General features: G+C 43.0%; 20 protein-coding genes and 6 long non-coding RNA genes across 73 annotated transcripts; 14 read left to right on the forward strand and 12 right to left on the reverse strand.

The window, feature by feature from the left end:
• Positions 1–2790: 2790 nt before the first annotated feature.
• On the reverse strand, positions 2791–17806 carry VRTN (vertebrae development associated; the record flags this gene model as incomplete). 3 transcript variants are annotated; one of them, XM_083507156.1, is made up of 2 exons in its annotated part: positions 2791–5237; positions 17681–17806. In XM_083507156.1, the coding sequence occupies one exon, from the start codon at positions 5234–5236 to the stop codon at positions 3218–3220; it is 2019 nt and encodes a 672-aa protein (XP_083363282.1). In that variant the 3' UTR covers positions 2791–3217. The 3 variants fall into 3 exon arrangements, with proteins under 3 accessions (XP_083363282.1, XP_083363281.1, XP_083363283.1); XM_083507155.1 differs by lacking the exon at positions 17681–17806 and adding an exon at positions 15083–15516; XM_083507157.1 differs by lacking the exon at positions 17681–17806 and adding an exon at positions 10764–10999.
• Positions 17807–34122: 16316 nt separating this feature from the next.
• Positions 34123–58785, forward strand: ABCD4 (ATP binding cassette subfamily D member 4). Of its 14 annotated transcripts, none has more exons than XM_083508049.1 (19): positions 34123–34429; positions 38989–39113; positions 39247–39374; positions 40433–40576; positions 43063–43179; positions 43333–43458; positions 44008–44058; positions 44739–44833; positions 45599–45720; positions 51041–51132; positions 51653–51736; positions 51921–52123; positions 53378–53469; positions 53761–53797; positions 55712–55761; positions 56630–56682; positions 56785–56861; positions 57314–57429; positions 57579–58785. In XM_083508049.1, exons 4-19 carry the CDS (start codon positions 40554–40556, stop codon positions 57645–57647), a joined length of 1407 nt encoding a protein of 468 aa, XP_083364175.1. In that variant the 5' UTR covers positions 34123–34429; positions 38989–39113; positions 39247–39374; positions 40433–40553; the 3' UTR covers positions 57648–58785. The 14 variants fall into 14 exon arrangements, with proteins under 14 accessions (XP_083364175.1, XP_083364173.1, XP_083364163.1 ...); XM_083508037.1 differs by having other exon boundaries at positions 34241–34600; positions 40433–40572; XM_083508043.1 differs by having other exon boundaries at positions 34241–34429; positions 40433–40572.
• Positions 58786–59037: 252 nt separating this feature from the next.
• On the reverse strand, positions 59038–79414 carry LOC310708890 (acetyl-coenzyme A synthetase 2-like, mitochondrial). Its single transcript, XM_083507813.1, has 14 exons — positions 78661–79414; positions 76311–76407; positions 74702–74901; positions 73635–73810; positions 72284–72436; positions 68491–68638; positions 67444–67581; positions 66609–66701; positions 65734–65846; positions 64502–64628; positions 63907–64034; positions 62948–63011; positions 61011–61132; positions 59038–59560 (listed from the first exon to the last, which is right to left on the reverse strand). The coding sequence occupies exons 1-14, from the start codon at positions 78962–78964 to the stop codon at positions 59384–59386; spliced, it is 2040 nt and encodes a 679-aa protein (XP_083363939.1). The 5' UTR covers positions 78965–79414; the 3' UTR covers positions 59038–59383.
• Positions 79415–86450: 7036 nt separating this feature from the next.
• Positions 86451–118306, reverse strand: VSX2 (visual system homeobox 2; the record flags this gene model as incomplete). Its single annotated transcript, XM_083509346.1, has 5 exons — positions 86451–88919; positions 90615–90795; positions 111819–111942; positions 116613–116697; positions 117829–118306. 5 exons carry the CDS (start codon positions 118304–118306, stop codon positions 88525–88527), a joined length of 1263 nt encoding a protein of 420 aa, XP_083365472.1. The 3' UTR covers positions 86451–88524.
• Positions 118307–144277: 25971 nt separating this feature from the next.
• Positions 144278–166688, reverse strand: LOC310710248 (uncharacterized protein). Of its 7 annotated transcripts, none has more exons than XM_083511010.1 (5): positions 166339–166688; positions 164677–164733; positions 149493–149621; positions 147267–147361; positions 144278–144830 (listed from the first exon to the last, which is right to left on the reverse strand). In XM_083511010.1, the coding sequence occupies exons 2-5, from the start codon at positions 164713–164715 to the stop codon at positions 144788–144790; spliced, it is 306 nt and encodes a 101-aa protein (XP_083367136.1). In that variant the 5' UTR covers positions 164716–164733; positions 166339–166688; the 3' UTR covers positions 144278–144787. The 7 variants fall into 7 exon arrangements, 4 of the variants coding, with proteins under 4 accessions (XP_083367136.1, XP_083367135.1, XP_083367137.1 ...); XM_083511009.1 differs by lacking the exon at positions 166339–166688 and adding an exon at positions 165658–165787; XR_014527909.1 differs by lacking the exon at positions 149493–149621.
• Positions 166689–168976: 2288 nt separating this feature from the next.
• Positions 168977–173960, forward strand: LOC310710523. Its single transcript, XR_014528112.1, has 2 exons — positions 168977–169352; positions 169456–173960. It is a non-coding gene; the product is annotated as an uncharacterized lncRNA (long non-coding RNA).
• LIN52 (lin-52 DREAM MuvB core complex component) lies at positions 171724–208981 on the reverse strand. 3 transcript variants are annotated; one of them, XR_014527898.1, is made up of 7 exons: positions 208754–208911; positions 208170–208244; positions 207184–207221; positions 205635–205701; positions 204556–204639; positions 175508–175568; positions 171724–173939 (listed from the first exon to the last, which is right to left on the reverse strand). XR_014527898.1 is itself a non-coding variant. In XM_083510870.1 (7 exons), the coding sequence occupies exons 1-7, from the start codon at positions 208770–208772 to the stop codon at positions 173884–173886; spliced, it is 408 nt and encodes a 135-aa protein (XP_083366996.1). In that variant the 5' UTR covers positions 208773–208912; the 3' UTR covers positions 171724–173883. The 3 variants fall into 3 exon arrangements, 2 of the variants coding, with proteins under 2 accessions (XP_083366996.1, XP_083366997.1); XM_083510870.1 differs by lacking the exon at positions 175508–175568 and adding an exon at positions 179702–179770 and having other exon boundaries at positions 208754–208912; XM_083510871.1 differs by lacking the exon at positions 175508–175568 and having other exon boundaries at positions 208754–208981.
• On the forward strand, positions 175577–179356 carry LOC310710561. The gene is made up of 2 exons (XR_014528126.1): positions 175577–176527; positions 177045–179356. It is a non-coding gene; the product is annotated as an uncharacterized lncRNA (long non-coding RNA).
• Positions 208982–209126: 145 nt separating the features above from the next.
• Positions 209127–223191, forward strand: ALDH6A1 (aldehyde dehydrogenase 6 family member A1). The gene is made up of 12 exons (XM_083508571.1): positions 209127–209263; positions 212225–212275; positions 212561–212635; positions 214341–214502; positions 215213–215291; positions 216214–216516; positions 217503–217624; positions 218021–218210; positions 218851–219032; positions 220053–220232; positions 220804–220902; positions 221876–223191. Exons 1-12 carry the CDS (start codon positions 209207–209209, stop codon positions 221978–221980), a joined length of 1605 nt encoding a protein of 534 aa, XP_083364697.1. The 5' UTR covers positions 209127–209206; the 3' UTR covers positions 221981–223191.
• Positions 219509–238138, reverse strand: BBOF1 (basal body orientation factor 1). 2 transcript variants are annotated; one of them, XM_083508298.1, is made up of 12 exons: positions 238023–238138; positions 237613–237883; positions 236222–236287; positions 234714–234857; positions 233882–233962; positions 233341–233411; positions 232943–233087; positions 231192–231685; positions 227292–227396; positions 225631–225699; positions 223632–223725; positions 219509–219954 (listed from the first exon to the last, which is right to left on the reverse strand). In XM_083508298.1, exons 1-12 carry the CDS (start codon positions 238061–238063, stop codon positions 219874–219876), a joined length of 1662 nt encoding a protein of 553 aa, XP_083364424.1. In that variant the 5' UTR covers positions 238064–238138; the 3' UTR covers positions 219509–219873. The 2 variants fall into 2 exon arrangements, 1 of the variants encoding a protein (XP_083364424.1); XR_014527309.1 differs by lacking the exons at positions 219509–219954; positions 223632–223725; positions 225631–225699 and adding an exon at positions 228378–228573.
• A 15-nt stretch (positions 238139–238153) lies between these two features.
• ENTPD5 (ectonucleoside triphosphate diphosphohydrolase 5 (inactive)) lies at positions 238154–258202 on the forward strand. 3 transcript variants are annotated; one of them, XM_083509172.1, is made up of 15 exons: positions 238167–240368; positions 240473–243188; positions 243323–243600; positions 245004–245083; positions 245467–245610; positions 245930–246005; positions 247324–247359; positions 247560–247648; positions 248597–248676; positions 249026–249087; positions 250349–250450; positions 252361–252501; positions 253922–253978; positions 254861–254976; positions 255801–258202. In XM_083509172.1, the coding sequence occupies exons 2-15, from the start codon at positions 243142–243144 to the stop codon at positions 255885–255887; spliced, it is 1395 nt and encodes a 464-aa protein (XP_083365298.1). In that variant the 5' UTR covers positions 238167–240368; positions 240473–243141; the 3' UTR covers positions 255888–258202. The 3 variants fall into 3 exon arrangements, with proteins under 3 accessions (XP_083365299.1, XP_083365298.1, XP_083365300.1); XM_083509173.1 differs by lacking the exon at positions 240473–243188 and having other exon boundaries at positions 238154–238250; XM_083509174.1 differs by lacking the exon at positions 240473–243188 and having other exon boundaries at positions 238971–239158.
• Positions 257790–267047, reverse strand: COQ6 (coenzyme Q6, monooxygenase). Of its 2 annotated transcripts, XM_083509078.1 has the most exons (12): positions 266851–267047; positions 265663–265797; positions 264390–264448; positions 263372–263495; positions 262887–263017; positions 262402–262509; positions 262232–262294; positions 261887–261994; positions 261328–261530; positions 260810–260925; positions 259804–259970; positions 257790–258717 (listed from the first exon to the last, which is right to left on the reverse strand). In XM_083509078.1, the coding sequence occupies exons 1-12, from the start codon at positions 267041–267043 to the stop codon at positions 258688–258690; spliced, it is 1437 nt and encodes a 478-aa protein (XP_083365204.1). In that variant the 5' UTR covers positions 267044–267047; the 3' UTR covers positions 257790–258687. The 2 variants fall into 2 exon arrangements, with proteins under 2 accessions (XP_083365204.1, XP_083365205.1); XM_083509079.1 differs by lacking the exon at positions 266851–267047 and having other exon boundaries at positions 264383–264448; positions 265663–265725.
• Positions 267048–267204: 157 nt separating this feature from the next.
• Positions 267205–276669, forward strand: FAM161B (FAM161 centrosomal protein B; the record flags this gene model as incomplete). The annotated part of the gene is given in 10 exon segments (XM_083507829.1): positions 267205–267247; positions 267250–267389; positions 268196–268509; positions 268745–269289; positions 270293–270621; positions 271740–271867; positions 272193–272360; positions 273231–273330; positions 273747–273880; positions 274822–276669. Coding segments are annotated over 10 exon segments (1986 nt in total). The 3' UTR covers positions 274907–276669.
• Positions 276670–277005: 336 nt separating this feature from the next.
• ZNF410 (zinc finger protein 410) lies at positions 277006–289687 on the reverse strand. Of its 6 annotated transcripts, none has more exons than XM_083509137.1 (13): positions 289403–289687; positions 288624–288704; positions 287067–287256; positions 285545–285680; positions 284503–284721; positions 283993–284184; positions 281855–282014; positions 281143–281324; positions 280274–280363; positions 279758–279883; positions 279143–279280; positions 278669–278801; positions 277006–277685 (listed from the first exon to the last, which is right to left on the reverse strand). In XM_083509137.1, exons 3-12 carry the CDS (start codon positions 287097–287099, stop codon positions 278677–278679), a joined length of 1401 nt encoding a protein of 466 aa, XP_083365263.1. In that variant the 5' UTR covers positions 287100–287256; positions 288624–288704; positions 289403–289687; the 3' UTR covers positions 277006–277685; positions 278669–278676. The 6 variants fall into 6 exon arrangements, with proteins under 6 accessions (XP_083365263.1, XP_083365265.1, XP_083365264.1 ...); XM_083509139.1 differs by having other exon boundaries at positions 288570–288704; XM_083509138.1 differs by having other exon boundaries at positions 288624–288707.
• Positions 289688–294171: 4484 nt separating this feature from the next.
• FBXO33 (F-box protein 33) lies at positions 294172–311247 on the forward strand. Its single transcript, XM_083507962.1, has 4 exons — positions 294172–294857; positions 305716–305826; positions 307428–308113; positions 308859–311247. Exons 1-4 carry the CDS (start codon positions 294187–294189, stop codon positions 309128–309130), a joined length of 1740 nt encoding a protein of 579 aa, XP_083364088.1. The 5' UTR covers positions 294172–294186; the 3' UTR covers positions 309131–311247.
• Positions 311248–313964: 2717 nt separating this feature from the next.
• Positions 313965–377045, reverse strand: MIA2 (MIA SH3 domain ER export factor 2). Of its 10 annotated transcripts, XM_083505373.1 has the most exons (32): positions 376954–377045; positions 370173–370360; positions 367924–368064; positions 365283–365416; positions 361203–361289; positions 359102–360332; positions 355901–358366; positions 354692–354919; positions 354493–354587; positions 343605–343736; positions 341764–341785; positions 341578–341666; positions 340469–340540; positions 339477–339587; positions 337729–337800; positions 336592–336696; positions 334724–334846; positions 333405–333528; positions 332660–332706; positions 331319–331409; positions 328846–328984; positions 327488–327589; positions 326069–326129; positions 324230–324265; positions 321541–321608; positions 320879–320961; positions 320389–320520; positions 318776–318934; positions 318225–318353; positions 317322–317395; positions 316569–316797; positions 313965–314462 (listed from the first exon to the last, which is right to left on the reverse strand). In XM_083505373.1, exons 3-32 carry the CDS (start codon positions 368036–368038, stop codon positions 314299–314301), a joined length of 6720 nt encoding a protein of 2239 aa, XP_083361499.1. In that variant the 5' UTR covers positions 368039–368064; positions 370173–370360; positions 376954–377045; the 3' UTR covers positions 313965–314298. The 10 variants fall into 10 exon arrangements, 9 of the variants coding, with proteins under 9 accessions (XP_083361499.1, XP_083361497.1, XP_083361500.1 ...); XR_014526763.1 differs by lacking the exons at positions 370173–370360; positions 376954–377045 and adding an exon at positions 369433–369533 and having other exon boundaries at positions 318776–318846; XM_083505371.1 differs by lacking the exons at positions 370173–370360; positions 376954–377045 and adding an exon at positions 369433–369528.
• Positions 347778–367996, forward strand: LOC310710506. Of its 2 annotated transcripts, XR_014528100.1 has the most exons (4): positions 347778–348468; positions 351519–353183; positions 360733–360902; positions 367861–367996. It is a non-coding gene; the product is annotated as an uncharacterized lncRNA (long non-coding RNA). The 2 variants fall into 2 exon arrangements; XR_014528101.1 differs by lacking the exon at positions 351519–353183.
• Positions 377046–379406: 2361 nt separating the features above from the next.
• PNN (pinin, desmosome associated protein) lies at positions 379407–390255 on the reverse strand. The gene is made up of 9 exons (XM_083507625.1): positions 389998–390255; positions 389219–389290; positions 386355–386423; positions 385603–385675; positions 385397–385491; positions 383608–383683; positions 382676–382831; positions 382456–382594; positions 379407–381763 (listed from the first exon to the last, which is right to left on the reverse strand). The coding sequence occupies exons 1-9, from the start codon at positions 390108–390110 to the stop codon at positions 380484–380486; spliced, it is 2073 nt and encodes a 690-aa protein (XP_083363751.1). The 5' UTR covers positions 390111–390255; the 3' UTR covers positions 379407–380483.
• A 67-nt stretch (positions 390256–390322) lies between these two features.
• On the forward strand, positions 390323–391260 carry LOC310710366. The gene is made up of 2 exons (XR_014527978.1): positions 390323–390516; positions 391021–391260. It is a non-coding gene; the product is annotated as an uncharacterized lncRNA (long non-coding RNA).
• Positions 391261–393041: 1781 nt separating this feature from the next.
• TRAPPC6B (trafficking protein particle complex subunit 6B) lies at positions 393042–408181 on the forward strand. Its single transcript, XM_083510687.1, has 6 exons — positions 393042–393394; positions 396764–396831; positions 397685–397802; positions 398735–398818; positions 405479–405572; positions 407877–408181. The coding sequence occupies exons 1-6, from the start codon at positions 393299–393301 to the stop codon at positions 407906–407908; spliced, it is 492 nt and encodes a 163-aa protein (XP_083366813.1). The 5' UTR covers positions 393042–393298; the 3' UTR covers positions 407909–408181.
• Positions 408182–410623: 2442 nt separating this feature from the next.
• On the reverse strand, positions 410624–417653 carry GEMIN2 (gem nuclear organelle associated protein 2). The gene is made up of 10 exons (XM_083511919.1): positions 417478–417653; positions 416205–416289; positions 415806–415895; positions 414924–414983; positions 414548–414661; positions 414086–414130; positions 412927–412995; positions 412457–412567; positions 411987–412045; positions 410624–411081 (listed from the first exon to the last, which is right to left on the reverse strand). Exons 1-10 carry the CDS (start codon positions 417597–417599, stop codon positions 411042–411044), a joined length of 795 nt encoding a protein of 264 aa, XP_083368045.1. The 5' UTR covers positions 417600–417653; the 3' UTR covers positions 410624–411041.
• Positions 417654–419915: 2262 nt separating this feature from the next.
• Positions 419916–440650, reverse strand: PROSER1 (proline and serine rich 1). 2 transcript variants are annotated; one of them, XM_083506694.1, is made up of 14 exons: positions 440526–440650; positions 437290–437397; positions 436413–436478; positions 434839–434907; positions 433761–433855; positions 433334–433427; positions 432096–432206; positions 431012–431095; positions 429918–429996; positions 428610–428705; positions 428086–428130; positions 423378–425088; positions 422409–422556; positions 419916–421591 (listed from the first exon to the last, which is right to left on the reverse strand). In XM_083506694.1, the coding sequence occupies exons 2-14, from the start codon at positions 437332–437334 to the stop codon at positions 421460–421462; spliced, it is 2775 nt and encodes a 924-aa protein (XP_083362820.1). In that variant the 5' UTR covers positions 437335–437397; positions 440526–440650; the 3' UTR covers positions 419916–421459. The 2 variants fall into 2 exon arrangements, with proteins under 2 accessions (XP_083362820.1, XP_083362819.1); XM_083506693.1 differs by lacking the exon at positions 440526–440650 and adding an exon at positions 437694–437843.
• Positions 440651–444851: 4201 nt separating this feature from the next.
• LOC310709616 (phosducin-like protein) lies at positions 444852–458538 on the forward strand. Of its 4 annotated transcripts, none has more exons than XM_083509495.1 (2): positions 444852–444931; positions 457219–458538. In XM_083509495.1, the coding sequence occupies exons 1-2, from the start codon at positions 444867–444869 to the stop codon at positions 458237–458239; spliced, it is 1086 nt and encodes a 361-aa protein (XP_083365621.1). In that variant the 5' UTR covers positions 444852–444866; the 3' UTR covers positions 458240–458538. The 4 variants fall into 4 exon arrangements, with proteins under 4 accessions (XP_083365621.1, XP_083365623.1, XP_083365622.1 ...); XM_083509497.1 differs by lacking the exon at positions 444852–444931 and adding an exon at positions 455079–455493; XM_083509496.1 differs by lacking the exon at positions 444852–444931 and adding an exon at positions 455500–455843.
• A 12690-nt stretch (positions 458539–471228) lies between these two features.
• On the forward strand, positions 471229–497419 carry SEC23A (SEC23 homolog A, COPII coat complex component). 2 transcript variants are annotated; one of them, XM_083507377.1, is made up of 20 exons: positions 471229–471410; positions 477210–477446; positions 478933–478990; positions 479294–479380; positions 480302–480538; positions 480852–480931; positions 481592–481736; positions 482101–482259; positions 483251–483366; positions 484349–484472; positions 485607–485687; positions 486844–486933; positions 487748–487854; positions 488841–488994; positions 489889–489966; positions 490915–491076; positions 491351–491437; positions 492663–492818; positions 494184–494249; positions 496183–497419. In XM_083507377.1, exons 2-20 carry the CDS (start codon positions 477226–477228, stop codon positions 496270–496272), a joined length of 2298 nt encoding a protein of 765 aa, XP_083363503.1. In that variant the 5' UTR covers positions 471229–471410; positions 477210–477225; the 3' UTR covers positions 496273–497419. The 2 variants fall into 2 exon arrangements, with proteins under 2 accessions (XP_083363503.1, XP_083363504.1); XM_083507378.1 differs by having other exon boundaries at positions 471251–471648.
• Positions 497420–504655: 7236 nt separating this feature from the next.
• On the forward strand, positions 504656–509337 carry LOC310710527. The gene is made up of 3 exons (XR_014528113.1): positions 504656–504850; positions 507438–507575; positions 509162–509337. It is a non-coding gene; the product is annotated as an uncharacterized lncRNA (long non-coding RNA).
• A 48994-nt stretch (positions 509338–558331) lies between these two features.
• On the forward strand, positions 558332–562775 carry LOC310696710. Its single transcript, XR_014520690.1, has 2 exons — positions 558332–558528; positions 561871–562775. It is a non-coding gene; the product is annotated as an uncharacterized lncRNA (long non-coding RNA).
• The last annotated feature ends 10376 nt before the right edge of the window (positions 562776–573151 follow it).

The following is a 573151-nucleotide window of genomic DNA, read 5'->3' on the forward strand; positions in this document are numbered from 1 at the left end:
AACAGCTTCAGGTTAAGTACGGACCTCCGGACCGAATTAAGTACTTAACCTGAGGTACCACTGTATAGGAATTTGACAATGAAGAACTATGTAAGCTTTTAGAGCAAGAGTAGCTACCCTGTGGCACTTCAGATACTGTTGGACTCCAAAATCCCATCAACTCCATTCCGCTCAATGATGAAGGGCGAGGGCAGTTGCTGGCGTCCGTCTGCCTCAGGAGACAACAGTGTGTGCCTTCAGGGGCAAAGACAAACTGAAGTGACCTCTCTGGGGCACAAGTCTGGGCATTGCTTATGGAGGCCCTGGGCTGCCCAGATGACGACCCCTCTCTAGGGCTCCAAAGGAAAGTAGAGCAATATGTTTGGCACCAGTCTGGCTGCAGGCATTGCAGGAAGGAGGCATGCAAGATGCCATCCAACTATCTTAGGGACTCCACTCCAGATGTGTGTAGGCTTTACTACTTAGCCTTTTCATCTCCTGAAGAAGTCCCACAAGGCAGAGGAAGCTTAGGGTCAGTTTCCCTTCTCCTAGATAGGCTACCTTCCCAAGCTGACGAGCCTCCTCACTTCCCTCTACAGCACGTGCAGAAACCGCCTTCTTGACCATAGGACCCACTTTTGGTCTCATCCGCTCAATCTGCCGGATCCTGCATTTGCATGCAGGGCAAGTCCTAACTCACCAATGGATTGAGACTCATTGGCTACCCTAACCTGTTTTAGCTGGCCAGTTGAAGCCATTTCTGGGGTGTGGCGGCCGCCACATGCCGACATCTTCTAGTGGAGAGCTGAGTGCAGGGTGGGGACTAAAGATGGACAAACTACCCCAGAAGGAGCGTGATGTTGTCTTGCACCAGAGGTACTACCCCTCTCCTAACACCCCATCCACCCCAGGCTTGTAATCCAACATTAGAGGGCCACACGTTGGCTACCTTGTACAGTCATACCTTGGCTCCCGAACGCCCTGGGAACTTGGATGTTTTGGCTCCTGAACGCCGCAAACCCAAAAGTGATTGTTCCAGTTTGTGAACGTTCTTCAGAACCCGAATATCCAATGGGGCTTCCACAGCTTCTGAAGCCACGATTTGGTTTTAGAAGTAGAACGGACTTCTGCTCAACTTCCAAGGTACGACTGTATAGGAACTCACTGTGAAGGACAACTCAACCCAGCTCACCCTTTTGCAAATGGGCACTAATTAGTCGGAAGTTATATGGAAATATTCTATGCTTCATGAATATCTAAACATTGTTGTCTTTAGGCTTCTCAGTCACGTCCCCTGACCTGCTCGAGCATTTAGCATAGCAGATTATTGATAGTTGTAGGACAGGGATGAAGAAATTCAGGCTGGAGCCAAGTGCAGTCCCCTCCAGGCCTCTTTAGCTGACCTTCAGGCCTCTGCCCAGACCACACTCCCCTGCCAAGGCACACTTCTTCCCAGGCCCCATCTCTCACTGGCTCATCCTTTGCAGCATCATGGAATGTTTGTGCCTGGCTGGAAGGCATCTGTGAACTCCAACTATGCTTTTTGCTTGCTTTGGATGGAGAACAGAAAGGAGTGTGTGTGTGTGTGTGTGTGTGTGTGTGTGTAGAAAACTAAGCTGCGGTAGAAAGGTAAAATCCACGTTTGTTCCTTTGCCCACTTTTGCCTTTGTACTCACCCACTACTGGCATGGAAAGTTACTCAAAAGAAAAAGCAGCAGAAAATGTCATCTACTTCTGTTCTAGAACAATGGGGGGGGGTTGCTGATGCACACAGGGAGCATTTTAAAAGGAGAAATATGTAGCACACTTCCCTCCCAGGAAGAAATAAAGCAGAATATGTATTCAGTTCTCAATGTCATATTGTTCAGAAACCACATGTGCGAATGTTTCCAAACTGACAGGAACTTTGTGGGTGACTCAGGGTACCAGCAAGGGGTGCACATGGCACAGAAGGGTTTAAAAAAGAAGGACCACCCATTTCTGGATTGTGCATTATTATTTCCCAGAGTAACTGAAACAAAAGCACACATTTTTACTGTGGGAAATAGTCAAAGTTTGAGAGCTACAAATTTCACACATCAGTGCCACATCATGGCTGCCCACCTTCTTCTATGTGGGCTGGGATGTGCCAGGAAAGATAAGCATCTGTGCCCTTCCTTCCTCCCAAATTGTGCTTGCCTTGGCTGCTCCTATTGCCTCTGCCAGTTTCAACGTGGCTCAGAAAGCAGGCAAAGAGGAAGATTCCCGTAACCTGGGTCTGGTTAATCTACATCATGCCAGCACGGCCGCCCAGAAGACCTTCCCACATGTCTCCAAATTGGGCCCTGCTCTCTAAATTACCGTATCTCTAAATCGGGTTTGGGGAGTTTAGAATTCCTCTATCATAATACCCTGCAACAGTTTTTATTTCCATTTTTGAGGTTTTAATGCATTTCTTCCACTTGTATCACACATTAGCAGACAGGCGATTTTGCAGCTTTATGCTGCGCAACATAGAACATGCATTATGCCTAGGAGTGGAGTGGCTGAATCCAGCTCACTAACAGAGTGCACACCTTTCAAGACATTAGTCTATCGTTTGTTGATTTGTTTTCACTGCCTTGCTGAAGACTCCTCCTTGTACTTTCAGTTTTCCTGGTATATGTCACTGTCAGCACATGATATGCATTTGTTTTATTTGCCATCTGATGCCTCTACAATATTACTATTCTTGAGCCAGTCACTGCCACCTTTTTTGAGGACTCTGGAGGGTGATGCTAGGTTTTTGTTTCCCTTGTATTCCTTTCCTGAAAGAATTTTTTTTTAAAAAAAAATAAAGAACAAAACAGGGTGCACATCTGGACCTGGGCGTAATTCACTGCCCTTAAGATTGTGGCTCACAATCACATTAAAGAAAGAAGGCACATTTCACAGTCCACCTACAGCAGCATTAGAGATCCCAGAGACTCCCCTTCTCTACCACCACCAAGTTTATCTGTCCTATTCACCAAGAAGAAGAAAAGCATATATTTCATTATGGGCAACTCAGGAGCCCAACAAAAAAAGCAGCACCTCATCCCCATCATCCTCCCTGCCTTTTTCCACTCCTCCAGCGGCTGAGACTTTGCAAAGTTGGTCTCCAACTCTGGAAGCCAAGAAAATAAAAAAGACAAAAGTAACTACTTGAGAGAGGTTGCATTTCCCACTGATGAGATGACAGCAACTTCCAATAGCAGACTGGCAAGGGTCGTGACTAGCCTCAGGCATCCACCAGCGTCAGTCCATCGTGCAAGGCACGTTTCCACATGTAGTAAGTGGAACGTGCCGTCAAGGGGAAATGAGCTCTGAACTCTTTGTACGTTGGGAAGGTCTTTGACTCAAAGCGCTGCTGGAGAAACAGCTTGGCCTGGGCTTTGAACTGAGCCGTGGCAATCACATCCATCACAAACATGCTGTTGTTCTCTGCCATTTGGTAGCCTGGTATCACGGCACTGTAGGGCTTGGGTGGCTGCTTGTCTACGAGGACTAGAGCACTCTCCTTTTGCTGCAGTGGGCGCAGTTCAAGTTCTGCCTTCCCACTAGTCTCAGCGGTTTTCTTTTCAAAGTTTTCGGAAAGCCCGTTTAGGGTAAGGCCGCGTTTCTTGGTTGCTTGGCTGCCGCTTCTCCTCCAAAACCAATAGGCTGTGGAAGAAAGGCTTGGGTAGCGCAGGCGGAACTTGCAGAAGGGAATTTTCCACTGACAGACGCGTTTCTTGGCCAAGTGGCGAAGGTGCTTTTGCCAGATGTGCAGAGATGGGTTATTGCGCATGATAATACGGGACCCTGGATGGTGTCCATTGATCATCTTCTCACTAGGGAGGCTCCCTGGCTTGAATGGCAGGAACGGCTTCTTGTTCATAAGGGGGTTCTGGTTGAGGGAAACAGGCTGAGAAGGCATGAAGCTGGGGTTCTCGTTGATGGCCTTTCTTCTCCAGTTGTAGTAGGTGGACCTGGAGATGCCAGGAAAGCAGCACTTGAAGCTCCTGTAGGGCAGAACAGTATTCATGGAAATGCACCTCTCCAGGTAAGACTTGGCTCCTTGCATGGAAGTCCCATTTTGGTTGGAATTCAAGAGCGGACTTTTGGGCCCTAGGCCTCCTTCAGACTTTGTTACACCGTATTTGCCTGCAGGGAGATTCTCCAGTTTGTGCTCCTGAGGATCCTTTGGCAGCACAACTTCCGCAGGGGAAGAGGCCCTGCCATTTGTCGCGTTTTGCATCTCGTGCTTCCAGGCATAGTAAGTGGAGCGAGAGATTTCTGGGAACATTTGTCGGAAGTGCTGAAGAGGGACCACCTTGCCCTCTCGGAAGCAGGACTGCAGGAACTGTTTGGCCGCAAATCTGGCAGCCGCCTTCTTCCGATGCTCTTGAGACTGGCGCTTCCATCGATAGAAAGTACTTTTGGTGATGCATAGGTTTGATTGAGTCACCTGGGGATCCTTAGGCAGCAGCTCCAAGGTATTCACCGGTTGCACGGGAGGCTCTGGAGCTGGGATTGTGGCTTCCAGCTCCTCGAGGCCGACCACAGGCACAAAGTACTGAGCTCTGAATAGCTGGGACGAGAGCTGCTGCCCTGACCACATGATATGCAGCGTGGAAACTTGCAAGCCGCACCCCCTGGGTCGGATCAGTCGGTTGAAGTACGGCCGGATCTTTAGGTTGCTCATTGGGTATATGGAATAGATGTTGCACTGCAGCACCGACGCCAGGGCATACATGTGCCACATGTTGGCAAAAGTGCCAGGGAAGCAGGTGGCTTTGATGTCCGCATCAAAAATGGCCTCTAGGATGGCCAAGGGCAAGTTAGTCATCTCAGGGGATTCCTCTGTGCAAAGGGAGTAGCGAGCTGCCTGCAACATCACTTTGGAATCGATCATGCCGTGCAGGTAATACTGCTTGTGCAGCAACATCTCCACCGCTGTGCGCACCTGCAGCTCCAGGCTTAGGCTGGTGTTCCCCCACAGCAGCACGCTGGCAGCCTCAAACAGGTGATTCCCTTCGCCTTTGCAAACCAAAGGCAACATATTGCAGGGAGCATCTTCTGGGTAGAGGCTTTTGGCAACCCGGTCAACTTCCAGCTCTTCCTGGAACGGCCTCTCACGGTAGCCAGGTAAGGAGAACGAGGACAAAGTCCTCTCAGCTTCTAGGGTTGCGCTGGTGAGTCCCTCCAGCCCAAAGCATTCGGCCGCCTCTTGCAGTTCCTGAAGCACGGACTGCACCAGCTGGTGTCGCTGGATCATCCTGAAAACCACAGAAGAGTTCAGACAATGACGCTGTCACACATTCAGCATTTCCCCATGCAATTTCTTTGGCATTTGGGCTCAGTTACCGAGACTATTGTATTCTAGTTAAAAATAAATGGGTCAGTGAGCCTGGCTGTTAACCAGGAGGTTGGTTGTTCAAGTCCACCCAGGTATGGCTGTGGCAGGATTCCTGCATAGCAGGGGGTTGGACTAGATGACCCTCAAGGTCCCTTACAACTCCACTATTCTGTACTCTATGCTTCTATGAAATCAGGTTTTGCAGCAGCCCCAAAATCTGGCCCCCAGTGATCTAAAGCCAACGTTTCCCTGAGAGTCCCTCCTTCTAGTTTTGTTCCTGACCTTTAGATTTTCCTTACTGTCGGGCAATCAAGGGGAAACTTTTTAACTGGTCCAGGAATTATGGAAAGCAAATGATTTTTTTAAACTGCTTACTGGCTTGATTTTCCCTGCCTAGAAACCCTGAAAAGGCCTCTTGCTAAGCTGCACACACTGGGAAAATCAGAAATTATGCCTGAGCCAGCCAGCCAGCTTATTGTAGTGTGCTCAGAAGTGTTTCTATTCCTCTAGGGCTGTTTTCATCCTTTATACAAATTTATTAAATAATCATCATCCTTTGCCACCAAGTACTCAATAAAAAGAATAAAAGGTTGCTACCATGCTTGTGAGTATAATGAATGCTTTAAAAGAGTGAAGAATAACTCATGGGATATTTTTTTCAGATCACTTTTAAGTTTTCTCTTTATTTCACCTGAACTGCATAATAAACACACTCTTAATTCATACTGCAGGCAAACAAAAAATGCCTGGCTGGGTAAAGAACACAACTGATACTGGAAAGCAGGGCAAAGAAAAATACAGTGGGTGGAGTCTATATGTAGCCCACAATTACCATATAGGCTGTTTTTTCAGTTTCACTTAAGTGATTATAGGGTGGCTGTGATCATGAAAAATCCACCCACAGGAAGGGGAAGTCTTTAGTTAGTAGGCTATTCAGGAGCCTCTCACCTGGCTTATTCCCTTATTTTTTCAGAGGGCCCTATTCTTTAATTGCTCCTGTGGTGGTGCATTGTGGTTACTAAGGCTTTCATCATGTGTCACGTCACAAATTAAAAACAAAATTTTCCAAAAACAGCCTTTTTGGGGGGCAGGGTGAACAGCTCTGGGGTCCGTGCAGCCATTTGTTCCACCCTGCCTACAGGGCTGCCTTCAAATCTGAGTTCGTGTTTTAGTTACTTAATTACTCACTGCACCTTTTAATTGCTAATCTGTTTAGAACAGCAAGCCTTCTTTCAAGAGACAACCTCAGACTGTACTACTATATTCCTGACTTTTTACAAACTACAGAAGCCTATTTTCAGATGGTGCTATATTTCACACTCCCAGTCTCCTCCGTCTCAGATATTCTTAGGCCCTAGCACCCAGCATAGAAGATCAAAATATTTGCATAGCAGATCCTTTTTCCTTCTGCTGAAAATAATGAAGAGAAACAGGACCTAGTGCTAGCAGTAGCAACCTTTATTTATATTTACCAGGAGAAGCACTAAAATCTGCATTCAGACAGCAACAGAATAGGGTCTCAAAGGTGTCCTGGAAAATATATATTCACAGAGGCTGGTTTGGGGACAAAAGTCTTGTCACATGCAACATACAGCAAGCTTCTAGGACAGTAATGGGGAACCTGTAGCCCCCCAGATGTTCTCAGACAGTATGGCCAATTACAGGTAGGTAGCCGTGTTGGTCTGCCATAGTCAAAATATGAAGAAGTGTGCATGCACACGAAAGCTCATACCAAGAACTAACTTAGTTGGTCTTTAAGGTGCTACTGGAAGGAATTTTTTTATTTTGAGTATGGCCAATGTTAAGGAACAGTAACCTCCGGAGGGCGACAGGTTCGTCATCATAGCTCCAGGACAAAAGGCACAGGGAACCCTAGAACAGGGGTCAGCAAACTTTTTCAGCAGGGGGCCAGTCCACTGTCCCTCAGACATTGTGGGGGGCCGGACTATATTGCGAGGGGGGATGAACAAATTCCTATGCCCCACAAATAACCCAGAGATGCATTTTAAATAAAAGCACACATTCTACTCATGTAAAAACACGCTGATTCCCAGACCGTCCGTGGGCCGGATTGAGAAGGCTATTGGGTCGGATCTGGCCCCTGGGCCTTAGTTTGCCTTAGAACCTACTTACAGCTTCATGTTACAATACTGCCATGGTTTTTAGGGTCACATCAATTCAAACTCATAGTTGTCAGTATTGCTTCCCATATTATCCAAAATAATCCTGGATACCCGTAAATTTTATCCAGTTCTTCCCAGTACAGAGGGACATTATTCTGTTTCCACGCAGGCCCACTTTGGGGGTAATTTAAAGCTTCTCTATTCTTCCTCAATCTCTCGGGGGCATTAATTAAAGCAGGCTTCCTCCACCTCAGCCCTCCAGATGTTTTTGGCCTACAACTCCCATGATCCCTGGCTAGCAGGACCAGTGGTCAGGGATGATGGGAATTGTAGTCTCAAAACATCTGGAGGGCCGAGGTGGATGAAGCCTGAATTGAAGCATAGCCACAGAAGGCTATACAAATCCTAAGGTTCTTTTAAAAGTTCATTATTACATTAGCTTGGTGAATGCAGCAGCCCGAGAAGCAAGATGCAACAATGCTCGATTCCCCTGTCAAGTGTGTAATATACAATCGACCCTTCAGACATTAAACAGCAAGCACGACTGGCAGCACAAGGCACACACACTTCTATAGGTAGCTGCTCACACTGCAACATCCAATTCTGTTTGTGGTGGATGTCTTATTCATTTATCAGGGCCCCCTCCTCCCTAAAAGGCATTTCAAGTGCCAATAGCAGTGAATCAAACATCTCTCTCTCTTAGGAAAAGATGGCACTCAAATATATTGCAGTGTTTTAACCCCAGGGATCCAACCAGGGGTGCTATTTCGGATGGCTGTATATCCTTCTCTACCCTTTTGTATTTCCAACTACCCTTCATTATTTCTCAAAAGCATGCCTATATCAAGTCAGCTGACTAGTTCTTTTATGCACTGAACAATCTAGCCATTTATAACAGCCTCTGCAGTAGGTATATGTGCTGAAAGTATAAATCCCTTTGCCTAAAAAACACCCCAAATTACCATTTCACCCATGCTAATAATATTGCTGTAGTTGTCATGAGGTAGGGCTGGCCTGCCAATCAAACTGGTCAAATATTATCAGCTGAACATCATCATTTGACTGCAGCTCATGATGCCTGGAGGATTGGTCTGCGGCCTACTTTGCAAAAATGCCTTTTAAAAAAACATTTGGTTTTGAATAGTGGCCACTAGCTGGCCTTCAAAAATAGTTTTGTAATTGAAGGCAGACACTGATGTTCTAGGATAAAAGTGAAAGAGAAGAGCTGTTTTGTCAATCATCCCACATGTATAAACACCTCACCTAACATTAAGGTTTTATTTATTTAAATAACTACTTAACAGCAGTTTTCATGCGACTTGACCAGTGAACTAACCAAATATTTTACTTTGTTGTCAGATACTCAACATTTTCTTAAATATAGAAGATATATAAAACACAATGAATACACTTAGTGCTTTTTTTGGTTTAATGTTGAACATATCCAAGAATGAAACCTGAAACTATAGTATTAGTCTCAATTTTACTTTCCTTCCTCCCTTCTATGGAAATGGTACCATTTCCAGCTAATACAGGTGAACTAGACACCTTCCTACTTTTAGTCTACAACATTTCAGGCCTTTAAAATAGTTTCCATTGTCTGGGCCTTGCCTTTTAGTTTTTAAGTGTATGTTTTAATTTATTTTGTTTTTGGAGAGGAGATACCATAATTTTGAGATTTTTTTGGTTTTGGTTTTATGCTTTATCCTGTGTTCACTTTATTTTTTAGTTTTTTATTGTAACCTGCCAAGAAAACTTCATGTTACGGGGTAGCAGCCAAAGCTAAAAATAAGTACATTTTGGAATACTTGAGCACTATTGCTGACATTACTTTTTGACCTGGTCATAGTATTGTAGAATAGCCATGCTAAATCTTTCACAGCAAAAAGGCAATGCCTGCAGCATCTTCGAGGACTATGTTTTATTCATTAGAAGTGTGAACTGAGAAAGTTGATTTAGTTTACCCCTTACTTTTCTTCAACCCACCAGTTTATATAACTCACTTTTGCTAACTCACATAAACGACAAAACAAAACTGTGCCAATGGAACCTATGCCACAACAACCCCTCTTTATATTTTCCCAAAATTACTTTATCCCATACAGCCACATCAGGATGCGCTTGCTCAGGAGTCCCATCCAATTCTGTGGGACTAAGCAATCCTAACCCCATTTACCTGGGAGTAAGGCCTACTTAAGTTAATAAGACTAAGTTTTCAGTAGACATGGTTAAGCTTGCAGCATTAAAAAAAATGGGGGGTGGTATGGCAGCTCATCTGCTGCAGATTTGGCATGAGAGGTGGAGAGACAGTACAAAATAGTATAATGAATTAAATTAAATTAAATGAGAGCAAGAGAACATTTCGAGTCCCAACGTTTCTCTGAGCGCACGCAAGCATTCTAAATTGGAACCCAAGAAAGTATAGCGCAGGTGTTAAAGACTTATTCTTGCTGGATTCCGCCAGATCTTCATCAGCAGCCCAGAAGTCAGATCGCAGCCAGCCAGGGCCTTGGAAAACTCCATGTTTCCTTCCAGTCCAAGGACAATCTTAAATGAGGTCATGAGTGAAGCCCAGCCAAAGAACTAAGCCCTGTGCCCCCTCTGCCGGCCAGTCTCGCTCGTCCTAAAGTACCGCGGAGAAGCCATCTTTCCAAAGATGGTGGACGCACAGGAATAAACTTGGGAATGAGCTTGGTGAGCGGTTGTTACCCAGTTCAAGATACATAAGGGCACCAATAAAAAGGGGGTGGGGGAAGGAAAGGAAAAACATGATCCTTCAAACAAGAACAGGCTTTTCTAAAAAAACAAAAACCTAAAGGAAATTGCCCAGGGGTTAGCCCCAAGACGGATTCCCTGTTCTGCTGAAGAGATAATGGGAGGTTTGTGGGGCGGGACCTAGCAGAGGACAGCCAAAAGTTGCCTCAGGAGATCCTCTGTTAACAAAAGACTATCGTTGGAGAGAGAAGTTGAAAGAGGGAGTGCGCGGGGTGGGGGGGAAGAGATATTTGGATCAGCAAACGTGGAGCAAATGGAGGCGACTCTGAATTAAGCAGCTGCATATAGAAAGGGGAGGTAATAACGCGCAGCGCAACTCTGTGCATGTTTACTCAGCCTTGCCGAGTTAATGGGACCTGCTTCCTAAGGTTGCAGGATATTTCCCTAGGTTTGCAGCCCTCATTATATAACCAGGCTGGTGCTCAAGCCTTCCTTGGGTTTGAGTTTGCACTGGCCTACTTTACTGGAATCCAGTGGAGTCTTTTGGAGGGGTTTAGCGTTCTCTCCAGAAACCGGTTTGCAGACTTCGGAAGTTCCCTCCAACTCACCTTTGCTTGTTGGGCAAAGCCCTGGTGTTGACCCCAACCCGTCCTAAGCAGCTCCTGCTCCTTCCTCCTCTCTCTGCAAAGCTGTTTCCTGGACATTTAAATCCTGGAGCAGGAAGCGTAGCGAGCTCCCCTTTCTCAGCTGTGAGCCTGTGTCCCACATTCAGACTAGAACTGGTTTCAAATCTGGAGTGAACCAATTGGAGTGATTGACTTGTGTGAAAGGATCTCGGCTCCACCCCTCCCCCTCCCCACCAGGAAATAGTCCATCCCCAAGTGTTCTTGTCTATAAGATGAAAGGAGTGCATATGCAAGGGGTCACTTCCAAAGTTAAAGTGATCCTTGCGATTATCGAAGACACTTAAAGAGACCAGCACTTCCACTGTTAAAATATCGCAATTGTTTTCAGAACCTGAGCAAAAAAAAAAAAAACAGTGGTGGCGGGGAGGGAAGCCAAAATGCAAAGGCAGAAAAGGGAGAGATTATGCTCATAGAAACAATGTACAGTACAGGGAAATTGGTTGGACACAATATTGGTACTTGCTCATACTGTATTATTTCTGCAAATATGTAGGAAAGGGAGAAGCAAAGAATCATAACTTTATTGTGTACCTGACTCAAAACACACATGCACAGGATAACAAAACTGATTGCATTCTGGTTGAAGAAGTGAGAACAAATTGGCAACAGCCTTGCATTTCCAGGAAAGGCATAAGGAGTCCACCTAAATTGTATTTTTGCTCTGATTCATCATATTACTTTATAAAATGCAAACCTGGAATCATTTCAAAATAGCTGTAGTTGTTCTAGCTTCAATTAAAGTGGTAATTCAGCAGTACAACTGAACCAATATAGCCAGTGTCTATTCTAACCCTAACTCTGGGTTTTTCTTTTTGCAAGGTCTGTTTTGAAAAGGTCTGACCCAGTTTAAGACTTCCCTGCACCATCCTATCAATAGCTTAAGTCCATCCAGAGTTATCACAGCTATGGAGGGATTTTGAAGTTAGGCCTTTCTGGTTCTAGTTATGAAAATAATAATATGCACCCTTACTGGACTCCTGGCCCTGAACCCTTATACTGCAGCTAGTTCCTTAACTTTTCTTATGAATAACTAGAGATTTGGTTGCTGAGACATAAGAATCTGCCTGTCACAGAGCTGCCTGTAAGCATTTTGAGGGATAGAACGAATGCTAAAATTGGATTACTGGGGGGGGGGTCGTTTCAATCATAGCATATAGTCATTATTCTGAAAATGTTATTGGTATGGAAAGGCTTAAGAGTGCTGGAAGAAATTTGTGAGGAAGAACATCACTTGGTTATCACATAACAGATTGGATGATGAGGGTCTTACCTAAATTATTACTGAGATCCCATGTAGTATAGAAAACAAAATACAGTATTGGCTTGTGTTCAGATCCTTGCACAGACTTGGTCTTACATGGTCACTTTGAACAAATCTGTATAAGATCTAGGAATGTAAAATATTAATGCCCAACTCTGCTGTGCAGGTGGACAAAATAAGGATTGTAAAACACTTTGAAATGGAAAATAAAGCAAATCCATTTGAAATCAGAATTACAGTGCTGTAAAATCAGTAGAGACAGAACCTTGTAGGATTTGAACAGTTTGGTCAGTGAAACATTACTGATAGAGAACACTTTTCATTAAGATAATTATTAATAATAAAAATGTTTATTGCAGCAGTGCCTACACCAGGACTCAGTGTGCTATGCAGTTCACACACAGAGATTACTAAGTGTTCAGAGGCAAGGATAGCGCTGAGTCGGCTAGGTTGGTAATTAACATAGGTGCTGGAAAAGACACAAAAGAGACTCTCTGAGTCATTCTGTTATGCGGATTGCTAGATACATGAGGAACTCAATGAATAAACAAGTAGCATTTTTTGTCACTGGTCTTTCATTCATTAGATTTGAGATAAGCATATTCTGTCTCTTGATTCTGAGGTTTGGGGGTTGCATGGTGACACAACATAGTCTGCTTATCAACCAACTTGATGTTTTGTATGCATTTGTGGTACAGTATGTTTTTCTTGAGAAAGCACATCGCTCTTCAACAAATTTTGGTGCACAATCCCCCAGCTTGACTTGATTTCCTGTTCTGGATCTAGCTCAGACCTTCTCTGAAGAACAGAATATTGCTTTCTACAACATAAACGCATACTTACCAATTCCTTACATGTCACGAACACATACTAAACATACTACAAGATATGTAGTTACACATATTGACTAATTTGGTAGTAGCAAGGATCCTTAGCAGGGCACTGGAGCCTCAACCCTCTGTACAGTGGTACCTCAGGTTAAGTACTTAATTCGTTCCGGAAGTCCGTACTTAGCCTGAAACTGTTCTTAACCTGAAGCACCACTTTAGCTAATGGGGCCTCCTGCTGCTGCTGCTGCCGCGCCACCAGAGCACAATTTCTGTTCTCATCCTGAGGCAAAGTTCTTAACCTGAAGCACTATTTCTGGGTTAGCGGAGTCTGTAACCTGAAGCGTATGTAACCCGAGGTATCACTGTACAGGAAATTCCTCTGACATAAAAGATTTTGCAGAGTGCCTCCAAATCTCCAGGTTTATCTTTACCGTTTTAAGGGCTTAGAACCTTGATTTAAAAGGGATAAGAGCTGAGTTTTTCAGAAATTCTACTGCAATAATAACTTGTCTGCTTTCTCTGCACATGTGCAGAATCCCACTAGGAGTTACACACAACAGATAACAAAAATGAGGACAGAGCCGACCAATACAGGGCATCAACACTTAGACTCCAATGTTGACACTGGAAACTCTGCTTTGACCTCAGGTAGAGCTCTGGGTGGTTTCAAGTCCCCCCCCCCCCGCCCAAGCTACTTTTCCATAACTAGTAAGAGGTGGATGGATGAGTTGGGAAGGAATCAGAAAGATGAGGAAAGTTTTCCCTTCATCTTGTTTCTATCCTTCCTTCCTCCTGTTTCTCTCTCCCTCCCCTCCCTACTGTAGAAGATTAGGGTTGGTGAAATACATGAGATATGAGTTCAAGTTTCACTTCCTCCATGGACTCATTGTGTGGCATTCACCAAGTCACTACAGCACAGCCTTTGTTCTCCATCTGTGAATAGTGCCCTCTCACCGGTAGAGGAAGAATTCTATGGCACCTTGAAACTAATGGCAGCTATTATTATGCAAGACTGGAAATCAATTTACAAACTAGAAATGCAATATATATACAGTGGTCCCTCAGGTTAAGTACTTAATTCGTTCCGGAGGTCCGTACTTAACCTGAAACTGTTCTTAACCTGAAACACCACTTTAGCTAATGGGGCCTCCTGCTGCTAATGGGGCCTCCTGCTGCTGCCGCGCAGCCGGAGCACGATTTCTCTTCTCATCCTGAAGCAAAGTTCTTAACCTGAAGCACTATTTCTGGGTTAGCGGAGTCTGTAACCTGAAGCGTATGTAACCTGAAGCGTATGTAACCCGAGGTACCACTGTATAAACAATTATATAAATATATAGCTAAGTATTTGCCAGCAGCAACCTGGAGAAAAATTGCAAAAGTCATAGACCAGAGCAGGCTTCTTCAACCTTGGCCCTCCAGATGTTTTTGGCCTACAACTCCCTAGCTAGCAGGACCAGTGGTCAGGGATGATGGGAATTGTAGTCTCAAAACATCTGGAGGGCCAAGGTTGAGGAAGCCTGGACTAGAGCATGCGCAATGTTGATGTCAGTCATTGCTCCTGGTTGTTTGTTTGACAGAATAGAATAAATATAATTAATCAGTCCTGATTTAAATCATTTTAAATTCGAACATGCTGAGGATAGTGCAGGAAATTTTGGGAAATAATTAAGGGAATCAGATGGCCAGAGAAATAAAATCTCCATTGCAAACGTTATATTACAAACAAATACTGCAGCAAGTTTGCAACAAATCCATCAGTGGGACACGATATCTGAGGAGGTCAGATAGGACTCCCCCCCCCCCAATTTTTTTTATTCATTTTATAACACAAATAAAAAACACAAAACAGTAAAGACAAACAATATGAAAAATTCTCATCATATCCTTATTTTTCTAAACATTGTTAAGCGGGCTTCCCCAAGTCCCACCTATCTGATTTTCATTTTACTTCATCTTTAGCAGTTTACATATATCATAATTTCTAACCATCTTTTTTTTCAATCACACTTAAAATAACTTCACATTTTATCACTTATAAATAATACTATTTTAAAATACCCTGTCTTCTACTTCTAACCCTACTGCCTATAGCCACTTCCAAAGCTATTCTAAGGTTTAAGTATTAACATATTTTTTCAAATATTCCTTACACTTCTTCCAGTCTTATTCCACTGTCTCTTCTCTCTGGTCTCGGAGTCTCCCGGTCAGTTCGGCAAGTTCCATATAGTCCATCATCTTCATCTGCCATTCTTCGATAGTTGGTAAATCTTGTTTCTTCCAATTCTTCGCTAACAATATTCTCACAGCTGTTGTGGCATGCAGAAAAAAGTAACATCCTTTTTGGGGATTTCACCCCCACTATACCAAGTAAAAAGGCTTCTGGTTTTTTAATAAATGTGTTTTTCAACACTTTTTTCAATTCATTATAAATCCTTTCCCAGAAGTCTTTTACCTTGGGGCACGTCCACCACATGTGGTAAAAGGTTCCTTCTTTTTCTCTACATTTCCAGCATTTATTATCATGAGTATGATACATTTTTGCTAACTTCACTGGTGTTAAATACCATCTGTACATAATTTTCATCAAATTTTCTCTTAATACATTACAAGCTGTAAATTTGATTCCCTTTTTTCACAATTTCTCCTAATCCACCATCATGATATTGTGCCCCACATCCCTGGCCCATTCAATCATTACAGATTTCACTTGTTCGTCTTTCGTATGCCATTCCAGCAATAAATTATACATCTTAGATAGGTTTTGGTTTTTGTATCTGGTAATTCCGTTTCCAGTTTGGATTTCTCTGTTTGAAAACCGATTTTCTTATCCATTTTAAACACCTCGTTTATCTGGATGTACTGGAACCAATAATCTAATTTATCTTTCAACTGATCATAAGGTTTTAATCTAAATTGGTCCCCTACTTTCATCAAAATATCATTATACTTCAACCACGTATCTTTCATATTCAACCTTTTATAGGTCTTAGCTTCCAATGGTGATATCCACTTGGGTGTTTTCCTTTCTAACAAATCCCTGTATCTTATCCAAACATTGTACAAAGATTTTCTAATTATATGATTTTTAAATCGTTTGTGAGCTTTTATCTTGTCATACCATAAATATGCATGCCAATCAAATACATTATCAAACCCTTCCAAATCTAGAACATCTGTATCTTCCAATAAAAACCATTCTTTCAACCAGCAAAAGGCTGCAGCTTCAAAACAGATCCTTAAATCTGGCAGGGAGAAACCCCCTCTCTCTTTCACATCTGTTAATAATTTAAACTTAATTCTGGGTTTTTTCTCCTGCCAGATAAATGTAGATAATACCTTTTGCCATTCCTTAAAACAATTCAGCTTATCAATGATAGGAAGTACTTGGAACAAAAATAACAACTTAGGCAATACATTCATCTTTATCGCAGAAATTCGGCCCAACAAAGATAGTTTCAACCTTGTCCAGATAGCCAAATCTCTCTTGATATCTTTCCATAACTTTTCATAGTTATCTTTGTACAAATTCAAATTTTTTGCAGTCATATTTACACCCAGATATTTCACCTTTTTCACAAACTTCAGCCCTGTGGTTTCCTCTAAATTAAGTTTTTCAGGTATCGTTAATTTTTTTCCTAAAACTTTGGTTTTATTCTTATTCAATTTGACACCTGCAACTTGTCCGAACTCTTGAATTATCTTCAGTGCTTTGATTGCACTGGTCTCAGGGTCCTGTAAAGTCAATACCAAATCATCAGCAAAGGCTTTTAACTTATATTGTTTAGTTCCAACTACTATGCCTTTAACTTCCTCCTCTTTCCTTATCATATTCAACAAATGGGACTTATTTGGTCCAGTGGGCGCGGGGACGCCAGGCAGGGTTGTTGCTTTTTATTATTATTTCCCACAGTTTTTGGCGCTCTGCAGAAATGCAGGAACCGTTAAAGGGCTGGGGCTCTGCCAAGCAGTCTAGGCGAGACGGGTACAGGAGCCTGAGAGAACAAAACGTTGGCAATGCAAGTAGAATGGAACGGAGTCGGCCCATATTCAACTTCTGCATATCCAGTTGGCCCTGCCTGCCTACTGGGCTTTCTCCCTTCTTCCAACCACCTCCCACTAGTAACTGCCTTTTCCCCCCTCAGCCACCCTGTCCATTTGTGACATCACAGGAAGTTTGTAGCCAGTGGCAACTGCTGGGGACGCATCTGCACATCCTCCCATCCTGGTACTGGAAAGGGGAATGTCATGAACGTTACTTAGACGTATTTAGAAATACATTGATTTAGAAGTAGAAGATGGCTTGCTTAAGCTCTGCTGTCCCCTTCATTGCTGCTTTCGGGGAAAGCCTCATCGGCTTCTGACATCCATGAAAGGCAAACACAGATACGGTGAGGGGAATGGCCCTCATTCGACAGTATCATCCAGCCACCTCCACTGGCCAGCCTGCCAACCTCACTGGCTTCCACCCATGAATATCCAGTGGTTCATTCACCCAGAGCCTGGAGGGCAGCCTACACCGCTATCTGAACATGCAATTGCCAGTCATACCGTATCTGGTGGGTGACCTATGTCCACTCTCCATTCACACTTACCCCAGCATCAGTCCACAAATATCCACACAGCTTTTGTCAACAGCCTTTTGAAGGTGAATTTCAACCAGCTTACATACACAAACTTCAGCCTCCTTCAGCCCTGTGGCATCCCGGGCATCCACATGCTAATCACAGCTTCTGCCCACCAACACCTACCAGCTTCTGCCAGGTCCATCGCCAGCTTCCAACCATGGATATCAAGCCACGGTCCTGCTCAGAAGGTACACTTGCCTTCTTGTTGCTCCACAGCATCTCATTAACGGATGATGGCCTCCTTCCATTTGCCACTTTGCCTCCATGTGGAAGGAGGCCACCAAGTACTGAATAACACAGCTGTTGTCCACTGTGTCTTCTTCAAGCTTTTGCCTTGGCTTTCCCCTTGGGCCACTTTTGTATATACACCGAGTTGCCATGTGCTTTTGTGACATCACAGGGCGTCCATAGCCAATCACAGCAGCTGGAGAGGCACCATCATCATCACCTCCTCAGGCCTCACAATGGTGGGTGCAGCTCAGCAGCCATTTCCCCTTTGCTTGTTAGTATGTACAGCTCACTCCTTATCTGTAATGACACCAGAGAAAGGCATGCCATAAATCGTGAGGGGTCATTTTTCATCCTGATAGCTGCATTTCCTCGGGTCAGATTTTCCATGTATGGGAGCCAACTCCTAAGGGCCTAGGTCCCTTCACCTCCCCCCAAAAAATGTTGATTAGTTGCATCAGGTGTGCTTGAGAAAACACCTGTTTTTGTGCTATTGTGAGGGATTCTGTTCAGGGGGTTGAATAGAGTGGATGCTCCGGTTGCGAACGTGATCCATGTGGGAGGCACGTTCGCAACCCACAGCGTTCACAACCCGCAGCACCGCATCTTCGCACACGCAGGTTGAGATTCAGCGCTTCTGCGCATGCGCAAAGCGCGATTTAGCGCTTCTGCACAAGTGCGAGCACCAAAACCCAAAAGTAACCTGTTCCGGTACTTCCAGATTTGGCGTGGTGCACAACCCGAAAACGCGCAACCTGAAGCGTCTGTAACCCAAGGTATAACTGTAATAGACTGGAGACAGGGGCTTATTAAGGGGGCGGGTCGCCCCTAGTACCACCCAGGGGGGGAGGACAAGATGGCCCGCTGCCCCCCCAGCTGTAGAGCGGCCTAGGGGGTGTGCGCAGTCAGCATGGACGCTGCTCAGGCAGTGTCTGTACGGGCTGCCCCCCACGTGTACAGGTGTCCATACGGGCTGCTGCTTGCAAGGCGACCGTACAGCTGCTGCGCGCACACCGCCTGCCAGTTCTCCCCACCCCTCAGTGTCCCACCCCAGATGCCGGAGACGGTTCCTCCGCCACTGACTGGAGAAGCCAGTATAAGTTGCAATTCAGCTGAATTTGGGGGAACCACTTGAAGCATCTTTTGTGTTGAGCTATTTAATAAAATAAAAAGGGACTTGTTTTAAAATAATTAATAATCATTTCTTCCCATTGGAGCCTATCCTGAGTATTAAAAAAGTATAAGCCCAATGACTCTCCAAAACCAATGACATGGTTGCACCTGCATTATGTGAAAACAGTTCTTTTTTAACATGGACACAGTTTACTATGATATAAACTTCAGATAAAGATTTGGTAGTGATAATAGAAACTTACGGTAAGTTATAACCCAATAAAGTTTAACACTGTTATTACCTCAGCTTATTATGGGTAGCTGTAAACATCTCCATTGTTGTAGATTTGGCATTGATAACACATGTCTACTCAGAAGCAAATCCTACAGAATTCAATGAGGCTTAAAGGTAAAGGTAAAGAGACCCCTGACCGTTAGGTCCAGTCGTGGCCGACTCTGGGGCTACGGCGCTCATCTCGCTTTACTGGCCAAGGGAGCCGGCGTACAGCTTCCGGGTCATGTGGCCAGCAGGACTAAGCTGCTTCTGGCGAACCAGAGCAGCGCACGGAAACGCCATTTACCTTCCCGCCAGAGCAATACCTATTTATCTACTTACACTTCGTGCTTTCGAACTGCTAGGTTGGCAGGGTCAATGGGACTTACTCCTCGGTAATTGGGCAATAGCACTGCAGCATAAGGTTGCAATCTATACATGCTTATATGTGGATAAACCTGCAATTCTAAATACAGTTCTTGGGAAGAATAAGCTCTTTTGAGCGAAATGGGACTTTTGTCTGTTTAGGATTGCAGAGTTTCTCAAACAGCATAATGTTGTAGATCAAATTAATGCTTTTGGTTTAATCAGCATACCTTCCCCCGACTAGATAATTGAATCAGTCATTTATTTACTTCAGCATGATTGTTCAGTGCAGCACAGAGATCAAAAACCTGTTTGGAAAGGAAACTCATCGATTGTGTGCTGAAAAATTGCCCTGTCTTTCTAGCAAAGGCGGAAGGTTGCAGCTAGATAAAGTATAGAAAGCCAAAGGGTTCTTGGTGAATCACTGATAGACTGCCGCTTCTCATTACAAAGATTCAAAAAGCCCTCTTTCTCAAACTTTTTATACCTGTTCTGCCTTCCCACCTCCTGCCCATTCAGCACCAACTATTTAGTCCACAAGAGAGCAGACAGAAATTATTGTATACAGTCATGTGTATGTAACTTGCTGTATTAGTGTGAATTGGGGCAATAACTCAATGGAGGCATTAGAACAGGGGTCAGCAAACTTTTTCAGCAAGGGGCCGGTACACTGTACCTCAGACCTTGTGGAGGGCTGGACTATATTTTGAAAAATAATAATAATGAACAAATTCCTATGTCCCACAAATAACCCAGAGATGCATTTTAAATAAAAGGGCACATTCTACTCATGTAAAAACACGCTGATTCCCGGACCGTCCACTGGCTGGATTTAGAAGGCAATTGGGCCAGATCCAGCCCCAGGCCTTAGGTTGCCTACCCATGCATTAGAAAGACCTAGTAGATTCAGTGGGATACAGGATTTTAGAGTGTATGACTGGGATCAGTGAGGCCTGAATTCAAATCCCTACTCAGCCGTGAAACTCACTTGGGCTGGCCACTGTTTTTCACCTTAAATTTGTTGTGAAAGGTAGCACCATACAGGCATGTCCAAAGTCTGTTTTGGGGGCCTAATCCAGCCTTTCGGTCAATTTAATCCAGCCCCTGTGGCAGTATATGTCCTGGGGTAAAATCCTTTAAAAAGCTCAGAAACTTCAACCCAAAAAAGAAGCTGGACAACTTTGGGGTAAAACTGTAAAAAAACAAAAAAAACAAAAAAAACTCAACAACTTTGGTCGGACCCCAGGCATGTTCACTTCATCAAATGTGGCCCTCTTTGTGACAACGTTTGGGCACCCCAGATTGTATGTAGCATTGAGCCATCTTGAGGAAAGGCAAGATTTAAAAAATAGATAAATACCTGACCTATTTAAACCACACTCTAGAAAGCATTACTAGAATACAGCAGTACAGATGGGATGATAAGATAAACTGTACATATTCAGTGCTTAAGCACATTCAACCCATTTCTGTCTTGGCCGGTAAAGATTTTTCTGATGTGGGAAGTGACACAATACAGTATGGAGTGAAAATTAAGTGTTCACAGAATCAGTTATCTGGCGTGAAATAGTAAACTGCATCTGACGTGAGGCAGATTATTTTTCTGTCAGTCCCATAAAGATCCAACTCCCCCCCCACACACACACACACCCAGCCTGCCATGTGGGGCTCATTTATGCTGCAGAGAGCTGTTTGCAAAGCAAATATCCTCAAGATGACTCAAGAGAACATGCTTAGCAATTTTCTGCAGTTAGACCAATGCACTCACCCTTCCCTCAAAGTCACTTGTCATAAAATTGTAGAATTGTAGAGTTGGAAGGGATCCCAAGGGTCATCTAGTCCAATGCCTTGCAATGTAGGAATCTCATCTCGGCTGTATTCACACTATATCTTGAAGGCACATGTGAATCACATGCTTTCCCTCAAATAATTCTGGGAACTGTGGTCTGTTAAGATTTGCTAGGAATTTTAACTCTGTAAAAGATAAACTAGAGTGCCCAGAATTCATTGAGGGAATTCCTTCATTTGATGAGTCAACCCCTGGGCATGAACAAAGTCCCTCCAGTTTTGCAGTCCATGAAATTGTAACAGTGTGATGTCCTTTTCCACCTTGCAGATGTGTGGTCAGTATGTTTTCATTGTTGTTTATGTGTTAAAATGTATCCCAATAAACATTTAGCCATTGCAAATTCAAAATGAGAAAGCAACGTATGTTCTTCAAAATTTCCCAATAATATTTTGATTAGAAGGGCAATAGTAGATCTGATGTACAGAGCAATCCTTTAAGACAACACCATTAACAAAAGTGTTGCCTATTTAGGGCTACTATCCCCCACCCCACATTTTCTTTCTCTCTCCTCTCTCCCCCCCACTTCTCTCTCCCCCCCAACCTCACCACCATGCACAGGACATCAATGCCTCACATCAAATGTTACTGACACATAGAAAGGACTCTATGAACTGAAAACAGAGACGTTATATGTACAGTGGTACCTCGGGTTACATACGCTTCAGGTTACATACACTTCAGGTTACCGACTCCGCTAACCCAGAAATAGTGCTTCAGGTTAAGAACTTTGCTTCAGGATGAGAACAGAAATCGGGCTCTGGCAGCGCGGCGGCAGCAGGAGGCCCAATTAGCTAAAGTGGTGCCTCAGGTTAAGAACAGTTTCAGGTTAAGAACGGACCTCCGGAATGAATTAAATACTTAACCCAAGGTAACACTGTACCTTTGTTATCCATGAAAATCTTTTAATAACAACACTTTTTTTAAAAAAAAGTGTTGTCCGTGAGATTTGATGTTTTTATGCCATCACATTACGAGCTGGTAATGCGCATGTAATAATGTGCAGAACTCTGGAACCAATGAGGCACTAGATTATTACGTTAAAAGAAGGGGGGGGGACCCAACTGTGATTATAGGACAAAAATAATGTGTGTTTCATAAGGAGTCATATAAGCTTTTATATTCAGCTTGATCTAGGCTAAGTACACACCATACATTTAAAGTGCATTTTCCCTCCCAAAGAATCATAGGAAGTATAGTTTAAGAGTGCTGGGAATTGTAGCTCTTTGAGGGGTAAGCAACAGTCCTCAGGAGGGGAGTGCGAATCCTGCATGCTTTAATGTGCTTTAAATGTGCCCCCTAATCCTGTAAGAGGTGGGGCATCCTCAGCATCTTGCAGAACTGAGCATTTAAGTGGAATAAAAAGGATAGTTCACGTCCACAACATACATTTAAAGGTCATGACTTCACCCCAATAATCCTGGGAATGGCCATTTGTTAAAGTTGCTTGGAACTGTAGCTCAGTGAGGGGTAAACAGTTCCTGATAGTCTTTTGAGGGAGCCATGTGCTTTAATTGTATGGTGTGGGTGTTAGAGAGACGGGAGGGGAGGAATTGATTGAACAGTGACTTTTGCAGCATACTAATTTGCACAAAGTCATGACATAAAACTATAATAGGACATTATGACACCAGATTCAAGAAAGGCGAAGGACCCTCTTTGAACAGCTATTTTGTTTACTTCCAGCCCTTTGTTACCTGAGGAGATATTGACAAATCAGAGGGCTCAAAGTCTGGACAAAGCTGCTGAAATGCTGATGTGAGTGATTTACAGCAAAAGATTGAATTAGTTTATTCAGCCTATCTGTGTCTAAATGATGAGTGAAAGGGAAGGAAAAGAGAATTTCTGGAAGCTGTAAATCTTTAAAGCGGCTAGGAGAATTTATTACGAGTGAGCAACATACAGTTCATGGAGTATAACAAAGAAACAAACAACAACAACAACCAGTGACTGAATTTTAGAATAAAGACAGCGTGAGTTGGGAAATCAGATATCCCAAGGAAAACAGCAAGGCAGAACAAAGGAGCAAAAACTCATTTTTACAGTAAAAAAAGGATTGATTTTGCAGCCTTCGAAGCACTTTTTAAGGATCCAATTGCTTATTTTTAAAGTGGGGTAAATTACGGTATTAGTCCTCGCACTGCAGAGAACTGGCTGAAAGTGATATGCTGATTTTCACCTAATATTTTATTTTATGAAAGCCTCTAGTATATTTACATTTGCATCTGATAACATCTTACTGATATTAGCTCTACTTTCCAGGTTTCGCTCCCCACAGCACAGGTACCAAACACTAGTAAACATTTCACAAGTCCTCCTCTCCCCACCCCCACCACTTCCTCCTGCTCCACTTTTAGAATGGGTTCTTATATTTTCTGAAATTGTTTTTTTTTAATCTGATTGTGCACACACCAACATAAACATCAAACAGATTCTAGAGCCTATTCCTTGTTCAATTTGTGCATCACTTTGATAATATTAAACAAAGTCATCTTTTAAAACATTTTTCCTTCCTCCCTTCTGATTTTGCACACTCTTGCACATTTAACAATGTAAAAATAATAAAAAGCACATATTTAGCATTCTTTATGTTTTTAAAAAATAAGGTGCTCTTCCCATGGGGAAAGCAATTTTTTATTGGGAGTGTAACTGCCTTGCCTGGTTTCAGGGTGTGAAAGTTCTGAGCATCAGTTTTTTCTACTGTGAAATGGGTATCTTGTAGTGCCCACAACAACTTTCCAAATGTGCTCCTGGGCTCAAAAAGGTTGGACAGAGAGGAAAGGTGCTTCCAGACCAGTGGCGTAGCGTGGGTTGTCAGCACCCGGGGCAAGGCAAGTAATTTGCGCCCCCTAACCCGTGGATTTGTGCCCCCTAACCCTAACCCCCAGATGTTGCGCCCGGTGCGGCCGGCCCCCCCCCCCGCACCCCCCACGCTACGCCACTGTTCCAGACAACCTGTTTATTGAGCATTCATCCTGATTTGTTTGCAGGGAGATAAGATGACATTAGCTATTTACTGAGCACTCATTTTTCGCAATACGTCTAATCTTTTGGGGAAGCAGGTTTGTTGCACAAGAGCTGCCAATCAGCTATAATTGTGCCCCCTGAAATTGTTGGTATGTGATTGAATCCCACCCCAAAATAGCTATAGTCTGGACACACTGCAGTCTGAGAATGAGAAAGCTAATCAAAGAAAGAAACGTTTTCCCTTTTCTGTGATGAGATTCTTACCACATTTTAAAAGTGGCAACAGTTCATCACAATATTGTATAATTGATCAACACAGCTGCCTTCAGTTTTGGACTGTCATGGCGATTTTCATGATATTGTAGAGTTGGATGGGACTCCAAGGGTCATCTAGTTCAACCCCCTGCAGTGCAGGAACAATGAGCTCCTGCACTTCAAATTTCACTGCTGCACCACTAATGCCAGTGCAGGAATAATGCCCATTACCGGAACTCTTGCATTACATTGTTTGGGGTTCCTGTTTTGCAAGAAAAGTGGAAAATAAATTTAAAAGTAAGTAAAATATTTATTTGTTTTATTTAAAAGATGTTAACCCGCCCTACCATGCAAGGCAAAAGAAAAACTAACAGAATGTAAACAGAAAGCATAAATGAGAGCAGATGAATGACGCAGAATCAGTAACCAAACAAGATGGCAGCAGCAACAATGGTGCAGCAGTGAGATCTTTTCCTTGCTCAAGTGGAATCTTAATTTTTTTATTTGACTAAGCATTTGCAAAATCCTTGTGGCATGGGAGAGGCAAGAACAATTGCTGGGAATTGTCAGAGGTTCAGAGTCAAGATCAAAGTGTTTCCCCTCCGAATTGCTCCAGCTGTTTTGCCCTCCTCTATGCCCATAAAAGCTGAGAGGACTCAGCAGGATCACAGCTCCGCATGGGGTGGGGCACTTCTTTACCCACTTTGCCTTTCCTGTGCTATCAGCAGCTCCATCCAAAAACTGCTGTGGAAACCTGGGAACGCACTCCTTTCACATCTCCCACTGTTCAAAGGGCAGGGCACGAATTTTTCAGATGGGTTCCAAAATGATAACAGGTTGTTCTGTTTGCTGGACTGTTATAAGAATTTTAATGTCAAAGTGGGAAACATCCCCATTGTCTCTTTCCTCACAAATCCTGTCTTAAGGGCACATTCAAGATATGAACAGGGTGTGAGCCTGTGACCTGTGACCTAGCTGCCTTGCTTCTCAATATTCTCTGGTTGGCCTCTGTTATTTTCTCCTACTGATAGAGGACCTAAAAAGACTACTCTGTATAGGCTCTTGGGTACCCCATAAGGGGAAAAGAGCAGTTTTTTTCTTATAGCATGGACCAATAGAATATTTTACTGGACGAAGCTGATGAAACAAGCTTCCCTAGAAGAAGAAGAAAAGACGCCTGCTTCTTGGGAGAAAGGCGATGACAAACCTAAACAGCATCTTAAAAAGCAGAGACATCACCTCGCCAACAAAGGTCCGTATAGTTAAAGCCATGGTTTTCCCAGTAGTGATGTATGGAAGTGAGAGCTGGACCATAAAGAAGGCTGACCGCCGAAGAATTGATGCTTTTGAATTATGGTGCTGGAGGAGACTCTTGAGAGTCCCATGGACTGCAAGAAGATCAAACGTATCCATTCTTAAGGAAATCAGCCCTGAGTGCTCACTGGAAGGACAGATCCTGAAGCTGAGGCTCCAATACTTTGGCCACTTCATAAGAAGAGAAGACTCCCTGGAAAAGACCCTGATGTTGGGAAAGATGGAGGGCACAAGGAGAAGGGGACGACAGAGGATGAGATGGTTGGATAGTGTTCTTGAAGCTACCAGCATGAGTTTGGCCAAACTGCGGGAGGCCATGGAAGACAGGAGTGCCTGGCGTGCTCTGGTCCATGGGGTCACGAAGAGTCGGACACGACTCAACGACAACAACAACAACAACAACAGAGAAACCTATACCGTAGGGATAGTTTAGGTGGTAGAGCATGAGACTCTTAATCTCATGGTCGTGGGTTCAAGCCCCACATCAAGCCCCTTCCTGCATTACAGAAAGTTGGACCCTCGTGATCCCTGTGTATATCACTGCATACAAAACAATCTACTCAGAAGACAGAGAAATCTTGAGAAAACAAGTCCACTAGTTGAAAGTCAGTGATACTTTTGTGTTTTCTAGGGACAAAAGAACCAAAGCATAATGCCTCGGCCCTACCCCACTTCTGAAATCTCTTCATAGAATCATAGAACTGTAGAATTCAAGGGACTCTGAGGGGCATCGAGTCCAACCCCCTGCAATGCAGAAACCCACCAATCTTCTGGTTAACAGCCAGACACACAGACCCCTTGCTCAACCAGATGGGCAGCACTAACTGGTGATCCAGAGTGGGATATTGAGATGGGAATGCTTGATGACGACTGGGAAGACTTAAGTTGAAATCACCACTCAGCCATTAAGCTTGTTGGTGGTTGACTTTGCGCTTGACACTCTCTCAACCTAACCTACCTCCCAGGTTGTTGTGATGATAAAATGAGCATATGCATTGCTTTGAGCTCCTTTGAGAAAAAGGTGGAGTATAAATGAGCAAGGACACTGAATAGGTGAAGAACAATAAATGCATTTTTCAGCATTTAGACAATTTGTTTCAGTGCAATAAACACACAGTTCTTATCCATTTAACTTGCAAGCAATTAAAATGCCTTCTGAAATGTGCTTCCTCTGCAGCGATATTACATTATTTAAGTACTCAAGCTAGTGTTTTGTCGGTGGAAATATGAGGTTTTTCTCCACAGATAGTGTATCCATTGCTGCCGCAATTTCTCTGTACAGCATGACTGCTAGTTTTGTTAGCTATTGTCTAAGAGGCATCCTTTGTGTTATTGTCTACATATAGACAGCCACATAACTCCTACCCACCGTACTCCTACACACATCCATTCTATTTGTCACTCAATTTGAAAATATATATATTTTCAGCAATTTTAGTGCTTGCGTTTTCCTCAGAGTGCTATAATGTACTTTTCTACATGGTGGCAGCGCCACATAGAGAAGAAAAATAGCAACTATGCTGTGTGAAAGAGACATACGATATCATCCAAACCGTGAGCTTATGCAGCCATGTTCTGGTACTGTGTAGTTATGAAAATGTTCCTTTTGTCATATATATATATCTACGAAATATATATTTGCTTTCGTAGATTTTCACGGGTACAGGAATGCAGGTTTTGGTGTCTTCGGGTGTCTTCCCGTGTAAGAGTTGGGGTGTCTAGGCGACGTTTCGACGAGGTCTCACTCGTCATCTTCAGGCTGGTGCTTTCGGCTTCTTGTTACTGGAACAGAGCAGGATCTCAGTGTTTGAGTTCCTATAAATAATGTTGAGGGGTGTGGTGTATAGCCTCCGACGTTCTGGGCAGAGAGGAAGTTCCCAGGTTAGTGTGCCTTTTCTTCTTTTGTTCCTTAATTACTTGAGGGATATCTTGAGTGATTTCTTGAGTGATATTCTGAGTACCACTTAGGAGGGTCATTAAGTGTGGATTAGTTGCTAAAGCTTTCGTGTCTTATATATTGCATATTGCATATTGAACTAGTCTTCTGAATGCTCCAATATGTTTTTGCTGGTCTGACCAGTAGACAAAGCGAAAGAGATAAAGGTTCCAGTGATGCTCTCATTGCGAGAAGAAGATCGGATGCTTTAGCCTTGCCTTATGGTGTGTCCTTTGGTGACGGAGATGGGCAAGCGGGGGAAGGGTGTTGTGTTGTAAAATATGTAAACGTTTCAGTTCTGTGCCCGGCTCCAAGGGTCTAGGACACCAGTTCTTGGGGGGGGAGGAGGAAGCTGAAAGAGAGGCTCAGAAAATGCGCTTGTCCTTTGTTCTTGGATTTGGATGTGTCAGGAGGGGCCATGGAAATTTTTGGAACTTAGACACTAAATGGAGCTCACAGCAGGTGCTTCATCTGGCATGAAGAGGACAAAAGGACGGGTGGGGAAGTGTTTGGAGTGGACAATTGCAGCTCAGCATGTCCTGAGTGTGTCAAATCCCTCAGCTTCCATGGAGCTGGTGCCTCATCCATAGTGGTCCAGTTTTTTCACAACCAGGCTGTGCATATCAAAGGGGCCTGATCTCCCGAAAGGGATGAGGGAGTACAAAAGAGCTGGGTCAGAATGGCAGCTCGGATGGGAGGTGTTACATTTGCAGGAGGTAATAAGGACAAAGCAGGCCGCAACTCAAAATATGCTTTCAAATGGTCACAGAAAATCACGCACTGAGTTATCCCAGAGCCGTTATTGTACAATATACATTTAGTAATACAAGGTAGAGACATGCGTGAAGACATTTCCTCCCAATTTATGCAGACCAGTTAACTCCACCTACTCACAAACTGATTGCCACTTTAACACGTTTGTTATGTGGTTATTGAATCCTCACCGAACCCTGTTGGTTCCTGAAGCGGACCCATATTAGGTTGGTGGTTGAAGACCAATTATATTTTTGTCAGTCTCCCATTTTGGGGTAGTCCTGGGCTCATGTTTCACATAGAATCCATAATTCTGTTCCACCCAATAATTGGAACATAAGGTAAAGGTAAAGGGACCCCTGACCATTAGGTCCAGTTGTAGCTGACTCTGGGGTTGTGGCGCTCATCTTGCTTTATTGGCCAAGGGAGCCTGCATACAGCTTCCAGGTCATGTGGCCAGCATGACTAAGCCGCTTCTGGCGAAGCAGAGCAGCGCACGGAAACACCGTTTACCTTCCCGCCAGAGCGGTACCTATTTATCTACTTGCACTTTGACGTGCTTTCGAACTGCTAGGCTGGTAGGAGCAGGAACCGAGCAACGCGGGGATTCAAACCGCCAACCTTCTGATCAGCAAGTCCTAGGCTCTGTGGTTTAACCCACAGCGCCACCCGCGTCCCTAATTGGAACATATTAAATGCTTAAGGATGTGTTATTATCACCTCTTTCAGATGGGGGATTGAGGCTGAGAGAATGTGTCCCTGGTTCACAGCTCAATCTCATAACCATAATACAACCCTATTTATCTGTTATCTAATCTATAATTTATTTATCTGCTTAATCATCGAAAGGGCTATTTGTATATTTTATTTATTTCATAAAATTTATATACCATTTGATCCTTTACAAAAGCGCTTTCAAAGTTCACACAGATGCTCCTTGGGAGATTTTGAACAAGAGTGAATTATAATTGCAATAAAACTCTTTAATAGAGAAATGTGTGAGGAGAAAGAATTGAGAACATTCGAAAACAATGGAGGAGATAGTAATGATAGCAAGATATAAAGTGTGTGTGTGTGTGTGTGTGTGTGTGTGTGTGTGTGTGTGTGTACACACATCTGAGTCTCCAGCAAGAGAAACCTGTGTAAACAAAATCCCACATGAAGAGGCACAGCTATAAACCCCTCCCATATTCTTATTTTAGATATCAGAAGTATTTGCCTCAGCATTTATTTATAAGACTTAAATCTGAGCTATTGGAAAGAGGCCAAGTGACTGTAGGCATTATGTTAATCTGTTTCTTTGTTTTTTGTTTTAATGATGAGACATAGAGCAACAGCATCAGAAACTGAAAGGAGCAAGGTCAGAAAAGAGAATTGTTGCAGAAGTAAAATTGTTTCATGTGTGAGATAAGAAGGCTGGCTTCTGGCACAGGCTGAAAGTGGGGAAAGCAAAGACAAGTTGTAAAGAGGAAACTAGGTCCCTAAATCCAGTTGTGTAGTCTAGTAGCCATTATTCCTGTATCTTATTTGGGCTTGTCTACACCAGAGTAAAATGTGGATACTCATCTCAGTGTTCTCCTGGACTAGATGACCATCATGATCCCTATCAGCTCTACGATTCTGTGATTTTATGGTGGAATCTACACACATATAAAAAACTCTGTGAAAATGTTTTGAAAAAAATATTGAATTTGGCATCGCTCACTGTCGCCATCTAGTGTCACATTTGTATATTGCACTTTACAACACATTTTAAAACGTTTTATTTGAAGTTGTATGTCCTATGTCTATGTCAAAAATGCAGCAAGGTTGTTTTCCTCTGCTGTGTTTAAAGTCACATTTGCACATGGCTGTACACACCAGAGACAGGGTGGGGATGTTTTCACCCGATGCACATTGTCAGTTTAGTTTCCTTGCCTCTCCAAACCACCACTCTCCAACTCATTTTCATGAAGCGGTCATCTGCATTATGGCTGCCTCAAATGTACAAGTCTCAGTTCCAGGCACGGGTTCAAGAGATTTTTCAATGGGTTTTCCCAGGGATAGCAGCGGGACAAATGAAAAACCTCTCAGACCTGTGCCTGGAAATCGTGGGGCAAACGCAAGTGTAGATGAGTCTCAAAAAACCACAATATAGTTCTGCATAATGTGTAACGTTCTGTGTACATGGATTCTAAGGCCATCGGGTGGGAGCGCCCTGGAGCCAGAGTATATGGCAATGTGCACACAGCCATTGATTGGGAAATGAAATCACAACAGAACAAGACTGTGAGGGTGGTCCCACCTTTCTCCTGAAGTTTCCACTAACTTATCTGTGCAAAAAGAAGCGGGGGTGGGGGGGTTATGTAGTTGCAGCAGTGACTCAGCTGGGAAAGAAAGGCAACTCACTGTTTGTTGCTGGGATCTTATTATCAACCAAACCCCCATTGGTTTCGTCCATTGTTTTTTGTACCGTTCTTAAAACTATTTTTAGCTCTTTTATGGCATGTCTGTAAATCAACTTTTGGTGCTTGCCAGCGTAACGAGGGCCTAAAATATTACTGCAAAAGAAAAACACCATTCCCAGGTAATGCGACAAAGCTGCTTTTCATAGTCGCATGCATATGACAAAATTAAAACAAATATATAGTGCTGTTAGATGGGAGCCTGGCTCAGCCTGGATAATTTATTTCTGGATACTAGAAATGTGTGGCGAGAGTAGAACAGTATGCTGAGTTGGGACTTGCTCTGCAGTATTTTTGCTCTCTTTAAATGTTCCACTTGCCACATACTGAGTAAACTGCTGGGGAACAACAGCAAACATTTTTGCTTCAAAGGCAGCATTTTTCTCCTTGTGAAATGTGCCTTATCTAATGGGTTCAAGTGTGAAATACCTTAGGCTGCTGTTATCAAGCACAAATCTCACTCCCGCTTCAAAGTGATAGGAACAAAGTCTCCCCTGTGCAGCTTCTAAAACCCACAACTGGATTTTGCTGTGGGTTTTGGATACTGCAGTACACAGCTAGAAGTGTACTCCATCTAATTAAAGCTTTTACTAAAGTGCCTTCAGGGCTTAATTTCAGCCAAAGCCCCTACGGGGGAAAAACTCCATTACCTCTTTTAGATTTTAGAGGTCAGCTGTAAATAGGCAGAGGTCTCTGCGCATGTTCAAAGTGAATTATCCTCATCACAGATCTAGAATTAGAAAAAAAGGGCTTTCAGGTCAGATGGTACACTTTCCAAGCAGCCTTGAGAAATTGAATATGCATTTGTCAATTGACTAAATGTTTGTCAATTTGGTAGAAATGTCAAAAACAATAAAATAACTAGCATTTCTGAGGAACTGCAAGCAAGGGTGTCCACAGGAATTTTTACAGGGTGGCAGAAGGCAGTAAGCACTCCAAATAAATAAGTAAGGGGGGTGTTAATCAGAGTTAGAAATATCATACTCCTCTCTTTGTTTTCACCTTTTGTTTTTGGGTAGGCACACTAATGTCTAATCACAGCTGAACTAGAATCTGGGATATCTGATTGTTTTCTCTGGGGCAGCAATTATTTCTCTGCTAGGGAAAAGCAAACTGAAATACAAATGAACCAATAAGTTCTTTATCCAGACAATGGGTGTGTCACTCCAACTCCTCTTTGTCTAACTTCTCATCTCCTTTCCTAAATGTCAATCATTGCTATGACTTCATTCATTGGCTAAAAAAACTGAAGTGAAGCAGGCTAGATTTTTTTTAAAAAACAAATGAACAGAATAGTACCTGCATATGTTCGCCTCGTTGTCTGGGTTCTACAAGAGCTAGATATTTGCTTTTTATTCATTTATTTGTAATAAAAGGGAGGTGGAATCCATGGATTAGGGTTCATCAGGGCAGGAGGCCTTCCCCCTTGTGGGTGACAATAACTGGAAGCTGTAATGACAAAATGAAATAAGTATAACGAAGCAGCACTTTTATATGTCCATCAGTGTTTTAGAAAAACAGAGTTCATAGGGATTCACACCAGCAAACTGCTTTGCATCAGAGACTAATGGGATCAAGAAATGTTATGAAAGAGATTGGGGTTGCGAGAAAAAGCTAACTTAGAATATTAAGAACATAGGAACAGCCTGCTAGATCAGTCTAGTGCAGTATCTTGTTCTTACAATGGCCAAATAGATGCCTGTGGGAAACCTGCAAGCAGGACCCAGGAACAAGTGCCCTCTGCCCTCCTGTGGTTTCCAGCAACTGGTATTCAGACACTACTGCCTCTGACTGTTGAGGAACAGTAGCCATTGATAGTGATATAGTGGTACCTCGGGTTACATATGCTTCAGGTTACAGACTCCACTAACCCAGAAAGTTCTCGGGTTAAGAACTTTGCTTCAGAATGAGAACAAAAATTGTGCTCCGGTGGCGCGGCGGCAGCAGGAGGCCCCATTAGCTAAAGTGGTGCTTCAGGTTAAGAACAGTTTCAGGTTAAGAACGGACCTCCGGAACGAATTAAGTACTTAACCCGAGGTACCACTGTATAAGTAAAATATAACAATAGCCTTTTACATGAATTTGTTCATTCCTCTTTTAGGCCATCTTAAGTTTTTGGCCATCACTGCCTTCTGTAGAGTTCCATAGTTTAATTATGCACTATGCAAAGAAGCACTTTATTTCATCTGCCCTGAAACTTAAAACAGAATATGCTGTAACACTAATTAAAAGTAGAACACAGAAAACCAATCTCATACCAAGATACTACCGAGCCGTTTAGTTCAGTATTGTTGACACCGATTGGCACTCTCTTCTGCTGCAGGAGAGTTGCAATAAAATGCTGGTTTATCCCGTAACAATTTAACTACAAGTAAGAACGCTCTCTGTGCCCAAAGGATGCATGCTGATAACAACTCCTTGCGTTTGAAGAAAAGAGAACCCTTCCATTTCTATAAAAAAGGAAAACAACACACATTTTATTCCAGGCTTGTATCCTAGATTTTGAATGTTATGCTGCCCATGTACATTTAGGACGGTGGAAGGCGCTCTACTTTTTCTCTCTCCCAACAGGCAGCCAAGCAAGAAAGCCACACGGGGCTCCCTTTTCCTGTTCCCAGTGTCGTCCATGGAATCTTCCATGTGCGGGGCAAGAGTGGCGAGAGCATATTGCAATCAATGTAAATAAAGTTCATATAAAACAGCACTAGCTCTCCGTGTACATATTTATACGTGCATACTTGGATAAAAACAGTGTTAGAGACTTCTTTCCGTTGCAGTGCTTTGAGATAAACACGCAATTTTTAAAAGTTATTTTAGCAAGTCGGTAAGTGCAGAAAGGGAGAGGATAGACAGATTTAAAGGAAGAATCCAGTGAAAGTTTTTAAGCAGCGAAAGTTCGTTTTGGAAACTCGGCGATCCTGTCTTTTCCTAATCCACATCATAAGGCTGTTCTATGTACTTCCACCACTTCTGCCCCGCACATGGAGAATCCTAAAAGGTGCAACCGGGAACCGGATGTATAACTGAAATTCTGCAGCGAGCCTCCGCTACCTGTTTCGTTTCTAATGGCACCAGCAGCAGAGACCACGATGAACAGGGTTTGCCGTAGAGATAGGGAAAAAAGCACGCGCGCCTACACACACGGACCTGTTTGACTTGTTGCTCTCTCTCCCTCTCTTTGGTTGAGGAGGAGCCATACTTTGAGTTCCTCCCTTGTCTCCAGCCACGCTCCGCCTTCCCGTTTTCCGAGCCGCTCTAGCCGCCCTGGCCCCATCTCTATCTTATCGAGGGTGACCGATGCTCCGTCTTCGTTGGAGCGGCCTTTGTCGCCGCTGTCGGCGGGTCGCGCGCGCGCACTCATGAATAATCAAGAAGGGTAATGAATATTCATCAGCTCCTCGAGCCCCGGCGGGCCAGGGCATAGCGGAGCGCGCGGGTGGGTGGGTGCTCGGACGTGGCTGGCCGGGACTTTGCCCCTGGGGAGACACTCCTGGTCCGGGCGCATCTCGCTCATGGCTTCCAGGGCAGCAGCGCCGGGAAGCGCCCGGTGAGCGCGGCTTCGGGTTGCCAGGGGCGCGGTGGGGGCGCCGGGCGGAGGGTTTGGGGTGCTGGGCGGAGGTGTGAGGGGATCGTAACCCCCGTTTGCAGTACAATATTAGGAATCAGGCTGCAGAAAAGGAGCGGAGGCTGCAGAGGGGCGAAAAACTCCCCCTAAACTGCAGGGTCCTCATGCCCAGGTACTCTGGCTTTGTTTTTGGTTTTTTTTAGAGATTTCTGTACAGTACCACCAAAATATTTTATATATATATATATATATATATATATATATATATATATATATATGCATATATGTGTGTGCACGTGTTTGTATTTTTTTGGCGTGGCAGCAGCTAGACGTCGGAACTCCCTGCCTATTGATATTAGGCAGGTGCTTTCACTGCTGTTTTGGGGGTCTGCTTGAAACATTTTTGCATAGACAGGCCTACCCAATATATGTAGGACGTTGGATGTGTGTTTTATTCTGTCTTTAGTTCATTTTAATTTAGTTTTGAAAGTTTTAAATTGTTGTTTTTAACTGTTTTTACCGACAACTTTCTTGTTTAGTTCTTTATCGTAAACTGCTTTGAGAGTTCTTCTTTTTTTCTTTTGCAGTTGAGCAGTGTATACATTTTTTGACGCAAAGAAATATAGTGCTTAATAAACAAAATCATTAAAATAATCCACGCCAAGTTATGTAAACAGGATAATTAGAAACACCCTAAAGGTGATGCAACCCATTTTTAAGTAAAAGCCCAGCAAAAAAGGTGGGTTTCTATCTGGTGTCTGAAAGAATACAAAGGGCAGTTGCAGGCTGTCCCCTTTTTGGGGTGGGATTGAGTCGCATACCAGTAAATTCAGGTTGCACAATTGTAACTGATTGGGAGGTCTTGCGGACCAAATCCGCTTCCTCAGAAGATCAGACTTTTGTGATAAGGACAGTAAATGAGGAAAATGGACTAGGAAGTTTGAGATAACTTGCTCTAATGCAATGTCATATCAGGCCCCCTGCAAACAGATCAGAGTGAATGCTCATTAAACATTGCTTAATCTCCCTGCAAACAAATCAGGATGAATGCTTAATAAATGCCCATCTGGAAGTACTTGTAGGAACTACCCCTGAGTTTGCCAAATTCCCCCCTTAAATCCATGTGAGTGGGTGGTCATCACCACACTCCCATGGCAGTAAATAGGTAGTACACTTAAGGTGCTCAATGTGCTTCAGGTACGTTCTTTCTTTGTAATGTTTAAAACAGCCCTGTAAGGTAGGTCAGTGCTATTATCTCAGTGTTGCATATGGAGCTGTAGAGGCTGAGAATCTATTGCCTAGCAAATTTGTGACCAATGTCGACTGAGACTTCCTGGTTCATAGCTCAGTCTGTTAGCTGCCTCACTACATTGCACTACACCTGTCAGTATGCATTGAAGAATGTGATACGCTACCAACATGTTTGAGATTACAAAAGTGTGGCTTGAGGGTGTTAAGGGGTGCATTAAGTGTTTTCAAATCTAGGTGAGGAATTATGGGGCACCTCTGGGATGAAGGGCATCCAGGAGGTTCAAATACAGTGGTGCCCCGCAAGACGAATGCCTCGCAAGACGAAAAACTCGCTAGACGAAAGAGTTTTCCGTTTTTTGAGTCGTTCCGCAAGACGAATTTCCCTATGGGCTTGCTTCGCAAGACGAAACGTCTTGCGAGTTTGTTTCCTTTTTCTAAGCCGCTAATAGCCGTGCTTCACAAGACGAAAAAACCGCAAGACGAAGAGACTCGCGGAACGGATTAATTTCGTCTTGCGAGGCACCACTGTAGTATAATGGTCAATGCTAAGAATGCACATGGTACCCGAGATAGCTTAATGTGGTTTATTTGCCCATTAAGCATGCTTTATAACCACTCAGGTGTGCTCATAATTATGTATAAATGTAGTAAGCAGTAGCTTTCACTGGAGTCTTTCTTACAGGTGAAATAGATATTCTGTTTGTGAGCACTTAACTGTGATTGATGGTGGTAATCATCCCAGGTAAAAATATAGGGCCTGATTTAATTAAATAGTCGCACCAGCAGGAGCCAGCACAACAAGGCCCATTAGTACAATCGGACTTCCCCCTTCTCCCTCCCGCCCCGGCCAGATTGGCTCTGCAGGGCCAGAAGAACCCCCAGAATAACAGCAGGCAGGAAAAGGAAACATGGTTCTGCCTGACAAGCTGAAATGTTTTCCCAGACAGAATGATTGCAATAGTGCAATGTTGAATTGTACCCACAGACTCCAAGGATATCATTGGCCTCATTCAAATTCAGTACCTGCTCTTTACCAACAGGTCCCAGTGTGGGTTATAGCAATTTAAAATTCAGAATTAAACAGCTAAAATAGGGTGGGACCTGAAAATACACATCTCAGATGTCAAAGACCAAGGCAAAGAGCATTTGGTGAAAGCTGTATAGTGAAAAAGCAGGAAGAGGAGACAAGAGTTAGGAAGAAAAGATGGAAAGGAAATTAGGAAAGAGATAAGCTTTGGAGTTGAGCGGGAGGTTATGGGAGTTCTGGGGCTATCGTATGACTGCTATGAAACCTAATCATGTTTAGGTATAGAAGACTTGTAGGTGAGATGCCCAATGGAACATCAGGCTAACGCAAAGAGAGAATGAGATCCCTCAGTAAGGCCATAGGGCAACCACTGAAAATAACGAAACAGAAACAAGAACTCGGGACACAATGGTGGTATTCACAGGACAGTCACTCCCATGTGCTTAGGAAAGAGGAGCTGAAAATAATATTTAAAAAGCAAAGGAATCAAGCTTAGGTATTCATCCTTTCATATCTCCCATGAAGAGTTTTGCAGCTGTCAGCAAAACCCTCCCAGTGAACTACAGTGGTACCCTGCAAGACAAACGCCTTGCGAGACGAAAAACTCGCAAAACGAAAGGTTTTTTCGTTTTCGAGTTGCCTCGCAAGACGAATTTCCCTATGGGCTTGCTTCGCAAAACGAAGCTTGCCCCGCAAGCTCCGGGAACAGCGGGTCTTCCCCGCTGTCCCCGGACCTCTTTTGAAGCAAGGGGCGGCGGGGAGAAGCTATCTTCTGCCCGCAGCCCCTTGCTTCAAAAGAGGGAACAGAGCGGCGCTTCCCCTCTGTCGCCAGACGGTCTCCATAGGAACGCATTGATTGATTTTCAATGCATTCCTATGGGAAACCGTGCTTCGCAAGACGAAAAACTCGCAAGAAGAAAAAACTTGCGGAACGAATTAATTTCGTCTTGTGAGGCACCACTGTATCAGAAAGTAACAATGGCATTTTAACTTACAGCTCGAGCACAGTTACAGATAGGTAGCCATGTTGATCTGCCATAGTCAAAATAAAAAAATTCCTTCCAGTAGCACCTTAAAGACCAACTAAGTTAGCTTTCGTGTGCATGCACACTTCTTCAGATACACTGAAGCTCAAGCACAGTTTGGCTTATCTATTTATTTCAGCTACTTGAAAGAAAGCTGAAGTTCTTCTCATTTCAATAGTGTAAGTAGAATAAAACTAGTAAAGGTGGCAAATCTGTTTTGAACATTTCCTTAGATGCTGGTGCTGCTGGTTTCTTGGAGTCGGAAGCAGGAAAAGTGTGTGATGCAGGGAGGGAGTTGCGGCAAAGAAGTTTAATTTAAGCTTCAGCAAATTAGTTGAAAGATCAAGTCACACAACAGGTTCTATTTTCCCAAGGAGAAACAAATAATTCCCCCATTGATCCCTGCATTTGCTTAGGAAGACGGCTGTGTGGGGCTCTCTTTGTTACTGTGAAGAATTAATAGTTTTTTCACATATTTTACTTTTCATGTATTTATTGCATTTCTATCCCACCTTTTTATTCATGGGGCTCCAGGTGGCATACACGGTTTTCCTCCTCATTTGTTCCCCACAACAACACTGTGAGAGGTAGTGACTGGCCCAAGGTCACCCAGTGAGAGCTTCATGGCTGAGTGGGGATTCGAACCCTGCTCTCCCAAAGTCCTAGTCCAACACTCTAACCACTACACCACACTGTCTCTTCCCAACATACTATGCACTAAGCTCCTGAAGGAAGGATAGCATACACATCAGATGGTTAAAATTCCACATGGCTCTTCCTTGTCTGAATCTACTCTTAGATTCCTTCCTGTTATGGACTCAGAACCCACACAATGAGCTTTGGATTTCTTTTCTAGAGCACTTTAGTACATTTCCAACTGAGGATACACCTCTGGCCGTAGGGTAGATTACTATTGGAGTATCGGGGTGAAATCTCTCCCATTCCTGTTTTCAGAGGACGATTCCAGAATTTCATTTGGTTACAGCCAGTCTGAACTGAGCAGACCTTTGTGTGTGGCTTGCGTGCTAGCTCAATAACCTGGCTGTTCTTGAATCTGTTCTTTCCAGGCCTCGGCCCCAGCTGGACCGGCAGTTTCTCCAGCGTTTTCTGAAGATCCAAGAAATTTTATTTCCTGCATGCTGCTCCAAAAATGCACTGATGTTCCTAACCTTGCTCATGGTTGCTCTGTTGGGTAAGTGAGTCGATGGCTAAGAAGGATGATATCAAGCAAATCCTTTTGTGATGTGCCAGGACTCTTGTCGATGTATATGGGAGCACCCTTGGAATTCATCCCTTTTCTCTTCCCCACCCTTTACCTCCCCTAGAGCAGCTGGTCATTTACCAGGTGGGATTGATTCCCAGCCAGTATTACGGAGTTCTGGGGAACAAAGACTTCCATGGATTCCAGCAAGTGACAGCAGTTGCACTGATTCTTATTCTACTGAACTCTATGGTAAGTGAAACCTCTTCTTCCTACAAGGAGATGAGAGCACATGCAATGCAATTTGTCAGGGATGCTTTAGTGGAGATTCCTGCATTGTACAGGATTGGACTAGATGACCCTTGAGGTCCCCCCACCTCTAAAATTCTATGATCCTGTGATACTGCCTTGCTCCTCACATGTGTATCCTGAGGGCCAAACAACACGTTAGCTAACGACTAATCACACTTTTTAAAGGTGTGCTTAACACTGTCACTTTTATTTTGTTTATTTTATTTCAACTGTTAAAGGCCTTCATTTTACAAATCACGTTTTTTTTGGTAATGTTTCCATCGTATGAAAGCTTTGGGCTGCTTTATTACCTCACAAAAGTGGCTATCCCCAGGGATGGTGCAGTTAAGCCAGGACATCAAGTCACCGATTCCAGCCATAGCAATTCAAAAGATTCTAAGGCACATCTTCATCTTGCGAACTGCCCTAAGATCTTGAGATAAAGGGTGACATAAAACAACAATAACAACAAGAGAGTAACTTTCTAACTCTTCCCTCGCAGTTTCTAAGCTGCGATGGAAAAAGCTAATCTGGCTTGGGCCTCTCAGCACTGCTTTCTGGCCACTCTGTTCTGGAAGGTGCTGTTTACTGTAAACCCGCCTGGACTGTTAGCTGTTGTGAAGAGCTTTTTATGTCAGCAGTCGGACAAGGGGGGATTCACCTAATGCTTTAAATCAGTTGCTTTGAGCAGAGGATCCCTTCAGACTAGAAGACTTTATTTGGGTCAATGTGTTCATGCAATCCATGGCTGGGGAGTCTTTGGGCTGCTGGCTAAATTAGCCCCACCAATTTCGTATGCCCATTCCATTTGTTATCCGTGGGGCTTATATCTCACGCTGTTTAAATTTGGTGCAAGCCTGCTGGGATTGGCTCCGCTCAGGAAGGTGGGAACATACCCAGTTGATGTCATATGACATCGTAAGTGCAGTTGTTGGACCACAAGAGTAGTCATAAATGCTTTTCTTGCCTTATTCTCATCTCCTCTCCCCATTGTGAGTCTCACTTCTCTCTCTTCTCAGCTGAAGAGCTTTGACCAGTTCATCCGCAACCTGATGTATGTGAGCTGGAGGAAGACTCTCACAGAATACCTCCATGGCTACTACTTTCAGGGCCAGGTGTATTATACCTTGAATATTCAGCATGAGGAAATCGATAATCCGTAGGTGGCTGGACATGATTCGAGCTCCTCCTGGCACTTTCTGGCATGTTTTGTACACCCCTCAGCCTTGATGAGGGCTGGCTTTGTTGCTCCCCATATATGTTGACCTGCTTTGTTTTTCTCTCCCTAGGGCAGAGCTTTCCAAACTGTGTCGGCTGCAATGTGTAGGTGTGTCACACGAATGCTCCCCATGCTCCTCCCAAGGCTGGAAAGGGGTTAGTTTAACCCAGGCATCCCCAAACTCGGCCCTCCAGATGTTTTTGGGACTACAATTCCCATCATCCCTGACCACTGGTCCTGTTAGCTAGGAGTGATGGGAGTTGTAGTCCCAAAAACATCTGGAGGGCCAAGTTTGGGGATGCCTGGGTTAACCTCCCGTTTGCTAGGAAAATTGAATTACTGAGTCGCAAAATGACGCACGTCTAAAAAGTGTGTCACCAACATGAAAAGTTTGGAAAACTCTGCTCTAGGGAGCCATGAGCTTTTCTTTAGATGCACAGGGAAGTAGTTTGAATATCCAGCCAGATGGGTGGGGCATAAATAATAAAATTATTATAATTATGATGCTGATTATTACATTTTGAGTACATTCTCTGTGCTCCAGCCACTGGGTTTTAGCCAGTGTTAGTCCTGCTCAGAGTAGACCAACTGAAATTCATGGATGCAACTAACATTGGCCCATTAATTTTAAAGGGTCTACTCTGAGTAGGGCATAGTTGGCTGCAACCCACCAGGCAGGACTCAAAGCAATAGTTGTTAGCAGACGTCAGCGCAGTGTGTCCCACTAGTGCTACTGGGCTCCTCCCACTGAATGTCCCAACCATTGGCTTGAGTGGGGGTTCAGGAGAACCCCCCAGAACAGCACATAGGGTGGGAGTGGGGGGTGGAATCAGTCTGGCAAGTGGAAATGCTTGGCCTGACAGATTGACCCCCCCCCCAGCACAATGCTGAATTCCACCCACTGTATTTAAAACTAAAATGCAAACTGCAACAAACGAATGTGGGGTGGGGTTTTTTGTCCATATCTAATTGGAGATGTGTAAAGAGGCTAACAATAGCAAGATGTGAAAGGGCTCCAGTTATTTAAACTATTGAAATTTAAACTGCTTTAGAGGACAGTTTCTCTGTGTTGCTTTAGTTTGCGGTTTTTGAAACGTTAGAATCACATTAGGACTCTAATCCCTCGAGATTCTAGTGCCCTCGAGAAGTTTTGGACTACATCTCCCATCAGGCCAGGCCAACATGGATGATGGGATTTGTGACCTTGCAACGACTGGACAGCACTAGGTTAGGGAAGGCTGTTGTTTTATAAGACAAAATGGACCTGCTTGTGAGAAGAAAATTGAAGAGTACTGATAACTGGATTAAAGTACGTCTGATTAAAGTACAGGCTATCTGACATTGTGGTGTGATCCTTGGGTTGCAGCACAATTAGGATTTGCTTTGTCCATAGTATGGAACAACTATAGGTGCAATTCTGTAGCTGTTTAGATAACTCGCAAGAGATGGTTAAGGTTGGAGTTGCAAAGGGGAAGCTACAAACATAATAATGACTTTATTTGACTTGACGTTGTGCAACAGGAATTCTAAAATGCAGCTTTTGGTTCTTGAAAATAACCAGCAGTTGAATTACTCCAATTCTTGGGTAATGTCAACTCAGCAGTGATTGCAGCAAACTGATACCAAAAACAAGTACTTGTATAGAGCAGTGGAATCAGTGCTCTGCTGGAGGACTCTAATATTTGAGGAAGGAGAAGATGGAGTGTCCCAGCAAGAAGGTTTATAAGATAAGGCTGGAAGGCTCCCCATTGGGGCTGTTGTAACAGCTGATTTCTTGCATGCAGCAGGAGGTTGCATAATAATAATAATAATAATAATAATAATAATAATAATAATAATATATTATTTATACCCCGCCCATCTGGCTGGGCTTCCCCAGTCACTCTGGGCAGCTTCCAAAAAAATATTAAAATACTGTAATACATCAAACATTAAAAGCTTCCCTAAACAGGGCTGCCTTCAGATGTCTTCTAAAAGTCTGGTGGTTGTTGTTCTCTTTGACATCTGGTGGGAGGGCATTCCACAGGGAGGGCGCCACTACCGAGAAGGCCCTCTGCCTGGTTCCCTGTAACTTGGCTTCTCGCAGTGAGGGAAACGCCAGAAGGCCCTCGGTGCTGGACCACAGTGTCCGGGCAGAACAATGGGGGCGGAGACGCTCCTTCTGACTGACTTTGAGATCCCTTCTGACACTGTGATTCTGTTCCAGTAACCAAACTGGTACTTTTTACCAGCTGTTGTTTAGCATTGATTTGCAAGCTACCTAATATTTAAAAAAGAAAATACTCCACCAGCCTTAAAACTGCATAACTACCCAGCTCTGATTCTGTGTGTGAACGAACTGTTCTGTTCCTAACATGTTAAATTTTCTTATGCTTTGCTCTTTCTGTCATAGCAGTCCATGCAAATTTAAATATCCTTTTTATCGTGCAGAGATCAAAGAATCAGCCAGGATGTGGAGAGGTTCTGCAAGCAGCTGAGCTCCATGGCCAGTAAGCTCATCATCTCTCCCTTCACGCTTGCATACTACACCTATCAGTGCTTTTACAGGTAGGGGCAGTCTTCACCTAGAGAGAGGGATGACCACATGCTTAGGGGCAGCTTTTGTCCCAGCTGGAGTGCAGCATAGATGAGCCTCTAATATATTAGAAGGCAGCCTTCCGTTGACAGTTTTGCTAATCTCTCTCCATTTCTCTTGCCTAGCACTGGCTGGATGGGCCCAGTGAGTATTTTTGGATATTTTATCATGGGCACAATTGTTAACAAGATCCTAATGAGCCCCATTGTTTCAAAGCTGGTGCAGCAGGAGAAGCTGGAAGGTGATTTCAGGTGAGTTTATTCAGCAGGTCTCATGATCAGTTTGACCCTGAAAATAGCTATAGTCTGAAATGATGTGTGTGCCACTGTTCTTTTCTCGTTTGCTGGTTGTGATTTGTGTTAAGAGAATCCTTTATAGAAGTCTTCTTAGGATATGAACTTCCAGATAGACTGCTGCTGCTGCTGAAGATGAGGATGCTCATACACATAAACCTGGCTGTTAAGTCCTTTGCTGTCTCTTGCTATAGTAGAGTTCTGTGTCTGCTCTCCAGCCTAAGTGATGTATATGGTTTGGGGAAGGGGTCTTGGCTCAGTGGTAGAGCATCTGATTTATATGCAGAAGGTCCCAGGTTCAATCCCTGGCATCTCCAGGTAGAGCCAGGATAGATCCTGTGTCTGAAACCCCAGAGAGCTGCTACCAATCACTGGTGATAATATTGAGCTCAGTGGACCAGTGGCCTGAGTCATTCTAAGGCAGAAATGAGAATGGGTTTTGCAGAGATGATGATTGCTCAATCCCAAAAAATGACCATTGAAGCAAGTGTTTTCTGGATTTAACAGGTTTAAGCATATGCAGCTACGGGTGAACGCCGAATCTGCTGCTTTTTACAGGTAAGTAAGTGGACATTTCACTTTTTAGTATTTCTTTACTGTGACGCCTTTGGTTCCTGCGAGTGTTGCACAGTTTGTGTTGAAGTGTATCCCACAAACATCTTGGATAATTAGCATTTCTTCCCATCTCCTGTTCCCAGTTGGGCTCCACCTTGGTGGTGTTCAGGTTTGTTTGTTTTTTAAGTGTAAGATTAGTATTCATCACTACATAGTTCACTTTGATAATTTGGCTAGATAGCAGGATGTCTATCCATTCTGTTCTCTATTCTCCACCCTCACACCAGTTCACCCATTGTTGTTGTTTGTCGGTTACTCGGCTCACAGAACACCCCACAGTTATGAAAGCAAGAAGAGGAGGAATAACGCCAGCAGAGCAGGGTGGGGGGAGAAAGGCAAGCAGGAAAAAACAGAAGGAAAACAACACACGCCATGGCTGCTTTTTGCCACATGAGGTCACTGTTGTCGTTGGAAGTCTCACAAGAGTTCAGAAAGTGTGGATTAGGTGTATCCGTTGGTTGTCTCCTCTTCACGCACTTTCCTGGGAGAAGTTGTATTTATGCAGCAACCAATCGCCACCACCCGTTTGTCATCCTCTAAATGCGCACACATGCATCTTACCCCCAGGTCCGTGGGAATGATCACTGTCCAGACTGACTCTGCACTACTGTCCTGCTTTTCAGAGCTGGGGAAGTTGAGCACATGCGAACCAACCGCAGGCTGCAAACCCTCCTGCAGACCCAGAGGGAGCTGATAGGCAAGGAGCTGTGGTTGTACAGTAAGCAGAACTGGTTTCCTTCATCCCCTCCTTCACTCGTTACACAGGGAAGGAAGCTTCTAGATTTCTGACGTGCAGAAAAGACATTTGGGAAGTGGCTGTTCAAATGGGAACAGAGAACAAGTTGATGAACCGATGAGGGAGAAAATGGGTTCTACTGGAATCCAGACCAAAATGGGGTCATTCTGGGCCTTCACAGGAGTGCCTGAAGAGGCCGAACAACAAGGCCTTGAGACTGAACTCTGGGAAAGAATAGTAGCAGCAAGGAAGTAGGCCAAGCAGCACTTTGGGCCTCATGGATTTTGCTATCTCAGGCTCTGTCTGCCAGAGGAGCTGTCTAAACATTTTGTTATTGGGTACTGAGTGCTGAACTGAAATAGATTGTCCTTCTAACTGACAGTTATTATCTTGAGTAGCACTGTTAACTGGCTTTGTTTCCAGAGAATATGTTCCTGATAAACTTTTAAAACATAACACAAAAAACTGTGTAGATGTAATAATGGAATACTGAATGGCTTCGTTTATGTAAAATATGTAGGGATTTATGGTATGCAAAATGAACCATGGAAAGAGAAGGGAAGTCACTGATATTTTAAGGATGTTTAAATGAGTATTCTAAATTGTACAACAACAAAAATAATAAGAATTTTATACATATACATATCAATATCTATATCTACCTATCTATATATAAACTGTGTAGATGGAGGTCCTAGTTTAACTGATCTGCCAGCATTACCACTGTATTGTCTTTTTTCTGCTTAGTTGGAATCAACACTTTCGACTATCTGGGCAGTATCCTGAGTTATGTGGTGATTGCTATTCCCATTTTCAATGGAGTTTACGCTGATCTGGATCCAGCAGGACTGAGCTCTTTGGTTAGCAAGGTAAGCTTTTTGCAGCATCATAGCTCGGCGCAAGAGCACATAATGTTTTGCATGCAGAAGGTCCCAGGTCTAATATTCCTACACACTGACCTGTGATGTCCTGTAGGCTGTAGTGCCAGGAGTAACATTTCCTCCGTGATCTTACTGGTCTACAGGGAAGCAATTGGTCCTTCATTTAACCTGGTCCTGAGTTGTTCAGCGCTTTAAACGTTAGTAACAAGAGTTTAAGTGTAGCCTGATAGCTGATCGGCAGTCAGTGACGTTCCCTCAGTCCAGGTGGAATATGTGGGAGCTCAGGTGTTCTAGCCACCTCTCTGTTGTTGCTGCCCCGTCTAACACTGCAAACTGTTATGCTTTCCTGGCATGGGGCTTTTGACCACATAATAGCCTTAAACGGCTCAGGGCCGCAATACCTCAAGAACCGCCTCTCCTCGTATGAACCAACCCAGACCCTGCAATCATCATCTGAGGCCCTTCTTTGTGTGCCTCCTTTGTGAGAGGTCCGGAGGATGGCAACACAAGAACAGGCCTTTGCAGTGGTGGCTCCCCGCTTGTGGAATGCTCTCCCCCCAGGGAAGCTCACCTGGAGCCTTTATTATTATTATTATTATTTTATTTATTATTATTATTATTATTATTATTATTATTATTATTATTATTATTTAATCTTTATTAATTTAAAATAAATACATTTATGAAAAAAACAGATGAACAAATAAATAAACATACAATCAAACAAACAAATAATAGAAGAATCAAACTAACAACCATGCTATAAGAAACAACAGGATAAATATAACTATCATCATTTATACTCCTGTTACTGGTATAGTACTCCTGGTACTATAAAACTTATAGAGAAGAAAATTAAAAATGACTTCCAATTAATCTCACTGTACTTTATCTATCCATGACCTTACACCGCACAGTTACATATTTCTTATGTAGTTTCTTTTTACCTCCCTACAAACTTATATTTATACAATACAATACAAGGATCAGAGAAGCTCACCTGGAGCCTTTGTTACATATCTTTTGGCGTCAGGCAAAACAATTGTTTTCGCTTGTTGCTATGTTATGTATTTTTGTGTTTTTTATATTGTAACCGGCCCTGTGACCCTCGGATGAATGGCGGCATAGAAATTTAAGAAATAGTAAATACAGTGGTGCCTCGCAAGACGAAATTAATCCGTTCCGCAAGCCTCTTTGTCTAGCGGTTTTTTCGTCTTGCGAAGCAACCCTATTAGCGCCTTAGCGGATTAGCGCTATTAGCGGTTTAGCGGCTATTAAAGGCTTAGCGGCTATTAAAGGCTTAGCGGATTAGCGGCTAAAAGGCTATTAGCGGCTTAGCGGCTTAGAAAAAGGGGGGGAGCGAAAAAAAATCGGAACACTTTCAAGACGTTTTCGTCTTGCAAAGCAAGCCCATAGGGAAAATCGTCTTGCGAAGCAGCTCAAAAACGGAAAACCCTTTTGTCTAGCGGGTTTTCCGTCTTGCGAGGCATTCGTCTTGCGGGGCACCACTGTAATAAGTAGTAATTGGAAGTGATGAAGAGGAAGTCAGTCCAAAGACAGGGCCAGACCACCATAAAGAGAGAACAAATGTGATACCTCAAGCACTACTGGTGGCGGTTTTATTGGTCTTTTGGGGAGATGGCACTGTTTTTAGGGATGCTGTCCCTTGATATCCCAAGTAGAAGCTGGGAAGGAGACCAGCAAGAGCACACAACTCTGCCACAGGGTGTGTGTTGCTCCAGCACCATAAACACTGCACACCACCATACAGAGGTGCATACACAGAAGCACACTCAATCTGTACTCCACATTTTTAAGGAGTTTAGTCCACATGTTGAATTTTAAATTCACCATGCAATGCAGTCATTCACTTAAATGCCTGCACCTGTGTATAGCGTAATGTGTGAATAGCCTTCCTGCTGGGGGTTTGCAGGTACAGGGCAGCAAGCTTATCGTGCAGAGAGTTAAGGCAGCAAATTTATTGCTTCATCTGTCGTGGCATGAGATCCTTCCCTCTGCAAACAAGATGCAGCCTAATTCAGGCCTGGGAGCGAGCCTGCCATTACGTGATCCATTTAGCCCAACCAAACAGTCAGGAACTAATCGCAGAGGGATAAAAATAGTTGAGCCTGGCATTCCTCACTGTGCAGCAAGAGGCTTCTTTAGAACAGGTCTGGCAGCCTCATGGGAGCAAAGGTGGACCTTGGCAAGATCAGCCTGAAGCTAGATTGGAAAAGCTGTAGGCTGTTGTTTATATGTGTATATATGTGTGTGTGTGTGTGTGTGTGTGTGTAAGTGTATATATGAGGGACGCAGGTGGCGCTGTGGGTTAAACCACAGAGCCTAGGGCTTGCCGATCAGATCGGCGGTTCGAATCCCTGCAACACGGTGAGCTCCCGTTCCTCGGTCCCTGCTCCTGCCAACCTAGCAGTTCGAAAGCACATCAAAGTGCAAGTAGATAAATAGGTACCGCTCCAGTGGGAAGGTAAACGGCGTTTCCGTGCGCTGCTCTGGTTCGCCAGAAGCGGCTTAGTCATCCTGGCCACATGACCCAGAAGCTGTACGCCGGCTCCCTCGGCCAATAAAGCGAGATGAGCGCCGCAACCCCAGAGTCGGTCACAACTGGACCTAATGGTCAGGGGTCCCTTTACCTATGTGTGTATGTATATATATATGTATATGTATGTGTGTGTGTGTACACACACACACACACACACACATATATATATATATATATATATATATATATATATATATATATATTTGCTTTCGTAGATTTTCACGGGTACAGGAATGCAGGTTTTGGTGTCTTCGGGTGTCTTCCCGTGTAAGAGTTGGGGTGTCTAGGCGACGTTTCGACGAGGTCTCACTCGTCATCTTCAGGCTGGTGCTTTCGGCTTCTTGTTACTGGAACAGAGCAGGATCTCAGTGTTTGAGTTCCTATAAATACTGTTGAGGGGGTGTGGTGTATAGCCTCCCACGTTCTGGGCAGAGAGGAAGTTCCCAGGTTAGTGTGCCTTTTCTTCTTTTGTTCCTTAATTACTTGAGGGATATCTTGAGTGATTTCTTGAGTGATATTCTGAGTACCACTTAGGTGGGTCATTAGGTGTGGATTAGTTGCTAAAGCTTTCATGTCTTGACCTCTTGAGCTTGTGAAGAGTTTTTCTGAGAAGATGGCTGTACTGCACTTAGTTGTGCTCTGGCTTGGCTTCGTGTATAGGGGCGAGCTGTGGTTTTGTGCCCTGTGCCAGCCAGATCTGTGTAGGGATTGCAGGGGGGTGCAGCATCCGGAGGTGCCACTATGGTTTGGCTACTGGATGGTGTCTGTAATTTATCTGTGGAGAGGGTCTGGGTTTGGGTCTGGTGTGGTTGATTGGTGATGGCGTTCTGTGTGCCTCTGGTTCTGGTGTCGGTTTTTGTGGGGAGGGCTAATTTCCAGATGTCTGGCAGGCGGGACGTGTCGTCACGCTTGTTCATGTTGTGAGGGTGTTTCTCTATCTCGATGGCTTCCATGATTATTCTCTTGTGGTGATGTTCCATGTTAAAGAGCAATTTGGAATCTGCAAAATTAATTTCGTGTCCAAATTGCTCTTTAACATGGAACATCACCACAAGAGAATAATCATGGAAGCCATCGAGATAGAGAAACACCCTCACAACATGAACAAGCGTGACGACACGTCCCGCCTGCCAGACATCTGGAAATTAGCCCTCCCCACAAAAACCGACACCAGAACCAGAGGCACACAGAACGCCATCACCAATCAACCACACCAGACCCAAACCCAGACCCTCTCCACAGATAAATTACAGACACCATCCAGTAGCCAAACCATAGTGGCACCTCCGGATGCTGCACCCCCCTGCAATCCCTACACAGATCTGGCTGGCACAGGGCACAAAACCACAGCTCGCCCCTATACACGAAGCCAAGCCAGAGCACAACTAAGTGCAGTACAGCCATCTTCTCAGAAAAACTCTTCACAAGCTCAAGAGGTCAAGACACGAAAGCTTTAGCAACTAATCCACACCTAATGACCCACCTAAGTGGTACTCAGAATATCACTCAAGAAATCACTCAAGATATCCCTCAAGTAATTAAGGAACAAAAGAAGAAAAGGCACACTAACCTGGGAACTTCCTCTCTGCCCAGAACGTGGGAGGCTATACACCACACCCCCTCAACAGTATTTATAGGAACTCAAACACTGAGATCCTGCTCTGTTCCAGTAACAAGAAGCCGAAAGCACCAGCCTGAAGATGACGAGTGAGACCTCGTCGAAATGTCGCCTAGACACCCCAACTCTTACACGGGAAGACACCCGAAGACACCAAAACCTGCATATATATATATATATATATATATATATATATATATATATATGTATATATATATACACATATACATTTGCTTCTCCCTTGCTGGCTTACTCAGCGAGAGCCCTTTGTAGCTGAGCTCATGCATGCATACAGTGGTACCTCGCAAGACGAATGCCTCGCAAGACGGAAAACTCGCAAGACGAAACGTTTTTTTGTTTTTTGAGCTGCTTCGCAAGACGATTTTCCCTATGGGCTTGCTTCGCAAGACGGAAACGTCTTGCAAGTTTGTTTCCTTTTTCTTAACACCGTTAATACAGTTGCGACTTGACTTCGAGGAGCAACTCATAGCACGCGGTGTGGTAGCCTTTTTTGAGGTTTTTGAAGACTTTGGTGATTTTTGAAGCTTTTCCAAAACTTTTCCGACACCGTGCTTTGCAAGACGAAAAAAATCGCAAGGCGACAAAACTCGCGGAACGAATTAATTCCGTCTTGCGAGGCACCACTGTACTTGCTGGTGAGTGAGCCAGGTACCAGAATCCCTGCTCCCTGGGGCAGCTGTGTTTCCGTGTTACTCGTTTGCAATAAATCAACAAACCTGAGAATCTCAGTGCTTCTCTTTTTGCCTTTACCCTCCTAACTGTGGTCAGTGTTTGCTGAAAGCTTAGAAGACAACAGGAGGCTTTTGCAGGTGGCTTGAACAGATTCCTGCCATTACCCTCACCACCCACCCACCCCAAGTGTTATTTTTCTTTACCAAAAATGGCAATCAGACTGCTAAGGTTTTGCAAAAGTTTTGACCCACGTAATTGCTTTTGCAAAATGATCAGTCCACCTCAGGGATCAGATAATGGTTAATTCTGCTATCAGCCAGGGAGACAAACCACTCCTCCAGCTGATTTTGAGGCATGAAAATGTGGGAGCTTCTTCTTGTATGTTTTTGCTTCCCAGCCCTTGCTAACGCTTGGCTTGTGTGTGATTTGTCTTGCAGAATGCCTTTGTCTCTCTTTACCTCATTGGCTGCTTCAGCCAGCTCATTGACCTCTCCACCACTGTGTCTGACGTAGCTGGCTATACACACAGGTAAGTCCTCTTGCCTGCTTGAGGGGCACCTGTGTCATAATAGTGAGGGCCTGTGTGTGTAAAAAAAAGAGCACCTGCTTCTTATGGATCCATCAAAGGTAATAAACAATGCAGGAGACTCCTGTGTCCCAGTATGGGTCACTAAGTCGGTCTTTCTTCAGAGGCATCTTCAAAAGAAACAAACAAGGAATCTCCTTTCCCCATTAGGCATAGAATGTCAAATATATTTTGTTGTAATCTTTGTGGCTGCTGCAGTGGAGAGAATCTGAATTTTTCCTCTTAGATCAATTAGCAGGCTGGTTTTTCAGCCCATGTGACAGACTATGTACGTTAGGTGACCATTACTATCCTGCAAACAATAATTCACTGCTTACCAGGTTTTAGTAATATGTTCATAAACCTTTTTCTTTTCCCTTGTGGAGATTAGGCTTCGGGGTCTTGTCATTCAGGCTTGTTTTTTGCTGCTTTGGGGTATCACTGCTACTCCTTGATTAGCAACTTTCTTGTGGTTTTTTTGTAGAATTGGGGAGTTGCAGGAGATGCTGTTGAAACTTTCCAGGAAGCAAAATGACTGTGACTCGCCAGGCAAATGGGAATTCAACAGGTGAGTGAGTATCTCTAGCTAACATCAAGCATGGAACGACAGTTTTCCTGTTTTTGCTATGGTGTTTCTTGTACCACCGAGTGGTGAACCTAAAAGGCAGCCAGACACCTTGGCCACTGAGCTGTGATGTTTCCTTCTACTTACCTTTCCTCCTTTCTTGTGGTGGGGGCACTGATGCCATCAGCGTTTCCAAAGAGGAGGTCGTCTCAAGCGACACAGCTTTCCTCCTGGAGAAAATCTCTCTCTCTGCTCCCTCTGAGAAGCTGCTCATTAAGGATCTAAACCTGAGAGTCACACAAGGGAACAATCTACTGATCACCGGGAACACAGGGACTGGGAAGACATCTTTGCTGCGTGTCCTCGGTGGCCTCTGGGAGAGCAAGCAGGGTGAGTTCATCAGCCTCCCTGAAACATCCCTTTGGTGAAAGGGGGCCCTTGCAGCAGATTGGAGGGTGGAACACTGTTTACCCATAGGTTTGTGGAGCAAATGCTGCATTTGGACTGTTCAGGAACGCAGATGTAGTCTCTTTTGTGCTTGAGTTCTTAGTGATATTGCCCTCCCCAGTGCAGACTTAATGGAGGCCTCGGCCCAGTATACCTGAAGGAGCGTCTCCACCCCCATCGTCCAGCCCAGACACTGAGGTCCAGCACCAAGGGCCTTCTGGTGGTTGCCTCACTGTGGGAAGTCAAGTTACAGGGAACCAGGCAGAGGGCCTTCTCAGTAGTGGCACCCACCCTGTGGAACGCCCTCCCATCAGATGTCAAAGAAATAAACAACTATTTGACGTTTAGAAGACATCTGAAGGCAGCCCTGTTTAGGGAAGTTTTTAATGACTGATGTTTTAATGTATTTTTAATCTTTTGTTGGAAGCCGCCCAGAGTGGCTAGGGAAACCCAGCCAGGTGGGCAGGGTATAATTTATTTATTTATTTATTTATTTATTTATTTATTTATTCGTTCATTTATTTATTCGTTCATTTATTCATTCATTCATTCATGGCCACTGCCATATATGTTGCATGGCACCGCAGAACTAGGCAAACCACTGCCCCTTAACCCCCATCTCTCTTTTCCCCTCTGCCACCCCAATATGGGGAATTATACTAGCCTGCTGTACAAGGTTGTTGTAAGAAGTATTGAGATAGTGGCCTTGGCACTTTCAAATTGTGGCTTATTAAGCCAGGTTGTGCATGAGCTCCATGCACCCGCCCACAGCTCCTTTGCTCCTTCCGTCATGCAACGGGCAATATGAGCCAGACATGGGTTCGTATTACAGGCAGACTGGGAAGCTACAATTAATGGCTTTCAAGCGAACCAAGCTGTGAAGCCAAGGTTTAAAGTTAGCTTACAGATCCTACCTGGTGTGAAAGCTATTAACCATAGTTCCTGGTTTGCATATAATGGGAGGTTCTGGTTTCCTGTGGTTTCTTGGCTTGCTTCACCACTTGCACGAAGGGAGGAGCAAAGCAAGAGCGAAGGGGCTTGCATGCAGGTGCACAGAGCTGGTTTATATTCTGGTTTATTAGGCCAGGGTATGATTGCGCAGACTAGATCAATTCCAAGTGTTAAGTTCAAGTTTGTTACCGAAGTGTTGGATCTTAGACTTATGTCTCTGTGATTCCTTCTGCTGGGTCTCTGCAGGGGACGTCCACATGCTGACTTGCTTTGGCCCCCATGGGGTAGTTATCCTGCCACAGCGGCCATTCTTCACAGATGGGACCCTGCGGGAACAGGTAAGTCACCTCGGTGCCAGATTCCTGGGTGGGGGGGTGGTGGTCCTCTGCTCACCCACAGACTAGTTTGGTGACAGTGACAATTCTAAAAAAACAAACAAAACATACCTGTTACAATTGCTGCAAGCTGAGTTGCCAGGAAATGGCCTGCCTTAATTCAATACATGGGGCCGGAGGCCTATTAATGTTTATTAGAAAGCTCTTAGCAGAGAGAGTATTGTGGCTGCTTCCATCTTTGAACGACTGTGGTGGAGACTCATTTGGAGTATGTGTCTGGTTTATTTGATTTAGGTGATATATCCTCTGAAGGAAATCTATCCAGTTTCGGGTGAGTGGAAATGCACTGGAACTCTTGTGCCCAAATGGGCTCAGATTGCTTCGGCTTTTCCTGTGCTTCTGCTCTTCTCTGCAGTGTGTGTATGTGTGTGTGTGTGTGTGTGTGTGTGTGTGTGTGTCCACGCTGCATGAATCAGCATTGCGCTTGTCTGGGTCGTCTTTCAGTAGCTTTATCTGTTTTCCTGCAAAACTTAGCTGAACCAAGATATTCATTGCAGACGAGTGTTTGGTATATGGAGTGGTGCAAAATGTCGATTCGTGTGCTTACTCGGCATGGAGGCTGTGAAGCGAAAGGAACCTTTCAGTTGGTTATATGCACCCATTAGGTCTTGCCCAAACTTCAGCTTGATCCGAGCAGTTTTCTGCTTGTCCCATGCTTTCTGGGCACAGATCCCAGAGGTTTTCTCTTTGCCCTGCCGTGCTTGCTTTCCCCAAGAAAACCCCCCCTTTACCGCAAAAGGCGGTAAAAATCAGGTTTTCCTAGGGGAAAGCAGGACAAGCCTCTAATGTAGCAGGGATCAAATGAGTACTTTGCATGTGTGAAGCAGTCCTGGCGATGATCAAATGGTGCCCCTGTGGTGGAGAAAGCTAACTTTGTTTGGGCCACCTGAAAGTAAAACTAATCTTTATTAGTGAAAATGAAGTTCTCAGACCAACTGGAGCCCCTAGGGAGACATGTTCTCTAAATAAAGCAATATAAAGAGGCATTTGTTCTCTGCTTCCAGATAGTCTGGAAGATCATCTGAATATAAACCAAATTAATATATGGTAAATAGAAGCCCGCAATTACTTTGTAGGTTGTCAGGCCTTCTGCTTTGCTTCTGTCTCAGTGATTACTAACTCCCCTATTTGGATTAAGTTGTTCCTCCAATAGATGCATGTTCAATTTCTCCAATTGCCTACATCTTCATATTGGGATACCTAAATTAAAGGGTTGGTGTGATATAAATCCAATGCTACCAAATGTTTTAACCATGTTTCAAAGATAGTTTGGTAGATTCCAGCTACCAAATGTTTCAACAATGTTTCAAAGATAGTTTTAGATTCCAAGAGGAATGCTGATTAAACCTGTTTGGTTTATGTTCATTAAAGGGTTTTAAGCAGATACTGAATGGTCACCTGTTAGCGATGTTGTAATAGAAAATTTCCTGCATTGGCAGGGGGTTGGATTAGGTTGGATCTTCCTCCTCTCTGATTCTTTGTTGTTGCCAGTGTTGACACTCAGTATTATGGAGTGCCCTGCTGCTTGCCCCACACACCAACACCCATCTCAGTTTCCCTTTCCAAGATGACAACACCTTCCTGCTCCCAGTCTCAGTTTCCCTTAAGACTGCTATTCATCCCTGCCTCCGTTTCCCTTCCTCGTAATTTCCCTCTTTGTGACCCAACATCTCCACGACCACAGTGTGTTCTTCCTGAGCTTCCAAACCTGCAAAAGAGTCATGGTCTCTTCCCCCCTCCCCCATATCTCCCACCTACAGCTTCCCACCAAAAGAACTACAATATTTCTTCTCCACCTCCTTCCTTCTGTCACCTGACAGAAAAAGCCTTCCTTGGTGTCAGGAAGAAAGAGGAGGATGAAAGTACTATTCCTAAAAGTTCTTCCCATAGGAGATAGACTTCTAGAGTAAGCTCAGAAGATGTCCACCTGAGCTGAAAGTCCATCTGTTAATTGGCTTCCTCCCATTGTTATGTACATTATGTGGTGATACATCCTATTGATAACTTGGCATGGGCTTCCACATGATATGTTTAGGTTTGAGCTATTAGCTTTTCAGATCTTCTAAAGCATGATCAAAGCAGCCAAACCAAGTGCAAAGAGGTCCCTGTCCCCTGATGACCCATCTTCAGAGTGACCCTTCCCCCCACAGTCCTGTTATCATGAATGTAATTCCTTGCACAATAGGGTCTTCGGATGATGAAAGGATTCTGAGATTCCTGGAGCTGACTGGGTTGGTGAGTTACTGAGGGAATAAAGGATGCGCTTTGATTTCTGTCCCGATTTGGGGATAGAAAGTGGCTATAAAAGCTCAGCAAGGTGCACTGTAAATGTCTTTGGGTCATTCCTAAAAAGGAGGATGCTGGGATTGCCAGGAAGCCCCACTGTTTGACCATGGAGGTTTGGATCAGTCCAAAGAGTAATGTGAGCTCCATGAATTCTGAGATGAATGTAGCTCTCAGTATGTGCTATCTTGTATTCCAAAGCCTGGGCAACTATATTAAAAACTGCTTCCAAAGGTGAGCTCTGGCTCAAATTAACCCCTGGTTTATGTACATTGTATGAGCAAAAAGAACAGAAGTTCTGATGACGATGATGGTTATATAGAAGGCATGGGAGCAAAACAAAAATGACAAGATGACACTAATTACAGTGGTGCCTCGCAAGACGAAATTAATTCGTTCCACGAGTTTTTTCGCATAGCGAATTTTTCGTCTTGCGAAGCACGGTGTCGGAAAAGTTTTGGAAAAGCTTCAAAAATCACCAAAAACCTCAAAAAAGGCTACCACACCGCATGCTATGAGTTGCTCCTCGAAGTCAAGTCGCAACTGTATTAACGGTGTTAAGAAAAAGGAAACAAACTTGCAAGACGTTTCCATCTTGCGAAGCAAGCCCATAGGGAAATTCGTCTTGCGAAGCAGCTCAAAAACCGCAAAACCCTTTCGTCTAGCGAGTTTTTCGTCTTGCGAGGCATTCGTCTTGTGGGGCACCACTGTACCAGCTGGCAATGGGTGGGCAGGATTAAGACAGAAAATGTCCTTATGGCTGTGTCCACCTGTTGACCAAGGCTGGAATAATTTGTTTTTCATCTTCTTTTTTATGCAGTCTGATTTGCTAGCAAGGACAGGTGGCTTGGACCAGCCAGTGGACTGGAACTGGTAAGGCTGCTTAGTGTGACAGTGGGGGTCCTGTTGTTTGCTGTGGGTCGGTCTTGAGCTGCAAGGTTGTTCTAATCACAGATTGCTTTGCCTTTGCTGCAGGTATGATATTCTGTCTCCAGGGGAGATGCAGAGGCTCTCCTTTGCCCGACTTTTCTATCTCCAGCCTCAGTATGCAGGTGAGGAAGGTATTTCTTTCTGAGTTCCTTAATTATGGGACTCCCTGCTTTGCTTTTTACCTTGACCACAGACAATCCCTGGATAGCCAGTGTTATGAGATGGAATGTTGTGCAGAAGAAGGTAGCACAAGGGCCATTGGCTACCTGTTGGCTACTGCCTGTGATCTCACTGGTGGCAGGCACCACAACTTCTAATCTAACCATCCCAATCTACCTCTTTTCCTCATCTTTGTAACTGGCTTATATTTTCTTGCTGGTTTAGAGGGTCAGAACTCTCCATTGTACCAGTCCAGTATGTAGAGAGTGTTCAGGTTGCCTTTTGTAATGGAAAACGACTGGTGAACAGCTATCAGTTTGCAAATTTGTCCTGCTTTATTCACGAGGAGGAGACTTGGATGGTGCCATATTGAGGGGATTCCCGTATGGGTGTCATTGTTGTTTTTTGCTTGCAGTGCTAGATGAAGCTACCAGCGCACTCACAGAGGATGCAGAGGATGAGCTGTACAGGATCTGTGCACACCTGGGAATGACTCTGGTCAGCGTGGGACATCGCAAGAGCCTGGAAAAGGTAGGGTGGTGTGGAGCCAATCTGTCTGAGCAGAACTGCTGGGACAGATAAGGTTTTATTTTCACGGGGCCAGTGGTGGGTGGGTGTGGATGGCAAAATCCCTCTTAAAGCCATAGCTCTCAGTTTCTGTACTTACTCTTTCATTTCAGTTTCACAGTTGGCGTCTGAACCTGTACGGAGAAGGTAAATGGGAGCTCAGCAGAATAAAGAAAGACTGAGCCACTCCCTGACTTGTCATGGACAACAGCAAAAAAGAATGCAACTAAGGCCTCGGCTGGGTCACATACCAAAGTGCCTTGAAATAAACACACCTTTTACAGGAAGCATGGATCTGAAATATTTCAGGACTTCAAAGCCAGCAGGTGCATTAAGGCTTCTTTGACCCAAAGGCCTCCAGCTTATACTGTGAAAGGGCAGGGGGATTTAAACTCCCCACCCCACTTTGCCTTTCTGTATAAATGGCTACCAGTCCATTGTTCTGACTGCTGCGTCTCTCGCTCAAGATCTCTCCCAGAAGGAAGGAAGAGGCCTTTGCTGCTTCCATCCTTGCAACTTCTTTAAGTGAATACAACTTTGAATAACATTGAAGCAGTGCTGGCAGTGAATGGAGCAGGATCCTTCTCATCTGAGACTGAGAAGGATGTATTTGTTTCAGTATTAGAGCTTCAGCCTCGTTGCCACAGCCAGGAGCCTCCGTGTGGGAAGATCTCTATCTCAGCTGTGTTCAGGGGGCTGCCTTGCTCTTGGTTGCCCACAAGTGTGAAAATACATGTCTGTTTTGGAAGTTTACCAGAAGCATATATTATACACAGATTTCTCCTTCACCCGATGAACCTATTTTTGTTTAAATAAGCGTTCATTAAGGAGCCTGAAAGTGCTGAGGATCTCAGGCCTTCATACCACAACAGTGTACTTCAGGCTTCCTCAACCTCGGCCCTCCAGATGTTTCTGGCCTACAACTCCCATGATCCCTAGCTAGCAGGACCAGTGGTCAGGGATGATGGGAATTGTAGTCCCAAAACATCTGGAGGCCTGAGGTTGAGGAAGCCTGGTGTACTTCCTCCACATCTTTAGTTTCCATGGAGGGTCAGCATTTGAACCAGCAGAGCAGTTAGAAGGCATGTGATTGACAAGGCTGCAATACATTCAGTAATATTACATGCAGTAATTAATATCTGCAGCTGAGGCTGGTGTCCAGACGGACCTCACTGAAGTGTCTCATTGAGACAGGTGGAAATGCTGTCTAGCAGAGAATCTGTGGGCTAATGCCAACTGCAAGGGCTACTTTCTTTGGACTGATTTGGACTTTTTTATTGGATTAGAATAATAAAAGGGAAGAGTGACATGAAAGACAAAGCTTGAAAATGTGTGTGCTTGTCCTATATTGTTTTGAAGTCCAGAATCTGGAAGAAGTCATGGTAAGGCCCCAGATCTGCACAGCATCCAATTATTCTGTACACTTTTCTCTATTCAAAATCCGTACCGCCGCCTCCTCTCTCCTTTTAACTACCTGCCCAATGAATGCTTCAAGTGGCGAAAACCGTGTGTTTCCCGCCTCCCAGAACCTGGAGTAAAGTAGACAGACTTGCAGATCTGTTCCAGTGTGAATTTTCTTTTTAACTTGAAGTTTATTTGGTTTGGAGATTCTTCACTGCAGACTTTGGCTGCAAAAAAAGTAAAACCCCCAGCTTTCTGCTACAATACATAAGCCTTGGAATCCATACACAGCTGGAAGACCTTCAGAGGGAGGGAGGGAGGGAAGAGACTTTGTGTCCAGCCTTAATAAGCACAATCTTTCCCCGTCTTGGAAAATGATGTTTTTTTGATGGTTGCTTTGGAATTATTTCATTCACAGTGAATAAACCCCCTTCCTCTTCTGAAAGGGATAATGAATGTGGAATCGCTGCTACTTGCAATATACTCTCTTTCTGAGGCTGTTGAGAGAGCATTTGAGCTACCGCCCCTGCTGTTGCTTCTGAATCTGCTTGTGTCCCTCAATTATGTCTTTCAAAGCCTCATGATCATCCAAGGTTGTCAGATCTCCCAGCTCATCTGCTTTGTTTTCTACAATCTTCTTCAAAACTCGCCTCATAATCTTCCCTGAGCGAGTCTTGGGCAGACGTTGAGTGACCTGAACCAGAAAACGAGGGTTAGAGCAAGGCTGAGAAGTGTACTTTGCTGACATTAACCTGAGAAAGTGAAATGTACTTGAAGTCACACACACACACACACACACACACACACACACACACACACGTACGTTTGCGGCTGGAACTCTGCTGCAGCCATGCTCCTCCCACTAGTTCCTCAGGGCAATCCCTCAACCCTCATCTTGCTCATTGCCCTTCGAAAGGAATCCTAGCTTTAGAGCAGCAGCAATTTGGCCAGCTCATAGAAGGCAGTACAGTCGTAACTTGAATCCTGAACACCCTGGAACTCGGACGTTTTGGTTCCTGAACACTGCAAACCTGGAAGTATTGTGGTGGTTTATGAACATTGTTTTGGAACCCGAATGTCTGATGGGGCTTCCATGGCTTCTGACTGGCTGCAGGAGCTTCCTGCAGCCAATCAGAAGCCACAATTCGGTTTTCAAACATTTTGGAAGTCGAACTGACTGATTGCGTTCAACTTCCAAGATACGACTGTATTTGGAACTGAGGCAAATTAGGCTTTTAGGAGCTATCATGCTATGTGTCAGAGTGAGCCCAGGCTAGTGCAGTGCCAGACTTAATAATGGAAAGATCCAAATTCAAATCCCCACTTGGCCATGAACCATCCTTGGCCAGCCACTATCTCCAAGCCTAAGCATAGCACAAGGTTGTTGTGAGAATTAAAAAGGGGGAGAGAGAAGTCAATAAATATCCATGCCACCCTAAGGTCCTAGGAGGAAGGGTGGGATATAAATTCAAGTATATGTAGTAAAACTTGCTCAAGGCAGTCTACACACATGCATTTGCTCTCATAACATGAAATGCATGCAGGGCATGTTGGAAGGGAACGGATGCGTCCTAAAGGCACTCTTGGAACCCACAAGATCCTTAATGTGGTTATTGCTGCTGTACTAGAGGAAACCAACAGTGAGAATGGAAGGATCTGAATACTTTAGCCCATTTTAAAAAAATATTTAGAAATATTACTGCAGTGGTTATACAGCTGGTTTGTATGCTTCTCACCTTAGATCCTGCCCTCAGCTGGATTCAACTAACTCGTCCCACTAGTGGAAGCCTGCACAAAGGCTTCTGTTAGTGCAACCTCCCCACTGCGCATGCACACCCAAATTGGCTCTTGGGTGGTCGGGGCAGCCCCAAAAACTCTGCACAGGGTGCTGAGAAGTGGGGGGGGGGGTTGTTCCTTCTGGGAAGCTGAAATGTGTGTGCTGATAATAATAATTTATTATTTGTATCCCACCCATCTGGCTGGGTTTCCCCAGCCACTCTGGGCGGCTTCCACAGAGACCAAAAATACACTAAAATATCACGCATTAAAAACTTTCCTGATGGAACAATCACCTTAAATCCCTCCCTGAACATACCGCAAAGTGATGGAAATGTGCAGAAGAGGAAAATCGCTCAGATTGTTACCTGAATATATTCCGGTGCTGCATACTTTGCAATTTCTTTTGAGACAAGCCCTCGAAGCTCGGAGACCAGGCTCTCTTGAGAGAGATTAGAGCCCTTCTTCAGCACAATGAATGCATAGGCACCTGTGGAAAGAGGAAGCCAGGAGAAGGATGCGCCATCAGCAAACGTAGAGGTGCCTGCCAAAGCGGACTCTGCTGCTTCTACTCCTGTCATAACCCTCTGCCATCTCTTGGTGTCAGTAAAACGGAAACGAAAAGCCCCTTCGGGTGTTACTTTTTGCAGAACGGCACCTCCTGCCAAGCAGCTGCTGCTCATGTAGCGAAGGTAATGTCATAAGCGCCACACTCCAGTTTCCAGGGGGAGAAGTTTCAATGTGGATTCACGTGGCCGGGAGCTTCAGCAATTACTTCCATGCCAAAGTAAGACGCATGCTGCAAGGAGGCTTCAATATGCAATCCCTTTTATTTGGTTTTGTGACTTTGTTTTAATTGCTGACCCAGTCTCTTTTGTTGATTTGTCCCATGCAATTTAAAATATATGTATGCACGCAACTGTGAGTGATGCATTTGCATTTTGTCTTGTGAACCACGCTGAGATCTTTGGATGAAGGGCGATTTATAAATTTAATACAGGGGAATTCCCACTCACGCAAGGTTTCTCTTCCAGGCCACTTGTGCGCATCACCAAGACGCGCACAAGCAGAGATTCCTGCCCCATTCCACCCCCTTTCAGTGCCGTTTTGGTCATGTGTGTTAGCAGGAGCACGTGGCGCTGATCGTGCGCAAGAGGGCAGTTGCTTGTAAATAATAAAAATAAAAGAATGAATGAATACATAGATAAATAATAAAAAGAAGAGAGGGGTGTAATTATCTTCCTTATATATTTATTTATATTTATTATTTTGTGCTGTTAAAAAACAGTTCAGGCTTGTGTTGCAAGATCTTATGTGCTCTGTATAATAAAATAGGCCTCTGCAGACATGCAGGTAGAAGTCTGGGAGCTTTGGGCTACTGTACATTCTTTTCCTCTGTTCTCGCCATCCTTCCCTGGCCCACAGCACATCTTTTCAACAGCTGGTCTCTGTCAATTCTCCCTGTCAAGGCTTGAATAAACTGGATCAGTGGTTCCCAAACTTTTTTTCCCACGGACCACTTGAAAATTAAGTAGGGCCTTGGAGGACCACTCCCCCCCTTTTTTCCCCTGCCTGTTGCAGCAATTGTAACGTGCGGCGCTAGAAGCTGTGTGATTTTTAATTGCTTTTATTTATTATAAGTTGTGTTGTTTTGCAACTTGAATTCCATATAGAATTCAAGCTGCAGTACAGTAAAATACAGTATAAGAAATAAGAACAGCAATATAAATTGCGACTGAAGAGCTGTATGAATTTTTGATACAATGGTCTGCTGTCACCCATCTTACACCACAAATCCACAGCCATGCCACAGAATGCTTGAATGTTCACAGACCAGTCGGGCCCCTTTCCCCAAAGGCTTGGAACCCCAGGAATAGATTTAAGCAGGCACTCACTCCAGCTACTATTAGACGTTCCTGTGTGAATGCTGTGAGTGAATCCTTCTCTTCGCTCCTGTTTAGGTAAAGGTAAAGGGACCCCTGACCATTAGGTCCAGTCGTGGCCGACTCTGGGGTTACGGTGCTCATCTCGCTTTATTGGCCGAGGGAGCCGGCGTACAGCTTCCGGGTCATGTGGCCAACATGACTAAGCCGCTTCTGGCGAACCAGAGCAGTGCACGGAAACGCCGTTTACCTTCCCGCCAGAGCGGTACCTATTTATCTACTTGCACTTTGATGTGCTTTCGAACTGCTAGGTTGCACCCGTTTACCCTTCCCAATAATGCAGTAAACGTGCAAAAGAAAAATCCCACTGGAGAGCCACTCAAGGGGGTGTAAGCAATAGCAGCTAGACTTGAATTTCTCACCTTCTCCTTTGATCTTGTGAGGAAATCCAATCACAGCTGATTCTGCCACTGCCCCGTGCTTATTCTGAAACACAGGCAGGTCTGTGGTAAGATTCACTTAAAGCAGCAGTTCTCAACCTGTGGGTCCCCAGATGTTGGACTACAACTCCCACCATCCCTGAGCTCTGGCCTTGCTCCTGACAGGGTAAAAGGCTGTGATAGGCCCAGTCCCCTCTTTACTATTTATCACTGTTAATACGGATAAGATACACCAGTTGTAAAAAGGGACCAAGTACCACCTCTGAATGTTTATGCTATAGGACAAAAATATAGGGTAAGTCAGAATATTAAGCTGAAGATGCTCTCAAGCAAAGAATGCTACCAGGGAATGATGTACTGTGTGAGATGACATCTTCAGAAAATCAATGTGGTCCAACTGAGAAGAGAAGCAATCATGGGTATACTTTAGTAACTAACAATGCTGTGACATCTCTTCTGAAGTCTTGTAGTTCAGGACCTTTTCTTCTAAGCCCATTTTAGCAGAACACTAAAGTCTCCCTGAGGTGACTTCAGTAAATTATTAGTTGAGGCATTTGAGATTCCAGTACCTGCTGAATTCTGTGAATAGAAATCACAGATTCTGCAACTGGGATTCACTGTTTAGTTTACCAAATAAATAAAAATGGAGACATTCATTTACATCCTTCTGGTTATCAAATTTGTTTTGCCTTCTCCATTACTGTCATCCCCTCCCTGCCTTGCTCAGAATCAATGCTGGAGGACCATTGGCAAAGTAAAAGGAGTGGCAAGTCATCATACAACTTGCAGGCGTCAGTCCTGCAGCAGCTAGTGGCAGCTGCCAACTTGTAGCGCATGCCCATTTTCGTAGGCTGCTACTAAGACATGGCAGAGACTACTGTGACAACTGCTGCTTCTGTGAGACCTAGTAAACTCTCTATAGACATGACACAATTTCTTACCACAACGTCTTCTATCTCAGCCGTGCCCAGCCTGTGCCCACTGATGTTGATGACATCATCCAGGCGGCCTGTCAACTGGTAGTATCCCTTGCTTGTCCGATACGCTCCATCCCCAGTGAAAAAATATCCTGGGAGGATCAAAACAAGACAGCATTTTCACTTCTAACGTGCTGAAGGCAATAGATTTTAAACCAGCTTGGGGGATCCTGGGTTTCTTCCATGGGGAGAGGGGCTTCACTGAAAGACAGCTTGTTCTTCATAACAGATCTTCTGTTGCAATGTGCAGCTACAGGTACATGTTCAGTATGTTCTCTACTCATCGCTTTCACAAGGGGACAGTGAGAGGCCCTCTACCTCTGCCAGGATCCAGATCAGGCCCCAAGTACCTGCTATTTACTTCTAAAAACTTGTTCAGGCAATTGCTGATTAGGTGAATGGGTGTTGTGTCCTTAGTTTGACTAAGAAGTTGTACCCCAGTTTTCTCTGGTTCCACAAACCTCTTGAATACATATGCCCTAAAGAACCCTTTCTTCAAACCCATGGCAATAACCCTTCACTGCTCTCCTTTCCCCTTTCCCTCTCTACAATTCTGTACCTGGGTAAGGCGTCAGGTAGGTCTCCACAAACCTCTGGTGGTCATTGAAAATGGTCCTGGCCATGCCTGGCCATGCCTGAGAAATGCAAAGTGCTCCAGAGACATCATTTTGTGTTAAGACTTTCCCCTTGAAAACAAGAAATATGGGGTTAAAAAATAAATGAATGAATTACAGTGTAATGTATTCTGCACATCTAGCTCATGCTGTGCAACCAAGGAAGTAGCTTGTAAGTCAGCATTCCGGGGGTTTTGTTTTAAAAGCAAGCTTCTATGTCTGTGGACAAACATCTAGAAACACCTCCACAAAAATATACTTCATATAACAAGATTTGGGTTTTCTTGTTGCAGAGTGTGAATCTTCTTTGGCACTGGAGCATAGTTATCAATTTCTCTTATTCTGTGGTAAGGTAAAGGTAAAGGGGCCCCTAACCATTAGGTCCAGTCGTGACTGACTCTGGGGTTGCGGCGCTCCTCTCGCTTTATTGGCCGAGGGAGCCGGCGTACAGCTTCCGGGTCATGTGGCCAGCATGACTAAGCCGCTTCTGGCGAACCAGAGCAGTGCACGGAAACACCGTTTACCTTCCCGCCAGAGTGGTACCTATTTATCTACTTGCACTTTGACATGCTTTCAAACTGGTAGGTTGGCAGGAGCAGGAGCAGGGATTCAAACTGCCGACCTTCTGATCAGCAAGTCCTAGGCTCTGTGGTTTAACCCACAGCACCACCCACGTCCATGGTAATTGTCTAATATTTTAAAATTCTTGAGCCTTTGCTAGTTCATTGATTCATTGATTCAAATTAGCCACATCTGTTTCCTCTTCAGTTCAACCCTAGCTTCTGTTCAGTGGCCATGATTGTGACAAATAATACAGAAACTGCCTTGGCATAAATGATCAGAAATTCATCCCAAAGGATGCAAGAAATCGGGAGGAGAGATTGTGCAGAACAACTCTCAAAGTAGGAAAATCTGTAGCGAATAAAAACTTGACGGTAGATTCCTGATCTCAAATTCTGCTTGATCCTTCCAAAAATCTTGACCTACAAGCCACATTAGACTGAGATTCTTGCTAATGTGTGTGTTAGTTTTTAATATTGATTGCTGTTTACATGACTGAGAATTTACATAAAAGTGAATGATTAGATAGACAGTCAGACAGATAGATAGATAGATAGATAGATGATAGATAGATAGATAGATAGATAGATGATAGATAGATAGGATTAAAATTTACTTTGTCATCCAAAAGGGAAGGTTTGATGCCAAAGAATGGTCTCATGGCCATGGCTGGAAGGATCTCATCACCTGGGTTTGAAGGTCGGGGAGCAATACAGATGCCTCCAGTTTCTAAACAAAACAAAACAAAACTTCAACACCCTTGAAATCTGGTCAGTAAGAGAATTGCTAACAAGAAAACATTTCTACTTTGTATGATCTCCAGTTCTTTGCATGTAAAAGGCAAATATCCTTCTCCTGTGTTAAGAATGTCAAGAAAGGCCTGAGCCACTGCTCTTCACAAGGAGCAATGGGAGAAGGCGAGTTTCTTTCTTTCTTTCTTTCTTTCTTTCTTTCTTTCTTTCTTTCTTTCTTTCTTTCTTTCTTTCTTTCTTTCATTTTATTCATTCATTCATTCATTCATTCATTTATGAATGAATGAATTTCAGGCTTATACATTTCAATAATTTTACAGTTATTTTAACATTTCAAAACTTGACTTCCTTCCCCCTCTTTCTGCAGTTCCTTAAATTTATTTTTAATATTTTCTGCACCTCCAAATTAACTTAATTTGTTCATTTATTCATCTACTTTAAATATATACTCTGCAGGCTATTACAATAATCCTGCCACTGTTCATATCTGTTTACAATTTGTTTGTAAATATTCAGTAAACCATTTCAATCCTTTTATAAAATGTTTGCTATCTTGATTTCTTATTTTTCCAGTACGTTTTGCCATTTCTGCATATTCCATAAGTTTTTGTATCCATTTTTCTTTTGTGGGACAAGTTTCTTGATTGATTGAATACATCCCTATGTGCAAATAACTGAAACTGCACGGGTTCTCTTCAGATCCTACTTAACAAGTTGTGTAAAATGATAGTCTTCCTACCTGTCTGCCACCAGGTATCAACTACAGGGCACCGTCCATCTCCGACTACTTTGAAGTACCACTCCCATGCTTCTGTGTTGATAGGTTCTCCCACTGCAAGAGGAAGAAAAGAAGCAAACAGCTTGTAAGAAAGAAGCACCTGCAAGCTTTAGACGTCACAAAACCCTGTCCAATGGAATAAATTAAATCTCTTGTCAGCCAGTCCTTTTTGCATTCCCTTATATATTCTCTATGAAGCAGTAGTACAGTGGTACCTCGGGTTAAGAACTTAATTCGTTCCGGAGGTCCGTTCTTAACCTGAAATTGTTCTTAACCTGAGGTACCACTTTAGCTAACGGGCCTCCCGCTGCCACCACGCCGCCACTGCCACACAATTTCTGTTCTCATCCTGAAGCAAAGTTCTTAACCCGAGGTACTATTTCTGGGTTAGCGGAGTCTGTAACCTGAAGTGTCTGTAACCTGAAGCGTCTGTAACCCGAGATACCACTGTAGCATATAAATATATTTGGATCTGTCTGATCATTTCCACATTCCACCCAACAGAGCTGTTGTGTAATTTTAGGCTCTGGACTTGAATAGTCTTGGGTGAGGAGCTCTTTAGATGGCCATGTGGATTACTGCAGGTACTTCAAAGTGTGATAAGCCAGCTCCAATGTGTTTGGGGCCCTCCTACTCAAGTCTGCCTTGGACTTCTGCCCCGAAGTCCTGACCTGATGGCACCACAGATTCCATCAATCCACCTCCTGCGAAATATTGGACCAAATATGTAATCTTGGTTCTTCTTTTATGTGGCTTTGCCACAAATAGGAGTGCAAAGATCCAGTGCAATAGCTACCTGATCCAAGGATTTTGAGGGAAGATCTGTCATATTTCTTTACCCAATCATCCCCGTATCTAAGCAGCAGGCGAATAGCTGTAGGGGCTCCATAGAACTGATTTATCTTTAACCTCTCCACAGTTTCCCAGTAACGTCCTGAAATAAAAAGATGAAACCAGTTACCTCAGGAAGTAGTCATTATCCCCTGTGTTTGAATTAGCCGTGCTTTGTTGTATTTTTCAAGCACGTGAAGCTCAACTTGACATGAAAGAGCATAATTCTAAACAGGCCAATTGGCCTCTCTTTAACTTGACAACCTCTTCTTTATCTAATCCATGATCCTTGGACTGCATCTGGCCCCCACTATCTGGTTCTCCTTATCTAGGTCCCTCACTGTGATACCAAAGGGCTTTTTTGGTCTTCCATGCCCCCCTCCAATAATTAAAATAAATAAATCGTTCATTTTTTGTTTTACTGACCGCTCCAACTGTTCACTGTGACCCACCTAAAAAAAATAAATTCTAAAAAAAATACCACAGAAGCTTTTATTAATTTAATTTAAAAATTGACCACTCCCATGGTTGGGTGGACACATGGGCAGGTGAGCAGACAGGCTACTCAGGTGAGGCAAGGAGGAATCTGGTGAAGAAGAGGGAACAGGAGGACAGAGATGCAGGTGGGTTGCCCAGGCAAGCGGCCCAGGTGAGCCACAGGGGGCTTTTTGGGAGTGTTGTTGTAAAGGGAGCAGATTGTCCAAATGTAAAGGGAGGGGGAAGCGTTGGCAATGGGGTGAGGCTTGGCAGGGCATGGAGGGCAAGCAAGGTTGGTGAGGGAAGGAAGATGGGATGCAACCTCTGGTAGTATATGTATGCAGAGTGACTCATTGCTCCTTTTTCTTACAAATAAAACGGAGCAAAAAAATTGACAGCACCTTGATTAATGTATTTATTGGCAATGGTAGAGCTAAGAAGTGGGGTTTAAGGCAACAGCTGGCCATCCCTTCCATACATTAACAGCCTTGTCCACAACCATTTATTGTGTCTACTGCTTTGTTTTGTTTTTTACCTGGATTCGGGTACACTGGAGTGCTCTCAAAAAGGACTGTGGTTCCTCCGTTGCACAAAGGGCCATATACCACATAGCTGTGCCCTGTGATCCAGCCAATGTCTGCAAAGCAGCCAAAGACATCTCCATCATGGTAGTCAAACACATACTGCAGGAAAGCAAGTGATGTAAGAAATGAGAACAACTTCCTCCCCACCCAACGAGTTTACATAACATCTGTTGGGTAAAAGTTATCTATAGTTGGGGTACTGTTTCTGTGCTGGAAAACTTGCCAACATTCATACTTCCTGTTTTTCTTCCCTTTAATATCTCTGGCCAGACATGTTTAGAGTAAAACAAACTTTTCTAATATGGTGCCAAGAGACAGATACTTCTTTTTAAAAAGCATTGTGTGAACAAGCCCAATGGGAAGCAATGTCATGGAAGAACAAAATGGAAAAACCAAATGTTTGGGTGCAGTGGTGTTCATAGCAATTATCAGTCTCAGTAGTGGCAAAAGTGGCTTAGCCTGCTGGCCATGCTTGTTTTATCCAGAGTTGTAACACCCTCGTTGCTTTAAAATGATCCGACCAAGTCCTTCCATCCTTTACATAGCTTGTAATTACAATTAGAAATTCAAGAAATGCTCTCCAGGCCTGGAGGAGACATTCTTGCTTCCTCTGCTGAACAAACGATGGGTACGCATGGCTTGCCACAGCAAACCAGCTCTATCAACAGCAGGGTTGGACAACACTGTCTTTGAGCCTAATTAGGCCTGGCTCATGCGGCCATTTCCCCCAAACCACACTCATGTGCCCCACGCCTGCCATCATATGTATGGGGCATCCAGAGAGGTGACTGCAACCTTAACATCGTGCTCCTGATTGTTCCTTGCGGTAACCAACAATCATCATTTCAGTGCTTGTTGCAATTTCTGTTGCTCAGTCTCCTGGCTATAAATGTGGCCGGCTTTTTAATACTGCCCTGGAGCAAAATAGAGTTACAGCATATTCAGCAACAACTGGACTGGATGGCTGATGATCCACTTGGCAAAACTTAATTTTATTGGGTCCATTTCTTGTTGTTTCACTTCCTGCCTTCTTTTAAACCAGATCATTATCAAATTCATCCTCTCTAAGTTTTTTGGCTTTTGCTTCTGCAGCTGCTATGTAAAACAATACCCTGTGCCCTCTCCCCCCCCCCCCACTCTCTGAGCTTATTGTTATTGGGGTTGCTGTAGCAATGTCATCCTCCTGGTGACAGATGAGGATTCCAGAGGAGCAGATTTGAGGAGTGTGGGTCAGCATGTTTGCAATGGAAACTTGCCATTCTCTGGGGTGCTTCATTGTGAAGACACCACCAAGAGCGCTGCTTCCAGCAGGGAGAAAAAAAGCAGAAATCCACTGCAATCCGATCTTGTGGTTTTCAAAGGCATTTGGAAGCTCTGTGACCAATATTCCATCTTTTTTTGTTTTTCATTTCCAGGAAAATGTAAGTTTGGGCACCACACATTTGAACACTGGATGAATGTTTAACCCTTTCCCTATGAGCCATTTTTCTGAGCAAAACTATTCCCCTCCGTTTTATGAGAACCTGTCAGGGCAGAAGCAGCAGGGGGGATTTTCTTTGCAATAGTAGCCATTAAAAAAAAAGGGTTGAGTATTCCTTCCCCAGCACAGCTCCTGAAATCAAATTTATAGCCACTAATGTCTGCATTTCCCTTTAAAAATAATACATTAGGAGATGGATGAACCAAATCACAGAGTAGCCTCAAAGTAACATATTGCACAGACGCCTTCTCCTATGTCCTGTGCCAAAGAATTGCAGATAGAAGTGGTAAAACTGTAACTTCTGATGATGAATTCACTTGATTCTCAGTCTGAACTGACTATATTTAATCAGAATTAAATCCCATTATCGGTTATATTAATGTGTAAACCTGGGATCAGGCTTCCAGAGAAAGGCTACACTCCTATGCACACTTACTTGGGAATAGGCCCCGCTGAATACAGTGAGAATGACTTTTGATAGACGTGTCTAGATCTGGTCTATACTTTTGCAATTCTCTACACACTGACCTGGCAGTCAGCTCCACTGAATGCAATAGGATTTAGAGTGCATCTGTAATGAGGACTTAATACTGCAAACAGGCTGTTGGTTAGAGTGTGGTGCTGATAGTGCCAAGGCTGCAGGTTTGATCCTCAAATTGGACAGCTGCATATTCCTGCATAGCAGGGGGTTGGACCAGATGATCTTTAGGTTACCTTCCAACTCTGCAATTCTATGATGCTATGATTCTAATTTCAAACAAGTTATTGGCAACCTTTTAAAAAACTAAATAGATTTTCCCTAGAAAAGGTAACTCTACAGTCTGGATAATTGTTCAGCTGTTTGCTTTAGGTGGGGTTGTACTGCCCCTGAAAGAGCACATTTGTACTCTAAGTAAGGATGCTCCTGGCTCCATCTTTGTCCCTGGAGACCCAGGTGACCTCAGTGGCTAGGAGTGCCTTTTACCAGCTTTGACTGGTAAAACAGATATGGCTGCTTCTGGACCGTGAAATCCTGAGATTGGTAACTTCCAGGCAGGATTACTGCAATGCGCTCCTTGTGGGGCTCTCCCTTGAGGTTGGTCCAGAAGCTGTAGCTGGTGGGAAATGCAAGAGCTTAATTGCTCTTTGGGCAGGATATCACCAACACGTTACCCTGCTGTCGAAATAAATGCATTGGCTGACTGGGCTACTGTCAGTTCAAAGTCTTGGTTTTGGTGTATAAAGTCCTATACAGATACGTGAAATGCTGACTCATTTCTTACATACCTGAGTCAATCACAGTGAGGGCTGCCTATATATACCAACTTATTAGGAGGTCCACGTCACACCATACAAGAACGGAGTCAATAATAATAATAATAATAATAATAATAATAATAATAATAATAATAATTTATTTATACCCTGCCCTTCCCATTTCAAAAACAGGGCTCAGGGCAGCTAACAACAAATTTAAACGACTTAATTATAAAAGCAGCTCAAAATACAGTATAAAAACATGAATAACAATAAAATTCAAAAATCAATTTAGGGGAAATAAGCATTAGATAATCCCCAGGGCTAGCTGGCTGAATTGGTCCTACTTGGGCCAGCGAGGAGACCAGCAAGGAGACCAGGGGAGAATTAGCTGTGGGTAAACTTCATAAAAGGGGAGGGGGAAGGAAGGGAAATAAAAGATCAGGCTGAATTCAAATTAAAGGCCAGGCGGAATAGCTCTGTCTTACAGGCCCGACAGAAGGAGGTTAAATCCTGTAGGGCCCTAGTCTCATGGGACAGAACATTCCACCAGGTGGTGTTCCATTAGTGTTATGGCACCTACCCTTTGAAAATCCATCCCCTAAAACATTAGACAGGTAATGTCTCTGTTGCCTTTTTGGCACCTACTGAAGACTTTCATCATCCAAGAAGCCTTTTCAGCATAGCTCTTTCCCAGTCTGTATCTGTACCGAAATTGATTTGAACTCCGTAAGCCAAATAAACATGTTCCCCGAAGCGTCTACACAGCGTTCATCGTGGTGAGACACCAGTTTTGATTGAGGCTGCTCGCTGTGCCTGGCTTTGGGTCTGCTGTCACCTTAGTTGCTGTTGAGCCTGTGACCAGCCAGATTCTCCCTTAGAGAGGAGTAAATTATAGCCAGCAGCTCCTGCGCGGCTCTCCAGTAGCAGATGCATAGAAGGAAATATGACATGGCAGGTTAGCAGGGTTTAATTGTCCTCTGTGAAGTTACGGGATATCTCTGCTCTGTACGTTTGTGGGTACTTACCTTGTGGGTGATGGCAGCGTACAGCAAATAACCTGCCTGGGTGTGGACCAGTCCTTTGGGTTTCCCAGTACTTCCTGAAGTGTAGAGGAGGAACAGTAAATCTTCACTCTCCAAGGCAGCAGGCTCACAGGTCACGTCCTCCTTCATCATCTCCTGTCACAGGAAGCAGAGAAGCTCTCTCAGTAGGCTCTCTTCACAGCCCCCAGGCCTCCTTCACTTCCCCCTGCACCAAGGGCCAAATTAATAAGGAAACTTAGTGGGACTGGGCCCACCTTTTCCACACACACATCTCCACTGCCCCAAGCTTTGGGGGTTTTTTAAAGCATATCTCAAATTCTCATGGCTGAAGAAAGAAGCTTGGCAGTATATTAGCTCCACAAGTATAGCCTCCATCGCTCCTACTGATATGGGTAGAAACATAGAAAGCTACCTTATGCAGTCAGACCATTGGGCCATTGTCTACACACTAACTGGCCAGATGCTCTGCCCCTAAGCTATGGCCCATCCCCATAAAAATAATGAAAAGAGACCCCATGTCTTCTATATGGTTTTAAAAGCAGATGTTATTGCAACTTACATATTTAGCATCTTGTCTAGTTTGATACTACCACACCATTTCTACCTTATTATTCTATTTCTGTAGAAACAAATGGAGCTTTTCTTTGGGGGGCGGGGAATTTTAATCAGGTAACTGTGCAAGCAGGATTAAATACCCCTCCCCTACTGCTAGAATCTCACTCCAAAGGGTGAAGCTGCTATCGGCACCTTTTTTTTAAAAAAAAAGTTGATGATCCTAATGCAGATTCCTAAAGATTCCTCTGCATCTTCCTCAATAACATCTCAGTAATGGATATAAGAAGGCTTAAATAATGGGTTCCCCCTCCCCCAATGTTTGGCAGCAGCTTCAGAAATGTATTATATGTAGGAACCATCAGTCATATGTCTGCCAGTAGGATATATGAGCTCATGAGAGGCAGGGCCTTTTGTGTGCTGGTCCCATCCTCACAGAATGCTCTTCCATAGCAGGTTTACCTGGCTCCCTTCCTTATTATTCTTAAATGGACCTTAAACATTTCAGTCTTTCAATTTATGCTGGTTTTCTATTACATATTCTACTGTTCTAGTTTTCACTGTTACTGAAATCCTAATACGTATGTATTTCAAATGTTATTTTAATGTGAATGACACTCCTGCCATGCTGTTATGTGCTGGCGGGAAGGAGGAGAAGTGAGGCATGAGAGGAGCAGGCGGCCCCAGTGCTTATCTATAGCTTATGGCATACATGAACTATGGCTTATGGGACCACCAATGATGTTCAAATATAGCCTATGAGTGGGGTATTGGTTCTCACCTCCTCCAGCAGTAGATCCAGGCCTGACATGGGCACCTTCTTATCAGTCCTCCTTGAAACAAAAACCCGCTTCACCTTTGGACACAATTCGAGAGCCTCGTCCACTGTCTGCTTTAGCTCAACCAACTTGCCCCCTCGCAAGCCTTGGTTCACTGTGATCACTGTTTCAGACTGAGCTGGAGAAGATGAAAGAAAACAGTACAGATGCAACATACTGTACCCTTTCCCCCTGCATGGGACGTGGGTGGCACTGTGGTATAACCATGGAGCCTCTTGGGCTTGCCAATCAGAAGGTCGGTGGTTCGAATCCCTGCAAGGGGTTGAGCTCCTATTGCTCTGTTCCAGGTCCTGCCAATCTAGCAGTTTGAAAGCACGCCAGTGCAAGCAGATAAATAGATACCGCTGCGGCGGAAAGGTAAATGGCATTTCCACGGACTCTAGTTTCCATCATGGTGTTCCATTGCACCGGAAGTGGTTTAGTCATGCTGGTCACATGACCCAGAAAGCTGTCAGTGGACAAACGCTGGCTCCCTCGGCCTCAAAGTAAGATAAGCACCACAACCCCATAGTCGCCTTTGACTGGACTTAACTGTCCAGGGATCCTTTACTTCTTATTTTCTTTACACTTTCTCCCCAGCTCAAGTACTTCATATACAGGGAGTGAATTCCTTCCTCTAGAAAATTCCTTCCTGATGCTGGGAAGTATTCCTTCACAACTGTGCTTTGTTATAAAGTAATTCTACAGCCTGCCATGCGCTCTGCAGTGCTGTTGGGATCAGGCTTGGGTTGGAAGATTACAACGCAGGAGAAGGGAGGGAAAGAGTATCATGATTAAAATGATTATTATTTTTAAGACACCCCTTTCCATACTTTTCTTTCCATGAAGAATGGAGGACGGAGTGCTCTAACACAGAAGGACTTTTGGTAGGAGAACATTTACGGGAGAAATATTTGCATATAAATCACTATTTCTGCACGCTCAGTTGGTCCCTGAGGCTATATATAAAGTTAGTAAAAGAAAAATGAAGAAAAGGACATGTACAGTCCTCAGCGAAGGAGGCTCTTACCGTCATGGATCCTGTCAGCCAATGCAACGGAACTGAATCCAGCAAATACCACTGTGTGTATTGCTCCAATTCGGGCACAGGCTAACATACTTGCCACAGCCATTGGACACGGGGGCATGTAAATGGTGACTCGGTCACCTTTCTTCACTCCATGTCGCTTCAAGGTGTTCCCAAGGCGGCATGTCATCTCTAGCAATTCTCTGTCCAAAGAAAACACCTGGTTGTTTAGATACCCTCTTTAAAAAAAAAAACAACCCCACCAGTCTCTTCTGAATCATGTTAAGGACAATAACTACAGAGCACCACATTTATGAGCTTTAGCAGTGACTCCCTTGCATCTTCCATCAAAAGTAAAAGGAATAAGAAAGATCTGGAAGGCTAATGCCATACTAGGCTAGAGGGAACTTTTTTTTCTTGGTATAAAACAGAAGAAGAAGAAGAGTTTGGATTTGATATCCCAAAGGAGTCTCAAAGCGGCTAACATTCTCCTTTCCCTTCCTCCCCCACAACAAACACTCTGTGAGGTGAGTGAGGCTGAGAGACTTCAGAGAAGTGTGACAAGCCCAAGGTCACCCAGCAGCTGCATGTGGATGAGCGGAGACGCGAACCCGGTTCCCCAGATTACGAGTCTACCGCTCTTAACCACTACACCGCACTGGAGTAGCCCTGCTCTGATGGCAGCTGGAGTCTAGCAACATCTAGAGGGCCACCAAAGCCGTCTTTCCTATTGGGCTTAGTGGCGCGTTGCGCCAGGGCGCCGGCCTCTCAGGGGTGCCCCAGTGAGTGGAGGAGCTGTGCAGCTTTGCCAGCGGCCTCCCCTTTCCCTGCACGCCCCCAACTGTGCCCCGTCAACCATATGGCTGGTGGGCATGCAGCTTGCCTCCCAAGCCTCCGCGGGAGGAGAGTGATCCCCGCAGAGGCTTGGGAAAAGGTCGACCACTCTGGGAAAGGGGGGGGCACAGAAGGGATCTTTGCACCACGACACCGGATATGCTTAAGACGGCCCTGAGGGCCACAGGTTGCCCATCCCTCAAAAGTATCGTTTTATATACTGAAATTTGAGCTCTGATATTAAGACACAGAACAGCATTGCAACTTGCAGGCTGTGCTTAACATTATGGAATGGGGACTATAAACTGACTGCACTGTGGCATTTTCTCCAGATGAATGCTGTCCACACATATTAGAAAACCGCATACCGTATTTTCGCCCCATAGGACGCACTTTTCCCCCTCCAAAAATGAAGGGGAAATCTGGGTGCGTCCTATGGGGCGAATGCAGGCTTTCGCTGAAGCCTGGAGAGCGAGGGGGGTCGGTGCGCACTGACCCCTCTCACTCTCCAGGCTTCAGGAAGCTATCCGCTAGCTGTGGGAGACTCAGCTCCCCCAGGGCTAGCGGAGAGCTTGCCTGCACCCAGAAGCTTGGGGCGCGCTGAGCTCCGCACGCCCCAAGCTTCGGGATTAGCGCAGCGCACCTGGGGGGGAAATAAAAAAAAATCCTTTATTTCCCCCCCAAAAAACTAGGTGCGTCCTATGGGGCGAAAAATACGGTAGTTTTTAAATGCAGCTCCCCCTCCCTTGCCTGGGTGTGCAAAAAGGCAAGCAATTACCTGTATGTAATCCGTTCCTCTTGCCCAGGCTCATCTTTCTCCCAGATCAGGGCAACTTTATTGGGGGCTTTGTGGACATGTCTATCCAAACAGTTGACTAAAAGAGAAGATGCTCATTAATGACAGGCTCAGGTGTCTGCAGTTTATTCCATGTTATGGAGAAAGTGGATAGATAATAATAATAATAATAATAATAATAATAATAATAATAATAGTGTCGTTATTGCCCCAGGCACTCTGAGTGGTTTCCTGCATATACAAAAGCGTAATAAATATTATTAATACATAAAAGTACTGGAATTATCGATATTAAGTAGTCCATAAATGTACAAGAACAGACTGGCCATCATCAGATTGCTGAGTGACAATTTTGCAGCTGATTTGTAACAAATTGTACAGTAGATTGTGCAGGTAGCACTTGCCCTGTGCCAACTACACTGCCTAAGGTCAATTGCACAACCTATTATCAATATGCAGAAGTCAAAGCTGTACATCCCAAGTTAATTATTTGCACAGCCCAAAACACATCAGTTGCACAACCTTTGTAGATTGTACATCCTGTAATAGATTAGCTGTACAGCTTGTATTATTTCGTTTCACAACTCATACTACATCAGTTGCTCATTTTGCCCATCTGAAATTGTAGAGGAAAGTAAGGTTCAATGCCACCAGGCCATTACATTTCAAATACGCTTCTGTTTACTAGACACTCAGATTCATTTCTTAATCCCCAGTCTCTCTACAGCAGTTATTAAGGCAATGAACACAGCTGAATAATCAGCTATTTGGTACAATGTGAGACAATTTGGCGCTCAGCAAGTCATAGCGTTCCACAGTTTATGTCAATTTAGGCATGGGTTACTGCTCACAAAGTCTCAATTTCTGCCACTTTACAATCTCCTTTTTCTTAGTTATTTTAAATATATATATATTCTACCCTTCAACAGAGCCAGTGTGGTATAGTGTTTAGAGTGCTGGACTAGGACCTAGGAGACCATTGTCAGTCAGGATATAGAATCCTGGGTACTTGATACGGCACCAGGATAGATTATTTTGTAAGTCGCGGTATATAAATTTAATGAAATTAAGCGGTATATAAATTTAATGAAATAAATAAATAATAGATAGTGTGGTAACTCAAAAGAATTGGGCAATATTCTTAAACAAAGATGTGGCCGATTGTTGCACCCTAAACCTTAGAACGCTAAAATGGAAAATATTTGGTGTACAATAGGCAACAGAACAGCCACATACTTGAACAAATAAACAATTTTATCCATTAGTGCGCTTTGGGAAGCCAGATATTTCCCACCACACATTTTACACGGTGTGTTCCACATGCTTGCCTGATGCTTCCACTTATTATTTGATTATATTGTGGTTCTCTTCTAGTCAGTCTGAGCCCCCTGGACTCAAATTTGGTGTGACTGGAATGTGAACGTTCGAACCCCAGCATGTTAAACTTGCAGGGTGCAAAAACCAGGCACACTGCAAGAAGATTTGGACAGAACTTTTACCCCAAAGTCAGTAGATTATGGTCTAATCTATAAGAAATAAAATAAATCCCAGATCTGGAACAAAGCAACAAGGCAATGAATCTCACCTTAAGGTTATTGTTTTTCTGTACATTATATTATTATTGTCACATTTATTTTCATCCTATTCTTTCCCCAAAGAGGCCAGGACAGCATGGATAGCTTCCCCCATTCTCTTCTCACAACAACCCTGTGTGGTAAGCCAGTCTGAGAAATGTTAGCTAGTCCATGGCTACCCAGCATGAGCTTCAAGGTTGAGGAGGTATTCGAATGCACATCACAGCTCCATGCAATGCCCCACACCAGCTTCCTTCAAGTATTTTGCCACCTTGAATGGAATGTTTATAGGTAAAGGTAAAGGGACCCCTGACCATTAGGTCCAGTCGTGACCAACTCTGGGGTTGCAGCGCTCATCTTGCTCTATAGGCCGAGGGAGCTGGCGTTTGTCCGCAGACAGCTTCCGGGTCATGTGGCCAGCATGACTAAGCCGCTTCTGGCGAACCAGAGCAGCGCACGGAAACGCCGTTTACCTTCCCGCCGGAGCCGTACCTATTTATCTACTTGCACTTTGACGTGCTTTTGAACTGCTAGGTTGGCAGGAGCTGGGACCGAGCAACGGGAGCTCACCCCATCACGGGGATTCGAACTGCCGACCTTCTGATCGGCAAGTCCTAGGCTCTGTGGTTTAACTCACAGCGCCACCCACATCTATACTGTGTTTATACTGGATAATAAAAAAAGGATCCAGTCTACGGAAGTTAGAATTTCCCCCCTACAGGCAGAAGAAAAAAAAGAACAGCAGGTTTTCTCCTTACCTGCTACATTCAGCTGCCCTCCAAGGAACCACGTCAGGTGGCCCTGCTGCAGGTTACAGTTACTGACAGAATGAAAAGGACTGATCCACAGAAGCCGGCTTCTCCCTAGTGCTCCCCAGAATGCATCTGTTTGTTCCACAGATACCTGGTACAACCCGTGGTGGTCCTTTGGTCCAGGAAAAGAGGTGGCCTCTGGCATGTATGCAGTTAGAGCCCCTTTGCTCCATGCTCTGAATATGTAAGAGGACCATTTGCCTCCAGGGGCAATTTCTGCAAAACAATTTCTAGCAAACAGCCAGGCCATGATCCCGGGGTAGAAGAGAAACCCCCTGTCCCTCAGCCAAGCCAAGCTTCTTCTTCTCTAAGCAGAAATCCTAGGTTTGGAAAACGTGGCGTCTTTTCCCTCCCACGGAGAGATGTAGGCTCATTTGCTCCTCGGTCACCAAACTGTAAATCCACGTTGAGAAAGAGAGCTCAACAGAGCGTTCCACTCTCTTCCTGAAAAAGAAACAACCAACCGCACATCTACTGCTCCTCTTCCAATGAAAATATGCAAAGGAAATTCAATCTCTTTGAAGGGAGGAGTAGGGGGTGGGCTTTAGGAATGTCCAACTGGAATAACCTTCATGCTAAACTGAATCTCCTCCTGTACTGAAGCCAGTTATGGCTGTTAGTTGTATGCATAGCCACAATTTATCCAGACTCGACTGTGTTGGCTCACACTGTGTTGCATTCCTCTTCTAGTAACTACTCTGCAATAGATACGGGGTCACAGGATTACGGGGAAAAAAATAATCTGCTTTTGAAGTACAGCATGCACTGGGGTATGTAACATGTAGATTGCAGTGTGCCAGTTCATGATAAAAGGAAAAAGAGGCCCCTAGTCCAGTTTATTCCTTATATTCCTGCACTCGCTTTTCCAGCACAAACATTAAAGACACCGGCAGATGTAATTCCCCTGTCGCAATAGCTTTGGTGCTGTGTTTTTCCAGGAAACCCAGGGGTTTCTTGGAAATTTATCACAGTTTTCTCAATGACAAGACCAATAACAGCAGGCATGTTTCCCTGAATGATAGTTTGCCTACAACCACCGAACATCCCCTGCAATGTGTTGGATGGTCTTTCTGGGGCAAGTGGCACAACAGTGAACAGGCCCACTGCTCTGATATGAACAATCATGTGACCTAGGACAGTTCCCACAATCCCTTGCGCAGGAGATCCACAGAAGATGGGCAGAGATTCCTTGCCAGATGCAGAAAAGGGTTCCCTGGCCATAGAAAGTACGAAAGTCACAGGTCTTAACTGTTGCCATTCCAGCAGTTATATTTGTACAGTATCTTTGCTACAGGCTTCTTCTTTTTCCTCATGTTCAGGCAACAACCGATTTACACTCAGGTTATGTTCCTGAACCCTGCACCCATTCCACCTCCACCCCATTATGCCCCCTTTCCCTGCCACTTCCAGGTTGCTGTGATGCGCGCATGCATGGTTGCGCTTAAATCAGATGTGAATACTCTTTTTTTCTCATTGCCCATTCTGCCTTCTCCATATCCTGTAGTGAACTGTTGATAATATAATTTTAGGGTTATTCTGCAGGCATATTAGAGTTATTTTTCAGGAGAGCATACAACTTTGTGTGGCACGTTGTTTCGAATGGCACTCGTATAGAACAACAAAGAAAGAGCAATATTTGAAAGAAAGAGCAATATTTGAAAGCCTCTTAAAAACAATTCTATTGATTGTTCTCTATTTTTTTGTTTGTTTTTTGGTTTTTTGTTTTGTTTCTAAAGGCTTTTTATGTTGCCCTACACCTCGGGTGGCACTGTGGGTTAAACCACATAGCCTAGGACTTGCCGATCAGAAGGTCAGTGGTTCAAATCCCCACGATGGGGTGAGCTCCGTTGCTCAGTCCCAGCTCCTGCCAACCTAGCAGTTTAAAAGCACATCAAAGTGCAAGTAGATAAATAGGTACCGCTCCAGCGGGAAGGTAAACAGCGTTTCCGTGCGCTGCTCTGGTTTGCCAGAAGTGGCTTAGTCATGCTGGCCACATAACCCGGAAGCTGTACACCGGCTCCCTTGGCCAATAAAGCGAGATGAGCGCCTCAACCCCAGAGTCGGTTACGACTGGACCTAATGGTCAGGGGTCCCTTTACCTTTACCTTACACCTCCCTGTTAAATAAATAAAAAGTGACACATATGGGCTACCCCAATATGTGGTTTTGCATAGTGTAATCGTCCCACAGAGACCATCTCTTTCTGTTCTTTCAATTATTTCTGTTGCAGTCTTCTCTGCTCCAGGACGAATAAGTCCCACTGAATTCAATTGTGCTTTCTTTTGAATGGTCACATATAGGATTGTGCTGTACACTGATGTATTGCATATTTATTTTTTAAATAATATTTATTAAAAGTTTAAGAATTACAGAAAGAAGTAAAAAAGAAAGAGAAAAAGTAAACAATACAAATCAATACATTACAGTACATATAAAAAGAAACAAAAGACACAATACATCAAAACAAAAACAAGAGCAAAAACAATTAAAAACACATCCAATATTTCCATATCTTTATCTTTCATTAACTTGTTTCATCGACCTCCACACACCTCCCTTTTTGTGTTCTAGTTATTAATTATTTCAGCAAATCCTTTCCATCTTTCACTGTTTTCTGTCATTTAATTATCTTAATTTATTTTAACCTTATCTTACCATTATTGCATTTATTTTTAATCACATTATTTTTATTGAATTTTTTTGCTCCCCAAACCCTCATAACTATGGGCCTGGGCCAAGCTAGATCTGTGGTTAGGCAAAGAATCATGGACATAGAGAGACAACAGGACTGTACAGGGGTCCCCGATTATAAAATCATAGAAAAGGGGAGATACGTAGCCGCTCTAGCAACATATCTCTATTTCCTCACACCCAGAAACACAAGAAGGGCTTTTACTCATGCTAGAAGCTTGGCCTTGCCCTCACCGGTTCTGGAAGGCTCCTATGGAAGAGTCCTGTACACACAGAGACTTTGTGCCTGCCCATTAGGGGAAATAGGAAGCCCCGAACATATATATTTTTAGATGTCCTTTTTATGTTGAGATTCATAGAGTCACCACTGATCCTTTGCTGAAGAGGCTCGCCGATCTTTCAGACAAGTCTAAACTTCTTTCCTCTTAGGCAAAGATCACAAGACGACCTGGCTGGTAGCCAGATTCTGCGCCCAGATTTGTAGGCACAGATCATCCTCTAGAATAAAATAGCTTACTAGGGAAATGCTGAAGTCGCCCTTTGGGGCGCCTCAGGGTCAATTTTTTATGGTAGCCCAAACCTCAGTTGTACGGGTGTATGGATATATCTCAATTTTAACTCATGAGCTATTGCTGCAATCTGCTCCGACTGCATATTTTATCTTTATGAACGCTGTTTTTATTGTGTTATGTTATGTGAGCTGGTCTTTAACCATAATAAATTTTCTTATCTTATTGAATTTTTGTGTTTTTGCTCTGGAAGCCCTGACTCTTCACTTTCTATTCCAATCCCTCTGTGCTTAATTTAATGCTATTTTTAAAAACAAAAACAAGGTAATAAGTTTACATTATGGTTTTCAACATTCTCAGCCTTATAAGGATGTAAACTTAGTAGTTTCAAGCGTAAGACAAGGTGCCTTGCAGTCACATCCCAACTCCAGCATCTGCTGCCAGTTCCCAGATGGCCTTAGGCAGTTTCTTTTTTTCCACAGCTTTAATTTTTTCTGCAAGTGCCAAACCAGCTAAACCAGTTTCTCTCTGCTACTGTACCAGTCACATATGCTCTGCAACGTTTCAGCCCCTTCTTGCACCAGGACAAATCAAGGACAAATGAATAAACACTGGATAACATTTTACATCTAGCAGGTGCATTTTGGCACCTGTTGTGAACCACAAAAGAGCACCCCACCAGGGAAGAAGGAGCGACTGAAGATCGACATCAGGAACAAGGGGGTGGGAATAAAGATTTACTTCAGGATCTGCTGCCCCTATGGATCCTGCCACCTGAGGCAGTTGCCTCACTTTGCCTCATAGGCGGGCCAGTCCTTAGTAGATGTAAAAAGGGCGTTCATACCTTTAATCTCGATGCAAGAAACTGAGGTTTGGAAAGCAGGTTCTTCACAGGACTTGAGGGACAAGAGAAATTACTTCCGTTAAACATTTCTTTGTGGGGCACGAGATTTTGGCATCACACAGGGTGCCACTGTCCTTGGGGTTCAATTTTATCCCGCATGCTGTTTAACATCTACATGAAACCCCTGAATGGGGTCATCCAGAGTTTGGGAGTTCATTGTCAGCAGTTTGCTGATGACACGCAGCTCTGCTTTTCCTTTACATCTGCAGGTGTGGCTGCGGATATGCTGGATCGTTGTCATGCCTTGGTAATGGACTGGAGGAGAGTCAATAAACTGAAGCTCAACCCAGATAAGATTGAGGCACTGTTAGTGGGTGTTTCCCTAGACTGGATGGACAGGTTACCTGTTTTTGATGGGGTTAAATTCCCTCTGAAGGAGTGGGTATTCAGCTGGGGAAAATTTGTGGGTCTTGTGGTGTTTCTTGAGGCTCAGGTGGCCTCAGTGGCATGGAATGCCTTCCATCAGCTTCAGCTGGCGGCCCAGCATGTTATACTTGGAGCTACCTCTGGAAATATTTCAGAAAAACTTCAACTGCTCCAAATCCAGCAGCTGGGTTACTCACCTGCGCAAGACAGTTTAAGTATATAACTCCCATCTTGGCCTGATCGCACTGGCTGCCAATTAGTTACCAGGCCCCATTTAAAGTGCTGGCTTTGACCTATAAAGCCTTAAACAGCTCAGGACCACAATATCTCAATACCTCAAGGGTTGCCTCTCTCCATATGAACCAACCTGCACTCTGCAATTATCACCAGAGGCCCTTCTTCATGTGCCTCGTTCACAAGAGGTCCAGAGGGCAGCAACAAGAGAACAGGCCTTTTCTGTAGTGGCCCCCCGGGATGCTCAACTGGCAAAAACATTCCTCTTCTCCCAGACCTTTGGCTAATTAAACAATTTATTACCTTTTAAACTGGGAGTGTGTGTGTGTGTGTGTGTGATTATGTAAACCTCCCTGTGATCTTTAGATTAAGAGCAATGCAATAACAACAACAACAACAACAACAACAACAACAACAACAACAACAACAACAACAACAAAAATTCTGTTCTGCTAAAAGTTACCTCAAGTGGCTACAACAAAGCAGGCAATTCCAACTTTCCCACATAAACAACCCTTTTTTCATGCCATCCATCGCAGCGTTTGGTTGGAAACCCTTTGCGAACTCATGCAAGAGAAAGTGTTGCCCTCTGGTGGACACATGAAAGGAAGCTTTTTTGGTTTGGGGTTTACATTCCAAGAGGAGAAGCTGGCCTGGTGCTGCCATGAGCCTCTCTGAGGCAGCCTCCTGTCATACTGCCTCTGACAGTGGAGGTAAAACATAGCCTCATGCTGCAGTATATGGTAAAAAATGATATTGTGGCTAGCAGCTTTGATATTTTTATCACTTATTAAATGTGTATACCACCTTATAACCACAGGTCTGAGGGCGTTTACAACATAAAACCACAATATAAAACCACAAAATACATAATAAAAACAAAACCAGCCCAATAAATCCCCCTCCCCAACACATTTTCAAAGGGCGTTGGATGTCAGTCAGCCAGAGGCCTGGTTAAAGAGGAACATTTTTGCCTGGCACTTAAGGTGTATCATGAAGGCGCAAGGCGAACCTGGTCCATTTTGATATATAAATCTTATAAAAAGAAGGTGAATATTCTTCTAAATAAATGCAAGGCAGGAGACGTTAAAAAGAACACTTGATGCCAGGTCAGACATGCAGTTCAGATCAATAGTGAAGAGCAGAAGGTTAATTGGTGCTGTCTTCATTCTTTCTTGTACTTTATTTGGCTCTTACTTACCTGAATTTGCACTTCTAACCAATCTTTGATTTATAATTATAATGTTAATCTGTTTGCATATATGTTTGACTGTTATATGCACATAAGTTAAAATAAGGAGACGAAAGATGGAGGGGTTAGAATGGAGTAGTTCAGGAACCGGAAAGTCTGTTGCTCAGATTTTGTTTCTTCAATTAATCACTCAAAAAGATGCCTTTATTAAGCTACCCTCTTTCCAGCCCTTGGTCCTTTTCCTTTGCAATAGGAAAATAATCATTCAGACCCAGATTAGAGAGATGTTACGAGGATTACTGAGATAATGTATTTGACCACTTCCGAATGTTCAAGGTGCTAAGCATTGGAGTGAGAATACTCCGGTGGGATGTCAAGTGAAGAAGCAATCTGTCCCCTTAGCCTTTGTCTCGGGGTTGCATTTATAATATTTTATTTATTTATTGAATGTATAGCCCCCACTTCCTCCCCTACGGGGTCATGGGCAACATAATGGGCAGTCTACCTGTTGAGTGCAGTCTGAGACCAGAAAAAGCTATCAGTTCAGCAGTTTAAGTGTAAACATAAGTTGCTGTGATTTTTAGTTGCAGTTGTCTGAACAGAAAGAATCCTTGGGTACAGTTGATCCTTGGAGATCGGATGCAGGATTAGTAGTTATGCTGCCTGGTTTAGGGATCTAGTTGTTCCTAATATACCCTGCTTCATATATTTGTAAATAACATGTAAGATCTCATATATTTTCAGTGCTTACCAACTCTTTCATTCCAAGGAAACTGAGTCATGTAATGCTGCTTCTTGATTTATTGTGGTTCTAGTACAGGGCATAACAATATTTTTAGGAGGAGGTATACCCAAGTTAGGCAGGATTCATAGCTCTCCGTAGTCTGAGTACTTGTCCCAATACATCACTAGGCAAAGGATACTTCAAATAATTGTGTTCAGTTGTTTGGTCTTTGTTAATTCTCTGTATCTCCACTGTCACAGCCCACAAGGAATAGAACTAACAATGGTCCGTAGCCTATTATGCTTAGTTTACTACAGAGCTATATGAATATTGTTTATGTCTTCCACATTGTTGATACTAATGAAAGGAGGTCACTCAGTAGCACAAAATATGTACATGAAGTAAATGTGAAGGGTAACTATGAGTTTGACCAAACTGCAGGAGGCAGTGGAAGACAGGAGTGCCTGGCGTGCTCTGGTCCATGAGGTCACGAAGAGTCGGACAGGACTAAACGACTAAACAACAACAACTATGGGGTTCTGGCACAAAATACCTTTGTGTTTTTATATTTATTATATTTCTCTGCTTGTCTTTCCAGTTTTCCCTGCCATGTTTGCAAGCAGCCCCGCATCAGAATATCTAGTCTCTAAACAGTTTGCAATTGTGTATGTTTGCCAATAGAGTTTGGACATCCATTTTACATGCAGACCCCTTAAGGTAAAAGGTTAAGGTAAAGGACCCCTGGATGGTTAAGTCCAGTCAAAGGCAACCCTGGAGTTGCGGCGTTCATCTCCGGTTTCAGGCTGAGGGAGCCAGCGTTTCGGGTCATGTGGCCAGCATGACTAAACCACTTTTGGTGCAACAAGACACTGTGATGAGTGCCACAGCACATGGAAATGCCATTTACTATCCTGCCATAGTGGTACCTATTTATCTACTTGCACCGGCGTGCTTTCAAACTGCTAGGTTGGCAGAAGCTGGGACAGAGCAATGGGAGCTCACTCCATCGTGGGGATTTGAACTGCCAACCTTCCAATCGGCAAGCCCAAGAGGCTCAGTGGTGTAGACCACAGTGCCACCCGCAGACCCCTCAGGACATGTGCACAACAACATTAGTTTTGCTCATCTTTAGTTGTGTTTTATTCTGATTTATATCTTTACAGAAAATGGCACAAAAAAATCACAGGTTTCAAATGACTAGTTGTTACAACTTTGTATCTTAAACACCTCAAATACCAACTTTTCTCACCATATATACATTATTTACATACTGAGTGCTATAATCTAAGACGCCAAAGAACTGGGACATAGGCAGAATGGGGTTATGTAGGGAGGAAAGATCAATCATAACCAAAACAACTTCAGGTAAAAACAGCTCTTGCTGGAAACAAGGACAGGGAAAGGGAACGTGACACTTGCTGTCCAGGGGCCTTCACAGAAAAAAGGATAGGAGAGCAATGTTGTCATGGAATTGAGGCAATTTCTTATGGCATTGTGTACATGACTTCATCTCAGTGTCTGAGTCAATTGCCTATGAAGGTAACGGGATATGTGAATTTTCTTTTTTGGGGACACCAAGATGTCCATTAGTGCTTTATTTCATGCTACTTACATCGGACAAATTGTTCAGCTAATATTTTCGCTGCACATGAGTAGAACTGGGGAAGTGCACCCAAGCAGTCTGCCTCAGATAGGCTATTTCACACATCATTTGATGACTGCAGCATCAAGCAACGATGTGCAAGTATGAATGAACGATCACCAATAAAGTCAGTTCTCACTTTCATCTGAGAGCCAAGCGCTGACCTAAGCACATCTCTCGGACTCTTAGTATTCTAAAACGCAGGTGAAAAACTTACCGGTAATGTCCCTCCCCTATCAATTTGGCTACTGGTAGGATGGCTGTGATTCTCCATTTATTATTGACTTCTATTGGAGAAACATGAACCAACTGTTTAGACTCCAGCCCTGACTTAAACTGAGCCAAGGTTCACAAGGGCAAAGCCCTGGCTGATATTAAATGCTACATGTAACTCCTAGAATATGTTGTGACATGAGTGTATTCAGAGTGCATTTTTCTCACGATCACCTAACCCTATCAGATCTTACATCCCAAATTGGAACGAGGAGGCAAGGCTTCCACCTCAGACAATATAAAATACCCGAGCAACCATAGTATACTTCTCTTTTCAGTAATTAATTGCTCCTTTTCCATTTCAGAACAAATGAGGCCTCCTTTAGGAAAGACTTTTATGGAAGAGTCAAACGACTGTAAGAATCAACTCAATGCCATAGGTAATAGTTTTAACAGAATTTTCCTTGAACAATCTGGGCTAAAACGGAAAACGGCATAGCCACCTGAGGAGAGGAGGTCAGGATTCTGGAATGTAGCAGTCTGGGTGCCATAAACAAGTCACAACAGGGGTGTATATTCTCCACGGAAAATTCACATTGCACTGGAAGGGTGCCTGGGCCTCTTTAATCAACAACCATGTTGATACCGCAGTGAGAAAGAGACTTGATCTGAGGTAGGGTTGCCACCTGGCCAGTTTTAAATTCGGCCTGACTTTTGGAGAAAAGAGTGGCTGGCTTTCTTTTTTTAAAAAACAAAACTTGGCCTCAATGCTAAGCAATGGGCAGTTCAATACATGTATACATTAACATATATAAAGAAAAGGTAATTCTTCTTCTGAAAAAGCTAACAACCTGACTGAGACAAGGAGAAAGAGACTGCCTGTGGTATACGGTGAAATGACAGAAAGGCTTCTTTTTAAGATGAGGATGAGAATGGGACAACAGAGATTGAATAAGGGGGAAAGCGGGAAAAGACCCAACGTTGGTTTAATGGCTGGTGTTGAGGAAAAAAATCCTAGCTTGATTTACCTCTCCGACTAAGACGGTACATGATTCCCACCTCCCTTTTCCTTGAAATGTGGGGACGTAGAGCGAGAGTGCTCCTGAGGACAGGGACTGCTGGGGCAATATGCTCCCGAGGGAAACCAGTCTCTATAGACACACCTGACGGAACGTGGCCTTAGCCGTGGCTTCCTGGAATGTACAGAGACCAAGTGGGGCCTACCTCCATGTGTGTAGGGGCTACAGAAGGGGCCCTGTTAGTCTGAGAGGAGGTTGTAGCTCCTAGAGGAGTCAATCTTAGAAGGGATGGCTGATTCCTATGATCCCCTTCCTTCTAAACCAGCTTATCTTCCTCTTGTGATAAATCTGACTTTTCCATTTGCCGTTCATCCTCTGCTGTGGCTGCCTCTTCCTCTTTCTCTGGCTTCCTGACTGACGTAGGAGGTTCTCCAGGGATGGTCCCCAGGACTTTGGTGCTGTGCTCCTGAGCTTTGGCCCTGAGGGCAGCAATGCTGTTCTCTCTCAGTTCCTCCTGGGAAATGGTGGTTTTGGAGTCAGGGCCCCTTTCTTCCTTGTCACTCTTGTCAAGCTTGGGCAGAGCCTGGCGTTCCACCTCTGGCTTCCTTCCTGCCTCAGCCGCTGCTTCCAGAGATTTTTTGTGCATCCCTAAAAAGAATTGTTGGTATTCGGGTTTAGAAAAGCGCCTGGGCATGGGAAAGCCATCTTGAACTGAAAACAGTAAAGATAAAGAGAGGCCAGAATTAAGGAAAAGCAGAAAGCCTTGCTTCAAACAGCAGTCACACAGAGAGCTCAACGCTCTGGGCCCTGCATGAGGGGGACCTCAGGCCAGTTCTCTGGCAGAGACAGGCCAAAACTAGGGAAGAAACTGGGGCCAGTGCTGCAATGAGGCATGACTACACCTGAGTCGTAACCATAATGCCAAGTCTGTGCATTTTCAATGGGATGGGGCATCCTGTTTGGGACGAGTTGTCCACAAGCAGGGACAGCAGTAGAGTTGGGAAGGGAAGTTGCACTTATTGAGAAATGCACAAAATGCTGTTAATACAGAAGACACATTCTAGGATATCAAAGTGGCAGGAGCTGTCCACTCCAGCCTAGCGGGTGGGCGAGGAAGAACCCAGAGATACAGGGCCACCTAACTCTATTGGACTGGGTAATTCTCCGCTAACAGAGATAAACTGGTGGCAATGTGCTTCTCGCAATAACTCTGTATGTGAAGAAGGCCCTGGTGGGGGGACTCTGGTTATGCTATCGCCTACAGGGCTGAGAAGTACGCTACTGATTTCTTCTCACACATCCTTTGCAGCCCTTTCCACACACCCCCCCTCTCTTTCCACTCTGGGTTTCACATAGTAGCCAGAAGTACGAAGCAGCATATTTGTAAGAAACCATAAGTTAACTTTATTTGTAGCATTAGTTTGAAAAAGCAGAAGAGAAGAGCCAAGCAAGGAACAGGAGTGCAAGAGGAAATTTGCTAAACCCACTGTGAGGGCTACTAGTTTAGATAGTTTCCAAAACATATTAGACAAATATCAAGGACATCTTCAAATGCATTTTATCTCTGAATATCATAAACTAGGCAGCGAGAAGGGCTATTTACTTCAAGGCCTGTTTGCAAACTTCCTAGAAGCAACAACTAGAGGACAGAATTTTTAGACTAGAAGCGTTTTTGGTCTGTTCCAGCAGAGCTCTTAATATCTTCATATATACAACCCCTTTGCTCTATTTATTATTGTATGATCTGCTATAGGCAACTGCCCACTATGCTTCCTCTTTATGCATCTGATAGAACAGACTCTTGCATATGAAGACTCATGCCACAATAAAGTTGTGGGGGCTTTGTTTAAGGAACCACAACCATTATCAAAAGTCTACATCCTCAGCCAGCAGCCAGCATGAACATCTGGGAGAGGCATGAAAACTCCTGATACACCACAGCATGGACAAGGAGAAACCACAAAATAGCTGTTGGAGTGCGGCATAAGCACCAGGCCTAAGAATAAGGGGTTTGAAGTCCATAAAGTATAATAGCGTAATTTCCCCTTGGAAATAATGCACTATTGGTAATCATACCTTAGACCCTGGGGATCAAATCCCTAGATGACCAAATTTTAGCCAAGAGGTTGGGGAACTTGTGGTTTCCAGATGTTGTTCGACTCTTAACTCTCATCAGCTCCAGCCAGCATGGCCCATGGTCAGGAATTATAAGAGCTGCAGTCCAGCAACATCTGGCGGGCAACAAGTCCTCCATCTCTGTATTAGACAAACTTGATACTTGTAACAGTAATCTCTCTGTTTACCTATACACTTCCCTGGTCCAACTGCTTTATTGCCTTCATCACTGACAGGACCCTACCAGAAATGCTAGACAAAATAGGTCCATTCCCAAGGTTAATCTCTTACCCAACAGCCAAGGAGCGCAGGATTCCATTATGCCATCCTTGGCCGATTTGAGGATGGATTCTGGCAGTGGGATGGAGTGACGTACCATTGCACCATACAGCCCATATTCTGCCATTACGCTGCTTCTGCCCCAGCATTTCTCCCTCTTCCGCCATTTGGCCCTTCGGTTCTGAAACCAAACCTGCAAAGAGGAGAATTTTTAGGTTAAAAAAGTTTTATCGTTTTCAGGTCAACAACTTTGGTTGTCCCTTCAGTCGTCCCTCACAGCCCTTCACTTCATCAAATCTGGCCCTCTTTGAAAAAAGTTTGGACACCATTCTTTTAAGTGTGAGGTTGTTGTTTTTTAGAACTACCCATTAAATACCACAAAACCATAATGTTTATTTCGAATCAGGAGTATACAATGGAAAAAATTAATTAGGGAGGAAAACACGTTGCTAAAATGCCAGTGGCCATAAAGCCTTTTTCTTTTGTACATTATCATAATAGTGCTGTTTCATTTACGCAGTACTTTGCAAATATTTTAGTACTGTTTTGAACAATCCACTAGAAAAGTGATGTAGGGGTAATTAAAAGACCAATTAAAATGTTAACTGTTTTATAAAATTGTGTCCACCACAAAGGTATGCTGAGCTATGATAGGGTTTTACCTTCCCACACCAAGCAGGCAATTAACGCTACTCTTCCATCTTAGAAAAAGGAAAAGATGGAAGAGCAACACTAATGGTATCTATATCTTTGGAGAATGCATTGCTCTTCTGCACACAGATTGTCTGCAATAATAAAACAAATGGAAGATGCTCTGGGGGAAATGCAGGAGGTTTACAAATTGTGGACAACATCACAGAGACACATCCAAGTTGTAAAATTTGAGTGAACAAGGTGAGGCAATTTTACCCTTACAAAAAAAACACACCTAGTATGGAAGCAGCCCGAGTACCATATTTTTCTGTGTATAAGACTATGTTTTTCGCAGCTGCTTCTTTTGTCCAAAATAGGGGATTGTCTTATACACGGGGGTCATCTTATACACGGATAAACACAGTATAACTGTGCCACTCAAAAAATCAGAGACCAAGCTAAGAGCAACCTTATACAATGTTAGGAAACCTGAGTTATTACATATAAAAGCCCTGTGTCTTAATTACACATTTAAGCATGACCAAGAGATTGGCAGACTTGCATGAATAACTAGAGGCCTGTCTGCTTCCTCAGACCTGCCCCTCCTGTATTCTCTCCTGACTCTCCACTCACTACTTGCTGTCTTGTATTGCAGATGCCCCCATTGCAACCAATGGAAACAAAGTAAGAGTGAAGGAGTTGCAACAAACATGCCAAAGTTAAGCCAAGACACAAATCAGCTGAGCTGCTGCTGGCATTGCAAGGACAGAGGTGGTGCGTGTGGGTAAAACTCCTTTAACCTGCTGTTGCTCTGGCAGTAACAGGCACCTTTTGCCTGCTAGGCCTGTCACCCCGACCCTCAAGATCAGCTAATCCGGCTAGTATAAAATGTCAGGCCTAAACTGGGCCATGATGAGGACAACTTTCCTATTGGTACAACTAACTAACTATTCTCACATCAGGAACATGTGCCAGGAAGAGGAGTCTTCTTCAGTGGCAGACTTTGGGCTTTAAAGCAGCACCTTGGATTCAGCTATACAGCAGCAGATATGACGTTTTAAGTGCGTTATTATACAAATGTGACACTAATGGCAAATATATATATAATAGAGAGCCTGGTGTGCTCTCGTCCATGGGGTCACGAAGAGTCGGACACGACTAAACAACTAAACAACAACAACAACAAATATATATAATAAAAGCATTTTCACAACTTTTTTTTGTATGTGTGTAGATTTCACCCTTGAGCAATGCCAAAATTTGGCATATACCCCTGCCTCTCACCTTCTGTTGTTTGTCATTGTCGCGGCACCCTCTTGGCTCAGCAGCCAGTGCAGGCGAACTGGTCGCACTCCCCTAAATCCCCCTCTGTCCTCACCATAAGATTAACCCTGCTGGATCAAACCAACAAAGGCCCATGTAGTATCCTGCTTCCTACAGTGGCCAACCTGATGCCTCTTGAGAAGTCTATAAGCAGGACCTGAGGATAGTATTCTCTTCCTACTCACTGTGAAATACATTACTAGTATTCAGAGGCATGGCATCTCTGATCCTAGAGGTAATACAGTGGTACCTCTGGTTATGTACTTAATTCGTTCTGGAGGTCTGTTCTTAACCTGAAACTGTTCTTAACCTGAAGCACCACTTTAGCTAATGGGGCCTCCTGCTGCCGCCACGCCACCGGAGCACGATTTCTGTTCTCATCCTGAAGCAAAGTTCTTAACTTGAAGCACCATTTCTGGGTTAGTGGAGTCTGTAAGCTGAAGCATATGTAACCTGAAGTGTATGTAACCCGAGGTAGCACTGTATATAGACATCTTTACTATTGGCCACTGATAGCCTCATGTGGTTGTACACCATGTAGGTTTGTGCCCATTTGGCTATTAATGGATGTAACCAGCAGAACAAGAAGGGGGCATGTTCCCCTTTCCCCAGCCCAGAGCATGCATGCGCACACACAAAATAGCCCAGTTTGCACACAGGAAGCAAAGTATGAACACATGAATGTGCAATTGCATGGAGTGAAAATTGGGGCCACTTTGTTCCCCGCCACCTGGCCATGCTGCTGCTGCGCACTACCTGAATGCTAAATCATAGTTTGACTTAGCATTACTTATGAACCAGGTCTTGTGGTTGCCTTCCAGAGACAAACCATGAGCAGTAAATTAAGAACAAACCTTAGTTACAGCTTGTTGTTTTTTTTGGAGGGAGCAAAACCACAGACCTGGATTTGGGCATAATGATAAACCAAACAGCAGGACCAGAAGAGGAGTGGTTTTATCTCTGGGCACCAGACCAACGTCTTCCCAGAGCCATTTCACAAACCCAATGTTAAGAGGTAGGGGCAAGGCTCCTTACTTCCACTGTGTCGTTGAACATAATCACATATTTTCTGCGATAGAAGGGAATGGAAGAAAGTAAAAGTGGCACAAGGGGACATCGTTTGAGTGGGGAGGTCAATGTGCCTGCTACAACAAACACTGGACTGCCCAGGCAGATGATCACAACGCACCTCTGTGACCCTGCACACAGGGATATGTGTTCTCCCTAGGAACCCCCGTTTGCTGTACTCCATGGGTCATCCTCAACCTCATACAAAGTCTCAGAACTGCTCCCCAAATTAGAGAGAACGGGCCCAGAGATACTTCTACCCGCTGCTTCCCACGATACCCTTCAGTTCAACTCATAGGCGCCCATGCTGTGACATTGCCTGATGGCACTGTCTTTGCCACTAACTACTGCCTAGTAAGGGACACGGGTGGCACTGTGGGTTAAACCACAGAGCCTAGGACTTGCTGATCAGAAGGTTGGCGGTTCGAATCCCCACGACGGGGTGAGCTCCCGTTGCTTGGTCCCTGCTCCTGCCAACCTAGCAGTTCAAAAGCACGTCAAAGTGCAAGTAGATAAATAGGTACTGCTCCGGCCCGAAGGTAAACAGCGTTTCCGTGCGCTGCTCTGGTTCCTCAGAAGCGGCTTAGTCATGCTGGCCACATGACCTGGAAGCTGTACGCCGGCTCCCTCGGCCAATAAAGCGAGATGAGCGCCGCAACCCCAGAGTCGGCCACGACTGGACCTAATGGTCCCCTTACCTTTACTGCCTCGTAAATTATAGTGATCACTTGACGCTACGGTCCTGGGGTCAGTTAGCATTCATTCCAATGCCCCCCCCCAAACACCCACCCACTCCCAAACATCACCCCAGGCCCAGGCAGAGATTGGGTGAGGCAGCACATCTCAACCCTTTTTCTCCTTCTGGCTGGGCCTGCGCTTTCACTTTTTCTCGGCAGTGGCAGAAACCAGTGCCTGATGGCTCCGGAGCAGGGCTGTAATTGATTCCCCATTATTCTCTTTCTGTGATATTGGCTTTTCACTGTCGTGCCTGGGGTTTTCATTATTTAAGGGGCACCACTGGAGAGAGAGAGAGAGAGAGAGAGAGAGAGAGAGAGAGAGAGGGCCTCCTTTGGCCTTTAGTACGTCTTGTCTAAGCCGGAGCGCGCTATAGAGAGACTAATGGGCGTAGCCCGCCTTGAATTCCCAGTCCGAGGCGCACAAGCAGGCCCGAAATTGGCAGCCGAGAGTGTCTCCTCGCCGCGGCGTGACCCGTGAGGCTGGTGGCAGAAATCTATTAGCGCTTGCTTGCTTGCTCGCCTCTCCCATTTCTCATTCCTCTTCTCTTCCCCTCCTTTCCCGCCACAGAGAGAGAGAGAAGCATCAGCTTCGAGATGAAAAATTGCTCGCGGTCTATTCAGGAGGAGGCAAAGGAAGAGTCAGCCCCAGGGGCAGCCCGGGCCTGATTGAAAAATAAGTTAATTTCAGTTTGAATCGATGGGCCTCAGGCACTGAAATATCACGGGAAATTAAAGCGGCTGCTCCCCGGGGATCGGCGCCATTGACCCGCGCTAATTAATGCCGTGGCGGTGAAGTTCCCGCTCGCTTCTCCACGGCGCAGGCGCCCCCTCCCTGCAGTGACACAGCCCCGCGCGCCCTCACGCCACCAGCTTTTTCTCATTTAACTAATTAGGCTGGAAAATTGGGTGTTAATTTGTTTAGGAATCTCTCTCTCTCTTTTTTTTTTTTTACTCTCCCCCCCCTCCCCAATAGCTCTTCTTTTCTCTCTTTCCCTTGCCTCCCTCCCCTTTCCCTTTCCAGGGAAAGCAGACTCTGCCCCCGGCGGAATGGAAATGAATGGAGGATGGGGGGGGGGCTCGCTGGCAGATGGATGCTCGGGGGTCACTCCGCAATCTTCTCCGACTTGATTGCTTGATTAGGTCGTTAGCACATTAAAAAAAAAATTGCTCGCCGTCTGGCGCTGGCCTGATGAGTGGGACGAGGCGGGAATCGCCTGGGTAATTTATCTTTTTATACGGCAAAGAATTTGATTTCAATCTGCAGATATATGGAGGCGCCTTTTGACACCTGTTTAACATTATAGAGCTGACAGCTTAACCCTCTGATGACTCCGCTGGGCGGACAGCAGAAACCAGCCAGAACAGAGCAGCGGTGGACTCCTCTCCACTACCATTCATATTGGGACCAGTTTTATTTATTATTATTTTTTGTGGGGAGGGGGGGGTTGGCTCCAGAAGATCCCCTGTCAGGAAGGGGATGGTGCCAGAGGAGCTTTATAAGCGGAGAGGTGGGGAGCTGCGTGACGGTTGCTGCCAACAAATACCTCCCCCCTCCTCCATTGGTGGACCCCCTATGATTAGTTGCAGAAAAGACATTTTTCATATACAAATTTTAACTGCATCGTAAACTGGGAATTAATAAGGCTGCAGTCCTAAGCACGTTTTGTACTTGGGAGTTAAAACCCCCATCAAATCCAAAACTCCTCCTCCTCCTCCTCCTCCTCCTCTTCTTCTTCATCCCACACCCAGTATTTTTTTTCCATGTAATGCTTTCTCGCCCGTAGCAATGCCGTTGTGCTCTGGAGTCTGGACCTGCTTTAGGTTAATATAGGACAAGCACGATGCGATCCATAAGTAACTCCCGCTGAATTCAATGGGACTTTCTCCCTAATACTTATGAAACCAGCCTTAGAAACCAGTGGACTTCACAAGTAGTCGAGGAAGCAGTCACTTGGGGTACAGCTATTTAAAGGATGCCGATGGAGAGGTGAACCCCAGGATACTTGGGTGCAACTCTTAGATCATGCGCAGAGGCAGCTTGAACTTGGAGGTGGCCGTGGAGGAAAAACTTTATTAATCAACCGGCAATTTGCTGCCCGTTAATAACATCCAAAAATGTGCCAGCAGAGAGGTGAATGCCTCATTCAGTCTAATGGTGGGGTGCCCTCCTCCTGTGTGAGGTGGGAAACTGACAGGGGTTTGCCGTGGTGGATCTGTTTTATAAAGTGGAGCCTCTCTGGTGTGGAGGAAGGTGTCAGTTATTCAAAGCTTCTCTGATCTATGCCGTTGGACAGAGGGCTGGTGCTTGCTTTTAGGGATTGCTGCTGCAGCAGTTTTATTTTTTTGTTTCGTCTTTGGAAAGGCGGCATATCCATTAAAGTCTAATCGAACTGGTAAGGCTTTCTAGGAAGGTTTAAGCAGCCATCAAAGGAAATGCTGGAGAGGATATAGGATCTCGGGCAACCGTTTTTCAGAGAGTTGAAACTGGTTTGAAACATACTTCTTTTGCTCCGTTCTCACCTCTTGTCAAACAGGTTTTGCAGGTTTGGGGAACAATACAAAACCCTCCAAAATGGGTTTGGCAGAGGCAAAAGTGGACATGCACGTTGTTGTTGTTGTTGTTGTTGTTGTTGTTGTTGTTGTAGCATCTCTCTACATTGCACTTTACAAAGAACTGGTATAACAGATCCCTACATCAAGGGGCTTACAATCTAAAGTAGGCACAGGAAAATAACAGAGGAAGTGGGAAATGGAGGCATGGGTAGAATACTGTGATTACAGTACTTCAATTACACTTACTTTGGCTTAATTATAATAGCAGTCAGAGGAATGCTGCAAAGGAGGCATACACACTTTGAGCAGTGCCCCTCTTTCAAACTGCCATTGGGGAGGGGGGAGAGAAGGGGAGTGATCTGTCTTCAGCCCTACCTAGTCTTGTCTGCCCATTTCATTCTCCTCTTTCACGCTCAGAGAATATTTTCACTCCTAGGTACTAACACAGCAATATTATCGTTTATCAGGAGGTAATGTACCAGTGTCTGCTTATAAATCCATGGTAGTAAATCAGTTGCCTGCCAAGTGGTGAAGATTTTTTTTAGAATCATATATCTGCACTTAGCCAAAAATCTAGAAAATCAGGGAACATCCACTTTACAGGTTGGCAAGATGTTGCTGTGTTAGTTAAGCATCTTATCAAGGGGTTACATGCATAACTAAATTTTCAGTTAGCAAATGTCATTTGCAGCCTTGTACACAGAGTTTAGGGGCATGCACAGTATGAGGGAAGTCTGAGTATGTAAGATGGCTTCCATAAGCACAGCCACAGTACAGATGTTCATCTGGGGGGTGCATTTGCACCCAAATTTTGATGCCTTCCACTGAATTGGCTGGATGTGTCTTTGGGGGTGCAGTTGGGAATGCCTATCCAACACCACAAGTTGCTGCATGTGACTAGAGAGCGATTGTAGTCATGAGGCCTTAAACTCCACCTCTTTTGTTGACCACCAACATTACGCTTTCCATGGGCTTTGAAGACACTCGAACTCAGGATGCAAGGGAGAAACGTGCTAGGAGAAGGCACACTTGGCAAATCCACACTGTGATCAGCTCCCACCCGGCAACCAATGTCCCCACTGTGGAAGGACATGTGGATCCAGAATTGGCCTCCACAGTCACTTACAGACTCATTGTTAAAACCGTGTTTATGGAAGACAATCTTACTCGGCTACGAGTGATCACCAAAGAAGAAGAAGAAACTCCATTAAATCTCTACAGTACAATGGGAATGTGTGTTCAAAGTTAATGTAGAATAGATATGCATTTCTGAAAAACAGGGCAAAGATGCTTTAACGTGTGGAAATGCCTCCTCATCCAGCCCTCCCTTAGCAGTCTTGCTGCTTCTACTCATTTTATCTTGCCTTCCATGTAATTTATTTCCTTGTCCACCAGATGGCTCTTGTGCAATGAGATTTCACACTGTCTATTATACTTCCTTCCCATGTCCTTTGATGTACAAATCCAGACCACTGCAGCTCTCTCTCTTTGCAGACAACAAATGGTACGTTGACAGAATGGGCCAGATATGCCATGATACTTAATTTTGGATAGACAAAGATAAAGACTAGGACTAGCCGCCTGAGAAACAGTTTCTATTCAAATGCGATTTTGGTTTTAAACCCAGTGTAAGGTAGTCTTATGGGAGTATATTACTGTATATTTAATTATGGGGTATCAGGGTTTTCCCCCTCCCACAACGGGGTGAGCTCCTGTTGCTCGGTCCCTGCTCCTGCCAACCTAGCAGTTCGAAAGCCTCAAAGTGCAAGTAGATAAATAGGTACCGCTCCGGCAGGAAGGTAAATGGCGTTTCCGTGCGCTGCTCTGGTTTCACCAGAAGTGGCTTAGTCATGCTGGCCACATGACCTGGAAGCTGTACGCCGGCTCCCTTGGCCAATAAAGCGAGATGAGTGCCGCAACCCCAGAGTCAGTCACAACTGGACCTAATGGTCAGGGGTCCCTTTACCTTTACCTATCAGAGTTTTTAGGGGGCTAACCAGGCTGGGATAGTTGGCTTGTTGGTTTCTGAATGACTGATGTAGATTTTCAGTTTCGTTGTTCTGTATGGAACAATGACAATAAAGATTATCGTATTGTATTGTATCGTAGTGCCTGCTGCCTCTATAGCACATAAGGACTACAGATTTTCAGATTCGCTGTTTTGAGGCCATTTCCTATTTGAAAGTTACCATTTATCTGAGAGGCATGGTGAACATCTGGCCCTCCAGATGTTGCTGACATCCAACTCCCATCAGCCCCAGCAAGCATGTCCAATGATCAGGGAAGATGGGAGTTGTAGTTCAGGAACAGCTGGAGGGCCAAAGGTCGCTCACATCTGGCTTACACTGTGTGAAGGGAAATAAACCTATTTATGTATGATCTTTCTCCCTCCCCCCATCCCTGAGACTCTCAGAGTGTATGAAAATAAACTGGGGATTATAATCTGGTTTCAAATACCACCCACACATAATAGGTCGCTACAGAGCAACATGATCTACAGTTGTGCTGCAATCACAAAGCAAGAAATAACTCACCTCCAGACTTTCAGCACATACCTGAACTTTATATTTTTTGCTGTGAAAGGACTCTGTCACCCTACCACAACAAATACACTTTAAAAAGCAGGAGTTTTGTGCATCTTGGAAAGTCGTGGAGAAACGCACTGAAAAGTGTGGAGCAAACAAATGACTAACAAGAAGACGTTTAAGCATTGTACAAGGATATTGGGGTGGATGCAGGATGGACAGTCTTTACTGTAGAACCTCCCTACAAACAAATCAGAGCAAATGCTCAAAAAGTCTGGATATAATCTAACCTGCATAAGCATTATGCAAGGAAAACAGGGTGGAGTGTTCAATAAATAAGATGCTCAGAGTAGCCCCATTGAAATTAATGACCATGGCTATGTTAGGTCCATTGGTTTCAATAGGTCTGGTCTGAATAAAATCTAGTTCAATACTACCCTGCGCCTCCTTCCCAATCCAAAATGGACTTTATATAGACACATCACTTCCCCTGATCCGTTCCTTGATTGTGACCAACAACACGATCCTTTTCACATCTACTCAGAGGTAATACCAGTGAGTTCCATGGGACTTACTTTAGTGGCTTACAAGTAGCAAGTTTCCGTTAGATTATTCTGTTAGGAATTATCTGCTGAAAAGTTGTAACAAACAAACTTCATTGGACAACTGATGTATGCTTGCCTTTCAGCTGTAAAATGTCCACTAGAGGGCCACATGTGCACATAGTCATACAGGAAAGAGGTTGCTGCTTCATAAACAACAGCTGGAATATGCAACATCAACTCAGTAGGAAGAAGGGGGATAACTTAGAACAATAATCCTTTGGCACACAGCTTCCAAAAGAAGAAGGAAAATAAAACAGAATCAGAACTTCAACTCCCTGTACAATCTATTTTGGACTGAGCTGCTGGCTTACTAGATTCTTTAAAGGCTCTCAGAATCTCTCTCTCTCTCTCTCTCCCCGCAGAACAGGACTTTAGAGAATTCTTTACCTGCCCCAACAAAGGGCAGCCCTTTAAACCAGCTCAGTTATTTTTCCAAAAATGAAGTATTGTGACTTGGTGATTAAAAACATTTATCAAGCCCCTCTTCAGTGCAACTTTAAAGTGCAAAAGCTATAGCAGCTCCAAGATCTGATCTATTTTCAAAATCCAAAAAGTCTATTCTTGGGTTGCAAATTCTGCCTTTTGCAACTGGGAAACTTTGGGTTTTTTTGTTTTTTTACAGCTCCCAGCACCATTCACAATTATGTTAAAAGCTGCTTGGAAAGAAAGAAAAAATTTCTTATCTCATCTCAAGCAACTTAAAAACTATTGCAAGAGTGTAAAAAGGAACTAGTAAAAATCCTGGAGTGCAAATTGTGAAATCTGATTTTGTTTACATGAAGAACACTTGCTGAACAATCAGTTCATTCCATAGAGGGTTAAATGAATAGAAACACACTATAAGACAACTGCAAAACAACAACACTCCACAATTACACCTGCATTATTGCCATCAGTACTACAAGGCAGGTAAAAATGGGCCCTTGATAAATAAACCAAGGTGAAGGCATCTTCATTCAACACATTTTCTCACCAGCAAGAAGAAACCAAAATCTGGGAACTGCAAAATTGTTTGAGGGGCCCTCCAGTCTGAACAGCCCCCAAACACCCCCCCCAAATCACTGTGCAGAAACAAATAAAGACCATTAAGTGCAAACATGAAGGCAAGATTCCCCATTAAGTCCTTCAGATGGGCACCCCCAGCCTGAGTGTGGCACCAGTAGGCATCTTCTAGTGGTAGGTAAACAGGAGAACTTCCTTCTGCAAGAACTGCAGCAGTTCCTGGTGCCCCCACCACTGCTTTAGATAGTGTCTCTATTCTTCTGGTTGTTCATCGGTGGGCGGTAGTGATAAAAGATCTCCATGGACTGTTTCCAATGCCCGTAGGAGCAACAGAAGTGCTTGAAGCAGAGCTGGCCTCTGTAGAAGAAGGGACTTGATTAAGACTTCAGACCTGACACACCCTGGCATCTTCCACGTATGGATTAGCTGGAACTTGTACTGGAAACATGGTTGTTTTGATCTCCACAAACCCAGCACTCATTGCTTTCAGATGGCTGGTTGGTTGTTGAAGGAGACAGACAGATCCAATATGGTACTTGTGCTTGTCGACCTGCATGTACCACACCACTAAACAGGCCACTGAAGACAAGCCTTGGCATTCAACTGTTAGGATTCCTGCTCCATGACTGCAGTCATGGGATTGTTGTCTATCACATGACGGTGTATGTTTTCATTCCACAAAGTGGGAAGTGACGGAGACAGGATGTTTGGGTTACTGTGTTCCGTGAAGTGGGACTATTGTCCTTTATTCTTTCTCTTTGCTGTCTGATGTGAAAGAGGAAGGAGCTAAGTCAGAATGCTCCGAGTGTATTATCTGTAAATAAACGTAGATTAGCCAGGATGCTGAGCTATTGAGTCTGTTACGCGAACCACCAATACTCTGCAGGTTCCTGAGTGTGCTGATGCCTCTTGGTATCAGTCGCTGTGATGTTCAGGCTGAAGAAAACATTTGAAGCTCCCGAACAAACGACCAGGAGGGAAAGAACATGCCAGTTGGGCATGTGTCTCTGCCAGGGTCCTACATGCAAGTTGTTTGTTGTTTAGTCGTTTAGTCGTGTCTGACTCTTCGTGACCCCATGGACCAGAGCACGCCAGGCACTCCTGTCTTCCACTGCCTCCCGCAGTTTGGTCAGACTCATGTTTGTAGCTTCGAGAACACTGTCCAACCATCTCGCCCTTGGTCATCCCCTTCTCCTTGATCTTTCCCAACATCAGGTTCTTTTCCAGGGAGTCTTCTCCTTCTCTTCCCATGAGGTGCCCAAAGTATTGGAGCCTCAGCTTCACGATCTGTCACATGCAAGTAGGACGATCATAACAACAGCTAGTATGAGGACCATTTTGTCACCTGCACTTCTTTGCAGCGCATCCTGTGGCTGGACATCTTGATACAGTGCTCACTCAGCCCACAGGACTCGGCACAACACAGGATACTGGAGAAGAGCATTCACATACATCTCCAAGTCAAACACTGGATAGGCATAGCCTTTCGGCCCACTACCTTTGGGAGAGTAGCAGGGGTGCTTGTTATCCTTAACAGGCCACTCCACTCTCACCGGCCAAGTGCACAGAAGGTGATGATCAGACCCTCCAAAGAGCACTTTACAAGAGTACATTGGATTCTTGTAGGATCAGGGTGGGAGCTGCTCGCTCCTCGTGCAGGATGCCTTCGTTCACCTTTGCTGTCTGCTCATGAAGCCTGGCTTCTCTTTCAGTTCTGAACAGCAGGTCTTCTGTGGAGCCTAGCAGGTTCCAGGAAGGGTAAGTTGATACTCCAGGCCTCTGCTTGGGCATGCTGGTTTTGGTGGCGGTGACTGTAGCAAGAGTAGCTTAATCTTGATCCAGGTTGGATCCTGCTCCGTTGAAGGAATCCCTGGTAATGCCACCAGCAGGCAGGAATAGTAAAGGTGAGAAGACTTTAAATCAAACTTGAGCCAGAGCTGAATCCAGAGTCAGAGGGACTGCTGGAGCGTTAATACATGAGTGAATGTCTTCTGTCCAGGTGGGAACCCCTCAAAGGGGGTTGGAAGCATGTTCAGAATAAGCTAGGCTGCAGCATCTGAAACTTGGGTGCTCCATGATCTGCCCTGGTCTAGCAGGTTGAGAGAGACTGCTTGTATTGAGTCCATAGCTGTCAACGTTTCCTTTTTTAAAAAGGAAAATTCCCTTATTCTGAATAGGATTCCTCAGAAGAAAAGGGAAAAGTTGACAGCTATGATTGAGTCCCAGCATAAGACCCTGCAAAGCCTCTAAATATGTTTCTTTGTGAATCCTGTACTGGCTTTTTATTGTGGAACATAAATGTCAAAAATAGATTTTACACATTACAGGAAACTGTACGTGTTGAAGTTAATTTGAAGCATAAGAGGCTGCAGCAGCCTGTTGCTCAGCCTATCTGGAAGTAAGTTGCTTGAGATGACTCTGAGCACTTCCTCACCCTCAATGCAAGACATGAAGAACTATTTTCTTCTGTCAGTTACGGAAAAAATATGAGCTCAGCTTGGACTTTTGTCTTCAGATAGGTAGGTGGTTCCTAAACCTTCTTATGAGCACAGACCTGAACTGGTTTAGAAATTTCCAGTTCTAAGTTTTGTTGCAGAAAGCTGCTATGCTCTTATAAACCAGGAACTATTTTATGGCAACCTATTCAAATGCAATGTCAAGATTATTGGCACTGTTTATGGCGGCATCACTTTCTATGACTCTATTAAAAGGGATATGAAGTTAAATGAGCACAGTAAAGGTGGCACACACCTTGCATACCTGATCACAAGATGGAAAGCTGGCATTGCCCCTGCTGCCTGCCAGAAACTTGCAGAGGAATGCTACTACAAGGAAAGAGGATTGTTCTGCAATGTATGGGGACTTTTCTTGCCAGTGGCCTCACTAATTGCTAAGCTATATGTTAACTGCTTTCTGAAAATACTTATTGATACCACTGCTGTAGGCTAGATACACCTAAATCTTCCCTGTTCCACTTCTAGCTGACATATAGCACAAACAGAATTGATAATATCAATGTGACACATATGTGAGGTCATCAGAATGTTTAAAAACAACAATATTCCAAGTTTTTCTGTAAAACACAGTACTATGTATTGCTGCCTTCCTTTGCCATCATTTAAAAACCTGGATGGGAAATAATGGTATTCATATTAGCCTTAGACTCAGGGCCAACAAGGGGGGTGCTGGTATGAATTACTGGGCCCCAGCAGTTTGGAAGGGGGCCCCTGAGCCTATCTGCATATGTTTTTTGTAATTCTGAACAATATATATATATGTATATATTTCATGTTCAATGCATCCACAAGTCTGAATAATGGCTTGCGAACTTGTGCCATGAATCAAGCATGTCTGACTCTATACAAACATTCACTTCTGCGCTTTGACAGTATGGCAATGCTGTCTCATCCTATTATGCGCAGTTGCATTTACAAGTTTTCTTAAGGGAACATTGTACAAATGCAACAAAGCTGTTTTGTGATACGCATTGTGTTATGTTACACATGCAAGTTTAATGTTTAAAGTGTATGGTTAGTTCAGCAATGACTGTGTGGGTGCTTATATTATTGACATTAGTCATTACGATCTTAATAGTCTCAACAGGTACAAAAATTATCATATTTATTATTAACATAAAAACAAGATCACACATTTATTTTATATCCTGTGTACAGATTTTTAATCCATCTGCCCTTGCTGTTGTGGGGGGGTGGATATTTTTTACTGCGGCCCAAACTCACTCTCAGCAACCTTGCTCAGATCAATTAAGATTATCCAGAAGAGGGGGGTGGGGAGCCATTTATGGCTATAATGCCAGAAAATGTGTCTTTCTTCCTAACATGAAGGTGGACTTTTAATCCTTAACTGTTGAGCAAAATAGTAATAGTATTCAATGAGTAATAACATACAAACAAATAGATGAAAAGCAACAGATGCATGATGGAAAGGCTGCAAAACAGATAATTCAGAGTCCTCCCTGCACATGTACAGACATTTCCCCCAAAGCTAGTAGTCTCTGCTGTAGTAGTTGAAGGTAATTCTGTTTGCTGAAAAACTGTGGTCAAGAGAACCCAAATCTCTTCATTGGAGACTTAAAACTGGGGAAGTTGTGATAAGCCGGTATGACAAAATCTGCTATCTGTACAATCTGTGCTCAGTTCCTAGAGCAAACAGTTCTGGGAATGAGAGCTTTGAGTATGAAGGAAAAGGTATAATACTTTAGGTATGCAAATGGGAAAACTCTGGGCAACAGTGAGGAGTAGCCTAGTCAGTTAGGCGGACTACAGTGATGTTGCTACCAAACCATCCAGACAGTACTGTGAATTTGAACCACGGGGTAGAGCATGATGGAGACACTCACTAGTATCCTGAGATCTCAAACACCATTAGCGTGGGGAAACAGAAGCTGTTTCCTCAGTCCCTTCTCTCATATCATTGGAGGATAGTGGCAGATAGATTTCTCCACTTTCCGCTCCAAATAATTGAGGCTGCTAGCTTGGCAGCATGAAAAGGAGCCTTGACCAACTGATTACAGTGGTGCCTCGGGTTACATACGCTTCAGGTTACATACGCTTCAGGTTACAGACTCCGCTAACCCAGAAATAGTGCTTCAGGTTAAGAACTTTGTTTCAGGATTAGAACAAAAATCGTGCTCTGGCGGCACGGCAGCAGCAGGAGGCCCCATTAGCTAAAGTGGTGCTTCAGGTTAAGAACAGTTTCAGGTTAAGAACAGACCTCCAGAATGAATTAAGTACTTAACCTGAGGTACCACTGTATTCAGAATTCTGGGAAAGCAAGAAACGGTTCCATGACACAGTGCTGAGCTGGCCATTCTGTGACTTTTGCTAAGATGAGACCTAGCAGGACAAGACTGCATGATCCTATCAGTGATAGCGGTCTGGGAAGCATGGCCATCACTCACAATGCGGGGGTGCCCAGACGCTCATGCCGTTTTCACAGAGCAAAATCATTTTCACTGAGCGGAGTTGAGTCCATCCAAAAACATGTGCAATAATTATCTTTTTTAAAAAAAACAACCACTGCATCTTCTGCACATTCAGTATGCATTATCCAATCATGTGTACCAACTATTAAAATACACAGGATATCAAATACTTAATATCAAGTATGAAACAGTACCTTTATCAAGATGGAATAGAATGTCTGGAGACTCATGTGGCTCAAAAACTACAAGTTTTAGGGGAGCTGCAAAGACTGTTTTATTTTGCCAGGTCTTGTGCCTGTTAGTTTTATTTAATTGCTTCTCACTGTTGTTGTTTTGTATTTTATTGGTTTTTAAATTGCAAACCACTTTGAAGGCTTTTTGGTGGGAAAAACAAATATTAAATATTAATAAAAAGGAAATGCTGAAAGCAAAATGTGGGGTTTATATATTATATATTGAACTGCAAATAGCCATTGGATACCTGACAAAAGGATTCACAAGAACATATTTGCATGGAAATGGAGCGGCCATCAACTGCTTTATTTAATATATGGAGAATGCACACTATGATCACATGGAATAGGTATCATGAGAAGTATCATAAGAAGAGAGACTTTTCTGTGCTGTACAACCATATGCTAGATAACATCTAAGGAACATGGCACTATGTTTGCATTTCCTGGAATCATCCTTCGTTCTGCCACATTGGGCATCTTCCTACTTACGTCCTTTACACCTATTTTATAAACCTTATGTTATCAACCATTTGTTCAGTGCCTTTACAATACAGCCAGTGTAATTCACTGAGAGAATTCAGTTCATTTAAGAACTCGCTGTTAAGAGTTGCATTTCTTTCCTCCCTCTCCTAACTCTCACTTTCATTCTGTTTTTCCTGCTGCAATTCTTTCCCCACTTCTACCTATATTTTTCCCCCTGTTCATATCCTGAGAAGCAATGAAATAATTAACATTCACAAGAAAGTACCATGATCGGATGTTAGACATCCGTGTTACAATAATAGAACAGGGGAGATAACTATAATTTTGCTTGGAAATGTTTTCAAAGTGTCTCCGGCCAACATCACTTTATAGCTCTACATTCAAATTTTTGACCAGGATCATTAAAGAGGATATAGCTAATGAAGACTTAATGTCTTGAGAATCTACTCTCATCCCTTCCTCTGATGTGGTCTAAGGTGAGATCTAGGGAAGCAAAATGCTTCTGACAAATAGGAGATTGCTCTGTTTTCTCCTCATCATCAGTCAGTGATAGAGTATCACAAAGCAATGGGTTGCAAGAGATGGGGAAAGGGTCAGCATTCTCTCTTGCCAATAAAGAGACTCACATTAATTGAACTGAAGGTGAAATGATGGGGAAGATGCTTGCATCTCCTTTGCCAATATCCACCCACCCCGGTCTTCCAGAATCCTTAATTTATTCTTTTCCCCACTAAAAGGAGAATTAATGAGGCTTGATTTACAGTTAATTCCCTGAACTGATTCTCAGTGTAAAACAAACTTATTTGGAAGTGACATAAACTGCAGACATAAACAACTAACCACTCTCAAACTTGCCCTTTTTTTGGTGGGGCGGGTGTGTGTGACAGAATGCATGAAGTTGAAACAGAAAATTAAATCTGAATACAGCATCATATATTTCACAATGCATTCCTTCTCATTGGATAAGCCATTACCGCATTGATTGTGTCTTCTCGGTCTCCTTTTCTTTGGCTCATTCCCTGGACCCTGACCATGCTATAAAAGGCACTGGGTGTATTAGTTTCATGTGTGTGAATCTCAGATAATACATTCCAACCGTAGCTTCTGACTTTTAAAAGTTCCATAGCCACGAAGTATCTCTCCTTCACACTTCTGCAATATTAGGAAACCACATGTTGGCTCTTATTCCATGGTGGGTACCATTGTCTCCTATGCAAGGGTCATGAGGTAAGTACAGTACTCAGGGTTCAGAAAGGGGGCTCCCTGTTGGCCACAACACTAAGTTCTGGCACATGGGCACCAACACAGCTGCATTGCTTGGAGTATTCTGATGACTATCTGTGTGAGAGCATTGTTCTCACAGTGCAGCCGTAAAGGACCACAATGCTGGGCAGGAGCATATGAACAGTCCACCCTGCAGGAGCCTCATGAACTGCTCTGAGCTCTATGGAGCAGAATCAGAGGGAAATGTAACACAATAATGCGTTGTGATTAAAATTATGCCTATTCTCATACTTTTGCTTAAGCTTGCGTGCATTTGTCTGGTCGCCCAGTTAAACTGGAATCTCCTGCCCCCAATATGATACCTGCTGTTATCCTAGAACCTCCCCTTCTTCTCAGATTCCTTGCTAACTCAGTGGAATAGCATCTGCTATAGATGCACACTGAAGTTCAACACCAAGGCATCTCCAGGTAGAAATGGTGAATTCCCCACATGAAATTCTGAAGAGGTGCTCCCAGTCATTGTAGACCAAGGAAAGAGAACTTGTGGTCCCTTGTTGGGCTACCATTCCCATCATCTCTGACCCTTGGCCATGCTGGCTGGGGCTGATGGGAGTTGGAGTCCAACTATGTCAAGAGGGATAGAAAGGATCCATCTCTGGCACTGTGCTCAATGGACCAGTGGTTGGACTCAGTATAAGATGGATGCCTAATTCGGGCTGCCATGCTTTTTTATGCATGAGCACATGTGGTGGTCATGCTTGTATGCAGGCAGCAAAAACGTCTTTGCAAAAGTAATAAAATTCAATTAATACTTTTTTAAAAGCTTACAAAATGGTATGGTCAGTAGTAAGGGACGGGAGTGATGGCCAATACAGGCTACCTGAAATTACATGGAAGCAGTAGTCAGTGGGCCCCTATGATATTTCTATAACCACAGTCTCAGAGGTACCTATATATCTGTCTATATCGCTAGCTTATTTGTTTGTTTGTTCATTTTACTATCTCAACAGACATTCCAGCCATACAACACCCAAAGCAGCTAACATCAACCATAGTACTGCAATATTTAAAAGAAAGTATTATATAAAACTCAGTAAGTCAATTAAAATAGTATTTAGCATTTTCAGCTTCCAAACTGACCCAGTCTCATTAAAAGGATCTTCACCTGTCATCTCAAGCCTCATGAAAGTTGGGCATAGACAGGTTTCCCAATGGAGGAGAGGGTGCCACCACCAAGAAGGCCTGACCCTGTTTCCCGGGCAGCCTGTTGTCTTTTGATCAGCAAGTAGGGGTGCATGTCACCCCATGTGGATGTCAAACCAGTATAGATAAGGAAGGAGTTCTAAAGAACACTGAGGTGCTAGCTGGGGTAAAATGTGCTTTCCCCAGCAACACAATTGTCCCATTTTAAAGCTAGGAGCAAGCAGTTCCTCCCCAGTAACTGTGCTAGGTGAAAGAACAACAAATGAATAACTGCAAGGCACTCTGAGCACTAAGTAAAACATGCAGTAGAAAGTCTCTTGGAAATGTGGCTGTGTGTGCAGAATTTTTCGCGTGGTCTTGTGGGTCACAGTCATAGGTTAGCAATTGGGGGAGGGGACGACAATAAGTTTTAGAAATTTAAGCAATATCCCTGAGTAAAGGAAGTGCACAAGGCACAATGTGATCTCCGATATAAGCCAATATTAGTTGAATGCCGCCAATGACCCTCAAGGACAGGAGTCTCCAGTCCCATTTGAAGCCACGAGAGGAACCAACCTGGCACACTGCAATCATACACACTTTATGTCTTGTTACCACAAAGATTGACAAATTGGAAAGAGTTCAGCAGAGAGCAACCAAATGATTAAGTAGCTGGAGAGAAGGTGATTTATGGTGCATAATTTAAGTAAACAGTTTTATAGCGTCGACGGGGGAGGGGGTGCTATAGGAAGGTGAAAGCCCAAGGGATGTTGGGGGGGGGGAGGGTTAGGAGAAGAGTATGCAAATATCCAAAGCAAGGAAACCCAATGAAGTCGCAATTAATGTGACAAAATATTAAAAGATGGTAGGTAAGGGCTGATGCTGTGCTAGTATCCGGGAAGGGGGGGGGGACGACTCATGAAATAACGAGTGGTTTCCAGCAAGAACTCTCAACAGGATTCTGCCAGCTTTGGCTCAGATTATTAACCCGCACCATGTTTTATGAATGCCATATTAGTTCATAATTTCCTGATGCTGTCACCACTCATTTGCAAGCGAACAAGTGAGAAGCAGCCAAAGTTCAGTAGTGGCACACATGCATTGCACACAGGTCACGGGCTCAGTCTCTTGCATTTCCAGTTAAAAAGCAGATCAGGTAGCAGGTAACAGGAAAAGGCTTCTACCTGAGACAGGCAGACAATACTGGGCTAGATGGACAAACTGCCTGGCCTGCTATAAGGCAGTTTCCTATGTTTCAGTGCTATTGATGCTTGAGAGCTCTGATCTGCGGTAAGACATGAAGTGCTGTATACTGTCATTGGTACAACCGCATCCTGTATAAGGGAAGTAGCACAGATGCGTTCTGTTTTGCTGCCTACATCAGTCGCAACCTCACCGAAAGCCCTTCCACCATTATCTCAAGCGTAGAGCAGTGTACCCATGAAAGGTGACCGAGCAACTGAAATGCTTTTTAGCTTGCAGCAAACATTAGCTGCCCCACTCTTGCCATGTAAGAGTTGTGCGTCACATGACACCTCAGTGCAAGACCACTCTGCCACACACCACACTACTGGCATAAGACCCAGGATCAGCTGAGGCAGTCAGCAGCACAGCACAGGTCATGACTTTGCAATGATTTGCCAGCAGAGGGGCTCATATAGGATTAAGCTTTAAGGCTGCAATTTTTAGAAGGGTAGGTCCACAGTTAAGCACTAGCAGAATGCACAACTTAAAGAAATCAGTACAATCAGGCAATAGATTTGTTAGCAGAAACAAAACAAAACAAAAAAAACCCACGCCAAAACCCATGGTGGGGAGTTCTCACATTGTTACAAATTTTAGCTTCCTTAAGACTAAACTGTTGGCAGTCAGTGATAGTGACTTTTGCTAATAAACCATTTTTTGGTTCTACTTTAGGGAGCAGTCCTCGGCCTTAGGGCACAATCCACACACCATTACAGTGAATAACAAAACACTTCTTGATTTTACTAGGAATGAATTTAACTCATAAAATTATTTTCCAAATAATAAATATGTGGCATGTTTAGTTCAGGTCCAGTTTTCTGTTAGATGGTAAGTTTATGTTGGGCTTTTTTACTTCAGATTGTTTCTTAATATACAAAACAGAGACCTTCTACTTTAAAAAAGAATGTCGGGAAAAGAGTTCTACCCTAGCCTTCTCCACAACAGTGCATTTTAAAAAAATAATCTACGGGAATTTTATTTTATTGTATGGAGAAGCATTCACTCACTTGGGCTTCCACTTACCAGGTTTCCAGCAATCCTTTGCTTGGGACACAATTCTGCTTCGGTTCCCTTTTTTTAACCATTTCCTTCCTCACGGATAGATCCTGAGCCCTTTTTTACTCATGCCACTTCAACAAGGATACTTTTAGCCTTCTTCCCACACTACTCTTCCCTTCTCAGGATTTTTCTAGCTTACGTGTCTCCCTGTATAATGCATCTTACTATAAACTCGGGAGCAAACAATGCAACCTGAGACACAAAAAGACCATACCAATTGAGGGTTATTTTCTCATCCACAGTTGATAATTAGCTCTTGAGGATCTGGGTTGCAAGAAAACTGTTTAGGGTTGATACTCTATTTCTGTCTAAAAGGATACATTGTCCTTTCTGAAGAAACTAAAGAACATGAAAAGGAAAATTAGTATCATGGGGGTCTCACAGCAGTACAATTACCTGTATCCTGTCTTCAGGAAGTTCTGTTTTCATTGCCAGCATCTCCCTCGCATAGACATCAGGATAATGGGCCTCATTGAATGCTTTTTCCAGTTCCTCCAGTTGATAGGATGTGAAAATTGTCCTGAAGGAAACAAAACTAACTGATGAAAAAGTAAAAATGAAACTAAATGTTGGACTATCCTAAACAGGCAAAGGACCAAAGGGAAAGCTTAGAGAGTGGGTAAAATACATTTGATTATTGATTTATTGCATTTACATCCCATCTTGTTCCTCCAACTAGCTCAAGGTGGCAAACATGGTTCTCCCTCTCCCACAACAACTCTGGGAGCTAAGTTAGGTGAGAGGTGGGCTGGCCCAAGGTTACCCAATGAGCTACATGGTCAAGTTGGGACTTAAACCTTGGTTCCCCAGGTTGGGTCCCAACACTCTAACCACTACACCATGTTGCCTCCTATATGTATCTACAGATGGATAGACAAAAGCCATAGGAAGGAAAGGTATGTAAAGGTACGTAGAGAGAGAAAGTTCACCATGGTTATGATAAGCAAAGGTAAGCACTTTGCTGTCGAATCCTACCCACATTTTGTCTGCTGCACCCCTCTTCACTCAGTGGGGTACTCTCAAGTAAGTGTGCATAAAATGGCTAGCTTCAAGTCCAATTTATTGAAATGGAATAATTAACTATGTCTCCAAAGCCCTCCAGCTGAATTGAAAGCGGAGGCCTATCCATAAAGTATATTAACAAATCAAAGTGGGAGACAAAAGCAAATCTCTCAACACATGGAGAATGGGGCTATTATTCAGAAGGACGCAAAGGGTGAGGGTAGTTAAACAGAAATAAGTTTGGCACTTGATTTTTTAAAGCTTTAATAAATGGGTAGTCTTAGATCCCTGCTTCTCTTCATTGTCAAGAAAGACATCACAAAAACAAACCCATTTGTAGCAGAAGTTACTCAAAAAAATTAAATTAGGGGAAAGCACAACCTCATAGAAAGCCACAGGAGGGGGGGACAAGAAGTAGCACCCCCAAACACCTGCTCAGCTTCTACAGCCAAAAAATGTGGAGTCCCTATAATTTTATTTTTCATATCAGTATCCCCACCAATAATTCAGAGTGGCATACATGATTATCATCTATACCATCTCACTGTATATATGCTATGGCTTTTTACTGTAAATAGAATGCTATTGCAGATAGAATCTGTCTTTGCTTCTCTGGCATTGTGAGCCTAACCACTAGGATGTAAGCTCATTTGCAGTCAATAGTGCTTGCTATGAAATAAATGTGTTTTAGACTGGATTCAGCTTCTCACGTATATATCTTAACTATAGAGTGTCCAAATATATGTACATCTCTATTGGTAATTACACATGTTAAGAATTAAACTACTTGTTGTTATGTTCTTCAGGCTATCATTTTGCCTTTCTTTAAAAATAAAATTAAAATAAAAGTAATCTTTTGCTATATGTTCGCAAAATAACAATAAGGATGCTGGCTTGCTGATCTGGTTAGTTGCTATTACAATAACAACTAAACTGATAAGAGTTATGGATCTTTAAAAAAATTACTTCCATATTATTATTAGCAGTACTTCTGTGAAATGTAACACTAAAGCAGAACCCTAACAAAATCTGGCAAATTCACTACATTTGAATCCAGCTGGTGACTCTTAATTCTGTAAGATGTAGTTTTCAGTGTCAGAAGACATGCTTTAAGTTGAAAAGACTTTGTTTTGCTTGTCAGTACCTATAGGGAGTGGCTTCATGTGGAAGGTTGGATTTTATGGCAAAATGCAAGTTTTAAAGAATAAAAACCATTATTTGCTTTTCTTTCTTTCTTTCTTTCTTTCTTTCTTTCTTTCTTTCAATGCAGCATTCATATCAGCATTTTCAGGTGCAAATATTATTTCAACACCAGTGCACAGCATGCTATGTTTGGCATTTAAATTGATGGGTAACAACACCGTCCCCTCTTTTAAAATGTTGAAAGTGCCCAGCCTTTCTCACATCTGCCAGTCTTCCCTTTTTTTTATAAATGACCTGAGCGCCACATAGATTCCCTAACACTTTACAACCTAAGGAAGTACCACCAGTGCCGTCAGCAGTTCAGCTGTGCTGTGAACAGCATAGTAAGTAGGACTTCCACCTCTTCAAAACAACGAATTTCATACCAAGGACACACTTCTCCCACGTTTATCTATTCCAAAGTCCTCCTCGCAGACAGGCACACTCCCAAAACGATAGTCTGGGACTGGAAACAAACGGAAGCACAACTGGAGTTGAAGAAAGATGCCTGCAGAGCAGACAGGTTCCTTTCGTGCTCCTGTTGTGCCGCAAATCTGAATGAGCATTAGGATATCCGCACCAATTTCTGATGCATGGCAGCCCTCTGGTTCTGTGATTAATCTACCTAGGAAGCAGTCTGCATTACAATATTGTAGTTCATCTCTCTCTCTCTCTCTCTCTCTCTCTCTCTCTCTCTCTCTCTCTGTGTGTGTGTGTGTGTGTGTGTTGCAAGCAAGCCCAAATAAATATGAAATAAACACCTGCACCCCTGAAGAAATATAGCATCCAGAGGAGAAAGAAATCCAAGTCACTTAGTAAAAATAAAAGAAAATGTAGTCTGCGAATTTCCAATAAAGCAGCCAATATGCTCTCAAATCACCTCCAAGCATTTTAAATCCAAGGCACTGTATCAGATCAGTAACAGTGTTAACAGAAAGACCTTGTTAATACAAAGGATATATTCTACGATCAAGCGTTTGTATTAGTTCTTTAACTGGTAGAGTTTGGGGTGTCTCTCCCCCCCCCAAACGGAATCACAGCCAATGCGAATACAGCAAACTCGTTTAACCATTCGATATCCTTCTCTCGAGGCAATTTGAAGACTATTTCTTCCGTATCGTCATTTGGGGAAATTGCTGGGGGCGCGGGGGGGGGGGTTAGAGACAACACAACTCTCCCACTTTTCTTGCAGGATAGTTTTCCTGTCAAAAATAAACGGCAGAATGCGTCTTTCTGAAATGCATACTTAAATTTCGTTTTTTAAAAAAATCACCTTAGTCCACTTTGTACCAACAACCCCTCAAAAACTGTTGTTTACAAACCTCAGTAACAGAGACATTTCTAGTGTCTCTCCATTTTGCAACTACTTGTTGGAGAAGTATTTAATTATAGGTGAATTAATTGTTGTTGTTGTTTTTTTAAAAAAACCAAATATACTGGACAATGTAAATACTGTACACCTATTGGAAGAAGAAAAAACCACTCCTGAAATCACTAAGAAATTCAGCACTTGATTCCAGCTCTTTTCTGGATCCAGAAAGGAAACGTGCTTCGATTTTAACCTGGATCTAAACGGCGAAACAACCCACACCGTTGTATCAGTCCAGTTCATCTGGGAAGTTCTTGTCCCCCATCTGCTTTGACCTCATCAGTCAAACGGAAGCATTCGCTTTGCCACGGCAATTGCACTGCTTAACGAAATATTGAACCCTTAATTTGCCCTTTTCCTCATTCTAGCCAACCTTTCACGGGAAAGTTCTCGTAATCCACAGGCACTCCGCCGCTTAGCAAAATTGATCTAATTATTTCCCCAAACCGGGTCCGAACAGATGAATTGCTGTCCAATTGTCCTGAATTTCAGGAATAACAGGATTGCCACTGGCTCGCTTGGGAATATTTTCCTGGCCACCCCTGCAGTCCTACCAGCTACTTTTGGAAAGAGGACCGCGTCCCCCTTTCCTGGAGGCAAAATGACAGGGCCAAGTTGCCCCTCTGAGACTGTGACAGATCTGGAAAGGGAGGTTAGACCTCCACAGAAGACCTCTTCACTTTCCTTTCCTCTCTCCCACATCTCCTGTTTGCAAACTGTCCTGTCACCTTACGGAACATTTCGAATACTTTATTGCTAGACACGGAAATTGCAGCAGCATTCTTTGCCGAGGGGGGAGGAATATAAATTCATCGCACAAACCACCCTTGATCTCCCGTGTTGTTGTTGTTTTCCTGAGCAGATGCCAGCCATATCATTTTATAGGATGCATTTCATAATAACATCTCTCTCACACACACAAACAACCACCCGGAGGTTCCGGCTGGGTCAAAGCACTGCTTTTTAAAGGGTCCCAACACATGCAAAAAATAATAATAAATCCCTAATTTATTTCGCTTTTTAAAAGAGAGAAAGAAACAGCCCAAGAGATCCCTGGAGAATGAGGAATGCAAAGAGAGGTCCCCGAGGACGGCTTCCCCACCCAACCCCAGTGCTGCGTCTTTTATGACAATGGACCACTAGGCAAGGAAGCCGGATTACAACACAGGGGGAAGGAGAAGGGCGGCTCACGGGGAGAAGGGAAAGTGCCACCGTGCAGCCGGTGGGATCAGCCAGGGCGAAGGAGACCCCCCTGGCCTCTCTTGGGTCGGAGGTTTCAAGACAAAACAGCACCCAAAGGCCGAACAAATGCATCGAGAAGCGCGGCCTCCTCCCTGAGCTGCGCCTCGGGTCCATCCGAGGAGATGCTGGTGGAGGAGACAGGGGACTCCGTTGGGATGGAGGACCCAGAGAAGGGCGCAACTCTCCTTGGCGCATCTCTGCAGCTCCCTTCTCCGTCGTCGTCCCCCCAGCCCCACACCCACCCGCGGGCACAAGGTGATGGGGGGCTCGATCCTGACTCCCTGGATCCTGAGGCCCAAAGGTAGAGACTGGGAGGGCAGGCCAGGCAATTGGGGTGGGGGTGGGGAGATCCTCCCTCTCCGCCTCGCGGGGCTCCCGAGCAGCGTCCGCCTTACCTGTGCCGCCTCTTCTTCCGCTTCTTGCTCTGGCTTAACGAGGATTTGGACATCTTTCTGTCGCTGGACGAAACATCCTCGGAATCTGGGGACACAGAAAGGCGGCAGCGATGGGGACCAGAGCTCCTGGAGGGGGGTGTTCGGGTGAGTCTCCCCTCCCGGCTCCCCGAGACGCTCCGGGGTGCGAGGCGAGTCTCGCACTCAGACCTCGCTTCGGATTTCCCCGGATCGGGGGATCGGGGCGCTGGTCTCGTGCGATCGACTCAGGTTTCGTTCCCTGGCCGGGTTCCCCCTGGCAGCGCTTTGCATCCCGAGGACGCTTCGCTCTCTGCGCGCTCTTGGCTCCTCTTTTCTCCCTTCCAAACTCGAAGGCCAGTTTCGTTTCCAAGCCTTACGCGACATTTCTCCCCCTTCGAAATGTCAAATTTTTTTAAAAGAAAAAAAGTATTTATGAATTTAAAAGAAAGTCGATGGCGCATCGCCCCAAAGCTTGCAATTTTGGGGATCCTAGTAAATCTTATCGCCCCTATATTTAAAGGACAGGGCAAGGAAAAAATGGACTTTGAACCAGGGGAGCTGGAACGCAAGGAAGGGTATTTATATATTAGACGCTCTAAAATAACAACTTTTGCCGTTTCTCCTAATTTTTACCCGTTTAAAAATATTCTGAATTATTATTATTCGTTTGGAAACCGGCCATTGCTTTTCATATTATTTCCTTTTATTCCCTTGGCGCTTATGGTAAAAAATCGGGACCTTGAGCCTCGACCGCGCTACCTTGAACAGCGCCGGTCCCCGCGTTTCGATCTCATCCCTTCAAAAGGATGGAAACCAGCAGCCGGTCCTGTGTTCGAAAGTCGCCCCCTCTCCCTGCCTCCGGAGGCCCCCGCCCCCTTCTCCTTGGCCCCCGCCGATTATCTTTCGTTATAGTTTTATAATGACCGCAGTCTGGGCAAGGAGCTGCTGGGCCACTTTCTCAAAAAGCCGCGATCTGGAAGAAGCGGAGATCGCTGGCGACGGGAAGGCAAGAAGAGCCTGTGTTGGCCCTGGGAGTCTCCCTCCTGGGTCGCCTGTGTGGGATTGCCCAGCCTGGAGGGCTGCCTCACGGGGTTGCCTGGCAAGGCAACCGCGGCCTCCCGCTTTCCTGAGGCTGGATCTCTCTCTGTCTCTCTCCCGGCTGCCCCCTTCCTCGCCCGCCCCACGGCTCTGCCTCTACCTGAGCTGGCCGTCTGGCTGGTGTCGAGCTGCGCGGGGCCTCGGCCCAGCGGCTGCAGGTGGACGCCGGGCGGGTCGGCCAGCACCTCCAGGAAGGTGGGCTGCGCGTAGAAGCCGGGCAGGCTGCCGGCGCCGAGCAAGCCCATGCCCATGCCGCCCACCCCGGCGGGGCTGAGCACGGAGCGGGCCGCCAGCAGGTGGCCGGCGGGCAACGAGTCCAGGGCCGCGCGAGGGTGCGAAGGCGGCTCCTTGTTCAAGCCCAGGATCTCCTGGATGCCGAAGCCGGTGCAGCGAGGCGCCGCGGGGCCCGAGACGGGCTTGGCCCCCGCGGCTACGGAGCCCACCGGGGCCCCTGCCGCCCCTGGGGGGCCCGAGGCTGTGGGCGGCGGCGGCGGAGGAGGAGCAGGCGGCGCGCCGTCGGGGGCTTTGAGTTTGGCGGGCAGGCTGTGGGCGAGCGCGTCGCCCGCTTTGCCCGTCATGCTGCGGCTGGTCCCTGGTGCCCGCTCCGGGGAATGCTCGGGAGCCCCCGCCTCAGGCCCCTTTTATACGCCCAGCCTGGAGCCCGAGCGGGGTCAGAGCCCAGCAGCCAATCACAGGGACCAGCCGCGATTAGGAATTCCAAAAAGCCAAATATGGGGGGGGGGCGGGGAGGTGAGGAGACAGAGAGGAGGAGGAGGAGGAAGAGGAGGGGGGAAGACCCGTCGCGGGGGTGGGGGGGCGAGAGGGAGGGCGGCCTGGGGCGCGCGGGCAGCTGCGCGCAGAGATAGTGCCTGAGCGGCAGGTAAGGCGCCCGCATGGCTGCCAGCAACGGAGGGCAGTTTGTTGGGTGTCGCTCTGGAGGGGTCAGAAAGGGGAACCCGCAGCGGCCGCTTGAAGAAGCTCTGGATGTGACAGGTGGGTGGGAGACCCCCCAGCACCCAAGAGGCGACTCTGAGGCAGAGCGGAAAGGGGTTTGGCTGCCCTGTCCAAGAGCAGGGCCCTTGCGCGCGCGCCCAGGGGGAGAGGAGAAAGGGCGGGAAGGAGGGAGCCCCGCGCAGTGCTGACAGGAGGGCGGGCGGGCGGGCGGGCGAGCCTGAAGGGGCATTTTCCTGGAACATGGTCAGCAGGGTCTGAAGGCTGCAGCCCTCGCGTGAGAAGTGGGGTGGAGGCCGCGGGGAGCGGAGCAGAAGGGAAGGCGTAGCGAGAGGAGCCGAAGCGTTTCGTTGCCTTGGTTTGACCGCGCGAACAGAGGCGAGGCGAGCGCGGCGCGTCTTATAGAAGTCACGGCGACGGTTCCCTCGCCCAGTTCACCAATGAAATCATCCCAGTTCCTTAGAGGGTTATTCAAATCCGAATTCACACCTCTTCTTCTTCTTGTTGTTCTCTTTTTTTAAAAAAAGAACGAATCGCCGCATAGGCAGGCAGGTGGGCTGGTTTGCAGTTCGTTGTACAAACTTTGGCAGCAACGGGTGGCTTTTCCCAGTTACCAGTTTCGCAATTTGGATCGTTTGGAGAAAATAACTGGGGAAAGATAATCGAAATGTAGAAAGAATGATTTCCATATCGAAATATGGAAAGAATCTTGTGGTGTGTTTAATTATACGTTGAAGAGTGACAGATAATAATAAAAAAAAAACAGTTTGGAAATTCGTTCACAAGAATCACTGTAGCAAACTGGATTTGTGGTGGCATGGAAAATGTGCATACTTCGCGTTCTGTTTTCAATAGCTGCTACAACTATAATGCAAGATGAAATGTACAGGTGCCATTTTGAATGAATGCGAATGAGAAGCCAATGTGGAACAGGGCGAAAGCAATTCAGTACTAGCGCCCATCTAAAAAATAAGGGCTGCTGCTTGTCTTGCAGTAATTAGCCTTCCATAATGCAAATTTAATGCTATCCTTTTAATACTAACATTGTTGAAGGTGGATTCTTGGAAGCAAAACGAATAACCTACGTTGAAAGAAATCATATGAACCAAACTAAAAGCAAACTATAGTTTACTTTTATCGACTATAGATCAAAGGTCTCCATTCAACTTTTGAAGTAAAAGCTTTGTACATTCAAAATTTATTGCACCCAGAAAATTTTACTAAATCATTGTTTAGCCAAAAAGTAAGGTTTTCAACGGACATGTTAAAGTTTTGCACCCGTTTCCAAGGATGTGATATTTTGTATTGTGAAAATTATAGTTCATCTCCTGTGCTGAATCAAATCTTATTTAGAATTGCATACAGTTTTTAAAATAAATGACATATACTTCTTTTAAAAAATACATTTATATTGATATCCATTCATTTTATATTAGTGGAGGAGGTGGAAATGAGTCACAGTAAAATATCCAATTTTCTAATTGGTTGTGTGTTCAAATATTCAGCCAAGTAAATTAATAATGAGATTTGATTTGGAAACACAAACACATCTTGTTTGCTTTTGCCCTAAAAATAAAGTTTAGTTTAAAGTTATTCATGAGCACAGGAGATATTCAGATCTGAATTGAAATTATATAGTCCTGTTAAACACCTCACCCATTCTTCAGCTATATTAAACCCCTACATAAAGTAAAGGGGACAGGGGGCATTGCAGAATATAAAGGATCTTTTTGTTTTCTAGCTTCACTGACGAAGCTCCTGATTTTCTGCTATATCCAGCTGCTGCCTTTTGTTTTATGCTTAAATTATATAAACTGCTGATGAAATGAGGTTTTTTTGGTTTTTGTTTTGCAACTTCATGCAACACAACATTCCTGTGTTGATAGAATCTTTGTGTAGAATCTTTGGCAATCACTCGTAGCCGAGTAAGATTGTCTTCCATGAACATGGTCTTAACAGTGAGTCTGTAAGTAACTGTGGAGGCCAATTCTGGATCCACATGTCCTTCCACAGTGGGGACATAGGTTTCTAGGCTGGAGCTGAACATGGTGAAGATTTGCCAAATGTGCCTTCCTCTTAGCACGTTTCTCCTTTTCATCCTGAGTTAGAGTGTCTTCAAACTCCGTAACACCTGTGGTAAAGGCTGTTCTCCAGTTGGAGTGCTCGCAGGCCAGTGTTTCCCAATTGTTGGTGTTTATACATTTTTTTTAGATCTTGCCTTGAGTGAGTCTTTAAACCTCTTTTGTTGACAGCTAGCATTATGCTTTCCATTTTTAAGTTTGGACTAGAATAGTTGCTTTGGAAGACGATAACCAGGCATCTGAACAACATGACCAGTCCAACAAAGTTGATTTTGAAGAATCATTGCTTCGACACTGGTGATCTTTGCTTCTTCTTCTTCTAGTACACTAACACAAGTGTGTCATAAGATAGATGGATCAATCAATCCTAGGACTTGATGTGAGAGCATGTGATACAGCCACCTGACTGAAATGAGTGTCTGCTCAGTACCTGGGTGGGAGATTGCCTAGGAATTCCATGATGTGGGAAATAAATGTTCTGAATAAATAAATTTAAGAAACCACGCATGTGAGCCTGAGATGAGACAAAAGAATTCCTACTGGAATTCCTACATAGTTCCTGCTAGTCTAACATTTACCAGGCATCGCTCACATGTTTTCATGTTTGGATCTACAACCATGAGATCTAGATATACATTAAAATAAATAAATGGAAACTAAGATTCCCAGGACTATAAATAGGGAGCCACATTTTGTTAGAACACTAAATAGCTAGATAGCTTCCAGAATCCTCTCAATAGCTTGGCATTTTCCTTGATTCATATGCTTGATCTGTTACAAAAAATCTTATTGTTTTGCTAACAAAAGTGTTTTTGCATATAGTAAGTCACAAAAGTTTGATGTGTGGCTTTCCTCATAAGAGATCTGGGGGGTGGGGGTGGGGAATCTCTGCCTAAGAGCTGAATCTGGAATCCTACTGTCAAACAGCAATCCAGAATAACAATAAAGTGTATCTTGGCAACTGCTTTACACTCTCACATGTGCCAATCCAGGTATGTTCAGCAAGGCCACCTGTTAAAAACAATGTTCTTTATAATAACAGATTTAAGTAACAGTGCCATCTACTGGCAGCTAAATAAATAATCACACCATGCACCCCTAAGCACTTTATTGTTGCCCAGCTAACTTTGAATAAATTCACCAAGACAGCTGGGTGTTGTTGTATTAATGCCATAGCTAGTTTATATATCACTGCTAAGAAGGGCCTTAATGAAAGTACTTTGTAAGAATTATTTTGTGGGGGTAGAATAAATGCAATGACCAGAATCTAACACAATGGGCTTTCCATGAGCTTAAGAACATTTCACTCTGTGTTGGAATGGGCTGTGAACAGTAGAATACAAATTTTTGGTTCTTCTTATCACCCACTATATATCTAATTTAGGAAGAGAACTGTTGTTCTTTGGTGACAAGAAGCTTAGTGTTTCTTTGGAATCTAAAAAGCAAAAAGTATAGTTTCTATCTAGGAAGCCATTGCTTTCCAAGCTTCAAAAGGCATTTAAAAAACAACCATATATGATATCTAGCCATGCCCTGGATGCCTGCATTTCTCAGCAAAGACATATGGACACATTTGCCACTCACTTGCTTTTGGCACTTGATAGCAACATGAATTTGTTAATTCATTCACTCTGATTCAGATGAGAACCTGTGCATTATCCTGAGCCAGTTGACACCTAAAGATAAAAAAAAAGCATTTGTTTCCACTAGGCAGTATAATGGCATTCTGATGGAAGTACTGTGGGGGAAGAGGGAAAGAGAGAAGGCTGTAATATGGCACAATGCAACCAACCTTCTTAACAGTAGTAAACTTTGGGCTTAAACCAGAACTCTGGTTTCTCACTGAAGGAGACAAATATTTCATAATGCTTTAGTAGACAGACTCCAGGTGGGAAAAGTATATGGATCCTTTAATTCCTGAATGGTTATGGAGACTGGCTTACTTGTGGCATTTGTATGCTGCCCCGTGACATAAAGTTATCTGGGCAGCTTATAATAAATAAGTAAGAATACAACTGAATACAATGTAAGACCTAACACCATAAAATCAGAAGCAACATAAATACAGCAAAGACAAAACTCGCCACATCCCCAAACTTAAATAAGAGTTTTGAAAACCAAACTATGCAAGTTATTTATAAGGCCTTGCTAAACAGAAAAGTCTTTATGGGTTTTTATTTTTTATAGGCTGCCATCAAAGTTATCACAAAAATGGTACCAGGTAAAGCTCATTGAGAAGGCTGCTCCATAACCAGGGTGCCACTGTCTAAAAGGCCCTTCCTCTGATAGCCATCTATTTCACTTCATTTGTCAGGGACACTTAGCATGGCCACTGAAGGGAATCTTATGATTCAGTGAGTACACATGGGAGTGGGGGAAAGTAAGTCTTTCAGAAATCCTGGTCCCAAGTCCTTCAGAACCTTAAAGTGGAAACAAGCACTTTAAATTGAACCTGGATACTTCATTACAACCCCCCTGTCATAACAGCATAAGAAGAGCATGCTGGATCAGGCAGATGGCCGGCCCTTCCTGTCCAGCATCCTGCTCTCACAGTGGCCAACCAGATGCCTGTGGGAAACCCACGATCATGGCCCAAGCACAAGAGTACACTTCCCTCCTGTGGTTTCCAGCAACTGGTATTCAGATGCATTGCTGCCTCCCACTGTGGAGGCAGAGCAGAGCCATGATGGCCTGTAGCCTCCGATATCTCTTTCCTCCATGAATTTGTCTAATCCTCTTTTAAAGCCATCTAGGTTGGTGGCCAACACTGCCTCCTGTGGAAGCGAGTTCCACAGTCTTGTGCGAAGAAGAAGTACTTTCTTTTACCTTCCCTGAATTTTCCAGCATACAGCTTCATTGGATGTCCAGGAGTTCTAGTACGGTAAGCTGGCATGTGAAATCAGCCACATTGCAAATCTTATAATAAATTGTGCGAGATACTTGTTGGTACACTGGTGATTGGTCCTTTTGTCACCTGACTTTGTGCATATTTGTTTGTATTTCTATAAACACTCGAATTAGGTTTTTAAAGTAATTTATTTTATTCATTATGGAGAATCATCCCAAAACAAAAAACACACCCTCACACAACTCTCTTGTAGAAGGTCTTCATGTTCACTAGGTGGCACTGTCTCTGTGTGGTGTGGGACCCACCTGAATACTAAGGCAAAATGCTCTATGTACCTGGGGTATCAGAGGACCTCAGCCTGGAAACAGAAACTAGTTTTATAACAGGACACCTTGTGGAACAGATAACTGAAGTCTCTTCTCTGATGGTGAATTTGAGAAGCATATGTACCTGCACACACGTTTTGTTAGAAGAACTGGGCATCACCACCATTTGTGTCCCTTAAATCTGTGAATATTTTAATATAATCTGTTTTCAGCTATCGTTATAACAGATATAAAAATGACTTGACACTGTTACTTAATTAGATTGTGCTGCAACATTGCCAGAGCAACATTCATCTAAGCCAAATATTCTGTCTCAGATGCTTGGGAGGTGAAAGAAGGGGGGGGGGGACCTATTACCTGCCAAGAGGAAATATCTCTTTGGGATCTCATTAGCTGCAACCCAGGCGATGATAAGAAATTAACTGAATATTTTAAAAAGTATTTCATCTCAACCAACAGGAATAGAGTTCCAGCTGCTTTCATGGTATTTGGCCAATATCAAAGTGTCAAGGAAGAACACATTCTAAAATACAGATTATTGAACAATTTATACAATCATCATATCCATGTGTAAAATTATTTTTAAAACAGCCATGCAGTTTTCCTGGATGTAAACACTAAGTACACGATCCAGTGAAAATTAAGCACTCCTTTGATTTCAATGGGAAAGGGAGAAGTACATGAGCAACTCTTCCACTAAACTCTCTGGGAAGCAAAGGTAAAGGGACCCCTGACCGGTAGGTCCAGTTGTGACTGACTCTGGGGTTGCGGCGCTCATCTCGCTTTATTGCCTGAGGGAGTCGGCATACAGCTTCCAGGTCATGTGGCCAGCATGACTAAGCCGCTTCTGGCGAACCAGAGCAGCGCACGGAAACGCCGTTTACCTTCCCGCCGGAGCGGTACTTATTTATCTACTTGCACTTTGATGTGCTTTCAAACTGCTAGGTTGGCAGGAGCAGGGACTGAGCAACGGGAGCTCACCCCATCACGGGGATTCGAACCACTGACCTTCTGATTGGCAAGTCCTAGGCTCTGTGGTTTAACCCACAGCGCGTAACTGGAGGGCTGGAGGCGGGGCATGATTGACCTATTGCCCTAATGCCAATGAACAGAAGCCTGCATATATATATATTCTCCCCAATATAGATGTGTAAAGCAAATTGTTAGGGCATTTTCACTAGTGTCTTTAAACCCACTTCAATTATTACTCACAAATACTTCACAATATCAAAAGCTGATTCGTGTGTCTCCTTCAAGCTGCACATTCCCATGCCTGTCTAGCCATTGTTATTCTCCTGCTCAGGTATAATGAATACAGAAGCATTTATTATAATGGTAGAGGCAAAATGAAAAAATATCCTTATCCCAAAATATGGCTCAATAGCAGTTGATAGAAGACCAGTTGTAGCACTGAATGTCTTCACAGGTGACACAAAATGAACACAAAAGTTGATATGCGAATTCGCAGAACAAAAATTGGACTCTGTGCATTCAGAAATGAATCACTGCAATCCGCACGTGTACTCAAATTGCGCAAGAGAGGCTAAAAATAATTATGAATAACACTTGAACACAAATTGCTCTTTGACTTACCTATAAATAGAAGTAACAGTGCCTCGCCACTGCAAAGATAGCCACAAACACTTCAGAATAAAAAGTGAGATATTGTTGATTAATTGCAACTTTAAAGATCTCTGGTTGTTGTTCTAAGGTTTATATGGATTGTATTCATGGCCAGGATTTCAAAAACTGTAAAACAAGTTCTGTTAGTCCAAAGACGTTTTAGATTTGTTTTTATCAAACAGCACTACCTGACCTCCCAATATGCTGCATGGCAATGCTTTGAAAACAAAGTTTTCATGCATGCTTTTAGAAGTTTGTGATATTACTCAAAAGCAAAAAATCCCATGGGGCCAGTTGAAGTTCCTGGTGTGAGCCTAAACAGCTATTTGGATCTTAGCCAGTAATTTTCCCCACCATAAGAAGAGCAACTTCTTCCCTAATGCTGTAGTGACGCTAGTCCTTTGTTCACAATATAGCATGAACACTGCAGAAATGCAGTTGTAGAGGCACAGTGCAGCTTATATACTTCATTATTATTTAGTACAGTGGTACCTCAGGTTCCAGACGCTTCAGGTTACAGACTCTGCTAACCCAGAAATAGTACCTTGGATTAAGTACTTTGCTTCAGGATGAGAACAGAAATCGTGCGGCCGCAGCAGGAGCCCTATTAGCTAAAGTGGTACCTCAGGTTAAGAACAGTTTCAGGTTAAGAACGGACCTCCAGAATAAATTAGGTTCTTAACCCAAGGTACCACTGTATAAGTATTTTTATACTAGCCTTCAGTCACATTCTAAGGGCAGTTTACAAAAGAAAGAAAACAAGTAAAATGTGAACAAAAAACACCAGAATAAACAAAAAGCCATAATAATAATAATCCTAGAGATGTCATGGCACAAAATAGCTGGATTACAATTGTATCTTAAAAGCTCTGATTTGGCATAAGGCAGTTTCCTGTGCTCTGTGTTCCTTATAATAGTTTTACCACATATCCTTGTGGCATGTTTTTTTTAAAAAAATCAATTTTAAAAGAATTTCAATATTACATGGGCAAGGGTCAGGGAAGGCTACGGGTGGAATTCAGTGTTGCGCTGTCACAAACATTCTGCCTGCAAAAGCATTTCAGCTTGCCAGAAAGAACTGTCTCCCTCCCTTCCCCCATGCACTGTTCTAGGGGTTTTCTCTACCCCCTGAACCAATTTCAGGGGCACAGGAGGCACACAGGGTCCAGAGAGGCAGAAAAGCCCCACTGGGCAAGCAGAAACCCACGCACAGGACTGCCAGTCACCCTATGTCTACTTATTAATGATATCACAGATGCTTTCCAATACGTGTTGGTGCAAAACTGACAAATGTTCATCATAACATATGGTAGGTACTTGTGCTTCTGCTGGGAAATAACGTATATTGCACTTAATAAGACTAAAGACATCGTTGAGTGGACATTAATCATAACTAAAAGTACAGAGCATTCATCCAAAGGAGAATCAACATTAACTTGTTAAAATATTTTGCTGTTTTGTCCCTCTGAAACTAACGCACACCAAAGAAAAGCTTGTCATGTCTTTTTACCAACTCCCTATTCATATCCACCTACAAATTCTTAATAACATCTCCTGTAATTTGTGAGCTCTTTTATGAAAGTTAAAATAATCCTAGAGGCAAACCGTCATGACTTATTGTCCAAGCAACTGACTGTAATAAGTATGTGCAGTACATGTGATATGATGTTGTTATGCAGGACAATAAGCAGATGTTTGCGAATGTTTTAAAATTCTCACCTTCTGTGACCACAAAACTAATTTAGATCCTTAGTTAAATCCTAAACATGTTCCCTGCCACTCCCCCCAAAAACCACCCACTCTCATCAATTGGATTTATTCCCAGGTAAGTGTGTTTCTGATTGCACCCTTAAACTACCACCTATTACCATGCAGCAGTAATATCCAGTGTCACATAAACGTTAATTTGGAAATCTGTTAATTTGATTAGATTATATAATTTCTATACCGCTTAATATTTTAAAAATATGTCTAAGCGGTATACAAAAAAACCCAGAAGCAACAACAGGCAACTTAAACAAAATATTACAAAAATACGCAGCTACATATAAAAATGTTACATTAATACAAAGTTACTAATATATAGAGATCAATTCATTTTCCTTCTGGCACACCCTCTCTCTTAGCCTCCAAGTTTTATGGACCTAAGATCATATTCTATCTATTGGTTTCCTTTGTTTCTCAGCTGCATGTTAAGGCTACATATTATATTTCAGCACCTGAAATTATCTGAATTTGGTTTATAGATCAAAGTATAATTATTTTTGTTTTAAATTGCACATTTGTTTCTGTATGTGTTCTCAGGCTTAATGATGCAGAGCTAGAGGATGTCTACCATGGTCTTTAAATTCCTCAGAAATTGGTAGCTTCAGTGTTTGGGCATGAAGATGGTACCTTTAATCACCCTTTGAACTGGTGCCTGCAATAACAAATCAAACAAGTCAATGTATAACATATGACTTTGTGGAAGACATCCAAGCTTGGTACTCAGATGACACAAAGGGGTTCTGTCTCGTTTTCACAAGATTGTCCCATTTTCTTCTGGATGATATGAAACTAACTATATCATTGGCTCCTATTATTCTTGATGAAGAGATCTGAACCTTTAAAAGGAGAAGCAACCTTTCAAATGGAGCAAGTACCCACAGACTTTGCTATGGTCAATGTGGCTATGTGCATACCCTGTTTCAATTAGCTTGTGTGAGATACTTACTTGTGTAAGTTATTTGCTGATGGCACACAACTTGGCATTGTATCTGAAATTTCACCTCAATGGTGCTTTAAAAAACAATCTTAAGAAATTATTAAGAAAATATTTGGAATTAGCTAATTAACAAACATTATACATAGACAAAAGGAGGAAAACGTATCACTACCCTTAGCAGAAATGTATTAATTGCTATAGTGATAAATGCATTAATTACCAGAAAACGTATTTTAGACAACAGCCACTGAAACATCCTATTTTTTTTATTTAATCATTTGCAGTATATCTATTTCTTTCAACATATTTGATATATATACTTACTCTCTCTTTTTGGAAATAAAAATTATTACAAAAATAAAAATAGTTTCTAGTCCTCATAGTGTATAATGTTTAAGTTGGAAATGAGACTGGGGGCTGTTAAGGGATCTGGGAAGAATTTCAATTGAACAAAGAATCAGGATTCATGCCGTACTCACCTATTCTCTCTCTATATCCACTATATTTCTTCTCACTGAAACTGTTTATATCCAAATTCCATGCTCTTCTTCTTCCTTCACTGGCCACTACCATCCCATTCCTAACTAGAAAACTCTAAAACTCTGGACTCTTATTAGACTCTGACTGAAATGTTCTTCTAGTAAAGGCTTACATGCATGACTCAAAACAAATGCTTTCCCCACCCTTGGAACCACTGCATTTCCCTTTTTAGTACTGTACTTCAGAAGCAAACACTTCCTCCTATATGTTGTTCTGTATAATGCAAGGTTTTTAAGCGCAGAAACTGCTGAAGTGCACAGCACAGTTAATAGTTATTGACTGTGCAAGGAAACAAGAACATTTCCCATCCTGCAGGAACTTGAGCTGTAACAGAGAATACTACTTATTTGTTCATTCTCAGCTCTTATCTTCGTTATGGAATTTTAGGAGCCAATCTAGCTGAATCCTTATGCTCTCCTGATGCTTTATCCAAAGGTCCATCTGAGTCATATTAATTACTATCCTTCTCCTCCCAATATTATACATCTCAAGTAGCTTCTAAAAGGGTTTTTTTAAAGACAGGTTCAAACTATAAAAGATAGGTGCACCTATCTTGAATTCTGATTTCCAAACTACATTCTGATTATATTTTTTGCCCGTTCTCTTTAATAATGGCTAGAAACACAATGGCAATTGAAATCAGAAGCATATCCTTCAACAGTGAGATCAAATAGTATAGCAAAATGTCCAGTGACAACAATGCCTTCTTATTAGGCATCCACAATTCAGCAAAGAAACAGAAGAATTATAATCCAAAATTATACTACTGTTCTCTACAGTGCTGCCAAGGAGCTACAGGTATAAAGGTGATTCTTTAAAATAAATGGTTGCACATCCCAAAGGGCTATTGAGTTAGAAAAGGGTTTACCTAGGAAGTAAGAGTCCAGACTGAAAAGAGCTTAGGATGGCTTGAGTAAGTGTGCTACAACAAACAACAACAATCAAGAGCTAAGCAGTACTATGTCTTCCATAGCAAAGGATGCTAACGGAAGAACCCAAGCTGCAGGTACTCTCAGTTTACTGAAGAATTCGGTTCTCTACATACTTCAGAATGCTGACACTAAAGAGATGGCAAATGGTTCATATTAGTCATTAACATTCCTGTTACTTTATAGGTGAGGAATTGAGATGGAGGGGTAGGGAGCAGAGTGGATGTTTCGCAAGAAAGAGGTCTTAGGTTCAATTCCTGACACTTCCCTCTTGGGAAATGGGAAACACTTCTGCCTGAAATCCAGGACAGCTACTATCACTCAGAGCAACAGGGGCTAGATGGACAAATAAACCTGATAGGCTCCCTCTTTTCCATGGTTACCCAGCTAATTCAGTGCTGAGTGAGGATGGAACCTGAAGACCAGCTGTAGACCTCTAGCCACAGAGGGTCATAAAGACTCAAAAGTACCCATTCCTTTGGATTTTCCTGGCTCTTGGATGACAAGGACTCACAAGGCAAACATGACACAGGTGAGAAAAGTAATTGGAAGGAATATATGTGAAGAGATGTCACGAGAAAAGAATGATCTTTGGGTTTGGGTTTCTCTCTTGGGCATAATATCCAATCAGCACCTTTAGATGTCTCAGTCTTAGTTGGGTTATACCACTTTCACACAAGAAGGGAACAGGAGTCCAGTGAAGTCCCATTTCAACAGTATACTTTCTTCAGGGAGATTTTAATTTGTGTAAATGAGTGTTTTTAATTTGGCATACTACACTTTATCTCTATTATCATCTCATTTGATTTTAAACCCAGTTTCACCCTCCTGACTGAATTCCATTTGATACATTAGGAGTAATTCTCTTCCCAAAGGGTTAGACGTTTTCTCTCAACATAAAAGTCGCTTATTTTGGATAAAGAGACGATTAGATTTATCTTTAATATTTTAATGGCAGTCGGGATTATTGGGTGGGCAGCCCCGGTTTCGTTTGTTGGTGAGGGATTAGACTCTAATAAACTATTCAGATTGAGATTTTCTCCCTGTTTTCCCCCCAGAAAGTACTTGTATTTATGTTTTTTTTAAAAAAAAACACACTTATTTTTAAGTCATAAATTCCATTTGCTGGTTCCTATTAGTATTAAATCAAGTTGATTACATTCGTAGTGACTATCTGCACATATATCTTTTTAATTTTAACATGCACAGCATAAAATCTTTAATGATGCCATTGCAGAGACCTACAACATGCATTCCTGTTAAAACAGATGAAAACTACGATCTACTCTAGAACCACGGGGATAAAGTGTAGATGGAGAAGAGCCAGAAGTGAACAGTTTCCCAAACTGCCTACCCAAGCTTTAGGCTGAATTCTTACAAAACTTTTTTTTTCTGACATAAGAAGTAATATCCATGTGTGTAGCAGGGGCACTGTTATGTTTCTTATTTACATCTGATAGCTATGTCCTGAAGCCACGACTAGCAAAGGTAGTAGAACAACTAGCCTCCAGCTTGCTGGAGACAGACAATAACCTCTAAAAGAGCTAGAGTTGTGTTGCTTGCTCTGAACACACACATTTCTTTTATTTCTTTCTTTTCTTTTTTGAAGTGTCATCTCTGGTCAAAAATTTTTTTCCAGGTTTTTGAAGCACTGAAAGAACCTGTGGTGATTGTGGGGTAAATATACATAACAGAGGTACATACCTCTGAAGAAGAAAAGCATATTCTGCCTGCAGCCTAGAGGAAAAGACTAGTTCTATCAACATATAAAGACTATGCAAAACTTCATGACATGTCCACAAGGTGTGTTCTCAAACCCATGTTTACCAAGGTAACATACATGTGGGGAGGAGGTACAGGGGGATAGAGGAGAACCAACAGGCAGAAGCTAACTCATTTAACACATACACAAACACTCCCAGGAACACGTTTCCTCTTCTGTAGGTTTTATTCCTATAAAGGTTTTTATTCCTATTCCTATTCTGCCCTGATGTCACTACGCTGCATATCAGGGCAAAAATTGTACAAAAGTGGGGGGGGTCGGTGTCTGTTCAGGGGGTCTCTTTGGTGAAGTGCCAACAGGTCTGAGGTGTTCTGACACACCAGAGTGTCTAATATGTTCTAGTTCACATTCCCTTAAAAAACTGCACAATCTGGCAAATCGAAAGGGATCTCTTCTCTAAAACCGGTACGAGATGAAAGCCAGTGCCCTGAGGTCAAAACCCAACATGCCTTCTCTGCCTTTCTCGGATTGGTTTTTTTTGTTAAGGCTAATCGGAAACTTGGTAATAGAATAAAATGTCAGTAAAGTAGAAATCAATAAAGTGCTAATACTCCGGGACTTTCACTGCTAGGCCAACCCTCGTCCCTCCTCCCTCTCCCCTTCCCTTCCTCCCTCTCCCCCCATCCCCTCGCCAGCCACCCGCCTCATCTTGCCCCTTTGATTTCAGTCCCTTCTCTAATCCCCACCTCATCAGCTCTCGGGAAGGGTTGATCTGCAGCAGAAAATCCCTCATTCGGGGCAAAATCAGCTTAATTTGCAGCAATTTGTAGCAGGTCTTTGCTGGGATTTGAGTCTCAAATTATCCTGGCGGGTGGGGGCGGCAGGCCGCGCAATATGGGCCGCGATTTCTCTAGTCCTCCCAGTTTGCAGAGATTTGTCTGGGGAGTAATTACAGCTGCTACGCCGGCCCGGGGTCCCCTCCCTGGGCTCGGAGATCCCCAACCCCAACGGCAGGGCCTGGCACCAGGATAGCAGCCAAACACGGAGCCCTCGGATTAGCAGCTTGGATGGCAAATGCAAAGCAACAATTAATAATAAAAAATGGGCGCCTCCCTCCCGCCTCAGTCTTGGAGGGAAGGGGCAGGCAGGCAAGCAGGCAGGCTGGTCTTGTTCCTGGGCTTATAATGGAGCCGTGAGGAAAGGGAAGGAGAAGAGAAGGGGACCTTGTGGCCTCAGGCCTAGAGATCAGAGAGGGGGACTTTCTTCTAATGCAGCTAATTACAGCCATCGCGTTGCTGCTTTGCCTGGCAACTCGTCATGGGATCCCCCACAGCACCCCTACATTAGGGCACCCCGAATAAGTATAGCCTGTACATACAGTGGTACCTTGGTTCTCAAACGGCTTGGTACTCAAACAACTTGGAACCCAAACACTGCAAACCCGGAAGTAAGTGTTCCGGTTTACGAACATTTTTTGGAAGCTGAATGTGCTCCGTTTTGAGTGCCACACTGCTGTTTTGAGTGTTATGCTGAGGTCTGTCTGTTTTTGCTATTTATTTTGTGTTTTTGTTTCTGCAGCTCTTTTTTGTTTTGTTTTTGTGACTGTGTGGAGCCCAGTTCAGCTACTGACTGATTGTGTGACTGCATTACATTGTTTATTGCTTTCATTTTATGGATCAGTGGTCTTGTTAGATAGTAAAATTCATGTTAAATTGCTGTTTTAGGGGTTGTTTTTAAAAGTCTGGAACGGATTAATCCATTTTGCATTACTTTCTATGGGAAAGTGAGCCTTGGTTTTGGAACGCTTTGGTTTTGGAACAGACTTCTGGAATGGATTAAGTTTGAGAACCAAGGTACCACTGTATAGCCTCAAATTGAAAAGTTCCCACAACTTGGCAACTCGTCATGGGACCCCCCACAGCACCACTACAATAGGGCACCCCAAACAGGTACAGTGGTACCTCGGGTTAAGTACTTAATTCGTTCCAGAGGTTCATTCTTAACCTGAAAGTCTTCTTAACCTGAAGCACCACTTTAGCTAATGGGGCCTCCCGCTGCTGCCGCGCCGCCGAAGCACGATTTCTGTTCTCATCTTATCCCGAGGTACTATTTCTGGGTTAGCAGAGTCTGTAGAATCATAGAATCATAGAGGTAAACGGCGTTTCCGTGCGCTGCTCTGGTTCACCAGAAGCGGCTTAGTCATGCTGGCCACATGACCTGGAAGCTGTACACCGGCTCCCTCGGCCAATAAAGCGAGATGAGCACCGCAAGCCCAGAGGCGGTCACAACTGGACCTAATGGTCAGGGGTCCCTTTACCTTTACATCCCCTGGCCAGTGTTCATCAATTTTTTTTAAAAAAGTGGCCCAGACTCAAGGTGGGTGGTTTGAAATCTTGGGAAGGGAACGTATAAGGATGATGGGTAGGGAATATTTCTCTGTATTCAAACTTACCATTTCACACAAACAAGATGCCCTGTTAGTGGAAAGAACTATGCTTGGTTATCCCAAGCTCACTCAAATTGCTCGCCTGCAACTTTTTAGAGGTTGAAAGCGAAGTGCAGTGAATAGACTCTCCTTGCAAGACTCTTAGAATCATAGAATCATAGAGTTGGAATAGACCACAAGGGCCATCGAGTCCAACCCCCTGCCAAGCAGGAAACACCATCAGAGCACTCCTGACATATGGTTGTCAAGCCTCTGCTTAAAGACCAAGTGAGGTCTGACCAGAGCAGAATACAGTGGCACTATTACTTCCCTTGATCTAGATGCTATACTCCTATTGATGCAGCCCAGAATTGCATTGGTTTTTTAGCTGCCGCGTCACACTGTTGGCTCATGTCAAGTTTGTGGTCAACCAAGACTCCTAGATCCTTTTCACATGTACTGCTCTCAAGCCAGGTGTCACCCATCTTGTATTTGTGCCTCTCATTTTTTTTGCCCTTTGCAATACTTTACATTTCTCCCTGTTAAAGTTCATCTTGTTTGTTTTGGCCCAGTTCTCTAATCTGTCAAGGTTGTTTTGAAGTGTGATCCTGTCCTCTGGGGTGTTAGCCACCCCTCCCAGTTTGGTGTCATCTGCAAATTTGATCAGGATGCCCTTGAGTCCATCATCCAAGTCGTTGATAAAGATGTTGAATAAGACCGGGCCCAAGACAGAACCCTGTGGCACCCCACTAGTCACTCTTCTCCAGGATGAAGAGGAACCATTGATGAGCACCCTTTGGGTTCGGTCAGTCAGCCAGTTACAAATCCACTGAGTGGTAGCATAGTCAAGACCGCATTTTACCAGCTTCTTTACAAGAACCTGAAGCGTATGTAACCTGAAGCGTATGTAACCCAAGGTACCACTGTATAGCCTGCAAGCATAGCCTCAAACAGAAAAGTTTCCACATCTTAAACCCCCACCCCAACAGGCCATGTCACCTCACCTGTAGCAGAACAGTCTCATAGCGCCAAAGGAGCTTTTTAATAGAAAGGGATGTGCACGAACAAGATGGATTGTTTTGAGAGGTTTCCTCCAAGTCACTGATCTAGGGGCTTCCAATCCATGCTCTTTGTGCCATGAGACTTGCTTTGAACAAGTCACTATCTCTGAGTCTAACCTACTTCACAGGGTGGTTATGCAGATAAAAGGGGAAGGAGAGCTGTATATGAAACCTTGAGATCCTAGGGGGGAAAGTGGGGGAATATAAATTAAATAAAGAAACCTCCACAAAACCCCTGCCCACCTACTGAAGTATCCCCAATGTCCCATTTGGAAATGACTGAAGAAGGTGCACCAAGTCAAGTCAGTTCAAACATGCCTGTGCCAATAGCATGAGCTGTTCATTAAAGCTACTTTCCTCAAAGCATCACTTCTCTATTTGCTTTCCTTTAAACGTCCTGGAGGGGCGCAGGTGGCACTGTGGGTTAAACCACAGAGCCTAGGACTTGCCGATCAGAAGGTTGGCGGTTTGAATCCCCGTGACGGGGTGAGCTCCCGTTGCTTGGTCCCAGCTCCTGCCAACCTAGCAGTTCGAAAGCACATCAAAGTGCAAGTAGATAAATAGGTACCGCTCCAGCGGGAAGGTAAACGGCATTTCCGTGCACTGCTCTGGTTCGCTAGAAGTGGTTTAGTCATGCTGGCCACACGATCCAGAAGCTGTACGCTGGCTCCCTCGGCCAATAAAGCGAGATGAGCGCCGCAACCCCAGAGTCGGCCACAACTGGACCTAATGGTCAGGGGTCCCTTTATCTTTACCTAAATGTCCTGGAACTTTGTGGTGCCTGGCAGTAAGTGTGAAGCATACACAGAATATGTCCAAGTACAATACAATAGCTTCACCTTGCCATAAAAGCGTACCCACATATTTATTATAAGGCGGCATGAGGATGATGTTAGACTATGGGGTGTGCTGGCTGGGGCTGAAAGGAATGGAGTCCCATACCACCTGGAGGGCCACAGAACTGCCATCCCTCTTACAAGGGTTTGCCTTCTACTCACTGCTGCCCATGCTTCTTCTCTGTTATTCAGCAGCACAACATAACTGGAGGTGCACCATTCTTTTAACTTCCCTTGTTTCAGCCATCTGAAAAATGAGCCAAGCAGCAAAATCCATTGCATTCCTCCCAGAGATAGAGCCCTGAACGGTTGCTTGTTGTATGTGGCTGGATGGCATAACTAGCTATTATCTGGATGTCCTATCCCCTGTTGCTTATTGACCCATATTTCATGAGAGCAATAACAGCAACTAAGAATTAAAACTGTGTAACAAGATAATGACTGGGTTGCCAGAGATTGTGGAGAAACCGCAAGTCAACACAGGAACATTTGGGCAAACATATTCACCATATTAAAGGAATTGGGTATTTATGATAAATCCTCATCCCAGTCTTTATCTTATGCTTTCATTCATTCTGTATTGCTGGGTGGGGGGACTTAAAAAGTAGAGATTGAGTGTAACCACTCTGTTGGAATTTGAACTCTTAAGTCCCCAGGTTCAAAACCAAGACTGAAAGAACTACATATTCTAGACCAAGAATTGGGAATCTGTGCCTTTTCCATAACTGCCATCATTTGAGACTATTGGTCATGATGACTGGGACTGATGGAAATTGGAGTGGAAAAGCATCTGGAGTGCCATATGTATCATTTTAAGGAATGCTGTTATATGATCCCACTTAGCTGCCCTACTCAGCACCTGGACAGTCACTTTCAGCATGAACAGCAGTTTTCAAGGGAAGCCCCATGTAGAGCTCATTGCAGTAGTCCAGCCATGAGGTCATCAGATTGGATTACTGAGGCCAGCCTACCAAAGTTCAAGAAGAGCCATAACTGGCAAGCCAGCCATAACTGGATATAGGCACTCTTTCTCACTGACAAATCTGCAGTTAGCCAGCCACTCGGTTACCTTGCCCTAAAAGGGGATACTAGCAATTGGGCAGTAGTTGCCCAACACTGCAAGGTTTAGTGAGCCCGCCTCCTAAGGACGGGCCACACCTTCACCTCTTTGAAGGTGACAGGCACTACTCCTTCCTGCACTGCAGCATTAATCAGTCATGGATCTGCCCAGCTAGCTCTTATAAGGCCATGATGGGCAAGAATCCAGAGGACACATGGTTGGCTAATCTCTGTGCTTGTCCTCCTGTCCACATCATCAGGACACAAATGCTAAAACTGCTCCCATAAAATGTGACCAGATGGCATTCTGGACACCTTGACAAGATCTGCAGTAACCGTGGCTTCAAATTCAGAGCAAATACCAGCGATTTTACCTTTGGCTTAATGGGCCTGGACACAACCCTAAAAAACTCTGCTGGACAGTTCACTGAGGATGCAATGGTGGTAGAGGAGTAAGCTTTCTTTACCACCACCATATGGTAAGTTCAGTTACACGCTCTAAGCTGTGTTTGGTCATATTCACTTGTGTCACTTGCACTCTAGCTATCTACCAGTCTGTTTATGTCCCAGAGCTCCTTGGAAAACCAGGGAGCTTTCCAGATTCCACTCCACTGGAGAAAGCCCTTGGGAACAAGCAATACTGTTCACGGCCCTTTCCAGAGCAAAACCAAGGTGTCGGCAGGAGTTCCACACACTCATGCCAACAGAAAGCCCTCCCTCCCAAAAAAGCATTCAGGAATCCCTTAGGAGTCCATAAGCCTCAAGGGACAAACCATCTGAATTGGTCACTCCTGCAAAGATTAGTTGCTGCCAATCCAACCCTTTTATTTTTATAGATAGATGATAGATACGGTACATGATGATAGATAGACAGACAGATGATAGGTAGATAGATGATAGATAGATGATAGAGTGGTACCTCGGGTTAAGAACTTAATTCGTTCCAGAGGTCCGTTCTTAATCTGAAACAGTTCTTAACCTGAGGCACCACGTTAGCTAATGGGGCTGCCACGCCGCCGCAACACAATTTCTGTTCTCATCCTGAAGCAAAGTTCTTAACCCAGGGTACTATATCTGGGTTAGCGAAGTCTGTAACCTGAAGCGTTTGTAACCTGAAGCGTCTGTAACCCGAGGTACCACAGTAGATTATAATTTATTGATAGATAGATAGATAGATAGATAGATAGATAGATAGATAGATAGATAGATCATAGATAGAGATTAGATAGATAGATAGAGAGAGAGAGAGAGAGAGACAGACAGACAGACAGACAGACAGATAGATACAGATGGATGGTAGATGATAGATATAGATATTTCAGCTCCAGTCCCCTCAAATGAGTGGTCTCTATACCCCCTGCATTTGCATTTTATTGTCTAAACTCTGGCACACGCATTTTCAGCATCCTGAGTCCAACTGAGCCCCTCAACCTTACTCCCCAAACACGCATGAACGAGCTTCTGTTTGCCCTCCTATAGCTGCTGCGTTTGCCCTAAACTGATCAGCAACAACAGAGTTTGGGTTTGTCTCCTAACCTTTACTTTTATTTTCAGTCACATCTCACACACCATGTGAGGGCAGGGCATGAAGGTGACATCCTTCCCTGTTTGTACCCCCCCCCCCAGCATAGTGCTTCCGAAGTTCCATTTAGATAGCATGGCTCTTATAGCCACAAATTTGCCTGTCCCTTTTGCCATAGTCCTCTGGAATTCTTGATTCTTTTCGGATCCCACATAGCTCTCTGAGGCCTCCTCCTTCCTTCCTTCCTTCCTTCCTTCCTTCCTTCCTTCCTTCCTTTCTTTTCTTTCTCTCGCTCTCGCTCTCGCTCTCGCTTCCTCCTTACTCTAGCTATTTATTTTCTGTTTTTACTATCGCAGGAATTTTACTAGTCACAGGAAAAGTAGATTTCTGTCCAGTCTCTATCCTTAGTTATCTTGTTGACATTGCCTCCTGCCTGTTCTGCTGATTTTCACACAAAGGCAGAACTTGTAATATCTTCGTCTAAACCTCTAAACCTCTCCCTGAGCTACTGCTATCTCCTTTGCCTCCCAGGCGCGCAACTTTGGGATTGCATTTGACTCCTTCCTTTCTGTCTCCTCCTACGTTTAAGCAGTCACCAAATCCTGCAGCTTCTTCGTTTTCTTCATCTCCAAGATCTGCCCTTCTCTCCCAATGCTATGGATAAAATGCTTATCCATGCTGTTGACATCTCTTGTCTAGACGATTGTCACCTCCTCCTTGTCAGCCTTCCCTTCTGCCGCATCTCCTTCTTCATTCAGTTCACAATGCCTCTGCTAAAATCATCTTTCTTTCTTGTCACTTCTATGATCTCATCACCCTCTTCACACTCTCTGTCACTCTCTGCATCAATTTTAAGATCCTACTAGTTCTTACTTTTAAAGCTCTCCATTTTTCTTCCTACGGTACCTTTCCCCTGCCTTCTCTTTGCCCTTTATCACCATTTATTTCATGAGCACAAACCAGCATATATTATGGTTCTCCCCCTTTACTTTTTCCTCACAACAGCCCTGTGAGGTAGGTTAGTCTGAGAGACAGTGACTAGTCCAAGGTCAACCCAGTGGGCTTTATGGCTGAGCCGGAAATTGAAACTTGGGTCCTAGACCAGTGCTCTAATCACTACACTGCATTACCTCTACTTGGCTAAATTCCTAGTTATTTAGTAGCTACCTGACTCTCCTAGCTCATGTCCCAAGCTCCACTACCCATTTTTCAATCCCAGCACTCACTTCCCCAGCCAGTTTGTTCTGTCCAATATAGTTTGTACGGTCTCTGGGCTGTGATTTGTATCATTTGGCCAGATGGGTGTCCCTAGCACACTCTGGGTGCAATTCCTAGTAAGAGAAGGAAGAGAGAATAATTGTTGAGAAGCGGAAAGAAGGCAGCTGAAAACTCTTATTGGTTGGGTGCTCTTCAGAGATCTGTAATTAACATAGGTGCATCAAAAAGACCATCAAGGGTTTAGGTCACTTAATACAGACTTGACTAATAAGCAAGAGAAAGTGGAGAAATGTACTGTATGTTTATAGGAGAAGAAACTAAAAAGAAAATGGAAAAAAGGAGAAGGGAAGAGCAAACAAGAGAACATCTAAGGGAGAAGGAAAATGGAGCGGGGAGATGGAGGGAGGGAGAGATTGAAGGGGGCAGAGACTGTATTTTCTATAATTATTGTGGATTGGCTCGGATTAAGGGCAACTAGCTATCTCTTGGTTTTTCCTTTTTATATAACAACTAATCTCCTTCTAATCAGTTATTATTAAATTATATTCCATTTTTAATTCATTCACAGATCACTGGTGGCACAATTCGGACATCTGGACAGATAATTGAATAGAGATAATTTATGTAAATGAGGAACAGTTGTGTACAGAGGTGGGGGAGGGGAGAGTCCAGCTTTTACAAGGCCACTGACCTAATCAGAAATCTCTGGGAGCTGTCCCTGTTCTCGGTTAGGACACAGCAGGTTCAAGGTCAAGATGGTCTTTGTACTAAGTTACTGGCAGGAAAAGAAGCACGGGTGTGCTGCTAAAGGTCACTCCATCTTGGTTCCACACAGGCTGAGAAGTTTTGGATGCCACCCTGCTTTAAACGGCAAATCACCCCTAAAAATTTATATATTTTCCCTGTATATTGAGCAAGGGAAAGTATCTGGCAGTTATCACTACAAATAAAAAATACAACACTTACAATGAATAATTAAAAGGGGCTTTTGAAACTCCTTATGGAGGTACTACAAATAAATAGGGCTTTACTATTCTGAACTGAAATATGTGTATTTTTACTTGTTTATATTGCATAAAGCTAAGTTGGTAGAGCATGAGAATCTTAATCTCAGGGTCGTGGGTTCAAGCCCCAAGTAGGGCAAAAGATTCCTGCATTGCAGGGGGCTGAACTAGATGACCCTTGTGGTTCCTTCTAATTCTACAGTTCTTTGAATCTGTATCTTACTTATGTGTCTGGCAAGGGGGTACATATTTTCTGTGTGGAGCATAAAGTTAACTTGAAGTTCTAGCGAGTGCCCCAAGGCATAGACATCCATTATTGCATGTTTACAGGAAGGCACATCTCTCTCTGAGGGCAGGAAATTTAAAAGCTCTAAACCATATTGATCCTGTAACCTGAGGGGAGGGGCAGATGATTGACAAGGGGAGTCTATTTTGGCAGGTGGGGGATACGGGTGGCTCTGTGGTATAAACCACTGGGCCTCTTGGGCTTGCCGATTGGAAGTTTGGAGGTTCGAATCCGCTGGACGGGGTGAGCTCCCGTTGCTTTGTCCCAGCTCCTGCCAATCTAGCAGTTCGAAAGCATGCTAGTGCAAGTAGATAAATAGGTACCACTGCGGCAGGAAGGTAAATGGCGTTTCCGCGCACTCCGGCTTCCGTCATGGTGTCCCATTGCACCAGAAGCAGTTTAGTCATGCTGGCCACATGACCCAGAAAGCTGTCTGTGGACAAACGCTAGCTCCCTCAGCCTGAAAAACAAGATGAGTGCCACACCCCATTGTTGCCTTTGACTGGACTTAACTGTCCAGGGGTCCTTTACCTTTTACCTTTATTTTGGCAGGTAGCCATCCAAGAAGCCCAGCAGATCAAGGGGATCTCAGCATGATAACAGACACTTTGAAGCCAGGGAGGGAGGGTTTAAGGAACAAAAGGCTACTCGTGAGTAGGGCTTCTACTGAGAGCCTGTTGAGTTTTAGGGACTGTGTAGACCAGGGATCGAAAACTGTATGTATCCAATTTTGTTGTGGTTTTGCTCAAAAGGGAATATTTTGGGTCTCTCTAATTCTTCTGTGTAATATCTTGTCCTTAAAACCCCTTCATTTTTTTCAGTTTAGTAAACATTTTGTTTCTTAAACCTGTATGGTCTCAACTTGAGGTAAACAGCCTACAGCTGTAACCTTGAGCTACCTAAGGAGGTTTCAGAGAAAACCCCAGGGAATCTTTGGAGGCTATTTGATAAGGGGCAGCTGGTAAGTACCGTATTTTTTGCTCTATAAGACTCACTTTTTCCCTCCTAAAAAGTAAGGGGGAATGTGTGTGCGTCTTATGGAGCGAATGCAGGCTGCGCAGCTATCCCAGAAGCCAGAACAGCAAGAGGGATTGCTGCTTTCACTGCGCAGCGATCCCTCTTGCTGTTCTGACTTCTGAGATTCAGAATATTTTTTTTCATGTTTTCCTCCTCCAAAAACTAGGTGCGTCTTGTGGTCTGGTGCGTCTTATAGAGCGAAAAATACGGTAATCAATCCCTTATCTGGTGGCAGCAAGTACCTCAAATGGGGGAATGGTGGGTATAAGTTGTGGCCAGGTCTCTCTTCCCCAGGCAGCATAGGACCCAAGTGGTTGGTCCATGAGCAATCACAGGCAGCAAGGTAACAATGCATGATTGAAGACAGGTCAGTCTGGGCATACAGGACACCCCACCTGCGTATCTAGAAAATTGAGCATATGGTCCCTTGATCCTACCTGGCTGTGCACAGCAAAGTATTTTCCCTTCAGTCACCTTGTGCTGAGATCAATAGTTAAAACTTTACAGTGCAACCTTATGCATGTTGAGTCAGAAGCAAGTCCCACTATATTTTATAGGGTAAGTGTACAGAGGATTACAGCAGTCTAAAGGTTTCAGGTCCAATGTGCTCAGAAAGTTTGCCAGAAACAAAGTGGATGCTGGGGACTGTCCATTTTGGTTTCTTGGTTTCTCATTTTTCCAACCTTAACTTCAGTTCTCCACATTTCCACGTCAGTTTGTGATTTTTCTTCTTTTTTAAAAAAATTCATCATGACAATTCATCAGTGTTTTGATGTAAATTGCTCCTAATAGACACATTTATGTATGCAATTTTGCCTAACATTTTGCCCAACATCCATAATATATTGAAGCATTTTGTGTGTTAGTTTCATTATTATATGCATTTTTATGCACATTTTACCACGTTATATGTATTTGTGAGGGGCATATATTACTTGCCTGGAGACCTGCATTGCAAAATTTGAGAAAATGTGGATTTCAAAGGATGGCTGCGTTTTGGTTTGCGTAATGTTTCAGAATAAGAAAGGGAGTGTGAATTAGGTAGTTCAACCTTTAAAGGTGAACTTACTCAAGTTTCTGCCCCATCCCTAATGGATGGCTGAACCACAACAAAGACTGGATCCTGGAAAGGCCACATTTTGTTTGGATCTCACTGCTGGTGAATGGGGCAGGGAGAGTAAAAACACTGCCATTGCTTTTGTAGGTCTAGCTAGTTCCATTCACCATCATTCCATCCTGTAACCCTCAGAATTCAAGTTCAAATTGCTTCTGCCTGCAGAACTCAAGCCTTAGGAATTCTGCAGTGGTTTCCCTCTCTGATCATATATTATTTTGATAGCGTAGAATTGCAGTCATTACTTTGAATGGTTAGCCTTTGACCTTGGGGTCATCTAGAGTGTTTCCTGTTAACACAGAGGATACAAGGTTTGTGAAACTGTTCTGCCGCAAACATTGCGAGGCAACAATATTGTTGCATCAAATAGGATGCAAGATGCGATAGGCATTTTTGAATACAGTGGTACCTTGGGTTAAGTACTTAATTCGTTCCGGAGGTCTGTTCTTAACCTGAAACTGTTCTTAACCTGAAGCACCACTTTAGCTAATGGGGCCTCCCGCTGCTGCCGCGCAATTTCTGTTCTTATCCTGAAGCAAAGTTCTTAACCCGAGGTAATATTTCTGGGTTAGCGGAGTCTGTAACCTGAAGCGTATGTAACCTGAAGCGTATGTAACCCGAGGTACCACTGTAGTGGAAAGGGAAAGTTCATTTCATCAGGCAAAATAATTTCATTTGATAACTTTACAGAAGAAAAGAGAAGGGAAGGTTTAGCATGCCTCTGAATGCCAGTAACTGGGAGAGGGTTATTGCTCTCATGCCTTGAATGTGGGCTTCTCATAGATATCTGGTTGGCCACTAAGAGAAACAGGTTGCTGGATTAAATATGCCTTTGGTGCACAGGAACATAGCAACCTGCCTTACACTGAGTAAAACCACTGGTCCATTTAGCCCAGTATAGTTTACACTGGCTGGCAGCAGCTCTCTGGGATATCAGATGGGGACAATTCTCAGCACTCCCTGAGTATGCAGCAGATTGAACCTGTGCCCTTCTGCTTTCAAAGCAGATGCTCTGCGCCGGAGTTAGAAGAAAAGTTTGGATTTGATATCCCGCTTTATAACTACCTGAAGGAGTCTCAAAGCGGCTAACATTCTCCTTTCCCTTCCTCCCCCACAACAAACACTCTGTGAAGTGAGTGAGGCTGAGAGACTTCAGAGAAGTGTGACTAGCCCAAGGTCACCCAGCAGCTGCATGTGGAGGAGCGGAGACGCGAACCCGGTTCACCAGATTACGAGTCCACCGCTCTTAACCACTACACCACACTGGTTATGATGGCAGTATGTGGTCTGACTACATATGAGAGATCACCACCTTGATGAAGCTAAGCAGGACTGAGGCTTGTGGTCTGGTTAGTTCATAGATGGGTGGCTGCTTAGAAACTGCCCATATGATGCCTTGAGCCCCACAATGGAAGAAAGACGGGGTGCAAATGTAAGAAAATAAACCAATAATCCAATAAATCATGACCACAGAAGGACCTGGAACACCTCAACTATTTTCTCAGTTGTAACATAGGTGTTAAGGTTGGAATGTATGTACATCTATGGATTGGAAGAGGGTTACAGAAACATATAATTTCATTCTCAGGGGAGGAGGAAGACCATAAATACTTACACTCATGTCCAGAAGTCGTTAAGTACTCAAGGTTATGGCCTAGGATAAGGCCACAGACTTGCATAGTAGTCAAAATCACTTTCCGTTTTTCAGCCTGACATATTTTGCAAGAGTTTGGACAATAATCACAGCATGCAGGCCAAGTTTCACTTGCCAAATGTAATACAGAAATAGCACTTAAGAGGCTCTCTTTGCTGTCAGGATCATTGCGGATTTGTTACTGTGAATGGAAAGTAACAGGAAGTTAAGAGTCCAATATATTTCTAGTGTATGTTTCACTGAATCTAGTCTGGAGGCTAGAAATTTACTGAAGACGGGCAGAGAGCGAATCTTTGCTGCCAAAATTAAATCAGGCATCACCTGCCCCCCTGTGCAGCATAATCTGAAACCTGCAGAAATATTTGTTGCATTTCACACCAGCACAATCCAGACAGGAAAGAAAATATTCATTGAAAGTCACATTGAGGCATTTCTTTTTGGTTTAAAGTGCCCATCTTTGAGTTTGTGATTTTTCAATTTAAGATAGACGCTTCAGGGGCAACTTATTGTGAACAAACTACCTCAGCCCTCTTCTTGGACTCCAGTGTAGCCCACAAACTTCATTTATATTTCATTTGTTTAATGATTTCATTTTCTTCCTCCCTGTGGGTAGAAGAAAGCCTTGCTTCTATGGTTGTGTACACACCATACCTTTGAAGAACATTTAAAGTACATCCTTACCCCAAAACAGGAATCACAGGAACTGTAGTTTGTTAAGGGCTCTGTGGGGGGTAAACTACAATTCCCATGATTCTTTGGGGGGATATTTAAATGTGTGGTGTGTATGCAGCCTATGGTTTGGATCAATATGCCTATGAGCTATATCACAGTGGTAAAGCAACTTATTTGCATGCAGAAGATCCCAGATTCAATCCCCAACATCTTCAGATAGGGTTGGGAGAAAACCCTGTCTGAGCTGCTGCCAGTCAGTGTAGAGCAGGCTTCCTCAACCTCAGCCCTCCAGATGTTTTGAGACTACAATTCCCATCATCTCTGACCACTGGTCCTGCTAGCTAGGGATCATGGGAGTTGTAGGCCAGAAACATCTGGAGGGCCGAGGTGGAAGAAGCCTGGTGTAGAGAATACTGAGCCAAATGGACCAGCTCTGCCTGATTCAGTATAAGGCAGCTAATTTTTGGGATCAATGGAGTTGGTGTGAATCACAGTTTTGTAACAATTGAGCTTATGTACAAATAATGACTGCTGCACTAAAAAAGGACTAAAACCTCTTGACCTTCCAAAGTACCCAAGACAGTCACACATTCTCTGTACCCCAGACACAACAATGGTGTTCATCAACATGGTGTTTAAGCAATACCTAGAGCCAGTTCATTAAAACTGGTTGAATATTTACCAGGGAGCAATTTTAGCCTTCTACGTTGAGGAAAAATCAGTTTCTCAAAAGCTGGGCAACCAAAGAGTCCAAAACTATGGTCTGAAAACTGGTTGCAATGAAAATAGAATATCTGTATTTCATCCAGGAATGCTTGAAGATGAACAGCGATGATCTGTTTGGTCACCTTGTTCAACAATGATATATTTGAAACTTGTATATCATTTGAAGGATCCAATTGTACAGTTGTTACATTGAAGACCCTTCTATCTGAGACTTACTTGATGCCATATTAATCATTGTACCATTCTCCGAAGTTTCCACTGCATCCACTTGCAGTACCAAAGATCCTATATATATATATATTTAAAAATCTGCACTGAAAACTTTCTTGCCTCTTCATCACGAAGGGGAATTTCCAGGAAACTGTCAACTGTTTTCTTTTATTAATTTCATTACGGTCTCAATAATCACTCTTCAGATTACAAATGAGCGGGGGTGGTTTCTGGAACCATTTTACCACATGCTCTAAAGTACTTCCTCAAACAGGTCAGTGTAATTTCAGTCTTGTCAAGAGTTTAGACTGTGGCACTTCTATGGGTAGTATAATGGGGAAGCTGTACCACGGGGGAAAGGGCAAGGGGAGGAAATGCCCCTGCCCCAATTGCCATGCTAACGCTCTTCGTCCCCAATGTGCTGGCAGAAGACCATAGCACAGTGTGCTTCAAATCATGTCGTTGGTCAGGCTGCAAACTTAAACAAGCTTAAAGGTAAAGGTAAAGGGACCCCTGACCATTAGGTCCAGTCGTGGCCGACTATGGGGTTGCAGCGCTCATCTCGCTTTATTGGCCGGGGGAGCCGGCGTACAGCTTCCGGGTCATGTGGCCAGCATGACTAAGCCGCTTCTGGCGAACCAGAGCAGCGCACGGAAACGGCGTTTACCTTCCCGTCGGAGTGGTACCTATTTATCTACTTGCACTTTAACGTGCTTTCGAACTGCTAGGTTAGCAGGAGCAGGGACTGAGCAACAGGAGCTCACCCCATCGCGGGGATTTGAACCGCCAACCTTCTGATTGGCAAGTCCTAGGCTCTGTGGTTTAACCCACAGCGCCACCCGCGTCCCTAAACAAGCTTACTCAGAGGCAAATAAAACTGAAACCTTTCTGAGCAAATATGCTTAGTACTGGAGCATTAATGTGAAACATAAATGTTTCCATTTAGGATAGTTTAATAGATTTAAGAGAGCATACACCTCAAGATTTACTTCATTCCTTCTTTGCTCACCTCTCTGCCACCTGCTGCCCCTCTAAACCCCGAGCAATTTCAAGAAGCATGGAAGTGTTATGGTGATGCTGGCCGCAGTTGGTTTCTTCTTGCAGCTGAAAATGAAGAATGAGAACAATGACATTTCTGCACATGAAAAGCAAATTTTCAAAGGGTTCCATGAGTTAATGCAAAATATATTGCTAGGTATTTGTTACTGCCGTCAAGGTAGGAACACATTGTCCCTCTGAAGATCTCCCTAGACTAGATCTGGGCTGTACCTGTCCTTCTTCCAAACACAGTTTGAACTGCCAGAAGCTCAGTAAATTTAATCATCAGTTCCTTTAGTACACTAAGGATATGCGACAAATGGGCCTGCTGGTATGTTTACATTGCCCAGTTAGTCCCTTAGCAACTCTTCAACAACTAAGTGTACAAACTTTTATTAAATTAGCATTCAGTTTGTTTTCGGGTCCTTAGGTGTTTTGTTATCACACTCACATGAAAAACAGATCTCCTTATTGCTTCCTCCTTTATTTTCCTTTGCATTGAATGTGAATAGGTGCTATAAACCAAACCCAACTGTAATGCATGGTAAAGTGTATATCATACTTTATGCATGGTAATGTATACATGTACATTTCAGAATTGATTGGCTACATTTTTGTTGTTGTTGTTCAGATATCACACTGTCAGTGATTTCCCCCATGGTAACTACTTCACTTCAGGGTTGTTCACACAACCTAGTTTAGTTACTAGGTGTAGTTCAGTCAGTACAGCATGAAACTCTTAATTTCAGGGTTGAGAGTTCAAGCCCCATGTTGGGCAAATGATTACTGTATTGCAGGGGATGGGACTAGATGACCCTCACAGTCCCTTCCAATTCTACTGCTAAGGTCACGATTCAGGGCTGCCCAGCCCATGCTTTGACCCAGGCCTCTGGGTCGTTGTATGCTATGCTCACCCTGAACTGCCAAGGCAACAGAAGTAGTTCTTGCTCCGTGCTGGGAAGCAAGTGAGAATAAACTGCTACAGATAACATTGTAAAAGTCTCTTTTGGTCGGCATTATTATTGCTCTATTTTTGGTTATTGCAGCCTCTCTGTCCCTTACCATTCAACAGCAGTATTTCTGCACAGCCCACTAAATGATAACAGGCCCCACTCACTGTGCCACAGGATCTTATTTTTGAGATTGCAAATTCTTCCTGTTATTGCACTGCACCAGCAGCATGCTCTATAGGGCTCCTTGCTACCTGCCTGTTCTGTATTCGTCTGTACTTCTTTCGGAAGGAGTCGCTCCCTGGTGTGCTCTGTAGTTTCATTGTTGTGGCTGCTTTAAACTTAATCCGGATAGTTAACTCTCATTTTATTTTGCAGTGTGCTCCCACCCGCCCTCCCTCTAACAAAGCTTGTCACGCTCTGTTTAATTGAATTGCACTTCTTTCTGAAGTGCTGCTCGCTTTATTGGCCCCCTCCGGTAGAGTGACAGAGGCCTCCCCCCTTAAGCTTCTCCCTCTTGGGCCATCAACAAGCCCTCCACTTTTCCTCCTGGTGGCTTTCCACAGACAGACCCCCCCCTTTCCTCCCCACCAATCTCCTTATTACTAACCCCCCCCTTTTTTTTAGGCTCTGACTCACAGACACCATTAGTAGCTCCCCTTTTCCCCTCCCCTCCCATAATCTATCTACATATTAAAATGAGTTTGTCCCTGATTTACATGCGTAAGAAGGGATGTAATAATGAGGACGTAGATTAGAAGATTTAGCACAATCGTTTGTGTAGATTGTGTCCCATCAAAGGGCAGCCTCTGACGAGCCGAGATTAAGGAGCAAACAGCTGCCGCTGGAATTCAGTCCATTTGTTTGTTTGCTGTTTTCTCTCTTGACTCCAGCAAACAGTCTCATTAACATGCAAGTGATTTGCTCCTTAAGCCTCCCCCCACCACCCACCTCCTGTGTATTATTGGGGGAGTTGCTGACAAGAGCTTTGGAGAGACCAGGCATGGCCCACTTCTGAGAGATCGGCATGCAAATCAAGATTAAAATGGGCAGTAATTAAAACATAAAGAGAGGGGGCAGGACACCTTTGGGGAGGGGGAGGTCTTAAGGTTGGGGGTCTCAAGGCAACGGAGGGCGGGGTGAGGACCTAACAAGATCCGCTGCCCCCTTAGATTTATCTCACACGTGCCTAGAGCCTTCTCATCTCTTGCCAGCAAAATGTATAGCTTCCTGTCAACATCATTTACCATATTTGTGGGTTTCAGTGGCCTTCTTGCAGACTTGGTCCATATGGCCTTTGACAGGGAGGGCTTCCGTGTCCAGTTCCCACTTGTTGAAATCTGTGCTTCCTCCGCAGTCCAGGTTGCCCTTTTAAACTGCACTTACATGCAAAGCGTGGGATTAGACCATATTCCTGGATGTTCCTTTGGGAAAGCGGCAGGGCTTAGTTTCTTTGGAAAATGTTTTCAGTGCCAGGGATCGGATGCTAAAGAGAGATTCTGGGCACATGCAAAGTACCTTTAAGGGGATGCAAAGCCCTGGAAAGCCACTGCCAGTCAGTGTAGGAAATTTTGAACTAGATGAACCAATGGTCAGACTCAGTATATGTTCCCAGTGTCACTAGTACTGAGTAGCTGTAACTTGCACACCTGTAATTGGGGTCAAGTCAGAGGGTCTGGCTTCCAAGCATACTTGAGCCCTGGATCTTATTGTTTTACAGATTAAGCACTGAACTTCTGTGGTATGAAACTGCAGCATTACATACTGTACATCCGCATGACAGGGGTGAGAGGAGTAGGGAGAATATCACAGTATTTGTGTCAGATCCCAAGGATATTGAACTCAGCATGCTTTCTGTTACTGAGAAAACTAAAGCTGGCTGATGATAACCCAAGAGTGGCTTGCTAGATGCTCAGAGAGGCTGGAATATTTCTAATGCTCAGGTCCAGAAAAGGAAGACTTGTTTATGATCTGAGATGCCTCTCTTGTTTTCCTCCTTTGCTTGCCAATGGTTAGTTGATATTTTAGGGCTAACACGATCCTTACTCAGTTACCTTTGATAGATAATCTTGCGGTGAACAGTGGGATCTGGTGGGCCACTGAGCTGGGACACACATGATGTGCTTGGCCTGGGGGCTCAATGTGGATGCTATTTGCTTTTGGCAGAACTGATTCTTCTTTACAGACTAGCACTGTTTGACTGGGTACTTGCTGCTCCTTCATGCTCAGTGTGTGTCATTTGCAAATAAATAGTTACTGCAAAATTTCCATCCTCTTCTATGTGAGCTTTTAATTACCTATTAAACAGCTGCATAATTATTTTAACCATCTTTTGCTTTGTCTAGTCATAAGTTTTCACCCCGTCTCCCAGTTTCCTCCCTTCTACTCCCACACTTTCCCCAAGTGCTCTCATACTGACAGTTTTAGTATTGTCTCAAAAGAAGGTCCCTGCAAAAGCAGGATGAGCTCTATTCAGTATATCTGATCCAGTCCCAGTGAGGTTTGTATTTGGCACCAAATTTAAAAGGCACTGCAAGCCCTGCTTGCTAATCAGCAATTGTGAGAGCACTTAAAGGTTCCTAATTCTTACTTTTGCAGCCATGATCTTACCTGTCCCTCACCTGACATCATGTTAGAGGGACATGGCTTGGAGAAAATGGCTTAGCAGGCCAAATTAGTACCCCTGCTGTGGGCCAGAATCCCCCCACTGCCGCCTTAAAAAATTAACAGTGTGACAGTTTTAATTTGCTGTGGAGCTGGTAGTTTAACCTCCAACCAAATTGTTTTATGATCATTTATTGAATTTATATCCCACCCTTCATCCCAAAATGGCTCACTTTGCATGTAATGCTAAACTAAAACACAGCTTACGGTGACCCCACAAGCATGTGGTACCCTAGAGAGGAGATTACGACCACTTTTTTCCTCCTCCAGTCCCACTGCTGCTGGGCTGGTACAAGCCTAGCTATAGTTTGTCACCTGAACCTGGACTTGTGGCTTGTCACCTCAAGGCAAACCATAAGTTGTCAACCAAGAACAAACCTTGGTGAGTGGCTTCACCTGTGCTGCCCCACCTCCAAATAAACTAAAAAAAAAATAGTTTATTTTTTGGTTACTATTTTGTTAATGTTGTTAATATTGTTTTATAGATTACGAATGCTGTACTACATTGTGAATCCTATATGACTTTTGTTGTATTTGTGCTGCTTAGCCTTTTTCTTAGTTGTTTTCTTAATAGTGATTTATAGATTGCATTTGCTTTACTGATGGTGTGAAATAGTTTTACTGATGATTTGCTAATTATTCTATTTGATGTATGCTGTATTTGTGATGTTCTATTATGTTCTTATTTATTGTTTGTAAGCCGCTTTGCAATTCACTTGAATGAAAGGTGGTTTAGGAATATAATAAATCAAACCATTATTCCCTGGACCCACCTGGTCCACCTCCTCCTCCTAACACTTATCAGTCATGTGGGGATCAAAAATTCACCAGCTCTTTTTGAAGTTGACAAAAGGGGCCTGGGTGAGCTTTCTGTCTCTCATTCAAGTCGTCATAGGAGGTTCTAAATGCTGAAACTGTCAAATTGGGTATAAATACTGAAATTTTGTGTCCATAATCACTACCTCATGATGACAAATTCTGTCACCCCTTACAGTTCTTCCTTTGGAAACAGCTCCCTTATGAAGGCTTAAGGGTGGGGCAAGGCAGGTGGAAAAAGCAATTGCTTGATGGACAGAAGGAAGTCTCTCCCCTCTCACGGTCAGGGTTCGAAATTAGCAGGGTGCCAGGCGCATTTTGCGCCTAAATATTCTCCATTTGTGAACATCTCCAAAAGGGTGGGTGCCCTTTTTTGCACCTGGCTGACACTCAAGAATTGCTGAAATATATGTGCTTTGAAACCTTGAAGTATATTTTAAGGATAGACAATATGCTAAGGAGTTTAATGATAAAGGGTAGAGTGTTTTGAAAACTGAAGTAGGGTACCTATATTTTTAATGTAAACACCACATTAAACATGTATTAACAATTTCTGCTAAAAATGTGTCACTAATGTGAATTGAGTATTAATTCATATTTATCAAAATAATTCATAAAATGTTGCCGCCACACCCCCCCAAGTGGCGACTAGACATTCTGTTTTGGTGCCCACAACCCAGGTCCCAGAAGCCATTTGGCTCCTAGCTTTTCTATCCCAGTTTCTAACACTGCTCACAGTTTTTCGTCTGGAAAGAGTTTCCTTATGAAGGCTCCTTGTGACAGTAGGTGGTGCCTGCTGCCTTGAAAGAAGTGGAAGCATGATTTCTCTTGCAGGACCTTCCTAGACCCATATTCTCTTAATCTATCCTTTGTTCTCTTAATGGCCCACAACCCAAACACAGAAAACTAGGTGGGCTTAATTTGCTTCTAACACTTGCTGGGTCCAGGGCATACAGGTACTTGGCACCCACAAACCCATAATGGTACAATGGGAGAATTCTGCTCTGCCCCACAGCAATTAAGCTATGAGTTACCACAAGGTTGTATCTTATATCCCAGGCTGTTTAACAACTATATGAAGCTGCAGGGAGAGGTCATAGGGGTTTTGGAATTCTGTGCCATATGTATGCTGATGACACCAAGCACCAGGCTGAAGCTGAATCCTGATAAGATGAAAACTCTGAGGAATGGCTGGTCAAGTTATTTTGGCCCCAAGACAGAATATAGGAATTGACTGTGTTAAATGAAAAGGTGGTGTCATGCAGTTTTTATTGCAATTATTTGTATGTCTTAAAGAAATTATAGAGATAGGGGGGAGGGAGGGAGAGTTTTAATTCTATTAATGTTTAATTGTTATCGAATGGTTGTTTTTCTATTTTTTGTGATTCTTGTTTTTATTAGTCAGGGGTCCTGTCAAGGGAAAAGGCAGAATATAAATATAGCATTAGTATTAGTAATAATAATAATAATAATAATAATAATAATAATAATAATAATAATATTCCACTGTGCATTTGCTTTCCTTGGCAGTAAAATTACAACAATAATAAATTTAATAATTAACATTTTAATGAACATTCATGACACCCAAAACCAATTGCCCAAGGCAGCCACTTTAATCTGCCTAATGATAGGGTTGGGTGTAGGACATTACTGTACAAGACATTGCGTTCCAACCATTTCTTTCTGAGATCATTCTTGACCTAGGGCTTCTTCAGTAAATGTGATGATTTTTACTACTATTGTTATGATGTCACAAATTGACATCCTGTGTACTCCAGTCTGTTATCTGGGGATTCTGATCTAATCTTGATCATCACTAATGCAGTGCAAATCCAACGCACCGGGTGATAATCTGGCTACACAAAAATGGATTTTGAGACATAATCAAAGCCTTTCATTTTAATGTTTTTTGCAATATATGTGATTTAAAGTGATTCTATTTTCTCTTGAGCTGTTCTTCACTAGCTGCTTAAGAAGTTTACAAGATCATTTATGAAACACCTTATTTGGGTTTGTTCTCCTGGTTTTTCTACTCAGGGCGAAACTTGATGCAAACCAATTATATAATGCGGAATTTGTATGCCTGGCAAGAAACCATTTCCAGTGCCTAGGAATTGTTTTTCTCTTTCTTTGAAATCCTGTATCCTTTTAAAAACAAAAACTGAGGCAACATAATTTTAATTTCCTTTCAAATAATGTCAAATAATGTCTAAGTGAAAAAGAGGGAAAGATAAAAAAAGGAACAAGCTAAAAGGGAGCTTGTTGACTCATTCCAGGTGGCATTTTGATACTGTAAACTGCCCTGTGATCCTCAGATAATAATAATAATAATAATAATAATAATAATAATAATAATAATAATAATAATAATAATTTATTATTTGTACCCCGCCCATCTGGCTGGGCTTCCCCAGCCACTCTGGGCGGCTTCCACAGAAACCAAAAAAAACACTAAAATATCATCCATTAAAAACTTCCCTGAACAGGGCTGCCTTAAGATGTCTTCTGAATGTCAGGTAGTTGTTTATCGTTTTGACATCTGATGGGAGGGCGTTCCACAGGGCGGGCGCCACTACCGAAAAGGCCCTCTGCCTGGTTCCCTGTAGCTTTGCTTCTCGCAATGAGGGAACCGCCAGAAGGCCCTCGGCGCTGGACCTCAGCGCCCGGGCAGAACGATGGGGGTGGAGACGCTCCTTCAGGTATACTGGGCCGAGGCCGTTTAGGGCTTTAAAGGTCAACACCAGCACTTTGAATTGTGCTCGGAAACGTACTGGGAGCCAATGTAGGTCTTTCAAGACCAGTGTTATGTGGTCTCGGCGGCCGCCCCCAGTCACCAGTCTAGCTGCTGCATTCTGGATTAGCTGTAGTTTCCGAGTCACCTTCAAAGGTAGCCCCACGTAGAGCGCATTGCAGTAGTCCAAGTGGGAGATAACTAGAGCATGCACCACTCTGGCGAGACAGTCCGCGGGCAGGTAGGGTCTCAGCCTGCGTACCAGGTGGAGTTGGTAGACAGCTGCCCTGGATACAGAATTGACCTGTGCCTGCATCAACAGCTGTGAGTCCAAAATGACTCCCAGGCTGCGCACCTGGTCCTTCAGGGGCACAGTTACCCCATTCAGGACCAGGGAGTCCTCCACACCAACCCGCCCCCTGTCCCCCAAGAACAGTACTTCTGTCTTGTCAGGATTCAACTTCAATCCATTAGCCGCCAGATGAAGGGCAGTATACAGATTAAATAAATAAGTAAACAAAACTCCCAAGTCTATAGATCGAATGCAAACCATTCATGCTTATGGTTTCCCCCCCAAGGTAGCCAGATCCTGAAGCTGAGGCTCCAGTGCTTTGGCCACCTCATAAGAAGAGAAGACTCCCTGGAAAAGACCCTGATGTTGGGAAAGATGGAGGGCACAAGGAGAAGGGGACGACAGAGGACGAGATGGTTGGTCAGTGTTCTTGAAGCTACAAACATGAGCCTGACCAAACTGCGGGAGGCAGTGGAAGACAGAAGTGCCTGGCGTGCTCTGGTCCTTGGGGTCACGAAGAGTCGGACATGACTAAACAACAACAACAACAACAAAGCATTTACTGCACTCATGAATGAAGGTTCCTCATGTCTGCCTGAACTGCCTAAGTTCAGACTTTGAAAACCCAATGTGGCGGTGTAGGGAAACATTGCTGGATGGGTGATGATAACCACAAACATATGAACATAGGACCCTACCTTATACCAGGTCACACCACTGATCCATTTAGTTCAGTTTTGTCAACACTGACTGGCAATAGTACATCAAGCTTCCAGGCAGGAGTCTTTCTCACCCACCAGGGACTGAGCAAAACCATGCGTTCAACCACACAAGCCAGATGAGACCCTGCACATCCAGTTGCCCAGACTGGGTATACTGGACTACAACTATAGGGCAGATATGCCTTACAGGTTCACCTTTTGGTGGCATCTCAGTGAAGGCACAAGAAGTCCTACCACAGCATCACCTTCAGAGAAGGACGACTCAGCCAATGCATCTTCTCCCAACTGCCTTGGGTTGCATCCAGATACTCTGGGGGGGTTGAAGGAAGGAAGTGTGGGGTGGTGGTGGCCGACCGAAGGGGTCTGTGTGCCTTTAAGAAGTTCCTGGCTGTCCTGGTGTCTGTGGTGCAGTGAGGCAGGGAATGCGCTGCTGATACTAACCAAGTTTGCCAGCCATGCTTTTCTCATGGCTCCCACACAATGGCCCGTTTTTTGCCCACCTGCCGATAATGCTTAATTAGGCGAGGAGTTGATTAATTTGAGGTAATTGACAGCTAATTACGGTCCTGAGGGCTCATTAATTTGACGTCTTGTCTCAGTGAATTGGCTGAAGGGGGTCAGGTGATGTGCGATCTCCCCTCCCCCCCTTCCTTCTCGTGCTTGTGTCTACTTGTTCCTCTCAAGCACGGTGGAACTGCGGGAATTCACCTGCATGCATTGCTGGAGAACAGTTCCGTGGAGGGGGGAGAGGCATAAAGCTTACTAGAGGGGAAAAATAAGTGTTGTGGGGCAGGAGGGACACAAATCGAGGGAAGCAGGAAGCAGTCCCCCAAGAGATTTTAACTTATTGGCCTTAGCTCATTGACTCGGTTCTTGCTTGCTTTGGAGATTACAAGAGAATTACGTGGGGATGCACCTGAGCTTGGAATGAAGGAGGACTAGCTTGGAATGAAGGAGGACAAGTCACAGTCACAGCTGGATCAAAACAGATGCTCTCCAAACTAGGGCAAAGGAACACCGGTGAGGACATAAATCATGTTAATAGGGGAGTACATCTCATATAGGTACAATGAAGAGCAGCCTTGTATTCTCTTCTGCATCAAGATATACAAGTTGCAGAGATGGTGCTCTTCTTGTGAGGCTGGTAGGCATTCTACTACTGCCTTCAAGATGTTTGGGATTACAATTCCCACCATTGACAGCCAGCACAGCCATGCTAGCCTGGATTGATGGGAGTTGCAGGCCAAAATTTATGGAGGGCACCAGATTTGTAAAGTTAGACTATAGACTGTAGCCAATGAAAGCTTATGCCATAAAAAGTGTTCGTCTTTAAGGTGCCTCAAGACCCTTGATGCTTTTTCTAAATATACTGATACAAGAGAAACCATTAAGCCTGCCATTCTGACCTTATTTGGTGGTGGCACAATCTCACAGAAGGGTTTCATATGCTTCTTCTTCTCCAGGTTAGACTGCAACAGCCTTATGCTCAAGGTATACTTTATAACGACCCCCTCCAATCCTATTCTTGAACCCTTAAAGGGACTGATTTTAAAATGCTGCTACGACGTTTGTTTCCGTGGTTCTGATGTTGAAGTGGTTTGCAAGGAAAACATGGGAAGCATTACATCAGAATTGAGAGCTGGACCATAAAGAAGGCTGATTGCCAAAGAATTGATGCTTTTGGATTATGGTGCTGGAGGAGACTCTTGAGAGTCCCATGGACTGCAAGAAGATCAAACCTCTCCATTCTTAAGGAAATCAGCCCCGAGCGCTCACTGGAAGGACAGGTCCTGAAGCTGAGGCTCCAATACTTTGGCCACCTCATGAGAAGAGAAGACTCCCTGGAAAAGACCCTGATGTTGGGAAAGATGGAGGGCACAAGGAAAAGGGGATGACAGAGGATGAGATGGTTGGACAGTGTTCTCAAAGCTACTAACAGCCACGGACAGAAAGTCTCTACAGAGGGTGGTGAATACAGCACATGATATCATGGGCTGTGCCTTGAGTCCCCTAGATGACATCGCAAGGGATTGTTGCCTTAGGAGAGCGAGAAAAATTCTCAGTGATGACTCACACCCCGGCCATCACCTCTTTAATCTGCCCATGGGCAGGAGATATAGAAGTATAATCAGCTGTACCAACAGGCTAAAAAATAGCTTCTATCCGTGGGCTGTTAGGCTGTTGAATGGAAAATAACATAGCAAAATTGACTTGCGAGGTGGTGTGTTGTTTGATAAGCACACAGAGTGCAACAAGACTGAGTGTTTGGGAGGGGAAGGGAGGCTCGTTTATTTTCATTGTACACAGGTTGTACAATGACAATAAATGTATTATTATTATTATTAACATGAGTTTGACCAAACTGTGGGAGGCAGTGGAAGACAGAAGTACCTGGTGTGCTCTGTTCCATGGGGTCATGAAGAGTCAGACACAATTAACAACAACAAATCATTGATCACGGTTTTCATCCAGCTGCCTAGTAAGGTGCAAAGTAAGACCATCAGCTCACCAGCTTCCCATAGAACAATTGTCAGAATCTTGATCAAAGAATGCCACAAGGAGAATTAAGAACTTCAGAAAATTTGAGCAAGTGATCCAAGCCACAAGCTGAAGGAAAAGGAAAGAAGCATATGAAAATAGCCATTAGGTAAAGTACAGTAGTCTGGATGAATTGTTTAAAATACATGATCAAAACTAAATTGAATTATCAAATAATACAATTTTCCATATCTACAAAACCAGTTGTGGAGTGGGTGGGTGTGCGCGCGCATTTTGCGGGGGGTGGAGAGATGCTATCAAATACATTCTGGTTGCTCCAAATGAGATGTCATCAATGTGTTCTATAATTATAGCAAGATGTTCTTATGCTTATAAGAAAAGCTAACAGCAAAAATGATTAACAAACTTCTAAGCAGATTATGTTGTTATTGATATAAATTCCATTTCTGCTGCCCTTGTTCAGCTAAGAGATCCAGGTCATCTTCAGTCTTCCGGAATTCCACTGGCTGTACTCTTCCAGTGTCAAAGCAGCAAGTTTCACCTTTCTAGTTTGTTCCTTGTACCCTTCCTCCCTGCAAATAACACATGTCCTAGGAGCTACATATTTGCTAAACTTTAGATTTAAAGGTAAAGGTAAAGGGACCCCTGACCATTAGGTCCAGTTGTGACCGACTCTGAGGTTGCAGCGGTTATCTCGTTTTATTGGCCGAGGGAGCTTCCAGGTCATGTGGCCAGCATGACTAAGTCGCTTCTGGCGAACCAGAGTAGCGCACAGAAACGTCGTTTACCTTCCCGCCAGAGCGGTACCTATTTATCTACTTGCACTTTGACGTGCTTTCAAACTGCTAGGTTGGCAGGAGCAGGAACCGAGCAACAGGAGCTCACCCCATTGCGGGGATTCGAACCGCTGACCTTCTGATTGGCAAGTCCTAGGCTCTGTGGTTTAACCCACAGCGCCGCCTGCGACCCTAAAACTTTAGATTTACTGGATATAATAAAACAGTAAATCCAAACCATCCTAAACATTTTTGTTGTTGTTGTTTAGTCATGTCCTGACTCTTCATGACCCCATGGACCAGAGAACTCCAGGCACTCCTGTCTTCCACTGCCTCCCACAGTTTGGTCAGACTCATGCTGGTAGCTTTGAGAACACTGTCCAACCATCTCGTCCTCTGTCGTCCCCTTCTCCTTGTGCCCTCCATCTTTCCCAACATCAGGGTCTTTTCTTTTTTTCTTTTTTAAATAATTTTTATTGCTTTTTTCAGGTACAGATATAAAGTCAGATATATAGAAAAGGATAACAGTAAGAAGAAAAAGAAAGAAAAGAATTCCATCTTTACAAAACATTTTTTCATCACCAACCGGACTTCCCCACATCTCCCTCACCTTGCATTCTTTACAATAAAGATAACAACAAATTATTACCTTGTTTCGTGCATTCCTTTGTACTTTCAAATAGTTATGTTTTAAGTTTAAAATACTTTTTGTCAATTTACTTATGCCTTAATGTAATTGTGATAACACTTTAAACTTTAGTCCTCTCATAATTATAACTTAGTTTCCCATAACACCGAATCTTGTAGCTGAAGCTAGATTTTCCAAATCATGCAAATTCTTAACATTCATATAATTTATAATATTTTTGTAAGTAGTCCTTAAATTTTTCCCAGTCCTCTTCCGTTGTTTCTTCTCCCAAATCTCGGATTCTGCCAGTCATTTCAGCCAGTTCCATATAGTCCATCAATTGCGTCTGCCACTCTTCCAGTGTGGGCAAATCTTGTGTCTTCCAGTATTTTGCAATAAGTATTCTTGCTGCTGTCGTTGCGTACATAAAAAAAGTTCTGTCCTTCTTAAAAACCTTCTGGCCGACAATGCCCAGAAGGAAGGCCTCTGGTTTCTTGGGAAAGGTGTACTTAAACACCTTTTTTAACTCATTGTAAATCATCTCCCAAAAGGCCTTCACTTTTGGACAAGTCCACCAGAGGTGAAAGAATGTCCCTTCAGCCTCCTTACATTTCCAACATTTATTATCAGACAAATGGTATATCTTAGCAAGCTTGACTGGGGTCCCAACATCAGGGTCTTTTCCAGGGAGTCTTCTCTTCTCATGAGGTAGACAAAGTATTGGAGCCTCAGCTTCACAATCTGTCCTTCCAGTGAGCACTCAGGGCTGATTTCCTTAAGAATGGAGAAGTTTGATCTTCTTGCAGTCCATGGGACTCTCAAGAGTCTCCTCCAACACCATAATTCAAAAGCATCAATTCTTCGGCGATCAGCCTTCTTTATGGTCCAGCTCTCACTTCCATACATCACTACTGGGAAAACCATAGCTTTAACGATACGGACCAGGGAAGCATGAAGAATTAATAAATCAATGAGTGCCTATTTCCTCCTCCTTGTTCCCAGAGCACCTTTAGGTTTCAAAAAGGACATATTTTCCTATGACATCACACAACCCTGCTACCTTAGCAGCCTCCCAAATCTCCTGTGTTTGTCCACTCCTCAGATTGGGGAGCGGGGGAGGATAGCTTTTTGCAGTCACATGCTTCCCACCCCTGCTTGGTTTTCCTTGGGGATGCAATACTCCATAGCACTGACTGTTGCAATGAAATAATTCGGTCTTAGGCAATGCTTTGTGCCTAGAATTGGAACCTCCTGGGAATAGTATGTATGCTGCTGCCTGTTTCAGAATGGAGGAAAGACAGCATATTGTGGGATATTTAAAATGCAGTCAAAAACCAACAGTTCATGTTTTGCCAGACAGGCGCATGATAGGAGCTGAAGATCATAGAGTTTTCCTGTAAGTTTGCAAGAGAGAACTCTGAGAGACACTCCCACTGTGCCCTGACAGGAGCTATATATACCGGTATTCTCTTACCTGCCTGGGCACGTTCTCTTTTTCGTCTCTTCCTCATCGCTTTCCACCAAGTAAGAAATGTGAGAACATCTGCTGAGTCCGAGCTCCAATGCTCAGACTCCATTTTAAACTAGACTAAAGTATAATTTTGTAACTGAATTACCATTATAAACCTGCCTGAACAAAGCTGATTAATCTGTTACTCTTTAGCAAGTATTCTGAGTAAATGTTATTTTTACCTTTTACAAGACTATCTGTATGATTATTGTTGTAAGGGGAAGAACCAAGAAAATGCAGTCTGCCTTAAGGCATCCTGGATTACTTAAATTAAAAGGCAAAAACTAGCCTATTTAACCTTCCCTTTTAAGCTACAAAGGGATGGCACTCTGTTGAACTCACAAATGTGAGGGAGGAAGGATAATATATAATAAATATATCCTCGCCTAGCATCTATTCACATCCCAATAGATATAAAGGTATGATAAAAATGAAGACACAGATGCTCAAGCTCCTGCCTTTGATGCAACCTGATGCATGTGGCTAAAGGTTTTACTTTAATTTTATTTTTAAAGTAAAGGTGTGAGGGCAGTTCAGGAGGCAAATATGAATGCCTGGGCAATGGAGATGACAAGCTGCTGACAACCTGGAAACTAGACATTCTTGACTCATGGCATTTCCAGATATAATCCAGGAGCTGAGCATTAAGTGTCCAAAAGTAGATCACTTACAAATTGATATTATATGGCAGCTATATTTTTGTGGACGCTGGCATATGTTGATCTTTACCCACAAATATTTTTGGTGTCCGATCTTAAAAAACCTGTGAGTCATGCTACATAATGGTTGATGATTAATGGTTCCTAGAACTAAAAAGAAAAGAAAAGCATGGATGGGCTTTTGTGTCCTTTACATGAGAAGACGCAACATTTTGAACTAATGTAACCCAAAATCTATGTCAGGCTCCATTTTGCAACCTAAACATTTTCTGTTATTTTGTACATCTCATTGGGACATATGCGGGATATGATTAATAAGCAACAATAGTACATATATTGAGAAATAATATTAAATATAATTTGCATAATTTGTTTGACTTCAGCTAGTGTTAAGAAATGCAGAGCAATGCGCTGGCAATCTTAGTTCTTCCCATTTTCCTCCTGTTTTCTGTGACTGAAAACATAAGAAGAGCTATGCTGGAACAGACCAAAAGCCTATTCTATTCAACACAGAGGTCAACCAGATGCCTGCAAGCAGGACCCAAGTATAACAGTGCTCTCCCTATTTGCAATTCCCAGCAACTGGTATTCAGAAGGATAACACCTCCAATATTTGATTGATTGATTGATTGATTGATTGATTGATTGATTACATTTATATATCACCTTTCTTCCAAGGAGCTTGTCAATATTCTTCTTAAACTATGGTGACTGGAAGTGGACACTGTACCCCAGGTGAGGTCTGACCAAAGCAGACTAGAGTGGGCACATTACTTCCCTTGACCTGGACACTTATACTTGTGTTGATTCTCTTGATTTAACATAATCATAATATAAAAACTAATAAACTTTTTGAAAAGTGATGATCAGAATAATACACATTATTCCAAGCATGGTCTCACCATAGGCAGTTTTATTTTTCAATCCCTATCCTAATGGTCCCTAACATGCATTTCACCTTTTTCACAGCAGCATCTCTTTCTATCTGTGTATACTGAATCACATTTGCCATTTTAATACCCATACACTTAAGTGAATTGTATTGGCAACATTCACACATTTTAAACATAATGGATAGAAACTTTATCTGTAAAAATATTTCAGATAAATATAGCCAAGATTATCGGGATGCTAAAACTCTGAGCTGTGTAGCATCATGGACTACTGAGATCCCTTATTCTAACCATGAGAGCAATCCAAAAGGTTATGACACTGTTCAGTAGATCTATTTTCTTCTTTGTCACAGACATCCTAATCCATGTTATCATAAGGTGCTCATGTATCCTACTTCACAAAGGAGGAGTCCTTTATATGAAAGGATGTTTAATGATTACACCGGGCAAAAATTTTTTACTTTTTGAATGTTGTCTAGATTTCTACAACTGATTTAGGGTATTTTTGCACTGCTGAATCAGGAAATGGCATCCGTTTCTCTCCATCAGGCCAGGTTTTTGTGCTATGTTGATTTGAAAAAAATCAGATCTTGTGACAAAATCGATTACATTTTTGTGGCATAATCAGCTGATTTTTGATAACACATATCATCCTAAATATGTTTTTAAGAGAAAAAAATGTTTTTCCAACAATATATATTGATTACCTGATAGAAACATCGATTACTGTAAACTGAATGGTGGGCATTGATAAAGGTAAGTACACATAAATTGCATGTTGCTTCACCATTTTTCAAACTTCAGGGCTTGAACTTCCGTTTCTTGGAACTCCTGGAATGCTCAGCAGCAGGGAGGTCTCTCTTCAGAGTCCAACAGTAGTCAGCCATCATGACAGCGTCCCAGCGACCCTAATACCTGGTCTCCATCTCTTTCATGTCCTGATGGAATCTCTCCCCCTGCTCGTCACTCATTGAACCCAGGTTCTCAGGAAACCAGTCCATATGTGAAAATAGGTAGTGCATCTTGATGCTCATGTTGCAGCCCAGGTTTCTGAAAGCAGTCAGCATATTGTTGACAAGTTCTGCGTAGTTTCTGGCCTTATTGTTGCCAAGAAAGTTCTTCACTACCTGAACAAATGAGTTCCACGCTTCCAGTTCCACTTCGTTCATTGAGTTTTCGAACTCTGGATCCCTGATGAGCTGACGGATCTGAGATCCGTCAAAGATGCCAGCTTTCAACTTCTCCATGGTCAATCCTGGAAAAGCCTGGCACAAGTAAGTGAAGCAGTCACCATCCTTGTCCAGAGCCTTGGTGAACTGCTTGATTAAGCCGAGCTTGATGTGCAGCGGTGGGAAGAGTATTCTGTCTCTGTCCACCAGAGGGTCGTTGATGACGTTCCTTTTTCTGCAAGGCACCAATTCCTCCCGCACAGGCCAGTCCTTCTTCGTGTAATGTTGAGCATGGTCCCTACTATCCCACATGCACAGAAAACATGGGTACTTGGTGAAGCCAGACTGTTGTCCCAACAAAAAGTTTACCATCTTCAGGTCAACACAAATAAACCACTTATGCTGATCATAACCAATTTTCTCCAGCACATACTTCACCCCTTCATAGTTCTCCTTCAGTGTACTCGAGTGAGCCAGGGGTTTTGATCCCCCAACTTTATGCTTTGCCACACCAATTTATGGAAGATTTCGAGGTTTTATGACTTCAAACTGATCCCTTTTCGACATAATCACCCAGAACTATCGGACCTGAATACTTCTTGTCATTAAAATAATCATTTCCAATCAAAACAATTATTCGACATGGCATTTTACCCCCACCAACTTCTTCTAAAATGCTCCACACAAGCGTACATGTGAACAAAAATGTAAAAAAATGACATGTGGCCATAGCTCAAAAACTTGACGTGATTGAGCAAAACCAATGTGATTTTGGGATTCAGCACATCAGATTTGTCCTAAATCAGCTGAAAAAACGCAGACAACAAATTTGTTGTTGACCAGTATTATCTTTCTAGCAGATAAATGGTTCCTAGAACTAAAAAGAAAGTAAGACGGGAGAATGGAAGGTCTTGAAGTTTGTCAATCAACTGTTAACACCTGGATAGCAGATAAAACAGTTCAATTGGTCACTTTGGTGAGATGTACTGTACTTCTATTAAAATAACAGCAATTATTCCTGAATCTGTACTTATTCACAGAAATTAGCATATGCAGTGTTTATACAAACCTGTTTCCCTTTTTTTGGTCCTCCTCTGTGATGATGCATTTCCTCTTTCTCGGCAAACTGTAAGTGACCATGTTACATAATAAAAAACAATTAAAGCGGCTCATGTGCTGGAGGCTAAAATCTCTTGCTACCTGCAAGGCATTATGTCACCCTCATGCCCATTTCACATCTTGGAAATATGTGTTAAGTATAAGTAGACTGATTGTATTCATCACGAAGAAACCGGAACTGAATCAAGTAGTTCTGCTGTGCTCAGACTTTGAGGCTGAATACTTTGGAGTCTAACACAACCCACCCAAGGCTCACTTGGACAAACCTCATTTCTGTTCTCTTGTTGGGACTGAGAGCGGGATCAAGACTAAGGAAGTTGACATTTTTCCTCCACTGAAATCAATGGGAATTCAGGTACACCACCACTAACTTATCTCATTGATTTCAATGGGGCCAGGGAGGTTCAAATATACACCTTTAGGCACCAGGTGACAAGGTGCCTTTTTAACCAGGCCTTTGGCTGATTGACATCTGATCCCCTTTTAGAATATGTTGCAGAAAGGGGGATTATTGGGTTGTCTTTGTTTTTATGTATTTTGTGTTGTGTTTTTTTATATTGGAATTTTATGTTGTGAACCACCCTGAAATCTATGGGTATAGGGCGGTATACAAATTTAATAAATAATAATAACAACAACTAGTAACTAATAACATCTGGATCCAACCCTATTAAGAACAGGAACGTGGCCGAGCACCTGGTGTTCAGCTCGGTCGAGGCGCTTCCTCTCACCTTAGCCAGTTGGTTGAGGTGGTGGAGTCTCCGGGTGTAATGGCCGCGAATGCTGGTCGACGAAGGCCTTGCTTGAGCCCGTTAATTAGCACAGTAACGGTGCCTGGGCTCCATTAGCCCGTCCATGTGGTAGGATCCCCTCCCTCCCCACCCAGCCGCCCGCCTTTTCCCCTAATGAGAGCTGGGAGAGGGACACTCACAAAACAGTGCCTCAGAATAATATTCTGCTTTGTCCCCGCCGGTAACAAGAGCTGACAGGATCACTACGTCCATTTCTCTTCTAATTAGCACACTTCCAGCTCGGCCTGAGCCAGCAGCCGGAGAAAAGCGATCGGACAACCGTACCGAATCACAAACACAAAGAGGCCCATTCCCCGTAATTAGGTGAGACAATCCCTCAGTCTTTTCTCGGCTGGAGCTTGCCCATAAGACTCTCGCTGTTTTGGTAAGTCCCAGCAACACAAGTTACACGTCTCCCCGGGACACTAATAAGCCCCTAATTGTCTTCCGCTTCACACGGCTCTTACCATAGGCCTGACTTTGGCGGGGGGGGGGCAGCAAATTCTCCTAACAAGCAACAGCCAGTGCGGCCTGCACGACAAATGCAACAAGAGCTGCCACAGACTGGAGGGGGGGGGGGAGCAAGGGAAGTGGACAGGCAATGCGAAAACAGCCTCCGATTACTACCTCATAGGGACCCAAAGGGAAGGACGCCAGGAGGTCTCACGTCAGCTAGTAATTGCCAGGGGCAAAGTCTGTCCTTGACCCGTCCTATTCTTCCTCTACTGTCCACATTCCTCTTCCCCTCACGCTTCTATCGCAGCCTTTCTCCTCTCTTTCCTTCCTGCCAATCAGTTTACCGTCGGTGATTCCACGCTCACCTGGGTCACTGGACTTCAGACCAGTTTTGGGGAAAGGCAAAGTGATCAGCTGAAACAGTAATGCTGATTCAGGAAGCACATGCTGTCAGTGGGGCAAATTTCCATGTGAATTCGCTCGCATTACACTGTTGCCGCCGCTTGCCATTCCCAGCTATTCTAGGTCTGGGACTCATGGAAAAGGAAATAGGAGAATAAAAAGCCTAGAGAGATATATGGACTGGGAACTAAGGAATGGCTGATAGTTACATTGGAAGCTTCACACAAACAGCAGGGTTCCTAAACTTGAATGCAAATATATAACGTCCCAGCATGCTTTCAGGTGTCTCTCTGTAGCCATTAGAACTATTTGCTTGCCTGGGTTCCTTATCTCTACTTACTCTGTATTCTGCATTCCATAGTGAAATCACAACTGTGCAGTTTTCCAGAAAGAATATAATTGCTTTTAATGGATTCACAACAGAGAGTGATGTTCAATTGACCTTGGCATAGGTGATGGGAAAGGAAATAGAAGGTAATATACTTAACAGGATAGGCTCAGAAATGGACTTACCTTCCAATCTTTTTCATTCACAGCATTTTAAATGATGGTCCAGCAAACAGAGGCACTAGCTTAATCTCCCCAGGAAGGCAAGCATATATAACCTAGTAAATATTTGAAAAATGAAAAATTGTGTGCCATAAGGACTACTAATTTGATATTCTTTAACCTAATGTTTCCTCCCTTTCATCTATGCCCCTTGTGCACGTGTGTGCATTTTGAAAAACCAATGACAATAGTAATGAAGTACGGTAATTAGAAAACTGAAAAAATCATCCTGTTTAGTAAAGGTGATAGGAACAGCTTTTTAAAACTGGCCTTTTGGGGGCACTATTTCAGAGCAGTGTTGATAACACTGTCCACAAAGTATGACATCTAATTCACATACCTGAATTTGTTTGATTCAATACTAGGTACCTGTTTGGAACACCAACTGGAAGTAAGAACTATGCTACAAGAAACAGATGAACACTAGCAGCAAACATGCTGAATTTTTATATGTTCACATTCCCTGGATCTGAATGGCACAAAAAACATCTAAGATGCTCAAATACTCAGAAGTTTAGGAATAAATAGCACTGCTAGTGGGATTCATGGCACTCTGCATAGCTCTGGTGTGTGTCTAGACAAGAATATATTCTAGATCATTTATAGTGTAATGATAATGAATAATGTCAAGAAGGGACTGTTGATAAGAGTGGATTTGTATTAGGTATGAGAAGAGCATGAGACTCTTAGTCTCAGAGTCATGGGTTCAAACTCCATGTTGGGCAAAAAAATTCCTGCATTACAGGAGGTTGGACTAGATGACCCTCGTGATCCCTTCCAACTCTACAATTCTATGATTCTATTATCAAATGCATTGGATGTAAACACATCAAAAGTTTCATCTGGTCACTGACTGCCTTGCATACAGTAAGGGCCAGCAACCTGTTTAGGCCCATGGGGACATCTGACTAGAAGGCTTTTTTCAAGCCTTTTTTGTGGGAGGTGGGACCATATGAGTGCCAGGGAAGGTCTCTGCAGGTACCTGTGTGCTTGTGGGCACTGTGTTGGTAATCCAATGTACAAACCGTCTCAAAGTATGACATCTAAAGTTTTCTATTTTGTCTGAGGCAGCCTTTGCCAATAATTCTGGATAGTCTGTGATATTTTGGTGCTGCAAAAAATAGGACATTGTTTTGTTTTGAATTTTTTTAAAAAGCAGCAATGCATTGAGAAAACTGCACTACAGAGCTGAAAAATATGTTATTCCTGAGCCACCCACCTTGGCTCTCATAAAAGGACAAGATTAACAGTACAACTTGCTGTTACAAAAAAGGAGAAAAAGTTCTGTGGCTATTGTTGCCCTCAAAATTTTCTTTTCCACTTCCTCTGACAACAAACAGCTTTTTGGGGGACTGGTGAAATAAGAACGATTTATTCAACAGTAAATGGTTAGGTGTAGCAAAATCACCTTTTCTGTTTTGCTTTCTCTCAGCCAGTGTCTGTAACAGAGACAGCAGGAAGCTCCAGTGTCTTGTTCGCCAGGGAGCAGTGCTGGAAAAGTCAGCATGGAGGTCAGGGGTCAGCAACACAAACCGATCAACAACAACAAAAGCCTCATTCTGCATGGAAGTCAGTTGACTGGAGTCAACTGCTCTGATCACAGCACTGGGCCAAAGAACAATGCAAAATGGGTTATTGTTTTTAATCTGTTTATTGCATTAGCTGCTCTGATCACTTTGTTGTGACGCTGGGTTACCAATGATAAAGTGAAAGGAAGTATGGAATGCAATGCCTTGGGGTCCCCAGCAAGGTCAAAATACTTTCAGCTGTGAAACATGGGAATTAATTGCACATTTTACATGACTTTTCACTTTCTCTGCCACTACACTATCCAGCTTGGCTCTGGTGCCCAAGCTGGATAATGACCAATTTTCAGATGACGTATTTTCTGAACTTCACTTAGAACAAAACCACTGAAGTGCTAAAATGGTGATGCATAGAAATGTCTGGAGTCACATCCTGGAAACAGTTTGATGAGATTTCTCTCTCTCTCTCTCTCTCACACACACACACACACACACAGAGAGAGAGAGTTTAAACTGTGGGTAGAATAGAAGACTTTGTAGAGTTGAAAGAAGCCACAAGTGCCACCTAGTCTAAGCCTCTGCAATGCAGGAATCTTGCCCACTGTAGGGCTCAAATCCATAACCCTGAGATTAAGAGTCTCATGCTCTACTAAATGATCTTCTATTTTAATGGAGTCTAGATGTTCACCCTGCTGCTATCTTCAGGGTGCCACTAAAATTATGCAGAGCAGGGATTGGTAGCAGCTAAATGCAGATCTATTAGTAGATTGCTGGATAATTTTAAAGTAGGTCAGTTGTTTGTGAAAACAAAAAGGGCTCCCTCCACCCTAAATTAAGGTGTTAGATAGCTGATGTATAAATCTACATCTTAATTATCTGTACTGTTGTTGTTTAGTCGTTTAGTCACTTCCATACATCACTGCTGGGGAAACCATAGCTTTAACTATACGGACCTTGGTCGGCAAGGTGATGTCTCTGCTTTACTACCTATGTCCTAAGACCTAGCAGGCGTGGCCTCCCACTGTGGGGTAGATCTGTGATATTAGCTGCCTGGCAGTTGTGTCACTGCTGCTTACTAGGAGTGGGAAGGGGGAGAGAAGGGCAGTGCAGATGCATGGAAGGAAACACCGGATTGACTTTGCTGACCTCTCCAACCCTCTCTCTCTGTGAGTAGCAATGTCAAACCTGCTAGGAAACTAGTGTTGCAGCTCCACTGCCACTGGACAAGCCATTTCATCCTTCATTCTTACCAATCTGCCATGCTTGCTGGGGCTGATGGGAGATGAGCAATATCTCAAGGGCCAAAGATTTTCCATACCTGGCCTATTTAGTATAACATTCTGCTTCACACCCTGACTCATCATATTCCTATGGGAAACCCACCAGCCAGGACATGAAGGAAATAGCTCTCTTCCACTGTTGTTCCACAGCAACTGGCAGGAGAAGACCCCCTAGAAAGCTGTCACACAAAAGTCTGCCACGTTCTGCACTTGCAATATCAGAACCTAGTGCTTCCGGATATTAAGGGCTGCTAAAAGATTTAATAGGATCAACAGGGTACACTTGAATGTAACATTTTTCTCTTTGAATGTCTCCTATTCTCCAAGCTTATTAAGGTATGGAAATGCACAGCTAAGGCTTTCAATTAACTCTATCCTTTAGTAGCACCATGCAGCTATGATTACTGAATAATATTTAAAACCAGATTAAATTGAATTGCTAATTAGATAACCTCCCCGTTATTACAAAGCTACACTTTCCATTGTGGACCATAGGAGATTCAAGTCAACCCGAAGGAAGACTCCTTCCTTAATTATCTCAAAACACTCCAACATTTGCCAGACTTAATTAATACAAAATGACTTCGCTCTAAATGTATGAAAGCAAGTGAATTGGGCATCCTGAAAGACCAGAATCCATCTTGCTCTATTTATTATTTGGATGTTAAAATACAAAAGAAACCTGAGACTACTCAAAATTTCATACGGTTGTTATAGAGGATATTTAGGGATGTAGACTGAGAGAGCGCAAGTCTTACTCTTTATAAAGTAACTAAATTATGATTTTCTAGTCTCATACTCAGGTGAACTTTAACTGTGACATTTTAATTATACTCTCTTCCTATGGTTTTTTTTAACATAACCAATTCCAAATATGAAACTTTTGTCACTAGAGGCCCAAGTGACCTCAATGGCTAGAAGTGTCTATTGGCAGCTTCATTTAGTAAGATAGTTAGGACTGCTTCCAGACCAGGATATCCTGACCAGTGTTAATCATGTATGGTACCTCCAGATGACTTACCACACTGAGCTTTATGTAGGGCTGCCCAGAATCTGTAGCTAGTGCAACATACTGGGGCAGAGTATCACTTTCATACCATGCTGCTGCTGAAAGAATTGCCCCAGCTGCCAATTCACTACTGGCCTAAGTTTAATGTGCTGGTTTTGGTATTTAAAGCCCTATTTAGCTTGGGATCAGGATACCTGAAAAATTATCTCACCCCTTATACAATCAGTTGATCACTGCTGTGCAGGTGAGGGCCTTCTGCAGATACATTGCATAGAACAGACCTCCTGATACGATGGTAGGAACCTGTCCTTTAGAACTCTCTCCCTATGCCATACGGGCAGCGTTAGAAACTCAGATATACAAGCTAGACGCCAAAAAGCTCCTTAAACCAGGGCCAAACAGTTGCCAAAATGGAATGCCTAGTTGCCGTTCTTTCGGCCAGACGGCTCAAAAGTCGTATTTTTCAATACGACTTTTAGGTTCCTGAAATTAATTCTGTTTGTGCAGATAAAATATAGCAGATAGAATTCTACAGAAAGTGTTGCTAGTGTGTGAAAACAGTCAAGATCCAAGGCTCCCCAGGCATGCACCTCCAGATGGTGGAGACGTCAGGCGCCATTCTGGCGATGGGACATCTTCACTTGGATGCAAGTGCCTGATAGCCAGGTGCAAAATGTGCCTGGCACATGGTGAATTTCCAATGTTGCATATGGGCACCGTTTCTATTTTCTTTTTAGCATCTGTTGAAGACCTTTCTTCTCCCAACAAGCATTTGAGGTTGATATTTCTATCCCAGACTGTAATTATAATTAGACTTCAAATTGTTTGTAAGATACATTTTTATTGTTAAATTGGCTCAGGCTACTCTATGGGAAGCAATTCATTCATGAAATATATAAGTAATTCCCAGCCGGGGCATACACAGAATCAAACTGGTATTTGGCTAAAAATCACTGGTGAAACAAAATTCCTTATTTCACATGCTTTTGAAAATGAATTGTTTAATCTTTATTTATTTTAAGAACATGGAGCTATAACATACAGGTTACTTGTTCAGGACAACCCGATCAAGTATTACTACTATTTATAAAAATACATTCCCATCATATCCAAGACTGAAAAATATAAATATATAAATATCCCAACACTAGGGTATATACAGACTACTGCCCTATCTATGAAGGATAAAAGTTTCCAGAATAAAAAAGAAATGCTTTTTAACAACTAATTTTAAAAATTGTGATTCATGACTAGGCTGGTAATGTGAAGTTACCCTAGGTGTTGCCTAAACTTTTCAGTTTCACAGCCTCAAAAATGTGTTTCAATAACCTTCACAATAAAAACAAATATACAGAGCATGAGGAAACTGGAGCTAAACACTTTCACATCCCATTGCTTTCAATGGGAGAGTTCAGAACTCTCTGTCCCAACGTAACTTCAACGTGTACACAAAAACCCATTTTGTGATGTTTACTATATACATATGAAAAACCACAAATATATAAAATAGATGCAAGAATTTCAATATTCCTAAACAAATATAAACTTTAGGTCAACATGAAAAACATTTCATCAACATTTCTCTTGCTGTCTCCACCACAGTTTCTCTTGCTTCCAATCTCAGTGTTCACCATTATATGCAGTTTTGCTCCCACAGCAACGCAACCTCATATTTGAGCCCCAATCGTGCATACTGTGACCTTATGTGACCATTACTTAAACAAGTGAAGACTTTGCTAAACTTCTTATGCTTTGAAAAGTCCCTCTTGTTATTGGATAGGCAGATACCCAAAGATTTACAGCTGAAACTGGCAGGTGCGCTGCAACAGAGACCTCTCACTTGTGTACTGTACAAAGTGCCTTAACGCAGAATTGCTTGCAGGATCATGTGAAGTTGCATATATATAGTTAGTTGATTATAGTTTATTCGTACAGCTCCAAGCTTACCCTATATCACCTGCAAATTGAAAAAGACACTCTAAGGTCTCTGTGCTGAAATATTTCAATGTATATCCAGTGCCCACAATGTAAATGCGTTGTTCTGCCCTGGGGAAAAGTGAAATCTATATAGTGTTTTCAGTAGAATATTCAGGCCACACCCAAAGTTAAGCTCTCTTGAATCCCACTTATTTCAGAATGAGAGAGGTTCAATTTCCCCGCTGAGATGCATGGGACATAAAACTGCTTGCTTCTGGCTGGATTATCCTCGAATGTTTAACTAGCAACTTCATAATACAATATCCTAACCATGCATCTTGTGGACAAGCAATTTATTGCTTGTGGGTGGGTGGGGGAGATGTGATTCAAGTGATACAATAATGACATCTCTCCAATATGTTTCTTTGTAGGAGAAACCAATTTTGAAGAACCATCTTCTGGGTATTAATGATTGGAGGATATTTTCTTTCATTATTTAGAAAGGCCCCTTCCACGTTTCCCACCCTAAAAGACAAATATATATTCAAACAAACATACATCCATTAATTCATATTACATGTTGGCATGTGGCTCCCAATCCCACTCAGCACCTGAGGCTATGTGAGCTTTGGAAAGAGAAACCGCATCATCTTATCTGCGATGTTTGTGGCCAATACATACAGCTAACTTGGAAGGAAATCAAGCATGTTTTGCAGTCTTGAGATTAGCAAAAATGTAAAAAATAAATAAATAAAAATTAGTTTTCATTCAGGACCACACTTGTGGTGGCTTCTTCCGTGTGGCATTATTCATGTTGAGTTCTTGTCCCAAAAGGAAAAGAGGGACTACATGCACGTGCATGCAGACATATACTTGTATATGCCAAGTGATGTACAGGCCTGTGCCACAGAACCAGATAATAAAAAGCAACTCTGCTTTTATTTTAAAAAATATGCTGCTGCCAATTACGGATGAATGAATGAATGTATCCATTTTGACACAACTGGCATAAAATTATTGTAGCAAAACGTGTAGGGGTAGTAAAGAGGCAGGCAGGTCAAATTGTTCTGCTGGGGAACTGTTGTCTGTCCTTGCCAAAATGACCTGGATGTGTCTCTTCAGAAAAGAGGTGAGGCAAGAGAGCATTTCTGTAAGCATCAGGCATTTGGGGAAATTCTGGTCGTCTTCCAGCAGCCAGGTGTATTTCTTTCCAAACTCCATATTCAGCTACTTTTTGGGTTTTTCCAGGATGTTCAGAAATTTCCCTCGAGTCATTTCTCTTGCTGAAATCACAAGAAAGAAAGGGGGGAAAAGGCTTAACATAAAACAAGTAGAGCTGGATAATTTACAATATTTAACCCCACTTGTGAAATTCATTTAAAATGGCTTTCTGGTGCCAAGAGGTAGCAAAAAAGATATAAAGTGAAGAAATAAATCTGTGCTGCGGTTCCGAGTTCCTAGCAGTCTGGAATTGCAGGCCAGGCACTGAAAACGTCAAAGCTCAGCTGTAATACTCACAAGCTGTCTCATTTCTTACTACACCCACTTCCTTTCTTTCCTCTGCGGCTAGCTTCAGGTTCCCCCTTTCAGTTTTCCTGCCATATCCATCTATGAATAGTATAATCTAGAGCGCTATTGCTCCTCCTCAGGGCATCTCTTCCTGGATGCTATAACCCTTCAGAGATTATGGACCTCTGTCTCCCTCCATTTCAAGATTACTTGTCCCTGGCTGCTTTTGATCTTAAACATAAATGAGACAGCACTTCCACTCTCCCTTGGCAGTGATAGTCCCTGGATGCTATAACATAAATGGAGTTTATATTCCCTCAAAGTAGTTCATCTATGGATGGTGTGTTAAAGTAGAGTTTACAGAGCTGTGCTCTACCCTCTCACGCTGTATTGTCATTCCCTGAGTGCTTAATACAGCAAGGCAAAGTATATATATGCTTCCCTGTGTGTCATCAATCTCTGTGAAAAGCACCACAGAGCTTTTACACAGCTACTTTCCTCCAGAAACATTTCTGACTTGGAGTTCCAAGGTTTTAGCTGCAGGTGTCCCAAAGACCAAAATTTCAAAGAGAAAATACACAAACACTTTCCCTTGCATGCTGTCTCCCCTTTCTTAAGTAATAAGTAAAATGCCCATTCATTGTGGTGGATAGGTTATATGCAGACAGAGGGCTAATATATTGCAAAGACTCCAAGGCATCAAAAACCCCTGTCGGATCCTTTACTATGAAGGCCAGACCACCCAATCTTGAGAGCGGAGGGAAGATTTTGGCTGCAAGAGCAGAACAGGCAACTCCCCCCTTATGTGGGGGTTACATTCTGGGCCCCTGCACACATAAGTGAAATGTGTTTAAGTGGGGAGCACCCTGGGGCTCATGGCTTGCAAGGAGACCCTCCCCAGAGCACAAAAAGGATGTCTTCTTCAGGCTCTGAGCGTCTTCTCACGATCCACCTGCCTCTTCTGGGTTCCTGGCGCTGGGGTTGTGCGCAAGTAGATCGCACACAAGTGGGGAGTTTCCGGTATTATTGCATCAATTCAATGTGGCATCTTGGGGTTGTGGTGGACAGCTTAGTGAAAACACTGGTTCAATCTATGGCAGCTGTGAAAACTCCATGTTTTAAGATTGAAAATAAAACTGCTAATACTGTAGTGTCATTATATAAATCTAAGCTGTAACCACACTTTGATATTGTGTACAATTTTGTACAAACAGAAGGAAGCACTCCTTCAAACACTTGATGGTTAAACGAAGCTACTCGCTAACTTAGGTGGCTTTAAAAGGGGCTCAACTGACCAATGGGGCTTGTAAATTCCCTTTCACTTAGAAGCATCTTTACCTACAACTGACATCAGGTGTAGGGCAGATGAAACTTCTGTGGGCCAGAGGTTCTCCACTACTGATCTAGAACATGTATATAATAAAACCCTTAAGTCAGGTCCAATTCACAGGACTGTAATTAAGGAAGGTGCAGGTTGAGTGAATATTGATTAAAAAATGGCCATGTGATTGTTTTCCCACACCAGAAACCCAACTTTACTGCACCATCCAAATACTTATTAAATGTGCCGAAGTGATGTTGGTGGTGTTGAGGGGCCCTGAAGCAGTCACATAACCACAATGCACACAGAAATAGAAAACATGAAACCATATTCACTCAACCGACATTTAGTTGCAGAAAAACAGTCAACTATATCGAACCTTGCTGTGTAACCTGAAGACGATTATTTCCTATTTCAAATTTTGCCACGATTACACCATATATGTGAAGTTCAGAGACTTAAAAAGTGCAGTGAGACACTCCGGGAGGGGGGCCTTTTCTTTTCTAATTTGTATAAAGGGGATAAACCCTAATAACTTAAAAACATAATCACAGGAAGTTTGAGGTTCAAGAAAGTTGGCTTTGAATTAAATCTCATGCCCTGCTCTTGCTCGAGTAATGTCAAACTGCAGCATTATCAACTGATGGAGTGGAAGTTTTCCACAGCCCCAGTCCCATATAGGAGATATACGAATGTGTGACAACTAGGCGCCCCTGAAGAGGGCTGCACCCTATAAATCAGGCTGCGAGCACTGACTAGTTCTGCGCTCCAAGTGAAATTACTGTGAGTTGGGGGCTGCTCCTGAGCACGTGCCCTCCTGTTCGCTTGTCATCGGAGATGTTAACATTTCTGATTAATTCACAGACCTCTCATTTTATTCTTCATTCCTTTATCCTTGCTATCCTGCTCTGCCGCAGCTTAAAGATTCTTACCGACCTGCTACAATAATCACCACCCGGCTCGCCCTCCCCCCCCCCCACCTGGTGAAATTGTTTAGTGATGCCAACCGCGCTTTTAATTTGCAAGACATCAGACACAGAGGTAATTTATACCAACATCTGTTCATTTCTGACTTCTGAAACAAACTCGCACATGCTGCTACGAAATCCCATTAGGAACAGGAGACAGCCTTCTGCTATTCTGTATTCCTCTTCTCAATACACACTTAGGAGTCAACTAGGCTTTAAATTTTAAAAGCTATAATACAAAACTAAGGTAAGGTCCTTATAGCCATCAAATAAGCAAGGGCCATCCAAATTGTGCAGAGAAGTTTCTGCATTTTGCTACTTTCTTTGGGTGTGCTGATTGTCTAGCAGCTGATCTACCTAGACACGCACTCCTTCCCTCGCAGTATATTGCTGGTAATAGGCAAATTCAGACAGGATAGTGCTCTTTCCCAATATTTTGGGCACTCTTCCCTCTGGGTTGCCCCCCTCCCTGTAGTTTACCCCACTTTGGGAAGGAAACCCAAAAATGTTTCTTATGCTAAATGGTTCTTTTTGTTTAGCATTGGTCCAGTTCAACATTTCTCCCCACCTCATTAAAAATCTAATTCCAGATATGTTTATTTTGGTTGAGAAACAAGGAAGAGAAGAAAGTCAACATCCTAAATGCAATTGTTGTCAGGGAAACTTACAATATTAGTTGTCGCTACTGACTACCCATGGGAACGAGGGAAGCCAGTTACGTAGTAGAGGTACGTTTTCAAATAAAACAGATAAACAAAATTATACTAGACTACATTGGAATATTTTAAAAAATATACTTAATCCAAGGGACTTGCCTACTGGAGGTGGGGCATCATACAATTTTTTATCATTCCAGCAAAAAACCAAAGCATGAAAGAGAAGCATGAATTGCCCTATCCAGGCAAAATTTACTCTCTCTATCACTACAATAGAAAACCAACAATGGATACAACTGCAATAGCTCGATTACAAATTAATCTCCTCAGTTAGATGGGGAAGTGGGGGCACTAAAGACCACAGAAAACAACAATTTAGGATGTAATCGGCCTAGGTTACAATAAAGCTGAGTATTTCAACAAATCCGCCCTTTCCTGGGACTACCTAGGAAACAGCCATTGGGTTGCTATAAATAACAGAAGCTCTTGAACCAGGAATTAAATTTTCTGCCTTAGAATAGATGGATCTCAAACCAGGTAGTGGACAGAAGAGGCCGAATCCAAAAACGGAAGCTTAATTTCCCAGTTGCTAAGGAGGGTGGAGCACAGTTTAATATAATCTCCTCTTTGGAACTTCAATCCCTCAATCCTGTATTTAGCCTTGTTGCCTTGGTCTCCCTTCGCACTACAACTGTCCCCAAACTGCCTCCCGCAGTAAATTTTGTGGCTGTTGGTTGAAGCGATTCAGTAGTACAGATTGATTTCTTGCAAGTGAGGAGATGAGGGATTACCAAAAGCAGCCCTGGTTAACAAGATTGGGTGCAGAATCTCCTGCGAAAGCAGCCCACTCTGCCAGCGCTTTGCATCCTTTCACTATGACATATGGGTTTCATTACACAAAGATTTTCCCGATTTTAACTTTGAGGAGATTACATTAGAAACTCAGGGCTATCTTTACATCTGTAGCAATTTAAAGGTTAAGTAACATTTTTAATCAAATGACAAAGACTCATAATGTTTGGCCTTCGGTCCAAAGTGGAAACTGCAGCTAGGATGTTCCTTCCAATGGCAATTTAATTAGAAAAGAACCCTCTGCTGGAGATTGGGGCTCATTGGTCCCCAACATCTCATAAAGGGCATTCTCATGCATATAGTATCTCTGTGCCGCACTGTGTCATAAGCTCTGGATAGTCAGGAAATAATGGAGGATTTACTATGATAAAACCAATGAAACCAGTGACTTACATTTATGTAAGCAGCTATCACTCTGAAGGATCCTTAACGGGAAAGGGGAGATGGCTTGTTTTTGCATAAAGATGCCCAACGTGTTCAGATAGAACAATTTGCATTTCATTTAAGGGAAGGACCATAGCTCAGTGGCAGCATAGCTGTTTTGCAGAAGGAAGGTTCTGGGTTCAATCCCTGGTATCCTGAAACCCCAGGAGAGCTGCTGCCAGTTAAGAGTAGACAGCACCGAGCAAGACAGACCAATGGACTAACTTGGTATAAGGTAGCCTCCTTGATGCAATTAGCAACAATCAACACCGCCAATGCCATTTTATGCACTCTTATACCTAGCTCACAGCTGTAACTAAGGGCAGTTCTGTAAAATACTTCTAACTTCTCAACTGCTTTTCACTGATATGCTATGTTCACCATGTTATAAGAAACACGGCTTTGCAAGCAGACTTATATGTAAAATCACAGACCATTAGCACAGAAATTGCATGTTAAGGGACCTTAAGTGAAGGGTTCTGTGTTCATAAGAGCCTTGCCCTGTAAGTTTAGGGACAGAACGAATAGTAGTTGAAACATGCAACTTATGCCAAAGAAACTGAATGCAGACATGGAGATTAAAATATAATTGTGTGCGCTGTTTTGCGGTTCTATACAACCTTCCATTCATGGATGGAATGTTGTTTACATATACTGGCTTCACTTCATCATTGCAGATCTATAATTTTACTTTCTAGTTCCAGAATACAGTGTTCACGTATCAAATATATTGTTTGGTTGTTGCCAGTGCTATTTTTCTAGAAAAAGAGGTTCTGGAACTCACCCTTGTTCTCTCACAATGGCAATGGCACCCTCATAAGAGGTGCCAGAACTGAGTTCCAGAGAGTTCTGGCTGAAACAAAAAAGGCCTGGTTGTTTCTGTTCTAACTATTTATTCGTGCTTTTATCTTGTGAACTGCCCTGAGATCTTTCAATGAAGAGGGGTATATAAATCAAATAAATAAATAAATGTAAGATGAATTATGAGTCATATCTGGAACATGTTATTTATAGCACTGGACTTCTAAGTGATGAAGAGAAGCTGATTGTGCTGGTAATATTTGCTCTACGTATTTCAAATCTTGATCGTGAAATACTGTGACTTAACAATGGGCTGTATCCAAAACTGTCCATGTGCAAGTGGACATTCTACTTGCATAATGTGATTTTGCCTTCTCTTCCCCTGCTGCATGGATGGATTTGGACTACCTGAAAAGATGTTCAGAATTTCAAAGGAATTTCTCTGTTGTAATAGGTTCTCCTTCAGGGATTTTCTTTTTCTGGCCCCTTTACAAGAAGGGAATAAAAACTCTTACGGTACTCAAAGCAGATTGGACCACCATGGGCTTCAGTAGACTGTGTAGGAATAGGCTGTGCTGTTGCACCTAATAAACACAATCAAGGTAAAAGCCAAGAACATAAAACTACCAGTATCAAATTCACTAAGTGCTATTTTGTTTCAACCAACCTAAATATGAAGATGAATGTATTGGGAGCACCTCCCACTTCCAAGAAACTGACAGCAGCCAGCTTGACCTCCTTGACCCATGATCTCCATGACACTAAGTGTAGGGAAAGAGTTACATCTCCTCGCCTTGAAGCCAATAAAACCGCTCTTGATTATAATTTAGATAAGAGCCACTGGATTGAATAATAATGACTGAAACTCCCTTGGCTGTTTCACCTTGAGACGTCCATCACTGGGTTAAACATGATGCTAATTGCATTTGGATTGATTAATTTCTCTCACTCCTGTCTATTCGAATAATGCTTAACAAAATAATCACAGTACCCAGAGCCAAATCTTCTCCGTCAAAGGAATGAAGCCATCAGAACCAGCAGAGATGAAAGAAATGAAGATGACCCGTAATTACTGCTACGGTGATATCATTACCATATTATAGAAAATGAGTGTGGCGAAGGGGGAGAGCGGGGGCTGTGATTATTATTTATTTTTTAATGGAACCTTACATCCCAAGAATGCAGATCTGACATAGTAGAGCATGTAGATATACAGGGTGCGAGGGGAGGGGGTTTCTTATCTATTAAATTGCAAAATGGAGTGATCACCAAACCTTCAGATACATTACATGCTATGAGGTGGCTACTCCAGTCTTTCATTGCAATAGTTCTGTGTATTTGAATAGCACAGAGATGGGATGCCTGTCTCCCTAGTGAAGTCTTAGACACCCACTGCAGAAACAGTACTTAACTGTGATGCTAAAACCATCTTTTTATTTTAAACTTGCTTGTTACTGGTGGCCTTGTTCTGAAGCTCCAAGTGCCAAATCCAGCTGTGATCAAAGGAAAGCTTCTTTTGAAGGGCACAGTTATTCCCAATACACTAATCTAAATCAATAAATGAACTGCTAACTGAATCAGGTTATATATTCATTTCTCAGCAACACTGTAGGATAGCTTTAAATGGTTTATTGCTGGGACTTCAAATGGCATCAATAGAATACATTGCCTGGAAGAATTTGAATGAGAAAGCAACATTTTCAGCCCGCTTTTTCCTTAAATACCCTCTCATTTGAGAAAACAAAATAGCTTGGCAATTGTATAGAAGCTTCAACCACCTGTGCTCGGCAATTCTAATTGTAGTTTATACAGTTCAGTTCTCCCACTGCTGGTTATGTCTGCCCCGCGGTTTCAGGAAAAGGAGAAAAAGTAGGAACCAAGCAGCTTAAAATATTTATTCTGGCATAAGGCCAACTGTGTGTGTGAGCACACATATGATGGGAAGTTTTGCATCACATGCAAAACCAGCCAATATCCAAAGACAAGTAGTTAAATTATGAGGCTAATAAACTATAAAATGTTACTTAAAGCTACAAAAAGAGAGCCTCCAGGTATAGCAAAAGACTGAGCAGTCATCACATAAATATATCACATGGTGTCTCATATTACCAATATCCATTCTTTCCATATAATGTTAATCATAAACTTATTTACTAATCCTACACTCAACACATTTACTAATACAAAAACCCCTTCTTGGGTCCAGTTTTCTTGACTCTGCAGGATTACCTGAGTCCAGTGATAGACATTTTCCTTGGTGGCATCCTTAACCCTGCAGGAATCCCTCCAAATGCTAACCACAGTTATCCACCCCTTATCAAACTGTTAAAGAGGACAAAGTAGATAATCATAGTCTCCACCTCTCACCATGACTGGTTAGAGAAAGAGAAAAAGGTAAGAGAGCTCCCACTGCTGGTTGAAGTATGCTGGGATAGTAGGGGACAACTTTAACCTTCCGCAAGTGTTACAAATCTGGCATAAACACCTGATAGGGGGGCAGTGGGGATGAGTGTGCTGCCTCTGCTTCCTGTCAAATCCCAATGTGTGGAAGAAGACTTTGTGATACAGGGAGCCATTTTCTTACACGTGGCATGTGAAGGTAAGCAGGATGGTGAGTGGTCTGGAAGTCAAAGACTATGATTAATGGTTGAAGGAGATGGATATGTTTAGTTTGGAGAAGTGAAGATTAAGCAGAGGGGACTGCATGGTTGCAGCTCTCATATCTGAAGGGGTGTCATGCAGAAGGTGGAACAGACTTCCGCGTTACTTCCACTGGAACCAATGGGTAGTAATTGCAAGGAAGCGGATTTCAACTGAACATTAGGAGAAACTCCCTAATGGTAAGAGGTGTTCAGCAGTGGCACAGGCTGCTTCAAAGGGTGGACTCTCCTTCATTGGAGGTATTTAAGCAGCAGCTGACAGGTATGTCGTAGATGTGCATTCTGTATTGCAGATGCTGCAATGACCAGGCAGAATAGATGACCGCCAAGGGCTCCTTCCAACTCTATGATTCTATGTGTTGTTGTTTCTAAAAATCATCATCCATGAATTTCAACACTGGCATTCCTATTGTGAAATTCTTTGTATTGAATACAGCAACAGAGGAACAATCAGAGAATGGTTGGTAGGTGCGGCTGTGGACCAAACATTGAAGCTCAAATGCACTACCAGTTTGGAGTGGTAAAGAGCTGTCACTAGGTACCCAGTCAGGCTCTTTTCCTGCTGCTGGCATGATCACTCTCACATCCCTGCCAGGAAAGGAAGGGAGAAAGAGAGAAATGAGTGTGTAGCATCCCGAAGCTCCACAAAGTTTCCCAACTGACTGCTCCGGGTGCATTCACTCACTCAGACAGAGAAACCCCAGAGACTGGCAGTCATCAGAGCACATTGTGTTTGCTTGGGTGGAGAAACATTACTGAGTGCAATGCTGAGTTCCATCTGTAGCACATTCTAAGACCCCCTTTACACACATAATTCCTCGGGTGGTTGTCGCTGCCTCTGCAGTTGCATACACACAGTCCCAGATATCTAATTACTTCAGCAAATGTGATTTGGCCTCCTGGAGGAGTGTTTACAAGCCACATAAATGACAGACCTTGCCAAGGGGAGGAAAGTTGTTTGTGCAGTTTGTAAACAGACCCGGAAGCCAATCCACACGGGGGGAAGTGATATGCACAGTCGTCACTTTCCTTTTTTCCTTCTCAGTGTGCCTAGTGTGGTGGCAGCTGCCAGACCTGGGCAGAGGGGGATACAAAAAGGAAGGAGGTTGCAGGAAGTGTAGGAAGGCAAGTTTACTTGATACCCAGATGCCATCACAAGGATACGCTCTACCAGCATTACCCTCAGCAAGGCAAGAGGCAAACTTTTATTTTATTTGCACAGAAAATGTGGCAGCAAGAGGAAAGATATTGGTCAAAATTACTGGAGATCATGAGGGAAAAACAGGTAATCAGGTAGGACACAAATTGCATCCTCATCAATACAGCCTTTCATAGACGTTGCCTACAGGTTGTAAAATAGAACTTAGGAATCGTGAGAAATTAGCTTCTATGTAAAAGTGAAAATGGAAATTCTCATGAACCCTAATTCTATGTCTGGTATCACTGGACCACTCACGCTATAACTGAGTAAAGCAGGCAGTGTCCCACTAGCTCCGTTGAGACCTACATTTAAAAAAAATAAAAAATTCACACTCCTCTAAACAGCTATTAGAAAAATAAAAAAGAAGGCTCGGCTTATTCTGTTAAATCCAAAAAGATAAGCTTCAAATTCTGTGGGACAATGAACAGACTATCTATTAAAAAGCCAAATGACAGCTTGGCCTGCTACCCAGAAACATCCGTCACCCAGGCACTTTCAGCTGGGATTTGTGCTGAATGACGTTTACTGTAGGTTAATAATTAGTTTTTAGCATAAGAGTCCAGTGTGGTCGTTCTCTCCCCAGGAGAGGAAAACAGGCTGAGCGATTTTTAGATTATATGTTCTGATAAGACACAGGCTCCTGACTCCCCATATGCAGTACAGGCCACCTGCTCTATGAAGCTGCCACGAGGGACCTCCTTGAAAAGGTTTAATAATAGTGCTCAAAGCCTGAGCTGAATTTACATCCTATATTGCAAAGTAAAATCATGTAGACAAAATCCCATCAAAAGATACACTAAAGCCAATCTCTATAAACAAATTTACACACACACACACACACACACACACAATAACGGGAGTGTTATAGTGGCTAACTGCACTGCAAAAATTATCAGCAAAAATGGATGCATAAAGCACATACATATATGTATTTAGGGGTCACCAACGTGCACCAGTACCTCCTGCAGTGCCAGCAAAAGGTCTCAGTAAATATCCCCTCAAAAATTCACAATATGTACAAGATCGATAGGAGCTGAGCAGGACAAGCAATTTGTATGGGCTTAGCCTACACTGAACATACCTCAGCAAGCATGCCCACATTTCAATGGATGCCAGGATTGTATACCCATTCTGCCAACCATTAAGAATAGAGGAGAGTTGCAAAGGGCTTCTCTCTGTGAGTGTGGTGAAAGCTGTGGATTCCCTGCAAAGAAGTTCTATCATAAGGCAGATAGAAGGTTCTAAAAAGAGCTGGTTGAAAGCCCTATGTTCAACCAAGTCAAAGTTCAATTAAATCTGGGATGGGATTCATTTAATGAACTCCACCAGTGGAAGTCCTGTGCAAGGACTTATTGTTTGCACAACAGGGCGTTCCCTCCTTGCCCCAGCAACAACTTCTCATAAGAAAAATGCAGCCTACTAAATATTTTTCTCAAATCTAACTGATGCTTAGGCCCACAAGCACAAGTGAATATAGCATGTTTCCTTGTTTATTCATATTCCATGACCCAAGACTAGTTTTTGTTTTTTCAAACATGTTTTTTTAAAGGTTTCAACAGATACTTCTTCTGTTTTAATCTGCTCAACAGAACAGAATGCATTTCCTTACTTCATACTAAATCTACCACAGGCATGCAATATTTTCGCCCAAAGCTTTATTAGCATACACACTGTATTCCATGTGACAACCATCCAGTTTGTTTTAATGCTAGCACTTTTCATCATGGATCTTATGGCTGTAGCTCTTTTCAAATTAGGTTCACACCCAAATTTCTTTGGATAACACACATGGCATTAGAATTAGTTTCAGATATGGACACATTCAGAAAAGAATCTAGAATCTTTGGCAATCTGGAATCAATTAAATTGTTTACTAATCTAGCCTAGCTAAGCAAATGCTCCCTCTGGTTTTAAATTACTAATAGCCTGGAGTTTGGTGCAAAACTCTGGAACTCATGCAGTGTTGTTTATACATTCAGTATTCATATATACTTTTTTGTTACAGTTCTAAGTTACCATTCCAGAACTCTTAGAAACGCAACCAGGGTAGAATTACATAATGTGCTTGTACAACCAATTTTCACAGAAGGGAACATTTTGTGTATTCATTCCTTTTTACATTCACAATACTTGAATATTTAATTATATTTCTATAGCACCCACATTGTACCAAAAAAAGGCCAATATCATTTTCATCTATTTAGAATTTGAAAAGAGGGAAGGTAAAGCAACATAACAAAGGGCAGCAAATTAACCATCCTGAGATCTTCAGATGAAGGGTAGTATGCAAATTTAAAAATAATAAATAAGATGGAAAAACTCAGGCAAAATGTAGACATGTATACACAGAATAACAACCATATGGGAAGGGGGGAAAGCACAGTACAGGTTCGTATTTTAATGGTTACAGTGTTTGGAATTTTATTTCTGTACTGTACTGTAATCTTTGTGAGTGTTTTCCTGGGGGTTTTCCATCATTTTGGGGTCAAACTTCTTTGGTCAGGAATGCATTAAAAATTTCCCCATAGGAATCAATTGCAATTGTGGACTCGTTATGTGAACGCTCACTGAACAAACGATTTCCTGGGAATGCATTGTGTACAGATAGCATGCATTCCATAGAAGAGGGCTACAAGTGAGAAAAGATGGAGAGTAGCAGAAGTGGAAATCTTTAACATACAAAGTAGGAACATAAAACTGAAGCCAAGAAACTGAGTTGGAGTGCAAAGAGGGGGGAAACAGGAGCAGGAGCATGAATACTTGTAATCAAAACTTCACATGGAATGTTCTGGGGCCTGTGGAGAGAAGCCAGAAGACAATGAGACTTTGCCAAAACAAAATGCAGAGTAAACCAGGTGAGCAGAGCAGCAGAACGCAAAACAAGACTGGAAAATGGGAAGATTGGGGAATAGCATACTGCAGTAAATCAAGGTGAAAGAATGAAAGGGCATAATTCAACGGAGTTAAGCACTCTTAAAGAGCATTGGCTTTTCAGTGTGCTTCACCCATGTTCACCTGAAGCCAAAGGCTTTAGAAGTAGAAGGACAGAGAAAAAAAGTGAAGATTAGAACTGTCTAGAGAAGAAGATACAGCTTGGATAAAAGACAAATAATAAAAATTAAAGATGGAGCTCCAAGTAGAAGATGTTGCAGTAACCTAATCTGGGAGGTTATCAGAGTATGAATAACCACATGCAGCCTCTGCCCAGAAGGGGCCACAGGTGGTGAATGTTGCTATGTGCTACTGACATCGCTTAGATCTCCAGTGGCACAGCCCAATCCAAGAAAATGAAAAGCAAAAAGGATGACCAGCCATAGCTACAGTTCAGTTGAGAGAGCACAAATCTGCTTTCAATCCGTGCACAGTAGGAAAGGCATTTGCTTTGGCCACGTAAACAGTTGCAGGAAAAATATTTCACATTCTTACTTAAGTGCTCCGGAATACCTTCTTTAGGGGAACATTTATTGACATATATTTATATTCTGCGCTTCAATCTCAAAGGGTTCATAAAAGCGGCTAACGATTAAAACAAAAACACATCTAACCATTGCATTTCAAACAGCAGAACAGAAACAAACACATAAAACCAGAGCCAGCAAGATCCTGTCTCAGATCAGAAGTTGGTGGGACTGGGGTGGGAGTGGGGAGTTGGTGGGACCTGAACATCTCCATGACGGCCTGAACTGTTTGGGGCATTAAAGATCAAGACTAACACCAAGTTATTTCAAAATGTTATGAGTCCTTAACTCATAACCGAGCTTCCTTATCATCCAAACACATGTAGAGTACAAGTAGTTGATTCTGCAAATATGTTATGCCCAAATGAGCAATTACCACAGTGAAGGGATGGTGAATTAGATGGGCAAGTTTTCTTTTAGCCCAACATGGCTATCTTCTACTTTTTCTTAGGAAAAGTTATGCTCTATAACTAGGAAGTATACCAGTGTCAAAATCCTTGAGATGAGATCTTAGAGAGAGCGTTTGCGTGCGCTATTTTCTACCATTCTTACCAAATAGCTTCAATATCTGTTTTCATACATGATTTGCAACCAATAAAGAGGAGAGGTGGACTTGGACTACAAATATGAAGAGATATGGTTGGCTTTAAGCAGAAAGGTGCAAACATAATTTTGAAGCAACATCTGATAAAGTATACATTTCGCTACACTTTGAGAAACCATCTCACTTTGCTACACAACATATACCGGCATAAATGCCAAAGATTAGATGATTACTTCTGTTAATCAACCATCCCTGAGAACTGCAATAACTGTAAAAGCCAAATCCCTATGTAATTATTAAAAAAAAAAAACAGCACACGTTCGCTGAATTAAATGCTACTAACACAGCTACTCTAACAGCTAGATTATAGCTCTCATAAACAGTATGGGCAGAATAGCCTTTTCCCTTGGAGCACTAGCTATTCAGTGGGATCAACCTACTGATTAATGGGAGTAATTCAGGTTGATTAAGCAGGCATTTCATTGAAATAAGAAGCAAACATCTCCAACTATTGAAAGGCTCTTCTGAGAAGTCTCAGAATCACAGAACTGTAGAGCTGGAAGGGCTTCCAAGGGCTATCTAGTCCACCCCCTGCAATGCAATGCAGGTCTGCAGGAATGCGACAGAAAGAGAGAATTGTTTCTGAACAGTCTGCATTGAAGCACAGATTTGCGGGAAAAGGATATCACAAGGCAAACTTTCAAGTAAAACTAAAGCTGTGGAGACCATAGTACAGTGGTACCTCTGGTTATGAACATATCAGGTTACAAGCTCCGCTAACCTGGAAGCAGCTGCTCCTGGCTGCGAACTTTGCCTCAGGGTGCGAATGGAAATCACGCGCCAGAGACGCGCATATAGCGGGAGGCCCCATTAGCAAAAGCGCGCCTCAGGATAAGGACAGTTTCAGCTTAAGAACGGACCTCCAGAATGAATTAAGTTCGTAACCAGAGGTACCACTGTACTGCTTAGAAAAGAGTACAAAATTCTGATAAATAGCATATAAAATGGCAGAAATTCTAAACAGAAGAAACTCTTCAACCAATCCATCAGAGAGCATCTGTCTTCCCCCCAAATTAAAAAATGAATCACACTTAGTCAACATTTACATTCTTGAAACAGAAGGACAGCAATTGGATAGCACTGGAGAAGACTCTTTAACCCTCTTTACCATCATGATCATATGTAGGAAACAACTTTATGTAAATTAATTCTACTTAAATGCTTGAGGGGAGGATTTGTGTGAGCACTGAAATCCAAGCACAGATGAAATACTTAAATCCTTAGCATCCTTGGCAGAATCTTTTTATTGTCTCAGTGAAGCCATTAGCATGTGTTCCAGAAAACTCTGCACATCTCAATACCAGTATGAATTTATATTGTACTTGAGTGTCCACAGGGCGCTTCACATAATATCCAACAGCCCTAACAGCTATGTCAATATTATTATCCCGTTATTTGCTAAGGGTGAGAGGCAGTAACTTGCAAAAGGCTGTCTAATGCATTTTGGGCAAGGCCAAATTTGGAATGGCAATTTCCTGGTATAGGGGTCAGTTTCGTAGCAACTACTGTGCTATACAACCTCTTCTATATATCTTAGTAAATGAAAGTCTCCTATTACGCTGCTTTGGTTAAGTAATACTCTCTCTATCCCCTGGTGCTTAGAATCCAGCATGTTGCTCCCCAAAGTGGCACAAGTCAGCTTCTGCTTTTCCAACTCTGGAAAAAGGAAGTTTGCCTTGAATCTTTACTGAGTCTGAGCTTTATTCTGTAGGAAACCACAGCAGCGCTTGCTCAAAACAATTCACTTCAGCTCTTCATGATGCAATCAAAAAATGAAAATTTTAAAGAGCTACAATGGAATAAAGGAAAAGTACAATAAGTTGCATTGTGAAAAATGACGCCAGTTCTAGAATCTGTTGTAGGCTCAAGTGCCGAACGACTTTCTTGGCATGCTGACTTGTATGGAGATAAAAATCCCAGTAATGTAAAAGGGCTTTAGGTCAAATCCCATCCTCTCTATGGAAAAGAGGGGATCTCTATAGAAGTAGTTGGTTCACTACCATTCCTCTCTCTTTTCCCAGGGGACACCTACAGCCTTCATATATATGTTGGATTGCTGTTTATATTCATGCATTCAGGGTGCTGCTTTCCATCTACCTAGCACAAGTGTAAAGTTATTTTATAAGTTCAAACAAACCAAGACTTATGCAATGTATGGAGTGTTAAACTCAGACCACTTTGCTGTAATCCTTCGGCGAAGAGATCCTAAAATTAAAGAAGCTTCCTTTAACTTAATACTATCCTATCTAAAAGGTGCTAGAATATGGTGACTTCCTACAGTTCTGGCAACAAGTCAACGGCAAGTATAATGAAGAGTAGAGAGCTTTTTAACAGAGGGAAAGTTTTGTCTGCTTCTTGAGGCACAGAGTTCTGATTTAACTGTTGTGAAAACCTCTTCACTAGTAAGTTCATTATTTTTGACCTACAGAGCAATCTAGAAAGCAGGAACAACTGGTATCAGTGCCACCCTCTTAATAGTCAGATTCAATCTAAGACAAACTTAGAAAAGAAAAAAAACTTGGATTCAAGGTCCTTATGGAGCTTGTGTAGACATAAAAGTACAGTATTTCTCTTGGGTGTTTCATCTATCCTTGTGTCTGCATGTTGTTGCCTTAACTGCATCTTCTTGGTAGTCTTTCTATTTCAGGGAATGTAAGACATCTCTTGTCTAATATTACATTTTAGATCTCATTCTAGGAGACAGCAGATCATAGTCTGAAGAAGCTACAGTTTTACCACTTTAAGGAACAAAAAAAAAAAAAATCTAGTACAGAAACAAGGAGAGCACTATAGACTAACAAAAGCAAATCTAAAGGTGAGCGAACCCCCAAGACAGGCAACCATTATTAGCGTGTCGATAGCACACTTGTTAAAAATGTATATTTTAATTTTCTGTATTGCTAAAGGTCCCAATTTGCCCAGGGATCTAGCTAAGCTACCATTTTCTACCACGACAGAGTCTAATCTTTATTTAATGGATTTAGCATCTATCTTCACTAGAGTGGTCTCCAAGGGAAAGGGGAGGGAAGAATGAAGGGGCCTAGAAGAGATGATCAGAGCCCCCTCCCCTTCTCTTCATCCATCCGGCGCTCATGTTTGTGTTCAAAATTCAATTACCTCCTTATTGATACTTCACAGAGATATTTAAGCTGCAAACATGAAGCCCTGATTTCCCAGGGGGCCATGCCCCTCTCTATTTCACTGCTCTGCTTCCCCCTGGGTGAATTCCTGAGGCGTCCATATTAATAGGTAATCAGTCACAATTCATTTATTAAACAGCTAGCAAGGTTTATCAGCCTGTCCTGATTAGCCGGAAGAAGCCACTGAATTCCTAATTTATTTATGGAAATCTAAGTGTCTTTTTGAATTCCATTCAGGAGACAGGGTGCTAAGGGTATGGCAGGCTGAATTCTAACAGGGAAGCAGCAGGCAGCATGCAGCTCATCCTGAGAAATGCACTGCAACAGTGACCCTCAGCATGGTCAATGGATTAGGGTTAAGGAACCTGCTTGCATAAGATTCATTAGGTTACTCATCACTAACCAGGCATTATTACACTTATTAGATGCTTAAGCCCAAATATCTAATAAACAAATTAGCTGGCAATTGCTCCTTACGTTGAGTTAAGAAACTCACTGCATCCTAAAGATTATCTTTTTAAAGAAGTATTTTTAAAAGTTTGCACACTTGCAGATTAAGAATGTGAAGCTAGTACAAGTGTTTTAAAAATGTTGTACAGGACTCCTCTAGAACAGGGCTTCCCAAACTTGGGTCTCTAGCTGCTTTTGGACTACAGTTCTCATCATCCCTGACCACTGGTCCTGCTAGCTAGGGATGATGGGAGTTATAGTCCAAGTTGGAGACCCAAATTTGGGAAAACCTAGTTTTAAAAATACACCAATCATATTGTGTGTCATGTGGAACATAGGAAACTGTCACATACCAAGACCACTGGGTCTATCCTGCTTAGTACTGTCTATAATTCACTGGCAACAGCTCTTCAGGGTTTCAGGTTTGATCTTGCTGGGCATGGGGTGAGGGACTACTACTAAGGTATGTAGAAGAAGTATTAAACCCCCCAGGGAAAAGCAGAGCACAGCAACTGAATTCCAGCAGTGAATGCAGCTTTCTATAGAAAGGTTACTGGCTCAAGAAATATCTTCTATGGAGTTAAACTCCTATCACCACCTCCTCTTATAATTATATCATGATCAGACACTTGTTTATCCATGCTTCCATAGGTCAAAAATCATAGAACTTTAAATAACTTTTCAGAACTGTCTGCATTGGTGTTGCCAGATGTGCCATACTTTGTGCAACTTTCCTTATTTTAGGAAAGGTTGTTGCTGAATTCAAAACAGCTTGGTCTAATAGAAGTCAACCAGTGCCCAGATATCTAGATGCTACACAGAAAACGATGAATGTGTAACCATCAGTGCTAACTGGCAGTTATCTTGGGAACTTTAAGTGGAACCAATCTGAAGTATTTGATCTTGCAGAACCAACATATAAATAAGACCTATTCTGCCAGCAGATGCACTTTTAGTGAACACAGCAGCGAAAGTTATTCAGAACAGGCACGATGCTTAAAACAACCAAGTCTGAGGCTACCACATTAAAGGTCTTATTTGTACAAACAGAAATTGATTTTAAAATTGATTTACTTAAACCAGAGCAAAATACTGAGAAAGCATGCTTATATAAACCTAATTATATGGGTTGCATTTGACCTGAATATATATTGACAATACATGAACTATGATGATGCCCATCTAAATTAGCTTTAAGAACACCCACAAATATAATTTCATAAGGTTTTGACTTAACAAAAACTGTAGAAAGTGTAGCGCTCTGTGTGTGTGTGTGTGGGGAGGATAGATAATTTGCACGTGAATATTAATGAGGAACAGCACAAGCCCAGATGAGACCTGGGCTTTAGAGACCTTGCTAAGGAAACTTGGCAACCATAGGAAAGTAGCTGTTAACAGTGTACAGGTCATATAAGGAAAGAAGGAGGGGTTTATTCTGGTTGACATGCTGGAGCAATAGAATGCACTCCCTTCATTATCGCTGCCACCCCACAAGTAAACCTTGACAAATGTGGTCAAGATTGCTGATGCAGGTATCAGGTACACTAGGCAGAACAAAATGCCATGAGCCTCCTGAAGAATGCATGTAACTAATTGCTATTTGAGTGTGCTCATTAATTTTATATTACAATTAACAAATCCAAGCATATCTATAATGCATATACAATGAAAGATTATTACTAGGAGCAGCATGAGAAAATTAGCAGAAAAGATTGAAAATTTCTTCTCCATAGTGTCTCTTAGTAATTAATTTGGAACTTGATTGCTGTGACGTCAAAAATGAGACATTCCTACTTCTTTTTTTAGAGCTCATGCTGTCAGTACTTCAGCTAAGAATTCACACTTTGTAGCTATAATGTTCGCCATTCGCCTTTGCACAGAAGTTCCAAGGAACCAAGAGCTCTCTCTCATTAAATAGATACGGCACAAATCTGCTGAACAAGCCTGTTTCAGAGAAATATGTAAGTGCAAAACATTTGTATCTTTAAAGCTGACTATATTCAATATTCTTTGTAATGATGTATCAACATAGGAACATTCTTCCTACAGGCAGAAATATCCGTAGGAAGCTACATATGAAGTGGACCAAGATCTGTAAGCAAGCTTTGCCACAGCCACAAACATTCATTAAATTCTAGTCCAACCCTGTGCAATGCAATGCAGGGCTGCAGGAATGGGACAGGAGGAAAGAACTGTTTCTGAACTGTCTGCATTGAAGCAGAGGTTTTCTAGAAAAGGATATCACAAGCCAAACTTTCAAGTAAAACTGATCCTGTGGAGACTGCACTACTGCTTAGAAAAGAATACAAAATTCTGAAAAATAGTATAAAATGGCAGAAATTTTAAACAGACTTCAACATACCACAGGACTGGGCTGATGACACTCAAGGCTCTATTTTGTATTGATGTCAAAGACCTTGCCAACTCAGGAGAGAACCATTGAGGACCCTACAGATGATCTCCGTGACTGAGCAGAGATATAAGGGTTTAGGCGGTTCTTAAAGAACCCTGCACCTAAGCTGTTCAGGGCTTTGTAAATTAATACAAGAACCTGGGACCTGGCTGAGTAGTAGACGGGTAGCCAGATATTAGCGTCACATGCTGTCAGCCAGAGGCCTCCAGCAGCAGCCCGACAGCCACATTGTGCACTAGCTTTAGTTTCTGAACCAGGACCAAGGGTAGCCCCACAATGAGCACGGTGCAGTAATCCAGCCTTCAACTTACCAACACATGGACTACAGTGGTCAGGCTACCTCTGTCCAGCAATGGCTATAGCTAGTGAACCAGATAAAGGCAGTAAATGGCAGCAAGGCCATTTTGGCTAAGCCACATGCACCTTCCTCATATCTAATGTTATATATTATGTCAGTTGTGGGGCAGATAAGATGTGGCTGGGTGAAGGAAAGGTTGCAAGCTGCAACCATCAGCTGATCATCACATGGGCAAAAACATGTCACCTGACATCTTTGACACCAGCTGCCGGTCAAACTTTGCCTATTGTGGGTGGTAAGGATCCGGCCTACCCCCATATGCTGATGCCAATGAACAAACTAACTGCATCCCTGCGCGTGACCCTTCTTTCCTCTGGAGTTCAGCTGAACTTAGAAAAGAGAAGGATCCATGTGTTACTGTATGCTCCACACACTGCAACTTGACAGACAGATGAGGACAAGCAACAGGGGTGCCGAGGACTACTGCAATTATCACTAACTGAAAACATTTTTTTGGAAGGGGGGATTATTGAGTTGTCTATGTTTTTATTATGTATATTTCAGTTTTTCATATTGTGATTTTAAGTTGTGAACTGCCCTGAGATCTACAGGTATAGGGCGGCATACAAATTTTAATCAATTAATAATAAATAAATAAATACATACATACATAAATACCGTATTTTTCGCACCATAGGACGCACCGGACAATAGGACGCACTTTGTTTTAGAGGGGGAAGAACAAGAAAAAAAAATTTATCCCCCTCTCTGCCCAGCGCCCCTTCAGTGAAGCAGCAGGAGGCGCTGCACAGAGAGGGGGAGAACTTTCCTCCTCTTGTTTTCCCGCTCTAAAACAAGGTGCCATTTAAGGTGCGTTCAGGCGACTACCTTGGAAGCCTGGAGAGCGAGAGGGGTCAGTGTGCACTGACCCCTCTCGCTCTCCAGGCTTCAGGTTCCTTTCGACCTGCTCTTTGGGGCTGGCGGGGGGAAGCCCACCACCAGCCCCAAAGAGCAGGTCAGGGAGCAGTGGAAAAGCACAGCGGAGAGGCTCGCGCGTCACCTCTCCAGCCGGGAGAGGGTCGCGGGGCTATGGCGTCTTTGCTCCATAGGACGCACACACATTTCCCCTTCATTTTTGAAGGGGAAAAAGTGCGTCCTATAGAGCGAAAAATACGGTAAATAATAGGACTACAAGGACAGTAGAGTCCTGCAAACCTTTCACAGTACCACTCACTCTAAAAAATATAGATCCATCAGATTACCATGAAAATGAGAAACATTTTAAGTCCACTTTTAAGTGTAGTTACGGGAGCAGAGCAATTAAAAATCACTTTTGAGCCATTCGCAGGCCTGCACCAGCCACAAGTGCTTGCTAGCATCAAACATGGTGCAGAGTCCCCAGAGAGCTATCACACTTCAATTACTATCACTAACATTAGTCATTACCGAGGCTGGCTCAAGCCCCCAGGGAAGGCAGCTTGTGATGACAATACCCAGCTTCTCCCTGTAAAGCAATTCATTAGGCAAAGGAGAACAGCTGGGGCAGGCACGTGCAGGTCTGAAGAGGGCCCGCCCCACTGGGACCTCTGGCTCAAGACTCTCCGGTTGGTAAGAGAAGGGACCCACCCCAAGCCGCGACAGCTGTAGAGTCCTCAGGGGACACTCCACGTTTAATCATTGCTCCTTAAGCTCAAGGAAGGCATTTGATTGAGAATTTAAACTAATGGCTCTCCAGCTTGCTAGAGGTTATATCAGGCATCTGATAGGGGCTTGATGACATTTTTATCTTGTTCTAGCGTACAGGAGTTAATGAGGCACTTAGATCTTGTCACAGAGCTCTGGCCCAGCTATATTACATTCGATATATACAGGCCCTGCAAGGCTGCGGTGACCAGGAATGCAAAAAAGGAATGCAATTGAACTCTGTAAAGGCCTCGTATTCAGAAGAGGAGGAACTGTTTCTGGGAAGCTGAGAAAACAACAACAGGTTCTTCTCTAAACAAACCATAGAAATCTCAGCTAGTAAGATTGCTGTATTTGCTAAGAGAAAATGCGGGTCGGACCTACTTCTGAGTAAACAAGGACAGGGTTGTGCTGTAGGATTAATTTGCAAAACATATATCCATGTGCATCCCAGTTACCGTATTTTTCGCTCTATAACACGCACCCGACCATAACACGCACGTAGTTTTTAGAGGAGGAAAATCTGTAGGCATGCCACCCGTAGGCATTCCCTCCATAACACGCACAGACATTTCCCCTTACTTTCTAGGATGAAAAAAGTGAGTGTTATGGTGCAAAAAATACGGTAATCATCTGCTAAGTGCTATATGCCACAACTGAACATCACATGGGAAGCCATTAGGATTCAAGCATTTCCACCTACTTTGCATAGCTTACTTAATCAAATGAAGTTGTCCTAAGTTTTTCCCAGGAAACTAGGAAGGGGCAGAAGGGAAGATATATTAAAACAGAGCTACATGCAGTGCTATTTTTTCTAGAAAGTAGGTGCCAGAGCTCACCATGAACTTCTTTCTTGCTCTCTTAGAATGGCAATGGCGCCCATCTGAAAGGTGCTGGAACTGAGCTCCTATAAGTTCCAGCTGAAAAAACCCCCTTGCTACATGATTGTTTAAATAACTACAGTTGTCACTGCAATGCATCAGGGTCCAACAAGTTCTGTGTTCAGAATGATTATTTTGAAATTCTGGACACATTCAAATCTTCTAAGAAAATTAGCATTATGCTAAAGAATACTACATTGGCATTTGGAGCTGAACTGGTTGTCTGTCTTGGTTGGCACCCAATGCTTCAAGATTATTTGCTTTTTGTCATAAAAAACTAAAGTAGGAAATAAAAATGTAGGCAGGGATTTGAAAAAGGCAAGTTACATATTATATTGCTACTTATTTGCAAATTTCCTGTTTGTCTTGTCAAGTATTACACATGTTCTACAGATGGGAAACACAACTTACAAGGCATATTGCAAGTCCATGATAGAGACAGGTGTTAAACCCAGACCCAAGTCCAATGGGCAAGGAATTAGACAACACCAGCTGTCTCACCTTATAATTACAAGCTGTCTTATCTAAGTTTATAATCACAACTTAGTAAAATGTAAGTCTTCTACTTTTGAAAATTATAATGTAAAAAATTTAGTTGCAAGTTTATTTATGTATATATATATACCCTGCAGTATGATATAAAGAAGCAAGTGTGACAAAGCGTGATAGCTGATTCCTAGTTCAAGATAGAAGATTTTCCAGTGTGGAAAAGTTGTAGAGTGGAACCTTGGTTTTCAAACGTAATCTGTTCCGGAAGTTCGTTCAACTTCCGAAACGTTCGAAAACCGAGGTTTGACTGTAGTCCTATCATGGTCAAAAGAAGCCAGGCCTGAATTAAACATATTCTTGATGGTGAAGTATGTAAACTTTTGAAAACTAAAAAACAATTTTATTTTATTTTTTAAAAAAGGCCAAGCTTTCAGACACAGACTCCATATTCTCAATTTCTAACTCTTTAGAAACAGTCTGGTGTATGTGTACCAATAACTTCATTAAATAAAACAGTACAAAATATTTGAGCGTGTTCGCATGTTGCATTCAATGAGTGTACAATCTGTGTACACAAATAGGTTTTTTTAATAATGCAGCAGAGCACAGTCTGTGTACACAATAGTTTAGCTGTATAGAACATGTGTAGAGATAATTGGTACCCTTGTTCAGTGAAATGTGTGAACAAGCCTAGAGAGACATGCACACAACAGCCAACTGTTACAATTTGCCAGGTGTTTGTTTTCTATCCTGCCCATAGTGGCAAACCAAGTAGTTTGGACCATGGACAATGATGATGATGATTATATTTATATGCCACCCTTCCTCTGTAGATCTCAAGGTGGTTGACAACATAAAAATACAAGATAAACAGCATTTCAATGTGTGCAAATCTAGACAGAGTGACACTCAAGAACTAGAAACTTCCCATGAATTTGTATAAAGTTGGGTTTGCAAGACTCAAATGAAGTGTGCTTATCTATATATTTAAGGTCAAGTGCATGCACGTATCAGATTTTGGTAGCTATTTAAATATAATTACACTCACTATAAATGGGGAACCATGCCCTTGTAATTCCAGAAGATGCCATGCAAGTGCCATAGGCTTTAAAGTTAGCATCCACTGACATGAACAAAAGGAAGTGAGCTATCGAACAGTCCTTTGTACCCAAACACTTCCCGAAAAGGCTTTATTTTAAGTTTTCATTCTCCACAGTCTGAATCTGTTTGGCAGGCATATATATCAGAAGTGCTGGAACCGGCTCACATTCTGGGTATTTGACAAGTGAACAAGACATTCCACAAAGACATCATGAATAATCTTCCAGTGTCTGAAATGCATTTTGCTATACCAAACACCTAATAGTCCATATACTAAAAGACAAGCCACACAAAAATGCCCTTGTCAAAAAAATCTACAGCTTATCAAACTACTTTACTTGAAGTAAAGAGAGTAAACAAGAAATACCTGGCACATTTATTGACATTTAAAAGAATACTCTCTCTTTGCCCCCACACCTCTTCCTGTGGGCAACAAAAAGTCATCAATAGCTGGAGATTATTAGGTTGTAATTAACTGCCTCAAAAGAAATAGTTAATCTAGAAACGCTGGTGAGGCAGGTAAAGACAGTGTTTATTATGGTACATGCAACTAATCTGTACATATGCACAGCACTATCATTTATAATATTGTTAGTCGACTGTACCACATTTTAGCATGAAGCAGCTATCTGTCCATTTCCCTTTCCTTCCAAACAAATACTGGATAATTCACTCACTTATTCATTAGCTAAGAGCAAGAAGAAAAAGAGAGAGAGAGAGAGAGGGTGAGTGACCAATATCTAAGCTCAATTTCCATCCCAATTATTACAACCTAATCTCTTGGTGAGTTAATGCAAAGCGAAGGATGAACACTACACTGCCACTAGTAGCAAAGTGTGTTCCTTCCCCAAGAGAGGCCTGTAAAACAGGACAGTCACTGACAGCAGTACAATTACTGACACAGATACAGACTTTATGGACATGTTTATATCCGCTGTAAATCCACACTCTCTCTCCACTCCGATTCACAAGTCATAAAGAAATTGCAGATAATGAAAAAGTTGGTGAAATTTACAGCATGTCGGAAACCTCAGACAGCCAGAAGAAATTAAAGAGCTGACTGGGGATAAATCACACAGGTACAATTAAAACTTCCCATAGCTCCTTCACTTCTAAAACTGGCATACAATCCAATAGCGATGATAAAAAGTTGAGGTCATGATCTGTGGACTGCAGACAGTTAAGAATATTACATGTCAAAATTAGCCCATTCAAGGGTCTTGTATGCATCCTAATTTTAAATTGGTATTTGGGTAGCTCTTTTTAGAAACTGAAATACTCACACATAAAGAACAAAAAACAAAACAGTGAGCAAACAAGCCAAGCTGTGTGATGACCAGCAAAAACAAAGGTGAATGTCTTGTTCCTCTGCATGTGAACAGCACACTGGTGTGTGTCAAAAGAGACCTAGAATGATCAAAAAGAATGAAGTATTGGGGGGGGGGAATATATATCCCAGGCTGAGCACTGGGGTGAGTGCCTGTGAGGTCTAACATACCTCCAGGAGTGCTAGAAACCTAAGTACTCTCCATAGCTGACTAGTTTCTCAGAAGCCTACAGCAGGGTGCCCAAACTTTTTTCAAAGAGGGCCAGATTTGATGAAGTGAACACGTGTGAGGGCCAACCAAAGTTGTTGAGCTTTTTTTAGGATTTTACCCTAGGACATATACTACCATAGGGGACGAATTAATTAAATCGACCGGCAGTCTAGATTGGGCCCCTGAAATGGACTTTGGGCCCCCAAAACAGACTCTGGACATGCCTGGCCTGCAGTGCAGTCTATTTCCTTGCAAAAGCTGTTCCCAGCTAGCAACTATAGGCCGGGAAAGTGCTGCTGTACTCAGGTCCTGCTTTTGTAGGCTTCCTACCAGCAACAACTTGATCCAGTAGCTTCTTCTTATTTCTTATTACTACTAAATTATTTCTAGATTCCCATAACTATGTGTGGAAAGTAGGACTACAATCTTCTAGCATCTCTCTGTGCTCTGATATACGTACATGGAAATTTCTCTTGAAATGTGTAGGCAAGAGACCGATGCATATGTTTCTATGCCCCCAAGCCAATGAAGCCGCGGCCTGCTACCAGAGACTTTAAAGGAGAAAACCTGAAGTTTATATATTTGCCACATTACATACACATTTTGGAGTCAAGATATCTTATCTGAGTACCAGATAAAACACAAGAAGCAAACCATAGAACATCCATGTTCATTCCAAAAGAAGCCAGCATCTTGGCAATAACACAACACAAAATAAGTACTGTACAGGGGTTGGATCCACACTAAATTAGTTTAAATAAATGGAATGCAAGTCAAATCGTGACTAATTTGTTTCACGGATTTCAATGGGCCCCATGTTCAACTAACTTAGTCAGGATGCAACCCCATGTGGGCTTCTAGAATTCTCTTTCATGGCATACTAGCAAGCCACACCTTCCATACACAAAAGCCTACATAAACACGGTTATCAAGTTACAGGAGATCTTCCAAGCCCTCTGTTCATCATAAAGCACTCCCACTTTCAAACTAATGTCTAAATGCCAGCTTGTTATTTTCCTTGGAGACTAGGTATCAAACAGCAAGTTCTACAGTTTACGCAGTTACATGACCATGGTAGCAAAACATTGTAGCAAAACAAAAACAAAAACCAACAACTCTGAATTTTGATGTGGTTTATGATACTTTGTGCATATCAGGGAATACAAAATTAATATCAGATGAATTCATTAAGTGTAGGACAATCATAAAATATTTTAAAGTAAAATTTTACATGGTTGATAATCATTGCTGCAAATTATTTTAGCTAAAGTAATTCTGACTACGTTTAAGAACAGATGGTAGCTTTGTATTTAATAAAGCCAATTCTCCGAGGTGAAACCAGCTCTTTCTGAACCACTGCTCTGCATATCACAACTGTTCTATTATTTAAACTTGAGGTTTGGTTGCATTTTATGCTGTACTACACAAATAGCAATACAGTGGTACTTCGGGTTACAGGCGCTTCAGGTTACAGACTCTGCTAACCCAGAAAGACCTCCAGAACGACTTAAGTTCTTAACCCGAGATACCACTGTACAAAAAATGCAGATCACCAGTCAAGTTCTAAATAGCTACACAATGTTGTATAAACTACTAATCCAGATCAGTGGTTGCTAACCTGGGGGCTGCAGAGTTAGCCCAACATTTTTAAAAAGCATCATAAAACAAGAGATCAATACAAAATATAAACCAACTGTATTATACAGAAACAGCAGCCTGGATGCATTAAAATCATGCAGGACAGATTCCTCCATGGATCTCAGGATCTGCAGGAATCTTCCAGTCAGCCGGAGCCTCTGCAGCCATGGCTTATGGAAAGGCTGGCCTTTCCTTCCAGACAGAAGTGATTTTGAGCCCCATGTGCCTGGCTTCTCTTCCATCCATTGGTATTTGCACAGCATGGAAATGTTTTTGCTCCTCCTCTGAGGTGGGATGGTGAAAATCAGAGGGGCTCTAGCAGGGCTGCCCCGTGATCTGGTGGGCAGCTTTTGAGTGCTGGAAAATGAAATATGCCAAGCACAATAGCAAGCTGTGGCAAGCAGAAGAAGCAACCCAGGGTCAATCCCCAGCATCTTCAAGTAGGACTGGGAGAAACCTATGGAGAGTTGCTCTCAGTCAATATAGGCTAGAAAATTCTGTCTTTGATGGACGAATGAGCTGTCTCAGTATAAGGCACCTTGCTATGTTCCCTACTGCTGCTGAGCTCATCCTTGGACCACATGTTGGAATGGTGGTGCCTCTGAGATTGTACAGAGTGCTTGCACCCCAAATCAGAGGCTTTTATACCTATTGTTGCAGAGGGGAAGGGCTAAGCCTCCATGGTAAGTCCCAGATTCAGTCCTTGACATCTCCACATTGGGAGAATGTCTCCTGCATGAAACCCTGGAGAGTCCCCAATGCTACATTATGGCATGTTCAGCAAGATGAACATGGAGGGCAACACTAGAAAGTTTCAGAACCTATGACCATGCTACATTTATCCATACATCTGATGGGAGGGTATAAGAAAGTTCTACATATGATCCTAGCAGGTTGTTTTTTAATGCAATGTAGACACAAGGTTCTTCTAGTCACACTCTGCTGCTTTCTGGAACAACTGATTTTAGCCAGTCACTACCCGCCCTGCTCTAAATATGAGCATGGAAGAGTCTCAGCTTTGTCTTCACCCTCAGATTATTTTCTCAACACAATGAGCCTAGCAGGGACTAGATAACTGGCTGCATTCCCGATGCTGCCTGTAGATTGCAACTGGCTATCCGTGATCTAAAAAAAAGTATCTGATCTGTTATTATGGCTCACCTAAAACTGTATGGCTGTATGGAAGCTATCAGTTGGTTGACAGCCATCTCAATCAAGCATTACATACCTCTCAATAAGACCCACCAATGGAATTTACTCCATCTCATGTACTGGAGTAGTCTAGGACCTAAACCAGGAATGCACTCACTCTGTTCCAGATAGCTGGGGGATAGAACCATACCTTACTACACAAAGTGTCCACCTTATGACAGGTGAAACCCCACAATAGCATGACCAGAGTGGAAAGTGGGGAATGAGGAAAGAGAAGTGAGGAAGAATATTGATCACAGTCTGCTGATGGACTAGAGACTAATATTCGGTGGCCTGGTCCCAAACCATCAGAAAAGCCACCAACAAAATTGCCAGTGCTGAGCTTGTTGCAACATTGGTGCTATCAATGTAGAACAGTTTTAGCCAGCCAGATGCCCTCAGAGTTTTGGCACCATCTTAGTATAGGTATGCCCCAGGCCTTACAAGGCCAACACTGCATTTGAACCATGCTTATATAGAGGTAGCACTAACATTGCATGTTTTTTATGAGCAATTTTTCAGTGCATAGACTAGGGGTCAGCAACCTTTTTCAGCCATGGGCCAGTCTACCATCCCTCAGACCATGTGGTGGGCCGGACTATATTTTGAAGAAAAAAATGAACGAATTCCTATGCCCCACAAATAACCCAGAGATGCATTTTAAATAAAAGGACACATTCTACTCATGTAAAAACACGCTGATTCCAGGACCGTCCACGGGCCAGATTTAGAAGGCAATTGGGCCGCATCTGGCCCCCGGGCCTTAGGTTGCCTATCCCTGGCATAGACTGTTACCGACAGATATCTGCCTTTGCAGAACAGAGCTTCTCTAAATTTTTACTTTTTAGCATACCTCAAGTATAATCTGATAGAACTACGAGAGACCCAGCAAAACTGCTTGGGGGGCTGGATTTTGCCTGTGGACAGCTAGCTGGCCAGCATCCTTGATGCGTGTCAGGTTGACATACCCAAGGGGCCTTTTTGTGATGGCTTCAGTACTACAGAATGTCCTCTCTCATGTGGCTTGTTTATCCCCTTCTCTTGCTACCAAGTTGTAGGAGATGAATTGTCTTCTCTCTGATATTGCTATTTGTTTTAGGATTTTTAGTGTTTTTATTTTGTAAGCCAGCGGGAGAACTTTATTGAAAGGTGGTATATAAATGCTATGTAAAGAGTTATGATCCTCTAAACAAGTTATTTAATGGTAACATTTGAATAATCAAATCTCATCTCATCTTATTAAACTATTCATGAGCTTCAGGCACCTGAATGCAATCACTCTACCTAATCCTTTGCACGAATGAACAAACCAGGAAGATGCATTTAGCTGTGATTTCATATTACATATAAACCAGGAAACTATGGTTAATGGCTGCTGAACAAGCCAGGATATGGAAGCCATAACTTAAAAGTTCTGTCCTGTCCTGTGTTTCTACAGCTCCCTGAATCAGATGTTAACAAGAAATCATGGTTTAATCTGCTCTCTGGCTTGGGCAAAGGGAGAAACAAAGCAGTTGGAGGTAGGTGTCTGAAGCTTGTGCATATCTCTGCTTATTAAACTAAGATTTGATTGTGCCATTACCTAACTGTACAGAGGTTCCTAATGAACAGGATAGTATCATAGTAAGTTACAAACTGAATTAGTAAGGTATTTTTCTTATGGCTTGCTTTCGGTGGTCATATACAATACGCAGGAACATTCTAAATGTCAGAGAGCAGCAAAGAAAGGCAACAGTTTTATAATGAGAAATATTAGTATGGAACTATAAATTTATAGCTTAAAAACCACTTGAACTCTAGAATTACCTAAATAAATTGTCCCCTCAGCAAAATATCAAATCTAATTTCAAGAGAGAACAAAGACTGACCATGAGAATTATAACGCCTAAACCTGCAAACTGCTAACGAAGAAAAAAAGATGTCAATAGAAATTTTACCAAACTTTCCACAAAAATAAGGGACCATCAACATTACTACATGGAGACAATCTTTCTGATATCATTTTTTAGTACAATATAATAATTCAGTGATTAACACTCCCACCCCCCAAAAGAACTCAATCCAAATTTAAAAAGCTACAAAAACATCACGGAGAACCAATTATCTCTAGGTAGCATTTTGCTGCCACCTAGAGGATACTGAAAGATAGCTTTTGTTGTGACTCTCATAAACTGATTCAAATAATTATTTATTCATCTTGCATATCATAAAACAGTATTTAATCCTAATAGAGTAATTTCATCTTCAAGTAAGAAGTGTTCCAAAGTACTCTGAATTCATACTTCAGTTATCTTATGGGGTTACTATTACAAAACATCAGAGAGGTTCACAGCAGAAACAGGAGAAACATCCCACCTAAATCGTTGAGACACACAATCGTTGTAGGAACCCAGCAACTGCTTGTAGAGATATTCTACTACTGATGCAGCCACGCCAAACTGTTAATTTTTTAGGAGACTAACAGTGCAATATCATACATGCCTGGCTATCGTATTATTTCTCACAAGTGAAATATTGAATATGTTCTTACTGAATATGTAAAGTTTTCCTATGGCTCTATAAGAAAATTAAGCAACAGACCTACAGTTTTTAAACAGAATACACTTTAGCAACTATCTACTTACATTCGTCTAGTCCCAGTTGGTATGCTAGATTCTGCAGACCTCTCACTTTCTCCATTAGATTAGCTGTGGTGAGACTCCCCAACTCTTAAAAAAGAAGAAGTGTGGCTTAAGATGTGCCATGAAATAAATTCCTAGCAAAGACTCTTCATGCTGTTTCTTTAGTATCGTCACTATTCTATTATACAAAATGTGTTTGGCACACCATTGTCCAAATATGTCTAAGGTTACAGCTCTTCTCTTTCTTTTTTACATAGTGTTGCTCAAGTCCATTTAAATGGCTATAAACTGCTCTCACCACATCCTTAAGCTTAGCTTCCATGACTGGAGCTGGTTTAAAGACTATGTAGACAAAAAATTGTTATAGACATACAAATCCAACATCCAGTTCTACATCTAGCCTGATCGGAAGCATCTATGTAAGAAGCTTATTGAAGAAAAATGCCCTGCAACCTGCTGGTGAAGTATGTGTAGCAAATGTAATAATACTGTAGTAATAATTAACCATGAAATTTAAAATGGTTATACAGAAAAACTGAAACATATACTTCAAAGAAGGGTTTTATCACTCCCAGAATGTTGTATCATCAACAACAACTACTACTACTATTCTGGAAACCAGTATTACATACAGAAATTCACTAGTGGTTTAATACTCCTGTGTATTTCAAGGACTTGGAGAATATCTTGCATGATGTTCTCCAAGTCTTGAAATACACATCTTGCATGATGTTCTCCAAGTCTGAGGTTCAATGAATGGATCCAGAATCACAGATACATGATGAACATTAGCTGCTCACACCCTTGGCCAAAGTCTTTAATCTTCCCTTCAAGCTTTCCCTCCCAGCATGGAAAGGTCTGGTGTGAATGAGGTGTGTGCAGGGACACTGGGGTGGGCTTACGTGTGCACCCCTGTCCCCCCATCACAATCTTATGCCCACATACATTCAGATGAATGCTTGAGTAGAGCTTAAAAAGATAAAAAAACAAATATTTAACTATTTGTGTAGTTTTAAAGACAAACTATACTGGGCTTGTTAATTCCAGTCATTTGAAGTGCTCAAACATTGACAGGAACTCACCTTTTAACATGTCAATATCATCATTTTCTAATTCAGCCATCCATTTGGGAGGAGAACTGGTGATGGGCTATTAAAAAAAAAATACACACACATATATAGAAAAATTGTGATTACCTGTATCTTTGATAAACAGAAACTGGGAAATATTTCTAATATCTGGAACCAGCTGGTAGAAAATAGGCTCAGCTGCCAAATTGCATAAAATTCCGCTCTACTTTGATACAGAGCATGTGTTTTCTATGGAGCTTACTCTCAGGTAAGTGGAATTAAGGTTGCAGTATTAGTTGTAGAGTTTTTGAATAACCACACACATTTTTTATTTTACCATTTACCATAGCTGAGGCTGTCAGAATGAAGGAAGGAGCCAGAAACCCTTTTATCATGCCGGAATACAAAACCAGATCAAAACCTACTCCCCGATAGCATTTTGCATTACATAGCAATTGTTAATTACATTGGAGTTTAGCTGCTGGAAGCAGAACTAGAAGCAGAACGAAGCTAATTTTTCTTTGAAAAACAGGATCAAAATGTAAATAAGAAATATTAGCAAATATTGTTTTTGCAAAATATTCCCATTGTAAGCATAGAAGTACAATTCAAATAAGATTATATCAGCACTGGCACATGCAGACTACACAGAATCCTGTTTGTGATACAAGTACAGATCACCAGTCAAGTTCTAAATAGCTACACAATGTTGTATAAACTACAAAAAATACTACAATTTTAATGTAGTAGACAGAACAAAACTCAGCATGCAGTGTCCATACACCAATAGATTCTTAACTCAGAAGTATGAAAATTATTACGTTATACATTTCCATGACACTTACATAGAATATAACTATCACCATCCACTTTATGACCCACTGGTCAGATTCCTATTTTACGACACCCTTAAAATCCAGCCTTTTTTTAAAGTTCTCATGGTTGCAAATATTAAAAAATATATAATGCATAACTTGCTTTTCTAAAAATACAAAAGCAGGCTGAAAAAAAGACATAAAGTGTTATGAGTTCAAGAGATCAATTTTTATATTTTTTTAAAGGAGTTTCAAAAAAGGCCATTTCAGTTGTCCTTGAATATGGCAGGTTGCTAAGCTTCCAATGAAGAAACACACAACCAGAATTTGCAAGTTGCAGAGATAGATGGCCCAAGACACTTTAGTGCCTCAGGCAGAGAAGGCCAACAACTCCACAAAACAGTGTAAAAACTATAATAAGTGAAAAACATACCAATTTCCTCTACTTTAATGGAGACCTAAAATCTGCTGGTTTACCCCGGCTAATGGATGGGTCAGCTCTGTCAAGTTAGCTACAACATCCAAGTCTAGAATTAGTTCTCAGTTTTTTGCATGAAATGGGATGTCTTTGCCTTCTTGGGCAATATATCAGATTTCTGAACAACACAGTGGCAATAACACTGGGTGATAAACTGGTGGGCCTAGGTGAACAATGGTTAGACTAAGTCCTACTGAATTTATTGGGGCTTACTTCTGAGCAGATATGTTTAGTATTGAATTGTCAATCCAAGTGAGAAATTACTTACACTTTTAAAAGAAGCTGCAAATTCAGCAACACCTGGTACTGGAGACAAAACAGAAACATTTACTGGAGTACAACTTTCTCTACAACTTCAAGGGCAATTTATGATTTCTGTTGCTAACTCCACCAGTTAAATTGCTAGAGATATTCAGCATAAAATGATTATTCATTTGTACCATGTATTACTTCACATTCATGTTGAATACTGTGACTGTGCAAATGCAAAACTAATTATTTGCTTCTGTAACATTTGCAGCTCAGTAGTAATTTGCATGATTTCTCTTTGGTCCATCAACGAAACACACACCTGGAGCCCTTGAGTGCAATCCTATACACATATCCTGTACTTCTCTCTACTGAGAAGTAAAGTTCACAGTAAGTAAGGCTTACTCCCAGCTAATTCTGCATAGGACTGCAGCCTTAAACTGGATTGGCTATAATAAAGTGCTTACTCACAATTAGCCAATATGTATTTTTAAAACCACTTTGAAAACACAAATACTGAAAGGATAGAAAACACAATAGTTAAAACGTGTTAGTTACATTTGTTATGTTTGCTAAACAAAAGTGTATGAGCATGCCTATGTAAATGAATGTGCATGTGCACAGAAGCGACTGGCACAGTACCAGGCAATTGCTCTCCCAACAGCCGTGCTGTTGCTGCTAACTGGGGCAGTGTGAGCGTGAGACACAGTAGTGATAGGGGCTACACAAACACAGCAGTGGGAGTTCTGGACTGGATCTGCCAACATGCCCACACAGCCCCAACTTGCTGCCACCATGTCCATGTAACCAGGAATGATGCTACTATTGGGAGGCTATTGAGTACCACTCTATGGTGCATTTTTGAAGACTGTCCTGAGACAGGTTTACGTTCAACATGCAGACACTGTCAGTAACATCCTAACAGCAGGTTGTAAGTCAGAGCAATATCATAGTCGCCAAAGATCCTCCATGCCTTTTCGCATTTCCCACTTGAGTGCAACTTACATTGTTCAGGCCAGAGGTCTGGTGAAGCCCGGTCCAACTTTTCAAAGCTCAGCAGGGAGGCTTCCAAGTCTGTGCCTAGAAGAACAACCAAAATACTTCCAATCATTGTGGGACTCAAAACCATGACTGAGATTAAGAGTTTCATGATCTACTAACTGTGCTTGACGTTACTGGGACCGTGTGCATTCAAGACACGAGGCGCACGGCCACTGTTCTATGCCACTTTAGAGCCGGACTGGATGAACAGAGAATCAAATGTGACTATAAACATTAACAGCTATTTCCAGATCTGAGGAAAAATCTGAGGAATTTGCTTAAGCAGCATTTCAGCTCTAACTGGAGCAGGTTTACTGAGGAATAAAGTTACCCGCTGTATTCAGTGAGGATTGTTCCCGTGCGACAGCTTCGGTCCACCCTATGCACACGTACTCATAATAATTTAATAATAATAATTAGTTATTTATACCCCGCCCACCCAGTGAGAGACAAGCAAGTGGACACAAATTATAGTATTAATATGCCAGTGGAAAAGATACTCGCAAAACTGGAAAAACCTTCACCTTCTCCTCAGCACCACCTCTTACCTTCCGTTGAGACCGCCATTTTGGCCCCTCACGTGACACCCGGCCGCCTGCACGCGGGAACCTAAACATATGACGCTTCCTTTTCGAACGAGCCAACCTTGCTCCGCCCCCTCCCTCCTGCACTCCTCCCACTAGGTCGTGATTTAGGGGAGAGAGAGAGAGAGAGAGAGAGAGAGAGAGAGAGAGAGAGAGAGCAGGGATGGGGGGGGAGACCCATCCAGTCATATTTCTCCTAGAGGGGGCGTTGACGGCAACGTAGCCAATTGAAACCCGGAGCTGAAGGGGTGGGTCCGAACCAGGTTCTAGCACTATCCCATTGGCTTGCTAAGGGAGAAAGGGGAGGAGAAAACGTCGGGGCTCGTGATTCCATTGGCCAAGCTCAAAGATCGGGCGGGGTTCGATGGTTGAGCTGGAGGTGGGCGGGGCGCCTTTTGGCAGGTGGTCGCTGGCAGAATGGCGGCGGTGACTGCGGCTCGGGGGTCTCAGGGAGGGCGGCGCCTCTGGCTCGGGGTGAGACTGCATGCTGGAGTGGGAGCGGCCCCGAAAGAGACTGGAGTGGGGGGAATGGGGAGGGCTCCTTTTGGGGGTTTCGGGTCCGCGGGAGGCGGGAGATCTTGCCCCTTCCTCCATTTCAACTGCCCTCCTGAATACTCCCAAGCACACATACGGGCGAGCGGGCAGGGGGATAATTTACACACACACCCCTGGAGCGGGATCGACTCTCGTCCCACCGCACTCGCTCCGCCCCCCTTGCAAAAGGCGATGAAATCTGGCTTGCGAAGGGGATCGCTTCGCAGGAGCCAGCGAACTTCAGCCTTGAGTGGGTGGACCCGCTTGCTTTCTCACGTGCGAAGCGGGGATACACTCGGGATTTCTGAAAGGCGAAGGTGCAATCGCTCCCCTTTGCTTTCAGTTATCCCTGAGTGTACATAAGCCGCCTCAGGACATCGCAAAGCGTGTTGTAGGATCAGACCGGGATCCATGCAGACAGGAGCCCATTGCAAGAAGAATCCCACGGAAAACTGGCTGGTGGGCTTATCTTCTGCCCACCCTTGCTTTAGATTGTACTTCTCCAAAAAGCACTGTTGAATGTATGCAGTGCACGCTGGTCTATGCCTATTTACCTGGAGGCTAGTTCTGCTAAATTCCTCCATGGTAAGTGTGTATAGCCGCCTTGAACACACACCGCTCTGTGATTATGGGGCCAAGTACATACAGGGATCCGTTCATACATGGCAGTTCAACTCTCTAATTGCCTTGCAGAGTATTTGCTTGTTTATTTGTCAATTGCAACCCTGGGGCAACCCCAAAGCGACTTACAACCAGAGTAAACTTGTCTCAGTACAGAATTAACATATGTGTTGTAGATCTTAATTAACCACGAGTTGTGTTTGAAATGACTACTGAATTGGTTACTGCCCTCTACAACTGTGTGACATGCTGTAGTTCCAAATGAAATGCACACTGGGAAATCTTGCAGGTTCCTTACTACAGTTTCATCTATGGAGCTTTGAAAGAGACAGTGAAGAAGTTTGGAGAAGGGGAAAAAGACATAAACCTTTTTGGCTTTCTATGACAAATGGATACAGGGCCCTCGCTGGGAGTCCAGGCAGGGGGGTACAGCTGTATCAGGCCCAGACTTTGAGTTCCTTTAAACATAAAATAATCTCTTGCCCTTGTAGAACAAAAGCAAAATGTGCAAGGAACGTTTGAAGGAATTGCTTTGTGAGATAGGAGCCCGCTCACTCATTGGCTAAAAGCTCTGAAAGGTAGGAAGTCAGAGCTGTGATTAATGAGTGCTATGGAGAAACTTAGTCGTGCAAACCCAAGGGAATATTTGCAAATGGCTTAAACGTACATAGGAAGTTCCTTCTCCTGACAATTTTGAAGGAGCTTCCTGCAGCCAATCCGAATCTGTGCCTTGGTTTCCGAACATTTGGGAAGTTGAATGGACTTCCAGAATGGATTCCGTTTGACTTCCGAGGTACCACTGTATATCCATATCTCAGGTGAGCAAGAATCGTGGTTGAGAAGCTATGGATTATGTTGCAATCATATTTATTTTGGACTTTTTAATTTTTAATTGAACATATTTCAGATGAACAAAATAAAGTGAAAAAAAGGAAAAGAAAAGGTGCATAAAAATACAAAAACCCATATAATTCTATACATATATAACACAAAGGTCTATAAATGAAATTAATATTCCAATACATATACATTTATTTATAACCTACTATATTTTTTATAAATGTTTTCCAAGTAACAATATTTGTCCATATGCAGTCTATGTCTATAAGCTCTCCATTTGTATTTTGCAACAGTTGACATCTCTTCTATCAATATCAGTATCTTAGCAGTAGTGAGGGTGTGGAGAATCTATTTACGTTGACCAGTTGTCAAATTCCATGTAGTAGATAGATAATTTAAAATAATAATATCTTCTGACAATGCTAGCTTTCCCCCCAAAGGTAATATTTATACAGTCTAGTAGGTACTTTCTCCCCAAACCTCATAAGCATAAATGTATGTTTCAAATAAGAATTATTCTTATTACGTGTCATATTTATCATGGGTGTCTAAAAACTGAAGGCTTGCATGGATTGAAACAAGCTTCTCTACCCTTTCCTTTTGGGTGGGATTCAGCTAATGAGTTTCATCAGCAGAAGCTCTGGGCAAGGACTTTCCTTCCCGTACACCACTCGATGCCACCTGAAATTGGCTTGTGGAGGGGGGAGGGGTTCAAGAGAACTCCTGCAACAGTGCACAGGGGAGCAGAGGGGGGATAATTTTGTCTGGCAAGCCAAAATGCTTGCACTGACAACAATCACCATAGCATGATGTTGAATTCCTTCCACAGAAATGCATCTTACGACTGTATTTTGGGTTGTTCTCTGTCTACAACTCAGGATTTGCCTGTCCTTTGTGTACAGGAATTGTAATGATCTGATCCTGTACATAGTCTTACAAAAAAGTGTTCCTGTTACATCATTTCTAGATATCATTTTGGAGGACTAAATATAGGAACATATTTTCTTAAACATTTCATTCATCGTTCTAAAAGAAATGACTTCATAATCCATTCCCCGCAACCTAGATTTTTTTCTATTTATTTGGGGAGAAAGCCATAAGAAAAAAACAGACTTTGGGAAAAACAGAAAAACATTCTCCCCTGCCCCTCAATTTTCCCAGTCTTTTTTCAGGGCCTTCATTTCTCCATGTTTATCAGGCATATTAATACTTACGTGTGGCCCCAGTTCAGTCTTTGGCGCTCTACTCCACCTGCAAAAGAGAACACAAATTTGCATATGACACAAAGCAATAGTAAATTATGGCAGTTTGAAAATGAGTGAATACGTTGACTGTTCCTGGCACAGCCTTGGGTGAATTTAGGGTAGCTGAATGTCTTCACAGAAAATTGTAGCTGTGCTGCTCAGTAAGTTCTGTGTTCCTGTTTTTTCCATCTTGTAGATCCAGAGGAAGGCAAATTGGCATTTTTCATCCTCCTATTCATCTTCAGTGGTGAGTCGGTTTCTTCCAAAATAAAGTTTCAGTTGCAAGCATATTGGCTTTAAACAATCTTGTGGATTGCAAATTCTCAACCCACTTTTCTGGCAGTATTCATTAACTTTGGTTGCAGATAAATGTGGATAAATGACTGCAGCTCCGTGAAGAGAATTAGAGGGAGAGAAAGGAAAAAAGAATTGATACTTAATCCTTATGTTAAGTATGTGGAAGAGTTTAGCTTGATTGGTATTTCAGCATTCAGATAAACTCTGGCACTGACCAACCCTTTGTACTCTGCAGCCAACAACCAAGCTGTTCATCGATGGCAAATTTGTTGATTCCAAAAGTAATGAATGGATTGATATTCACAACCCAGTAAGTAAACTTCCTTTTTCTTTTGTGCTTTTCTTCTTTGAGGCAGGAAAGGGTTGGATTGTGCAGTTGACCAGTGTAAGAAGGAACAGGCACTCAGGAGCAACGCTTTAAAATGGAATTTCTTCAGTAGTCTGAATTCCAAAGCTGTCTTTAGCTTGAAATTTAAAACGTCTTTCTGCATAAGCTGTCATGTGGTCCAATTTATCACCGGCAGAGGAATAAAGTTGTTTGGCTGGAACTTAAAGCAGTGAGCTTAGAGGACATGTGGTCCTCTGGATGTCGCTGGACTACAACTCCCATCATCCCTGACTATTGACCATTCTGACTGGGGCTGATGAGAGTTGACAGTAACATCCAGAAGGCTATGAGTTCCCCATCCCTGGCTTAAGATTTCAGACACTAAGTGCAGGTACATAATCACTGACATTATTTTGTTTAATGTACTCCTGAGTCCTCCTAGTGGGGCAAACTACAACAGATTTTATGTGGAGGCTAGTCTGGCAACTTTAAAGCCGTGTGTCTCTGTGGTGATATCGCCCCTTTTAAGACTGGTTTGTGGGAATGGGTTAGAACCTCAAAAATAATGAGCTTGCATACAGATGTCTCCTGTTAAGGCTTCAAGGACAGTGTCACAAGGTACAGTAACTGGGGTGGAAGAGGTAAACACCCATTGTCTAAGTTCCCATAAAACCTGGATTGGTGGGATCTCTCCACAGCCAGCCAGCGGTCAGCATTTATTTGGGCTTTTGACAGCATCTTGCTCAGACTATTGAGATTTAAATGTAAGCGTATGTGTTAATTAGCTTAAGTTTGTGCTTAATGTTTTCTTACTTTCTGAGCTATTTTAATCTGTGTAATTATTGGGAGTTTTTCTCTCTTGTAGAGTTTTGTTTTAGTAAAGTCGACCAAGGCAGATTGGGCCCAGTTAGCAGACCCCCAACCGTCTGTATATGATTTAATGAGATTTGGTCTGGTCTGATTTCCCAAACCCTTTAATTTTCACCACGTTTTTCAGAGCAAGGGTCATCTACCACAGTCCCTAAAATAAATCCCTGATTGTCAGGCATGAGTTCATGTGCTGTTAGCAAAGCATGCTGCATTCCCTTTTCCTCCCCTGCTGATCTATTCAGAGACGTGGCAACTTTGCAGCTGAGACTCAAACGTTTGCTATTCATCCCCATCTTGGATTCTCAAGAAATCCCATTTCTATATATTAGAGATGACACCCTTCCTTGATTAGTGCCTTCAAAGAAGAAAGTTCATAATCAGCTAAGCCTTTTCTGTTTGCACAGGACATGGAAGTCTGTTGCAGCAGATTTGGAGCCATTTCACTTATTGTTTCCGGGTTCTGGTTGTCCCAACCCTTGTAATGGGTATTGGGTGGGTATTGTGCAAAGAAATAATAAACTTCCATCCCAGCTGTCATGGACTGCAGGAATGGCCACAGCATTCTACCACTCCCTGCACGTCAGGGGTTAGGATTGCTCAGTTTATCATGAATTTAAGGCTGTAAACTTAAATATCCTTACTTGGGAGAGTGACCCACTGAAATTGAGGTTGGGCTGGACTGGACTTTGCAACTAGCTCCTAGAAGATAATAGTTGGCCCTGAAATTTAGCCACAATCTGTGTATTCCTATGTTAAGGCAATCCTGAGGCGGTGGCACACTTATAATGACCATTTTTTGGTGTTACTATTCTAACAGGCCACCAATGAAGTGGTTGGTCGTGTCCCCAAAGCTACACAAAGTGAGATGGAAGCAGCAGTGGCTTCGTGCAAGAAATCTCTACCAAACTGGGCTGAGACATCCATTCTGAGTCGGCAGCAAGTCTTCTTGCGATACCAACAGCTCATCAAAGACAATCTGGTGAGGAACTGGACTGACCAGACTGTGTGTGTTTTGAACAGTTATTTTTAAACTGTGGGTCCTGATAATGTTATTGATTTATTCTTGTAAAATGCTTTGTGGTGGGGTTTTTTCTTCAATCAGGCGTTATACTAATTTTATTATTTGTTTAATAAAATTAGTATAACGCCTGATTGAAAAAACAATCATTTTATAGCCCTTGGCCCTTGGCTATAAAATGGGAATTAAGATAGCCTTCCCTACAAAATCGTTACAGAAATGAGCAAAATAAAGTGTACAAGCCTCTTCTCACATTAAATAATTTTACCCTGTTCAGGAGGTATGTTATCTTGCTCTACATAGAGTTCATAGCCTGCCTAGAAACAGGATGAAGTGAACTGTAGTCCTTGAAAACCTATGCCAGAATAACATTATTAGTCTTTAAGACTTCTTCTTCTTTTGCAAAATTGCATTTTATTCTCATTCTGAGTGATCCAAATGACCCATCCACCAGCTGCGTACAGCCAGGAATAAGATGGGAGCAGGGTGGTGATTACTCATGTGCAGAGTGGCTTTTCCCTACTATTGCACTTGGCCTCCTGCAGCACAGTAAATCTTGCTTCTTGCCTTCTGGTTCAGTAGATGAGCTTTATTTCCACCTTTATTGAGTTTCCCTTTTCTCGGTTTCAGGAATTCTCATTACCTTTTCTTTTCTTTTTTTTAATCACCAGAAAGAAATTTCAAAACTGATCACCTTAGAGCAAGGGAAGACCCTGGCTGATGCTGAGGGAGATGTGTTTCGAGGCCTCCGTAAGCTGCCGGCACCTCTTGCTGTACATAGAAAATGGCTTTTCACGGGCTGAGGGAAGAGCAGAATACTTCTGAGTACTAGACGTTCTAGGGCCTTGGGAGGATAGCCCCTTCTGTAACCTTCCAAGAAGGAATTCTAAGTATTCTGTGAATTTTAAACAACACTTCTGCTTTTTTCGCTTTGTATATTTCGAGTATATTCTGAAATGCTAAGAGCTTTGTTTTCCTTTCTGATATCTTTCTGATAATACTGACAGTATTCCTTTATGCTAGAATCCCGTTACCATACTTCCTGTCTCCATTTGGACATGAATCCACCTCACCCGTTAATTATCTGAATCGAAGTAATTCTCAAGCAGCTGCCTGTCCCTGTTGGAATAAGGAGTATTTCTGGGTGGTGGTGATTGTATTGTATGAGTTATAGTGAAGGAGCTGGAAAAGCTAACCAGGTTGTGAGGACATTGAAAAGACTGCAGGGGTCAGCAAACCTTTGCAGCAAGGGGCCAGTCCACTGTCCCTCAGACCTTGTGGGGGGCCAGACTATATTTTTTTGGGGGGGGAATGAACCAATTCCTATGCCCCACAAATAACCCAGAGATGCATTTTAAATAAAAGCACACATTCTGCTCCTGTAAAAAGACCAGGCAGGCCCCTGTCCCTCAGACCTTGTGGGGGGCCAGACTATATTTTTTTGGGGGGGGAATGAACCAATTCCTATGCCCCACAAATAACCCAGAGATGCATTTTAAATAAAAGCACACATTCTACTCATGCAAAAACACGCTGATTCCCAGACCGCCCAAGGGCCAGATTTAGAAGGCGATTGGCCGGATCCAGCCCCCGGGCCTTAGTTTACCCACCTATGGAAAAGAGCATTTCCAGGGGCATTTGGAAACTGAGAAGTCCCTGTTCTTTGTTGCAGAGGTCGTTGAACATGCTTGTAGTGTGACATCCCTTATGCTGGGCGAGACCCTTCCCTCCATCACTAAAGATATGGACACTTACACCTACCGCTTGCCTCTGGGAGTGTGCGCAGGCATAGCACCTTTCAATTTCCCAGCCATGATTCCTCTCTGGATGTTTCCCATGGCCATGGTGTGCGGGAACACTTTCTTGATGAAGCCTTCAGAGCGGGTGCCGGGATCCCTCATGTTTCTTGCAAAGCTGCTGCAGGATGCTGGAGCCCCCGATGGGACACTGAACATCATCCACGGACAACACGCAGGTAATTCCAGGGGAGGCTCGCCTGGCGCCATTCATTACAGAATGTTTAAGGCAAAAACATTCCTCTTATTCCAGGCCTTTGGCTAATTAAACAACCCATAAACTGGGGAGGGGGAATTGCTTTTGCTTGTTACGGTGTTCTGCATTCTTGTGTTTTTGTATTGTAAACGGCCCTGCGATCCTCAGATGAAAGGCAGTATAGAAATTTAATAAAAAGATAATAATAACAATAACAAATGCAGGGCAGGCCTCCAAGGCTGTAGTGTAGGGGCAGAGTGGGGTTGATATCATGTCGATATCATGCAGGCAGGGGTGTGCTATATAGCCAAGATTGGGTGCTTGTGTTCTCTTTTAGCTGTTTAAAAATAAGTGCCTTCTCCATCTTTCCCACTTTGATCCTGGTAATCACAGGTGCAAATTCCCCACTCCTTCAAGAGGTATGCCTTGAAAGGCTAGAAAAAAATCTCCCCCTTTTACCACTCTTGGTCTTCCCTATTTGCAAGTGTGACCAGGTTATTTGCTTGTCCAGATCATGTGTTTGTGTAGTGATCTGGGAACAAAGAAGGTGTGAGGATTGGTGAGCCAAGTAGATAGCCCAAATGGGAGAGTGTTTTTGTTTTAAGGATGTTCTGTGAGAACATTGGAGTGTGAGAGAGGAAGAAATCTGGCTAATTTTTTTTTAAAATGTATTTTTATTAAAGTTTTTCTTGATTTACAAAAGTATGTGCAATGTCTCTCTCTCTCTCTCGTGCCCCCCCCCCCATGTAACATTTTTACAAATCAGTTTCATTTGTTGAGACATTAGGGAGAAAAGGGGGAAAGAGGTGGGGGGGAGGGGTGACGATGTTTCTATTTTACTTAATATATGTAGGGAGAAATTTGGTGTATTTGTTTAGGTTATTGTTGCCACAGCACAAAGATGGAGAGCTCTTCGGTGATGAGATATAATGAACAGTGTTTTGTTTTGTTTTTCTTTTCTTTTTTCAGCCGTGAATTTTATTTGTGATCACCCTGATATCAAAGCAATCAGCTTTGTAGGATCTAATCAGGCTGGAGAATATATCTATGAAAGGGGTTCCAAGAACGGCAAGAGAGTGCAGGCCAATATGGTAAAACTCCACATAATGCACCACTTGACATCTCTGTTTATAGGATAGTTGTTGATGATCCTGGAAAAAATCTATAATTTTAATGTCCTGAATTGTATTTCTGAAGTTCTGATGTTACAGTCAAAAAGGACAAACTTCAAAGTCATTTTAAGTATGGTTAACACGAAACCTTTAAATACTCCATATATTCAGGAGCACTTAATTATCTAGCAGAAAATCTCAAAAAACTTTTTGTGACACCTTGCACCTTTTTTCGTTCTGATTTTACATTGGTGTAACAGCCACATTTTCCTTGAAGGTCTGGGACCATTTAAGCTGATGTTTGAAGATTATTGTTGCTTAATATATATGTATTCAGCTTTTTATTTTAATAAAAAAAAGTACATTTCATTCTAGGGAGCCAAGAACCATGGAGTAGTGATGCCAGATGCCAATAAGGAGAACACCCTGAATCAGTTGGTTGGAGCAGCTTTTGGAGCAGCTGGGCAACGTTGCATGGCATTATCCACAGCAGTCTTGGTGGGAGAGGCTCGGAACTGGCTGCCCGAACTGGTGGAGAGAGCCAAGAAGCTGCGAGTTAACGCAGGTGCCGGTGCATTTGTTTTAATCCAATCCAATTTCTGCAGATCTAGAAAAAGAGTGGGCAACCTGTCACCTCCCAGATGTTGTTGGGCTCCACACATGTGGGCAACACATGGAGAGCCACAGGTTGTCTAATCTAGAGCATTAGAATGTGTGTTGTAATGTGCTTGTTAAAGGCTCATTTTTGGAGCCGTGAAGATGATCAGTGCAACTTCTGTCCATTAAATTGTTCCTCTCAAGTGTCTAATAAATTTGCTTTCTTTGTGGGGTCAGTCGCTGCTTTTTCATAATGTAATAAGATCTCGGAACGCTCATTGCATTTAACCTTATAATAAAAACCATGTTCACTTTATGGAACTTCACTGCCTTGTCACCAAAATTAAGAGTTGCATAGCTGGCTAGCTAATTACTTAGCTACGTTGAAAAGGATCAGAATATATGGCACTATTAAAATAAACCTGTGACTGAAGCTAAAGAGCACAGTTAGCCTTGGATGGGCTAAACATGTAGCAGTGTTACAAGGCTGCATCATGAGGACCATGTTTAATTTCCTATGTTGACATTGCTTGCTTTATTGCTTGATTTTTGTTAGGTGTTTAAAAAGAAGAGTTTAGGATTTGAGCAGGTTTTGTGTCTTGTCATAGGAGACCAGCCTGGAGCAGATCTGGGGCCGCTGATCAGTCCCCAGGCCAAAGAGCGTGTCTGTCAACTGATTGACAGTGGAGCAAAGGAGGGAGCTAGCATCCTTCTTGATGGACGAAATATCAGAGTGAAAGGTTTTGAAAATGGCAATTTTGTTGGACCGACAATCCTTGCGAAGGTCAAGGTGAGCTGATGTACTGATCAGCAGGTGCAAATTAAAACACCTTAAAACTAAGGAAGACATGAACATTGATCCAGCATGTTCCAAGAGGTAGCCTTCCCTTTGGTCTTCAAAAGACTGGTGTTGGCCCACAGCTATATTTTGTGCCATAGTGAAATGTTGCAAATGTCCCGATACCTGGCTATTGAAGTGAGCTGTGGCTAGAATGTGGAATAGTAGTCAAAAAGTGGTGAAGTTCAAGAATGATGTTTGGTGAATATATGGGAATGGATGGATAAGGAATAATAAAGGCTGGAATGCGCTGGAGAGCCTTTCCCTGAATAAAAAAATGATAAATTGGCATATTTTTGAATGCCTTAGATGTGACTGGCATTTGAACAATTGTGCAACGTGGCATTTATTGGTTGTATCTGATGTTTCAATGTGCCTTTCAAATGTTTATGTTTGCGAAGCATCTTGCGAGGCAATATGCTCTAAGATGGGATAAAATCTGTTTAATAAATGAATACTTTTCACTGGGGTCATTGTAGGGATCACAAGACTACAATACATTTTGCAACCTCACTTCATTCCGTCCTGCCAGTCCACTGTGAAGTTGTTGAGAGAAGAATCCCATTTCCCCCCTCTTTCCATTGTTCATCTACATTTCTTGCCTACTGAGTATATTCAGACCTCTTGCTTTTCGTTGGTTTCCTCCCCAACCCCCTGCATTAGGTGGTGGTTCTCTTTTTTATGTACTTCTGCAAACCTTGGGGTTCTCCCCTCCCAAGCTTGGTGATAGCCTCCTTCTTGTTTCTTAGTCTCCCCGTCTGGTTACAATCCTGGCAACAGTCACCATCCGAGTTCAATATTGGAGGGAGGGATGATAGCCTAGAGTGGTAGCCATTTCATCAAAAGGAACAGAAGGGTCCTTTGAGGTGATGACCTGTGAAGGAAAAGGATGTTTCTGTGTTAAGTGTCAGAAACAAGATTTCTGCAGAATCTAAGGTGCGGTACAATTAAAAGTTGCTTCTTTCTTGACAGCCCAATATGACCTGCTATAAGGAGGAAATCTTTGGACCAGTTCTAGTGGTTCTGGAAGCAGACAGTCTGAATGAAGCAATTGAAATAATCAATAAAAATCCTTATGGGAATGGAACAGCCATCTTTACCACCAATGGTGCCACTGCTCGGAAGTACTCTCACTTAGTAGATGTTGGGCAGGTATGTAAAGGTTGAGGTTCGTGCTGAACAGCTCAGGATACTGTTTTAGCTCCATCATAGCTCCATGACAGAGCAGATGCTCTACATCCAGACTGTCCCACATTCCATCTTTAGCATCTCTTAGTGAAAAGATTGTTGGATAGCAGGGTTGGGAAATTCCCTCTCCAACACTAAAGGTGCAAGAACCTTGTCCTCTTTCCTGTGTGGCCTTTCATACTGAGAGATCGCCATCTGAATGTAATACACTTGCCCCATTTTCCCTTTGTGGAGCCATTTGCCATGCTACCAACGAGATACTGAGGGCTATTTTATTAACGAACCGAGGACCAAACTGATGCTGAATGCATTACTGCATTCAACGTGCAAGTTTTTTAAAATGCAAAAGCTTTCTCTTTCTCTTCTTTTTTGGCCCTGAGGTTACAAAGTAAGAAACTGCTCAGTGCTTACCCAGTGAGACTATAGAGCATTGATTTGAATCCAGGTTACCTTGAGCCTAGCCTGACTCTTTTTAGATTTATTTGTGCATTTTCTTTGATTTATAATAAAATTATCAATTTTGGCTTTGCTTTAGATTGGTGTGAATGTTCCAATTCCAGTGCCTTTGCCAATGTTCTCCTTCACTGGTTCTCGCGGGTCTTTCAGGGGGGACACCAATTTCTACGGCAAACAGGTAATCCATTAAGGTTTTACATATATATATATATATATATATATATATGCAGGTTTTGGTGTCTTCGGGTGTCTTCCCGTGTAAGAGTTGGGGTGTCTAGGCGACGTTTCGACGAGGTCTCACTCGTCATCTTCAGGCTGGTGCTTTCGGCTTCTTGTTACTGGAACAGAGCAGGATCTCAGTGTTTGAGTTCCTATAAATACTGTTGAGGGGGTGTGGTGTATAGCCTCCAACGTTCTGGGCAGAGAGGAAGTTCCCAGGTTAGTGTGCCTTTTCTTCTTTTGTTCTTTAATTACTTGAGGGATATCTTGAGTGATTTCTTGAGTGATATTCTGAGTACCACTTAGGTGGGTCATTAGGTGTGGATTAGTTGCTAAAGCTTTCGTGTCTTGACCTCTTGAGCTTGTGAAGAGTTTTTCTGAGAAGATGGCTGTACTGCACTTAGTTGTGCTCTGGCTTGGCTTCGTGTATAGGGGCGAGCTGTGGTTTTGTGCCCTGTGCCAGCCAGATCTGTGTAGGGATTGCAGGGGGGTGCAGCATCTATATATATATATATATATATATATATATATATATATATATATATATATATATATATATATATGTAATGATACATGCTGCTGCAGCAAGCCAGGAGGAGCCAAGGAAGGAAAGAAAACTTGTAGGAGATAGACAAAGGAAGGGCTTATCAGGATGCTGTATTTCTGACAAGAAGAGAAAATGTGCAGGAACTTTCCAGGGAAAATATATTTTGCCTCGTGGCAGGTGTGAAGAACCTATAGCACTCCAGAAGTTGCTAGACGACAACTCTAATTATTCCTGGCCATGGGCCATGCTGCCTGGGGCTAATAAATTTGGGAGTCCAATGAAATCAAAAGGACTGCAGGTTCCCCTGCAGCCTTATGGTTAAAACTAAAACCAGCGACTCTGCAGCACAAACTGATATGAACATCTGACTCTTTGTCTCTTTCAGGGGGTACATTTCTACACACAGCTGAAGACAATCACTTCTCAGTGGAAGGAAGAAGATGCTACTGATGCCAAGCCTGCCGTCGTTATGCCAACCATGGGGAACTAAAGCACCTTGTTAAATTTGCTCAAGATGCTGCTGAAAGTATTCTTCACCCACTGATGCAAGCTGCTCTTGGATATTCCCTGTTGCCATTGTTGCCCTAGAAATAACAAAGATTGCTTCATTTCAGGCTCTGCATTTAAAATCAAATTGGCCAGGGCCCTTTAACACAAAATTTATATTTTTTCATCTACATACTGGCTAACCCAAGGTATTTTCTTTAATTCTAGAGAAAATAATCTGTTGTGTATAAACAGACAAAATCAGCTTCTTTTGTCCCACTCATGCAACCCAGTGCTGAGAACCCAGACTCTATTTTTCATGGGATGTTAGTGTTTAAGAATCAATTGCTGCAGTTACTGCTGTTTCTCTGTTCACAGCTGGTATGTCCTGCTGTCAGAATCTAATTCAGCTTTCCCCCACAATAAACTTTGGATACTTCAGAGAAACAGATTTACTCATTACAGGATTGAGCAGTAAATGTGCAGGTACTCGACTTTAATAAGTAGTCTCCAAGAATCTCACACATAGGAAATAGCTGCTGCAAAGAGACAGTGAAAACTTACCAGTGGGAACTTTAGTTCCCATGATGCATGGAAACAGCATGCAAGCTGCTTTAAAGCGGACAGATTTTCTACCTTAACACAGCAATGTGCCTATACCTTATTTATGCACTAAATATTTTTGGAACCAAAACATGTGTGATCTTTGCTTCTGGGGCTGCTAGACCATCATGGTGTCAAAAATAATAAGCCTTCATAAAGGTGCAATTGGTTCTATCAGTCTAGCTTTCACTGGGATATTACTTCCCATTACACTAGTGCAAAGGAGAATTGTCGATTCTAGGGCTATTTAAAGGCAGTCCTGCATAGTGGGAGTACATGCAACTTGAGATGACACCTTGAATTGCACAGCAGTGTGTTCTGCATAGGTTAGCTGTGCGTGATGCAGTCATGGGATAGGGAGGGATAAACTATCTGGCTTCATAGGGATGTTAGTGGCATAAAAAAAATGCTCAAAGTCCTTTCTTCCACTTTGAAACCATGCAGTGATTTTTTAAGTTGTCTAATGAAACAAATTGGACTCATTTGATATTCTGCCTTTTGTAACCAGCAAGCGCTTAAACTGAAAATGGTAATGAATAATTGAATTGATTAATACTCTGTATGTTGTGTCTTACATTGGTGTTAATCATGAATAAATGGCTATTAAATTCAGAATCCTTCTGATTTTCTTCAGGAAAACAATCTAATAGCACAAATCCCCTTGAACCCATTGACTTCAGCAAGCTAAAACTTTGTATTGAATTAAGGCAAAAATCAGAAAGTTTCACCTTATCAAAAAGGGCTTTGAACGAAATGCCCTCATTTTTTATTTCAGAATACAGTTATACAATACAAAGACTTTAAAATGAAACAAATGTTACCAAGATATAGGATTCCATCTTGCAAGAAAGCATTAGTGAATTTTTTAAAAAGTATGTCAAGTTGCCTTGAAATAATAACTGAAGTAGTAAATTGAAATGTATAGAAAACATTTGAATTTCATCACTGCAGCATTATTTGCCTGATAGACCTGGAGCCCATGAAGAAAGGTGGCTTTCATTATATATTTTTCTTGATTAGCAGCCATCTTAGTTGGATTGTGGTGGTATAACCTGAATATCTGGAAGGGATGATCCTTTACGAGGTGACTCCGATAGTGGTGCCTGCTGAGTGATGAAAGCATAGACAGGAATTGTATCATCAGTGCTGTAATGGAAAGACAGTAAGAAAAGATCAGCATTAGCACATACATTCATCCAGATAAGCCTAACAATTGCCCTGAGTGTATTACACTTTCCATCTCAATTGTACTCAAGATTTCAGCAGCAAATTTAACCCCTTTTCACATTTAGGCTATAGGCCCAAACACAACCACACTTTTAGGGACGTTTCCCCTAATAGAACTGTCTCTCCTGCACAGAAAACTGTTCTGCTGTGCTTAGATCTTTGTGGGGGTGATCCTAGATCAGGGGTCAGCAAATTTTTTCAGCAGGGGGCTGGTCCACTGTCCCTCAGACCTTGTGGGGGGCCGGACTATATTTTGAAAAAAATAATAATGAACGAATTCCTATGCCCCAGAAATAACCCAGAGATGCATTTTAAATAAAAGCACGCATTCTACTCATGTAAAAACACCAGGCAGGCCCCAGAAATCACCCAGAGATGCATTTTAAATTAAAGGACACATCCTACTCATGTAAAAACATGCTGATTCCCGAACCATCCGCGGGCTGGATTTAGAAGGTGATTGGGCTCGATCCAGCCCCCAGGCCATAGTTTGCCTACCCATGTCCTAGATAGTTGACAACAAAGGTCCTGGCCCATACTAAGGATGTCCTCCTGTGGGTAATGCACATTGGAGCGCCATGCACATTGGAGGCACTGTGCCCTTGTCTCCATTTTCAACCTATTTTGCAGCTGTCTACCTTAGGCCAGCTGTTAGCTGGAACTCCAAAGAGTTCCCATTCCTTTCTCTGAAGGGATGAGAATTTCAAGACCAAGTTGTGGCACTTGCCCTGATCTAGTAATGGTAGCCTAATAGCTGCCCAAACGTCACGGAGAAGGAAAATCAGTTGCTGGACTTCCCCAAACCCCATGCAAGTCAACAAAGAGGTGATAAGTAGGCCAGATTGAAAACAGATAATAAACCCAGTTCCCCTGCAAGGAAAAAAAGCATTTCTCAGTGTGTAAGAGAAAGAAAGAGTATATACAGTGCCTTTAAAATGCCATGTTCTGGAACAAAGCATAGCTGTGGGGGATAAAGTAGCCCTGAGCTGTTTTTCTTTCTTTCTAAATAAAGAGCTGCATGACTCAATAAATAATAATAATAATAATAATAATAATAATAATAATAATAATAATAATTTATTATTTATACCCTGCCCAACAAAATATTTAAATACTATAGTCCGTCAAACATTAAAAGCTTCCCTAAACAGGGCTGCCTTCAGATGTCTTCTAAAAGTCTGGTAGTTGTTTTTGACATCTGGTGGGAGGGCGCTCCACAAGGCGGGTTGCCACTACCGAGAAGGCCCTCTGCCTGCTTCCCTGTAACTTGGCTTCTCACAGCAAGGGAATCGCCAGAAGGCCCTCTGCATCCTATTTCCTCTGCATCTCCATCTGTTACCCTCCCTCCTCCACAGGTCTCTCTGCATCCTATTGGACTTCTTTGTCTCTTTTTTCTCTAATTAGAGTCTACATCTCCATCTCTCAGCACCCCTGCTTTTTTCTTCCTTTGTGGCCACCTTCCATATCTACCTTTCTTTCACTGTGTAAATTGCTGGGAGAGTGTTGATCAAACTCAATGAAGAAGTCAGACATGCAGAACAACTAGCTACAACATGCTGGAAAAGGTAATGCTAATTCCACCACATATATCCAGAAGGATAGAAAGTGAAGATGTAGTAATACAAGCATTCTTACCTTATTTTCTGTGGCTTTTAGTTGGACCTAGTCTGTCTTACATGACACTGCCAGCATAGATCTTCCCATGCTGGCAGGGTAACATGGGAATTGCTCATGCTAGTACTAACTACCATTGCCCTTTCTGGAAAGTGGGACAGTGCTACAAAAAGAACTACTAAGTCACTAGATAAATGCAAATTCTCTTACCCAGCGTTCTTTGGTTCTGCTAAATTTATTGTGTCTGGAGTTATGGGAACCAAAGCTTGACCGTATTTCCTATAAAACAGAAATGACAGCAAAAATCATTCAGTTCCCATTTCTGTAATTTTCCTTGTGATGAGAGTTGGATGAAAAGAAAGCAGACACTGCTGATCTGTTATCAAGCATTTTGTCTCTCCTCTGCCCAGAACTCCCAGAGTCAATGCTATTCTGTGACCCTGCAAAACTTTGGGGAAATCATTGACTCTGCAATGAATCTACACACCTGAACTTCTGTTCCATTTTCTCCTCCTGAATAGTAAGTTAGTTTGCACTTTATTTCAATACTATGTGTCAGAATGCACTAGTAACTAAGGCTGTGAGCCTAACCATGTCTACTCAGAAGTCAGTCCCACTGAATTCAATGGAGCTCACTGCTACTTATTGCCAGATAAGTGGGATTCGAATCACTGCTTAAATTTTCAAAACTAGAGAAAATACTTCATAATTCTGTCATTTTAAATTTTAGTACTTCTTAATAAAGTCTGGATACCCATTTCCCCCATTAGCTAGTTAGGACCTGTACAAGAAAAAGGAACACAGAAATATTTTTCCAAGCTACTCTTTCCTATTTGCATTCTTGCTCTAATACAGAGGACGACATCCAGTAGCATTCATCCTTTTCAGCAGTGGAGGCAGGACTTGCAGAAGCTTCCATCTTCCGCTTGCAGGAGTTAACGTCTCTTTTTTGTTCTGACTATGCTAGGAAAGGACGCGGGTGGTGCTGTGGGTTAAACCACAGAGCCTAGGACTTGCCGATCAGAAGGTCAGCGGTTCAAATCCCTGCGACGGGGTGAGCTCCTGCCAACCTAGCAGTTCCCAGCTCCTGCCAACCTAGCAGTTCGAAAGCACGTCAAACTGCAAGTAAATAAATAGGTACCACTCTAGTGGGAAGGTAAACGGCATTTCCGTGCGCTGCTCTGGTTCGCCAGAAGCGGCTTAGTCATGCTGGCCACATGACCTGGAAGCTGTACGCCGGCTCCCTCGGCCAATAAAGCAAGATGAGCGCCGCAACCCCAGAGTAGGCCACAACTCGACCTAATGGTCAGGGGTCCCTTCACCTTTATGTTAGGAAAGCAGGGCAGCTAGAATTTCTCAGTCTCAGGCCTAGTGGTTCTAATTCAATCAAAAGCAAAATATGGTATTTACTTTCTGCAAACCCCTCCTTCCAAAAAAATCTGGTTTAGCTAGTGAAAGTTCCAGTTTCAACATTTCCTCCCCCAACACCACCAGAGGAAGCCCTGCAAGTTGCTGCAGGAAAGGAACTATGAGCGATCACGTGAGAGGGGTGTTTCTAGGATCAAGCAGAAACTATCAAGCTCTCTTGTTATTTTTTGCTATTGCAAATTCTTTGTTAATGCCATCTTATTATATTAGTACTGAAATGTTGTGATTTTTATTTGTTATATTTTGCTATTATGTTGTTTTATTATGTTGTTATGAAATTGTTCCTATGATGTTGACTTTTGTTGTAAGTCACTTTGAGCATGATTCTTTTTGTGGACCATTTCTCAAGGGTTTCTGTTTGGCGAACAAGTGCTGAACTGAAAAATAGGCAGCTACCCTAAGGATTCTATAGCCCTTGCTCGCTGTAACAGACAGGATTTTACCGTTGTTTAAGCCCATTCATTTTTGCAAAGAGTAGCCTCAGCACACTCTCCTTCTGTTCCCAGGTCAAATCAGAAATGTCCAGTTTTCCTTTCTGAATATTTGTCCTACAGAAAAAAAGATAAAATCAATAAATCAGTACCTTACGACCATAAACCTACAAATATATACCCTAAATGACTGTGTCCTAGATCAGCTGGTCACTGAACTGATGGAGGAGGAAGTGACCCTTAAGGGGCATCCAAGAACTGGTGTGATTGGGAACAGTCATTGTGCCACTAATGAATCCAATATATGTGCAAAATGAACAATTGCCAAAGTTCAACGCATCACATTTGACTTCAAAAAGAAGCTTCTAAAAAATTAGGGGACTGTTAAAAAGGAATTTGAAAGGGAAAGTCAGGAAAGTCAAATCTTCCCAGAATGTTTTAGGATCATCCAAAACCTCAATAATAGCAGCTTAGATCAGGAAAGACACCACCAAGGTTCTCCTGGAGGTGCAACATAAAACTGCTAGCACGTTTGCAAAATGAAGGAAGGTCCGGTATGGTTTCAAATTAGATGGGGGACCATGTGTTGAGATTTCAGCATTGCAGGGGGCTGGGACTAGATGACCCCCGGGATGCCTTCCAACTCCACAATTCTATGATTCTTAGGCCAAGATGATGCCACTGCAATCAAGGAGCAACTTCAAGGAAGCTATTAGATTCAAGAAGGAATGTTTCAGGGGGGAAATGGGCCAAATGAGGGGGGGAAAGGAAAACAAACTTCAGCCAAAAAAATAAAAAGCAAGCAGATGGCAAGGAATGTCCCCAAATAAATAAATTTAAAAATGCATTTACAGCTAGCAATAAAAAGTATGTAAATTAAAAGTAGAAGCTAGCTAGGGAACAGCTGGACCTTTAGACTACAAGGGTGTCAAAGTGTGCAGATGGAAGAAAGGGAAATCAAAGAAAAGCTTTTGCTTCCAAAGATGTAAGGCAAGCACTTGTAACTGAACTAACTTTCTCAGGAAAGGACTCTGAGGGACTAAGGCAAATAGTGGTGACAAGACACAAAGGTATTATGGACAAAATAAAAATGATCACCTGATCCAGATGGCACCCGACTAAGAGTTCTTAAAGACCTCAAATTGCTGATCTTGTAACAAAAATGTGTAGTTTGTCCTTAAGACTGGTACTGTATCTGTGTTTGAGGACTGGAAAGTGGTCAATGTAACACCAATGTTTAAGAAGGGATCCAGGAAATTACAGGCAGGTTAGTTGAACATCTGTTCCAGGAAAACTGGTGGAAAATGTATTAAAAATAACATTATAGTATACAGAAGAACAAGCCTTGCTCAAGAAGATTCAGAGCTCTTTGAGAGCATCTGGAAGCATGTGAATAGGGGTGATCCAGTACACACAATGTGCTTGGACTTCAAAAAGCTCTTGATAAAGTACCTCGTCAAAGACTCTTGGGTAAGCTTAACAGAGATAAGAGAACAGGTCCTCTTACAGATCAGTAACTGCTGGAAATAAAACAGGAAGCAGAGAAGAGGAATAAATGGACAGTTCTTCAAATGGAGAGATGGAAGAAGCAGAGTCCTTCAGGAATCTGCATTGGAAGCAGTGCTTTTTAAACTTATTCATCATGATTTGGATTTGGGGTGACATCCAGTTGTTCAGGTTGGCAAAAACAAACAGGACAAAGGGATTGTGAGGAACTCTAATAGGTTCTTCCTAAACTGGGTGAACAGACATTAAAATGGCATGTGCAATTTAAGCACCACGTAAAGTGATACACACTGGAGAAAGAAGTCCTAACTTCACATATCTGCTTATATGGTCTGAACCGGTGGTGCCTAACCACAAGAGAGATTTAGGATCATGACATCAAGAGCTGTTTTGACAATGGAATTGACTACCTGAGAAGGTGATGGACTCTCCTTCATTGGAGACTTTTAAACAGGGATAGGATGACTACCTGCCAGGGATTCCTTAGTTGTGTTTCCAGCATTACACAGGGTTAGATTACAGTGTTTCCCAACCTTTTTTGGGCAAAGGCACACTTGTTTCATGAAAAAAATCTCGAGGCACACCACCATTACAGCCCCGTGACGTCAGTGCGCAGCGTCACGCCGGGAGGGACATGAATTGCTAGCAAATTACATAATCACCTCCTTGAGGGCTGGCTCATCTTCTCCGAAGGCAGAACCCCATTAATTAACAGGACAGACTCACACCATAGCCAAGACGAGGGGGGAAAACCTCTGTCATGCACATGTGGGGGCTAAATAAGGACGAAGACCGGGCAGAGAGCAGGGTTCAAATCACCCCACCTGGCCGGGACAATCCCTGGGTGCTCCCTTGGGCCACTCGCCTGACCCACCTCGCAGGGCTGTTGTTGCGAGGATAACACGGGGAGAACCATGCGCGCCCCCGGGAGCTCCTTGGAGGAGAAAGCGGGCGATGAATGCAATGCACGAAATATATGAGAGGCGACCAGGTTTTGCAGGTGAGGGGCCCCCGCCAGCCTCCGCTTCCAACACCCGGTGCAACGACGCCGAAGTTTCCCCCCGGGCTCGGCTCGGGGAGCAGCGCTGCTCCCCCCGGCTCCCCTTCGCCCTCCCGGCTCTCTCTGCCGCCTACTGGGGACCCCCTCACCTGCCAAGTCCGGAGCGCCGGTGGAAGTTGCATGCATGCATGCAGGGCGCCGCGTTGCCATTGCATTGCACTGCACTCCATGCAACGCCTGCACGCATGCATTGCCTTGCACGCCCGCCAAGGGGTCTCCCCGCGGTCCGATGCGTCCCCTCTGGCGCGGATGCAGCATTGCAAAAATAACACCCCCCCCGACGCAGCCCTACCTGGGGGGCAGCCTCCGCCGCTCCGCCTCCGCGGGGATCCCCGGGCTCCATCCTGCCGCCCGATCTCCGCGGGGGCGCAGGCAGGCTGCGCGGGGTCTGCGCGGATGAGCCCCTGCCCGCCCAGCCGCCGCCGCTGCGCTCATTCCATGGCCGGGAGAAGAGCGCTTCAAACAAAATGCCCGGCCCGCCAGGCCACGCTGGGAAACGTAGTTCGCGCACCCCGCGCGGGCGCGGAGCCCAAGGGCGAGGGGACTACGGATCCCGGCAGCCCCCGCGCCGGGGACGGAGGGGGAGAGGCCGGGTGCAGGGATGGAGGGACGGGTGGGCGAGCGAGTGAGTGAGTGGCAGCCGCCAAGCCTTGGCCGAGAGCCAGGAAGGGCCTCCCCGGAGGAGGAGGAGGAGGGAGGCGCAGAGCGGGAGGGAGGGAGGGAACCCCAGGGGTCATCTAGTGACGGCGCCCCAATCGAAAATTTGACTTTTTTTTAAAAAAAAATCTTTCGAATTTTTTAATTTTTCCTGCGGCACACCAGGCAACATCTCGCGGCACACTAGTGTGCCGCGGAACAGTGGTTGGGAAACACTGGATTACATGACCCTTTAGATCCCTTTCAACTCTACAATTATATGGCTCTATCTCCTTACTCTTGTGCTGCAGTACGCTCCTCTATCTGGCTTCCAGGTTTCTCTCCAGGCAATGCCTCTCCTTGGATATTTTGGCCAGGATGGAATGTGCCCTTAAATTCTGACAGTGCATTTTGCTTGCCAGAATACAGGATAGAGAGGGTGTGTGAAGAAACTAGCTTATTGTACAAAAGTAAAATTTTCATTTGTCACTCCACCCACTTTACCTTTGGCTCCACTCACTACTGGCATGTGGTCCCAGAAGGTTGCCAAGAAAGAAATGTGTTTCAGGCTAAAAAAGGATCCCTACCCCAGCCCTATCCTAAGACAGTCTAAATTGAGGTGTACTATTTCACAGGGATTTTTACACACTTTCTGTTCCTGGCAGCCAGGGCCACCAGAAAGAAAACTTCTACAATTCTACCACATGTACCATTTCTCTGCTTCCAGAAGGTCCATTTGTACACTATTTGTGCTGTGCTCATTGTTGTTAAAGGTTCTGATTTTAGGGTATTCATCTTTCCCTGCATATGCTGCCATCATTTTTCTTTGATATGCATCCTGAGCCACCTGCTTGTAGCACTTTCTGCTGGTTATGATCTCCTGTTTCACCTGCTCCAGAGCATCTAAGAAGAACTTCTCCACCTCAGTCCTTTGGTCCAGGATATTTCTGGCCAGTTTCTTCACTCTGCTCATCTCTCGTTCCTTCATTTCCAGCAGCTGCTGCAGCTTTGCAATTTCTGTCTGGCCTGCCTGGTTCTGCATTAAAGCCTTCTGTTGGGTACTTTCAACTTCAGTTTTAAATTCTCGGGTCATATGATAAACAGCTTCTTCCAGTTTTTTCACCTTGTTTTGCAGGTCCTGGATCAGGGCTTTCTGCTGAGTAATTTGCCGTATCTTTTCCTGAACTAACAATTCATTGGTTTCCTTTAAAAATAAATAAATAAAATTACTTGCAAGGTAATACTGTTTGAAAGCTGTCTTTTGATCATCAAAGCTTTCAAACAATTAAAATTCTTCAAACTGTTTTAAACAAAATTGAAAACTTCAATGGATTACAGGCTAGATTAAAATTTGTCCTGCTTGCAACATTCACCAGTCTCAGATAGGCAGCTTCCACACACCTTGTCTCCCTTCAACTCATGCTCAATCTGATAAAAACAAACTTAACATAAGCTTTCTCTTCCAGTTAATATGCAAAACTAGTGCATTTTGGAGGGAAACTACTATAGGTTTTAGGTTAGCCACAGGTAGTTGAAACGGACAGTGTTCAATTGGAATGACTAATTTATGTTTAAATCTAGAACTTTCACAATAGTGATGGGATTTGGACTAAGGTTAAAACTATTCTGGCTCTGATATATGACTATAATAATAAACAATGGGTGGAATTCAATGCTGTGCTTCTTCTATTGTTCAGTCTGCACAAGCAGCAGCCTGCCAGATGGAACGATCCTGCCTCCCCCATGCACTGTTCTGGGGTTCTCCTGTCCGCCAGCTCAGAGCCAATTTGGGATGGTTGGGAAGAGGGAGCCCAATCGCAAGTGGGTTGAGCTGCTTAGGTAAATCCCACCCACTGAATGTATCCCAAAATCTCAAAATACCGAAGGAGAAAATATAGAACATGGTCTTCAGTGGACACCTATTCATGCATTACTGGTGTGCAAGGCATTTGCATGCTCAAGGCCCACAACATGACCCCACCCCTGAAATTACATCCCCAGGCTGCATAACCAATGGCCACATGTTGAATGGTATCTGAAAATGATTCCATACGCACAAGCTGCTGTTCAAATACAAGGATCCACGTGATCAGGACACTTACACAACCAGATGTACTATTGACATCTAGGTGCCACATGTAGGTGTAACAGCAGCTGCTCCCATGTTTGCATTCCTTTGAATGCAGATAAAGGCTAGATAAAGACTAGCCTGGGAACAAGTCATCAGCCCTGCCCCTGTTTCAACACGAGTGCCCTACATGCAAGTAACATGTGAATTGGTGTTAGAAGCCTTTTCATTACAGAACAGAACAGGAGCTTTAGCTTCCCAATATACCACCAAATGTTAAGTGATTTTGACACAGATATGGGGAGGTGCTAGCTCTCATGAACCTGCACAAATAGAATTTCAAGGGATCTTACGTATAGGAGAATGAAAAAGGTAAGAAGTCATAAACTTAACCTTCTCCTGCAAGAGAAAGGCATTTTTCTCCTCCAATTTTTGCTTGGCTTTTTGTAACTCTTCTGTTTCCTTCATGTGGTATCCAAGAGCCTCATGAAGACGAACATTCTCTGAAAAAACAGCTTTTCCAGCAGCATCCAACTGCCTGAATAAATGTAAAGACTATTCAGCAGTTGGAATCACAAATTTCCTGTATTAATCACAATACGTCACAGTGCACAAGCTGTAGATACAAAACAAACAGATGGAGACAGCATTCATGGGTGTGTTAAGGCTGCTTTGGGTCCAGCATCATATTTACTTATCAGAAACAAAGCACCCATGTGGATATCCTACGAATTACCATACTTTAGCACCTTCACAATGGTTAAAGAACAGAGAAATCAAGTAAGTCTTACATAATGGCTTCATGGTGAGCCCTTTCTGCTAGCATATAAATCTTCTTCTCTGCTTCTCTTTCAAGTCGTTGCTGAAAGAAGCATAAACAGATATTTTGCAATGAAAACCAGGCATAAAGCGGCATTCACATTTCAAAAGTATGCGAAGGAAGTGTTTGCCCCTTCTGTGTTATAGAAAATAATAAAAGGTTGCACTGTGAAAGTTGAGGTTTAATACAAACAGAGGCGGAATGGCAGAGATCCATATCTTTTCCTTAAAATCTGTAGCTATTTCCTTATTTATTATTTCAGGCTGGGGGAAGATAACAGAACAGGCAAAATTATGCAAATCTGGAATCTGGATCAGTACAGTACTTCATATTTCTTCATGCCATACATATCTAGGTGGTTCAAAAAGTTGTCCATGCATAGACTGCAAGCCCCATATTGCTGCCTCGGAGCTGTTTGAACTGGTGGATTGAAGCAGACATCCTGTGCATTATTGCAAGGACTGTGCATGCTGAAACAACATATGCACCGTACTACTGCCCAAACACTATACCTTTTCTTCAAGGAACTTTTTCTCCAACATGCAGATTGTTTCCTGATGTTCTTTTTCTGTGATTTCCATAATTTCATTGAGCTAGGATTTTAAGAAATATTTAATTATTATTTTAACCATCTAAATGACAATTTAAACAAAACTCTCTAGAGCGGTATCTCACAATATGCCACACGTTTTTCTTATATGTCCATATTGCATGCCTTGAAACTCACAGTGCTTTCACTATCTGTTACCTGAAAATTTACCAGCTCGCTTTTTCACATTTTTGCAAGTTTGCATATCAGGTAACCAATGCTTTTTTTCTAGAAAAATAGTTGCCAGTACTCACCGTGAAGTTGTTACAATAAGTACCACACTTTTTAACAACAACAAAAGAGGTGCCAGTACCGCTTCCCCTTCAAAGTACACCGTGAAAAAAGCACTGCAGGTAACACTTACTTTGTGAGCAATGCTGATAGCACAGGCCTTGCATACCTTCTCACATTTTGACATAGCTTTTAATCTTTATCAGAGTATATAATCCAAAATCTGCTACACACAAATCTTGAAAATATCTCAGTTGAAGTGCACATCACATTATATATGATAAGCTTAATAAATTGCTAAAAGGTCATCAAACTGCAAATGTAAACACTTGATTTTCTTACAAAAATCCAAGGAAAAAGCTTTCTGTCTCATTCTAGTAACTTCTGAGCCTGTCTCTCAAAACTTCATTTCATTTTTCCAAATTACACTTTGGCAGTCCAGCACAGCTGCACTTTAGCATGGCAGTCTAGAGATCACCCAATGCACTTCTAATGCTTAGCAGAATAGATGCTAATAAACTTACATCTTCAAGTTGTTTTTCCAAAAGAGCTTTCTTTTTGCGAAAATCCATTATCATTTTCAGCTCAACTTGAATTAGGCCAATTTCTTTGGCCTTCTTGTTGAATTTTTCCTCCATCTCCTCCAACTGTTTGGTGTAATACTGTACCTGCAAATCAGAAACTTTTAGCAAGATTAAAAAAAAACCCTAATGGTGCAATCCTACCCTAGGTATCTGCTGGCCGAATGGCCTTTGGAAGTGGAAGAACTCCTTTTCCACTGGTGGAACTGAACCTACAGAGGCAGAACAAGCTATCCACTGCCAAAACCCTGTTGTTACACTGATGGAAGACCCTATCAGCTGAAAAATTACACCAGCAAAATCCCAGAGGTAGCGTTGCAGAGAAAAGGGTAGTGCATGGAGGAGAAGCATACTATCAGTGTTTGTAATTGCACACTCATATCCATGAACATGGAGGAAATCTATGTGAGGACACAAACTGGCTTAAGTTCAGATTGTCCCACTGATTACCATGGGAGGAAACAGAGAAAAATGACCATTGCTCAGCCCACCTGCAACATGCTTTCCCTGAGTTCTCCCCCTCCCCTCCCTAGTTGGAGATAGTTAGATGTTGCTCCAATTCTGCAAATTCCTGGACAAAGGCTTTTTGGTAAGAGACACAGGTATGGCAAAAAACATTTTTTTAAAAATTCTGAAAAATGAGCATATTGCATTAGGATCAGCTTGATGTGTAGCATGTTTAAAAACAATTCACATTAAAGAGCATCACTAGGGAAGAGCGACCACTAAAGAACTAAAATAACTTAACAAAATTAAGCTTTAAATGATGACTTTTTAGAACCAATAACAGTATAACAATTCCAAGTCAGTTCTACCTCCAGTTGCATAAGCCAAATGTTGATGAGAACTATATCTCTGACTCTAGGCATGCTTATTTAGTCATTGAGTTGAATGGAACTTAATCCCAGGTAGGGGTGTATTGCCATGAGGTTGAGTATTAACATACTTTGGACTTAGTTTTCCAATTTTTTTCTGGCAAATCCTGCCCCCCAAAAACAGTTAAGGTAGGATTGCCATACTCCCAAAAGTGAAAATCCGGACAACGTTGTTGAGTTTTTTTCTTCTGGGGGGAGGGGAGGAGAGGGGGGACAAAATTGTTAGGAACACACACACACCCCAATTATGTTTTTAGACTTTTAAAATGATTTTTAAAGCATTTCTTTTTAAAAAAGAAACCTCTACTTGCCATACGTCCAGGTTTTCCCAGACATTTTGACGCTTCGGCAAAAATCCACCCAGATGCCATTTTCAGAGCCCGAACGTATGGCAGCCCTAGTTAAAGACTTAGTCATGACTTAAAGAGTAGAACCACTAGAGATTAGAAGATTAAATATATTTACTGTAAAACATTCTTGTGCAACTTATCTATTGTCAGGTACAACCCAAAATGTGTTTAGTCTGGTTTTCAGTGTCCCATTGTACCAACAGAATCAAAAGACATGTCCATTCACCAGTTCATCATTCTCTTCTTTGGCTTTTTGCTTCACCTCAATCAACTGCAGCTTTAGCTTCTCAATCTACATATTAAAAAAAGAAAATGAGGGGAAAAAATCAATCATTTTATGGATTGGAAAAATCCAGTTCAGGGCTCACATGGTGGAATGGAAGAACAAAGAGCTTTCCCAAGGTGAGGGTGTGTGACCTAGCTAAGCCTGACAGGACAGCTTTATAGTTTTGGTCCCTCCACACATTAATTAGATTTAAGCATGTTAGTTATATGAGGGTGATTATTTCATACTTTGTTCTCTATATCTTTCTTTGCAAAAGTGCTACAGTAGATAGGGTATTTGCTGTGAAAGTCTTACAGTCAGTGGGCTGAATAAGTAGGCTGCTAAATTGTAAAGGAAAGCCAAACTATACATACTGAATGACACTCCATATTAGTACTTTTGTACTATTGATTTTGAAGACCAATGGAAAATGAAAGGATAATAGTTTTGGCAAACACTATCTGTTGCAAAGAAAGAAAATCTAAACAGTGTTGAGGAGAAACACTTTCCTCCTCATCTAGTCAAAATAAAAAAATTCCTTCCAGTAACACCTTAAAGACCAACTAAGTTAGTTCTTGGTATGAGCTTTCGTGTGCATGCACACTTCTTCAGATAACAAGTATCTGGTATCTGAAGAAGTGTGCATGCACACGAAAGCTCATACCAAGAACTAACTTAGTTGGTCTTTAAGGTGTTACTGGAAGGAATTTTTTTATTTTGACTATGGCAGACCAACACGGCTACCTATCTGTAACTCCTCATCTAGGTTGTTTTTCCACTTAAAAAGTGTAGCAGTGGCGATTGCTCTGAAATTCTATGTCACGTCTCCATTCTGAAAGTACATGCCATATGACAGGTGTGGGGAACCTTTGGCACTCCAGATGTTCCTGAAGAGGTGGGTCCCAGCCTTTGGCCACTCTTGCTAGAGCTAAAAAGGCAACATCTGGAGGGTTAAAAGTTTCCCACACCAGTTTTAAGATTGCCTAATGAATACAACAGCAATCAGTTCCTTCATTTTTATTTTTATTTTGGTTGTGGGGTTTTTTGTGTATACACACACACGTACACAGTGCTTTTTTCTGGGAGGACGCAGGGGGACGCATACCCCTAAACATTTTGTGCATCTAAGTTTGGCCTCATTGAGGGGCAGTATTTCAATATGAGTAGGAAAGTGAGAGCACCCCTAAACATGTTTTTAGAAAAAGAGAGCACTGCATCTGTGCATAAAAACCGTGGAACTAGGCAGATTATTCTGAATTAGCTCGACAGGCTGGAAAGATCGTAGCCTTCAGCGTTAAGGGGTAGCAACTCTGCAAAAGGAGGAGGAAGTTCGCCTGCTGTTCCGCACCTACCAGATCTTCCTTCTCTATGTCCTGCCTCTTGAGGTAGCTCATCACGTCCACCGTGTCCCTCTCCAGCCGCCGCTGCTGTCGCTCCAGCTCCTCGTTGTTCAGCGCGAGGCGGCGGGCGGCGGCGCGGTACTCCTTGCGGGAGAGCTCGGTCACCTCCAGCCTGGCCTCCCATAGCGACGCCGCAGCTTTAGCCCTGTCGGCCTCCGACTCCTCCTTCAGGGCCTTCACGTCAACCTTCTTGCCGCTGCCGCCGGGGCCGCCCTTCTTCCCCCTGAGGGAAGCGAGCGACACCGCGCCATAGAAGGGTCAAGGGGGCCCGGGCGACTCTCGCCCCCACCCGCCAGATTTGCCCGGAGAGGTGTGTCCCAGCGCCATCCCGCCCGCCAGTCCCCGTCTCCCTAGCTACCTACTTCCCTCCTTTCGCCGCTTTCGCCTTCCCTTTCCCCTTCATGTTTCCCCCTAGAAGCCACGCCGATGTTTTCCCTCGCGGCGGCCCGTTGCTACGGCAACCGGGCGTCGCGGGAAGATGAGGACGATGGCGGGCGCGCGCGCACGAGCGGGAGAGACGTCACGCGCGGTGTGTTGACGTGACACGCGGCACCGGCGAGATGTGGAAGGTTGAGGGCTCTGACAAGGCGGTGAGTGGAGAGGTCTGGACGGGGCAGCGCGTGGAAGTTCTTTCCCCGCCGGCTCAGGGGCGCGCGCGGGCCCAGCCCTGGAGAGCTCCCCCTGCCCCGGCCTTCCCGGCTCTGGTCTCTCCTGCTTCGGCAGCATTTGCCCTGTCAATACTCCGGCGGCGTATCACTCCGATACACTCAGATGCGTGCACACCCGACACGCGTCTTTCGGTAGGAATCCGGAGCTTCTCGACTCGGAGAGACCATGCCTCCCGTTTCAATCTGTTGCGTGCAAACAAAGAAAAGCCACTTTGCCCGTTTAGAAGCATCACGAGGAAATACGTAGTTGTTTCCAAGCATCAGCTGAACGTGTCATTTCACTACTTACAAAATTGGTTTGCTCAATGGGTTAAGGCTTGGAAAGAGTGTTGCTTTTATTCTCCAATTTTAGTTATGCCAATGGCTCCTGAAATCGCGGTGTGGTATTCTAGGGGTGCTGTGATAAAGCGCATTTCAAGCAGTCGCATCATCTATTGCTGCATTGTGGCAGTGCCCGCTCCGATCAGCACAGTGTGACATAAGAAGATGAGTCAAAAATAGCTCTTTGTTTTCCCCTGTTCATGAATTGACTTTGTGCCTCCTCCCCACCCCCCACCCCATCCTTCTTTTGCAATGAACATTCATCTTGGTAAATTATTTTCTAATTCAGCAATGATTTTTATTGGAGCTTTTGCCCTACTGAAATATGCCCCTTGAACTTTCCTGGGGCAGGAAAAAAACCCCAACCAAGGCATATTTTCTTGTTTGCCTTAGATAAATGATAAACCTAGGTTCACAGAAGGTGGTTGGCTTGAACTTTAACATGTAACTCCTGCTTGCTTAATAGCTGAGCATTTTTAGTTGCACTTGCAAATAAAGCTGAGGAATAGGTGAGTGAAGATATAGTATTGTATTGGAGTTGCTTGGCTAGTTAAATTGCTTTGTGGGGAGGGGGACTTTGGGATTGAAAGAAACTGCCTAAATTTCAGGTCTTGGATTGAATATATAGTTGTCATGATTGCCATCAAATAAAAACTAAGAGATGCAATATTATGTTTCTTTGTATATACTGTAATGTAATTAACGTGCACGGCGCTTTACATATACAAGATAACCGGTCCTATCCATCCCTGAGGGGGCTTACATTCTAATCAATTGACCACAGATAAAATGGAGGGAAATACAGGCAGGAGTAAGCAGGGGAAGACTCTGTATTTATTTCAGTTACACATTCTTTGGGTTTGTAGTAATTGGAGATTGTGCTAAAGGCTTTATGGAAAAGATGGGTTTTGTGGAGGGATTTGAAAGAAGTAAGAAAGGTGGTATAACAAAGGTACACTGTATAAGTGCAGCTGGATTCATTGTTCACAGATTTCTAAGGACTCCAACTCAACCTAATTGCTTTCTAACCATTGTTGCTCAGCCCTGAACCATTCATACAGATTATACTAAGATTTCAGCATCACATGTTCTAAATCTATTATGAAATCCACTGCAGCTTGACAGCTAAGAACACAAAGTACATGAAGCTTATATGTGATTTGCTCATCAATTGGACTATTGTTTATCTGTGAAGGTGTACTAGCCTAGTATGATGGCAAGTAATGAATGAGCTACAATTTCCAAATACCATTCAATATTGCTTCATATATTACATATTTTTCTGTGTATAAGACTGCCCCATGTATAATACGCCCCCTACTTTTGGTGACCCCAAATTTAGAAAATGGGCTTATTCACTATCCATGTATAAGATGCCCCCAGATTTTTAATCTTATTTTAAACTAAAAAAAACTAGTCTTATACACAGAAAAGTATGGTAATTATCCTGCCTTCCTTTGAAGTGCACAGAGTGGCACTTCACAGGGTAGTTGCAAGAATAAATTAGGTGTTTGGTGGAACCATAATTATGTCACAGTGGCTTGTGAAATCAGTTCAGCACAAAGAGTGTTGAGCCCAAGTTCAACTATTGATCATTATAATGGCTATGCAGATATTTTAATCTAGATCTTCCTAGTCTTAGTTCAGCATTCTGTTGACTACACCACACTTGCTCTGTGGTATCATATAGTACAGGAGCTTCTCCTTTAGATTTTTGCAGTGAGAGATTTTTACAAAATAAAAAAATTCCTTCCAGTAGCACCTTAAAGACCAACTAAGTTAGTTCTTGGTATGAGCTTTCGTGTGCATGCACACTTCTTCAGATACAGAGATTTTTACAGACATTCTTCTTCTCTGGCGATCACTCGTAGCCAAACCATCCTAAATATCTTTGTAGAAGCTTACGAGAAGCTTGGCCTATCACTCAACATCCCAAAAACCAAAGTGCTGCACCAACAAGTACAAAATAAACCCTCTGCAGCGCCACAAATCCAACTCAATGGTGTAACGTTTTACAGACAGTCCTGTACATGTCTACTGAGAAGTAAGCTGCATTGAGTTCAATGTGACTTACTCCCAGGTAAGTGAATATAGGATTGCAGGCTTAGATATTCACTGGAGGGAAGTAAACATCTCAGTAAATGTGCATAGGATTCCTCTGTATGCCAGATTCCATGCTTATTAGCAGGCTGAGTGGTTGGTAAGAAAACTTGAACTGTGAGTTCTAAATCCAGTCTTGGTTACAACATGAATGAGACCTAAGCTTCTATCAAGACTTGCTGAACATTAAGCTGTATTATGCATCTGACTACTTTAGTTATTATGCCTTTAACAAGGAGGAAAATGCAAAGTAGAGCAGGTGGGTATTTATTAGAAAATACCCAAGTTTTTAATAAATACTGGCTAGCACGATTTTGCATTTTTATTTCCTTTTTGGAAATAAAAAAAGTTTATTCACTATTATGCCTCCAGTTCTATGATAACAATCTATGTTTTTATTTCAACATCCCATGTGACAACATCCCAAGCTTTATATTTGAATAGGGAAACTACTGGTGGTGCAAAATAACAATTCACTCAACAGGGATGTTAATGGATATTCTCTCAAAATGGTGTTGGTTATTGGTGAAGTTGAATAAAGGATTTCACTTGTTTGCTACTGCATTTAAAACTTTGTTGTAATTTGATTTAGACAATCAATTTGCTCCTAAGTTGCTGAAGCTGTCTTTTTAATATAAATTCTGAGTTCATTTGGCTTGGGATGTTCATTGTAAAATTAAAGTTTAGGTTTCAGATTGTTAGACCAATTTTTTGCCATTTTGTTATGGCAAAGTATAGCCTAGAATGATATTCGAATGCTGCATATGGAGAAGAGTTTTCAGCAAACTTGTCCTTATCCCTAATTTTATGTTAAGAGGGGACTTTATTATGGGATTTCTCTCCAAGAATACTTTCTACTGCTCTTGGAACAAAACATACTGATTTGAATCTAGATGGAAAACAACATAGCTGCTGAGGGAGAGAAGTTTAAAGATTCATTTTAGGTTTTGTAACTAGTCATAAAGTTGAGGGATCAAACTATGAGAGTGGAGCTATGGAATGATAAGGAAATAAAAAAAAGGCAGAGGGCAAATGAGGTTTCTGAGCGGGAGGGGCAGCAAATTGAAATAGGCATAAGGGTAGAAGCAGGAGAAGATAACAAGTCCAGTGGATTCAGATGCCAAGTTCTAACCACATGTCGGTGGACAGATATAATTAGTAGATTGGGTGTGCAAATAGTGAGGTGATGTACTATGCTGAAAAGCTGATGCATAAAGTAGTTTGAGGCTTTTTAGAAATAAGAGCATGTCACAGCTAAGTATGGACAAAATCAACCAAGAGTCTTGTGGCACCTTAACAAATAACACATTTATTTTGACATAATTTTCTGTGGGCCAGAGTCCACGTCATCAGATGCTCTGTAAGGACTTGCATTTCCCCATAACTTCTTTTTGACAAGTTCTGCATAGGCTCTAAAACTCAGCACTCTACTCAAATAGGTAAAATGCAATTGGCTACATTAGATTGACTTTTTAGAATTTTTAATTTGAAAGTCTCTGTGTGATGCATTACATTCCTCTTTTTCTTCTTCCTTCCCCCTTTCCCAAATAAACTTTATTTCTGTTCTTTGACATTTTGTTTCATGAGCTGAAAATAGTATTCCTCTGGAATTTCTCCTTAAAGACTTCCATATGTTAGACTGCACGGTTATTAAGCTAGCTCTTGTATTTCAAAATTACCTCATAGAGTTCTATGGTGTCCTCTAAGCTTTGGAAAAGTAAAACTAAAGCTCATTTTTCCTAGAATATGGCTGGATCACTCTCTGTAGGATTTACCCCTTCATCTCCCCACCCCTTCATTGCTGGATAATCTGGGAGATTTAGTATGACTGGTAGCAACCTATCAGAATTCGTCTTTGGTGAAAGCCTTATATGTTCTCTACTTTCTGGGTTCTTGTGAGGTTCTTTTGTGCTATAATCAGACACAGCATTGGTTGGGAACAATTTGCATCTGATTTGAAAGTAAAAGTTAATACACAAACCAAAAAATATATACTGAAAGATAAATTTGAGTACAAGGAAAGAAAACTGCATCTAATTCTAATACCCCTCCCATTCTGCCTCTCTAATAACTGTACATAACCATAGTGAAATGGTGTGTTTTACCCTCCCTGATTTTTAAGCCGCTGCCATCAGGAGAAGATGAGATTCCCATTGTCTGTCGTTTTGAATGACATTTGTGTTCTTTGTCTGCCCAAGCCTGCTAGTGTTTTAGTGAGGGCACAGAAGTCTTGGCCTGAACACAGCTTAGCCTGAATTGAATAGATTCATGTCAATGGCTTAATTTGGCATTTGGCACAGTTTCAACATTATGTTGAAGCTGTTCAACCAGATGCTCTGTGAGGGAGGAGGAGCATAGCTTGCATTTTTATGAAATTGTCTGGAACATTAGAATGCATCTTGAACTGTTTCGTAGACTCAAAAGATGCAGCCCCTATTGGTGAGAATCAGATTCTTGAAGTGTGTTTGTAGCATGAGCTGTGGTTGGGGTGGCTTTTTAGGATGTTGAAAGTCTCCTGTGTGTAAGAGGTTTGGTGTAACTAATTATGCTATTGGTTAATAACTCTGCTGCAGGAACTTCTCCAACTCTGCAAATCCTGATTTGTACAGCGGCTGTCCAAGGCTCCCAAGCACAATGGTACTTTCCTGGGCTGCAGTCATTGCTATGTTTGCGCTTTCCTCCATTTACTGCCTAGTTTCTCACCACGGCCCAGAGCTGTGGTTTCAAGACCTCTTCCCTTCCAAAGTGTGCCCTGCAAACACCAGCATGGATACGCTATATGGCATTATGTTTGATGCAGGAAGCACAGGGACACGGATTCACATTTACACCTTTGTACAGAGAAGCCCAGGTAAGATCACATGAGAAGGTTCTAAGCCTATGCTGTGGGGACCTTAGATTGTGAATATATTGTATGCTTTTGCTAATTCTGATACCAATGATCTTACTCATCCTCTAAAAGTTGGAGAACTAGATGGAGTACTACTGTGACCAGCCATTGAAACTTTATTCTGAGCTCTAGAGTTTCTTAATGCTTCATAAGCCTTTATTCTCAGAGCTTCTGTCTTGTTTTCTTTAACCTTTGATCAGTTTGTACATGTTTGCTTCTCTTCCTAGATAAAGTTCATTGTGGTTCAGTTGTACTGCTTAGTCATGCTTCTTTTGAGAGGGTGTTCAATTTAAAGTGGCTTTATCACGGAAAACAGCAGGGGATTTTGGTCTGAAATGTCTGTAACAGAGTGAAAATAAAAAAATTCCTTCCAGTAGCACCTTAAAGACCAACTAAGTTAGTTCTTGGTATGAGCTTTCGTGTGCTCATACCAAGAACTAACTTAGTTGGTCTTTAAGGTGCTACTGGAAGGAATTTTTTTATTTTGACTATGGCAGACCAACACGGCTACCTATCTACTTCTGTAACAGAGTGAGTGTCGGAAAGGTGGGAACTTGATAGTGGTATGAGACGTATATTCACTTCTACAGTGAATTGTTAGGAGATTATCAGATAACTGTCAAACAAAACAAATAAGTTTTATAAAAGTTACTCTAGGCAGAGGGGAAGATGTTTTGTAACTTAGAAGGTGGCCTTGTTTCAATAAATGGATGAGTGGGGGGAGGGAATTGGGAAGGATCACCTTAGGACCTGGGTAGGCAAACTAAAGCCCGGGGGCCGGATCCAGCACAATCGCCTTCTAAATCCAGCCCGCCGATGGTCCGGGAATCAGCATGTTTTTACATGAGTAGAATGTGTCCTTTTATTTAAAATGCATCTCTGGGTTATTTGTGGGCCATAGGAATTTGTTCTTTATTCTCTCTTTTCTTCAAAATATAGTCGGGCACCCCACAAGGTCTGAGGGACAGTGGACCAGCCCCCTGCTGAAAAAGTTTGCTGACCCCTGCCTTAGGACATGCTTGATAAATTTTTCAGTTCCTTATTTTGATTGCTTGGCCTTATCCAGATCAGCTTGCTTTGTCACGTTTCAATTAATTTTGTGCTCACTGGTTGCCCCAGTAATTCTTTTTACATCTGGATTTGCAGGGCTCAGAATTTCCTTTCCCAAAAGTATACTGAATTTGTCAGTTTGGCTGCATTTTGAAAACAAAGCCACAGTGGCCCATACTAGAACATTTTCTGTGTGAAAGAAATAATGATGTGTTAGATTGATGTCCTGTGAAACCAGTAAGTTCCTTTTGATAGATATGCACGCATTTGGGAAGATCAACTATTATAAAAGTTGTTTGGCTTGATTTTTGCAGAAAAACCTGCAGAGTTAGAAGGCGAAATCTTTGAATCAGTCAAGCCAGGACTCTCCGCCTATGCTGATCAGCCTGGAAAGGTAAGACATTCTGATGGCTTTTTGTGACTATTTGGCTCTCTTCCTCCCCACTCATTCTAAATTCAGTTTATATAACATGAAGAAGAAAAAGAAAGCATAATGGGAAGGCGAGGAGGACAAAGAGGCGGGTGAGAAGTAGATGTTTTGCTGTACAGCACCATCAGTAGACATGGCGCTTGACACAGTTTAAGAATGGGGAGGGGGAGCTGGACAGGAGCTTACAATCTAGGATAACAGAAGAGGTAAGAGAGGGTGGGGCAAGAGGAACTTGGGGGGGTGGAAGGGACAAATGTGAGTAAATGCAGTTGCATGTACCTGCAACTTAGTTATAGGCGAGAACGAACTTACCAACATTTGTGTCTTGGATTTCTCTCCAACTTTAGGGAGCAGAAACAGTCAGACAATTGTTGGACATGGCTAAAGAAGCTGTACCGCCCAGTCACTGGAATAAGACCCCAGTAGTCCTGAAAGCCACGGCTGGTCTGAGGTTGTTAGCAGAGCATAAAGCCCAAGCTTTACTCTCTGAGGTAACCTTAGGTTGTATTGCAAGGGGGTTGGCTTATTGTGTAAAAGTTGGGGGCATATGTAACAAGCTCTTTTCAGTGCTTGCCTATGTGCGGTTTTGCCTTGATTTTTTAAAAAATACTATACCAGTCTTGTGAGAGGCACTTGTAGATCCTACATCTGCTGTCACTATGTTTCAATAAATTCCTGTTTTATACCTGAATGCTGGGTGAAAGCGTTTGACTTGTGCTCACCTTGATTTACCTCCCACTGTTTTTTGTACGGGAGGAAAATTATGACATCCACTCATCCATGCATAACCTAGTTTTTTCATTTCCACAGGTCAGGGCAGTCTTTGAGGAGTCACCATTTCTAGTTCCTGATAACAGTGTTAGCATCATGGATGGATCTTATGAAGGTGGGTCCTGGGAGGCAGAAAATGGGAAGGAATGGAGGTGAGTTCGGGGAGAAAGAAAAGGGAGGGGATCAAGTGAGGGAGAATAACCACAGGAGCAAGAGGGAAGGAGTAGCATCTCCCCAGTGCCAAATGAAAGGTAAAATATTGCTGGTATCACAGTGGCCAAACCACAATATCTTTCTTAGTCCCAAAGAGACGCTTTAAGTTTCCAGGGGAGAATTAGGTTCCATACACAGGAAAGCAACGAGTCTCCTTGGTTTTAATGGCAACATTTCATAATGCAAGTACTGTTAGATGAAAAGCAGTCACATAGTTTGCAATTAGAAGAAACTCAAGCAAAGGAAAAATTCAAGTAGCCAAACTGGCATAGTGAGTAAATAGTTTTAAGTGTATCTAGCCCAGGGGGGTTGGGAGCCCCTGTATGCCAGAGATGTGCGGGGTTGGAGACAAAGGTATGCTGCCCGACAGGTGAGACTTTTACCTTTGTACAGTCAGCTACATTGTCAGAGGTCTTTATGCGCACCCCTGCCCCAGTCTCAACAACTGGCATTGTCAAAGGTCAGGGAAGGAAAAGCAGTGGAAGAGGACGTGGAACAGGGCTGGAGAGAGGTGTGGCCTATGGATGGGGCATGACCTGGTAGGGTTCTGTGGACCAGATGGAAAGGCCTGGAGGGCTGCACTGGCCCCTGAGCCTGAGATTTCCTACCCCTAATCTAACAATGACAGCTGGAGTAGAGGTTTTCTGTTTCCTCACAAGCATGGTTTATCAGTCAGCCTACATTTACCAAATGATCTTCAACTCACTTTCCATACCTTTGTGATGAACAGTGAATTATTGTTTGTTACTTATTGGGAAGTACAGGCAAAAGAGCACAGTCCCTGCCTGCACATTTGCAAGCCAAAATATTTTCTGAGATGGGAAACAGTGAGCAGTGCAAAGCTATCCCACCATACTTACTGCGTGCTAAACTCAGCCTGGATCCCCCTCACATGTTCAACATGCCAAAATGGTCAAGTGAATTGTCCCTAAGCTGACAAGCCTGTTAAGCATGTCCACTAAGAGTAAAGATAATACATTTTTTGTGGGTTAGAAATGAAGTCAAATATATTTCAAGAGCGGAATTGTGGAAGGTCTCAAATGGAAAACAGTGAAGGCTGATGGGGGTGGAGACTAGAACATATTCAAAACCTAGGGAAGGATTGGAAGAGATTATGCTTGAACAGTGATAGAGGTGGAAATCTAGCAGCAGTGGATATCTTTCTGGATTGCATTTGGGTCTCAAGATAGATTTCAGTTACGTTTCCTTCCTTTTTGCAGGTATACTAGCCTGGATCACTGTGAACTTTTTGACAGGTAATTACTGCTATGTGATTTCTGTTTTGAGGCTTGGATAGAGTCTGTTCCATAAAAACTGAGTAGGCAGTTGGATATTTATAGTGCACGTTTTCAGAATACTCTGCTTCTGAAATCCATTCAGGGCTGCAAGTAATAGATAACATGGAAACTCTCTGGGCATGTGGGTAGCCTTTGAACTTCTTCAATGTTCCCTGCAGGGCAGTTGTATGGCCGGAATCAGCAGACAGTGGGAACCCTGGATCTGGGAGGAGCCTCAACCCAGATCACGTTCCTGCCACAGCGGGAGGTGAGGAATCTCGAGGTTGCCAAAATGTTGGATAATTTGGTGCAGGTGTCCCATTTATTTCATGTTTTATTTCATCTAGATCTAGGCTGCTTTAATCTGGCAGGGTCAGATAGGCAGGGTACAAATAATAAATTATTGTTATGATTAAATTATTATAATAATATTCATTAGGCTTCTTTGTAAAAGTGTTTTAAATACCAGAAATAATGTGAAATGGTATGCATTTGATAATGTTGCTTTTCAAGCTGTGACTTCCAAAATGTTGCAGCTTGTTCTTTAAAGTAGTGCCTGTATCTTATTATCATACGTATATTCTGACCAGGGAACATGGGTGGCGCTGTGGTCTGAACCACTGAGCCTCTTGGGCTTGCCAATCAGAAAATTGGCAGTTCGAATCCTCACGACGGAGTGAGCTCCCGTTGCTCTGTCCCAGCTTCTAACCTAGCAGTTCGAAAGCACACCAGTGCGAGTAGATAAATAGATACCGCTGCAGCAGAAAGGTAAGCAGTGTTTCCATGCGCTCTGGCACTCATCACAGTGTCCCAATGCACTAGTAACAGTTTAGTCATGCTGGCCACATGACCCGGAAAGCTGTCTGTGGACAAACGCCAACTCCCTTGGCCTGAAAGTGAGATGAGCACCACAACCCCATAGTTGCCTTTGACTGGACTTAACCATCCAGGGGTCCTTTACCTTTTTTCCTTATTGTGAGCTTTCCAGCATCATCAGTTTATGACTGTGACTACATTTATTATCAACCTTCATACAAGATTTTCTTCCTTACTACAATAGAGCAGACATTTTCTGAACATTAATAGTTTAAGATTATCAAAAGTCTCTTGTCTCTTCAAGACTCATGTGAATGTTATATGCTGTACTAATGTTACACAAATGTATCTTGAAATTTAAAAGTCACTGAAGAATCCTTTTTCATTATCCTAATTTTAGGAAACCCTAGAGCAAACACCAATAGATTTCCTTACCTCATTCGAAATGTTCAACAGCACTTACAAGCTCTACACGCACAGGTGAGTCAGGCAGTTCTATGCAAATGACTATTTTTAAGGACACTGTTAGGTATTTGTCAGATGTAATATTGCCTTAACAATTTGTATTGCTTATTCTGAAGTCAGCATTTCTTGCTAGTTATCACAACCCCACATGTGTGTCTTTATTCTCATTATAATAAACAGGTAGTTTGTGGATTACTGTAAAGAAGCACATGCTAACATTTCATACATAGGCTTAGCAAGGAGGAGGCTGTTTTAGCAGAGTATTGATCTTATATCCTTGTTCATAAAATTGCCTAGTCTTATAAGTGGGATAGGGTGAACTCCGACTTTAACCAAGTGCTGTTTGGCCTTCTTCATTTTACAGCTATTTGGGGTTTGGTCTGAAGGCTGCACGGCTTGCTACATTGGGAGCCCTGGAAATGGAAGGTACAGTCAGACAGAATAGCTTTGTGTTTGTGTGTGTGGATGGACTGGGGGGGGGCGTCATCCAGCTGAGTGGATTCATCCAGTTCCTCGAATTTGTCCTGTTCAGAATTATAATGGGAAATGGTCCTAGACCAGCTTCTGACAGGCTGACTGTCTCTTTATCCCCTTCCTGGTGTGCATTTTCCTTTTAATGAGATTCTGTTGTCACTGAGACAGGTAACATGACACTCTGTAGGGTTATACAAGCCAGCTGAAAGATAAACTCAGAGAGGAGCCAAATTGTGAAAAGCAATTGTAGCTGCCCTTTGTGGTAGGTAACTGCTTATTAAAACCAAGCCTCTAGGTGGAGGCGAGTTTGGGTTGTGATTACAAATAAATAAATAAAAATGCACCATGATTATGATCTACATTCTAAACAGTAGATATACTACTTCAGCTCTTTTAAACGGTTCAGCAACTCAGCTTCCTGTTTTGCTCAAATGTGAAGAAATTCGGGTTCAGGGGGTGCTCTTCGTACTTGAGAACCTTCTAAGTATCGTCTCCTCCTTTTGATTAGCCTTAAACTCGGCCCTCCAGATGTTTTGAGACTACAGTTCCCATCATCTCTGACCACTGGTCCTGCTAGCTAAAGATCATGGGAGTTGTAGGCCAAAAACATCTGGAGGGCTGAGTTGGAGGAAGCCTGGCCTAGGAGTCCACTAACATATTAATATCAAGACCCTTTGAGTAGCACATACAGTTATTATCATTTTCACATCCCATTATCATGCCAACTCACCCAGAATACACTTAGGTTTCATGGCCTCCATCCTGGTGTTGTACATTGCTGCCCCATCTATACATTTTTAGTCCAGTTTGGCTGGGAGCAGAAGCATTCCTCAACCTGTATCTGTCTCTTCCATTTTTCACCTACCTGTCTATACAGGACCCACCTGCCTACATAGAGTTTAGTGCAGGGGTGGGGAATATGTGGCCCTCCAGCTGTTCTTGAATTCCAGCACCCATCTGCTCCAACAACCCAGCATGACCAGTGGTCAGGATTGATGGGAACTATAGTACACCAACATCTGGAAGACCAAAGATTAGCTACTCCTGGTCTAGTGGACTGAGCTTCCTATTTGGGGAAACAAGAAAAAACTTGATTTTCTTCTATAAATGGACTTTGGCATTTGAACTTTCCCCAACTTCCTTTTCCTGCAAATACCAAGGGTACTGAAAAACATAAGCATTATTAATTTCACCCAATCTATATTCTCTTTAGCGTCAGATGGACGGACGTTCCGAAGTTCATGTTTGCCAAAACAGCTGGAGGCAGAATGGCACTTTGGAGGAGTGAAATACCAGTATGGTGGCAACCAAGAAGGTAAGTTAGAGAGATAAAGTTTCCCAAGACTGCTGCTGCTCTGGCTTTTATCTATCTATCTATCTATCTATCTATCTATCTATCTATCTATCTACCATCATCTATCTTCTGGTCCCAGGGAGCTTATTGCTGGGGTAATGGCTTGAAATGGTTTAGACCCAGCCAGAAATAATAATGATCAGGAAGCAGATCCACCTGAAAAGCCATTGATTGTGCTTATTGGAGTATATTGTCTCACTGAAGTAACATGGCCAGTCTCTGGTATTCTTATTTCGTCTGGGAATCCTTGATCTGAATCTCAGTGAAGCTATCCCTTGCCATAATTTATTTGCTTGATGTGATTTTTATTTTGTGTGCTCCCCACTTCTAAACGTTTTGCTACTTACACTTGGAGGGTTTTCTTTTTTAAGTAACTATTTTAAATAAAATTCATAGGGCACAGGTGGGGAACCTGTAGCCTGGAGGCCAGCGGTCCCAATTTAACCTATGAGGCATTTTACCCCAGGCCATACTCACCCCACATGTGACTTCCTAGGACATCAGGTGTAGTACAACTGTAGCTACAAAGGAGTGTTAAAGTGCACTAATTTGCCTGCAAGTGGGGCTTGCATTCAATATCTTTAAACTTGGTGCTGAATACCAGATCTTCTGGGATTAGCTCCACTCAAGAGACTCCGGAACAGAAGTTCTGAATGAAGCCATCCCTGCCACAAGCAGGGCTTGTGGCAGAGAAAGCACTGCATAATACTTCTTTGCAGGCGCAGCTTGCAGCCGCATGGAAACATTTTCCCTTTTTGCTCGCTTGGAGTGTGATAAACTTTCAAAACTGACCTGTAGAAGATAGGCCAGTTCTGGATTTGATTTATTGAAAACAGGAAGTTCTTAAATCGTGGATTAAAGATTTATTTTTATTAAAACCTAGTATTTAAGGACAGAGAAGAGAGAAAGCTGGGAGATGAGTCAGAGATTCATGAAGACACAGAGGCTTTAGTCAGGAAGAGGTGTCAAGATAAGACCTGAGCTATTTTGCACAGGCAATAGCAGCGGACTTTCTTTTTTGCTAATATTTATTGAGTTTCCATTTCAGATTGCAGCAGGGACAGAACATAAATTTTAGGTCCAGGAAGACAGCATTTCCTTTCTCCTCTGGCTACTGTGGCCCTGTTTGCATACCATGCTAAGCCAAATGGAAGCTTAGCACAAAGACCCGAGTGAGTGGGCTCCCAGAGATCACAGCCATTTCACTCCTTCCCAGTCATTTTGCTTCCATGCTTGAGTTAAACCAGTTTGGCTTAGGGTGTCATCTCAACCCAGGCTTGGGTTGTCCAGACTAAGCACAAATTCTAATAAGGTTTTGTCCAGGAGAGCAGAATCACAATCCGTTTTGGCCATGGTAAGCCACGGGTTAGCTCGGTGTGGAACAGATGCAAAACAATCAGGGAACGAACAAAGCAGCCACCATCTCCTCTCCAAGCCAACACGTTTGTGCTAAGCCATGGTTTGTCTCAGTGTGGTGTGCAAACCAGGCAAATGAGTCACTTCTGCTCCATTAAAATCTCCATTATTTGGATCACAAGGCTCACAATAAGGTTACCTTGCATAATTCCCTGACATCTATGGCATTTGATATTGGGTGTATGTTCACAGTTGTAAGAGAGTCATTTTTGTGTAGAGGGCCCCTTTCCCCATCACCTAGGGTTTGCTTGTTTGTTTTTAAAAAACCGTGTATAATCATAAAGCGTAAGGATAGAGATGGGAATGTGCCCAGGCTGTGCCAATACTGCAAAGCTGTCAGGAAAGACCATTTACAACTGTTGCACTTTCCTTAATTTCATTGTTAGCAATTCTTCACTTATCTGCAGTGGGATTCATGACATGTTGAACTTACCTTTGTGTGTTTACCCTGCCAGGAGTAACGGGATTTGAACCTTGCTATTCTGAAGTGTTGAAGGTGGTAAAGGGAAAATTGCATCAACCAGATGAGATTCGGCACAGCTCCTTCTATGCCTTTTCCTATTATTACGATCGGGCTGTGGACACCGCCCTGATAGGTGAATAGCAAACATTTGAAATCTTGAGCTCTATGACCCTTGGGGAATGAATGCCCCTCTTTCAGTCAGTCACCTACACGATGGGACTTGATGAGCCGTTCCAGATGCTCCTCTATTCATGCAATGAATGCACACGGGTCGTTCATTTGTTGCAGGAATATCTTATTATCCTGACATGGTAAGCACTGGAGGTATATATTGTACCTGAAGAAATATGATTCCCCCAGCCCAGATAGTGTATCCATTGTGAATGCTGGGGAGAATGTGGTTGCACCAGATGTCACTGGCACCTATTGAATATCACGAGCATGAGCAATGCAGCCAGCACCACTTTATGAACCTTTTAAAACGTGCCTTCCCCTTTTCAGTTGTTTGAGGATGGATTAAAGTGTGGCTGCAGATGGTTGAGGATAGTGCAAACCCTGAGCCCGGCTTCTGCTGGGGAGGGCGGGATATAAATAAAATTTATTATTATTATTAGAACAGAATCCCTTTAACCTCTGGAAGAGCCTTAACAATAAAGGAGTGTTTTTGCATGCTTCCTTCTGAATAAATGATTGGTGTTATTTTATTCATTCCTATGGAGAATGAATGCATCAGCACAGCTGGTTGGGCAGGTGCCACTGCCAGGCTATCATGGCTCAGGGGGTCACCAGCCTTTTTGGGTTGATGGGCACGTTTTGAGCTCTGTGTGTGTGTGTGTGTAGCTATCACCCCCCCTAGTTGCATCTCTCCCAACAAAATGTGTGTGTGTACAAGCTTGTTGTTTTTCAGGCCTTGGTAGGGATGAAGGAGGAACTACTGTTCCTCGCTTCATGACAAAGGGGGCAGTAAGCCGGGGGGCAGTCTTTGTGGGCACCAGAAGTCCATAGGTTTGCTGCTTTGCCCATAACTTCTATACTGGTGCCCATGATCTGAGTTGAAGCTAGTGCTTAAATCTTTAACTTGTTTTAAATTAAACAAACATTAGATGTTTAAATGACAACTTAAAGGTTTGTCATTAATGTTTGCTGTATCTTGCTTTCCTAGTCGGTCCACCTGCCAAGGGTGTGTTCCATAGGCCAGTGACAGGACTCTGGGTAAACAGACTATTTGCATTAGCTGTTTTATGTATTGGGGTTCCGTGGCAGACACACACAGCTTCCTTCATAGACCAATTGGCATGGAAAGGAAATCTATGAGAAATGTGAAAACCATGGCTTTAAGGACCATATCTGAATCTGCCAAACACCACATTGTAACTCATTTAAATGTTTGGGGTTTTTTATTATCAGCATCCCATGCCATCCTAAACTGATCAGGAAATCCCTCTATAACTTGTGTTGGGTAGACTACTACACTTGCCACAGAGATAAGTGTTTTATCAGTTTTTCACAGTATCTCGTAGCCAGAGGATGACCCTTATCTTTTGACATTTCAGATTATGAGAAAGGCGGTGTTCTCAAAGTGGAAGACTTTAGAAGAAAAGCCAAAGAAGGTAAAATGTACTCTTGAGAGTTGAATTAGGGTACTTCCAGTTAATGAAGCAGTAGTCATGTCACTTTGAAATAGTGCCATGTGAGGGTGTATTTTAGTCACTCACTGACATTTGAAATATCAGACCATTGTTGTTTAGGGACAAGGCAAGGCTAATGGTTTGATCAGAATAAAGCAGGTTTTCGAGTAACTGCTTAAGAAATTAGGAATTCACTCTGCACTTTTGAATTCAGAGAACAACTATGGAATAGCCATGAAACAACCATGGCTATTAACCAGAAGGTTGGTGGTTTGAGCCCACCAAAGGATGGCTGTGGGCAGGATTCCTCCATTGCATGACCCCAGGGATCCCTTCTCGCTCTATAATTCTATGAGTCTATGATTTTATAAGGGCAAGTCAGCCAGTCTACAAGCATTTCAACTACTTGCATAGACTATGTATTCCAATAAAGTGTATTGACATGTATATATATTTAGGAACCATTTAAAGTGCAGAGTCTTAATATGGCCAGCAAGTTCCTCTCTCTTCCAGGTAGAAAATATTCCACTTTGGAGTAGCTAAAAACATATACTAAACAATTAAGGGATTGGGAACAAGTAGAAGAGTGATGGCTCCCAACTCGGTTTATTATTGCACTTGCACCATTTTCCATGGTTCTTGTTCTCAAATGCTCCTCAAGCAGCATTTGAAACTAATTCATGCACAAGTGTAGCACAGGTGGGGATGAACAAATGTGGAATGGCCTATGGGATCATACATCTCTTGAGTTGTGGTTTGCATTCAGCTAGAATTACATTTAATAGTTTTTGTGATAATATTGCTTATTTTGGAGTCACTTGCTCCAATACTGCTGAATATTCTTCTCAATTTTTTTCTTTGAAGTGTGTGACAATCTGGACAGCTACAGCTCTGCCAGTCCTTTCCTTTGTATGGATCTCAGTTACATTACAGCTTTATTAAAAGAAGGATTTGGATTTCGAGACAGTACAGTTTTACAGGCAAGTAAAAATGATTGAAATAAGCCTTGGTTGAAGATTTTATTTTATTGACTAGTTGTTGGTACTGGTACTTTGTTCCATATGCTTTGGTGAAATGGGGTGTGTGAATCTACTTATTTTAGCATGGTAAAGAATAAAGGTAAAAGGTAAAGGGACCCCTGACCTTTAGGTCCAGTTGTGACCGACTCTGGGGTTGCGGCACTCATCTCGCTTTATTGGCCGAGGGAGCCAGCGTGACTAAGCCGCTTCTGGCGAACCAGAGCAGCGCACGGAAACACCGTTTACCTTCCCGCTGGAGCAGTACCTATTTATCTACTTGCACGTTGACGTGCTTTCGAACTGCTAGGTTGGCAGGAGCTGGGACTGAGCAACGGGAGCTCACCCTGTCGTGGGGATTCGAACCGCCGACCTTCTGATCGGCAAGTCCTAGGCTCTGTAGTTTAACCCACAGCGCCTGCTAAGTGTCTTTGCAGCTCCTGTTTTTTTCTTCTAGTCAATTGCAGCTCAAACTTAACAGTATGGAATTTTAACGAATACTTTTCTTATTTAAACTCATAACAGTAGGAAGTCACTGTTCATTAATAAGTAGTTGCAGTAGTTAACTCCCAGTTTAAATTGACTTTAATGCTGCTTAGCGTCCAGTAGTCAGATATCCTTGTTTGAGATCTAACTTGCAGTTATTTTTACTGCAACTGTACTTTCTATCATATCCATCTGGAGTTATACTGGAAAATATACTCAGCGTATACACTAAAAATGTACTCTGCCTAAAATGTCTGTATTGGAACAAGGGTAATTGATCTTTTACTTTTCTTCTTTTACAGCTGGCAAAGAAAGTGAACAACATAGAGACAAGCTGGGCTCTAGGTGCTACCTTTCACCTCCTGCAATCTCTTGGACTCTCCCATTGAGAAAACATCATCTATAGAATATTATATTTTCTTGAAAGAAGAAAAGGCAATTCTGATGAGCATACAGCCAAACACAGACCAAAGTAGAACTGGTTACCTTTAAGACTGAGTGGTTCCAAGCTGTAATAAGATGGGTCCTTCTAGGGTAGTAAGATATGCTTCGTTGTACAATTGCTTAACTGATGCCAAAGGGCCTGAATTCTGGGTTTATAGCTTTGGAGCTGATCTTGTGCAGAGGTGAAGCACATCTTTAGCCAAGGCATTTGTACACATTTGGTACCAATGCATCCCAATATTGATCTTCCTCCATAATAATATTTTGCAGGCCTTCTTGTGCATGAAACTTAAGATTCAAATCTCAAATAGATGCTTACGTAATGAGTTGTTTTTAAACAAAGCCGGACTGTGCCATTTACCAAACCTTTGGCATTTAACAAGTTGAGATTTTTAAGATTAGTCGACTCCTGAAGAGGGCTGCTGAAACTGGTGAAGCTTTAGTTGTGACAGTCAGTGGAAAAACTTGTTTGTCAACCCTCACATATACGTAGCTGGCTAAACATAGCAGTAAAGACTTTAGGAACATCCCAAAAACTTCTCTCCTTTTTACATCTCTAAAGCTGAGAGCAAGCAAATGCTTGTATATAAGCATTTTCTGGCTACTTTAGAGGTCCATGAGGAGTGCTGGGGATGAGCTGACATAAATAATTTGCTTCTCAGTCTAGCCTTAAAGAAACTTTTAATACAAGGCATCCTGGTGCCTCCTTCCAGTTGCAAATGAAGGCCTCCCAAATAAACCTCCTTGGAAAATAGTATGGTTAACTGGACCCCAGCATGGGACTACCACTGAAGCTGATGCACTACATGCTGTCACACCTTAAACACTGTGTTTGAGCAGGACATTTCAGACTGCATAAATATGAGACTTAACATGGTAGCCACTGCACAAAGTGTTTCATCTCTGCGTTGTCCAGATATACCAGTACAGTGTAAACGCTTGCTAAAGAAACCTTGACCAAATTAGGTTAAGACATACCAACCCAATATCTCATTTGACAACACTTTTGGCCTACTGCCCTCTTACTGGATGTGAAAAGGTATTCTGGCATTATCTGCAGAATACAAAGTTGGGACACTTACAGTGCATCTTACGCATGTTTGATCTGAAGTAATTCCTATTAGCTCATTGGGACTTACAAGTAAGTGCATAGGATTAGCCTTTTGACTGTGTATCCTATTGCCCCAAATAAGCCTTTATTTCTACCTATTTCGGTATACATTAGAAAATTATAATGGAAGCCTTAGTTTGGCAGAAACTATTCTGCACTATCCTCTCTTTAAGTGTCTGAACTCATGAATTCTTCTCAACTTATCCCTATAACCCCAAATCAAAGCCCAGCTTCTCTGCACCTTGCTTTCTTGTCCCATGAGGCAAGTGGTAAAGAAGATGGCAAACTGGAAGCAAAATGTTTGGTACTGGACCAGAGCAACATAGTTTGTTAAAACTCATAATAAACTTTTCCTCTGAAACCTCATTTGTAAACTCAGGCACAAGATTCTTTTTTCTTGGCATTGCTCTTCCTCTACCAAAGTTAACCTATGTTTGAAAAATTCAGGGTCTTTATTTCTTCAGGTACTACGTGTTTTGATTGATGAGTAACTTCTGCTGCTAATTAAGAGACCAACCAAAACTGGGCACCAGTTGAGTTTGTCAGGTAGGGCACAAGAGAGACAAGTAGTTTCTTCCTCTTATGATCCCAGTGGTGGTGGTACAGAATTCTATCTTGCTTCCACAAATGCCCATACCTTTCCTAGTGCAATGAGATTATTCACAGTATAATGATCTGTACAGTGGCCATGTTGAAAAGCACCTATGTAATTGGCGGAGGAGGAAAGAAGCACATATTTAACAGTGTACTAAATTAAGAGTTTTTAAGAAGTCAGAAGTGAAAGCAGATTAAGTTTTACATAATCTTGTAGGTTGAAAGGACACTTATTTTGGTTTAGCTTAAACCTATTTTAAAAAGTTAAGCTAAACTGTTAAGCAGACTGAGCCCCTCTTAAATAAATTTCCACAGATGTAGCATTGCAAGTACAGGTTGAGTGCTGATAAGCCTTAGAATATCTTTTCAGACAAGTTCTGAAAGTAGTTAATTGTCAGACGATAGCGTAAATATCCTTGCTTATTAGTTGTGTTCACATTACTTGGTGCTGTAATGCCATTAAACTGATAATGTCTGGCCTGGTTGTTTGGCACATGACTATGACAGGGCTGTTTGAATGTCTATTTTAGTAATTAAACAATATTTTTAACAAAATGTTCTCAGACTCCATCCTGTAACTTGAGTCTCAATCTTGCAGTCCTTGGAGGTAAAAGAGAATCATTGCAGTCTTGAAGAGGGAGCAACATTCTGTTCCTCTATTTCGCAGCCACCAAGGCTGAAAGAGATGCTGACTAAGCTTGCAGCTCAGAATCTTTTGTCCGAAGCAGTAAAAAAACAACAACCCTGCATATGATCTTCAAACTGGATACAAGTAAATCCATTCCAACAATACTGTTTTCAAGGCCCATATTCAGAGCTCCAGATCCAGTACTCTGTCAGATTAGAGATAGACCTTGACATTCTAGAAGAAAACAATCTGCTGGTACTCTTGGAGGAAAGAAGAACTTCAGCCACAATCGGCAAACGTAAGGAAATACTGTGCTCCCCGTTTTGTTTTAATACCATTTCAAACACAGTCTTTGTAATTGGTGAGTATACAGCAACCACTCAGGAACTATCATCCTAGAGTCACAAGGATGTCACTTGCTAGCAAAAGCCATGATCTGCTCCTAAAGAAAGAAGAAAGAACATTATTTCTATTTCTGATGAAGCTCTGTCACCCTTTGCTGCTGGACAGGGCACAGAGGGGATCTAAAGCAAGATTACTAAGATATAAGACAGCTCTACTCCAATGTCATCAGCTATGACATGCACAAGCTAGCTTTTGTTTGCTTTACACTTCTTAAGTACATAATAAACTAACAGTGCAATCCTATAAAAATCTACTCAGCTCTGTAGCTCTCCCAGCTGAAAATGAGAGGCTACACCAGAAGCCTTTAGGGTAATCTCTCATAAGCACCAAATGGCAACGCTTCTTACTTAACCAGTTCACACCTCCCTTCAGGATATGAAAGACTGCCATAGATGCTGTATTGTGGGTCTGCGTGGATAGTGCCAGCTTGTGGAGTTTGTGTTGCTCCAGACACGCTAGTACTGTTCACCAAGCACACTTAATGGGGGAACTAGCATGGTTGGACCAAAGACAGCAGTTATGATACCTTTTCTAAGCTGTTAGATTATCCTAGTAGGAAATAAGATGACCCCATTTCCTGCATTTGCGTGTTACCTTGTCACCTGGCATAGGAAAGAAAAAATTGGGCCAAACCAAATTACCGAAGTGCAAACTACAGGCTATTGGTTTGGTTTTAGTTCAAATATCACTGTACCGTAAATGTTTCCCATAGGTCAGTGCCATTTTAGACACATCCCATTGCACTTGGAAATTACAGCGTGTTCATACATTTGTCTCTACAAACACCTGGTGAGGCTCAAGGTGAGAGCTGGGAAATTGGATAGTTCCTATAAAGAAGGAACCATTCCTCCCTCTTGAACCATAAGAGCAAATTGTTTAATTCCAGAAATTCATCTGAATTGGTACCCACCTTGGGTCTACCAAATGGAGAAAGGCGAGATATAAATAATAATCAACTATATAGGCCCTAGATGTAGTGCCCTAGTCTAAATGCTGGTGACTGAGTAACCTTTCTATAGGAAGGAGACACATACTTAGGGAAGCTACACCCTGGTTGCAACACTCTTATTTGGGATTAAGCAAATTTCTTAATTTAATAAGCAACTTCAAAAAGAAATCTTACTTTAATTGGAGGAACAGCATTAGTTGCTTGCAATCCCCATGTCCTTAGCAGTACAAAAGGAGCTATATTTGTAGAGTACAGCCTCTTTAATAAGTCTGTTGTAGCCAAGAGAGATAGGTTGTGCTTTTGCCGCTCTCTTTCATACTGTAGTAGATGCTTTAAAGAGCCTAGAACAGAAAGATTATTCCAGAGTAAATTAACTGGTGATTCAGCTGCACCACAGGTACCTATGGGCTAGATTCCATCTACAAAGTTATTCAATCAGGGCTGACTCATAGTATGTTAAGAAGTTCATCCTGGGCAAGGTTTTTTTTTTTTTGTCATATTCTGTCATATGTTGGATGGGCAGCAGCACAACAGTGGTACTATTGCATCCCAGATGGTGAATTATGTTGCCTCTATAGTCAGGCATTCTGGAATTCCGTGTAAATCACAGCAGGAAAACAGTAATATATTCATGACCCAAATAATACATAAGAGTGTGTTAACACCCTGGATTCCTACTAGCACATCTTGAATTAGCATTTTCTAAAACAACTTTTTGTAAATGAGAATAGGTGGCATGTTGCAGCTTTGTCCTTTCCTTATTAACTCCAATCTGGTGGCATCAATTTCTTATTTTCAGAGAAATGCTCCTAGTCTATAGGAGAACAAAATGGGGGGCACAAAATTTTCCTGCCACAATACGAAAAATGGGTAGTGTCATTCCTAAAGCTAATAGCCAGCACTTTAAACAGATCATACATCAAGAAGTTGAATTGCAGAGACCCTAGAAGTGACATTTCGTATTACAGGTAACTCGCAACTTAGGCACATTTAACCTGTGTGCCTTCAGCTTTACATGCATGGTAAAAAATTAAAAGGGGGAGCGGGCATCCAGGAAAATAAACTGGCAATCCCACCCACCACTGCACCCAGTGTGTTCTGACTATCACTTGGAACGTAACCCCCTCTTAAGCTGACAGTCGCCTGTGCTATCAGTTCCCTCAGAGTTTTTAATTCTTACCTAGGTCTTTCCCATTAAACGCTGCAGCGCTGAGAAGTTGCCTCAAGCAGGCTATGTCACCAAAGCCCATATTTACACCCTGACCTGCAAGAGGATGTACTCTGTGAGCTGCATCCCTAAAAGGAAAGGATAATGTCAGCTTATGCCATTTACAAAGTCTGGTACTCCACAAGAACCCTGCCAAGTACTATTGCCTGAGTTTCACTATATGGGACTCAAAAGCTCTTTTTTGTCCCTCACTAGAACCTTAAACGAACACCCCACTTGATACCTGCTGACTTCTCCCACAATTTGTATTCATCCCTGTTAACATTCTAGTTTCTAGGGACATGGGTTAAACTAGGTAGACATGTGTTTTCTCCAGACACAATCCACCAATCCCTCCAAAATTAATGTTATACCCTCAAGAATCTCAACCTCCGGAACTAAAAACAGCATACTCCCATCAGTTAAGAACTCCTCTTCCCAGACCAAATCTACCCTTATCGCAGCATTAAAGTTCCTCAATGTGCAATTACCCAATAAGGGCCACACGGTGTTGGACATATTCTGTTGCATGCCCCAGTCCAAGAGGGAACACAGCTCGGCTCTTTGGATCCACTTTTGCAACGCTTGGGGGCAGCTGACGGGCTGCAGTCCCCGATGGCATCAAGAGAGAGACAGCAGATCGGAACATGGATCCAGCAGTATCAATGAAGTCAGAGTGATTTGCGTTGCTCCACTGAATAACGATAGATTTATTTATACAACACCCTAATATTACCAATAGATTACAAGAGTATGAGAGTCAGAACTGAAACTCTACTAAGTTTTAAGAAATCCTTATCTGTTCCATCTCCAACTGATGCTAGAAATATATTCCCTCTGCACAGGAATTACCACAAACACACAACTTATTAGAAATAAAGGGTGACATTCAAATACTCAGAACACACCCACTGAAATTAATGAACATAACTAAATTAAGTCCATTTCCACTGGTCTACTCTAAGCAAAACTTAATTGAATACCACCCTAACTTATTGATTCTCGTGCCTCTTGCTAGGAGAACATAAATAAAAAGAGGAAGGTACTCACAAAAGCAGAGTTGATAGAATCCACAAAACTTTCCTCATCCATTCTCTGAAGTTGGGATGCATGCTCATGTGATGTGGACCAAACCAAAGAGCTGACAGTGTCAGAGAGCTGACCCAGCACCAGGAATTAAAAACACAAAATATCCAACCATTACGTCTCTAAAAAATAACTTCCCCCACCCTAAACAAGTGCAAGGAGTTCATAACTTTAAGAGGAGGATTAATGAACATAAAACAACATACAGTAACTGATTTTTTTTAATATCAAACTAGCACTTAAACAAAGAAAGGCAAAAGGAAGACAAATATAAAAAATGGGCAAATCAAGTGTTACTAAGTTATTTACCGGGAGGAGAGCAATTGGTCCTGATGGGAGGAATCTCTGCCATGCTACGTTGTTATCTGTTGCCTGCAGCACATGAAAACCAGAAGACAAATTCATATTATCAAGTTTCCATCACCTGTTTTGACTGTTCAGAAGATACAACCCAAATGACCATTTTTCTAGGATCTGACCTCAGATAAGTGAAGGGTAGCAACTACAGCTGACTGTCCATATTGATACTGAATATTTTGAATACCAGCTGCCTTCCGGACTATGGAGTTCTGCCCATCTGCACCAATCTGTGGACAAGAGAGATTAAAAGAACCCATTAACAGTTTTAACAAAAATGAATTCCTTCAAGTCTCATTATGAATAATCAGCCACTAACTAGTTATAGAAACCCAAATATTTCCTCTGCACTTCAATATATAGCTTCTTTATGTATAAAAATGGTTTTTCCTATATCCAGAATGTCATCATATTTAATTGCTTCCTAGTAAGCATGTTTAGAACCACAATGTTAATCCAAGTATAACCACACTGAACATGTTTTACTACTAACCATTATAACCCTTCATGCTGATTGAGTAGCACCACATGAGATTACAACCAAATCCAACGGAAGAACCTAGGAAGAGATAGTGCCTGACCAAACAGAAGATGAAGGCTTACTTACCAACAGTTTGGTCTGTAGCCTGCGTCCATTTGCTAAATCAATTTGGATCCAAGGGCTTGAGTCAGAGGTTTCATAAGGAAGGGGCAAGGAGTAGCCAACTGCTCGGCTCCTGTAAAGAACTTCAACGCGGTCTGATGGGGGCACAATATATTGATGTCACCAAATGAGGGAAGCAAAGAAACCTAAACTACTCAGGCAGAACAGCTCACTAATTTGCCGAATTCCTATCTTTAAGTACTTTTTTGGCTGTTGGTTAGGTATCTCCGAGTTTCTAAGCTACTGGCAGAGACACTGTACCATATTGAAAAGGACCCAATTTCAAGAAAGCATAATCATTATTTATTTAATTTCTATACTTCTAAAGTTGATTGCTATAACCCCAAGTTATATGATGGACATAAATGTATCCAATTATCACATGCCTCCACTCAACCCAAATGACAGAGAGTTTCATGTAAACCAATATTGGAGAAAGTAGCTCATACCTGAAACTGCATCCAGCTGTTTGGTTAGAGCAGACATGATAACATCATTCTCCACTATATAACCCATGTCTTCCAAGTTATCTTTATCAAAGATTATCATGGCCTCAGAACAAGCATCCCACACCTGTAGAGAAGAGGAACAGTATTAGCAACAGCAAAGAGGATACAAGACCCAAGAACAGACATTTTCTCCTTTATCGTGATGTACAAAATGCAAGGTAACCTCTGATAAATGGAGAATCAAGACAATGACATTAGTGTGAAAAAGAAAGGAAATACAAAAATGATAAACTTCTTCTCCAAGTGGTCCACTACTTATTATTTATATGCCATTCTTAAGAACTCAAAGCACTTCACTTATATTTTTATTTAACAGTATTTTTATACCGCTTGTGAAATCTCTTAGAAGCTTATGAAAAACATTAAAATTATCAACAAATACAGTTAAAAACCAGAACATTCAAAAATAATAAAAATTAACAGGAAAAGAGATTAAAAGATGTCAACATCTACATGTCTGGATAGGCTCACATAAACAAAAATGTTTTAAGCAGGCACCAAAAACAGTAAAGGCACCTGCCTGATATCAATAAGCAGAGAGTTCCAAAAGTAGATGCCCCAAAACATGAGTTCAGTTGTATGTACACCTCCCACCTAATGGTTTCTGAGGACACTGAGCAAGTGGCAAGGCTATGGTACACTTCCTGGAGGCTAAGTTCAGGTAATTAACACATAACTAGTTAACCTTAATCAACTTAACATGCACATGGAAGCAGCAACAGAGGGTGCATGACTGAGTTATCCTCTTTTCACACTTTTGAGGCCTGTGCAAAGGGGGAACCCACCAGTAAATACGAATGTTCCTGTTGAGAGTTTAGTTTACGCATCTCCCTGCAAAGAATATATATGAACCCTTTGCACAAGACCCCAGAAACAAAATAGAATGTCCTTGCTTGCATGGACTTAATAATTACATTACCACCCACAGACACAGTATATATGTTGCAGTACCAGGCACCTGCATCCGCCGAAATGGCTTGATTCTCATACTGCAAATATGATCCCAAGCACCAAAACCTAGAAAAGAAAGAGAACGTTAAAGGAATTGTTCTGACACTCTGCAAACTTTTAATGGGGAACCCTCAGTACCAATTCAAATTCCCTCACTATTTCCATCTGGTTTCTTTCTACTCTCCCTTATTTGCTTGTGGTTTGACTGTGGCCCAACTGTCAAGTTGGGATGTGGATGGTTGTAAGAAACAAAAGCAGTGAAGTCCCCAAGGATGGTGAAAGCAAGGACACTGTTATGGAAGCTTCAGGGCAAACCTTGGAGTAGCCATGAGTAACCTGCATTCCTCCAAATGCTTAGTTGTCTGTATAAACTATTTTAGGGAGATAAATAAGAAAAAGCACCTGTCGTTTCACAGATGAGCAGATTTGCAGTTATGAAGAGGAAAGTTCTAAGATGTTTGTCAGAAGCTGACTAAAGGAATGGTGCACCATTTAATTATACCCGACAATTTCTAAGAAAATACCCCCAATGCACAGAGCCAAGCAATTCTGAACAGAAACAGTGACGTAATCTGGACATGTCCCAATAAGCAACTAACTAGGAAATCATAACACAAAGAAAATCCTGCTGAATCAGACCAAATGCTCATTTTGTCCAGAATTTTGTTCACAAAGTGGCCACAAGGACATGTGCATAATAGTACCCTCTTGTTTATGTTTTTTCAGCAACTGGTATTCAGACTTGTATAGCCTGATATTGATGGGAATACATGACTAAGATAAAGGTAAAGGATCCCTGGACAGTTAGGTCCAGTCAAACAGATCTTGATAGCCTTAACTTCCATGAATTTGTCTAATTCCCTTTTAGAGTTGCCCAGCTTTTAAGCTGCCCTTTTAAAGCAGCTATCACTACATATTGTAGTAAGAAACTCCAGAATTTCACATCAACAGTCAATTTTATTAGATGCTAGGTACAACACTAGAGGATTACTGAGGCCAGAAATATGACAGGCTGGTAACCATTTTTGACCTCCAAACAAAGAGCTCATGTGTGAACCTGAAAATTAATTTCAACAAGTGACCGTTACAAGTGCATTCTACTCTAGGTGACTCAAGCCAGTTCTACAATGTATGGGGTTTAATCTCCCCATCTATCCCAAGCCAGTATCCTATGCGGCACACAAGGTTTTATAGACTCACATCTGTAATTTCATATTCCAACATCAAAACACCATGCACGCATAGTTGGCAACCAAATAACGGGCGAATGCTATACTTACTACTGAGAAGTGTGGCTGAACCAGGGGTGATAGCACTGACTCTATTACTGTAACTCTTGGGCAACTGGTTAGACACTTTCTTTGGACGGGCTTCAAGTAGCAGAATTTTCTTATCAGAAAGATGAACATCATGCCCTTATTAAAAGAAAAAGCCAGATGTTTAATAACATTTTAACCAAGATTAATCAATAATTTAACATTCTGCAACAGGAGTTTACAAGAGATCTATTTTACATCTTTCCCTGAACATGCAGAATTGTTTAGCACTCTTTAACTCCGAAAAGTGAAAGCTAACAGTTCTAGCTTTTCTCTTTTAGAGCCTAAATAAACTGTTGATTTAAAAAATAGCGACTAAAAGCTTTTGAGATGACTTGAATCTTGTGGCACTTTAAAAACAAAAATTAAATTATAGTGTAGATTTTTGTAGAATACAGTCCACTTCATCCAATACATGATGTGTTTTCCTGAGTTTCTGATATCTAAACACATGGTTGCAGCGGAGGGGGGAGGGGGTTGTAAGCAGTGAAGTCAAAGTAAAATTAAATGCAGAAATATGTCAGTGTACATATGAGTAAATATTCACAAAAACAACTCAGGGCAGCACTTGAAACGGACTCTGATGAAATGGACACTAGTTCTTTCAAGCTTATGCCACAAAGTGTTAGTTTTCAGGGTGCCACAAAACTCCTTGTTGTTTTGACTGAATAAGCTAACACTGTTAACAACAAACTCCACCTGATCAGAAGAATACAAGTTAATGCATTCTTCAATATTTGGACGCAGCCAGAGTATTCCACGCACCAATAACCTTGGAATATTGTTACAGTTAAAGCACTTTAGAGAGCTGTTCCTCCAGTCTATTCAGGTGCTGCCACTGGCATGCACTGAATGTTGGCGAAATAAATGATTGGTATGAAACTCCCCAACACGACCGACACGAGATTTCAGTCCATATCGCGAAGATTCACCGCTAAAATGGTGTATTTGAAGAAAACAGTAACAATGTATATACATAAGCACAGCTGTAAACACTGTAGCCCACAACGCATTTATTGCCTAAATTACGTCGGGAGGGCCAATGGTTCCCTATATACCACCAACGAGCCCGAGGACAGGAGCTTGCAGGGATTAAAATTACGAATATGAACTGTGCAAGGAGGGTCTCTAGCCTGGTGATCTGCCTCCTACCCAGTGCAGCAGCCATGGCGGTCCCGACCATGCCGCCACCCGATACCACCACGTCATACACCGCCGTCGAGCTACTGGGTCTCACCGAGCCCCGCCGCACGAGGGAACGGGCAAAGCCGCTCCGGAGACAGAGGCCTTTCCCGAAAAGGGGCCCAACGCCCCGGCACGGTGACAGACCCACCACGGCCGCCATTTTGAGGGGGGAAGTGACGCTCACGTCACTCTCGCGCACCTCGCATTCACCTCAGCAGCACCTTGGCAACCGAGAGCTGCTAACAGAACCGGACCAATGAGAGCCGAGAATTCTACCGGGTTGGGCGGGAGCTACGAAAAACAGACCGCGGTCGTTGGCCAATGTGCGAGGAGCGACACAAAAAAGGAGGGTGCCTATTGGCTAGAGACAAAGCGGGCACGGCGAGCTGGTAGCGGCGGAGCGCTGCGGGCGGCGCAGCAGGTGCGAGGGGGCGATGACAGTGTCGGAACCTCAGGGGGCCGCGGGCGGGGCCGAAGCGGTGCTCCCGAAGGAAGAGATTCGACGGGTATGCGGGGCGGTTGTAAGCGGTCTGTTACCATGGCAACAGGCGGCGGTTGTACGTTGCCATGGCTGCTCCTCAGCGGCTTCACCTGAGCGGGAAATGGGGGTCGGGTATGATGGGGATGGAAGTGCGAGGGCATCCCTGGATGAAACCGATGGGCGGCAGAGGGGAGCGGGCCAGACCTGTAACAGCAACAGTCACCACAAATAGCAAATAACAATTTAATTTAAACAAAAAAATTTTTTTTTACAAGGAATAACCTCTCTCGTGCATCGGTGGGATCCCATTGCATGTGAACCCAAAGTTCAAGGGGTCTTTCTTTACTCCCAAGTTAACTGGGCACAGGCTTGTTGGGGGGGGAAATGCTGGTTTAATAATAATAATTTATTATCTGTACCCCACCCATCTGGCTGGGTTTCCCCAGCCACTCTGGGCGGCTTCCAACAAGACCAAAAATACACTAAAATGTCACACATTTAAAACTTCCCTGAAGCCTTCAGATGTCTTCTGAATGTCAGGTAATTGTTTATCTCTTTGACATTTGATGGGAGGGCGTTCCACAGGGCGGGCGCCACTACCAAGAAGGCCCTCTGCCTGGTTCCCTGTAGCTTTGCTTCTCGCAATGAGGGATCCACCAGAAGGCCCTCAGTGCTGGACCTCAGCATCCGGGCAGAACGATGGGGGTGGAGACGCTCCTTCAGGTATACAAAGTGCAAAGTGGTATACAGTATTTCAAATGGAAATGCATTTTCAAAATAGTTTTTTCTTCTGTGTTTGAAACCTTTGTTTTGCTGTTCTGATTTGCCTAGGTGTTTCCAATTAAAGCACAGTCTCCAGACTTGCAACTGGGTAGTAATGTTTCTCTGCCCGATGGCGGTGAGCTGCTAAATTTCCTCCAGTCAGAGGAACAAATAGTAGGTGCCTCGAATTCAGCAGAGGATTTTTACGACTCGCTTCAGGCCCTCAAAAGGAAAAACAGACAATGTTTGTTAGAACTAGGTCTGATGTACCAGGTACAGTTGGAAAACCACCAGGAACGACCAGAGGAGAACAAGGAGCTGGAAGATTTTTTCCAGGAAAATGGAAGGTTGACATTGCCATCAAAGTTCCATGAAGCTTTGAGGTGAGATGCAAAAGAGTCTAATGAAATCCATACCATTATTCTCCTACACAGGCATAAAGTTTTTACAGTGGTCTTGAATGCTCCTGTTGGACAACAGATTTCATAAAATAATGAAATAGATCTTAGTGTATCATTACTCCTAAACTATCTCCTTTCATTTATTCAAAGTTCTCAAATATAACCTTTCTTTTGATTTATTTGGCAATGATAACATTATTTTTTACCATATCCTCAGATCTGGCAACCTAAGAAGGTTCAGTTCATTGACTAACATCACTGCTGATAACCCAAAAGATGAGCAAAATCATCATTCGTTTCTTCAGTCCTTTTCGAGATCAAAGAGTGCTTCAGCTACATGGATCTCCCCTATCACTGTCCCTCAACCCTTCAATATGACACTTCGAGAAGCTCGCAGAAAGTTGAAGTCCCATGCATTGTTTGAAATTGAATCAGCTGAGTACAAAAGACAAAGCCTAGAAGAAGCTGAATGCCAGAAACAGTTCAGAGCACAACCTGTGCCTGCTCACATCTATCTGCCACTCTACCAAGAAATAATGGAAAAGAATGAAATTCGTAGACAAGTGGAAACACAAAAGAGAAGAGAACTACTCCTTTCAATGCAAAAACCTTTCAGTTTTCAGGAAAAAGAAGAAAAACGAAAGGAGGTCATCAGACAGAAGATGCTAGAAGTATTGACTCCAGTTGAGAAATCAGTGCCAAAAGTCAGGAAGAAGATCCCCAAATCCACCTATGAACCAATGTTTGGGGATAAACTCAAAGGTAAAACAGCTTTTAATGCACTGTCAACAATATCTAATGGTGGTATGAAGGTATCTTCTTCATCTGCTATAGGAGACATTCCAGTTAGTAGATTCATTGTCTGTCATACCAGTACAAAAGAAATAAAAGAAAATAGGCCTTTTATCCTGCCATATCACAAAACACATTTCTTATCTCAGAGTGAGTAGGACCAATCAGTGGAATTAGTAAAAACAGGACTCAGGGAAGGTGATCAACAATCACATAAAAATTAGGAAACTTCTCTGATGCTACAGATTTGCAGTGGTTGATGAATTGGGCATCCTCCGGGCCTTGGCCTCTGCCCCACCTCATAAACCTCTGGAGCTGATTAGCCTGAAAAACAGTGATGGCTAGGAACTGTATCCTTCTCTTTAAGGATGCCAACCCGTACCATCCCTTTGGGGAATTCTTCTTAATAGTAAAATGTATCCAGAAATGAATTGCTCCTCTTGGCTTGTTCCTGAAGCAGGGCTATGCAAATTTCATTTTTTTATTATTTTTTATTAAATTTCTATACACTCCTTGATCTGAGGATCACCAGGCAGTTTACAATATAAAAACACAAAACACAGTAACATACAAAAACTATGCCTCCCCCCACTGTTTAAAAGGCAATGGATTGTTTAATTAGCCAAAGGTCTGGGAGACTTCATGTTGATCATTTTCCTTTCTAGAATACACAGGTTTTTGAAAAAGAACTTGAAAAAGAAATAGAAAATAGAAATTTAAAAAGAATGAGCATTATTAAGTTGTGCTGCATGATATATCCTGTAACTAGTTTTTTATTTGGAAAATATACGTGTTAGGCAGTTTCAAATGTTCTGGATTTTCAGTTATTGCTTTTGCTTTAACGCTTGGCTCAACCATTAGCCTCTTTTGTTATTAGTGTCATTAACACTTTTCTTCTGTTGCATTAGCCAGATTTACATACCTTCTCCCAGCCCGTTCATTACTGTTCATCACTGTTGCTTTTACTCCCCAGAAGCTGAACTCTTACGAAAAATCCGTATTCAGATGAGAGCCAAGGATTTATTGGAAAGTTCCTGGGCTCCTATTGAGCTTGGCAAGAGAAAAAAAGGATCCCAAATTACCTCTATAAACAGGGAGAAAAAACTGAGCTTTCTGCAAGATAACTTCAGTTTTAAACCAAGAATCAATACATCTGTGCCTGACTTTGAAGGACTTTATTGGGCATTCCAGAGAGAAGCTTTAAGCAAACGAGAAATCAAAGAAACAACTCATAATAAACCATTCAGACTTAGAACATCTAATCTCTGTTGCAAACATCAAGTGCCTAATCCGGGGATGATGGTAAAAGGGATTGCTTTTATCTTTGTACCACTTTGTATTCCTTTACATACAAATCACTCATGAGTGCAAAACACCAAATATACTTTACCATCCATTTAACTCAGTGTTGAGATAGTTTTAGATCAAGGTCGGCTTTCTTTGGAACAAATGTTACGGAATAAAACAAGAACAAATGTTGGAACAAATGTTACGGAATAAAACAAGAAGAGTCTCAATGGCACTTCTATTGAAGTGTATTTCAAATAGTAGATAACAGCTTTATTACTATTAATATTAAATAGCAAATCACAGTGTCTGAACTAAATTTTGAAGGAAGGTAATCTGAAAAACAGAGAGAAAGATGAAGTTTTAGGCCCAGTAGACAAAATCAAAAATGACAAATCACCAAGCCCAGACAACATCCACCCAAGAGTTCTTAAAGCACATAAATGTAAAATTGCTGAACAAAAATATGTAAATTGTCTCTCAAATCAGCCTCCATACCCGAGGACTGGAAAGTGGCCAGTGTAACCCTAATTGTTTTTAAAGGAATCCTGGAAATTAAATGCTGTTTAGTTTAACATCTGATCTCTCCCAGGAAAACTGGTGGAAAGTATTGTTAAAGATTAGATCAGCAAAGCTTGTTCTTCTGTATTCTTGCTTAAGCAGATCTACCATTACTTTCTGCAAAGGCAAGTCCTGTCTCACCAACCAATTAGAATTCTTTGAGAGTGTCAGCAACCATATAGATAGAGGTTGAAACAGTGTGTTCAGACTTTTAAAAAAAGCTTTCAGCAAAGTACCTCACCCAAGACACTTGTGTAATCTTAGCCGTCGTGGAGTAAAAAGAGAGATTTTATTGTAAATCAGGAAATGGTTATGTATGTAGCAGGATAACATCCTGTTGTGTACAGGATGTGTCACTTTCCACATTGGCAGCTCTTCGCCCCACTTACCTGTCAGCATAATGTTTTAAAAAAGTAAAAATGTGAACCTCATAAGAGACAAGCATTTGCAGGTTGATAATAACAAATAGCAAACACTATATATATATGTGCATGCATGCATGCATGCATACATACATTTGAAGAGAGCACAGCTTCAACTAAGCATTGTACATTAAATATTCTTACTTTCAGGATTTTCAACAACCTTCCAGGGCACCAATACAAAGGAGTCGGTCTTTGAATTACCTTTCTTCCCTCTCCTCCAACACACTTCCAATATATATCACAGATGCAGTGAGAAAGAGACAGTCTGCTATTAAGTGAGTAACTTACTCATTTAATTAAAGTATGAATAAGTGCAAAGGTGGAACATCCTGATCCAGACAATGCCTTCAAAACCGTGTAATATAACCCTGCCTGTCCCACATGGCAGGTGGAGGCCACCTATGCTTTTGGATACCCCCCCTGAACAAAATTCCCAAAAGCCTGCTAAAATTCAGAGTTAAGAGAGTACCACATATACTTTGAACAATATTGTTTTAACTTGGATATATGAACTGGCTTTGTATATGTTTTGTTTTGGAAAGCTTAGTGATTTTATTTTGCAATAAGATTATATCCCATTATCTGCATGTATATTTATAGACGCCTTCAAGAGGATAAGAAATACAAGGAAAATGAAGGAGCTCGTTGGGCAGAGTTGCAGAGAAAGAGAGGTCAAGCTATGCATAAGTCTCTGAATTGCCGAGCAAAAGCTTTGGATCCCCATAAAAGCTTGGAGGAAACACACAGAGAAAAGCTGAAGCAAAACTGGTCAGTATGCTAATTGGCTTTGGTAGCGTACTATTGAAGCAAAATCATTTCAGTTGGAATTACTGATAGCTCGGTATGAGAAATGGGTTTGAGCTTCAAGTGTTCATAGCTAACAGACAGCAGTCATATTATTCATTTACACTTCATGCTTATCTCACCACTATCCTTAGATATAATTGGTAACACAGCCCCAGAATTTGAAAAATAATATATTGTAATAGAAAAGGGATTCAGATTTGGATCTAAAAGGCTTTCCTAAAAAAGCAACATCTCATTACTGTGCCCCTCTTCTCTGCCTGACTGGGTTTTAAAAAATATTATTATTATTATTATTATTATTATTATTATTATTATTATTATTATTATTATTATTTTCCCTGGGTGCTATCATGGACTGGATGAGCACTAATAAATTGTAACTGAATACTGACAAGACAGAGATCCTATGGGTGGGAGTTTTTCAGTTTTGGGAAATTGAATTTGTACCTGTTCTGGAGGTAGAGCATTATTTCAGGGTGCTGCTAGATCAATCACTGATGCTAGAGGCCCAGTTGGCTCTGAGCACCCATTACCAACTTTGGTTGGTGCACCAACCTACCTTGTCCTACCTTGTTTTTAAGAAATGTTATTGCTTTTTTATTTTTATGTAAATTGCTTATAAATGTTTTGTTGAACAGTATAAATATGTTATAAATGAATTGCCAGGGAGCATAGGTGCCCAGATGTTCTTCCGCACCCACGTAGCAGATCTATATGCAGACCATTTCTGTGGAGAGATTCCTATATCTAAATGTGCCCTCCTACCTGTAATTAAAAGTGCAGCACAGAATAACTGAAGATGATGCATAGTACGGAAACCTTTTGTTTCAGGCAAAATGACCGAAAAAGAACACAAGAGTATAAAAAGGAACTAGAAGAGATGAAGTTGCGAGTGAAAAACAGACCATATATGTTTGAACAGGTCACAAAGGTAACTATTTTGGTATGGGGAAACTGTCAAGGTTTAGAGGATCAAACAGTAAATACCAGCAGGTTGTAGCAGGGAGTCAATATTCAAGTAACCTCTTTGCCATTCTGGAAGGGTAAAAAAAACTTCATGGGAAAAAGAGTTTGGTAGGGAACAAAATTTAGTTGTTGACCAGCTGTAATGATAGGGAAAATACTGTACACTAAATAGGAAAATATTGTTTTCAAAATAAACTGAGGTATATGTTTGAATATAATGGTCTTCAAAGTATTCGCAAACATTTTAAAATATAATTGCTCCTTCCATATTGAGAGAAATATCCAATTACTTTTCTAGTTTAGAGCGATCACTTAGAATAACTGTAAGTATTCATGAAGGGAAGAGGGCCTACTAAACCGCCTGTCTTCTGAATTCCACAGCAAGGTGCCCGTCAGGGGGCAGAGAAGCTTTTTCGAGACACCTTGCAGCAGTTTGGGTTGAATGAAGAATTTGTGAAAAGCAAAGGAGGAGACACCACTGACCTAGTAGGGAAGGAGCAGTCTGAATCACAAAGGTATTTAAAGAACAGAAAATCACCTGTAGCTTCGTAAAAAAATAGTCTTCTACATTCACCTATTAGATATAGGGGCATTTATGCTGAGAAGGAAAGAAACTTGCACTTAACAAGCCATGAAGTTGTCGGTGAGTTACCAGACCCAATTCAAGATGAACTGGCTTGGGACCAAATTACATGAAAGAGAATCTTCCCAAATAGGAAACTACCTGTTTGGCAGGTGATGCCTTGTTGGTGATGGTGCTGCTGGGGGCTCCCCAGCTCGCAGTTCCATGTGACAGGGCCTCTTCAGCAGGAGTTCCCCATTCATAGGTCCTTCCTGGTTTGGCAGCAGCGCTGACTTGGGCGCCACAATGTCATAAAGTCATGGTGGCGAGGGGCCCACTGCATCCCCGAAGCACGTCCATGGCTGCAATGTGCCCCAACAGAGGCCTCACGGCAGAGGCGCAGGCCCCGGCCCAGTCGCCGCCAGAGGTAAGGCACCAGCTGGCAGAGGCCAGGCCCCAGGGCCCTGGAGTTGGTGCCCCTGTTGTGTGGTGTGTCTCCCCTCATAATTGACTTTCAGGATTTTTAAAACATTCCTGTTTACTCAGACATTTCATGGCTGGAAAAAAAAAATCTGTTCCTGGAAACCCTGAGATCACTTGTTGAAAGAATGTTTTTAGAATTTTAAAACTGATTCATTATTGATGTGTTTAGCCACCCTGGACTCAGAAATAAACTGACATAATAATAAAAGTCCCTGCTCACAGACTGGATTTAGGCTCGTCACACTGTCTAAAGTATCTCTCAGTTCTTGTGAGGATGAAATATGGAAAACAGTATATAGGATGTTCGGAACTCCTTAGGAGTAGGATTCAGATGTGAACTTTGCAACTATGACCACCACTTCCAGTGATTTTATAGCGTGAAATTTTGAAATCACAATTTTTAATCAACAGGACTCATAAGTCGCAGAGGAATACCAAAGCTGGCATTATACAAGAACTAGCTGAAGAGGGGCAAAGGATACTACAAACAAAGTAGGTACCCAGTGGAAGTCTTCAGGTGCCTAAAGCTCATTTCTCCCCTTTAATCAAATGTCATTAGATCAGGGTTAGGCAACTTCTTCAGCACGAAGAACTGAAGCTAACAAGCTTTTATATAAAAATTTGTAATCACGATATATACTAGATTATAGATAACAAATGTATTGCACTTCTTTAGGCAGCCTCAAAAGATTTGGCACCATCCCTCTCAGGTTACATATGCTTCAGGTTACAGACTCCGCTAACCCAGAAATAGTACCTCGGGTTAAGAACTTTACTTCAGGATGAGAATAGAAATCGAGCGGCGGCGGCGTGGCAGCAGCGGGAGGCCCCATTAGCTAAAGTGGTGTTAAGAACGGACCTCCGGAATGAATTAAGTACGTAACCAGAGGTACCACTGTACTTGGGTGGGTGGAAGTGGGGAGGTATGTGCATATGCAGCCTGCTGTGCTGACACAGATCCTGGAAGCATCATCCTGTTTGGACGTTTCATGCTAATGGTACCCATACAGATTCTGTACTAACTTAAATTGAAAAGTACCATACAGATTCTGTACTAACTTAAATTGAAAAGTACCATACTAATGTTTTAAACGTTTATGCCTCTCAGGTTCAGAAAGCTGTACAATGGAATTGCTACAGTAGATGTTGTTAGCCAGTTTTGTTTCTACAGACAGGTTGGCAACAAGTAGTTTTTAGATTTCCCTTCAGTAACTCATTTGCACTATTTTTTAAAACAAAAGATGGCCAGAGGATATATGCTAAATCCTCTTCTCCATCCCTTGGCCATGCAAGGGTAATAAAATCTAGCAACCTAGATTTCTTATTGTTACAAGTTCACTGAGATTTACAGTCCAATATGCCATTATGATTCTATGCTGGCTTACTTGGAAGTAAGTCCGATTGAGGATAAATGGGCTTGCTTACAGATAAATGTGCTTAGGGAGTAAACTGAAGTGCCTATGCTCCAAAAGCAGTGGTATATTAGTCTAGTAGCAACTACTGAAAAGCATGATGAGTTGTTATTCCATCTGAACGTTTAGTAAAAATTAACTCTATTTTCAAAAACATGAATAAAAATCATTAAACCCAAGATTCATAGAATTTAAAGTAACATTTAAAGTTTCTTTATTCATTGAGGACAGGTTGGGGGGGGGGACCTTTCTGACTCCATGGGCCAGATTCTTACCAAGATCTGCCTTGCAGGCCAAAATTGACGTGAGTGGGGCCACCCACTTCTCAAAAACCCTTGCTCACTGATCTCAGAGGCACAAAAAAGAAGTGGCAGGAGATTTGCAAAGCCTTTTCCAATTCCCAGAGGGTTGGGGATGTAAAATGGGTGGGGAGACTTGCAAAACGATTTAAAACAGCCTCTGCACTCCCTTTTGAGCAAATGAGAGCACAGGAGCTGCATTTAAACCCTTTGCAAAAGCTACTTTGAAACAGCTTGCAAGTACACGTGAGCTGCTTCAAAAAGTGCTTTTGCACAGACCTTTTAATCCCTGCTCAGTTAATATTTTTTGTGCTGTGCTGTATTCTTGTTCTAATGGTCTATAATTGTTTTTAAATATTTAAGCTGCTCAGAAAACTTTGTGAGTGGCACAAATACTGTATTTATTATGCTCTGTCTGGTCCATATCAAACCATGTTAATTCTGAGCTCAGAGGCTGATTAAAAGATTTATGCATTTTCCTATTTTACAAGTAGAACTGTCTGAAGTAAATGAAAGCTTATGCTATAATAAATGTGCTTGACCTTAAAGGCATTACAAGATTAATTGTTTTCACCTTTTTATATGTTCACAAAAATATATGGTCTTTAAAATATAATGTAGAAACGTGATCTCCCCACCCCCCCGCCAAAAAAATAATAATAATAAAAAAAGTGGAAGCTATAGGGGAAGCTTCAGCAACAGTACTTTGGGTGCAGAGTGGCCAATGAGAACATTCCTGCTCATTTTTGTTCTATTTTTTCTGTTTAATTGTTTTACGTATATAGTAATAGGATTTTGTATTACATGTAATTGCTTGGTACTTGGCTTTAAGGTACCCATGAGCATCTTTGAATAGGCAAAGAAAAACACAAAATACACAAATATCAGGAGTTGGAAGTAGATAGTTTATTTACAACTGAAGTATACTGAATAGATTCTACCTCTGATTTTTTTTTAAATTAAGCCCTAATAATTAGAAATTAAAATCACAGCAAGAAGCAAGGGTGTCTGAGGCAATCCTCTGAACAACATCATGTCTTCGGTTTGGAGCAGAAACCATAGTAGAGAGTATATCCGCACCAAGCAAGGAGATGTGGAAGATCTAGCTCAAAGAGAAACCACAAACCACCTGATAATTCAGAAGCAAGAACAGAACTGCAGTGCCTTGTTGCAGAATTCACTACCATCTAAAGATACTCCTCCAAGAAGAACGAGTCAGTATAATGCTGAGCTTATGATCAGCTTCAGGAGAGAAAAAAGTGGCTAGGAACTAGTTCCAAGAGCATTACCTCCTCACCTTTGGGGTGCCAGGTTCAACAGGAACAGTACCCTGTTCAGACATTAGTAAAAGCTCCTGAAGCCCTTCTTCGGAGGTTCCAGTGATTGAAGCAAACCATATTCCAGGCCTCTGTTCTGACAGGTCACAATAAGTACACTAGAGGCACAGCATAAACTCTGGGGATTCAAGTACCACATGGTTTCTTGAGCCCATCATCACACAAGCTTCTTCTTTAGCTTCGTATCTTGTGTTGAATACTTCATTCATTTGCTCTTCCTTTTGTAACTGCAAATCAACACATTTTATTTCTATCAATACTAGTTCAGACTTGTTTATAAGAAAGGAACGAATAATAGAATGACTCAAGCAACACACTGCTATTATATTTCACAGCATCTTTTTTTTTTTCTTTCAAGCCCTCTCTATATGACAAATTACCAACACAGATGTATGGGAGAAGTACCTTTACTTGTAACACCTTCTAACGTATTTGTTTTAAATGAAGGGCCTGGCTGATCAGTGCTAAGGCAGTGGGAGGAACTGGCTCACTCCGATCAGGGTAGAAGTTGGGCAGGGTGGGCAGGGGCAAGACCTTGCTCGCACAAAGCTGAACAGAACATCTTTAGACTGCTTCACTTTTCCCACTCTAATACAAGTGTATTCTGGAGCAGAAGGCATCTTAGGATTCAACTTGTACTAAAGATTCTGGGCCAGCAAAACATCACAGGAGTACACACTTTGCCTGTGTCATATTATGAAAGATGGCATTGTGGGTTGGGAACAGCATGACAACAGAGGACAGTGTTATTTTGCAAGAATTGTCGTGCAACTTTGTGGTACCACACCCAATCAATGTTCAGTGAACAAATGGATATAGTAAGGTTGTAACAAAGAGCCTTGCCTACAGTCATCAGTTAGGAGACTGTAGTAAGCTTTAATTGAAACCAACAGGCACCAGCAGAGATTGTGATTTTTGTGTCAGACCAAGCTGTATGCCACTATAGTTATATAGCTTCCAGATCAAGTAAATTATTATTATTATTAATTATTATTACCTTCAATTTAAGATTGAATGGGAATTTTCTTTTAAACCTATTATTACTATAATCTTCCATCAAAATTTCAAACAAATATTTATAAGATTAAATAATAACCAAAAGCCTCACTGCTATCAAATTCTCAGATAGTAGAAAAGGTGATGTTTTCCTGCACTTTCAAAAGACTAGAATTATGTTGTTCAAAAAGAAATAGCAGTCTTCTAGGCTGACCTGTAGATTTACTGTAGTAAAGATGACACCCCATAGGAGTGTCTTGATGTTGACATGGGCATCAGATGATGAGATGGCAAAACCACATCAGATGCAGCATGGAGAGAGTTTGTTGTTGCTTCAGCAAGAACCTCTGCAAATCAAACAGGAGACTAAGTTGTGCTTTATAAAATGTACATTGGGGATTATTTTCTCAAGCAACCTGATCTTCAGACAAAAAATGAAGTGTGCATTGTGTGAATGTATTAGACTAGGGCAAATATTAGAAACAGTGGATAAATCAGCACTCAGGAAAACAAATACAGTATCAGAAACCAATATAAAAGTATTATTATTGCATTCCACCCTTCCTACTGAAACTATGTGTTGGAACTCCAATAAATTATCCCATTTAAGACTATCCTGATAGAAAGAGATCCCCTCCCAACTCAGCTCCTGTAAACATTTAATTGCTAATAGAAATATTTTTCTCACCTTCCTTTACACCAATAATTGATTCTGTGTCTGGCAACTGCAAGGATTCTACACCAAGGCTGGGAGGTGAGCTCATGGACACCAGATTCTTACTGTGCTCTTCAGATTCTTCCAACAAACTACTGCCCATCAACGATTCTGTTGCAAAAACAAAACACCAAGGTGAGGAACAACAGCATCAGTGTCCACTATCACACAGAGAGGGATTTCTGCTTCACAAATCTGAAGAATGTGGAGAATTGTTTTCTCACTCTTCCTTATCCAAGATTATTTCTTCATGACCTGTATTTTCAGGAAGAGAGTTTGACTTTGTAGAGTATATTTCGAGATGTGGGCACACACAGCTGAAAAGCACAACTTTACTCACACAGATCAATTTTATAACTGTTTTTCAAAGCTGGGAAATAGTTAAGGCTTTGTGGTCAAACACTCTTAGCCTCTCTGTTCCTACAGTCTCTTCATGTGATATATTTCACATCCTCAGAAACAGCCGCATTTCTGTCACCATCTCATGCTAACACTTCTATGGCAGAACAGGTTCTTTTTCTCAACTCGACCCTTCTCATCACTGTTTGAAAGATCCAGTCATACATTCCCATTCTACTCGGTTCCTACCTGTTTGTTCATGCTGTCTGTTGCTATCTGTTCCAACTCTGGAATGATGTTTCTTCATGTGTACATTCCTACTACCACTCTGAGAAAATGTCTTCCCACAGATCTGACACTGGTGGGGCTTTACTCCTGTAAACAATATACAATAATTGCTAGAGCAGAGAATGAAATATCCATTTTCTATGCTTAAGTAGTTTTCATTTCTCTTGAATTCAGACACCAAAGGCTTAGCTTTAGAAAGGGGCTATCAAGTTCACAGTCAAATTTTGTCAGGAAATTTGAGCGATTTAGAGTCTCAGGCCTGTATGTACAAGAAGCCTTTGACCTAGAGATTGTAAGATCTCACTTTGTCATGCCCATAATTGTATATACTAGGCAAGATGCAGTTTTTAGCCTACACCTTTGAAGTTATGAGGCTCAAGAAGAGAAAAGGGAAAGACAGCATAAAAAGCAAAGGGGGAAGGACATTAGTAATTGTTCAGCAAGACCTGGGTATCTCAAGGAATGAAGTCCCCTTACCTGAATGGACAACTAGGTGTTTCCGAAGGCTGGAGTATTCAGCAAAGGAGCGACCACAGCCCTGAGCCTCACACAAGAAGGGCTTTTCCCCTGCATTGAAGCATTTGCTTCAGTTAATTCAAAAAGTCACTTGAATTGCATATGCCCTCATATGCAAGGATCCACTTCTTTCTATTAAGTTGCAGTTTCTCAAATTCAGTCACACACCTTTCATTGTTTACATGAGTTCTTCATTGGCTATCAAATATTAGCGTGGAAGCTTTCTACTTGGAGAGTGAAAACACAATTCTCCAAGACTGGAAGTCTCAGAAATTTAATATAATAACCACCAACATGGTTTCCTATTATATAACCTTTTGATCACCTAAAGGAGGTGCGGGAAAACTTTGGCCTGGTTCACATGACCCACTAAGCCAAACCTTGACTTACTGACACCATACACAGAGGAGCTCATATCCACGTTGCTCCTCCCTGGTCCTCTTTGCTACTGTGTCAAGCCAGGTTTGGCTTAGCACGTCATCTGAATCAGCTTTCTCCTCCCTATCTCCTCCCTAGCTGTAACACAGCCGGCATTTGGCCCTCGTAAACAGCGTCCGGGTGGAAATCGCTGAAGTGTTCAGGAAAATCTGGACATACGGCAACCCATGTCGGAAGTGTAGATTTTGCCTAATTTCATTAAAAATACCTCAAAGCTCAACAACTTTGGCAACCCTAAATAAATACTTCGTAACAGGCATAAAGGCAGAGAGGCAGCAGCTGCCTAGTCAGTGCCATGCTCATAATCTGACTGATAGAAATGCAGAGAAACTTCTTTAACACTTGAATACTGGAACAAAAGAAGAATTTGAAAAAAGGGGAATGGTACACACCAGTATGAATCCGCAGGTGATTCTTCAGGTTCCCAGCTGTCGTGAACTGCTTCCCACAACCTAGCTCGGTGCAGATGAATGGTTTCTCACCGTTGTGCGTTCTCATGTGTACCTTCAGCCTCTGCAGGACATAGAAGCTTTTCCCGCAATCTTTTGCTGGACAAATGAAGGAACGGTCATTCCTGGAAAACAACATCACTTTCATGGCACTATTATACATGCTGCTGTAATCAAGTAGTCCTCTGCTGGTGCTCTGGCTTTCCTTAATGTGGTGCTGTATGCATTTTTGTTTTTGTTTCAGTTCAAAATGAAGAGGCTGAAAAGTGACATGGCCAGTTACTGGCTCCACTTGAAGTAACAGTTAAAGTAAAATGAAGAGGCTGCATTTTCCTTGCCTTACACTGTATAAATAATTTTAATAAACCAGATATTCTCATTTAAAAGTTTAGGTTACATATAACATACACACACAGAGCAGTTTTGTTTGGGCCAGTTGCAAATCACAAGCCACTCCCAGGCAGTTAAAACACACAAACAGTGTTTTAAAAACCACATTGAGTGTATTTGCAAAATAGAGGTGAGCTTTTTCTGTTTCAGATTTCTGTACTTTGGTTGACTCTATGAATTTGATCGTTCCATAGCAGGACCACTCATATAGCTGCATACAGTTTGCAGTGCTCAGCAAAGTCATAGCTATAGCAACTCTATGCACCTGTGAGTCTTTAAGTGGTATTTGAAGTGGGCCGGCCACACAAATGTCCTGTCACAGCCCTCAACTGTACATTTCAACTTTTTCTCCACCCGAGGCAAGTGAGGGATAGGGCTGGATTCTTTCGGTTGAGGGTCTCCTGAGCAAACATGAACATTTTCACCTGGAAGGGGTAAAAAAGAAAAAAAGAATACAATGGTAAAATGACAGTGATACATAGGAGGGGGGGAACCCACCTAAATACATTTAAAAAGAGAAACATTTCTGCTCATTTTGTTTAGTCAGCCCCCTGAAGTAGATGCTCTTGTTCATACTTCAATTCTGTACTCTCTCAAATTTTCAGGAGGTTCTGCAAAATTTACCATTTCTAAAGGCAGGAGCAGTGGGGGTAGTGAAACACTAACATAGAAAGCTGCTTTATAACCAGTCACCACTGGTCCATCTGGCTTAGCACTGACCACTCTGACTAGCAAGTTTCCCAGGGTTTCAGACTGGAAGCGTTCCCAGTCCTACCTGGAGAGATTGAGCCTTCTTCATCCAAAGCAAGTGCTCTGCCAACTGAGCTATAATCCTTTCCCAAAGGTAGGCGGAGGGTAGAGAAGGCACGTTAAAATAATAAAGTACTACCTTCCACATTTTTGCATACCTGTTCACATTCACTCTTTCCCTGACTTGCTGTTGCTGCTTGGTCGCCTTCTTAAAAACAAAACACAAAACTTGAAAGGGCTTATTCACTACCTGATCCCAGCCAACTCACAAATCTCATAGTAAAACTGGCACCACATGGCCAGCTGTAGTTGTGTGACAACAGCGAGGGCAAACAATGCCGTTCAATGTTCTCACACTTATGGGGGGAAAGAGACAACTGAGAGGACGCATACCATGTTATGCTGGCAGTTTCACTATCTTACTATTATTATGCAGCATATTTTTCTCCTGACCGAGCTCCCATTGCACATAGTTAGGCATGCCTAATGGACAGAACAGGCATGGAGATGTGCATCCCATTATAAGCAGTGCCGTACAAACAGATGAAGTTGTGACGGAATGCAAATCATTTCTATTTGAATGTGTTACTTCCAATGGAATGTGCGTCCCAATCTCATCGGCAAGAAATTGATGACACACAATTGCATTGAGGAAGGGAACATCAAGTTGGTTACCTAAGCAATGGAGCTGCGTTTGCCAAGCATCAGCAACTCCCAGGTATACCTGGCATTCAGCAGATTGAATGGCCCAGCAGTTATGCAGCAACAACTGGTGAAAACAGCTCAGAGCCAGGAGCTACTAAACCCCAGAACTCCATTTACCCTCACAGCCATGCACAGGCATGGCCAGGTGCTGTTGTGACTGCACAACAGCACCCTTATCAACTAGTTCATAACTTATGGAGACCATTGCCTCTGCTGGTGGGAGATCAGAGCAGCCTCTGGTCCTGCTCCAAAGACAAATGGAAATTATATGATAGGAAATAGGAAGTATGGCACACCATTGGTCAATCTACAACACTATTGTCTATGCTGAGCAGCAGCTCCTCTCCAGAATTTCAGAGGTGGTCTCTCCCAGCCCACCCTGGAAATGCTGGGGGATGAATCTGAGTTAATTTTAATATAATTATAAGCATCACATTTCTATTTTTGTTGTTGTTCAATATTTTCCCGATTATTCATTATTCACTATGACTCCTCACTGTATTTTTGATTGTCCTGGCCCTGAATACCACCGTTTGGTATCCAAGCCCCAAACCAAAGTCCTGTTTGAATGCATTTTGGCTGATGAAACTGCTGATGAAAGTAATGATTTCATCAGTGTGTGGTGCTTTAGACCCATAACTAAGTAGCAGTTGCCAGGACATTACCATGTTTGCTTTTACGTAGCTGCGTCTTATTTCAGATATCGTGACATAGTGGTATATTGCGATGTTTAGCTGGTGATATACCATGATATTGAAAACCAGATATTGCCCAGTCCTATTAGGGACATTGAAAGTTTTTTACCTTAAAAGGCAAGAAGTAAATGACTTGAAGTTTTCAACAACATATGAGAGCTTTATAAGATTTCCTAAACTCATTTTATGGGTGAAAGTAACATTATACCTTGAAAATGGAAAATACCCCCAACAGAAATAAAAGCCTTCTTACCATTATTGCTTGCTTTGGCATTCTTTGCGAGCTGTGCTCGAGTGGCAGCAATCAAACTGTCATGAGCCAGTTCCTGCACTCGCAAAAACCATGGGGTACTGCTGTCGGTGCTATCATTCGAGAAGAAATCATTCCCAGAATCTTCTGCTTCATCTTGGACAAACACCAAGTGCTCTGAGGGAGAACCTAGGCCTAGAAGGGAGGCAATTTCCATGAGACGATAAGAAGGGGAGTAAACTCTCTTGCTTCCCACAATATCACAATGAACCTCTACAGCAGGGATGGCTAACCTGTAGCCCTCAATATGTCATTGCACAGCAAGTCCCTTCTGCCCCAGTCAACATGGCCAATGGCCAGGGCAGATGAGAGTTTTAGTTCAACATCATCAGGAGGTGCCACAGGTTAGCTTCCCTGCTCTCCAGCCACTTTACTGGAAGGAGGTGATGACTCCTGTTAAATGCAGCATTGCCCAAATCTCTTTCTGTGCTTTGACGTGCTCAAAGGAGTTACCTGTTCGTGTTAAATTGAGAAGGATAAAAGAAGTGCTATCAGTGGGTTGGAGGTCTTGCAATAAGCTAGAAGTATCAGGGCTTGGCAGAAGCTCAGGTGGTTTCTGTACTGTTTGTGCCCTTGTCTCCTCACCATCAGGGCCAACGTTCACCTGGAGGCTTCGCAAAACAGCAGAAGAGGAGACATCCTTTGAGGAGCTAGTATGACCTGGAGAGTCATCTAATGAAGAAATTTTAGAAAGCATTTGTGAGATTATGAATTTCATTCAAGACAAGCACGCTTTCAGCACAAACATGATAGAAAACCATTATAAAACCAGTAACCTTAGCAGTACATTTAATGTTATGTTTTTTTAAAGTTTTTATTTATACTTTTCAAGTTTATACATTTCATTAGTTGTACAATCAATTTAACATTTCAAAGTTTGACTTGCTTCCCCCTCTTTCTGCAGTTCCTTAAATGTATTTTCTAATATCTTCTGCATATCCAAATTCATTTAATTTGCTCATTTAATTATCTACTTTAAATATATACTCTTATGAAACTGCAGGTTATTACAATAACCCTATTAATGTTTTTATCTGTTTGCAAATTATCTGTAAATATTCAATAAACCATTTCCATTCTTTTATAAAAAGTTTGTTATCTTGATTTCTTATTCTTCCGGTAAATTTCGCCATTTCTGCATATTCCATAAGTAAGAGAGTGGATTCTGACAAAGCTGCTAGCAATGCTCTAATTAACATTAAACAACTTATTGAACGTTTAATATTAATTAGAGCATTGTTAGCAGCTTTGCCAGAATCCACTCTATTACAATTTTATCTCACCATTCCTTGAAAAAGAATTGAATTTTAATTACTGTACATTACAGGAGTATCCCACATCTAAACACAGCATGCACTTCTATGCACACTTACCTGGAAGCAAGCCAAACTGAACTCAGTGGGACTGACTTCCAGGTAGACATGCATAGAACTGTGTTGTTAATATCTCAAAAATGGAAACAGCATTTTTAGCATAATCAGGCTTCAGGTTTTACCTGGCAACATCAGTCTGTTGCATTCTTGGGGTTCAGTAACAGGAAGGAGAGACAAACAGGTTATATCTTTAGGTTCTGATTCCACAAGCTCCTGTCCTAGTGGAATAGACGTGTTCTGAACAAATTGAACCAGCAGCTGGGGGGAAAGCAAAGATATTAAAGCAGCAGCAAATGCTTAGAACTGAAGCTGAATGCTTTCTGTCAATTCTCCCCGGTTCCCATTCTACAACTACAGCTGCAAAAGGCAGTAACACAGAGAGATGGTTCATAAACTACACTGTAGTGAATATACTAAAAGTAAATAGTCTGTCATTCGGAGCTCAACCAAGAAACAATAATAAATCACCAATGTGAAATAATTACTCACTACTTACTCTGAACTCTTATTTCCCTGTGCAAATGTTAATTCTTATGGTAACAAGCATAAACGTTACATGACCTGTTCTTTGACTAAATTCACAACTACCGCTGCTTTTGCACAGTAGTTAGTTCATTGGTTTGTATATTCCACAATAATGGCAGCACAGCTCTTCAGAGTTTTAGACTGGGGCCTCTCCCAACCCTACCTGGACATGCTGGGGCTAAGCCTGGCACTTTCTGCATGCAAAGCAGAAAATCTACCACTGAGCTATGGCCCTTCCCCAGTTTGATTTTGAGCTGAAAAGAAGGAACAGGCAACATACTGGTAATCTACATGAACCACCCCAAAACACTTTTGCACTAGTCACAGAGTGCAGGCTATATTACACGTGCTGTTAAATATACAACTTAACGTCACATGTATTTTTTATACACAATATGTAGTATATTTTGTCACATGTATTTTTTATACACTATATGTAGTATATTTTGTGGAGAATCAAAACCATAATAAGCAGCCTTCTTTTCTCTTGCAAATCTGATTCCAATGGAAACAACTCTCCGAAGCTGATAATGGCAGCTTTCTTCTATACTAAATTTCATGAATGGCAGCTTCTTTCCCATGCCAAATAGCAGTTGGGGAAGGGGGGTCAGGACAGTGGAGAAGCAGTAAAGGATTAGTACACCCCTTCCTTTCATTCTAACTAGCCCCCCTGGCAGCTTTTTACCATGAAGGCCATAAGTATAACTGCTCTGAGCTGGAAGTCTTTATGTCAAGCAATTGGGTCTTATTGGTACCTCAGAGTTTTTGCATTAAGAGCCATGTGGACTGTTAACCATTTTTTAACTGTGAGCTCTGTGCATTGCAATGCTACATGGGCTTACTCAGAAGTAAGTCACATTGTGAGGCTCACTCCCATGTAAGTTAGCACAGAATTCCTGCTTAAGTGTCACTTGTGATTATAGGTTTTCAAGTGAGACCTTGTGGGTGCAAATCAGATGAGTGATTTTTGGAGCCGTTAATCAAGGAAAAAAAGATTGCACTGCTTCTATGCATGATAACCATATACCAACTACACAAATCACTAGGAAACTTATCATTTGCCATAATAATTCCAGAATACAGCCATTGAGCCACAAAACAAATCTAGCAGTTGCTGACCTCTGGTTTAGACTCTAACTCATCCGATAACATTGATTCAAGTTTCCGATTCCCAAAGTCGATCTGGATAAGGCACAAAGCTTAAGAGTTCAAAGTGAACAACGTTCTGTGTTTATAAATATATTCCAGCCTCACAGCTTTGTGAGGATCTTCTTAGGAGAAGCCGTAGTAGAGAGCTATTCAGTTTAACCTGAAAAAGAACCAAATATTAAAAATATGACCAACATATTGCCAGTCATGCTGCCGTATTTTAAAACATAATTCTTTCTCACACACAAAACAGCAGTAACATAACGTTGATTCTCTTTGCTTTCTACCTCCACTCCATGCCTGTTAAACTGCAACTGTTAAATTCCACTGCCAGGGGCCCAGACTTTGCCAGAGATCAGCCTCAAGAAACATTTACAGTTCTATGGTTCATTACAGGGATATAGTAACAACAATGAAAAGCTTTTATTTGACCATTACAGAATATCATTAATTCCCTCCTACATAACTGCAGCAAGCTTATTTGGAGGTCAGGACCAAAAAAAATTAATACATAAATACCAGCTCTTAAGCAGCTGTCCATTCTCTCCTGCTTTCACATATGCCTAGAACTTGCTTCTTTCTCTCTTCCTTCAAACCCATTCCAGATACTTTCAAGGCCAGCTCCAAGCTTCAGCAAGTCCTCACCACAGCAGCATAGTGAAACCAAAAGGCTCCCCTGGCCTTCATGACAGGGCCATTGGTGTTACAACCACCATATACTGGTACCTCCCATTTTACCTGGCTGTACTACAATGATTATAACCCCCCATGAGCTTACTCAGAGGAAGTGCAATTCCTATAGGGAGTGGCCATAATCCTTCATGCTACAGAGCACCCAACAGGGTATCACTACATTATACGCTGCACAGCATTTACACACACAGCAGTATGTTAAAAAATGGGAGCTACTACATCCATTAGAAAGAGCAACAGGGATGCCTGGGTAAGGCCACAAGTTAGAAGCTGAATAGCAACATGGGGGTGGGAATCCAACTAGTGGTAACACTACTAGAGAAGGGCTATTGAACAATGTCCAGTGTAGGAGGGAAAACACACTCAAAGACAGTAGGAGTTTTGCCAGTCCGCCCCATTGACTGCATGGGCCCTGGCAGCCGCCTGTTTCTGGCAGGTGCTGATGTCAGGGCTGGATGTGTTCAAGACCTCTTAATCCTTATTCCCAAGCAGTATGTCTTTAAAGGTAAAGGGACCCCTGACCATTAGGTCCAGTCATGGCGGACTCTGTGGCTGCGGTGCTCATCTCGCTTTATTGGCTGAGGAAGCTGGCGTACAGCTTCCGGGTCATGTGGCCAGCATGACTAAGCCGCTTCTGGCGAACCAGAGCAGCACACGGAAACGCCGTTTACCTTCCCGCCGGAGCGGTACTTATTTATCTACTTGCACTTTGACGTGCTTTCGAACTGCTAGGTTGACAGGGACCGAGCAACGGACCGTTGCGGGGATTCAAACCGCAACCTTCTGATCAGCAAGTCCTAGGCTCTGTGTCTGTCTTAAAACCAATTTGCTCACACTTCTCCTTGGTTTTCACTGCCTCTTCCATCTCTCCCTCGTCATCCTCCTCTGCTGCCTATCCTCGATTACCGCCCAGGGCTGCTTATTGGAGGGGCATAAATTCGACAAACAACGAAAATAATAAAGATCCCGGCTATATTATCATGCAAAGCTCTTCAGGGCAGGAGCCTGACTTTTTGTTGTTGACATAACCCTATGAAACCCCACGTGCGCTGATGGAAAGCGGGGAGTGGGAACCATCGCTATACCAATAATCCTAAACTTTTCCTTACTTTGAACATTAAGGACCGCGGAGCCTTCCAACCACCCAAGGAGGCGGCGGTTCGTCAAGACCCGGGAGGGTCGGGGGACGGTAAGGAGGTTCATCCAACAACACGACCCCTCGTGAAACACCGAAGAACTTTCCGGGGCCTAAGCAACAAGCAGGTCACCTTCTGGACGGAGTCACCCGGAGTCTCCCGCCAGCCCCTGGGTCCGGGCGGGCGCTGAGAGGGGAAGAAGCAAAGACCCGTGCCATATCGGCGACAAGGCCGAGGCGGACCCAGGCCGCTCCCCCGGCACCGAGGGCGGAGAGGGAAGGGCTTCTCTCACAGACCGGGATGGACCCAAGAACTGAGGGAAAGGGGAGCAGGTAGGCGGCGGGAGCCACACAGTGGCGAGTCCCACCGGAGTGAGGGAAGGGAGCGCGCGGGCGGAGGGCGCGTAAACGACGTATTCTCGCGCCCCCTCCTCTCCCCCCTCCAGCTCCTTCCTTCCCCGAGACGAGCGTTTCTTACCGGCATCTCAGAATCGTCCGGATATGACGCGCACAGCCATCGAAAATGCCTTGCTCCCATCTAGAACAGACCATAGAGAGAGGAAGAGAGAGAGAGACGAGCCCGTCGCACCTTTGCTGCTCGGCCGGCCCTTAACAAAAAAAACACAACAACCCACGACTGCGTAGAGGTAGAAGATTCGCCTCGGAATGCGTTCCTCACTTCCGGTTTCCGTTGGAATACCGCCATATACGGAGCTGGTGCGGAATAGAGAACTGGAGTCCGTCCATTGCACCTTAAAAAGCAGGGCGGGGTTTTTGTGTGTGTGTGTCATGTGTGAGTTTTTGTTGTTGTTGTTGTTGCAGCGGACTAACGCAACTCCCCGGCCCCCATTTCACAGTGCAAAATGGGAGAGTGGGTTGGACAGTGCCCTATTCTATTTCGTTGCATTGATTACCCGCCCCCATGCTCGATTTAGAACCGGAAGTGTAAAATCCCACTGAGCCTGTGACTCTATGCTGCATGAAGAAAGACGCCGGCCAGGACGCCACAATCAACGGGTAGCTTCCGGCTCGCATAGCAAGCGCCGCCCCCTCTCCTGACGTCATGTTCTAGTAGTGTGGGGTGCTTGCTGCGTGTACTTACGGATGTTCTGTGCAATCTATTTGCTATGCAGCGGTTTGATCGAGTCCCAGTATATTTGACGGATATTTTTGGGTGCCTAGCCTGAAACCACCTGCTCGCTCTCTAAACCAGAATGTCACTGATCTAGATAATTAATGGCCACAAATCTAATACAAATAGTAATGCTTAGAATCCGTGGGTTGAGTCCAGGTGTATTTCGGCCTCTCTGGATATTGAACATCCGACTTTGCCACACTTCAGCAACAAAAGGGACGTTGTTAAGATGGGATTGATATGCAAGTTTCACACTTAACAAGACATGAGCTAAATGCGAAATGGGAATTTATTTAAAGTAGAAAAGAATTTCACCTCCTTATGTGCTTATGCGTGGTATTTAGCTTGCTTTGCAGATCTGTTATCGGTTGGGAGTCTGATCTTTTACCCTTTGCTTGTTTGCATTTGTGTTCCACTTACTAATGGAACACACACATCTGTTTGTTTTTCGGCTTTTTGACCTCGCATTCCTCACCCACCCTTATTTTGTCACCACTACACATGTGTATGCCATGTACATATCTGCAAGCTGAAAATACCATTTTATGCATCTAATGATACATCTGGCTGAGCCTACTTTATGCTAAAGTGTGTTGTTTTTCGCTGCAGAAAAGTAATATGGCTGCCTTTCTAGAACACGGCAGTAGCCAGCAAAATGACGAGAAAGCAAATGATGTCACTTGAAACTAGTGAGACCTAGCTACATTGGATATGGCTCTTACAGAGCAGAGCTGCAAAAGAGTCAGACATACAAACTGAATCAATGAGAGACTAGGCATTCTGTTAGATTTACAATTCATGCAGAGTAATCCTTTACTCTTAACCTTCTAATACAGTGGTTTTCAACCAGTGTGCCATGGCACCCTGGAGTGCCTTGAATGATGGTCAGGGGTACTGCTGGCAACACTGGCCTCTGCCATTCTTTCCTTCCCTCCCTTCTCTGGTGCCCTCTCGCGTTTCTGCCTCCCAAAGGCTTGCATAGCTGTTTGTTGCAGTAGCCCTGGCTACAAGCTTCCTGGGTGAATGGTGCCTCTAGGACTGGCCAGAGGGTGCTTCCCAGGCCCCTGTATGGCAGTGGGAGGAGACACCTCTCTTTGGGGCGGGGGCAGGGACAGCTCAGAGACCAGGGGCGGCAGCTCTGGCTACCCAGATAACTCCCAATGAAAGGGGAGAGGAGAAGAGACTGAGGGAACACTCCACAAGGGAGGGTGTTTGAAAAAAGGGTGAGAGGCTGCCAGGTATACTGGCAAGGGGTGACAGAACTGGGCTCATGAGCCCCACAGGGGTGCCACAGAAAGAATGTAGTTGGTCAAGGGACCCAAAAAGATTGGAAACCTCTGCCCTAAGAAGTGGGTTACCAGTGCTGGTTAATGCTTCACAGTCTTGTTCTATGCACAGGCAGGCATGTTTAACAGGTTTAAAAGACTGGGCTGTACTTCCACTGAATTCAGCTGAACTAAGTTTCAGATAAACATAAATAGTATTAATAATACCACACTCAAAATGGGTCTTAAAGGGGAGAGTGCTACAAAAGACAGTTGAACAATCACAGATTAAACTGTGGAGAGATGTGTGTTAATCTAAACATTTTCTGTGGTTTATTACTGTAGACCCTGGCATGAATAAAAAGGTGGGCATATGGTAATATGACAGGAGACCATCCATTATGAACTTTCTTGACTCTGGTACCAGTCTGATCTCAAAACATGTCAAAACATGTTTGTGAATCTAAGTTTGGCCTCATTGACGGGCAGTATTACAATATGAGTAGGAAAATGAGAGTACCCCTGAACATTTTTTTTAAGAAAAAAACCACTGTGCTGCTTGCATAAATTTTGCTTTCTTAATTGGCATTAATATATTCTCCCACTTTCATTTCATATAATACACCAAGCTTTATTCCGTTTGTGTAAGAACTTCTTGTGGGCATAAGGTTAAGAGTAAACACATATTGACAGACGCATGTTGTAACTCTAGCAAAAGATCCTAAACTTCTTGGTAGTGTATGACTACACAAGTGCAGGGCACATGTGTGGTTTCAGACACATAATTTGTAACAGCACAAAAGCCTGTATTAAAGCATTGTATCTATAAGCTGTGTTGCCAGAGACCTTAGAAAAGTGCCTGTGCTCTTGCATATGGTGGAGATATTGCATCATGACATCAACTCAGCATATTTTGACTGTGTGTACTTGTGGATTATGAACTCACAGTTCAGTTGTGCCTGAGCAGTGACATCAGCACTGAGGAAATAACACCCTATATTTGGAAACAATGCTATATCTAAAGTGGCCATGCATAAGCCTGATCCTGTACATGCTAGCTTAGAAGTAGGTCCTTATTAGTGAAATGGGGTTTACTCCTAAGCAGGTACATTTAGGACTGCAGCCATGAAAGGTATATGGATGTTATGTGAACGCTTGTTTATGAAAATGTGTTTAGGTAGCATGCCTTCATAATTGCAAGAGGAAATAAAAAAGCACCACCATCATCGATACTGTAATCACTACTACCATCACAAAATTGCCCATCATTATGGCATGTGCTGCAAAGGTAGGCTTCCATATCCAAGAAACATACTATAAACTCCTGCAAAACCCATGTCACTAAAAGCCACTCACCACATGTCACTTGTGGATGGCTGGTTTTACCTTCAGTGCATTCCTATATTCAACAGTTCCTTTTTCTACACAGTAAATGAATGGCAACTATTCATTTATATGGGAGAAAGTTAAGGAGTCACTTGGAAATACCACTGAAATCCCTTCTTCTCTTTAGTGCTCCTGGTGACCCCCTGCATTGCCCTGTTCTTTCAATTGCATGTTGGGAGCCTTGTTTATTTCTTGGTCAAAAAAGAAAGTGACAGGATTTTGGGAACTGGCAGCTGACAAATGATACTGTTAGTGGTGTGCTAGGGTTTTCTGCCCAAGATCATGGTGTCATGTAAGAGTAGGAGTGGAAGAACCCGAGACACAGAAGTTTCTGGGTTGCAACTCTCATCATGCCTGACCATTTGTCATGCTGACTGGGGATGATGGGAGTTGAAAGTCCAATAACATTGGAGAGTCACAGATTGTATGAGAGGATGCGTGATTTATATTCTGTGGGAAGATGGCCAGGAAATGGTCCTGCTCTTCAGCTAAGGGCTGCCAAAGTGGCCTTGGTTCCTTCCATCTCTAAGAGCACTCTGTTCACCTTTCCAGCCGCAAAACGGTAGAATTATATGCCGCCCATCTGACTGGGTTGCCCCAGCCACTGTGGGCAGACCCAAAAACACAACAAAACATCAACATTAAAAACTTCCCTAAACAGGGCTGCCTTCAGATGTCCTCTAAAAGTCAAATAGCTCTTTATTTCCTTGACATCTGATGGGAGGGCACCACTACCGAAAACGCCCCCTGCCTGATTCCCTGTAACTTCTCACAGTGAGGGAACCATCAGGCTGCCCTGGGAACTGGACCTCAGTGTCCAGATAAGAGACACTCCTTTGTGTATACAAGGTGAGGCCATTTAGGGCTTTGAAGGTCAGCACCAGCACTGTGAACAAAATTGTTATTTTGCACACTAGTCATGCTCATGCCTCTGATACAAATGAAACAGGACAGGGAGAATATTTTCCCTCTGCTCTTATCTGTCAAGGAAAAAAATAAAAAATAAACTCCACTTAGGTGGTAATAATGGCAGGTTCGTTCATCAGGCCCCGGTGCTTGCCTATTCCAGCACTTAAAATTATCCTGGAATAAACTGCTTCATTTTAACAGTACAGCGATGTTCGAATTTTGGAAAGATGCAGAAACACCGGGCGTCTTCCTCGCCGCGCGGAGGACTTTGTGCAGGCGCGCCTAGGTGGCAGCGCCTCCCGTTGTTCTTCTAAGCGTCCCCGCGGCCTTGCAAAGGAAAAATCCAGGTCGGCTATCGCGCCGCCCTCCCCATCCTCTGCGAAACTTTCGTTAGGTGGCATCCATCAGCCACGCCAGCCCTTCTCCGCGCGCTGAGTCATGAGAGCAACAGTTCCCCGCCACCCCCGCCGGCTGAGCGCACTTTGGTACGCTCCGCCTCCGCTTCTCCCTCCCTCTCGGCGCGTTGGTGCGTTCCATCCCGCCCCGACAACCCAACCCGGGAGCCCAATGGTACATCTCGCCCTCCCCCTGCGGCTGCGAGCAGTGGTTGGCTCCGGCGGCGGCGGCGGCGGCAGCAGAAGCAGCAGCAGAGTCTCGTCCGGTCCCGCCCCGCCTCCCTCCGCCTTGTCATTGATGTTGTTGTTTCTGTCGCAGGAGCCGGAGGGGAGGCCGAGGCCGGGCTCGGGGCTGCGGCCGCCGGCGGCTGGGCCGGCCATGTCGTCGGTGTGTGGGGGGCCGGTGGGCGCCGGCTCCCTGCCCAGCGAGCTGGTGGTCCACATCTTCTCGTTCCTGGCCGCCCCGGACCGGCTCCGGGCCTCGGCCGCCTGCTCGCACTGGCGAGAGTGCCTCTTCTACCCGGCCCTGTGGCCCCGGCTGCGCCTCAGCCTGCGCGTCTGCCCGGCCGAGCGCCCGCGCCTCGACTTCCTCATGCGCAAGTGCGGCTGGTTCGTGCGCGAGCTCCGCGTCCAGTTCGCCGCCGACAACTACCCCAGCGGAGGAGCCGGAGGCGGCGGAGCAGGAGCCGGAGGGGGAGGCGGCGCCAGCGGGGTGTGCGAGGAAGCGGCAGCCGCAGCGGCCGCGGCGGAGGGAGAAGCGCAGCTCTGCCCTCGCTGGCTGGAGCTGCTGAGGACCTACCTGGAGCTCGTACTCTGCGTGCTGAGCAGCGTCCGCAACAACAGGTAGGACGGCGTGGTGGGAGGCCAGCCAGCGTTAACTAACATTCACAAACACACACACGTACTAACACCTATGCAAAAACACGCCGAGCGGGAGGGAGAGTTGTAAAGCCTCCTGCTTCCCAGGTGGGAAGCAGCAGCTAGCTCGCTCGCTCTCTCCCTCCCTCTCTCTCTCTCTCTCAGTTTCAAAGGTTCATGTGCTTTCTAACATCTGCCTGAAGTTCAGCCGATTGAGTTATTACTGGTTGGGGGAAGCTGCACCTGTTGAATTCCCGGTTGTCACGCATCTACTTAAAGATGCCTTACTCCTGCTGTGCGCGCCGGGAGGGGGGGGGGAGGGATGTGTGAGCGGCGAGGAAGGAGCCATTCCGGAGCAACTGTAAGGGAACATCACATGAAGGAACACACGTCTGCACGTCGCCACCCAAAAGTGCTGCGGTTGGGGGGGGGATCCTTGTGGAGAGGAGTGTTTCTGGATAGGTAGCATCACTACCTTCCGCACGTCAAGTACCTTCCCTGGGATGTCACCAAAAACGGAGCTGTTGAGAAAGTCGTTATTTGCCCTGTGCCCCCTGTTTTGATGGGCTCATAATACTTTTTGTCATAAGCTGCTAGGAAAACCTGACAGTTGCTTTTGGTTTCTTGACTGATAGAAACACTAACCATTCGTCAGCTAACATGTCACTTCTTTAGTGCCTAAATCCTTCAAAATGGGAGACAGTGGCTTTGTGGTGTGCGTTCTAGAACACCTACTGTTAGTGTACTATTCTGAAGCCAGCAGCAGGGCACATTAATAATTTGCTCTGCTATAGGCTGTTACATAATTGGGAAACCAGTTAAAGAACACTTTCTTCTTTTTTAAAGGGAGCAATACAGCAATACCAGCTGATCCAAAGTGATATCTTTTCCTTTCCAGTGACTCTAGTGTTTGTTGTCATACAACAAAGGTGTCACAGTTAGTTACATATTTTGCATTTTTAATTGGGTTTTATAAACAAGAATGTTTTACAAATAAGTATACCAAATTTTTCATTTCATTTGTATATCACAAAAATAGCATAAACATATTTTGCATTTGTAAGCCTTTAGTACTGCATTCTCCCTCAAGATTTCCAAAATTCCCATTCTGTCAAGGTCATATAATGAAAAAAATCTAAGTTGATCAGTAATGTTCCAGAGCTGTTTGTTTCCTTTTGTTTCCTTTTGTGTTACTCTTGTTTCTCTCTGCTCCACTACAGAATGAAATGTCCTTTTCAAGAAAAGATTGTGCAGTTGTCCATGCTGTGCTCATCTCTCTTTCCTACAGCCAGTTCTGCACAATAGAATGGACGATAGTTTGCACATCTTAAGTGATTTGCAGTAAGAAAATCCTGTTCAGATCACACATCTCAGAAAATTAAACTGCTGCAACTGGTACAGCAACCATACGTCAATGAAAAGATGTGATAAGATCTGAAGCAGCCAGGATCAGATTTGTGGCCATTTTTTTCAGAGATTTCCAAATTCCGTCTCACTCTGTTGGGTGCTACAGTGACCAGCTTTTGTCATGTGGATACTGAAACACTCAAGTATGTGTGCTGTGAGCCAGGAAATTGCAGTTCACTTTCATGGCAGCCAGGAAATTGCAGTTCATATTTCACCTCATCTGTGAACTCACTAGGTGACCCGCTGTGGGGCCTTTCTGTCACTTTTTATTTTTGCATATTTATTACATTTATTTAAATCCCACCTTGCTCCCAAGGAGCTCAGTGTAACACACATGGTTCTTCCTCTCCCTATTATATCCTCACTGCTAGCACCCATGTGATGTAGGTTAGACTTGGAGATCATGATTGGCACTCTTACACTCACCTGTGGAAAAGGCAGCTGCTTGCTTCAGGGAAGGAGGTAATCTGCATGAAAAGTAACAAGCCAAGAACCAGAAAGAGAGAGCAGCAAAGTCCTTTCTTTGAGCTGATACCCTGTCCGTCATCTAGAAGAGAGGCTTACAATACAGCACACACTGCAGGATATATGGTTATATAAAAAAACAAAACAAAACAAAATCATGCACCTATTATAAAAACAGCAACACTAAGGCCCAACTCTAACCAGCATCACTATCAGCAGGCCTGGACAAATTAATAGGAAACCATTAGACTGATGAAGTGCTAGGTCTGCAACAAGGGTGTGGCAGGCTCGATGAGCCCCTCTCAAGCTAGCAGCCTATTAAAGCTGTGGGGAATTTGGGCCTCAGCGGTTTCTTATAGGACTTACCCTCCCTTTCACTCTGTTAGCTAATCATGGTACATAGATGACTTCACGGGCTTTCTTACTCAATCCTGCAGAATCTGAAGAGTGTAAAGATGATGGTATTGCAAGGGCTATTTGTATCTTGTGGTTGATCCTGCATACTGTCTGCTGGTTTTCCTTTGAATATCCCTGTTGCTTACCAGTTGAGGCCATGCTTGCATAAAACATTTCTCCAGTTCTATTTATATAGCCTTATTTCTTTACCAGCTAGGCAAAATAATAATTCTGTAGAAGTTGACCCCAGTAATTCTAACTGCAGCTGGTTGAGATTGCAGAGGCAATCCTGTTTCCTTAAAGTGTTTATGTAAACAACCCCATTGAAAGGACCAGCAAACATTCAAAGCGTCTATGTCAGCCTTGTATCCTAACAACTTGCCTTGTGACCATAGGCAACAAGGAATTCCATGCGGCTAATTAGTTGTCTGGCTAAGGAGGGATGGATTGCTCTGTCCAGGCGCCACCAACCCACTTCATTTCTGTTCTCACCACTGGGGAAGAGGCTTTTATTCCTCTGAGCAGCAGAACAACACAGCCTACTAGCTTTTTAGCAGGCTAGTGGTTTTACTTTACAGGCTATTAACTCCAGTGGACTTAGTTACAAGGCTGTCTTAGTATGTCAATGATCAGGTAGCTTAAAGAGTAGACTATGTGTTGCATATAAATGCTCTAGAAGCATATTTACCATCACAAATTTATTCCTGGAACCCCACAGAGAGGGAAAGCAGCTCAATTGGTGAGTTGGAAAGAAGAAAAAAAATAGTTGATAATGAAAGAGTAAACCCACCCTGTTGGATCTCTGCACAAGACTTTCTCCATCTGAAGTTGCTTTTCCTTACAAAAAAAGAGCATCAGGGTTCATTATGTGCATTTTCATATTACTTCGTTCCTATGGTAATGAGCCAGAGCATGATCCTTTAGAAAGGATTGCTAGACTAGGGTGTGAGCAAAAAGTAGTGTCTGAACTGTATGTTTTGGTCATGTGCTGTTGAACGCACACGACTCAAATATTGCCAGAATTCTGACATGCACGCTTATTTGAGAAGTAGAAGGAAATGTGTTTCATTTGGCAGAACCATTCTGAGAGTGCATTAACTAAATCCAGCAAATACGTTTGACTCTTTCCTTCTCCTAGTGAAGCAGAACTCTCCCTACCCCCGCGGTTAACTTTCAGAATTTATTGAGGAAAATACTTAATTGTTGCAGCAGCTTTGTTCTGCAACAACACCTTCTGAATAAACCTTTAAAGCTGCAAGTCTAACCACATGTTCCCCTGAATAAGCCCTGTGGATAAACCGTAGAATTCACTTTGGAATTAATACGGAGGATTGTGCTGTAAGTAATGTGTCGCACCCAAGAAGTTGTCTTTATTTCGCTTATGCTCTACTCCTCAAAGAGCAAATTGCATGTGGTTCCTGGGCAGCCTCCCAGTTTACTGCTTAGTTTCAGCTGCATCATGAGTTTTAAGACTATTCTCTGTTTAGTGTTGAGTAACGATCATGTTGAGTAATGATCATGTACTGTTGTCTCAGGTAATGGATGGGGATGTGCTGCCTTGATTTCATCCCTGGATGAATGGAAAATCTCAGGATCTTTCCCACTCTACAGTGCTGATAGAGCTTGCATGTGTTTGGTGCTTATCCACATTCCATCTGTGCTGCATATGAGTTGGGCGCTGTGTACACAATTCACATTCCATAATGCATAGCCTTCATTAATGGATGTGGGCATTCAGCAAGAATATCTGAACATCCAGTTCCTTGTTGCATGCACAATCCTCATCCAACAAAGAAATCTGTTCTGGAAAGCCTGCTTCTATGTGTGGATCTCATTAGTAGATTGCAATTTTAAATAGTCTTACTGAAGTAAATTCTGTTATAACAGTGGGGTCAGTTCACATATAACAAACAAACCATTGTTTGGTGTTGGAGATGGAGCCTCAAGCTCATACGTTGTTATTATTTATTGAATTTGTTAGTCACTTTATCTTGCCCAAGGCAACTCAAACCGATTTATAGCCCAACTTTCCCAATAGATACATAAAAAGCAAGCGGATGATTAAAATTTTAAATATTCCACCCACTTCTAAAAGGCCACAGTTAATTAGAGACCCCATGGAATCTTCTTTTTTAGTTACTTCCTGTTAGGAGTGTGCACCAACCATAATATTTGGTTTGAATCCCAAAGCTTGGCACTTTATAAAACAACTCAGTTTGGCTCAGGAGAGTGAATCAGTTCCATTTGCCCCCCACCCTTCCAAGATTGGGAATTCAAATGGCTCTAATTTGTCCCCCTTTTGATAGAAGTAGGTGAACTTTGCAGTCATAGCAACTCATCCATAGTAGACTAGCACATCCAGGGGCTTTTGTACTGGACACCTCCTCCCAGACATCCCACTTGGCTTCACCATTTTTCTGAAACTGATGCACACCCCTATATCCTGTGAAACCTTTGCCACAAACTATGAAATAACTAAGTGATTGTGTGTGTGATTTGGAGAGTGGGCAATCAGACCTTGCTCTTGTATGTCTTAACTTCTTCCATGTAAACATACTTAAGACTGGGTGGGGGGTAGGAAATCAAAGGATGAAACAGCCTTATCTTTTGAGGCCCTGAAATAATAATATCCTTTGAGGCCTTCTCCTCCTTCTCCTTGGTTGCAGGTGCAGTGGTATTAAACTGATTTTTTTTATTTGTTCTCCATAATTAGTTTCTTCATAGCATCTTGAAAAGGTGCTGTTTTGAATTGTTTCAAATATTTTCAAGGTCTGAAATAGAGATACTAAACTAGTTCTTCCTGTTGCTTTACTTTCTCTTCCTCCATCTGCAATGCCTGCTGGTTGGTTATCTGCTTTTGTCACATTTGGTTTCTGGGGAAATACGCCTGCTCTTGACCTGTACAAGATAAATTATATAGTAATGTTAACTTGTTAGAGCATCTGTGTAATAAAAATGAATAGGCTTGAAAAGGAGGTGAATAAGCTAGGAAAGAAAGAGGCATATTAGCATGTTCAGCATTATGCAGCAAATAGGCTTCTGAAAGATAAGGCGTTTATTTCTGTCATTGAACTCTTGAAAGAAAAAGGGCACACTCCGCGGAGGCACATTTACTGATCATTGCATGTTCTGGAGAGATTTTCAGTATTTTACAGAATAGTGGGAAATTTCCATGTCATCGCTGTATGAGATCAGAGAGTTGGTGGCTTTGTTTTTCACACAGCATGATTTAAAATGGCATATTTTATTGCACCAGCTAGTTATTCAAAATGGTTTGCAAGCAAAATATTCTTCATCAAGCAGTTGGAGAGAAAAAAATAGAAATGAAGGAGATATGCTTAGGTTGATGATCCAGTGGCCGAGGCTGATGTTGCTTCTGACTGCCTCATTTATTCTTCAGTTACATAACAGGCAGTGATAAAATTTACAATCTCTTCAAAACCTACAGTATGTCTTTGTCAAACACAAATGGCCTGAAGTGCAGAGCCTAAAAAGTCAACTTTAAGTGACTATTGTAACTAATCAAGAACATAACGGCCTGGAAACTAAGGAAATATAGTCCCATGCTTCGAAACGTTTGTGTTCTGATTAGAATTTTGGAGTGGCATGGGGAGGAAGCTAAATTCTTCTGTTCAAGTGAAGAACCTATATTCTCCGTAGGAGAGAACAATGTAGTGGTTCTCAGGTTTGGGAATACAAACTCATGATTCTGACTTCTGATAATGTTTTTATAACTATCTTGTTCAAAGCCCTTCAGAGAACATCCCTGTTTGCAGTTCACACCATGATAACTTTCTTGGCTGCAATGCCACCCACATAATGCAGTGGCATCATGACATACAGCGTGAGCAAGGCTCACTGCTAAAAATGGACAGAGCTACATCAAAAAGCACAGTATACTTAGCTGGAAATTCATATGATACAGTGCAATTCTCCATGGCATAGTGTGGGCAGATAAAGTGGAGCTGTCCTGTTTGCTACGTCTGAGTAACTATTCCCCCTACCATAAATGACTTAATGCATTTGAGAGGTAGGTGCTTTTTTTTTTTTTTAATGAAAGCTTAAATTCAGAAAAAAGAGCAAAATGCACCCTGTCATTGATGTTTGCTTGACAGCTTGAATAACGATAAAGCAAAAGAGGCCAATCTTTTAATTTCGCCTTTATTAAACTGCAGCAAGATCCCCAGGGATTCTCAGAAATTGCAGTTATAAAATATGCTTTTGACGTGAGTGTACAGCCTCCAGAGTACAGGCCTATTTTGAAACTGGTCAATACTTAGGAGCCTGGACATCGCCCTCTCTGAGCAGCCACTGTGTCAGGACTGTGATGTGAAAATGCAGCACCCGGCTGGAGGAAGCAGCCTGTCTTAGTTTCCTCCTTGTCTTCTGCGTGTTCAGTGGAAGACAGTTCATAATTGAGGAGGTGGAAAATGCAGCAATTATGGCAGATAGAGTGGTGAACGATACGCCCCAATGTTCCTATCTAAGGCATTACCTAAGCCATTAAATAATTTGTAGTAGATCCCTAAACTTTTAAAAAACTTTATTCCCAAGAAAACACTGGTTAAAAAAGAGTAATCATTCTACTGTTATAATTTTTTAAGTACAGTATGTGGGAAATTATTGAGAAACCTCTTCACTGTCTGATATAATACTAGTGAAATTTGACAGATTTCCACCTACGAACATGAGGGAACTGTGATGTGGTTGCTAATATTTTTAGGCAACATTGGTAGATATTTTGGATGTCAGTAAAATGTTAGTTTCGCTAATAAAGGTTTGGGGCATCTTTCCAATCCCGCCTTTGTGGAAAGTCTTGCCATAGCAGTATCTGTTGTGGCAAGACTTGTTTACTTTTTATATTCTTCTATGTACTTGCTTTCTGATAGCTAGTAGGTATTAGTTTTCTCTCTGCTTCATAGCTTGGTATTGTATTCCGAAACTGTATTTCACAGAAACCGCAGTGCACATGAATGTGTAGCTGAAATGGTTGCATTGACTACTTTTAGTCTCTGCCAATGCACTAACACTACACAGGCAAGTTGTTGCATCTGGCTCTTCCAACCACAAAAGTAAAATAAATCACAATGCAGAATGTCAGAGTTTGAACATATTAGATCACTCTATAACATTATATGTGTTTCTGTTGTGGACTAGGTGGCAATGAGATAAATCTAGCAAATTATATTCTGTTTGACTAAGAAGTATAGCATGGACTATACTTTAAAAGTTAAACGTGTGGCTAGACAAATGGTGGCCTAGTGAATAAATCTAGTTTCTAAAGGTTTTCTGCCTGGCTCCTTGCACAGCCCCTGATCACCAGGATGTCTCAGACAGGACCATGTGCTCTTATGGTGTAGTCAGCCATTTTCTTCCTGGGTGAGGCACATGTCTTCTACACTACAAACAGAATAAACTTGGGCAGACCTCTTTATCTCATTGTGCACCTAAACTGTTTACTCCTGCGTACAAGCCAAAGCACAAAGAAATAGCAGTGAGCAGTGAAGGTGCATACAAGGTGCATAGAGTGCCAAAGTTTCTGACGCAGATTGTGCTGGAGAAGAGGATGCTGAAGAGCGCATTCACTTTAATTTTGGTCATGTAGGTCCAAGCAGAGCCCACACTGCAGGCCTTTCAGCCATTGCTCAACTGAAAATATGGCTTCTGAAAATTAGTTGCTGAACAGAGAATTAATGGCTTTGCTTGAGTGCAGCATATAAAATAAGGCTGGGAAGAATTAATAGTTTCTGAAGGATCTAGGACATAATATGGAACACAAGGTTCTCCAAGCAATTCCATAAATTGCTCTAAAGCTCAAACACAGTCTTAATGCAGGTTGGAAACAATTGTGCATAAACCCTAGAGCTAATGTCATACATTAGAAAAATGCTGTGTTTTACACAGTGGTTTAATGGGTATTACTAAATTGCTCATGTATTTTTAGGACATTACAGTTCATGATAACACATGACTGAAGGAGATCCAGAGTTCATCAAGTTAGCCTGGCGCCAGGAGCTGTCACTGCTGCTGCTGCTGCTGTGGGATCGACTGGGCTCTGGCTTCTGATGGGCTGGTGGAAGCCTTGTGCATGAAATGAATGGAAATGTAATAGCATGTCTGCAGAGTGTGGTTTGGATCCCTCTGTGCATAGTTTTCTGGGAGTAAGTCCCCCTAAAAGTGAGACTTGCTTCCAAGTAAATGTATATAGGATTGAAGTGTGTGCTGTGATACCTAATCGCTCTGTCTCCCTCTTTCTCACATACACGGGCAGATGCGTTCACACACACTTCAAGTCATGATGTGCAAGCAGTGCCCACCGTGCTAAAGGTGTGTGTCGAATAGATAGTGCCAGATTGTTAAAGTAAGTGAATGTTTGAAGTCAGAAGAGAAGGCCTTCAGGGTCACTGGATAGTTTGAGCAACTGACCCCAGATATTTTGATTAGTTATTCACGTGAATTGGTATGTGAGGGCTTACTATCTTTGTCCCTGCAGCAACCACCACTCCTCCTTATAGCATCCAACACAATACATGGCATCCTATTGCGTTGCTCATCTTCTGGTCTTTGCCTCACAGCATTGGCAGATGGGTTAGCATAGTGATATTTTGTGTGATGCATTTTATGTGTTGGATGATGCTACGAGAGAGAGTGACAGCAGTGGCAGCTGTAGCCCTCTTATAAGGTCTAGCCTGGCTTTCAGCTGTGCAGCATGTACAGCTTACGCAACTACACACAACTTTCAAATGACAATGCTGTTCTTTTAGAATTTACGGTACCTGAGGCAAGAAGTCTTTGGCTGCACAGCTAAAAATAGCAATACTGCTTGATGTTCTTGGGTGCTCACTGCTGCTGCTAATTAAAATGTTCACATTATTGTGGCCTGATTCTGTAAGCGGAGCATAGAGATCAGGTATGAAAGCTGACCCTTTAGAAAATCCTTTGGAAAGCAATCTCTGTGTTTTGCATATTGGCAATAAATGATGCACTCAAAATATTGACGTATTTGGGGCATGAACTTTGCTGTATGTGACTAGTCTTCGGATCTCTACGCAATACATTATGACAACTCTGAGTAGCTACCAATTGAGTGGCACCCTGCCAAACTTAGGTTTGAACTGACATATAGTTAATTTTCTACAGAGAGTGCTTATGTTTCAGGTTGAATTTATGATCAAAAGTCAATATTTAAATTCAGGGCTGTAGCTAACCACTCATCTAGTAGTCACTTAATGGGAATATGAGTTGCTACAACCAGACAAGCAAGCTTTTGTTAATTGGAAGAAACCTGGCTCTCCTTTACTGCTTTTTAGACCACTATTGAGTGGGTAGCAGGGGCTACTTGCAGTAGATGGTTTTTAATAGACCAGCCTTCACCCACCTGATGTCCTCCAAACGTCATAGTGCAAAACATCTGGAGGGAGCCAGGTTAGTGTATGCTTCTTCAGACTTGTTTATACAACAGTTTTCTTTTTAATACTGTACATCTATGGGAGCAAAAGTGAGCAAATTGTTTTACTTGGCTGCCTACAGAACACCAAAACAGAGGAGGCTGGAGCAGAATTGAGAATTTAGAATAATATGGGAGGCAAAAGTGTACACGCTGAAATATTTAAACATGATTTTCAGTGAAGCATTAGTATAGGTAATAAATTAAAGGCTGTATGTATTGAACTATAAACTCGTCTCCAAATAAGCTGTGTATGTACCTTTAAGTATGATGGCCTTGGAAACAGCTGTTATTAGTCATCTTCACTGAAAATAATCTAGGGAATGGCTGCTGTTTGCTGCCTTTTACTTTGTCCTCTGTGAAGATCTGGCAAGTTATCTAATCTGTACCTGGGAGAATCCAAGAGCTTCTAAGTAAATATTAGGCAGGGCATCGTGTTTATGCCTGAGCCATGCAATATAGAATTTACCAAAAATGTCGCAACTCTGCTAAAAACATAACCACATAACCTGGAGAGTGATGCAGTCTGTGAAGGCGGGCTAGAAGGAAATCTGGTTAGATGGCTTTTCCATTCCATCCTTTATATTCAAGCATTTTATTCTTAGGTGGAAAAAAGCCAAGAAAATAAGGAGGTTCATGCAAAGAAAGCTCATCTACATCATAGCTTCTATACAGTCTCTGTCACTAGCATGGCAAGTCCCAAATAGCTGCACCCAGTGACCCTAGGTACAGGAGATTTCATTCTGGTATATATTTTGCAAGCCCCTCTACAATGTTACGTCCACTTGTATTAATACCAGACATATAACCATTTCCTTACCACTGTCTATATTCATGAGGATTATTTCTAGTATACTGTGATTCAGAAAAAAGATTCACTATATTGCGACGGAATTATGTTGGGTTCTTTTCTAGTTTTGAACAAATTTAAATGTATTGTAAAGCTATTTAGCTTGGTCATTCAAATGTACCTTGGTTAGAAGGGCCAACTAGTTTCTAGATTTCATGTGCTGGAAGGCTGTAGTGTTACCGTGTGGATTGCGGCTCATATAACACAAAAGCTTGAGCTATTTTCAAATGCTCCTCTAATGCAAAGCCTCTGACTTGACACTTTCTCCTTCCAAATAGGAATCTTCAGAAATTGAGTCTCTTTGGTGATATAAGCATTCTCCAACAACATGGAAGTATATCAAATACGCACCTCAGCAAAGTGGATCCAGATGGAAAAAAGATTAAGCAGTAAGTTGTCCAAAATATATTGTTATAGTATTGCAGTTTAATGAAATGGGAGGTGTGTGTTGTAAATGTGCTGTTTTAGAATATAATCCATTGTCTTCTCTGATGATTTAGTACTGAAAATAATGTCTCATGGTTTCACCGTGTCTATCGTTCTTTGTTGTTGCAATTTCCTTTGCAAATTGGACATCTTTTCTCAGAATATGATTACTCTAAAAACAAGCCATTTGCAGTAGTTGGCAGATTTTCTCCTACAAAATTCACATTCTAGGATAAATCATTTTAAGCAAAGCAGGAAGGGGTGCCAGGGACTGCTATAGCAGTATCTTCATCCAGCAATTCTCAGTATAAACTTTATGCTATCCATGTCACATTGCTAAAAGCAGGTGCATTCTGCAAAAAACTGAGCAACTTTCATACTGCTTCAGACACAATTAACCTGACTATTCTCACAATTAACTTCAGGAGTAAAATATGAGACGTGTGGGGACTGTGTACACTGGCCTCAGCTCCTTGGTGGAAGGGTGGGATTAGAATGCTCATCATTATCAGAGTTGTGCTTGCTAATTAGAAGAAAGGTTTCTGGTGGTACAGTTAACTCACATCTTACATGAGGGATCCACACATTTATGCAAAAATGCATAAAGCCAGCAACACTTCGGAACACCCCCCCCCCGGCAAGATGGAGGGCTGTCTGCCCAGCTTGGGGAAGACAGTGGCAAGGCTCTGGGATGCTGCCAGAGCTGCTGTTCCAAAACCAGCAATCACAGCTTTGCACAGGTGGGTGGGGGGAAATAAATGAATGGAGAATGGGTTTCCTCCGCTCTCCAGTTAGATATTTATTTTCCCCGCCAACCAAAGCTGCAATTGCATAAGTAAAATAAGCGTAATATGCAAGTTACTTCCTACCCCCCATTATTTTAATCAGCCAGCATAAATAGGTTACATACAGATGTCCATCACTCTGAATCTGGTACCAAGTCATGACTCGCATGTGAGAAATGGTTATCGTGGAACAAGCATCACGGATAGAGCTTTCATATAATCAAATATCACTTCCACCATTTGGCTTCAAATCAAGTGTCAATGATGTACAAGCATATACAGTATTAGCCAGTCCTGATTTTCCCTTTGGAGTATCATTTGAATGAGATACACAAAGTGCTGATACAGTGAGTAGATACAAGCACTATTGAACCCACCACACTGTGCTCTCTTGGACTTCTAGCCATTGGTAGCTACCCTACACATATGCTAGTTACAAAATGTGGGGAAGAGAATCAAAACAAGTTAGCATGCACAGTTCCAAAAGGGCAAAATGAATTTTCTTTTATATTTGTTTAAAACAAAAAGGAAGACAACAGAACTTTAAAAAGCAAGTGCAATTCTGCTGCTGGAACTTTAGACTTATTTTTAAATGGTGTGTTCTTTCTTTCCTTCACTACCACCCCACCCACCCCTGCTACTGCCAGTGTGTTTCTAATGCAACACCGTTTGCATTAAAGGTGTAAAGCGTTGTTGCTTCCTTGTCTATTGAACTTGGCTCAGAATTAAAAAAATAAACTATAAAAGATTAAGACAGTTACTTCTGTTTCTTCTTGCAGAATACAGCAGCTGTTTGAAGAAATATTGGGTAACAGCAGGCAACTGAAATGGCTGTCATGCGGGTTTATGCTACAAATCGTAACACCCACATCATTGTCATCTCTCTCAAATCCTATTGCCAACACTATGGAACACCTGAGTTTACTGGACAACCACATCCCTGGTAATACCACTCTTATCACTGCGGTTGAATTGGAGCGTTTTGTCAGTCTTCGCTCACTCGCCTTGGATTTCTGTGATTTTACAGCAGAAATGGCAAGAGTCCTGGCTGATAGTAACCATGTGCCTTTGCATCGACTGTCTCTTCTGGTCCACAATATTTCCGTAATGCACAAGTCCCTGGAAAATATGCCAGAAGACGAAGACTGGAAGGCACTGACACGCAACAGCACTAATCTTCGGGTCTATATAATGGCTTTTGATATCAAGAGCGATGACATGCTAAGGATTCTTAAACCCAGTATCCCACTGGAGAGGATTCACTTCGACAGCTACATCACTTGCGTTTCAGGAGCTGTTGTTGATCTCATATCTAGGCAGTATGATAAGTTCCTCACTCATTTCATACTAATGAATGATGTGATAGATATGTCTGGCTTCCCAGATCTCAGCGACAACCGAACCGAAGACCCATTGGTTTTACTGGCCTGGAGGTGCACAAGGCTCTCTCTTCTGGCAGTGCATGGTAGGCAATTACATAGGGGCAAAACACTGCTCGTTTAGAAACCTACACATTCATATGGGTATGGGTATGCCCTTGAGATTTCCCACCCAAGTATTTTTCTCCAAGTTTTGGGAGAATTCCCAAAGTGTTGGGTGTTGGGGCAGGGAATAAATTGTGCTTTGGCTTCAGGCTAGGATACGCTGTGCATATCAACATGATTATATGGTGGGAAACTGTTACTACCTTCAGAACACAAGACTCACAGTTGCCAAAAAACAACAACCCAACAACCCTTAATTGGTAGGGAAATAAGTTCCTGCACTGTTGGATTGTCCTTACTTTAGTCAGGCATTACTGGCTTCCCCGTCAAAGTTGTATTACACCCGACATATTTTACGATTATTGGCTCCTTTAACACAAGCCTTTATGCTACATACATATCATGCTGCAAAACTACCAAGAAATACCATGAGACATTTCCTTACTCATCTTCCCGGAATTATTGGGCAAGGAAAAACAGGCAGCTCCGCAAAAATTAAATACAAAAAGAAGCAGCAGCAATATTCACTTTTTTAATTAACTTAGTAAGTAAACTGACCAATTACTGGGTTGATTTCTTGAAAAGAACCTCATTAGGAAAATTGCTAAATAGGGAGACGTTAGCTGTGAGGCTGTAAAATATTAAATTACCTTTGGGGTAGGGTGGGGAGGGAGAGGGAAGAAAGACAAAGTCCTAAAAATTAGTAATTGCTTTTTTGTGTTTCAGGTTATACTGTTTGGGCTCACAACCTGATTGCCATTGCTCGTCTTCGTGGCTCTGATTTGAAAGTGCTTGAAGTCACAGAAGAAAGCATTGATTTTGACCAAGGTGAATTGGCCGATCAAGATGTGGATCCGGTGCACAATCTCATTGAGCAGGTATCCCTTGGATTGGGCCGACCTTGGCACGCAGTCATGGACATAGAATTACTCAGTGTCTTTACTGAGCCAACTCGTCATTTTTACAGAGAAATGCAAAGCTTCAGTGAAGGCATTTAGTTCCCTTTATTTACAGTTCCTGTGGTTACATATGCAAGTAGGGTCCTATTATGTTTTTCAGTAGTGTGAATTAACCCCTCTTGTGCTGTGTTTAATCAGTATTAGCTATATAGAATTATATATGTATATTCTACTTCTTGATCAAAGAACGTAGTCGGGTATTGGTTTAGAAGCTGAAAGTGGCAACGTTTAGGGCTTTCACGGTTAATGGACTTGTCTACAAAAAAAAAAAAAAGCAAAACTCAGATGTGGCTGAAGGTTGTCTGAGGTTGCCGGCTAACTTTCTTTTTGTACTGAGTAACTCTGCAACTTCACTGATTTTACTATTGTCGGAGTTTTTGTGCTCAGGAGCCAAAAATCTTTTTACTATCCATAGCCCAGTGGTTTTGAATGCAATCATTGTCATGTAAACTAGTAGCATGCTACTTAAAGCTTTTTTTTTTTTTAAAGAGAGAAAAATCAGGACTATCCAATACCATTTACTGTAAACCTTTGCTTTGATTTCATGTACAATATCTGGAGCATGAAATATTGCCACTCTGCAATCTCCTCCTTAAATATGAAGCAGTTGTCTCTTGCACAGTATAGCTTCTTCAGATGCTTACCTGACTCTGAAAGCTATCAATCGTAGTTTCATTGTAAATTAATTGTAGCTTCTTTTTCTTGTGGTCTGTCAGCTTCTCCGTACAAGTTAGCTTTGGGCCCAGATTTAAAAAGAAACGTCAAGTCTCTACACTCCGATGGGGTAAAACCATAATGATTTAAAGATATAAATTTAAGTCTACTTTGCTTGCAAACAAACATTAGTCGTGAAATCCCTAGCAACTAAGTCACTGGATTTTCTCTGTCAGCGCCTGTGTCAGCTGCCAAAGAATAGATTTAAAACGAAGAAGTGCCCACATGCTGGCAGGGGCAGGCCAATTTTTGGCCAGCCAGATACTGCTAGATTGTAATATATAAGGTCGAATTTCGACCTGTGGTACACAGCTGTGCTGTGGCTCAGTCAGCAACCTCAGAACTCTTAAACATGCACCTGTTTCACTGTGAATAGTGAATGTAAAGGAAAGAAAGGAAAACAGATAATACAAACCTTGTTCTATCACAGGTATGAGCTGCTATGATGCATGAAGAACATTCCATGAAGTATGTTTTAAAATCTTGTTATATCTGAGAGGCTTTAAAAGCCGATTTAAACTGTTTCAGGGCAACCGCGGTACAGACGTGGTCTCTGTGAGACTTCCACCTGACCCAAGTTTTAAGTGGTACGAATGTTGTGCATTTAATGTTAAAGGACAGTCTGCAATAATAAAGTTAAGTGGCCAACGTGGGTGCCCAGCAGTGCTGAGACCTGGCTGCCATATTGTAAGCTTTGGAAAACACAATTTATGCAACAGATGTCCAGATATGATTCTATTTATGGAAAAGTTTATATGTGTTTTACAAATGGTTTTACCATCTTATATTAAAATGACCTTTTGACAGGTGTGCGCTGTTTTGTCTCCAGTGAGCACATACCATGCGGATTTTATATGTACATCAGTAGAGTGAATCCACTGGCACAGTGTGTGTGAATGCCAGATGTGGTGAGATTTTATCTTATAAATGTGATCAGACTAAAGTAACTCCTGACAGAAATTGTAAGGAAACCAGCTGAGTGTTTGACTTGATGACTGATGTTGTATGGTTTATGTTAAATGTATATTCTTTTAATCAATGAATAAAGCATTAAAATTGATCATGGAAAAATATTTTATTATATCAGCATGGTAGTTTTAGCACTGAACAAATCACACTTTTCGTTGAAAACTATCTTGCTTGTTTCCACTGTTTAAATCCAGAAAGCCTTGAGTTCTGAAGTAAGTCAGACATTTATTTGGCTAATGCTTTATGAACAATTTTTTTTAGGAAACCAAGCTAAGTAGAAGACCAGACCAGCTATCATAATTTGATATTGTTTGCTTAAACTGGCAGAATAAATCTTTAAAAGTGTAGAATATGGAAAGCCCAAATCCCTCCCGTAGCAAATGCTTATATCAAAATTGAATGTGTTCTAAAACAGCAACAACTGTGTAGTACTTATATCCATGTCCCACTATTAAATAGACTGTGAACACTTACCATGCCTTTGGCTTTACATGTTATCTATTTATTCTTATTGCTCTACTTTCTGGGTGACTATACGGTAGATGGACAAACAGCAGCTTGTTCTGTGTGATAAAATTACAGTTCCCCCCTTGAAATTTGTTGTTACTAGTTCCTTCATGTTATACAGTTCAACACAACACACACACGGGGTGACTAATGTGGTATCTTCCCATAACAACTGCCATCAACCCTAAACATGGGGCAGGCATCCTGGGTGGGACTGATGGGAGCTGTAGGTCAGTAACTGATGAGCCACAGGTTTGCAACCCCTGCACCTAGGATTACAATCCAGCAAAAGCTAAGTGTTTGTACATACCCTTGATATCAGTACAAGAGTCAACCACACACTTAACTGCTCTTGTGAGATCAATTTACCGTATTTTTTGCTCTATAAGACTCACTTTTCCCCTCCTTAAAAGTAAGGGGAAATGTGTGTGCGTCTTATGGAGCGAATGCAGGCTGCGCAGCTATCCCAGAAGCCAGAACAGCAAGAGGGATTGCTGCTTTCGCTGCGCAGCGATCCCTCTTGCTGTTCTGGCTTCGGAGATTCAGAATATTTTCCTTCTTGTTTTCCGCCTCCAAAAACTAGGTGCGTCTTGTGGTCTGGTGCGTCTTATGGAGCGAAAAATACGGTAACTAAGGGGCTAACAGTTACAAGCAAACACATGGAAGAAAAACCTACTTGGAGAGTGACTAGGAATGGGCAATCAGCCACTTCCAGCTGCTTCTGCACACTAAAATTCCCCTGCCTTCCAAAGCAGCTTTTCTTTGCTTTGTGACCTCAGCTATGCATGTGTAATGTGTAGCTAACCCTTCAAAATGTTTGACTTGTGGGCCACATGGCATAGGTAGATCATGATGTTACAAGTAAATTAGCACTTACCTCTATTGGCAACTGGCAGAACCAGCTTCCCTTGAAGTTTTTCATTCTTAATGGTTAATGAATGGTCCCTAAGCCTATGTAACTTGCAGAAAAGTATGGAAATGCACAAGTTGAAACAAAGATGTTCTAATAGCCTGCTTTTGGTGCAACAGAGGAAAAAACCCACTCAAGCTGTTAACAAGCTGTGGTGTCTGAGGCAGGTGCACTTGTAACACATGGATGAGGGGAGGGAAGTCAAATTGTGAGATCATATTGAATGCAAGGCACCTTGCAAAGAGTTGTATTCAATTAAATCCTACTTGAGTAAGTTAAGCATGTCCATTAACTTCAGTGGGAGTAGAACTAGTGTTGAGTACTATCTAATCTTTCAAATAGTGGACGAGAAACGAAAAACAGCAATTAACACTTCAGCATACACCATCCTTTCAACAAAACACAATGTCTTCAGTGTCCATTTAAAAGCCAAGACAGACAGAGCCACTTGCACCTCATAATGAAGAGAACTCTAAAAGTGTGAAACGACCCAAAGGTTCCAGGATAGATTCAGTATTGAAATTGGTTAAAACAATTTATAATCTGAATAATAGGATGGATCATAGCATACATATCTTTGGTGTCAAAAGACCAGCATACCCAGGTGCATCGTCAGCATATAGGAAATGAAGGTACTACATGCACCTCTCTGGGGAGGGAATTCCACAGGAAACGGGCTGCCACCTGCCAAACAATGCTACCAGGAGGATCCCCCTCATGCAAGAGGTCTGTAGGGCAGTCTTTCAGGTATTTGGAACCCAAATAGTTTAAGACTAATCAACACTAATGATATTGGCATCCAGCCGTCTCTCAACAATGAGTGCAGTTCCAAGGGGTGAAGTCAAACCACAGCATTAGCAGCACTGAAATGACCTCCCCAGGGCGCAAGCCTAGGCAGTGTGTATGAAGGTCCTTCTTGGGCTACCCAAGCTACAAGACCCTCCCTTTGGCTTTGCTGATGTGGTCCAAAAAAACAGAAATAGGTCTGGCACTAACGTGGCTGCACAAGTTGATGGAAGGAAGCAGACAAGAGGCCATCCAACCATCTGGATTTGTGTAGGGTTTACTCCTTAGCCTTTTCTTCACCCAAAGATGTCGCACAAGGCAGTAGAAGTTTAGGGTCAATGTTTTCTCCATGGGTTTACCCTCGCAGGTTGATGAGCCCTATCTGCCCCTCACTTCCCTCTACACTAATGTGGGCACCTTGAATCGGGCCTAGAAGCTAGCAACCAGGGCAGCTTTTGCAGAACGTAGCATCACGTTGCAATAACCTGATCTGGAAGAGACCAGAGGATGGAGTAGTGGCCAAGTAATCTCTGTCAAAGGGTCTTAACTGGCAAACCAGCTGAAGCTGGAAAAAGGCACTCCTACTAACTACCAAAGCCATCTGAGTCTTCAGTGACAGTGCTGGATCCAGGAACACTGCCACCCCTGCTCAAAGGACAGACCTGCTTTTCCCAGGTGAGTGCAACCCCAACTATAACAGGCCACCTCCCTACCTAATACCTGTGAATTCAGACCAATAGCAGTGGCTATGTAGGAGGTGTAACTTCTAAAGCAGGGTCTCCCAAACTTTGGTCTCCAGCTGTTTTTGGACTACAACTCCCATCATCCCTAGCTAGCAGGACTAGTAGTCCAGGATGATGGGAACTGTAGTCCAAAAACAGCTGGAGACCCAAGTTTGGGAAACCCTGTTCTAAACCCATGTGCTCTACCCTTAGAAAACAAAAAAGCAGAGATACTTGTTTCATTGAAGAGTCAAAATACCAACAATTATTAAATCCATTTAATTTTTTTCACATTGCCTTTTGTTACAAGTATTCTCTTCACATGCAATTATTTTCTATGAGACCAAAACAACGGGAGAGTTCTTACATGGTACAAATTTTTACATCTCCTAGATATGCAAATTAAAAATAATTTAGTTACTGCTGTACAATGAAAATCCATTTATTCACAGTTAGATGATTATTTACAGGGCACTCTCCTGAGAATTATCCTATTAAGCTTCAATTTGAGCAATAATACAGTCAGTTAAGTAACAATAGCTACTTAACAGCAAATTACTGAGTTGAGAGGAAAAGGATAGAGCTAGTTCAAAATAGAGTCAAGTTTCTTGTTGTGATTCTTGAGGAGTTGCAGAAGATGCAGTTGACGGATGTGTTAACTCAGCAGGCATTTCATTTCTGCTCTCAGGTGGCAGTGGTGGAAAAAACCCAGCCCTTGGAGGCGGGTATTGAGAATAAGGCCTCACGGGAAATGGACCTCTCACTGTTCAAAGAGAATGATCAAAGCCCGTTTGGGTTAGTATTCAGAATGCAGCTACTTTCTTACAGATTTGACACTCAATACTCACAAACACGCACACATTAAAATCAACAGTAGCCGTAACCCATAAGCAAAAATAAAGGAAGGCATTAGAAAGCTTCTCAACAATACAAGTTCAAGATGCCTAGTTGAAGCTGTCCCAGAAACTCCAGCGGGTGCAGAATGCTGCAGCGAGGCTCCTCACGGGGTCCCTGCCATGGGAGCATATTCACCTAGTGTTTTTCAAGCTGCACTGGCTCCCGGTGGAGTACAGGGTAAGATTTAAGGTGATGCTTTTGACCTTTAAAGCCCTTCACGGCCTAGGACCCTACGGGACCGCCTCTCCCAGTATGCCCCATGGAGAGCCTCAAGGTCCATAAATAGCAACACCCTAGTGGTCCTGGGCCCTAAGGAAGTTAGATTAGCTTCAACCAGAGCCAGGGCCTTTTCAACTCTGGCTCCGGCCTGGTGGAACGCTCTGCCTCATGAGACCAGGGCCCTGCAGGATCTGATTTCTTTCTGCAGGGCCTGTAAGACAGAGTTGTTCCGCCTGGCCAATTTGATTCCCTCCCTCCCTCTCTTTTCTTTTCCTTCTCCTCCTGCGATGAGGCTACATTTTAATATTTTAATGTTGCATTTTAATTTTGTTTTTAAGTTGTAATCATGCGACTTGTTTTTATTATTGCTTGTAAGCCGCTCTGAGCCCGGCCTTGGCTGGGGAGGGTGGGGTATAAATAAAAATTATTATTATTATTATTAAACCATGGAAGATGTTTGCCTTCCATAGTGAAGGCAAATGTTAATAGTTAATACTTCAATAATGCCCACTGAGGTATCCAGGAGCGTCCATGTGCAAGTGGGGCAGAATTTTCCTTGTACAACAGGATTCTCCTCACCTCTGCAGACCCCACATGTGCCCAACACTTGCTTTGGAGCATAGAGGGAACTCAGGGAAGGGAGATGCAGGAGGAGAAAAAGAGGGGGAAGTCCTGTTGTGTAAGGGAAATGCTGCTCATGTGATGTGCGGTTCAACGACTATCTGTTGCCATGGCCAACTTCATAAGAGAAGCTATGGCATCTAGACTGCCTAACTCACGGGCCCCTTTGCCGTGGAAGATTCTGCTAGCACTGGTCTCTTCATCTGACAAGAGAAGTAGAGTAGCACTTGGTGCAGAGAATTTCCAAATTTATTTATTCTACAAAATGTATATCCTGCCCTTCTTAACACATCTGCATCATTCAGAGTGGTTTACAATTAACCGGGAATGAAAACCAGCTCGGATGCTAGGAGCATTCTAAAATGAAAGTCTACCTTATAGAAATAATTTGTCCAGCAGCAACCATATAATAAAACTGGTTGTTGTTTCAACCCAATGTTTTAATCAATCATCACAAAGCAGTTAAGAGGGCCCAAACGGGCCTCACCAGGTAGGGTATTTTAAAACCTGGGTGCAGCCGCTGAGAAAGGCTTGTTAGGTTTTCTAACAATAGCTTACGAGGTAAAGTTTAATCATATCTTCCACTAAAAGTAGTTATTAATTCCCTTAACGCAGCTTTGAACTTGGGAAAATGTCCATTAAAAGTTATTGAGCGCCATCAGCGAGTTAGCAAGACCCGTTCAGGCATTCACCTCCAACATAAAGAAGAGCTTTCCCCAACCTGATGCCTTCCTTCCCAGTATATAGAGAGGACCAGAGTTGCACATGCTAGCCTCTTCTCCCACCTCTCTACTAGCTGCAGAACTTTACACACTGAGTGGGAAGGTCTGGAGGGGGAATCTTTATGTACTCAGCTGATTGCAGGAGATTCCCATCCATATGGAGGAGAGGAGTCTATGTGAAGAGTCTTCCTTCCTACCTTCCCACTCCATGAAGCTGATGGAAACAGAGACACTGGGAGCAGGTTTGCTCTCTCGACTAACTTAAGCCCATTCATTTCAGTGGAACTTGGGTGCAATTCACTTTTCCTGGGTTGTGCCTCAGGTTACTGTGGTTTCCAAACGTTTCCCCGTGAAATGCATTTCATTATTTATTTTAGGGGGGAAATAATGTAAGAGCAGCAAGAACATACTTGGCAGAAGAGGACGTGGCAGGCCAGCAAAATCCCTTGGGAAATATTCTCGAGGTCCATATCCGCTAGGAGGCACTGGTGGAAAGGGAGGGCCTCTTCTCATGAAAGGCCCTCTTGGGTCCATTGGCATTAGAGGAGCTCGCAGTAAGGGCAGTGGTGGCGGCACAATTCCAGGCCCAAAGCCTCCATTGTCAGGTGCATGAGACTGATCCGAGGCATTGAGCGTATTCTGTGAGGAAAGGGAAATGGGCAAGTTAATATTTAGAAAGAAGCTCGTGCCACTTTTTCAAGCCACTGAGAAACTTGTCAAAGCACGTAAGCCCGAAAAGAAGCTATGATTTACAAGCTCCAAAGAGGGCAGATCAAAGCAGAAGCCCAATCCAAATCAGGAATGTGGGCTAACAGGACTGAGATGGAGCCAAACTCAAAGGCTACAAGTAGGAAGTTTATTAAAGCAAGACACAACATCACCCCTGCGCTGAAAAGCTAGTCCACTGATTTCCAACTACCTTTCTTTTTGGTCCTTTCATCTTTCTTGCTCTTGCAGGTTGTAAATAAATTCAGTCGTGAAACTATTATTTTAGCTAACGTGTCTTCAGTAATTGAAAATGCCCACAAGGTAATAAACAATTCTGTAGCAAAATACATACTGTGTAAAATCAATTTAAAGAACTGTCAAATTCAGCAGAAACTTGGCAAACCTTTTTCGCACCAGATGAAACTGATCTTCTCAGTCTTTTGTCTGTTACTTACACTGTCATTGGGATGATCTCTTATTCCATTTCCACTTAAGTCTGTTCCTGAGTTATTCTCAGATGCTTGTCCATCTGGAAGTGGGGGGAAATAGCCAACAAGCACTTTAGCATTAAGTAGTCCCAAAACAGCTTTCCTCCAAAGAACAGATGGGTGTGGAAATGTATGTTTTTGCACATTTACTAAACAGAGGTGTTGACTGTATTGATACTTTTGTGCCCTTCAAAAAACAAAACAAATAGTGCCATTCCCGCTCACAACCAGTTTGAACTATTGTTTTTCCTACTGAAGTTAAATAAATGACAAGGCTGCTGTATAGATTTACTAGACGATCATTTCAGGGAAGAAAATTTATCTTTTCAAAACAACCAGTGTGTAAACACCAAAGGCATTGTTTAAACGCTGTGCTGGTTGTAGAGAACAAGGTCTGTTTCAAAGTCTAAATCAATGTTTTACTGATCTTGGGTCAAATGTCTTAGATGAAAGGCTTTTTGCTTTCAGCATGAATTCAGGTTATTCCTTCCTACATGTGACCACAGATGCTGAATGGAGATAAAGGAATGATGTGACTTATGGTAAGCAAAGCATAGCAGTCCAGTTAACACAGAGAAAGTGCAGAAGTTTCTTAAACTTTATTGCTGCCTCTTTTTTTTTTTTTTTTTTGTATCACAAACATGGATTACTGCTTGGTATTACAAACAGCAAAGAACATTAATTTCAAAATACCAAAGTCATTACTGGCATTCTTTGATATGCTACGAACAAGAGAACAGAAAGTGCTCTGAGTGTTTGGATTTCAAGCTATTTGGGCTTTAGTTCTGAGCAGAAAAGGATTATTTACTGCTGCAGCCAAATTTGGTAATGAACTCCTTTATTTGGGCACTAAAAGAAAGCAGTTCCTACCTGCTTTATCAAATGAAGGCATGCTATAACTTCTTAGTTCTGCTGGTCCTGAAAGTCTTCCTGAGTTTGGATGACTGGGATAAAATCTTTCTGGTCTTCGAGGAAGAGATTGCTCATTATACAGCTGACCTACCATTCAATAAAAAAGTGCAATTTATTCAGTAGATTTTATTAGAATTACTCAATGATGGCTTATCAACAACTTATATCTTATATTCCTTGTGTTATGGAATATGCAAACTAAAGGACATGGGGCGATAGCTAGCTAAACCTAGTAGCTGATGGAAATCTCACATCTATCCCATTTATCAAGGTCGATCAACTATACAATATGGTCTTGGAATCTTTAAGCAGTTATCAGACTCATATATATCATACGTATGCTGCTATCCCTTAGGTACAACATCAAACACTTGAACCTAAAAAGCCCTGGCAATGATCCCTCCAGAGGTCACAACACGGTTCAAAACAAAAGGGAGCTAAGAGTATTTCATTTTGTAATTGCCATTAAAATAGAAAATGTCCAAGAATGATGGGCCGTGTTTAGTTACCTGGAGGCGGGGGCATTATCCTGTGATCTCTATCCCATGGAGGTGACAAAGATCCAGTGTCAGAAGGTGGTCTGTGGGGATCAGATAACCTGTCAGAATGCAACTCTCCTCTTTCATTACTAACTTCATACATGCCAGCATTCCCCGGTCCTCTTGATCCTAATTGAACAAGTTACAATGGATTCAGTCACTTGAGACATCCGTCATTGCAGTTTTCACCGAGTACCAAACCACGAGATCCCAACACATTGAAAGGTGGTAGAATAACACACATGGCTCCCTTGGTGAATTTCAGTCATGTGCTCTTTTTCCAGGAGGGGTGCAACTGTTCAGTCAGTCAAAAGTACAGTAAATACTAAGAGACAGCTGCTTTGAAAGAGAGCGGAAGGAACCCTGAAACAAAGTCTACATTATATTCTGATTCCTCTCACTGGGCAAAGGGAGGAAAAAGAACGTTAGAAGTCTTTTCATCAACCTCATCAGTGTTGGCAACATCTTGGCAGAGATTCCTCCTCCCTCAGAGCCCAATTCTGCTTCCTCTTCCCCAAGCAATTTGATCAAACCCATCAAATGCAACATTCTCCCCTCTCTTAAATCTCTAATATTTAAAGTAAGAAGACAGCTGGAAAAGATTAGAGAATTTCCCCCCCATTTAGAAGAATAAATGAGAAAACACGCTTTAAGCCAGTAGGGCAATATTTTGAACTACTGTACATTAAAGCGTTTTCATTTCTAATTATTCAAGCTGTTGAGAAGCTTTTAAGGTCTGACTCACTCTGTGGCTCATAAGTACTGATTTATGTTGGTCTATCACCTATTTTGTTATACTTGTACTGGCTCTGAATTTATCTGAGTATAGTTGCACTTTCAAGTCAGCAAATTGACATATTTCCTCCATCCTCTCCAACAAAAGCCAGAACAAAAAGAAACAGCTCCTGAGATTATTCACCACATGCTGTCAATACGTATCAGTTAAAAACAAAACTCTTTTGTTTTTTTCTGTTGAGATCAACAGCCAAATACAAATAGACTCAAATATTCTTGCTACAATGATATAAAAGGCGTACTCTTCCTTTCAAACTCCCTTTCTTAAATCTGAGAGATGGCACTGGCTTCACTTTTAGTAGCTAGATGGATGAGCAGTGTTGGTTTAAAAAATTAAGAGTAAAGTAGGTTATTTTAAAAAGCTTTTATTCTGTTTTTGTTTTGCGTTGGGCACCCATCTACTGTAATGAGCTGCAGAAACTAGGGGAAATAGACTGTTCCACAAATGGATGGACAGCACTAGTCGAAGCATAGTTTCATGATTTTCACAAAAAGCACAAGTAGGTGCTGTTAAGAATCCTTCCATGAGCAGAATATATCTTTCACATGTAAAAGAGCATTTTTAGATCCAACACACTGGTTTTTGGAACATAGAGTCATAATGGTACTGTATACTTCTGCTTCCTGACCTATATGCTAGAGTGCATTTATATGGATAATTTAAGCTTACTCTTATCCGGGTTCTTTTTAGTATACTTTTACAGATAGATCCATTACCAAGAAAGGAGGGATAGACTAAGAGGAGAGAGAATCCATGAAAGTTAAGTTTTCAAATTTAAGAATTGTACCTCTTCCTCCTCCACCACCTGGAAGCACAGGTGAAAATCTTAAGGGGCCCTCCAATAAGGTTGGAGGGGAAAGAAAAGCTCTTGTTTCAGATGAAGGTCTGCCCATTGGTGAGGGTCCATATGGGGAGTGCTCTGGAACAGTTAAAACAAAATACTAAAATTCACAGGTTAGAGTTAATGGGCTGACATAATAGTTCATTTCTCACCTAGGTTTAAAACTAATTTGGGACAAAAGAAAAGTCAACCTCTTGACTTCATTATCAGTCATGGAATTAAAAAAAAGTCATTTTAAATAATTTTCAAATGCTCTACAGATTGTTAATAGGAACAAATTACAATGGGAATCAAAATACTATATGCTGTTGCTGCTACAGGTCAATGAAATAAAAATGATCCCTGCATGAATAAAGACCAGCTATGCTTTCATACATAAATGGAGTCATGATCTCTTTACACTTCAACAAGATGCACATTTTAAAAAGTACTGTACCTCTGCCAAATGCCCTAACTGGCATATCAAGAGCATAAGGATCCTTTTCCAAACGATCAAATTTAAATTCTGCTTCTGTTAATCTAAAGGAAAGAAGAACATGTTAATAAACTAACTTCTTCCCTATTTTTTAATAGAACTCAACTTTTCAACTGATGAAAAAGGTAAAAATCAGTTAATGAAATAGATTACAGGCATTAATTGTTAAATCAGAAAGTTAAATCCGGAGTTTGGGAGTGCATTGTCAGTACAGTCATACCTCGGGTTACAGACCCTTCAGGTTGCGCACCGCACCAAACCTGGAAGTACCGGAACGGGTTACTTCTGGGTTGCAGCACTCGCGTGTGCGCAGAAGCACTAAATCACGCATTGCGCATAAGTGCCAAATCACAACCCGCGCATGCACAGACATGGTGCTGCGGGTTGCGAAAGTGCCTCCCACACGAATCACGTTCGCAACCCGAGCATCCACTGTAATATGCTGATGACACATATGTGCATATGTATCAATTTTTATTTTTACAGAAAACCCACATAACTGATCACTGGTGTCACATAGTAACTGAACAACTGCACATAGTAACTGAACAATGGCACATTGTTCAGTGACAACAGTACGTCAACAAAATCAAGTTCTTCAGTATGTACATTTTAATGCTTACTTTTGTCTACTGTATGCATTTTCTTCTCTTATATCACTGAGGTGCCTTTCAGCTGCCCGCGCTGCCAGCTTTAAAAATAAAAAGTTCTTGTTAAATACTGCTATTCCTTAAAGCACAAGAAATATTTCCAGTTGAAAGTTCGAACACTGTTATCTATTATCGTAGAACAGCAGTCTATTAGAAAGCCTATGAAACAGCTTAAATGATACTAAAAGTGAAGTACCCCTCTCCTGTTGTGAGCAAAGACCATAATGCAAGACTGCTGGTTTCAATGCAGTTTGCAGCTGCTGGACCACTGTGACTCTATCAAGGGTCTGGGTGTAAACCTGCTTTTAAATATCCTGATCTTTCTTATTCACTAGCAATTTGACCCAATGAGTACTAACAGACAAAGAAGCTATGGAATACTGATGGCCATAAAAGTTGGAGATTAATTAGCATGCTCCTTAGATGGAGTAGCTACTAAAATGTCACCCTCTCTGACACCCACAACTTACACAGTGACGGTGCTGTTGAGCTGGTGCAAACAAACTATGAGTAGCCAACATGTTGCCCTCCATGTGGAAGTCTACAATATCCATCAGCCCATCAGAATGGCCAACAGGGCTGGGATGATGGGCAGCGTAGAAGAAGAGTTTGGATTTGATATCCCGCTTTATCACTACCCGAAGGAGTCTCAAAGCGGCTAACATTCTCCTTTCCCTTCCTCCCCCACAACAAACACTCTGTGAGGTGAGTGGGGCTGAGAGACTTCAGAGAAGTGTGACTGGCCCAAGGTCACCCAGCAGCTGCATGTGGAGGAGCGGGGAAGCGAACCCGGTTCACCAGATTACGAGTCTCCCGCTCTTAACCACTACACCACACTGGCTCTCTGTGTAGTCTAACAACAACTAGAAGTAAAATAAGAAAATTCCTTCCAGTAGCACCTTAGAGACCAACTCAGTTTGTTATTGGTATGAGCTTTCATGTGCATGCGCACTTCTTCAGATACCAACAGCTGTGCATGCACACGAAAGCTCATACTAATAACAAGCTTAGTTGGTCTCTAAGGTGCTACTGGAAGGAATTTTTTTATTTTGTTTCGACTATGGCAAACCAACATGGCTACCTATCTGTAATTAGAACATCTAGAAGTGTACCAAGTCTAGCAGGATTGGTACAGATCAAACTAATGGGAGGAATTCAAGGTTGCGCTCTTCTGATCGTTCCATCAGGGCAAGCAGTTTGGCTTGCCAGATGGAACGATCCCCAGGAACCATTCCAGTTCTCCCACCTGCCACCCAAGCCAGTTTGAAGGGGTGCAGAGTCTCTGTGCAACGGCTTCACTAATTGAATCCCACCGAACGGTTGTTGAGCAAGCCCTCAATACTAGCTGGGACATTTTCCCTTCCCATCTGTTTTAGCGGTCCATGCCAATTCAAGCTCTGGAGGAAGCTTTCATATGGACAAGCCTTGGATTCTGTTTGTGTGAATCTCTTGATAAAACTGGAGTGCCTTATAACGGGAAAGAGAGGGGTGGGGTTTATTTTTTGTTGTGTGTGAAAGACGGGTTTTGCAATCTCATTTTGTGCTCCATTACTGCAATGTTATCAGAGGACAGACTGTTTTATTCTTAGATAAGAGCCGCAAGAACAGTCAAAATATTTATTAAAATGGCATTGAAACAAGGCCAGAAGAGTGTTGCAAAATCAAACATTTTAAAATTGGCATTGGGTTTGGAAGGATTTATTTTTACAAGAAGGGATTTACTGTTACTATAAAAAAAAGATTCCATAAGACATTGAGGAAACTGGGCGCAGCATCCATGTGCTCACATTGATACAGTCTTTTCCTGCCATAAGCTTGTACTTTTTGAGGTAAATTAGATTTATCCAGTGCTTTTTTTCTGGGAGGATGCAGGGGTACGCATACCCCTAAACATTTTGTGAATCTTTGTAATTTTGTCCATTTGCTGTATTTATTTTCCCCAATTTGAACTATAAAATGGAGATTTCCTTGAGTCAAAATGAGAGTACCCCTAAACATTTTTTTAAAGGAACAAAGCACTGGATTTACCCCACCTATTTTTTACTGGTACTAATGAAAAGGAGTATTTTTATGGTCCTACAATTCTGAATGAAGGGGCATGGGAAGCCTCCCCCCCCCCTTCTCCATTCTTCCTCTGCCCTGAAAGAGTTCCTTCTGAAATGCATTGCAGAGTGGCTTTTCTCGAAACACAACTTGAACTGCCACAAAGTCTGCCACTGAACAGCACGCAGAGCCCTGCAGCTGATCCTACAACTGAGCAATAGCACCAGACTTTATCAGAGGAGACAGAAAATACTTATTTAAAGAGAGCAAGTTTAAAAGGCCCTATAAAATATAATTTAAAAATCCTATTGGGGAGCTGGTGGTCAGTAAATGAATAGCAGCATCCAGGTGCACATCTGGATTTATAGCAGCTCACAGAAAACCTTCAAAACAACTTTTGTCAATTTACCCAGCATAAGGAGTTCAAAGGAGCAGTCTAACAGTTGTTTTGGGACAGCTGCAGAGCAAGGGGCAAATGAGTGTATTAGAAAGATCCAGGTGAATCTCTCAAAAGCAGAATACAAATAGTTTAAAATAAAATAATAAAAACGCCTTTGCCCCTTTTGAAAGCATCACACATTTCAGAAAGGCTGGCAAGTTTTTAGCATTTGCAACTTACCCAGTTATCGTGAGCTTTCTGCTCATGGGACTTAACCTGTTAAAAGAGAATTCCACATTAGTTCAGAGGTGCAGAACTCAAATCAGTCTGAAAGGCAAGATGCATTTTTTCAATTCCAAAGAGCCACGCTAGCACATGACCTGTGGGAAAGTACAGTCATACCTCGGGTTGAAGTAACTTCGGGTTGAATATTTTCAGGTTCTGCTCTGCGGTGACCTGGAAGTAACGGCGCGCGTTACTTCCAGGTTTCGCCGCTTGCGCATGTGCAGATGCTCAAAATGACATCACATGCATGTGCGGAAGCGGCAAACCGCAACCCGTGCAGATGCAGGTTGCGTTCGCTTCAGGATGTGAACGGGGCTCCAGAACGGATCCTGTTCGCATCCAGAGGTACCACTGTCTATGGCAATTCACTTTCTCTCCACACCCACCTTCTATTAATCTCTCTCCTTTCCCCACTCCATAATGTTTATCTCTGTTGTGCCTCCATTCCACAGGTCCCTCTGCCTTCCTCAATACTGTTTTTCTCTCACATTGCCCTGCAGTGCTCTTGCTTGCTCACTCCTCCTCTCATTTCCCACCACATTTTTTCCTGCTGTTTCTTCTCTTATCTCTACTTCTTTCTTGCCAAGTTCATCCACAACAGCAAACAAGATCGTTGTTTTTTACGTTCCCAGGATTTTACCCCAATGAAAGTGTCTCGGGCACAAGAGAGGAATGCCATCTGGACAGATACTAGCATGCCTCTGTTTCTCAGCTGCGTGCCTCAGAAACCAAAGAGGAGGAAGAGGCAAGTGCATGCATTGACACAAGAATTCCCCCATCCCACTCCTATTCATGCTGAGCTTAGGTGGGCCTTAGATGTCTCCACAAGGGGCTGAGAGAGGGCTGGCAAATGATCTGGCATGCTTTTGATCAAATATAAACTAACATCTTGAGTACTTAAATACATAGCACTGGTTGGGTTCACACATGGTTTGAAGTTGGCTTATTTAGAAACTAAAACAGCTTGTTTTAAACCAGGGAATGTGGTTCGTATGTAACGCTAAGCTACGACTAAACTCAGCAGAGTTACTCCTCCTGTAGAAAGAAAATGATGCCAAATGCAAAAAGGAGCAAATCACAAACAGAAATTTTCCTTTGCTGCCGTGACTCAAAGATGAGCCATGTCTGCAAAGGTGGAATGTTCCTTCACAGCCACTGCTTCAGTTGAAAAGCCGTACCTGCGAAGGAAGGAATGGGAGTTCACTTGATGTGCTTTTGTGTTGCATCACCTGTCATGGGCCATCATGGACTGACATATGGGCAACCCCATCCACCTATCAAAATGGCCCACAGAGATGGGGAAGTTTTGGATCTAGCCCACTGGATACATTCCTCACCTGTGGTCAAAGTCAATAAACCTTTAAAGGTGAGAGATGCTGCATTTAAGATATATGTTATTAATAAAAATAATAACAACAAAGGACTCAATCTGCTATACCCTTGTCTGGGAGCAAATTTAATTGAACTGAATTTTACTTCTGAGCAGTGCTTTTTTCTGGGTGGACGCAGGGGTATGCATACCCCTAAACATTTTGTGAATCTTTGTACTTTTGTCCATTTACTGTATTAATTTTCCCCAATTTGAATTACAAAACAGTGATTTTCCTGAGTCAAAATGAGAGTACCCCTAAACATTTTTAAAGAAAAAAAGGACTGCTTCTGAGTAAACATGCTTAGGATCATGCTATAATGCTGAAATCCTAAGCAAGCATACTTTGAAGTAAACCCAACTGAAATCAGTCATGGTAAACATAGCACATGTACTAATTTAGAAAACAAAATATATATAAATACCAGATTCTCATAAGAGTGAACTGTTTTTTTCAGTTCTTCTTCTAGTTCTTCTGCTCGTTGTCTGTAATGGAATTATACAAGGATAATTTTGCACACCAGATATTATCACAACACCTTAAGTAACATTGAAAAGTATGTCATTAAAAAAAAAGCAACAACCCCAAAGCTAATCTAACTGGGAGCCCTACTGAAGCAGAAGGCAGAGCACCAGTTAGGCAAGAACAGATAGCCTTTGAAGCAGATTGGAACCTGCCTGCAGAACTATTCCCTTTTGTCAAGCTGCCTGCAAAATTCTGTTGTTGTGAAAGAGACAAAACTGGAATTGAATGGGGTCTCTTCCAATTGAAGCTTAGCAGGCTACATTGATTTACAAGGCCCTGTAAGGTTGGGGGAGGGTATTAACCTGGCTGTGTCGAATCAAAGGCAAATTGTTCCAGAAGCTCTGCAAATGTCATCTTGGTAGTCAAGATAACCCCACAATTAACTGACAGCTGTAGCAATGAGCTCAAATATGTTTAGATTCACTTGTTTTGCTATAAGCTAATTTGCTTGCTGTGATGGGTTCCGGGCCCAGAAAGGGCAACTATCTGTAAGACTTGGGCATTTGCCACCTATGCCCTCATCTGGTCAGGTGGAGTGATGGGAAGTCCTGGCCGAGAAACGTATGCTGCTTTGTCTATAAAGCATGTATGAATGTTTGTGTGGGTGCAGACAGCCATCTCCTTACTTCAATGTCAACCCCATAAAGGCTGGGAGACCTACCAGGCTGATTTGCTGTTAAGTCTGCACCTTTCTTTTAATAAAGCACTAGAACTGACCATTCTGACGGTTTTGACATCCTTCTTTGGCATCTCTGCACCCAACCACTCCCACAAGCCCTTGTTTAGAACACTGATGCAGAAGGGACACTAGAATATCTAGCACCTTAAAAAGGGGATAATCTATCCAGTCAATCTGATGACTGTCAAGACCCACAAGCTCTGCAAAGCTACCTTAAAGCTGCCTGCCCCTTAGGGGAAGTTCTGGGTGGGTTTGGGAAAAGCATGAGCAGAACTCCAGTTTCGTAACAGGGCTTTCCTGGCTCCTTAGGATGAAGGGATCATCTAGAATTGAGGTGGGATGGGACACAGTGGGCTCCAGCAGGATGGAGGAAAGCAGCAAAATCTGGTGAATTGCCTTTCTACTCAAGGAAGATACATTCAGATCCAAGCCTCTGATAACCACTCTCTCCACTCAATACACTATGAGAAGGGGCTTGAGTCAGTTGTGATTACTGCAATGGGGCTTCACTGACTTGATTAGAGGTACTACTCCATACGACTCCTCTGATTTTTCAAAAGTTTCAAGATGCTAGGTCTAATTCTCCACTGAATTTTGTTCATTCAACAGAGGAAAATACCAAATGAAATCCATAGTTACCGATAACGGTTCACTTCTTCAGCAGCATGACTGATTGTCTCATCAACTTTGGAAAGCTTTTCTTCTTTCTGTAAACGATCTTTTTCTTCTACAGTTAATTTCCTTTGAAAAATAAAAGAAACAAAGCCTTTCATTAGCCACAACTCAACTGTTTTCCAGTCATCTTAAGAAAACATCCACAAAGGGCTGAAGCTCATTTCAAAAAACAAACAAACACTGACACGTACAGTAACTTCCATTTGCCCTAGTAGCCTGATCCTTAATTATAAGCAGCGTAAGCAACAATAAAAATGGTGTTAAAATCCTCAATACATTAAAGGTTGTGCCACCCTGTGCATACTTAGAGGGCTTCTCAAGGTGTGAATCAGCTAAGAATCCCTGTCAGTAGAAGCCCTGTGCAAATGGGGCTTCTGCCCACCCCCCATGCAAATTGGCTAGGGATGGAGACAACATTGCTTGTGGGTAGGAGAGGAGAGATCATTCCATCTGGCAAGCTGCAACACATGAGCAGACAGAATGTTCAACACAGCACCACCCTCACTGAGGGTTCAGAGCAAACATGCATAGGACTGGGCTATAGCAGAACTTGCCAAATTTATTCCTTGAAGGTTGAAGCAGTAGCTCTGAAAAATGATTTGTGAAGAACTTGCTGGTAAATCTCTGCTAACAATAGTAACTGGTCCCCAAGAGAAATTTAGCACTGATGAAGTGCTAGCACCCCCATGATCAAAATGCTCAGGGGATCCTAAGATAAAAGAATGAAATCAAGGAAGAATCCAAAAGAGGAAATGCTGCAGTTATGGATGACTTCAACTAGCATCATACAGACTGGCTACATATGTGTTCCAGCCATGACAAAGCAGTAAATTACCTAGATATCCTAAATGACTGTGTCATGGAACCAACCAGAGGGACGGCAAGCCTGGACTTTTATCTTGAGTGGTGCACAGAACTTGGTACAAGGTGTAAGTGTTGCAAGCCAGTTAAGTGAAGTAGCCATAGTGCTATTCATGAACATACATGAAAATGGCCAATTGCCAAGAAAATCAAGCACAGTCACATTTGGCTATGAAAGAGGAAACACCCCCAAAATGAGGGGATTGGTAAAAAGGAAGTTGAAAGAAAAGGTCAAGAGGGTCACATCAATCCAAAATGCTTGGGAGTTGTTTAAAAACACGGTATTAGAAACCATATGAAGTAGTAAGCAAATAGACCAAGAAGTGGCAGCAAGGTCCCAGTGCCAAGACAAGGGTATAATTGTTGAAGACAATGGCAGGCTCAAGTTACATATAACATCATTTTTCTGTTATCTAAACAAAGATTCGTCTATCAAGCAACAAATCGACCACTACCAATACCTGTGAAGGTTCATTTCATTTTCTTGATATAGCTCAGTCATGACTTTAAGCTTTTGCTGAAGCTTCTGAACTTCGCTTTCAAAGTGTGTATTTTCAGAATGCAACGTGACATGTTCCTTTTGTAGATTTTCAATGCGTTCTGTCACAAGAGTTAATTACAATTAACTGATATGTTAAAACCATACGATAAAGGAAACAAATACTGAAGACTGAATACAGTATTCTAATGCTGAAAAGAAAAATGATTTCTGAAGGAGTTTGGAAGAGATGTAAAACCTCATTATGTCCCTGTACAATAACTCCAGTCACTTTGAAAAATGCTTTGAAATCTCACTAAAAGGATACATTTCCCACCTCCCCTTTCACATGTATTTGTGGACCAAATTTTGTTTTGATTTCCTTCACAGGACAAATATGTTTGGACCAAATGGGCTGAGGCACAGACAGGAGGGAAATAAGGCACAGGACAGCTTCACCATAGGTAAATAAAATCCTTTTTAATACTAATACCACACGTCAGCATCAACAGTTTCCCAGCTAACAAGCCCCACATCTCAATCTACTAAGATAATGGCCATGTAATACATAGAAATCCAGGTTTTGGGTTTTGGTTTTGGTGTCTTCTACTTCCTAATCAGGATCCGGTTTGGCCCAAGTTTGCTGCCTGAGACAGAACAGCTGTGTTGTCCCCCAACCCAACCCACTACCCAGTCAAAGTGTATAGTGTGCACAGCTGGGCAAGTTATTCTGGAAAACCCCCGGAAACACCTCCCCCAGCTCCCTGACATTAAAAATGCAATACAGTGGTACCTCAGGTTAAGAACTTAATTTGTTCCAGAGGTCCGTTCTTAACCTGAAACTGTTTTTAACCTGAAGACCACTTTAGCTAATGGGGCCTCCTCCTCCTGCTGCGCCGCCAGAGCACGAGTTCTGTTCTCATCCTGAATCAAAGTTCTTAACCCGAGGTAATATTTTTGGGTTAGCGGAGTCTGTAACCTGAAGCATATGTAACCTGAAGCGTATGTAACCCGAGGTTCCACTGTAATGATACGTGAAATAACTAACAGCCTGTTGCCATTTCATGACACCCAAAATTAATTGTCTGAGGTAGTTGCCTCAAATTTCCGTGGGTTGTCCCTGCTTAGTGTTTCCTCAGCCACACATTTCCTCAGTCACCACCGGTCACTCACCTCACACCTCAATCCCCAGTATCTTCAAGACAGGGTTGGGAGAGCCCCCTGTCTGAAATCCTGGAGAGCTGCTGCCAGTCAATGTAGACAATGCTCAGCTAGATGGACCAATGGCCTGACTCAGTATGACCAATGATCTGAATCAGTACAGTGGTACCTCGGGTTAAGTACTTAATTTGTTCCGGAGGTCCGTTCTTAACCTGAAACTGTTCTTAACCTGAAGCACCACTTTAGCTAATGGGACCTCCTCCTGCTGCTGCGCCGCCGGAGCACGAGTTCTGTTCTCATCCTGAAGTAAAGTTCTTAACCTGAAGCACTATTTCTGGGTTAGCGGAGTCTGTAACCTGAAGCGTATGTAACCCGAGGTACCACTGTATAAGACAGCTTCCTATGGCTTTCCCCACCAGGCCACCTGGCATGTTTAAGTCATGGGAAGCAGCAGTGCTTTTTTAATGGAAGGCAAGTTAGTATTTGGCTCCCATCTGCAGTAGCCACCAGCCAAGTTAAATTACCCAAAATGCAATGTCTGACACAATGTTGGGTTGAGCATTCCATTTTGGGTAATCGAACATGGAAGATGGCAACTGCAATTAAGAGCTAAGTTTGGTTCCCATGCTACAGCAGCACCAGGAACACTACTAACACACCTCTGGTGTCCGCGTGTGAGTGTGTGTTTGTGTGTGTGTAATAAGTGAGAGGCAGCAGCAAAGTCTGACCCTGGGCCTGCACCATACTCTGTCTAATGGTAAGGCTGCCCCTGTCACAAACTCCCCTCAACAAGATTCAACCCATTTCATTGTCTCTGGAATGGTTTCTCCTTTCTGAAGTGGAACGCGGGGGGGGGGGTGGAGTGGGAAAAAATAGAACAGACAGCAAATTTAAATGGCTGTTTTTGTTTCTATACAGTATGCAACCTTCTTCAATATTTACAAATCTCTCATCTCTACAGTGTGGCAGTCTCTGAAAGTGGAAATATTCCTACAACCATGATTTACCCATTCAGAGATCACACCAAGCCATAAAAAACACCTACCTGAGGCGCTCCATGAAGGATATGGCATCATAAATTCAACAAGGTATCGTGTAAAAATTGAATTCTTCGTTTTAATGGTTTTTTCCAAGATACCTTATACTTCAGTGAACCTTGATTATTTAAGAGATTTCTAATTATCTTTACAGCTTCGTTCAGTTAAAAGTAAAGATTTTCCCAAAACTGTAACAGAAAACAGCTTTCTTCTTCCTTTTAAAATAATAATAATTAAAAATCAAGAATTCATCATTACCTGCAAGTTCCTCTTTTGCTTTGTTTTCATCTGTCAGCTTTGAACAGATTTGATTTACTTCTGATTCCATAGATTTTAGACAAGCATTTAGCTATATCAAAGAAAAAAGATAAATTATTTCAAATCATAATTGCAAAAGAAGCTACATTTGCACTTCTAAATCAAATCTTTATCTAGTTCTGGATCACTTTCTGGCTGCAATGCTTATTTATGTATTTGATTTTTCCCCCCACCCCACCATTCCTCCAAACCACAACAGAAGCTGGTTTCACATAGTATATCATTAAAACAGACATTTAAAATAAAGAGAACAATAACATCACTACACTATACCAAGAATATATCACAGCAAAAGCAGTAGGTACCTAAAGGGAGGTTGCGCACCCATTGTAAATCAAAATCATGTGCCAAGGCAAAGCCAGGAAGCATTCTATACTTGTCCTGCACCCACCTAGCCAAAGAGGGCAATTGGTTGATGCTCACTTCTTTAATGAGTTAAAGCAACAGTGGGACCACACACCCCCTCCCAGAATTATGTGCCCTCATCTGATGGGAGTGCACACACACAACCAGAGGCTTCTCCTGCACAAATGTTGTTGCTGCTCTTCCCTCTTCAAGCATCTCCTGGTTCTAAAAAACAGCAGAGCAGGCGATGGCAGGGATCGGACTGGCCTGCCCCTCGCCTGAACAGCCTCTTTCTACGCTTCCAACGTGTCCTGCACCCCCACTTCTGTCTCTGACTCCTCCAACCCTTCCTCTCCTCTTCCCCCTGCCCTGGCTCCTGCCTCACAGGTGGCACCAAACACCATAAATCACTGGGGGGGGGGCTGCTGTCTCAGTCTCTAACCCCCTTGCCTCCATCACACACTCATCAGAGCCCTGCCAATCCCTGGCAATAGTTAAGCAATAGCAGCACCCCATTGCATCACATATACTAAAGAGGCACACCATTAAAATAATTCTTTGGCTTGAATCCAGAGTTCTTATGAGCAGGACTCCGCTCATAGGCTGCTTCTGCTGGCGGAGGCAACTTTCAGCAATTCCTCCTTCTCCCAGCAGCCCCTCTGGGACAGTACGTGAGGTGGTGCAGCAGATAGCAGAAATTGAAAAATTTCAGTAGTTAAAGTGGTCTCTCTTCCTTTGTCCAGTTAGTTGGAACTCAGCCCACTTCATGCATGGAAGAAACTCTTTCATTCACAAAAGGGCAACTCTGGATCCTATCATTCCCAAAAAAGCTTGCAGATATTTTCTACTGAACTTTTTTTTTTTAATTGCTTTAATTCCCCCCCCCAAAGTTTTTATAAACCAGTAAAGAAAATAACCACAGTATTAGTGTATTACCTTCGCAGCATAAATCAACTTCTTTACAGTTCGTTTTTCCTGATCATCTGGTTTAAGGGAAATGAAGAGAAGGTGAAAAAAAGGACAAATCACAGAAAACTTTTTCTTTTGTTATTTATTTATAAAACACAGTATTGCTTTTTAAGTGGGAAAGATTTCTTTTGCCCAAGTTTTAAAAACAGTTGTATTGTTTGTAAGCAGCAGTGAGTTCAAGAGGGAGGGGATAGGGACATTATTCATCTAACAATGCTTTACAGAAGCGGTTTTTCTGAAATGCGTTTGAAATGTGTAATCAATCCAATGCGAGAATTACACTCCTCAGGCTTAATTAAGTTCCTTGACCTTTTCATGTGGGCTAATTATCCTCAGGCTAAGGACAAGAAGGAGCAGTGGTTGTCAGACCAGTTTGTGCTTTGCCAAGTTAACCTGGGGTTAGAGTCTCAACAACTTGGATTGTCTTTTTCTAAGTTTTTTGTTTTTTAACTTCAGGGGTTACATTGAGCAGTCGGCTGCAGCACAGAGAAATCTAGCATATGTCAACATAAAGCTTTGGTGAAAATCCACTTTATGCACTGAATGCAACAGGCTATTGCCTATTAATACCTATGCCATAGATTTTGATTAATTTCTTGTATGTAGTTGATTCACACATATTAAGGAGGAGAACAGGTGACAATTCTAGAGTTTGAAAATGAAATAATTTCTCTTTTCCTTCCCTTTCCATAGGAAATGAATAATGATTTACCCAAGTGCTCCCCATTTTCTGTTTCAGTCTTTATATCATTATCCCAATGGTTGTCTTCAGCAGCAGCATGTTCATCTAATGTACAGCTCCAGTCTTTCATCTTCAACAAGCACTCTGTCAGTGACTATACCATATTTATAAAACAAGATGCAGAAATGAGTCCTTGGCTCTTCACAAAGCAAATTCATGATTTTATTCATTTCATATACATTCAATAAACCTATTGAATGTTTAACAGCATTTTCATATCGAGTGTTTTACAGGAATAGTTCCTGTTCCATGTGGACTACTTCTAAGAGAAAAACTTTTACAACAGCATGCATTACTGTGGTAGCTAGACCTCTTGCAAACTCAATACAAGTAGAATTCCAGAACCCCAAGTAAAGTTGCAGGCAGGTTTTTCTCTCTATCCAGCACTGCAAATCTGTATCTGACCACTAGCTTCCTTGGTCTCTGAAAAGGCCACCTGAACCTCCACTAAAGCTATTTGGAAATTGCCCTTTGAGGAATTTGGAGGGATGTGGATAGATGCCTAAAGAAATCAGTGAACTATGATGGCTCTAGTTTTCTGCCTAGGCCTTTTCTCCCATTCACTTACACAAATGGAATGCTTGATATGAGAGGAGGGAAGACTCCAAGAAGTTTAAGCAGATAACCCTACATCTCAGCCTTAGCAAAAGGGCTTAGCAACTTGCCAAACATACCAGTCTACCATGCTCCCTCCTAGAGCTTTGCACCAGTGACTCCCATAGGAATCAATGAAGCTACAAGGCAACCACAGTTCCAAGCAGTGTTATCAATGCCTGAGGGACGCATGTGTATCTCTCCAAATATTCCCAAAGGGAGGAGTGCAAGCTGTTGTTGAGTGGCAGTAGGATGGAGGGAGGGAATTATATACATAATAAAATTGGTTCTCTTGCAACTCTTGGAATTTCCCCCTTCTTTCTCTCTCTCTCCCCCCTTGAATTCAAGAGCCCTTCCTACCGTTTTAAAATGTGATGCAGTTTTCCCATGATAGAGCCCCAAAATAAATAACAAATTTCCTCCTGTGTGCCAGGTGACATTAGGCATGCACAGAATTCACACATCTATATGAATAAAGTAAAGCAAGAGCTGCAGCCAGCGTGTAGTGGTTAAAGTGTTAGACTAAGACCTGGGAAACCAGGTTTCAAACCCCCATTTGGTCATGAAAGTCACTGAGTGACCTTGGGCCGGTCCCTGCCTTTCAGCCTAATCTACTTCACAGGGTTGTTGTAGGAGAACCATCCTTTGAGAAAAAAGTTGGGATATAAATATAATAAATAAATCTTTAATTTTACCTTGACTTGACTTTCTTTGTTTTTAAGAGTCTCCTCCATACCTGCTTTTGAGGTTTCTAACATTTTTGCTTGTTCATTTAACTCACTTAATTGTTCACTCTGTCCTTCAGCTTCTTTTAAGAGCTGGAAACAAAAGTTAGAAAGTTCAGTACTTAATTTATACCAACCAGTTATTAGAATTTCAGAATATTTAATTCTAAAGGGTCTGGCCTAAATTCTTAACATTACATACAGCAAAATTCATTGAGCTGAATATTTTGTATTTTAACTGACATTTCATATGTTCTAATTTTTGACAGCTGTTCTTTTGCTATACATGAAATTTAAAATCATTTTTATTGAACTTTTTCTGTTTTAAAAAAACATGGGAATATATAAGGTTGCATCCAATTGTGTCTTGCACACTAATAAAAGACTTTTTGATCCGACAGGACCTTCCATCAGTGGAACATGAAGGGAGCAATTTTTCAAACCTGCCCTGCGAAATCTGCTTCAGAATGGTTGGGCGGCGGGAAGCCCTTAGAATAGTGTAAGAGGGCAGAAGGGGTCTGCAGGGAGGAAGGGAAATCAACAAAATTGCCTTCCTTCCCATTCCGCTGATGGAAGGTTCTACTGGAGCAAAGAACTTCCCATCAGCTTGAGAGACACAACACGATATAACCCAGAATGTTCTAGCAAATATAGAACTAGAGATTTAAAGCATAAAACCTGACTAAGTGGAACAAGTCCAGCTTTCATGTTACCAGAACGCAACCCAAGCCTATGATTAATCATCCCCAAGCTGGAAATATGAGGTGGATCCAATCTGCGGTGAGACAAGTTATTAAAAGCTGACTGAGACAGTAGCTCAGAAATACTGTCCTGACATTGTCCCAGGCACATCAATCTAGAAAAGCCTCTACAGTGGTGCCCCGCAAGACGAATGCCTCGCAAGACGGAAAACCCGCTAGACGAAAGGGTTTTGTGGTTTTTGAGCTGCTTCGCAAGTCGAATTTCCCTATGGGCTTGCTTCGCAAGACGAAAACGTATTGCGTTTTTTGCAAGTTTGTTTCCTTTTTCTTAACACCGTTAATACAGTTGCGACTTGACTTCGAGGAGCAACTCATAGAACGTGGTGTGGTAGCCTTTTTTGAGGTTTTTGGTGATTTTTGAAGCTTTTCCAAAACTTTTCCGACACCGTGCTTCGCAAGACGAAAAATTTGCTAGACGAAAAAACTCGCGGAACGAATTAATTTCGTCTTGCGAGGCACCACTGTATAGGGAAGACAAAGAGAAAGAATCATAGAATCATAGAGTTGGAATAGACCACAAGGGCCATCGAGTCCAACCCCCTGCCAAGCAGGAAACACCATCAGAGCACTCCTGACATATGGTTGTCAAGCCTCTGCTTAAAGACCTCCAAAGAAGGAGACTCCACCACACTCCTTGGCAGCAAATTCCACTGTCGAACAGCTCTTACTGTCAGGAAGTTCTTCCTAATGTTTAGGTGAAGAGAGTTCTGAAGGAAACACACCCTCCAAGACCAAAGAGCATCCAACCACTCTGATGGCAAGGAAGCAATTGAACCACACACACACACACACACACACACACACGCATCCCGCCAAAAGGCCTGTGCACTGAAAATGCCAAGCAGCTCGGAACATCAAACCATTCATAGAAGTTGCAACTGATTTACTCCATGGAAGGCAAAGTCACATAAATTATAGCAGTCTGTGGACTATCACACTTTCCCTCCAACTTTCATTAAACTACATAATAATTTAAACCAGAGCCTTAACAATATTTAAAGTCATAAATTATTCTAAAGTGAGGATACAGTGTTCCTAAAAGGCCCTCTATAAAACTGCACAGTGTAAATAATATACCTGTTTTTCACTTTCATGAAGTTGGTTGTTTTCAGCTATTGCATCTTGGACAGAAGTTTTCAATCTCTCTCTGTTGATCTCATATACTTTTAATGTGGACTTGGCCTAAGTGAAATAAAGCACAGTGAGGCTGCTAATATAAGTATATACAAAAATACATAGAATCGCATGTACATTTTTTGTTATATCTATCAATTCCTTGAGGCATTAGACTTGTTACAATCAATCCTAATACCATATCATAAAATTATGTTCCATTGAGTGATACTCACTAAGATATACTGTGGATGAGGGCACAGAGAACTATGTTCACAGAACCCACCTTTCACCTGCCAAACACACGATGCTCTCCAAAATAAACAACAGGTTCGAATCTTTCTGCTCATCTTGCAATCCTGTGAATCTGGGGCATAGATGCATGCAATCCCAGCATCCCACCTTCAGCAGCAGTAAATTATATATATCATAGGCATGTGATCTGTGCACCCAAAACCTCTCAATGGTCTGGGGTTCTAAAGCTGTGAGTCATTCATTTACCTCTGCATGCTGATTTTTGAAAGATAAAATAAGCAAGCAGGGCTTTCTCCACTGACTAATATGACAATACACAGTTCCACCTGTCAAACAGCACTAGTGACGCTGTGTGTACACCCTGTGTTCTAAGTGACAACAATGGAATCTGGTTGCCAATGGCACAGCAGCAGCTTGTGGAGGTCGTCCCCCCCCCCCACTGCTATCACTGCTGCATAGCTGCTCTGGAGAACGTACAAGGCAAAAGATGACTTTGGCTTAAATTATTTGCAATGTTGAAATAAATCAAAAGTCCTGAATTCTCCTACTAGAATGCCAAATTACTGCAGAAATAGGCAAACCTAATGGCAAACCAGAAGACAGGAGTGCCTGGCGTGATCTGGTCCATGGGGTCACGAAGAGTCGGACATGACTAAACGACTAAACAACAACAACAACAATGGCAAACCAAGAGGAATTCAATTTGTTTACAAGAAAGAAATGTCTAAACAGAGCAGACATAAAGAACTTGTGTTCAAGACTAATGAAAAATGTTGACAGTGAGGTCCAAGATTTTGCTGTGGTGCATGATGAAACATTTACATTAATATCTAAAGATTGGCTTACTTCAGCTACTTGCATTTGAATAGACTTTGCTTCATTTTCTAAGGATTCCATTCTTCTCCGTATTTCAATCAACTACAAAGACAGTAAAATAAATTTAGATAAAACACTCTGGTTGATACTGCCTTGCCAAAACAACTGTGAACAAACACTGTATTGAATTAGATTTAAATGCTGTATTTCTCAAGGGGTCACTTGTGACCATTTTATTTTCAGCTCTCATTGATAGGATACTATATAGGTTGCAAAAAAAGAGAAGTGACATTCTTTGACTTAATCCAGCCAGGCTGCAAAGAAAGAGTTGGGAGTGCATTCTAAGTGTTGTCACAATTCTTTCCTTGAAATTGACAAGTGCACAGCCCCTCCCATTTGTCAAAGTGCCCATGTGGCTATTGGGGCATTTCCCCACCCCTGGTTCCCCAACCCTGGTATAAAAGATGCTTTAGAAAGTTGATCAAATAACTTCCAAAAGTCAACTGGCTCTATCTACTGTGCCCCAAAGGCAAATGTCTCATTCTCTATGAAGGTATTCTATGCACATTTGTCAAGAAAACATTCAATTCTATTAGATTTGTGATAATGTTTTTATATTGAAAGATCTACTCTTATACATTCATCTAAACAAACAACACTGGCACATGGAAACAGGAAGTCCAATTAACTGTAGTCCACGTATGATTCTCACAGAATGCTGAATACATGGGAGAAAAGTCCCACTGAATTCAACTGGACTTTTTCTGATGTTCAGGAATTAGGTAAAGGTAAAGGGACCCCTAACCGTTGGGTCCAGTCGTGACCGACTCTGGGGTTGCGGTGCTCATCTCGCTTTATTGGCCGAGGGAGCCGGCATACAGCTTCCGGGTCATGTGGCCAGCATGACTAAGCCGCTTCTGGCGAACCAGAGCAGCGCATGGAAACGCCGTTTACCTTCCCACCGGAGCAGTACCTATTTATCTACTTGCACTTTGACGTGCTTTCGAACTGCTAGGTTAGCAGGAGCAGGGACTGAGCAACAGGAGCTCACCCCGTCGCGGGGATTCAAACCGCCGACCTTCTGATCAGCAAGTCCTAGGCTCTGTGGTTTAACCCACAGCGTCACCCGCGTCCCTGTTCAGGAATTATCTACATTTAATTAAAATGGCAATAAATCATCCTTGGATGAGCAAAACACACACAGAGAGTAAGATGCAGACATAGAGATAGCTGCATTTCAAGAACCAACATTGGGTTCAGGGGTTGCAAATATGATGGTACATGTGCCCTCTACGGTCTTCCTTGGACCCACAGGGCTCCCACCCTGCTGCTGAAATTAGGATTGAAAAGAAGCATTCTACTGCAGCCAAAAGAATAGGCTGCAGTGTGCACTTGTTTGCAATGGGATGCCCACTGCAGTTTCTCCGGTTTACAAATGTGTCCTTGGAACCAAAAATGTTGGCAACCCTTGCTGTACATAATTAAATTCAAACAGTGCTGCCTCCAGGACACACTGAAAAAATGTGGATCAGTCTGATAAAGAAACAATACATTTAACATATTTGGAATATGAAGTACACAGTGTTTTTGATCAAAAGCCACAGGAGCAATTGACCTTCAATGACTTAATGTTATTCTTAAAAAGAAAAAAAGCAAATAGAGAGGAGGAGATGAGGACAGGATATTCTAATTTTAATGCAGATAAATTACACTATCTGATTTCTCTTTGAAGGCCAAACTTTCTGCCAGAGAAAGACTGCTTTGAACAAAAGACATACCAAGTCATCCTGCTCTGATCGTTTGGACTTCTCTTCTTTAAGTTCTTTTTCTAAACATTCTATGTCACTCTTGAGTGCAGAGTTTGAGCTGCTCAGTTCTTCATATGCTGCCTAAAATAATGAAGTTTTGAAAGATAACATGAAGACATTTATAGTAAGATTAATCGAGAATGAAGTAGTAGCTACTGAGCACTTTTAACTTTAATTATGTATTGTAGAAACAATAAGAGCAGCTCCACATACCAAGCTACATTGGATGTATTCATTATACTTAAGTTTAATGCACTAAAATTAAATGCCTGGGTCAAGGATGTACAAAATCAAATTATTCAACCTGCATAAATCATGCAAATTAAAGTTAGCACAATCTACTTCATTTTACATATTTGATTCTCCTTCTGCCAGCCTTGCATGGATAAAAGAGTCCATGCAGAGTATGACATCCCACATTTTTTACATTTTGTTGAGCTTTTCTGCACAGATAGGGTTAAAAGCCTTTAAAAATGAAATGTGAGATTACCAAAATTCCAGATTCTGCACTTGTACAGTAAATTCCTAACTTAATGCCTTGTGACTGGACACAATAGCCAACAAAAAGCAGTGAGTTAGTATACATACACGTCATAAACAACAACAAAAACCTACCTAGTGCTGCAGTTCAATGCTTACTTATTTGAAAGTGAGCCCCACTTACTTACACAGTTGGAATTCTGAACAAACATGCACAGAATCAGGTGGTAAAGAATATTCTAGTTTATAAAATATATTTTACAGATGTTCATTCATTTATGTTCCTTAAAATGTGGAATTATGATGAAGATGATTCGCAAGATTAGAAACTGTATTATTTTTGAATGTGTAATCTTTATTCTTTTTCTTACATTGATTCATTTTTGTTGTTTTTAAGCCAAATAGAGGTTTATATTAAAATATGAAGTGGTATATAAATAAAATGAATATTATACAAGTAATTTTCCCAGTTCAACTTTTACCTTCATGCTTGATGTACTGGCTAACCCTTGCAGAAGACTGGCATCTTTTAGGGAGTTTTCTAACTCTTCATACTAAAATGAAAATCCCATGTTAGAAATAGAATAAAGGAAATCAGACAACCTATGGCTGTGCTCCTCAAACTCCTCTGCTAGCAAAAGCTCCACACATTTCAGCTTTATAATTATCAGACTTGTCAAGAACTAGGCTAAACAAGGTGTTCCAAATAGTAGTATGGGAGCCCAGAGAGGGACAATTCCTAGCAGAATTCTCAGGAAAACAAGGTTCCGTAAGCCAGGGGTTCCCAAACAGCAGGGCATGGACCCTCAGTGGTCCATGAGCTTCACTCAGGTCTTCTGTGACATGTCTATAAAAAATCAATTTAAAATCCTACAGCACCTAGCACAGTGCAATACCATTGCTACCACAGACAGAAAAATGATTACGGTAAGTAGCCTGCCAAGACCCTCTGCAATTTTTAAGTGGTCCATGGCAGGGGGAAGTTTGGGAAGTACTGCTCTATGACTTGGTACCAATGAACTCTTTTCTCCTAGCATAGTTATCACCCTTTTGCTGTGGGTGATCTAGGCATCTTTGCACATTATAGCATTTCTGTTGCAGGCATATTGCTTGGTTAATGGTTTCAGAACAAGCCTGGATATTAAGTCAGTTTCCACTACGGCTCACTATCTTGGCTTGTTCCATAACCGTTAGCCATATTTTCCTGGTTCAGACTAAACAGGAAACTTGGTTAGAAGAAAGCTTTCTGGTTGGTTGCTTGGTTTTCTCACTCTTACAAAGGAAGGAGCAAGGCAGGTGTATCTGTAGCCAAAATACTTGTGCATCATCTGAATGCAGCTCCTATGCAATGAGGTTGTGCAAGTGCATTGGAATAAGAAATGGTAATTGAAGGGAAATGAAGGGGGGAAGATACACACACATTCATTAAGCCAAATCGATATAAAATAAAATAAAATAAAATAAAATAAAATAAAATAAATAAAATAAAATAAAATATGGAAGCCTATATTCTAGTATTTAAAAAATTTGGGCAGAAGCAGAAGCAATAATTCTAAGCATTTAAGCTTTGAAGGGAAACAGTAACCATTACCTCTTTTTTGCAGAGACTGAGTTTTTCCAGTACTTTACATTTGTCTTCAACTAGTTCAGCAACTTTACTGGCAAGCTGTTTCTCTCTTCCTAAAAAGAGGAAGAGCTATATGTGGTAACCTTTAACGGAGAGAAAACTGTTTCAACTGCAGCTAAACTCAACTCACAGACAAAAATTTGAACTTACCTACATAAAGTCTACTTCTAATCTGCAAAAGAAGAGCAAATATTGCAGTTTGTTTACAGCATAGATGGGATTGAGGCTCAGTTTTCAATATTAAGGGAAATTTAGAGTAGCATAGTCAACAAAGTAGATTCCCAGTGCCAAAGCAAATGTAACATCAGGGCTCTCTTAAAATCAATTAAAAGATCAAAAATAGGCAAGCAACTTGCAGAATCACACACTTCCTCCCCACACTTCCCCTTTAATCACAGTTAAATGATACATCACGATATTAACAACGGTTAAAGCTAACTTCATTTGCCACATAAACAGGATTCTCAGAATATGGAGCTAGTTCATAATTCTGCATGGGGAACTTCATTAGCCTTAACAGACTGCTAATGTTACTGCAGTCGTATATCTTAACTGGGGATAAACAAGACTGCTCTCAGGAAGGAGCATGCAATCACATAGGCTATTTGTATCTCAGTGTATACACAGCTGGCCCTTTTCTCAACATGAAGGTTAGCTCACCTGCCAACTCTCACAAGCGATAGCATTAAAAATGCCAAAAGCCAAAACTACAAATCAAAAAATAACAAAATTGCAGAAGTAAAGGACCTACTAGACTAGAGTGTTTATGTGGCACTTAAGCAGTTTAGCACTCTACAGATGCAACATTCTCCACCTTTCACTACCACAGAAAGAATGTAGTGGTCAAGGGAGCCGTGGACTCAAAAAGGTTGAAAACCTCTGCCATAATCCATTCTCCATCATTATGTCTGCCAGTGACTCAAAGTAACAGCTTGTGAATGGAGTGGACCCTTTGCACAACTTTGACATTCAAGTGCTTCCTACTACATTCTTTCTGCACTTCATGCAAAAAAAGTAGCACAGTGGTACCTCGGGTTACAAACGCTTCAGGTTACAAACACTTTGGGTTACAAACTACGCTAACCCGGAAGTAGAACCACAGGTTGAGAACTTTGCCCCAGAATGAGAACGAAAATCGTGTGCCAGTGGTGCACCAGCAGTGGGAGGCCCCATTAGCAAAAGCATGCCTCAGGTTAAGAACAGTTTCGGGTTAAGAACAGACCTCCGGAACGAATTAAGTTTGTAACCCAAGGTACCACTGTACTGTGGTAATCAGTCACTGTCTGTGAAATAGTACAGGAAGACTATTGTCTTAGATCTAAAAGCTTTTCAAAAATCAATCTAGATTGAATGGATGTGGAACTTCAGAACACAATAATGTAGTCACAAAATAAAGGTATTCCTAATTTAATAGATTCAAATGTTGTTTCATCATCTTGCTGATGAAAAATACACACAAAATCTCATGCAAATTAAAGTTTCCATAGTTTCTTCAAGCTACAAGGAAACATCAGAGCAATATACTAACATCTTTAAAAAGATGTGGTGGGTGTCAGGGAGAGGCCGAGTGGACAAAAATAAAGAATACTAGTTCAAGGAGAAAATTAAATAGTTACATCATCAGGGACAGCAGTTTGCACTACTGAGTATAATTTAGTAATTCTTCAAAATTTATTCTGAAACTGTAACCTATATAGTCTTGAATATTTCAAAGAAAGCCAGTTTATTAAAACTGAAATAAATATAAACTGACTATTAAAATAAATGCAACTGAACATGGAGATGGATTTTGTTTAATTTGCTTTTCCGACACCAAGTTGAAATATGAAGTTGCCAAAATACAGACAAGTATTTAATTCAGCTAAAATCCAAAGCCACATCACAGGAGATGTTGAAGAATGTTACATAGGATTCTCAAAATACAAATGAATATTTTAAAAGCAATCCAACAAGTTTGATAAAACTCTGTATAACTCATACTGAATACTTACTGACTGATAACTCCTACACATCAGAAGTAAGATAGTAAAAATGGCAACAACTGCACCACAAATCACCATTTCCCATGGAAAGCCATAAAGATCTGGACCAGGTTTCATATTTTCAGGCAATGCTGCAAGAACCTTAAAACAAAAATGAACAAAACAAGCTTTTCCCCCAACAATTAAGAGCAAGGTGTTAACATAAACTGTGTATATTTGATCAGGCTAATTCAGCGTTATTTCAAAACACAATTGATAAAACATTTTTGCAAGACAGAAATCAATACAATAGAAAAGTTGAAAGGGGGAAAGAGAAGAATGTCTCATCATAAGCAAACTCCACAGTTTAGTGCTTCAGTCTTTTATGTTTACTTTTTTAGAACTGATATAGACACTTATCAGAAGCCCTGTATTTAATCTGGAGATTTCATTTATTTAACACTATTGTTCAACAGAAGACAAGAGTGATGTTCTTGATAGTATTGTATGCACACTTCTAAATAAGACAGATAGTGTGCTATCCAATGTTTGCTTACTTTGGGTTGCTTTTCTTAGGAAACCCCAAAAGTTGATGCTCATAAAGGAAGGAAAAATTATTAATAGAACTATGAACACTTGTTAGCAAGAGAACTAGCTTACAGTGCCTCTCTCCATATAGGACAAAACTGCTAAACAGCAAATGACAGAAAACAGACTTATAATATAAGGCAGTGTCAAACATTTGGTTGACTAGATGAAATCAATATATGAAACAAAGACCTTGCTTCCGCACACTGCTTCATGGTTCCATCTCACTGTCCTTCTAGAATTGCCAAATCACAATGTTGCAGTGACAGCAGGAGCTACAACTTGCAGAGCTCCCTTTACATAAAATTCTTAAAAGGAATAATAGCCCTGTCAGACTCTATAGACTAGGAATAGAGAACCTGTGGCCCTCCAGTTTTCATGGACTCCCAACTTTATCATCCTTGACCACTGACCATGCTAGCCTGATCAACATCCGGAGGGCCCCAGGTTCCTCATCCCTGATCTAGATTCTAAGGTATTTATATAGCCAGTGACTTTTTGGAACACAGTACCTATCCCTTCAAATCTCCATCATTTTTCTAATCCCTTCCTATTTTCCATCCCATGTGAATTTTTCTTTGACTCCATTTCTTCATGTCTCAATAATCAGGTTTCATCAGATTCCTGCTTTTCAGGCTACTGCCTAGTGTCACACTTTCCCTTTAGATACCCCACCTTTTGGCCAATCCTCTTAGTACTCAACTTACAGGCCATTCTGACATTATGCATTGTGATTTCTTCACAGCCTCCTTCTGCTTTTTTGTTATTTAGCTCACCCGCCACGTATACACTTTTTTCTCAGTCTATTAACTGCACTCTACCCTTAAATTTCCAGAAGAATTAGACTGTTATAGCAAAAACAACAAAGTATGGCATAAACTTTCACATCTCATGAAGTGCACTATGGCCCATGAAAGGTTATGCCCAGTAAAGGAAAAGGGCAGAAGTGTCACAAGACTCTTTATCGTAACTCTATCACTCAGCCACCTTATTTCTGGGATCCTTGAATCTTAGCTTTACTATCACCACATCTACAGCTGCCCTGCAAAACTGTGCACCTGCATTTTAAACCCAACCTAACAGGCAAGTTCCCCCACTCTCGTTTTGATCCCTCAAACATTGGACTGTTCATGAACATTTTATGGCCTCAAACCAGCTTGACTAATCTGTATCAGAAACTTCACCACCACATACAAAATGCAGAGCAGATCTTTCCATGCTATTCTTCCATCTTCAAGATGAGGTTTTTAAAACCAAACTGGGCTCTTGAGCAATCCTTGGTTCAGAAGTGGCTGTTCTTGTATTGACATGGTAGCCTATTCATTTCTCCCACATGAGAAGCAATTTAGCAGTTTCCCTTCTCAACTTTTTATTTCACAGCCTAAACCAGTAAAAGCATAAGATGTTCAAAACTATGACTTGCCATATTAACACTCTGAAAAAACGTAGCTATGATTTACACAACCATTTTTCATATGAATATATTCCTCCTCCTCCACCCTGCCCCATGATTTTGGTGTGGCATCCAGTCTTGTGAATGTTCCCTAAAGTTCCTTGAACTCATCATGTCCTGGAAAACTTTTGAAAAACAGACTGAGTTAAGACGCAATGAGTTTATTTATCTTCATCTGCCTTTCTTCCATCATGTAGCTCCCAGGCAGTCGTGCATCCAGTTGGCATCAAGGCTTTTGAAGAAACACGCACAAGACTGAACAACACATCAAAATATAAAAAGATAAAATACATACAGAGAGAGAAAACAACTCGTGGTGAATTTATAAAGTGAAAAACCATGGTTGTCTGAATGACTGTTACGTACACAACATACAAACCCAGTTTTACCAATATATCAAATCAGTTTGTTATTACTGCAAGTAATACTAAGCATTCTTTTGTGCGCAAGTGCGTTACAATCCTTATCTCAGGTATGGCAAAGATGTGGCCTTCCAGATGTTGCTGGACTACAACTTGGGTAATCACTGAACACAACAGCTGGGCTGATAGCTGGATTCCAAAAGCATCTGGAGGGCCAGTTTCCACATCCCTGCCTCAATTATTTCATTCTGACGACAAACTTACTGTATAAGATAGGTTAGTGCACTGTCTAACATCACTGTGTTCTATGGTCGTGGAACCCAGCTCTTGAACTTGGGCCTCATCATCTCAGACACAACACTACGAATTGATCCACACATGCAAGTCTCATCACACAATAGCTGGCATGAATTGCATCTACCAAAAAACATAGTATTTGAGACTGGTTCGATCCAAGGTACCTGATTTATAATGGTTGCTAAAGGTAAAGGGTAAAGGGGAACCCTGACCATTAGGTCCAGTCGTGGCCAACTCTGGGGTTGCGGCGTTCACCTCGCTTTATTGGCCGAGGGAGCCGGCGTACAGTTTCCGGGTCATGTGGCCAGCATGACTAAGCCGCTTCTAGTGACCCAGAGCAGCGCACGGAAACGCCGTTTACCTTTCCGCCGGAGCAGTACCTATTTATCTACTTGCACTGGCATGTTTTCGAACTGCTAGGTTGGCAGGAGCAGGGACCGAGCAACAGGAGCTCACCCCGTTGCGGGGATTCGAACCGCCGACCTTCCGATCGGCAAGCCCTAGGCTCTGTGGTTTAACCCACAGCGCCATCCGCGTCCCATATAATGGTTGCTACACAGAGGCAACTGACAAATATGCACATGTGAATTCAGCCTATAGTATTCTTACAGAAGCAAATAGGATACAAGATAGAGGCACAGACTACATTAGAGAGCCACTTTTGAGTTTTACAGCAGACACCTCTTTCCTTCTTTCAGACAGAGACCTGCCTATCTCTTTAACAGGTGACAGACAAAATACAGCTTTGGAACTAAACTGAAGCAATGAAAAAGCTCCACCTGAATGTCAGCCTCTCACAGCTCTTAACAGCACAGGAACCCTATCAGAAAAAAGGTGGCAACCTACTTGGCTTAAGTCAATGGTTGCATTCCTACCACCATCTACCCACGGTACACAGCCACCTGTGAAACGTTATGCCAGCCTGGAGGCATTTTGTCATTAAAGGGTATCATCTGAACCTGGACTTTGTCGTAGAAAGGGCTTTTAATAACCAGGAACGCTTGAAGCAACACGGCCGTGCCTCTGAGCATGTGCAGGGCGCAGTGCCGCCGCCTCTTGAGTACCGCAGCCTAGACGGGCGTGCCAGTGAGATGGGCGCAACGTGGGGGGGGGGGAGTACGCTTTGGGCCCCTCTCTCGTCACAAGGCAAGCAAAGGCGGCATCCCAGCCGGGGGCAACGCAGAGCCCCGGCAAAGGCCGACGACTCCACGCCCCCCCGCCCCGGCGCCCTGCCCTTCCCCGCACTCACGCTCTCCAAGGCCAGCCCGCAGTAGCGCCGAGCGGTGTCCCGCCAATGCAGCCCGAGGCCTCCGGTCACGGCCTCCACGGCGTCCTCCGGGCTGCCCCCCGCAACGGCGGCGTCGCTGGCAGCAGCCATCTTTACTGCAGCAACTGCGGCTCGGCTCAGGGGGGCCCAGCGGCAACCGGCAGCGCCGCCCACACCGCCTCTTCCTGTCCTGGGCGCCCGCCCGGCCAACGGGACGCACCACCGGCAGCCTCGGAGGGGGGAGCCGGGAGAAACCATGGCCGGAGGGGAGGGAGAGTCGGGCGCCGCGAAAGAAGGACACCGCAGTCGCGAAAGGGTTTTCTTTTAAAAGGGGGGGGGGGAAGAGGGTCGAAGGAGGAGAGACGGCAGCGCTGCCGGGGAAGGAGAGGCTGTTTCGGTGTTTGGGCAGGAGGCCGCATAGGCATTTCAGTCGCCCCCACTGCACGGCAGCAGGAAGCACCCACTCCCCTGTATTTTGCTGCATGTTCGCAAGGGGCAAAATAAATGATCCAGCCCCGAGGAGGCTACAAACCAACTCCAAGCAGCGACCTGAATGACACAGAGCTAGCAATCCCTATGCAGTCATCTTCCGTGTCTGCTCATGTTGCTCTTGTAAAGGGCGGTGGTGCAAGTTAGTTAATTTGGTAAGACAGAAAAAAGCCAAAGAAGACAGTTGCAATTTTCTCTCCGGCCAAAGTCAAATCAGTCTCTTGGCTTTTAAACCGGTGCAAGTTATTGCAGAGTATACTGCAACATATGCAAAGGGCACTGGAGAGCTTTCAACAATGTGCGATAGTTGAGGGGGTTAGGGCTTGCAACAGGGTCCTTGGACGAGATGAGGCATGCTACCAGCATATCCCTAATTTAATCTGTGGAAGACTGAAGGATATGGACTGTTAGTATAAACTAATCTGCAGCCCTAAACAGGTAAGGAGTAAGAACACAAGAAGAGCTTGCTGGGTCAGATCATTGGCCACCTAGGTCCGGCTTCCTGTTCTCACAAGGGCCAGCTAAATGCCTGTGGGAAATCAGGAGCAGATTTCTGCCTCCATCTGCGAATGAAGAACACAACCTTTGGCTAATTAAACAATCTATGGCCTTTTAAACTGGGGGGGGGAGTATTGTTTTTGTTAGTTATGGTGTTCTGTATGTTTATGTTTTTATATTGTAAACAGCCCTATTGATAGCCCTCTCCTCCATGAATTTGCCTAATCCTTTTTTAAAGCCGTCAAGTTGGTGGCCATCACTGCCTCCTTGGGGAGCAAGTTCCATAGTCTGACTATGCTCTGCATAGTTTTACCTGTCTTAAATCTTCCAACAAACTCAGTGCTTCTAAGCATATACAGAATTGTGCTACATGTCTTAGGTCTCATGGGGTAAAAATCTTCACAAGCAGGGACCAAACATGTGCTGCTTCCTATGGGATAAGATATGGGGTGGAATAATAAGCTCCCCAATAGAACATTCTGGCCCTGGAGTAAAGAACACTGATATTTTTAAGTAGAGCATGTAGGGAACTAGTTTATGCTGAAACATATCTTCTTTCAATGGTACACTTTTATTTTTACAAAGTCAATATAACTAGTTTCAGACTTGTATCTCTGCTTCTCAGACTACTGACAAATTATAAATCACTGCCTTATTTAAATGCAGATTGAGCAATCATGAATTAGCAGCAGCCAAGCAGAACCACGTTATGATACAGGTTTATGACAGTGCATGCAACCAGTGTAACAAGTCCCTGCTTTAAATCTTGTGTCCCAGTAGGAAATTATATTCGAGATCTTTTTACTTCACCAACTGCTCCATTCTAAACACATTGAGGCCACAGTCCAACATCACACTGAATTCAGTGGCATAATGACATATGTCTTGAGTAAATTGTTATACTGGGCAGTAAGAATTTGACACTATGCTCATGTGTTGAGCAGATGAAGCGCAAAGCATAGGATCCAGCATTGAGCAAGTTGACCCTTGTTCTTTTTCTCCATTACTGAGGCAGCCTTCGGCTCTGCTGCTGTGTGGTGCTAAAGAAAAAACTATTTGCTACACAGGAGTATTGTACAAAGAGGGTGTGCCCCACCCCCACCCCGGAAAAGCTAGAAAGTGGGGGACAGCTGCTATCAGGCAAGCTCTTTCTTTGTGGTTTCATGTTTCAAAAACACAGAATTCTATCAGCTGAGAGTGTGGCAAACAAACAGATTCCCTTGTCCATTTAGCAAAAATGGTATTGCCACTGTATTTGTATTGCACAAGCCTTTGCACCACAACAGCTATGGGTGTGGGGAGGAGAACAGGATTGAGCTGCCTTTGGGTTTATTATAATTAAGGAATCCATCTCCAAGTATTGTGTTTAAAATAGGGTTTAGTCTTTGGGGCCTTCTTTCATAAGAATATAAGTGTCTATGATGCTCAATCTTACATAAATGAAAATAAATTTTGGTTGACTACTACTTTTGAGAAAAATATTTTCTTGTTTTCCTAGTAAGATGATAAGGACCTATATTCAGAGGAGCTTCTAACACTGTAATGCAGAAGGAAAACAACGCCCAAGAAACTTGTGCTGCTTGTTCTCTGCATGCGTTTCTTTGTGTCCATAGCCCAGTTTTCACATCTTCCCGTCTTATGTGCAGTGTCTAAAGGAGGGAAGGGGAACCTGCAGCCCTCCAGATGAGGCTGACTCCAGCTCTCATGGGCCCCAGGTAGCATGGCCAATAGTCAGGAATTATGGAAGTTATGGGAGCAACATCTGGAGAGCCATAGGTTCCTCCTCCTTGATCTTGAAGCCATTCTGAAAGTAGGTCACCCCACAAGGGCTGAAGCTACAGACCCTTAATACAGATTACCCTTTTTTGTAAACTTGAGGGGAAATTATATTTATGGGAACTTTAAACAGCATTAGCATAAAGATGACAATTAACTCCAATAACAATTATAGCATTGTGTTTCAATCTGGGAGCATTTTAAGTAACACTGTGTTCAAGCATGTGCTTTTTATCTTCAAACAGATAAGAATGCACAATTTGTTGTTAAGAATCCTAGAATACTTGGGATAATATTCCTTGTTTTGTAGTACTTGCAGTTCTTAGCAGAAACACCGAAGCGGGAGAAAACTGCAAAGATTGCAGGGGAAATAAGCTAATAGCGTGTGGGTGGGGGCCAAGGAAGAAAAGGAAAATATCCTACTCTGGAAAATTATATTTATGTCTAGGAGTATGAAACAGGAGACATTTTGATTAACTCTAATAACAATTTCTTCCGTAGATTCTTACATTAAATTGGTATAGGCTATTTGCACCTCAGCGTATAAACAGCTGGCCCTTTACTTCAACGTGAAAATTAGCTTGATACCTGGGTGTCATAACCTGGGACAACCGTGAATGTCATGACCTAGGAACTATTCCGAAAACATTAGGAATAAGTTAAGAAGCTCAGCTGCCAACTCTCACAAGTCATAGTATTCAAAATGTCAAAAGACAAAACTACAAAGCAAAAAAGAAATAAAAAGGCAGCAGTAAAGGATCTACTAGACTGGAGTGTCTATGTGGCACTAAAAAGTCTGGCACTCTAAAGATACAACATTCCCCACCTTTCACTATCGTTAAAAGTTTAACTACCTTTAAAAACTTACCTCTTCCTCTGCTCTTTCCATTTACGAACCAAGTATAGTAATCACATAAAAGTTACGTTTAAAAAATCTGTAAGAATAATTAAATTATCTCTAGTTTCCTAGTTGTTTATCCAGATAACAAGAGCTCCCGGTAGCTTATGTTTCCAAATGGGAAAGAGATCCTGCTTTGACATGTATGCGTTTAAGGAAGGGGTGCAAAAGGGAGGTTAATGACAAGCAACTTTCTTCCAGTATAGTATTACAGTAGTCAGGTCCTTGTGAAATATCAGATTAGTCGCAGCAAGTATTTAAAAGGTATTGCTAAACAGATGCTTAGGTAACACTTTTTCTTTTCTTTTTTTACAAGTACGGTATATGACTCAGCTGAAAATATTACCTTATCAGACTCACAAACGACAAGGCCTGAAAGCTGGACTTGAAAGGAAATACAATACATATATGCTACCTGTATGGCAGCGCTGGTTTCTTAGTAATTTCTATTTTTTCATGTAATTGTATACTTGTATTTAATACTAAGGCAACTTCACTTAACTAAATATGGATAAATTTGCAAGATGCAGCATACATAAAACACAAGTTGAATTGAACTTTGTGGGTCTTATGTCCAAGTAAGCATGTTTCAGTTCAGGCTGTCAAGTCATTCTTCAGAACATACACTTTTAATCTCTTACGGTTAAATTTTAAGGAACCCCGGATAAGAGTTATTTATTTCATTAGGTAAAGGTAAAGGACCCCTGGACGGTTAAGTCCAGTCAAAGGCGACTATGGGGTTGCAGCGCTCATCTCGCTTTCAGGCCGAGGGAGCCGGCATTTGTCCACAGGCAGTTTTCCGGGTCATGTGGCCAGCATGACTAAACTGATTCTGGCAACGGAGGACCATGATAAGTGCCAGAGCGCACAGAAATGCTGTTTAACTTCCCGCCACAGCGGTGCCTATTTATCTACTTGCACTGGTGTGCTTTCAAACTGCTAGGTTGGCAGGAGCTGGGATAGAGCAACGGAAGCTCACCCCAGTGTGGGGATTCAGACCACCGATCTTCCAATTAGCAAGCCCAAGAGGCTCCATGGTTTAGACCACAGCGCCACCTGTGCCCCTATTTATTCCATTAATGTATGATGAAGCTGCTGCAGCTAGAAAGATTCTGAAATTTTAGAGTCCTCTTATTTCTGTCAGGCAGTTAAAGCTTGTACATTTTCACCAACTCCATCTGAATTACCACATTTTTATTTCTATTTGCATAAATTTCTATCATATCAAAATGACTCAGGATAGCTACAATGTATTCTTCTTTCATTTGACCTATACACTAATAGCTCTGTGATACAGGTGAGGCTGAGGGATACCAACTTGTGCAAGCAGAGCCATCTTTCCCATAGGGCTTAGTGGCTCGTTGTGCCAGGGCGCAGCCTCTCAGGGGCGACCCAGTGAGTGGGGGAGCTGCACGGCTTTGCCAGTGGCCTCCCCTTTCCCTGCACGCTGCCAGCTGCGCCACGCCATCCATCTTTCCTTCCTACCCACATCGGCCCGCCCCCCTCTGTGGGCGGGCGCATTGGCGCTGCTGCTGCTTGTGCTGCTCCCACAAGCGCGCGGCGGCGGTGCGGGCGGTGGTGGATGAGGAGCCACTCCTCGACTCTGAGGCAGTGGCCGAGGACAGGCCGCTGCCTCCTCTGCCTCCTCTCCCTCGGCCACAGGAATCCCCTCAGCCACCACCCACTGAGCAGCTGTCATTGTCGTCGTCTGAGGGAGCGGTGGTGGTGGGAGTGGCTCCCAAGGGGCCTCCTCCGTGTCACCGGTGCCCACCGCTCCACCACCACTCCCCGGGTCACAGGCAGCGGTGTGGCAACCGCCTCCTGTTCCTTGGGCCACTGGGCAGCAGCTAGAGTGCCAGCAGCGGGCTGTCGTCAGGCAGCGGATTAGGAGGAGATGCCCTGGAGCCTCAGAAGCGAGCGCGGGCGTCTGGCGGTCTGGCCAGCCACACCGCGTCCACCACATCAGCAGTGTTTTCTGAGGGTGGTGGCTCCCAGAGCTATGAGGTGGTCCGCGAGTTGGGCCCCAAGTTCTAAATTCTGGAAAAGGGAGGGGCACTAGAGGGATTTTTGCACCATGGTGCCGGATATGCTTAAGACAGCCCTGTGTGCAAGGTCACACTGATTAGCTTCAGAGTTGAGCACAGATTTCAGCCGGACCTCTCCCATCAAAACTCATCACTCTTGCCTTTTACAAAAGAGTGATAACTCTGTGGGCTCTCAGGAAGCTTTTAGGTATTTTCTACCTAGAAAATAAAGTGATGAGCCAAGGATGACTTGTCATCTACTGCTTCCTCATGTCATCTACTGCAAGGGGTTCCTAGTGTTTTAGCCAGGAGACCTACACAAAGAATCTGCTCGTGTTACAAGGCTCAGAACAAATTTAAAATGTGATGCAAAAAGCACATACTCCTACATATGTATGCAAAAATGAAATGCCTCCCTAGGAGGCACTGTGCACTCTTGTATGCATTGATATGAGAATTCAGGAGGCTCCATACAACACTACTGCTGACCTTAAAAGCGCATTTTCCACTCAAAGAATTAAGGGCACTCTAGTTCTTTACAATTAGATCTTTATCCCTTCTACCCACTGCAGGCCAAATTTAACAGGGAGATAAGGAACGGTTCTTAGTGAAATCACAGGAGTCAGTAGAGATGGAAGGACCTGTCCATTTCATTTCTCTCAGTTTCTAATTTTTTCAGTATTAAATTTAGTCCTACACATTTCTGCAGTGATTTGCAATTCTTTAAAAACAAACCTCATAAAAACACATCAGCATTTCAGTGCAAATCTCTCCTAATACACATATTATTGTATGTAGCTTTGACTAATAATATTCATTTCTGCAAGCATTTTCTCCTAATATAATGTATTTTGTTTATAATGCATTCAGTTTTAAGGACACCTTTACCCCAATATATGCATTTTTGCACACATTACTTGCCCAGACAACTGCATCGCAAAATCCAGATAAGTGCAAATTTGAAAGGATGGCTGCATTTCAGTTCTCATATTGTTTCAGAAAGTGTGAATTTGATAGATCCTCCTTTAAATGCAAGCTGAATCAAATTTCTCCCCCATCTGAACTTGCAAACATTCATAACTTCCGTCCATTCCTACTTTAGATCAGGTTCAGTGCTATTTGAAAACTACAGGGAAGTGATGGGAGTGAACTAGCAAATGCAAACTTAGGAGGAATTTTGTGCTTAAATATCAAATAAAATGTTTCCAAAGCTGTAACTAGTGCATTTTTATGATTATTGTAGAAATACAAAGTAAATAAACGTACCTTTTTACTGGTAGATGCCATCACTGAAAATACAGATGTTATAATGGCACAGAAGTCATTCAAATGCAGGATTATCTGAAATAGCCATTCTCTTTCTGTTTCATGAAAAAGTAGAGGAAGAGAGAATGAGTATTACAATATATCTTCTTTACAGAATACTACATGTAATTACAGTTTTTAGATTAATCATATTCCTTACCATTACTGATAGTATAGTTATGAGTCACTAGATTGTTCTCTGATAATTTTCTTTTTGAATTTGGCTGATGTTGACTATTTTTGGCTGAAGTATGTATTTTCTTCTGTGTATTTATTGGAGGCACATTATTTGCTTCTGTATGTTGGCCACTGTTAGGTTCTTTATCCAAATTCAAGTGATGTTTTTCTTTAGGATGATCGTCAGGTAATTTCCCATTATTGGTCATACCTAGAAGTAATTGTAAAAGTGGTATCATGTTTATTTCCACCTGATTATCCATTTTTTTCCTGCATGTCAATTCCCAGGATCCCTATTCATATCTCATTGTCAATTCAATCATTAAAGTTCTCTTGTACTACAGTCCCCCAACTTACAATTAGAAATATTAAAATCAGGGAATACACCACCACATCAAAGCATGGCTAATGAAATGAGTCAAGGAAGCTCTTGGAGGCTAGAAAGGTTCCTTCATAAACCTTAAGTATTGTATGAATAAGGAGGGGGGAAGGAAACACAAATATTGGCAAAAGAAATGCAAGCAGAAAATAAGGAAGAAAAAAAGCATTGGATCACATCCCTGAAATTATTAAGACTCACAATTTAAAATTACTGCATTTAAATGTGTTAGAAGCAGGAAACTGGCTAGGGTGGAGATGCAGACAAGCATGACTGATGGAATTTGAACCTGATCACTTCTGGAAGCCTTTTTATATCAATTTATTAATGTGACAAGGAATATGTTATATTTTCCATTCTTATACTGAAGATGAAAATTTAAATATGGCTTTTCCTTATATAATAATCTTATTTAGTAAACTGTAATGGACTAAAATCCAGATATGTAAGCAACAACCAAAAAGCCTTTTGTTACTAGCCCTACCAAACATGTATCTTCTGAGATACTATTGTTGCTGTGGGGCTGTTGCATCCTTCCAGCACCCAGCCATTTATTCTACTGATAGAAAATGAATGATTCTCTTTTTGTATTTTCGGTTCTATATTTTATTTCCTGACAAAGCACAATACAACTTGGTATTATCCTGCTGTTGTGTAAGCTTATAATGGGCATCAGCTCTATAGTTCATTTTATACTGGGGGGAAAATCACATCATCCCATCGGTCAGACATTTTGCTTAAAAAAAAAAAAAAGCAAAGTGTGATATTGTTCTTGCTTTGTTAACTTTTATTATCAAAACAGTGGTCTGGTACCTGATTCTGCCTTTTGGATTTCACATTTGTTTCTGATGTCCAGCACAAGACTGTGCAGTTCTGGAGGTAAATTCACTTTATCCTTCAAACACTTTTCATGTCCACTGTTTAATTTATTTTCATGTTCCACCAAAGTAGTCACTTCTTTCATTTCCCTGCGAATATCTTCACATGGAAAAGTGGTGATATCACGGCGAAGTTTTTCAAACTCTTGCTCTAGTAGCTGCAGTCCATGCCTTTCACACATATTTGCTTCAAGTATCCTTTTAGACTCCTCAACAAACTTGAAATAAAGTTCCTGTAATCCACTGAAGGAAGTGGCTTCTTTCAGGTCCAACTCTGTATCAGGTGTTAATTGACCATTTTGAACTATTGTCTCCTGATTTGCAGATCTGTCATACTTTTGGTTGTAATTTTTTGAGTCTGCAGCGACAGATTTTTCCTGGATGTTGCTGTCTCTTTCCCCTGGACCCTGAGATCCCTCTTCCTTAATTTTAAAATTATCTGAATACCTGATAGCTTTTGTGCTCTGAACTTCACCTTTGTCTTGTTCAAAGTCACTTCTCACTATATCAGCCTCCTGCCTCTTTGCCTTAATCTCTGTTCCAATAATATTTCTACCATCTTCATATTTTTTAGCGTCTTCATCGTCCTTTTTTTTAAATGGCTCTCCAAGAAGCCGTGATAGTTTACCAAAAATGTTACTCCCGACACCTCCTTTCTCTGTCTTGTCACTTGTGCAATCTATATTCTTGCATCTTAGTTTTTTCTCACTATCTTTACCTGTTTTGCCTTTTTCTTGACTATCTCTTGCATGCCCAGAATAAGCTACTTTCTCTGCATGGTTTAGATTTTTAGGAAAAGGAGAATTTAAGTCATGTGCAAATGTTTCATCGTGATGATCTTTAGCTAAATGGTGTGTGTCCATGCCATCTTTAGCATGTGGAGGGATAGGGTCCATATAATCATCCACAGGCTGAAGATGATGTGATAAATGTTTGCTAGGATTAATATTATTATCTAGATTAGATGTATCACGTCGCACTTCTAAGTGCTGGACCGGATTTTCACAGGCAGGACTTGTTCCAACTACAGTATATTGTTTCTGAGGTAAACTATTAAAGTCAGTTGTTGCTAAACCGTCTTTAGGTTTTATGTCAGTTATCTCTGAAGTTGTGTATGCTATTTGTTTCTGATACTCAGGCTTAGTTTCTTCAGTATTTGGAATGCTATCTATTTTTTTATGCTGAGCTGAGATTCTAAGCTTCTTCACTTCTAAACCCGCAGTTAAATGTTGTTTTCTATCATGTCCCTTCTGACTTATACACTTTTTGTCAGGTACTAAGCTCATAATATTGGTACTCTGACAGTCAAGGTAGGAAGATGATACTTGTTCACCTTTTAACTCTTCTTTATCTTCCTTCTGATGTGTCAGACTTGCACACATTTGAGGTGAGTGAACACTTTTCTTGGAAAAAGTGCCTGAGGAGCTAGGATAAGGAAATACACTTTGCTCTTGCTGATCTATTAATGAAGCATCACTAACTTGAGCACTATCTAAATATTCTTCTATTGCTTTTGAGTTTTGTTCCTCTTCAACACCTTTTTTACCTATCTGCACTTGTGGGCCCTGAAAGCCTTTCTTCTGCACACCGTAGGCGACAGAATCATAATTCGGTATGCAGCTGCTGTCCCCGGAAATCTCCTTTTCACTTTGAAAAACTTCCTCAGACAGTGGAGATGGTCCTTGATTACTTGATGTATTTTGCTCATTGTGTCCTTGTTTGCCTTCACTAAGTTCTGAGATATGCTGTGAAAAATGAATTTGTTCTTTTGCACTTTCTTGAGAAAACAAATTCTTGCCTACCTTAGTAACTACACTTTGGTTCATCTCATCTTCAGCACTGGGGTTGATATGAAAATAATCTTGGATGGCACGAGAGGGGACACTTTCTATATTTTTAACATCAGGAAGTTTCTTTTCATCATGAGAATCTATAACATTATCTGCCCTTATATTGTTGCTTATACGTTTTTTTGAATGTAAATGTGGCACTGGATCTGAAACTTGTATTCCTTTCATAACATCTGTATAACCTATGACAGGAGTATGACTACTCCCATTCAAAACTTTTGAGACTAAACAATTATTTTTATTAACATTGCATTTGCTAGATTTGGAATCTTTGTTAATAGCCTTATACTGTTGTTGTGGTAGTCTTCTTACACTGTATGTTAATTCTGGTGCTTCATGTTGTTCTGTTAAAAATGGATTCTGATCTTTTGTATTAAATTCTCTGCTCCCTTGGATAACTCTCCTATCTTCATCAAGAGGTATCTTATCTTCGCCTGGAATGTTCTTTGATTTGGAAAAACTATCTGAATGTTCATTCAGCTCCTCAGAAAATAGTGCTTGTTCAACATTATCTGGTCTGATTGCTTTCCCATCATGTGGCTCATCTTCTCCTAGGATAGATTTTTCATAGGAATATGTTTCACTAATATAATCGTTTCGCTCTGCCAAATCAGCTAGCTTTTGTAGCTCTAAAGAAGACTGTTTGGCCTCTAAGTTACGGACATTGTTTTTATCTTCTGTATTGGAATGGCCTTGTGTGTCCAAAGGTCTTCCATACAATTTTTTTCCTGTACATTGACCATTGACCTGGTGTTCTAACTCTATAGATTTTACTGACAGAGGATGTGGTGTATTATCTTTCGCCTGTTCTTCACCCTGTCTTTTTCCTCTACTTTCTTCACTACATTTTACTGCTAAAGAAGACAGCAAAACGTTTCCCTGTGTAGTATCAGCATCTCTCTTTTCTGGCACCTTTTCAGTAATATTCTGATTTTCTAGTAATTCTTCTTTGCCTATTTGTAATACTTCCTCACTCTTTTTAAATTGGGTGCTTTCCTCACTAGACTTTAGATTATTGTGTGCATGCTGAGCATTATTGGTTCCTTCAGATATAAAACTCTGAAAATTCAGTACACTTGTAAAATAACTAACAGAAAATAAAGATTTCTGGTTTTTAGGACCCTCATGATTTTCTTCCTTTGCAGTACCTTGACCTACACTATATGATAACTGATCTACAGCTGATTCCTGTGGACTCCCAACAGTTACATACTCATGCCCTGGTTGATTATCTGATGTAACCCTATTATAATCAATCAAACTGTTATACATACTTTCATACCAACCTGACTGGTCTTTTGTTCTTTCTGACTTCTTTGTTACAGCTTTAATTTTACTGTTTTCCATAACTTGGTTGTCTGGTATTGAATCCTGTTCTGCATAGGGAGACTTAAGTCGTTTATCACCAAGCAAAGGTGATGGACTTGCTGCATCCTCTACGTCTGCATGTTCATCTGCTAACTGCATATCAGAATCTGTTTTTCTAACATGTATGCCTGGGGCTTCTTGGACATATTTTTCTTTCACTTGTTCTTCGTAAAGAGTAGGTTCAGCCGCTTGCTTTGGGGTTTCTTTAACAATTTTTTCTTCGTCTCGTTCTTCATAGGGCATCAGTCTGCCTGTTTGCTTTCTCAAGCCATCGTTCATTAAGCTTGATTTTTCACTTGGACGCTGTTCTTCATCTTGATCTGCTTCTCCTCCACCTGCAAGCTTTTCTTTGTCTGCATTTTTTTCAGCGTAACGAAAAGGCAAAATATCACTGAATTCCAAATCAAACCAGCTTGATTCAGATTGTTCGGAATTGCTATGTTCTTTTATTCCTTCTGATGCGGTAGAACTGCCATGGTGGCCGGCATTGCCAGCAATGGTGGAGCTGTCGTGGATTTCTGGATCATTTTCTTTGTACAGCAGATCAAGTTCTGATTTGTCACTTCCAAGATGCATCAAATCTGTGAAAGTACTTTTAAACCAGCTGCTGGAGCCTTGTGGTGCTGTTTCACCCTCTTCATTTAATTTTTTTAAGCCACTATCATCAGTGATTGCTATTTTCCTGCGCCTGAATGTAACTTCTTCTGTTTTCTGTGATATTTTTCTGACCGCCTCCTCATTTTCATTACTTCCCAAGCCAAGCCAGCCAACAAAACCAGACACAGTCCAGGCCGACTGAGTTGGGACAGCTTGCGGAGTCTGACTAATTTGGTCTTCTTCCGGAGTAGTCTCATCTTGTCTAGTCTCCCTGTCGCTGAGTTCTGTATCACCGTGGCTTGTAGTTTCCAGCGTATGCAGGTCTTTGTATTTACTGTCAGATTCATGACTGTCAGTAAATTGTTCTTTATATTCATTTGGGTAAGAAATACCTCCAAGTTTCAAGACTTCGTCTTCAGGCATTTCAAATTTGGTGTCTTTTTCTTCTGAGTACGGAGGTATATATTCATTTTCTTTGTCATAATGATTAAGTACGCTGTCTTCATTTTCAAAAACATATTCCCCTCCATCAATACAAAGGAAATCAGTTTCCTAAAAATAAGCAAGTGTCTTAAGTTAATACGCTACTACCCATTTAATACATCTCTACTATTTCTTAACATTATATCATTATGAATATTTTTTTAAAGCATGCAAATGCTCCAAGTGGGAAGTTATTAAATAATTAAGTTGTTAAATAATTTTGAAATGTACATTCTCTTTAAAATTTAACACAAGGAATATTTAAAACAGAGCAACTTTATTAATCATTTTTATGAGACCAAGATGAGTAGTTCATGCATTTGAAAGAGGTCTTTAGAACATGTTTTACACACATGCAAATGTATATTCTTATGCATATTTGTTGGAAGCGGCAGTGATAGATGTTAAGTTGTGAGTGAACAAATCAGACGACACAGCGATTCTTCAAACAGCTCTTGTTTGTTCACAGGCCCAGAACAGAACTGGACTGAAGAGTTCAGCCAACCTGCTTATATAGAGCTCAACTACAAAGCAACAGTAACAACTTTCTATCCAATCACTGAACGTCACTTTCAATTCCTTATTTGCATATGTGGACCTGAGTGAAAACTATCTACAGTACCCCCCTGCTGGCCCAGGGTGAGTAAATAACAATAGATACTTAAAAGACTCTGGGGCACAGGCCTTTCCGTAGAGATGGGCAAGTCTCTCAATTTTGGTTTCTCCCAAGTTTCTGTTCTTGGAGTTTTTAAAGCAGAGGTTAGATGGGCATCTGTCATGGAAGCTTTAGTTGAGATGCACTGTAGGAGGTTGGGCTAGATGTCCCTCAGGGTCTCTTCCAACTCTAAGATTCTATGATTCTCTAACAAGTTTAATACATACATTCATATATACATTTCCACAACCAAATGTGTCCATTTTGATATTACTTTAGTTTACCTTAGTTGGTAGTTCTACTTCTTTTGTAATAAAAGTTTCTTCAATCCGGACTGCATCCACTGGGAAATATCCAAATTCTGCACCTTTCTATAAAATTAAACATGTAGCTTTTTATTATAAAAGAAATGGGGTTTTGTACTTAAAATTGATATACAACAAATACAATTGTGAGAAGAATCTCTGCACTTATTTCAATTAAGTCTGGATAAAAAAACCAAACTCTTATTAACCCTCAGAAAATTTTCTCTCCCGCTTCATAAAAATACACAAAGTGTAAGTACTTTTAATGTTATTATTTTGCATATTATTAAAAGTACTCTTGTACATTACAATAACCAGCCATTAATTGCTGTTTGGGTCCTCCTGGGTACAATAATGGCCTTATATTGTTCCACAATGTCTCTAGCAAATATTCCCAGTTAACTTATTTGGAAACAGGGATATGACCTAGTGGCTTGGCTAATAAAAAAGCACAGAAATGTTCTTGTTTACATAGACCGAAGTAATGTAATAGTGAGTGCTACACTTAATGTGAAATTACACCTCTAGAACGGAATGTTCAAAGAAACTATTATGGTTTATGCCAAGAGGATTTAAAAGGATGACACTGCATGCCACAATACAGTGGTACCTCGGGTTAAGTACAGTGGTACCTCAGGTTAAGTACTTAATTCGTTCCGGAGGTCCGTACTTAACCTGAAACTGTTCTTAACCTGAAGCACCACTTTAGCTAATGGGGCCTCCTGCTGTCACCACGCCGCCACAGCACAATTTCTGTTCTCATCTTGAAGCAAAGTTCTTAACCTGAAGCACTATTTCTGGGTTAGCGGAGACTGGGTTAGCAGCAGGAGACTTTTTCAGGTGGTTCACAATTTAGCGGAACCACCTGCAACATCGGGGCCCAGTACGGGCCACATGTTCTCCTGCAATGATTTTGCAAAGTTTTTTGCAGATAAAATCGCTCAGATTCGGGAAGAAGTAGACTCCACCGTGGCAGCAGGACCGGGGCGGGAGAGTGCTAGAGTTCTGTCTAGTCAAGTTGAGTGGGATCAATTCCAATCTGTTACCTCCGAGGATGTGGACAGGCTGCTTGGACGAGTGAAACCAACCACCTGTCTCCTGGATCCTTGCCCATCCTGGCTTATAAAAGCTAGCCGGGAAGGACTGGGCAATGGGCTTCGTGGGGTGGTGAATGCTTCCCTCCGTGAGGGAGCCTTCCCAGACCCGCTGAAAGAGGCGGTTATTAAACCGCTTCTTAAAAAACCATCTTTAGATGCGGCCACGATGGCCAATTATCGCCCAGTCTCAAATCTTCCATTCCTGGGCAAGGTGATTGAGCGAGCGGTTGCCGAACAACTCCAGGCACGCCTGGAAGAAGCGGACCATTTGGATCCCTTCCAGTCGGGATTCAGGCCTCATCATGGGACTTAAACTGCCTTGGTCGCACTGGTTGATGATCTCCGGCGGGCTAGGGACAAAGGTGAGAGCTGTTTCCTAGTTCTGCTGGATCTCTCAGCGGCGTTTGATACCATCGACCATAGCATCCTTCTGGACCGTCTTGAGGGGCTGGGAGCTGGGGGCACTGTCATACAGTGGTTCCGCTCCTTCCTCCTGGGCCGTGTTCAGAAAGTGGTGGTGGGGGATGAGTGTTCAGACCCCTGGGCTCTCACTTGTGGGGTGCCTCAGGGTTCTGTCCTCTCCCCCATACTTTTCAACATTTACATGCAGCCGCTGGGAGAGATCATCAGGAGGTTTGGGCTGGGTGTTCATCAGTATGCCGATGATACCCAGCTCTACCTCTCTTTTAAATCAGAACCAGTGAAGGCGGTGAAGGTCCTGCGTGAGTGTCTGGAGGCAGTTGGAGGATGGATGGCGGCTAACAGATTGAGGTTGAATCCTGACAAGACAGAAGTACTGTTTTTGGGGGACAGGGGGCGGGTGGTGTGGAGGACTCCCTGGTCCTGAATGGGGTAACTGTGCCCCTGAAGGATCAGGTGCGCAGCCTGGGAGTCATTTTGGACTCACAGCTGTCCATGGAGGCACAGGTCAAATCTGTGTCCAGGGCAGCCTATCTGCCTGCGGACTGTCTCGCCAGAGTGGTGCATGCTCTGGTTATCTCCCGCTTGGACTACTGCAATGCACTCTACGTGGGGCTACCTTTGAAGGTGACTCGGAAGGTGACTCGGAAACTACAACTAATCCAGAATGCGGCAGCTAGACTGGTGACTGGGGGCAGCCGCCGAGACCATATAACACCGGTCTTGAAAGACCTACATTGGCTCCCAGCACGTTTCCGAGCACAATTCAAAGTGTTGGTGCTGACCTTTAAAGCCCTAAACGGCCTCGGTCCAGTATACCTGAAGGAGCGTCTCCACCCCCATCATTCTGCCCGGACGCTGAGGTCCAGCGCCGAGGGCCTTCTGGCGGTTCCCTCATTGTGAGAAGCAAAGCTACAGGGAACCAGGCAGAGGGCCTTCTTGGTAGTGGCGCCCGCCCTGTGGAACGCCCTTCCAGCAGATGTCAAAGCGATAAACAACTACCTGACATTCAGAAGACATCTTAAGGCAGCCCTGTTCAGGGAAGTTTTTAACGTGTGATTTTACTGTATTTTTGGTTTTATGGAAGCCGCCCAGAGTGGCTGGGGAGGCCCAGCCAGATGGGCGGGGTATAAATAATAAATTATTATTATTAAATTATTATTGTAACCTGAAGCGCATGTAACCTGAAGCATATGTAACCCAAGGTACCACTGTATTAACATCACTTTGAAATCTTACCTACGGCACAATTTATTAACAGTAGGAACCAAAATAAGTACCATATTGCCCCCCCCCGCCCCACCAAGGGAGAGTTATAAACCACACACACAGCCATATATTGCATTATATTAATGCCAAAGGTTTATGAATACCTGTAACATTTGTTAATGGCACTATGTGATGAACCACTCACTACAGTGGCAAAGTGGACCACAGAATTGAGCGACTTGTATTCCTCACATGCTGTTCCTGCTAGTTCATGAGAACTACCACTCATTTGTAAAGACAACATGGCCTGATTCAGAGTGCTGACCACCCGTAAACTGTGAGGTGTGGAAACACCCTAATGTAGTCCTGGCACTCTTACCAGCATCACTTTGTTAGTATTAATTTCATAAAACATATATACCATGAAATTAGCAGGCGATGCTGTATGGCATATTCCACATACAGTGGTACCTCGGGTTAAGTACTTAATTCGTTCCAGAGGTCCGTTCTTAACCTGAAACTGTTCTTAACCTGAAGCACCACTTTAGCTAATGGGGCTTCCTGCTGCTGCCATGCCGCCAGAGCCCGATTTCTGTTCTTATCCCGAAGCAAAGTTCTTAACCTGAAGCACTATTTCTGGGTTAGCGGAGTGTGTAACCTGAAGCGTATGTAACCTGAAGCGTATGTAACCTGAGGTACCACTGTACAGTTTTTATTCATGGAAACAAATATTTTGTCTAAATTCTAGGAACCTTCCTTACCCAGAAACTTCCTTTGCTGCAAAAGGGGGGTGGGGCTTATGGCTCGCATAGATCTTGATAAGTTTGCTCTCAGGGTTACAGCAGCCAAATCTACACAGCAATATTTTTCATGCACTGCAGGGCAGCAGGGGGTGTTCCCTTTGGATCGACACCATTTCAGAATAAAATTATTGAAGAAAAGTATAATTTTCCCTGCAGCTAAATGCATGCTGAATTTTCTACCTGTGAAAGTGGTATCATAACTTACCTCTGAAACGTTTGTGAAACTTATCTGGCTAGCATTTTTAAATGTCTCAACATATTCATGGAAAAGTGTCTAGCCCACTGAAAGACCACTTATGAATAACCACTGCTTATTTTCTATAAAAAGGTGCCGGTACTCACCATGAAGTCGTTACAGGGAGTGCCACACTTTTAACCAGTGCTTTTCTTCTGGACAAAAATGGTGCTGTTATTGTGTACTCTTGAGTACCCCCCCCCCCAAAAAAAAAACCACTCTGAATAACCAATCTGTTGATATAAGTGAATTCTGATTGCTCATAAGAGAAATAGTTGCCTTTTGAAATACTTACACTTCCTGCCCACAAGTCCTCCCTTTTCCTGGAGAGTTTGGAGTATACGATTATCTCTTCCCCAGTTTTGAAGTTCAAATAGCGGCAGTCAGGTCCTATGTAGTCTTTAATGGCTAGCACTCTGCTCATGAAAGCTGCATGTATGTAAAAAACAGAGGAAACTTAAGCAAAGTTAATCAAATGAAGTCTGGATTTGATCTTATACATGTTGCTTTAGACAGTCATAGAATCATAGAATTGTAGAGTTGGGACCACGAGGATCATGTACTGTACAGTGATACCTTGGTTTACAACCATAATCCGTTCCAGTGGTCCGGTTGTAAACCAAAACAGGTGCGCTTTTGCCAATGGGGCCTCCCCCCAAAATATGGGTTGTAATAAAAAAAAATGGGTTGTAATCCAAAAAAAAAGGGACACACACTTCAGGGTTTGACGTGGTTGCAATCCAAAATGGTTGCAAACCAAGGTATCACTGTAGTTAAATCCCTTCAATGCAGGAATCTTTCACCCAAAGTGGGCCTTGAACACACATGACCTTGAAATTAAGAGCCTCATGATCTACCGGCTGACCTATCTCAGCTGTCCTAAAGTTTAAAATCTACTCTCCTCCACGAAGAAATAAACAAAATATTAAGAATATCATATAGTAAAAGGCCAGAGGCATTACTTTTAGGAATTTTAAATGACGATATTCCAAAAGACAATTTTTTATTATACGCAATGTGTGCAGCAAGAATCCTGGTGGCTAAGTACTGGAAAGGGAATCAGTTACCCACTATGGGAGAGTGGTTATGTAAACTTTCAGAATACTTAGAATTAGCCAACTTGACAGACATAATAAGACGAAAACCAAAAAGTGAAGTAAAAAAAGAATGGGAGTGCCTAAATGAATATCTCAAAAGTCAAGGTTCGAGGACAGAAATCTGGCAGAGTCTGGAATAACCTTGTGAAGTGAAAGAATAAGAAAAAGGGATTTATATCTAGATGTTAGGATACAGATGATCAGGAAAACAGGAAAACAGAAAGACACAATGAGAGATAAAGGAGGTGCTGTTGGATTGGTGGAAATCAATGTCTTGTTGTTGTATTAGTGTTTGTAGTATTAACTTGTAATATATGGATTTGTTGGGGGTTTTTTGTTTTGTTTTGTTGTTGTTGCTTTCCTTAGTTTTCGTATGTTGGTTTTTGTGTGTTTTGTATTGTTATTTTTCGATATTTTTCGTGTTGTTTTGTGGAAAATACTAATAAATTGTATTTTTTTAAAAAAAACTACTCTCCTCCCGAATAATATGTTGCCACATGCAAAAATCACAGTACATGTCCGAGACACTGGCATTGTGTTTACATTATTTGTGTACATTAGATATCCTCTTGTCCTAGAAGATGGGGGGAATTTCACCTCACTTTAAATGAAATGTTTTACCACTTACTACAGAAACAACAAAAACCTGGACACATTTTTTAAGAAGTGGTTTCACTATGCAATTCTTAAAATAAATGAACAAACTTAAATTAATTGTTTGCGCTGTGTAGTGTTTGGTTAGAATTTCCTCTAATGGTATCCTAAATAAGTTTAATGTTTGTATATGAATACACATTCTTCTTGTATTTTTCTCTACTACATATGCGTTTCAGAATGCGGTTTTAGTTTTCCATTTCCACAAAAACGCACCTAGAGCACACACTATGAATTCTGCGAGCTGCATTTTTTCTTCATTTTATGAAGAATGCTAAGTGAGAAACACATTTTGGAGTAATTAGAAATACATTCCAAAATAGATTTTAACAAGAGTGCTAAACTGAATTTGGGGGCGCTGGGCAGATTTTTGCAACCCGGCAGAGCATATGCTAAAGACAGTGCCCAGGAACACCGTAATAGACAAGTCCTACACATCTGCACAAACACTCCACCCCACAGTCCTACTGACGAGCATTTCACTAGTATATAACATTAACAGGCAGCACAGTCCTATGCATGATCTCTCAGAAACAAGGCCATTGTATTCAATGAGTCTTGCTTCTAGTATCTACAACTGCAGCCTTAGCTACAATCCGAAGCATTCTTAACTTGGGTTTGGAGTAAGACTCATTGAACTCACCCAGTGGCACTTCCTTCTGAGGAAATATACAGGCGATAGTGCTACAAACAGTGCCGTTTTAAGGCAAGGTACAAAAGCAATAAGATTTCATAAGGTGCTAAGAAAAATAGAAAGACAACCGAATCGACCCAAATATATGGTATAGATTTGCTAGACAAAACTCTAGTAATTTGTATACATAACTAAAATAGAAATACTGTAAATATTAATCAGGCCCTTTTGGAAAGTAAGAGATTTTGAATAAGCACAGGGACCATTCTGACGAAAACTAGGCCCCTGTTTTGATAACAAGCTTTTCTACTGAACTTTGCCCTTTTACATATGCTACAAGACCGTTCCACCAAATGGCTTCCCAGAAAGCATTTGTCTATTGTTGAAAATATACAGGTTAATCATGCATAAAGCTAATATTTTGCAAACGTTTCTTGAAGTATATATTGCATTTTCAAAACTTTTTCTTGCTTTGTTTTGTTTTACAGATTTTGACGACACTTAAATTAGTTTCAAAGAAGCTTACTTAAAGCAAAAGCCCTTATACTTACTTTCGCATTCTGGATCGCCACACTTTTTGTGGCCTGACAACAACTTTGTGCTCTTGGTGATAGTTAGGAATGAAAAGATCAAAAACAAAATTCTGATTTCCCAAATCGGCAGCATCCTAAATGGTTAAAAAAAGCTGATCCCTGACAGAATAAAAAAGAAAAAATGGATTGTGTCTTGGCAATAGAAGTCTGAAACATCATTCACCCCCCTCCATTTAGTTAATATATATGTATTTTAAATCTTTTTGGTTCCATTTTCCTTCTACCTCCAAAGTCCACTTGCATAAATGCCCTTTCAACAAGCTGCTCAGTGAACTGTCCTGATTAAGCGGCTTAATGATTAACTGTGTGTGACAATATGGACTTGGAATTTGAAATGAAAAAGGCGCTTTCAGTCAAACTACAGACTATAGATGTACCAATAGCCTCATTTGCATCAGCAAGTTATTGGAGTGCTTTGTGGAACTTCAGATGCGATGTAGAGAAAGATGTAATATGAATTAACAGGAAATACTACAGAATATTCCAAAACCCTGATGTACTGTTACTGCTGCTTTAAATTTTGCTCAGAGTATATTTTTTAGTGATTTTAATAACACGATTTTGTGTTTTTATTATTCTTGCTGATTGTAATTTATATGTGGCCACAGCATTTGGTATTGTACATTACCCTGGGATCACTCTGATGAAGATCAGCCAATACATTTAACAAACAAACAAACAATTGCAGGTCTACATTTTATTTCACCTTATAAATCAGAGATGGAGCACCTATGGCCCTCCTTACCTCCCAGCATCGCTGGTCATTGGCAGCTTGGCCTATAAACATCAGGAGGGCCACAGGTTCCTTATACTAATACATTACAGTGGTACCTCAGGTTACATATGCTTCAGGTTACATACGCTTCATTACAGTGGTACCTCAGGTTACATACGCTTCAGGTTACAGACTCCGCTAACCCAGAAATAGTGCTTCAGGTTAAGAACTTTGCTTCAGGATGAGAACAGAAATTGTGCTCCAGTGGCGCAGCGGCAGCAGGAGGCCCCATTAGCGAAAGTGGTGTTTCAGGTTAAGAATAGTTTCAGGTTAAGTATGGACCTCTGGAACGAATTAAGTACTTAACCCGAGGTACCACTGTATATATTCTACAAGGGTTGCAGCAGGCTTGTGGGATACTGGACATGGAAAAGTGCCTTATATGATACAAAATTCTTTCATTTGTGTCACACTTTTGTTTCAATGAGCTCATGATGGTGTGCACAGTTATCTAATTTTATCATCACCATAATCCAGTGAGGTTAATTAGGTAACTTGGCTATAGTTACCCAGTGAGCTCAACAACTGAATAGTGATTTGAAACCAAATATCCTTGACCCAAGTCCATCAGCTTATCCAACTGATATTTTCTTTTGTGTCTTACAGCCTTCATTTGGAAGGTAGCCTATGTTCAATCAGAACATAGGCAATCAGTAAGGATTGCCACTTTAATGTGGTGTATATCAGCTCACTTTCCCATTTCCCAGCCAGCTCTGCTTCTTAATCTTCGCTCTCATCTGTTGCCTGTCTTGTCTTCTCGCTTCAACTGCCATTTTCCAACTCCTTTTCATCCAAGGTTCTTTTTCCCTCCCATTTATATCTTCCCTCTCATTGGTCAACCCAAATGTTCTATTACAGACTGCCCATCCAGCATACAGGCATTACACTAGTAGATCCAGAAAAAGTAGTGTTGCTTGCTGTGAGCACCACATTGTAATTTCAGGTTCCCTTTATTATCCCATATAATGTAATAATGATATTGTTGGTGCCAAGGGGAAAAAATACTATAGTACAGTGGTACCTCGGATTACATACGCTTCAGGTTACAGACTCCGTTAACCCAGAAATAGTACCTCGGATTAAGAACTTTGCTTCAGGATGAGAACAGAAATCGTGCTCCGGCGGCACGGCGGCAGCAGGAGGCCCCATTAGCTAAGGTGGTGCTTCAGGTTAAGAACAGTTTCAGGTTAAGAACGGACCTCCGGCACAAATTAAGTACTTAACCCGAGGTACCACTGTATAGAAAAGAGAATTCCTGGATTCCAAAATCCAAGTTTAGAGCAATTACTTTTTGGTGAGAGAACCCCAGCAGATTTAAATTCACAAAATATGCAGCATGGAAATAAAGACTTTAAAATATGTCCTCTTAAAAAGTTTTCCGAGCATAGGAAAAAGGCCTCGTATTGGGTAAGTTAAAAAATGGTTTACTTACAAACTCTTCAAAGGTCAGATTCATGTGCTTCAGAAAAGTTGCAGAGGCAGTAAAACTTGGCTTCCTTACAAAGTGATGAAAGTTTCTAGATGATTTGCATAGGAGGTCAAGAATGGCTGATGAGAGCTATGCGGTTGAGCTGGAACAACCAGTTCAAACCACTTCACACAGAGAGCTTCTTAGGGAGACTGCGGGAGAACAAAAACTTTATTACCTAGTTCCTCCCAAGGTGAGGGGAAGTGGACATAGCTAAGCCTGGCAGGTCAGCTTACTCTATGGTCTTAACCCCTTCATGCATTAATTTGACTTAAATATATTGACTATATGAGGCTGCTTATCTCTCAAAAGTGCTGATGCTGTCTACTCAGTTACTGTTGAATCACCTCAGCAAATAACATAGGAAGCTGCTGTACATTTAACCAGCCCATGGACCCATTTAGCTCAGCATTGTCTACATCATTTGGCATCAAATACCCGAGGTTTCAGACAAGGGATCTCTCCCAGTCCCACCTAAAGTTGCTGGGGCCTTCTGCATACAGAGATGTTCTGCCACTGAACTGCATCCCTTCTTTTTGATGAAACATGTTGGGCAATTTAGGTTGCCACACTCAGCTTGGAGCAAGTTCCAATGGGACTTTCGAGTAGGTATGCATAAAACCAAACTGATAATCTTCTTTAAAAAAAAAAATTAACCTGGAGGTTCATATCTCCTCTTTCTTTATTTTTGGGCATTTTTGTTGCTGCTATTCTTCCCTTTTTCTTCTGCACTTAACCTCCCCCCCCAAAAAAAAACCTAGTTTGCCCTCTTATAAAATGGCCATTTAATTGTCAATGGAAAGTTTCACATTGGCCCTTGTTGATTTGCATCTTGTTCCTATTTGTTTACCTTGATTATTTAAAACCTAAAATTTGTAAAGGCACTGTGGTACACATGGTACATAGTGGAACATAGAGAGATGCTTCTTAGGGGCATCTTCAGAGCTCTTTCCTTCTGCTGGAGACTAATTATAATCCTAGCATCTTCCAAAAGAAAGGGAAATTTTAGTAGGTTTAGATACTTTCAACAAAAAGAGCACCCAGTCCGTGGGACATTAAAAAGATTTTTAACTTTAAAAAAGAGCAGAGCATTGCACCACCCAAACAACTGCCTTTCCAAACCTATCAACTGATAATGTCTCCTTAGACATAAAGATATCTGAACCAGGACTAAACTTTAATGTGATTTTCCCCACCTTCTCACTATATAGAAGGATCTGGCAACTTCTGTTTCAGTGTATCTGAAGAAGTGTGCATGCACACGAAAGCTCATACCAAGAACTAACTTAGTTGGTCTTTAAGGTGCTACTGGAAGGAATTTTTTATTTTGACTATGGCAGACCAACACGGCTACCTATCTGTTACTGGGAGGGTGTTATGTTAAATTGCTTTATCCTCTTGGGAATATTGTAGCCTTATTAATCCATGGGTCGGAATAATTGTTGCACCCGAGCAGAGACAAAAGGAGCCAAACGACACCAAGGGGTTAATCCAGAGAAAGAGCGTTTTATTCTGCCATCCGGGGGGGGCAGAAGGCACCTGTGTGATTCAGTTCACAAAAGACAGGCCGCACCGAAAACATTTTACAAGCAGGTTTTATCCTTTTTCCAAACCCCTTTTTTCTCTCCCCCTTCACAGATTCTTACATAGAAATGTTGCTTTTCGTTCTCTGGCTCTGTTCCCGGAAGTATGTTGCAAATCAATGTACCAGGACAAGGTTAGCTTGGATCTGGGAAGCGAAAGCTTTACTGTTCTCAGCTCTGAGCTGTTACAGCGTTTTTGTTACAGAGAGGACTGCTTAGCTCATGCTTTTTGTCTTAGAGGAAAATGCAGTTTTTAAAATGCGTACTCCGAGGCCTGGCTGGGGGGGGGAGATTCACAAACAGTTTTTAGGGCTTTCTGGGGTAACCCTAACTGTACCCCTTCATTCCATACCTCTCAATTTTGGACAGCCCTTTTCTTAAAAGGGCTCGTCCCAGGAAGGCACAGGCTGATATTCTCGGGTCAGAGCTATAATCTGGGGGCGAAGCATGCGAGAAATCATATTGCGTGTCATTGTATGCAAGCATTGCAGGAAGCAAGGTACAGAAAAGCAAAAATTAGCAAAATGAAAAGTGGGCCAAGCAGCAGCAAAAACAGGCCTTTTGCCCATCCTAGGTTTGGCAACCAGTCAAGCCATGACATGTCCCATCCCTCCCAGGTTTGGGTAGGAATATGGGCCACTGTTTCAAGTCCTGCTGCCAAATTACGAATGGCCTCACCATGATCAGAGATGTTAAAGCAACAGGCCCCACCTGTGAGATTTAACGCTGCACAAAAGCCGCCATGTTGCGCCAGGAGAAAGTCCAACGCTAATCGGACTGAGAGAAACGCATTGCGTGTCTCATCCAATTGCGTGGCAATTAGCCTAAGGGCTGTGGCTGTCGTGTTAGCAACAATCTCTACCACTGCCTGGAGTCTGATTATGCGATTCAAGTTATAGATCGGCCCCCTTGCCCCAGAGATTTTCTCTCCCCGATTCCATGAGGCTGGAGCATAATGGGCCAGTATCCTTTCCGGAGGCCACTGATTTTTGCCCCAATCCTGGGAGCTGCCACCTGCAAGTGTTGCCAGGTCAGCCGAACGCCTCCTTCTAGGGGGTGCAGAGGGTATCTGGTCAGGAATCCACATGGGGGGTATTAAGTAGGCTGGAAAACAGACCCCATACCATCCTCTTGGGAGGGCATGATAGGCCTTCCTGCCACACACCCAGTAAACGTCCTGACCATGGGCAGATATGGTGCCTGTCACCAAGCGGGCCAGGCAGGCAGTCAAATTGGAACCAGGAAAAGTTCCTGTCTCGGACTCAGGCATGTTAGTTGGGGCTGGGAAGGTACGATCACAGTGGGAAGTGCCCACATAGGTCTGAGAGTCACTTGCGTCATTTGATTTGTTGACACAAAGGCAGCCAGTGATCCTGTGAACCTGGAAAGGGACGGAATGATTCCATAAAGAAGGATGGTTGCCCAGAGGCTGGAAGGCAACAAGTGGAGTTGTAACCAAGGATTCATTCCAAGGCACAGGGAGTAGTGGCATTCCTCCCAGAGCATCTACAGGGGCCAGAGTGCAGATGGCACAGTTGGTCCGATTTGCAGAAAATGCAACCATCTCAGCAACCTGAATCCACTTATTATATGTGTGGTGGGCCCCCCACGATTGCAGCAGTTGTCTGGTCACTGTGAGTGGTATTGGCATTTCAAAGGTCAAATGCAGCAGAAATACCAGCACGGGGACCCACAGTTGTATTTGAGCCATTGTATGCACGGGGAGGGGCTTAGGTAAGTGCTAGAGAGTGGGCTGGGGTGTAATTACGCTGAAAGAAAAGATCCACTAGACACCCTCCTTTGCAGGGGTAGCGTAAAGCAAACCAGGCCCAGGTACCTTCAATAAAGTTCAGTTATACAAAAGGAAAGAAAAGAAAATGTGAAAATGTCCTTTTTCAATCCATGCTGGATTCTTGAGCCGTGCAAAACGCCAGCGTCCAGGAGTGACGTTTAGCAGGGCTGTAGTCTGGTGGGCGTCAGGTCGTCTGGTGGGCGTTGGGCATCTTGGGTCCCTTCCAACAAGGCTGGAGCGATGTCTGGGCGTCTGGGTCCTCTTCACCTGGTTCATAGGGATGCAGAGGTATCCTGGCAAAAGTCCACCTGTTAAGAGAAGAGATAACAAAGACGGCAGCGATTGCACAGAACAAATGGATAGATAACATTTGCACATAAGGTATATTAACTCAAAGGGGATGCTTGGCAGGAAACTTCGCAAGGGGTTAACAGTTCTGTTCCTTGGGTTAAGTTTGCCAGCCGAGATTTTTAAAAGTCTCATTCATGTGCTCTAAGTTTCAGAGCTCTCGTGGCCTGTAAGCCATGTTGCAAATTTCAGTTCATTTGCCAGTGTCTGTAGAAAGAACAATGCACTCCTTGCTTCTGGCAAAGTTTCAAATTCCTCAAAGTATCAATTCCTATGCCGCAGCTCCTTTCAGAGTAAAATTGCACATTAAAAAGAAAAACTTGACAAAGTTCACAGAAAGCATTCACTTGCTTTTTTAAGAAAGTCACTTTTCCAGGTTAGTTCTTGGGGCAGGGGGGTGGGTAACCCTTGGCCTTCTGGTTTATGTGGCGAAACTGTAAATCCAGAAAGTGTGAGGTTCAGGGTAGCTGGCTGAATGCAGCAGTGTCCTTCTGAGATAGCTGCCAAGAGATAAGCTACTCCAAGCACCTGGCACAAGAGGGGGAAAAAAAAAGCTGATGTCCTGTTACTTTCATGAATGAATGTTAGAAACAGTTAGTTCACTCGCTTCTAGCTGCAACAGTCTTTCAGCAAGAACAGAGATGAGAAGAAATCATTTTTGAGAAATCTTATTGTTCCTAGCCTGTGGGGGTGGGGTGTGTCGGGCGTGGGGCCTGTGAGCATTCCATTTTCCAGTGACCCTCTTGCCTGCAGATGGCGCACAGGTTTCTTCCCTAGGCGTCTTCTGCCCCTCCCGTGGACACCCTCCGGGATTGCATTTTTGGCTGCTGGCTGTTTGAAGACAAACCCCTAATTATTTTGGCCAGGTCCTCTTCGAAAGAAGGATTCTGATTAAGGGTGCTTGGAGGTCTGTGGTCCTGGGCGTCGGATGACTCCAGGGGGCCGTACACTCGGTGGGGCGGGGCCATCAAAGTGGAGTTTTTAGCTGCCTCAATTGCAACATCAGTATTGTCCGCTGCCCTGAGGGCATTTTTCTTGCGGATTTCCTCAATGGTCAATATTGTAATCCTAGGGTTTTTTAATCCCTTGGGTTTAATTGTCTATTTTTTTTTTTTAAACAGTTCTGTCCCATGCGGCTCTCAAAGCCTTCTGCTCTGTTTCTTTCTGTCTGCCAATTCACATCCTTGCATTGTGCTGCTTCTAGAACCAAGAAGCCACATGGTTCTACATACTGAAACACTCTTTTGGACTGTTTGTCCGCTTCACCTTCTGAATTCTTCATTCTCCATACCACCTTGTTCCTCACTTTCCTCTTCTCTTTCTTTTCTCCCTCAGTCTCTTTTATTGGGAGTTGGGTAGGGGGAACTTCATTTAGCCCTGGTGCAGTTGCTGCATAGGGTGGAGGGGGGCTAATTATTCCTCCTTCCTCTTCTGGGTCTGGCAAGACTGCTGGTTTTCCCCCCAACTTGTAATTGCTGCCATACTGGGCACAGTTTGGCACGGCACGGGTAATCACAGTTCTACTTTTCCTAAGCCATGGGGGACGGTCAGGAACTTCACATAAGTGTTAGAGTCTATTTTTCTTCAGGGTTTTAAAATCCCCAATCTTCTCCCTTTGTGGCATCTTTCCAATTTCCCCCCAGGAAACTTTGCAGGGGGGGGGGTTTCATGTGAGTTGTTTTACTGCTTTTTCTCCATGACCCTGGGACCCTGGAACACTGGGACACCCCGTCCTCCTAACGTCATTTTTTTTTCACTCAGTCACAGGCCAGACGTTGCTGTCAACGTCTCACACACTCAAAACATTCACTGGAGTGTCCCCACACACACATTCAGAAAAAAAAACAAACCCATGCACCTCCCCCAATCCCTTTTTCCCCAAAAAACCACAACCGGCAGCGCTTAGACTTCGACCGGGGCCCAAGAGCACCTTTTACTGCTTCTTCTGGGCACAAAAACCAACCACAACCGGCAGCGCTTAGACTTCGACCGGGGCCCAGCAGTACCCTTTACTGCTTTTTCTGGGCACAAAACCAACAACCAACCATAACCGGCAGCGCTTAGACTTCGACCGGGGCCCTAGCAGCACCCTTTGCTGCTTTTTTTCTGGGCGACACCAAAACCAGTGGCACTTCTTCTACCCTGCTGGCGGAGCTGATCAGGCTCTCTTTTTGCTCGCACCTATCCTTGTGGAGCTTGCTCCCACCTATACCCTGTGGAGCTTACCTTTTTTCTCGAGGTACCTTCTTTCTGCACGGCCGTTGCTCTTTTTCTCCGTCACTTTGTCGCGTGTCCACTCAGGAACGGGTGGCCAGTCCCTCCCACGAAGTTGGCAGGATGTGCACTGGAACTGCTGACCCGGTATCCCGAGCTGCTCGCCTTGCAGTGACGCCCTGGACCTCTTTGTCCCTCGATCTCGGGGAACGTGCTTTTTCCCGGCCAACGCACCAGAAATATGTAGCCTTATTAATCCATGGGTCGGAATAATTGTTGCACCCGAGCAGAGACAAAAGGAGCCAAACGACACCAAGGGGTTAATCCAGAGAAAGAGCGTTTTATTCTGCCATCCGGGGGGGGGCAGAAGGCACCTGTGTGATTCAGTTCACAAAAGACAGGCCGCACCGAAAACATTTTACAAGCAGGTTTTATCCTTTTTCCAAACCCCTTTTTTCTCTCCCCCTTCACAGATTCTTACATAGAAATGTTGCTTTTCGTTCTCTGGCTCTGTTCCCGGAAGTATGTTGCAAATCAATGTACCAGGACAAGGTTAGCTTGGATCTGGGAAGCGAAAGCTTTACTGTTCTCAGCTCTGAGCTGTTACAGCGTTTTTGTTACAGAGAGGACTGCTTAGCTCATGCTTTTTGTCTTAGAGGAAAATGCAGTTTTTAAAATGCGTACTCCGAGGCCTGGCTGGGGGGGGGGGGAGATTCACAAACAGTTTTTAGGGCTTTCTGGGGTAACCCTAACTGTACCCCTTCAATATGAAGTGTAATACCAATGTTTAAAGCAGAAACAAGACTACCTTTTGTGAAATGTTCTTCTTAGCCTTCTAATGCTTGTTTGTTGCATTTTACTCCCATTCTCTTTGAATCATATTTGAATTTGTCACCAGTCCCATGCTGCAGAACACTCTTCCAGCGAAGATTCCACAAGCATCCTTTGACTTTTAGGTATCTCTTGAAGATCTTTTGATTCTAACAGATATTTGCAGCTGTTCAATTTTTATCTTCATTAACCAGTCAAATTAATGATTATCCCTATTTTTATTTATATTCTTTAAAATAACATCTTTTAACACTGTAAACCATATTGATATTTTATATGGCAGTATAGAATTTTATAAATAAATCATATCTCCTTTAGTAGGAACTCCTTTTAGTTCCTTCTCAAATTGTTGCTCCTCTCAGTACCTTCAACTCCCACTGGAACCTGGCTGCCTCATCTTAATGCTTTCATGGCTGTCACCCTGAACATCAAGATTACTATTATTACAATATTAGCATAGTCGGCGTATGACATACCGTATTGGCCTGAATATAAACCGCACCTGAATATAAGTTGCACCTTTAAAATTGGAGGGGGGAGAAGAAAAAATACCCAAATATAAGCCGCTCCCCTCCTAGCTGCTCCTGGCTGCATTGCCCACACACATGGCATTGCCAGTGGCCTTTCCCCTTCCTCACTCTCTCCCTTCCTGGCCTTGGGAGAGAGGACACACCTGGCGCTGTTTGCCCCGAACGCCTGGCTGCATACTGTAAGGTCGTGAATATAAGCTGCACTTTTACTGGTTGGAATTTGAGGGGAAAGTGCGGCTTATATTCAAGCCAATACGGTATCTTCTCAGATATCTTCCCTGGCTACCAATTTGTTACTAGGCCAACTTCAATGTGTTACCATTAGTACATAAACACTCAACAGCAGGGGTCCCCAAACTGAGGCCCGCAGGCCGGATAAGGCCCAAGGGACTCGTTTATCTGGCCCGTGGCGACCCCTGCCGCCCACTGCCCACTTTTACCGGTGCTGCGCTGCACGGCTGTACACTTCCGGGTCAGAGGAGCACCGGAAATAGCTTGTGCGCATGCGCGTTATTTCCGGTGCACATCCGGGTTGGAGGCCCGTGCACATGCGTGCAAGCTATTTCCGGTGCTCCTCCGACCCCAAAGTGCACCGGAAATAGTGTGTGCGCACGCGTATGGGCACACGCTCCCCTGCCCTGCAATAGGCGCTGCAGACACCGGCCCAAGGCATGGTAAGTTTGCTGCCCCCTGCTCAACAGCTTAGGACCAGTTTAGTTGAAGGATCACCTTACTCCATATATGGCCATGCATCCCCCTTGATCTGTGGGACTGCTTTTACAAGTGCCACATAATGTCTTTTCCCTACTTGTAAGGAATCCATCTTCCAGCACTGCAGCACTAACACTCTGGAACTTTCTGCCTATTGACATCAGGCAGGTGCCTTCACTCTTTATCATTTTTGACACTTGCTAAAAGCTTTGTGTGGGCAAACCCTATCCAGGTATGCAAACCTGACATGAATTTTAATATGTAATTTTATAATGTGTAATTTAACTGCTAACTTTATTATTTAACTTTTCTTTATACCAGGCTAACCTACCATAGTGGCCTGTTTTAAGAACACTAAGCAGTTTGCCAACTTAATACTGGTAGGTAAAGGACCCCTGGATGGTTAAGTCCAGTCAAAGGTGACTATGAAGTTGCGGCACTCATCGTGCTTTCAGGCCAAGGGAGCCGGTGTTTGTCCACAGACAGCTTTCCAGGTCATGTGGCCAGCATGACTAAACCGCTTCTGGCGCAACCAAACACAGTGACAAAAACCAGAGCGCACGGAAATGCAGTTTACCTTCCCACCGGAGAGGTACCTTTTTATCTACTTGCACTGGCATACTTTCAAACTGCTAGGTGGCAGGAGCTGCGACAGAGCAACGGGAGCTCACCCCGTCGCAGGGATTTGAACCGCCAACCTTCTGATCGGCAAGCCCAAGAAGCTTGATGGTTTAGACCACAGTTGGGTGAATACCTATTGAGGCCAATAGTGTATTTTCCTATCTACCCTTTCCCCACTGCAAATTAAGACGTAGAACAAAATGACTCAGGCGCTCTTGGATTCCACCAGCCCATCCACAGAGACATCTGCAGCCAGGACTTTTAAAAAGGAATTTTTGCTGGGTGGCTGGTGAAAACAAACTCAAAAGGGCACTTCACACAAATCCTTTGCCAGCCCAGTTCATGATTACATTCCATACACAAATCTACATTGTTAGGTATAAGAGACTACTTTAAATGTTTTTAAGGGGTACCTAAGTACAAGTTGAGATTTCTGGTCTTTCCAATGTATGTTTATGGCTGGGAATGGGGATTCTAATTTGTGTCAGACCATTTGGTTTTGGTAGGTGAACGACAAGTATAAAAAAAACTTTTCATTAAACAAACAGTAAATGCAGAATACAGAAAATAGTATATAAAGCTACCTTTATTTAGACTTTTACAGAACAAGCCAATGAATACACTTGTAGGAAGTTTAAAAACAGTATGTCACCTTTTTACACCAACTATATTGCCATCGACTTGCTTTAGATGTTACAGAAATTCCAAGTTTTGAATCCACTTTCCTCAATCAACAGGTATTCATAAATACAACATCTTAACCCCGATTAATTTAATGGTATACTGCATTTTTATTGGCATTTGAAAGTTTGGCCTGTGGCCAACAATAATCTAGTTTTGAAGTTACCCATAGGCCTCCTGCAACATACTGCAAAGCACAGAAATAAATGAGATGCAAGTTTTTTTTTTTAAAAAAATCATCTAAGCATTACTCTAAAACTAGGGGAGAGGCAAGGCTTGTTGAAATAACTACATGAAGTCTCTAAACAGATTTTAGATGGCCAAGTAATTAGAATTGGCTTGATACACTCACTTGGCTTCTGTATATGGGCAGTTAGTTCACCAAGGAACATTAGTAGAAGCTGGCGTCAATTTGTACAATGAAAGCACAGAAAAGAAAATCTGGATTATGCACAGGTGTGTGCTCCTTCACAGAACTTGAGAATTCACTTTTAAGCAATTGGAGGGGAAGTGTTAATAGGCAGACTAGTCAAACACTCTGTATGAAGTATGGCAAAGGGAGAAAGATATCTATGCGAGATGAAGCGGCAACAGGCTCTCACACCTCTGTAAAATACACATTTATTTCTACAAAAAAAAGATCTGATACAGAAATGATTCACACAAATGTAACTATGTACCTATTAAAATATACAGAAACTCTTTTAAGTAGAGGAGATTTAAAAAGATGAAGGGGTTGTCAATCCTTTTATTTGTACACTTTTGCATCGTCACATAATTTGATAAGTCACCTTTTACAAAATCATGTAAAAAGCACGAGAATTGCCTGGTAAAGTCTGCATTTCTCCAAAAGATTTTATACAGCATGCAATTAAGGCAGCCTTTTCTTCCCCACATGGAATCCTTTCACTCATCAAGTAATCTTCCGCTGCAAAGATTAGGCTAGGGAGCCTGGTCTCTTCTGTCAACGCCTTTTGTCTTTCCTGTCTGATTTACGGTCTCTTTCACTCCGCGAAGTTCTTTTGCCTGACCGACTACTTTCTGACATAGACCTCTTTCTGTCCGACCTTGAACTTTTATCCTTTGATCCTTTCGCATCTCTGCTGCTACCTTTCGAAGACTTGTGACTCCTGTCTACTCCTGCATTATCCCTTCGCTTTCGATCCAGGCTCCTCCTACGCTTCCTATCCCTATTGTGCCCACGCCCTCTGCTTCGACTTCTGCTCTCGCTGCTGCTGGAACTACTGCTACTCTCTCGACTGCTACTTCCGCTACTGCTGCTGCTGCTGGAGGAACTACTCCGACTACTGCTGGTGCCGCTGCTAGAACTGCTGCCGCTACTACTGCTTGTAGAACTAGTGCTACTGGTGCTGCTGCTAGTACTGCGACTTCGACTCTTGCTGCCTTTGTTCCTCGCTCTACCTCTGCTCCTGCTCCTAACCTTGTTCTTGACTTCTACGCTTACTGCCTGGATTTGGTCTGCCTGAGTTTCAGGCAGATTCTCAGGCGCTACCGTTTCTTCTTTGTCTACCTGAGGCTCTTGATCTTGTGTGGATTCCAACTGTGGTGAAGGCTGTGGCTGAAGCACAGCCTCTGCTCGAGGCTGGGCCTCAGCCTCGGACACTGCAATGGATTCCGGCTCCTTCTCTTCTGCCTCCTCTGGTTCAGCTTCCACTTCTGGCTTGTTGCCTTCCTCTTTCTCCAAGGGAGCAACAGGCCCCTCCTGCTCTGGTTGAGCATTACTCTCCATTTCTGGTTCCACTTCTTTGCTATTCTCATTTTCTAGCGGCTCTGCATGATCTGCCTCACTGGTTTCCATCACATCCTGCTCGCCATCTACTGGCAGCGTATTTTCACCTTCCTCTTTCCCTAACACAACATCCTCCTCCTGATTATCCTGCTGCCTATCATTCTCCTTAATCTCTGATCCCTCATCTACCTTAACCTCCATTTCCTCTTTCTGCTCCTCCTCCTCCTGTTCTATCTCTCCATCACTGTGACTAGCACCTACCTCCTTTTCTTCCCCTACCTCTTCCATTTCTACATCATTGCTCCGATTACCTGTCTCCATCTCTTCCACCTGCTGAACCGCCTTACCCTCTTCTTGCTCCTTGTTCTGGTCTTCCTTCTTTTCTTCCTTCTGCACCTCCTGGTGTTCTTTTTCCTTCAGAGATTGTCGCCTGGGCCTGGCTTCCATTTTGTTAATTTGCTCAGCAAACTCAATGCGCCTATTTTCAAACAGTGCTGCAGAACGAAAGAAGACACACCAAGCTTATTGTGGGTACTTAGCGTGGTTCCAGCTTACTGATAGATCACTTGAACCACTTCACACAAGGAAAATTTCATACAGACAAGCGATCATCCATGTTAAGAGCTCAGAATGTGCACTTGTGAATTGGGGCATTTGTCACATATTTTTGAATTACAGGCTACTGGCATTTATGAGCAGTAAAGTTTCACATTAAGAAATAATTTATAACTGGATCCAACAGGTGGGCAAAATCCTTATCTCCCCAACCCCCTAGACAAACTTTATGGGGTAGTTGGATCTGTCAATCACTTGGGCTGGAATTCCAATATCACACCATTACAAATGTTCTGTTTGTGCAAGCACATCATCTTACAAGATGGAAAAACCCCTCTCAACTATGTGCTGTTCTGAGGATTTTCCTAAACCCCAGAACCAGGACTCTAGGACCCTGCCAGGGCCTTTGCACCAACTTCCCAAAGCTGGGTAGGCAATCCTCCACCTTGTGGGTAGGCCAGTTCTGGCTTTATGTGTTTTTGTGTAAACGTGCAGACTCCCAGAACTGACCCTCTGACCAAGATGCAAGTTCGCTTTACTGCCTTATCAATATCAGTTTAAATTTTTCTACTGAAATGCCAGAAGAGCTTATATCAAAGAAAATGTATCTACCTTACCACCAGTAACATACCATTTAATTTTTTTTGGGAATCATCAAACAGCTTCTGGGTAGCAGGACACATTCTGCCAGGTATGTAGAACAGATGAGGCTTTGTCTTTGTTCTTATATATTTAATTATTTTGGCATTATGATCATTCCATTCTTCTTGCTGGTAAAAGAAAGATTTTTATTTTTTTAGTATCGTCCACAACACAAACACCACATAGCAGCTGCTTGAATTTTGACTCACCAGCTGAGCAAGTTCAACTTTCTGTTCCAATAGCCGCAGCTCTGTTTGTTTAGCACGTCTTTCCTCAAAGAGCTCCCGCCTCTCATTTTCAACCTGCTTTCTCTCTTCTTCTGCCTGCACTTCAAGTTTCTGTTCAATTTCTTGCCGTCTTTTTTGCTGAAGTGGAGAAACAGTTTCAGATTTGCTTAAGGTGAGCTCAGAAATTTTATTATTAGTTTATATACCACTTAATAGCTGGTCGACCCCTGTTCTGGAATCCGATCAATACTGAAGTCTTTATCTAATTATTACAAGATGGCCCACAGCTTTTGGCTGGACTTAGTAGTCAAGTCACTGCTTGTAGTGGTTTATTTTTTCATTTCTGCTCCCCTAAGGTATGGAGCACTCCTTGTGTATCAAGCAATCCACATTTACAGTGAAGCAGTGCCAGGCAATGCAATTACATCTCTCCAACTTATGACCTGAAGCCTGGCAACCAATAGGAGCTCTGCCCCCCCCCCCTTCCTAATCTGTTTTCAAATTGTTATGGAACCAGAGACAAGTAAATAATAAAAAAAATTCAACTATATAGCCAAGTAAAGGCAGGGCATATGAAACCTAAGCATGGACCTCTCTAGGCTGCTGGCAGTTACTAGTGAATTTCCCAGCTGGTTGCCAGAACCCAGTTTAGGGTGGCCATACAGAACTGTATTTGTAGTAGGATCCATGTTCTATTGAACTTAATAGGCTTAAGTAAAGTTTTAGGAATGCTCGCTGTTTCCCTTTACACTTGAAAAATGACTTTAAAGTCCTCATGTTTTCCACAATGAAAAATCTGAGCTACTGGGCTACTAGCAGTAAGTTTCTTCACGCAAGATAGTATACAATTCCGTCATTCAATAGAAATAGTACACTCTCTCCCCAATGAACATTACAAGGTACTGAGTTAATACCCTCTCAGTAGCGACTGTTGATTCTTGTTTGAACTTCTGAAGAGTACCCATCAACAGGCCAAATATGCGCCGATTCCTAGAACAGAAAAGGAGTTAAAAGGTATTATACGATCGACTTTCATACGTGTTCGTTATTTCATACGTGTTCATTATGCATACCTATTGAAACAGTTTTCCAAATCTTCCAAGGTTGTTAGTTAATGGCACATGAATTATAAAAAGGCTACAATAATACAGGGTGCAAAAGCTATCTAGAAAGTAACATAACCACTGGATGTTGCAAATTTCAACAATCAACATGATAAGATAACAAGATAATTCCAGTGGGTAGCTTTATCAACAACAGCATATAATTTCCAAACATATTAAATTAAATGAAGTTCTTAATTTATGACCCAAAGACATCCAAAAGTTTTTTCTAAGATTGAAGACAACAATAAAATACATTAAACAGACTGATTATTAATAAAAGGAACACCATTGTTATGACTTTTCATAAGGAACCTCAAGAAATGATTTGCCATTTTGTAAGCAACATTGCACTGAAAATATAGCCATCTTCTTTTGACTTACTTTTTTGTTGAGGGCTAGCTGTATGACCAAGAAATTTGGCCCTTACGGAGAATCATAGAATTGTTACCTTGGGAGGGACTCCTCCCCAAGGGTCATCTAGTCCAGTCCCTTGCAATGCAGGAAATTCAACTAAAACAACCCTGACAGATTGCCAGAACTTCCAAGGATGGAGAGTCTACAACCTTTGAGGGAGTCCACTCCACTGTAGAACTTCTCTTACTGTCAGAACCCAGAGCACAATGGTCACAGCCTGAAAATAAATTCCAGCCCCACCCCAACTAATACATATGAGATGGTGCTTGAATTAAGAAATAATTTCCCCAAAAAATTATTTGGATACTTTCCCACAAACTACATATCTGAAGTTGATATATAAGCAGCTCAACACAATGCACTGTCTAAAAGTGAGACCTTTAGATAGCTAAGATTAGGATTTGAAGCTTTCCTCATAAAAGAAGCCAGCACAGAATGTCGTTGGGCAGGGGCAACAGAGCTTCCACAGCTCAAATCTGAACTTATTCATGTTTTTAGATATTTTGTCAGCTGCTTTATATGATTTCTTCCCTGAAAAGTGGGATACAAATCTATACAATAAAAATATTTTTATTTCTCTAGCAGACTGTGAAATCTGGTTTCATCACCCAAACTTCATATACTAATTTTAATGAAATACGCCAGTTTCCCAAGATTTTGCACAGAAATGCATGAAAAAGTACAATAGCTGCTAATTTGCAGTATTCTTTAAAGACTAAGGCTGAAATCCCACCAACATCAATGGGACTTACTTCTGAATTAGACTGGTTCATATCAAACTAAAAAACAAAAACATAAACAAGGAAAGGGAACATTTTAGAAAAAATTATCTGGCAGGATGCCTATCTTCGAAAAACACAACATGCTAAATCTCTACCCAGAGCTTTTACATTCCTGGAATAATCAAAACAACAGTCTGAGATAAGTACATCAGCAACTTATTTTGACTTACAAATCAACAGGCAAAGCAAACTGTGCAAGGCAACTTAAATAAACATGGAAGCTAGGTTGAGTTATCTGGTGCAATCAGTACCTGTACACACACTTCTTAAGAAGCAGGCTAAGACAGCATAAAATATTGGACAAAGTTTTCTGTGCAAGAAATAACATTTCTTTCATAATTTGTATTATGCACTTGGAGTTTGAAAACATTGTGGTTACAGTAAACAATATTGTAAGATACCTTTGTTTTCCCTTTTCATCCATGTTTTGATCTTGAATAAGGTCTCGGCGTGTTCGTTCTTTGGAGGTAGCAACAACAGAAGACTGCAACGCTGGCTGCAAGGATAGGTCAAATCCAGGTTAATGGAAGCTTTTCTACATTTCTTTCCCCTCTCTACCCTCTCATTTCTTTCCCTCTCTCTATACCTACTTCTAGGTATCCCTTACTTTTTTAACATCATCATCCTCTGCGTCGCTTTCATGGCGTGATTCTCTCCTTGTCCGACGTTCCCCAGCTAGCCTAAGTTTAAGAGAGTATCAAAGGCATCCATTTTATACTAGAACCAAGGAAAATGTTTCAATAGGCTTAGAAAATGATGTTAATAAAAGCAAAATAACTACACTAAAATCAAGATACTGTGCTTCAGACTGCTTTGATCCAACCTCTCTGTCCATGTTGTTGCTGGAATCCAATGAGCTCTCTGGTGAATGCAGATTAGCTGCTTGCTAAATCTGTTGCTTTATTACAGCATCTTTTTAAAGATGGAGACCTCACTTTTAAAGTCCGCTTACTTTTCTTTCTACAGAACATATTGTAGGATAGCAACTCCTACACAATTTACAGGTACTCAAGACAAAAAAGGTGTTCTACTGAAATCCTATTTAAAATATCACACAGAATCAAGATACACCAGTATAAATTATTTGCTAGTGTAGAATTCCAAGAGGAATTATATGCAACTTAATTAAAGAAGAACTGATACATGAATGGTTTTTCCTTTCTTCCCTCCCAGTTCCTTTTGTATGTCTGAAATTGCAAGCAATCATTTTAAATTATACACAGTCTTGAGTGCTATATAAAAACCATGCAGAAATGCACTACAGAAATATACTGAGTCAGCTAAAAAGGCATGCTGTTCTTGTCTCTAACGTCATTCAATCCTGTTCTTGAATTCAGCCCAGTTTCAATCTCTGCTCACCTATTGGTCGCCCCTTCTAGATCCCTCTGTTTGGCTGGGGGTCCTCCTCCGCTATCCGAGAATCCACGCCTGAAACAAAAGAGCACATCAGTGTATCAGATCAGTATGCTCCAAGCAAGTTTCTAATGCCAAGACCCCATAAAACTAAAGTTCAATGTCTTGCTTTGTGTGCAGCACCTTTTACAGAAGTCACACCATGCTCTCTATCATTTATATGAAGCCACTAGGTGACATCAAAGGGTGGAAGTAAGATGTCATCAGCATAACAAAATCAGCTCTATTTCTTTTCTTTTTATCTGAGTTAGGTGAGGCTGTTCAAGTGTTGAACCAGTGCTTGGGCTCAGTAATGGGCTAACAGATTGAAAGCTGACAACAAAGAGTTGTGAGAAAGTGGTTCTTATGTTGATAAATTAGGTACTTGGCTTGTTTCAGATGGGGGTGCACCTTCCATGAAGAAGAAGGTTGGCAGCTTGGGGACACACTTGTATCCAGTTGTCACTAGAGGCCAAGGTAGCCCCAGTGTCACAAACTGCCCTTCCCAGGTTTGACCTTATCACCAGGTAGGAACATTCCTGAACAGTCTTGCCACCATGATGCACATTCTGCTCATCTCTCAAATGGAATACCGTAATGTGTTGTACAAGGAGCTGCCCTTGAAAACTTTCATTAGTGCAGAATACAGTTCAGCAGAGGAGCATTGTTGGGTACTGAAAAGACTCAGGGCAGAGGCCCACAAGAAATATTTGCATATGCTTATTTTTATGTATAGGTGCCAATTTCAGCTGTCATTTGAAGGGGAGAAACAAACTGGCTGTCAGGGAGAACTCAGAGCTATGGGGTGGCAACAGCGATTTCCTGGGCCAGTATACTATATGTGGATTGGGCTCTCCACCCCATCTACCGTCTAGAGCTGCTGTTTATGTACATATTTAAAAACAGACAAGTGCTCGTTGGCAAATTTGAATGGGAGGTGTCTAGGGTCTCACCAGTGCTGTACTTTGAAGCGTTACCAGTTGCCCTGTAAAAAAAGTTAAGTTTAAAGAGGAAAGGTGTCCAGTATCCTGCATCAAAGACTCAAGGACACACAGGCCCCCTGGCTACCCACTAACAAGGCTGTTGCTTTATCCCGATGGAATCATGTCACATCAATTCTGAAAGAACTATCATGGCAGCCTATTTGCTGCCAAGCCCAATTCCAAATGCTAGTACTCCTTTATTAAGCCGCTAAATGGTTTGGGGCCCAAATAATTGAAGCAGAACATCTCCCTAAACCAGCTTGCTTATGCCTCAAGATTGCTAGAGAGTGCTTTTATCTGTTTCCATTGTCAGGGGACGTTCACTACAGTCGTACCTTGGATCTCAAACACCTTGGCTCCCGAACAAGTCAGCTCCCGAACGATCAAAACCCGGAAATGAGTGTTTCAGTTTTCGAATGATTATCGGAACCCGAACATCCAGTGCAGCTTCTGATTGGTGCAGGAGCCTCCTGCAGCCAATCAGAAGCCGCGCTTTGGTTTCCAAAAGTTTTGGAAGTCAAACGGACTTCCAGAATGGATTCTGTTTGACTTCCAAGGTATGACTGTATTTGGGTGAGATGCAAGAGAAAGCCTCTCAGCACACACATGTAGCTCTCTCACACACCCATATACTGTACTTCACATATACACTGCTGCAAGTACACCTCTCCCTCTCAAACACATACCTACCCTCTATTCCCCCACCTCACATAAATATCTCCCTCTCTCTCTGCCCATGTATATATATCCAACTCTCATACACAGAACAAACTAAGTATCCCTTCCAATTCAGAAAAGCCCCTCCAAGGGTGGAGGATGTGACTGTTTTAAAAAATAAACCACCCACAAAAGTAACTAATCCCTGACTTACCCAATGCTACAAATTCAAAAGCTTATTCCTTTCTTTTAAGAGCATTTTAAAGAAACTCTAAAAATGTGAATATATCTAGCAATTTTAAACTTTCCAGTACCAAAACTAAATACCAAGTAGGCCAAATATCTGTAGGACTGCAAAGACTGCTGTGCAAGCAGAGACTAAAACACCATCCAATAAAAACCAAGCAGAGCTCTGTTGCAATAGCCTTCAAGTACAGTGGTACCTCAGGTTACAGACGCTTCAGTTTACAGACTCCGCTAACCCAGAAATAGTTAAGAACTTTGCTTCAGGATGAGAACAGAAACTGCGCAGCAGCAGCAGGAGGCCCCATTAGCTAAAGTGGTACCTCAGGTTAAGAACAGTCTCAGGTTAAGAACAGACCTCCAAAATGAATTAAGTTCTTAACCCGAGGTACCACTGTACCATACCATGCCAGTGTTAGGCTACAACAGCAGAGGATCTGTAACCCTTAGAATAGCATGGTTGGCTGCCCACCCTTCGGTAATAACAATGGTATATGAGCCAAGTGGCAAGTTATACATGCCTTCTACTGAAATCTTTGAAGACAGCAATCTTGCGGGCTCCTCAGCACTGCCATAAACTAGCATTACAGCAACTGTATAAGTCCAACTTGAAATTACTTAATTTTTTTTTAAGGTTAGAAGAGAAGTTGCATGCAACCTTAGGGCAGCAGTGACAGCACAAGCAATGGTCAAGTACCCAAACAACTATTTGCTTGTTTGCCTGTGAATATGCTTTGGACCACGAGCAGAACCCCTCTCTTCCCCCTCACTGCACAATTATGGCAGTTGAGTTCAGACTCTAGCTACCTTAAATCTACATATGAAAACAACATTTAACCTTCTTTTCATTTCTAGCCTTCAGATACAAGCGTAACATTCTGTGCAGCATAGAAGCTGCCCCCAGAAAGGTACAGAATTGGTTTCCATTAATCATCCACAGATACTCACCTAAGTAATATACTTCCACGCCCCCTACCTCCACCAGGGCCTGTGATGGTCAATAATCTCCCTTGAGCGGGCCTGGGGGAGAAAGCCAAGGGAATAATCATCAGGAAGGAGCAAAAAGGTACAGAAAACATCCCTCAAAGGAGCACCACTGGAGACCTGCTGCAAATGTATCCCCCACACCCACTTTATTAGTCAGCTTTAGTGATTGGGGACGGGAAGAGACTGCTTCTACCGTGTGCAGGATCCTCATGGCCTATTTTATTAAAATACCTTGACTTCCCACGTGGAAGGAAGTAGCAGAAAATGCAGAGGGACGGCAGTGGGTTTTGCCTACCTTTTGTGCCACGGAAACTTTTACAGGTTTAGGCTGGGACATGAGCGCACCCTTAACCCGGGTTAACTTAGGCCGGTGCAGGCTGCGTCCCTAAGCGCCCTTACTGGGAACTAGCGAGCCCCATTGAAGCCAAGCGGGGAAGCCGCGTTCGCAGGGCGCAGCCGCGCCTGGCAACTCACGTGGACGCCACTAACGGCTTCTGCTCGTAGGCCTCCCTCTGCGCTCCCGCTCCGTCCCTTCCCAGAACCGTTTAGAAGAGAGACGGGGCTGACGGCTGCAGCTCTCGGGCCCCTGAAGTCCCAGGGCGCGTCCCCGGAGAGGGAAGGGAAAGGGCGCGGGCACGTAAGGGGCAACCGCTGAGAAGCCTCTCAGGGGGCGAGCGCGGCGGTCCCCTCTGAGCCGAAACCCCCCCCCGCCGGCCGCCCCGCTCTTCCTCCCGCCTCACCGCACATCGTTGGGGTCCCGCCCCGTGAGCTTGCGGATGTTCTCGTCGACGTGCTTGAGGCTCTCCTTGGCCTTCTCGAGCTGCTCCTGCAGAGCCCGCACCGCCACCGCCATCCCAGCCACTCACAGGCGCGGCCTAGCCAGTCAGGGGCCGGCCGAGAGCGCGGCTCGGCGGGAAAGGGGCGGGGCGCCACGGCCCAGCCCCCCACGTAGCGCGGCTCCTCAGAGCAAACCCGCCAATCGGCGCGCGAGGGTTGGATCGACAACGTTCCTCGCCAACAGCCGCGCCTCGTCCCTAGCGAATCGCGGCCCTGACAGGTTGAGTGGCATTTGGGTGCTCCAGTCATCAGCTTCCTTCTTAGCCAATCGGGAATCCATAGTGCTTAGAGCGACGTTGGGAGAACCACTCGACGACCGCGTTGCTCTGTTTCTCCTGCCAATCGCGGAATGCCAGAGCAGGGTGGCATCGAGTAACCAATCAGTGATGGGAGGCGGGTCGGCTTATGCTTCCCTATCCGCCGTAAGACCAGCCCTACTAATTTTCGCGCGCTCCTCGGGTCATGAGGTGCCTTGAAGTGCAGGGGGCGGGACTAAACTCAATTTCCACGGACGCGTGGCTTCTCTGATTCTGAAATTTGCTTATAAATCCTGTTCACTATTACGTACTTGGAAGCAAGCCCCATTGAAGTTAATGGAACTAACTTTTGAGTAAAAAAACCACAGACTCAGATGCGCAAGTGACAAGTTGAAGTAACAGTATAACTAAAATATGTGAGATTAGCAAACGCTCCCACTATCATTGCTATAATTGCCTTCCCTGCACTTTAAGGCAAGCCATCTTATTTATTTATTGGGGCACAGAGGGCTAAATGGTCACCAAGGTGAGGTAGTAGTAGCATTAATGTTTGCTGCTATCACAGCCAAATATTAGACCTTCAATGGGTCTAGGGTGTTTGGTCAAATTAATTTTGAATTTCTGCCTTCCCTGCTTTTTCATCACACAAAGCTTTCCATTAAATGACAGGAAGGCCCAGCTCAACAAGGGCAGAAGGATTCTAGGGAGTGAAACTGCCAAGGGCCCTGAATTGGCTGATCTCGTAATCAACAAGGCTACTGGCAAAACTAGCCAAACTCCTAGAGTCCACAAAGATGCCCAGATCTCCAGGGACCACTTTGAAGAGTTCCTCACGCTCACAGACTGAGGTTATGGGCCTCCAAGACCTATGACCAGACAAGATCTGAGTAAATAAAGAAACTGCACAGAGTCCATTATTCCTATGCAGCTCTTTGACCAAACATTACATTATTCATTGGTCTATGGGTAAACTTCCAAGCAACTGTACCTGGATATACTGTAATTAGCTATATAAGCTCTTATGTCCTGTGATTCAGTGCTCATCCATACTGTCGTTTAATATGGATAGAAGATTCCTGTACCTTCCTTAATTTGCCATTGTGCATATGACAGTATCTAAATTGGTGCCTTCCCACACTTTCCACTCCCACAGTTCAGACTTTCTCATACCCTTTCCTTTTTGGAGCATCCCTGAGACTGAGGGGAAAATGTGGGAAGGAGGATAATGTCATGCACAACAGAATTAAGGGAGGTACAGGATGCTTACTATCCATGTTAAACAACAGTATGGATAAGCCCTCTTAAAGGGAGGTCTCTTACTGTGAAAATCTGTTTAAATTCTGAACATCACAGACTCATAGTGTATCATATCACAACAATTCCAGATCATATCACAGAATAGTGTTCTTCATCTTTGTTTTTATAGTTATGACCAGGGGTCAGCAAATTTTTTCAGCAGGGGGCTAGTCCACTGTCCCTCAGACCTTGTGGGGGGCCGGACTATATCTTTGGGGAAACAAATTCCTATGCCCCACAAATAACACAGAGATCCATTTTAAATAAAAGCACACATTCCATTCATGCAAAAACACCAGGCAGGCCAGGCCCCACAAATAACCCAGATATGCATTTTAAATAAAAGGACACATTCTACTCATGTAAAAACACAATGATTCCTGGACGGTCTGCGGGCTAGATTTAGAAGGCGATTGGGCCGGATCCGGCCCCCGGCCCTTAGTTTGCCTACCCATGGTTATGACTGGCATCAAGACAAACTGACCTGCAGTCATGTCACTACAGTTCAAGGCTGCACCACTGTGGAAAGCCTAACATCCTTATGTTACAGCAATAAAGCAAGACACACACAATATGGGGGGGGGGGGGAGAGACCAATAATTCAGGAACAGTAACATCTATTTCCACGAAGTCCGTAACATATTATTGCTGACATCTTTCTAGTTTGAGAGACAATGAAGTGTGCCTCTGGGGTGAAGTCAAATCGCTGTGTTAGCAGCACCTAAGTAACCTCTCTGGGGCGCATGCCTGGGATGTATTGTGCAGATTTCCACCAACCGTGGCATCATGCACGAACAATAGCCTCAACATTTTTTTACTCCACTTTCCCAACCACTTACAGCATTGCATCATTTTAAAATAAAGCAAATTAAACTATCATAAGAAAAGCAATTACAGTTTTGGAAAAAAAGACTTTTTTATAAAAACAACAACCTGGGAACAGAATGATAAAAGAAGCTACTATTTACGATTACGCTTAGAATTTGATCTTGCAAGCAATTCTATGTTGTCATTATTTTCTATTGATGTTGTTTTCAGTGCAAGCAACCTTCTAGGGTAATGGTGAGATTGAGAAATTAAAAGTAGCTCAATCTTATGGGATGAGCTGCTTTGAGGAAAAGGTAAGATATAAATCAAACAAACAGGATATATATACAATTTATTTACTTCACATTTATCCAAGACCCTTGGAACACCCTATTGCAAGCCAATAGCAATTTATTTATAATTCTCACAACAACTCGCTGAAGTAGGTTGAAGGTGAAAAGGCTGAATTTGAGCTAAGTTAATGTACAGCTGGGAATCCTGCAACGTGTTGTAAGTTTTTACTCTGCTAACTGTACGTTGGAATCTGGATCAATACTGAGTAGAACTCCATGACATCTTCAACGTAGCCGTGAGCCCGCCGCACCTTCGCTTCCAAACGGACAAGGGAAAGCAGCATCCCAGTGCCCGAGATCGCTCCCACAGGCGCCCGCAAACCACCGAGCGCCGAGGCGGGGACTCCCCGGAGCTCCGCCCCAGAAGCAGCTGCCGGCTGTTGCCTGGGCAGCTCCGCCTCTGGATTGAAGGAGGGACTCGGGTCGGCTCGGCCCCGGCGAAGAGCGGGTGGGCCTGGTCCTCGTTCCCTTCTGCCCGGGATCTTCCCGGCATGAACAAGTCGGAGATGGCGGACGAGGCGCTCTTCCTGCTGCTGCACAACGAGATGGTGTCCGGGCTGTACCGCGCCGCCGAGCAGGGCGATGGGGTGAGCGGGGGTTGCTCTGGCGGCTCCGGGGAGGGATCCCGGCGCTTCCCCTCGGAGGGAAGGGAGAGAGGCGGAGCTCGGGGGACGGCGCAGCCCGAGGAGGGTCCCTTTTTTATATTCCTTTTTTTTAAACGAAGCTTCCCTAAATCCGGAATGCCTTCTCCTACCCAGAGCCTCATAATGGAGTCTCTGGTTTCGAAATCTCTTCCCCTTAAAGCGCTGTGGTGGTTTGAGGGCCTGGCCAAGGGTTTCTGGCGTCTGAACAGATTAATCCGTGTTCAGTATCCAGGTTTGGGGCTGGTTATGGGCGAGTCCAGTGATGAACATGAACAGACTGCCCGAGAGAAATGTGATAAGCATCACCTACAGTATGTACCAAGTAAACTAGGGATGATCTAAATTAAAAATGTTTATTACATTCCCTCTGACCCACTAATACAGGGGTCAGCAAACTTTTTCAGCAGGGGGCCGGTCCACTGTCCCTCAGACCTTGTGGGGGACTGGACTATATTTTGAAAAATAATAATAATGAACAAATTCCTATGCCCCACAAATAACCCAGAGATGCATTTTAAATAAAAACGCATTCTATTCATGTAAAAACACGCTGATTCCCGGATCATCCGCAGGCTGGATTTAGAAGGCGATTGGGCTGGATCCGGCCCCTGGGCCTTAGACCCATGCACTAATACAATGGGTTTCCCCCCCTGCAACAGCATGCTTTGTGTTTGCATATAACTTTTTAAAATGCTTCAGAAATTCCTGTCATCTTTAGTGTAACGTGTCCTTAACTTTAGAAACAGCATAGGCGTTTTAAAATGGGCAGGATTAGGACAACACAACATTATCCATAATTCAGTTAGGACAGACTGTTTGCAATTAAATTAGTGTGTTTATTAAGCACATCTGGAGTCTGAATTCAGCAGTACTTGTAGTGGGATGAAACCCTAACTACTGCTTTTTTTATTCCACTTCAAGTGCTTCAGATTATAAAATTGAGTGTCTCAAAGTGTATGTTTGTAGGACCTAGCTTATTTTTATGGTTGTAAGTTGTTTTAAATTGTTTTTCATATTGTGTTTTAATGCTGTAACCTGCCCCGAGACCTTAGAGTGAAGGGTGGGAAATAGATGAATGACTGACTAGGGGTTTCTGTAAGAATTCCTGCTCTATGATTGCAGTCATGGTGTTGTTGTCTTTCACATGACGGTATATGTTTTGACTCAGAATGGGAAGTGAAGGAAACAGGATGTTTGTGTTACTGTGTTCTTTGAAGTTGGACTATTGTCCTTTGTTCTTTTTCTTTTTGCTGTCTGATGCTAGAGAGAGAGGGAGCCATGTTGCAGTGCTCCATGTGTGTTTATATGTAAATAAAGTAGATTAGCCAAAATGCTGAGTTGCTGTGGTCTGTCGCGCAAGGTGCACGAACTCTGCAGATCCCTAAGTGTGCTGGTGTCGGTTGGCATCGGTCGCTGTGATGTTTGGGCTGAAAAAAGCTTATGAAGCTCCCGAACGATGGACCAGGAGGGAGGGAAGATGCCAGTCGGGCATGTGTCTCTGCCAGAGTCCTACTCGAGTGTAGGCTGAGCTCCTGACAGCCTCTGTTGCTTCAGACATCGGTCAGAAATTGGTCCTACTGCAATGCAAGGAACTTACTACTTTTCTGTTGGGGGCTGCACGGCTACTCATAGCCAGTTTGAAATTAGCCAGGCACATTTTGCACCTGGCTATCAAGTACTTGTGACCAAGTGAAGATCCACCATCTGGAGGTGCATGCCTGGGGATCCTTGGATCTTGCCTGTTTTCACATAACTATAACAACACATCCTGTAGAATTCTATCGGTTATATTTTATCTTCACAATTGGAATGAATTTCAGGAACCAAAATGCTTTTACTGTGCCGCCTGAGCAGGGAATAATGTTATAGTTTGTCATAGCTTGTCTTCACCCCTCTGCCCAGCTCACAGTAGTGAGCAATATCCCTACATTACGAATGGTCTGTGTCACCATTAAGAAAAAGAGGTTGGAATAGGCCAATATATATCTGGAAGGTCCCTGGATCAAGCAACTTTTCTTATTTAAGTTCTCAAAGTTCTTAATCTAGCTCAAGCTAGCGATCTGAACTAGCCAGATAATCAATCACAGTCAGTCCATTATTGGGGGGGAAAAGACATTAGAGCCATCTTACCCCAAAATGGCAACTAAACATTAACTAATCAATTTTTGTGCTTAGCTTGTATACCTGAGTTCATAGCAAAGAATTGGAAAGAATGTATGGAGAATTGCTTTCTGTTACCCTTTTATAAGAGTTTCTAATGTATTCCAGTGACTGGCATCTGAGTTCACGAACAAGGGTATTATCATCTGTTCCAGAAGGGAAAGGAGAGGGAAACAGGGAAGCTTTTGTGTTACATTTTTTGCTGAAAATATATTTTATACATATACATATATACAAATACACACACACATGCGCATATATATATATATATATATATATATATATATACTGTGTATAAAACGATATCTAAAAAACCCAGGAACCACGCCTACTGGTTTCACTGTGGCCTTCTGATTGCAGCCTAACTAAACAAATTAGCTTTTGGTTTTGTTCAATTAGGATCCTCCGTTTGCATTTGGTGTACATTCTTACAGTCACATAGCCTTGTGTATTTGTTTTACCAAACAATTCATTGTTTTCTAAGTTTTCATGCTATAATAAATATATTGACTCTCTTCCCTTCTAGTGGCAGACTACCAATAATAATCAAAATTTGGGGGTTGGGTTTTTGAACACAGGCACACACACACCCACCCGCATTTACGCAGGGGTTATGTTCTGAGCGTGCATCAGTGAAATTGTGTATATTTGAAACGCCATAAAGCCTGCAAACACCCTACCCCTTTATGTGACTTTTTGTGATGTTTTCGGGTCACTTCTAGGTTCAGCATGATGCGCATGTGCGTGGTTGCACACATATTGAATGCGCATAAATACAGGGTTGCCTGTAATTCCATTTCTGTCCCCAGGGGTTGACGTTAATGTGACTCTTTAATATATGATCTTTGGTATTCCAGTGCTTTGGAAAGACCTTTCTTCTATGATGTTAAAACAGGAGTGGGCAGATCTCAGGACTGCCAAACTGTTTATCAGGAGTTGAAAAGAGAAAAACAAATGTGTTTCTGCCTGTTTCTGCAAATTCACTATTCTAGGTATGTTGAGTGTCACAACCAACTGCCTTTTGATTACAGGCATGTGAAAAGTGTGGAAGAAGAAAGCTTAAAGTATAACTGAAATAGATTTGCATAAGTTATTGCAGTTTGTGGGGTGTTCTTTGTACACACACAAGATTGCCTTTATTATACCTTACAGGAAAATGGACGATGCATCTCAAAACTGGAAAATATGGGTTTTCGAGTAGGACAGGGATTAATAGAAAGGTGAGTGGCATGTTTAGCTTCTCTCTTTACCCATTATTTTCCTTCAGAGTTGCAAATATTCCAGCAGGTTTCCTGGTGTCCTTATATCATGTGTAAATTCAGTATATATCATAAGACGCAGAAATTCCCTAAGGGATGTTGCTTTTAAAGATGCCCCACACAAACTTTAGTGGCTGCAACGTGATGGGAAAATCAAGGGAATTCAGTGGCGCTGCCTTGTACTAAGTGGAAGTGTTTTTTCTGCTTGTGCAAGACCTTTCTTGCACAATGTTAGCCGCTTTGAGACTCCTAAAGGGGAGTGAAAGGCGGGATATCAAATCCAAACTCCTCCTCCTCCTCCTCCTCCTCTTCTTCTTCTTCTTCTTCTTCTTCTTCTTCTTCTTCTTCTTCTTTCTTGTGCCAAGATTTGTAATAATTATTTGTAGTTGTAGTTTCAAGTCATAGTGGGGTGGAGGAATTTGTTTTATGGATTGACCACCTTTTTGTCTATATTGTTTCTGTTTTTAACTTATATTGGGTTTTCAGTTTTTAATTTTTGGAAGTCACTTTGAAATTTTTGTGGGAAGCTAGCTCATAAATTGAATAAATCATTGGCAAAATTAGAAACTAGAAATCTGCCTTATGTCAGGTCAGATAACTTGTCCTTCTAGTCCAGTGTTGCGTACTCAGACTGGCAGTGACTTTTTGGGGCCTCAGGCTCATTCTCATCATTTTTTACTTAATCTGTTCTTTAAACTGCAGATGCCAGGGACTGAAACTGGCACCTTTTATTCTGCTGATGACTTATGCCCCCTCACCGCATCACGTGCATGCAGCTAATTAAATGCCACTACTTTTAATTGTTTTCTCTTAGGTTTACAAAAGATACTGCCAGATTCAAAGATGAACTGGATATAATGAAGTTTATCTGCAAAGATTTTTGGACTACTGTATTCAAAAAGCAAATTGATAACCTCAGGACCAACCATCAGGTATTGTAAGAAACTGAACTTGTAGAGTTGTCAGTCATGTTGCATATCAGTGCCAAGTGGGCGGGGAAGAAATTATACATAATTGTACATTATTGACATTCAAATACGTTAATATAAATTTGGATTCTGTCTGGAATTAAAACAATTGGGATCTGGTATACCTCAGCTCTGTCAGCACAATTGCACAACGAAGCATTTGCTTGGATTGTACTACAGATGGGGCTGTATGATTATAAATAAGGTCTTCGTATGTAGAAAGCAGTAAAAAGGTGAACAACCCTTATTGACACTCTAGTTTTCTTTCTGCAGGGTATTTTCATATGTGAGAATATTCAAATGGCATTTTTCCACTTGCAGTTTAAAATAAGCAAGGGATGCATCACATTTTGTTCTGATTCTAATTAGGTTCTTATTTCAGAATAATTTTGTTAGGATCATATGCCAGCCACCTTGTGCTGTAAAGAGAATTCCATAAGGGTAACGTGTGTAGCTAAACAATACAGATTTATTCTATGGTGTTCCTTCAATTTTGTTTTTGCTGTTTTTCTTGTTGTTAATATTGGACACTGTCTTGGGAAGATTTTATCTTGAAAGGCAGGATTTGAAAGGATGAATGAATAATTAGCATGCATACGTAATAAAACAATCCAGCTAGTAACCATATTTGCACAGAAGTTAACTTCCTGGGGAGAAAGATGTCTGCCATTAATCTAGCCTTTCTTTCAAAGTGACCGGTTGGGATGACTGCAGTTTAATTGACCAGACTGCATTTGGTAGGAAAATAAAGTATACTGCATGCAATTGCACGTACTCTGTAACTAGCTTTTTCGATGTATATTACCTAGATGGGTTACAACATTAATAAATGATTCTTGCATGAATAGCCAAGGAAAAGGCAGGATATAACTATAACTGTTATTCATGTTTTGCAGGGCATCTATGTACTACAGGATAACAAGTTCCGTCTCCTGACTCAGATGTCTGCTGGAAAACAGTATTTGGAGCACGCTCCTAAGGCTTGTATAATTAACTATATCTTACGTAGTTCATAAGAGCACCTTCAAAACCAAATTTCTTCATGGAGTTGCAATACAGTGGTACCTTGGGATGGGAACGGGATCTGTTCTGGAGCCCTGTTCGCATCCTGAATAGAATGTAAGACGCACATGCGTGGGTCATGTTTCGCTCCTTCCGCGCATGCACGTGATGTCATTTTGACTGTCTGCGCATGCGCGAGCAGCGAAACCTGGAATTAATGTGCTCTGTTACTTCCGGGTCGCCGCAGAGCGCAACCCGAAAATACTTATCCTGAAGCATATTTATCCCAAGGTATATTCCTTATGTGTATGTGGCAGGGGAGAGCAGCATGAGTGGGCTTGCAATGGTGTTATCTTCTCCATGCACTTGATGTTCACAGTTGTACTTTATATTGTCATATATTTATTCTGTGTTAATATGAATTTTTGCAAGTTTGACAGATAAATGTTGGAGGGGAAGCAAACTCTTTTATAGCAGTATTCTATCAGTTGATTGCATTCTAGCTGTCAGATCCACATGTGCACATGCTAGTATTAAAGAAGTATTCTCAAGAGGTTTTTTTTTTAAAAAACTGTGGGCCGTCTTTCCCCATTTCCTGCATGGAAGTGTCTTCAAGCTACATTATTACATGAGCACTGCTCCACAGCATTTGATATTTTCATTCACGTATTTTCATTCACGTATTTTCATTCGAAATAAGATGGGTTTATGAAACAATTCTATATTCTCCCACCATGCTGACAAAGATCTATGAAACAGCAGTCAATATCCAGAATCTCTCAGTGTTGGACATTATATCTGCTGAATACACAAAGCTCCACAGCTTATCTTTCATCGTACAAAGTTTGGTACTCACTTCAAAAAGATTTTCAGAGACTTTGAGATTAAGATTTTGAACTTGTTTGAACTTGTTTTTGTTTGAAGGAATTCTATAAAGTTTGTCTGTTACGTATGTATATGGTCATCGTGTTGCCTAAACATTGTTGACGTTCTCTTTTGCAACACGGGGGTTTGTTTGGATACTTCAAGCTGCTCTCGACAGGGTTAACACACTCCTTAAATAATGAAATTCATACCTTGGAGGGTTGATCTTGGCTTTTTTCAATGAAGGGAGAGCCAAGTGGCATTAATTAATTAATTAATTAATTAATTAATTAATTTTGTTATTTATACCCCAGCCATCTGGCTAGGTTTCCCCAGCCACTCTGGGCGGCTTACAGCACACAAAAAGATTGTAAAACATTAGAAATTTCCTGATACAGGGTTGCCTTTGTCAGTGTTTGTAAAAAGCAAAAAAAAGAAGGAAAGGGTTCTGACCTCCCTTTATCTTCTCAGTCTCCTTGTCGGCACAAAAAGAGTCCACGGGAATATCCTTGCAGAGTTTTATTAAAAGTCTTTGTGCAAAACACGACTAAATAACTATACACACCAGCACCAACCAACCCAAACACCAGCCAACACGACACCAGCCACACCCCAAACTAACATTTCTCACTATATATACACAACCTGCTGCAAGCCGCTGAGTCATGCTGACCCAGCTTTATTCACATTAAAGAAACAGCGGCCATTTTAGCCGTGACACCCCTTCTGTTTCTTAAATGCGAAAAACCCCAACAGAAACCATACATTACAACAATACAACAATACATTATATACATAAACCCAGTTTTGTCATCAATTCATTATGGCATGTTGCTGGCAAAGGCTTGGTAAACAAATCAGCAATATTATCTTGTGATTGACAATACTCCAGTTTGATTACCCCATTCTGTACACAATCTCTCACATTCGCATGACGGATAGCAATATGTTTTGATGCGGATTTCATTATTTCCGAGCCCGCTAATGCAATGCACGATTGGCTATCTTCATACACTTGGATAGGCAAATCTACTTTACAATCTAGGTCTTTTAGTATCTGTATAAACCACATGATTTCATTGCATGCTAGCGACAGGCTCCCATATTCTGCCTCACAGGATGAGGTCGTAACAAATTCTTGTTTCTTTGACCTCCATCCAATTATGGAATTGGCAAACATCATAACCATTCCACTTGTAGATTTTCTAGTAGCTACACAGCTTCCCCAGTCCGCATCAACAAACACTTCTAGTTTTTCATCTTGTGTACTAGATATCTTTAAACATACATTTAATGTCCCCTTTAGATATCTGATAAGCCTTTTCAAAGCACACCAATCGGCAGTACTGGGTTTAGATACACGTTGGCTCAGAACATTTGTAGCACATGCAATGTCTGGCCTTGACCACTGGCTTAAATACAACAGTGATCCTATTTTTGAGTGATACAACTCAGGCTGATCAAATTCATCATCACACACTGTCTTTGGGAAATCTGGTGTCATGGGAGTCTGAACTGGCTTGCAGTTTTCCATGCCAAACTGCTCTATTAAATGAAGAATTTTCTCTTTCTGGCTCAATAGGAAGCTTCCATCTGCTTCCTGCCTTACTTCTACTCCCAAGTAATTGCTTACAGGCCCCAAGGCTTTAAGCTTAAACCTCTTTTCCAGTTGACTTGTGAGCTTCTGGATCTCATCTGTGGAACTCCCTGCCACAAGCAAATCATCAACAAAGACTAAGAGCATTAGATATTTGTTGCCTGTCCCCTTGGTGTACAGGCATGGATCAGCCACACTCCTTTTAAAACCAAGTTTTACAAGGGCTTCATTTAAACACTGGTTCCAACACCTTCCACTTTGTTTGAGACCGTAAACAGCCTTTCTCAAACGCCAGACTGCACCATTCTCCTCTTCAAACCCAGGGGGTTGTCTCATTAACACTTCATGGTCTAAATTTGCATGCAGATATGCAGCATCAACATCAAAATGGTGCACTGCTAGTTGTCTTACAGCAGCAATGGAAAGCATTAAACGAAAAGTTTCACTCTTTACCGTGGGAGAAAACACTTCATCATAACTCTCCCCTTTAATCTGAGTGAACCCTCTGGCTACTAATCTGGCTCGAAAACGTGGTTCCCCAGATGCAAGGGTTTTCCTTTTGTAAACCCACTTGCATGACACCACTCTGCCACCAGGTGGCGGCATTATGACCTCAAACACTTTGTTACGTTTAAAAGAGTCCATTTCTTCTTTCATGGCTTGTTCCCACAAAGCACGTTCCCCAGGGGGTAAGTCTAAGACTTCATTATAACTTTGTGGTTCCACACAACTCACATTGCATACTCTCACTCCTCCTAGGGTCAAACGCTGAGGAGGTACACCCTTGTTTGAACGCTGGGAGCGCCTAGGCACAACTACTTCTTCTCCCCCCCTTATCTCTGGCTCTTCTTCCTCTTCCTCTAGAGAAGTATTATCTATTGCCACATCTTTTGGGGAAATCTGTGCCTCCTCCTCATCCTGCTCCTGTGTTGCCAATGGCTGAGAAGAAGCCTCTTCTCTTACTTGCAGGGGCAGTAGGCAATCAGGGTTGGCATGGATCGCAGTCCATCTGTCCTGGTCAGCGAAGTCTGCACTTCGTGACAGAACCACGCGTCCTGGGCGTAAATTGAAACGCCACCCTTTGCCATAGGACTGATATCCCACAAACCGCAGTTTCTGCGCTCTAGCGCCCCCTTTCTGACGCTGAGCTTTGGGAATGTTTACATGTGCCCAAGAACCCCAATTATGGAGCATTGTCCACTCTGGTTCTTTCCCAAACAACACACGATATGGAATATCTTTTATAGAGCTAGACCAGGGTTCGCTGTCAGAAAAGCCTCGCCCCACAGCCTATGGTTGTGGCCCAATCCTGCATCTACTAGCAGGCAGTCCTTTACTGACTGTATCACAGCCCCACGTCTTTCACACAGACCATTTTCAGCAGGGCTATAAGGGTTAGTCAAACGGTGAGTGATCCCCTTATGTCGCAACCATGCCCCAAATTGTTTGTTCAGAAATTCTCCGCCCCTATCTGTTTGCAACTGCACAACAGGGCGAGCGAAGAGCTTTTCAGCTTGGGCAACCCATTCTCTGAATGTGGGGAAACACTCAGATTTCTGCTTTAACAAAAACAGCCAACTAAAACGTGATTTGTCATCTATTACCAGAAAAGCATATCTGGCGCCCCCTTCAGTCTTCTGTGGAAAAGGGCCTATCACGTCACAATGGACAAGTTCTAAAACTTCTTTAGATACTCTGTCACTTTTAGAAGCCACAGGCTTCCTCTTAGATTTGGCCATTTTACATACATTGCAATCTAGAAAACAGTTACAGCTATTTACTTTTAGGTTCTTGCACACCTTTTGCATTTCTGAAAGCACACGGAAATTGGCATGACCCAGTTTTCTGTGCAGTTGATGTACACACCCCTTATGAACTGGCAAATTATCCTGAACCACCTGGGCTGCTTTAACAGGCTTGTCCTGCATTACATATAACCCATTTTCCAACTTTGCATGGCCACATACCTGAGTTCCATTCTTTATCAGACAGCCATCCTGCGTGAACTTAACACTATACCCTGCATTAATCAAACAGCTTACAGACAGTAAACAATAGTCCAAACTGCTGACAAACAGAGTCTCTGGTAGAGTAGTGTTCAAGCACTGCAGGAAACATGTTCCCTGGCCATCAATCTTGCTTCTACGACCATCAGCAAGATAAATTGAGTCTTTTCCATCGGCTGGCTTCTCCAGGGTCTTAAAGTCCTCCCAACTATTGCAGATAATCCTGCTGCTGCCAGAGTCCAGCAACCATGTTCCTCGAGGTACCTTCCTCTCCTCCCGAGAAACTGCAGACACAAACTGAGCAGAACGCATGTTCTTCTTCCCTGAAGAGAACCCCTTCTGCTTACGTTTCTGTGTCGATTGCTGTCTCTGCTCCACGTCATCTCCTGGAAGTCTTGCCCTGCAGTGACGTTGGAGATGCCCGGGTTGGTTGCATCTATAGCACCTCCTCACCGCCATTGCCAAGTCCAAACCTTGGCGTTGCTCCATTTGCAGATTCTGCTGCTGGCCCCCTTTGCTGTAACTCCTCCGCTCTTGGAGTTCAGCCTGTCTATCTGACCTTCTTTCTGCTTCTTCGGTCAATCTGCCAACCACATACTCAAGGGTCAGATCTCGGGGACGCATACTCTCCATGCTGTTAATTACGGGCAACCAGCTTTCAGGCAAACTTGAAAGGATAATGTATGTTTGGTCAGTCTCATCATAATGCTTACCTCTCTGCTGTAGTTGAAGAAACAGAGATTTCAGTGTTTGAAGATGAGTTGCCAAACTCTCACCTTCTTTCATAACAGTCCTGAACAGCCTTCTGGTCAGAGAAATGATAGTTCCAGCAGTTTCTCTGACATGCATTGCCCTTAATAAATTCCAGCACTCAAACGCTGTGCTGGCATTTGCTACATGCAATAACTGAGAGTTGCTCAAACACAGCATAGTTTGGGCACGGGCCCTTTCATCTAGCCGTTTTTTCTCAGCAGAGTCCTGTCTCAAAACCTCAGTTTCAACACAGTCCCATAGTCCATCTCTCCTTAACAACTGCTGCATTTTAATTGACCAACTCAGCCAGTTGCTCTCTGAGAGAAGTTCAAAAGGGATGCCTCCCCCAATATTTACAACTTGGGAAGACTGGAAATCTGCCATCTCTGCTGGTGCTTGCTGAGCCCCTTCTGTGGGGTCTCCAGCAATCTCTCCTGACTCTCTCTTTAGAGTCCAACTAGATGGTCCTGGCTGGCACTCACCGGCTTCTAGCTGCTGCCTCTGTTGACCCTCAGGTCCCGCCTGGCTCTGCAACTGGTGTAGCCGCTCTGTGAGTCGCCTACTGTGGTCCTCTAGCAGTTCAAACTGTTCCAGTAGCCGACGCTGAGTGCTTTCCTGATCCTCAGATCCTAGCTGCTCCAGCGTCGCTGCAGACAGTTATAGCTTGCCACCAACTGCTCCAACGCACAGCCACTGGCCCCGTACACCACCAGGACTCACCAGCTCCTTGCTGAAATGCTGTTAGTTGTTTTGCACTCTGCACATGCTCAGAAACACTGGGCCCATAACCTGTCAGTGTTTGTAAAAAGCAAAAAAAAGAAGGAAAGGGTTCTGACCTCCCTTTATCTTCTCAGTCTCCTTGTCGGCACAAAAAGAGTCCACGGGAATATCCTTGCAGAGTTTTATTAAAAGTCTTTGTGCAAAACACGACTAAATAACTATACACACCAGCACCAACCAACCCAAACTAACATTTCTCACTATATATACACAACCTGCTGCAAGCCGCTGAGTCATGCTGACCCAGCTTTATTCACATTAAAGAAACAGCGGCCATTTTAGCCGTGACAGCCTTCAGATGCCTCCATGACATTTTGCCCTTTCCACCAGCTACAACTGGCGCACCAGTTGCACCCCTCCCTGGACGAAGAGCCTGACCACAGTTATCCATGTTCTGGGGAAACCCAGGCAGATGGGCGGGGTATAAATAATAATAAATAATAAATAATTATTAAGTTATTATAACCTCCAGAATAGATGATTGTATTGCATAAAGAGGCCTCCTCTTTGAAAACAGCGTTGAACATTAAATTCCTCGGCACAAGTTTAAAGAATTTTCAACAGTGTAATGTGAGAATTATATAAATTATCAGAATGTCGTTTTGTTTGACTGAATATATGGGTCTTTCCCACCACAGTACTTGGCATTTACCTGTGGATTAATTAGAGGCGCTTTATCAAACTTGGGAATAAAGAGCATCGTGACCGCTGAGGTTTCAACAATGCCTGCATGTAAGTACTCTTCTTCTTGGTGAAGTATGTGTGCCAGTTGTCTCTGCCGCTTAATATAAAGTTGGTGAGACAAATGACCGACTTTAGCAAAATAGAGATGGTTGCTCTTAAAATAGCTTGTTGTAGCCAAGCTATTTTGCAGTCTGTGGTGGAGGACACGATGGGATTTCCCATCGCTCCCAATTCATTCCAGGAACGCAGCTGGTACTGTTTCCCCCCCTGCTGCATCTGTGAGCAGCAGCCTAGTATCGAATAGGGAGGGTAGGACACAGGGCAAACACAAACCCTGCCTTCTACACCTCACTGTTGCCCCCTGCCCACCAGCATCTGATAAAGCCAGCCTTGGGTATAGGTTGCAAAAACGTATAGGCGACTTACTGTATATACTTGAGTATAAGACGACCCGAATATAAGCCGAGGCACCTAATTTTAGAACAAAAAACGGGGAAAACTTATTGACTCGAGTATAAGCTGGTTCACCACACCACAAACCTGGTGGTGGTGGCAGCGGCGGCGGAAGAACGAGCAGCCCAAAAGGGCTGCTTTTGGGCTGCTCGTTCCTCCTCCTCCAGTGGCAAAGGCAGTGGAGGACGAAGGAGCAGCCTGACCATTTAGGGCTGCTGGTTCCTCCACCGCTGACAGTGGCAAAAGTGGAGGAGGAGGAACGAGATGCTCAAAAGGGCTCCTTTCGGGCCACTCGTCCCGCTGCCGCCTCACTTGAGTATAAGCCAGGGCGGCTTTTCCAGCATAAAATATGTGTTGAAAAAATCGGCTTATACTTGAGTATATACGGTAAGTAGGGGGAAATGTGTTGGGTGGTGGATTAGCTGTCTTACGAATTTCTAGTTAGAGACCTGCATGCCTAACTGGATACAGACTTTGCTCTAGATACATGGGGCTTTTCAAGCCCTAACACACAGATGCCACACTAAATTGCTTGATTTTTCCCTCTCTGTGTCAAGCCAAGCCAAGTGTGGCTGCAGTGGCTGAAGAGAGGCAGAAAAGGCCTTGAATCCATCGGATCCCAAGCCATCTCATTCTTCCAACAAGGGAGCAATATTATATAAATTACATGGATCTATGGTGGAGTTATTTTACCTCACGTTGGTTTATTTATTTATTTATTTTTGAAGAAGCAAAATGGAGGAAAGGCAAAAAGCCACCCTGGTCAGCATGAGCCCAGCAAGACTTTAGGAAGTGGCAGTACTGTAGGATTCCTCTGTAAGACTGTAATTCTAAATCCACTTACAGGGGAGCGAACCCCATTGAACACAGTGGGATTTACTTCTGAGGAAACATGCATAGGATTTTGGCGTTGTATCTTCAAACATGTCTGAAATAAATGGTGGTGGTAACTTTTAGCTAGCTACTCAAACGGAGACCCAGGGTGAAACATGGATTTCAGTTCTGTACCTACTTAAGTGGGAGTAAGGCTTACAGAACTGAATAGGACATCTGAGTAGAAACCTGATTGCTCTGGTAAATGGTAATTGGTTTTTTAAAATATGTCAAAACTACCTCCTAATACAGAAAGTTAGAGAGATTTTTGTTAAATCTAGCTAACAATCAGGGTAGGGAACTGGATCCAGCCAGTGGGCTGAATCTCGATTTTCGCCACAAACCTACAGTTAACTTCCGACAGGCTGGCAGATGGTTACCCCACCTGTCAGTCACCTGATGTCACCATGGCATCAGATGGAGCATTTTGCTTTGCCTGCATGGTTTGAAGAAGAAGAAGAAGAAGAAGAGTTTGGATTTGATATCCCGCCTTTCACTCCCCTTCAGGAGTCTCAAAGCGGCTAACAATCTCCTTTCCCTTCCTCCCCCACAACAAACACTCTGTGAGGTGAGTGGGGCTGAGAGACTTCAAAGAAGTGTGACTGGCCCAAGGTCACCCAGCAGCTGCATGTGGAGGAGCGGAGACGCGAACCCGGTTACCCAGATTACGTGACTACCGCTCTTAACCACTACACCACACTGGCTCTCTGAAGTCAAACCATACAGGTGAAGGAAGTATTTCCTTTACAGTACTGCTCAGCTGTTCTGCACTTACAGCTAGCTCTGTTTTGGGATTGGCTGCATTGGTGCTGACAGGAAGCCTCCTTGTCAAAGAACAATTGGGAGCACACAATTGGGACCCCCCCCCCAATGCTTAATTTGTCTTGTGGACCAGAGGTTCCACACCATTGACTTACTGTTATTGGAGGCTATAATAAAGTACATGTACCCATACCGCTTTTAACTACATGAAGAGTTGTTTCTCCTTGGTAAGATGGATGTTATAATAACTTTCTTTCTTTACAGGCAAATTTCAGGTGATGATACAGAAGATATAGCACATGTACAGAACCAGCTTCCTGCCTTGTAAAATGACAAATAAAATGTATATTTTATTTATATCCGTAGTTTATTGAAGCTGTCCTATATTGTATAAAATGCCATATAGTTTAAAACACAAATTTTCAAGTATGACCAATAGCCAGAGTCTGCTGTATATCTTGCTTTTTTTCTTTTTTGGTAGTTGCTAAGTTACTGTGTGTTTCAAGGAAGATGAAGCTTACAAGTCTGTAAAGATGGAATGGAAACCTTGATTAAATTTCAAGCTCTAATATCTGGTTAGTTTTGCCGTACTTGGATATAACAATGCAAAATTTGTTCCAAGCGTTGATCTAGAGATGGTTTTGACAAGATCTGTGCATATATAATGGGGCACTCAGCTATTCTCTGAACTGGGGCTATAATGTCTAATTGATTAATTAGAATGATTAATTAGATGACACTTTTAAATTTGTTTTTAATGCAAATACTTCTAAAAACTGCAGATGATGAGGCCAGTCTTTGAAAGGCGTTCTTTTATATTTTTATAGGAGGGACTGCCTTTACGATAAAGGCACGTGTTAAAACAGGCCTAAACTAAAAGCAAAAATTGCAACCAGACAAAATTAGTCATGGTTTAGTCCGATCAGATTCATTGGGACAAGTTAGCCATGCCTAACAAGTCCCATCAAGACTAAGCACGACTACCTGAAGTCTGAAACTCTGAATCCAACCCTTTGCATGATCAAAACATTTTTCCCCCATCTGCAATTTTAAATTAATAGCTTAATGGGTGAACTCATGATTAAATGACTGAAATACCTTAGTCAGGTTGTATCCCTCATTTAACCGGCTTCCCCCTTCACAGCTTTTGAGATATTAAAGAAATATTGTTTTATGGAACGGGGTTGAACCAGAAGATGGTCTTCAGGCTCCCTACCAGCTCTAGAATTCTATGGTTCTGACTTCATTGTGTGCCTGCAAACACATACATATATTATTAGTAGTAGATAGGTAGCCGTGTTGGTCTGCCATAGTCAAAATAAAAAAATTCCTTCCAGTAGCACCTTAAAGACCAACTAAGTTAGTTCTTGGTATGAGCTTTCGTGTGCATGCACACTTCTTCAGATACACTGAAACAGAAGTTGCCAGATCCTTCTATATAGTGAGAAGGTGGGGAGGGGTATTACTCAGAAGGGTGGTGGGAATGGGAGATAGGCAGATAGCTGGGAGAGCCTGTTGACGACTCTTAACGACTGTAATAGGTCTTCTCACTATATAGAAGGATCTGGCAACTTCTGTTTCAGTGTATCTGAAGAAGTGTGCATGCACACGAAAGCTCATACCAAGAACTAACTTAGTTGGTCTTTAAGGTGCTACTGGAAGGAATTTTTTTATTTTATACATATATTATATATGCTATACTTGTTGGTTGGAATAAATTTAAGGTATTGAAAGTTCTAGATCCTACCTTTCCAAGTTGGCTCACCAAACAAACAAATAACATGATCAAAATACGTAAGTGAACAGGCCAAAACCAAGAATAATTAGCTAAGCGAATTTAAATGCCTACCTAAACAAAAAGGGTTTAAGTCCAGATCCTGGCCTCTCTCATGTTGCCCCAAGTGTATCTTGGATTAAAGGTGCGTTGAAACATGCAAGGGGAGCCGCCCCCCATGACCTCATGTGACCCACAAAAGTTGTCCAGGTGGGAATGGATTATATTGAAAGGGTTCCGTACTCCTCTTATGGCTTTAAAGGTGGTGATCAGCACTTGGAATTCAGCCTGGAAATGTATGTTCTCAAGGCCCAGCCCTGCTCAGCACTCTCCCTGCAACATTTTGCACAAGCTGAATTTCCAGATGCTTTCAAAGGCATGCCCAGGTAGAGCACATTACTGTACTTCAGTCTTGTGCTAAGTGAAATATGTGGCACCATGTTGGTTACTGCTGATCTGTGTGTTAGCTGTATGAGGAAAGGTCTTGAAGCACTTCTGAATGAGTTGCAGTAATTGCTTTCAAGGATAGAAAGGCATGAACAACAACAGCTAGGTATGAAGAGGAAGGCAAATGTCTAATGAACTTTCCACCAAATAAAATCTTGCTCAGCCTCTGGCTTCATAGGCAGTGACTGGCACACATCAAGTTTGGAAAAAGAAAAGTAGAATATATCTAAGCTAAATAATGTGGGGGGTTTTATACTATTCCTAGTATAGAAGGGGGATTCTGCTTGTGGGAAGCAGTGTTGGGGAATGATCAATGTCAGTTAACTTGCATCTACTAAAGCTGCTACATCCATTTTATGAACTAAATTTGACTATTTTAAGATGATGAAGAAGAGGAGGAGTTTGGATTTGATATCCTGCTTTATCACTACCCTAAGGAGTCTAAAAGCGGCTAACATTCTCCTTTCCCTTCCTCCCCCACAACAAACACTCTGTGAGGTGAGTGGGGCTGAGAGACTTCAGAGAAGTGTGACTAGCCCAAGGTCACCCAGCAGCTGCATGTGGAGGAGCGGGGAATCGAACCCAGTTCACCAGATTACGAGTCCACCGCTCTTAACCACTACACCACACTGGCTCCTAAAGCACTGCAAAGAGCCAATACCAATACACTCACAAATTAAAACTCTTTTGAATAACTCTTCTTCAGTGTGTATCTGAAGAAGTGTGCATGCACACGAAAGCTTATACCAAGAACTAACTTAGTTGGTCTTTAAGGTGCTACTGGAAGGAATTTTTTTATTTTTATTTATAAAAACATAGTATTATAAAAACTTTACAGTAGCCAGATTCAGTCCTGCAGGGTTTTCAATGACAGAATCAGTCTTGTTCCGTTGTGTAGCTTGAATGAGGAGGAGTTTGGTATATGAACTGCAATCACACACTAGCTGCAGGCAAATGGGTCCTTCAGAAAGTGTTTAGGCACTGTGTTGGTGACCTTTTCCAAGCTGAGTTTTCCAGCCACGCTTGCTAAAAAGACATTCCAACTATTCATTTTCTACAGAATTCCCCCCTACTCAGGGAGATCACACTGGAAGATGGGATATCTCTGCTGTTCGTCACACTTGTCACAGAGGAGCTAGCTAATAACACTGGCTTGCATAGTGCCTTAGAAACAATGGCATCCCATGCTTTTATGCTTTCCAGACTTGTCAGGATGCTTCATCAGCCAGATCATGCTGGTCAAAATACCTATTGGGGGAAAAGAATCCATAAAAGTTATACAAGTCGCTAAGGAAAGCCTAGACAAAAACTTAAAATGTCAAAGAAACACAACACATACACTTGGGTATCTCAGACTCCTTCAACTGAACACAGATGTACTAAATGAATGCAAAAACTATACCAATTTCAGTTGTTTCTTCAAGAACAGGCCGGGGTGGAAGGTGGCTCAGCTTTTCTTAAGGTTAATAATCCTGTGCATTTGTAGCCCCTGCTGGCATGCAGCCCCACAAAAGATTACCTCCAAGGGAATGTGGGTCTCAACAAGGTTCCTTAGCTCTAATTCATAACAACAAGGAGGTTCCAAACAGGTTTTGCCTTGGTAGTGAATAAACTGCTTCAAGCTAAAACAACTTGAAAGAATCCTATAAAAGGTGAGAGTTATTTATTTCTGTTGTGATATTCATTCCCTCTGCCCCTACTTTGCAATACACTTTTGATAAGGAATCAGAACCTATTGATCCCGGATGAATAAGGAGGCACCCTCAAGCAATTCTGAGGAGAAGTGACGAGGGGGAGGGGGAAACGAGGAGCTGACAAATTATAGCCTTTATGAAAAACAGTATGTGGTTCTTGTGGTCAGGGCATATTATAAGCCACCCAGAAGCCTCATCACGCTGGATTATAGGGCTAGTGATGGCTGAACTTTGCCCCCTAAATCTGCATAAAGAAACTGAAACAGCCTAGAAGGCCACAAAACGACAGGACTTAAAAATCCAAAGCTTCTGTCAGACCATTGAGTGACTCAAGCTTACAATCCTTAAATAGCCTTATACAGAATAACAATTCAGCTCTTTCTCCTTTAGGGCTGCAAATCTGGCCCAGTGGCTTGCAGCTTTGAACCTGCTCTTAATAGTTATGCAACTATGCCATACCTGCCAACTAAACAAATTAACAAGTTCAGAGCAGACACTTTTTCATCATTCTTGTTTTCCTGCAACAGAAGAAAAATGAAGTTAATGTAGTATGTTACAGCAAATGTCAACAATCCCAATCAGATTTGTGACTCAAAACACACTGCACTGAATGTGACCGTAATTTCTTATGTTATCAGCATTTGCTGTTATGCTTCTGAAAACAGGTGATTCACTAAATTCAGGCATTCACTAAATTAATTCAGAACTGTCAGCATTTTGAACATTCACTGTACCACCTAGTACCCCAAATTCTCTTTTCTGCCATACTTTGAATTGTCATTTTCAGAATATATAAAGAAACAAAATGTAAAAAACACACATTTCATACAACCCAGATGATTACAGTAAAAGGAAACTATGAGCAATCAGCATAGATTATAAATTCCACTATTACTTTTCTGCCACAATAATTTGTTGATTCAGCTTACTTCTATGACTCTCACTTCAGAGCATCGTCTGGCCAACTGCCGAATGAGGGAGTGAGCCTCTGGCAACAAGGGTTTTTCAAGACAGGCCAATAGCGCATAAAGCCATCTGCCCTAGAGAAATTCAACAAAAGTTGCAACAAGAATTTAACACTTAAGTAAAATAGTTATTGCCTTGTTTTATCAAAATACACCTTGATCTAAGGATTACCACTGTGAAACATCCATAGCAACCCAGTCACCATAAAATAGATACATGAGGTTTTCTCAAGCCAAATTTAGCTTTCAGGAGCTTCCTGAGCCAATCAGAAGCCACGTTTTGGTTTCCGAACGTTTTGGAAGTTGGACGGACTTCTGGAACGGATTCCATTAGACTTCCAAGGTACGACTGTACTATTTTTCTTTAGCCTAACTTCCCAGATTGGCTTCTTTGACTTCCAAAAAAAAAAAAAGGAAAAAAAAGCGCAAGTTACCAGTTCTGGAGTAAATTCCTTCTCTGCAAGCCAGTTTGTCAGGTACTCCAAGACACTGGTTACTGTTGCCTTTTAAGAACAAGAGAAGCAGTTATGAAGAAGGGTTTTCTGCAGCTAGTGTTTCCATATAGCCCTTGCGTTATTAGAAAAGATGTAACAGCTATATTAGATATTTTATACCACGTGCAGGGAATCTGTGGCCCTCCCAAGTTGTGGGTGGATTCCAGCTCCCATAAGCGCCAACCAGCATGGAGAGCCGCAGGTTCCTAACTGACTTACACAAATGCTAAGGATAATCAAGGAAGCAAATGGCTAAATGGACCACAATAAACCTGTTTTGAATACACGTGCAAAGCCACCCTGCAGTGACAACACATGTTCGTAACGTCTGCTGCTATAAAATAACCTCTAGCCCAGGTTTTCCCAAACTTGGGTCTCCAGCTGTTTTTGGACTACAACTCCCATCATCCCTAGCTAGCAGGACCAGTGGTCAAGGATGATGGAAACTGTAGTCCAAAAAAGAGCTGGAAACCAAAGTTTGGAAAACCCTGTGTCTAGCCCACAGGCCTCATTAGGCCCACCAGCCTTCAGAGGTTGGCATTCTTCTTCTGCAGCCAAAATAGGTGCTTCTTGAATTTGAAATAAGGTGCTTTCTCCCACCACCCTGCAGAGGCACTGAAAAAGGTGCCAAATTAAAAAAGGGCAGAACTCAAGTTTGGTCTGCAAAGGAAGTGTCTTCGTTTGCAGCCACGGCTTAAACTTTCAACCACCTGATACCATATGACATCAAGTGACTTGACAGGTGAGTGAGTGGCCCCATCATCTATCCAAGTGTCCTGCAGAAGGCTAGCCACTTCTGGATCTAGCCCTCTAGTGTAGATCCAATTCCCCATCCCTGCTGAACAGTCTTATCATAAACATTTATATTTCACTGGCATATCCAATTTGAAAATCAGGTTACTGTCTGTGACAAATATTCCTACAAACTTTCCTACAAATTTTTGTTAAATCATAACTAGCAAACTGTAGTTCAGAGCTGGATGCAACTTTCCACAAGCAGTATGTATGATGGTAGGATGTCTATGACTAAGTGGACAGTACAAATCTAAAGAATTCACTGGTTTCAGCCATATTTGTAGAGTGAAAGAAATAGAATTACCTGATTCATTCTGCTAACAATACTCAGCAATGGAGGAAAGCCAATCTAGAAGAGAAAAAAAACTCCATTAGAATATATAGGATTTTTGTAGGATACAGATGTATTTGATGGAAATCAGAATTAGTTTAGTACACAAACAGCAGCACTTTGCTGCCAATGGGCAGGACACCCCCTTCATTTGTGCCTCCTCTCCAAATCTGTTCCAGAGGGTCCCCAAAACCCCAGAGCAGATTTTGTAGGTGCAGGACAAGGCTGTACAAAGGAGGAGAGGAAGGAGAAGTCACATTGTATCAGTGGAAGGTATCTCTGTGGTGGACAGTCAAAGTGGGTTATCACCCAATTTAAAAAAACAAAACATCTTTATTTAATGGGAGTGCCATATGCACATAAAAACATGCCTAGGAACTCTGAACAAGGATGTACGATAAATATTCAGCACTTTTGTCCAAAGTTAATACGCACTTGTACATAATCAATTCCTTGATCTTCATCTCTGGATACTTCAACACCTGTGTCTAAATAGGACTTTTCGCCTAGACAAAACCTTTTCCAGCCTTCTTCATCCTCCACTCTGGGCTAAAGAATGCAAAAAGGCAAATTACTTTTCTTATTTAAATGTTGTGGGGCGTTTTCCCCCCATTAGGTTAGAGAAAATTCTACCCTCAAAAAAGTCAATCCTGTATTTTCACTTTGTAACACAGTTACCACAACAACAACACTTGGAACCATAATGTGACCCAAGAACAAAATTTTTTAAAAGGCATTCATAAGGGGCTGAATTGGAGTATTATGGAACAAACAGTTTGACAACACAGTTAATATGTTATATTCAACTTACGATTGCTACATTACTGTCCAAATGTTGTGACTTCCAATGATTCCTGTGTTTGTTCACACTCTGAAAGAGTTATAATTAAAATCTAATGACTTCAGCATTCATCAGTTAAAAAGACCTCAACAGAATTAAATCTTACTTCAAAAGGAAAAAGAGTGAGATGAGTGGCAGGCTGAATTTTGTTGTTTTTGATAAGGCAGTGGCGTAGCGTGGGGGGTGCAAGGGGGGCCGGCCGCACCGGGCGCAACATCGGGGGGCGCGTGCTCGCTGCCTCCGGAGTCGCCGAAGAGCCTCGGGTGCAGGCTGTAGCAGAGCCCCATGTCTCGCGGAACCGACGAGCTGTGCACGCGTCCGGGCTGAAGGCGTCCGGCAGGCAGCAGCTCTCAGCGCTCGCCGCGGTCCCCTCGCGTCAGGACCGCGGAGGACGCGCCAGGCAGCCCCTCCTCACAGCCCCGCCTCCGCCGCTGCTGCTGCAGCTGCTGGACCATGTTGCATTTTCCTCGCCTCTCTGCCTCCCCCCTCCTCTGGGCAAGCGGCGTCGTTTGGGCGGCAGCGCCAGCGGCAACTCGCCTCAGATCGGCAGGTTACGGGTTAGGGGGGCGCAAATTACTTGCCTTGCCCCGGGTGCTGACAACTCACGCTACGCCGCTGTGATAAGGATTATAACATTATACAAATCAACACAATGTGATCCTTTCTATTTAAAAAAAACTCTTGAAAGTTAGTTGATCTGAGAGCATGTTTAATATTGGGAGGCCAATTCTTCAGAATGCAAATCTTTGGGAGTTCTCTCAGGCTGACAAGAAGATTCAGGCAGTGTGTTAGAATATACCAGGAAAAACAACATATTGGATCACTGGCTTGGTGTGTGTAATCATTACTTACCTGGCGAATGGCTGAAAAGTGTGCCACTTGCTGCTGTTGCCATTTCAGAGTTGGAGAATACCCTTCAGGGGCAGGTTGGCATCCTGAAAGCTAACAAAGGAAAGAATGAATATGGCTTTGTTAAGAATTTAGCATAATTACATTTTAAGGTAGGACCATGCAATTTCAAGTCCTGTTCTGCAAGAACACCAGCCACATGGCTGGTGCAAGGTGTTCAATTTTGTGACTGGAAAACCCTCGAAAGCCTTGGCAGTTTACGTGGATGGTGTCTACTTTTGCAAAACAAACCTTGAAACTGCAATGGCACATTCTTAAAACAAGAGAACAATCAGACTCAAGTGCTTCCAACTTTATTATTTTATCTCAAGAAGTTTATGGATACAGTTCTTCAAAACTTACTGAAATATTCGCAGTCTGCTTCTTTTTCAATTTCTTGGGGTCTATCTGGGCCACAACAACATCAGGGCATTTTGCAGCTTCAATCCTACAAAACAAAAATGGTGTCTAATATTTGGAGTGCCTTCTGATTTCCCTGTAAATTTACCATGTAAAACGAGGTTTTCTATATGCCACACACTGAAATACTTAAGGAAATTGTCACAATCTAACCCACCCTTTGCCCTCAACTGGGCTTCATTGAGAATATTGATTGCCTTCTTCTCTTTTATATAATTTTGCCTCTTTGAGCTGTTTTATTTATTTTTAATGAGAATGTTTTATTTTTAGGCTTTTTTGATCAGTCAAAAGAACAGGCTGTGATATAAAACTATTAATCCAGAACATAACATAGAAGGGCAGCAGAAATGTTATCCATGTGCTTCACAAACTACGGCTGAAAACTGCATTTCTATTGAAAAAAAAAGTGTTGTGTTTTTGTCTGATGTTACAATATTTGGCTATGTATTCTTTCAATTTCTTCTTGTTGGCTGACCATTTTTTGGTTAACGCTCAATGTGTTTTACAAGTTAAATCTTTGCAGTCAGAAGTAAGGCCCAATGCTTTCAACAGAGCTTACTCCCAGGTAACAACACTGCAGTCATGTCACACAGCTGATCAGGAAAGTGAGCAATGATCTCCCCAAATTCCAACATGTGAACATCGCCTGTTGTCATCTCCATAGTCTGCCCCTGTCAGCTGATCCTAACCAACTGGGTATAGCAGTATGTACTGATACTCTTTGGTGTGTGTGTGTATCAAAAATCTGCCTGAATTTTTGGGCTCTGTTTGTGCACGTGGCTATGGCGGCTGTCACGATGTGTTCCTGTACTTCAAAATTTAAGACGACAAAACTGTTTTGTTTCATAAGATGGGATGGGGAAGAAAGAAAAGGAAAAAGAAATGTGCTAAAAAATAAAAATAGTGGCTTACAGCCTGCCTCTGGGAAGTAAATGACCCGATCCCGACAGAACTGCACACACATCTGGCCATCAAAAGAAGCACTTGCCCCGATCAGCTCTATGCAAACTGCAAGCACGCTGGAAGCAGCAGCAGCAGCCGTGCCCAGGTGTGCATGAGGGTCCACTTGAGAAACATTATTGGCCTCTCTGTTCCCCCGAAGGGGCTGGCAGGCGATCCCAGCCCGCTCCCTCTGCCCCCCGGAGCAGCCCCGCTCCCCACCCCGACCTACCAAGGGGGCGCCCACAGACACCCGGCCAGGCCGCCGCCCACTTACTGGACCCGCTTTAAATATCCCTGGGGTGTTCTGGGGGGCACGGTGGGGTCGAAGTCCTCCGAGAGGTCGCAGTCCTGCACAGGCAGGAGCCGCGGCATCAACTCCTCCGCCGCCGACTCCATCTCTCAGCCTCCGGGAGCCGTCTTTCGCCAGAGCCCGCAAAGCGCAGGCGCGGCAAACAGCGACGCTCGCGACGACCGAGAAGCGGGCCTAGCGCGCACGCGCAAACCGCTGCTTCGAGAGTTCAGCGGGCAGGGGCAGAGGCGCATGCGCAGGGATTGAGTGGCCGCGTTCCACAAAGAGCAAACGTTCAAAAACATTACCAGTAAATTAAAAGAAACAAATTAGCAAACAGAATAAATTCAACATTGAAACAAAATAGCCCTAGGTTTAAGTATTTAAATACAAAGGAAAACAAGAGTTAACTAACAATAAAGTTTCTGGTTCTGGTCTTCCTGCACTCCAAGGAGCCTGGCTTAAATACAGTTCAGAGGGAAGCCAGATGACATACAGCCTGGCTCCCATAGCCTTACTCCAGAGGAGGCTGGTAGCAAGAGAAGAGACATGTTGGGGAGCAATGATGGTCACTCTATTCCCCAGCCTCATGGAAGTACTAACTTGCTGGTGCAGGTCTTATGGCCTGTCCTGAGCCCCCCCTCCAAAATAAACGACGGAGCTTTCCCTTTATTCAAGCATAGGATGCACTTGATAGAAACAAGAGCACACAAATTTTGCTTAAAATTCTCTACAGAAACCTTGCATTCAAGGCAACAGATGTCAAGCAGAAGACAGCCGTGATAGCTTGCAGTCACTATTTTTCATGTCAACATGTGGGATTTAAACGCTATGGAGCATTGACCATGGACCTGAGATTTTATTTGTTTAATTGGGAGATAAAAAGGTAAAGGGACCCCTGACCATTAGGGGTCCAGTCGTGACCGACTCTGGGGTTGCGGCGCTCATCTCACTTTCTTGGCTGAGGGAGCCAGCGTACAGGTTCCGGGTCATGTAGCCAGCATGACTAAGCCGCTTCTGGCGAACCAGAGCAGCACACGGAAATGCCGTTTACCTTTCTGCCAGAGCCGTACCTTTTAACTACTTGCACTTTGACGTGCTTTTGAACTGCTAGGTTGGCAGGAGCAGGGACCAAGCAACGGGAGCTCACCCCGTTGCGGGGATTCGAACCGCTGTTCTGATAGACAAGTCCTAGGTTCTGTGGTTTAACCCACAGCGCCACCTGCGTCCCAATTGGGAGATAAATACTGCTAATAAAACTAGCAAGATAAGCCCACAATAAAAAAAAACCAATACAAGATTATTATATGTATTACCCACCCTTCCCACTAAGGACTCAGCTGAGGTTATAACAGCGATTCCACAAATAGACTTTGAATTAATGGAAGAAGCCCTCATTTTCTTGGAGAGGCAAAGAAAGGAACTGGGGGTAGAATTACAGAGGATGGCTATGTGGCTTCTAACCTGCTCATTTGTCCACATGGGCAACAAAATGTTGCCCATATGTTGTCTTGGGAGGCTAAGGAACCAGGGAAATTGTGCATTCTAAATTCACAATTCCTGGGTATTCTAGAAGTGCATTACCCATCTAGAGTTGTTTTGTAGTCCTTAATTCTAACTTTCTCTGCTGTTTAAAAGCAGCATTATTTCTCTCTACAGTGTAGTCCAATGTACTCTTCTAGTAACCATGATCATAAGAATGAATCATAGAATCATAGAGTTGGAAGAGACCACAAGGGCCATCGAGTCCAACCCCCTGCCAAGCAGGAAACACCATCAGAGCACTCCTGACATATGGTTGTCAAGCCTCTGCTTAAAGACCTCCAAAGTAGGAGACTCCACCACACTCCTTGGCAGCAAATTCCACTGTCGAACAGCTCTTACTGTCAGGAAGTTCTTCCTAATGTTTAGGTGGAATCTTCTTTCTTGTAGTTTGGATCCATTGCTCTGTGTCCGCTTCTCTGGAGCAGCAGAAAACAACCTTTCTCCCTCCTCTAAAATGAACCTTCTTACATCTCTTAAAATGGACGTCATGAGTGTAAGGGTAGTTCTACACCACCCAGAAAATGGCTTGTTACATATGCTACAATTAAAAGAAAAGCTTGGGAGATTTGTATCTCTCTCCTTCAAAATGTGTAATATTTTGTATCCTGAAATATTTCAGCTGTTGGAGATTGTTAAAATCTCAGCGGTGGCTGCTCCACACAGGCCATAAAATTCCACTTCATTCAATTCAGTCTGGGCACTTACCTCCACAATGTAATCAGAAGCTCACCTCTTCAAGCTTCTCTCTTTTTAATACTCTCCAATGAATTTCTGTGTTTTACAGGGGCCCTACTGCCTCAAAAGCTATATGCAGTACACACCATTTGCCTTAAGTTAGGTAAATCACCTCACATGGATGTGTTTATGTAAGACATAAGTTTTGTAAAGATTTCTTTTTATTCAGGTCTACTTTAGAAACTTGTGTACCATTGCTACACATTTTATTATTAAAAAAGTTTATAAAAATACAGATATATATACACACACATTAGTGTTCTTCATGCCTGTTCATTTGTGGAAAGGCTCTACCTTCCAGTAGACTCCCATCTTTAGAAAAAAGGGATGTTAAGCTATGCACAGCAAGATATTCTCACCTAGAGTTCACATTAAAAACACAAAATCAAGTATCATCTCTACTGTAAGTTCTAGAACATGATCAATATTTTCTTAAAAAGATATAATATTGTGGCTTTTCTACTCATCGCTATAGATGCTAAACAGTATAGAGCACTTCATTAATATAGCAAGAGCCTATTTTGTGTTGCATAAATTCCTAGCTAGAGATGGAAATTCTTTAAACTTTTCATCTTATATTGGTATCTGTAACCTGGAGTGTAATTGGGGGAAGCAAAACCCAGTTTCATTCATTTGTACAATTCTTATTTTGTGTATATGTTTCATAGATTTACATTTTCAGAATTTAACCACAGAATTCATTCTTATCCACAGTACAGCATTATAAGCTAGTTCTCGTCTTACTCCCCCCACCCCACCCCCACCCCCCGGCCAAAAAAAGGAAAGGAAAAAGGAAACCTGGTTCACAAATCAGCAGGTCTTCGACATTTTAGGCAACATTTGATACATAATTGATATATTAGAGCCATTACCATGAATGGGACACAAAATACAAGTTAATTACAAAATGCAAACCATGATCTCTTACACGACCTAAAAGAATTGTACTCTCAAATCTGGTCTTGCATAAAGTTTTTTTTAAAAAAAACCAATATATCTATATATAGCAGTGTTCCTGGCATCCTAGAAAAGTGAAGAAATACTGATAGATGGTAGGATGGTAGAATAAGTTCAAGTTGATAAATATTACTACTTCCAGTGACGATTATCTGAGTGGATCTGGATGGGAAAGGTAGAAAAATAAAAAAAAAGGCAGGGGATCAGAGGATGACAATGAATGGTGTTTCGCAGACACACAAGATCTAATACTTGAAGAGAGTATTGTCTGAGCATGTGCGAAGAGGGAGCCTGATCTACATTTCCTTTTTATCAAAGATACATACAACATGCATTGCAGAGAATAAATCCTGAGGAGAACGTGTGACACGGATACCACAGCAAATTATTAGTTTAAAAGAAGGATCAATAATATCTGCATTTTTAAAAGTTCCTAGGAGGGTCCAAAGGCTCTCAACCTCCTCTACTTACAAGGGAATAGAAAATTGTCAGTGCTTTGTATTACTGATAAAAAGTTTTTTAAAAAACAGTCCAGTTTCTTGTAGCCTGGAAATAACAGCTACGTTGAATCCTCTTCTCTTCTTCTTGAGTGCTACACACTGAAGTCCATGTCTCCCTTCCTCCCCGCTCACCCCCCAAAAGCCTTCAATGGAAGCATCATCAGGGACTTTGCCAAGCCATCACTGCTTTCTTCAAGGAGCGGTTTCTCTGCAGGTGAAACAGATGCTCTTTATTGCCATCCACTCTGGGGAAGACTTGCCTGTAAGGAAAAGGGGGCTCCAGGTGTTCCTGGCGCAGGGGGATATGTAGTAAAACCATCTGGTTGGGATGCGTAGTTCTCCAGAGCAGACGCAGTGTGTGCCTTTAAAGAAAAACAAAACAAAACAAGATGTTTAAAAGAAGACCACAAGCAGGGGCCTTGCTCCTCTTAGTTTGTTTATATTTGCATACTTGGTTCTTAACCTATTTAGTTTATGCAAAATTTAGAATTTCTAAATAAGGATGATTATAGAAGATTGTTTTAAACTAATTTATTGGCAAACGAAACGATCTACATCTTTGAATAAACTTATTTTGCATTTTCAGACTCTCCCAACCCTGAAAACATAGATTTCATTGCCTCTTATATAGAATTTTAATTGAGCTGGGTTGATAGTTTTACTATTAGCTGTCCTGCGCATGGGATGAAGCAGGATATAAACGCTATGAAAGTAAATGAATGTTTCGTGTGGTGGATAAAACATATTGAGGCATAAATGACTGCAAGCATTACAGGGCTTGTAATGATCAGAGTTGTTACAAAATCGGGGTATGTGTCTAGAATGCCACTTTCATTTTAATAGCATGCTTTATCCTCATGGTTATGGAAGAAACCTGTTAAAAGTGGCTAGTTAACCACAAAAGGCTCAAAAGACATCTGGATGGCACATCTGAGGCTGGGGACTAAGATTCTTGCAAGAGCCCTTCTGACCCCACTCTGCTAATATAAAATGAGCCCAGATTTTCCTTCCCTAGTTCCTATAATCTAGTACCAAGCATGCATATACGTTTGCAGACATCTCCTTAACTGATTATCATTGTAGGAATTGGAACCTTTAGCATGGCGTTCTTGCAGTTTTCTTGTCCTTTGTTACCAATGCATACAGTGCCTACATCTTCCTTTTATGTTCTGTATTTACCTGCAGTAATGCAGACTGTGCAGCTGCACTGTGCTGAAGTTCCTGCAGGGAAGACTGTGTAGCACTCTGGGCAAGTCCAGGGATGCCAGGAAGAGAGAGGAGTCCAGGGAAAACTGTATTTCCAGGGGCCTGAAGCCCGGAAGTCAGGCTAAAAGAATCAAAGGTGGAACATGTTCAACTTCAGACACTGCGACAACAGTTTAATATACAAAGTGTATTATAGTGATTAGATTCTATGCTATGATCATAAGGTCGTATACAACTAAATAGTTGCATTAGTGCAAGGATTGGCACTAGCACAACAGGATGTTCCCTCCTCTTTCCCTGCACATCCCATGCTTTCCCCAAATCTGCTCGGGGGGGGGGGGTTGGGCAAACCCTCAGGACCAATTTAGGGGGAGAAGAGGTAGGGAAGAAAATCTGATTGTGCAAGGAGAAAGCCTTGCTCGAACTGAATGTTCACCTTAGCACTATGTGGCATATAACTCTTACAATTTAAATACTGTATGCACAAATTTGTGTGCCCAAGCACTGAATAGACCAGTTATCATTTTGCCAAGAGGGATTTTCCATGTGGAGATTGTTTTGCCAATGTCTGATATTTGGAATTTGATTACCTCAGGCAACAGATATGTGTAAAATACAGCCCAGTGCCACATTTGTTGGTTCTTACTTTAGGACTTCTCTCAAAGAACCTAGTACAAATTTAAGAGCCATATATCCTCTAGCAGGAAGACATCCAGTACTTATCAAGTTAGTAGGGTAAGTTTAAAGGAAATTACAAACTTATAGACAGGTCTCTGCCCGAGTTCAAAAATTTAGCCTGCAACACAGAGAGCTAAGAAACAGGGTATTCAAAGCAAGTTATCAATACTTCATTATCCTTATGTTTAGAACTTCACAACCACCATTAAAGATAATCAACAATTTGCCAAAGAGACCCCCTGACCTCTTGGAGCAACAACGTACCCGGCCTGTGCAACCAGTGCAGAGTTGAAGTTTGAGCTAAAGGCCGAGGCAAACCCTGGCAGCACTGGAGCCGGAGATGGGGCTGTGGCAGCTGCCGGCAGTGGTGCAACTGCTGCTACTGTAGAAGATGCCTGGAGCCCAGGGAAAGAAGGGAGAGCAGGAGTGACAGAGGGAGTGTTAGAGACAGGGAAAGGAGGGAAGGATGAGCTGCATGAGCCTAGAGGTACTTGAGGAACAGAAAACAGCGAAGGGACGGCGCTGCACAAGTTAAGGGGGAATGGGGGAGCTGGAGCAGCCGCTGAAGCAATGAGCGTCGGGAGGGCACTGGTCGCAGAGCTCACATGGGGAGCAGGAATGCCTGATGTAGTCGTAGGTGGAATGGGCAAGAGAGACCCCGTTGGGGTAAGTGCTGGGTTGCCGGCAAAAGCAAAACTGCTGGCCAGTGAAGTGAATGGAGGAAGTGCGTTATATACTGGGGCTATAGGAGCGGATGAGCCATGCGGGGCGATGGAAGGAGAGCTGTTGAGAGAAGAGCTCAAGGAGGAGAGGCTAGAGAGTGCTGGATTCAGGGAACTGCCTGGCAAGGAACTAGTGGAGGTATATACATGGCCAAGTGCTGACAAGCCTGAAGTGCTATGAGAAGGTCCGGAACAATGGGAAGGGCCTTTGAAACCTGAAATTGTAGGGCTGGTGGGCTCCGTTTTGACCAGCGCAGGAATTGCTGTGGCAGCTGGTGCGGATGAGGCCTGCTGTTCGGGATTAGCAGGACTTGGGCAATGGGCGTGAGCAGCTGAGGAAGCACAACTGATGGGCATAATGGAGGACGGCCCTGCGGTTAAAGGGGACTGCGTTGGGGGCGTTGCGCTATTGTTAACCCCAGGCTGAGATGGAAGCCCTGGGAAAATGGACAGCCCTGAAGTGGAAGGGTGCTGGAGGGCAGAGGTAGCAGCTGGAGTGTAACATTTGTTACTGGACGAAGAGGGGGCTTCAGAATTCTGGCTGGCAAGACCAGATAGAGAGGCAAGCTCAGCCGTCACAGCTGAAGGCAGCCCAGCCGAATTCATTATTGAGCTATCGTTTACGGACAGGAATCCCTTCAAGACCGACAGGAGTGGGTTGGGCAAGTTAAGTGGGCACGGCAGGCTAGTGGCAGGAGAACCAGCAATGGCGGACGGAAGGGGACTAGCTATCCCTTGAGGAGTGGGGGTCAAGGACAAAGGAAGGCCAGCAAAAGCAGATGACAATGAATTAGGGTTATTAGCTGAGGCAGTGACAGATGCGGCGGAAAAGGGCAGGCTGGCAAATGGTGTAGAAGCAGATGCAAAAGCTTCGCTCGGTACAGAAGTGACACATGGCGTGGAGAGCCCCTGTGGAGCTGCTGTGGCAGGCAGCACAGAAGCCAGCCCAGAAAAAGTTGAAGGGAGGGGAGCAGAGGTAGCACAATGAGCAGATGTGGCAGGAACACCAGGCAGCGAATGGGATTTGATGACAGTAGGGGTGGGAGTCGATGGCTGTGATGGGTGGACCGAAGAGATAACCTGCCCAGAGAAGGCAGGAAGGACAGGGGTGGACATGCTTATCCCTGGGATGGTTGGCGATGTAAGTGCCGACGAGTGGCTTATTGCCTTAACAGATGATGGGGTTGGGGCTGGAGTAGCAGCAGGGTTAGAACCATGAGGTGTAAAGAGATGATTCGTTTGTGTAGCAAAAGCTGGAAAGAAACAAAACCGGTAAGAATTCTTGGAAACTAGCAGAAATGCTTGTATTCAACATGAATGCATTGTAACACAGTTTACACAACAGCAAAATAAAAGATGCTACCACCATAACTTGCAAGAAGTAAAATGGTATGCAAAATGAGACACAAAACACTAGCTCATTTATTGCTCTTTGCATTGTTAAAGAATAACTGTAGGACAAGCAAATATAAATATCAGTTTCACTTTCATATTCCATGATTGCTGCTGTCAGTTTAACTACATGGTTGTTTTAAAAATTAAGGCCCACCATTCATTTTTACCAAATATGATGTCCATTTTTCTCCTATGCATACAATAAATATTGAATAGATTACCAGATGTGTTGCCAGACAACTAGCAATCAGGACTAGTACTGAGAAATAAGCCCTGCCCTTTTGTACTAGCTTCATTAGAAGAGCAAAATTATTCACAACACATTTTATTCTTGGTATCAGAAATAGCTGGATTTCAGCCTCTCTTAGTTTTAAAATTATGTTTAGCCATCTTTTTTCTAAAAAATATTTTCAGAAATACAGGCAGAGTCTGCAAGGAGTTCTTATGTTTAGGAAGTCATCATGCCATAATATATATTGGCCCATCTTTCTCCTGCTATCCCAAGTACTGTCACCCAGCAATATATTGTCAGTGGTCCCTCATTTGTCTGTATCTCCTGTTGCTGTACTTTCCAGGGTCTAGCTAGCCTTACATATCAGGACTAAAAGGAGGAATGCAAAGGAGTACATTCATATACAACCTTTGGCCCTCCAGTTGTTGTACATCAGCCCCAGGCAGCATGGCCAATGGTTAGGGATGATGCGAGTTGTAGTCTAGTAGCATCTGGAGGGTCAAAGGTTCACAAAACCTGCCTTAGGCATACAATATGCATTCTCTTACTTCAAAATCCTAGTTTTTCAAGACAAGGCTGGGGCAGACATAATACTACTCATTAACTACTGTTAAGAAATTAGGAGGCAGCCTTAGGGCATAGCTGTCAACTTTCCCCTTTTCTTGTGAGGAATCCTATTCGGAATAAGGGAATTTCCCTTTAAAAAAGGGAAACTTTGACAGCTATGCCTTAGGGACACTTGTGCTTCATTGAATCTCCTCCTCTCCCTGGAAACAGGTGTCCTCTCCACTTTCTGTGGTTAAGCAGAATTTGTCAGGATAGCAATTTTTGGGAATGAATGGCAGCAAATTTAATCTGAACACACTTTTTCAAGCAAGTTTTGTGTTTCAATGAGAACAAAATGTGTGCTGCGAAGTGCTCTGGGATAATTTAGATGACGGGCAGATTATAAATATTTTAAATAGATGCGCAAACCTAATTTCAGTTACTAAATTCTATATAATACTATTGAAAGTAGAATTGCTTGCAGAAGGCACTCAAAAGTCCTAAGTGGTCATGCTGCACTCGCAACACCTGAGAAATGTGGGAGTTTTAACAGGAAAGGAAAAACAGTATTACATGAAAAAAGCATAGTGGGGGTGAAGATAGGGAGCTGGCCATTAGTTCTGGGTAAAAGTGCTGCAGTAGTTGATAAGCAACTAGGTGATGAAACATACCTTTGACTAGTTCTGCTAAACAGGGAGATAAAGCAAGCAACTTCTCTTTCTTTATAGCAATCTTACTAAGCAATTGCAGCCATTGCTGTCACCAATGCTTTCCAATTTTCCTGCAAGGCTATGTCAAAAACGTTTTACATTAGTTGAAGTTTGCTTTGGTAGCATCAAAACTGCTGACACTCACTCTCTACTCCAGGCATGGAGACTCAATGTGCTCACTTGTTTGGGGGGCGGGGGCTGTAAAAATGGAGACTTCAGTAGATCTGGCCTTATTTTGATTGTGTACCTTGTTATTTCTCTGCCAAAGATGACAATAGCAGTCATTTGCTTCTTTGGCAGTAAGTGAAATGCTATAGTACAGGCTGCTGTTCAGGCCATAGGGAGCAGGTTCTGCCCTCACTAACCTGATGTTCCAGAGTCTTTTTTTGCACTACACTGTATGTTGAACGGTTACCACTGACTTCTAAGATAGCATGCAAAGCAGCACTGTGCCCCAAGCTCATGAAAGACACGAGCTTCTACCACAATAAAGGGTTTTGGGAATAACAAATGAAAGAGGAAGTGGCTTATATTACTGTCAGGAAGGTACATGTTTTATGGATGTTTTCCCCACCACCACCCCAATGTTTATTTCCTGTTAAACTAAAAGTGATTCAGTTGAAATGAGGCTATTAGCATTTTCTGGGAAGGGAAGAAACTTGAAGCTCCTACCTAAATTAAATACAATAAATTCAACTGGGTACTAGTTTTTTTGTCCCCTTGTGATAAACAAATACTTTTAACTTATGGGTTGAACTATAAAAACCACCTCCTCCTCCCCCACCCTCAAGTATTGCAAAATGTTAACACAATACCACTTTAGGGTCCACGTTTATTGTCTATTCCATTATGTATTTAGAATTCACTATTATCAATGAAGCTAAGTTCACTCACAGGGACCACCAAATTATACATAGAAACATAGGTTCTGAAGTGCTTCCGTTGTAATTATTCAACAGTGCTCAAAACCAGATGATAGTAGGTTTTAATTAAATATTATTGCATCAAAATTGAGCAAGTATAGACAGTAGCAGTGAATTTTTTCACATGCCAAAGTTTTATGTATCTAACAATTTGGGCTAAGAAAGGTACTTCTGTACCTCATCATGACATATACTTATGAATTTAGTGCTGGTTTAGATATAGCATCAGAAAAAGAAATTCTAAGCAACTGGTTAAAAAACCCCAACACTCAGGAACATAGTAAGTACCTTACCTTAACATTTGCTGCTATTCAAATACAAATGGATTTATTATTTTTTTAAAAAAAGCAGCATTCAGCAGAATTAATAATGTTTATCATCCTCACAACCACATGCATTTAGGTTTCTACAGCTACAGCTTGTCTCTGCAAGTGGACAGCTTACCTTGGCTTTGGGAAGATTTTGTCTGATTGGAAAGCTCTTCATTTTCTACATAAAGAACATAATTAATGAGGTGAAAAGAGAATTCTGTTGAGACTACCACGCTGTTAAAAAAAACCTCCCTTTCATTGTTTTCATTTTAACAATCGTCATGCCTTGAGAGATGGGAGGCCTTCCCCTCCACCCCAGGCCACTCCTCTCATTCCTGCCTACCTGTGACAAAGAAGACTACAAATCCCATCAGCCCCAGCCAGCGTGACCAATGGTCATGGATGATGGGAGCTGTGGTCCAACAACACTTGGAGAGTCTTATGGTGGCTACCCCTGCTCAAGCCCATTCTGAAGCGAATCTCTTCACACTTCCCACCCTGTAGAAACTATTACTGGGAGGGAGGGAGCCTGACAGTGACTTGCTAGTTGTCAAGAGCAGGCTTGCGGCCCAAGACATTGGCACAGACTCTCCCACCGATTGGTGACGCTGGTGTGTAACCAGGACACACAGGACTTTTGTAGGGTTCTTGCTTTACCTGTTCCTACATGACTAGAAGCATATGGTGGTGGAGCTGGCAAGCCTGGAGCTATGACATTGGCCAGTGGAACAAGACCAGCATTGTTGTAAGCACCTAAGGAAAAGAAAATGGAAGGCAAACAAAGATGGTGTAATGAAGTTTCACAGGTCAACTCCAAACAGCATATCAGTTACTCAATACTTTACAGGCTGCCTTCTTCCATAAGTTCATTCCTACCCTTGCTCCAGATATCACTGCCAATGAGATATGGTGGGCAGCCACCTGGAGCAGGCAGAAGCACATACTTCAGGAAGCATCCTCTCAATAGAGGTTCATCAGATCCCAACACTTTGTTGTTGTAAATGCCTGGCAGAGACACGGCTGTTCTGAAAGGCTTGTTCATTGCTTTCTTAACCCCGTTATGTTATTTTAGTAATGTTTACCTCCATGGCTGATATATCGGATAATATTTTGATACTCTTTTTTTTTTTTTTACTTCCGGTATGATGTGCTCTTACGTAAACCTTGAATTGGCTTTGTGAAAGAAGGCAGTTGTTTTAAATGAAGAAATAAATATAGCAAGTTGTTTGAACGGCTGAAACTGCATGCGGAATATCACCTTACACTGAATTCTCAAGCAGTCACAGAATCCTGAGCTTTCAATGCTAAACTAGTTAATTTAAAAGGTTACATCAACTCCCCACCCCCTGCAAAAATATCCTGAGCTTTCAGTATTCCTTTAACAGATTAAAGTGTCATTAAGTATTCAGCTGAAATACTTAATTTAAGATGAGAAACTATGAAAAGGCAGGTATAAGGTGTCAAACACTAGCAGCAAAGTGGATTTCTGCTGTTCCACCCAAATGTCCAAACCCTGCAAGCAACTGCGCCCCAATATTTCAGAAATCTCATTTTTCTTTCACTGCTCCTGATTTTTCAAAAAACAAAGCAGGAACTATTCTTTCAGTTTAATTACTCATTAAGAGTCAATAAAGTATGCATAAGGGATTGTTTTAGGCTGGGTAGGAAGCAGAAACGAGTAGGAGAATCAGCTCCAAGACTCAGCAGGTATAGAATTATCTATGGAGAATTGTTTTGAGCTGCAAACATCACAACTGAAGGACATTAACAAGTTGGACAAAATTTAGAGGAGAGCTATGAAAGTCATTGAATTTTACTCCATCATGCAAATAGTGTAAACAGCAAGAGATCTGAAGCACATATTTAAGAAAATAACTGAGGGTATTGCCTTTCGAGAATGTGAACATTCTTCCACAGTGTAAAGGGGAAATGATCACAGAAAACAAACAGGAATGATGGGCTTACTTGGTGCAATGGTTGCATGTGGTCGACAAGGAGGGATAGGATAAGGAACAGGCTTGTGTGGATTATATGTTGCTGGGGCCTAAACAAGAGGGACAAGAGTTTGTCAAAACTGAACATTTACACATTAATCTATTGCAAAGGCAATGGTAAATCCCCCCCTCATTTTGGACCAGAAATTATATATTGTTTTTTTCACTACTGAAATATTTTGAAGGGAAGTGCATTTTGCTCAGTTCTCAAAATTCCAGCTGACCATTTTCACAGGCGTTCTTACCTGGTTTCGACTTCTGCATTGGAAGCCTACTGCCTACAGTGCAGTTTGCCTTTAACATGCCCCAATAACCAGTAATTGATATGACTTATCTGCCTTTAAACTCTACGGTGGAAAACCTTCTCTCAGATATATTTGAGACTTCTTGAGTCACTACCCTTCTGCTATGAACAAATCAACTGAACTCATGAATTTCTAATCTCGCCAACTGTAGGGAAGAGCTGCACCTTAGCAACAGATCACATGCTTTGGAGGCAAAAGGTCTAGGATTCAACTCTTTTTGCAATCTTCAGGTTGGACTGGGAAAGATTCCTGTCTGAAACTCTTGAGGGCCAGTACCAATCACTGCAGACAGAACTGAACTAGCTGGGCCAGTAATCCAAGAAGTCTCTGCTCGTTTTTTTCTGGAATGTCCACTTCTTCCACCACACAATTCAGGATGGTCCCCTAACCTCCAATGGAGCATTTTCAGGAGGCGACCAGGGAAGAAATAGTCAGCTTATGCCAACTCTGTGACATTCGTTCAGCTGTGAATACAATGCACTATCACTGATTCTTCTCCTTCATTGCATTCAAACAGTATTTGGAAACTTATCTTTACCACCTCCTTTTCTCCTTCCTCCTTCCTTAAAAAAAACCACCAAACTTTACATTGTAAGCATGCAGAATTCATTCTTTTAAACTATTTTTATTACAGTCCCTTTTTGTTCTTGCACCATTTTCACCCTGCTGTTACTTCTCTCCCAAGTAACTCTCTTCTGTTTTCAACAACAGGAGCAACCCTAATAATGAAGCTTATAAAAATGTAATTTTATAGACCTACTGGTTTGGATGGTCCAAGGATACGAGCTGCTATTCCCTTGCCTTCATTAGTGTAGTCTTCATTCTCCTTTTTGACAGGTGACCCCTGGAAAAAAGGAGTACCCACTATTAAAGGCCAAGCTCTCTACTGTGTGGAAAGCAAATGTGGGTTACAGAAAGCACAGGGGCATTTGTAAGAGACAGATATAGATGGATAGATAGATAGGATATACTTAGAGTAGCTCTAACTGTCTGCCTATCACCCATTATCAGGAAAACACCCCCACGGAACCATGAAAGACAGCTTCACCAGAATAAATTAAGATTTTCTGTGACATTTAAGCAACTAAGGCTAGAATTCTATACATTCACTTAGAAGTAAACCCACTGAATACAGTAGAATAGTTTCTGAGTAAACATGCTCTCAGAGTGAAGTTTCAGGCCACACGTTCGAAGGCAGTGGTTTCAACCAGGGTCCTGTGGAACCCTTAGGTTCCACAAACACCCCTCAGGGGTTCCACAAAACTTTACAATAAAAGTGTTGATGCAACCTGGAGTACTCTGATCATGCAGGGTTCCAGGTTGCAAGGATGCCTTGATGCACACAGCTAAAAGTGCAACATCCCCATTCCCATAGCCACTTGCCCTTTAAGAAAGCAGACACAAGTGGGATGTGCTACTGGTCATGCCCAACGCGGAGGGCATGGCACAGCTCCCCCTTTGCATGGTGGGAGAATACATGTGCAATTCTTCTCAAGAGAACTACTATTGGAATGATTTTTGGGTTTTCTGCTTTTAACAGGAACTGGTTATTTTCTTCTTCAAAACCAATTATTCCAAGTAGATTTTAGTTATTCCAAGTAGTATATGCTTCTCTATAATGAGGCCTGTTTGTTGTTGTTGTTTTTTAACTAAAGAGAAACAAATTAGGAATTACGTTATCTTTTTAACAAAACGTTCTTTTTTATTATTTGCCCAATACTGATGAAGACAGGCTTGCTGTTATTCTTTCATTTTTGTAGGCAATTTATTGTAGCAATGCTACTTTTATATTCCACCACCAATCCCCCAAATGAGAATGACAAGTATATTCAGTAAGATCCTACTGGGAAAATTCCATTTATGCGGCTGGGCTTTCCTTTTGGGTAAGGGTTTCCTGGAATCATGCCACAGGAAGATATCATAGCGTGAGGTGCTTTGCACCCTGCTTTGGAAGCCTGCAATATAAACAAAACAAAGGGCAGCATTAGATTCCAACACAACTATACTGAATGGTGGCAAAATAGCCTGCTTTATGAATATACAAGAATGGGTGTAAAGCTACCAGATTCCAAGGGTGTCATGAACATTTCAGTACAGCCAAGACGGCTTGTTCTCGCAAGCCACTGCCTCTCCATTCCCCTTCTCTAAGGCCTGATAATTCCCTTAGAGCAGAGCTGGGTGATGGTGGCCCAGTGGACATATCCCAGTGGAACATCTTTTTGAACCGGATTAGCATAATCCTTAGGTGGAAATCCTGCACTAAGCATGGGTCTTCGCCCTGGGGGAAAGGTCATGTGGTGCAGCAGTTTCATATTAGGGATTTTGAAGAGATGTTCTGCCACACTCTGGAGACGCCTTAAGCTATTTGCAGCTGTTTGCTTTGAATTATCTCAAACATGAGAATTTATTATTTGACTTTCCTATTTTTACAGCAATGTATTGCATTCCAAATTATAATAGGCTGTGTGGTGTAGTGGTTAAGAGTGGTTGTCTCGTAATCTGGGGAACCGGGTTCGATTCCCCACTCCTCCACATGCAGCTGCTGGGTGACCTTGGGCTAGTCACACTTCTCTGAAGTCTCTCAGCCCCACTCACCTCACAGAGTGTTTGTTGTGGGGGAGGAAGGGAAAGGAGAATGTTAGCCGCTTTGAGACTCCTTCAGGTAGTGATAAAGCGGGATATCAAATCCAAACTCTCTTTTTTTTTTTTACTGGGTAAGTCATAAACTTGGTCCAAAGGTTCAATTCCTACTCATCATGGGACCAGTCAATGAAATGCCTCATAGAGCTACCTCATACTTGTTTGTGCAACTGAAGTAGTGCATCTTTTAAAATCCACAGGTCTAAAACAAAGAACCACAGCCCCATAGTGGCAGCAGAGCAAACTGACAATACAAGGGCAAATTATACATTCAAGGGAGAATGCAAAACTTGTAGAGAAATTCTCAATTTCTCCATAGACTCAATCTCTTTGTATTGAGGAGATACATACAATATCATGCAATGTCCTGAAAACCTCCAAAACCATGCATTTTGTCCCTATGCGCTTCAAAGTTTTCATGAATGCAGCCGTGAGGTAATACCTGTTCAAGAATTCTCCTGCATCTCTTCTTCTCAGACATGCTAGTTCTGAAGAGATCTTCAATAAGGCGGTAATTCTGAGCATCAATAATATTGCTATAAAACGAAGCACTATGTTTAGAAACTGTTAGCAGCTCTTATGCATAAGTCAATAGTATTTATCAGTTGTGCTACTTAATATTCCTCAGCAGCATAATCATAACAACAAAGCTAATTTGAACAGAAAGGAGATGGACCAGTACTATACAAATGTACACACACAAATAAGCTATCAGTGCAAGAAAATACCCTCCCCCCCCCCCAGTCACAGCCCATGAGGTCAAGGATCTTAACCATTCAAGCCTCCATCAAACCAAAACACCAAGAGGACATATGCTAGTACTAACGGTAACAGTCTGCATGGAATGCTAATCAACAGCCAATACTTACGAAGCCAACAGTTCTAGTGCAATAAGCTTGTCTTTGCTAAAAGTGAAGCAGTTCAGGATGTTAACCACTTTTGCTGCAGAAACAGCAACCATTTTCTAGAAAGAAAAGAAAAGAAAGTTTCAGCAATCCCTATTCACGTACATTAGCTACAGACTCACATTTCCGCATTAAGGGTTGTTGTTGTTTTTTACAATCAAGTGGTATAAAAATTGCATGAAGAAGAAAAAAGGTCATTGAGTTTTTGGCAACCAACGATTGGATCAGAGTGCACAGACTAATCAAAGGTAACTGATGTGGTGCCCATCCTGCTGTTGCCCTGCGACTCCCATCAATCCCAGCCTGCATAAGCAATGATCAGGGATGACTGAAACTGCAGCCTCCAGATGATGGGACTAAATGCTGGCTACCTGGGTACAGACCAACACTTCAACAGCTTGCTGAACAAGGCTTTTGTTCATAATGACAGCATGAAAAGGCAGTAGAGAACCTGAAAGTCACCTACTGTAGGTCTAACCACTACACTGCAGCAGAACAGACATTTTACAAGTATAATGTTATTTCCAACTATAGGCCCACAGCACACACAAGCTACCACCAGACTGTACATGAGATCACAACAAAGGTTGCATCGCTTTGGCAACTGAGCTTTCCCTTCCTCCCCACTGCGTATCCCATTCTCTGCCAAATTTTTCCACTTGCCCGCAACTCCCTCACTCCTCTCAAATCCAGAGAAGAAGTTGGCAGACACAGGGGAGATGTGTGGAAGGGAAAACCCTCTGGATACAAGCCACAGTATTTGAAACATTCAATACTGACTCAGCTAGCCTTTACAAAGAAGGGAGAATAGGATGGAATACGCAGCATTAGCTGAACAGGGAGGCTAAACGGCCCCCCCAAAAGTGAGCATGTCAGAATCATGCACAATCAGGATTTGAAGTCATCTTTAAGGACTGCGGTGATAATACGAATGAGTAGTCCAATCCAAACCTGCTGCTGGAAACCAAGTAAATACTACTACGGCTATAAGACCAGAGAAATGCAATTCAACAAAATCTACTGCTTCAATGAAAAAACTTACATGTTGCAATGCCTTCATTGCTTTTAACTGTGGTTCAGCCCAAGAAAAGTACCTCAGTAATTCAACAATCTGCAACGAAAGAAATCCGACAGTTCATCACTCATGCAAAAACTGTCACTGAACAAATGCACACATTTGTACATCACTTGCAGCTAGAAGTAAAAAGGTTTTCTCAGAAACTTTTGTAGAATGGTTTTCGTTGATTCTTTAATAGCTGTGAACCAGTTTGGCGAAATTTAAATCTAAAATAGTACCACACAATTGAACATTTTTAGAAACGGAATTTCAAAGTTATCCAAATCTTGAACCTCAGTTTAATAAGCTATTTTTTTGTATTTGAAATCTGAATGCAGATGCAGCTACATTCATGGCAGCATCTACCTCGTTGTAAGGCAGTACTTCTCAAACAGTGGACCTTAGATGCTACAGCCTGCCCAATGCCTCTTCACTTGTCTGCCTATCCTGTCCCCTAGCTATTCCACAGCCCTTTGGTTGGACCAGTGCCAGCATCACTGACTCCTTGACACTGCAAGGTGGCTGGGAGACAAATATTTTGGGCAGTTGGGGGGGGGCAGGAGGAGGAGGAAAGGAAGGTCTCCTTCCTCTGAGGGAAAAGGGTTAGAGGAGTTGTGGAAGGAAATCAGAAAGTGAGATATTTATTAATAATAAACTGAAAATAGAAAGAAAGTGGAGAAGAGAAGAAAGCTGTAATAGCAGGAAGCAGTGAATCTAACAGGAACATTTAGGAATTAGGAAAGAAATTGTCAGTTGGGAGGGAATAAGGTACAAACATAAAAGGAGAAGAAATTACAGAAAATGAGTAAAGATATTTTAAGAGGCATTGTGGGGGGTGAAATATGAAAGAAAAAGACTTCTCCGTTTAGAGCCTCTGAATCGGCAGATTCTACCTAAAACTTCACAGTACTATGACTTGAAGAAAGCTGATCATCTGTGCTCCTTGATGAAAAGAAAACTGTGGTAAAGAATTTAGCAATTTCCATAGGTGGATTAGATAACTGTAGAAACCACCAATGTCAGTATCTAACAGCTGCTCAGAAACTGACTCCATCTTGTGACTGGCTCTGCCCTGCACCACCATTTTGTGACCGGTGGACTTCAGTAATTTCCAGCTGTCTAAAGTGGGCATTGTGGGCACAGAGTCTGAGAACCCCTGCTGTAAGGATCTGGTCCCACTACTGGAGCATGAAATTCACCCATACCCAGCAGAGCACAGAATCAGGCTTCATAAATATACAATTTTCTTGCTTCACAGGGTAGGGCCCTAAATTAGAGGGGGAAACTTGACATTTACACTCATCTCACTCTCCCAAGCTGAGAGGAAAAACAAGGCACCTTTAGCAGAATTATTCATGCTGCAGCACAGAGATCAGGAAGCTGTGGCTCTCCAATTGTTGTTCAACTCCCAACTCCCAAGAGTTCCAAGCCAGCATGGCCAACTACCAAAGATGAAGGGAGTTGCAATCTAACAACACTTGAAGAGCCCCTGCTGTAGTGACAGTTGCCTTGCAATACTTTCCAGAGCTTTGCACAACTTGTTTGTTCTTCAGCATTACCTGTTCGCTAGAAAAGTATCCATGTACATATTCAATAGCTTTCAATTTGTATTCCATCAACACAGCCTATGAAACACAAAAAACCATAGGTTAGTTTGCAAAACTATAGTAATGAAGGCGTAAAACTATCTGAAATCAGAGCATATAGCACTTTAGGCCCAGGCCTTCTCTGTACCTTCCTTGGATACTTCTGCCTGGCTGGAATGTACTTGAACTTTGATAATGCCTTTGGCTTCCCTAGATTACATTGTATGTGTGTAAACCTTTTATGTTTGCATGGCTTTAATGTAACCCAGGGCACAAAGTAAGAATCAGTCAGTTACTCTGTGCACTTTTGCCCCCCACTTCCACCCAGTTTTGTCTCTGGCCCTGCCCACCAGAAGTACGTGGTGCCTGGAGGTTTGCCCATAAGAAAATGGAAAAGGTATTCATTCCTCCTATAAATTCTGCACTGCTACCATACTTAGTATGAAATAAATCCTATCAAAGTATCTTTAGAAACAACACTGGCCCTGCTCAAAGTAGGCCTACTGAAGTTAATGGACATGACTATCTTAGGTTCATTAATTTCAAGTGTTCTACTCAGAGTAGGGCTTTGTTGAGTAACAAAATGTAAGGGTAACCAAAGCAGTGGTGGGATGTGTGAAGCCCCACAATGACCAATGGGTTCTTGTTAACATCCTGGGTTTTATTACTGGTTTTATAAGAAGGCGCATTATATGCCATTTAAATGTTATGTTATATGTTAAAGACACAGAACTCCTGTAACAGAATATAGAAGACATATTTGCACAATATAAAGTTTCTTTCCTAGACTAATGTTTTTACATTTTTTACAGTTGAGCTGTTCTGTTATATTGGTTTAATCACTAATTACCTTTCTAATTTCATCAAGCACCATCTCAAATGCTTTTTTATCCATCTTGCGTTCTTCAAGTTGTAACCCTTTGTCAGTTCCAGACACTCTTTATTGCAGAATTGCCTTCTGTTGAAAAAACAAATAAAATAAAATGTGAATTCCTGCTCACACTGTGCACCTCACTGACCATGAAGTTCATCACTAAGTTTAGAATGGGGAATTGTTAACACTGAGAGAGCCTCAACTTCTGAAATATTTGCATCAAAGGTAATTCCAAAACTCTTTATTCATTCTCTCATTGAAGCCGTATTTCCTAGCCCCAGCATGGAAAAATGGCATGTTACTGTCCTCAAGCTCAAGGTAATACACAATGTCCTCAAACAGTTACAAAATGAGCAGCCTTCCGTCATAAAAGAACTTACCCAAGCCTTCTCAAATGTAACAGCAGTTCCTTTGAACTCATTCAGATGCACAACACAGAATCTGCATGATGCTGATTGGCAGCAAGAAGGCCAGCAGATATATTTTATTTATTTTAACATTACTGCACTGCCAATGTCGCTCCATGGAGCCCTCAAGGACATCCATTTCTAGGTAGAATCCAAAAGACAGAAAAAACAGAACTCAGTAGAAGCTAACACCTCCTAAAGGAAGTTTATTTAATATGCTGAGCATTCTTGTGACATTTCCTATTGTCAAATGCTGTGACATACTATCCAACTTTCCATAAAACAGATCTACATTGAAGCCTCTCTCCTAGTAAATTCTGAACCTTTGAAGGCAAGCAATTAGGACATGTGAATAAAACATTTTCTAGTATTTTAAAAGAACTCCTGAATTCTTCAAAGAGTACTATAACTTGGATCCAAAAGGGCCTTACATGTGCAGAATGACACTTCTCTTGATACAAGGGAAGTTGCCACCAAATTCTGTGAGTATCCTGAGCCCCACCCACTTCTTGCCATTTCATAAGGTCCTTTAACCCTTAGGAGCTTTTTGCTGTTGCAGGGAGCAATAGCTATGAAAGCTCCATTGTGCAAGTGAGGGTCTCCTCACACTTCTTTGGATCTAACCTGAAACATTTTTTTCCAAAATCCTCCATTTGTCTCTTTTTTAAAAAAGGAAAGCATAGATCTAAGGTGCTCATAATTATAGAATTTTGTATCCAACCAGTGGTAAAGATAAGGCATTTGACATTATATTATAATGTAGCTAGGGCACATAGCTAAACCATTTCTTCTGTTAAAAGTTCTACCTACAGCCCAATCCAAAAATGGCTCCGATCGAACCCCATGGATTTTATTCCTGAGTAAAGTGATCACAGAACTCCAGTCTCATAACACAATTCTGTCTACACAAAAGTAAGTCCCAATTCAATGAGGCTTACTTCCAGGCAAACAGAGCTTTGGTATATCTTGTAATCGCTGGTAAAGGCTGAAAACCTTATCACCTTCAATCCCTCCCAGCTCATCAAGGCTTGATGCCCTTTCACAATGCCCCATTTATCTCTGTAACTGGGCTGAGTAACTGAAGAGGGATCATGTGCAGCTCTCCACACACCCTGCAATGTCTCGTTAGAGATCTGGGTGATCATCCTCAACACTGGTGGGGGGAGGGGTTCCCCTGACACTCCAGAGATGTTTTGTGGCAGGCTGAACAGGGCTGAGGACATTCTTGCAGAAGTCCATGCTTGTGCAGCAGTGTTTATATAAAATAGCATGCAATTTTCTTTGCTTCTGTGTACTGAATGCACAAATTGTTTTTATCATATTTGAATGGAATTCTACAAAGCCAATGATGATATTCAAAACTCCTGAGGCTAATGTAGAGTGTGGGTTATCAATATTCAGAAATTCAGGGAGTAAGTAAAATCTGCCCATTCTGCTACTTCAATCTCCTCCCTCACTACTTCACACTTTCTTCTATCATCATAAACACAACATCCAATCTGTTCCAGCATGATACTCATCGCAGCCTAGTTTGATTCAACCATTCTCACTAAAACCATTTCAGAATTCCACCTTCGAAATAACTGAAGTTGAACCAAACCCAAACACAACCAGGAGTGAACACACACTAGTATAACCTGAGCCACTCTGTGGGCAAATCACCAAGCTTCTTGGGCACACCTGCTTCAAGGGATCGTCTCTGTGATGAACAACTGATACTGCCCAGCAGAATCCTCTAATGCTTCTTTTCATAGGGCAAGGATGGGAAACCAGTTATCCTCCAGCTTCTTGTTCCATCAGCAGCAGCCAGCAAAGGCAGCAACCAGGAACAAGACCAGTTGTACTCCTACTACAGTGGTACCTCGGGTTACGTACTTAATTTGTTCTGGAGGTCCGTTCTTAACCTGAAACTGTTCTTAACCTGAAGCACCACTTTAGCTAATGGGGCCTCCTGCTTCTGCCGCGCCGCCGGAGCACGATTTCTGTTCTCATCCTGAAGCAAAGTTCTTAACCCGAGGTAATATTTCTGGGTTAGCAGAGTCTGTAACCTGAAGCGTACGTAACCCGAGGTACCACTGTACTTCCAGGGGTCCAGAAGTTCCCCATATTCGATATAGAAGTCCCTCTGATGACCTAAATGAAAAATTGCCCTCGTCACCACCCCAGCACCAACAGCTTCTGCATCTGTTTCAGTGTATCTGAAGAAGTGTGCATGCACACGAAAGCTTATACCAAGAACTAACTTAGTTGGTCTTTAAGGTGCTACTGGAAGGAATTTTTTTATTTTGACTATGGCAGACCAACACGGCTACCTATCTGTAACCAGCTTCTGCATTTTGGGCTTTAAACAGACGGTTATGCTAAAGGTTGCCATTCAGGGCACAGGACCTCCCCTCAGTCCAGGAGGACTTGCTTTCGAATAAACCTGAACAAAACCTCATGCTCACACACGTCTCGCGTTTGCTGTGACTCGAATGCCACTGAGTTCAACGGGGTTTAACTCCATCCCCAGGGGGCTCGCACGACGAATTCCGGATTAACCGAGAACTCGAAGGGCGACCCTTGTCACGCTTACTCGGCACTTAGTCCCACTGGACTTTAGCGGCGTTTACCCCCGGGAAACACGTGCCTCAGGGCTGCCGCTCTGACCAAGGGAAGCGGCTCCGGGAGTCCGCGCCCCGCGTCGCTTCAAGGCTGCAGCACCCGAAGCAGGCGGCGGAGGCAGGCCCGAAGCCCATTATGGACGGCTCGGGGCCGCTTCGAGCCCCGCCTTCCCCGCACCCCTCCAGCCGGTGCTCGGCTTACCATCCGCGGCGGCCCGGCAGGCAGGCGAGGAGCGGCCCCTGGCCGGCGTCAAGGCAACCCGCGCGCAACCCCCAGCCGCCCCCACCGCGCGGAGCCAAACTTCGCGACTCGTCGCCTCCTGATGTCATCACCAGCCAGGCACCGCCATAAGAGGCCTTCCTCCCGCCCCTCCGTTCGGAGTGGATGCCGGGAAGGAGGAGACGCACCTGCTCCTGGAGTCAGCCACGCCCACCCCTCTCCCTCAGGAGGCTATTAAGAGGCTGGCCGCGTCTTGTTGAGGACGCAGAGCTCTGTGTTCAGCGAGGCTTATGGGCTCCCTGGGAAGAAACTGAGATAGGAAAACTAGGAGCTCAGTGGCACCTTAAACCTAAGTTATGGGCGCCACAATGGAATGGCTAGGCGCGCTTTTTTATGACAAGAATACAAAGCTGAAAATGAATGTACTGCAGCTAAAATATGATATTCATTTTTCACATGGTCCATGGGTAGGCAAACTAAGGCCCCGGGGGCCGGATCCAGACCAGTCGCCTTTTAAATCCGGCCCGCGGATGGTCCGGGAATCAGCGTGTTTTTACATGAGTAGAATGTGTGCTTTCATTTAAAATGCATCTCTGGGTTATTTGTAGGGCATAGGAATTCGTTCATTCCCCTCCCCCCCCAAAATATAGTCCAGCCCCCCACAAGGTCTGAGGGACAGTGGACTGGCCCCCTGCTGAAAAAGTTTGCTGACCCCTGGTCTAGTCCTTCCCCTGCCCAAGCCCCTCATAAGAGGGTCTCTTCTCCAGTCTTCAGAGAGTAGCTGAAGTGGGGAGGCAGAAAAAGGTACTCCTTTCCTTCCACTTTGCAATTTTGAATCTGAAATCTTAGGCGCAGTACTGCACCCAGGGCTCAAACTGTTCACACTAATGAAATTCCCTGTTGCGAAATGCACCTAGAACAATGGGAGTTTTGAACACTGCCTGGGGGTGTTAAAAAGGTGGTGAAAGGCAGCCTCACCTGGGAGGATTCCTTTATTGCATTTACAGTCTATCCCACCTTTTTCTCTAAGGAGCTCAAGGTGGTATACATGGTTCTGCCCCCTCCTCATTTACAGTGGTGCCTCGCAAGACGAAATTAATTCGTTCCGCAAGTCTCTTCGTCTTGCGAGTTTTTCGTCTTGCGATGCACGGTTTCCCATAGGAATGCATTGAAAATCAATTAATGCGTTCCTAGGGAAACCGCCTTCTGAAGGCTGGGGGGGGGGAACAAGGGCTTTTCTTCCCACCCCCAGCATTTTAAAAAACCCTGGGACAGCGGAGGACTTCTCCGCTGTCCGGGCGATCTTAAAATGCTGGCGGGCGGCATTTTAAAATTGCCCCGGGACAGCGGAGGACTTCTCCGCTGTCCGGGGCGATTTAAAAGCCCCTGGGAAGGCAGGCAGGGGGGACAAAGACTTTCGCCCCCCGTCTGCCTTCAGAAGGTGTTCCCGCCCCCCCGCCCCGCTTCGGAGCAGCGTTCCGAAGCGGGGTGGCTGGGGCAGGTGTTCCGGCCCCCCCGCCCCGCTTCGGAGCAGCGTTCCGAAGCTGGGCGGTGGGGGCAGGTGTTCCCTCCCCCCCGCCCGGCTTCGGAGCACCGGTAGAAGCGATCTCCCCGCAGCCCCTTGCTTCAAAAGAGGTCCGGGGGCAGCGGGAAGCGCTTCCCGCTGTCCCCGGATCTGGGGCTGCGGGGAGAAGATCGCTTCTCCCCGCCGCCCCTTGCTTCAAAAGAGAAGACCCGCTGTCCCCGGGGCAAGCTTCGTTTTGCGAAGCAAGCCCATAGGGAAATTCGTCTTGCGAGGCAACTCGAAAACGAAAAAGCTTTCGTTTTGCGAGTTTTTCATCTCGCGAGGCGTTCGTCTTGCGGGGTACCACTGTAATCACCACAACGACCCTGTGAGGTAGGTTAGCCTGAGAACCAATGGCTGGCCCAATGTCATACAATCCAAGTGGAGATTTGAACCCTGGTGTCCCAGTCCCAGTTCCACACTAGGCCAGAGGTTTTCAACCTTTTGGGGTCCACAGCTCCCTTGACCAACTACATTCTTTCTGCGGCACCCTGTGGGGCTCAGGAGCTGTCACCCCTTGCCTGCAGGGCAGCCTCTCACCTTTTTTTGAGCATCCTTCCTTGTGGAGTGTTCCCTCAGCCTCCTCTCCATGGGAGTCCTCTGGGCAGCCGTTGCCACCGCCCTTGGTCTCTTGGCTGCCCCTGCTGCCCCAAAGAGAGGTACCTCCTCACGTTGCCCCACTGGGTCCTGGGACTTGTCTGTCCATTCCCAACAGCAAGGGCTGGTGGACTAGCTGGCTGGGCTCTCTGACCCACTTGCTTGCTTACTTTGAGGCCGCCTCAGCTCTGGCAACCAGCACCCCCTGACCAGCCCCAGACGCACTATTCACCTGCGGAGCTTGTAGCCAGGGCTGCTGCAACTAACAGCTGTGCAAGCCTTTGGGAGGCAGAGATGTGAGATGGCATCAGAGGAGGGAAGGAGGAGGGAGGGAAGGAAAGAGAGACATAGGCCAATGTTGCCTGTGGTACCCCTGGCCATCATGCAAGGCACCCCAGGGTGCCATGGCACACTGGCTGAAAACCATTGCACTAGTGACTCACATAGGGCTGCCACCTTTGTTCTGGCAAAATATGGGGCAGGGGGGTGGGGGGCAATTTTTTTTTATCTGGTGCTGAAGTGAGTTCAAAGCAATCCATTACAATCTACCGCAGCCTAACAGGATGTCCCTTCTGGAAATTTTCACACACAAACACACACACATACACATGAAATTGTAAATCTGTCTGTTCTTTGCTACTCAGAGCTTAAATACCTGACCTTTCACTACCCTTTCAAACACATGCATTTGGAGAGGTTCCCTAATTTGGCAGAGAGAGAGAGAAGACCTGAAATACAGGACAAACTGTATCAATAGCAGGACGTAGCATTTTACATTGAAATATGGGTCGATCCTGTGTATACAGGACAGATGGCAACCCTACTTATGCATTATAGTGGTGTATAAGCTGCTGTTTGAAAATCACATTTTCAGTTTCTAAAGGATTCCACTAGTCTCATTTTCTTCAGCACCTTTGATGAAACCAAAATATATGAAGATATACAAACAGTAAAAAACAAACAAACACCCTTTGTTTGGACCTAATTTATTCAGCCTCCTGGGTGTATATTCTCAAGGTACCTCCATCGCAGCCTCTACTGTGTTTACACAACCTCAGCCAAATTGTACTTTTGCAAAGTTTAGAAAATAGATGAAAAATGAAGCAAGGTGTACAAAAACATGCCATGAATCATTAAAAGAACACTGTGTACTATTCCAGTACTGTATACACATGAGATGTTTGGGAATTGGGTGGGGAAAGTGCTGTCGTGCTCATGTCTCTCTTGTGGGCTTCCCGGAAGAGGTGTCTGGTTGGCTCCCAAGATAACAGAGTGTTGGACCAGATGGCCCTTTAGCCTGATGCAGCAAGCCTTTTCTTATGTTCTAACGACAAACTGTTTTCTACAAGGTTCTGTGTAGATAGAAGATCGTTTTGTCCTGCTTTATATGCGCTTTTTCGGAGACAATAGCTTTACCGTAGCGCCATCTTATGGTGTATTTTGGAAAGTTCAAGAAATATCACTTGAGTATTGTTCATATAATAGCTTCTGTATTTTGGTTGCTGGTTTTTTGTTTTGCATTTTGCATTAATTCAGATTATTGATTCTTATGGGGTTCTCACTATTTTCGGCTAGAGGTAACTTTTTAATACTAAGGTAATCGGTTAGGTTCTGACGGATCGTTTTTGCTTCCGCTATTCTGTTCTTTAGGGTCTCCTTGTGAAAATAGTACTAAATGCCCTCCCTGTTGTACTCTGTTAACTTTGTGTTAAATATGTTCGTCGTCCTGAGCGGAACCTAGTAGCTTGGCTGGGGGGCGAGGGCAGGTGGAAGAGGTAGAGATAAATAGGCAGGAAAAAATTAGACTGAAATGTGACTGGATGTGACTAATAAAGATTTCCCTTAAGATATTAAAAACAAATCCATATCTGCCTCTTGGGCTATGGAGCCAATGAGCGTCTGGTCATCACCTCTGTTTGCTTATCCACGTTCAGATCAAGCAAAGGCTCGAGAGACCGGCATCGTAGGCAGGGTGATGTGGGGAAGCAGAACACCGTCGGACTCGGCAGCCAAAACAAAGACGGCCGCTCGAACCCAGAGATACAGGCAGAGTTCCACGCCCCCTCGCTCTCTTCACTGAGACCGCGGCTTGGCAGGGAAAGAGCGAGGAGGCGGAGCCAGAGCGACTCCCGCATGCAGATGAGGCGCCGCCGCGGAGCATTATGGGGAAGCACGAAACGGGCTTCGCGGGCCTTCGGAGAGGTCGCGGCTCCGTCAGCCTGCGCCGGTAGATGATGCCCGACTGCGAGCGAGCGAAGGAAAGCGAGGACGGGGCGGGGCCCTCGTGCGGGGCTTGGTGTGCTCGCTGTGCCTTGAAGGGGTGCGGGAGGACGGCGGCCCGGGTTCGGGCGAGAAGCAAAGCATACTTACCTGGCAGGGGAGACACCTTGATCATGAAGGAGGTTTTCCCAGGGTGAGGCTCATCCATTGCACTGCGGGTGTGCTGACCCCTGCGATTTCCCCAAATGCGGGAAACTCGACTGCATAATTTGTGGTAGTGGGGGACTGCGTTCGCGCTTTCCCCTGATCTTTCATGTACAAAGAACAATTTATGTGCTTTGCTCATATATTCTACGTTGTATTTCACGTTCAAATTCATCGCGATTCTGATTGAAAAAAATGAACGTTTGAGGAAACTGGTCGCACTTTGGTCAGTAAAGTTGCGCGCCGATGAGTGCTACTTGCTAGGAATCACGAGTGCCGAAGGGATCCTGTGCTATCGTCTCCTTGTGGGATTCGCAAGAGACACGGCTGCCTGGTTGGTCCCCGGGAGAAGAGCGTTGCACCAAGTTGCGTGTTGGGTCTCCTCCCCGTTTTCTTACGTTCAATCAAGATACTGCATTTCCACAAGATACACTGCGAAGTTGCCCTGGCTTTATAAACTTTCCTGCAGACAATGGTTTTGCAGTAGCGCCATCCTACGGCATTCGTGGAAATCTTGTATATATATTGAGCATTGTTCAGGTAATAGCTGAAGAAGGTTTCTTTTCCATCTCGCTTTAATTTCCACACTAGTTCTTCTCATGGCGTTCTCATTGCCCACCGCACCCCACGTTTCTTTATAATGCTTCTGCCTCCGTTTTGCTCAGTAGCTTTTCCTTGGGAAAGTGGCTCCGATCGCCCTCTCTGTAGTACAGTGGTACCTCGGGTTACATACACTTCAGGTTACACACTCCACTAAGCCAGAAATAGTGCTTCAGGTTAAGAACTTTGCTTCAGGATGAGAACAGAAATCGTGCTTCGGCGGCAGCGGGAGGCCCCATTAGCTAAAGTGGTGCTTCAGGTTAAGAACAGTTTCAGGTTAAGTACGGACCTCCGGAACGAATTAAGTTCTTAACCGGAGGTACCGCTGTACAGTATTTCTGTTAACTACAAGTTAGGTTAACAAGTTTCTCCCGAGCTGGACTCCGTAGCTGAGGGGTGGGGAATGAGAGGAGCCCAGCAATAGGGGCGGACCATTTGGGGGGACAAATGTGAGTAATAACGCCTTAGGAATCACTGAAGCCTGTTTCTTCAATGTCTGGGGTGGATAACCAGCCCCGGCCTGTTTCTAGGACTGTGGAGCCAAAGCGTGTCTGGTCCTTGTCCTTAGAGTAATTGCAGGCAAGGCGCCGAGGGCTGGACAGTACAAGGACTACAACCGAGGCGGCCGCTGGAACAGAGGCCTTTGGCCGGAGCAGGGCTTGGCTGGGAAGAGCGGGAGGAGGCGGAGCCAGTCCCGCATGCAGATGAGGCGGCGCCGTGGAGCATTATGGGAGAGCACGAAACGGGCTTCGCGGGCCTTCGGAGACGTCGCGGCTCCATCAGTCTGGGCCGGTAGATGATGCCCAACTGCAAGCGAGGGAAGGAAAGCGAGGACAGGGACCTCGGCCGGGTCTTGGTATGTTCGCTGTGCTTTGAAGGGGTGCGGGAGGACGGCGGCCCGGGTCCGGGCGAGAAGCAAAGCATACTTACCTGGCAGGGGAGACACCTTGATCATGAAGGAGGTTTTCCCAGGGTGAGGCTCATCCATTGCACTGCGGGTGTGCTGACCCCTGCGATTTCCCCAAATGCGGGAAACTCGACTGCATAATTTGTGGTAGTGGGGGACTGCGTTCGCGCTTTCCCCTGACAATTCTTGTGCAAAAAATAGAAATGAAAGTTCTACAACTAATGTTACTTTCCTTTTTGTGGCATGTGAGTGGTGCCTGTTTCTTTGCAGGACTCGTGGTTTTTTTGTGTACGTTTTCTATTGCTCTTTGGTTTGTTTTTCAGCCTGAGAGAGTCCTATCTCGTCGAAAAGTTTCTAGTGTAGTATATGGAAGGTGTATTTAAAATTGTTACTGTACAATCCAATATAGAATATACAAAACATAACAAGAAGTTAGAACTTGACTGCATAATTTGTGATATCAGGGATTGTGTTCATGCTTTCCACTTTGTTGTTCTTTAGTCGTGTCCGACTCTTTGTGACCCCATGGACCAGAGCACGCCAGGCACTCCTATCTTCCACTGCCTTCTGCAGTTTGGTCAAACTCATGCTGCTAACCTCGAAAACACTATCCAGCCATCTCGTCCTCTGTCGCCCCCTTCTCCTTGTGCCCTCCATCTTTCCCAACATCAGGGTCTTTTCCACGGAATCTTCTCTTCTCATGAGGTGGCCAAAGTACTGGAGCCTCAGCTTCATGATCTGTCCTTCCAGTGAGCACTCAGGGCTGATTTCCTTAAGAATGGATACGTTTCATCTTCTTGCAGTCCATGGGACTCTCAAGAGTCTCCTCCAGCACCATAATTCAAAAGCATCAATTCTTCGGCGATCAGCCTTCTTTATGGTCCAGCTCTCACTTCCATACATCACTACTGGGAAAACCATAGCTTCAACTATACGAACCTTTGTTGGCAAGGTGATGTCTCTACTTCAGTGTTTCCCAACCTTTTTTGGGCAAAGGCACACTTGTTTGATGAAAAAAATCTCGAGGCACACCACCATTACAGCCCCGTGACATCAGCGCGCAGCGTCACGCCGGGAGGGACGCACGAAAGTGTAAGTTTCAAATTTTTTCCCTCCCCCTTGCCGGGGAACCTCCAAGCAGTGGCGTAGCGTGGGTTGTCAGCACCCGGGGCAAGGCAAGTAATTTGCGCCCCCTAACCCGTGGATTTTAGCACTCGAGTGCGAGCGTGCGCCCCCCAGATGTTGCGCCCGGGTCCCCCTGCACCCCCACGCTACGCCACTGGGGCTGGGGGCGAGCGAAGGACCCAAGGACCCCCCCCAAAGGCTCAGCATGAATTTATTAAATTTATTATTTGCGGAGCCCCCGCGGGCCGAAGCAGCCGAAGCCCCCTCCCCTCGGGCGCCTCCCCGCCCCCTCCTCTCCTTGGGCTGTAGGTGGAGCTCCAGATCCGGGCTTGGCGAGCGCCTCTCCTCCTCCCGGCCGGTCCGGGGGCTTCCAGCTGTGCTCCGTCCTCCCCCCACCCCTGTGGCTGAGACTTGCGCTGAGAGCCGGAGCCGGAGACCCTCGCCCGCCCGCCGGCTTCCTCTCGGAGGGTTTTGGGGAGCGCAGGGCGCGGCGAGGCCCCTCGGAGCTCTCCTCCCTCCCAGTCGGCAGAAGCAGCCGCCGCCTGTGGCTGGGCCGAGGGGATGGCGTCGGCGTCGGGGTGCGGAGGCTGCCTGTGCCAAGCCAGGCGTCGGTGGCGCTACGCCACTGGATGTATGGAAAGAAATCGGTGTCTACATGTATTCACAATCTCCATGTGTTGTTGTTTTTTAATCACTATATGGTGTTTCTCCCTTGCTCCCCTCTAGTTAGTTATTTATCCTCCCAAGCACTTCAAGTTGGCATGCATGGTTCTCCCACGCACACAGCCTGCCCTTGAAGTAGGTTAGGTTTAGCGACTGAGGCTCTGTGTACCATACATGTAAAGCAACATGGCTTCCTCCCCCAAAGCATCCTGGGGACACAGAGCGACCCCCTCACACGTCTGGCGTCAGGCATGCAACTATCTTTTAACATATTTTTTTTAAGCACTCGCACTCGCACCCATGCACTTGCTGTCTCTCACACACAAAATTCCTCTCTCCCTCTTTTCACATCCTCTTTGCCAGTTTCAACACACATGCTCTATGTGTGTCTGTGTGAGAAAGAGAGCGAGAGCATGCATGTGCATTCTTTCATTTCACAACATAGAGACACACATATTTGTAGTGTCCCATCTCATTTCTCTCTCTCTCTCTCTCTCTCTCTCTCTCTCTCTCTCTCTCACACACACACACACACACACACACATGCTCACACCTGCCCTGCTTCAAGCACACAGCCTGTTTGTCTTGCACTATCAATTTTCCCTAGTGGCTCCCACGCACACACTTGCACTGCCCCAGGCGCTGTTAAAGGTTCACTATTTCCGACACTTCCTCTCTCACACTCACACACTTGTGCTGCCCCCCCCCCGTGGCTCCTTTTCCGCATGCCTCTTTCTCACCCCCCAACCCCATCCCTGCTCCAAGCCCCCAACTTTGCTGACTCAGCCTATGTCAGCCTTGCGCTGCTGCTGCCTCTCCTGCGCGCTCCCTCGCCACCCTGTTTCCACAAGGCACCCCTTGGCATGTAAACAACATGCTTTGCAACGGCGGCGCCTCACTCACACACACTTCCCGCTGCCTCGCCCGCTGCCCAGCCTCTCGCTCTCCTTTTTCCGCCTGCGCTGCTTTGCAAAAGCAGGAGAAGCCACTCCAGCAGCACAAACCATCCCTGCTTCTGCTTACACACACAGCGTCGGCGCTGCTGCAGCGGCTGCTCCTCCTGTGAGCAGTGAGTGGAGCGCAGCCGCAGCGGCGAGGGAGGGCCAGCTGAGGCGGCGGCGATAGCGGGCGGAGGAGGGGGCGGCGGCGGGGCCGAGGTGGCCGGCGGCGGCGGGGGAGGCGGCGGCGGGTGGAGCAAGAGGGCGGCCGAGGCCGGTGAGGGAGTAGGGTTGCCCGGGGCTTGAGGAGCCGTCGCCGGGAGTTGCTGCTGCTGTTGCTGCTGCTGCTGCCCGGACATGCCGGCCTCCTCCTCGTCCGCTGTCTCGCGCTCCTCCCTTTTGGGCGCGCTGCCCCGCCGCCGCCCCATTGGCTGGGTCCTGTCAGCTGATCCTGTGTTATTTCCTGTGTGTGTGTGTGTGAGGGGAGAATGGAGAGAGAAACCTCGGCACCACCACCGCGGAGCCGCCCCCGGCTCGACGCGGATCCTCGCCGCCGCCGCCCGCCTCTCGCCGCCCGACTCGCCCGCCTCCCTCCCACGGCACACCAGGCAACCTCTCACGGCACACTAGTGTGCCGCGGAACACCGGTTGGGAAACACTGCTCTACTTCTCAAGATGCTGTCTAGGCCTGTCATTGCCCTTCTCCCAAGAAGCAGGCGTCTTTTAATTTCGTGGCTGCTGTCACCATCTGCAGTGATCATGGAGCCCAAGAAAGTAAAATCTCTCACTGCCTCCATTTCTTCCCCTTCTATTTGCCAGGAGGTGATGGGACCAGTGGCCATGATCTTCGTTTTTTTGATGTTGAGCTTCAGACCATATTTTGCGCTCTCCTCTTTCACCCTCATTAAAAGGTTCTTTAATTCCTCCTCATTTTCTGCCATCAAGGTTGTGTCGTCTGCATATCTGAGGTTGTTGATATTTCTTCCGGCGATCTTAATTCCGGCTTGGGATTCATCCAGCCCAGCCTTTCGCATGATGAATTCTGCATATAAGTTAAATAAGCAGGGGGACAATATACCGTACTCCTTTCCCAATTTTGAACCAATCAGTTGTTCCATATCCAGTTCTAACTGTAGCTTCTTGTCCCACATAGAGATTTCTCAGGAGACAGATGAGGTGATCAGGCACTCCCATTTCTTTAAGAACTTGCCATAGTTTGCCGTGGTCGACACAGTCAAAGGCTTTTGCATAGTCAATGAAGCAGAAGTAGATGTCTTTCTGGAACTCTCTAGCTTTCTCCATAATCCAGCGCATGTTTGCCATTTGGTCTCTGGTTCCTCTGCCTCTTCTAAATCCAGCTTGTACTTCTGGGAGTTCTCGGTTCACATACTGCTTGAGCCTTCCTTGTAGAATTTTAAGCATAACCTTGCTAGCATGTGAAATGAGTGCAATTGTGCAGTAGTTGGAACATTCTTTGGCACTGCCCTTCTTTGGGATTGGGATGTAGACTGATCTTCTCCAATCTTCTGGCCACTGCTGAGTTTTCCAAACTTGCTGGCATATTGAGTGTAGCACCTTAACAGCATCATCTTTTAAAATTTTAAATTGTTCAGCTGGAATACCATCACTTCCACTGGCCTTGTTATTTGCAGTGCTTTCTAAGGCCCATTTGACTTCACTCTCCAGGATGTCTGGCTCAAGGTCAGCAACCACACTACCTGGGGTATACGAGACATCTATATCTTTTGGGTATAATTCCTCTGTGTATTCTTCTTGATGTCTTCTGCTTCTGTTAGGTCCTTTCCACTTTTGTCCTTTATTATGGTAATCTTTGTACAAAATGTTCCTTTCATATCTCCAATTTTCTTGAACAGATCTCTGGTTCTTCCCATTCTATTGCTTTCCTCTATTTCTTTGCATTGCTCGTTTAAGAAGGTCTTCTTGTCTCTCCTTGCTATTCTTTGGAAATCTGCATTCAATTTCCTGTATCTTTCACTATCTCCCTCGCATTTTGCTTGCCTTCTCTCCCCCACTATTTGTAAGGCCTCATTGGACAGCCACTTTGCTTTCTTGCATTTCCTTTTCATTGGGATGGGTTTTCGTTGCTGCCTCCTGTATAATGTTGCAAGCCTCCATCCATAGTTCTTCAGGCACTCTGTCCACCAAATCTAAATCCTTAAACCTGTTCCTCACTTCCACTGTGTATTCATAAGGGATTTGATTTAGATTGTATCTTACCGGCCCAGTGGTTTTTCCTACTTTCTTCAGTTTAAGCTTCAATTGTGCTATTAGAAGCTGATGATCTGAGCCACAGTCAGTTCCAGGTCTTGTTTTTGCTGACTGTATAGAGATTCTCCATCTTTGGCTGCAGAGAATATAATCAATCTGATTTCGATGCTGCCCATCTGGTGATGTCCACGTGTAGAGTCGTCTCTTGTGTTGTTGGAAAAGCGTGTTTGTGATGACCAGCTTGTTCTCTTGACAGAACTCTATTAGCCTTTGCCCTGCTTTGTTTTGATCTCCAAGGCCAAACTTGCCAGTTGTTCCTTTTATCTCTTGACTCCCTACTTTAGCATTCCAATCCCCTATAATGAGAAGAACATCCTTCTTTGGTGTCACTTCTATAAGGTGTTGTAAGTCTTCATAGAACTGGTCAATTTCAGTTTCTTCAGCACCAGTAGTTGGTGCATAAACTTGGATTACTGTGATGTTAAAAGGTCTGCCTTGGATTCGTATCGAGATCATTCTATCATTTTTGAGATTGCATCCCAGTACAGCTTTCGCCACTCTTTTGTTGACAATGAGGGCCACTCCATTTCTTTTACGGGTTTCTTGCCCACAGTAGTAGATATGATGGTCATCCGAACTGAATTCACCCATTCCCGTCCATTTTAGTTCACTGATGCCCAGGATGTCAATATTTATTCTTGCCATCTCATTTTTGACCACCTCCAACTTACCCAGGTTCATGGTTCTTACATTCCAGGTTCCTATGCAATATTTTTCTTTACAGCATTGGACTTTCCTTTCGCTTCCAAGCATATCCGCAACTGAGCGTCCTTTCGGCTTTGGCCCAGCCGCTTCATCAGCTCTAGATCTACTTGTACTTGCCCTCCGCTCTTCCCCAGTAGCATGTTGGACGCCTTCCGACCTGAGGGGTTTCCACTAACTGGTGTTTAAAAAAAAACAGAAGGATGCACTGCCTGGAGCTGAGGAGCTTCTGCCTGATTTCTCCACTCCTTGGGAGCCTGCTGTGGAAAATGGGGTGAAGGAGGAATCAGTGTCGGGGGGGCGGGGATGCCAGAAAAATTGGTGCAACAGGAGGAATTGCAGAAAAAACTCAGGGTGTGTGTGCACACTGCAGAAGAGCAGCAGGTTCCTGCTGATTTTCTTACTCCACTGCAAAGTGCTGCAGACAAGAGCACAATGGTGGTCACACAGCAATACCTAGCATGTTAAAGAGTGGAGCCAGAAAAACAGTGGTGCCAGAAAAACAGGTGCAGCAGGAGGAATGACTAGTGTGCAAAAAACAGAATTAATATGCCTTATTCATACTCTTTTTCTACATTGTATTCCACTTTCAAATTTGTCGCAATTCTGATTAAAATCAAACTTCTCAGGAAATTGGCCGCATTTTGGTCTGTAAAGTTGCCTGACGTTGAGTGCTACTTGCTAGGAATCAGGAGTGCCGAAGGGATCCTGTGCTCACGGCCTCCTTGTGGGATTCGCAAGAGACATGTCTGTCTGGTTGGTCCCTGGGAGAAGAACATTCCACCAAGTACAGTAGGTGTTGAGTCTCATCCCCATTTTCTTACGTTCTAACATGAACAGATTGGACATCCATAAGAAACACTACAAAGTTGCTCTGGCTTTATAAGCGTTTCCACAGACAGTGGCTTTGCAGTAGTAGTAGTAGTAGTAGTAATAATAATAATAATAATAATAATAATAATAATAATAATATTTTATTATTTATACCCTGCCCATCTGGCTGGGTTTCCCCAGCCGCTCTGGGCGGCTTCCAACAAAACACTAAAATACAATAACCTATTAAACATTAAAAGTTTCCCTAAACAGGGCTGCCTTCAGATGCCTTCTAAAGGTTTGGTCGTTATTTTTCTCTTTGACATCTGGTGGGAGGGTGTTCCGCAGGGCGGGTGCCACTACCAAGAAGGCCCTCTGCTTGGTTCCCTGTAACTTGGCTTCTCGTAGCGAGTGAACCCGCCAGAAGGCCCCCGGCGCTGGACCTCAGTGTCTGGGCAGAATGATGGCGGTGGAGACGCTCCTTCAGGTATACAGGACCGAGGCTGTTTAGGGCTTTTAAGGTCAGAACCAAGACTGAATTGTGCTCGGAAACGTACTGGGAGCCAGTGTAGATCTTTCAAGACTGGTGTTATATGGTCTCGGCGGCCACTCCCAGTCACCAGTCTAGCTACCGCATTCTGGATTAGTTGTAGTTTCCGGGTCACCTTCAAAGGTAGCCCCACATAGAGTGCATTGCAGTAGTCCAAGCGAGAAATAACCAGAGCATGCACTACTCTGGTGAAACAGTCTGTGGGCAGGTAGGGTCTCAGCCTGCGTACCAGATGGAGCTGGTAAACAGCTGCCCTGGACACAGAATTGACCTGTGCCTCGATGGACAGCTGTGAGTCCAGAATGACTCCCAGGCTGCACACCTGGTCCTTCAGGGGCACAGTTACCCCATTCAGGACCAGGGAGTCCTCCACACCCACCCGCCTCCTGTCCCCCAAAAACAGTACTTCTGTCTTGTCAGGATTCAACCTCAATCTGTTAGCCGCCATTCATTCTCCAACCGTCCAGACACACAGGACCTTCACCGCCTTCACAGGTTCCGATTTGAAAGAGAGGTAGAGCTGGGTATCATCCACATACCGATGAACACCCAGCCCAAACCCCCTGATGATCTCTCCCAGCGGCTGCATGTAGATGTTGAAAAGCATGGGGGAGAGGACATAACCCTGAGGCACCCCACAAGTGAGAGCCCAGGGGTCTGAACACTCATCCCCCCCACTTTCTGAACACGGCCCAGGAGGAAGGAGCGGAACCACTGTATAACAGTGCTCCCAGCTCCTCTAGACGGTCCAGAAGGATATTATGGTCAATGGTGTCAAAAGCCACTGAGAGATCCAGCAGAACTAGGAAACAGCTCTCACCTTTGTCCCTAGCCCGCCGGAGATCATCGACCAGTGCGACCAAGGCAGTTCCAGTCCCATGATGAGGCCTGAATCCCGACTGGAAGGGATCCAAATGGTCCGCTTCTTCCAGGCGTGCCTGGAGTTGTTCAGCAACCACTCGCTCAATCACCTTGCCCAAGAATGGAAGATTTGAGACTGGGCAATAGTTGGCCATATTGGCAACATCTAAAGATGGTTTTTTAAGAAGCGGTTTAATAACTGCCTCTTTCAGCAGGTCTGGGAAGGCTCACTCACAGAGAAAAGCATTCACCACCCCACGAAACCCATCGCCCAGCCCGTCCCGGCTTGCTTTTATAAGCCAGGATGGGCAAGGATCCAGGAGACAGGTGGTTGGTTTCACTTGTCCAAGCAGCCTGTGCACATCCTCGGAGGTAACAGATTGGAATTGATCCCACACAACTTGACTAGACAGGACTCTAGCACTCTCCCGCCCTGGCCCTGCTCCCATGGTGGAGTCTACCTCTTCTCGAATTTGAGCGACCTTATCTGCAAAAAACTTTGCAAAATCATTGCAGGAGATCATGTGGCCCGTAGCACCACCCTATGGCGTTTGTGGAAATCTTGTATATATATTGAGTATTCTTCAGGTAATAGCTGAAGGGGTGTTTTTTTTCATCTTTCTTTAATTTCCACACTAGTTCTTCTCATGGCGTTCTCAATGCCCACCGCACCCCACGTTTCTTTTTAATGCTAAGGCATTCGGTCAGGTTCCTGCGGATCCTTTTTGCGGCAACTCTTCTACCCCCGTTTTGCTCAGTAGCTTTTCCTTGGGAAAGTGCCTCCGATCGCCTTCTCTGTGGTATTTCTGTTAACTACAAGTTAGGTTAACAAGTTTGTCCCGAGCTGGACTCCGTAGCTGAGGGGTGGGGAATGAGAGGAGCCCAGCAATAGGGGCGGACCATTTGGGCGGACAAATGTGAGTAATAACGCCTTAGGAATCACTGAAGTCTATTTCTTCAACGTCTGGGGTGGATTACTAGTCCTGGGCCTGACCCTTGGGCTGTGGAGCCAAAGCGTGTCTGGTCCTTGCCCTTATAAGAATTGCAGGAAAGGCGCCGAGGGCTGGACAGTACAAGGACTACAACCGAGGCGGCCGCTGGAACAGAGGCCTTTGGTTGGAGCGGGGCTTGGCTGGGAAGAGCGGGAGGAGGAGGAGGCGGGGCCAGTCCCGCATGCAGATGAAACGGCGCCGTGGAGCATTATGGGGGAGCACGAAACGGGCTTCGCGGGCCTTCGGAGACGTCGCGGCTCCATCAGTCTGGGCCGGTAGATGATGCCCGACTGCGAGCGAGGGAAGGAAAGCGAGGACAGGGCCCTGGGCCGGGTCTTGGTATGTTCGCTGTGTTTTGAAAGGGGTGCGGGAGGACGGCGGCCCGGGTCCGGGCGAGAAGCAAAGCATACTTACCTGGCAGGGGAGACACCTTGATCATGAAGGAGGTTTTCCCAGGGTGAGGCTCATCCATTGCACTGCGGGTGTGCTGACCCCTGCGATTTCCCCAAATGCGGGAAACTCGACTGCATAATTTGTGGTAGTGGGGGACTGCGTTCGCGCTTTCCCCTGACAATTCTTGTGCAAAAAATAGAAATGAAAGTTCTACAACTAATGTTACTTTCCTTTTTGTGGCATGTGAGTGGTGCCTGTTTCTTTGCAGGACTCGTGGTTTTTTGTGTACGTTTTCTTTTGTTCTTTGGTTTGTTTTTCAGACTGAGAGAGAGAGTCCTATCTCATCCAAAAGTTTCTAGTGTAGTATATGGGAGGTGTATCTAAAATCGTTACTGTGCAATCCAATATAGAATAGATTGTGTTCATGCTTTCCACTAACTGGTGTTAAAAAACCCAGAAGGATGCACTGCCTGGAGCTGAGGAGCTTCTGTCTGATTTCTCCACTCCTTGGGAGCCTGCTGTGGAAAAGGGGATGAAGGAGGAATCAGTGTCTGGGGGGGGGGGGCAGTGCCAGAAAAACGGGTGCAGCAGGAGGAATTGCAGGCATGTAATAACACACAGGAAAAACTCGGGGTGTGTGTGCACACTGCAGAAGAGCAGCAGGTTCCTGCTGATTTTCTTACTCCACTGCAAAGTGCTGCAGACAAGAGCACAATGGTGGTCACACAGCAATATCTACCAGGTTAAAGAGTGGAGCAAGCCCTAGAAAATGCTCCGTCTCTCTAAATCAGGAACCTTTCTGGCTCCACACACCCGATCCTTTTCGGGATCGGCCTTCTGGCACCCAATTTGACATGTGAGCAGCACAGCCTACCTCAGTTAGCCTGGCAGTTAGTTCCTTGCACCTCCAAACCAGACTGCTTGGATCCTAACAATGCCTCATGGCAAACTACTTTTGAAAGTATCATTTTCAAACTGGGGGGTACTAGGCTAGCAACAGCCCTTTGCCCTGGAATATGTAGTGGCTTTGATCCCTGTCTAGATCTGAAGTACTGTTCTCCTCTGTTCCCTAAGGAAATGTTGAGAGGTTTGTTTTGTTTTTTCAACCCAAGATTTCAGCAATCAGTATTCTCCATGGATGCTCTTTTCTAACCATTTCCTTCCTCACAGATCCTGAGCCCTATGTATTCCTGTCACTCCAACACTTATACTTTGAGACTTCTTCTTCCACTAAACTGCCTCTCTGTTTTCTTCTAGCTTACATTCCTCCTTGTGCGAAACATACTATAGATCTAGAAGTCTCTTCCAAGCCACATTCTGCAGAAAGAGTTACATAGGAACAACGGGAAAGAGTGGCAGGAGACCTGTCAGGGAATTTGTCTTACCCTCCTTGCCTACAAAGAATAATTTCAAATCTTTCGAAGACTGTGTGGCACTAGCAATGTGGAAAGGGAACTTAACAGCATGCTGCGACCCTACTAACCAACAGATGGACACGTCAAAGAGGCTGAGCAGTGATGGCAGTTCGGTAAACACAGGCCCCAAAGGGGTGATCAACGACTGGAGGAGATTCAAGCAGCTGGAGACAGAGCAGCGGGAGGAACAGTGCCGGGAGATGAAGCGCCTCATCCAGAAGCTCTCGATGACATGCAGGTCCCACCTGGACGATGAGGAGGACAAGCGGAAGCAGCAGGAGCTCCAGAAAAAGCTGGATGGCAAGCTAACCCTGCAGGAGTACAGTGTGCTGCTTGAGGGCCCAGATGACGAGGAGTTCCTGCAGCAGTACCGCAAGCGGCGCATGGAGGAGATGCGGCTGCAGCTGCGCGGCGGGCAGCACTTCCAGCAGGTTGTCGAGATCCACAGTGGGGAGGCCTTCCTGGACACCGTTGACAAAGCGCCCAAGAATTCCCTGGTGATGGTCCACGTCTACGAGGATGATGTCCCAGGGGCCGACTCCCTCCACGGATGCATGGTCTGCCTGGCCGCTGAGTACCCCGTGGTCAAGTTCTGCCGGGTGCGGAGCTCCCTGATCGGCGCCAGCTCCCGCTTCACCACCAGCGCCCTGCCGGCACTCCTGGTCTACAAGGGTGGGGAGCTGGTGGGCAACTTTGTCCGTGTCACTGACCAACTGGGTGAGGACTTCTTCGCCGGGGACCTGGAGGGCTTCCTGCAGGAGTGCGGCCTGCTCCCTGAGAAGGACCTGGTGCTCCTCACCTCTGTCCTCGATGCCTCCTCCTCCTCCTGCCTCAGTGAGGACAGTGACCTGGAGATCAACTGAGGGCATCCTAGGGGGAGCAGAGAGGCACCTGTGAAGGGGCGAGTAGAAAAGCCCACCCTTCACCTATGGAAGCCCAGAAGGCCCAGAAAAAGTTAAATATGGAGAATAAATAGTTGAGATATTCAGATTTATTGTTGGAAGATAATGAAGGATTTAAATTAAGACCATTTGAGCAAATTAAAGATAAATTGGATTGGCTACATTATTACCAGATCAATGAACTGTTTAAGCTTGATAAGAAAAATGGTTTTGCATCGGGAAAAACCAAATTGGAAATGGAGTTGTTAGATACTAATGTCTCAGTCTCAGTCTCAGTCAGTTTTATTGCACATAGCCAAAGGCTGCCGCAATGTACACAGAATTATTTGACAATTAAAAGAAAATATACTGAATTGGTAAGAAAAGACTTAAAACATTTATATTATTAAAACATTACGTACTCTAAACAAAGCTATAAAAATACTCCAATGTACAAATAAAAACATTAAACAATAAAATTCATAAGCTAAAATCATCACATGGTCACTAATGTTAAAAACAATATCAATTAATACAGTGTGCAATTTATACTCAGAGTTTGGTGACAAAGATAGAGCATAGCCTGAGGTAGATAGATAGGATCAAATAAATTCATCTCCTTTACAGTTATTGGCTATCTTGGCTATATAATTTGCTCTAATTTTCCTAGCAGCAGTTGCAAAAAGTGCTACCCGCCAGGTCACATACTTATCTGTGTCTGCAAGGAGATATAACATCATATCAAGGGGGTTCTGGCCAGGGGACCCTGTCATTATAGGTAACAAAAATCTTTTTCTTGCATCATTATATAACGGACAGTGCAAGATATAATGCATAAGGTCCTCTACTTCAGAACATCCCCTAATGCAAACACGTTCGTTTTTTGGTATGTCTCTATGTCTCCCATCTCTATAAGCAGAGCTTATTGTATTTAGTCGTAGCTCTGTAAAAGCTTTTCGAAGCTGTGCAAAAGTCAATTCATTGAAATAAGATATGTGTTCATTGACCTCTCTAAGTTTAAAATACAGTGGGGCGCATGTAGATGTGCACATAGAGTTTAGATCGTTTTTAGTTGCCACTGCCCTTATGGTTCGTTTAAAAATATTTTTCTGTGAATATAAGGGGAGTTCTTTAATCTCAGTCACTGAGAGATCATATTTGCCCATCAGTTGGGCAGCATGATGTACCCAGTTTTTAAGGGGTAATCCATTTGAGAGCTCAATCAGGCATTTTTTTGATAGCCTAGTGTTGTCCATCTGTTGAACTCTAAACCAGTAACAGAGAATTCTTTTATCTATTTGGCTCTCTATGCTCAACATGCGAGTTTCCAACCTGACCATGACAGCTTGCATGTCTTTGGGTAAACCTAAAAGAACTCTTAAAAAATAATTCTGTGGGGGTTCCAGACCGGAGACCTTTGAGGTACCCCAAACCTCTGCACCATATAAAATCTGGGCCATTGTTTTTGCTTTATACACAGATAGAGCTGGGTTGACCAGATTTCCACGTTTACATGCAGCGAATTTCAGAATGGCTTTTGCTGATTTAAAGGCTTGCAATTTAATATTGGATAGCTGTGTATTCCAAGAGGCCGTTTCTGAATCAATCAATCAATAAATCAGTCCCAGATATTTAAACGTATTTACTTGGTTTATGATGTGTTCATCCAGGTGCCAAACATGCTTTTTAGAACACTTCCCAAATACAATGACCTGCGTCTTATCATAGTTTATAGATAAAGCATTCCTCATGCAATATGAACTTAATTTTGCAAGCAGCCGTCTCAGGCCCACCTGGGTTCTAGATACAAGTACTAGGTCATCAGCATTAAAACTGAGAGTTTTTGGTCGAGAACTGTGACAGGGGCAAACTGTAGGCCCTCCAGTTCTTTAACCATGTCATTAATATAAAAATTGAACAGGAAAGGTGCCAAAATGCATCCCTGTTTGACTCCAGTAGTGGTCTTAATTCTAGTGGTGAGATGGCCAGCCAGATCCACCTTTACTTGTATTGATGTGTCAGTATATAATGTTTTGATGAGAAATAATAGACGGAGGTCTATATTTGTCTTTTCCAATTTTTGCCACAATGTGTGTCTTGGGACCGTATCAAAAGCTGACTTTAGATCGATAGAAGCAACATATAATTTTTGCTTCAAATTATGGATGTATTTACATAGCAGAAAGTTCAGCACAAAGCACTGGTCCAATGTGGATTTCCCTCTTTGGAAACCTGCCTGGACTTCAGATATCACCTTATTTGTATCTGCCCATTCTTCTAGTCTCCCAAGAAGGAGCCTGGCATATAGTTTGGAGGCTACATCTAACAAACTAATGGGTCTATGATTGGCAGGGTTTTTCTTATCGCCCTTTTTATATATTGGGGCAATTATACTCAACTTCCACCCTTCAGGTATATGACCTGAGCTGTTAATGTATGAAAACAATTTTGCAAATATGGGTGACCAGAAATCAGGTCTTATCTTATAGATCTCCATTGGGATCATGTCTTCTCCTGGAGCTTTATTAGCTAGTTGGCTTGCGATTAGCCTCTTATTGGGTGTGACGTCTGGCCATTCTGGCAGTTCTGATAACTGAGTATAGTAAACTTGTGGGGGTAGGTCAGGACAGGGGCCATATATTTCTGTAAAATATGTCACCTAATCCTTTCCTTGGACAGATGCTTCTAACGAGTAGCCCAGCCCGTTAGGGGTCTGCTCTTGTTGCCAATTTCCTTTGGTACTATGGTGTTCTGTTGATGCCTGCTTGTTATTAACTGATAAACTGTGGACCTCTTTGGATAACTGGGTTATTTGAGAGGCAATACCTCTAATTTTCTGGAAGATATGCTCAAGCATTCTTGCAATTAGAGTTAATTGGGTGCTCTCCCTACTTGTTATTCCTTCCTCTCTGAGGAGCACAGGATCAGCTTGCCCCATTGCTGGATCCAGTTCCACGCTCTCACCTTGAATACTCTCCCCACACTCACAATCATCTTCAAGAGGAGAAAACTGTTTTTTTGTTGGAACTGTAAAAGCAGATTTGTTAAAAAAGTCCTCTATTTTAGATTGTTTGGGAACCGGTGAGAGAGCTACATCCTCTGGGTCCCTATGGCGTTTACTAGCAGGCATAGCGTCACCGTGGGGAGTAAACAAGGAGAGGTTTCCCCAACCAAAAAAGAGAGAAAAGACTAGAAAGTGCTCAGTTTGTTCAATTTAAGAGCTTCTCTGTGTGGAGACTGCCAGGAGTTTCAGGGACAAAGTATAGAAGGGAGTTGGCGGTTAATAGCTAGCAGCTGGCGGCCTGCCCAGGATGCTTCACAGAACTTGCCCAGGATGTTTCTCATAGCATAGACAAGAAGGTGCTGTTAGACTCTCAGTAAGTTAAAAAGTAGAGAAGTAAAAAAGGAAAAATTACTTCCCTGGGTGGCAGTCAATGCTAATTACAGTCCTGTTATCTGCGGAGCTCCGAAGCCTGCTTGCTAAGCCGTCGCCCGATACTAATGTCAAAAACTTATCAAAAATGTGTCATTTACTGTTGGAGTGGCATACAAAGGATGAACAAGTCAAATCTGTGATGATAGATTGGGCAAGAGATGTTGGGCACAATATAATGTTGGAAGATCGGGAAAGGTTGTTGAAGAAAGGGGTTAAGTTTACTGCATGTACTGTACTAAAAGAAAATATAATGAAAATGATGTATAGATGGTACTTAACCTCAGTTTACTAACAAAGATTTATCATTTGAGTGATAATTTATGTTGGAAATGTAAAGAAAAGGAAGGCACCTTTTATCATATGTGGTGGATGTGTCCCAAGGTGAAAGACTTCTGGGGAAAAATTTATAATGAGTTGAAAAAGATGTTGAAATATACATTTATTAAAAAAACAGAGGCCTTTCTACTTGGAATAATAGGTTTGGAACTGCCCATGAAAGACATTAGATTGTTTTTGTAGGCCACAACTGCAGCAAGAATTCTGTTAGCCAAAAACTGGAAATTACAAGAAATACCAACAGTGGAGGAATGGCAGATAAAGATGATGGACGTTTTGGAGCTGGCTGACCTGACCGGAAGAATCCTCGAACAGAAAGAGGAGGAGTATCAAGAAGAATGGAAGAAATTTAAGGATTATTTAGCCAAATATTCTAAGATTATATAAGTAGAATTGTTTGTGAGTACCATATTGGCTTAGGAGTTAAATATGTTAAATAGCATATTATGGATAGAAGTTAATATGATAAGTTAATCGACCAAGTTAATCTTATTTGAAAATAGTATTGGAAAACTGCTACAATGATTTACATGGAAACTCAGCTAGGGGGATTCGAGGAAGTCACTCAATAATGGTACAAAAGTGGGATTATAATAGTTAGGATAATTGTTTGTATATTTGTTTGTTTTTTATATTGTAACGCTTTTCTTTTATGTTTGCTGCAAATTTGGAAAACCAATAAAAATAATTTGGAAAAAAAGAAAAGGCCACCCTTTACTAGCACCTAGAAGGCAGTTACCCAGTTGCTATCCCCCCACCCCCCTTCCCAAATGGAGGAGCCACCTCAAGCCTCCTGCTGAAACCTGTCCAGCAGCCTGCCACCCCTTTGCTCTATGAAGAAATGAATGAAAAACAATCAGCGAAGCAAGTATTTAACAGACATCATAAAAAACGAATGTCAAACTTGCTGTATTTCAATAAATAATTATCAAATCAAGTACTATCTGCAGTCTAAATTGTTTTTTATTTTAAACACCAGTTAGTGGAAAGCATGAACACAATCCCCAGTATCACAAATTATGCAGTTGAGTTCTACCTTCTTGTATATCTCCTGTTTTGTATACTGTGGTGTAAACCACTGAGCCTTGGGCTTGCTGATTGGAAGGTCGGTGGTTCGAATCCCCGCAACTGGGTGAGCTCCCATTGTTCAGTCCCAGCTCCTGCCAACCTAGCAGTTCGAAAGCACGTCAAAGTGCACTGTTAATTGTTTTTACAGTGGTACCTCGGGTTACAGACACTTCAGGTTACAGACGCTTCAGGTTACAGACTACACTAACCCAGAAATAGTACCTCGGGTTAAGAACTTTGCTTCAGAATGAGAACAGAAATCGCGTGGCGATGGTTAGCTAAAGTGGTACCTCAGGTTAAGAACAGTTTCAGGTTAAGAACGGACCTCCAGAACAAATTAAGTTCTTAACCTGAGGTATCACTGTATTCTGATTTCATATGGCTAAATTTTGTAAGCTGCCTAAGGGGTCTTCTGTGGAAAGGCAGGATAGAATTCTTATAAACAAACCAATAAGGTTGCAATAAGGCTCCATATATTTGAGTCCCTATGTGCCATTTTAAGTTTAATTCCTTCAATGTAGATTTGATTAGAGCAGTGTTTCCCAACCTTTTTTGGGCAAAGGCACACTTGTTTCATGAAAAAAATCTCGAGGCACACCACCATTACAGCCCCGTGACGTCAGCGCGCAGCGTCACGCCGGGAGGGACATGAATTGCTAGCAAATTACATAATCACCTCCTTGAGGGCTGGCTCATCTTCTCCGAAGGCAGAACCCCATTAATTAACAGCACAGACTCACACCATAGCCAAGACGAGGGGGGAAAACCTCAGTCATGCACAGTCATGCACATGTGGGGGCTAAATGAGGACGAAGACCGGGCAGAGAGCAGGGTTCAAATCACCCCACCTGGCCAGGACAATCCCTGGGTGCTCCCTTGGGCCACTCGCCTGACCCACCACACAGGGCTGTTGTTGCGAGGATAACACGGGGAGAACCACGCGCGCCCCCGGGAGCTCCTTGGAGGAGAAAGCGGGCGATGAATGCAATGCATGAAATATATGAGAGGCGACCAGGTTTTGCAGGTGAGGGGCCCCCGCCAGCCTCCGCTTCCAACACCCGGCGCAACGACGCCGAAGTTCCCCCCCGGGCTCGGCTCGGGGAGCAGCACTGCTCCCCCCCGGCTCCCCTTCGCCCTCCCGGCTCTCTCTGCCGCCCACTGGGGACCCCCCTCACCTGCCAAGTCTGGAGCGCCGGTGGAAGTTGCATGCATGCATGCAGGGCGCCGCGTTGCCATTGCATTGCACTGCACTCCATGCAACGCCTGCACGCATGCATTGCCTTGCACGCCCGCCAAGGGGTCTCCCCGCGGTCCGATGCATCCCCTCCGGCGCGGATGCAGCATTGCAAAAATAAAAACCCCCCGACGCAGCCCTACCTGGGGGGCAGCCTCCGCCGCTCCGCCTCCGCGGGGATCCCCGGGCTCCATCCTGCCGCCCGATCTCCGCGGGGGCGCAGGCAGGCTGCGTGGGGTCTGCGCGGAAGATCCCCTGCCCGCCCGGCCGCCGCCGCTGCGCTCATTCCATGGCCAGGAGAAGAGCGCTTCAAACAAAACGCCCGGCCCGCCAGGCCACGCTGGGAAACGTAGTTTGCGCACCCTGCACGGGCGCGGAGCCCAAGGGCGAGGGGACTACGGATCCCGGCAGCCCCCGCGCCGGGGACGGAGGGGGAGAGGCCGGGTGCAGGGATGGAGGGACGGGTGGGCGAGCGAGTGAGTGAGTGGCAGCCGCCAAGCCTTGGCCGAGAGCCAGGAAGGGCCTCCCCAGAGGAGGAGGAGGAGGAGGGAGGCGCAGAGCGGGAGGGAGGGAGGGAACCCCAGGGGTCATCTAGTGACGGCGCCCCAATCGAAAATTTGACTTTAAAAAAAAAAAATCTTTCGAATTTTTAAATTTTTCCCGCGGCACACCAGGCAACATCTCGCGGCACACTAGTGTGCCGCGGAACAGTGGTTGGGAAACACTGGATTAGAGTCTCTATAGGTCACTCTAATATGATGTATGAGTCAACATGCACAGCTTAAATAGCAGCTTTTGTGTTACCACCTGCAGGAATGATGAAAACCCGCAGCAATTCTGAATGAAAAATAAAACGTGATCTTAAAACGAAACAGGAAAAAAAAGTGCAAGTAGATAAATAAGTACCACCCTGGTGGGTGCTGCTCTGGTTTTGCCAGGAGTGGCTTAGTCATGCTGGCCACATGACCCGGAAAAACTGTCTGTGGACAAACACCGCAACAGTTAAGTCCACGACTGGACTTAACTGTCAGGGCTCCTTAATCTTTACCTTTACATTGGATTGCACAGTAACGATTTTAAATACACCTCCCATATATTACACTGGAAATGAGAGCTGGACCATAAAGAAGGTCGAAGAATTGATGCTTTTGAATTATGGTGTTGGAGGAGACTCTTGAGAGTCCCATGGACTGCAAGAAGATGAAACGTATCCATTCTTAAGGAAATCAGCCCTGAGTGCTCACTGGAAGGACAGATCGTGAAGCTGAGGCTCCAATACTTTGGCCACCTCATGAGAAGAGAAGACTCCCTGGAAAAGACCCTGATGTTGGGAAAGATGGAGGGCACAAGGAGAAGGGGACGACGGAGGACGAGATGGTTGGACAGTGTTCTTCCAGCATGAGTTTGACGAAACTGCGGAAGGCAGTGGAAGACTGGAGTGCCTGGCGTGCTCTGGTCCATGGGGTCACGAAGAGTCGACTAAATTACAACAATATTACACTAGAAACTTTTGGGTGATATATGACATCAGTCAAATGCTGTAAATAGTAAATAAGCTACATCATTTCTGTTTTTTGCACATGAATTGTCAGGGGAAAGCGCGAACGCAGTCCCCCACTACCACAAATTATGCAGTCGAGTTTCCCGCATTTGGGGAAATCGCAGGGGTCAGCACACCCGCAGTGCAATGGATGAGCCTCGCCCTGGGAAAACCTCCTTCATGATCAAGGTGTCTCCCCTGCCAGGTAAGTATGCTCTTTGCTCAGACCGGACCCGGGCCACCGTCCTCCCGTACCCCTTCAAGGCACAGCGACCATACCAAGCCCTGCCCGAGGGCCCCGTCCCCGCTTTCCTTCGCTCGCTCGCAGTCGAGCATGATCTACCGGCGCAGCCTGACGGATTTGCGACGTCTTCGAAGGCCCGCGAAGCCCGCTTCGTGCTCCCCCACAGTGCTCTGCGGCGGCGCCTCATCTGCATGCGGGAGTGGCTCCGCCTCCTCCTCCTCCTCCCACTCTTCCCAGCCAAGCCCCCCTCTGGCCAAAGGCTTCTGTTCCTTTGTACAGTACTTTGTACTGTCGAGCCCTCGGCGCCCTGCCTGCAATTATTATAAGCTGGAAAAATGCAACCTGTGCTGCTGATAGAAGTAGTGTCACGGCTAATAACCAAAAGTCACAGACTCATGCAACACGTTGGCCATTAATATACACAGAACAATAATTATACATACTTTATCAACCTTCTGAGAAAAATATAAAACATTAAATAAAGCCACATAGACCTGCGAACTGACAAGCCTAAGACGAACTTATAATGTCTGGTTTCAATAGCAAATCAGTTTTTTAAGCTTAAGCCAAGAAAGAGTATTCTCTTTAAGATTGAATATCAATATATGTACAGTGGTACCTTGGGTTACATACGCTTCAGGTTACAGACTCCGCTAACCCAGAAATAGTACCTCAGGTTAAGAACTTTGCTTCAGGATGAGAACAGAAATTGTGCAGTGGCGGCAGCAGGAGGCCCCATTAGCTAAAGTGGTGCTTCAGGTTAAGAGCAGTTTCTGGTTAAGTCCGGACCTCCGAAACGAATTAAGTACTTAACCCGAGGTACCACTGTATCAAGACTTTGAGATTAGACCACTGAAGAAGGCCAGAAAACTATCTACCTGCAAGCCCCAGTAAAAGGGCCCCCCCATTGGGGGTGAACAGCGGCCTCTTGATTACTTGGACTGCCAGGGTGAAACACGTGCAAAACGCCGGCACCCTGTCTCTACAACTCCACTAGCATCTCTCGGTATTGTGAAGAACACCAAACTTACCTTTTGTTGGTAGCTTCATGAACTTCTCTAAAAGACTGAGTTAAACATTTGAAAAATCTATTGAAACCAGACATAATAAGTGCATCTTAGGCTTGTCAGTTCACAAGTCTCTGTGGCTTTATTTAATGTTTTGTATTTTTCTCAGAAGGTTGATAAAGTATGTAATTATTGTTCTGTGTATATTAATTGTCAACATGTTGCATGAGCTGCACTACTACAATTATTATAAGGGCAAGGACCAGACATGCTTTGGCTCCACAGCCTAAGAGACAGGCCAGGGCTGGTTATCCACCCCCAGATGTTGAAGAAATAGATTTCAGTGATTCCTAAGGCGTTATTGGGATGTAGGTGGTGCTGTGGGTTGAACCACAGAGCCTAGGGCTTGCCAATCAGAAGGTTGGCGGTTCGAATCCCCGCGACGGGGTGAGCTCCCATTGCTTGGTCCCTGCTGCTGCCAACCTAGCAGTTTGGAAGCAGGTCAAAGTGCAAGTAGATAAATAGGTACCGCTCCGGCGGGAAGGTAATAAACAGCGTTTCTGTGGCCACATGACCTGGAAGCTGTACGCCAGCTCCCTCAGCCAATAAAGTGAGATGAGCGCCGCAACCCCAGAGTCGTCCGCAACTGGACCTAATGGTCAGGGGTCCCTTTACCTTTCAGGCGTTATTACTCACATTTGTCTGCCCAATTGTGCTCCTCTCATTCCCCACCCCTCAGCTACGGAGTCCAGCTCGGGACAAACTTTGTTAACCTAACTTGTAGTTAAGGGAAATACCACAGAGAAGGCGATCGGAGGCACTTTCCCAAGGAAAAGCTACTGAGCAAAACGGAGGCAGAAGAGTTGCCGTGAAAAGGAACCTGACCTTAGCATTAAAAAGAAACGTGGGGTGCAGTGGGCAATGAGAAGAACTAGTGTGGAAATTAAAGCCAGATGGAAAAGAAACGCCCTTCAGCTATTACCTGAAGAATACTCAATATATTTACAAGATTTCCAGGAATGCAGTAGGATGGCGCTACCGCAAAGCCATCGTCTTCGGAAAAGCTAATAAAGCCAGGGCAACTTCACAGTGTTTCTTGTGGACATGCAATATGTTCATGTTAGAACGTAAGAAAATGGGGATGAAACCCAGCAGGTACTTGGTGCAACACTTTTCTCCCGGGGACCAACCAGGCGTGTGATTCCTAGCAAGTAGCACTCCTCATCAGGCAACTTTAGGGACCAAAGTGCGGCCAACTTCCTGAGACTTTTTTTTATTCAAAGTTGAAATGAATTTGATCGTTGAATACAACGTAAATAAAAATATGAATAAAACACATAAATTCTGTTTTTTACACATGAATTGTCAGGGGAAAGCGCGAACGCAGTCCCCCACTACCACAAATTATGCAGTCGAGTTTCCCGCATTTGGGGAAATCGCAGGGGTCAGCACACCCGCAGTGCAATGGATGAGCCTCACCCTGGGAAAACCTCCTTCATGATCAAGGTGTCTCCCCTGCCAGGTAAGTATGCTTTCTTATCAGACCGGACCCGGGCCGCCGTCCTCCCGCGCTCTTACAGGGCACAGCGAGCATACAAAGCCCCACACAAGGGTCCCATCCTCGCTTTCCTTCGCTCACCCGCAGCCGGGCATCATCTACCCGTTCAGCCTGTCGGAGCCCCGACCTCTCCGAAGGCCCGCGAAGCCCGTTTCGTGCTCTCCCATAATGCTCTGCGCCGGCGCCTCATCTGCATGTGAGAGTGGCTCCGCCTCCTCCCGCTCTTCCCAGCCAAGCCGCGTCCAGCCAGGGGCTGCTGCCTCTCAGTTCCAACGACCGCCTTGGTTTAGTGCACCGCCGGAGAAGTTGTTTTAGACGGTTATTAGTTCCCTTCGTCGTCCCTGCGCTGCTGAGCACTCGGCCCCTTGCTTGCCAGGGCGATGACCAGACACGCTTGGCTCCATAACCCAAGTGGAGTTTTCCTCGTTTATATTCTAACCCCGGCCGAATCTATACATTATCTCAGTGTGCTTTCAAAACATATGTGCAATCCAACCCGAAAAAGTCTGTCCTTAAAAGACATTTTTTTACACCTAAACAACAGAAATTTTGAATTCAGAAACACATTTTAAATAGTCACTAATGGTGGATCATTTTTAGTGTTGTGGTAAATTTAGAGTTTTAAATGTACTGAGAATGTTTGCCTCTTGCCTCTGGGCACTGGAATACAGTACTTCTAATGGATTAGAGTTAAGTATACTGGTTATATGAGACTGGATTTACACCCCCCCCACACACATTTGATTATAGTAACAACCCCACTTGCAGTACACAGCCACTGAATATCTTTGAGCACCCCATGGTATGGAGATGTAGTGATGGAAAAAGTTACACCAGTTACATTGCAGTCTCTCGGTTCAATGTGCTGCAGTGAGATGCGCTATTTTGCCAGAGGCTGCAATAACAGTGGGCTCCACTTGCCATGGATTCAGCATGCTCCCCTTTAAAAACTCAGTGCCTCTGCATGGAACAATCAATTATAGTGACCAGGATTATAAACTGTTTATTATGACTAGCGTAGTGCTTTGCCGTTTATGTGATACTGTGTTTGACAGGAGCTAAAAAGAAATACGCTGCCCATAATGTTTCAGCAAAACGCCTTCCTCAGGGACAAACATTACCAAAGTCTTCTGTTTCAAAAGGTGCTTCTTCCTCAGAGGTTTATTTAGGCTGCCTCTGACAAGCTACTGTTTTCAACAAATTATTTATTTGACTCCAATAAAAATGGTTCTGTATATGAAGTTACCTGGCAGGGGAGATACCATGATAACCAGGAAGGTGGTTTTTCATAGGGTGAGGCTCATCCATTGCACTGAAAAGGCAGGAAACTCAAATTACCCCACCATGCAATTTGTGTTTTCCATGGGAAAGTGGCTACATTCATAAAATGTTGCAGTCTCCTTTTCTGACAGAGGCCCAGGTCACCTAAAATGGGATATGTTCTGGAAGAGAAATCAGATCCAGGCGCTGCTTTCCCAGTCATGGCAGTTTCATGACAAGAAATGCTGCACCTGTTGAACATATCAGTACCATATACGGAACAGCTGTCAGGAAAGGAGGAGGCAGCGCTATGTTCAAGACCCCGGTACAAGTCAGGCACAGGGCTGACTTTTTCTTCTTCTTTTTCTGAGGACCAGTAACAGGCCTGTCCAGTTCTTTCCTGCATTGGGAAAAGAAGGAACCTTTCTAATACAGTAAAATCTGCTTATTGTGAAACACTCTCTCTACACGTGCTCCTTTATCCTAGCAGCAGCAGGAAGGTTTTAAGCGCCGGTCATCTTGGCCGTATTCACTTTTTATTTACAGAACACTTTGTATGCCACTGTTTCATCGACAGAAAAATCAATGCAGTTCACTATATGTATATATACACACACACACACACACACACACACACACAGTGGTACCTTGGGTTAAGTACTTAATTCGTTACGGAGGTCCGTTCTTAACCTGAAACTGTTCTTAACCTGAAGCACCACTTTAGCTAATGGGGCCTCCTGCTGCCACCGCGCCGCCGGAGCTCAATTTCTGTTCTCATCCTGAAGCAAAGTTCTTAACCCGAAGCACTATTTCTGGGTTAGCGGAGTCTGTAACCTGAAGCTTATGTAACCCGAGGTACCACTGTATACACACTATATATATATATACACACATACTATATATATTAACTACTGTATATATATAAACTCTCTCTCTCTCTCTCTCTCTCTCTCTCTCTCTATATATATATATACACACACACACACACACACACACACACACCCCACACACATTTTCAGATCGCCAGCAAACTACTGGGGGGCGAGGAGGAAGGTTTTTATTCATCGTCTGTGTGAGCCTGGCGGCGCAGAAAAGTTTCCAGCAAACGTTGAAATACAGAAGACGCTTGGTGAGGAATCGGGTCGATGACAAGGCTCGGACCAAAGCCCCTCGCCAAAGCCCCCTTCCACAGCCACCGCCTCCTGAGCCGTAGGCGGGGCTCCATCTTTCTCCGCCCCTCTCTCATTCGCCGCCCTGCGGTAGAGGCGGGAACAAAAAAAGCTTCCTGAGACTCCGCCTCTCTCCGGGCTGCGCCTCGCACTGCGCGCTCCTTGCCCCTTTTGACGTGGCACCGGCTTCCCCCCTCAGCCATGTTGGTTGCGTCGGCACCGCTCAGGCTGCTGGGTTCCCGTGTGAGGAGAGGCTGAAGCGAGCGGCGGAGGCGGCTGCTCCACTGGCTGAGCGACGCAGGTGGGTTGAGGCGAAGGGCTGGGCGAAGGGAAGGGCTGCGCCACTTTTCGAGGAGGAGGAGGGGAGGCCGAAGTGGCACAAGAGTCAAGTCCCGCCGGAGAGCCGCTCGCCGACTCGGCGCTGGGAGCGCGCGCAGCGGGAGAGACACTCCTTCTGACCCCCGGGCGCTTTGGTGCCTGTCGGGGGACACCCCCCAAAAGACCCCCCCCAAGCCGCTCCCGTTTACTTGTAGGCTGAGGTAAGTCGTAGCGAGGGGTCAGCGACAGGGTTCTTGTTTTCTCCCGTACCTCCCCTCCCCAAAGCTAGAATTGTGATTATAATGTGATTATAAATTTTATAAAGTGATTATAAAATACATATTTTTATATATAACTGCCCCCCTTTCCCTTTTCCGTTCGCCCCCAGCCCAGGACGAGCGTCCCTCATACTCCCTCGCCCTCTTCTATAGGTGAGGGGCTGTACTGTGGACAAAGTGTGTGTGTGAGGGAGAGACTGGGAGTGGGTAGGCGGTTGTGGCACACACGGTGGCTGGAGCATTTGGGATCCAAAACCTTATTCTGCCCCTTCAACGACCCCGCCTCCCTCCCCGGTTTGGGCAGCGTTGGGTATAAAGGATATTGGGATTTCACAACTGTACTTTACTGAGGAGAGGAGTCAGCGGCCTGAACTAGTACCTGATGCCCAAGAAACGCTGTAAGTAGCCCCTTTCCTGTGGGGTTAGGAGACTGAGAGATAGCGCTGCTCTGCATCATCTGGAAAAGCTGGAAATAAAAGAGGGGATGCGTAAGAAATGTACACAAAGATGTAAAGATGAAGGGGAAAGTAGGGATCATAAAGAGGGAGCAGGAATTGTGCTACATGACAGTGTATTTCGGTCCCTAAATCCAACTGTTTTAAAGACAAAAATAACCCCCACATCAAACTGATGAAATAGGTAAACATTTGCTAATACATTGTTGCTTTGGTTCTCCGCTCAATGGTTTTTCTTCTTTTAGAATGTCAGGAATGAATGGAGTTCCTCTTCATGCAGCTGACAAATTGCCTCTGGCCCAGAAATGTTAATGCCACAAAACATTTGTTAATGCTTAAGGTGCCATAGGATTCTGTTGTCTGAGCAATGTGTACACTGTGTTCCCACACTGCAAAACTGGCAGTATTCGGCACAAATAATGCAAATCAACTATTAGTAGTAGAGTGAACAGATCTTAGGAAAAAAGTCACACAGTTTCTTTCTATAATACAAGAAGCCTCCATTGATAATCCCCCAGGGTTTTCAGAAAAACAAGCTCTCTCTCCCAAGAGCTTTATTTGTAATCATATGTTTTCCTGGATTTAATATATATGTTGCAATAGCATTGGAGATTATCTTCCAAGGGAGGGCTGAATATATGTAGTGCTGTACACTCACTTTTGAAAGTGATTCACTTCACAGGTAACGATATCATCTGCCATAAACAGACATGCAGCATGATACTAAACATACATTCAGTGCAGCCCATTTCAGCTTTCTGACAGCTTCTATTTGTTTGTTTAGAAACTTTAATTTAAAAGTTTTATAAATGTGGGGTATTTATTCTATATTCCACCTTTCTCCCAGTGAAGATCCCAAGGCAGCTTACAACACAAATTAGAAACACAAATTAAAAATAAATATTAAAGTCAGCCAAGCAAGTAGCCCTATATAAGCAGCACTGAAAATGCTTAAAACCATTTAAAAGCCCAAAGAATTACCGCATCCACTCTCGGGAGACCCTTTCAGAACAGCTAGTTGATGGCCAAAGGCCTGCTGGAACAAAAAAGTGCTTTCCTGCCGGTGAAAGAAAAGCAAGAGGAAGGTCAGTGTAGCCTTCCACAAGGTGGGAGCAGCCACTGACAAGACCCTCTCTCATGTCCTCAACCAAGGTACTTATGAAGGTGGTGGAGCCAAGATAAAGGCCTCCTCAGAAGATGTCAAGGCCCATAAAGGGAGATGCAATTATTCAGCTGGCCTGGATCCAAACCATATAGGGCTGTCAGTCATAACCAGCAAACTGTCTCTGTACACACCAAAACGTTTTCCTGAATGTTAGGTATGAAGATTTTGAAGTTCAGGACGTTAATTTTACAAGTTATATTTTAGGGAGCTAATAATCTCAGTTGAACAAAGAGTATTTAAAATCATGCTGGTGCATAAGCATACTTAGGGCTACAATATTAAGCACATTTACTAAGGAGTGGGTCCCAATGATCTCACTGGGATCTACTTCTGTTTACACTTGTTTAGGGGTCTTATGCTGGATTATAACTTGTTTTTAGATATGCTGTATTTACTAGATGTTTGTATAGGTTTGTAGTACTTTTATGATGAGCATCACAATTCTGGGCAAACTTACTTGGAAGTAAATTCCACTTAAATTGGTACAACTTACAAGAAAATAGGTTGTGTTGTGCCTAGTATTTTAGGCTGTAATTCGTGTTTGGAAGGCAAAAATAAAGGAAGAAGATGGGATAAATTTCTTTGCCCAGATCAGGTTTTATGAGCCAAACTGTATGCATGAGCTTCGTAACGTCAGCTATGATGTGGTATTGAGAGGTAAGCATATTTTCGTCCATTGGTCTTTAAGTGGTGGATTAGAACCCACAAATGTGTAAAAGGGGTTGTACTGGTGACATTGCTATCATTCCCTCCCCCCATATTTTAAGAAAATAAAATAAAGTAAAATGGAGAAGGGAGAGGGGAAGATACTTAACACCAGTATAATAAGCACATTAAGTTTGTGTCTTTTAGACAGGGGTTAAAGGTGAGTTTCAGATCTGAAAAGTCTGAAGATGTCTGTTCTAATCAACACGTTGTGTGTACCTTGGTCTTTGTAGAATGTGTAAGCATGTAATAAAACAATGTACAGTGGCTTTAAAAAAAGTGGAAGCATTTCATCCTAAGGTCTTTATCTCACGGATAGTTAATGGATGGTATTCAGTTTAATAATTGTGTGAGGGGAATGACTTCAGCTTACGCAATGGGACTCCCCCTCCCCTCTCCTCCCTCGCACACCTCCTAAATCTGTCCCGAGAGTCCCCCTAAATCTGTTATTGGGGGCAGCATGGAGCAGAGAAGGGAAGAGTTATTCTGCTCACACAGTTCTTTAGTTTGCTTGTGCCTGACACAAGCTTGTTTACATGGAGCTCAGTGAAGCACCCAACCAAATGCTTATAATTCTGAGTTGCCATTGAGAATATTCTTATAGCTGGCTATATGCATGTCTTTGGAAGTGCAGAGTTCAACTGTAAATTTGTATGTAGGACAGGTATTGCTTTAGTTCCTTCATCATGATATTGATTGCAAATTTTGGTGGCAAAGAGCCAAGTACACATTGTATGCAAATACTCAAAATCACTCTTCTGACACTCTTTTTCATTAAATAAATTTTTGTTTGGAGGAAAGTGTGAAGAGTATACAAGTGGTGAGGAGGGGCACAGAGAATGCCAAACTGTTTTCCTTCTCACTGTTTATCATATTAAAATTCCCCTCCCCTCGAAGAGGTGTTCCCCCTTGGGATTTTTCTTTCTGTAATGGGAAAAGCTACTTTGGGTCTGCTGTGGGTATGAGGCAGACAAGAGAAGACCTAAGCACCACCTCTTCCCACCTCTTGCTTGATTTATTGCTCTCTGATTTTTCCACGTTTTGCTAAGTTATTCAACTTCTTCCCTCCATGGACCTTTTGATAACACAGTGTTGTGCTTTTTTGCATGGGCTTCGGCTGGGGTAATTCTGTCAATGACAGCAATAAAATAAGAGCTATTCCTTAAAAGCAGAGTTTCAGGGAGCTGGCTGCTTATAACTGCACGTCAGAGGGCTGCATTGGTGAGCTTTGCAACTTCAGCAGAGATTCTGCTCTCTCCTTGCTCCCCCCCAACTTGCAGCATCACTTTGTGCTGCTTGGCAAGCTGCTGTTGAAACCTGCAAGTTTCAAAAGTTTATTGATGCAGACTTGTTCAGTACAGCTGGATAATACAGCTATTAGAAACACCTAAATTGAAGCTTGAGATTTCCCCCCAGTGTACTACAGCTGCTGCAATAAGTGGAAGGTATTTTGTGGGTAATATCATTTTATGATTGTGGAATTCATTCTGGAGTAGGATCCTGAGAACAATCATTATTGACCATGGTTCAAACTTCTTTCAGAAAACCAGAGTTAATACTAATTATGGTTTGCCCAGGTCAAGACATAATGAGCTACTGTGGTTAGTTGAAAGTGGAGACTAAGGTTTCCACTCTTGCGGCTGCACTGGAAGAGGAGAAGGGAGCCCATGGTGCACTGTTGTATGCCAGTGCAGCCAGTATGATACAAATGCATTGCGCAATATAGATGTGCCCAGGGTAGGTTTTTGTGGTATTATCTTCCCATCTATGTCACTCCCTCAATAGTCCACTTGCAACATTGATACTTGCCTATAGTGCTTTTATTTATTTATTGCTTGATCTGTAGAACCTGCACAGCAGCTTACAATAAAATTACACACCTACAATAAAACCATACATGTACAATAGAAAGTATTTTGGCATTCAGCTTTGGAATTCTAACAAATAAAACTTTTGGCTTTACATATACAAAGCCACATCGAACTGTTGACAGGAGTTTGGTATTAAAATAACAAATATAAATCAGGCTGTTTATAAAATTTCTTACTCACTTTTCACTATAAGGTCTCAGGGCAGGTTACAACGATATAATATTTCCCCCCTCAAAAAGTAAAACAGTTAAAAGTGGAATAGAAAAATATAAATTCAACAAAAGAGGCGAGTCTCGCAAAACAAAATACCATACCTTAACTGTCAAAGGCCAGGGTAAGGAGTTGTATCTCCAGCATACAGTGCAAGCTGCACAATGAAGATGCTACCTGGGCACACCTCTCTGGGGAGGGGTTTTCACAATTTAGGGGCTGCTGCAGACCCAGGATACATGAAGAGTGTTTGGCATGGAGAGTACAGATAAATTGAATAATTCCTAGATTATGAGCGGAAAGGTTGGAGGAATTATACTGAAGACATGGCTGTTGCTGAGCTTGGTAGCTCTTGAATATGTTCACTATTTTGTCTCCCCCCCCCCCCCCCCGTTCTGTATTGCTCTTCTAGTGTGTAAGTCTGGTTGGTCATATTTAAAACGACCAAAGGTTTGTTGGTGTGATAATACAGAACTGTTGTATTATACTGGATACTTTCATTGCAGTTCAATTTGTCCAATGTGAGTGGTGTGCCATGGTGACTGTACTGCTGAGCTGCTGCCATATCTGATGTGTTTACCAAGCTTTGAATAATACAGCAATCTGTAGCAACCACATATGGTGGTGTGTATTGCATAGTACCAGTCTGAACTTGCTAGTTAAAGAACTTAAGAGGTGAATGAACCCTTCCCTCATGCACACTGTTTTGAAATGAATGGGAGTGTGGTAATCCTTGTGATATTCTTTTGGATAACACTTCTCAAATCAAAGTTACTTTGCAGGTCAGTGTACTTTCGAGCTGACACTTTATACTGCTGCAATGTTACAGCCGCTTGAGAGATGTATGCATGATATCTCTTTTTTAATATGTGCACTGGCAATACTGTAGAATGTTCACTATCCAAATGCAACGGAGGCTCCTAGTTGTTTTTTGTTTTCCCGCATGTAGCTCTATGAAAAATGTCTGTGTTTTGAGATGGCTAGTAATGCAGGTAACTTGGAGGTGCTCCATAATGCCCATTCAGATGAAACAAGGCTTGGTTTCTAATTCATTCTCCAAAGCTTGCATGTATCCATTAATGTGTGCTTCTGTTTCAGAAATAAGAACACAGTGATGGCAACCTTCCTCGAGTTCATTCAGCAGAATGAAGACAGGGATGGCGTTCGATTCAGCTGGAATGTATGGCCTTCCAGTCGTCTTGAGGCTACAAGGATGGTGGTTCCTGTGGCCTCTCTGTTTACACCATTGAAAGAGCGGCCTGACTTGCCTCCCATTCAGTATGAGCCGGTCCTGTGCAGCAGAACTACCTGCCGAGCTGTTCTAAATCCATTATGGTAATTTCAGATAAAGAGTTTTAAACTTTGCATGGATATTAGTACTTTATTATTGTTAAAAAAGGTATTTTATATGTTATTTATGTTCGGGAGTTTGAAAGACAAATTTATTTTCTGACCTTCACTATAAAAAAATGTGACAAATAGTATCTTGGACATTTTTAAAAAAACACCCTCACAAATCAATACAAAATTATGCACAGCACATAAAAGATATTATCTGAAGTGCAGCTCATTATGGGTGATATCCAGCTTCAGTCATGCTTGGAGTAGACCGTCTGAAATCAATTGAGTTAAGTAACTTAATTGATTTCAATGAGTTTGTTTGGAGTATGATTTGGATACTTTCCAAAGTGCATTTCTGAAGTTGACAGTATCTGTGAGCATGCCTTATCTACAGAATTTTTCTTGCTCCATAAACATGACAGCAGTTAGGAAAAAATGGCCAAAAAGTGTAAATAGTAAAAACAGTTCTTATTTTGTAGTATTTTTTTCAAGGGTCTTAATACCTTATTCCCACAAGATCTTTTTTAAAGCAAGCCCTGTTGATTGTAACAGGACTTTAAAAACATACTTATAATGTATGGTTCTTTACTGAAGCTGTTTTCTTGTGGATAAATTAACTGAAATCATACTGCCTCATGTGCACACAGAGCTTCTATGTGATGCTTCATGCGTGCACTTGCCATGTACAAATTGCAATATTTTTTAAAATGTGCTGTGCTGCATACCATTAACAGAAAAGGTATCCCTGAAATTTCCACATTTGGTGACATGCCAAAAACAATAAATACCAAAATAAAGGTAACACTGGTGCCACTTTGCTTCTGCAATATTATCAGCCACTCACTGCTTAACTAACTTGCAGTCACACGACTAACCAGATTATTTAATATAATTGTTCTGCCTTTTGTTATGGTGCATGGCAAGACACAACTCTAATTTTATTTATTTCCCTGAATATTTATACTTTCCCCAGCGAGTGTAAAGTAATTTGCAATAATTGTAAGGAAACACACTAAAATGATAAATTTAACAGTAATCGAATAAAAAGCAGTACCAAACACAACTTATGGTATCAGGAAGGAGTTAAGATAAAGCACAAATATTTTAATGGGTTAGAGAAGAAAAGTTTTCATAACTAGCTTTGATCAGAATAAATGATGAGACTAAAGTTTGTGGGTTGACCATTGACCAACGGTCTCAGTGACCTGACAATAAAGCTTCTGTTGGAAGAATGGGGAAAGATGCAGTTTTAAGCTATCCTTCCCCTGCCTCTCCAGCCCCCACTACATCAGGAACAGATTTAAGGTGTGTGTTGGGGGAGGGGAATGGCCAAAAATTGCTTCCCTTCACATTCTTGCTGAGTGACAGTGTTAGATACTATGCTGTATTACCTGTGTCCATGTTTAAGCATGAAACTGCAAAGTATCTGACTTGCATTCATAATTTGTCTATTAAAACACTTTAAAATTTATTTTTGTAGCCAAGTGGATTACCGAGCAAAACTATGGGCTTGCAATTTTTGTTACCAGAGAAATCAGGTAAGAGAACTTTCAGGTGAATGCCTTTTAAGATTGAGATATGAGTGGTAGTAATATTAACATGTAAAGGGTGGGGATGGGGTGGAATAGACTAGTATAGGTAAACCCTTTCCAGTTTGTTGCTCTGGACTTCAACTCTGAACAACCCCACATATTGTGGTCATATGTCAGGGATGTTGAGAGTTATATTCTAAAGCAATTGGAGGGCGCCAGGTTAGGAAAGGCTGACTGGTATAGAAATTTATTCTTCAAAGTGTTTTTTGTTTGAATTTTTCATTTGATTGGATCCCTTTTCTTCTGCAGTTTCCTCCTACGTATGCAGGCATATCTGAGATGAACCAGCCTGCAGAACTCTTACCTCAGTTTTCTAGCATTGAATATGTAGTACAGGTAAATACCTTGATTAAAATCTTTGGGATTCTTGGGTCAGAAAAGTTGCCACTGTGATGGTCTCCAATATGTGGAGTTTGGACAAGGACTCTGCTATATAGTGGCAAATAAAACGTTTTAGATGTGTTGTAAAGTGCAATATACAAATGTGACACTAGATGGCATAGTGAGTTCGATGTATTTTTAAAAACATTTTTTAAAAAAGCGTTTTCACTGCATTTTTAATACGTGTGTAGATTCCACCTCAGAGTCAGCTGTAGTCATACTTTCCTGAACAATTAGTGTAGCCTAAAACCTATGTAACTCAGAAGTAGGAGGAGCATGGGTAGTTAAGGGATGACATCCTAAATATGTTTCAGCCACCATGGAGCCGGTAGCACAAGTGCTCTTCAGCTTATACATTTGTTTCAACTGAACTGAGTGCTAAGCAATACAGTCGTACCTTGGTTCTGGAACGCCTTGCGACTCAAACGTTTTGGCTCCTGAATGCCGCAAACCCGGAAGTGAGTGTTCCAGTTTGTGAAGCTGAACATCCAACGCGGCTTCTGCAGGTAGCTCCTATAGCCAATCTGAAACCGTTCCTTGGTTTTCAACCATTTTTGGAAGTCGAACGGACTTCTGGAACGGATTCCATTCGAGAACCAAGGTATGACTGTATAGCAAAACAGATTTAAATAACACTGGAATCTAATACACGTATGTCTGCCCAAGTCAGTGCATGCCACTTTGCATAGTGTTAGAGAGATTCATGTGTTTTTATTTAGGACTGTAAAACGGATACAACCATGTTGAAGCCGGTTTTGCATGAGTGTTCCCAAGAAAGCATTTGATCAGGTATAGTTTGGGGATAGTTACAACAAGGCTGTTCCTGACTTTTTGAAGTAATGTTAATGCTGCAATCTTGTTCACTTTTTCTTAAAGCGCGGACCTCAGATGCCTTTGATATTTCTTTATGTTGTTGACACGTGTATGGAAGATGACGACTTGCAAGCTTTGAAGGAATCCATGCAAATGTCGTTAAGTCTCCTACCTCCAACTGCTTTGGTTGGACTTATTACTTTTGGGAGAATGGTGCAAGTTCATGAGCTTGGCTGTGAGGGGATTTACAAAAGTTATGTTTTCAGAGGCACAAAGGATCTGACTGCAAAACAGCTTCAGGTAAATATAAAATTAATATTAAAAATGGTATTTCCAGTTTTGGAGCTGCTCTGTCTTTGAAGATGGAAGTAAAAAAATCTGTACCTTACTGAACAGTTAAGGAATTAAGCAAACATTTTCAATGTGTAAAATGAAAAAAATCAACATTATAAAGATGTTTCTAAACTTTTTTTAAAATTAAGAGATTTTTTAATTAAAAAGACTCGGTGTAAACGTATAAGAAATATTCCTTAATTTTCTTTAAAATGTTGTTGCTGTTTATATGCTGAATATGTAACTATATTCAACTTTATTATGTTAAATATATTCACAGGAAATGTTAGGACTTACAAAAATGAATGTTGCACAAGTGGGTCGTGGCCCTCAAGCTCAGCAGCCACCACCATCAAACAGGTATTTGTTTTTATTAAGAAGAAAAATGTACCAAATTGTTTTTACAGTAAGCCCTGCTTTGTAATTTTGGAGAAAAGATGGGTTATAAGCATAATAATAAATAGATGAATAAAAAATGTTAAAATGCCAGATATTGAAGTCAATCCCTGTTCCCGACTCTCTTTCTTCCAAGCAAGTGTACTCAAGATGCAAACCTTAGCTTGTGCCAAATCCTATTCATTCATTTATTTACTCATTTATATGCATGCCACCCAGTAACAGGCTTTCTGGGTGACTCACAATGAAAGTAAATCAGTTGCCAACTTAAGTCATACTTGGGGTAGAAGCACTGAAATCAATGGGCTTAAGTTTGTTAATAATAATAATAATAATAATAATAATAATAATAATAATAATAGGTAGCTTCCAACATAATATAAAAACACAGGGAGACATCAAGCATGAACTAACTTGTCTATTGATTTTGGTAGGTCTATTCCAAGTATTACTTAGTTGGATACCACCCATGTAACATTAAATTTATAACAAAATTTAATTTGTATTTTAAACACTATAATTGTAGGTCAATACTTTGCAAATATATAAATGGTCTAGAATCGTTTGAAAGCTTGTGCAATCAAGGGAAACTTCTTTTTAACTTAATGTTTTTCTTGTCTCCAGGTTCTTACAGCCGGTCCAGAAAATTGACATGAATCTCACTGATCTTTTGGATGAACTGCAACGTGATCCTTGGCCTGTTCCCCAAGGGAAAAGACCTTTGCGGTCTTCTGGAGTGGCACTTTCCATAGCTGTAGGACTGCTAGAGGTAACAAGTTCTCATTTATGCGCACCTGAAAGTTCACTGCCCTTATCTGGGTTACCTGAATGAGTTAAAGCAATGTGAATTTGATTTGAAATTGGGAAAATGTTGAAGGTTGTTCCCTCCAATTGCAAACAGACTTTCCTGAAGTTTTTCCGGTTCAGCTGCTCTTTTTGCAGTTACAGAAAAGTGAGGTACTATAGTGCAAATACTAAATATACTTAGTTAAATAGGTCTCAGCATTAACCTTGTGTCATATTCACAGTTCAACCTATTTTAGAACTCAATCAGCAGTTCCGAATATCATCACAACATGTCTTTGAAACACATCTTTTTGCTTTCTGTCTTAAAAACTTTTATTATCCCACAGTGTACTTTTCCTAACACTGGTGCCCGTATAATGATGTTTATTGGCGGACCGGCTACACAGGGACCTGGGATGGTTGTAGGAGATGAACTTAAGGTGCCTATAAGGTCTTGGCATGACATTGAAAAAGACAATGCCAAATATGTAAAAAAGGGTACTAAGGTAAGAACACAAAAGTTTTAAATTCTGTAATTATTTGGAATATATGTAAAGTAATGTGAGATCCATACATAATTTATTCAGTGACTGCATATTTTTCTAAAATTAAAACCCCTCCAAAACAAACTGGTATATTTCCATTAACCTTGGAGGTATATTTTGTGTGCTTGCCTTGGCAAAGGGTGACATAAGCATAATGGAACATATAGGACTGTGGAAGAAATAGCATGTAATTGTAGTGGTTAAGAGCGGTGGACTCATAATCTGGTGAACCGGGTTTGATTCCCCGCTCCTCCACATGAAGCTGCTGGGTGACCTTGGGCTAGTCACACTTCTTTGGAGTCTCTCAGCCCCACTCACCTCACAGAGTGTTTGTTGTGGGGGAGGAGAGGAAAGGAGAATGTTATCCTGCTTTATCACTACCCGAAGGAGTCTCAAAGCGGCTATCAAATCCAAACTCTTCTTCTTCTTCTTCTCCACCCGTCCAATACTTGATGTAGCATCCCTTGAAACTGCTGTGTGATTATATGTCTTCCTTCCCTTCAAAACCACAGTGTAGTGACAGCCATCATGCCAATGGAATAAAGTTTAATCCAGATAAGATTGGTGATGGATGGGAAGCTGAACTAGGAAAAAGTGTTACATTCTAGATGAGGTCACAACACCCCCCCTAAAATATCAGATATAGGGTTTGGGGCTGCTCCTTGATGCAGTTTGGCTTCATCTTGTTCAAACTGCATCTGTTGTCCGGAATGGCCCCCCCCCCCAGCCCTAAAATAAAGGTAGCTATATTGGCTTATATAAAATCAGAATAATTATGAATTAAAACATATTTCTGTTTTAAATACTGATCTAGTCTTGTATAGCATCTGAGAAGAATATAATTTGGCAAGTACACTTCAACTTCAGAAGAATATTTGAAGCTTTAATGTAAAATGTGGAAAGTTTGACCTGCATTGTTTAGTAAAAGTTATGTTTACATTTGTGTCTCTAGCATTTTGAAGCTTTGGCAAATCACGCTGCTACAACCGGTCACGTTATTGACATTTACGCATGTGCACTAGATCAGACTGGTCTTCTGGAGATGAAGTGCTGCCCTAACTACACTGGGTATGTGTTACATTTTACAGTAATGTAAAAGAGGCTATGTGCAGAAACAGTGTTTTTGTTTAATTAAGAGAAAAGCTATATATTGGAAGTCAAGTGGACTTGCATATGTTTGCATGATTGTGTCTGTGTGAGCAAAGTTGTCACTACAATTAATCTTTTTCAATCATGAAAATATAGATTAAAATGAGTTTTCACGTTAGAAAGCAATACCCTTTGACTAGTACTCTTAATTGCAATATATTCCTTTCTCCTGTTTAAATATTTTGTATCACACAGCTATTAATATTGAGCATAATACTATTCTGGGGAGTAATCTTAAAGGAAGATTTTTCTCTCTACTGAGAAAGTTAAATGCTGCTGCACAGAAGCACCATTGTAGGATGATAGTGCTGGAAAGTATCATCAAATCAAATCTAACCTCCTGTCCTTTGTCAAGCACCAATGTTTTCTTTCTTCTCTTTCCCTAACATCCATAATCTACACCATGGTGTGCTGCAAGCATGAAAGGCACACCCTGCAAAATCAATGGGTGATATCCAATTAAGTCTTACTTGAAGCAGACCTATTCAAATTCTGCCAACTCTTCTCGGGAGCTACATCGATATGTTTAAAATGGTCTGTTTGTGAAATAAATTGTTTAGGGATAGCCACTGGGCCCTCAGTGCTGCTTTCCATGTTTTATTACTACATTATGCCTCTTCAGGGATGAGCTGTGGGTGGGGTGGGGAAGCTGATGCATATAAACTAATACTGCAGTGCTTCCATGAGTGCCTTGTGGTGGTCACTTTTATACATGGCATATAGATCTGCAATATCACAATGAAATATGGGATGGCAGGAGTGGAGCAGAAATCTTCACAGGTGAACTTGTGGTAGCAGCCTAGCGTGTGATGACTTAGATCAGTTCCAGATTCCATTATAACTGCTCTTTCGCATTTTTCATATATTGTTTGACTTAATTATTCATTTTTCCCCCATGTAGGGGTTACATGGTAATGGGAGACTCTTTCAATACATCCCTGTTCAAACAAACCTTTCAGCGTGTGTTTACCAAAGATGCACAGGGGCAATTCAAGATGGGATTTGGAGGTACCTTAGAAATCAAAGTAAGATTTGGAATTTTACTATAATTATTTTTAAAGGTCTTGTGTTGTTATTCCATCGCATTTGTTTACAACTAATTAAACTATTGCACTAAGGTATTATTATTGCTAGTAACAATTATTCAGTCAGCGTTTTACTTTAAACCTTTAGCGTTGGGGTCGTAGTATTTTATTTTACTGTGAAAATAAACACTGGAATTTAGTGTGGCTGTGATCCAGCATTCATTGATTGGCAAAACTGTTATGAATTCCTACCCTTGACTTACAAGATATGCAACTGGGTATCTTTCCTGTGCCTTTGCAGACACAGCTCACTCTAACATCTTGTAATCTGTTGACATGATATTTAGATTCCACTCATAATGCATACTGAATCGTCAACAGAAATATTTCTCTGTTGCATAAAGGTGCAATTCCTATAACATTTCTTCTTGCCAGTATGGAACGTGGGCAGCAGGGCATGAGATCCAGGGGATGGTATGGTGATTTGTCCATATCCTGCTGGTCATATGAATATGCTGCTGATGAAAAAATATATATCTGGGAAGGGGCTGTTGCTTAGTGGTAGTGCACATGGTGTGCACATGGAAGGTCCTTGACCCAGTATCTGCTATCTTCACAAAGGATGTTGCCGTGAAAAGTCAGACTAGACAATACTGAGCTGGATGGCGTTTTTATAAATGAACTCCATATGTTCACCTGTATGGAACTATGGGACTCTAAGGAACTTTGAGGGTACTCTGGGTCAGGTGCCTGTTCTGAGATATGATTCGTCATCTCTGCCACCAGTGCTTGTTCTAGATTGGACCTGTAAAGGAGATGTAAAGTTAAAGTGTATAGGCTTCTACAAACTAGAGGAATGAAGTCTCATAAGTCTTTTTAGTGCAAGGAGTACTTTTAGTTGATCCAGGCTGCAGTTCTCTACATACTTACCCACATAGAAACCATTTTTACTAAAAGAAAAGCTGTCTAGTTTCTGCTCCATTCTGAATCAAATGACTCTTCAGACCTCTGTTAGCACTGCTGTTTACCAGTAAAGGAGATTTATAAGCTCAGACTGCCAAGAGGAAAGATTATCCTACATTCTGCAGGAACAATCATTTGTTCTTATTTTATTTTGCTCTTTAATCTGTGTAGACTTCAAGAGAAATAAAGATATCTGGAGCTATTGGACCTTGTGTATCTCTCAATTCTAAAGGGCCCTGCGTATCAGAAAATGTAAGTTGATTAACCTATAAATCACTTATACAATCTGTGCCTTTTTCACTTTTCACACATAAAACGCTATGGACATTATGTAGTAAAATCTTGTGTAAAATCCTATTAGCATGTTGTCATTTTCAAAGGCATGATTTTACAAAAGTTTTGACTTTTTGTTCTTCAGGCTGGGTGAGCAGTGAGTTGTTTGACTGTCAGATGGTTTAAAATAGTTGATAGCGTTTTAATCCAACCCTTACACCTGTTACATAAAAATGCAGTAGATCCAGCTTTTTCTGATGTGACTAAGCATTAGTGGGAATCATATTGCAATTACACTATACCGCTCTGTATGTGAGTAATTCAATGTCACACTAAGGTGATTGTTCTGACAGGGAAAGCATTTTGGCTTGCCTGTAGGAACAGTCCCCCTCCTCACCCCCTACATGCCATTCTAGGGGTTCTTCCAATTCCCCTAGAGACAATTTCGTGTTTACGCAGGGTGATGTGAAGGAAAAGCCCTATTGTACAAGGAGAAGTCCTTGTGCAGGGCTTCCACTGACAGGACTCATTAGCAGAATCCTTCCGTGTGTGTGTGTGTGTGTGTGTGTGTGTGTTTATTTCACTAGCCACTCAGTTTCCAAAGTAGTGAATATATTGTTGAGGAGTAGAAAGCTCTAGGTAGCGATAAGCACCTTACATATAGGCTTATTTATTCATGTATTGTACCTCTTGTGGTGCCTCCTGGGTTCAACAGTGCTCACTATGTATGTGTGTATATATATATATACACACACAAATAAACTTCACTATTTATCCTACTAATCCTGTTGTTCTTTGGATGTGTACCATTAATGTCTTGCTTAGTGCCAGTATAGTGGCTCATTGTTTCGTTTGGCTTTCTCCACTAGCATAAGGTGGCATTATTTCCTTCACGCAGCCAAAGTATACTCGAGTCTGTGGAAATTCATGTTACAGTAAAATGTTAACAACATGTTAAGTGTTATCTTAGTAGAGGGGAGAAGTGAAGCATTTATAACAAAGATATAATTTTGCTGTATCTAAGTAACTGGGATAGGAACCATTGAAAACAGCAGTACGTTTTCCCAAATCCTACAATTTGCTGTGTATAGCAAATGTAACTTTTGCTGAAAATTATTTGTAATATTTTTTGCAGGAGATAGGAACAGGAGGTACATGTCAGTGGAAGATTTGTGGACTTAATCCTACCACAACCCTAGGATTGTATTTTGAGGTGGTTAATCAGGTAAGATAATTTTTTTAGAGTACATGTGCATATTTAAATATTTTTACTGATTGTGTAGGAGGTAGGTGGTTGAAAAAGCACAATTCCCACTTCCTCCTCCCCATTTTAATTGGAGCTTTGGGGAAGTAGCTGATGTGGTCTACAAAAGTAGTTTCTTTCAAGAATTATGTGATGGGGCCTCCTTGTGTGTTTCATCACTTGGGGAGGGGGAAAAGCAAATTATAGTTTCCCCCATTTTAATTAGGAACATTTTTTGAGACTTGCTGTAGCTTGTAATACCATAAGGCGCTAAGCAACAAACCAGGAAGTCCCTGGTTTAGTTCTCACCTGTGTAATGAACTTGGTGGGCAGCCTTAGTAGTTTGCCTGCCTTCAGCTCACATCTACAATACGAGAGTAGTAATACTTGTCTACCTTATAGGGCTGTTTGTAAGAAATGCTGAGGTTGTGAAGCACTTGGTTGCTCCAAGTAGCTATATATATATTACATTGTATTATCTTGTCTCATCTACCGTGCTTCTGTCTTGCCTTCCGATTTGTACATCTCCTATAGTATTTTCTCTGCTTAAAGTACTCTGTTTTGGAAGCTGCTCCAGTGTTGAATTAAATTGTAGCTAAATATAGGCAGTAAGCTTACTGACTTAATTTTTTCATATTTGTACAGCATATTGTACTTATTAAAGTAGCTTCTGTCAAATCACCTCTAATTATAGAATTGACAGTGGCAGTGATGGGATTCTTAATGTGATCATGCTGCACAACTTTCCTGTGATTCTGTTCAATTTAATCTCTTCACCATTTACCTTTCGAAACAGCACAATGCTCCAATTCCTCAGGGTGGGCGAGGTGCAATCCAGTTTGTGACTCAGTACCAGCATTCGAGTGGACAGAGACGAATCAGAGTGACCACTGTTGCCAGAAAGTAAGCCTTAAGTTCTGATGTGCTATTCTAGAAATTTGTGTGGTATACACACTGTTTAACAAACAGTATTTTGCTTAAAAGGTAGACCTTATGTATGTAAGGTTTGACATTGTATGTAATGCTGACTTTACACCAGTGGAAAGCATAGCAGAGCACCTGATTTTTGTTAATCTGCCAATATTTATTTATTCAGAAGAATCCCAGGGCAGCAGACACATAAACAAGAATCAATGAAAACATCTTAAATCCAGTACAGATGAGGTCTGGGAAATAACTCTCCACTTAAAAGCCTTTTTGGAAAGGGAAGCTTTTCAGTAGGTGCTGAAAAGGCAAACGAGACTGTGCTTGTCTATTATTTAATAGGAGGGAATTCCAAAGAGTAGGTGCCACAACACTAAAGGCCCCATTTCTATATGGAGAAGTACCTTCTGATGAGATAGTATCTGCAGGAAGCCCTCACTGCAGAATGCGCAGTGATTGATTGAGTATATGAAGGATGAGATATTATTTTAGGTAGCTGGATCCCAAGTTATATAGGGGTTTATATGGCAGAACCAGCACCTTGAACTTAGCCTGATTGCAGATTGGCAGCCAGTGCCAATTGAACTGGACACCTAATCATTGCAGTTTCCTACACCTCCACAAATGCATGGTCACATTAGCAACCATGGAGGTGGGTTGAGTGTGATTATGATTCAGAGCATGGTGTGCAGAGAGCTATATGATGCCTTTCCTTCAGGGGATCATGAATTGCTGATGATTCTGCAAGGCCTGCTTCTGGCATAATGTCTAAATTGGCTCTAAAGGAATTGTTGTATTTGCTACATAGTGAGCTTCCTGCATATTTTATGTTTCTCTTAATTGCATAAGGGAGCTTTGTTTTGATTTGGAGGAGCAACATGGATTGGAGCTGTTCGTTATTAAACTGATACGTTTTTGCTTCTCTCTGATGACCTGTGTGGTAAACAAATGCTATTCTTTTGCAGTTGGGCTGATGCTCAGACACAGATTCAAAACATCGCTGCTTCTTTTGACCAGGAGGCGGCTGCCATTCTTATGGCCAGGCTGGCAGTGTACAGGGCTGAGACAGAGGAAGGACCCGATGTTCTTAGGTGGTTGGACAGACAGCTCATTAGACTGGTAAGGCATTACAAATGTTTGAAAATATTGATTCCTCCTCCCATCTGAGATTGTATTTAGAGAGAGAATAGGACCAGGCCTGGGTCTTGTATCTGCCTTCTCTGCCCCCAGTGCAAATAGCAGATGTAGAGGTCCTGATCCAGAATGGGCTACTGCTCCTATTATTTACTTTAAAAAACCAACAAACATTTGTGCAACTGATGATTGTGTGAATGATGCCGCATCTAGTTTGTTCCTAAGACGGCAATCTGATACATAGTTACATTTTGAGAAATGTATATTTTGAATAGCTTTATGTGCTTCTGGTGCTAGATGTAAATTTGGCTGGCTTATATACAGTGTATAAAGTTGCAAAGGAACTTGTTGAAAGATGTTAGAAGAATGATAAAGAAGGCTTTTCATAGTGGATCTACTTTGTACTATAAAGTGCTAACATAAATAAGCCAAAGGTTTTGCTTGTCTTGCATTTCAAAGCTTCATTCCACAATTTTTAAAGTCATGTTTTTTCTGAATAGGTATACTGTTCAAGTAAAACTTAATTGTCTGGAAGCCTCAGTTGTATTCCTCCCTCTTTTGAGAGCTGAAAAATAATATACAAACATTGAGCTTGTTGCTAACTGTTAAAGTTGATGTGAATGTTTCCACAAAATCTGTGGGTCTTAAACATTTGGTATTGAATGAAGCATTTTGGTTAGATTTCATTCTGGGATCTATGTATGGTAACTATGTACTTGACACTCTTGAACAGAATTTTAGAAGCCTCCCCATGCTACTTCGGTGAAGTTAGGTTGTTTTGTAATGTAGTGAAAGTAGAAGTATATATTTCTGAAAATGTCATGATAGTATTTGAAGTGTCAAACTGAAAGCTTAAAAGACTTTTTAAAATTTATCCAGTGTCAGAAATTTGGAGAATATCACAAGGATGATCCAAGTTCCTTCAGATTTTCAGAAACCTTTTCCCTTTACCCACAGGTGAGTATGAATGAATTGAAATAGAGAACAATCTATATCCAGTATGATGCTTATATTCACTTTATTGTAAGATGTCCAAGTGTCCTTGATTAGATTGCAGTTTTTAAAAAAGTTATGCTTCATGCTAGCATTTTGGGATTTGTGAAGCAGTACAACATAAAACTGAATAGTATTTCTCATTCTAAGCCTTTTGACTTTGACTGTTCTGAATTTCTTAGACTTTTAAATCCCTACTTTTAAAAAAATACTGTATCATTCTATTTTTGGGATCAAATGTGCCACAAGCCTGCCATAAATCTAAACACTTGAGAGCATTTATATAAATATAAACCATGCTATAAATATAAACATCTAAGCGTGATATTAAGTATAACATGATTTTTCATGTTTAAAAATTATGCCTTCATTGAGAATTTTCCTTTTTCAGTAAAACGACATAACTGCAAAAAGATCACCAAGGGCAATTTTGGTCCACAATGAAAAAGTATACAACACCTACAAGAACAGTGTGTGCAGTTTTTAAACATAAAACAGCATATTATACCACTAGCATACATACAAGTATAACAGTGCAGTAATCATAAGTTGTAAATTACATGCAATGTCAACAATTTTCACAGAACTTGCAGCCCTAAACACCTCATTTCACAACTGTATTAGACTACTGTCCAATGAGCAGACAAATTGAAGTATATTTTTTTCTGTGATTTTCTATCATTTTGTTGGCCACATAGGTAACACCCGGTCTTTTCCTTGCTATCAGCATTGTTACCCTACCAATTTGGAGGTTGTCTTTCTTTATGTCCCAGAAAAGCTAGATGATGTCACTAAACTCAGCGACATAAACCAGTATCAAATCTTTTTGGAAAGAAACATTGCTACTGTTGATGCAGCTGGGTTTGTGGACAAGAAACATTGGGGGAATTTCTGGTTTGTTTTATTTTGCAGTTTATGTTCCATTTAAGAAGATCTCCTTTTTTGCAAGTCTTCAATAACAGTCCTGATGAAAGTTCCTACTATCGCCATCATTTCATGCGGCAAGATCTGACTCAGTCCCTTATAATGGTTCAGCCAATTCTATATGCCTATTCTTTCAATGGACCCCCAGAGGTATGTTGGCATGTATGACCTAGTGTGTATGAATAGCTGAAAAAAGAAAACTTGAAAATGAAGAAGACTCATTAGTGCATTGTTGGGAAAATAATTTCAAACTAAATTAACGCTTTAAATTAAATGTAAAGCAGTTTTGCACAGGAAAATTTTGGGAGCAATTGCTTCCTCATGTTATGTGGCTTGCTAAATGTAACAGAGAAAGCTGAATTTTAAGAAATGGATTTCTCTGATTTGTATATGTAGTTAAGACACTTTTCTCCTTTTATATTAGCCTGTTCTTTTAGATAGCAGCAGTATTCTGCCTGATCGCATTCTTCTCATGGACACCTTTTTCCAGATCCTTATTTATCATGGAGAGGTAAGATCAAGTCACTTTGACTTCCATATCCTACTATTTGGGCATACTTATTAAAACTAGTGGCTGTCACCCACACATGGCAATAGCTCTGTACTGGAGGGCATTTCTTATGCTTTGTCCAGTTTTAGGAGCTGCTTGTCATGTGGAGTTGCTTCTGGGAAGAGGAGGACACAGAAACCTTTTTTTTAAAAAATAAAGTATTTATTAAGAATTTAAACAATAAAACACCATTCACATACACAACCCGAAAAAGAAAAAACACCATCACCGTCAATCAAATAGACCAAAAGAAAAAAATGAAAAAAGACATACAAAAAAAGACAAAGGACAAAAAATCATAAAAAAGACATGAAAAATAGTTGTTTCATGAATAAAATTTCCATAACCCTCTTTTCTGACTCCCTCACATCTCCCTTTTCTGTGTTCCCATTTACAAAATCTTATTCAGCAATACTTCACCTTCTCTCAAGACTTATTTTAAATTGTACGTTTCAGCTATTATGTCTCCAATTTTTCCCTTTGTTATCAAATATTTAAGCTTGACAAAATATTATTCAAGTTTCACCTTTGTTCTTATAGATCAATTGTTTTCATACTCCTTTCGGCTATGTCACTAATGCCATATTATCTTTATATCCTGCATCATTCTAACATTCATAGGAGGACACAGAAACCTTACTGTTACATTGCAGAGGCCATCACAGAGCCTTTTGGGTAGAGCTCTGTCACGTGTCCATATTGGTAGCTTCTCAAGGCCATCATGGTACTTGAATTTTCTATGAAAGTGCTTATGTGCAAAAATCCTTATAAGTTGAGGCCTTGAAAGCTAATACGTTCGCTACCTGCTGTATTTACGGAAGTTGCTATTGTCAGTAAACATACATTCTCACATTTCAGTTAACAAATAACACTAAGTAGGCAATTCTATGACTACTTACTACGGCATACTTCCACTGAGGATGATGGCACTAGGTGTCATGTATGATTGCTGTGACAGAGCTGCTGCTTGAAAAATGAGAAACTATTGAGCATTTGTTATTCAGAACATAATGGAATATCACAGTTATTATTTGCTCTTGGTAAAAATATAATTACAATAGTGTAATTCTGGTAAAACATTAATTAACTGACCTGTTCCCCAAGATTTCTTACTGCTTCCTGCTCAAACTAGATTATATAAAACTTGTTTGGATGAATAAAACAATGTGTGTTTAATGCTCTATAGACCATAGCTCAGTGGCGCAAGTCAGGCTACCAGGACATGCCAGAGTACGAAAATTTCCGCCATTTGCTCCAGGCTCCATCAGATGATGCACAGGAAATTCTTCATTCCAGATTTCCAATGCCACGATACATAGATACAGAGCATGGAGGCAGTCAGGTAAAGCTCTGTTGCTTCAGTTTATGGCAGAGGTTTTCAATCTTTTGGGGTCCACAGCTCCCTTGCCCAACTACATTCTTTCTGCAGCACCCCTGTGGGGCTCAGGAGCCCAGTTATGTCACCTCTTGCCTGTAGAGCTGGCAGCCTCTCACCCTTTTTCAAACCCTTGTGGAGTGTTCCCCCAGCCTCCTCTCCTCTCGCCTCTCCTTTGGAAAACTGCAGCTGCTGCCCCTGGTCTCTGAGCTGCCTCCCCACCCCAAAGAGAGATGCTTCCTCCCACTGTCCCACAGGGGCCTGGGAAGCACCCCCTGGCCAGCCCCAGAAGCAACATTTGCCTAGGGAGTTTTTAGTCACAGATGCTGCAACAAACAGCTGTGGAAGCCTTTGGGAGACAGAAACATGAGAGGGCACAAGAAGAAGAAGAAGAGTTTGGATTTGATATCCCGCCTTTCACTCCCTTTAAGGAGTCTCAAAGCGGCTAACATTCTCCTTTCCCTTCCTCCCCCACAACAAACACTCTGTGAGGTGAGTGGGGCTGAAAGACTTCAGAGAAGTGTGACTGGCCCAAGGTCACCCAGCAGCTGCAGGTGGAGGAGCGGAGACGCGAACCCGGTTCCCCAGATTAGGAGACTACCGCTCTTAACCACTACACCACACTGGCTCTCAAGAGGAAGAGAGGGAAGGGAAGAGGGACAGAGGCCAGTGTTGCCTGCGGCACCCCTGACCATCATTCGGGGCACCAGGGTGCCATGGCACACTGGTTGAAAACCACTGGTTTACAGAATCATTTTGCTAAATGCAAGACAGGCCAAATCAATATTGGACTTGCATTAATAAACTTTCGAGTTTCATGTAGTTGAAAGAGGTATGAATTATGACTCAACTTCTAGCATACTGACCATGAGATGGCTCATGTGCTGGGCTGAAGATTTAAGCTGCTCTTAGATGCTCATGACTCATACCCACCCCCCATTTTCTGGTGGGATTTAGACAAGACAAGCAGCAACCCCCTTACTATCGTTTGCATAGGCTCCCAGAACATAACTCACCTTCATTCAGTCTTCTCAGGCCAAACTATATGTGGTAGGGCTGTGTACATTTATTCCTTGTTGCTGCTCCCTTAGCACTTTTTAATATTTCATACTTAACGAAAGCTAAATGCTTTAAAAAAGAGAGATATGATTCTCTGAATGCAGACTATATAACAGGCAACTCAGGGCAGCCTGCAAATGGCAGGTCACATGATGGTCATTCTTGTTGGAGTGTAAATAAAGTCCATTCTTGTTGGAGTGTAAATAAAGTCCATTCTTGTTGGACTGTAAACTTTATTTAGAATAACTTTATTCTCCTTTTTTTTTTTTAAAGGCTCGTTTTCTGCTTTCTAAAGTGAATCCCTCTCAGACCCACAATAATATGTATGCCTGGGGTCAGGTAAGTTTCAGGTGGATTAACTAAAAGGCTAAGATAAAAGAAATAATGTTTCCTGCTTTAACTCTCATAAAACAATTTGATAGTTAATCAGATAGGGAGTGATTACCAATATTAAAACTTGAATGTCAAAAACAATACAGTATTTTTAGAAGTTGCCATTCCGATTAAGGAAATGCTATGTTGCTTTTTTGTTGCCCTTAAAAATAAGCGTTTCTTGCAGCCTAGAAACAATGTGTTTCTCTCGTTCTGGGAGTTTTGATAGGATACAAACTATTCAAAGGCCTTAAAAAAATTAGGTAGAGGTGAAGATTGTTCTCAGTAGAAAATGTACTAAAGCCAGTTTTGTTGATGAAACCGAATAGCGGAGACAGCCTAAAAGCTTATACAGTGGTACCTCGCAAGACGAATGCCTCGCAAGACAAAAAACTCGCTAGACGAAAGGTTTTTCCGTTTTCGATTTGCCTCGCAAGACGAATTTCCCCTATGGGCTTGCTTCGCAAGACGAAAACGTCTCGCGACTTTTTTTTCTTCGACTAAAAACAAAGACATGTTTTGTTTATAAAGTTAATTTATTTTCCCTTAAATTTTTGAACTGCTCTTTACAGTATGTGTGACTTTAAAGAGCAGTTAATAAACTGTTGTTGTACCAAATTTGGCTTTGTTTGGACTTTTTTTGACCATAGGAACGCATTAATTGATTTTCAATGCATTCCTATGGGATTTCGTGATTCGCAAGACGAAAAATTCGCTAGACAACAAAAATTGCGGAACGAATTAATTTCGTCTTGCGGGGCACCACTGTATTGTATGAAATTCATTACCATTGGATCTTAAAGAAAGGTTAGCAGATTCATGGAGGGTCTAGGACTATGGCTGTAGTTCACATGCTTAATATGCAAAAGGTCGCAGGAAAAGACTTCTGAAACCCTGGAGAATCACTATTACTCATCATAGACAATGTAGACTATACAGTGCAGACAATATTGAGGAAGGTGGGCCAATTACAGTCGTACCTTGGTTTTTGAACAAAATGCATTCTGGGAGTCCATTTGACTCCCCAAACCATTCGAAAACCAAGGCATGGCTTCTGATTGGCTGCAGGAGCGTCCTGCAGCCTATCAGAAGCCGTGGAAGCCGCACTGGACGTTCAGCTTCTGAAAATCGTTCGAAAAATGGAGCACTCACTTCCGGTTTTCAGTTGTTGGGAGCCGAAACATAGGAGTTCCAGGGCATTCAGCAACCAATGTACAACTGTATCTGAGTTGCTATGTGGCAGATTCCTACGTTCCAGCTAAACTAATAACACCAGGTTCAGAAGTTGTTTTTCAGTGGGATAAGGAAGGGTTAACTGGGTTGGGTAATGATCACAAGAAAGGTAGGAGAGCAAATTGGAGTGAATCCCCTCAGTTTTTTCTCTCCTGCCTTGGTGAAACAGCTCGTTCCTCCGACTCTCTCTGTTCCTGTCAGTTAACTGTTTTTTCCCCTTTCAGTATTTTCCATTTCTTTCCTGCGGTTCCTCTGTGTGCATGTTTACTGCGCTTTGCTTCTCTTGTCAACTTTTCCCTACTTTGTAAAAAATAAATAAAATCCTCTCTTTCTCTTCTTGCTTTTTCTGCTCCTCTTGTGCCTTGAAGCTTCTCTGCGTCCTTTCTTATTTCTTTGTTCCTTTCTGCTGCCTGTCTTCTCTATATTTGCTGAGGGGACAGTTGCCAGTTAGGAGAAGCCATTGATCGCCCATTTTTCCTCCTTGCGACTGCCGTTGCCCCTATTGGAACAGCTGTTGATTGTCTAGTAAAGGGAAATGTGGAGGTATATTGGTTACTTAATTACAGTGATTAGACTTACTGATTTTCATAGTACATGTTCTCATGGAATATTTTGGCTTTGCTTAATGAATTTGACGTATTTTCTAACGCTTTCCCTTTTCTTATAGGAATCTGGAGCACCCATTCTCACAGACGATGTCAGTTTGCAGGTTTTCATGGATCATTTGAAGAAACTTGCTGTATCAAGTGCTGCCTAAGTGTGGAGTGCAACAGATGTTGATTAGCTGAATCAACATTTCAGCTTTATTTTCCATTTGATGTACTTGTAAAACAAATGCTCTGATGGGTTGCAAGCTGCCTAACTACATCTTAAAGTAGTGTAGTTTTCAGAAAAAGAGCATATCAAAGGCCTAAGTACAAACTACAGTTTGGAAAAGTAAACCAAACTGGGATATAATTTGGGGGGGGGGAGCTTTTTTGGTTTCCATGATACTGTAATTTGTCTTAGCCCATTGATTATAACTTTGTACTATCTTTTTATATTTGAACAGTCGAAATTATTATTCTGGCTTGCACTGCAGAAACACTAAATGTTGTAAAAAAAAATAAAGTCTATTGTCAGCAATGGGCTTTCATGATTTGCCTTCTGGCATATTCATGTTTATTCTTCTTGGCTAGAAAAAGACAAAGAAACGGACTATAAAATGCTATAAATCCAATTTCTTGAAATCGAAAAATATTTATTTTCTGCAATCAGCTGTATGTTGATGGTTTAGTAAGTGTTCATTTTTGTTTGGTTTTTTGTTAGGAAATCTTTTCTATATTTTCTAAGTGAAGTTTAACAAGCAAAAATTGAAACAAATTTGTCAATTGTTATCCAAAGTTTACAATTTGACAATCATTTGGACAATCTCTGGCAAAGCCTGTAATTACTACACTTAATTAAAACACTATCAAATCTGGGTGTTTTCAAAACAGAGGAGAAAAATTGATGTCCTACACCTGTCTACAGTGTCTACACAGGGAAAAACGCATAGTATAGTAACATAAACAAAAACATATTGCTGCCTATTTCCATAAGTAAAGTGTGCTTATTTTATTATAGCCATATAATGTTATGACATTGTGTGGTGCTTGTTTTTTTGTTCTGCTTCTGTTTTGTTATAAATTATGCAGTTTATGATTCTTGTTGAAGCAGTATTACACAGTACACACCATAATTGTAATAAATCTGGTAATACTCGGTTTTAGCTTTGTTTCCTTGAGAACAAATATATTTGCTTTTTAATAATAAAGTTTTTATGTATAGAACAGATGGTTGCATTTGTAAGCCTATGTCTATATGCAATAGCTGAATTTGATCATAATCATTTCATAAATAAAAAATGTATTCTTATATGTAAACAATCTTATACCGTTTCCCCCTAGCAGAACTCACAACCACATTTGGCAGGTTGTTGCTGACTAGTGTACATTTGAGCAAAAGGACCTGAAATGAGCTCAAACTACATACTCCCAAATGTTTTCATCTAGCCCTTGAGATGGGTCTCAGCACTAAAGTGCAAGAAAAAACAAGTTACCTAGCATCATTGACTCTGAGAACAGTATGTCTATTCTTGTCACCAACACACTGGCCTTTTTCTCAGAGGATTTGCCTAACTTGAACTGCCTTTGAGCCACAGATTCCCTTCCTATATCTAAACGTCCATTTTAACTCTCTCGCCCTCATGTGATCTTAGCTCTATCACTGTTATGGATGTAACACTTAAAGATATTCTAGGTAGCTGTGATACTAGCCAGGAGGGAATGTGAACTTTGCTTCCCCTTGGCTGATCAATACCTATATGTATTCTATCCACCCAGATTGGTCTTACTGCCTGACATCAGTGTTCTATCCTAAAGTGAAATACCTAATATATGGGAAATAATTTTACTATCTCTTTTGGTCCAGTGTGACTGGAAGGCATAGTGACACAGGTTTAGGGCTGGATAAGTTCTAATCTCATTTGAAGGGAGGTTGCAGGAGAAAGAGAGAGATGGGAAGCAGAGACACTGCATTGACTTACCTGAAAGTCCAGCAGCTCCATCAGGTTCCTTTGTCCCTCACCCATCATCTGGCAGCTGCTTTTCTCTTCACTGGGGAAGATAAAACCAACTGGGGAAAATTTGTTGGCATCCGTCTGTCTCAAGAGACAATGGAGTGCACCTCTGGGGTGGTGGGTGGGGGTGTGAAGTCAAACTGCTGCAATAGCAGCACCCAAGTGACCTTCCCAGGGCTCAAGCCTGGGCATTGTTTATGGAGGTCTTTGGCTAACCAGACAACAATACTCCCCTCTCGGCCTCACTGGTGCGGTCCAAAGGAAAGCAGAGCATTACTTTTGACGCTTGCTTGGCTGCAGGAGTTGCCAGGAGGAGACGTACAACATGCCATCCAACCATCTTAGGGACTCCACTCCAGATTTGTGTAGGGTTTACTCCTTAGCTTTTTCTTCTTCTGAAGAAATCCCGCAAGGAAGTGGAGGTTTAGGACCAGAGTTTTCCTTCTCCTAGATGGGCTACCTTCCCAGGCTGACAAGCCCCCATCTGCCCCTCACCTCTCTGCAGCACATGCAGAAACCGCCTTCTTGGCCAATGGACCCACTATTGACTCATCTGCTCAACCCACTGGGACCTGTCTTAGCATCCAGGGGAAGTCCCTAAGTCAATGAGAGTTTGAGACCTATCGGCTACCCTTATCTGGCTTAGCCGGCTAGCCAAGCCGTTCTTGGGATGTGTACACAGTCACATGCTGACAGCTTCTAGGAGCCACAAGGGGGAGCTGCTTGTAGGGGGGACAAAAGGTGGGCAAACTACCCCTGAAGGAGCATGACATGTCCCCTACTAGAGGTGCTTACCTCTCTCCTAACACCCCATACAACCCTGGGGAAAAAGATACAGGCACCAATCTCTTTCTAGTGGAAGCAAAAACAGTATGACAGGCTTGGGGGAACAGATTAGGAACTCTCTCTTCCTGTGTTGCACTTCTCCTTCAGATGGCAGTATCGGTGACGGTATCCTATCAAAACAACACGAAACAGTCTCTGAAAGGAATCGTGGAACTGCATTTAGCATGCGACTCTCTTTCTGAGCAGGTTTTTGGAAACCTCAAGAGGGCAGTAGCAGCTTATGCTACAATTTCACTTCAGATCCAAATGGTATCCATGACCGGTGCAATTCTCTTGGAGCTGGTAAAGTCAGCTCTGATTATACTGAAATCTATTATTTCTAGGCTCTGTATCTGGCATCTTAATGTTAAAATGTAATTGTCCTTTCCTGCTTTTTGTACTTGGCAAGTCAAAATGACACTTCGAGCGGCTGCATATGAAAGGGCGTTGGTTTTTTTTTTTTTTAAGTAAGTTGTCATCTTTGAGTAGACTTCCCAGAAATAATTCTACAATCCACTGGTATTGAAGGGAATCATAAAGCATCATTTTTAAAAAGATTGCATTGCACGAAAGATAATCAATGCATGTGTTCTGAGTGTCAAATGCTGTAATGAATCAGCAAACATAGATATGGATTTTCTGCTTTATTTCTGCCTTTCATACAGGTGCTTTGCTTGTCTAAGATGCCCTTTAGATTAAAGGCTTTCTGGATCTGCCTAGCCTCTGGTCCTGGATACAAACTGCTTTCGTCTCCCTGATGGGGGATTCTTGCCTGGGAAACTGAAATGGTTCCTAAACTCTTTTACCCACGTGAAAATTGTTCAGGGTCTTGGCAGACTGCTTTAAAAAAAATCTTTCTCTTGTAGCAGCTGTAATGTGCTGTGCTAGGCGCTGTAGGATTTTTAATTGTATTTTTACAAACATGCTACAGATCACATGAAGAAAACCTGCAAATCACTGGTGCTCCGTGACCCAAAGTTGGGAACCCCTATACTAGGGGATGGGCAGTGGAATCTACTAATAGATCTTTGGGTGATTTGTGTGATTGGCTTCTCATTCCCAATTGTTTAACAGAATCGAAAACAAAATGGGGCTTTTTTTTCCTGTGCTTAAAGAACAGTTACCAGGCAGCCAATCCCATAATCTTAGACACACCAACACTCTTTCCTCCCCGCAGGATGCCAGTTGGGACTAGGGAATGAAAGACCTATGGATCACATGCATATTTGTGGATTATTCACACACATTCTTCAGGGGCATGACATTTCATTAAGGAGAAATGGCTAACATTCTTGCACTCAAGGGAGTATAAGAAAGAAACCCAGAACCAGCCCTAAGTATTTATTTGATATAACCCCCCCCCTTTTTAAATAAAGCCTAGAAATAGGGAGTGGGAAAGTTCAACCAATGTTTTCCTCATATGTTCCCCTTATACTATCTATTGCGATTGGGTCAGGAGGGCAGAAAGCGATCAAAAACAAACAAATACATGTGTACGGTGCAGCTCCTATCATAATTAAAGTCATGGTCAATGTTTTCGGGGGACCCTCGTTCAACCTCTTGCTGTTTAGAAAACTGTCTATATTTAGTATCTTAATAAATCAAATTTTAATAAATACCAAATAAACCCATATCCATCTGAACATCTGTGGATTTATTTGGTGTCGCATAGCATATGAATTGCATTCAAAATTCTTTAATACCAGGAGGTGACTTTCTAGAATGGGAAGCTGATATATTATAACCTTTATTTGACTTGACACAGTATTTCTAGAAACGTTAATCAAATCAAGAGCAGTGGTATCAGAAAATTTATTAGGAAATTTAAAAAAGTTTACAACATTAATAATGTCCTGAACTTTACTTGAGGAATTTGTTCAGGTAGATTTGGCTTGGGTTTGGGGGCTTGGACGAACCCACAGAGCAATGCACAAGAGGGAGGAGAGAGGGGACTATTTCATTTAGCAAGCTGAAACAACATATATCGTAGTGCAACACTAGGGTTGCCATATTTCAAAGAGTAAAAACCAGGACACCCTAAAAGTTGCTGAGCTCCAGTTGTTGAGCTTAACAAAGTTGTTAAGATCCAGGAATCCAAGACGATGCACCACCTTTTGGAAATTCTCTCCTGGACATCAATTCTACCTTTGAAATCCCTGTAATGTCTGGACAAATCCGGACGTATGACAGCCTTATAAACGCTGAATTCCACCCTATCTTTTCTGCAGTCTACGTTAGTTCTCTTCTTGTTTCCTAGGTAAACAACATTTCCAGAGCCTAGGGTGCCACACTATTTTAAGGTTACATGGAACTAGGTGTTAGGCACAACACCCAGGATGTAGATTGCCTTGCCTGCGTGTAGCAACAATGCCATGCTCATGAAAGCTGTGAAGGAGTTGTACTTTGCTGTCCTGAACTGAGTGTATGGTCCTTATTTGCCTAGACTCTTGCAGGGGAGGCATTTTTTCCCTTTCTCTTCATTTGTGGGATTATAAGGTTAACTTGCCAACAAAGGTCCGTATAGTTAAAGCTATGGTTTTCCCAGTAGTGATGAATGGAAGTGAGAGCTGGACCATAAAGAAGGCTGATTGCCGAAGAATTGATGCTTTTGAATTATGGTGCTGGAGGAGACTCTTGAGAGTCCTATGGACTGCAAGAAGATCAAACCTATCCATTCTGAAGGAAATCAGCCCTGAGTGCTCACTGGAAGGACAGATCCTGAAGCTGAGACTCCAATACTTTGGCCACCTCATGAGAACAGAAGACTCCCTGGAAAAGACCCTGATGTTGGGAAAGATGGAGGGCACAAGGAGAAGGGGACGACAGAGGACGAGATGGCTGGATAGTGTTTTCAAAGCTACCAGCATGAGTTTGACCAAACTGCAGAAGGCAGTGGAAGATAGGAGTGCCTGACATGCTCTGGTCCAGGGGGTCACGAAGAGTCGGACACGACTAAACGACTAAACAACAACAACAAGGTTAACTTGGAAACCTTGAGGCTCAACTATGAAGGCAGTGAAAACTTCATTGCAGATAAGGAGTTTGGCATGTTTCTGGCTTTATTGCAGAGATTAATGCACATCAATTGTATGGAAAAACATTTTAGAAGCCGGAGTGTTTTTTTTTTTAATGTGTGGGTCTCCATAGTGGTTATTTGGGAGGGATACAAATATTATTTGATATGCTGTGCTTATTATTTGGCCAACAAGTATGCGCTTGAGATGGTGGAAGAAGTTATGAACATTTTGCTAGTTCTGTATCGCACTAAAATTGGAACAAGCTATTATAGTACTTTACGAAGAGCAGCAAACTGAAATAAAACAATGGCATGGAACAAATCAAACCTATGGCAATGGAGGAAAAAAAAGTTAAATCTGATCAAGGCAAAACCAGCCTTAATTATATTAAGCCTTAATTTGCATCTCATTTCCCAGGAAGATCATTCGCAGTGGCACCAGAGCAGTTGGGGTTTCATAATCTAGTAATCATATGTACAGATAACAGGGCTACAAATTAGAATAAGAAATCACAGGCTGGAGAAGATGGGAACATTGAAACAATAACACCGAGAAAGTATTGCAGCAGGAGCCTGCCTCAAGGCAAGATAATTAGGAACAGATTTGAAGCTTATTTACATTGGTGAAAAGTTGAACTGAGAGTGATCATTCTGAAACCCACAGAGCCATACTGCATGCAGAACACATGACACCAGTGAAGTTATTCATGATGTTTCTTCGGAGTTCCACTTGTCACCCTCTTTCAATTCTCAAGTGATTGAAGAAATACGAAGCAAACTAGTGCGACCAAGGTCATGGGAAGGAATGCTGGGATTATTGTTCAGATCCAAAGGTTCATCAGAGCAAACTGTATTTTATGGGGATTTGTTTAATTTAAAAAGTAGGACACATCTACTTAATACACCTCCAGCCATTTTAGTGGAAGAAGATATACCATCATGAGGTAGTTGTAAGTTGGCAACCACCTAATAGGAAACATGCACTGAGGCAGAGCCACAAATGAACTCTGGGGTGGAAAATGGAATTTCTGAATGAAGTTTATTTGCATATATTATGCCCCACAGAGGACCTTAAGGTCCATAAATAACAACACCCTAGAGGTCCCAGGCCCTAAGGAAGTTAGATTAGCCTCAACCAGAGCCAGGGCGTTTTCAACACTGACTCCGGCCCGGTGGAACGCTCTGCCTCATGAGACCAGGGCCCTGCAGGATCTGATTTCTTTCCACAGGGCCTGTAAGACAGAGTTGTTCCGCCCCGCCTTTGGCTTAGAATCAATTTGATTCCCTCCCCACTTTTCTTTTTTTCCTTTCTCCTCCTGTGATGAGGCTGCATTTTAATGTTTTAATTGTTTTAATGTTGTATTTTAATCTTGTTTTTTAAGTTGTATTTCAATCAACTTGTTTTTATTATTGGTTGTTAGCCGCCCTGAGCCCAGTCTTGGCTGGGGAGGGCGGGGTATAAATAAATTATTATTATTATTATTATTATTATTATTATTATTGAGAGGGGACAGCAAAACTTCATCTTTTGCAAGTGCTGCACAACCTCCTCTGTTGAAATGAAATTGCAGGTGGGCAGCGTGTGAGCATCAGAGCTCTTGGAAATCATTGTCAAGGTGCATATAGGTTTCTTAAAATTTTCAGTACGTAGCACATCTGATATAAAGAATCAGAGCAAAAAATTGTGTGCTTGCATACTGAAGCTTTACAGAGCAACTCTAACTACAGGACGCTGGTGTAACTGAAGCTGGCGCAAGTTATCCCTATTCCAAATACTTTTCAGGAGCCACTGTGAGGGTCTACTGCCAACTGAAATGGCAGGTGAGAATGGGCCCAGGTTTTGAGGATTGGGCCCTAGGTCCCATGACCAAGCAGACCATGGCTGGGAATAGGCAATTAACTCTGGCATATCTCCAGGTCAGCTGGGGTGAGGGATTTTTTTATGCTGGTGTTGCTCTAGGTGAATGCCCAAGACCTGCTGAATCCAAATCTTGATCCTAGTGGATCTTGAAGTTGGATTGCACTAGAGCTGACCTAATCAATGCAGTGGAAATGAAGGTGGTTTTTTCCACCTCCAGTTTTAAAAAAACAAGAGCGGGTATATTGTTTAAGCATAAGTGAAATGGTTGGAGGAGACGGGTTTGGTGTGCAGAAGATTACAGCCAAAGGTGTTGAGGCTCAGGGTGGCAATTATTTATAGAGTTGCAATACAATCAAGGGGTCACAAAATACTTGACTTCTGTGTTTAGTAATGCTGTAAAACCATCTCCAGCGCAATAATATGACACATAAGTGACACATAAGTTAAGTGACTGAATGTATTTTTGCAACATCATAAAATCCTTTGATCTTTTCAGCCTGTTAATTTTACCATATTGGAGAAAGTCCCATTACTTTCTCTGAGAAGTGGTTCCTTAGTCACACTATCGTAGCATCCTGTTCCTTCAATAATATCTTCATGTATTTTTTTCTCATTGCTTAATTAAAAAATAATAATCAATTTTTAATGTGCTGTGTTTGTTACGATTATGAGTACAACGCAGCTGCAAACTGCCAGCTTGTCTACATCACATGATGTGGCTAGTCCTGGGAAAGAATCTTCCAGGCAGTTCACGGAATACACAAGGCTTTGTTCTGTGTGTAATTTGAGACCTTCCTGTTGCGTATGTGAAGGAAGTCTGAGTCACTTGCTTGGAGAAGACTGAACTGTTCGGACATGTTTTCTGTAGAGCTGTAAAGTCAGAAATAAACAAGATGTAAAAAGCCTTTTGGACTATCTTCTTTCCCCTGCTGGTATGCAAGGGAGAAGGGGGTGTGCATCTTCCACGCTGGGAGATGTCGCCTATCAAGATCTTCCTGGACTGCCGGGGCGTGGACAGCCAGAGAGGATCACCGGTAAACAAGCTCCTGGAGCTGGGAGAGGAGCCAGCCTCTCCCGGGGGGGGGGGGGGTAGTTTTCCAACAGTGTTAACATGTGCAAAATGTTCATAGATCAATATTTATGGTTTTTGTTTTTTTAAAAGTAAAAGCTAAAACCAATAGTCTGCTTATACCCTCTCAGCCTGGTAAGTACAGTTAAGTCCACTGAAATCAATGAACTCAGGTGTACCTAACTGCACAGGAAGAGACTGTATACAATATTTTTTCTATATTTCTGTGTTTCTGAGCATTTCTTTAGAGTTTGGGAGCTGGATCCAGGTTAATATAGTTAAACCCAGTGGCGTAGCGTGGGGGGTGCAGGGGGGGCCGGCCGCACCGGGCGCAACATCTGGGGGTTAGGGTTAGGGAGCGCAAATTACTTGCCTTGCCCCGGGTGCTGACAACCCACGCTACGCCACTGGTTAAACCCCATTGATTTCAATGAGAAATAAGCACAACCAAGTTATCTTGATTCAAGTTAAGTCTGCAGTATTGTATTTTTCCATCATGTCTGTGAAGAAGTCAGTGTAAAAATAAATAAATGGGACAGTTTATATGCTGAAGCTGTCTTTATGAGAAACTATGTTAAGTTTCTTTTGTCAGTAGGAGCAACTTTACCTTGCAAAAAGCACGGAGGTTATATCTCACCTGGGGATACAATGTAAATCCAACGGAACTGCACTGTAATATGCACCTCTTTGACACAAGTTCCTCTATTCATTTCAATTTTGGCCCTTAAGCAGTTGTAGAAATTCAGCGTATTCAAAGACTGGATATTTTTGGAATGCTTCCACTAAGGAAGTGGCTGTGGATTGAATTGGGTCCGGTGCTAAAACTACTGTAAGTGTTGGTTGGGAATTTATTCCATGCTACAGCTTCAGCGCTAAGCTGATAAGGCATGAGGGCAGAGAAGCTTTCCTGAACAAGGCCCAATTATCATTTTGTGGGACCTGGGCCAAACATGGAACTTTGCCCCTTCTCCCACACACTCCCACGGGTGGCCCAAGACATTTGCAGCACATGGCAAACCCACTCCCATCTTGCTACAACATCATAGTAACATACCCTCCAACATTTCTCGATGAAAATAGGGACGCCCCATTCCATAATAATACTTTTACTATTTATACTCCACACATCTTACTGGGTTGCCTCAGCCACTCTGGGCAGCTTCCAACATATATAAAAGCATAATAAAACATTAAACATTGAACAAAACTTCTCTATACAGGATTGCCTTCAGACGGCTCAGGGGTCGGATAGGTCCATACTCTTCAACATTTCTCCAGTGAAAATAGGGACACCCTAAGGAAAAGTGAGGGATGCGGGTGGTGCTGTGGGTTAAACCACAGAGCCTAGGACTTGCTGATCAGAAGGTTGGCGGTTCGAATCCCCACAACGGGGTGAGCTCCCGTTGCTCAGTCCCTGCTCCTGCCAACCTAGCAGTTCTAAAGCATGTCAGAGTACAAGTAGATAAATAGGTACCACTCCGGCAGGAAGGTAAATGGCATTTCCGTGCGCTGCTCTGGTTTGCCAGAAGTGGCTTAGTCATGCTGGCCACATGACCCGGAAGCTGTACGCGCAGCTCCCTTGGCCAATAAAGCGAGATGAGCGCCGCAACCCCAGAGTCGGTCACGACTGGACCTAATGGTCAGGGGTCCCTTCACCTTTACCTTTAAAGAAAAGTGGGACATTCTAGGATCAAATCAGAAACTGGGATGGCTTCTTTAAATCAGGGACATCCCTGGAAAACAGGGATACTTGGAGGGTCTGCAGTAACCCAAGTTTGGTTACTAGGGATGGATGGATGGATGGATGGATGGATGGATGGATGGATCGATCAATCAATCAATCAATCAATCAATCAATCAATCAATCTTTTTCAGTCCCATATCAGTTTTGTTACCCTCCAAGTGATCTGTGTTTTGCCCTGCAGAGTTTTTAAAGTGAAAGAAAAAAAAAACACCTTAAAAAACCACCCACTTTTACAAAAAGAGTACAGTATAGTACTTACAAGGTGGTCTGAGGGCTGCCTCTTTCTTTAAGCACCCTAAGCTGCTTAGAAGAGCTTCATGGCTATGCAGTTTTTACAAAGCCCTTTTGAAATGCATTCAGAAAGTGGCCGCGCATCATAATGTGAAGCCTCTCCCAGGGAAATTGTATGGGGAAAAGATGGCTGCTGTGTTGTCTTCAGCTGCTCATGTCTTCCGCCTTTCAGCTTGGACATTTCTTTCCCCCAAACAGTTAGACTATGTGAAGATACTCCCTAAATTACTTTGGGTTATTTCAAAGCACATGTTGCATCCCCACCACACGAATGCCAGTGATTTATAGATGTGTTTCTTTTTAAATGTAAAAGCTGGGATTCCAATCATTGTTGCTTAGGTGACCCAATTCTTCAAGAGACTGTAAGATATTTAATGATGCATTGGATGATCACAGTCACCAAGACGTTTATAAATCCACTAATGCAAGGCTTTCTCTCCATAAGGCCAAAATGTTGATTAGGCACTAGTAACGTGAGCAGGTTTGTTTTTGTAAATCAAATGCCTTTCTATTCTAGACTTTGTCCATGAAGGCAGTTGCCTCTTTCGTCATGGAACGGAGAGACAGAGTCCTTTTGCCACTGGGATTACATTGTTGGTTCCTCCTTTTTGGAGTAAACTGCAGAATATTTACAAAACGCCTCCAGCTTCCTGAGGTATGAATAAATACCAAGTAATTTATTCTTGCTTAATAACAGAATTGAACTAGCTACAAATCTACAGGGTTGGAGCTGCCTGCCTTTATGTCAGCTTATCAGCGTTGGGCAGCTTGCTTTTTACACAAATGCCATCTTGCTGGCCCATTAGAGGAAATTGCTGCCCAAACTCCGCCTGCTTTTTCTTCTTCTTTTTTTACTAGTTAGTAAATGAAGAGCTGGGCTTTTGTCTTTCCTCTCTCTTTTCTTTAGGAGTGTTAATCATGGCATATTGGCAGTGCTGTCTTTAGCATATGCGCCACCGGGGTGCAAAGATCTGCCCAGCGCCCCCAAATTTAGTTTAGCCCCCAAATTAACTTTTATTATGCTTATGTCAGACACAACGCTTACGCCTTATCTCTTGTTTACGAAAGAAGGGAGGAAAAAGAAAAAAACTTTTTTATTTGCTCATTTATTTATAACACACTTACCTCATGAGAAGAGAAGACTCCCTGGAAAAGACCCTGATGTTGGGAAAGATGGAGGGCACAAGGAGAAGGGGACAACAGAGGATGAGATGGTTGGACAGTGTTCTCGAAGATACAAACATGAGTTTGACCAAACTGCAGGAGGCAGTGGAAGACAGGAGGGCCTGGTGTGCTCTGCTCCATGGGGTCACGAAGAGTCGGACACGACTAAATGACTAAACGACAACAACAATACTTAAGTATACAACACCACCACATTTAAACTTATAAGTATTGTTTAGGCACCTACTTAGGAGAAACATCAGTCGTGTCAAGGGTGCTGCTGACCCTGCTGCCGCATAGCAGCGCAACTCAATACAATACGTAACATAATATTTAGATGTAAGAGTTAATTTTGCGTGCATGATGCCGTTGAGAATGACAAGCACCATCATTGAGTCAAGCACCGCCATTGTGAATGACAATCGCTGCCGCTGGGACAGTACATCTTTGGTAAATGAGCACACAAAGTCGACAGTCCTTTAGTGAAACAGTAGGTATACATTTTGGTAATACCTAGGTATATATGTATTTTGTTTTTCTAGCTTGATCAAAATTATTTATTATTTCATAACAGGTAGATAGTTAAGAGCTTAGGCGGCTTCAGTGCTGGGTGCTGGACGCCCTCCAGAATTCGGCGCCTGGGTGCCCCACACCCCTTGCACCCCTGGGTAAAGACGGCCCTGCATACTGGTATCCAGGCTATGGTTACCTGCCTTTCCTGCTACTTCTCTTGGTTCATTCTACAACAAATGGGAAAACAGCTATTAAGAAGAAGAAGAAGAGTTTGGATTTGATATCCCGCCTTTCACTCCCTTTAAGGAGTCTCAAAGCGGCTAACATTCTCCTTTCCCTTCCTCCCCCACAACAAACACTCTGTGAGGTGAGTGGGGCTGAGAGACTTCAGAGAAGTGTGACTGGCCCAAGGTCACCCAGCAGCTGCATGTGGAGGAGCGGAGACGCGAACCCGGTTCACCAGATTACGAGACTACCGCTCTTAACCACTACACCACAATAGCACCGTGTTCAAGGTTTGTGCAATCAGTTTTGTGAAGCTCTGACATCCTTCTCTCACTCTAGTTTTCCAGTGGAGATCTTTGGCTCCTGATGAAGCACAGGACCTTGAAACGAACTGGGGGAAAAGGGCTTCAGATTTGTCTTTGGTTCCCAGGCTCTGTGGTGGTGGTGGTGGGGAGTCATAAGGGAAAAACAACCTTTCATACATAAGTTTTCTTTTTCATTTGATAAATTAAAATTGTTCGTAGTGGCAGGTTTTGGCGGATATTGTCTTCAGAATATGCTCTTCCTTTTCAGCGTATTAGTTGCTTGTTATTTAAAAGGTCTTCAGGAGGCTTATATTCACAAACATAAAAATAAATACATTATACCATTAAAATTCATACAAAACACCCATCTGCCCATCTAACTATCTGCTACACTGGGATAGCTCTGTTGGTAGAGCTCTTAATCTCAGGATAGTGGGTTGGGCAAAATATTCCTGCATTGTAGGGGGCTGGACTAGATGGCCCTTGTGGTCTCTTCCATCTCTACGATTCTATGTCTATGATTTATCTATCCATACAACGCCTCTCCCCAGTAACAGCCACAGGAAGCTTTGGAAGCACACTAATAGCAGAACAAAAGCAGCTCAGTCCATCAAAAGCCTACAGAGAAAAAGGTAAGTCTTTACCTGGTGCTGAAATACTGACAGCAAAGGTGCCAGGCAGACCTTGCTGGGGAGATTCCACTTATGGGGATCCACAAGGCTCTCTCCCTTGTCATCACCCTCTGAGCCTCCCTCAGATAAGGGACCTGGGGAAGGGCCTCAAATGAAGATCTAAGGACCCAAGAAGAGAGTTCCAGAAGATACTGGGGTCCTGAACCATCAAGAACTCCCAGGCTTATTCAGCGTCCCCTCTGTGCCAGATCTTATAAGTCCTGAGGGGCAAGGATCTAAAACACAAGTGGTTGCACAAACCTGGCCAAATATTTTGTCCATACCCATAAGGATACAATAACTGAAACTCATCTGTTGACTTTGGACAAGAAAGCACTCTGGACATCTCCCCAGGATCACCACCACCAATGATGGGAGTCCAACCCTGCCATTTTTAATTTGAACCAGACATTGAACCTTCCAAGGGGAAAAGAGACCAAGGGCATCCTTCTAAGTGCTCATTGACTCCCATGTTTCAAAGCTCAGCAAATGTGGATTTGAGAATGTGTCTGTCACAATAATGTCCACTCTCAGACTCTTAGCCATCAAACTAATGGATGGGGAGCCTACAGCCTTTCTGCTATTGTTGGGACTCCACTTCCCACCAGGCCCACCCTGCATGGCTAATGGTCAGGCTTGATGGGTGTTGGAGTCCATCTGAAAGGTAATATGTTAGTGAGAGATGGGTTAAGTAACTCCATTCTGAAGCCAGTTTGCACTGCAATGGGAGTCAGGAAAGCTTTTCACTAGCTCCACCCGGTGAGAATTCTGCAGTTCCACCTTCTGGGTTTGTCAGGTGCTATTTTTCCAGTTTTCTCAGAATCTCAGGAAGGCATTGCCTGTGTGAGAATATGAGCAGTACCCTAGAACACTGAGCTTACCCTGTGAGAATTTATGTCTGAATGTCTGGCAAGGATTTTCATGGCATTTTATACTATCCCTGTGCTCTGGTTTTGATTCTGATCTTCTCTGCACCCAGTTGTGCTCCTACTTCCTTCACTTTAGTCCTGTCTCCACAATAATCGGTTGCACATGAAGATAACAAGAGGTTGATGAGAACAGTCTAAATAGGAGCTTATCAATTTTGCTTCCCGAGAGTGTTTTTGTCTTCTTTTGTCTGGGTATCTACATCTTTCTCACTCCCAGAGGAGAAACTTTCGGAGAAGTCTAGAGGGGAAAAGGTTAACAAGCTTTTCGCCCTCCCTCACCAGCAACAAAATGTCTGGAGCCAGTCCTGTGTCACAGTCAAAACATGGTGTTATTTATCTGCAGTATTTTCTTTTCACGGTGGCTCAGTCAAAGACTTTCAAAGTTATCAAAACAATACAGAAGCACATTTTCTTATTATTCAAGACAGGAGATTAATGTTGGGAACTGGGTGGGTGGGGCACAATTCTACCCTTACAATTGTAATGCCAAGAAAAATGTTGCATGGATTTATTTACCGTATTTTTTGCACCATAACACTCACTTTTTTGTATGTATGTATGTATGTATGTATGTATGTGTGTGTTATGGAGGAAATGCCTACGGGTGGCATGCCTACGGATTTTCCTCCTCTAAAAACTACGTGCATGTTATGGTCGGGTGCGTGCTATAGAGCGAAAAATACGGTACATTAGCAACTTGGGGGGCTGGAGGGAGAATCTGCTATGCATGCCAATTATCTGCTGAGATGTAAGTACAGTGGTACCTTTGGTTAAGTACTTAATTCGTTCCGGAAGTCCGTTCTTAACCTGAAACTGTTCTTAACCTGAAGCACCACTTTAGCTAATGGAGCCTCCTGCTGCCGCCGCACCGCTGGAGCACCATTTCTGTTCTCATCCTGAAGCAAAGTTCTTAACCCGAGGTACTATTTCTGGGTTAGCGGAGTCTGTAACCTGAAGCATCTGTAACCCGAAGTACCACTGTAGCTTAGATGTGACTGTGTAGCATTGCCTTCGCAAGCTGACAGGCTAAGAACCATCCAACAATGCAAATGGAAAGCAAATCCCCTTATTTTTCAACTTTGAATCAATTTTCTGAATGCATGTCTTTGATCTCAAATTAATCACTGAGCATCTATCCAGTTGCCCCTTGTTCTTCAATTGCTGCTCTGGAAAATACCTTAAGGAGGAGCATACAGGCATGTGATTAAAAAATAAAACTGAGGGCCGAACTTGAAGGCTGTGATAGTATGGGAGCTCAATAATGGTTTTGCAGGGTTAGCTCCTTGCCTTCTCATACAGATTGGCAGGGAATGATACATGGGCACCTGCACTGTGGTATGGCAGAAGAGGGGCCGTGCTGGAGGTTTTAGTCCAGCTATACCTGCTGCTGGGATGCATTCAAGGAAACAGGGGCAATTTGCAAGCCCCCAGCTGGCTCCAGCCCACCGGCCGGTAAGCCAGGTGATCTCCAGTCCTTGGATCAGCGTCAGCAACCCCAGCTTCAGAAGCTGGAGCACGCTCTAATCAGCAGAGTGAACACTATGCAACAGAAGTGGTAGGAGACGGCTGTGTGAGCATTTTTAGAAGCAGTTTATTCAGCATGCAGCAGGACAAAGGAAAAACATGTCTTCTCCCTTTCGTGTCCAAAAGCAAGCAGCATAAGCAATAGCTATACACAAAACGGAAGTTCCCAGCAAGCTGTGCTGGAGTGTAAACAGACACGTGACATACAACAATCCACACATCTGTTCTTAAGATGGAACGGAATATTCTAACACCTGCTCCCCTGGCCAATGGATGCCAAGCAATCTGTTAACCCTCTATAGCAGAGTGTGTTAATCAGAATCCTTATCTTGCCCTACATCCCCCTACTTTCAGTCAAGATAGTGTTGGAAGTTCAACAGCAGGCATCATTGTTTGTAACTCAAGGGTTAATTCTGTTAATGTCAACTAGCCAACTGGTAGAAATGCTGCTTAGCAACTGAGCAGTATACCTGTTTGCTGAGATATCACATGCCCTGATTGGCTGTGTAGTTCTGAGGAAGTTTTTTTCCTCTGTATGTTTGGTTGTATGTCTCCCTGCTATGTATAAGGCCTGACATAAGAAAGGTAAAACCCCTCTGTTCCTTTCTCCTCAAATTATACATGGTGCTTTATCAATACTTTTCTCTCTCTCTGGACTCCATCTGCGTTATCGGTGACTTTGCTAGCAGACAAAATAGAATTGAGGCAGTTGACTCTAAGTTGTAACAATGCAGCCAGTCACTAATGACTGAAGTATGCATCATGCAGATTGAGGTGGTAGCTGCTTGAAGTTGGGGCAATAATAACATACCCTTCAACATTTCTCTGATGAAAATAGGAACATCCTAAGGAAAAGTGGGACATTCTGGGATCAAATCAGAAACTGGGAAACTTCTGTAAATCCAGGACTGTCACTTGGACTTTCTCTTCATGCTAAGAAGTAATGTATACAACCACTGAGAACTTGGTGAGAAAATGGCCGTACATAATTTATGCAACTGTTCCGTGTGTGTGTGTGTATGTGCATGTGTTTACATACTGTGATGTTTTTAAAGGCCTTTCAAAATTTACACTAAAACTATAAGAAATACAAAGAGCTAAAATATAAACCAAAACTCAGATCCAGAGGGGGAAATTTTCTGCTCATTTAAGCCAGCAATTATTAATAGCATCACCTCTAATGTTGCTGTACAACTAAGGGATTTCTCAGTCAGAGCCAATCTGATTTGGGAAAGATTCTTACAATGTATTCAAGGCCAGATTTAATTCTCTTGTTATCTGCAGGAGTTTTGCCATACATCTTGAACAGGTCGATGATTCTGTGGTGGCTTATTTTGTTAACAGCAGATATCAGCCAGCCAATCAAGAATTCTACACTCGGCTATGGCCTTTTTTAAAAAAAGGACCCTACACTACAAATCCTTTGCATTTGTGATTGCCAGTGTAAATTAAGATGGGAAAGCAGTTCTGTATTGAACAAACTGTACCAAAGAAGTTGAAAACATCATGAAACCATCAATAAACTGCAACATGGCACAAAAATATTGGGCACTATCCAGCCAAAACTAACCATATTTAAATACCAGTTGATTAAGGCTGGGTAAACACTTACGTGATTGCAGCACAGTGAAGTAGTGCTTCTCAATTCAGAACCATTCCCGCTTGACCTGAACATGATGCTTTCTATCTAGATTTATTTTAGATCCCACACCCACAAGGGTGGCTGTGGACACTTGATACACATTGAAAACCTTCCCTTTGCTTAGTTTAATAGTCCATGCTGACTATTGGTGATCACAGCATTCCTTTCTAGGTGCTCACAGACTGTGTGCTTAATGATCTGCTCCAGAATCTTCCCTAGTATTGATGTCAGACTGACTGGGCGATAATTATTTGGGTCCTCTCTTTCCCCCTTTTTGAAAATAGGGACAAGATTTGCCCTCGTCCAGTCTGCCGGGACTTCGCCTGTTCTCCAGGAATTCTCAAAGATGACTGCCAGTGGTTCTGAGATCACCTCTGCCAGTTCTTTTAATACTCTTGGATGCAGTTCATCTGGCCCTGGAGACTTGAATACATCTAAACTAGCCAAGTATTCTTGTACTATCTCCTTAGTTATTCTGGGCTGTGTTTCCTTTGCTGAATCATTTGCTCCAAATTCTTCAGGTTGGGCATTGTTTTCTTTATCGGAGAAGACTGAGGCAAAGAAGGCATTGAGGAGTTCAGCCCTTTCTGTGTCCCCTTAGTATATATATATAGCTTAGTATCGCCAAATGCTCAGCAACTGTGTCTGGATTTTTACTTCTTGAAATATGGCAGCCCTAATCCAATTTAGATATGCTCTGCAGTTGTGGATTGCTGAAATGCAATGCTTCGAAAAGATAACAACAAACATTTCCAGGATTCCTTAAAGATGAGTTAAGAAAAACAGCCAAGACAGGAAAAATCTAAAAAACAATGTGGGTAAAGACTAGCAGCATAAAGCCAATAACTAGGGTTTGAAAATTCACATTTAAAAGACTTGGGGGAAAGGATAGAAATGATATAAGAGTAGGTACCCAGGGAGTCTCTTGTGGGAGAGCATTCCACAGAAAATGGGGCACCTTCACCAAGAAGGTCATCTACTTGACCAGCTGCTACATCTCAAAAGGCAGTAATTCCTGGAGGACGGCATCTGAAGATGATCTCAGAACATTGGTGGACTTATGTGGAGATACACAATTCTTTGCGTAATCTAGTCCCAAGCTGTGAAGGGCTTTAAAGGTAACCACCAGCACCTTAAATCAGAGATGGGGAACATGTGTCCCTCCAGATGTTTTTGGACTCCCAACAACTCCCATCAACCCCAGCCAGTATAGCTAGTGATGATGGGAACGGTTGTTACTTGGAATTATTTACCACCATGCGTTCCCTGCACATCACCTGAAAAGACTCCACGTTAAAAGTTCTAAGTCATTGGAAGGAAATATGATTTCTGCACCTCTTCCCATTAATCTTACATCTTAATATAGAATGTTATCACCATCTTGGTCCTAGAAAATGAGAGATACAGTTGACGTAACATCTTTAATTAACCTTTCCTGCATTATGCCTCATTAATCTTGTATCAAGGCACACACTCTTAAAGGGCACTGTCAGAAAAGTACCTAATTATAAAGCTTGAAGATATGCTCCTTCAAATGGTATTTCTCTAAACTTAAAAATGATACAGAAACAACACTTCCTCCACCCAAATAAACCTGTCATGTGAGCAGAGTTCATGTAGCGAGTATATAATGAAGAGCAGTCTGTGTGTTCTGACAGCATAGCACCTCACATGTCTTCTGTCAGCTGATATTCGAAAGGTGGTTAAAATGTAGACTTAGAATCATAGAATCATAGAATCATAGAATCATAGAATCATAGAGTTGGAAGAGACCACAAGGGCCATCGAGTCCAACCCCCTGCCAAGCAGGAAACACCATCAGAGCACTCCTGACATATGGTTGTCAAGCCTCTGCTTAAAGACCTCCAAAGTAGGAGACTCCACCACACTCCTTGGCAGCAAATTCCACTGTCGAACAGCTCTTACTGTCAGGAAGTTCTTCCTAATGTTTAGGTGGAATCTTCTTTCTTGTAGTTTGGATCCATTGCTCCGTGTCCGCTTCTCTGGAGCAGCAGAGAAGCGGACACGGAGCAATGACTTATTTTGTCAAGAGAGATTTTGAGCCAATTAATAACTGACATACTTTTTCTTGGACGAGAATGAATTGGCTGAGAAAAGCTATGGGAACAGCAAAGATCTCAGAGAGCAATGGTGGAAGCTGGAACACCTGGTGGATTGGGGAGAGGGCTCTGAAGGACACCTTCCCTCAGTCTGCTGCTCCTTTGCCATTGCTATCTTCCAGAGTAGCAGAGCCAGGAGCCACATAGCACTGTGGTTTGGTACAATCAAGAGTGTCTGGTCCTCTAGGCCGGTTATTGTGAAAGCAATATCATTTACCCATAAATCCGAATTTATTATTATGACCTGCTGTGAGATCCATAATTGCATCGAATATCAGTGTACAAATATTGTAAAGTACTTCTTGAAAGTATTACTGGTGGGTTGCAAAAGTAACCTGAATATATGGGAAATTATCTAGCAAATGAAAGACTTGCCATCTACTGTTTTTTTATATTCACAAAGGAATTTTTATTTTAACATTGTGGGCTGTTTCAGATGAGCTACTGTGAGCCTTAGGCTTGCTCCTTCCCCCTTTCTTCCTCCTTTGTGCATGAAAGAAGGCAAGTGAAAGTGTTGACGATGGGATGTCAATTTAGATTTATGTCAGTTTTTCAGTCTTCAGTTTTCCACATTCCCACATCACTTTGTGATTCATCAGCATTTCAGAGCGATTTTCTCCAAATATACACATTTTCCTGTGCCATTTTGCCTAATATATACATTTCTGCAAAATAATTTCTACTAATATAATCAATGAGCAGGATGTACCTGGCACTGCCTGGGAATTCGAAGAAACAACAACAGCAGCAATGACAACAAACAGTGATTTTTAAATAGATAGTGTAATTTGAGAAGTCTAATGTGAGAAGTGTAATTTGGATAGTGTCTCGAAGCTACCAGCATGAATTTGACCAAACTGCGGGAGGCAGTGGAAGACAGGAATGCCTGGCGTGCTCTGGTCCATGGGGTCACGAAGAGTCGGACACGACTAAACGACTAAACAACAACAAATTTGAGATAGTGTAATTTGAGAAGCCCCGGGGAGCACCAGGCCCAACCCCAAATCAGTTTCTCTCTCTCTCTCTCTCTCTCTCTCTCTCTCTCTCTCTCTCTCTGTGTGTGTGTGTGTGTAAAGGTAAAAGGTAAAGGGACCCCTGAACATTAGGTCCAGTTGTGGCCAATTCTGGGGTTGCGGTGCTCATCTCGCTTTATTGGCCGAGGGAGCCGGCGTACAGCTTCTGGGTCATGTGGCCAGCATGACTAAGCCGCTTCTGGCGAACCAGAGCAGCGCACGGAAATGTGTGTGTGTGTGTAACTAATGCTTAATTAGACTTAACTTGGCCCATCACCCTGATTTAAAATGGTGCCGGGTATCCAAACATAGACAAAAACCGCTGCCTCCACTTTAGGAAGCCCTGTGCCAAGTCTGGTGATATCTTCAGAGGCATCTATATAGGTTTAGGATGGAAACATCCTGCCAAATTTGGCAAAGACCAGCATGGGCAGACCTTGGTAATATGCTATCCTGTGCAAGGCCAATATTTGACGCCTTTCCCCTTAGCCCTTGTGGTGCCAGCTTAAACCAGGCTTCAGGAAGGAGGTGCAAGGATCTGGCAGGGTCCCAGACCCCTCCCACCTCCTTCCAAAAGCCCGGTAGGCATTTGCCCAGCTTTGGAAAGGAGGAAGAAGGAGTCTAGTACTCTGCCAGAGCCCTTCCTGAAGATGGGCAAACGCTTACCAGGCTTTGAGTAGGTGTCCTTCTTGGCTGCACTGCACACCCAGTGCAACTGTATCACTCGCACTGTCTTAAATCTACCTCTGAGACTAGCCTGATCATGGCAGCTTTCCATGTTCCTATATTCCTAAAAACAGGACGTTACTGTTCACACAAAACAGCTTTCATTGGTCTCCACTTGTGGGTGGAAGAGAGGGGAGAGGAAGTGTGTGAGTCTGAGGCACATTCTCATAACCCGTGCACAATAATTGACACCATTGCTCTGAGCATTCTGACTCCCTCATACATTTTCTTAGTGATTCCCAATGAGCTAAATGTTTGATAGACAGCAGATAGGGAAGCTGCATTCTATGTGCTTTCTGTACGTCAAGTTATCACTTTCATATTTAACTAGAATCCTCAGACTGTGAATCTAACTCTGTTGTATTATTTATCACCACTTTCTTTGACAAAAGCAAAGCATGCCCTATATATTCTGCTGTTTGGAACATTTTGTTTTCCAGGCAGCTTTTTGAAGACCAGAAGCCTAGTCCTAATGCTTCCTGTGCCAACACATACTTAAAAAACAACACAATTGGTGGCTGTATTTGGGGGCCAAAAAAGAATTTGCCTACAAACAAACTGGGCCTGTCTGAGATTTTTGCCTTTCTCACAGCAGTTGTCACAACTTTCAGCTGAAAAGGCATTGGGTTGAATCCTTAGTCTATTACTATGTGAGATGGTGCATCTCCCCACTTGAGCAGCTGTGATATCTCAGGCTACCCCCGTAAGAGGACTGGGTGGAAGATTCTGTCCTGAGGCCCAAATGTGGAGGCAGATGGGCCATAGAACTTCCATTGACAGCCTGGAGGGCCAGCTTCATTGACCTGCATCTTGAGATGACCCTTAATTCCAGAGGTTTACACTTTTTGAAATATGGCAAACCTAACTTGGATTAACTGGGATGTGGGTGGCGCTGTGGGTTAAACCACAGAGCCTAGGACTTGCCGATCAGAAGGTCAGTGGTTCGAATCCCCATGACGGGGTGAGATCCCGTTGCTCAATCCCTGCTCCTGCCAACCTAGCAGTTCGAAAGCACGTCAAAGTGCAAGTAGATAAATAGGTACCGCTCCGGCGGGAAGGTAAACGGCGTTTTCGTGTGCTGCTCTGCTTCACCAGAAGCAGCTTAGTCATGCTGGCCACATGACCCGGAAGCTGTACGCTGGCTCCCTCGGCCAATAAAGTGAGATGAGCACTGCAACCCCAGAGTCAGCCATGACTGGACCTAATGGTCAGGGGTCCCTTTACCTTTACCTAACTTGGAGAAGATCCCTAACTTGGCAGAGAGAGAGAGAGAAAGAGAGAGAAGAGACCTGAAATACAAGACAAACTGTCACAATACAGGATGTAGCATTTTACATTGAAATACAGTGCAATCCTGTATTATACAGGACAGATGGCAACCCTAGCATGGGCCTGCAAGGAGGGCAGCTGCCATGGACTGCCTGGGTGCCAAGGAATGGTGGGAGGCACCAGCTGGGGACCCCCAGGGGAAGAATGCTCAGAGCCAGAGGGTCAGGGGAAGAATGCTCAGAGGAAGAGGAGGTGTCAGGAGCTGAAGAAGTAACAGGGTTTAGTGAGCAGGAAGAGGCTGTGGTAGATGGGAGTCCAAGCTCAGCAACAGAAGCAAAAGGTGTGTGTGTCAAGAGGCAGAGATGAAGCAGGCTGCTGAAGAAGCCAGTGAGTCTTCCCCGCTTGCTGTGACCAGGTCCCCTCCTCCCTGGTCTCCCAGAACACAGAGATGAATGAAGAGGGTAGAGCAAAGAGAGACAAGACAAAAGAGTCTCAGATTACTGGGAAAGGAACCAGGGGAGAAGCCTTAGAGAGCAGTGGGAAGACGGGGACCGTCAGTCCTTGCAACTGCCCCATTGAGGCAACACCTCATGGGAAGAGTTGCTGTGATCACTAGGCCTGCGCTGTTTTGGCTTCTTTGAATGAAGAGTTCAAGAAGTTCACTCTTTATTCAAAGAAACCAAACCATGGTGTTTTATTGCTGACCTTCCCCCATCTCCTGCTCCTGACATCAGCTTAGGAAAAATGTGCTTTTTCTGGCATATGCTTTTTTCTTGCCTAGATTCTAGAGCCTATCAATTTTAACCCACGCACTTGAGCTCAGCTGGGTCACGCATCTTTGAGGGAACAAGCTGAAGAGTCATCTACCTATATGTGTTTTACTTCTTCCCTGCCTATTCTCTCTCAAAAACAGGCTTTTATCTGTGAATTGAATGGTCTATTCTGGACCCTGAGTATGATGATTCATTTGTCAAATATTCAGCTGGGTTATGGCAACCTGTATTTCTCTCTCAACATTGAGTTTATTCCCCCTAAAAAGAAAATGAGAGCTTTGTGTAATACAAATTAAACCGAACACATGGAGAAAGCAGCTTAACTGGCAGGGACAGCAGAAGGTTTTGAGGGCCAGCTGTACCCCCTGCTCCACTCAGATGTGGGCCTTGATAGGTGCTTCTTTATGCTGACACCTGATGCCAATCCAGACTCCGATTGAAAGAAGAACCAGCAAAGCAGCTTGGGGATATTTGCAGCAAAACTGTGTTGGAACAGAGATTCTGGCCTAGAAGTGCAGGCTCAGCAAAGCAGGTGCAAATGGGAATTAATTACACTGGACTAAAAATGTGCAAAAGTAAATAAAAAGTGACCCAGTGTATAAACTTCCATTGCAATTACATTTTTCAGTCACAGATTCAATGACAGCGAGAATGAACCTCTTTTTCACCACATTGTGAGGGCCTAAACAAATGTCTCAGAGTTTACACAGAGATTAAATCTCCAAATAAAAAAAATGAATGTGTGAACCCTGAGACAAATGTACCTCCAAAAATTAATGCCACCAATTTGTTACCAGCCCACTAACCATTCGTTTGTGTAGCCAAGGCTGTTTATAAAGGAAAGTAAGGTTTTTAATTAAGCCATCAGGTTACAATGCTCTTTGGACTATTCGACCCAGTAGGCATCTTATAATAATGAATGTCTTAATTTATTAATAACACCTTTGCATTTGACTGTAGTAATTGCAGTAACCTTTCCTTTTAACTCCAGTCTTATTGTAATATAATAGGTTTCTCTGGGTGAAAGATATAATAAGTGCCATTAACTTCCCGTGAAGTGGAAAGTTGATGTGTCACTCAGCAGCCTGTTTAAAGGAAAGCAAATAGACAGGAGCATTCGATTTAAAATGTTATGTCCATATCACTCTTCTGAGATCAATAATTTCTTTGAAGATCTGTGTGATTCTCCCATTCATCAGGAATCTCATTTTTTAGATGACTAGAATGTACATTGCTCTTAAGTGAAAGCAAATATTAACATTACTTTGGCATTTCTTTGAAAACAGCCCGTTTTAGAGAATAATGAATCTTATCTTATTTTTTTTGCTTTGTGACCTTTTCCATACTTTGCTAATAGGACTCAGCCCCTTTCATTGAGTAATTGGTGTGAAGACAGCCCCCACCACTGAATATATTGGCACAAAGGCATAATGAGGTGTGGGTGTATACCATCAGGGATGGGGCACGTGTGGCCTGCCAGAGGTTGCTGGACTACAATGCCATCATCCCTGACCATTGGCCATGCAGTCTGTCCATCTGTGGCTGATGGGAGCTGGGATCTAACAACACAGGGGCACAGGTTCTCCACCCGTGACATAAAGGGATTATATATATGAGAATGTGAAAAATAATAAATGGAAGGCCACCTTCTGCTCTCCCAAATCTGGAGCTCTAACATGTGTAGGAGTTACAGGTCTTCAACCACATCACCTGCCAAATAATCACAACAAAATGTAGCCCCCCCCCCGTCTTTAGTTGCAGATTGCCTTCTTTAGCTATAGTCTCACCCCTTCCTGGGCAACTCAAATCCTGGTCTTTGGATGATTTTTATTCAGTGGGTTATATTCAATTAAGAAGGTGGAGGATGGCAAATCCTCCTCTTCCTCCTCATCACTCAACTCTAAATTTTGCACCATGTGAGACGTGCACTTCCTGAGTAATTCTAAATATATTGTTATACTCCACCCCAAACCTCTGCTTTCTAGGGGGTCCCAGGGTTGTTTCTGTAAGAAAATCAAAGCCCAGTGGTCTGCAGTGTCATAGAAGTATGGCTTATTCACACATACAGTGGTACCTCGGGTTATATACGCTTCAGGTTACACACGCTTCAGGTCACAGGCTCTGCTAACCCCCCAGAATTAGTACCTCAGGTTAAGAACTTTGAGATAAATAAGAAAGAGAAGAAGTTGTTTTTATATGCAGTGACAGCAGCAAGAATATTGATGGCTCAGAAATGGAAGCAAGAGGAGCTGCCTACGATAGAAGAATGGAGAACTAAAATGATGGACTATGCGGAATTGGACAGAATGACAGGAAGGATCCGGAATCGACGAGATCAAAGATTTACAGACGATTGGGAGAAGTTTATTCAATATTTGCAAAAACTAAGTGATAACCAGATTACGTTTGTAAGTTTTAAAGAAGCTCTGTGATGTGAAAATGTAACAATAAGTAAAAATAATGAATTGAATTTAATAGTTTTAATAACAAGGGGTAGGAATGTGTTAAAAGTGATAAAATGAAGGAAGCTCAGACAAATTGAGGGAAGTCAAAAATGGAATTAAGATGTAATTAAGAAGCTGAAATGTACAATTTTGTTTTTTGTATTTGTAAACCAATAAAAATATATATATATTTTTTTAAAAGGTTAAGAACTTTGCTTCAGGATGAGAACAGAAATCGTGCTCTGGCAGCACGGCATCAGCAGGAGGCCCCATTAGCTAAAGTGGTGCTTCAGGTTAAGAACAGTTTCAGGTTAAGAACGGACCTCTGGAACGAATTAAGTACTTAACCTGAGGTACCACTGTATTTACACCTGGAAGCCTTCAGTGGAGTGTGTGCAGAACATTACACCCCAAGAGGTTCTCTCGTTGTTCCCCTCATGGCTTCAGCAAGCTCAGGTCCAAAGCAGCAGCTGGTCATGAGCTCTGGTCTCTCAGTGCAGCCTCCTCCAACCAGGGCTGGATGGAGTTCTCCCTACATCCTCCTCCTCCTTCCCAGCAGTCTTTGAAGAAAACAACTCTCCTGCTGCTTCTAGCATCCTCCCCCTCTCATCACCCTGGCAACCTTTGTTTCAAAAGCCTTCTGCAAATGGCACCTTTTCGGTGACATCCTAGCAGGGATGGACACAGCCAAAGGGAGAGTCTGTGTTTTTTTAATGAAGACTGCTTGAAAAAATGGGGTGGGGAGGGTGGGAATTGCCAGCCATAGGCAATCCAGGTACTATGGGTTCAAAGAGTGTAATCTGCAGAAGAGAGGCCCTCCTATCTCACCTGACTTAAGAAGCAGTCACGTAAAATACTCTGATTGTTGCCTGATCTCTACAGCAGTTGTTTACCCGAGAGTCTAAGCAGGCCTTAAAATGGTGATTGCATTGTTATGCTAAGCAGTTTAATTAGAGTTGTTGTGGCGGATATGTGCAGAGTATATCTGTATGTGTATCGCAAATCTCTTTAAGTGGGATGTGAACTCATAAAAGGACAATTTAATTTTAGATGGCAAATGTGGTGTTCTTAATGGGGGGGGGGGGCAGCCAGGCTGCCATGAATATTCATTGTTACACCGTTATGATTTGCCAAGCACAAAGTTCACCATGAAGTAGCAAAATCTTTCCTCCCCACACCCTGCAGAAAAGGTTGAAGACTGCCTGGAGCCAAGTCTGCTCAGTATTATGATTATGAATTATTTAAGGTCAATTCTGCATGTTTAATCACTCACATCAATGAAAGAACAGAACTTTTTTTGGCAGACTTGTCCCTCCTCCCTGGCCTTTATAACAATGCATTTAAATGATCAACATTTGAAAATTTCTCTACCATAAATGCGCCCTGCTCTTCTGCTTTATGTCTGAGCTGTAAGCCAGGAGAGTCTTTTAAAAAAATTGTTTTTGCTTGCCTAGAAATCAACAGCAGCTTTGCCACTAGATTCCTTGATGCTGCCTATGCACAGGCAAAGATTGGCATAAAGGAACCCAGGCTGCCAAGTGTTGAAATTCAAGCTGTGAGGTAGAAACCGCTGTAGATTGCTGCATATAGCAGAGGGCTGGGCATCACTGCTTATTGTAGGGTAACCAGCCTCATATAACCAGCAGGCTTGAGACTAATTGGTGTATGAAAGAGTTAAAACCATAGAGTAAGCTGTCCTTCCAGGCCTAACCTATGTGATGTCCCCTCACCTTGAGAGGAAATGGGTCCCTAAACCTTTGTTATTCCTCTCTACATGCGGAATTCAGTATGTAAGGATCTCTGAGCTGGTTGCTCAAGTGCATAGCTTTAACCAGCCTCTTGTTTCTGACCAGAATGGAGTTTAAAACTAGTGTTTTTCTATAACAATAATTTATAAACTTTTACCTTTTGTAAAAGCAACATTTTGACTACCTGAGTGTTTCCCCCCCTGATTGCTGTATGGAAAAGCACATGAATTTGACTTTGGAAGAGTTTTGTAAGTAAACCACTTTATGGCTTAGCAAATGTGTGGTCTATCTGTGCTAGCATTGTGGGAAAGCTTTGGAAAAAACTTTTAAAAGAGGACATTTTGGGACTCACTGGAAGGGCACTTTTAAGGGTTTTCCAGCCGATATTTCCATGTGTTTCTTTGCTGCAAGTTTTGTAATGTTAAATCTCTGCTGGGGTTCTCTCACCAAAGAGTACATGTCCCAAACTTGGGTCTTGGCTTCCAGGATTCCAACATTTATTGTGTGTAGTAAAAATGTCACCACACAGAAGACATCGCTAGAAAAAAAAAGATAAAGTGGCCTTCATGTGGCAATCATTAACATGTGCACATTCTTGAAGCTGCTCAACAAATTTATTTGTTTAGAATATATAAAGGCAACCAATAGCAAGAGTTGTGTTAAGTTGTAGGTGAACATATCAGACGACACAGCGATTCTTCAAACAGCTCTTGTTTATTCAGAGGCCAGAACAGAACTGAACTGAAGGGTTCAGTCAGCCTGCTTATATAGAGCTCCAGTGCAACATGATTGTAACAACTTTCTAAAACTATCCAATCACTGAACGTCACTTTCGATCCCTTATTTGCATAACTATCTACACTATCCCCTGCTAGCCCAGGGTGAGAACTTCAGTACATAACAAGTTGACTGTGTGACCTATATCAAGAAATAAAATGCAGTTCCAGTCCCTGTCCTTGTCCCTGGAAATGATTATTTATCTTCTGCTTTTCTTGTATGTATGAATATATATCTAAAAATATGCAAGAAGTCTTTATTGATCTTTAATTTTGATTTGTTGGGGAGAAATTATACAACAATGAATATTCGTCCTGAACTCATCCTAATTTGCTTATGTAGTCAAAATAAAAAATTCCTTCCAGTAGCACCTTAAAGACCAACTAAGTTAGTTCTTGGTATGAGCTTTCGTGTGCATGCACACTTCTTCAGATACACTGAAATAGAAGTTGCCAGATCCTTCTATATAGTGAGAAGGTGGGGAGGGGTGTTACTCAGAAGGATGGTGGGAATGGGAGATAGGCAGATAGCTGGGAGAGCCTGTTGAGCCTGAAGAGAAGCTGCTGAATTACAACTCATTACCAAACTTAAAACCATGAAAAGACCTGGGCTTAACAAAGACATTGGATTCTTATCTCACTATACATAACTAAACCATTTCTCACCTTCCCACCCCTTGCCTTTTCCTGTAAGACCTATTACAGTCGTTAAGAGTCGTCAACAGGCTCTCCCAGCTATCTGCCTATCTCCCATTCCCACCATCCTTCTGAGTAACACCCCTCCCCACCTTCTCACTATATAGAAGGATCTGGCAACTTCTATTTCAGTGTATCTGAAGAAGTGTGCATGCACACGAAAGCTCATACCAAGAACTAACTTAGTTGGTCTTTAAGGTGCTACTGGAAGGAATTTTTTATTTTGACTATGGCAGACCAACACGGCTACCTATCTGCTTATGTAGTGGTTGCTTGTCATCCCATGATAATTTGTTCATTCCACACTTTTCTGTGCATTTCCTTGTCACTTTCCTAACTCCAGGAAGTTGTTGTTGTTGTTTTTAAGTGAATTTGTTTCACCTGGTTGACACTGCACTTTAATTTACGTTAACTCTGCAAGTCTAAATTTCCAGTATATTCAAAATACTGACAGTCTGGAGGTGATACACAAATCCTCCAAGTCTAGTTCCAGCAGTGGCTGACTATGCCTTCCAATTTTAAAAAATTGAGTACTGTTTAGCAATTATTTTAATCTCTCTCTCTCTCTCTCTCTCTCTCTCTCTCTCTCTCTCTCTCTCAAAATAGCTTTCCAAGTGCTAGTTGATTTTTTCAACAATAAACATTTTGACTGTTGCCTGTGCTGATTTCTTTGTAATAAACACAAAAGTTAATGGTGCTCTGCCAAGGCAGGTTTTTGGTGTCCTCTGTAGTTTAATATTTTGTGTGCATTCTTGGCTAAAAAATTAAAAAAAGACAGCCAACCATAAATTGAACGTCATATTTCATGGATATGGATTGAACTATGTGCTACATTATTAAAAATTTACAAGCTGTTTTACATCTTACATAAAACACACTTTCTACAAAGATGGCTGGAGGCAAAAAGCAAAGCTCATAGAAGCTTGTAAACGTATGATGAGTCTTTGGTTTCAGCATTGCATGAAAGGAATTGTTCGCCCACTGAAATAATAAAATCATGCTCCACATAGCACAAGAAAATAAGTATTATTAGATATAATTTTTCACTTTGGCTAATTTAATTGTTCTTTCCTCTAATGATGACAACTTCCAGTTCTGAGAGGGGGCAACTTTGAAAGTAGCAATTTTTACTAAGAATTTAAAATTTGGGACCAGTTATTGATCCCATGGAATCATCCAGAGGGCATCCCAAGGACCATAGGATCTATAGGTCAATGGGACCGTCCTCTCTATGACTGAACTACAACTCCCATCAGCCCCAGCAAGCCTGGCCAATGGCAAGAGATGATGGGAGGTGTAGTCAAAGAACAACAAGAAAGCTGTGATGGCCTGGGATTCAGACTCAGATGCTGAACCTGAGGGATCCCAGCCTGCACAGGATTCCCCGCCTCCAGAACCAGCTGAGCTGGGGCTGGGTTTTGAGCCTGAAGGATCCTCACCTGTGCTGGATCCTCAGGTGCAGGCACCAATTGAGTCTGCTCTCAATGGAGGACCCATTGCCTGCAGGTGCTCCACTCTCAGCCCTGTCAGAGGAAGCTGAGGTTGCCTCTGGGTCTGGTAACCCTCCAGCCTCTCCTGAACTGCAGAGGCTCAGGGCAGAGAGGTGGAGGGAACTAAGTTCCCGCAGGAGGAGCGCTCACCTCCAGGCCAGAAGAGGTTAGTCACCAGAGGATCGTGGCCACCCCATGCCTCGGGGCAGATAAAAGCCGACCAGCCCCAATTCCAGATTGCGGGAGCAACATTGTTGGTTGCTAGTTCCTGCCTGAACCCTGTCCTGCTTTCCTGCCTGAGCTCCTGACCTGCCCTGGCTCCCTGCTTGCAAGCCTGTTTCTGACTTCACCTGGCTTCCTGCCCTGCACCCAGCTTCAGCTTCCATGTTGCACCTTTGACCATGGACCGGACTTGGACCTCGCTTCTCAGGTAACCCATGGGACCAGCACAAAAGCCAAAGGTTCCCCTCACCTGCCATATGCAGAGAAGGAGATTTGCAGGCAGAACAGGTGGTCTGCCCATGGAGACCTCCTGGTTGCATCCATGGAAGTTATCCCTTCTCCACACTTAGAGGAGGGGAGAAGACATATGTTGGGGGCAGGTCATGTGAGGTTTGGGTTCCTTAGCCGTATCGCCTGAATACTAGGTGTGCTTTTTTGCTTGAAATCTTTTAAATAGATAAAAATACAAGTTTCCTCACATCCCTCTGGGGCTGAGAGAGAGGGAAATATGCCAACCCTGAAGCTTCTTTCCCAATCAAGACAGCCAACAACCCCCTGCATTTCTTACTTCTGTTATGGTTGACACAAGTATAGCAGAGCTCACGGTTTGGCAGTTGTGCTACGTCATATTCTACCTTCCCCATCCTTACTTAATTGCTCTTCCTGTTAATTAATTTTTGCATGCCACTTGAGAGCAGGTACCTAACGAGCCTGAAACCACAGGGTTTTATTTGCACAGCTCTTGCATTTTTACAATTGTATGGGTGAAATGGATCCGTGTTTGATTAAGCTATTTTGAAGTTATTGTAATTTTATGTTTGGTTTTGGTAGGAAATTGGGCCTTTTAAATATGTTTTACCAGAAATCCTTTTTTTCCCCTTTTTCTGTGTGTTCATCATGATTTGTGCTCATGATAGTATCAGGACAGTTATACAGAAATCTCTCTTCCAATACAGTTTGGGCCTGCAGAAGTTTTGAGATGGACATACTGTTTATTTCCAGTTAGAGCTTGTCCTGCAACCTCCATCTTTCTAAATCACGAATGTTCCACTTCTTTTTTTGTCCTGCTTTTGTTGCACTAGAGTGCAGGTGTTCTCTTTCAGATAGCATAATGCAAGAACACTGGGGAAGCACTGCAGAGGAACTAATAAAATGGAATGTTCTGTGGACAGTCCAGTATAAATCCACTAATCCACTGTTATTGTTTCAATGATACGTTGCAGAATACAGTGCACATGACACCTCCTCCCTCTGAAACTGGAGGGACCATGTATGAGACAGAGGAAGGTTAATAAGGAGGCTTTCACTGGTCCACGCTAAATCAAACTTATTCTTAAAATACGCAGATCAACTAAAAACTTGTTTTTTAAAATGAAGGATTCCAAGTCGGTATTTCACCAGAGGGCACTATCTTTCCAGTTTCCATTACAAATCACAAGTACTAGAACAGATATTTTAACTTCACGGGAGCTTTTAAAGTCATCTATATATAGTCACAGGATTTTGAAATATTTTTAAGCTCTGAACTGACTAAACTCCCACTAATGCTGTATTGCTGTCTGTATAGGGAAATATTTTATACAGAATGTTTCATTTTAAAATGACATGACTCAAGTAAATATTGAGTATGATTGACATCAGCTACCTAATTCTAGATATTGATCTCCCCCAACCTCCAATTCTTTTCTCTGCAGTTTGCACCCCAGTCATATTTTTACACAAGTATTAGGATAAGGTTCAGGTGGTGTAGTGGTTATCCTGGAAGGGAGGCTGGAGTGGAGGGGTGTGTGTGGATCTAGGATTTGTGGGGTGGTGCAGAAGGAAAGGAGAGCAGTGCTCCAGATTGCATCACACCTTGTAGAAGAAGAGGAGTTTGGATTTGATATCCCGCCTTTCACTCCCTTTAAGGAGTCTCAAAGTGGCTAACATTCTCCTTTCTCTCCCCCCCCCCACAACAAACACTCTGTGACGTGATTGAGGCTGAGAGACTTCAGAGAAGTGTGACTGGCCCAAGGTCACCCAGCAGCTGCATGTGGAGGAGCGGAGACGCGAACCCGGTTCCCCAGATTACGAGTCTACCGCTCTTAACCACTACACCACACTGGCTCTCAAGTGTGCACATGCACCTATCAGATCTTTCACTGACTGGCTACATTGGAGAATGCAGGGGTGGGAAATATGTGTTGTGCCCGAATAGCCATCTGCTACCTGGTATTTGGCCAATAAAAGTGGGTGCACGCGAGGCTAAAACACTTGCCTCTTGAGACAACGCAAGCTTATTGTTACGTCCGAATCAAGCTTACTTCTGTCTGCCCTAATTTTGTCCCTTCTGAATCCTAATTTGAAATTTCTTCTAGAGATTCAAAATCCACAACACTTTCAACAAGACCCAATTTATGAATCGCATTTGCACTAACCCATATTATGTAATAAGGATAGTTCAATTTTTCTTCTGCGTTTTCTGTATATTTTAAACTTTTTTAACCTCTTGTGAACAGAATGTGCCTGCTTGAGTACCAAATCACCCGCATTCTTGTGGCATTTTAACTCTTTAACACAAAAAGCCCATCTTCATTGTGCACATGGTCAAACAGCACGTGGGCTAGAACTGCTTATGCAGCCTTAAGATCATAAGGACTACGGCCCAATTCACCTGTGAACAGGTGTATAAACACCCCAGCGCTTCTGGCTGCCTTCAGCAATTCGTAATATTGAATGAACTGCCATGCAAATCCATAATGGATTTTCTGTGGAAATTTGCTACTTGAGGCACGGAAGCTGACATGAAAACGGAATTCTGTCTGAGACTTCTGCGCTGCCCATGCCTCAGTGGAACATCTGAAATGTTCAATGTTCAGGATTAATGAACTGCTTACCAGCTGTCATTTTCCTTTCGTGAGACTCTGGAGGACAGTTATCACACCCACAGCGGGAAGCTATTTATTGGAATAGTTATACTTGCCGCAGACACTTCTGCTCCAATAATCTACTCTGCTTTACAGGGCGCCTGAATGCTGTAGGATAAGAACTGATTACAGAATGAAGGGAGCAAGAATGTGGTGAAAAAAGTCTCTGTAATTGAAATGTCACAGTATGTTAAGCAAGGGCAAAGCGAGGCAACTGTTTTATTCTTAGTGCTCATTTCTGAAGAAAAGGGAAAGTGCTAGAATAATTTTTGTCCCGGTTGAAAACTAATTAAGTGTTTGATGCTGAGCTGGTTTTTAGGTGAATAATGGCAAGACATGACACCTGAATTGCTTGGATGTGTCTTCCAAATGCCACAGTATATGAACAGGGAAGGGTGTGGCTATTAAGTCAACAATTATAAGATGGCAACAGATTTGGGGAGGGGGAGAGATGGTGTTTATTCTGAGCCCCCTTCTTTTCTGTGGTGGCACCCCAAATTTAGAATGCCTTTCCTGGGGAGCCCCATCTCTCATGTCTATATTACATGCATTTCTGAAGCATTTCTTTGCCCACTCAATTTAGAGTGTAGAGTTATTATTTTGAGGGTGTGTGTGGAATTGTGTTTTATATTGTTTCTAGCTTTTTGACTAGCTGTGTTTTGCTTTGTTTATATGTTGGTTTAAGACTGCATTGCTCTGCTCTGCTAATTTTATCCACACCTCTGCACACCACCTTGGAATAAAGGATGGTTTAAATGTATTATAAATAAGCAAATAAGCTACCTGCTGGCAGACAGCAGCCATCACCAGTAACTGCCCATTTATTCAAGTGGCATTCTCTGAGTAAGGATGAGTGATTCAGGAGGGGAGTGTGGGGAGGAGGGTTACACAATGGCTCACCCCAGTACCATTGTTCTGATTGAATTCATGCAACAAACTGCCTTTATTTCGTTTTTAGCCAGGAGAACCCATTGTGGAATGCCTGTATCATGTGAAATCTGGACCTAAGAAACAATTAATTAATGGGAATGCTAAAACGTTTGGCACTGTGACTGTTGCACAGTTTTACTCTTTCATTGCAGATTTTGGAAAGTCAAGGGAAACTTTAAGAATAGAGTTACATGATTACCTGGCCCTGCAAAAACATTCTTACTCAATTCTGATTCCTGCTCTTTATTGCATATTTGTCCTTTTACATGGCTGCAGCATTCTCAGTGAAATTCTCACAGTCCATAGTGACCTAAACCTGCCAAATAAGCACTGCCTGGGGTGATGAAAAGCCCAAACTGAAATTTACGGTGCTTTCTGACTGATAAAGAACTGCGAGGAAGGTCAATATTGCTATTTCAAACAGACAGCTCAGAAGAATTATAGGCCTCTGATCCAGCAAAAATTTACTTGTGACAAAAGCAACTTTTGCTGAGAATGAACCATCACCACGCTTTTTAAACATATATGATTTTAGTTTCTAAAGGCTGCAGTGCAGTTTTTGGCACAAAGCTGTATCAGAATGCATTTTTAAAACTGTACAACTCAAGATAAAATTTGTTTCGAAATGCAGACCTTAAGAGAAGATATGTTGTGAAAGACATCATGGTTCAAGTGGCTTTCACTAGTCTTTTTTTTAGTGCTCCTTGTTAAGCATTCAAACCTGATTAGATGACATTTAATGAACATTCATTTCTATTTATTAGCAGGTTGGTGAGATGGCCTTGTGTCAAAGTGAGTGTTATCTCACATTTTCCAGTGCGTTTCTCCATCATTCTCCTTATAGCAAGAAGTCCCATCTTTTGGGGAAGTGGGTTTGTTGCTTAAGACTTCCCAAGCAGGTTTAATTGAGAAACCTGGATTTGCCAGGATGTGATTGAATATCACCACAAAAAAGCTATAGCCTGTAAGCATCCCATAGGCTAGGGGCTGAGGGCGTACCTCCCCCCATGCATTTTTTGAGGGTGTTGGGACCCTTCACTTTTCAGAGGGCTCCACCTCCGGGCTCCTTGCAGTATCATGTGGCGTTGTGTGATGTTGCGTCAAGCTCCCTCAATCCTCTGGAGAAGCTGGTGCCTCTGAAGTGTCCTCAGTCTGACATTAGCTCTCAGGAATTCAATTGATCATGCAAGGGGTAAATGTGGATGGAGGGCTAGGAATGCATACCCCTCCCCCATTTCCCCTGCATGCTAGGTAAGTCCCACATCCCCTCACCGTCCACATGCAAGCACTAAAGTCTGAAGAGTGATCATCTAATGTTTATTGGATGGATTTCCCCCCTAAAATGATTTTAGAATTCTGAATTTATTGTTATTCAAGTTTTATTCTGTATTTTATGCTGTTTTTTGTTGCATAAATTAAGTGTTTTAAATTTGTTGTTAGCCGCCCTGAGCCCAGTTTTCTGAACCGGGAAGGGCGGGGTATAAATAAAAAATTATTATTTATGATGATGATGATGATTATGTGCAGTTAGATGCTTCCTCGTGGTTGGCAACTCTGCAATGTCAGCTGAACATGATTAGAAGTTCCCTTCAGACATTTGTGGTAGGTGGCATATCTGGTGTGTAGGGGACAGGGTGCGGATGCGTCCAGTTCTTTACACACATTTAAGCTCCATGTGATCAGGCTGCACAAATGAATAGGGTTGTTGTGCATTTTAAGGGCGACAGTGTTTTTATGAATATTTTTGAATCGTAGAATGTGCACCTTTCCTTTCACCTATTCAGGTTGTTTATATTTTTCTTAGAAGTCAATGGTACTCTCAAGAATGGATTAATAACACCAGACAGACAATGCAGTTTTATTCCCCCTGAGCTTAAGGTGTCAGAGATTAGACATTCTATCAAGTGCGACAGATTCTGATTGATTGGCTCTCTACTTTCCCCCGCTTCTTTTGCTGCTCAAGGGCAGCTGAATGAACAAGCCCAAGCAAGGATGAGTGACTTTTAGATGTGCGAAAAGGGCATTTCCTCCTTGTCTCATGGCTACCGGGAGGAGTCCGAGAACCAGATACAGTACAGCTAACGAAAAGCACTGGAAGGCAGGGACCGCCTTTAATAACGCTCACTTTCTTGTCATGATATGTAGCACTACTGGGAAATAATTGACACTTCCTTGTAATTATACCCTACTCCTGTGGGGCATGAAACATCCCGTTTTTGTTTCTTTCAATATCTTTCAATAAAAGGCTTAAATAGTTAGCTTGGATCTGAATAGGCTTGTTATTCCTTTGAAAGACTGAGGTTAATATTCATTCTATTGTACTCATTTCGGATTTGGGTATTCTGCACCGACTAGAGAATTCATTCTTAATTTGAAGCTATTTCAGCGCTATGAAATATTTCTCGGCCTGCTACAAAGGCACGGAAATGAAAGAGATTGGTTCTGTGGCTTCTGTGTCTATTTTAATCAGACAGAGCAAATGCATTTGGAATAATGGCTAACTTTGACTCCAGCTAGGAAAAGACGACAGTATAAATATTTTTAAACTATTTCAATTATTTCCCAGTGATGTTACTAAGATTTTTCAGGCTGAAATCTTAAAGAGACATATTGAACAAAGTGGGACTTGCTACGAGTAAGCAGTGTTTAAGATTCACTGTTAGAAAAAAAATTTCCGATAAATATTATTTGGACTGTTCTTTTGTATAAAATTCCGATAAATATTATTTGGACTGTTCTTTTGTATGAAACTTAAGAGAAATAACTGATAATCTGTTATAGAGTTTGTCTTCTTCTTATAGCTGTCAACGTTTCCCTTTTTTAAAGGGAAATTGCCTTATTCCGAATAGGGTTCCTCGCAAGAAAAGGGAAAAGTTGACAGCTATGCTTCTTCTTCTTCTAAACCCAGTTATACAAATTCGAGACCATTTGTTTCCTTTTTAAAAAACCTCTGTATGTTGAACCTATGAGAAGGTTTTTCTTAGTTCTTAACAGATATACCATAATTCCTCCATTAATTTAACCCAGTTATCTGCTGCTCTATAAGTGGTCATTGAGAACAATAAATGCAAAGAAGGCAGCAGGGTGCAAGAGGAGGTGGCGGTGAACGGTGGCAGAGAAGGCCAGATCAGCTGAGGTGACCAGATCATCTCGCCTCATGGGCAGGCCAGCTAGAGTTTCTGGTCCTGACTCACCTCAGACCACCACTCATGACCCAGCCCTGATTTTTTTCTGACTTTTATCCTATCTGTGCTTCAGCTGCTTTCCCCCTCAATTGTTTCTTTATCTTTCCTAAATTTTGGCTCTGATTCCAAAGCGCAGAATCATCGAGCGTTAGCTTTGCCTTATATCCTACATCTAGGGTGCTACCTTTTCCAGCCTGGGGGCCACATTGCCTTCCGAGAAACTTTCTAGGGGCCACATGCCAGAAGTGGGTGGGAGCAAAAGTAGGTGGAGCAACACATATTTGTTTTACTTTCTTACAGTAGGCTACTTTTCTACACATGCCTCTCTCTATCCTCCCATTGAGGCAAGCAAAAAAACATAGAAAGATATATTCCAACCAGGCAAAAAAAATCTCAGGTGCAAAGCAGGGCTGGTGAAGGCTGCAGCCCTGGGAGAAGAGGGGTGGCCTATAGGCCTGAGGCCCAGACAGAAAGTCGGGGGGGGGGTGCATTTGGCCCAGAGGCCTGAGGGGTGCCCATTCTTATTCCATAATTTTCGCAGGCTGAAAATGATAGTACTTGCCTACAGCAGGTGATTTATGTTTTTGATTTTAGCTCCCTGTGTGATTTTAAATAAAACATTTCCTATCACTGGTGAAAAAGAAAACAGCTTTCTAATTGATGGGAGTTGCTGCTGCATGCTGTGTACTGACATAATATGGCATTTTACTCTTCAAACAGCTTCAGAAATGCTGAGATTTTTATTTTATTTTTAATTCTAACTTTCTTTGGTAATTATTTATGCAGTCTACAGGCCTAAATGAAACGTCCGGCTTGTACTCATTGGGTTATCAAAACCTAAAAGCACATAGCGTGGGTTTCCCCAGGTAATCCACAAGCAATCTCTGGTTGGAACTATCACACATACTGCTTCTCTAGTCAGAGAAAAATTGAGATATTTTTCTTCTAGACAGTGAAGTATTATTTCTCTTTGATCTTGCTGCCCTTGTAAAAGTATACATTTAAAACTCAAATACCTGTTGGAGTCAAATATACATCAGTTTTCCCATTCTTATGTAATGTATGCAAGGGACAGCTGGAGCAGAGTGTTCCACACTACCTGGTATGAACTGGGTCAGGGTCAGGAGTAGCCATTGCAGGGCACCTGTTGAAAGCCACACATCTGCAGGGGGCCCATTGCCCATCTCTGAGGTCTCCTGATCTCGGAGCTCCTCCTCTTGCTGCCTGTTCACTCTGAGCATCCAGGAATGATAAGAGGGAGTAGAAATGGAGACCCCTCCCCTGCTTCCTTCTGGAGAGTTCTGTGGCCTGGGCCCAGAGGGAGAGGTTGAACACATGGGCAGTGGTGACTCAGAGAAGGGACCCTACGGAAACCTCCTCGCTCAAGGATCTCAAGACCTGCAGCCAGCAGCTGATATGAAGGCAAGACACCCAAAGGCACTGGCAAACCAGAAAAGCCGGCACATCATCACAGCCATCCCCTTCCTCCACTCCATGGTCAGCTATTGTCTCAGCGAGATGCAATATTGAGAGAGCAGTAAAGAAGAATGGAGACGTGCATAATAACAATAATAATAATTTATTATTTATACCCTGCCCATGTGGTTGAGTTTCCCCAGCCACTCTGGGTAGCTCCCAATCAAGTGTTAAGAACAATACAGCATTAAATATTAAAAACTTCTCTAAACAGGGCTGCCTTCAGATGTCTTTTAAAATTAGGATGGCTGCTTATTTCCTTGACATCTGATGGGAGGGCGTTCCATAGGGCGGGTGCCATTACCGAGAAGGCCCTCTGGTTCCCTGTAACCTCACTTCTTGCAATGAGGGAACCGCCAGAAGGCCCTTGGCGCTGGACCTCAGTGTCTGGGCTGAATGATGGGGGTGGAGATGCTCCTTCAGGTATACAGGTCTGAGGTCATTTTGGGCTTTAAAGGTCAGCACCAACACTTTGAATTGTGCTCGGAAACGTGCTGGGAGCCACTCAGGACCGGTGTTATATGGTCCCGGGAGCCACTCCCAGTCACCAGTCTAGCTGCCGCATTCTGGATTAATTGCAGTTTCCGGGTCACCTTCAAAAGTAGCCCCACATAGAGCGCATTGCAGTAGTTGAAGCGGGAGATAACTAGAGCATGCACCACTCTGGCAAGACAGACAGGTAGGGTCTCAGCCTGTGTACCAGATGGAGCTGGTAGACAGCTGCCCTGGTCACAGAACTAACTTGCGCCTCCATGGACAGCTGTGAGTCCAAAATGACTCCCAGGCTGAGCACCTGGTCCTTCAGGGGCACAGTTACCCCATTCAGGACCAGGGAGTCCCCCACACCACCTGCCCCCTGTCCCCCAAAATCAGTACTTCTGTCTTGTCAGGATTCAACCTCAATCTGTTAGCCGCCAACCATCCTCCAACCGCCTCCACACACCCACACAGACCTTACTATCTGATAATGTGCAGGAATGGCCCACTCTGTGAAGTGCAGCTGCAACTGCACGCTGCCTACAGGGAAACATTGAGTTGTCTGCAAATATAATAATGTCATTGGATTGTGCTAGTAGTTGCTGCTAGAGGCTACTGGCGAGACATCCCTATGCACATCTGAAGTGTAAAAAGCACAGATTCCAGAAGGCTCCTGTCTAATAACCCAGATTTACCTATACAGAAGCAATCTCTCTCACTTAGGGTCTTGACAGCATACAGTGACGAGAGCAAAAATGTCCCAGTGCTTTCTCATTCATGCCGATGGAGAAAGTGGCGTTCTCTCTGCCTTCTTGGATGACGATCACTTTGCAAAAGCATTAGAGCAAAACATTCCCTCTGTGCCTTGCATCCAGTTGTTCAGAGTGATTCTATGACAAGCAGTTTTCACTGCAGAAAGATACCTCTCCAAACCCCCTGCCGCTTGCAATCTCCACAAGTGCTTGGCTTGTTTGTATGTTTAAATAGCTTGACTCCCAAGCACAAATTAAGGACTCACTTCAATGAGATGAATGAAAAAAAGCTGGCTATGTTCCCAAAGGATGATGAAGCCCATCCTCAGAATCAAATGATAAAACTGTTCTGGACTACAGCTGTACCTCCGCTTACGTATCCCTCCACTTACATAAACTTCGGGATATTGTAAGCGGCAAACCCAGAAGTATATTTCTGGGTTTTTGCAGCACGTGCATGCACAGAAGCGGTCCCTCCAGTTGCGGAAACCTCAGGATCCGACTGGAGCTCCGGAACAGATCCCGTCCGCAACCGGAGGTACCACTGCATACCACTTTATGCTGCTGGTGGAATTTGAATGTTCATCCCTGGGGGTGGGAAGACATCCTCTGACCATAGAAAAATAGCATGCTGGGAAGAATACGTTGCTCTATGGTCCTTTCTTCCTGAACTGCTAGATTTCTATATGAAGGAAACATTTTTCATGCAACAGCATTCAAACGCTCCACCTGCAGCTTGAAGTGGTAGTCCATGAAAAGATTTACTAGTTGGTTCCATTGCATATATAACCTTGCCCTAAGGCTGGAGGGTGGCAGTGGATTGAATCCAATTCTGATTCTTCCTGTGGTTACCCACACCAACTTCCATATTGTAACAAAAGCCTAGTGCCTGCCCCTCTCTCTGCCAAGCAGTGGCTGTTCGCTTTGGAGAACAGAAGACATGGCGGAGACTGCCGTGCTTTATGAAATAGGGCTTATGTGCCTATTTACACCTTCAGTTTGCACGGAGGGAGTCCAGATCTTACAGCATGGTCTACAGCAGTGCGGGAGACCTTTTCTGCCTTACTTCCTCCTTCTTCTCTCTCCCCCCCCCCAGGAATCCATACTTTGAAACTCCCTTTTCCTGCCCCCTTAAACACACAGCAGACAACCTTTGTGACATCTTACTCCCCCGGTCAAAGGATCCTTCTATGGCCCACCAACACATTTTTATAATGCTAACAGGTTTGCTCTTCCCCCAACCAGCCAGGCTGGTTTACATAATCCACCCCAGGAATTTCCTTAATTCCCTGTCTGGCAGAGTTCTGTACTTTAATCCATATCCCGATTCATCAAAATCCTAGTATTAATTCGTTCTCAGTATTTAGGGGACCCCCCCCCCCAATTCTGACGCGGGTGGTGCTGTGGTCTGAACCACTGAGCCTCTTGGGATTGCCGATCAGAAGGTTGGTGGTTCGAATCCCCGCGACGGAGTGAGCTCCCGTTGCTCAGTCCCAGCTCCTGCCAATCTAGCAGTTCGAAAGCATTCCAGTGCAAGTAGATAAATAGGTACCACTCTGGCGGGAAGATAAACGGCGTTTCTGTGCGCTGCTCTGGTTTCAGTGTTCCGTTGCACTAGAAGCAGCTTAGTCATGCTGGCCACATGACCATATGTCAGGAGTGCTCTGATGGTGTTTCCTGCTTGGCAGGGGGTTGGACTCGATGGCCCTTGTGGTCTCTTCCAACTCTATGATTCTATGATTCTATGACCTGGAAAAACTTTCTGTGGACAAGCGCTGGCTCCCTCAGCCTGTAAAGTGAGATGAGTGCCGCAACCCCAGAGTCATCTGCGACTGGACTTAACTGTCGTGGGTCCTTTACCTTTACCTTTTTACCCCCCCCCCAATTCTATAACAAAATTGTTCTGGAGTCCCCTGCCCAACCACCTGGAGCAGATTTTCATGGGTTGAAGGTTGAAGGGGGAACTAGTAGACATTTCTTCATCTCCCCCTTCTGTTAGGGGTCACGTCTGCTGGGTCAAAAGTCCCTATGAGAGTGGAAGGTCGCAATTTGATGCAAGTAGTTTGAGAAACGGTTCACTTTCTGTAGTGTACTTTTTTCCCCTCCCACTATCGATTCTGATCAGAGAGATTTTGCACATTGTGTTGTGCAAAATGTGTTTACCAGAGTATATATGGTATACCACAGGCAGCTACTGCTGTTTCAAATTTTCTTCAGCTGTTTCAGAATATTGTCTGTTTCTACCTTTATTGCACGTAGCTGGTGGTTTCCAGCATATTCCTCTGTGGGTACCATGAGTACTGAGTTCTGCATCAGATATTTCGTATGCATCTCCCTTCTTGGATCAGTGTGACATTGAGGTGTTGCAGATAGTGTTTTGAATACTCAGAAGTGCTATACAAATGCGAAGTATTTTTTGGGATTTATTTGCACACAGCAATCTATTTCAGGGTGATGAACTGGATCTGGCTGGCGGGCAAAATCCTAGTTTCCCCCACCTTCAGTGGGTCATTTTGAGAGGTGGGTGGGTCTTGCCCACCTGTCAATCACCTAACACCACTATGACTCCAGGCGACCCATTTTCCCCCTTTGTAATCCAGCCAAGTGACTTTAAGTTAATGCCAATCAGCAACCCTGACTTCAAGCTCCTCTTTCTGCAGCAGCAGCTGTGTGGAGCTCCTCATGACAAACTCAGTAGTTTGTTGATCCCAGGGAGTTTGAAATCAGCACCGATCAGCTGCTAGGCACTGACTTCAAACTCTGTTCTGCTCAGCTTTCAGCTCAGCTCAGCTGTGCTATGGAGCTTCCAAAAGCGATGGAAATGAGAGTGAGAAGGAGGAATACATCTCTTCAGCTACTCCCAAGACTGAAAAGGAATGAAATTGGGTGTGGAGCCAGAAGTCATATGTAAAAGGGAATAGCTGTACTGTCTTACTCAAAGAAACATGTTAATACCAGAAATATAAATAAAACATGATGTTGCTGCAGTTAGGCTGTATGCCTGAGTCCCTTCTATTTCCTTGATTCAGCAAGGATCCAATTGTTGGAATAGCCAGCCAGCTTCTTGGTAATGTCCTATGTATGGGTTGTTAAGGTAACAAAGGGAGGTGGCTTTGTGCCAGAGATCAATTGGTTGGGCCTCCCTCCCTCAATCAGCTGGTAGTTAGAAGGGCAAAAGCCAGAGTGGAGGTGTTTGTGAAGTTAGAAGTTAGAAGCAGGCTGCAGGCTGAAGCCTGTGAGGGAAAGACGTGCTTGATTTCTGTGCCTGTAACCCCTGGAATCTTGCATTGCTTGAAAACCGGGGTGGTATGAAAAAAATAGTAAGCAAAAAATGGAGAGAGGTATTGAGTGTGTAACAGTCCAAGCGCTATGCTTCTCCAATGATTCAAATACATGCAGAATAGCAGGATTTGATCATTTCTTTCTTAATTTTTTTTGTCCAACCAGTCTCAAATACATTGGCTGGGTAACATTGCAAAAGCCATGACCATAAAACAATGAATAAAACGAGGAATGTGCATTTTTTAATGAATTCCTGTGCCTAAAACATAGCCAGATATACAGGAAAAGCCAGCTGAATCTGAATAGAGACATGTTAACAATTGTTAGCTCCATTCCATTAATTCATACGCCTGCCATTGCAGACTGGTCCAAATCTGCAGGGTTTTGAACACATCTGAAAGATGCTGATGCCTGGCCTTTGGAAGGTCTCCAAGGGTAGGGGAGCCATCAGAGAGCTCTCGAGGACACCACTTTACATATTCTTGACATCCTATCTCAGCACAGGCAAATGTATTATTAAAAGGCAGCTCTGGGTCAACCTAAGATAATGCAATGTGTCAAAAGGAATGAAGGGGTCCCTTAGGGGTGCTGCTTCCAAGCCTTTGTAGGTCAAAAGTAGCACATGGAAATGCACCCAGAGGGAAAACAGGAAGCCAATGCAGACTCCAAAGGACTGGCGTAATGTCATCTTGTGATTCTGCTGTCAAGAGAGAGGCTGCCACTTTCTGCATCTCCTGAAGCTGCAAAATAGCACTGGTTGAATAACTGGATGTCACTGAACAAGTGAGGAAACTAATAAACATTTGTGAAAACACCCGAGAGGGAGCGAGCTCATTGTTGAAACAAGAAGCTCTTTTTTTTTTAACAAAACAAAACTGGATTTCTGCAGTTCATCCTTCTGAGGGTTCGGCTTTTCACAACACCCACCGAGGAAAAGGACCATGAAGGCACACAACCACGTAGAAATCATTTGCTGTCCTGTGGGACAAATTGCACAAACCTTTGTTGCTTTTGAACAACTGTGTCAGACATGCTTGGATACCATAGCAACCACCAGCATGTTTGAAGTACGCCAGTAAATTCCATCAGTCTTTTGGTGCCAAAATAGCAGCTGCTACTGTCTTACTGCGAAGACACATCACACGCATTCAGTTTTGTTTTTATCTTACAGAAACTAAATCTGCTGATTAGAAAAAATGCACTACTGAAGAAAAATATTTGTTTCAGCTACATATTCTTTATGTATTCATTTCTATTCCTTGGTCGAGAGGGATTCGCACTTTTATAGTAGTCATCCAACTGAAAAGTTGTAGGAATTCATTATGTGGCCTTCATTATGAACCAGAACACTGTCATGTTAGCACATTGAACAACTGACTATTAAAAAGAGATGAAGAAATCCATTGAACAGGCCTTCACTGGGTGCTAACCAAATAAGTCATAATCAGAGAGTAGACCCATTAACTTGAGGGACTTATGTACCTTGATTTCAGCGGATCTATTCTAAGTGTGACTGGGATTGAATATCATTGCATTTCCAAAACACGGAATAATAAAGACTTTCTAGAAGGATTCTTAGCTTACTTACCTGTGAATTTAGGAGGCTTACAGACTCATGATCTGACTTCCTCTAAAGGTTATTCTTGGGGTTAGGAATTGGACAGGTAGACAAGACTAATTAACATTATTTTGTGCCTCAAAACAATACAATATGGTTGACTGGGTAAGGAAGCAGGGGTAAGAAGTGGTCTGATAAATTATCTCTTAAAAGTCACAATATCTGTTATATGCAAGCACAATGGGCATTGTGCATTTCTGCCTTATTAGTACATGCTTTAACATTTATTCAATTGTTTCTGGAGAGTGCAGATTGCAGGTGCCTGCTATATCTCAACAGGATAGCTGCTCCACAAAACAGGGGCAGCTACACAAAAAGCCCTGCTCTGAGTTATTGTGGTGTGGACTTCTGAGATCTTTGGAACTTGCTGGAGAAACTCTCCTGCAGACTGCAGCAATCTACAGGGTGTATAAGGGGTTTGGTGGTCTCTCAAGTAACCTGTTTAGGGTATTATAAGTTAGTACCAACATCTTGAACTTGGCCTGGTAGCAGGTTGCAGCCAGCGCAGATCCTGAAAACAGTGTTATACGCTGGAGGTAGTTTCTGCACACAAACAACACAACCGCCATGTGCTGCAACAGCTGCAGCCTCCAGACCAACCCCAAGGGTCGTCCCATATGCAGCACATTGTAGTATTCCAAGTGTGAGGTTACAACTGTGGTCAAATCATTCTGAACTAGGAACGGTTATAGCTATCTTAGCAACCAAAGTTGGTGAAAGGCACTCCTAGACCCTCCAAGTGTCCCTATTTTCCAGGGATGTCCCTGATTTAGAGCAGCTGTTCTAGTTTCTGATTTGATCTTGGAATGTCCCACTTTTCCTTAGGATATCCCTATTTTCATTGGAGAAATGTTGGAGGGTGTGCACTCCTAGCCACAGAAGGCATCTTCACCTCCACTGACAGAGCTGGAAACAGGGGCACCCCAAACCACGCGCCTGCTCCTTCCTCATTCCTCTGGAGCATCGGTTCTCAACCTGTGGGTCCCCAGATGCTGTTGGACTACAACTGCCATCATCCCAGAGTTCTGGCCTTGCTAGCTAGGGGTGATGGGAGTTGTAGTTCAACAACATCTGGGGACCCCCACAGGTTGAGAAAGGCTGCTCTGGAGTCTCACGGAAGTCTTTTAGGCCACAAAACTCCTGTGGTTTTATTTTGTGCTTTCTTTGTGCTGTTTTGTTAAATGCTAACAATGTGGCCAGAACTTTCTTGAGAGAAGCATTAACATAATAGTAGGCATAAGCACTTGCAGTACATAGCTCAGAATTAGCATATCTTGAGTTGGAAGCATTTGTCATTTTTATCTCTTTCTGCCATGCTATGCTTACCTACTGAAAACAGATTGTCCCGTGCAACCCTGATGAATGAAGCAGCACACTTGTAAACGGATATATTTATATTGCTTGACGACGACGACGAAAATCTATCTTTGCCACACTAATGGAGCTGGATAAGATTAAATCTGAGGTGATACACTTAATATCAGTTCTGCAGAGCTGGTGGTATAAGGTTTGGGTTTTCATTTATCTGGTGGAGAAAACCAACACACGACAACTTGTCAATCTATATACTGAGATCCGAAATGCGAGCGCAACTGTTTAGCTATGTTGGCATGATGACACATAAGAAGACAGGAAGAGCCAGTGGCCAATCTAGTCTTGCATCCTGCTCTCACAGTGGCCAATCAGAGGCCTGTGGGAAACCTGCAAGCAGGACTCAAGCAGAAGAACACTCTCCCCTTTCTGTGGCTTCAAGCAACTGGTATTCAGACACATTACGACCTCCAACTGCGGAGGCATAGCTAGTAGCTCTTGATAGCCTTAACCTCCATGAATTGGTCCAATTATCTTTTAAAGCAGGGGTAGGCAACCTAAGGCCCGGGGGCCAGATGCAGTCCAATTCTCAATCTGGCTCACGGACGATCCGGGAATCAGCGTCTTTTTACATGAGTAGAATGTGTCCTTTTATTTAAAATGCACCTCTGGGTTATTTGTGGGGCCTGCCTGGTGTTTTTACACGAGTAGAATGTGTGCTTTTATTTAAAATGCATCTCTGGGTTATTTGTGGGGCATAGGAATTCGTTCATTTTCCCCCCTTCAAAATATAGTCTGGCCCACCACATGATCTGAGGGACGGTGGACCGGCCCATGGCTGGAAAAGGTTGCTGACCCCTGTTTTAAAGCCATCCAAGTTGGGGGCCATCACTCCCTCCTGTGAGAATGAGTTCTGTAGTTTAACGATGTACTGTATGAAGAAGTACTTTCTTTTATCTGCCCTGAATTTTCCAGCATTTAGCTTTGTTGGATGACACTGTAATGCAGTATCTGTTCCACTAGTGCAGTTCCACTGGAGGAGCAGCCAAGTCAGGATGGAGATGTGAGTGGGATGCGGGTGGGACAGGAAATGAGCAGGCATAGGTCAAATCTTATACTCTGAGTGGACTGGCTCTTCCTGTGTCTGGTTGGCATAGAGGTGCCACCACGACATCTTTGTGACATCTTCTCTACAACATCATAACATTTTCCCCAAATCACTACTCCACCCTGTGGTTGGTGGGCACCCATGGTGTTGCCACTAATGGGGGGGGGGGAGGGTTGACTGCCACCTTAGCTCCTCTGTGTGCTTTTCAGAGCAGTGCATCCCTGCCCCCACCATTCTGGGATGGGTGAATGTAGGTCACGGTGGAAACTGAGCTAGCATAGCGTCAGCTTATCTATTACTGGCGTAATTGGTAGGTATAGGGTTGCTCTGTTAAAATCCACATCTAGCTTTCGAATCATGTGGGTGTAGAACACAGTTCCTGAGAAGCAGTTACTTCCTGCTGTGCTACACTGATATACATCTAACCTCTGGAGCTATTCTATCTACCATGATGGAAAGCTTTGTCAAGTGCAAGGGTGTTAAAAGAAGTGCTTACAAAGGATAGAGCTTCCAAATTAACAAATAAATGCTCTCAGACAAAACTGCTGGACATTTGCAACTCCTATTGATTTGAAGTGCTCTGTTACCAAAGAAAGAAAGAAAGAAAGAAAGAAAGAAAGAAAGAAAGAAAGAAAGAGCAAGCAAGCAAGCAAGCAAGCAAGCAAGCAAGCAAGCCATTGGTGGAGTAATATTACCCAGAATTCAAATGAATTAAGCCCAAATGTGAATGGATTTATAAAAGAAGGGCATAATCAATCCAATGTTGAACACTTTAAAACCCTATTGTTTTCAGAATAAGGACATTAAGCATTACTTTATTTAAATAAATGGGCTTTAAATATACTTAGCTTTGGTAGGATTGTGGCCACAATTTAGAGTGAAAAACTAATATTGGTCTTGAAACCATTCAGTGTTCTGAAGCTTGCCTAGAGAAGATGTTATCTATTTTTGCATGCCACCCCAAACTCTGAGCGGTGTGAGATTCCAGGGGTTGCAAGCGCTTTAGCCAGGGGGTCTGTATTTCCTTTTGGGAATGAGGCACAGCAGAGACTGTGACCGTGTGCATGTTCAAAGAAAATGCTCACAAAGCCTTGAAGATGCTCTGGAAGCGCCTGCTCTGCCACCAGTGCCCCACCCTCTAGACCAGGGGTCAGCAAACTATTTCAGCAGGGGGCTGGTCCACTGTCCTTCAGACCTTGTGGGGGGCCGGACTATATTTTTTGGGGGGAAATGAATGAATTCCTATGCCCCACAAATAACCCAGAGATGCATTTTAAATAAAAGGACACATTCTAGTTATGTAAAAACAAGCTGATTCCCGGACCATCTGCCGGTTCAATTTAGAAGGTGATTGGGCCGGATCCGGTCCCTGGGTCTTAGTTTACCTACCCATGCTCAGTCTAGACCCCATGGAAAGTCAGGTGCTGAAGGTGCAACAAGCCTTCAGCCAACTTTGAGCAGGATTGCCTTGTGGCCCAACCCTGCTTGTGAGCATTCTGGGAGGGACTTTTTCCTATGCAGGATCCTTCCCTCAAGTGTTTGCAACATGCTATTCCACCACCTCATCATTCTACCATCTTACTGTGCAAATGTAAACCTGGCCTGTGACATGAGCAGTTGTGCTGTTCCTAAGGGAATGGGGGGGGGGGGAATCCCATAATAAATATAGGCAGTCATGGGAGTCTCCTTGGGCAAGTGCTCTGTGGGAAAACTACAGAAGAAGAGGAAGTGAACATTTGCTGATTTGCATGTACAAGAGATTGAAACAGATGCTGCTTTCTAATAGAGGCATTACAGAACATTCAGACTGAATATTTGTAAGCACATTACTTTTGTAGTGTGGGCCTGGGGGAGCCGATTCACTGCTACCAGAATTGTTTGTAGCGACTTTTAATGGGATGCAAGGAGATGGGTTTCTTCCAGCAAAAGAACCAGTTGGATCTTGGCTCTGAAAAAAGGACTTCATTTGTCTAATCTGTTGGGGGAAAAGCAGTTGCTGATGTTCCAGAGCTGTTCCAAAAGTGCAGGTGCAAAGGAGGTTTTGCTTTGTTTACAGAGGAGAAACAGCAGCAATATAGGAAAAGTAATTTGCATTGCCTTTGGGATGACTGTACCTCAGAAAGTCTTATTTTTTTGGGGGGGGTGAAGATTGCATTTGCTGCAAGCTGAACTTTTAAATTGACAAATAAGCCATCTGAATAACTAGCAAACCTCAAAACTATTTTAATTACTACTTCTGTTTTGTTTGTGTCAGAGTCTTCGTTGAACAAAATATTAACTTATAAGAACCCTTATTTGCTAGGGCTTCAGCAAATTGTGATAGCTTCAAAGGAGCCAGTTAGGCATAATTGTTCAGCTCAACATCATAAACTGGAACCAAAATCTCTGTGATCACACTGAACCATGAGATAGAAATGTGCACAAAAAAACCCACTATAAAGAGTTGTTATGTTGTGGTGTAGATACTATGGTTTCCTTTTCCTTTGCAAAGCAGAGGGGGCTGGTCTTTCCTGCTTATGTTAAGTGCAGTCTCATCGTGACCATTTGCTATGATGCATGAAAAAAGCTGTCACATGTGGAAGTCGCAGTGGGACTGTGCGACGGGTCCTGCTTGACTGTTGTGCCCACCTCTCACACAGTTCATGGACTGAGCATGGAGCCACTGCAAAGAGGTACTCATGTGCAAGTAGCTGAAGTGTGGAGCAATTATGCGCATTCAGCTACTCAAGTGTAGAATCATAGAATTGTAGAACTGGAAGGGATCCCACGGATAACCTAGTCCAGGGGTCTGCAACCTTTAAGACAAAAAGAGCCACTTTGACCCATTTCCGAAGGAAAAAAAACTGGGAGCTGCAAAACTCGTCATTATAAAAATAACTTTTTTGTCACTTTTTTTTATTTCTTTGTTTGACCCCTCAGAATTACTCCTCCTCATAGAAATAAACGTTAAATTAACAAGTTACATTTTTTATGTGTGTGTTCTTCACTCCCCTTCAAAACAGTGACCAGCGTACATGCGCCTTACAATGTAGCGGGCGGGCGGGAAGGTGATGTCGGGATGGTGCGTGACTAACACACGCACCGCCCCCATGCGACGTTGACAGCCAGTACAGCGCCCGCCACAGTGGGGAGTGTCGGGGCACACAATGCGCCTCCTCCCCTCGCTAGTATCTGCCCTGGAGCCGCAGCAAAGGTGTAAAAGAGCCACATGCGGCTCCGGACCCCTGACCTAGTCCAACCTTTCAGTGGTTGCATCAGTGGGGGATAGCTGGATCTGTAATGCAAGGGAGTTCCACAGAAGGGGTGCCACCATTGAGAAGGTCCTGCTGTGTGTAATGGCTATCAGTGACAGTACTGCAAGCAAGTAGGGCCACTTCCACAGATCTGAAAATCTGGGTTGGTTGATACTCAGGAAGATACTCCCTCAAATCCTTGGGGCCTAAACCACTCGGGGCTTTGTCTGCTATATAGAGATAGTTCTGTTAAGAAGGTTTGATATGTGAGACAGAAGGTGCCCTTCTGTGGCTACTTTGCCCTTTTCCCATTCCTACTTTCCCGGGGGCTGGTGCTGCATGAAGCATAAGGGCAACAGAGTGACTCCAAAAGTAATCATTTGGAAAAGCTCTAGAGCTGTATGTTAGCACAAGACCATTCTGAAGTGATTTGTGTGCACCAGAATCCAAGGTCAAGGCCACAGTGGTATTCAGCCCTGTTTGCTCACCTTTCACGAAAACAGGGGAACTATTTCTAGCCTCTGATTAATGAGAACAGCTTGCATTGACTTCCGTATCCTGATAGCATTAATGACCTGCAATCTTTCAGAGTAGTGCTCTTTAAGCTATGTTGAATTGCCAACCAATATTCTTTGTTTGCTTATTCTCTGCAAGGCCATGGGACACAGCGATGGAAACCTGGCAACGCCTACGAGCCATCTGACATCACTCCCCCTCTCTGCTCACTGCACATATGCAGTTCAGCTGTGCCAAAGTTCAGACGCAGTTTGGCTTTAATTTGGGAGGGATCGCTGTTTGGCCTCTACGGAAACTGAGCGTCTGAAAAGAAACATCCCCCTTGAAAGAGCCGGAAGGGGAAGAAACTCTTGGAAAGAAAAATAAAGCTGAAAAGATGTAGAACCTAGCGAATTTCCTAAAAATATATCATGGTTCTATAAGATGTCAGGATAACGCTGCTTCTTAGTGGTGGGTAGTTGTCATTCACGAGGAGTTCAAAACACAGTTATAAACACCCACTTCACTATTTTCAAGTTGTATTCAAGTCTGTCGCTTCAAAGCCCTCGGCAGGCTTTGAACACAAGATATGCTGCAGCACTTTTCGGAGATTTCCATGTTCAGCTAGTCCTCTCCATGTCCTTGTCCCCTGACTGCATTGTTATTAGAACAGCTAGCACTAAGTGTAGGCTGGCTGTGGAAGAATGCTGTACTGATACAGCAAACTCGACTTTCTTCCAAGAAAGGAGAAGTAATGTTACTCTTATGGGTATTATGGACTAGGCCACTGGGCTCAATTCCTAAGTCCCCCACACTCCAGAGGCCAACTTTGACAGGTGGATGGGATCACTCCCTTGTTGGGGGTCCATGGCAACTATTAATAGTCTAACTCTTTCATAACATTCTAAACTAAAGACAGAAAAGGTCCTTACTGCTACAAGAAATAACAGGTTTAGCTACAGCCCATAGCTACAGCCCATCCATATTTAATTTTCAGTTAGTTACATTTTTCTGTGCTGGATTGGCCTCTACAGGCATGGGTTGTTGGCTTACTCCACTGCAGCGGGATAAGCAGGGGAAGAAAAAGAGGCCTTCTTGATTTGTGCTTCACCTCTCACAATCATTTTAATCTCACATTTTCTTCAACTGTTTGACTCAGTTGTACATTCTTTTTCTCCTCCTCCTGAGTTTTACTGCAGGGAAAAGCACAATGATAAATAATGCACATGTTAGCATGAATTATGAAGCGCTACGTATTTCATTGAAATTAAGCTCTGTTGAGATTTCACTGTTTATGTCCCTCAGCAAGTTAAAGCAACTTGTGGCCTTGCTTCATCTTAAAAACAGCCTTGGATAATCTGCCTTTCTGGAGTCTCAGCAGGTCCAGCTGCTCTACACACCAGACATTTTCTGTCAGAAGGGAAGCTATAAATTTCCATTTGATCAGTCCCAACGGTTGTTTTTTTTACCTAGAAATTCGGTTGCAAACTTTTATTTGCACATTTCTTAGTTGAGGGGACGCGGGTGGCGCTGTGGGTAAAACCTCAGCGCCTAGGACTTGCCAATTGCATGGTCGGCGGTTCAAATCCCCGCGGCAGGGTGAGCTCCCGTCATTCGTGTTGGGATACTGCCAGGGAGACAAAGGCCATCTCCATGCCCCACGCTGTCTCCGGACGATCCATCGATCTCTGGTAAAAACGCAGTATCAGGCAATTAGCGACACGAAGCCTCGGAAATAGCTTTCCACATTCCAGAGCTCGTGCACGCTCTATCAGCAGAGTTCACACAGTGAAAGATGCACTCAGGAGAGCATATTTACAACTTTTATTCAGCGTTGATCAGAACAAAGAAAAAACATGACTGCCTGCTTCGTTGTCTCAGGCGCAGAGAGAGAACGAAAGCAATAGACAAAAAATAAACTTCCTGTGAACAGGAAATACGCAGACTCTGTGACTCACAAAGCCTGCTCCCTTTTAAGGTGAATGGAAATATCCTAACAGTTCGGTCCCAGCTCCTGCCCACCTAGCAGTTCGAAAGCACCCTTAAGTGCAAGTAGATAAATAGGTACTGCTTTATAGCGGGAAGGTAAACGGCGTTCCGTGTGCTGCGCTGGCTCGCCAGATGCAGCTTGTCACGCTGGCCACGTGACCCGGAAGTGTCTGCGGACAGCGCTGGCTCCCGGCCTCTAGAGTGAGATGAGCGCACAACCCTAGAGTCTGTCAAGACTGGCCCGTACGGGCAGGGGTACCTTTACCTTTAGTTGCATACATTTCACACCGAAAAGAACATAAAGCTATATGACATTGTGGCATATTTATTGATTTTAGTGCATAATATTAGTTTGATGACATTAACGTGAAATGAAACCTCTGTTGCTTTTGGTAAAAGGTGCCCAGACATATTTGCTTCATATATTCTGAAGAGCCTTATTTATTACCGTATGCTAAGAGCGGACAACCTTTCTTTGGGCTGAGGGTGACGTATGGTGCTGTGTGACTGTAGAAGAAGAAGAAGAAGAAGAAGAAGAGGAGGAGGAGGAGGAGGAGGAGGAGGAAGAGGAAGAAGAAGAGTTTGGATTTGATATCCCGCTTTATCACTACCCGAAGGAGTCTCAAAGCGGCTAACATTCTCCTTTCCCTTCCTCCCCCACAACAAACACTCTGTGAGGTGAGTGGGGCTGAGAGACTTCAAAGAAGTGTGACTGGCCCAAGGTCACCCAGCAGCTGCAGAGGGCTGGTGCACTGCCAGTTGACCCAGGATATTGCACTAGTGTTGAAGTTCCTTTTCACTAGAGGCAACACAGAAGCTGTTTGTAAAGGCTAATCCACAGAAGTTCTTGCATGAGCCTAAAACAATGTGCAGGATTGTGACCAGTGACATTAAGTGGTTGGAGAGAGAATTTGGAAAGAAGTGCTTATGGGTCTTGATAATCTTCATGCTTTAGACTATTGTGACTATTAGACTATTCACAATATTTAGAATATTGTGAAATACAGTGTGATCCTATATTCTGTATATTTTAGCAACTGGCTCTATGGGTTTTCAGCTTCTCAAGATTGACTTAATCCATTCGCCTTTCATGGGACACAATCAGATGGATACATAGAATCAAGAAGGAATCTATAATAATACTAATACTTTGGAGAGCCAGAAGTGCAAGCCTTTTTTCTCCTCACTGTCCTTTAATAAAAATGTTTGGGAGTTTCTTATTGTCTTGATGAAAGTCTAAGCATATATGTTAAAATCTAAAACACAATGTCACTGCCAAGGAAGGAACAGAAATATTTTAACTAGCAATCTGTCACCTGCCTCCAAGATTAAAATTGCTTCCACAATTCTTCTTTCTTCTTCTTCTTTGGTGATCACTCGTAGCTGAGTAAGATTGTCTTCCATAAATATGGCTTTAACACTGTGTTGCCTGTACTTCCTAAAATGAAAGGAATTATGTCACAATGGTGACTTGTTCTGCTGCAAAAATACTGACACAAAGTTATGCTTTTTGTCTTTCAAACTGTTTCAGAAGGCAGGCAGAGCAGTTAGGTGACCTATCTCCCAGACTGTAGGACCACTCACCTCAAAGGATCTCTGTTTTGACAGGATCCATTTCAGTTAATACCCCCCAATATTATATTCAAATTGGCACCCCTGATCTAGACACTGGTTCCAGACTTGCATAGCCAATGCCTGATTCATATATCAGGAAAAAAAATAGAGTTTGGTGTTATCATAGTTGAAAAAATTAAAAACCCACCACTGTTAAAGAAGCAATGCTTGGTAAATAATGCAATCAAAATAATCAACAAATTAACAAAATATGTCAGATTCCAAAACAGAAGGAGCAAGAGTTTTATGCAAGAGTACTTCTTTCCTGACTGTTGACAGATTTGACAAGATATCAATATTAAGTGGTTTGTCATAATCTGAATCAGATGCTAGACTAATGTCTTGTGGGAATCATAGAATCATAGAGTTGGAAGAGACCACAAGGGCCATCGAGTCCAAACCCCTGCCAAGCAGGAAACACCATCAGAGCACTCCTGACATATGGTTGTCAAGCCTCTGCTTAAAGACCTCCAAAGGAGGAGACTCCACCACACTCCTTGGCAGCAAATTCCACTGTCGAACAGCTCTTACTGTCAGGAAGTTCTTCCTAATGTTTAGGTGGAATCTTCTTTCTTGTAGTTTGGATCCATTGCTCCGTGTCCGCTTCTCTGGAGCAGCAGAAAACAACCTTTCTCCCTCCTCTATGTGACATCCTTTTATATATTTGAACATGGCTATCATATCACCCCTTAACCTCCTCTTCTCCAGGAATGCTTGATACAATGGTATAACCGAGAGGTTATAAAGCATGCATTTCTCTCTGATATGCATGCTATTTTCATATACAGCATTCATGACATGCGGATAATTACAGACGCTATTTATTGTTACTCTTAGTGCAAATTTATATATCTATAATTTTAAATTCTTTCTATCTCTGCTTTTTAAATTCTTTCTATCTCTGCTTTTTAAATTCTTTCTATCTCTGCTATTTAAAGGTTTGCACAGTGCCAACACAGATACGTAATGCTCTAATTTCTCTCTCTCTCTCTCCTTGGCAGCTAGCTTTCAGGTTGACATTTAACTTTTTCCAGAGTGGAGGAAGGTAGGGTGACTGTTTAGCAACTGCATCATGCTCTCTCCCAGATAGCCTGAGTAAAGAAGCAGTTAATAACTGGCCATAGAAGCACAAAGCTTTGCCTTATTTCTAGAATAAGTTAGGCCTCTGTGTGCCCATGTCCCCAATTTCCATCTTTGAATTCTCCCAGCACTGCTTCACTTGCCTCATGCTTTCTAAGTACAGTGGTACCTCGGGTTACATACGCTTCAGGTTACAGACTCTGCTAACCCAGAAATATTACCTCAGGTTAAGAACTTTGCTTCAGGATGAGAACAGAAATCGGGCTCCGGCGGTGCAGCGGGAGGCCCCATTAGCTAAAGTGGTACCTCAGGTTAAGAACAGTTTCAGGTTAAGTACGGACCTCCGGAACGAATTAAGTACTTAACCTGAGGTACCACTGTAGTAATTTATAAGTTGCTTATAAGATGTGAGTGGTTAGGATTATTATCTTTCACCCCCCCTTTGTTAATTGACTGGCAGATGAAGGAAATCAGATAATCATTTCCCCCCCTGTGTCCTTCAGTCTTGTCATGAAAACTACCAGATGGGGCTGATTAAATGATATATGAGATTCCCCCCCACACACCCCGCTTCTCTGAAGTTGTTTGGCTCCACAGCATTGCTTTTTATTGTGCTTGGCAGCCCAAGGGACTAACTGACAAATCAAATTATATTAAGAATTTTGAGTTTGATTCCCATCATTTATTCCCTTCTCCATCTCCTATTTTGTTAAAGCCAGCATTTGACAGAAGTATCTCGATACTGAAAAGCCACATTGGTTATTGTCGCCACCACAAGTACAATTCACATTCAATTTGAAAGTCACCTAAATTTTTTAATGAGCTTTAGATGTTACAAATATCAGCTGCCAGTCTCCTTGGCAGTCTCTTCTGCAGTTGGCCTTAAAAACAACAACCTGTTTGTAATATTTGAAGGGTACTTGCATCTGACAAATAGCCATCTCCTAGAATCATATATTCATGGAATCATAGAATTGTAGAGTTTGAAGGGACTCCAAGGGTCATCGAGTCCAAGCCCCAGCAATGCAGGAATCTCAGCTAAAGCATCCATGACAGATGGCCATCCAACCTCTGCTTAAAACCCTCCAATGAAGTAGAGTCATACATGCAAATGTGGCCTACACAAGTTTCCTACATGACTTCTCTTTTGACGTTACAATTCCCAATTTCCTGACTTACTGCAGAGCCTGGTTTGTGGCCTTGGGGGGTGGAAGAGTCAGCATCTTGATCCCCTTATGTGGCCGGGAGGCATTTTGTGCACTTTGGCAGCTGTGCATGAGGATGGGGCGGGGCATTATCTTGCTGAGCCAATCAGCATCAGTGCTGGGGATCCCCAGGGTGGGGCCTTCCAGAGGACTAGATGGAGGGCTCTGTTCCCACTGGTTTCCTGGGGTTGAAAAGGCAGGCCGCTGTCAAATTGGCTAGAATAATTACAGAATTGAATAAATGATGGTGGACAAGATTTGAAGAGACTGGTAATAAGATCTCAAGATCAGAGAGACATTATGTAGCAGCATCTGGGGCAAATAATGGTCATTCAATATACAGTGGTACCTCCGGTTACGTACTTAATTCGTTCCGGAGGTCCATTCTTAACCTGAAACTGTTCTTAACCTGAAGCACCACTTTAGCTAATGCGGCCTCCTGCTGCTGCTGTGCCGCCAGAACACGATTTCTGTTCTCATCCTGAAGCAAAGTTCTTAACCCGAGGTAATATTTCTGGGTTAGCGGAGTCTGTAACCTGAAGCGTATGTAACCCGAGGTACCACTGTACCAAGATGGGACTATATGCCAGGTGTGTGTGCAGGAGCCAGGCCTGGTGACCAATAGGACTTTGCAGGACTGGGGCCTTCCTAAGTTTGTTCTGAAGAGGCAAGGCGTGGCCTCACAGGTGAGGCCGATTGGTAACTCACAGCACCTGGTGGCAAGAGCTGGGAAAGGATTTAAGGTCAGCATTTCCCTTTGGCTCTTTACCACAGCAACACGCTTCCTGCCTTGCTGTGTTTGGCTTCTTGCTTCCTGATCCTTGAACCTCTTCTTCTTTGTCATCTTCTTCGTCTTCTTCTTCTTCATCTTCTTCTTCATCGTCGTCTTCTTCTTTATCTTCGTGGCTCCTTGCTTTCTGACCCTCGGATTCTTGGCTTCCTGACTTCCGGACTCTCGTTCTTGCTCACACCCCACCATCTTGCCCCCGGTCCTGACGTCCCCTGCCGGGACTTCGATTGCCCCTGAACTGAACCGCGACACCATATAACTGGAAGAAAATGAATGAACAATGGTGGGAAAACAAGGGGCAGAATTGGCTGAATCAAGAACATTGATCTCTCTGCTTTTCATTCTCCCTCTTTCAGTGTAGAAGGAAATAAGAGGCTTCCCCCTCAAATTTCTTCTCCAGCATTGCTGCCTTCAAGGTAAAATTATAGAAACAATAAAAGTACTCTTTAGTATATGAAGGACAGAATTGATATTTTTAAAAGGGAACTTTTTATTATTTCTCTGCAAGTGCTGAATGTAGTAGAAGAATTAACAACTGAAATTCTAGCAAGTGAACTAACATTGTACAGGGTAATCTGCCTAACATAAAATAAGACTTTGGAATTATGCATTACGTTCTGATCATCGCAGCTTCCATTCATGGCCTAAAAAAGGAAGGGCGAACAAGGTTGAGCAGAATAAAAAATAAGACTTACTATACCTGTTTGGTGGCATGTATAGATGTTCAGTCTTTATTAAGAATAAATACAGGGGACTCCAGGGTGTAAGTAACCTTGAAGAAAGAAGAGTGAAAATTACCTTTTGCAGCCATTTTTCTCAGGGGCAGATTGTGTTTTCCTATAAATGGTATTCTAAGAAGCATCCTTGGGTGTGAAACACATTCTAAGCCAATGATTGCAGCAACAGTAACTGAACTTGCTTCAATCAGGGGACAGCCAATTCATACTTTGCTTTGAACTCAGACATAAAGAGAAGAAGAATTTAAGTGGCAAAATATACAAGCACTGCTGTGAAATGCGCATGCTTAAGTGGCTAGATTAATGGACCTGCCTATTTGTGATTTCAGTCAATAGGAATTACAGAACAGGCATAGGAGCTCAACTGCAAAATTTAGGAAATCTGTTTCAAGCATTTTGAACAAGGGACACCTCTTCTTCACAATACAGCAAAAAGACCAGTTTGCGTTAGACTTTGTCTGCATTGCATCACGGAATAAAATGGTTCTTTTAGCCTCTTTTTCTGATCGGATCTGTGTCCCTTGTGTTCAGAGTGACCTTGTACTCAACTCTTACTTTTGTGGAGGAGTCACAAGTGTCTGAAGCTCCAATTCGTTCATGAACATCCTGCAACACTTAACCGTTAAGCACATGCTACAGTCTTACCTAGATGCAAATTGGCTCCTTCCCAGTGATGGATCTTGGGCTTTCTTACAATCATAGTTTACTATTAGTCTCCATCACATAAAGACATGCTTGAAGTCTTTCCTTCATTTAGGGGATTATTTACAATGCACTGCTTCAGAAGCACTGGTACAGGTTTTCCTGAAATGACACTGAAGGCATATCATTAACAAAGCGTGTTCTCATTAAAGAGAGCACGTGTTGCGGATGGGGCCAGACAAAACATCCTCAGTTGCTAGCCAGGCTGTTGCAAGGGATTTGAATTGATTGGTGACTGTTGTTACTGGGGTAAATTTGATGTTGCCAATTAAGGGGTGGAGTCAGAGGTTATTTATACTGGGTCCACAGCTTGTTCCTTTCTCTTTCGCTGTGGACACCGGATCAATTGCACCGTGTGGATTTCAGCGAGAGTTTGGTTGTATATTCGCCTCTCGGCCCCCTTTTCTCCTCCTTCCCTTTCCCTTCTTCTGCCTTTTTTGCTTCTCTTTTATACTTTCCCACTGGTTGTTTTATACCCCTTTTACTGATTGTGAACGGTTCAGTTACCCCTGGGGGGGTGGAGCAAGCTCCGGGCCCCAGGGGCTTACGGGCCGGTTCTCGGCCGAGCCAATAGACTGGGCCTGGGGTTTTGAACCCCTTGGCACCCCTGCCCTCTACGAGGGAACCCAGCTCGACTGGGTCCGGCTGGGCCGCGTTTTCCCCACCTTCCTTTCCTTTTCATTTTCCTTCTGGCCTGCAGAGGCATCAGGTGGAGGTCCCGATTCTCGGGGCCTCAGCGCGTGCGAGCAGCCGCGACCGGCGGGCTGCTCCGCGCCGGGGGGTTCTGCGGGGCGCCGCATCGGCACCGCGGCCTAGCCGGCTGGCCGGAGCCGCATCTTACCCCCCCCACTCTCCCGGTGGAGCCTTAGAGGCCTGCCGGTGGCCTCGATCTTCGCGCGCGGTGCGCGTCCGGAGCGGCTGCGCCGGGTGGGCCGCGCCGTGAACAGCGTTGGCCTACGTCCGCTGCGGCTGTGCCACGGCCTACTCGGCCCGGCCGGGGCTGTATTCCCCCCCCCATTTTCCGGCGGGCCGGAGGAGGCCCTGCGGGAGGCCCCGATCTGCGCGCGCGAGGCGCTTCCGAGGCCGCGGCGGCTGGTGAGCAGCGCCGGAACTGCTGCCCGACGGGCGCGGGCCTACGGGCGCTGCAGTTGCGCTGCGGCCTACTTCTCTCGGCCGGGGCTGTATTCCTCCCCCCCATTGTTCAGCAGGCCTTCGGAGGCCCAGGGGGGGGTCCCGATCAGCGCCACGGTGCGCGCGCTGGGCCCTGCAATCGTTGGGCCGCGCCGCGCCGGCTGGTGGGCCGGATCCGCCCTATTTTTCCGCGTGCTTTCCCGGGCCTTCGGTGGCGCCGGGGGAGTCTTTTTGGGCCTCGTGGTGACTTACCTCGCCCAGGGCGGGTTACTCAGCAGCCCCTATAAAAAGAATTTTATTCCAGGCCGGGGGGGCGGCGGCCATTTTAGGAGCGATTTTGGCGGGAGCGCCATTTTGCTCCTCATACTGCCGGTTGGGGGCATCTAGTGGCAGGCCTTAGAACTGCAGGGCCTGCCTAAAAAGCCCCTTTTCCCCAGGGGACACAACACAACTGGGATTGTTGCTACTGCTGGGCGTCTTAAATATCGTTTATTGTCGCTAATTGTAATTGGTAATAATTCCATTACTTTCATTTAATTCCTGATCTTAACTTTAATTTATTTTAATTTAATTTTAATTTTAATTTTAATTTTAATTTTAATTTTAATTTTAATTTTAATTTTAATTTTAATTTTAATTTGATTTTAATTTCTTTGCACCAGCAGTAGGAATGGCTCCAAAGAAGGCGACAAGGAAGTCGGGCCCTGTCCGCTCGTCTAAGCGGCCTATAAGAGGCCCGTCTCAGGCCTTTCGTTCTCCTGAACCTAGCCAGCCGGTGCAACGCCTCCAATCCATGGTCGCCAGTTTGGCCGGTGACCCGGCGGCTCTGGCTAGGGTGGAGGCAGAGTTGGATGTTTTGATGCATCGCTGCTCAACCCCGTCGACCTCTTCTGGAAGGCCGGCTCCTCCTGTTGGCGTATCGTCCCCACCGTCGTCTTCTAGTGGAGAGGAGGGAGAACCATCGTCAGCTGGCGTTTCCCTGCTTGGCCCACCCCTGGCTCGGTTCCCAGATTTACCTGGGTCCCAGGTTGCCATCCCTAGGGGTCGGGGGCGTACCAGAGTGGGGGCAAGGAAGAGGGCTTCAACGCGTGGCTGCGCGTTACGGGGTTCACCTGTGCAACCGTCGGTTGCGGGGAGTGTGCTTCCGGGTCAGTCACAGGTTGTTTCTTTTCAGTCAGTTTCAGGTCCTGTGCAGCGAGGCGATGCTTCGGACTCATCAGTTGAAGACAGCCTTCCTCTTCCTCCAAGGGCCTCTTCTGGTGGTCACCGTCGCCGTAAAAAGAGCTCCAAGAGGCGCTCCAAGCGTAGACGGAAGGACACTTCGTCTTCTTCGTCAGGTACTTCTTCCCAGAGTTCCAGCAGTGATGAGGAAGCTTCGTTGAAGCTTCATTGGGGCTTTGGTGAGACCTCTGGGCTCCCTAAGTGGGTTTGGGAGCGGAGGGCGAACACGCACCGAGCAAAGTATGGGGCGGTGCAAGACTGTCAGGAAGGGGTCTTGGTGCCGGACGTTAAAGTCTCCACCAATTCAGCTAGGGACCTTATCCCTGGGGCCCATTTGCCTTCCAAATTGCGGTCCAGGATCCTGAATGGACGTTACGTTGATATTTTTAGCCTAGCCCCTCCGCTTGATGGCCAGGAGCCTTCGGTGAAGGGCTATGCTGCCTCAAAGACACGGGCGGTCACAGCCAAAGCGGACAGGACTTTTGAACGTTGGTTGGACAGTTTTCAAGTGTTTGCTGGCGTGGTTTCCGCTGCCTATCCGAGGAGGTCTTTGCACTTATGGGTTTATCTGTCCATAGTCCGCTCGGCCTTCACGATGGCCGGAGAGACCGCTGCGTTGGCTTATGATCAGAATTTCAGGCGTAGAGCAGCCAAGATTCCTACGGCCCGCTGGGATCGTAAGGACTTGGATGTCTGGACGACTTACGTTGCTCCGCGCATCGATAAGAAGGTCCCTGATCAACAGAAGTCCAAGGCCCCCCCGCAAAGGGCGGGTCGCCGTTTGTATTGTTGGGATTTCAACAAGGGTGTTTGCCAGCGGCAACCCTGTAGGTACTCACACCTTTGTGAGAAATGTTCAGGGAGCCACTCGGCGTCTGTGTGTACAGGGGTAAGGCGTCCCTTTCGCAAGGGTGGGGGCTCTCAGCAGCCCCCAAAAGTTGCTCCCCAGGTGCCAGTCACAGGAGCCGGGAAATAGCACCCTGTCCACCTTAGCTTATACCCCGGTGAGGCTGCAGCCTTTGTTGTCCTTGTTGGATTCATATCCTGATAAGGTAGCGGCCTCCTATTTGCGTGAAGGTTTTTCTTTTGGGTTCAGGATTCCGGTGGCATCGACCCCGGTAGCCGGAAAATTGGTTAACCAGAAATCTGTAAAAGACATGCCGGAGGTGGCGCGGAAGAAGATCGGAAAGGAATTGACTTTGAATCGTATGGCCGGCCCTTTTTTGGCCCCCCCTTTTCCAAACTTGCATGTGTCACCCTTGGGTATAGTTCCCAAGAAGGCTCCGGGGGAATTTCGCCTCATTCATAATCTTTCTCACCCTAGAGGCACATCAGTAAATGACGTGATTCCCCCGGAGCTCTCTTCGGTACGTTATGCTTCCCTTGATCATGCGATCAAGATGATAAGGAAGTTTGGGCCTGGTGCCCTTCTAGCAAAATGCGATATTGAATCGGCATTTCGGCTACTTCCAATCCATCCGGATGACTTCTGGTTACTAGGTTTTCAGTTTGAGGGGGGATTTTATTTTGATAAGGCCATGCCTATGGGCTGCTCTGTGGCCTGTGCAGCCTTTGAATGTTTCAGTTCCTTTCTGGAATGGGCCTTGCGTGAAAAAACTGGCCTGGTGGGGGTCACTCATTATCTTGATGATTTTTTGGTGGCTTCAGCGAGTGATACAGGGGACTGCGTTGTTTTGTTGCAGGCATTTGCTTCCTTAATGGAAGAGCTGGGGGTCCCGCTGGGTATCTTGTTGGATACCGTGGCCCAGACCTCCAGTTTGCCGGTGGATAAGATAGTTGCCTTGAGACAGGTCATTGAGGAGTTGATTCCTTTAAAGAAGGTCACCCTCCGTCAGCTGCAGTCATTGTTAGGTCATTTGAATTTCGCTTGCAGGGTGGTCGCCCCTGGGCGACCGTTCTGCTCCCGCTTGGCCAGACTCACATCAGGTTTACAGGCCCCACAGCATAGGATGCGACTGTCTGGCCATGTACGGGCTGACCTCAGTCTTTGGCTGGAATTCCTGCAGGAATTCAATGGTGTGTCTTTGTGGCAGGACGTTCTGAACCTCCACAATGACTTCCAGGTGCACTCGGATGCAGCGGGGTCCCTGGGTTTTGGGCTCTTCTGGGATGGCAGATGGTGCGCTGAGCGGTGGCCTCCTGCTTGGCGTGGGGAAGCTATAATTCGGGATTTAACTTTTCTTGAGTTTTTTCCCATTGTAGTGGCCGTGCACTTGTGGGTTGAACAATTCAAGGACCATCGAATTTGTTTCTGGTCCGATAACCAAGCGGTGGTGAAGATACTAGCCAAGCAGTCTTCACGTTCTCCTAGGGTATCGGCCCTGCTACGGGTTTTTGTTTTACATTGTTTGCGTTTTAATATTGTATTTTCTGCCCGTTTTGTTCCGGGCATATCTAACGAGATTGCCGATGCTCTGTCCCGTTTTCAGATGGAGCGATTCAGATCCCTGGCGCCAGTGGCTCGAGAACGTCCGGAAATTTTCCCGGATCATCTCTGGAACCTTGGCAGCATTTAGTTTTACAGGGAGTAGCTGCATCTGTTGCCCCCTCTACTTTGAGGTCTTATAAAAAGGCCTGGGCAGATTTTTTATTATTTAATGGGCAGACGGTGGGTGAGGTCACTGCCCCTCATTCCTCCTCTCAAGTGCTCAAGTATTTGGCACATCTATTCCAGATGCGCCGGGCAGCCAGGACGCTGCGGCTTCATTCAGCAGCGATTTCATTTTTTAGCAGGGCATATTTTAACAGGGACCCGTGTGGGAAGTTTGTGGTACGTAAAGCCTTGGAGGGTTGGGGGCGTCTCACTCCTGCTAGGCCCGTCCCTAGGCGGCCTATCACTTTTGAGTTGCTAGCACAGATGCGCAAGAAACTACGCAACATCTGTTGGTCCTCTTTCGAGGCTCGCTTATTTTCTGCGGCCTTTTCACTAGCCTTTTTTGGGGCCCTGAGAGTGGGAGAGGTGGTCCTCGAGCCTAAGCGGAATGGGAGTTCCAGGGGCTTGTTGTTGCAGGATGTGAGCATGTCTCCATCGGATCTGCACGTTAATATCAGGAATTCGAAAACGGATCAGTTGGGTAGGGGAGCCATGCTTAGGCTCCCGGCGACAGGGGATGGTGGACCTTGCCCGGTAAGGGATCTTAGAAAGTACCTTGCCCTGCGTCCCGCGGGTGAGGGGCCCCTGTTTATTCATGAAGATGGGCGCCCGTTAGGGCGGCATCAATTCACTAAGGTGTTGCGAAAAGCAGTCGCAGCATGTGGCCTTGAGGCATCAGAGTTTGCCCCTCACTCCTTCCGGATTGGTGCGGCAACGACGGCTGCCCATTGGGGTTTGTCTGTGGAAAGGATAAAAGACATGGGGCGGTGGAGGTCGGATGCGTTTAAGACTTATGTGCACAGATAATGTGTTTGGTGTACTTATATTTCTGTTTTAACCCTAGGTCTGGTCACTATCCGTATCTGGATAGTAGGGCACAGTATTGTGCATTGGGCTGCTGACAGAGCTCGTCAGTCGGGATTGGGAGCCGGCCTGGGCCTTCCGCAGCGAGTGCAAGTGTCCTGGATTTCCAGACGGAGGATGCGTTGGAGGGAATTCTTACCGCTCATGCATAGGCGTGTCCTACGGTTTGGCCCTCCTTCGGCGATTGTGATACAGCTGGGGGAAAATGATCTGGTTTCCACTCCCTGCTTCGTTTTACGTTTGGCTATGTTACAGGACCTTAGGGAACTGGCGGATATGGTGCCTAATACTAAATTGATTTGGTCACAGCTGCTTCAACGCCGTATTTGGAGGGGCAGCCCCAGCCCGGCAACCGCCGAACGAGCTAGGAAGCGGATTAATTCCGCGGTGGGCAGTCTGGTGGTGGGCTTGGGAGGATTCCTCACCCTCGTATTTCCTTCACAGACGCAGCACTGTACAGGGATGATGGTGTTCATCTTTCCACATTGGGGAATGAGGTCTGGTTGGAGGCAGTGGTGTTCAGGTTGAGGGTGTGGTTTGGTCTGTGAGTGGTTGGCGGCGAGCGTAAGGGCTCGGGTGGCGGTTAGGCATTGGTTAAATTGGTTGGTGGAGGGGTATGGAATTGGCTGTGCCTACCCCTCCAATGCTGCTGCGGAATGGGAATTCCGTTAAAGGAATTCTGGGGCTTACCATCCCCTTGTCCAAACCCCTGGAATCGGGTGCGGGCCGCGTAAGACCCCAAGGCGCAGGCAGGGAGGAACTGAAGGGTCTGTAACGCAGCCCCAGTTGCCCTGCTTGTTCCTCCACACTGACTTACGCTGGAATCCGGGAGTCAGTGCTATCCCCCAAGGCGGGGGGGGGGGATAGCTAGTCATAACCAATGCCTACGCAACCACTCACAATTTTGTATGATAATAAAAGTTGTGGCCAAAATTATGCCAAAAACCTTAAACAAAAATTATGTGTGATGTGTGAGTTATTGGGGTAGGGATGGTTTGGGGGACCTCAGCACGCAAATTAATTTACTCAGGTGTGATTTGTAGTCATGTGGATACCAGAGAAAAGGAGTATATCATGATATAAGTGCTTTCCCCAAGATACTGGTTGGTGCATGATTATGACTCAGATTGTCATCTGACATCAAACCTGGGGGTAGTGGACACAAATCATGAATAAAGGCAAAAACAAACAAACAAACAAACAAACAAACAAACAAACAAACAGAAATGGGGGGTGGTAAAATAGCTGTCAGTTTCTGAGCCACAGGCAGCCTGGGCCCTCTGGGAGTATGTGATGCTCAGCCATATTTGTTTGTCCTTGACTTTTTGTTTTGTTTTACAAATGTCTTTCTCTAAAATCTAACCAAGTTTTAATGTCCTCGGAGTAATCACCATTGTGCTTAACTCTGCTGCGAGAGAGTAATAATCTCTCTTCCAAATCTATCTCCATCAACTTTCATATGTCTGTTTCCGTGTCTCAAGAATTTTCTTAAATACTATACATATTGAATACAGGTGACTCCCCACTTATGCGGGGGTTACGTTCCTGGCCCCTGCATGCACAAGTGAAATCACGTAAAGTGAGTAGCGCCCTCTGAACACCCTTTTAAGTGCCCTCTCTGCTACCCTCTCTTCAATCCATACCAAAAATGCTGTATCAAAAAATATCCTCAATCAGAATGGAAGCTCTGAGGCCAGCAGGACATGTGGGAAAGCGGCTGTAGCTGTTGCACCACCCCAAAAAACAGCTGTTAGTCGGGGAGGCTGAGCAGCATAAACAAAGCCTCGCTGAGCCTCTGGTCTCTTCAGGGATTCCTCCATCCTCACCAACATCCTCTTCAGGCTCTGGGGAAGGTCTCCTCATGAGCCATGAGGACTTTCCTGCTCTCTCCTGCCATTTCCCAGTATGAATTGGATTATTTAAGTATTTTCTGGTGCTGCGTCATACACAGTCATCTGTGAGTAAGGGGGGGGGGGGAAATGCCTGTATGATAGCTATATTACATTGTTTGTTCATCCATGTGATAAACCAATGTATACCTTCCAGAAATCTTTTGGCAACAAAACAGTTGAATTGCATGCACTGTATTCTAAATATTTATTTTACTGGATTCAGTGCCACAACACTCCCTTTTAACTGAATTAGTATATTGTTCTATTTCCCACTTATATTCTTGATTTATAGCTGCAAATATGCCGTGGCCTAGGGTACCAAAATTTTCAGTATTTGGACACAAATCTGTTAACTCTATTTCAGTGTGACATATGTGTGCATAAATAACAATCTGTTAGCTTCAGGCTATAAATGGACAATAAATCAGACTCAGGAGGAAAGAAATGAAAAATGGTAGACGAACACAGATAAGCACATATAATCTTGCCTCCTGCTGCAAAATAGGACTCTTGTCTTAATTGCTCGATGTCAGGGGCTGGCCAGAGGAGGAGGAGTGGCGGAGATCGCCTCCCTATCCTGACCCTTCCAGGGAAGAGGAAGACAGTATAGATTTACAACACGGGTTTGCAGGAGGTCCCAGCTCAAAGGCAGATGAGGGGAAAAGTTGGGAAATAATGGGAGAGGAGGAGTAGGCAGAGTTGGAGCAGCAGCTGGCTAACATGTTGTCAGTAGAAAGCATTCCAGACTCACCATCTCCCAGAACCCATGAGCCTTAAAAGTAGGAGAGCAAAGAGCTCAAAGACAGAGAGGACATAGCAGCACCCATAGAGGAGGTGATGATGACAACGAATGAGGAAGTGGGAGAGAAGGGAGGTGGAGATTCACTCGGGACAACGCCATTATCCAAGAGCCTCTCTATAGCCTCTCTCTGTATAGTTTGAAATAAGAAAGGTCTGTAAGAAACATTTCCTTGTCTTTATGCTTTCCTGGGCAACCAGCCAGGGGCTGTTGACAGCACCCTAATTTAGTTTCCACCATTGAAATGTTTCTGTCAGCTTTCAGGAGACATTAAATAGAGGTGTCCACTTTTTTCCTCTTTACACAGATGAGACCTGCAGTCCTATAGTCCTTGAGAGGGCATCCAAGAAGCCATAGAAAGCACTGACCCTTCCTCTCTGTGGGCAAAGAGAGAGCTCCAAGCAGGGCTGGACCTTGGTAATATGCTAAGAATTTCCCAGAAGTAGCCAGTATTCTGCCCTTGCAAACAGTGTCCAGGTGGAAATGTCCGGGAAGATCTGGACGTATGGCAACCGATGTCGGAAGTGTAGTTTTTGGTGAATTTCCCTGCTATAGAAGCCACTGCATCCCTTGTCCTACTGATGCTGGTGTGTCAACATTGGTAGGGCTAACAAGGGTGTGTGCTGGGGGAACCCTCACTTCCATCTGGCCAGTGAGAGCCTGATAGGGTGTTAGATGTGATGGTTCACTGGCCTTTGGTTCCCTCCCCCTCCCCTGGCTCACCTTTATGGTGGCAACCTCCAAGGTAAGTGTGCATATAGGATTGCAGAGATGTAACATTTCTGGAAAAGCTGAGGCCAGAGCAGTCCACCCCTGCCCCTTGCCACCCCCCCCAAAAAAAACCAAATGGAAATTTGGTAAAAAGTTGAAATATATGCAGTATTTATGTTCTTGTTGGTCTAAACTTATTATTTCAAGTACATAAAACAAGATTGAGCAATAAGAGTTGCTGTGCAGATTTCAGGTTGCACTTAAGATTGTTGGGTCAAATAAAGAAAGAATGGCTGAGCCTCCATTATTGAAAACGTAAAATCCAGCAGCAGTACCCAAATTCATCCTCCGCCCTAAGAAAAACACACAGGTTCCTTACAAATGCTCTGTTTTCCTTTGCAGTTGATCATTCTGTGAATAAAAAAGAGGTGATTTTTTTCTGACTCCAGGTCTCTTTCAAATCCCTTTTGGCCTTTTTTTGTGAATTTGTAGTATTTGCTTAGCTGAGTTCCTTGTGGCCACTGTTTAACTGTATGCAGTCCTGCTGATTTTAGTGCTGGCTACAATAACAGTAGGTTATTATCAAGGTATCATTAACATGCTAATGAATCCTGTCCATCAGGGCTTATTAATAGCTAATATATTCTTAAAATCTGATTAGCCAGAGCCTTAGGGTGCAAAGTTCCATTAACATGCTAATATTCCTTGTCATTGCCTGGTGTTGAGGTAGCAAATGTATCCTATTAGTCAATGAAAAGCAATTCTTCCACTGTGCTAAAGCCATTAGCATCCAGGAAAGCACTGATATCCTGGTTGCCACTCAACATTTCTTATCACCCATCAGCTTAGCATAACAAGTTTTCAAAAGTAGTTCATAGAAATAGGAAGGAGGGGAATTGCCATGATGCTCGATAAATTGCTTTGACAAGCCTTGTTAATGTTTGTTTAGCAAGTCAGTCCCTGAATGTGTTACCAGCTGTAGGATTTAATCATTTTGGGGTGGTTTTTTTTTTGTTTTTTAAAAAGGGAATAAACTGAATTCCAGCACAGATATCTTTGATTGTGGCTTTGTGGCTTTATGGCTTAAATGTGTCATCAAGGACATGTGCACAAATAGCACTGGTGACAATGATACCAGTAAAGCGAGATGAGCGCTGCAACCTCAGAGACGTCTGCGACTGGACTTAACTGTGAGGGGCCTTTTACCTTTTTTAACCTTATGGTTAAGTCCAGCTGCAGACGTCTCTGGGGTTGCGGCGCAGATAGTCTGCAGATAGTTTTTCCGGGTGATGTGGCCAGCATGACTAAGCTGCTTCTGGTGAAACCAGAGCAGTGCACAGAATTGCCGTTTACCTTCCCACCACAGCCGTACCTATTTATCTACATGCACTTTGACGTGCTTTCGAACTGCTAGGTTGGCAGGAGCAGGGACCAAGCAACGGGAGCTCACCCTGTCATGGGGATTCGAACCGCCGACCTTCTGACTGGCAAGCCCAAGAGGCTCAGTGGTTTAGACCACAGCGCCACCCGCATCCCACATACCATAAGGTTGGAGGAGGCTTATAGGTTATCTAGTCCAAAACTCTGCTGGATGCAGGAAATCCAGAGCTTGGAGCATCCTAACAGTATCCCTGTTGGTCTAAATTTGGTCACTCTGTACGTTCTTATTGTATAGGTTGAATCAAAGAGCATCATTTCTTTCGCAGAAGGGCTTTGAATCCAGCAGACACCTCCACTAACAAACAGGAGGACGAGACACTGTCTCCCACTTCCCTCTTGAGCCCCTTGCTGCACTCTCACTCTAATCTGTTCTATATGAAGATAAGAACTTATCAAATCATCTATGGCCTTATAAATTGTGTTTGTCTCTCATCTATGGCCTTATAAATTGTGTTTGTTTTGGTTGTTACTATGTTATGTGTTTTTGTGTTTTTACATTGTAAACCACCCTGTGATCCTTGGATGAAGGACAGGATAGAAATTCAATAATTAAAAATAAATATCTGAAGAAGTATCTGAAGTATCTGAAGAAGTGTGTATGCACACGAAAGCTTATAGCCAGAACAAACTTAGTTGGTCTCTAAGGTGCTACTGGACATTTTAATTTTTTTAATTTTTTTATTAAAAATAAATAAAAATTCCCTTCCATGAATTTATCCAATCCTCTTTTTAACACCATCCAAGTGGGTGGCCATTACCACCCCTCGTGGGAGCAAATCCCATGGTTGATTTATATGTTAGGTGGACTTCTTTGGATTTGTGCCATGTGAAGACGTACTTCCTTTGTTTTGGAGAACAGCATGGAGGGTGGCCTGGGGTGGGGCTACAGGAGGAAGGGAGAACCTGTAAAAAAGAATGCTTACCTTTCATTAGCAGATGCCTCCACAAGATCAAAGACTCTTCTGAAAACATAAAGACTCAGTTTGTTTGTGGAAGGGCACATCTGGATCTGGCTGGGCACATCCTTGATGTTCACTCCCCCCGCCCCAGGAATGTATTATTTCAGTTTTGATATAAAAATGCTGGTACAGTATAAAACAGTACATAGCACATAACAAAGAAACAAAAAACAAGAGTATTGATGTATTGTAGTATCAAAAGAAGACTTTTTAAAGTTCATTGTCCTTGTTTAGTAATTGTTCTTTTTCCTTTAGGACTATCCTATATAGTCTTCCAATGAAGTCAATGTGTGGAGGGTGTTTGGTTGCCAATTATGTTCCTTGTGCCACAACCCCTTGGCCTTAATTGCTGTTTTTATTGTACTTTTAATTATTGTTAGCAGCTGTAAAATAAATCTTCTAAATAAAGAAGCAAGCCCTTTCTCGCCATTCAGCGTACAATGATCTGCCTCAATATTTTCCGACAAGAAGCATGTCAAGTCTTGCCCCTGAGAATATATGCATACTTTTTTTCTTTTAAGACATATAATTTGTCCAGGCAGATTACTCCCATTTGTACATTCATAATGAACCAACCCCAATCAAACTTCCAACAGTAGTAATAGCTCGTCAATCCCCCTGGGGAAAATAATTTATGTGGTCAGTTTCAGTTGTTTGGGCTTATTGGTCTTTTGCAAAGCAGATCCGGGTTATTTAAGAATGCTTATGCTCTCTTATTAAAATTTTCACCAAAGCATGGTTCATCCTGTGTACTCTCGTTTTGACGTTACTATGTATTGCTCGAGTACTTTGGTCCTAGGGAAGCAAAAGCTGTTGGGTGCCTACTAAGCCACACCCACTGGCAACTTGGCCTCAGGGCTCAGGTTAACCCTTTCATGCACATGGCAGTTTGTTGTGTTACCAGCGTCTTCCCAATGTTGCCCTCATTGAAATGTCAAGTTCTGTTTTCCTCTCCATTGAATCCCAATTTCCCATTTCAGCATTTATTTGCGTTTTTTCTTCCTTATCTGATTTTCTGCAGAAATGGTAGATCTGGATTAAATAAGAAAATAATGTGGGATGGTATTTGGTGAGGACAACATGGATGCTGCAAATAAGAAAGGAAGAGAAAAGCTTGCACGCACAAGCAGCACCAAGTCCATAATAAACTGTTGTGTGGAAACACTACAAAAAATGCTGTTAAGTATCCAGTAACTTTCATTGCAAGAGAACTGGGTGGCACTGTGGTCTAAACCACTGAGCCTCTTGGGCTTGCCAATCGGAAGTTCGGTGGTTTGAATCCGTGCGACAGGGTGAGCTCCCATTGCTCTGTCTCAGCTTCTGCCAACCTAGCAGTTCAGAAGAAGAAGAAGAAGAAGAAGAAGAAGAAGAGGAGGAGGAGGAGGAGGAGTTTGGATTTGATATCCCACTTTATCACTACCCTAAGGAGTCTCAAAGCAGCTAACATTCTCCTTTCCCTTCCTCCCCCACAACAAACACTGTGTGGTGAGTTGGGCTGTGAGACTTCAGAGAAGTGTGAGTAGCCCAAGGTCAGCCAGCAGCTGCATGTGGAGGAGCGGAGACACGAACCCGGTTCCGCAGATTACGAGTCCACCGCTCTTAACCACTACACCACACTGGCTCTCACTGGAGGAGTGCACCTTTAGGGGTAAAGTCTAACCATTGGAGAGTTACAGCACCAGTACAAGTAGATTAATAGGTATCGTTGCGGCGGGAAGTAAATGGCGTTTCCGTGCGCTCTGGCACTCGTCATGGTTCTCTATTCACTAGTAGCGGTTTAGTAATGCTGGCCACATGACCCAGAAAGCTGTCTGTGAACAAACACCAGCTTCCTCGGCCTGAAGCAAGATGAGCGCCACACCCCATAGTCGCCTTTGACTGGACTTAACCATCCAGGGGTCCTTTACATTTACCTTTTACCCAAACGTGTACAGGAATCCTTAATAACTCTCATCTGTAACAGCAGACATATTCTCATTGGCTTTTTTTGGCGGTTATCTGTCATTAGTTCATTACCTATGTCCTCCAAACTGCAGTAAACATTTGAAAAGTGCATAAAATGAATTTGTGCTGACCACTGCCTGCAAACCAATTTGAGGATGCAATCAATATATTAAAGGAGTGCGAATTTGCAATATTCATAATAATCCCTCCCTCCCTCCCTGCCCGCCTCTGCCCCTGCAAAGATACTCTGAGCGCCTTTTCTATGCAAAGGGCAAACCCACAACGAAGGTAATCATCAAATTGTGCAATAAATGTTAATAATATTCTAACCATGAACTTGCTCTCATTTAATATTTCTACCCAACTTTAAATCATTTTAATAATTCCATTAATAGTAAACAGACGCTTAATTTGAAAATGCTTGCATAGCAAAGTGTACACATTTGTTCCGTACTCCTCTTGAACAAATGTATGGTTGCTATCTTTTTCTTGAAAGGAGCTCATCTGAATCTACTCCATGAAATTAGGTGCCTTTAATCTTTTACAAAATCCATGAAGCGTGTTCTGTGGCAAGTATGGAAAATCTGCTGTCATTCACACTGTTTCTAGCAGATGTCGCAACATGGCTGGAGGAGTAAGAGAAGGCCCAAATTCATATCATAGCCTCTTCCTTTTTGATGCAAGCTTGGATCGTTTGTAAAGGCTTAAGACTGCACCACTTCTGCTGCCTTAAATCCTGAGAATTTATTGGGGTAAATCACAAAGCTGTTGAATATCATTTGAACACAGTCAACATCAATGACATGTCAGCATCATAGAAACATGCCTTATATGTACTGAGACAGACCATTGATCCATCTAGCTCACTATTGTCTATACTGTCCTGATTTCTACATCATTGTAAGCTCACTACAGGGGTAGCCAATGTGGTGCCCTCCAGATTTTGAGGACTATGGCACCCATCAGTCCTAGCTGGCATAGCCAATAGCCAGGAATGATGTGATTTGTAATCCAAAACATGATGTGATTTGTAATCCCCTGGTTTATGATGACCACATCGACATTCTGGTTCCTAGAGAGCACCTGCTCTGCTTCTCCCCAGACCTGTTGGGTCAGCACAGGACCATGGCTAAGCCAAGCTTTGCCTTAGCATGTCATCTGAACTTGGGATCATGGGCTGGATCTACAGTGACCTGTTTAACATTATTTCACCCTATTAGAATGATAGTAGATATGTCATTCTAAAACATCACAGGGCATACTTGTTATTAAAACATTTTTACCTTGTTTTTTTCCATGAAATGTAAGTAATACGCAGCCACACCATTATCTAAAATGCTGTTTCTTTCCCTGCTGGTCGCTGGTCGCTCTGTTCCACACTTTGGTGTAGCATTTTAATTCTTCCTCCCTCCCTCGCTCTGTGTCCTTTGTTATGTGAACTGAACACTGCCCCTTGAATACCGCTGGAGTGTGGCGGAGTTTGAATGCAGAAAAAAAAGGTAAAGTGCTACATGAGTAGTGTTTCACTGATACAGCAGCATAAAACAATTAGAAATTAAGCTATAAAAAAAGACAAGGTAATAATGCATTAGGAATGTAAAAAGTGGGATATAATGAGTCCATCTACATGATCAAAACAGTTCCTTAACCCTTTCTTAAAAATGATGAGTGTTGATCCGCCCATGGTTAAGGTCTCTCCTTCTGACCATGCCCTGTAACCATAGGGCAAAGTATGGTGTTGTTAAGGAGGAGAGAACTTAATCAGACCCATGAATTGACATGCCAAGTCAAATCTTGGCTTAGCTGCTGGCAAATGCTGACCTAAAAAGCCTGGGAAGGAACAAAGTGGCTGTGATGTCCACCTCAGGAGCCACCACATTAGCAGCTTCAAGCTAAGCTATGGTTTTGCTTAGTGTGGTGTGCAGATGTAGCCACTGACTGTCTGTGGCTCTCTAGGGCAGTGTTTCCCAACCTTTTTTGGGCAAAGGCACACTTGTTTCATGAAAAAAATCTCGAGGCACACCACCATTACAGCCCCGTGACGTCAGCGCGCAGCGTCACGCCGGGAGGTACGCACGAAAGTGTAAGTTTCAATTTTTCCCCCTCCCCCTTGCCTTCCTTCTGTGCCAACCGCCAAAAAGCCAAGAAAAAAGCCAAGACTTTAGGGCAGCAGGTCGACACGGAAGAAGCTCCTACCTAAGGACAGGTGTGACGGCCGTGTCCTCTTCTGCCACACTTGGCAGCCCTGCCTCACGGTTGTGACTCCCACCCTGATTTCTCCCCGCAGGTCGAGCGGCACAGGCAGCCCAATGTGTCCAGCCCAGACACAAGCCCCGCTTCCCCACTCTAGATCCTGAATGCGACCAAGTGCTCTGGACTCCCGAGCAGGGTGGGAAAGAGGACTCGCATCTGGTAGCCTCCGGGCTCCTCGCCTGCTCGAGGGATGGCATTGCAGGCAAGCTGCCGGCCGTCGCCATCGCCGCCCCCTCATGCGAGTGGACCTGCCCGGAGTGGTGGGCCGGGGGAGGCTCGCTCTCTGTGGGGATGTGGCCCGCACGCGCGGCCCCGCTTCCTCCTGCCCAGGGCTGAGCTCCTTACCCGCGATCTCGGTCTCGCGCACGCGGATCCCACTTATTCCGAAGCTCGCGCCACTAGCCGGGGCTCTCACACCGTGCCAGGGCGAGGCGGCATGGCCCACTGACGTCATCGCGGCTCGCCGCCGCCCTCGACTTCCCTGTTCCCTCCCCTCCCTCGGGTCGCCGTGGTTACCGAGGACTGCAAGCTGCTCGGGCGAGCGTGGGGCATTAAGTGGGAGAAGGAAAATTAAAATTAAAACTCGCCTGAAGGTCGCCTCTCCGGATATCTTTCGAATTTTTTAATTTTTCCCGCGGCACACCAGGCAACGTCTCACGGCACACTAGTGTGCCGCGGAACACCGGTTGGGAAACACTGCTCTAGGGTTTCAGACAGGGGACATTTCTGTGAGAGTTGGAACTTAACTGGTTAAGTTGTTCCCATGATGCCTCACCATTCTGACGTCACTTTTGGAAGCTCGGGAGGAGCTTGAGGCAAAAGATTGCCAGTCCCACTATGTGAGCTGTGGGGAAAAGGACGTAGTTCTGTGATGGCTGCAACTAGTCCTGGAAATTCCTGAGAAATATTGGAATAAATGCTGTAAATAGACAAACCGGTGCTGTGTGTGTTTGTCTGGAACGTGACAGTTTTACAACGCTGTGCGAAGCTCTGCTGAGTCGTGACGGAGTGGCGCAGCTGAGGGAAGCGCGCCGGACCCGGGAAGTCATAAATCGCTAATCGAGGTTCGTAAATCAATTAGCGAGGGTCACGGCTAATCACCAAAGGTCACAGGTTATGGGTCCATAAATCATCGCTTGTAAAACTGTCACGGAAGATACTGCCGGAATGCGTTTGATCTGCGGTGTCGAGCAGGGGGCCGGCAGGAGGCGGAAGGACTTTTTGCCTGGTGTTAAGAGGCAAGGAGAGCTGCGGAGCTAAAAA

Source organism: Podarcis liolepis, assembly GCF_965112155.1.
Source record: "Podarcis liolepis genome assembly, chromosome: 1".
NCBI lineage: Eukaryota > Metazoa > Chordata > Lepidosauria > Squamata > Lacertidae > Podarcis > Podarcis liolepis.

What these genes read in the sequence shown, in the direction of transcription:
- MIA2 (XM_083505373.1), bottom strand. Translation starts at nt 368,038, where the DNA reads ATGCTGCCGATTTGGGAAATCAGAATTTTGTTTTTGATCTTTTCATTC. An exon ending in AGGACTTGTGGGCAGGAAGT is followed by an intron (nt 361,290 to 365,282) that starts GTAAGTATTTCA and finishes TTAATTTTATAG; the next exon opens with AAAGGTGCAGAATTTGGATA. An exon ending in CCAGTACATCAAGCATGAAG is followed by an intron (nt 339,588 to 340,468) that starts GTAAAAGTTGAA and finishes TCATTATTTTAG; the next exon opens with GCAGCATATGAAGAACTGAG.
- PNN (XM_083507625.1), bottom strand. Translation starts at nt 390,110, where the DNA reads ATGGCGGTGGCGGTGCGGGCTCTGCAGGAGCAGCTCGAGAAGGCCAAG. An exon ending in CTAGAAGGGGCGACCAATAG is followed by an intron (nt 385,676 to 386,354) that starts GTGAGCAGAGAT and finishes TCTTAAACTTAG; the next exon opens with GCTAGCTGGGGAACGTCGGA. An exon ending in GATGAAAAGGGAAAACAAAG is followed by an intron (nt 383,684 to 385,396) that starts GTATCTTACAAT and finishes TTTCTGTTCTAG; the next exon opens with GAATCGGCGCATATTTGGCC.
- ENTPD5 (XM_083509172.1), top strand. Translation starts at nt 243,142, where the DNA reads ATGCATCTTGAACTGTTTCGTAGACTCAAAAGATGCAGCCCCTATTG. An exon ending in CCCAAGCTTTACTCTCTGAG is followed by an intron (nt 245,611 to 245,929) that starts GTAACCTTAGGT and finishes TCATTTCCACAG; the next exon opens with GTCAGGGCAGTCTTTGAGGA. An exon ending in CATGGATGGATCTTATGAAG is followed by an intron (nt 246,006 to 247,323) that starts GTGGGTCCTGGG and finishes TCCTTTTTGCAG; the next exon opens with GTATACTAGCCTGGATCACT.
- SEC23A (XM_083507377.1), top strand. Translation starts at nt 477,226, where the DNA reads ATGGCAACCTTCCTCGAGTTCATTCAGCAGAATGAAGACAGGGATGGC. An exon ending in TAGCTGTAGGACTGCTAGAG is followed by an intron (nt 481,737 to 482,100) that starts GTAACAAGTTCT and finishes ATTATCCCACAG; the next exon opens with TGTACTTTTCCTAACACTGG. An exon ending in CAGAGCATGGAGGCAGTCAG is followed by an intron (nt 492,819 to 494,183) that starts GTAAAGCTCTGT and finishes TTTTTTTTAAAG; the next exon opens with GCTCGTTTTCTGCTTTCTAA.
- LOC310709616 (XM_083509495.1), top strand. Translation starts at nt 444,867, where the DNA reads ATGGGGAAGCACGAAACGGGCTTCGCGGGCCTTCGGAGAGGTCGCGGC. An exon ending in GGCTCCGTCAGCCTGCGCCG is followed by an intron (nt 444,932 to 457,218) that starts GTAGATGATGCC and finishes GTTTTCTTCTAG; the next exon opens with CTTACATTCCTCCTTGTGCG.
- FBXO33 (XM_083507962.1), top strand. Translation starts at nt 294,187, where the DNA reads ATGGTACATCTCGCCCTCCCCCTGCGGCTGCGAGCAGTGGTTGGCTCC. An exon ending in GATGGAAAAAAGATTAAGCA is followed by an intron (nt 305,827 to 307,427) that starts GTAAGTTGTCCA and finishes TTCTTCTTGCAG; the next exon opens with AATACAGCAGCTGTTTGAAG. An exon ending in CTCTCTTCTGGCAGTGCATG is followed by an intron (nt 308,114 to 308,858) that starts GTAGGCAATTAC and finishes TTTGTGTTTCAG; the next exon opens with GTTATACTGTTTGGGCTCAC.
- LOC310708890 (XM_083507813.1), bottom strand. Translation starts at nt 78,964, where the DNA reads ATGGCCTGGCTGTTTGCTAGAAATTGTTTTGCAGAAATTGCCCCTGGA. An exon ending in GGCTGACAGGATCCATGACG is followed by an intron (nt 73,811 to 74,701) that starts GTAAGAGCCTCC and finishes CATCTTCTCCAG; the next exon opens with CTCAGTCTGAAACAGTGATC. An exon ending in TGGATCTACTGCTGGAGGAG is followed by an intron (nt 72,437 to 73,634) that starts GTGAGAACCAAT and finishes TTCCTGTGACAG; the next exon opens with GAGATGATGAAGGAGGACGT.
- LIN52 (XM_083510870.1), bottom strand. An exon ending in TTGCAGCTTCTTTTAAAAGT is followed by an intron (nt 205,702 to 207,183) that starts GTAAGTAATTTC and finishes TTTTTTTAATAG; the next exon opens with CCCATCACCAGTTCTCCTCC. An exon ending in TCCAATCTGCTTTGAGTACC is followed by an intron (nt 173,940 to 179,701) that starts GTAAGAGTTTTT and finishes TTGTGATTTCAG; the next exon opens with CAAGAGAAATGACTCGAGGG.
- BBOF1 (XM_083508298.1), bottom strand. Translation starts at nt 238,063, where the DNA reads ATGAAGGGGAAAGGGAAGGCGAAAGCGGCGAAAGGAGGGAA. An exon ending in AAAGCGGCGAAAGGAGGGAA is followed by an intron (nt 237,884 to 238,022) that starts GTAGGTAGCTAG and finishes CGCTTCCCTCAG; the next exon opens with GGGGAAGAAGGGCGGCCCCG. An exon ending in TGGAAAAACAACTTGAAGAT is followed by an intron (nt 233,963 to 234,713) that starts GTAAGTTTATTA and finishes TTAAAATCCTAG; the next exon opens with CTCAATGAAATTATGGAAAT.
- GEMIN2 (XM_083511919.1), bottom strand. Translation starts at nt 417,599, where the DNA reads ATGGAGTCGGCGGCGGAGGAGTTGATGCCGCGGCTCCTGCCTGTGCAG. An exon ending in ACTTTTCAGCCATTCGCCAG is followed by an intron (nt 414,984 to 415,805) that starts GTAAGTAATGAT and finishes TAACTCTTTCAG; the next exon opens with AGTGTGAACAAACACAGGAA. An exon ending in TGGACAGTAATGTAGCAATC is followed by an intron (nt 414,662 to 414,923) that starts GTAAGTTGAATA and finishes TGCATTCTTTAG; the next exon opens with CCCAGAGTGGAGGATGAAGA.
- TRAPPC6B (XM_083510687.1), top strand. Translation starts at nt 393,299, where the DNA reads ATGAACAAGTCGGAGATGGCGGACGAGGCGCTCTTCCTGCTGCTGCAC. An exon ending in GGACAGGGATTAATAGAAAG is followed by an intron (nt 396,832 to 397,684) that starts GTGAGTGGCATG and finishes GTTTTCTCTTAG; the next exon opens with GTTTACAAAAGATACTGCCA. An exon ending in GGTTTCAACAATGCCTGCAT is followed by an intron (nt 405,573 to 407,876) that starts GTAAGTACTCTT and finishes CTTTCTTTACAG; the next exon opens with GCAAATTTCAGGTGATGATA.
- LOC310710248 (XM_083511010.1), bottom strand. Translation starts at nt 164,715, where the DNA reads ATGCATCATCACAGAGGAGGACCAAAAAAAGGGAAACAG. An exon ending in GACCAAAAAAAGGGAAACAG is followed by an intron (nt 149,622 to 164,676) that starts GTTTGTATAAAC and finishes ATGTAAGTGCAG; the next exon opens with TTTAAAAGGGCAACCTGGAC. An exon ending in GGGCAGCAGGTGGCAGAGAG is followed by an intron (nt 144,831 to 147,266) that starts GTGAGCAAAGAA and finishes TTCCATTCACAG; the next exon opens with TAACAAATCCGCAATGATCC.
- PROSER1 (XM_083506694.1), bottom strand. Translation starts at nt 437,334, where the DNA reads ATGGATAAAAAAGCATTTGAGATGGTGCTTGATGAAATTAGAAAG. An exon ending in TGCTTGATGAAATTAGAAAG is followed by an intron (nt 436,479 to 437,289) that starts GTAATTAGTGAT and finishes TGTGTTTCATAG; the next exon opens with GCTGTGTTGATGGAATACAA. An exon ending in AAAATCTTCCCAAAGCCAAG is followed by an intron (nt 425,089 to 428,085) that starts GTAAGCTGTCCA and finishes GTTTCTTTCCAG; the next exon opens with CTTTTGCTACACAAACGAAT.
- ZNF410 (XM_083509135.1), bottom strand. Translation starts at nt 287,099, where the DNA reads ATGTTATCGGATGAGTTAGAGTCTAAACCAGAG. An exon ending in CAACAGACTGATGTTGCCAG is followed by an intron (nt 284,722 to 285,544) that starts GTAAAACCTGAA and finishes TTTCTTCATTAG; the next exon opens with ATGACTCTCCAGGTCATACT. An exon ending in CAGACAGCATGAACAAACAG is followed by an intron (nt 279,281 to 279,757) that starts GTAGGAACCGAG and finishes TTTTTGCAACAG; the next exon opens with AATCGTTGATGGGCAGTAGT.
- ALDH6A1 (XM_083508571.1), top strand. Translation starts at nt 209,207, where the DNA reads ATGGCGGCGGTGACTGCGGCTCGGGGGTCTCAGGGAGGGCGGCGCCTC. An exon ending in CAATCCTTGCGAAGGTCAAG is followed by an intron (nt 219,033 to 220,052) that starts GTGAGCTGATGT and finishes CTTTCTTGACAG; the next exon opens with CCCAATATGACCTGCTATAA. An exon ending in ACTTAGTAGATGTTGGGCAG is followed by an intron (nt 220,233 to 220,803) that starts GTATGTAAAGGT and finishes GCTTTGCTTTAG; the next exon opens with ATTGGTGTGAATGTTCCAAT.
- ABCD4 (XM_083508037.1), top strand. Translation starts at nt 34,566, where the DNA reads ATGGCTTCCAGGGCAGCAGCGCCGGGAAGCGCCCG. An exon ending in GAATCTGCTGCTTTTTACAG is followed by an intron (nt 44,059 to 44,738) that starts GTAAGTAAGTGG and finishes CCTGCTTTTCAG; the next exon opens with AGCTGGGGAAGTTGAGCACA. An exon ending in CAAGGAGCTGTGGTTGTACA is followed by an intron (nt 44,834 to 45,598) that starts GTAAGCAGAACT and finishes TTTTCTGCTTAG; the next exon opens with TTGGAATCAACACTTTCGAC.
- COQ6 (XM_083509078.1), bottom strand. Translation starts at nt 267,043, where the DNA reads ATGGCGGCCGTGGTGGGTCTGTCACCGTGCCGGGGCGTTGGGCCCCTT. An exon ending in CGCCATGGCTGCTGCACTGG is followed by an intron (nt 265,798 to 266,850) that starts GTAGGAGGCAGA and finishes TCTTTTAATAAG; the next exon opens with GGCATGATGTTCATCTTTCT. An exon ending in ACAGCTGGATGCAGTTTCAG is followed by an intron (nt 263,018 to 263,371) that starts GTATGAGCTACT and finishes TGCCCCCATCAG; the next exon opens with ACCGCGTTGAAGTTCTTTAC.